Source organism: Macaca fascicularis, chromosome 15 (genome assembly GCF_037993035.2).
Source record: "Macaca fascicularis isolate 582-1 chromosome 15, T2T-MFA8v1.1".
NCBI lineage: Eukaryota > Metazoa > Chordata > Mammalia > Primates > Cercopithecidae > Macaca > Macaca fascicularis.
The window spans coordinates 61,973,855-62,544,480 of record NC_088389.1 but is presented as its reverse complement, the minus strand read 5'-3'; the positions used below and the strand labels follow the sequence as shown (position 1 = coordinate 62,544,480).

The window sequence follows — 570,626 nt, the reverse complement described above, 5'->3', positions numbered from 1 at the left end:
TCCTAGTATTGCAGGTCCCCCAAGAGCTGGGACTTGGTGGCACCATACTCTAAATAAGAAAAATAATCATCCACAGTGAGTTTACTTTTTTGCAAATCCTGCTAAGCCCTTTAGCCACTGGGTCCTCATTACAGCCCTATGATGGCAGAAACTATTGTCATCCCCAATTCACAGATAAGGAAACTGAGGCCCAAATACACAGCCAGGGACACTTTCCTCCAACTCCTCACATGGGTCTTCCTCATTCCTGAGGCCTCTCTTTGAGCATCACTTCCTCGGGCTGGCCTTTTTCACCACCCTCAGTCAAGAGGCTTTTGGCAGCCTCATCATTCTGTATCGGAGGTCATCAAACTTGAGCATGAACCCGAGCCAACTGGAGGCCTTGTTATGGCACAGGTTGTTGCCCCACTAACCCCGGAGTTTCTGACTCAGGTCTGGAGTGGAACCTGAGAACTTGCATTTCTTTAGTTTTTAAGTTATAATTTGTGTGGGTACATAAAAGATGTTCATATTAATGGGGCATGTAGGATATTTTGATACAGGCACATAATGTATAATAATCACATCAGGGTAAATGGGTATCTGTCACCTCAAGCCCATCCTGTGTTAAAAACAATCCAATTATACTCTTTTAGCTATTTTTAAATGTACAATTAAATTATTATTGACTATAGTCACTCTGTTGTGCTTTCAAATACTAGAGCTTATGCATTCTTTCTGTTTTTCCTTTTGTACCCAGAACTTGCACTTCTAACATGCTCCCAGATGATGTCGAAGCTGTTGGTCCGGGGACCACACTTCAAGAACCATTGCTCATAGCACTCCATTGATTTCCTTTAAACACTAATCAGAGTCAGGCCGGGCGCAGTGGCTCACGCCTGTAATCCAGCAGTTTGAGAGACCAAGGCAGGCGGATCACGAGGTCAGGAGATGGAGACCATCCTGGCTAACACGGTGAAACCCCATCTCTACTAAAAATACAAAAAATTAGCCAGGCTTGGTGGTGGGTGCCTGTGGTCCCAGCTACTCAGAAGGCTGAGGCAGGGGAATGGTGTGAACCAGGGAGGCGGAGCTTGCAGTGAGCCGAGATGGCGCCACTGCACTCCAGCCTGGGCGATGAGTGAGACTCTCTAAAAAAAAAAAAAAAAAAAAAAAAAAACCACTAATCAGAGTCTGTAATTATTTAATGTATTGATTTGCTTAATTGATTATTGTCTCTTCCACCAGATTGCACGTTTCAGGAGGACAAGGACAGTACCTGTTCTGTTCAGTTTGCTATTGCTAGCTCCTAGCACAGTACCTGGCACATAATAGGTACTCAATAATATTTCTTGAATGAATGAGCACAGTGGTGGAGCCGAGACTAGGCCCAAGCCAAGCCTGCCTGACTGCAGAGCCTGTGCTCCAAACACGACTCAGGCCTGTGTCCCTGGACTTTAAACCCTCCAGTGGGGCTGCCTCATTAAGACATAAATGGACACCAAATCTCTCATTGTGGCCAAAGTTAGAGGCCGCCACAGTCCAGTCATGTATCTTCTGGAGACCACCCAGAACCTAGAGAGACCAGGTGAGCCGTATGTGAGGTCCTGTGAGAGGCAAGGCCTTTGAGTTCTGGTGTCCACATGTGCCAGGGCAGCTAAGAGCCCAGGGTGAAGTGACTCCCACCCTCCCACATCATCAGCCCATCTGGTTCTGCTGGGGCTATGCAGACCCAGCCCAGGAGGCCCCAGGTACCCAGGTCTGACCACAGAGAACAGCTGATGGCATCTGATGCTTGGCTACATGTTGAAGAAACATCCTTGCAGATGAGGAAGGCACAGGAGAAGAAAAAGGAGAAGGACAAAAAAGAATATAATAAGAGAAAATTGCTTGCTGTGCCTCTTTTTGGCAAACTAAATGCTCATTGAAGTTAAGATAAGCTTGACAGGTTTTCGTTGGCAGTTTTTGGGGCCTATCTGAGACTATCTTGCCTTGAGAGACTTCTATTAGAACCAGTTCCACAACTAATAATGTGGTCTCTGTCACTTAACTCAAAAGTCCCTGCTGGACTCGTACAGTGAAGCGTTAAGCATTAAGGAAATGAAATCTTTTCTCTTTTTTTCTTTTCTTTTCTTCTTCTTTCTTCTTCTTCTTCTTCTTTTTTTTTTTTTAACATACACAGCAAAGTTTGATTTGTTGAGAACATTTCTTCAACTGACAAGTTACAAGCCATGTCTGAGAGGCCCACTGGGAACTTTCAAAATTTGAGCAGCAGTTTCTAATCACTGACGATCATTAGCATTTTAGCGAATAGATTTTTGATAAGAAAAATCTTTGCTCTGTGGGAAGGAAAAAAAAAAAAAACCCTGACATTTGATAATGCAAACAGAGTAGCAATTTTAATTAGGCCTCCAACCCTCCTTGGCATAGCAAACATTGCACAAGATCCAGATGTTTCCCATCTTGTAGGATGTGAACTTAAGGCTGTGTCCAGGTCATTGGTACCAGGTACTATGCCATTGAATGAATCTCCAAGGCAAACAATAATAACCATGATTTCCTGAGCACTTACTATGTGCCAGACGTTCTGCTATGTCACATGCATTATCTCAACTGATCTTCATATCGATCTTAAGAGAGCTACCATTTTTATCATTCCCATTTTACAGATGGGAAAATTAAACTCAGAATGGTTTGCTAATCCAAAGTTCCCAGCTTGTTAGTGGTGGAGACACTAACCCAGGTCTGTGTGTGACTCCAGAGTTTCCACATTGAGCTTTACTGCCTCCCAGATGTCATTCAAATGGGGACAGGCCGAGTGACTGGGGAGGAGCATGAAGATTTCACCCTGGCTCTGTCACTGAGTGTGCAATGAATCATGTGATCTCTCCTGGCCTCAGCCTCCTTGTCTGTAGACTGGGGATAGTACCAGACATATCTCCCTCACTAGACTCTTGTGGGGCTCTGAGGAAGGGCTGATGGTGCTTAGGAGAATGTTCTTTCCTCTCATGAAACCAGCCCCAGACACCATGTTCTTTCCATTGACCTTAGCCCCACCCTTTGGGGCTATCCAGAAGAACTCTGGTTCCTTGCCCTGAGATCTTCAGGAATGTATAATCAACTCTTGAGTCTTCTCAATTTTATATTCTCCAGATCAAACCTCTCTGATTCCTTCAACCAGTCTCCATATGCTATGACATTGAGTTTCAACACCTCCTATAGCAGAGATCTGTCATCCCAGCACAATGGGGATAATAATGGTCATTGTGAAGATTAAATGAACAAATGTATGATGCTCTGAGAACAAGGTCTGGCATCCCAATATTCATTGTCACTTTTTACTTAGTGATGGAGCCATGATATTATTTGGAGCATCTTGAGGACATTATTACCTGGCTTTCCTTGCTGACAGAGGCTGACCCATGAGGTATAATTTACATGCAATGAACTGATCAGATCTTAAATCTATGTCTCATCAGTTTTCATGAAAGTAGATTGAATCAGAACTTTTCCAGGCAATCCTCACCCTTACCCCAAAACAACCACGAATCTGCGTTATATTACTACAGGATAGTTTTGCCTATTTTAGAATAAGTGGAATCACATATTATACACATTCTGAGTCTGGCTTCTTCCCTCATCATAATATTTTTGAGATTCACCCATGTTGTTGCCTGTGTCTGTATTGTGAGGACACCACTGGAAGACAATACCGTAGCTTACTTAGTCATTCTCCTGTTCATAGACATCTAGGTTGTTTCCATTCTTTAACTATTGCGGATACAATTTCTATCACAATTCTCCTACCAGCCTTTTTGTGGACATAGGTTTTTATTTCTTGGGTGAATACCTAGAAATGAAATTTCTGGGTCATAGGGTAGATATACGTTTAGCTTTTCAAGAAATTTTGAAACCATTTTCAAAAGCGGTTGTACCATATTACCTTCCAAATTGCACTATATGTGAGTTACGGTTGTTCTACATTCTGTCCAACATCTCGTGTTGTCAGCTTTTATCATCTTAGCCATTCTAGACAGTAAGTAGTGATCTCTCATCGTCACTTGCATCTTCCTGACGACCAATGACGCTAAGTGACTTCTTGTGCACTTCTTAGCCACTTATCTATCTTCTTTTGTAAAATGTCTCCTCAAGTCTTTTGTCTTTTTAAAAGCAAATTCTGCTGCCTGTCTTTTTGCTGAGTTGTGGGAGTTAATATATTCTGCATACAAGTCTTTTGTCAGATAATGTGTTGTTAATGTTTTCTTTCATTCTGTAGCTTACCGATTTATTTTCTTGATGGTACTTTTTAATGGGCAGAAGTTTTAGTTTTGATCAAATTCATTTTCTCAACTTTTTCCTTTATGATTTATGCTTTCTGCGTCTTTTCTAAGGAATCTTTGCTTACCCCAAGGTCACAAAGATATTTTGTTTTCCTTTAAGAACTTTATTGTTTTCACTTTTACCTTTAGGTCTGTAACTCATCTTGAATTTATTTTTGTGTGTGATGTGAAATGGGGCCAAGATTCTTTGTTTTTCATATGGATTTCCAGTTATTCCAGCACTATCTGCCAAAGACATTTTTCTTTCCTATTTAACTGTGTTGGCTTCCTTGTTAAAAATCAACTGACAACATATGTGTGGACCTATGTCTGAATCCTCCATTCTGTTCCATTGATTTATTTGTCTATGCTTTCACCAAAGCCACACTGTTTTGATGGTTATAGCTTTATAGTAAGTCTTAAAATCTGGTAGCATAAATCTCCTTATTTTGGAATTAATTTTCAAGATTGTTTTGGCTACTACTGGTCTTTCACCTTTCCAAATAAATTTTAAAATCTTTTGGACTGGGATTAAATTGGATATTTAGAACAATTTATGGAAAATGGATGTTATAATAATATTGAGTCTTTCAATCATGTTTTAAAAATTTAATCGTTAATCTCCTTAATTTATGTCTTTTAAATTCCATTCAGCATTGTTTTATAGTTTCAGTGTAGAAGGTTTTCATCTTTTAAGTTTCTCCCTAAGCATTTGATGCTTTTGAATGCTTTTATACATAGTATTTATTTTTAATATATTTTTCTAATTGTTCACTCCTAATGTATAGAAATACAATTGATTTTTATATTGATTTTATATATCGATTTATTCTAAACCCATTTATTAGTTCTAGTAGGTTTTTTTGGGGTAGATTCTTTAGGATCTCCTATGAACAATCATGTCATTTGAAAACAAAGACAATTTTAATTCTTCCTTTGTAATCTATATGCCTTTTAATTTACTTTGCTTGTCTTATTGCACCAGGTAGGCTTTTTCTCTTTAATGCCTCTCAAGACACTCTTGATTTTGGTACAAGTCAGTCTTTGCACAGGTCTCAAGTTTTTCTCCTTCCTAAGAAAACACAATTGATCAGTTGCAAAAATCCATTCTCCCTAAAAAGTTGGTGTTTTTCCAGATGTAAGGACAAACTCAAGGATTTGGCTTTAACTTTTCTTCTTGGCATGGGATGAACTTCAACTTGCATAGTAGCTTTTAGTTCTATTTGTGAAGTATTGCCAGTCCTCTCCATCTTCTGGGCACAGAAGATTTGCAATTCCTGGATGCCTTACGGGTAAGTGGGTCTGTATATAGTTTTGGCCAAAAAGTAAGCCCTGAAATGATATGTCACCTCTGCACCAAGGAATTGAACTACTGATAATGCAAGAGTTTCCAGAAATCTCTTTTCCTCTAGCACATTTACCAGTGATGTTTGAGGTGAAAGCTACTTCCTCTGCCTTGGTCTCTGAATGAGCACAACACTCATTCAGAGTCATAAAGAGGGGCAGATAACATGCCTGTCCTGGGAAGCCCAGGACAAGTCGCCTTATTACTAGGGGAGTGAGAAAGGCTGCTAATAAGAGGTAGTGCTTGGGCTAGGCCTAGAAGGACAGGAAGAACTCTCACAGGTGGGTGTTCTTCTGCCTGGGTCTACAATGAGCATAACACTTCCCTCGGCTCCTGCTGACCCACAACAGACAGATGGCTTGAGGTGGAAATAAAACACTGTTTTAAGGCACTGAGATTTTGGGATTATTTGTTGCAGCAGCATTACCTAGCCTGATATAACTTATATGAATTTCCAAAAAAGAGGTGGCCAAGCAAAGTGCTAAGTGGAGGCAATGTAAGATTACATACTGTTTTCTTCTCTGAATGAGACAAAGGGCATACACCCCCAGCGAAATCAGTGGTGAGCTAAAGCCCAGAATCTTATGCAGGTCTTCCCCATTGCCCAGCACATAGTAGGGACATTGCCCCCAGAAAAACGTGTCTATATTCAGTTAAGCCAGAGTTCTCCTTTCCTCTTGAGGTCTGCATAAGTAGAAGCACAGTACTTCCCTCACTCTCTCCTACTATCTCTTCCTTGCCTGCAAATGGGAATGACAAAAACAACTTGTCCTCGAGAATTGTTGGGAGAAATTGTGCTGATTACAAAACGCTTTGCAAAATGTAAAATCCTATCTAAGTGGCAATTTTCTCCATTGCTTTGCCAATTGTAATAAATAAATATTGTTTTTTAGAACTGGCTCCTGGCTTGCTTTCCCACGGCCATCCCATCAAACACTCCAACACGCCTGGGGTTATTGTCCACTCTGGATTTGCATGTGTGTGCGTGCATGGTGCTTGTGTAATGCTATTTACTGAGGAGTTGAGTAAGCCCATCTTGTAGCAATAAAACTCGAGAACGATGTCATACCCCATTGGAGAGGTGATGGGTCAGAAAAACTCACTCAGGACAACTGTACTATTTGCTCCCAAGGGCAGGGGGGCTTGTTTCAGTCATTTCTGCAGCCCTAGTATGCCTGGATTAGAGAACATCCTTTGTGGTTATTAAAATTTGTCAATTCTTGACCCAGCTTGGATTGGGGCCCTAGGTTTCTGGCTCATGTTATAGCCATGGGTAGAGTCCAGGAACTCCTATAAACTGCACCTGCTGATGGTTAAATTCACGTTTACTGACCACTTACTGTGACTATATGTGAGGAACAATGAAGGATATAAAGATCACTGATAGTCCCTGACCTCAGCAAGCTGCCATTTAGTACAGGGCTCAGGGAGCCTTTCATTTATTCATTCATATACCTATTGAGTCATTGACTCTACTAACAGTGATTCCACTAATTTTGACCGGTACCATTCTAGCTACAAAACAAAGTCTCGGGCTTCAGGGAGCATATGTTCTGATAGGAAGATACAGGCATTAATAAAAACTTTTTTTCTTTCTTTTTTTTTTTTTTGAGACGGAGTCTCGCTCTGTAGCCCAGGCTGGAGTGCAGTGGCCGGATCTCAGCTCACTGCAAGCTCCGGCTCCCGGGTTCACGCCATTCTCCGGCCTCAGCCTCCCGAGTAGCTGGGACTACAGGCGCTGCCACCTCGCCCGGCTATTTTTTGTATTTCTTAGTAGAGACGGGGTTTCACCGTGTTAGCCAGGATGGTCTCGATCTCCTGACCTCGTGATCCGCCCATCTCGGCCTCCCAAAGTGCTGGGATTACAGGCTTGAGCCACCGCGCCCGGCCAAAAACTTTTAATAGTAATGAATATTTTACCATAAAATGCAATAAGCACTGTTGAAAAAGAGTTTAGAGTGCTGTGAACACAAGAAATCAAGGGGAAGAGACTTTTTCACGGGGAGGCAGCCAAGAAAATCTTCTCTGGGCAAGTAACCTTTGAGTTGAGACCCAAAAGATAAAATTAAGAATTGCCCAGTCTGGAAATGGGATGGAGGTAGAGAGAGTAAGTCAGGCAAAAGAAACAATACATTTAATACAAGACAGACTATATGATAAGTCACAAAGAGGGGCAGATAACATGCCTGTCCTAGGAGGCCCAGAACAAGTTGCCTTATTTGCGAGGGGAGTGAGGAAGGTTGTTTATAAGAGGTAGGGCTTGGGCCAGGCCTAGAAGGACAGGAGGGACTCTCACAGGTGGGTGTTCCAGAGGAAGGAGGAGGAACAGCACAAGCAAAGACCCAGAGGTAGGAAAGAGAGGATGAGGAATCCAGGGCAGACTGTGAAGAGTCTAGACTGCCAGGCTAAGGAGTCTGGACTTTTCCCCATGGGTAGTAGGGAGTAATTGGAGGCTTTTGGACAGGATGGTGATGTGATCAGAGCACTTGAATGAAAGAGACTCCTTCATCCCTCCTGGAAACAGTCTTGTGCATAATCCAAAAACATCTCAGAGCCCTTGAGTCCAAAGAGGACTTCCAGTGGTCTAGAAATTTCCTCTGCCACAAGAAGAAACACTAAGACCTTGAGAAGCCAGTACAGCAGAGGCAGGAAGGGACACAGGGGCCTGTTACTGGGGACTTCTTCCCCAGTGATGAAAGAATGTGTGTGTGAACTCTGTACCCAAAGTGGCTCAGAGGAGGGGGCTTGTATGTGCCAACTATTGTGTAAAATAGGCGAACAGAAGGAAAGGCTTTGTATTCATTTTGGAGCTCTTTCATGTACAAGGGGAAAAAAAATTCCAAATCAATCTAAAAAATAGAATAAAGAGAATTAATTCGCCCATGGCCCTGGGTACCTCCAGGAGATGGCACTGGCTTCAGACATGGCTGAATCCAGGGCCTAAACCAAGTGATCAGGTTTCTCTTTCTCTCTCCATTTCTTGGGTTTGCTTCCGTTTGTATATTGACCTCATTATTTGTCATTGCTATTGAGCTTCCTCAATGTAGATAAAGAAAAGTGCCGTTGAAAGCGCTAGGCTGGCATTGCAGCAGAAAGAGGGAGTTTGTGTATATAAGTCCCAGGGAAGCACTCTGATTGGTCTTGATGGGTCACATGCCCATCTCTTGGACCAATCACTGTTGCCAGAGGGAAGAGGTACTATGAGTGGCCAGGCTTGTCCTAAGACTGACTGGCAGTGCTAGTCAAATCACAGACAGTGAAGGAGAGCAGAGCACCAGTGAAAGCAAATCATTGCTAACAAAAATAACCCAAGAGCCTTATGGTCCTTTTCTCAGGCTGTCCACTGTACAGAAAATGATCCATGGGAGAGTGTTTGTAAATCAGAGTGTTCATCCCAGAAATCTGGAAGCCTAGGTCATTTCAAGAAATAATAATAATAAACATATAAAAATATATTTTAATGAGCTTTTGAAAACAGTCAGGTCACTTATCTCAATATGACAAGATTAACTAAAGCTGAGGAATTCTGTTTTCAATGCGAATCTAATTGCTCCTCCATAGGGTTTTGACATCAAGGGGACAGTGGTTCTGCTAAGTTGTGGGAAGAGCCCTGGTGGGAAGTCATGTGACCTGGGCTCTGGCTCTGGGCCTGCCTCTGGCTCACTCTGTGATCTTGGGCAAATCCTTTCCTCTCTCTGAACCTCAGTTGACCTATCTTTACTGTGAGAAGGGTGATGTCTGCTGGTAGACCTCATGGACTTTGACCCACTCCTATAGTACTGGCTCTCTCTTAGTTAAGTCTCTTTGCAAGATATATTCATTTTCCCCACAAGCCCTGGATGCCCCTACAGGGAACAGGTGAGTTCTGCCCCCACCAGCTTTCTTCTGAGGACTGCTGGAGCACATGATTTCTGCTAAGGTTAGGAATAAACTAAAATTCAGTGTTTCTGGAAGCTCCCGGCCCTGGCCCCACTGACAGGAGCCCATAAAAAGGGTGATTAGCAGCTATGATTTCTAAGAAGCAGATACATAGAGTCAGAGACCTGGGCTGGAAGGTCCTGAGTGGTTCCTGAGCCAAGACTCCCATCCTGTGCTAGAGGCTCCTCCCCAACTCCAGGAGAGTGCTTCTCCAGCTGCTGTTGTAAACCGCCGCCCGTGACACTGGGCTCACTTCCATCCTTGGACTCCTTGACAGTCCAATTTACCTTTACAACCTTTACATTTCCCTACAGGTCCCAGTGCAGAGAAGGGGATCCCAGGCAGAGGGGATACTGTATGCCAAGGCCCCAGTGTTAGGGATGAAGGAGAGGAGAGACAGATAGAGAGAGGTCAGAGGGAGCTAAAAGCTCAGTAGCAGGAGCAGGAAAAAAACAGGAAAGATCTCAAAGGCTGAAAAGGAGCCTGAATTCTGTGCCTCTGAAGGGAGTCAGGGGAGAAGCTTTGCCCCTTGGAAGGTCGCCCAGGTGAGGTGTGGAGGAGAACTGTAAGCCTGAGGGAGGTGAGAGATGTCTGTGCTGGGGAGTTGATGGGGGATGGACAGGTGGGAAGGCTGAAAAGTGGCTGTGCCGCATTTAGTGATACATTAGACAGGATATGCTCAAGTTGGAGGGTGGGGCTGGCGGTGCTGCTGGCCGGGATGGGGAGCCCAGGGAGGCTCTGGGAAGGAGCTATGTTCACTTGGGCACCTGGGAACACGGGATGTGCAGGGAGCCTCCTGGAGGTTTCAGGTAGTAGAGGTGGGAGGTTCAGACCAACCTTCCAGATTCATGCCAGCCCCAGCAGAGGCCTCAGCAATGTCTTACCGGCCCTGGGCCTCTGAAAGAAAGAGTTTGCCCCACTCTAGTTGGTGCCACCATTTCTGAGCAGGCATCCTGTTTAAAACAGGGATTTCATGAGCATTTCAGGAGGCTGAGGCAGGTGGGTCACTTGAGCCCAAGAATTTGAAGACCAGCCTGGGCAACATGGTGAAACCTCAACTCTTATTAAAAAAAAAAAATTGGCCAGGTGTGGTGGCGTGTGCTGCCTACTCAGCTAGTCAGGGGTGGGGAGGCTGAGACTGGAGGATTGCTTGAGCCCAGCAAGTCAAGGCTGCAGTGAGCCAAAATCATGCCCCTGCGCTCCAGCCTTGGTGGAGACAGAGCAAAATCTTGTCAAAAAAGAAAGAAAGAAAGAAAAGAGAAGAAAAAGAGAAAGAAAGAGAGAGAGAAAGAAAGGAGAAAGAGAGAGAGAAAGAAAGAGAAAGAGAGAGAAAGGAAAGAAAAGAAAGAAGAAAGAAAAAAGAAAGAGAGAGGCAGGGAGGGAGGGAAGGAGAAGGGAAGGAAGGAAGAAGAAAGAAAAGAGAGAAAGAGAGAAAGAAGAAGAAGAAAGGAAGGAAGGAGAAGAAAAAGAAAGAGAAGAAGAAGGGGAAGAAGAAGGTGGAGGAGGAGGAAAGGAGAAAGAAAGAGCAGGAGAGAGGGAAGGAGGAAGGAACAAAAACAAACAAAAAACAAGGATTTCACTTCCATTCTGGATCTTCCTCTGGGAAGGGTCTGGATTATGGGGTCCTGGGGGGCAGTAAGGCCTGAGGAGTGTTGCCAGTTGGGGACCTAGGCAGCCCAGAGTCGTCCCTGACTCTCTGGGGACAGAGAGATACGCTGTCAGTTCCCTTCCTCTGAGGCAGCTCCAGGCCAGCTTGGAGGGTGGGGGTTGGAGGCTGGAAAGGGAGGGTGGCTGAGGTGCTAGCTTCCCTTGTGCAGGCTGCCCAATGGGCAGGGCTCGCCAGCAGCACGGTCTGTGAGTGTCCATTCCTAGTTTACTAAACATTCCTGGTGGAACATTTTTCATGGGCAAAGGGCCACGTGAGAGAATATTAGCACTTACCTCTGCTTGGAAACAGAGACAAGCTCCTTGGGTCTGAATGAAAGGAAATCAGAGTTAAGGCCTTTTAAAGGGCTGCCAAGAGGGGGAAAATAACAGATCTGAAGGCTGTAAAAGTGAGTTTACACTAAAAGAAATAGATATAAAATTATCAGGCAAGCAAAACATTATTTTATTTGTGAATGAGAAAGTGTAATGTGGACCAGGTACACTCACGCCTGTAATCCCAGCAGTTCGGGAGGCTGAGGCAGGAGGATTGCATGAGTCTGGGGAGTTCAAAGTCAACCCGGGCAACACAAGATCTCCCTGTCTCTACCAAAGGAGAAAAGGAGAGCACGTAGGTCAGCCTCCCGCTTCCCTTTAGGCTTGGGGCAGGGGAGGGACTGGGTTCCCCACCCTAGTCTAGGAGGCCCAGCCCAGGAGGCCCCCCGGGGAGGGAGGCTGACCCACAGCTGGCAGGCCTGACGCTCTCCCACCTTGGCCTTGGGCCGCCTCCTCCGGAAAATGGGACGAGAGGAGGCACCAGCAGGAATGGGGTAATGGGGGTGTTGCTGGCAGAGGGAGTCGGGGGCCGGGCCGGTGACGGCATCGAGCAGGGACGAGGGAGCTGCTGGAAGCTGGTAATTAATAAATGAAATGCCCTGGGACTGCCGCCGAGCCGCCTCAGATGACATATCTGTCGCGGGCTCGGCAAACCATTAAATGACCATTTTCTGACAGAACGACTTCCCTGCCGCTGCGAGCTGCCAGGACTTGCCGGGACACATTTTCTCTGCTCGCCCTCTTTTCTCGTCCACTCCCCGCCTCGCCTCTGGCCCTTCCTGGGCCGCCCCCTCCAGAGGCAACGACTCTGCCCCCGCTCCTGCGCGCCTCTCTCCGCCTGTCTCTCCTCACTCCGCCTCTCTCTCCTCACTCCGTCTCTCTCTCCTCACTCCGTCTCTGTGTGTGTCTCTGACTGTTTCTCCCCACTCCCTGTGTCTGTGTATCTGGGAGTCTCTTCCTTCTGCCCTCCCAGTCTCTCGGTCTCTCTGTCTCAGTCTATCTCTGTGTGTCTCTGTCTCTCTCCTCCTGCTCCCACCCTGGTGTCTCTTCTCTCTTTCCTGGGCCTCTGACTCTCTTCTCCCAGGCTGCTCTCTCTCTCCCATCTCCTAGGCCCTGTCTCTCTCTCTCTCTCTCTCTCTCTCTCTCTCTCTCTCTCTCTCTCTCTCTCTCTCCCCCCTGCTCTCCCCTCCCCCCTACCAGCCTCTCTGTGTCTGGCTCAGCCTCCCCCTCTCCGCGTCCCCCCTCCCCGGCTGCCTGACGGCTCCAGTTCATTTCTGCCTGTTTAATTGGGCCCCGGATGAGTTTGGTCGACAGGGCCATTCATCATGTGGCCGCGGCTGGCGGCGGAGCCCGGGGGAGCGGGGCTGACAGCTCCGCCAGGCTGGGATGCGGCCTGCGCCGGGAAGTTCACATATTTGGGCATTAGTGCAGCTATTAGTTTAACAAGCTTCGTTTATCCTTGTCACTACCACTTCAGCTTCCCATGTAATCATTTGAAATGTAGATTACAGCCAGACAAATGGGACAGCGCAGGACGCGCAGGGTGGAGGGAGTGACACGCAGCAGCTCGTTAGGGCCGCCTTCCCAGTCCCATCCCTTCCCAAGCAAGGCTTTGATTAGCTTAATATCCGCATGATTTCAGTGGGAAGCTCCTGTCACTTATGCCGGTGGAGGTGCCTGGGGTGCGTCCAGGTGAGGGTTCAGGTCCTGCCGGGGTGGGGTCCAGTGGATCCAAAGCCCCCCCCAGCCCTGCAAGGAAACAGGTGGGTGGTCAGGGCCTACCCCAGGAATCCCTTCTGAAGCGGTCTTCCTTCCAGGGCGAGGTGGCTCCAGCCCCTGGCTGTTTCCTTTCTCCTCTCCCTTGCTGCCTCTCTGTGTGACCTGAGCAAGATCTGGCCCTCTCTGGGTCTTGTGTCCCTGTCCAGAAAATGGGGGTTCAGATTTGCTCGTATAGGTTCACTTCCCCCATTCCGCTAGCAAGCTCATCATATCTTAGTTCCTCTGAAGAAGTCACCTGCCTCCTGCCGAATTTCTATTCCCCGTGCTGTGGACCAAGGGCTCTTTTACAAATGTAAATCTGGCTGTGTCCAAAGGCCCTCTGGCCCTGAAGATAAAGACAGAACCCCTTAGTGGGGCTTGGGGTGGGGCAGGGAGGGCTGCAGTCCCCCAGTGCCCCCTTCACAGTTTTCTCTCCCTGACCCCTCCTCTGTGAATGCACTTCAGGTCCCTGGTCCCTGGGGAAGGGGAGACAGCTATCAAATGCCCATGCCCCCTACTCCTGATCTCACTCACCTCTAGGGGTTTGTACGTGCTGTTTCCTCTGCCAGAAACACCACCGTCCCTGCGTCGCTCCCCAAACTCCTTTTCTCAGACATCTCTTTCCTGTCCTCCAGATTCTCAGTTTGGTTGTTTCTTCCTCTTGGCCCCTCCACCCAGCACCTCTCCTCCTCTGCTGCTCAGAGCCCTGTGCCTCCCACAATAGCACCTAACCCCTGACTGTAAACTCCATGAGGGCAGGGCCTGCCTAGCATGGAAACCGGCCCCTGGAAGCTGGCCAACCAAGGCTTCTTAAAGGAATAGAGGAGGCACGCGCAACATCGTGCTGCAGACACCTCGGCTGCATGGGCAGCCATGCATCAACATTTCTCACGGAGCATTTGCACGATGCCCCAGGTCCTGCTTGCATCCACGATAGGCACACAGCTCTGGGAGGATCGGGCTCCTCTGAGTCAGTGCCTCCCAGGAGAAAACGGTCGGCCCACTCAAAGAGTTTAAGGGAGGAGAGTTTAACGATGAGACAGCGTACAGTGGTGCAAGCTGGCAGGGCCCAGGAACCCACCGTGGGAGGGTGCAGCCCCAGCGGGGAGCCACAACCACCCTGAGGCCTGAAGGACAAGGGGATGGAATGCTGTCACCAGAACCTGGAGGAAGACCGGGAGCCGTGGAAGAGGGGCTGCAAGAGGATGTAACTCCTGAAGGCAGCCACTGTCTGAACTGGGGTGAGGCAAGGAGGGAGTGGGGATAAATCCTCCGACCTCTCACTCTCCTCTCTCCAGTCTTCTGCTGTCTCCCATTGGCTGGATCCATCCCACCAGAAGCTAGAGGGCCAGGGAGTCGGGGTGAGGTGGTCCGCAGAGATCAGCCTCCTGAGCTGCAGGGCAGGGCTGAGGAAAGTCCTGGAGCTGGTGGGGTTGGGGGCAGATGGAAAATACCCAGCACACCAGCCCCTCAGAGGGAGGCCATGACCTCTTCAGAAGAACCATGGAAAACATATCTCAGGACCAAACGGAGATGCGTCTACAGAGGGCTCTGATGGTGTGGACGTGATCACCACTGCCTTTTGTATTCGTCCCCTCACTGTCACATCTCCCTGCCCAACCTAGCTGGGCAAGAGCAGTCCTGCGCACCGAGCTTCTTTTTTCACCTCTCTCCCTGCTGAGGAGCTTGTCTCCGTTTCCTTCCTGACACCTTCTGAATAATGACACCAAACCTTGAAACCAACGAGTCGTGAATCAAAGTGGCTTCTTGCTATCATAAAAGAGATGTTCTAAACCCCAAACATAAAGATCGTTTTATCTTTATTAATAGTTCAATGCATCTGAGAAAGCTATTTGACATTTTTTACACCTCCAACTCTTTCCTTCATGCATTGCTGGTCAGATTACACCAGGGTTCAGCCACTTAAATCCACTTAATAACTGACTAAATTCTACACTGAATTTACATTGAGCTACAAGCTGATTCTAGGATACAGATGAATTTTCTAGTGGAAAAAAAAAAAAAAAAAACAAAACCACCCAACACTCTGACTCCAACGTTGTAAATCTCTTCTAATAATGAAAAAGGAATTAGTCAATCTATTGGGATTGATGTCGTGTTTAACGGCACTTGGTGAGGAGGACTCTGCCGCACAGAGTGAAGGGATGGGCCTCGATGAATAATTGGGAGTGAGACATTTTCTTCACCTACATAAATAAAGCAGCACACATGGAAACACACATATGAAATTAATTGAAAACACATGGAATTTGGGGCATGGAGAACAAGTTGACCCTTCCCAACGGCTGGCAGCCCCTGCACACATGCGTGCATGACATTGTGAGGAGAAAGACTCGGTCATTGATGACATCTGAATTAGAATAACACCTAATTGGCTGATTTTTCTATTGCAGACACACACATACACACACACACACACACACACACACACACACAAACACCACCACCATCACATCACAGACATGTATCCAATACATAGCACTATATTTAACACGTCCATGTCTGCACACTGTAGCCCAGTGCCCTCTACACAAACATGTAACCCCACAGCCGGCACACGCACATGCACGTATTCTCTCAACAAGAGAGGCACATGCATGGGCCCATATGATGCTCACACATACTTTCAAGCAAGACTTAGTGGGAAAAAGGGAAAAACATGTTCTCTGCCTCTCCCCAACTTCCCAGAAAGAAAAAAAAATTCGTAACTGTCAGAAATGTGATAGGACTGTCAAAGACATATGGAAGAAACCCAAACAAACCATGGAAGTTGTGAAACATAAATCCCAATTCTATTTGTTCTACGACAGTGTATAAACCACACATTTTTCATCAAGATAGAAAATTAAAACCCTCGCCAGGCTCAGCATTGCTGGGGAAGTTGGATAGAAACCCTAGTGTCCTGGCAGAAGGAGAAGCAGCTGCTGGCTGGCCTGGGACCGAAAGATGCTTCCGAACCACGGACCAGACCGCAGAGTTTAGCTGCCTCCCTGTCTCTACATTTCAGTACTGCTGTGACTGTGTCCACACACCCACGGCTGTGATTAGCCAAACATCCCATAGGCATATTCCCTATTTTGAAAGTCCCTTGATAAAGCATAGGTTCAGCTTCTGGGGAGCTGCTGAGCAACCTTAATGTCCATGTGGCTCCTGAACTGTGTCTTCTACTCCTCCAAGCCCATAGCCTGAAGTTCTTTTTCCCCATGGAAGCTCACCTGATTCACTTCAGACCTCCAAGTAGCCTGGCAGCTCCTCCAGAGCCTGACCGAATTCTGATGGGCCTAATTCCTTTCTCACAAGAAATTCTCCCTGATAACTACCAAATATTAATTAAAACCCGTTAATTCTAGTCCCTAGAGAATTAGATAATGCTACTGTCTTCTATTCAGAGAAGAGTCTATTTTCCCCTACTTTTGGCTTTTCTTTCCCTAAGCCAGTGTGTTAATCAAGAGGAAATGTCCCAAGACTTCTTGAAAAATGCTATGTTTTTAGTGGATTTCCTGGGGAATGTCTCCAAAGCCATTTGAAGACTAAAGAATAACATCTTTTGGCTTATTCTCATTCAGACATCATTCTTCCTCAAAGAAGACTCACGGATCAGGCAGGCAGGCTTCTCTTTGCAGAAGCCACACTCCTTCCTCCATAGTTTGGAACTTAGGAACCCGCAAGTTACCGTTTTTAATAGTTCCCCTTTGGAAACTTCTGTTGACAGGTAGTCTGCTGTATTTTACTTTCTGCCTAGCCTTTGGGTGGATGCTTATGTTCACTGAGACCTAACTCTTTGTCTCAGCAGAATAATGTGTCTGGGGGCTTCCAATGGCTTTTTGAGGGATGAGGGTCACCACAGGGAAGGCCAGCTCCAAGGGGCCCTTGGTGTCTTTGATCTCTCGCCCGTGACTTTCAGGCTTCCTAATGATTGCTTGGTCCCTTGACTACGATTCATTTAGAAGCACACACTCATTGAGATTTTGAGATGGAAGGGCTGGAAATCATGTGGTTCAAACTCATGTTTCCATTGCTCAGATGGAAAGACTGAGTCCTGGGTGAGGGCCTTCTGATATAGGTATGAGAGTAAACAGGCAATGTGATAACAGTTCTCTCTAGGGCTGGAGGCTGGTGGTCTTAGCTGGTCCCTTATGAATTTTTGAAGCACATCTGGGTCCTCTATTATCTCTACACAAGTTCCTCCTTCTGTCATCTCCCTTTAATTCAACATTTATTCGATAACAATTGGTTAAATAAATGAAGAAATGTGTCTCTACTCTGACCAACTGGGCAATGGAGATAGAACAGAAACCGCTACTCACAATCCAATATCCAGTCTCTCCTTTTCCCGGAATAGTAAAATTTGTAGCTGGACAAACAGGGCCACTCAGAGTAGAGATCACCTTCCCCAGCCTTCCTTGCTGACAGATGTGGCCTCGGGATTCGCTTCTGGTCCATGGCATACAGGCAGAAGTGCCAGGTGCCAGCCTCCTGGAACCTTACTCGAGAGCCAGCAGGTTCTCTTTCCTTTGTCTCCTCTGTCCTGCTGTCTGGAATCCTGATGCTGCCATCTTAGGCCTTGGGGCTGAGAGGCATAGCCTCAGGAGGGCCACAGATGACTGAGCCTGGTCCCTATGGGCCTCCTCGGCCGAGTTGCTGTATCAGCCATGGATTGCTGGCCTCCAGACTCGAATGTGAGACAAGATAATCTGTCTTGTCTTAGCCATTGCTGTTATGGATTTTTCAGTCGTTCATAGCTGATCTAATTCTGACTACTAGAGGCAGTAAAATAAATATTTAACATGGGTTTGAAAAAAATACTATTCTTTCGAGCTTTGCCAAGAAAAAATTGGACTTCCTCAAAATGAAATTTTACAAAGAAACGAGACTCTGAGAATATTTTAAATAAAGAGATATGTGTATATACACACATACCCACAATGTATCTCTCTACATATATGCATATATAACATATACATAAATTATCTCTGGAAGAATACACAGAGACTAGAGTCATGGGAAGGAGACCTGGGAGCCTCAGGGTTGGAGTGGAAGTGAGACCCACTGCCTCCTTTTTTGTTCTGTTCGAATTTTTTTTTTCTGTTTTTTTTGAGACAGAGTCTCACACTGTTGCCCAGGCTGGAGTGCAATGGTACGATCTTGGCTCACTGCAACCTCCACCTCCTGGGTTCAAGTGATTCTCCTGCGTCAACCTCCCGAGTAGCTGGGATTACAGGCGCCCACCACCACACCTGGCTATTTTTTTTTTTTTTTTGATTTTTAGTAGAGATGAGGTTTCACTACATTGGCCAGGCTGGTCTCGAACTCCTGACTTTGTGATCTACCCGCCCTGGCCTCCCAAAGTGCTGGGATTACAGGCATGAGCCACCGCACCCAGCCCATGTTTGAATTTTTTAACTGTGCGTGTGATCTTTTTTTAAAAACACCAACATTTAACACCAAAACGAAAACCCATTGTACACATAGAGGCCCCCAGTCCAGTCTCTATCAGAAGAGACTTTCTGGTGTTGCCAAGTGGACATCTAGCTCTGGCTTGGGCTTCTCAGTGACGGGGTGCTCACCTCCTTCCCAGACAGCTTGATCTGAACCCATTTCCTCATCTGGGGAACATACAGACACTCCTTGCAGGACTGTGGTGAGAGCACATCCACCTGCTCTGGAAAGGTGCTGGTTACCGGCGACACACCCTGTTCCTGTGTGGTCCACTAGAGTCTGTCATTCCCACCAGACCCACAGTGTCTACCTCCTAAGATACTGCTCATAGACTCACAGATCTGCTGTACGGCTATGGATGTGCTCCCCCACCCCACCACATGGGGCACTCCCTGGGGGCAGGGACCATACCTGTTCCTCTTTGTCCCTGGGGTCCCTGTGCCTAGCCGAGACCCTGGCACAGAGCAGAGATCCAGGAGTGTTTACTGGCCGAAAGAAGGAGAAGACAGCCGGCAATTCATTCTAAAATGCAGATGCTGACAGCAGTTCCAAGTCATTCCAGCTGATCCATGATTTTTACTGGAATTTTAGTTTTTCCTGGATTTGACTTCCAGCCTCATCAGAGCTGCTGAGGTGAGACGCGGTAGGAGAAGGGCCCTGGAGACTCTGCCTGGAGGTGACACCAGCCAGTGGCTTTCTTGTGAAGGGTAAGAAAATGCCCTCCCATCTCCACCGAGCCTTCACTACTTGCTGCAGGGCCCAGGTGCTGGGAGTTCGTGGGCTGAATGGGCAGCAGTGACTCTTGGGCTCCCTCCACCTAGGGTCACACATGGCCTGGCTTCAAGTCTTGGCCACGGCTTACCAGCTGTGTGACCGGGGGTGAGATAGCTGGCCTTTTCAGCCTGAGTCTCTCCATCCGTAAAAGTGAGGATCGTAATAATTGTCAGCACCTCATAGTGTTATTGTAAGGAGTAAGTGAGATCCTGCGTATGAAATCCATTTATAAAGGGGTCATAATTCTTTGGAGTGTAAATATGACATGAGTTAATTTCCACCACCCCCTACAGCTGTGCTACATGGCACTCTCCTCCTTCTCGCATTTCTGGTAGGGTGATGGCACCTTTATTGACTTCTTGGTCAGATTCCAGAACATTTGAATGACTTTCAGTTATTAGAACAGTTTCGTTTTGGTATTTAACGTTCTGTCCTGTTCTTTTTGAAATTTCAGTCTCAAACATAATCCGAAGTCAGAGTTCTCTGCCATCACCCGGGGCCGACGGGCCCTTGCTGTGGCTCTGGCAGCCTGTGGAGAAACTGCATTGGTTTTCTGCTGCTCCATAACAAGTTACTAGAAACCCGGCTTAAGACAACATGCATTGATTATTTCAGTTTCTGTGGGGTAGGGGTTGGGATGTGACTTATCTGGGTCCTCTCCCTGGGGTCTCACAGGGCTGTCATCTCACTTAAGGCTGGGGTCCTCTTCCACATTCCCTGGGTGTTGACAGAACTTGGGTCCTTGCTGTTAGACAGCCAAAGCCCTCAACTCCTAGGGGGCTGCCCGCAAATCCCTGCTGTGGGGTCCTCTCCACAGCCGGACCCTCTGCTTCTTCAAGGCCAAAGGGAGGGCATCTGTGTCTCTGACTACTGGACCTTCTTTTAAAGAGATTGCCTGATGAGGTCAGGCCCACTCAGGACCGTTTCCCTCTTGATTAGCTTAAACTCAGCTGATTGGGGGCTTCCATGGCATCTGCAGGATTTGTTGTCTTTATTCTCATTTGGTAATCCCATGTGCCTCCCTCTTTGGCCCCTGCAGGCAGGTCCTGGATGGTGGGAGACATGGCTCTGTTCCTTCTCCCAACCCTCATCAAAGACCATCCACTGCGCAGCTTCCAGATGTTCCCGGTCCAGGAAGAGGCTTTTGGGGTGGGGTTCCCGCTAGGCAGGGGGAGGGTGGTTCTCATCAATGGCATCCCACAGCTCACAAGGCACATGCATATCTTTACCCATTCTCCTTTCCCCTGTTTCAGGAAATGTAAGGGCAGGTCACTAAATCTGTTGGCCAAGCAGAGGAAGATGGTCAGTTTGCATCTTCCTCAAGCTGACTGTCTCTTCCTCTCTCAGTCTTTACGTGTGTGGTGATGGTGGTGGTGGGGTGAGTAGAAGGTGTTATTGAGTGGTCAAGTTCATTCTCTGAATTGTCACCTCCCCACACTGCAGGAGGTGACTGGACCAACTATTAGAGGCTCCACGAAATTTCAGTTTTTAGCTTTGGCCTTGGCTGTGCAATTCCGGGACAATGGGGAAAATTTCACTAAGCATCATTGCCTGGTAGATTGTTATAGTTGGTGCTCAGTAAATGCTCATTGACATTCTTGCTCACAACTCAACCCAAATAGTCCTATGTTTAGAAGCAAGGCAGAAGATCAGAGTAGACCAAGAACAGGACTGCTGATGACAAGCCCTGGGACTCCCTTCAGTTCTTCCAGGCCAGGAATGTGCTTGTTCTCCAAGCCTGGGGTCAGCGTGAGTTCACGCGAGAGCAGGACAAAGGTGAGGAGCAGGGGGCTGAGCTGCGCCAGACACACGCATGCCATTCTTTTCATCAGCTTATTTTGCCTTCCACTGCCCCAGAGTTGGTAGAAAGGAACTGAGCAAAGCTGGGGTTGAAATTCTTGAATTCATGAGCGTCATGAAAATACTGCTTGGCTAGCTGTCCCACAGACCCATGTCCTCTTCTTCCTCAGCACAGAACTAGACTGCATTTCTCAGCCTCCTTGCAGTTGGGTAGGGCCACAGGACTGGGTTCTGGACACTAGAATGTGAATGGAAATGATGTCTACCACTTCATCCCTGCCCATGAACACTACCCAGTGGCTGATCCTCCGTGCTCTCCTTTTTTGCAGGCCTGATGCAGACAAACAAGGTAAACTTGGAAGCCATAAGGTTGAAGACAGCAGAGTTAAAACAAGAGAGGAGGCTGGATCCCTGAGTCACTTTGTGGAAGGCTGCCTGCCTACCAGAAATGCTACATTTAACATGGGGTATGACTTATGTGGGTCCTCTCCCTGGGGTCTCACAAGGCTGACATGTGAGTGAGAAATGGATTTTTACTGTGTTAAGACATTGAAGTTATGGGATATGTTTCTTACATCAGTTGATATTGCCTTAACCAATACACAAGTTTGCACTGTGAATGAGAAAATGAGTCTGCATCCACATTGTCCATGCTTTAAGAGCTTCTAGGAGTTTTAGGAGTTTATTTGCCATGCTCTATAAAGTCTGCACAATGTTTTAATTCCACTTCACAGAAAGGTTTTCTTTCCAAACCCTCTTCAGGGGCCTTCCCTATTAAAAAAGCCCATTTATAGAAACTACTACTTAGCATTTTTGAAACTTGTTATCCTATTCAGCAGAGTCTAAGTCAGGAGGCTTTGAACTCAGACAATTACTGCTCTTGATTAACAACAAGAACTGATGAGTTGGCCTTTCCAGTGTGCTAAGCAAACTCAGCCAAGCAGAAAATATCACTGAAGGGGAAACAACGGGAAGTGATTTTCTTGGTTGCATTATGCGCCGTCGCGATATTTACACATGTTTGTGGATAATGTGGGAACCTCTGCTGCTTGCATGCCCTTCCAGATGACACCCCTGGGCTTGAAACGCCATGTTTCCTACCTGACCTGGGCTGTAAATGTCATCCTGTGACTGTAGGCAGCCAGCCCCAGGAAAAAAACACAGCACTGGGGGTGGTCAGGCCCCCTGTAGGATCCCCACTCCAACCCTTTCAAGTCCCAGCACCTCCAGGTACCCTGGGGCCAGCACCTAGGCCTAGAGATTTGTTTGTTTGTTTGTTTTAGAGATAGGGTCTTGCTGTGTTGCCCTGACTGATCTGAAACTCCTGGTCTCAAGCAATCCACTCACCTTAGCCTCCTGAGTAGCTGGGATCACAGGCATGAGCCACCCTATCCAGCTGGGGTTAGACAGTAACAGCAGCCTTGGCCTCATATTGTAAGAGCTCAGTGGCCGGATAGAGGGGTATTCACTTCTTCTCACTCTTGCCAGCATTAGGTATTTTTAAAAAATGATTTTTGTGAAGTCGAATTGTTTTCACTGTTGGATTGAACATTGTGTTCATTCACGAGTGTCCTGTGGATACCTTTACCCATGTCTGTACTGAGGGTGGTAGGATTGTTTATAAAATTGTATGCACATTTGTCATGTATTAAATGCATTATACCTTTTCATATTTCTTAGGTTTGTTTTTCCAACTTCATCTTTGTATTTTGTTAAATGTTTTTGGATACATAAAACCAAAAAAAGCAAATCACAAGATTAAATATTTTAATCTTGTCCTTTGAGACTTTTCCATCTTTTTAAGCCTATAAAGTCATATTTCATATAGAAGTTTGAAATAGATTCATCTATAACCCCATTCATTTTATTTAAAACTTTTTAAAGAAACTTTGGCTCCACTAGGAATTTCTCTGGATGGAAAGTGTGAGGTAAGGGTCTTCCTGGGGGCCACATTTGGGAGTTCAGATCTGAGGGGCAGAAGCCTCTGGCTTTGGACAAACAGGGGCAGATGTCTCCGGGTAGAGGTGACATAGCACGGGCAGAGGTAGGATTGATGGGCGAAGAGCAGATCCCAACTGGGATTGCTTTCGGGATCTGGGGGTCTCTTACTTCTCAGTGGGCGTTATGGACTAAATTGTGTCACCCCCACATTTATACGTTGAAGTCCTAACTCTCAGTATCTTAGAATGTGACTGCATTTGGAGACTGGGTCTTTGAGAAGTAATGAAGTTAAAATGAGGTCTTTAGGGTGGGCCCTAATCCAGGGCGACTGATGCCTGTGTAAGAAGAGATTAGGCACAGGAACATTCGGAAGGAAGAGGGTGTGAAGACACAGAGGGAAGGCTGAGAAGTAACCAACCCTGCCTGACACCTTCATCTTGAACTTCTAGCCCCAGAATTTCGAGAAAATAAATTGTTGTTTCGGCCACCCAGTGTGTGTTCCTGTGCTATGCACCCTGGCAGACTCACATAGGCAGGTTCTTTGCTAAATGTCCTCAGAGCTGGTCTGTAGTGGAGTTCGCAGAGGCCCCCATCACTATCTGCTGGGAAGACCAAGCAAGGAGAGCAATGCCAGCTTTTAAAAGTGATCTTCAAATTGTGTGTAACGCATGTGCATTAAAGAAAAATCAAGACATGTAGATAAATCAAATAAATCACTGAGATCACTTGGGGTGCTAATGGCCCCAGTGGTCTAAAGTCATAACATCTGTGTCTGCGGCAGAGCGGGCCTCCCAGTGATGGCCTCCTCTTGCGGGGCTTTGCAGGCCAGGCGTCCCTCCCAGAGACAGCTATTGAGGCAGTGTGCTGAGGAGGCCACAGCAGTGCTCAGTCCACCAGAAGGGTCCCCTTCCCCATAGCACCACACAGCTGGCCAAGAGGCTCCGCAGCTATGGGATCTGAGGGGCTGGAAATCCATCTGCTCCCACCCCCATCTGAAACACGCTCCCCTTCGCTGCCTCCTAAGGAAGACATCAGGCTCTGCTCGCATTTGCTACCTCCTCTCCTCCTTGAGCAACCCATCTGCTAGGAGATGACATGAGCTCAGGCTAGCCCTCACCTTTGATCCCGAACCCAGGCTACCCCTTACCTTTGATCTGGTGTCACCCACAGAAGGTAGGCTTGGGAAAAAGGCCACAGTGCCTGGTTAACTCAGAGGTAAATGGTTCAGTATCTCCTCCCAGCACACTCATTTTCCCACCTGTGGGGCTTTGTTCACACTGTTACCTGTGCCTGGAATGCCTTCCCTTCCTGCCCTCTCTAAAATTTCCTGTTGAAATTCTGCCCACCCTTCACAGCTCAGCTCAAAAGCCATCTCTTCCAGGAAGCCTCCTCTGACTACCCCTCCCACAACTGAATGGCACCCCTCCCGAGACCACACCTCCCCGCCTGCTCCAGCTGTAGGTGATACTGGCCACGTGATGCCTAGAATTAAAATACACACATCACCTGCCCCCAGACAGCAGGCTCCTGTTTGGTTCATTTCTGTATTCTACCCTCCTCCTGCACCCAGCACAGAGGAGGTTCTGACTAGAGTTTGACCTTGGGGAAAATGTTGACTTCCTTACAGTGGAGGAGACATCCTGGCAAAACTCCCGTTTGTCAATTGGAAAAACTTGCACACAATGCATAACACTTGTTTCTCATAACACCCTTGAGGTAAACGTTATCAGGTTTTCACCCATTACACAGATGAAGAAATCAAGGCTTCTAGAAGTTAAGAGACTGCTTACATCAGCAAACTGACCGTCAAAACCTGGAGCTGAGACTCCCAGGCGTGGCTTGCGGGAGGTTTGATCTTTTTGCCCTGCAGCAGTCTCACTCCCCCAGGGGTTTCTTCTGTCCCCAGCACCCAGAATGGGGCCTGGCTCCCAGGGGAGTTCGAGGAACACCTCCCAGGGCAGATCCCAGCCTTCTCTCTCTGCTCCTCTTTCACTGTCCCTGAGTGCGGAAGGGCTGCTGGAGGCTGCCTACGGCTGTCAGGGTTGGTACTTCCACCTCCATACCTGAAGGCCTTGCCCACTGCCTCCATTCTGCTGTCATGTGGGGGCTGCACATGCCTTGCTTACTGCAGAGACTGGTGCCCTGTTTCTCGGGAGGGCAGGCCTGAGGCTTCTGTCCCCAGAACACCAGGGACAAGAGCCACAGTGTCAGGAAACCAAGCACCTGCCCTGCCTCACCAGTTCATAGGTTTGGGGTCCGATTTCAGTTAAAAAACACGCCTACTTCTCTTTGAAGTCTGTGCTGTAAGTCAGGAGCATTGAGAAGGGAGGAGCCAGGCCGGCACTCTGCCATGGCTCCCTCTCTCTCCCTCAGGAATCACCTTCGCCACCATCCATTGCAGAAATGAATGGAGGCCGTGCAGCTGCTTTATTAAATATGAATGAGCTGCTGTCCACGGCCCCCACGCGGTCACTCGCCCACTCCATCTCTGGCAATTACTGAGTTGCACACACTGTGCCAGCGGGCGCAGTGGTCCCCGCCTGCCCTTGCACACTGACATCGCCCAGCAGGGGCAGGGCTCAGGTCTGCAGCTGCCCTACCCCCTGATGAAAAGCCACCTCTGGGCTCCTTTGCACCTGAAATGCTCAGTTGCAAAGGCTTAAGGACAGCACAGAAGGATTGTGGACTCTTGCTCTCTGAGGTCTGACTAGATATGGCCTGTGGCTTTGGGGCCCAAAGGCGAGGTCTCCTGGTATGAATGGCTTCTAAGTTCTGTCTGGATCCAGGCACTTTGGGTTCCAGGAGGCTCGACAGGATCAAAGTGAAAAGCACGTATGGGATGGGGGTGGTGGCTCATGCCTGTAATTCCAGCACTTTGTGGGTGCTGATGCAGGAGGAAGGCTTAAGGCCAGGAGTTTGAAATCAGCCTGGGCAACATAGTGAGACCCTGTTTCTACAAAAAGTTTTTAAAAATTAGCTGATAATATGTTAGTTTGTAAGTAGGGAGAAAATTATTTAAAAAACTAGCTGGGCTTGCTGGTGAACGCCTGTAGTCCTAGCTACTTGAGAGGCTGAGGCAAGAGGGTGGCTTGAACCCATGAGTTCAAGGCTGCAGTGAGCTATGATTGTGCCACTGGTAGCAGAGTCCTTGTTGGCCCTGTTCACTTCCGTGTCCCCAGTGCTGAGGACAGAACAGATGCTCAATCACTATGTGCTGAATGAATGAATGAGGTAGGAATTACTGGCCATTTGGGAACTGAAGAGGTTGACATTTAATAAGTTAGGAGTCAAATCCAGAGTGGAGGCTCACCCATGACTCCATCTGCCAAACCTGGGGACATTCAAGGGTGGATTCAGTGCCTGCTGTCCCTGCCCAGAGCAGAGCCCAATTCTGTAACACATCATTCTTCATGCATGGATTTGTTTTGACCCCAGTTGAATCAGGACAGCCATCAAACGCCCCACAACCCCTTAGGGGACAGTCAAAGTTGTCAAAGATCATCCTCAAACTAGTAAAAACAAACAAGATCAAATTCTTTCTCTGAACTTAAAAAATTACTTTTATTTTAGGAACCAATAAAATTATGGCAAATATTTACAAATAATTATCTCACATAAAGGTTACATAAAATCAATTCTTCACAAGTAACAGCCACTCATGAAAGGACACACAGATATTGAAACTACGCCAATCTTATTGCATGTTTCTCCAACTAATCTAAAATAAAGGTGTTGCAGTCAACCATTTAACTTAAAAGGAAGCCACAAATCTCAGGTTTGACGAGAAAAAAAAGTAAAAAAAAATTAAACCAAAACCCCACCCCTGTTTTCTCCCAAGTCCCACCCCTAGCCCTGCCCTCCTCCCCAAAAAAGAAAAATATGTCCAACATCTTTGGCAAATTGGCACTGCTGTAATTACATTCAAATATTATTACACACAAAAGCAACACACATCACTAAGAAAAAAACCACCAATATTTCAAGTCAGTTATTTTCTACTAGAAAAAAAGAATACAAAACATACACATTTTTTAAGAAGCATTTTTTTTTCAATCCGTTGGAGACAGATCATCTCCCACTTTCAAAGGCAATTCAATTGTGGTTTTTGTTGGGTTTTTTTGTACTTTTTTTTTTTTTTTTTTTTTTTACAAGTAAGCGTCTATGCAGGCATCACAAACTTTGGCGGAGACAGTAGATATGTATTTCTTTGATGCTGAAAGGTCAGTCCCTAGGACAAAGTCAAATGTCTCAAAGAATAAAAAGCAAAATCCATGTGTTTTCCTGGCAAAGGTTTCCATTTGCAATGTAATCTGTATTTCTACAAATACGCAATGTCCAAGGCCACTAGAGGGTGAAAAACCAGGGCAGCGTCTTCCAGCAGGAGTCAGGGCAAACCCAGAGCCAAAACTCCATCCTCACCCCAACCTTGGAGGCCCAGTAGCTGGGGCTGAGAAGTGGGGCCCAGGTAACACCAGGCCCTCACTGCCTGCCACCCTCTGCTGTGCTGGGGGTTTGGGGGCCAGGGGATGGGCCTGCCTCTTCCTGAGCCCCAGGACAGGCTGCTGCCGGGTCTGCTCACCTTCTCTGACCAAAGTCGAGGAGAGCAGGCAAGAATTGGCACGGGGAGACTCAGTGCTGTTTGAGTTTCGAGTATGTCTGAGGTGTAGGGGAGTGTGTGTGTGTGTGTGTGTGTGTGTATTTACGTGCTCGTGCACATTACAGGGGGGAAGGCCAGATTCTGAGGCTTTGAACTTTTTGCAGTGTTTAAAATAGACTCAGGATTTATTTATTTTCTTTTTAGCTTTATAGCAATTAATTGGCTATTGATTGGTTGGAATGTTCAACTCTCCATTTCCTCAAATACAATAAAATAGTTTCATTAAAATGTATTCATGCTTGAAAAGAAGGGCGCCATTAAATGGTTTCCTCTCTGTTCCACTCCAAGAGAAATGCACCATTTGTAAATCAAAAATCCATCATCCAAAATCACTTGTTCTTAATGATGTTTTTGGAGAAGATGAGGGATGTGGCCACAGGCATGGTGATTTTGGGGACACGAGCGACCAGCAGCCATAGCCACAGGGTCGCAGGGCAGGGGGTGGGGGTCAAGGCAGGTGAGGCTGGTGTGGCCTCCTCCTGGCGTGACTTCCTCCTGCAGGCCTCAGAGTAGGGGAGGGGTGCACGACTGCCAAGTCACCCCCACCCTGCTGTTTTACCTGCTTCTCTCCCTGGGCCCCGATCAGCCACCCGAAGCTGATGGGTGGGTGGGTTTGTGCCTCTGTCTCTCCTGCCACAGGCCAAGTACCCTACCTGAGACGACTCCTTTGAGGCTTCGCTGATTGTCCATCAGTAGATATTAACAGGTAAGCAGATGCATTTTCTCCCTGTGTTGCTCAGGGGTCTAAGATGTGGGAAGAAGAATTTCTGGGCTTTCTGAATGGTGGCTGCATTTACCCATCTTGGAGATGAGCTAAAGGGGACCCCTTGGATTGAAACTCTAGAATGGCAGTGACATGATTCTGAGGTCCCCTTCAATCCTAGGGTGCCCAAGAATGGAGCCTCAGTGCTGAGGAATTACCAGAAAAGGAAAGACAGACTGGTGCCTGCCTGCTCCTGGGCGGCAGCTCATTTCAGAGAAGCTGTTGCCTCATCAGGGGAGCAGGCAGGCAAGGGGCTCACGGCCTGGCCTCTGTGAGGCCCGTCGGGACCTGGTGCCACACAAGGTGCAGCAGAGCTGACAGTGGGGAAGTACACATCAGCACTGTGGTTCCCCCATGAATATGCAAGAGGGAACCCTGAGGTTTGGGGCAACAGGGGACAACAGGGGCAAGGGACTGAAGGGGCTGCTGGGAGGTGGGGCATGCTATGGGCTAGGAGTCATGGCCTGACTGTCCAACTTTCCAATAATGCATTTTATTACCTTTTAAGAAATGTACTTGCCTCGGATCTCTCCGAGGCCAAAAGAACGAAAGAAATAGCTTCCCCAGGAGAGCTGGTGTGTGGCTGGGAACCATCAGAGCAGCCTCTCAATGGGTGACAAGGCCAAGCCTGCAGAACTGGCCTCGTAGTGGGGCCACCGTGGAGCTGGTCTAGCTTGGCGCCCTGTGGGATCCACCCATGCCTGCCTGGGCCTGGCCTGGCTAGGGGCAGAAGCTGGTTTCCACCCTCCCAGGAAGCTGTATCTCAGACTCATTGTGTTCCTAGGGCTGTGTCAGGGTGCTTGGTTGGTTTTTAAGATTTGCTTCCCTGGCTTGGAGCTCAATTCTGGCTGAATGTCATGAGGAGGGGGTGGCTGGAGCCACTGGCTGCCAAGGCTGGACAGTCGTTCTGGGGTGTGACTTCTGGTGAATGGATTTCACCCCTCCGTGCCCTGTGGCCACATCTGAGTCTCTTCCCTGAACATGTGAAAGGCGCCCAAGCAGCACTGACCTCCCCTGAAAACTCAGCAGCTCCCCAGTCCCATCCCCAGTGCCTCTGACCTTCTACCTAATTCTACCTTCAAAGCGCAAGGTTTGCAAGAGCCCAAGATGAGGTGTGGGAGAGTGGCAGGCTCTGGGCGTGCCCGTTTCTGCCCCTGCCTTGCTGGACACCCTGAAGCACACCTCTCACCTCTCTGGGCTCCCATCTCCTCCAAATCTGCAACAAAGGACAGGAGGTGAATAAGAAAGGGGGCAATTGACAGGCATTGGGGCTCACAGGCTGGTGACCAGTGCGTCAGATTTGGCCCATTGACATTTTTCTTTAGGCCGACAGAACATTTTACACGTTTTCATACTTGAATGCCACTCAGGGGGGCAGGCACACTTCTGGGCATCTCAGGCACCACTGCACCATACTGTCTGGTGCCCTGCCCGAGTGGCAAGGTTACACCACCCAATTCACCCAGGAAGCAGTTCATTCAGGGGACTTGAAATTGTGATCTGTGTTTCCAGGGGCTGTGGACATTCTGGTGGCCCTGGCTTGGGCACTCCTGCATACTGTCACAGCCAGGCCTGGAGCTTGTTCCAAAGTGGGAAGGCAAAGAAAGGGAAGTAGGGGACAGCACATGACCCTGGCACCTGGACCCCTGCAGTCAGGGCTGGACCCATGTCCAGGCCTGGTCAGGGATTATGGTGTGGCCTTGAATTGGCTCTGATACCTTCTGAGCCTCAGGGACCGCTGGGAAACAGTCTGGATGAAACCTCAGAAGTGCTGTTGTTGATTTGGTCAAAGACTCTGCAGGTTTCAATGTTCATAGGAAACAAAGCCACCAACCTCCAGGCCCCTAGGTCAGGCCAGCCTCTGGGTCCCTGTTCTTTCTTGCCTTATTGTGAGTCTGGGGGATTTCTAGGGAATGGGGGTGGGGGAGTGTCTAAAGACATACACTCCTGTGCAGGAGCACAACTCGGTGGAGAGAGAATGGGGCCTGGAGATCTGAGAATTTACTTTGCCTCTATCTTGCCATGTGAGCCCCAAATGTCAATTTCCCTGTCTATAAAGTGGGCATCATGCTCGTTGCCCCACAGTGTGGTCAAGGATTGCAAAGCACCGTACAATGTCAGTTATGGAAGGGCTAGCCTCAACGAAGGTGCCTTGGGAAAGGGATGTTGGGTTTGATATATCATCAAATTTTTCTAGGTTGGTGCTAGACTAATGATATGAAAATTTTCATAAAATCCACAATGTCCTTTTCCAAAAGTCAGAGCGGGAACACAGGGCAGAAGGCCCATGGAGAAATGCCCCAGGCCTTCTGCCACGATGCTGGTGAGGCCCCGGACTTGTGTTTTCCATTCAGAATTCTCTGGCATCTCCTCAACGGCTTGTGTCCTTTGGAGCCATCCTCACCAAGCTCCTGGGCAGCTCCGCCGGACTGCGAGGGCGCTGTGAATTGGTGAGAGCGGGCGTGTGTGTGTGTGAGAACATCCGTGTGCATCCGTGTGCGCTTGTGCTTCTGCCTGGCAGCCCAGGAATCAAGTGGTTGTCTCACAAATACAAAACCAATCTGAGGACCAGCAAAGCCTCAGGTGAGAGAGAAAACATATGGGGGGAGCACATTACAGGGCAAGAAGAAGAACAGGATGGGGAGAGAGGGCCACTGTGGGCCAGGTGGGCTTTGCCGAGGAAGGATGCTGCATGCCTCAGGCAGCTGGCTCAGGGGAGGCTGACCTCCTCCCAACAGCCTGGAACCACAAGGACGGCAGGATCCAAAGATGTGGGTACACATCATTCCAAGAGAAGGGTGACAGGGGGCAGAGGCTCAAGAAGCCTATACTGAAGACCCCTGACCCCACCACTTCCTGCTAAATGGAGGGAGGCAGGGAGAGAGGTGTCAGATAACATACCTTCTCCTACCTTACCTGACAGGTGGAGGCTGCGGCCAGCCCACCCTGGCTCCTGGAGGCGGGCTTTGGCCCCAGCTACCTGCCTTCTTTGCCCCGCAGGTTCTGGGCAGGGGCGGGGGTGGGTGTGCCTGCTGTGAGCTCGCTGGGCTCCATCCCTGGCCTAGGTGACCAGGATTCCTTGGCAGTTCTTACAGACTGAGTGTCTAGGGCCTGGGGCCCAGAACCATCTCTCACTGTTCTTACTGTCAACTCTCCTCAGGAATAGGAGATGTGGATAGACCAGGGTGACAGGGAACACCATGGGTTGGGGGTCAGGAGCCCGAGTCCCAGCCCCACCCCTGCCAGTCACTGCTTGAGGACTCCACCTTGCTGAGCCTTAGTTTTCTCTTCTGTTCCACCACCCTGTGGGAGATTTAGGGAACAAAATACTTAGTGGGGGCCAGAGGAAGTCTGCTTTGTCTCCCTGCATGGTCCCGGCCTTCCCCAAGCTGGGCCTCGGTTTCCCACAAGGGAAGTTAGGCTAGGTCTTTTTCCAGACCCTTCTGATTCCCGCCCACCAGGTGTTCTTGTTTCCCACTTGGTCCAAATATTAGCGGGCCTCGGGCCCACCCCCATCTGCTTGCTTGGAAGTGGAGGGCCTGCTCCAAATGATCCTGTCACAGCCCAGCTCCCTGGAGAGAGGAGGGGAAGGAAAGAGCTGTAGGGTGGCCCTACAGGTGACCCTGCTGCACCGAGGCAGCCAAGGCTCAAAGAGGTGCAGGGTTTTGTCGGAGGTCCCACAGCCAAGACACGTGGCCAGGACCAGGACAAGACCTGCCTGGCCTGCTGATCCCAAGTCCAGCCTCTCTCTCCTCAGGCTCTCTACCGTCCTGGTGACATACAGATATGGGGGACACTGTCACCTAAGAAGACCAATCCCCCTCTTATCACTGTCATTCAGCCCAGGTTTGGATAAGGGCTCTACCTGGCTATTCTGAGTTGACAAGAGAGACTATGCAAGGAATTAAGGCCCCAGGTAAAGAGATAGTGGCACCTGGCACCCCCATGTCAAAAATCACTCCCAGGTCACACAGCAACTCCTCAGTGTTTTCCTGCCCCTCCTCCAGCAGGCCTTCCTCTGTCCCCCAGATCTTCCCGACTGGCTTCCTCTGACCACCCTACCCCACAGTGAGTTCTCCAAGCTCCCTCTCCAAGTTCCTGTGGCCCTTGGCCATGGCCCTGACCATCGTGGCCCCTTAGATCAACAGGTGGGCATGCATTGTGCGAAATTAGCCATCTGCCCCAGCCCCAGCACCTCCATGCCCAGCTGCCTGCTAAGCTCCACAAAGGCGGGGAGGGTCTGCCCCGAAAGCATGCTCAGAAGTTCTGGCTGTAGGCTGTTTGTGATCTGGGTGTGGGGGAAAGTCCTCTGTGTTAATTATTGTCTACATCACTGGAACAGGCTTGCCCAGAATCCACTTGCTGGGGTCCTGGAGGGTGGGTGAAGTGTCCGTGACAGGTGTCCAAAGTGACCTGAACCTGGGCATGCCTCAGAAAACACAGTTCCAGGGGCTGAGGGAGTAGGGAGAGCCTCAGGCCTCTCCTTGGCTGGGATCAGATGATCTCCTGCATCCCATCCAGCCCTCACATTCAAAGTCCACAATGTAATCAATACCTCGGATGCCATTCTGCTTCAGAACAGTAGCTGAGGAATCTCCCAGACAGTTTTCTTTGAGTTCTTTGATCTGGAAAAGAGCTGCTCGTACTGCATCAGTCCCAGAGAAATGGAGGCAGGAAGCCAGGACATCTCCCCAAAGTGTGCTCCTCTTGGAGAGAAGCCTCGGGGGAGCCTGCAGCACAACCAGCCCAGTAAGACTCCTTGTGAAGATACTAAAGAAGGAGGGATGAGCAGGAGGCTGGGACCCAAGGGCGGCATCCTCAGTCTCGAGGACAGCTCCGAGCCCACCTGCGAGGGTCACCCAGGGCAGAGAGGATGCTCTGCCACAGGTCTAAGATGTCCGGCGACGCACCAAGAGTGCAAGATGCATCGTGGGTGGAGCAGTCTTCTCAGTCGGACCTTCGGGCCCACAGAAAAGCAAGAAGGTATTTACATGGGTGCTGCTGAAGCAACAAAAGCAAGCTCTTCTTCCCAGGCTGGGGTGGTTACGATGGATGGATAGAGAGCTGGGGGACTGGCAGGCTAGGCTGGGGCTGCGGTTATTTGCAGAACAATCTGTTTGTTTGCAGAGACCCAGTGGCCATCGGGAGAAGCTCATAGATTGGCTTTTAGAAATGGACAAGCGTCCAGAAGTCTAACGGCCCCACCATAGGGCCCCAGAGTCCCTGGAAGAAGAGGGGAGGAGGGGAACTTCAGGCAAGTGGGGGATGCTGGGGGATGGTCTCATGGGCTCATCTGGCTATCTTCAGGAGGGCTGGGCAGCTGTCACCCTCAATGATATGTGCCATCAGTGTTTGGTGCCCGCCCGGCTCCAAGGGTCAGTGACGGTCATAGGCAGTGGCGGCTGCAGGGGGGGCGGCTCCTCGGGCGGCAGCGCTATAATAGTAGGGGGACCCTGGAAGAGACGGGAGAGAGCACTGAGGTCAGATCTGGGGTCCCCTTTCCACCAGTCTCCTCCACTTCTGTCCTTTCTTCCCCTCACCCAGCCCAGGCCACCATCCTCTCTCACCAAGATCTCCGTCCAGTCTGTTCCCCAAATGGCAAGTCCCACCAGGGCCACAATCTGCTCACAAGATTTCGAGGCTCCTCACCATCTAGTGCTGGGGTGGGGAGTCTGGGGCCTATGGGTCCAATCCTCCCAGCTGCCCATTTTAGTGAATAACATTTTACTGGAACACAGTCTTGCCTATGCATTTAGGCATTGCCCATTACTGCTTTACTGCTATTATGACAGAGTTGGGTAGTTGCAACAGAGACACTATGGCCTGCAAAGCCTAAGATATTTACTCTCTGGCTCTTTACAGAAATCATTTGCCAACCCCTGACCTAGAAGATAAAAACATGAAAAGCGTTCCCTTTGTTTGGCCTGCAGGTACTCTATGATCTATCCCCAGCCAGCATCTCTGAATTCATTTCCCTCAGGGAAGGCCCCTCCTGCCCACACTCATATATCATGCTTAAGCTGGACGAAACTCCTTGCAGCTGTCTCGAATATACATAATGCGAACAGATGAGCACATCCTCTGTGCCTGGCCCTGCTAGGGCCTGTGCAGGTATTATCTCATTTAAACCTACGGGGTAGGCACAGTTTAGCTCATGCTAGCATACTCTCCTGCCTCTGGGCCTTTCCCCACAATGTACTTCCTGCCTGGAACTCTTAGCCTGCACCCTCACCCCCTTTTGCTGTCTGTTAAACTTCTATGCCTCTTTCAAATCTCACAGCCCTGTCTCCTCCTCTGGGAAGCCTCCTGCCATGAGCTCACACTCCCCTGTAGTCTGTCCCTATGCTATGATTACTTCTTTCTGCACTTCCCCCATCCCTGGATGGAGGGCCCCAAAAGGCAGAAGCTGGGTTCTGCTCTTCTTGGGAGTCTGTCCCCAGTTCCAGCCTGGAGCTGTATGTGGCACCTGCTTGGCTGGATTGGATGTGTAAACGAACCAACTTTGCTGAGTGAGCAAACAATAGTGAAGACACCCCCTGCCCATTCACTCATTCACTCATTCATTCACCACTCATTTCCTGACCCTGCAGGGGGCAGGGCTGGGCAATAATGGGGCAAACGCCAGCCTGACACAGGTTAATATTCAGACTGGGAAGGGGATCCAGGGTCAGAAAGAAGCTCTGGAGAGTGCAAGATGGTTCTAGCAAGTTGGCTTTCTGGAGGAAGTGGGGTTGGAGGACATGGGGACTCTGGGGAGCATGTGTGAGACAGGGTGGGGTGCAGGCCCCTTTTGTGACCTCAGGAAAGCAGAGTGAGGGCACTCGGGCAGACGCTGGGCTCCTGCCATTGCCTCCAGCTGCTTTCTTTGACTGCACCCTTTGGCCAAGGCCTCCAGAAGCCCTGCTCTGCTAAAGCTCCCTCTCAGGGATGAGGGGGCCCGGGAGGGCCCAGGGCGACCAGCAGATTCTCGGAACCACAGAAGTTGAGCCTGTAGGCCAATGTCCTCCTTTTACAGGTGGGAGAACTAAGGTTCAACAAACCCGGGTCACATGCCTGAAGCCACAGGCTCTCGGCACAGGGCCTGGCTGGGGTTTGGGTTGTCAGCTCCAGCTTGAGGCTCTTTCCACTACAGTACAGTTCGAGGCCTACACATCTATACAGAAACAGGTTTATGCAAGTGGGCAGCGGCTAGGGCCCCATCAGCCTGCCACAGACTGCACGCCTGCTGGGATATGACTGGCAAGCTTCTTCACTCCCCACGTGAGGTGGCTCATATTTATTCTGCACTCTCACCCAATTCCAAACCAAACCCTGGCACTTCTCTCCCAGAGGCAGGCTGTGCATCCCACATCCAAACATCTGAAATCTGAAAGGTTCCAAAATCGGAAACTTTCTGAGCATTGACATGATGCTCAAGGGAAATGCTTGTTGGAGCATTTTGGATTTCAGATTTTTTTGATTTGGGAGCTCAGCTGGTACAATGCAAATATTTCAAAATCTGGAAAAATCTGACATGCTTCCGGTCCCAAGCATTTTGGATTAGGGAGAGTCAACCTATACCATAACTGGGGGCTGAGTCCTGGAGTCTGCCAGTCACATTCTACCACTTCTTGGCTAGCAGACCTTGAACAAGTGACTTCACCCCCCGGGCCTCAGTTTTTTCATCTGTAAGAGGGGGCGACAAGGGGGCAACTGCAAGGGCACCATGAGGTAAGTTTGTGAAGGAGCCGTGAGGATGGTTACTTTTCTACGCAGCTTATATCCATTAACTCTTAGCTTCCCATCAGGTAGGAATGATTATTGTTCCCATTTTACAGTTGAGGAGACTGAGGCACAGAGAGGTCAAGTGACTTGCCCAAGATCATACAGCTAATATGTAATCAAGAGGGTGGGATTAGGGGTGACACTTTGGCATGCACCACTTCTCCTCCCCGTTCAGCCCTAATGAACCGATGTACTGCTCCCTGCCCATCCCCCCAGGGAGGCAGTAGGGCAATGGAGGAGCTAGTACCTTGCTGTGCTGTTCCAGGTGGCAAAAACACCAGCCCCATGCCTAAGTATTCCCTGAGATGGGTTTTCTGCTGCCGCCTCTGTCACCTCCCTGGCTGCAGTCCTGACTCAGAGACCCCTGTCAGCCTTCCTCTGTTCTCTCTTCTGTGGGATGGGGACAGCCACCCATGGAGTGTCTGCAGTGCCTGCCCTTCGTCCTGCCTGCAGGTGATTCCAGAGGAGGGCGGGCATGCGTGCACGAGAGGGGCATGCGTGCACGAGAGGGGCAAGGCACAAAGGCAGGGCAATCACAGGGCTGCCCTACACACGGGCCCCAAAGGACAGGAAATGGAAGTCGAGTCTTCTCCTTGGAGGATCCCTGACTTGACCCTCCAAGCGCTCGACCCCGGCCACCTCTCACCCTGGAGTCTGACCCACTGCCTCCCAAAGCCAGGCTAGACCTCCAGCGGGCCTCCGCGTGAGCGCCTGCATTTACCGTGAAAAATGAAAACATCACCTCACAAAGCACTCTGTCTTCCTGGCGCCCATTAGACCTCCATCTAGAATAAACTTGTCCTTTCTTCTGTCATTTTTCCTCTCTAATTCACATTATCATCAATTTACTGCTTGACACAGTCATTCCCGGCTCTGCTTTCTCTCTAACCCCTTTACAGCGGCCACAGGCGCTCCTATTCTAATCCTAATTGACCTCGTCTGGCCTTTCTTCCTGCCGGGACCAGGACCCCAGCCCCCTTGCCAGCCTGGGGCCCCGGTGGGATGCTGAGTCACAGCTGCCCTGGCCGAGGGACATTCTCCCAAGAAGTCAAAGCGCCCCAGTCCTTCTGCTTCATCCCCTGGCATCGCTGATCCTCACCTTGGCCTTTCCTGGGAAGGAGGCTTCAGCCAGGCTGGCCAAGGTGTCAGCAGCACGTGCAAGGGTGTGTGCCAATGGGAGTGGGGATGCGAGCGTGTGTCTGTGTGTGTATGTGCATGTGTGTGCGTGTGTGTATGAGTGTGTGAGCGTGTGTGTGCTTGTGTGTGTGCTTGTTTGTGCATGTGCGTGAGTGTGTGCATGTGTGTGTGAGTGTATGTGGGTGTGCACATGTGTGAGTGCATGCATGTGTGAGTGTATGAGTGTGTGAGCGTGTGTCTGTGTGTGTGTGAGTGCAGTGTGAGCGTGTCTGCATGTGCGTGTGTGTGTGCATGCATGTGTTAGTGTATGAGTGTATGTGAGCTTGTGTCTGTGTGTGTGCATGGATGTGTGAGCATGTCAGTGTGCATGTGTGTATGAGTGTGTGTCTGTGTGAGTGTGTGTATGAGTGTGTCTGTGTGTCTGTGTGTGCATGTGCATGTGTGTGCATGAGTGTGTGCATGTGTGTGTATGAGTGTGTGAGCATGTCTGTGTGTGCATGTGTGTTTGCGTGTGCATGTAGTGTGCATGTCTGAGTGTGTGCGTGCATGAGTGTATGAGTGTGTGTGAATATGTGTCTGTGTGAGTGTATGAGTGTGTGAGCGTGGGTCTGTGTGTGCATGCGTGTGTGTCTGTGTGTGCGTGTGTTTAGAGTCTCACCTGTTCCACAGCCCACCAATGTAGCAGGCACACCAAGGGACCTCCTGACAGCTTTCCATGCCCTGGCGCCCTCCCCAGATGTCACAAATAATCCGTGTAGGTCTCCCTGCCCTGGGGCATTCTCTCACACCATGCCAAAGACACTGTGGGGCAGGGCAGCCAGGAGAGGTGAACGGGCCTGGAGCTATTTGCAAAGCTGTGGGTTGGGGAGCCAGCAATCTCACCCATCTTCAGGAAGCTGGGATCACTGCTTCCTTCGCCCTGCACATCTCAAGAGAGCATGCGTGCAGCTCCTGTTGGAATGAGGCTGCAGGGATGACTATCCTCAATTTACATCTGAGGCAACTGAGGCCCAGACCTGCCTAGGCTCATGCAGGTTATAGAGTTGGGCAGCGCAGGGACCATTTCTCATGTTTGTTGCTGCCCAATATCGTGTGTGCTCTTCCTGTGTTTGTAGAGATTCTGTAGTAGGAGGCCTGCTTCTTTGAGCCAGAAGTCAGAACCCATCCTCCCAGCTTCCCTTGCTGCTAGGGCACAGGACTGTTACATGGGCTCTGCCAATTAGACTTTCTTGTATATGACCTTGATTGAGAAGGGAGCCCACTTGAAGCAGTGGGCTGGGGGACTCCATCTGTTGGGAGTGGCTGGCAAAGGCATCCAGCTTTGGCTGGGGGCCGGACAGAGCTTCTGGTGCCTAGTCCGGAGCACCTTGGGTAAAGTTACAGCAGAGTGGAGCTGCAGGGTGGGTGCCGGCTGGCAGCAGGGCTGCTAATGCTAGTGCAACACTGGTTGTGTGGTTGGTGGTGTCCCATACCTACCTCTTTTTGGTCCTCCTGGAGATTCTAGGAGTCCCAAATATCCCTTAACTAATTCGTTTTCTGCTTAAGCCACTCAGAGTGGATTCTGTTGTTTGCAACTGAAAGTCTGACAGATACAGACAGTAACCTGCTTTCAAAGCTGGACCAGAGCCAGCCTCATCACTCACACACAGGCCTGAGTATTCAGGACTCAGGACTCCCAAGGCCTGTTTCTACAGAGGGGTGAGGACTCTTTTCCTGGCTTTGGTGTTGTTCAAACTGCGAATCAGTCAGGGAGAGGAGAGTACAACATCACACACTGGTTCCAGAAATAGGCTCTGGTGTCAGGGTGACCTGAATTTAAATCCTCCTCTGCCACCCGAATGCTGTGTGACCTCAGGTGAATTAGTTCACCTTTCTGAGCCTCATTGTCCTCTTCCGTATAATAGAGACAATAATATGTGCTCTGTAGGGTTGCTGAGAGGACAAAATCAGATAGCCCACGTGGAAAGAGTTTTGGGTGCCTGGTACAATTAGCAAGTGCTTATGTAGATGAATGGAGTTTTGCTTCCTCTTCCTCCTCTCCACACTGTCTCTGGGCCCCCTAAAGGTACTGAGCACTTCCCAGCACAGACATCCCTGCCTGAGGCTCCCACCCACAGCCTGTGAGCTCCCTGGGACAGAGTGTGCATCTTTTCCACAACAGGCACACAGCCCAAGCCGAACAACTGGAGCTGTGAACTAGATTTCACTCCAGCTTGAGTAGCAAAAGCCTTGGATGCGGTCTAGTCCCACCCTCCCCTCCCTATCCCCTCAGACCTACACAGTCAGGTCCAAACTCCCCAGCCTGGCCTTCAAGGGGCTGCTCTGTGCACACTCCACAGATTGCCCTACCTCCTACACCAAGCCTTTGCCATACGTGCCTGAGCTGTTTCTGCTAATTTATCTGCTTCCTGAATTCCCAGGCAAATAAATGACAGGCACTATCAACCTCTAGGACTCCTTGTATAAATGAGAAAAAGGTGTCCCTTTTGAGCAGGTACAGCCCCGTGCCAGGGCTCAGGGTTTTGTGCCATGCATGGGCTGGGGTTCAGCTCCCACTTGTCCCCTTGGGTAGTGCACAGTCATGTGTGGCAGCCCTGGGCCACCATGGCCTCCTTGGGGTCATCTCTCCATCAGAACGAACCTCTCCCACAGGCCAGTGTTCAGGTCTCCTGTGTGCCATATCCCCTGGGGTCTCCCAGAGGACTGGGATCAGGGCTCTGCCTGAGGCAGATTTCCTGGGAAGGACTCCCAGGTTTGGGCCTCATCTCCCTACCCCCAGCCCTGCTGGAAGACACTGGTTCAGGGAGCTCACAGCCAGCCCATGCCTCCCGTTTCCTGAGACTGACGTCTGGGTCAACTCAAATAGTCCACTTAAGAAAAAAACACTAGGTAAGTGGATATCTTGGTTCGATACTTAGAAATGATTTTGACCAAAACCAAAAAAGGAGTCTGAGAAGAGATCAATCTGCAGATTCTGCCCCTCTTGGAGACCACAGATAATAAGAAGCTAGGAGTCTTCTGCAAGGCTTGAAATCTCCTTCCTCAGGGACCTGCAGCACTAATGGGGATTGTTTCTTATTGAATCCCCAAGTCATCCATGACACATCAAAATCCTTTGGACAGCCAAAGGCCCCAAGTGCATGGAATGGTAGTAGCAAGAGAGAAGTGGTTTCCATACTGCGTGTCTGTCCTAATCACCAAATCAGGTGTGGGAAGGAGTCAAGGCTGAGATTACATGGCCTTTTTCACAGACCTATGGCTTGGCAACTTGAGTTTGAAGACACCAGGTTATGGCTTTTCTGATGAAGCCTGTTTCTCAGTCCTAAAATAATTAAGGATCCAGGGAATTAAAAGGTTCTTCCTTAAGGAGGCCTTGTTAAGTTGGACAGATAAACCTGGGTGGTCTCAGAGGGCCCTTCCATGTCTGACCTTTCACTGCTGTAAGTGGAAAATTCTTAGCTGACTGCTCGGGAGGGCTCCATGTTGCTGCCTGCAGGCTGACTGGCCAGCTCCACCTCCCAGATGGTGAGTGATGTGTTTGAGCCCATGCCTCTACTTCATGTCCCAGAACCGTTAGCTCCAACTGGCACTCATTAGCTGGTTTCATGTAAGCTCATTCCAACAAAACAGAAGGCTCCTCTTGGCCTTCTGAAGGCCGAGTTAGACTTGCATGGTCTTTGCAGTGGCCCAAATCTTGATGACGTTCACAGATAAGACTGCCACCAGTCACGGACAATCTGCCAATCCAAGGCTTGGGCAGAGGGTGGGCACCAGCTGAGCTCTAAATGGCATGCTTTGTCAGACCTCCAGCCACGGGTAACCAGGTTCCAACGGAGCCGGCTCTGGTGATGTCCATGCAGAGATCACTAATCAATCACTGGGCATCAGGGCCTTTATCAAGATAGTCTCCAGGAAGCCACTACCAATCAAGTCAAGTTGGTATCTTTACTGACACTTATTTAGAGAGTTCTCGCCTGAATATTTCATGATTCTTAAGAAATACAAGTTACTCACAGGTAGGCACTACTTTTCCTACCTTCCTCTTTCTCCTTCGATGCCCCTTCTTTCCTCTGTTTCCCTTCTGTGCCATTTTTCCTAACCCACCAAAACATCTGGGGGAGGGAGGAGGGCATGGGCAGGGCTACAGCAGTGTTTACTACCCTAAGGCCCCCACTATACTCCATGTGTCTGGGGAAGCTACCCACCCAGCTCAGTGACCAGACCTCAGGATGTCAAGGGACCCAGGCCAATGAGGAGGCCTGGATGGGGTAGCCGATGGCCCAGGGGCCCCGCAGGGCCTCTGCCAGTACTCACCAAGCAGCCCCGGGTTGGGGAACCTCCAGGAGTCGTTGTACGAGGAATACTGAGGGTGGCTGTAGGGACTCCCGGAAAACTCACTCCCTGTGTATGGTGGGTGGAGAGAGAAACAGGAAGCAAATGTCAAATCCAGTTCAGAAAAGGCCCTGGCTCCCAGCCAGCCTGGTTACCAATGGCATTTGCCTCTTCTATGAACTTCAGGAGCTTTTGTAACTAACAAAAGCAAGTCAGGTCCACATCCTTATGGAGTGGGCAGCTGTCACTGGCATTGTCTGTATTTCCCGTCCTTATCAGTGGGAGTGAACAGCAGACTCTCACATGTGTACCATGGAACTCCCATGTTGTTCCGTGGCCCCATTTGCCAGATATTCCTTGGGGCCATTGGCCCATTTTACATATGAGAAGGCTGATGCTCAGGTCATCTCACAAAATGGTCTTGATACACCTTGCTAACTTCAAGGCTGCAGACTGCTTGGTTCGCATTCCTGAGTGAAGCCAATCCAGGACCTCAGGATGGGCTCAGTTCTACCCCCCACCTGCTCCTGAGTGGCTCTGGACAGAGAACCCAAAGGTAACCTCAACCCTAGCCTGGCCCTCTGTGCTGTGAAGGCAGGGGTGGCTGTCCCTGGGGCCTCAGTTTCGTCAGGAAGATGAGACTTGGGTAGAGGGTGGGCACCAGCTGAGCCCTAAATGGCATGCTTTGTCAGACCTCCAGCCACGGGCAACCAGGTTCCAGAGGGCCTCCAGGCCCTCTGCCTGGAGGAGGCAGACAGAACTGTACTGAAATGACTGTGCTGAAATGAAACGACAAGCCAAAGGGCTAGGGGAGCACAGAAGAGGGAGTGGTTGGGGCCTTTTGGGCACTGGGGAGGGGGCAGCTGTTGGCAGCTGTGGACGTGCTTGGGCAGGAGCTGTGAGGTATGCCAGGGTGTGAAGAGCATTGTGGGGCATGGTGGCACTCGAGCATGGTTCACTCTGGCCAGGTGCTCATGGAGCAGTGATGCCTGCCTCTGGCACTTCCCTGGGCTCTGGGTGCCGGTTCCAGGAGAGCCTCTTTACTACTGGCTAGGTCACTAGGAGGAGAGTTCACAATTCTGTCCCTTACCACCTTGCTGCCTTGGTCTTATAGCCGGTAGGGCCTGCCTGTCCTTTCCCCATGGCTAGGGGCTCCCAGAGAGTAGACTTCAGCCTGGACTCATTGCCAGGTGCCCAGTACCCGGCAGAGTGTATTCAGTAGAGGCCCCGGAACAGGGCATGGGAAGCTGGCTACTGCTGGGTACAGAGCATGGGAGCCCTTCCCTGCTGGAGATAACAGGAGTTACTTAGCCCCGTAAGCCCATCTGCAGCCCCAGCCTGCCTCCACGATCTCCTACAAGGATGCTTACAAAGGGCCGAAGCGTGAGAGATTCCGGAAGGGGCCAGCCAGAACCCGGGAGCGAGAGCCAAGAGCCTGCTCTCTCCCCTGCAACCCAAGCCTAGAGGTGGGCCCCTGGGGCTCTGCCAGGTGGGGCAGGAATAATGAAGCAGGACTGAGGGTCCAGCCGCTCCCACTCCCTAGGTCTAGCTGGCTTCCCCTGCACCTCACAACCACAGGCAGAGTGTGTCCACACACACACACACACACACACACACGCACGCTCGCGCTCCTCCTCGGGCCTCTCTGGGGGCCACTCCCAGCCTGACAGGCTGAGCCTTCCAATTCTCTGTTTTTTATGCCTCAGTGGTCAGGGTGTCAGGTTCCGGCATGCAGAGGGAGAGCCTAGTGACAGTGGGCCGCAGCCGCCTGGTCCCGGCATATCCATCAGCGCCACGCAGCCTCCTCCTCCTCAAGGGCCGGTGGGGGAGTAGAGAGACAGCGCAGCCTGGAGGACAGGGACAGCGCCCTCCCCTTGGGGCTCTGGGCACCTGTGGAGCTGCCCTATCAGAGGCACTTCATGACAGTGCCGAGCCCAGGGCATTGGGCTACTGTGGCAAAGGCCACCTCTGCACCTTGGTTTAGCATCGCCTCTGCTGCCTGGCCCAGCTCCAAGGCCACTTCTTCCAGGAAGCCTCCCAGATCTCCAGCCCCACAAAGTGCAAGTCTCAGGTCCATCTGGCTGGAGTTAGTTCATTGTGGACATGTTATCCATCCCTAGATTGGCTTTGGCTCCTGCAAAGGGCCATAAACAGCTCCCAATTCCTTCACAGAATGTACCTAAGTCAGTGTCACCCATGATCCTCGACCCTGTCTCCACCTTCCTAGCCTTACAGTGGTGAGGGTAGAGGTCCTTGGATACCTCTTCCTCTGGGAAGCCCCTCTTCCACCCCTCCTCAGCTGGCCGCAGTCTCCCGTGTGGTTCTGCAGCACTGGCTTTGCCCTGACCTACAGGGGAGTCCGTTGTGCGTGGGCGTGCTTGGCCCTGCAGGTCCGTTGGATTCCTCTCTGCACCTGTGTGCCACCCTCACCCCAGCTTGATGCCCAGTCCACAGCAGACAATGGGTGTCTGAACAATCCCTGGTTGCTCACCAGCTCTCTGCAGCACGGGGAAGCCTTCCCTGATCACTGTTTTTAAAAGGGAAGCTCCTTCCACCCATCTCTCTTTCTTGCTTTTTTTTCCTCCATAGAGCTGATCACAATCCAGCTTGTCTTGTTTATCCTTCATCTTATTCTAATCTGCCTCTTCCACTAGGATGTAAGCTCCATGGGGGCAGGGAGTTTTGTCTGTTCACGTCTTGATCCCAACCTCTAGCATGGTGCCTGGCCTCCAGTAGGCAGGAATAATTATTTATTGAATGAATGAATGAATGAATGAATGAATGAAGACTCCTAGGTCAATCAGGCACACGCTTCCAGAGCAGACTCTCTAACGCAGGCGATGGCTCTCACTACCTCCATGATTAGTACCCACAGCCAGGGGTGTGTTGGACACCTGCTATGTGCCAGGGTCCAAATAAATTTCTCCTATTCCATTGCCCACCACACCATACTGCCCCTTGGTGGGAGAAATGAGCCCACCAGGGACTGGCTTGCCTGGTGTGCTAAGAGTGGTAGTGTGGTGGGCACCCCCAACATGGGGCCCCTGCCCTGTGAGAGCAATATACTCTGGGTAAGGGGTGTTTGACCATGTACGGGTCATGAGGCCGACCTAGAGGCTGGTTCAGCCACCTGCCAGGGACTCTGGGATGGTGTCTGATTATCTGAAGTGCCACATAGGAAGCCGTCTGAGTGTAGGGAGCCCTCACCCCATGAGATATGGAGAAGCCAGGTCCTCAGTCACCAGTCCAGAGAAGGCCTGGGAACACTTTCTGGGAGTAGAAGGGACCACGTGAACCAGGCCTTGAAGGGTGGGTAGGACTTTGATGGCAGAGAGAAGCAGGCATTCCAGGCACAAGCAAAGGTCTGGCAGTGGGGCTGGGCAGAACGTGGCCCCTGAATGGCCAGGTCTCCCGTGAGACCCCAGCAGAGGCAGCTGCAGGGCAGAGCAGGTGTGGGGCAGGAGTGTAATGCTTTTCTCTCATTAGGGCTGGGATCAGCCAAGGCTTCAGACTGGTGAGTGCCGGAATCTGGAGGACAGGCTGGAGGAGGACACGCTGCAGTCAGGGGGCCCCTCCAGGTGGCTGTGGCCACGGTCTAAGCAAGCGGGACTGGACCTGAGAGATGACACAGCAGTGGCATCCTTAGGCACAAAATGATGTTCCTCATGTGCAGGAAGGACGTTCTCGGGGAAGGAAATGAGAACCTCCAGAGGTGCAGCCAGCAGGCCCAAGACAAAGATCCCACAATGAACCCCTTTCAGATGACTGTGCCCAGCACAAGGGACACCATGGGCCCTTCACCTCCTCCTAACTGACCCACACTTTTGGCATCTCTCAAAAATACTAAAGTGGCTGAAGAATGTCCCGAGAAGCCTGAGCCTGAGGTGATCGTGGGAAAGTGAGTCTCCACCTGGAAATGGGGCAGAAACCTTAAGGAGAATATAGGATTTTCCCACTAGGTGGCAAATGAGGGTTTGAATCAATTTGTCCCTATTTCAAGGTGCCAGGTGATGCCGGCCAGCTGTTGGGATTATTGGAATCAGAGAAAGGCGTCGTGGGGCCAGAGGAGGCAACTGCATAAGCAAAGGCAGGGAGGAGGGGCAGGCAGATGGCCCACGATGGGATTCCAGGGCACCCGGGCTGATCCCCTTCTCCAGATGCTGCTGACAGAACTGAGAACAGAGGGCTGGTCCCCTTCTAGGCCATGCTCCAGGCCACACCCAAGGTGTGCTCTGCTCTCTGCTCTTGCCCAGAGCTGCCCATGATGGAGGAGAAGACAGAAAATGGCCTTTGAAGTCACACAGACCCAAGATCCAGTCCGGGCTCTTCCTCTTCCAAGCTGTGTGGTTTTGGGCACGTGCATTCACCTGTTGAGTCTGTTTCTTCATCTATAAAATGGAGGGAAGGAAGATCCCTACTTCCTAGTGCGTATGGAGAAGATCAACTGACTTCATGTTTGCAGATGCTCTTTGCAAACCCCTGTGTGGTGGGAACTAGGTACCTTCTCTCATTGATCGGAGAGAGAACAAACTCAGAAATTCTGCCCCCACCCAAGCCCTCTGATCCCAGCTCCTCCCCCTGCCCCTTCACCCTTTGATCCTGGGCAGGTGGGAAGAGGAAGCCCAGTGACAGAAAGAAATACAGAGCTGCCGAAGCGTCAGAACAGAAAAGAACTGGCGAGATCGACATACTCAACACACGCTTGTGTTGCAGATTGGGAAACTGAGTCTCAGAAAGGAGAAGGGACTTGGCAGAGGCCCAGCACATGCAGTACCTCAGAGGCTGGGAAGACAGGAGGGAAGGGCTGCGTGGGAACTGTCTGGATGGTGGCCTTCGGAGAAAAAAAATGAAGGCGAGACTAGAAACAGAACGCTGGCAGTCAAGGAGCAGTTCCAAGGCCACGGCGCCTCATCCTCACAATAATCCCGGTGAGGAGGACACGGAGCAGAGGAGCCCGGGCTGGGGCAGAAGGAATGTGGCTTCCCACTGGGCATCTCAAGGCTGACAGTCACTCCCTGCATTCGCCTAACCCCGAGCAATGCACTTCTTCCTCCTTTCATGCAACAAATTCATCTTATGTTGAATCTCACCAACCTGTGCCATCACTCATAGTCACAGATGATCAGGCCTGGGATGAACTTTAGAGATACGTTCCCTCAACCTTTCTATCCCCAGGGTCTTTTAGCCAGTCAGGAACAGAGCAGGGCCTGGGATCCTGGACTGTACTCCCAGACCCCAGGGATCCCACCATCCCAAGGAACACCTGGTTGAGCTGGGCTAGCAGGAAATCTTCTCATCACACCCTTCTTCACCGCTGATGTATTTGAAATTTTCCAAACATACAGCAAAGTTGAAAGAATGTTATAGTGAACACCTATGTAGCCACCACCTAATTCTACCACCAATATTTTCTTATGCTTGCTCGTCATATGGATCTCCAACCCTCTAGCCTTTCCTTCATCTTAATGTGTATTTCATTTCCAAGTAAATGCAAACATCAGTACTCTTTCCCCTAAGTACTTCAGCATGCATATAATTAACTGAAGTTCATTATTTGTTTACAAGTTTTTTCTTTGGATATAAAATTTACACATAATGAAACACACAAATCTTAAACGTGCTATTGCTGTGTTTTGACAAATGCATAGACCTGTGTGACCCAAACCCCTACCAAGATATATTAATAGAACGTTGTCATCAGCACAGAGAGAAAATTCTGTCATACTGAAGAAGGGGGCCTATTGACCAAGCGAGAACCCAGCTCTCTGGGGAGGTAACTGAGTCATCCCCCCATGAACACAGAGCTCTGAGGTCAGCACTGACAGCCCCAAACCCCGATGGATGAAAGGGCCCCCGACCTGCAAATTCAAAGTTCCTCCAAAGCCATTACACAGAACAAAGCTAGAACATCTTTCCTCAAAGATGCAGAGAGAAAGCAGAGCCTTAAGAAATTTCAGATAAATGGTGGGTTTCCCCAGAACAGTACTGTCTTCCAAATATAGAAGATGCGACTGTAAAAACCAATGCAGTAACTAGAGAACACTGACTAAAATAAGTTTAAAAAGGGGTTATGATAAGATGCACTTAACGCAGCTGTCCTGGAGATCCCAGAGGCAGAAGCATCACCAGATTCAGAGGTGTTTCCAGCTTCCCCTTGGCTCAAAGCTCAGAGATGGCAAGGAAGTCAAAGTTTCCTAAAATTCTCAGAAATGACAGGTAAACGGGCTCAGTATAGCTCTTAATTAACCCAAAACGACACCTGCCAGATGACGGGGATTTGCAGAGCGCACTGGGGGCCGACCCCGTCTGCAGATGGTGGGCTCCCACCTCTGCTCCAGACCTTGGCCGGCTGCAATTAGCATACGGAAAGTCTTTCAAAGTGACTTCGCAGCCAAGTTCTGTTTCTGAAGGATTCAAACTGGGCTTTGAGAGAAAATCTTTGCAGAGGAGAAGGAGGAAGAAACAATTGAAAAGGACCATGAGGTTTCTTCAGCTCCTCTCCACGGCTCTGCAGAACTGCACGAAGTGCACGGTGGCTCAGGGATCAGCGGGTACCCGGGATGTTGCGAGACCAAACTGTTGACGACTAGAGTGAGCGTCGGCATCACACGCAGCCTCGGCCAGGCTTTCATGATACACATGGATGGATACTCCCGCTATACACGTACACATGCTTATAATGTATATGTGTATGTATACACAATAATATGTATAATATTTATAATATACAGATGTATGTATGTTGGATGTGTATACACACACACATACACACACACTGGATTCTGCAGCTGTGTCAAAGCCTCTCAGAGTGACCTTGAACAAGTCATTTTTCACCAAGTCTCAGTTTTCTCATCTGTAAAAGTGGTGTGTTTGGAAGAAATGGAAATAAGTGACCTCCAAGGGCTTTCAGCTCTCAGAAGCTGCCTTCACTGCACCCACGCCGAGCCTCACCCCCTCGCAGGCCAAGGCTTCTCACCGTCCCTCTCTCCACAGCAAGATCTTCCTGGGCTCCCAACAGGGAGATGAAAACCCGAGCTCAGTAAAGGTCAGCCCTGTCAGCCCCGACAACCGCGCATCGATCCATTGCTGGGAAAAACCTCTCTCCCACCACTCAGGTCAGCCTCGAAGGCCTTCAGAAAAACAGCGGGAAGAGAAAAACCGAGAGAGAGGGTGCGCGTGAGGGCAGAATGCACAATGGGTTTCACTTCTGGTTCTCCCGAGGGCCGCGGACCCCACAGCTGGATGGCCGGCTGCGTGAGCCCCAGGCAGCCTGGCGTGGAGGCCAGGGCTCTGCTACCTGCCAGCTGTGCGGTGGCCAAGTGGCCTTTCCGGGCCTCAGTGTGGTCCTCTGTAAAGAAGAGGCTGTTGTGTCCCCTTCCTGTTGTCTACAACTACAAAAACCCAAATCCAAGGATCCTTTAGGGAATTCAGTGGACACAAACTCCACTGCTGCGTCATGGTGCCTCTGCCACAGGGCACATGTCCAACTCCACCAGCTGGCCATGCGTCACAGGCAAGAGCTGGGGGCCTCGGGACACATGGGGCCGGGAGGAAACAATCGATGGGCTCCTGGTGTTTGAAGGGGGCAAGTGTCAGTAGCCACAGGACTTCCATCTACCTAGATCTGTTGTCTTTGCCTCCAAGGCTGACCTTTCTTTCTGCAACCTGCCTGGCCCCTGCAGGCATTTCCATTTGAGATTGCTGGCTATGCCATGGCACATTTTGAACAACTCTGGTCCAAGTTTAATCCACTTTGCTGCCGTGGTCTTATTCCAAAATTCTGTCCTGTCCTGCCCTCATCTAAGCAAACAGTGGGCATGTACAAATGACCCCCCGAAGCCTCACTGGGGTGCAAGACAACACCTGATTTGTGTGCACGCATGAGGGGGGAGGGGTACTGCGGTGCCCTGTCCTGGGAGTGCCCACAGGTAGCACTTTGTGAAGATCAACACCCAAGACGCCTCCTGGTGGCGGTCAAGGCCCTCCCACTGCCTGCATCCCCCACTCCACCCCCACCCACCACAAGCCATATTCCAGGCCAACTGCACCACCAGTTGTTCTGCACACCTACTCCACGGGGCCATCTCCATCTCTCATGCTATTTCCTTCATCCGAAACACCACCTTGCTTCCCTTCCCCATGTCCAATTCTCCTATTTGTCAAGACCCAGTTCAAATACCACCTCCTCCAGGAAGCCTTTCTGGATTAATCATCCCAGCTGAGAGCAGTCCCCCACTGGTCCCTGAGTCCCCAGCCCTGGGTCTATCACTGCCATGTCCCAGGGCACACAGATTCAGGGCTGTCTGTGACCGTATCTTGCTTCCCCTGCTGTTGGGTCTGGATCCTCCTCAATGGCAGGAACCAAGGCTGACCATCTGTGACTGACAGGTCCTTGCAGCCCCACCCCCAGCACAGGGCCTTGCCCACAACACCAATGCAGACTGAGTGAGCACTAAGTGTGCCCAGCAGATGTTCCTTGAGCCAGGCCCTTTCAGAGAACAGAAAAGGTCATGGAATCTTGGAAAGATTCTCTAGAATCTCTAGAAAGAGTTAGTGAAACACCAGTCCTGATCTTTGCTAGAAACATGGAGACAGAGAGACAGAGAAAGGGAATAAGACACATAGAAAAGAGAAGCGGGCTGTGTTTGCTGCAGGAACCACTGTGCAGGTCCCATGAGTGAAAAGGGACACCGGTGCTCTCCCGAGCGGCTTAGCACTCACCCGCAGGCCTCAGTAGACCTCCCCTGCCACATAATGACAGCACTCAGTTCGGCTCACTTCAAAAGAGCACAAAAGTACAAGCTAAAATAAAAAGACACAACTTTTCTAAAGGGAGAAGCAAAAAAAAGAGCAGGACCAGACTGAAGCTGGGTTGCAAAGATAGGAAGGCTCTAGGTTTTTTCCTTAGCACCTTTTCTCTGCATCCATTTGGCCACTGGCAGATGCTTGATCCGGAAACCTGAAGAGTTTCTTAGAATGTCCAGAATGTTACCAGAAGTCCCCATCCCAGGGCCTAACCACCCGGCCCCAGGTTCTGCAGAGTTGAGTGGGAATAACATTGAATTGCATTCCCAGGAAAATCCAACTCACGTATTCGTAATAAGTGTCAAATAAACTCACTAGGTTCTCGTGTGTCCAGCCTCAACTGGGTTTGTACAGGCAGTCATACACACTTTCCATGGTTCTACTTGGAGCAACTTCAGAGTTGGAATGAATGATTTAAAAGGTAGGGCATAGTAGAAAGTAACATTTCTCCCCAAGTTTCTAAAGTTCTTCACTGTCCTCCTATGCTAAATTTGGGGAAAGCTTACCTTAAACTTTGATTTGGGGACTATGTTTTACTTTTAGACCCATATACTGGTGATGCTCTGTATTTTGGTGAATCCATTTAGTTCAGCATCCACTGTGGTCCTACTCCAATCAGAACTCAGAGCTAGGCCCCCAGTAGGGAATACTCAGTAAAATGCGCCTAGGCTTCAGTCCTCAGGGAACTCCCTGTATTAAAGGGGATTCTTAGACCCAAAACTAGACATTCAGGTGCCAGCAAAAGGCAAAGTGGATTCAGAAGCAGAGTAGAAATGGAAATTCATTCTAGCTAGGGTATCAAGGAAGGCTTCCTGTGAGAAGTGGCTGCAATGAGGGCTTCAGAGGACATTCAAATGTTGTCCTTTAGTGGCATTCAGTACCAAAATCTGTCCCATCACCTGCCAGCTCAGGCTGCATCATTGCTGAGTCAAAGTGTACTGCCTCTGTCCCCAGGGAAGGGAGTTCTCACTTTCTTCCAAGCAAGAGGCCAGTAAGCAGGACGCATGCGGTGCTGACATGGAATGGGCCACAAAGACACGACTGTCCTTGCTTTCAACTCCCCAATGAGGCAGCTGAGAATGTAGGACACTGGCCGATAAACCCGACTCCTGACAACTCTGAACCACATCACGGTTTTTGTAAATAATTGTAGAAAGAAGGGTGCTGATTTTCTGCACAGGCATTGAGGGCAGCAGTGGCTGCCAGTCCGTGCTGGTGCTGGGAGGTGGTGGAAAGCCCCTGGGTGTGCAGCCAGTCAGTCCCAGCCAAAGCCCAGCAGCCACTTAGCTGGGCAGCCTCAGAGAAGTCTCCTGAATCTCTGAGCCTGAGTTCCTAATTTGCAGTATGGTAATTACAACACTCACAGGACTAAATATTGATGCATTTCAAAGTCCTTTGTGAATTAAAAAGTATTATACAAATGTGAGGGGCTGTTTGATACTCAGCTCAGTCCTTGGCACATAGCACATGCTTTGTGTGTCTGTTGCAAAAACGGATACATTGGTACTTTCTTATTTTTTAGCAAAAATTATATTTCAGGATGTTTTTCTCATATTTCAACAAATGCCTAAAATTCTTGATTGTAAGGAAAGCCTCAAACTAGGAGTCTGAGTCTGACCTTCCGTCTCTACCTGTCCCTTCCGGGTTCACTTAGCCTCAGTTTCCCCAAATGGACAACGGCAGGGTGGGAAACGGACAAGATTGGTTTCCAGTCTTTCTGCCTCTAAGGAATAGTTTTCCTCCCCCCAGTTTCTGCCCAAATGACTCTTTGCCTGCTTAAATTATGAATCCAACCCATACCTTTTAAAAATGTTCTATGAGGCTTTGTGTGTGTGTGGGCAAATAGATAATGTCCACAAGGCTGACTGGAAAGCTAAAATCAGTCCCCAGCCTTTATTACGGGCTCCCAGCCTCCAAAAATGGCTCAGTCCCCTCCAGCTTGGAGACCCTCAAACCTCCTGGCACATTCCCAAGGCCTTCAGGAACTCCTTTGCTCAGCCCAAAGCTGACTTACTTTCCTGTGACCCAGACCTTGGCCTGTCCCTCAGAGCAGCCAGGGGTCCTCCTTGGAAGAAATCACCTCCCCTGGCTTGGCTGGGCTCAGCGCTGAGGCCTGAATGTCCCGCCGCTGACTAATGAGACGGAGGGTGAAGGTGTCATACCTTGCTGGGAAGTCGCAGTGCTAGTCCCGACCTGCGCTGCCTGCCATCAAATTTTAATGCTTCTGCTGACATATTTATGGAATACCTCACCAAGTGTTTGCAAGGAGACCAGACAAGATTTACCTCCACAATTACCACCACAACACTCAGGCTTCGCTGTGTGCTGAGAACTCAGCAGCACACAGGCTCCGATTTCCCCTGCGCCCCGAGGAACTTGCTCAATTCTGCACACCTTTCCTGCCCCCAGCAAGCCAGGCCTGGGGCTGGAGGAGGTGGAGATGAATCAGACACGGTCCCTGCCCACGGAGAGCCCACAGTCTGCGGGAGGGGCAGGCGCGCACATAAATTACTTGCAACCCTGGGAGGCTGGGGCCAGTGCACTGGTAAAAGTATGAGAGGCAGGCCGGGCTGAAGTAGGGAAGGGAGAGCTATTTCTTCTAACAGAGTCAGGGTCAAGGAAGAAGCCAAAGACCTGGGCTGGGCCTCCCAGCTGCTTCGGCTCTCCTGGGCACTCCTCTGGCTGGAAAAGCTCCCAGGGCCTCTCCCTTCCTCCCCCTGCCAGCCTCAGGGTCTCAGTAGCCCCTCTCCTTCAGTGTCTGTACCCTACATTCATTCCTTTGGGGTTCCTCTCTTGAGGCCAACTGAGAGTGGGATGTGCCCCCACTCCTTCCCCGGCTCCTCACCCTTCCTCACTGTGTCCGCAAATTCCTTTAAGTCTTATTGCTCTCCCACAGCAAAGCTGCCCTGAGGGGAGGTGGAGGCGGGCAGGAATAATGCAGTGACCCGGGCCAGTGGCTGTCAAGCCTTGCTGCACATTAAGAATCATCTGGGGGCCGGGCACGGCGGCTCACACCAGTAATCCCAGCACTTTGGGAGGCCGAGGCAGGCGGATCACGAGGTCAGGAGATCAAGACCATCCTGGCTAACACGGTGAAACCTCGTCTCTACTAAAAATACAAAAAAAAAAAAAAAAAAAAAAAAATAGCCAGGCATGGTGGCGGGCACCTGTAGTCCCAGCGACTCGGGAGGCTGAGGCAGGAGAATGGTGTGAACCCGGGAGGCAGAGTTTGCAGTGAGCTGAGATCATGCCACCGCACTCCAGCCTGGGTGACAGAGCGAGACTCCGTCTCAAAAAAAAAAAAAAAAAAAGGAATCATCTGGGGACCTGGCGTATTGGCTCACACCTGTAATCCCAGCACTCTGGGAGGCTGAGGCGGGTGGATCACGAGGTCAGGAGTTCAAGACCAGCCTGACCAACATGGTGAAACCCTATCTCTACTAAAAATACAAAAATTAGCCAGGCATGGTGGCGTGCGCCTGTAATTCCAGCTACTCAGAAAGCTGAGGGAGAAGAATCACTTGAACCTGGGAGGCAGAAGTTGCAGTGAGCCGAGATCGCGCACTGCAATCCAGCCTGGGTGACAGAGCAAGACTCTGTCTCAAAAAAGATAAAAAGAATCATCTGGGAAGCTTTAAAAATCCAGATGACCAGGCCACATCCCATACTAGTTCATAAGGAGCTTGGAGTGAGAGGGGGCAGATGGTAATAGTTGTCGAAACTTCCAAGATGACGCCAATGTACAGCAAGTTTGAGAGGCAGGAGGCAGGCACTCGGTACTCAGTGTGCGACACGTTAGAAGACCAGCCTCCTGCATCCACCCTCAACTCTATGAACCAGAATCTGCTCTGTGAGGTGATCCTGGTGATTTGGGTGCAATAAAGTTTGAGAAGCACTGATCCATGTTAAAGAGTTTCCCAGCATCCTCAGAAGCATGCTGGTGTCTAGTCCCCACGGCCTCTGAAATGGGGCCCCTAAGGAGACTGACTTCTAAGCAGGCAGCCACCATAAGCTAACCACTGAGAAGGGCTGGCTTCTGTGGGGGACTCCAGGCAGGCCACAGGGCAGCCACCACCATGACTCAGTGAGCTTGACAGGGCCATTCCACGGAGGGAGCTGAATTAGGACGACCCTCACAGCTCCCAAGGCTGGACCAGGAGGCAGGAGCCCCATGCAGTCCTGTACTGATGAAGACCCATTTTTTTTCTAGGAGATTTACGCTTTCATATGTATCCCCCGTGACCAGCCCACACACCTGGCTGAGAGATGGCTCTGCAGGGAGGGAGTCAGCAGGAGGGGAGGGGAGGGAAGAGGAGGGGAGGGGAGGGAAGAGGAGGGGAGGGGAGGGAAGAGGAGGGGAGGAAAAATATCTTGGCAGGCCAAGGAAAAAAAGTGAAGAAACCACCTAAGAGGGCAAATGCAGGGCTCAGTGGGAGGGGTCCAAAGATGTCCTGAGGAGCCCCGGTGGCATCTGCCTTGACACCAGGCCCACTGCAGACAGTCGCAATTTCATCCATCCATTCATCCATCAGATATTGACTGAGGGCCTACTAGGTACCAGGCACTGAGGATACAGCCCTGAACAAAGCAGACATCAGTTCCTGCCCTCATGGAGCTTATATTCCAGCGGTACAAACAAAACGGTAAACCAGACAAGTAAAAACGAAGCATCTGGCGTGCTAGATAATGATGGATGCTAAAGAGAAAACATGAAGCAGGAGACAGAATAAGAAATGTTGGGAGGAGGTGGAATTTTAGATGGAGTGACTGGGGATGACTCCACTGAAAAGGTGACTTTTGAAGAAAGAATGAGGGAAGCAAGAGTTCGCCATGTGAATATCTGTGGGAAGGGCCAAGCAGTAGGAACAGCAAGTGCAAAGGCCCTGAGGCAGGAGTGTGGGAGGTGTGTGGGTGGGACAGGCAGGAGGCCTGTGTGGCTGGAGAGAAGCCAGGGTGGGGAGGGGGGAGAGGACGCCAGGGAGGGAAGTGGGGAGGGGGAGATAGGTCAGGACTTTGGCCTCTACTCTGAGTGTGCACAGGAGGGACATGTCCTGACTCCGATTTTCACAGGCTTGCTGCGGCCGTGTTGTTGAGAATAAAGGGTCATGGCCGGCAATGGGGAGACTAGGAAATAGGCTGTTGCAAGGATTTACTGTAAGACTGACCTTCCCACTGAGTGGACACCTCTGGCCCTTTCAGTCCTAATGCCACAAGACTGGGAAGGGTCAGACCATGTGGCTATGCAAGCAGAGGGTCAGCTGGCCAAAGCCAAGGGCAGATGTGTGGGGCCAAGTATGTGGGGGCAGCTGGTGGAGGGAAGGCACACTGGATTCTAGTCCTGGCTCTGCATGACCTTGGGCCAGCCCCTTCCTCTCACTAAGCCTGTCACAAAAGCCATAAAAATGGGTCCCTAAGGGGTTGTGGTGAGGATTCTATGACAGGATGGGAGTGGAAGCTCTGGGTAAACTGAGGAGGGGTGTGGGTGCAGAGTCCTCTCTGGCCACACACCAGGAATGCAGGAGGACGATGCATCCCAATTCTCCACTAGGGGGAGCCTGGGCAATTCTCCCTCCCTCAGCAATGAACTTCCGAGACAGCAGTCCGACCTCCCTCATTTCAGAAGTCCCCAGCACCGCGTTCTGGGGTGGGAATAGATGTGCCCCTGAACGGTCCTCATGCTGCCTGAGATCCTGTGGTTGGCAGGACATGTTCTCTCCAAAAGATGTTCCACACAGCCCAATAGCAGTGATTTGAGAGGCTGGCACGTGGATCCATCATGCCATGACCCCCAATAAACAAACCAAAAAGAAGATGGAAAGGAAAAGCAACACAGGAAAGAGAAGCCACCCCTGGCTGGGGGCATTTGGTCTGAAGCAGGCAGGTGGGCGGCTTTGGGTTCAGCCCTGCCCAGGTTTGTGTGCCTGTTTCCTGTCTTGGCCCACAGGTTCTTCAAGGTGGCTCCTCACATGTTCACTAGGCATCTGCCCTGTGCCAGTCTGTATGCTGGGAGCGGGTAGTCCTGTGATGCAGCAGAAGCTCAGGCTCGTGAGCTCCCACCTACTCTCAGGGTCTCTTTCACCTCTCCATTTATCTGAAGGTTAAAAAGGCCCCATAAGTGCCCTTAAAACAGACCAAGGGGGCAGGCAGGGCAGGCATGCAGGGAAGGGCAGGTTGTTCATTGCAACAGAGTCACCGGCTGACTGGACAAGTGAGGACTGAGGTCCAGCCTGCTCTATAGTCGCCAAACCCTAAGTCCTGGTGTGGGGCTTCATCTGCTCAAGAGAAGGAAGGGAAAAGGTGCTGAGAAACAGCCTGGAGACAGCCCAGGGGAAACTTTACCACAAACCCTATTGCATGACCTCTCTCTCCTGCGGTAGCTGCTTCACGCTGCTGTCATTGATCAGGAGAAGACCGTAAGGATAAGTATAATGGATCTTCAAAGACAGGCCCACCTGGGTTCTTTTCTTTCAGTCTGCATTTATTTTATTCTTTTATTTTTTAGAGACAGGGTCTCACTCTGTTGCCCAGGCTGGAGTGCAGTGGCACCAGCATAGCTCACTGCAGCCTCAAACTCCTGGTCTCACACGAGCCTCCCGCCTCGGCCTCCCCAAGCACTGGGATTACAGGTGTGAGCCACTGTGCCCGGCCTCAACCTACATTTATTTAGTGTCAGTGATGTGCCAGGTACTATGAGAGGCACAAGTCATCTGTCAGGTGATGTCATCATGCCTTTCACCGATGCAGAAGCCGAGGCCCAGCCCAGTTCAGGAACGTGCTCTAGGGCGCATTACCAGGCAGAGGCAGGCTCCAGCTCTCAGGCCCCTGCGTTTTCTCTTGTTCAAAGGGCTCTAGAACCAGTGAGCCTACTAGGCTCTATCCTGGTACTATCACTTGGGCAAGTTACTCTGTGCAAGCTGATGCCTCCGCTTCCTACTCTGTGAAATGGGGTAACATCAACAACAGCCTTGTGGGAGCATTGCAAAAAACAGGCAGGTCGGGGAATGAAAGGCAGTTAGTGCAGGACTGGCATATAGAAGTGCTCAGTAGGAGCTGGGCGCAGTGGCTCATGCCTCCAATCTCAGCACTTTGGGAGGCCAAGGTGGGCGGATCAGGAGGCCAGCAGTTCGAGACCAGCCTGGCCAACATGGTGAAACCTCATCTCTACTAAAAATACAAAAATTAGCCGGGCATGGTGGCATGCACCTGTAGTCCCAGTTACTGGGCAGGGTGAGGCAGAAGCATCGCTTGAACCCACAAGGCAGAAGTTGCAGTGAGCCGAGATTGCACCACTACACTCCAGCCTGGTTATCAGAGTGAGACTCCGTCCCCCTGCCTCCCCGCAAAAAATAAATAACAGTGCTCAGTAGGTGTCAACTACTGCTACAAAGCAAGCCCTTTTCCTCACAGGAGCCCTGGGAAAAAGACTATACAAATGCAGGCTGAGGTCCAGAGATAGAAAGGTGACTTCCCTCTAAGGCTGGTAAACCTACAGGCAGGACTACGGCCAAGGGTGCTGAGTCCTGGTTTATGCAGCTTCTCAACCTCCCTAATTCTCCACTAGAGCCAGAGGAGTTCCAGGAGTGGACCTGGACAGAGATGGTCCAGGTATGGGGCAGGGTGAGGAGGGATGTGTTGTCAGGACTGGAAGACAAAGAGTGAGGAGCAGGGCAGGACTTGAACTTGATCCTTGTGGATGTGCAGGTGGGAGGATCCCTGTGCCCCAGCCGGACCCTGAGTCAGGGGACCCCAACTCCACCCTCACCTGCCCCCATCGGCCCAGGCCAGCTAAGGCTGGTGGGCCTGAGCGTGGGCCAGCCTCCCCCACCAGCCCACCTGCCTGCCCGCCTCCTCCGGCCCGGCCGGCATGGTGGCAGGCCCTGCCTGTTCCCCTGGGAGCCTGCCGCCAGGCCTGATGGCACTGACGGAGGGAGGGAGGCCGCCAAGCTGTCAGTCTGGAGGTGCCCCTCGGAGCCCCTCCTGGCTGGAGCTAGGAGGGTGGGCCGGCGCCGGAGCCGGGCTGTCAGGGCCTTCACAGAGACGAGGCCGGAGAGGCGCTGCCTGACAGCTCGCCCACCGAATTAGGACCATTTGCATGCTAATTTCCAGCGCTCTAACGGGCTGGCAGGCGGGCTGGGGTGTGGAGAGTGTGCAGAGAGAGGCACCGCGGCCTCCCCGCCCGCGACGGAACAATGCTTGACTGATCTAGCTGCGTTAACGAGCAAATTATGGTAATTTTGTTATTACAAATGCATAGAAATTTCCAAAGCAGGCAGTCATTCAGGGCAGCTCCCTGCTCCTCCCCACTCCTAAATACGGAGCCCCCTATTTGCACACACGGGCCAGGCACCCACTTCAGAGACCAAGATTTCCAGGTGCTTCCTTCCCTCAGTTCTCCCAGGGAGGCCCAGGGTGAGCCCGGCCAGAGCACCCATCGGGTCAGCAACCCTCAGCGCCTGAGCTCCCCACACTTTCCCTCTTGTCCCCCAGTAGTCTCTACCTAGCCCCTGGGCTTAGCAACCCTGCAGAACCTCCACATGCAAGCTGGGTTCTTTCCATCTGAGCAGGTAGCATGGGCGATTCTCCTAGGTCTTGAGAAATTCATTCAGTCATTTCTGTGCCCATTCTTTGAACTAGGCCCAGCACCCAGGAGGGACTCAGGGATTGTCTGGTGAATGAACAAGTGAGTGAAGGAAGGAGGCAGGAAGGGAAGAGAGGAGGGAAGGTAGGGGGATAGGCTGGGGAGAGAGGGAGAGAAGGAAGAAATGGAGGAAGACCAGAAAAGACCCGCAAATGAAGATAATCAAGAGACCCCACAAGGCCAGCCCACTGGTGGTATAATTAATCCAAGACTTCAACAGAGGAGTTTATTTGCCAACTAGCAACCCCTCCCAGTATTTATAATTGTCCACTGTCAAAATCACAATTTGTCCCAGTTTTTCTGGTAGTCTTCTTTTGATTAAAAGTATGTTTTTAGAAGCCTGCTCTGGTAGGCATCCAGACAGGAGCTGTTTCCAAAAAAGTGAGCTCCCAGCTCCCAGCAGTGAAGCGTGGGTCACTCCAGGAGCAGGGCTGGGCACGAAGGACGGCTCAGTAGTGCCACGCTGTGAAAAGCAAGTATGCCGATCCTCGGGCAGGTGGGGTGGGCCTGCGTCCACTCCTGCCCCCACCGGGCACCACTGGCAGTCCTCCTGCTTTATGACAGGGATTTCAGGTTGGGGCTGATGTTATTGAAAGGTCACGAAGCTGCCTCAAATCCGTTTTGGAAGTCAGTGGGGAATAAATCATCAATTACGGAGGAAACCAGCAGCGAGGAAGGTCTGCTCCTGGTGGCTGAGGAAGCGCGGGCGGGCCGGGCCTCACCAGGGAGCATTCGAGGGAAAGGCCTAAATAGAAGCCAAGACTTCAGAACCTCAGCTGGGGTCGTGGTCAGATTTTTCTATTTGTCTGATTTTCTAACTGGGTCACAGCTTCCAGAGGGAAACTGAACCCAGGAACAGAAAACAATCACTTCTTTGTGTCTGGCTACCTGACTCTGGGTGGGGGAGCTGTGGCCCCGGCGTGCCTGCAGGTCTCAGGCCAACCTCGGCCAGGCCTGGGGAGCCCACCATTGCCTGGGGCCGCTCAGGCACAGAAGCCTGAGACCCTGAGAGAAGATGTTTTTGTAGCTGGCCAGGTCCCAGGGCCTGGGAGAGGATCTGCGCTCAGGAAGAGCACAGAAAAAGTTGGGGTGAAGTGGGGGTCTTGATTTGGGTTGCTGTAGAAGCCAGGGCATCCAGGAACTATCCTTTTTATATCAGTTCTGCACAAAGATAGGAGACAAAATTGCTTCTTTTTTATTGCTTCGGTGAGGAACTGAGGGCGGTGGGGACGATAGGGCAGAAAGAGAGCCACCTGGCTCTCCCTCTGACTTGCCATGTGACTTTGCACAAGTCCTTTCCTCGCCCTCATCTGCACAGCCCTGGGTTGATTTCTAAGGTTGAGTCCAGCCCTGTCCATCAGTGATGGATGAAAAAGCAGCTACGGAACACACAACGGCCTCTCCAGTCCTCTCTGAGGTGGGGTTAGAACACACTCCACGCAGGCACAGCCCAGTCTACACGGGGCTAACAGCCTTCAAAGCTTCTCCTGCAGAAAAGATTTCTCCAAAGCCAAAGGCAAGGCCCTCAGCTAGGACCTCTGTTGAATCAGTGTCTTTGCTGCTGCCTGCAATGTCCAGCTCTACAGCCCACAAAAGGTCCTGAATGGGGTGGTGGGTGGGACATGGCTGGTCTCCTGCTTCCCAAGGCTAGATTCCAATTTCTTTGCATTTATTTTTCCAAATGTGTCTGGCTTGTTCCTGGGGAGTTCTTCTCTTCCCAGGAATCCCACACCCACAGTGCCCATGGAAGAGCTTTCATTCACAAAACTCCCGTGCAAAGTTCTAAGGGCTATGTGAAACTGCTTCAACCCGACTCCTTGGTATATACCTGGTGTCCCCGCGTAGACCTGCTCGTGACACACCCTTCTTTTGCATCACACCATGAAAGCAATTTCTGGGCTGTAACACAGTGTTTCTAAGAGTCACACTCCAAATTGGCAAAGTCCTTCACTTGTCATTTAGACTGAACCACTTGCTAGCAAACCACTTAAGCCTCAGTTTTCACCTCTGTAAAAGGGGCTCGTGAATAGCAAAGCTCTGTCCAGATGGGGGTTCGTCTTCTTAACATCATTGTCAACAAGACCTCACGATGGCCACAGCGGGCAGAAACCCTGCCCTGGCAGGACAATGCCCAAGGCATTTTTGGCCTGGCACTGCTCTTCAGGCAAAGGGTATTATGGTAACACAGTTGTCATTTCACATTTTTCTTTCCTCCCTCTTTTATCTCTCATTCTCTTTTCTACTCCTTTCCTCTTCCTTTCTCTCTTTCTTTCAGCCCTGGATTTAAGTCTCCCTGTTTCGGGCCCTTTATTTGTGCCCGTTGCACATAGACTCCTTATAAAGAAAATTCATTTGTTCAGGGTCACCGCATGGTTTTTCATTAAAAACAAATTACCCGCATTCAGGGAGGACATCTGGGCTTCACGGGTCCCATTAATGACTATATTTCCAGCCTCCCCAGCCCGGTTGGGCTCCCCTCGCCTGTCACCCCGCGTTCCTGGCCCCGGGAGGACAATGAGAGTGACAGGCAAGTGAAAGGGAAAACATGAGGGATGAGGGCGAGAGGCGAGTCCCCCGAGAGGGGAAGGAGGGAAAAGTGAAAAAAATAAATAACTCAAACAGAGGGTAACAAGGGCTATTGTCTCAGCATCTTCCTGTGAGAAGCCAGAGCAAATATTGGAAGAAGGTCTGGGGGCGTTTCAATGGCGCTCAAGCCCTGTTTAATTACACAGTCGGACCCTAACTTGCCCTGGACTCTGGACCGGGCGAGATGGGGAGGGGCATGTGCTGTATTCAGATAAATGCCACCCACAGCTACTGAGCACCTACTGCAGGCAGCACCTACTGCAGGCAGGGCCAGGGTCTGAGAGGAATTCCAGGCAGCCCTGACCTCAGAAGCAGCCGGGAGATGGGCGCACGGGGTCTGAACGGCAGTGCCCTGGGGGTGCACACAGTGGGGAGATGAGGGACTGCGGTGGGAGGCTGCCTGTAAGAGAGAGCCTTTAATTTGGGTCTAGGAGCATATGTCAAGCACAGACAGGTGAGAATGGGGAGGGAGAAAGGAATATACCAGAATTCCAAGTGTGAGCTCCCTAACATCCCAGCGGGAAGAGCTCTTCCTGGGCCATAAAAGAACTCGAGTTAGGAAGGCCACCCATGTCAGTGAGGGAGCACCTTCCCTGGCCCCAGAGCCCATAGATAGTCTCCATTTTTCTCAGTCTCCACGGACACCAGGGGCTCAGAGACCCTAAGTTCCAGGCCCCAAGACCAGCTGCTCCCTGACTGGCCGTATCCCCCTGGCAATGTAACACCACCTCCCTGAACCGAGTCAGCCTGCCTCCAAGATGGACATGCATACTCCAACCTCACAACATGCTTTCAAATGGCAACTGGGGCTAACAGCTGTGTGTCCCTTGACAACTCTAAAGCACCATGCAGGTTGGGGGTCAGGAAGCATGGGACTTGTTGGTAGAATGAGCTTACGGGCATGGATGGTTTGGCCTCATTTGAGAACGCTCTCCTTTTGGAAGGTAGGAGCCGAGCTCCACTGGTTCTCACTACCCCGAGGGCTTCAGTCACTGCCAGAAGTTCTCTGGATAGGAGTATCCCAGGTAGAGTGACCCTCAGGGTTAGAGGCAGCGGTTGGTCCAGATGAAGACTGACAGCTGTCAGGGCCTTGGAGACAGGGGCTGCAGATCTCAGCAAGTCAAAGGGAGTCAAACTCTGACAGCCCCAGTAGATTAAAGCTGGGTTTCGGAAAGAGTGCAGTTAAGTACAGGAGCAAAGCACATCTCAGAACCTTTGTCTTCATCGTCCCTGCCCCGCCTGAAACACTCATCTTCTCCCTCCTCACTCCACCTCCCACTGGCTAACATATGTTTCTCTCTCAACAATAAACCTGAAAATTGTCTCTTCCTAGATTCCTCCCTTGCCCTAAGGGCAGCACCGCGGATGACTTGGAAAGCTTTAGCTGTGCCCCTATTCTTTGATGTGCTTTCTCAATCTCAGCAAAACTCTCTGCAAAAGCATCTTCAGACATGCCTCCCACCCAGCCCTACTATACAGAGATTCCAAGCCCCTCTATGTCTAACATCCCCAATCTAGGCTCGATCCCCCTTTTCTGTGTTCCCAGAGTCCCTGGGCTTGCCTGTTACCACAACTGGCCTCCATAGCCCCTCACAGATTTGCCTGACAAGGGTCATGGCTTTTGATCTTGTATCCTTAGGCTAATGCCCGGCACATGTAGATGCTCAATACATGTTGGAAGGGAGAAGGAAAGGAAGGAAGTAATAGTGGATAGAAGGATGTATAAATAGATGGATGGATGGACAAGTAGATGGATGGATGGATGGATAAACAGATGGATGGATGGATGGATGGATGGATAAATGGATGGATGGATGGATGGATGGGTGGGTGGATAAACAGATGGATGGATAAACGGATGGATGGATGGATGGATGGATGGATGGATGGATGGATAAATGGATGGATGGATGGATGGATAAATGGATGGATGGATGGATGAACAGATGGATGGATGGGTGGATGGATGGATGGATGAACAGATGGATGGATGGATGGATGGATGGATGGATGGATAAATGGATGGATGGATAAATGGATGGATGGATAAATGGATGGATGGATAAACAGATGGATGGATGGATGGATGGATGGATGGATAAATGGATGGATGGGTGGGTGGATGGATGGATGGATGGATAAATGGATGGATGGATGGATGGATGGATGAATGGATGGATGGATGGATGGATGGAAGGATGGATGGATGGATGGATGCATGGATGGCCACTGCAACCTGATCAGCTCAAGGCCCCACAATTATTTATTATGTTCAATACATTTCAACAGGCTCTCTCCCAAGCCCTTTCTTCTAGGACATGGAGGCCCCTCTCCATTCTACCCCATAGCACATCATGCATTAAATGCACTATAATAATGATACTTTTCACTCTAAAAACACAAAAAGCTTATTTTTATAATTTTATTTTGAAATTATTTGGCCACAAGTAATCTAATTGATGATTAGCTACAAATTCTCAGCAATTGAGGCACAAATTTAGAAATTCTTTTAAAGCAACAAAATCTAATCTAAAAATGGTTTTTAAATGTAACAAAATTTTTGTAAGCCCTAAATTTAATAGTTAATGAAGTTAACAACGTTACAATTTGTAAACATTTAATACAACATTTATTAATGTCAGTTTTCTAGTTTCCTATTTTAATTTTAGAGGTAAAAGGAGCTTTGTTTGGGCCTCAGATTGTTGTAGATTCCTAAAAAGCTCCTGGGACATTAGCCCAGGGCCTCTCCAGGGCCCTGCACTTTCATTTAGGATCCTGTGGGAAGTCTTGGCTGGGACACCAACCTCCTCTTCCAGGAGCTCAAGTCTGGTAGAGGTGGAGACGCACTCGTAAATAATGTGATAAAAAGTAAAAGAAAAGGGAAGGAGTGCATTGGGACCCAAGCCTCAAAGGGGCAGACTACTGCCGTCCAGTGGATGAAGGGGTTGGTCTGAGCCCTGGACACTCCTGCATAGGGTGCCCTCATGGCTGGGGCTACCTGGTCCAGGCTCCTCCTAGAACTTCAGCCTCTCCTTCCCATCCCACCTCCAGGTAAGCCAGGCCCAAAGTACTTTCTCCCTGTTTGCCCCCAACCAAGACTCAACCACAAAACAGAGGGAATTGCCACCTGCCCTTTTGGCAGGCCTTTTGGCAAGCAGTACTACTGGGAGGTGCCTGCAGCAGTGTGGCTTAAACCCCAGGCCCGGCGTCAGGTTGCTCTGCCACCTGCTGAGTGGCAGGGGCTGAGGATGGCTCCTACTGCCACTCTGTGGGCCCTGTGCGTTCCTGGGCTGCAGTCCTTGTCCAGTCCTTAGAGTTTATCTCCTGAATTCGTGTCCACTCTGTCTCTGGTCAGAATCTGACTTGGTCATCAGGAATTAGGATAAGAAGGCCTAAGGTTCAGCAAGATCACTGTCCTCAGGACGCCCTCACTTTGGGCTGTGCACCTCCAGGTTCCTGTCTGCACTAACGGGGGACCCCCAACCTCTCAGGGCTGGGAGAACCTTTAAGCCCTCCAGGCCCACCCTGACCCTTCCTCAGCCATCCAATGCTTAGCCCTTCCACAAACGCTTCAGTTTCTTCTAAAACAAACTCTGATAGCATTCCCCTTCATCTCCTAAAAAGCCATCACAGTCCAGTCATTTTGTTTGTTGTTCATTTCTAAGAAATACCATTAGTAGAAAGACATCAGGAAGAAATTGTAAGTCAGGATCCCAAACACATGTTCTCACATACTCATGACCAGGTCGGTGCAGTTGGATCCGGGTCCTGCCAACTACCATCAGAAGGAGCTGGAAACTGGGGAAATCTAACAAGTAGATTCAGCCCAGAGCAGCACCAAAGCTGTCCTCAGCCGCTGGCTCTGAGCTCCCCCAGCACTGCACACTCCCCAGGCGGGCCAGTGAGCACCGACTTTGGACAGGGCACTCTCCCAGCTGAGACTCTGCTTCTCAGCTGTCCTTGCAATGGGTTCGTAGGAAATAAGAACGTTTCCCAGCACCCGTGAGCCTAGGATATTCTCTCTCCCCATCTCCATGCTCCCACAAGGGACACTGCTTTCAAAGATGGAACAAATTATGGTGATCTTCACTACCTCTCTCTCACCCTAAGATTGCAGATTCCAGTCTGAGAGCCCTCCTCCCAGGTGCACAGGCCCCGAAAACCAGCCCTGGCCAGCCCCAGCAGTTTCTGGGCCTTCCCAATCGAGACATGGGAGCAGCGTGTAAGGTCAGCAAGTCCTCAGGCTCTTCTCCTTCAGTCCAGCCCTTGGAAGTGATTACCAGATTACACATGACAGCCAGGGCCACTGCCTTATTATTCACAGCCCCAGATCTGAAGGGAACTTGGAAGCATTTGCTGCTCGCTTAGAACAGAGGTGACAGGGCTCAGGGAGCCCTCCAGTTCGGTCAGGAGCTGACATTAGCAGGGATAAACATCACTGACTTAGAAACTTTGAATGGCAGGAGCAGAAAGCCCCCTGGGGTGCATTCAGCTCAGCCTCCCCAGGCCCTGCCTCCTGCTTTAAGAGAGAGCAGGGAGTCCCAAGGTCATGTCCCAAGGTCATGCTCTGAGTATCTGGCAGCTAGAATCAGAACCTAGGTCTCCTAAATTCAAGTAGGACTTTCATGTCCCCAGAGTCTTTTCCATCTCTGAGGCTTTTGTAATTCTTTTCTTCCCAAATGCAGGCAAGAGCTGAGAAAACCTACATGCGGGTATCAGTTTCTCCTCACTCTCAGCATCACTTCCGTGCAGGGCTCCTGGAGCTTTAGTCACAAAGACTGTCCAGATCACATCACTCTAGACCCCTCGCCCCCCACCCTATGAGGGCACAGGCAGCCCTGGCTTTCAGACTCGCATCCACATCTGCCTGAGCAGAGCCTACTCTCTGCAAGGCTACTGGATGCTCAGCCTCATGCCCAGAGGTTTCCAGGGCTGAGGGGTGGGTGTGACTGGGACCCTTCTTCCCTAGATCCAGCCTTCCCTTCCAGCTCATCTCCCACCAGCCCCAAAAGGCTTTGGTCACTCCCAGCTCCCTCCCTGATGCCCACGCTCTCTGGTTCCCCGGGGCTTCTCACGCACTGGTCCCTTACCCAACAATATCCCTCCAGCTTCACAGACTGGCAAACTCACTCTTCAAGGTCCAGCTCAAATGACCTCCTCTGATAAGTCTTCCCTGATTTGTCCCACTCCACCCCATTGCCTCAGCAGACTCAGTAGCCCCCTCACCTGCATTTCCCGAACGCTTTATAGATTCCTAGGTCTTAGCTCTTAACATTAGCACATCGGAATTTTTATATATCCATCTCTCCAACTAGACTGTGAGCTCCCTGAGGGCAGGGGCTGTGTCGGCAACTCCACCCCAGCCCAGAATTGGCACCCAGGGTCTCTTAGGAAATGTTTGGAGAATGAATGAATGAACAAGTGAATGGCCTCCGGCATTTCATCCTAGCTGTGTCTGGGATTCCCCAGGGTCAAGTCTATATTCCTGGTGTGGCAGAGTGACTGGAGGCCACTAGAGGGCAGCAAAGAGTCAGGAACGAGCAACAGGTGTGCACCCTAGAGCCCAGGGTCAGGTTGGCAAAGGGGCGGCGTGGCCAGGCCAGAGAGCTACCAGGAGCCCCAGCGAGGAGCTTAGAAAGAAAGTCAGGGGTGGAGGGAAGTTAAGAACAAAGGCTGCTCGTTCCCTGAGCAAACGCTCCCTGAGCCTGATGCTTAGGTCACGGAGGTGCCTAGAGAGCACTGGTCCTCTCTCCGTCTGATGCTCAAGTCCCCACCGCCAAGTTCTCACCAGTGTCCGCTGGACCCTCCCAAGTCTGCCTATTCCAATGTCTTCAGTACTAATCATAGGAAAGGTTCTTGATACAAGGCTGAAAAAGGTAGCCCTCTGAATCCTGTTCACCGGTCCCGGCCATGCCAAGGAACTGGGCAGTATATATTTTCCCTGTTTCACATGCTTAACCAGACCCAGAGAGTGGAAGTGACATGTCAGATGGCACAGTGTCCCTGGCTGAGCTGGGCCAGAGTCTTGTCTGGTACTGCATCCCCCACCCCTAAGGCTGCATGCTTGGCACAGAGCAGGCCTGTAGGGCAGGTAAGACGCAGAATCAGGGGTGGTCTTGCCAGACCACAAAAGAAACCTTCTCCTCCCCACTCTAGAACCTCAATACCCTTCCTACCTCCCACAGACGGTGTCTCTGTAACTGCACAACCATCATTTCAAACAGCAGCAAGGCAGGCTCCGAGAGGTCACAGAGTTCCTCTGTGGTCACACTGCTAATAATGGTGAAGCCACATTCTTGCCAAAGCACCCTTAGCTTCTCTTGGGGCATCTGCACATCTCTGTCTGGACTGGCCCTCGCCCCACGCTCCTGGGGCTCATGCACCTGCCTGCAGAAGGCCTCACCTGCATGTCTGCTTGGCCTCCAAAAGTTGCCAAGCTCAGATCCTAACCTTGCTGGCCATCAGCCTCCACTCAGTGGGCTCCCCTCCCTGCCAATCCCACTTGTCTGGCCTAGGCTGGACTCCCACCCCTGGGAACCCATGCCAGCCACTAGGCTTAGCCTTCTGCCCTACCCCAAAGCCCCCACCCTCCTCTCCAGATAGCCGAGCACACACGGTTCCCAGTCCAGCTCCAGGGCCGCCTTTGCCAGAATGCCTTTCTCAGTTGCACCAACCACAGCTGCCTCTCCGTTTTCTCCAGACCCACTGCATTCGGAGACTGCCTGACTCCTACTTGGCAGTGCTCTCGTTTCTGACTGGATTCTTCTATAATTGACTCTCCCATTGATCCATGGGCTCCAGGGGGTATGAGCTCTGCTGGAGAGCTCTTGATTTGAGCTTTAGCATGCCGGCTCGGTGTCTTTGTTCACCATCGTATCCAGCCCAGGCCCCTGTGTAAATAATAGTAGCAATAATAATGAACACTTATGTGCCACTCCATATGTGCCAGTCAGAATTCTAAGAGTTTTCATGTATATTACATCACCTAATGCTCACATTTATTATCATTATCCCCATTTTATACACGAGGAGGAAACCAGGGCCCTGAGGAGTTACATAACTTGCCCCAAGTCACACAGCTAGTGAGAAGCAGGACTGTGACTCAGAACCAGGCAGTCTGGCTCAGGTACATGCTCTTAACCACCCAGCCTCCCACTGCTTCCCCATGTGGCGGCCATTCTAACAGCACTACCACTCCCAGCCCTGGGTCAGCCCAAGCCTCCTTGGTTGCATCACCCCAGCCCCGGACTCAGGGCCACAGCACACCTGGCAAAGCTCTCCTTGGCAGCTCGGCCAAAAGCTCTCCTTTTTAATTTCAGCTACTGTGTCCTGAGTGCGACTAGGTGCTAGGAACTGTGCCGGGAACTAAGGACACAACTGTGAACAAAACAGACATAGCCCTGATTATTGTACAGCTCTGATGTACCATACAGACCTGAAGAGAAGCCAGAGAGGAACGAGTAAACCACACACTAAATGACGTCAGCTGGGTTTAGTGCCACACATGAAAAGAGCAGGAAGCTCTGGGATAGGAATGATGGGGGGGTCCTCGTTCAGAGGGCGTGTGGCAGGCAGAATTGTGGCCCCCCCACCAAAAATATCCACATCGTAATCCATGACTATGTCGGGTTACACGGCAGAGGGGAATTAGGTTGCAGATGAAATGAAATGCACTAATTAGCTGTCCTACACATGGGCAGATTATCCTAGATATCCAGATGGGTCCAAGGGAAACACAGAGCTCTCTAAGCGAATGAGGGAGGAAGGAGGGGCAGCCGGATAAAGACTCAGCCCAACGTCACCAGTTTTGACAAGGAAGGCAGGGGCCAAAAGCCAAGAAATGCAGGCAGCAACAACAAGCTAGGACAAGAAAGCAAATCATTCCCTCCTAGCACCTCCAGAAGAAACAAGCCTTGCAGACACCTTGACTTCAGCCCAGGGTGACCTATTTCCAGAATCAGAGGGTGAAAAGAGTCTGTTGTTTTAAGTCACTCATTTGTGGTCATCTGTCATAGCAGCAACAGGAAACTCAAATATATTTGGTCACTGGGGAAGGCCTCCCTATGGAGGGGAAACCCAGATAGGTGAGAGGGGACCAGGCAAGCTGGGCAAAGAGCAGAGAGGGCCCCTTAAGCAGAGGAACTTGCAGATGCTGAGGCGGGAAGGAACAGGTCTCTCTCACACCTCCTGTGGCGTCCAGTGGACCCTGTGCCTTCCCGGCCCACATGGCTGGGTCCACCTCTCCTCTGGCCTCAGGCCCCCACTCGACACTGCACCCTCACCTACTTCTTTAAGAAAATAAAAGCCATCAGTTTAGTGAGTGCCTCAATTGAAAGGCATCTAGAAATGATGTCCATCAATCCATGGCAAGTGGAGTGCCCAGGACCACAGGGACCCCACCTAGTGCCTTTGTGCACATTGTTCTGGCAGACCATGTGGGATGGGGCACCCATTGGTTCCTCAAAGATAGCAACCTTTTTTCTCAGACTCACTAAAGCCAAAGGGCAGTGAACTCCCCTTCCTTTTTCCTCTAGCCCAGAATTTGTAAAAATTTTAAATGCCGTGTCAATACCTGTTGGGTTGCAAAATATCTTCAGGCAGGAATCAACTGGTTACACCAATCAAGACACTACGAAATCTTTGGTGCAAAACTTTCGGCATTTTCTGGGACATGGTGGAAATAAAATTTGAAAACTGTTTCCTTTCTAAGCTGATATAAGATGCGACATTTGCTTTCTTCAACATAACTGCTCTGCAAATGGCGATGCAGAGTTTACAGAGCTGCAGAGTTTAGTGAATCTGCAAACCCTAGAGAAGACCAAGAAACTATGTTTTGCAGACATGGGGATGCCCTGGAGCCAGAAGGGGCAGACAACTCCGATGACAGAATTGGAAATCAAGCTGAACACAAATTCAAGCTAACAAGCTGACATTTAGTAAGGAAAAACGTGACGTCCACTTTTTCAGGCTCTGAAGTGTGGCTGTGGAAGCATATGCCGAGGCAAGCATGCCTTCCTCTGTGTGTCCTCCAAGCACATTTACAATAAAAGTCTTCACTTAGAAATGAAGTGGTGGCTGGGTGCAGTGGCTCATGCCTGTAATCCCAACACTTTGGGAAGCTGAGGCAGGAGGATCGTTTGAGCTCCGGAGTTGGAGACCAGCCTTCACAATACGGCGAAACCTGTCTCTACAAAAAATACAAAAATTAGAGGGCGGGGTGGCAGGCGCCAGTAGTCCCAGCTACTTAGGAGGCTGAGGTGAGAGGACCACCTGAGCCCAAGAAGTCAAGTGAGCCAAGAAGTCACCTGAGCCCAAGAAGTGCAGTGAGCCAAGATCACGCCACTGCGCTCCAGCTTGGGCGACGGCCAGACGGAGACTCTGCCTCGATAAAAAAAAAAGAAACGAAAAGAAAAAACAGTGAAAGTAGTGGCAGCTAAATGTTTTCTAAAGCCTACAGCGGAAAAAACACCCCAAAGATTTCGGGTTTCCCTCCATATTGCACCACCAGCCCACCAGTTTCACCAGTCCACAGGGAGTGAAACAGACCTCGTAGCAAAACAGACGATTGCAGCGTAGCAGCCTCAGAGAGACAAAAGCAAGAGAAACAGATGTCCCAGAGCCTTGTTCCACTTGTTTCTCCAAACATGCCAACAGGCCCTCGGGGTCAATGAAAGGGCATCATCGCCTTTAGCACCATCACAATTCAATGAATGCCTTCTGGATTCAGAAGCCCAAGAGGTCATGAATCAGAATCTGAACAAACACTAAGCTGAAGTTCTCAAGCGGGTTGTGGTATATCCACGTCCTACATATCTTCGTCCTACTCCCTGGAGCCTGATAAAGGGAGGCTCCTTATATGTAACCTGTGAATGTGACTTCTGGTGAAAGGGAAAAAGGTGTCTTTGCAGATGTGATTGATTAAGGATCTTGCGATGGGGGGATCATCCCGGATCCTCCAGGTAGGACCAAAATGCATACGTATCCTTATAAGAGAGAAGAGGCAGATTTGACACACAGAGTAGAAGGCAACGTGAAGACGAAGCAGGGAAACACCGAAAGCACCTGCCATGGAGCACGGCAGCTGCAGCCAGAGAATGCCAGGAACCACAAAACCTGGAGGGGGAAGGAAACAGATCTTTCCCCAGGGCCTCCAGAGGGAGCACAGCCCTGCCAACACCTTTGGCCCAGTGATACTGACTTCAGACTCCTGTGCTCCAGAACTGTAAGAGAACACAGTTCCGTGGTTTTAAGCCACCAGGTTTGGGGGAGATTTGTTACAGTAGCCACAGGAAACTAACACACAGGTCCATATAATTTTCCTGGCCTCCCTCCCTTAGCCAACATTCACAAAGATAACTTGACATGTGTTAGGGGCCATGAAGGGTGCAGAGATTAATCAGGTCCCAGTGAGAGTGGCGGACGTGGCGTAGGGGACCGTGCCTTGAACACGCTGGGTCATGTGATGAGGCAGAGCCAGGCACAGGCGTCTTCCCCTAGAGGGGGCCATCCAGGAAAGCTTTTCTGAGCAGGGGAGGTCTGCACTCAGCCCTGAAGGGTGAAGCTGGATTCTGACAGGTCAAGGTGGGAAGCTGTCCAAGAATGATGAAGGAACTGATGGGTGACAGTCCAAGGTGTGCTGGGCGCCAGAGAGCGGTCAGGGTCAGGGAGGCTGGGAGAGGAGGCCAGAAAGGCAAGTTGAGGCCAACCACGGTGAGGCCTGACAGGCAGCCCAGGGCCCCTGCTCTGCCAAAGGGTGGACCCTTTCTGTTCTGTGGGTCAGTGCCGGGGGTAGTGTCTGCAAAAACAATGTCCACAGGCCACCCAAGAAACAGATTTGGAAATTTTGTTGGAAACAAGAGTCCCAAAGACCTGACCCTGTTTGTCCATGGAGAAACAGGAACTAAGGGCTGTGCGGCTGAGCTTGCAATCCCAGCCCTGATGCCAGGCCTGGCACCGAATAAATGCTGGGGGATGCATGAAAAGAGACAGCAAGGAGGCCGGGGCAAGAGGAGAAAGAGGAAAAGACGGGGGAAGAGGAGACAGAGAGATGCAGAAGGGAAGAATGGAGGGAGAGAGAGAAGGAAGAAGTCATGAGCTCCCAGGCAGCAGGCTCCTCTGCCAAAATGCTTGTTTTCCTCCCTCCACACTCGTGCACCTCCCTCTGTGCCCAAGGACAGAGTCCCATGGGGCCCTGAGGCCACCCCTGTCCAGCTGCTGCCAGGCTTGGTGAAGCTGTGCCCCTGCTCAGGCCTGTGATTCCTGCTGCCCTGTTAATGGGCAAGGAGTCGCCATCCATTCCCACTGGAGGCTCTGCCAGGCCTGCAGCCATTTGTGTCTTGAGCCTGGTAATTAGGGCTGGAGGAATCCTGGGGGCCAGAGGGCAGGCTGTGTTTGGATAAACTTGGCAAAGTTCAGCTGCTTCTCTGAATTCAGCCTCTTTGGGGTTTCCAGTGGGGAGCTGAGAGGACCGGCTGGGTGGCCTCAGCTTCACCACTGACATGCTTTCAGAACAGGTTCCAGGGCTGTCCCTGCCCCTCTGTCATCACAGAGAAGCTGGAGTTGACAGATTCAGAGGGCACACCCAGGCAGCCCAGGGCAGAGGAAGAAGTGCCTCCCCGGGTGTGGGGAGTGCTGGGAGGGAGGTAGAAGGGGCCAAAGACTGGGGTTTGAGTCCTCCGCCTGCAAGCTGCACAGCCCCCGGAAATTCCCTGGTTCTCTGGGGCTTCTCTGGCCCTTGTGGAAAACAGGGATTACTCTCCTAACCCTGCCTCCCTTGCAGGACTGTTGCGTCATAGCACTCAGGGGAAGTCCGTGTTATATAAGGCACTACAGAAGCACGACGGGCCATTCATGGACGCGGCTTGGGATTCATCTCCCAAGGCTGCCTGGACTTACTAAAGGTTGGAAAATGAGGAGTCGGTGGGGCAGGGCAAGGGGAAGGGTGGTGTGTGTCCCGCCACCTCTGTGATCTGCCACGGGTCCATCCTTGCAGCAGACCAAAGTTTTGCAGGCGGGAACCTGGCAGACCTCCCTGGCATTGGCAAGGCCCAGGACAAGAGTACACACGGAGGCCGTTTCCCATGTGTCTCATATTTAAAAATCATCAATCAAGCTAGCAAACCGTTAAATGAAATATGCTCCATCCTCCTACCTTGTTAAATACATCTTCGAAACAACCTGGAAGGCCAGGATCGAATGTAGAATTCTGGACCTCCTTAGTGTTCTGTGCCAGGACATGGCTGTAGGGGGAGCCGGCCTGGCTACGATCCGTCCTGCTGAGCTCCCCACCCCAGGATCCTCATCACCACGTGGGCCTTGCACACGCATGAGTGGACACCCAGCCCTCACATCCAAGCTCCGTCCACATTCTCGACAGAGAGCCAGGCCTTGGGCCCAGGGATGCACACACCAGTGACATGGGCTGGCTTTAGGAGGATGGCCCAGGGGAAGAAGCCTATTTGGGCGAGACTCCAGCATGAGTTAGGAAGAGGGGTGTGGGCGTGTCCGTTTGGCCCTGCAGTCTCTCCCCAGTGCATGGGAGAGGGGTCATGGCTTCAGCAGGGCTAGAGTGGGGCCCTCTAAGGCGTGGCTCCCTTATTTATTTATTTATTACATTTTATTTATTTATTTTTTTTTTGAGACAGGGTATCGCTCTGTCACCCAGGCTGGAGCGCAGTGACGTGATCTCAGCTCACTGTAACCTCTGCTTCCTGGGTTCAAGCAATTCTCCTGCCTTAGCCTCCCAAGTAGCTGGGATTACAGGTGCATGCCACCACATCTGGCTAAGTTTTGTATTTTGTTTGTTTAGTAGAGACAAGGCTTTGCCATGTTGGCCAGGCTGGTCTCAAACTCCTGGCCTCAAGTGATCTGCCCGCCTCCGCCTCCCATGGTGCTGGATTACAGGCGTGAGCCACTGTGCCCGGCCTATTCTGGCTTTTTTAAGTGCCCAGAGACAGTCAAGAGTGTGTGTTAGGAGGAGATAAGGCCCTTAGAGCCCCAGGCACTGAAACAAGCTGTGTGGTCCCCTGTAAATGACTCTACCTAAGAGAGAGCATGGTGACTATAGTCAATAATAATGCATTGCATATTTCCAACCCCTAAAAGAGAGGTTTTTAATGGTTCTCACTACAAAGAAATGATAAATATTTGAGGTGACAGGTATGTTAATTAGCTTGATTTGATCATTCCACAATGTATACACTGTCAAACACCACACTGTACCCCATAGATACACTGAACTATTTGTCTATTAAAAATTAAATTAAATAAATAAAAACTTTTAGAAATTATTTTTAAAAGGAGACAATGCTAACTCATAAAAGATGTGTAACAACATCCAATGGAGGCCTGATTTTCCCCCTGATTTTTAAAAACATCTTTCAAGAAAGAATACTTTGGGTATTTCTGCTATGCTAATGCCCTTAACACCCAGACAGCCAGCACCACTTGTCCCCATACCACCCCACAATGTAAGGAGACATGGCGGCCTCCTCTCCAAATGTCTTAAAATGGACACATCGCCAGCCTGGGGGGATCAGGTTCCAATGGCCACAGGGTGTTCTGCTTAGAATCAAGTGACAAACCCACCATCCAACATCCCGTCTGTACTGAACACATTATCCTCAACCCCAAGGAGTAAGGCCACCGTGAGCACTGCAGAGCCTTCTGCTCGTTCATGCCACATGATTGTGTGGGAGAGAGAGGGTGGGGGCCGGGAGGGAGGGAAGCTTGGGGAGAAGGCTCGCTCCGCACTGGCTGGGTGACCTGCAGCCAGCCCCTGCACCCTCTGTGTTCACACTCTGTATGTGGCCAACGAGGGGCTGTTTGAGTGACAGTCAAATACCCTCCCCCCACCCCCGGTGTCCTCCCTGGTGCTGCTGCTGGCTGGTCCAGGGCCCACTGCAGGCCCAGCTGCAGAGAGCGCAGACCTCAGCCTGATTTATTCAGGTCCGCTTCTCAGAAGCGTAGAGGTCACCCAGGGTGTTTGGGGGGATGCCCCCCCACCGAAACCCCGTCCGCTGCCTGCTGTGGAGACGCCGACAGTGCAAACTCACCAGGCACCATCCCTGTCAGCGTCGGCGCTGAATAGCTGCCCTGTCCAGCGGGGGGAACGTGTGGAGGGTACCCGGGGAGGGTCGTGCTCGCCAAGTCACGGCCTGAGGAATCAAAGCAACAAATCACAGGGTGAGCATCTCCGCGGCCAGCCGCTCATGTCCACAGCTCCCTGGACGCTTCTGCACATTTGTCACATTTGGACACTGAATGGCAATGTGCCCCCAGCTCCCCCGTCGCTCACACGCGCTCTCACAAACACACACACACACACACACACGCATGCACACACATCTCCAGCCACCCTCGCTCCACTCAGCAAGAACGGAGTCAGGGCTGTGGCCTGTTCCTGGGAAATCGGAACCCCCAGCTTGGGAAGGCTGGGCAACGCAGGTAACAGCACGCCCTGACTCCAGCCAGCTCTCCCTACTCTCTACTCCCCAAGAATGCCTGGGACCTCTCCATCTCCACACTGTTGCTTCTGCTATGTCCTCTGCACAAAGTCCCCCTTCCTCCAACTGCACACAGCCTGCCACCACCTGCTTTCAAAGACCAGCTCAAATGCCGCCCTCCTCCTCTCCTCAATAGCCCCCCTCAGTGAACAAGGGGTACATCTGCCTCAAACCCTATAGTCCCATATTTGGCTTAGTACTGAATTTTTCCTCCTTCAGCCTAGAGCTGTTTCTTCATTCAGCGAAGACGCAGGAAGCACCTCCCAGTGCCAAACACTGTTCTAGCGCTGGGACATGGAGGTTAAGGCCTCAGCCCTCAAGGTGTACACACTCCCATGGGTGAGTGTCCAGCTCTTTCAGGCTGCTGTGCTTCTGACCGTGAGTCCAGAGTGTCCACGTGTCTCTCAGCTGGGACAGTCACCATTGCTGATTGGCTCCATCATGCAGAGGAAAATTCAATTGCACAGTTTTGATGGGCGTGCATGTTGGGGTAGAGGCCAGGACCACATAAGGGGGTGCTGCCAAATCTGTCTCCTGCAAGATGGGGGACATTATCCCAGAAGGCGGCTGCCTGGTGCAAGTGCTCACATCCTACCTGGCTGCCTGGGATGGATTAGAGGATCCTGAGAGGGCAGGTGACTTGCCCAAGGATACTCGGCTGACCTAAGGCAAGGCTGGGGCTGAGAGTCAGCCCCCCTGCCCCCGGGAGTGGATCCTTTCTTCAACGGTGGGTTGCTCTCAGGGTCATTTCTGAACCCCAACAGTTTCTGCTGCGTTACACATGCTTTAAAACCTTGATCCCTAGAGCAAAGGTTCAGAAGATCAGTGCCTCACCAAAGCACTCAAGAAGCCAGATAAAAATCAATAAAAAGAACCCAGGGAAAGAAGAAGGAAGGAATTAACGAAATAAAAACAGAAAATAATTAATTAGGGGCGGGCTGTGGCTCACGCCTGTAATCTCAGTGCTTTGAAAGGCTGAGGTCAGGAGTTCAAGACCAGCCTTGCATATATATATATATAAAAATTAGTCAGGCATGATGGCACACGCCTATAATCTCAACTACTCGGGAGGCTGAGGCAGGAGAATCGCTTGAACCTAAGTGGTGGAGGTTGCAGTGAGCTGAGATGGCACCACTGCACTTCAGCCTGGGAGACAGAGTGAGATTCCATTCAAAAAAAGGAAAGAGGCCGGGCGCGGTGGCTCAAGCCTGTAATCCCAGCACTTTGGGAGGCCGAGATGGGCGGATCACGAGGTCAGGAGATCGAGACCATCCTGGCTAACACGGTGAAACCCCGTCTCTACTAAAAAAATACAAAAAAACTAGCCGGGCGAGGTGGTGGGCGCCTGTAGTCCCAGCTACTGAGGAGGCTGAGGCAGGAGAATGGCGTGAACCCGGGAGGCGGAGCTTGCAGTGAGCTGAGATCCGGCCACTGCACCCCAGCCTGGGCGACAGAGCAAGACTCCGTCTCAAAAAAAAAAAAAAAAAAAGGAAAGAAAAGAATGAATTAGGAAACAGAAAAGCAGACGACAATACATCAGCCAATAATTGTTATTTGAAAAGAACAATAACATAGACAAGTCTATCAAGATTCAAAAAAAGCACAGATAATCAAGATAAGGAATGAGGAGACATTATAACCAGAGATGATATTTAAAAACATAAAGAAACATGCTCCACATGAATGAATGTAGAAATCTCAACAAAAGGTACAATTTTCTAGGAAAATATGAATTGCTAAAAGTGATTCAAGAAGAGTCAGAGAATACCAACATCCCAATAATCTTGGAAGAAATAGAAAATGTTTAAAAAAAAAAAAATAAGTGCCTCATCCATTTAGCTTCTTGGGAAAGTTTTTGTTTGTTATTCTTTTTGGCAAGTTCTTTAAACCTTCAAGAGACACATACCTCTGTTATTAAACTGTTCCAGGATATAAAAAACTAAGGAAATCTTCCCAATTCATTTTTCCAAGCTAGCATAATCCTGATCTAAAAACTTAACAAAGTCAGCACACAAAAAATTAAAGACTAGTCTCATGATTTGTTAATATACATGTAAAAAGTCTACTATCATACTGATTGGGCAATATTACAGAAATAATAGTATACCATGACCAAAAAAGGTTCATTCTATGTATTCAAGGATGGTTCAATATTATAGCATTGTTCAGGACATCATATTAATGTATTAAAGGAGGAAAATCATATGATTATATAAAATATGTGGAAAAGGCATTGGCTACAATTCAATATTAATTCCTTATGATACCTCTTAGTAAATAAGAATTGAAGTATACTTCCTTGTTCTTATATTGATACTAAATCTGAAGTTAATATCTTAAAAAATACTTAATTGGTGAGATACTTAGAGAATTCCTGTTAATGTCAAGAACATGTCAAGGAAACCTATTATCAATGTTATCACTGAAAATTGTTCTGAAAGTTTTAGCCAGTACAATACAATAAGACAGAGACGTAAGAGGAATAAACACTGGGGGGTGGGGAAAACCCAAGACTATAATTAGCTGGATACATCTTAGGCTTGGGAAATCATAAGAAAATTGGTTCATCTCCTAGAACCAATGGAAAAATTTGGTGAAATAGCCAGGTAATGGACTGTGTCGACTCCAGCCTTGTGTAGGACTTGAGCAGCCATCATGCTGGGGGCTCATTCCATTCTCAGGTCCCCCTGTCCCAGCCCACCAGGATGGCAGTATGCGCTCAGAGGAGCTGGCACATGGCCACACACACTCTACACATCACTCTGCCTCTGAGTTCCCATTACAGAGGAGCTCTTTTGCCTCATCCAAGGCTTCAGTTTTATGCAGGCAAAGTCACTAGAACCAGAGGCTTCGCCTGTGGCTGCACTTACTCTCCTTGGACTAGTCATGAAAGCAAAGGGCTGGGTTGTCGCTTGCAAGGAAGGCAGAGAAGCTGACAGCTTTCTGTGTCCTCTCAACCTCCTGAATTGTTCCAGTGTGCCAGGCACTGGTGTGGGCTATTGAGCAGCATTATTCCACTGAAGCCTCATAGCTTACACAATTCCCAGCGCAAACCTTATGACACTGTGTGGGGAGGAGTCAGGGAGGCTGCAGCTCACCACAGAAAGGAAGACAGCAGAGCACAGTGACAAAGCATGTCAAGTCTGCCCAGGCTCAGATCCTTGATTTGCCATTTATTAGTTGTGTGACCTTGAGAGAGTCCCTTAATCATTCTGAGCCTCGGTTTCCTTATCTATAAAATGGGGAGGATAACAGCCAACACTTACAGAGAGTGAACTGTGAGTTAAGCACACACATCCTCACTTATTCCTCACAACAGCCCTATCAGAGAGCTACTATGTTCCCTATTTTACTGAGGGGGAAACTGGGGCACAGAGAGTTTAAGTGACTTGCTCACAGTCACACAGCTAGAAGATTAAAAAGCAAGGTTTCAAACCCAGCCAGTCTGGCTTGCAAGCCTGCCGTCTCCACCCTGCCCTGTGCCATCTCTGCAGCCACACAGAAGCATGCCTTCTTCATGAGGCTGTGGTAAGGAGGCAGAGGGAAGACGTGAGCAGCACACGGCACAGTGTGGAAGGTAATCCTTCATCCCACCCTCACCACCATCACCTTGAAAAAGAAATAGTAATTTAACACCAAAAAGTAGGAAGGACATATATTAAACTGGTTTTAAAACCAAATACATTCAGTTTTATGAAAACCGAAAGGAACCCTTTGCAGCTCTTCCTGCTAGAGTACAGTGGCCTCCTCTGACCCTTATGTTTAGGTTCAGCTGTGTGCCTTGCTCTGGCCAATGGGATGGGAGCACTTGGCAAGCAGAAGCTTGATGTGTGCTTGTGTGGCTGGGTGCCCTTCTCCCTTACTCTGAGAATATGTCCTGGCTAGCCTGCAGGTCCAAGGAGGAGGGGACACATGTGGAGCAGAGATGGACCCAAACTGTGACTGGAACCCAGCCCAGCCTGGTGCAGCCAATCCCCAGCCAACCCCAAGTGCACCAGTAAGAATAAATGATTACTGTGTTAAGCCTGAGTTTGGGGAGCATTTGCTAAGCAGCAATGTGGTGGCAATTACTGATTGACACAAGATTTAGTAAGTGTCATCACTGTTCTCTACTTAAAAGCTCACTGCCTAGAACCTCTAAGAATACCTATCCAAATCGAGCCAGAGGCTGGTCCCCGCGCCCGGTTGGGAAACCCACTCATGAATTCAAGCCTCAGATCTGCTCTGAGGCCCATCAGAACTCTCCTGGCACCAAGCTGAGGAGTCTGTGACCTTGGAGGGCACAGGCAGTTTCACCTTCTCAGTCCCTTCCCTAACATGTCTCAGGCATGTCGCCAGGGTTGGAGTTTACAACCTGTCAACACAAGGCAGCTAAGGAGACGCTACTGCCCCTTCTTAGCACTAGTTCAAGCCTCTGGACTGGGATGGGAAACCAGATTTAATGCTTCTAAACATGCTATGACCTCAAAGCACACACTTCTTTCATTTTTTTTTCAACCAAGGAAGAAATTATTTGTATCATTTGCAATGGCACTGAATGTTATTGATGGCCTATAATAAGTTTGCAAATAACTAACTAAAATGAATCTATTTGCGTTCCTAACATAATTCCTCCTATTAATGGCACGTAAGTACATCTTGTCTAACTCATGAGCAGCCTTCTCTTACCAGGAAGAATAACCAAGACTTGGCTTTGCTTACTATCAGCAGGGAGTCCAGGCAGAACTGCGAAACTCAAGACAAAGCCCACTCCTCCAGAAAAGACACATTTGGTTTGAAATAACTCACTCTTTGCAATCCTGAGAGGAAGGGGAAGAACAGGGACCTGCCCCTGTTGTACACACGAGGAAACTGAGGCTCAGGGATGAGGTTTGACTGGCCCAATGTCACAGAATAAGCGGTAGAACAGGGACTTCAACTCAGATCTCATGATTTCTACTTAAACGCTATTCTTGCAGTATTATTAAAAATGTTTCCCCTCGAGGGGACTAGCCCTCCCAGATGCTAAAACATTCTACAAAGTCTTTATAATTAATATTGTGATACCAGCATCTGAAGAAAAAACCAATGGAATAGAATGAAAATTAAAAAAAAAATAGGCTCAAAAGATCCAATCCATATTGGGATTATGGACCCAATAATTCAATGCACAGAATTCAATGCATTGAATTCAATAATTCAATGCTAGATATGGAAATCTAGCATACGATGAAGGTAGAATCTCAAATCACTGAGGCAAATATGGACTTTTTATAAATGGTGTTAGGACAATTGGAGAGCCATCTGGGAAAAAAAGATAAAATAGATCAATTCTTCCCACCATGTATAAGAATAAACTACAAATAAAACTGAGAAATAAATGTAAAAAAATAAAACTATACAAGTACTAGAAGAAAACACAGGTGAACTCCTCTCTAATGCAGGTGCAGAAAGACTTTCTAATTATGACTCGAAACCAGATGCACATACCACTACAAAAATTAACTCAAAAATAATCAAAGCCAGGCGCGGTGACTCATGCCTGTAATCCCAGCACTTTGGGAGGCCGAGGCGGGCGGATCACGAGGTCAGGAGATTGAGACCATCCTGGCTAAAATGGTGAAATCCCATCTCTACTAAAAATACAAAAAATTAGCCAGGCCTGGTGGCGGGTGCCTATAGTCCCAGCTGCTGGGGAGGCTGAGCCAGGAGAATGGCATAAACCCAGGAGGCGGAGCTTGCAGTGAGCCGAGATCATGCCACTGCACTCCAGCCTGGGCGACAGAGTGAGACTCCGTCTCAAAAAAAAAAAAAAAAGGAAAAGAAAAAGAAAAAAAAATGAATCAAAGACCTAAATGTAGGAGTTAAAAATACAAAATTCTTAGAAGGAAAGATGGGCATAAATCTTCATGACCTTGGATTTGGCAATGGCTTATTGGATATGACACAAACAAAAAAATAGACACACTGGACTTCATCAAAATGAAAAGCTTTTGTGCTTCAAAAGATACTACCAAGAAAGTGAAAAGATGACCCATAGAATGGGAGAAAATATTTGCAAATCGTGTGTCTGATAAAGGACTTGTATTTAGAATATATAAAGAACTCTTGCAGCTCAATAATAAAAAGACAAATAACCCAATTTTAAAATGAGCAAAGCATCTGAATAGTCATTTGTCTAAAGAAGAATAAATGAAATGGCTAACAAGCACATGAAAAGATGTTCAACATCATTAGCTCTCAGGGAAATGCAAATCAAAACCACAATGAAACACCACTTCATACCCACTGGGAAGGTTACAGTCAAAAAGACATATTGTCACAATCATTGGCAAAGACGGGGAAAACTGGAACCCTCAAACGCTGCTGGTAGGAATGTAAAACGGTACAGCCGCTTTGGAAACGTCTGGCAGTTCTTAGACATAGAGTTACCATGTGACCCAGCAATTCCCACTCCTAGGTGTATACCCCAGAGAAATAAGAACATATGTCCACATGAAAACTTGTACACAAATGCTCATGGCAGCATTATTCATGATAGCCAAAGAGTGGAAACAGCTCAAATATCCATCAATTGATGAATGCATAAAGAAAATGTAGTATGTCCATACAATGGAATATTTGGCAATAAAACAGAGTGAAATACCAATACATACTACAGTAGTAACATTCATAATGAACTTGAAATGACTATGCTACGTGAAAGAAGCCAGCCACAAAAGACTATGTATTGTATGAATATATCCATACAAATGTCCAAGATAGGCAAATCTACCGACAAAAAGTAGATTAGTGATTGCCTAGCGCTGGGGCTGGGAAATGCTCAATAGGCAAAGAAATAAAGGGAAGGTATAAAGTCTCAGGCTGCATCTGGGGAGAGGGCGGGCTGGGCAGAGGCAAGCTATGGCTGACACTAGTGACCTCTGGCCTCCAGAGGGCAGACCTGACCCCAGGGAGGAGACCTCCAGCCAGTTCTGCAGGCGGCAGGCTTGAGGGGGCATGAAGCCACCCACATCTGCTCTCCCTTTCACACAGGCTCCCCCGTTGCCTCCAGAGCCAAATCTAGGCCCCTGAGCCTGGCAGGGAGGGGTGAAGTTTGAGTCACACAGTCCTGTCTTCAAATCTCAGCTCCACCACTTACAGGCTATGTGACCTCTGGCAGGTAATACAATGATCTGAGCCTTGGGCTTTCTTTGATAACTGGCAAAAGATGGGTATTTATTGGGAATGTAACAACGGTATTCTCTGTAATAGGATTAAAATATGTCTGCAAATTCTTTGTTACCCTTCTCAGGGAGAAGTGAGGTCTATGACCCTTTAACCTGAACCTGGGCCACCTTGGTGACTGGTCAACCCACAGAGCTCCAGCCTCCTTGGAGGTTCCCACAAGCCAGGCCCTGGCCAGGCACTTCCATGTCTTACCTCATTCAATACAACAACCCCATAAGGTTGTGGTTATAACCCCCATTTTACAAACGGGGAAATGAAGGCTCCCAAGTAGTTGATGTACCCAAGGTTGCACAGCTGATAATAACAATAATAATGGCTAATATTTTTGTAGAATTTACTGTACACCAGACAAGGCTCTACACCAGGCAGTGTTCTAAACACTATTCACTGTGCTTCATAGATATTGATTCATTTCATCCTCAAAAACTCTGTAAGGTGAGCCCTATTGTTATCCCCATTTTACAGATGTGGAAACTAAAACACAGCGAGATTAGGCACCTGCCCAAGTTCCCAAGGCTGGTCAGAAATGGAGCCTTATCCAAACAGAGGCGTTCTGGCACCAGATGCCTTCACATTCCCCCAGCATTGGGCACCCATCCTTCTCCTGCTTCTAGACTGCAAGTCCCCGGAGATAAAGAACTGCTCTCATCCCTCTTTGCCTTGCACTGGCCTGGCACACAGTAGATGCTCAGAAAATGTTTGCCGAGATTAAATTAATCATGTGACGTTGGTTCTGCTCTTCTGAAGGAACTATGCTTCCCGTCGCATCAACATCTCAGAAAGTCCTTCATTACAAACTCCACAAAATAACCAGGCCCGATTTATCAGTTTTTGCTTAGATGCAACTTTTTCTTTTACATAGAGCCCATTTCTAGGTAGGCTCTCTCTATGTACACTAATGGGGGGGAATGTGAATCCAATTAACTTCAAATTTAGCTCATAATGAACTTATCTCATTTTGCTACCAGCTCGGTTCTCATCGTGTGGCAGTAATTAACCACTGGGGGTTGTCACTCCCAGACACATGACACAGAAATCCTCCCAGTCCTTCGTTTCAAACCCTTGCAGAATTCATTACCCTGACAGTGTGAAAACCCTTCACTTTGAATACCATAGGGCACCAACCAAACTCCCCCTCCATCTACCTGACTGTGTGTGAGAGTGAGAGAAAGAAGGAAGCAAGCCATTGAGCAGCCATTAATTATTGTGAACAAGATGGGAGGTGGGGGCAGCATCCTGGCAATGGCTTGATGGCCCGAGAGGGTCTGCCAGCCTTGACAGCCCTGGGGCAAGAGGTCCTGCCCAGAGGAGGGAGATCTTAGCACACAAGGCCCAAACTAGAAGTGAACACGGTGGAACTGGCTGGGAAAGGCAGAGCCCTTTGCTAACTGGCAACTCTATCTTCTGGGCACTCTTAAGGTCCAGGAAGCCTGCACACTCCAGGCAACATGGATTGCTGTGTGACCTCAGGTAAACTTCACCCCCTCTCTGAGCCTTGGTTTCTGGGCCTTAGTTATCTGAATACTCAAGCAGTGGGAACAGATGGCCTCTGAGGGTTTTTTCCACAGCAACATTCCATAAGTCGGCAGTATCATTTCACCTCCATGTTGATGGAAAAGAAGGTGGGTGTCAATTCCTACAGAGAAGGATATGGCAGTGCCTGCTCGCCGTGGCCTCCACACTCTCGCCCACAGCATCAGACTCCCTGGAACCCCTGAATTAAACCCAAGTGAAAGGAGACTAAGCATAAGGAACTTACAGAAGGAGATGGGAGTGGTCAGTCGGCAAATAAAACAAAATCTTCATTTTAGGCCAGGTGCAGTGGCCCACACTTGTAATCCCAGAACTTTGGGAGGCCAAGGCAGGAGGATCACCCGAGGTCAGGAGTTTGAGACCAGCCTGTCCAACATGGCGAAACCCCATCTCTACTAAAAATACAAAAATTAGCTGGGCATGATGGTGCATGCCTGTAGTCCCAGCTAGTCAGGAGGCTGAGGCAGGAGAATTGCTTGAACCCGGCAGGTGGAGGTTGCAGTGAGCCAAGATCACACCACTGCACTCCAGCCTGGGCGACAGAGCGAGACTTCATATCCAAAAAACAAAAAAACTTCATTTTACATATTTTTCACTTTATATTTGTACAAGAGTTATGCTTTTAACTTTTTCTGAAGTATATTTTGACACCTGTTGTAGGAAAAGGTGAACAATGCCAGAGACAATGACATGAGCTGAAGATTTTCAACAAACTCCAAAGCAGATGACAGTGAACAAGTGCCACCTCAGGGAGAAAGGGAGAAACAGCTCGATACCCAGGACTTGGGGCGGGGATTCATCCTGCTACACACACGTTGGTGCGTGTGTACACGTAGTGCATACGCCGCCAGGCCCGTTCATTCCAGCTGGTGTTTGAAATGTGTGACAGTTTGAACAGGGCTGCTCTGGAGTCTCCCTTTGTCCAGACCTGCCATGAGTGGAGGGTGTGCTGCTGACGGTAGATGCGGAGGGGGAATATTTCACCCGAAGGGGAGGGGCACTGGGAATGGTGATGTAACAGCCTACCTCTGCCTACAGACAATGGATGTGCTAATTGCAGATGAGCTGTATCCAGTCATTAAGCGGATCTGGCAGGCTCCTAACGACAGGTTTATTAGCCATTAGTTTGGGTGGTGTTATTGACTTAGAAATAATAACCCTAAATTTCTTTTCCCAAAATTACCTAATCCCCACTTTTAACTAATTCTGACTGACCTCCCTCTAACTGCCCTGGCTAAAGATCTAATCTGGATTTGTAGAGCCAGGAAGACAATCTGAGAATCCACTAACCAGGGAACTGTTTACTTTGCTAACCCTCCTCATTTCTTCCTCTGAACTGACCTCGTCCATCTCCCTGGAATCTCTGGAACTATCAGACTCCAACACTGTGTTTCAATTTTGGGAGTGTGTTTGAGTTTCATCTGCCTGACATGTCAGAACAGACCCTGGGACTCAGTCTATATTTCCATGCACATGTATGACACAAGCCCCCTGGAACCAGCAACTGTTGATCCAACTTAATGAAATGACAAAGTCAGGGTTCTAATTAGGAAAGCAGCAAAGCAGCTCTACCACACTGATGGCTCTGGGCCTCCCTGCCAGGACGGGCACTGCTCCAGAGACAGCAGGAAGGCGGTATTTATGGCGCGAGAATTCCCAGGGCAAAGTGGGCTAGCTCATGACTTTATTCATTCATTCACTCATTCATGCATTATCTGACACTAAGTTCTAGACAGCATCCTGAGTGCTCTAGAGGATGCAAAGATGGTAACAGTAACCAAAACAACCGCAACAATAGCAACTATCCTTTATACAGCTCTTAGCGCCAAGCACTGTTCTAAGCACTTTGTATATATTATCTCATTTAAGTACCACAGCCACTCCAGGAGATATCATCAAGCTTTACAATCCCGGCTCCGCTCGGCTCGGCTTGTAAGAGGTGAGGGGGATGCAGGCTGAGGCTGACTTCAGAGCCAGTCACTCCTGCTTCACACACACGATTATTTCAATAGGTGAATCACAAAATACAAAATGCACCCTCTCCTGTGACCAGTCAGCTTCTAGGACTTCACCTATGGAAACACACAGAAAAATACACGAAGATATTTCGTGGGAAGGAAGGAAGGCAGCAATCCTTATTGCTGGGATAAATAAATTGATACTTGCCTGTGGTGGAATATTTATTACACAGTTTTGAGAAACAATGAGGTAGATTTGATTGTGGAAATTGTGGAGCGCTCTCCAAGGTACACTACTAAGTGAATAGGCGAGTGCGGAAGAACACTGTACAGTGTAATTCCATCTGTGCTAGTAAAAAGAGGATAAAATCTGGAGGTGGATCGAGGAATTAAAATGTTACTGAAAATATACAGAAGACACTGTTAACTTTGGGGAGAGGGAATTACAGATGGGAAGGCTTAGGTTGGGAGTGGGAGATTTATTTTTCGTTTTCTATTTTTCTGTATGACTTGAATGTTTAACCACATGCGTGTATTACTTTTTATTCCAAATTAACTTTTCGATTTAAAATTAACGTTTTCTTAAAACTAGACACAGTCTGTGCACAAGGGGCTCACTCACACTCTAGCAGTCTGGAAGAAGAGATAATAATGAACCAAGATGTGTGAAGCACAGTTGCCCCTGCCCCCACTGCAGCCGCTCTCGGGCCAGGGTGTCATGGCAGGAACTTCTTGCTTTCAAGGACAGCATCATGATGCCAGCAGCACCTTTTCCAAGTCACATATTCAGAGCTCATGGTCCCACCAGGCCTCTCCCAGGCCGGCATCCAGCCCTCCGTGGTGGCCTGCCCTACCCATCTGAAATGCACCATCAACAACCCCAGCCCCTGCAATCCATCTATGAGTAGCCAAAAGTGGGCACAAAGCCTGTCCCTAAGTCCTTCCTGGCACCAACTCTAGGAGGCTGGGAGGGACTTAGGGACAGGCTTTTTGCCCACTTTCATTTGCACATAGTTCCAACGAGCTCAGTGGCTTCGCTTCCCAGTCCCCAGCAAAATTAGGAGAGAGACTTCTAGGGCCAGGAAACCGACATTAGGAAAAGTGACAGGTGGCACGTGGGCAGCAAGGACAGAGACAGGACAACAATATAATCAGACATAAGAAGCCCAAGCCGCAATAGTCTGGGGTACTTGGCAGAAGGATGAGCCACCCGCTTACAGACGTGCAGGGCCTTTGCTATTGTATCAGGCGAGGTTCAGTAATGCTGGTTCCCAAAGATGAACCTTTGTCATCAGAGGAAGGTGACAGTATGTCACTTCAACATGATAGTATGCACCTCTTATCCAAGAAACTGATAGGACAAACCAGTGTTTGACAAACCCATGTAATCATAATTAGCATGTGGAGAAAGCCCAACTGTCCATCTGTGTGCAGAGTGGCTCCCTGGAGAGCCCTTGCACAGTGCACAGCAACAGAAAGACCTCCAGGAGGTTAGTTGCTGATCGAGACCTGCCATGCCCCTACTCCTGGATTTGGTACATGCCTATATCAAGCCATCTCCAAACTGGCTGGTGAACATGGAAGACAAATCCAAAGATGCCTCATGCTTCAGAATCAGAGTCCCGGGGCTGGTCCGAAACTTGGCAGTCACCCCATGTTCTCCTGCCCGGAGCTGGCAGTATTCCCATCACATGTTTGCCCAGCACCTCTTGCCCACCCTGGGTAGGAGCTGCTAATTCAGAACATACTTGTCAAATCTAATGGTTGGGAAAATCTCCCTTCCTGGGAGATAGATTTTATGTAAACAAGATGATTGCTAAATGAAAAAATAGAATAAATACATGAATGCACAGAAAGGATAGAGTTTCCCAGAATGGCCTTCTGGATTTGGGGACGTTAAATCTTTGTAAAGGGGGTCGTGTGTGATGGTAGGAAGTGTGCAATGGGACAAAAGTCACAGGGCTGGTGGTCTCCACTCAGATCCTGGCTCCACACTCACTGGCCATGTGATCTCCAGCAAATCATTTTGCCTCTCTGTGTGTCAGGTTTGCATTTATAAAATGAGGACAGTCCTATCTTCCTCACAGTGCTGTCACATGGATTAAATTAATAAATATACGTAAGGCCCCTAGCACAGCGCCCAGCACAGAGTGAACACTCAATAAGGCCACCATTGTTAACCGTGCCTCCTTTGCTCCACAGCCACCCTCAGTCCATCCCGAGAGCAAAGCCAGGTCGGGCTTTGAAAGTGCAGCTCTGTTCACATCGAGCTGCTGTCAGAAATCCTCGATGGCTCCCCGCTGCTTACACACACAGGTAAGAGCATGGGCTCTGAGGGTTCAAATCCCAGCTCTGCCACTTACCAGCTGTGTGACCTAGGGCAGGTGACCCTGCCTTCCTTTCCTCATCTGTCTAAGGGCGGAGGAAGGGGAACCCCAACAGCCCTTCTCTGATGGAGTGGTGGCAAGGGCCGAGTGAGTGAGACAGCTCTGGGAACACACATAGGCTGGTGCCCATGGCCCACTCACACTCGCTGCACCTCCCTACCACACACCTTCATTTCTGCTGAGCCTCTACCAGCTCCGGGGTCCGAATAAAACATGGGGTCAAAATGCAGGAGACGAGAGACACAGAGGGAAGCAGGCCTGTGCACAAACGCGGAGGCCTCTGGAGCGGTTCACCCCCACGCCTGTGTGTGCCGCCGAATCCGCTGAATGCGATACATGAAGAATGGCGGCCAGCACTGGGCTCTTTCTATGTGCCAGAAACTCTTCTAAATGCCTTACTTGAATCACCTCATTTAGTCATCAGAACAGTCCTATGAGGTAGAAATGATCACTATTATTATTGTCATTGTTAAGAGGCTCAGCCTAGCAATAAAGGGCAAAAGGTCTGGAGCAGATTCTTTGGATTAAAATTACTAGTTGTTCTATAACCTTGGGCAAGATTACACCTCAGTGTTCTCATTTATAAAATGGAGATAATAATACCTCCTTAGACTGTTTAAAAGGATTCAATGCATGTAAAGCACTTAGGCAGCCACCAGGCCCATGTAAGTCCTCCCAAATGTCAGTTATTACCTCCAATGCCTGTTACTGCCACCAATGTACAGAGGAGGCAACAGAGGCTGAGAGAAGTGGAGTAACTTGCCCATGGTTGCACTGGCAGAAAATGAGACAGGTCGGGGGTTTCTAGGATTAGAAACCCTAGCAGTCTGTGCTCTTAGCCACCAAGTTCCACTGGGCAAAAAGTCCTTCCTGGAGCTTGAATCTAGGATGTGTTTGCAATGAAGTCAGGCATGGTGGGAGGTGGGAGAGACTACTGGACTTTTGAAGCCAAGGGATAAGATCAGGGCTGCGGGACCAAGTGCAAAGCCCATGGAGGCACAGCCAGCCCTGGACTAGGAATCAGAAAGCCCCACACTTCCTCACTGTGCCCTCAGGCAGGTCCCCTCTCCTCTCTAAATGTCCTCACCTGTGCACCTGATGCCCAACCCCAGGCCACCCACCAGGGAGATCAGCTAATGCTGCAGAGACAGGAGGAATCCACAGTTATTGGCTTCTCTGCCCTTTGTCCAGGTCTGGCTGACAGTTCATATTATTTTAAGAAAAAGTCAATAGGTAAGTATCCAAGCCTCTGATAGGCTTCTGATTTCTTGTAAAGGGACTGAGGCCCATCATGAATCCTCAACCATTGCTGTGGCTGGTCCAGGGGGCAACGGGATAGTCAATGTCACAGTGCCAGGCTTGGAACCAAGAAAGTCTAACCAGACAACGCTGATATTTTGCAACACCAGCTCCTACACCTCCAATTGTTTCCTCAAACCAAGCAGCAAGGAGTCCCATACGAGACAGGCAGGCTGAGAAGGTGCACTGCTGGCCAAGGAAAACCAAGCCCATCCCACAGAGGCACCTCCCAGGGTGCACAGCAAATTAATGTGCTGCTGAGAACATGCATTAAATTGTGCTGCTGGGCTGGCGCTGCAGGCTACCGAAGTGCCAGCCCATCCCTCTCCAGCCCTCCCTTCCCTGAGAAGCAGATCAGGTGCCAGGGCTGAACTAGCTCACAGAATCACCGGCTGCTTTTGCTTGCCACCAGCCTAGCTCAGGCTCTTGCTTGCAAGCCACTGCTGGTTCTGGGACTCGGTTTCCCCTTTGTAAAACATGATTGATCGCCCCTGCCCTGACTTCCTTGTGGGCAATCAGAGCCCAGAATGGATCACGGAAGTGAAAGTGCTTTGTACCGTGCAGGGGTAGGGATGCCGCTAAATAGGGAACTCCACGTGGGGACAGGTACAAGAGCCAATCAGGCCTGGGTTCAATTTGTCCATAGATGGGGAAACTTAGGCTCCAAGAGGTGAAGGGTCCTGCTCAAGCTCTCACATGTAGCAAAGAGCAGATCTGAGATTCGGTTCCTGCAGTCAGACTGCAGACCTTCTGGAGGAGGAGGCACTGAAACAGGGCCTCAGTGAGTAGGGTGCCTTCAGGACCTAGAAGGAGATTCGGGCTGAGTTGGGGCAGGGTAGGCAGTGCAGTGGGCCTCTGACTGCTGCCTCCTGTGAGCCTCGAGGGGCAGATGTGCCTGGACTCAGTCTAAGCTTCCTCGGGCCCAGGCAGCAGCTGTGGGTAAGGTGTGAGGGCTGTGGGCCCAGAGGTAGGAACTGAGAGCTGGACTGAGCAGAGGACATGCAACTGTGAGCTGCCTTCACGCTGGCTCGAAAACTGCTGTGGAATCAGGGAGCACCGGAGCTCGAAGGATGCTAAAGGTCAACCAGTTTGGGGGAGGGGTAGATCTGTTCCCCTGAGCCTCCAGGGGACCTCAGGGACCTCTGGAGCCCCCACTCTTTCAACCAGTGAACCTCACTTCTAACTAGCTTCCCAGGAAGATTCATCTGAATAAAGGTTTCTTCACACGCACACACACACACACACACACACACAAAAGCAAGAAAAACACAAAACCTTAACAGTTGTTAAAAAAAAAAATCACGAATTGCCTATTTGGCAGGTGAGAAGAAACTCTCGCAAGGGCAGGGTCTTGCCCAGAGGGCTGTGCACAGCCAGATCTGGGTCCTGGACCCAGTATGGATCCCGATCCAGGTTTCCTTTCCCAGGTTTTCTCTGTTGCTTTCCTGCCCTTCCCTCTGTCTTCACAGAACACCTCTCAAGCTCCAGAAACTGATTCTCAATTTTCTTCCAGTAGTCCAGGGTGCTCATGTCCCTGATGAAGAGAATTACAACACTTTCTTTTGTGAGTAGATCTAAGAATGCCAGCATCTTCTTGGGCTCTGCAGACTTGGCCAGAGTCAGCCGTGTCTCTGGAGCCCAGGAGACGGAGCTGAGCCGTCCTTGAGCCTGCCGGTCGGGGGAACACACACAGAAATCCGACTTACAGAATTTGACACTAACTTTCTCCTTCTGTGCTACCAGCAAATGCCTGTGCCTCGATGAGTCTCACTTTACAAACCTGAAAATAGGAACAATGCCCGTTGCGCTGCCTCCCATGATTTGTTCCTGGGTTTGGAAATGGAGGATGGAGAGAGGAAAGGAAAGAGAATGAGAAAGAGGAATAAGGCAGTCTTCTCTGGTTAAAACAAAAGAAAAGAAAGAAAATAGAAACATTCAAACATGCAATCCAACTTAGTATGAGCTTTAGTTTTAAAGTTCCACAGGCCAGTGCTTGCCAGCCCAGCCAACTGCATATTATTTTTGTGGCCTCAGGCAGGTTAATTTCTGCTCCTCGGTTTTCTTGTCTACAAATTGGGGCTAGTGGCGCTGTCTTCACAGGGTTGTCTGAGGTCTGGGCCACATCACCTGGAGAAGGAGGCGTGTGGGGTCTGCATTCACATGTGTAAAGGGTCTCTCTTCTTCCCTCTGGCCTCCAGGCCCCAGGACCCCAGCAACCCCTCCCATCACAGGCTCCTTCTGCCCCAGCCACCCCCACCAAATTGAAGCTCACTGGGCAGGAGGACTAGGAGAATTAAAACATGCAATCAAACAGCTTCTTGACGGGAAATGCTTCGGAAATTTTCGGCTCCATTTACTTCTCAATCTAATTTTGTCCTCGGATGCACATTATGCGCGAGATGGGATCTCATGTGGTTTGCCTGCTCTCCGCACACCAGCAGGAGGCACCCGGCATCTTGATTGCAGCTCCCGGCTCTCCTCGCCACATGAGGGGCATAATGAGGGCAACCAGCAGGCTGTGGGGGCGCCCCTGGGCAAGAAGGCCTGACCCGAACATCCAGGCACCCACTGGCCCAGCCTCTCCCACTAACACTCCTGGGGCAGGGTCTGGGGGTGTCATCCACAGCCAACTCCAGCCACACTGCAGACACCCATCGCCACTGCAGGCCAACTGAACTGCTGCCTGGCTCCAGCCACCTCTGATCCATAGGACCCTGCACTCCTCGGCTCCCCATCACCTCTGGATCAAGTCCAGATCCCTCATGCCCTCTCCTCCTGCCTTTTCCCAAGCATCTCTACTAGGGTGGTATAGGGTCCAGCACCCCCACCAGTACCACAGCCCTAAATGGCTTGCTCTCCCCCAACTGGCCTCCATGCCTTAGCAAATGTTGCCACAGTCTCCTGGCGGGCACTGGGCAAACGCTACCAATGTCATCTCCTGTGAAAGATCCCCCAACTGCCCTGGTCCTGTCCCCCACAGTCCTATGCTCCCTCTTCAGTGCTCTCAGAGCCCACGCTGCACACAGCTCCACAGCCCAGCACGTGTCAGACTGCTGGGACAGCTGTCTAGTAGAAGACACTAGACCTAACACTTCTGGTGCAGGGACTATGTCCTGCTCACCTCTGTTTCCCTGTGGTGCCCATCACCATGTTTGGCACAGAGCTGAAGCTAAACAAATGCCTAGGCTCATTCTTTCTTTCACTCAGAAAACATCTACCAGGCTACTCCTCTGAGTCCAGCCTGCACTCAGTGCTAGGGATTTTGTGCCCATAAGGACAGGAGGCTTTTTCTTTGAGCCCAGTCAGTGTTAGTTTCCATCCTCTCCACTGAGAAAAGCCACCAGCCAAAGGCCAGAAGCTACCCAAGGGCTAGCCAAAGGAAAATGCCTGCCAGCCAACCCCCAGGACTATAGGGTTGGGGCCGGGCCACCAGGTCCTTGCTTCATTCTTCTCCCTTACTGTCTCCCCAGTCCAGGCATCCACTGCAACTCACTGAAGTCCTGAAGGATAGCCCCCACCCCATGGCCTCCTGGTCCAGCTCATTAGGTCCAGCTCGTCCTCTCCTCATTAGGGCTTTCTTGGAGCTTCAGGGCTCAACTGCTGCAAGCCCCATCCCAAATCCAGTGCAACCATCTCCTCCTTTCTTCAGGTGGTTTCTGGCCCATGTACAGATGCCCTTGGGCTTTCATTTAATGCTGCCTCAAATCCTGTGGAAACGATGGGCTGTGGGAGATAACTGGCTGGAAGAACGAGGCCCTCCTAACTACCAAAGCCAATGGATTCTTTCCAGCCTTGTTACCTTGGATCTCTCTGCTCACTCTCTAAATCTTCAAACATTTTTGGCTTCCTGACATCACCGAACATCTTTCTTTTGTTTGGGGCATTTTCCACTTTAAGAGTTCAGGCTTCTTGAGGCTGAAGTCAGAGACGTGATTTCCCAGACTCCCTTGCGGCAAGGGCGCAGGCATATTTCTGGGTCCCCCAAGTAGACATGTGTGTGAGTCTTTAATTCAGAAGCTGGCGACACAAAGAAGCAGGCACCACATGGAGTCCATCTGCTGAGGCCGAGGTCCTAGTGGTGACATCCGGTGTCCAGCGAAAGTTGTGTGAGCCAAAGGGTCTGCGTTCACGGGCCATGGCATGGCTGCTCCACAGCGTAGTCCTGTAGCATGGGCCAGGCTTTATGCCTGGCAAGCCTCCAAGCCTGGTTCTGTGGCCCTCTTGGAGACCCTGAGCGTCCTAACATCCTTAGAAAATCCCTTTTCCGCTTAACCAGCCAGAGAGAATTCTGTTGTTTACAATGAAGTCCTGTGACTGCTACAGCCTCCAAGATGGAGCACATCTGTGGTGGGCGTGTCAATCACCATTCGCTCCCCCACTCCGGGTTTCTCCATGGCATCCTCCTCCACGGCGTCCTCCTCCTCAGCCACCCTGGTTTCCCAGAGTCCCTCTCCAGCTCTGCTCCTCCCAATCATCCTTGTCTAAAGCTCTCTAATGAGTGATCACATCCTTCCACCACTTGTGTCCATGCCTCCAGCCCTGACCCCGCCCCCACTGCCCTCCGGACATTCCACCTGAGCGTCCCTGGGGTACCCTAAGGTCAAATATTCAAACCAGCTCTTCCATGGTCTTCATCTCACCCACTGGCTCCATTATCTCCATTATCTCCCAGGTCCCCCAAACTCCAACAAGGGGAGCCATTGTTGATGGCCTCCCACCTGTTCCCCAGAAGTGACTATTACCAGTTCCGCCCCTCAAAACGTTTCCTCCATCCCCCTTTCCACAGCCTGGGTCCAGGTCCTCATTCGTTCTCTCCTGGGCTTTTATAGCCACCTGGAGCAGGTCATGTCTTCCAGCGAGTCTCATCCTTACGTCCACCCTCTGTCAGGACCCCACAGAGATTCCCTTGGGGATTCCAGTTCCCTCACAGCACCTGCAGGGTCTGCCCCCATGTCTTTGGCAGTCTCGGGGGCCTGACCCCTCCCTCATCTCCAGCTGCTTTCCTCACTCACCCTTTATCATGCTGTTCCTTCTGCCTGGAATGCTCTTCCTGGCCTGTTTCCCCAGCCTGGCTAATTCCTGCTCACTTCCGTGTGCTCAGGTGTCACCTCCCTCAGGAAGCCTTCCCACCCAGCCTTGGGAAGTGGCCCCCGTTGTGCGCCTGTGACATCTGTCACATGCCTCTCCTTATCGTTTCACCTTTTAAAAACATTTACTGAGCACTTTTGATGAGCCAAGAACCTAGCTTAGAAACCCATGTGCATGATTTCATTTGACCCTCAGAACAACCCAATGAGGAGAGTGTTCATCTCACTTCCAGGTGAGGAAATGGAGTATCAGAAAATGTAAGTGGCCTTCCCAGGGTCAGCTGCTAAAAGGTAGGGGGGTCTGAGACTGGAGCCCAGGGCTGTCTGACCCCACGCCCTGAACGCCTAATGGTGATGCTCCGTTGCTTCACCCCAGGGAGCTCCTCTCATCAGCCCAGGTGGCATAACCCTGGCCAAGGCACATCACCTTGCTGAGCCTCAGTTTCCTCTTTTTTTTTTTTTTTCTTTTGAGACGGAGTCTTGCTCTGTCGCCCAGGCTGGAGTGCAGTGGCACGATCTCGGCTTACTGCAAGCTCCGCCTCCCGGGTTCACGCCATTCTCCTGCCTCAGCCTCGCGAGCAGCTGGGAGTACGGGTGCCCACCCCCGCGCCCGGCTAATTTTTTGTATTTTTAGTAGAGACGGGGTTTCACTGTGGTCTCGATCTCCTGACCTCGTGATCCGCCCACCTCGGCCTCCCAAAGTGCTGGGATTACAGGCGTGAGCCACCGCGCCCGGCAGTTTCCTCTTTTGTAAAACGAGGGTCAAGTCTTTCCCTGCTGCCCTCCCAAGATGGTAGGAGGGTCTGAAAAATAACTGATGTAAAATCACCAGGTAAACTGTAGAGAGTGATGCACATGCAAGAACGCATTAGCATACTTTGAGGGGTTTGTCTCACCAAACAATTTCCTTGCTCACAGTGGAATCAAAGGCCTTCCAACTGCTCCCTCTTTCAGAGTAAGGGTGAGGGAGGGCTCCCATCTCCTCCCGAGACCAGGGTGTCCCTGCGATTTTTAAATTCACTATCTAGCTGTCCCCATCCCCCCTCCCAAAACACAATTGTGATAGTCAAGCAACGAAAGGCCAGAGAAAGGAGAAAATCCATAAAGGCTCGGCAAAACGGTGGCTGGTGGAATTCTCCAGCTCCTGACCACCAGTTAGTGACGTCAGGATTTATAACTGTATTAAATGGTGTGACAGGCAGCCTTGATATATCAGTTCCCCCTTCTTCCCAAATCACAGACAATAAAAGCTTTGGCAGTGAAAGTCATTCATCATCATAAAGACCTGAGACATCCCAGTCATCAATTTCACTCACATCCTTAATACACTGGAGAGAGTGCAGGAGTTGAGCACCTCAAAAAGGGAGGAGGAAGAAAACACGAAGGAAGATTGAACAGGAATAATTACAAAGGTCAAAGAAGGGATTCATCCGGGAGGGTGCCGTGGGCAGAGCCTGTCCCTGCTGGAAGTGTGCTCAGGCCACAGAGAAACGAGGCCATTGATGGGCCCAGCCCTTAGAGGCCCTGTGGGCCCAGGTGGAGAGGAGCCAAAATGGGGCTGCGGGACCCAGGTAGAGAGTATTGAGGGGATGCGGAGCCTTAGGCTGGATTCCACCAGGGACTTTTACTCCATCGGCCTTATTAGCACAAGAAAGATTTTAAAATAATGAAGCCACAGGTATCTGTTAGAAATCTACCCCCATCTACGTTGGCACAGATGGCTATTTGTGCCAACCATAGTTCTCTTTCGGGCAACACCTTCTGAGCAACGACAACATCCAGGGCTGATATTACTGGTTGTGAAAGACCCCATAAGGCTGCCAGTCCAGCTAGAAAAGAGTCGCTGCGCAGAGCCCTAAGTGCAGACTCTGGCCTCGCCCCTCCCCTTCCCCCAAATCCAGCCACCTGGATCATACCTGGATCACACCTGCTGGCCTGCCCCGGGGCCTGGGCTGAGGTTCCCCACCCCTCACCACCGGGACTTGGCATCTTTCCTCCTCCCAGGCAGGCCAGGCAATGGAGAATAAGAAAGTAGGAACCCTGTGGGGTGCGGGTGTGAAGAACTGGGGACTTCACGACTTGTTCCTGAAGAGAACCAGACCTAAATGGCATGACCCTTACCCTGGCACTTGGCCTTCTCTCTCCCAGACCAGGGAAGGAGGAAGAAAGTCTATTTAAGAAAAGCAGTTGGCTGGGCAGGGTGGCTCACATCTGTGGTCCTGGCTACCCAGGAGGCTGAGGTGGGAGCATCACTTGAGCCCAGGAATTTGAGACCAGCCTGGGCAACATAGTGAGACCCCATCTCTAAAATATTTGCTTTTAAGTAGTGACAATTATCTTTCTTATGCTTTTATTTTTTGCTGGAAAGCAAAAGAACAGAAGAAAGCTTTGGTCTAGGTGGGGAGTTCCTTGAAGCACAGGGCTCCCCACAATGGACAACACACAGCCTGGGGGCTGGGAGGCTGCACTGCAGGGGCTGAGAGCCCTGAGGCTGCTCGGACAGGTCCAGGTGGACTGGCCCAGGCAGGAACATGCGAGAATACACAGCATGTTTCCCAAGAAAGAAGGAACAAGCATACCTGCTGTGTCTGCCCATTCACCCACCAAACCTTCACCCAGGGCCTGCTGAGGCCTGGTCAGGCTGCATGAGGTCTGTCTGAGCAGGAGGCTAACCCAAGGGGATGCCAACTTTTCAGGGTTGAGTCAACCCACTGCCCTTCAACCAGATATCACCCAAGAAGCCCCATCAGTCCCGGCCCCCACACATGGCCTAAGATCCACCTATCAGTTCTGTTCTTCAGATAGGGGTCTGTCCAACTCAGACTTTCTTTGGCACCCTTCCAGGCTGCCATGACTCACCAGGCTTTATGAGAACAGTGTGGCTCAGGGGTCAAGTGCGTGGTCTCTGGAGTCTGACTGCCTGCATTTGAAACCTGGCTACACCACTTACAAGCTGTGTGACCTTGAGCAAGTTTCTATGCGTCTCTGTGCCTCAGTTATTGCACCAGTAAAATGAAGATGAGAAGAGTGACACCCACAAAGGGTTGTTATGCAGATTAGACAAGCTATTAATAAGTCAAGTGCTTAGAACAATGCATGGTGCAGAGGGAGTGGATGGGAGCATCAGCTATGACTCCTGCTGGTGACTCTTGGCTCATGGGAGTCTAGCTTGGGCCTGCCTTTCTGGCTGTTCAGGATTGAAACCAGCTCTGGGGGAAGAGCCCCCTAAACCCCTATCCTACAACCCCCTCAATAGGCTGCTTGGCCACACTATCCTTAAGATGGGCATGTGACCCCATCCTGAATCTGGGTTCACAGAGGCATACAAAAGGAACCAATGGGTCTGAAAAGGCAAACACTTTTCTGGACAGGTTCATCCAGACAGGCAGCAGGTGCCCCTAAGCATTCATGCCAGAAACAGCCTTACCAAACATTTATAGATGATCTCAGGGTGGGAGTAGAAGTTCTATGGCCTCACAGATAATGAAAATAAAAGCTAATAGAGATACATTAGAGAGAGATTTTTTTTCCCTGAGCTGTGAACATGGCCAAGAAAAAAAAAAGGGGGGGCAGCAGACCGGTAGAAGCTAATGCAGTTAGGAAGAAATAATAATTATGATAATATCTTGAATTTGAATGTGCCTTTATGCTAATCAAAGATATGTATGTGAGTGTCTGAATCATGTCAATAACCTTGACAATGACCTAGAAGGGTGGAGTGCAGGGCAATTAGTAATGACCAATCATAATAGACAGCGCACTGGTTTATTAATTCATCCATCATCCATTCATCCATTCATCCATTCATTCATTCAATAAATACTTCCTGAGTACCTACTATATTCCAAGTTCCACACTAGGCTGTGCTGGAGAAGGCAGAGACAATTCAGAATCTTGTAGACTAAGGAGAAATTTAGGCTGGACACAAAGAATTACAAATCAAGGCACAATGGGCTAACAGGCATAATGGTGGGCTGATCAAGGGCAATATGACTTCTGACTGTAGGGTAATTGCGGAGGGCTTCCTGGAGGAGGCAGCACTTGGGGACTGCTCCAAGGAGACATGCACTGAAGGCACATGGGCAGGGACTGTCAGGCCTCCTGATTCTTACATCCCTCAGCAGTGTTGTGAGATCCTTTTACAGGCAAAGCCCTGGACCAGCTCATCTTTATCTTCCTGCCGGGCAGGCAGGACCCCGGCACAGTCAAGGTGGCTGGCTGTCCGTGAGCTCACAAGAGAGGACCCAGCCCCTTACAGCTTCTGGGCCATTACCACACATTTTCTTTCATGTGTGTTTCACCGTAGGCCTGCAAGGTAAGAATGAGCCAGGATTTGTAATTCCCACTGGGCAGATGGGAAAACTGAGGTTCACAGAGGGGAAGGGAATTCTCAAAGTTACCAGGAGTTATGGCAGAGCTAGGATGAAGATCTGTGATCCTGACTCCAAGTCAGGCCCCCCTCTCCCTTTCGCAGCAGACTGCCGCCACCCCTGGGCAAATGACAGAAGCATCCGAAGTACAGGAACCAGCAAGACCAAAGGCTTGGAGTCAGGGACTGGGCATGGCTGAGTTGAAAGATGGCAAAAAGACAGGCCTGGATAAAGGGTTCCGCTGGGCAGCTTCATAGATAGGCAGATAGAGGACAGTGGATCAACCAGGCTGAGAAAGGAGAATAGGAGAGGAAAATAAAAAGTCCCATTCTGCAAGGACAAAGGCTGAGTTCAAAATGGAGGAGAGAGCACTAGAATAGGAGTCAAGGGATATGGGTTCCAGAGGTGTCTGACTTTGGGAGAACTTGAGTTCTCAGTGCTCAGCATCCCCATCTGTTCAATGACGGAGTTGTGCTTGGTGATTTCTAGGGTTATCCAGCACCAATACTCCAGTCTCTCGACTCTGGGCACCTGGGGAGGGCACAGCTTGTCTCGGCATTGGGGCAGATGGAGGAGACAGAGTGAGAATCAGCCAATGCTCACGGAGAGAGTGGAGAAAGAACAGGCAGAAATGGAGCAAAAGAGCTGGCCAGTCCCTCACAGACAACGGGTCATCCGGGGAACTATGGGATGCAGGGCGCTCAAGGAGGCTTTTATATTTGGCCCTGGAGATGTGGTAGACAGAAAAATATCCTCCCCCCTGCCCAGGATGTCTACATCCTAATTCCCAGAACCTGTGACTATTTGACCTTACATGGCAAAAGGGATTTTGCAGACGTGATTAAATTAAGGTCTGTGCACTGTGGAGAGCATCTGCATCATCCATGTGGGCCCAATGGAACCACAAGGGTCCTTAGAAACAGGGGCAAAGGGGTCAGAGGCACAGAGAGAAGATGTGGCCGCAGAAGCAGAGGCCAAGGAGGAGAGAAGATGCTACTCTGCCGGCTTCGAAGATGGAGGAAGGGGCCATGAGCCAAGGAATTCATGTGTCCTCTAGAAGCTAGAAAAGGCAAGGAAACGAATTTTACCCTAGGGCGTCCAGAAGGAATGCAGCCCACCACTCTTTGATTTTAGGACTTCTGACCTCCAGAACTTTACAATAATACATTTGCATTGTTTTAGCCCCTGGGATTGGGGTAGTTTGTTACAGCAGCAACTGGAAACTGCAGGAGGTCAATGGAACATCCACGACAGGCAGCCATCAGACCTGCTCCACGCTGGACAGATCCCCCCCCCAACCCCCCGCCCAAGCTCTCCCACCAGCCCCTCTGCAGGGGACCCCTAAGTCTGACTCTCTGACTCAGGTTGTTTTCCCCGGCTCCAGATTTTCAAAGCCACACGTAACAAGCCCAGGCAGGACTTTTAGTGCTTTGCAAGTTATCCACTCACTTCATCTACATAGCGAGTTCTATCCCCATTTTACAGATGAGGTGACTGAGGTGTGCACACATACACGCACACACATGTTGAGAAACCGAGGTCACCAATTCATAAGTGGCAGAGCTGGGATTCAAAGCCAGGCAGTCTGATCCAGCATCCGTACACAGGACTGCACGTTTGATCAGCTTCCCAGACCCCGGTGGACACCGGCCTCTCTGTGCTACCGGTGAGCGGGAAAGAGCTCTGCTTGAGGGGCTTGCTACGAAGGGAGGCAGGACCATAGAGGAGTTAGGAGAAAACCATACCACCACTTACTAGCTGTGTGAACTCACGAGGTTTCTTTAACTGTTACTTGGGACCAAAATAGTGCCTGTGTTTTAAAGAGTAAAAGATTAAATGAACCAAAGTACATAACAAATGCTTATTATTAAACATTAGCTATCATTGTTATTATCTCCTGAGGCAGCCTATTCAGCTTTCAGAGAGTTCAAACTGCTCAGAAGTGCTTCTTCTCACTAAACTGAAGCTTCCTCCCCATGGCTTCCCCTTGTCCTCCTGGCAGCCCCCCTCCCCGCATAGCACAGGGGAGGCCACAGCCAGGCTCCAAGTCAGCTGTCTGTATGCCAACAACCCTGGGCCTCCTGTGGACGTCAGGGTGCCCTGCCCTCTGCCCTTCTTGGGCCTGTTCATCTCTGAAGTCCTGCATATCAAATACTGAGAGAGATTCGCCCCCTGGCCCTGAGGATCGGGGCTGGTCAGCCACACGGCTAGAGAAAAGTCCATGCTGGTTCATCCAGTTCACTAGACAGGGTAGAAGCTCTTTACCTACAGACAGCTAGAGTGTCCTTAAAACATGAATAACCTTAAAAAAATTAAACAACAATGCAGAGAGTTTGAACCCATTTATAGGAAATAAACTGTATGTGTACATATTGATATGTTTCTTTATGCACAGCAAACGTTCTTGAAGAATACATACCAAATCGTCAACTCTGATGACATCTACAGAATGGATTAGGAATAGACTGAGGAGACGTGGGGACACATTGCTGTACATACTTCTGTGCCATTTGAATTTACTTTACAGTGAACATGTATTACTTTGCAATTAAAAAGGAATTATTCACTTTGTGAGGTCAAGGTGGGAGGATTGCTCAAACCCAGGAGTTTGAGACCAGCCTGGGCAACATGGTGAAACGCTGTCTCTACAAAAAAATACAAAAATTAGGCCAGGCACAGTGGCTCAAGCCTGTAATCCCAGCACGTTGGGAGGCCGAGACGGGCGGATCACGAGATCAGGAGATCGAGACCATCCTGGCTAACATGGTGAAACCCCATCTCTACTAAAAAATACAAAAAAAAAAAAAAAACTAGCCAGGTGAGGTGGCGGGTGCCTGTAGTCCCAGCTACTCGGGAGGCTGAGGCAGGAGAATGGCGTAAACCCGGGAGGCGGAGCTTGCAGTGAGCTGAGATCCGGCCGCTGCACTCCAGCCTGGGCAACAGAGCAAGACTCCTTCTCAAAAAAAAAAGAAAAAAAATTAGCTAGCATAGTGGTGTGCGCCTGTAGTCCCCGATACTTGAAAGACTGAGGTGGGAGGATCCCTTGAGGTTGGGAGGACGAGGGTGCAGTGAGCTGTGATCACACTGCTGCACTCCAGCCTGGGCCACAGGGTAAACCCTGTTTCCAAAAAAAAAAGATTTGCTTTTTTTTTAAGAGAATGGTAAGAAATTAAACCAAACTTCAGAGCAGAGAAGCCAAGGGTGGATGGTTTCCCTGGAGCAGCTTAGATGTTGCTTCCTCCATAAAACCTTCCCCAAACCCCACAAAGAGAAGCGACTGTTCCCTCCTTCGTATTGTCAAAAGCACTTGGCTTCTCCCATAGTATTTCCCTTTCTTTTTCATTTTTGTTTTGCTTTGCTTTGCTGTGTATCCCCCATCAGACTGTGGGTTGGTTGAGGGCAGGAACTCTAAAACCCTCAGGACCTAGACTAGGCTGACGTCTGATGTGAAGGAGGAGTTCAGTTTTAATGGAGAGATGAGTGAATGGGTGATGAATGGCAGAAACTCTGCAAATTGCCCAGGCGCTGTCCTTTGCACCTTTTCTCCTCCAGACAATGACAAGGCAGTGGGGATCTCTGACCACAAGAACAAGCTAATGAAATCGCTATTTTAGGAAGACGGATCACAGCAGGGTGGGCTGGACGCTGGAGGCCCAGAGACCTGCTTGAAGGCTCTTTGGAAGGGTCGGCTCCCAAGCCACTCACAAGTATAAAAATCTATGAGAGCATTACCAGAAGGGCTGTCCAGCTTCGTTTGTTTTTTATTCTATAAAATGTAAGGTCAGAAACAACTGGAGTACTTTCCACTGAAATTATTTGTTTAATTGATGCTGCACTTTACACAAATATTAATTCATTTTATTCAACAAATATTTATTGGGAACACTGAGCTAACCTAAAAGCAAACCATATTTTTCTTCTACATGCATTTTAATTACGAAGTTGCTTGAGTTTCATTTCGGCTTTAAAATGGTCAGATCTCTGCCATCTCTGAACCTCCGAGTAGCCTTCCAAAAACTAAGATTCCAAAATTCTAGGCTTCTAGGAATCCAAGAATCTATAATTGTGAGTCTATTTACCAGTGAAAAAACAAATACTTTAAATTTCAATAGAATTCACCCCCAAATCGTTCTGGAATGCAAATAGCCCTGTATCTCTGGAGAGAGTCCAATTTGGATATGGAGTTTTCATGCTGCAGCCACTGCTACTGCAAAGGGCCCACAACATTGAGTCTGGAGAGAGCGTGATGGCACTACACTGGGATGAAACGCTGGGTTGCCGCACATTCTTGAGAACTTCGCACTCGCTGCTCCAGGCCCTTCCCGGTGGATGGTTTGCACACTGAGCTGATACTGGAGAAAGCCATCCCAAGCAGGCAGAATAGCCTGAGCAGAGGCCTGAGGTCAGGGACAAGGAAGGCTAGCTGGAGAGCCTGTGGGCTGCCCTTCCTGGCTTGAGAGAGGGGTTTCTATTGGGCAGGAATGAGGGTAAGAGGACACAGGAAGGATGGGGTGACGGGTTAGAACAGGGTTGAAAACCCAGTGCCTACAGGGGCCAGGAGGTAAGGTAAGTGGATTAAGCTGCCAGGTGGGGTCTGGGGTAAACAGGAGCCTGCTGCTTCAGCTACAGGGGCCACCACTTCTCAACTCTCCCCAAGTGTGGCTACATGGGAATGTCGACCCAAGGTGGCCAAGTCTTCCGTTTTTCCAAAAGAAGCTAGACATTTTAATTCTTTTTTTTTTTTTAGATATAGGGTCTCGATCCTTCACCCAGGCTGGAGTGCAGTGGCATGATCGTGGCTCACTGCAGCCTTGACCTCCGGGCTCAGGTGATCCTCCTGCCTCAGCCTCCCGAGTAGCTGGGACTATAGGTGCGCACCACCACATCCAGCTAATTTTTGCAGTTTTTTGTAGAGACGGGGTTTCACCATGTTACTCAGGCTGGTCTTGAACTCCTCAGCTCAAGCAATCCACCCTCTTTATGTTAAATCTCCTGATTTTTTTGTTTTTTTCCTTTTTTTTTTTGAGATGGAGTCTCGCTCTGTTGCCCAGGCTGGAGTGCAGTGGCCGGATCTCAGCTCACTGCAAGCTCCGCCTCCCGGGCTTACGCCATTCTCCTGCCTCAGCCTCCCGAGTAGCTGGGACTACAGGCGCCCACCACCTCGCCCGGCTAGTTTTTGTATTTTTTTTTTTTTTTTTTGGTGGAGACGGGGTTTCACCGTGTTAGCCAGGATGGTCTCGATGGTCTGACCTCATGATCCGCCCGTCTCGGCCTCCCAAAGTGCTAGGATTACAGGCTTGAGCCACCGCGCCCGGCCCAAATCTTCTGATTTTTAAGGCACTTTTAAATGTAACTTTTTGATAGCTGATATGTTAAGGTTCAAAAAATTAAAATGTAAATAGCACTCAGTAAAAAGTGCTCTCCCCATACCCTCTGCTTAAACATGGTTAAGTCCTGAGCACCTTTCCAGAGTTTCTTTAACTCTCACAAACACAAATATGCATTCCCATTGTCCCTTTTTTACACAAAGGCAGCATGCTGTATACACTCTTCTTTACCTTGCTTTTTTCATAAATAATATATCTCAAAGATACATTATTTACATCCCCTATGAAGATATGAAGAGCTTCCTCGTTCTTGCGCACTCCATTGTGTGGATGAGCTATTCTGTCTGTAACAGGGCCCCCATGGATGGACATTGGGGTGTATTTCCTCTGGTTGTAAAATGTTAGGTCTAATTTTTTTTTAACTTTGAAAAAACTCTATGCAAGTCAAAGCACCTTTGGGCTGGACCTCGGGGGCACACACCAGGCTGAGGGACGTGTTGGGCAGTGCCTGGTCTATGAGTTCAAAGCATAGATGTCCGCCTGGACTTTATAGATACCTCAGTTTCTGGCCTGACAGTGGGAAAGGAAATCACTTCAACTGAGAACAGCTCCGGGTAAGTACTGCTGGAAGAGACTTTGCCTTTGAGGCAGGGAAATCCCCAACACCAGAGGTGACCAAGCCCTGATGTGGAACTGACCCCGGGCTGTGTGAAGAATCAGGCTGCCTAACCTCTGTGCTTTTCTCTAACTCCAGGAGCCCTTGAGGCCTGATTTATGGGCTGAGCCTAGCTGTCAGCAGAGAAAGAACTGAGAAATCTGCCCCATCCTTTAGGGTATGCATGTCATTCATTCATTCATTCACTTGTACATTTAAAAGGCTGAAGCTGTAATTTCTGCCAGAATGCCTTTCCCGCAGCTCCCCACAAAGCTTCTCAACACTTAGATCTCAGATCAAACACCACCATTTTACAGAGACCCACCCCGCTGGGCACCACTCCCTGAGTCTCTCTCTTCTCTCCCACTTATTTTCTTCAGAGCACATGCCGTGGTAAAATTACATTGCAAATTTATTCTGTGTTTACTGTAAATTGCCTGGCTCTGCCCCACAGGTAAGCCCAGTGAGGGCAGGGATTGTCCACCAGGGACACATGGTACTCCCAGCCGGGCACAGAGCAAGAGCCCAGTGAGCTCTAAGAGTTGATATTATCTCCTTTCCAATGCACAAAACAGTTTTTTATTTTTTGAGATGGGGGGGGTCTCCCTATGTTGCCCAGGCTAGTCTCGAACTCCTGGGCTCAAGTGATCCTCCCGCCTTGACCTGTCAAAGTGCTGGGATTACAGGCATGAGCCGCATGCCTGGCCCACAGAACAACTCTGATAGCCAGCCTAGCATCTTCCATGGAATTCCGAGGACGGCTCCGTGGCCGACACTCAGTTGCAGGGTATCATGCTGCACTGTAGCTCTTGTAATTTTTCACAGCACCTTTTGGCAGCCTGGATACACAAGGCGTTTCTTATATTTTTGCTTTCATTATTCATTATGATTTCACTCTGAGAGAAGAGGTATTTAGTTACGTCTGATGAGCCTCAAAAAGGCTCATAAAAAGTGGGTCAAAGGAGGCACGCCCCATGGAAATATGGACAAATGGCTGTTCGGAGCGGCCTGGCACTCGGCCAGAGGGGAGAGTGACAGAGGAGGCAGAACATATTTCCCGAGGAGGAAAACCCCACAGTCGCGCAGCCCAGCAGAGGGCTCCACCATGCACAGAAACCAGCCTGGGCTCCCCAGCCCCTGAGATGCTCCAGGTCCGGAGTCCGTGGGTTCACAGGCTGAAAGCAACGCCATGCACTGTTTACTGTTTCCCCCAAATCCCCAAACCCACAGTGGATGTCCCTGCTTCTGAAGATAGACGCCGGGACTCTAAACAAGTGGAAAAAATTCAGAGCTCTGCATCCCTGCCCCTCAGTCAGACGTCCTGATGGCGTCTCCGAGACTCCACCACCTTCTGTGGATTTCTGCGGGATCAGGACCCTTCTGAGAGCATCCCCACGTAGAGAGCTGTCACTGGGCATATGTCTCTTTGTCTTACGCCCCCAGGGCAGAGATAAGGGACTCTGGACAAGAGCCCAGACACATAGTAATAACTACCATTTATGGGGTGTTTACCCTGTGCCAAGCACTGTGCTAAGCACTCCGCAAGAACCACTTATATAATCCTTGCCAGAAGCTGTGAGAAAACTCTAGTGCTGTCCCATTTTACAGATGGGGAACTTGGGCCCAGAAGTTAGTAACTTGCCTGAGATTACCCAGCTAGAATGCAGTGAAGTGGGCTTCCAGCTCCGGCAATCTGGCTTCCCTGCTGACATTCTCAATTGCACACTAAAAGAGATGCCTCCAGGAAATTTGAACTGGGATTTTTTTAGTCCATTCAATCATATAATGTCAGCAGGCTGTGGAAGCGAGGGCCCTCGGGGAGCTGGAACTGGGGCTCCAGCTCTCACTCACTGAATGTGGCCTTGAGCAGGTCACTTCCCTCTCTTGTCCTTAGTCTCCCCAGTTGTGGAGTGAGGAGTGGGACCACAATATCCTCCCACCCTGCCCGGGTATGGTCAGAACATCTGCTCTGAGGAAGGCTGGGACTCGCCAACGCTGGATCCTGAACCCCTCCAAGCCTCCTTCTCCACAACTGCCCACACACACTCAGATGCCCCTTCGGTGGCTCTTCAACCCCCTCCTTCCACTGGCTCATTTTATCCTTGAAACAGTCAAGGGAGGCAGGGGCAGAATTACCACCCCTATTTCATAGATAGGAAAACAAGCTTGGAGAGAAGAGGATGATCAATGTGTCCAAAGGCAGAACCAGTTAGGTGCAAAGTCCAGACAGAAACCTGTTCCTCTGACTCCTGTTCAGTGCTCTTTCCCTCAGCCCCTGGCTGTTGCTCAGATGAAAAGCCAGAAGAGGGTGGACTTTCTTGGGCTGCCAAGTTTTGGGTATTGAGGCTCCAAACATTGAACCTGAAGTATGCTGCAAATCTGAGCAGGTGGACTCAGGGACTCGGCAGCCATTCTGTCTGTCTTTGTGGGTATTTCTGCTACTAAAAAGGGGCAGTGTCCAGTGGGAGCCTCAGTCTCCAGGGCCCAGATCATCTACCAGGCTAGTGTTTCCCAAACTTGTTGGCCCACAAGAGGCCTCCCTCTGTCTCCTCCTGACATGCCAGCTTACTGATGCAAAGAGATGGTCCTCAGGGAAAGAGGCCGGCGAGATACAGTCTGGCCCCATTCCTTTGCTCTCTCAGGCAAAAGGTCAAGTGGACCCAGCTAGGGGCAAGTCTGCCAGGTCCTTCACCAGTAGAGAGGTGAGCAGAAGTGGGGAGCCTGGTGCCCTACCCGCTGTCCTCTCCGGCAGGTAAGCACGGTGGCTCCCCCATCAGCAGGCCTGTGGCCCAATGACACACCTGCAGATAATTAGTCCCAATCAGGACAGGCCCAAACTGCTCACAGTGCAGTAACAGGCTGGCCATGTCACCAGTTTGCAAATGGTGAGCAGTTTCGGAACTGTGGCCCTGTGCTCTAGCTGGTAGAGCAGGTGTTTAACCTAATATTTAATGTGGCATATATATCCTTCTCGAATGAGATCTTCCCTGAGCAGCCCGGAGTGTGAGGGCTGAGATAGAGCAGCACAGAAGCCATCTGTCCCCCAGACCCCGGGTAGAGCCCTGGGCTGGGTTCACCATCCAGCTGGGCACCTACAGTGCTCTGGGCTTTATGGGGAGGGGAAAAGGAGAGAGGTGGGGCCGGAAGGCTCCGACTGTCCCTTGAAGAGCTCTGCATTGTGTCAGCAATCCACTAACACAGGTGGAATTAGATAAATGCCACGTGGTAAAACAGAGCCCCCTACCCCCCAACAGCTCCTGGGGGCATTCCTTCAAGGTGTTTAACAGTTCTTGATGGGGTCGGTAACTGCACCTACAGAGGGTGTTTGGAAAAATCTATGGGGGCGTCTCCCTGCCTGAGGGGTGTTACTGCCTTGCAGTGCAACAATCCCACACAGCAAAGAATTTTTCTCCATCCTTCACAACTCTCCTGTCCTGCCAAACATTCAGGTAGGTGAGAAATCTGTTTATAAGTATTTGAATCTGGAACTGAACTTCATTTACATATAAATGTGAACTTCCAATTTCCATGGTCTTAATATACCCTGAATTTTCTAGGAATGCAACTACCGTGTAAATGGAGCAAAGCCTGTACTTTGTTTTACTTGGAACTTTGCCAAGGGTTCCTCACCTGTTTGTAAAATCACGCTGGCAGGATAAGTCAGTATTAGTCCCTAGTCTATATCTGTGTGTAAGGCTATATCTGGGGCTGTTGTATTCGCTGTGATTCTGTGCACGGGGAAAGCCCTGGGCACCTTCATTATGTCTTGCAGTTTAAACATACAGAGTATTTACATATCAAAGTACATATTATTTAATTATACATAACTTTGCTTTTATCTCATTTACCTCCTAGGGCATTGTTTTGATTTTATTTGAAATTAGATGTGAAGACAGACCTACATTCTTAATGGACATAATTTCAGGAGAGTAAAGGGACACTGTGAATATTTGCTATCCCAAGGGGATGCTGGGTGGATCTGGGTGGAGATCTCAACTGCAGTGCATCCCTACCACAGCACCATAATGCCCCCAAAAGCAGAGGAAAGGGCTCAAAGCTCTGCCACTGGATCTTCATATACAAGCATCTGATGTATGTGTGTGTGCACACGTGCACGTGCATCTGTGTGTCCATCCTTTATATTTTCTCACACAAATGAAAAACTTTCATTGTTCATATAAATGAAATACTTAAATACTTAATATTTCTTGAAAGTGTATCTTAGACACTTATTTACATCAGTACAGATAGTTCTATTTAATTCTTTTTGGTGGCTGCATAGTGTTTTATTGTGTGAAAGAGCCATCATCTATTTAGCCAGCTCCTATTGATGGATGTTTCGTTGTTTGCATTTATTTACCATTATAAATAATTCTGTAAGGATTATACATAAATAGATATTGTTGTGCATCTATGTGAATATACCTGTGACATAAATTCCTAAATGTGCATATACAAGTTCTGAGTCAAGCAAGCTAACGTGCATTTAAAACTTTGATAGATCCCATTCCAGTTCGTGTAGCTGTAAAAAAAAAAAAAAAGTGATTGATATTGCCAAGTTTCCCTCCGAAAGAGATTGCATCAATGTATGCTCTTACAACAGTGTTTCAAAATATATGTTTCTTATGCCATCTTCAACACTGAACTTTAATCTTTGTTAAGATGTTTTTAAGTGTCTCATGATTGTTTTAATTTTCAGTTTTAAAGTTATGAGTCAGGTGAACGTGTTTTCATATACTGTTGGGCATCCACATTTTTTCCCAATGAAAAGATGTTCAGGTTGAACAAAACTTTAAGAAAAAAAGATCAGTAGAAAAAAATGGGCAAAGGATTTTTTTCTTATTCATTTTTAAAAGCTCTTTATATATTGAGGACATTAGCTTTTTGTCATCTGTGTTCTATACCTTTTTTTTTTTCATTTTGTTCTTTGCCTTTTGGATGTTCTTCCATATACATACAAAAGATTTAAATGTTTAATACTTAAATTTATTTGTCTTGTCTTTTGTATTTGGAATTTAGTTTAAAAAAGACTTTTCCCACTCTAAAATTATAAAAAAATTTTCCAGGCCAGGCACAGTTGCTCATTCTGTAATCCCAGAACTTTGGGAGGCCGAGGTGGGAGGATTGTTTGAGCCTAGGAGTTTGAGAACAGACTGGGAAACATAAAAAACCCTGTCCCTACAAAAAAAATTAGCCGGGCACGGTGGTGTACGCCTATAGTCTCTGCTACTCAGGAGGCTGAGGTGGGAGAATTGCTTGGGTCCAGGAGGTCAAGACCAGTGAGCCATGATTGCACCACTGCATTCCAGCCTAGGTGACAGAGTGAGACCCTGTCTCAAAAAAAAGAAGAAAATGATCAAACCAGTCACAACATTCCCTTTAACAAAAGCCTAATCCAGAGTAAGGCATTAACTCTCTTTAATTCTAGGAAGGCTGGGAGAGGTAAGGAAGCTGGGGAAGAAAAGTTAGAAGCCAGCAGAGATTGGTTCATGAGTTTTATGGAAAGAAGCCATCTCCATAACATGAAAGTGCAAGGTGAAGCAGCAAGTGCTGATGTAGAGGCTAAGATCGAGCTAAGATCACTGATGGAGGTGACTACACTAAGTAACAGATTTTCAATATAAACCAAACAGTCTTATACTGAAAAAAGATGCCATCTAGGACTTTCATAACTAGAGAGGAGAAGTCAATGCCTGGCTTCAAGAGCTTCAAAGAACAGTCTGACTCTCTTGTTAGGGGCTAATATAGCTGGCGACCTTAAGTTAGAGCCGGTGCCCCTTTACCATTCCAAAAATTCTTGAGTCCTTGAGAATTATGCTAAATCTACTCTCCCTGTGATCTATAAACAGAAAAACAAAGCCTGGATAACAGCACATCTGTTTATAGCGTGGTTTACTGAATATTTTAAGCCTACCATTGAGACCTACTGCTCAGAAAAAAACATTCCTTTCAAAATATTACTGCTCATTGACACTGTTCCTGGTCACCCAAGAGCTCTGCTGGTGATGTACAAGGAGATGGATGTTGTTTTTCATGCCTGCTAACTCAACATCCATTCTGTGGCCCATGGATCAAGGAGTAATTTCAACTTTCAAGTTCTCTTATTTAAGAAATACATTTTGTGAGGCTATATCTGCCATAGAGAGTGATTCTTCTGATGGATCTGGGCAAAGAACATTAAAAACATTCTGGAAAGAATTCACTATTCTAGATGCCATTGAGAACATTTGTCATTCAGCTGGGCACGGTGGCTCACGCCTGTAATCCCAGCACTTTGGGAGGCTGAGGCAGGTGGATCACGAGGTCAGAAGTTCAAGATCAGCCTGGTCAAGATGGTGAAACCCTGTCTCTAACAAAAATACAAAAATTAGTCGGGTGTGGTGGTGGGTGCCTGTAATCCCAGCTACTCGGGAGGCTGAGGCAGAGAATTGCTTGAACCCGGGAGGCGGAGGTTGCAGTGAGCCCAGTTCGTGCCACTGCACTCAAGCCTGGGTGACAGAGCAAGACTCTGTCTAAAAAAAAAAAAAAGAATATTCGTGATTCAAGGGAAAAGGTAAAAATGTCCACATTTATAGGAGTTGGGAAGAGGTTGATTTCAGCCCTCATGGATGACTTTGAGGGCTGAAAATGACTCGCTTCAGTGGAGGAAGTAACTGCAGATATGGTGGAAACAGCGAGAGAACAAGAATTAGAAGTGGAGCCTGAAGATATACTGAATTGCTGCCATCTCATGATGAAACTTTAGTGAATAAGGAATTGCTTCTTATGGATAAGCAAAGAAAGTGGTTTCTTAAGATGAAATCTACTCCTGGTAAAGATACTGTGAACATTGTTGAAATGCCAACAAAGGATTTAGAATATTCCATAAACTTAGTTGGTAGGGCAGTGGCAGGGTTTGAGAGAGCTGATTCCGGTTTTGAAAGAAATTCTATGGTGGATAAAATGCTGCCAAACAGCATCCCCTGCTGCAGAAAAGTCTTTCATGAAAAGAAGAGTCAACTGATGTAGCAAACTTCATCGTTGTCTATTTTAAGAAATTGCCACAGCCACCCCAATCTTCAGCAACCACCGTCCTGATCACTCATCAGCCACCAACATCGAGGCAAGACCCTCCACCAGCAAAAAGACAACTCACTAAAGGCTCAGATGATTATGAGCATTTTTTAGCAATAACTATTTTTAAATTAAGGTATGTGTCTTTTAAAAAGACACAATGCACACTTACTAGACTACAGTACTGATTGAGTATCCCTTATCCAAAATGCGTGGGACCAGAACTGTTTCAGATTTTGGATCGTTTTGGATTTTGGAATATTTGCTTTATATTCACCAGTTCTACTCCTAATCTGAACATCCAAAATTTGAAATGCCTCAGTGAGCATTTCCTGTGAGCATCATGTCATACTCAAAAAGTTTCAGATATTGGAGCATTTCAGATGCTCAACCTGTATAGCATAGACATATCTTTTTTTTTTTTTTGAGATGGAGTTTGGCTCTTATTGCCCAGGCTGGAGTGCTATGGCGCAATCTTGGCTCACTGCAACTTCCACATCCCAGGTTCAAGCAATTCTCCTGCCTCAGCCTCCCAAGTAGCTAGGATTACAGGCATGCATCACCACGCCCAGCTAATTTTGTATTTTTAGTAGAGACGGAGTTTCACCATGTTGGCCAGGCTGGTCTCGAACTCCTGACCTCAGGTGATCTACCCACCTCAGCCTCCCAAAGTGTTGGGATTACAGGCGTGAGCCACCACGCCCAGCCAGACATAGCTTTTATACGCACTGGGAAACCAAAAAATGTGTGTGACTCACTTCACTGAGATATTTGCTTTATTGCAGTGTTCTGGAACCAAACCCACAATGTCTCCGAGGTAACCCTATAACATCTTCTTGTGATCCGCCTACCCAATCTTCTATAAACTTGGATCCCAGTAACAAACCCTCCTTTCTGCAGAACAGTCTCCTCTTGGATCTCATTTGATCCTTACCTGGACACTGAGAGACCATGACCCTTTTACAGGTGGAGAAACGGAGGCTCAGAGATGTGTCCAGAGTTAGACAGCAAGGCGGTGACCACGCTGGATGAGCCCCAGCTGATCTGCGTGGCAGCGTGGCCAGCAGCACAGGCCCTGGCATTCAACTGCAACTCTACTGCTCACCAGCCGTGATCTCAACAAGCCACTCAACTGCCCCAAGCCTCAGTTTCTCTATTTGTGAAATGGACATGATCATAATGGTCCCACCTCCCAGGGTTCCTCTGAAGGTAAAGTGAGTTCACTTAGCACAATGCCTGCTTCTCCATAAGCGCGCAGTGAAGTGCCAATTGCTATTATTGTTCACTAATCCAGGCTTCTTTGCACTCTGCCATGCCCACTTCTATAATTACTTGTAGTTCCTTGAAAAAAAAGGAAAAAGGGCTCAGGATCTAGAAGCCAGAGGGCCAGCTCTAACTCCCCCTTACCCCTTATGTTGGGCAAGCCACTGCCCCTCCCTGAGACTTGGTTTCTGCATCTGTGAAATGGGAGTGCCTTCAAAGGTCTTGTCATGGATTCTTGTGACACCAGGAGAGGGGACCTCCTCGGACACCTGTGGGGTCAGCAAAGGCTCACTCCAGCTGGGGCTCCCCGGCTCCCTGCCCGTCACTAACATCTCCCACCTCAGACCTGGGTGCACTCCAAGCTCTTGGCCCACCTCAGGTGGATGGGGGACAAAGTCACTCTTGCCACCTGACTGGCCCTCACGTGGTGCTCAGAGCTGCAAATAGGGCCCCGCTCTTCCGCCTGAGCCTCAGTGCTGACCCGTCAGCCCAGGTCTCGGCGCTGGGCCCTCCCTGTCTTGCTGCTTTGGCCTAAGTGACACCCTCCACTGTTCTGACCGAGTCTAACCCAGCTTCCCTGATGCACCCACAGTTCACCTGCATGTCTACGAGTCCCATGTCACTGTCACTATTCACTGTGCCCTACCTATCAGTCCACATGGGCATCCTGCTACCTCAAACTGGACCCACGGCTCTGGCCCAAGTGTGGCCCGCCAGCCCCTTGTCTATTTGTGCAGTATCCGAGAGGGCCTCCTGCCTGCCCGGTTGGACAACCAAGAGCTGGCAGCTGAGTCTGTCCATATGGAGTCGGCTCCACATTATCCCAGCACAGCTGGGCCAGGGGTCTGCCCGTCCTGGCCCGCGCATCCAGCCCTTCTGCAGCAGCAAGCCAGCAAGCCCCATGGTGACCTGCCACAGGGAGAGGGTTCTGAGAAGAATCCTAACAGTTCATGTATTGGGTACTTACTGTGTACCAGATGAGAGTCCAAGCACCTTCCACATACGAACCCATTAATCCTCACAACAGCCCCCTGGGACAGGTGCTAGCACTAGTCCCGCTGTGCAGCTTAAAGTCACAGCCCAGAACGTATACATGGCTCACCCAAGACTGCACAGTTAGTAAATGGCAAGATCAAACACCACAGTGCACCTCCAGGACCCACACTCCCAATCTCTACAAAGACAGCTAAACAGTCTGGCCCTGGGACTTCCAGAGGGTGGCTGCTTTGCATCCACCAAGCACCTTCCAGCCTACGCCGCCTGCCGTTCTTGACTCAGTTTCTGCCTGCCAACAGCAATCTGCAAAGAATCCCGTTCCTCCTTGAGGCTGGTGCCCACCAGGGTGGCCTTTCTCATGAAAGCAATAAACCTTAGGCCTCTGAACACTCAGCCCCACTCACAGGGGCCCCTCTGGCAGGAGGTTTCCTGCCTCCCACCCCAAGTCCCCTCCAGCCCACAGTCCATTTGGCATTTGTTCTCCCCAGCTTTGTTGGAATCATATCCAGCCATGTCTCATCACAGCTGCAACCCTGGCCCTAGCATCTGACCTGTTCCCAGACCTCATAACCTCGTTTAAACAAAATTGGCCAATGACATCCAAACACACCAAGAAGCCACTCTTTCCACCATACACTCCTCTCTCTCTCTTCCTCCCTCACTCATCCCCCACGCCCCAGGTGCCCTCACCTGTCACAATGGGGTAGGACTGCGGGCCTGGCACACTGCTCCCGATGTCAGCAGGCGTGGGGCTGGCCAGATTGGCCTTCATGTCGTCCAGCCCACCAGCCAGCGAGGCCATGGCTGAATACTCTGTGGTCTGAAAGAAGAAACAGAGATGTCTCAGCACCAAGACTCCACAGTATCTTAGTCAAATGCCAACTCCACGTTCTGAGCTCAGCCACCAAGCCAGATTAGTCCATGCCTGTGCCAAAGCCCACAAGGGGCTCATGAACACCTCCAATGTTGAAAAGGCAGAGTCAGCTTGGTGGAACAAGACAGTTGTCCAGAATCAACAATCTTCCCAGGAGAGAAGGTGGGCAGGACTCAGTGCAACTTCACGAGAATCCAAACTTGGCTCCCTCTGGCCTTCATGTTGCCCTCGCCCAGCTCCAGTCGGCCAGAGACCCCACACTCCTCAGTGCAGGGAGGGAGGGTCCGTAACCAAAAGCAAGGCAGAAATAAGTGTCTTCTTGCCAAGAGAATGGAAAGAATGGTTTCTGATTTCTGTGCTCTTAAACCACAAAGGTGGAATCACAGAAACAAGGGTTAAGAGGAATCTGGGAGATCATCCAGTCCAAATCCTCATTTCACAGATGAATAAAGTGAGACTCAAGGGGAGGAGGGCTTCACCCACCATCAACAGGGAAGAATACCAGTTGGGGTGGGTCACCATGAATTCCCACCCTAATCCAATATGTCAAACCAACTGAGCCACCATTTGGCAAGTGTTTTTGAATTATGGAAGCAGGTAAACACCTGTATGCTGAAAACCACGGGGTGCACATATCTAATTTAGCAAGCCACACCAACCATGTGTATTTAGCCCATGAATCATGCTCCTTTCTTTAAGCCATTTCATGAAATCAGAGTTTGCAATGAGTCATTTCCTTGTCATCCAAGCCATTGTCAGAATGGTCTCCAGAGAAGGCAGCAAAGGCACCAACCTGGATCTTTCAACTGAAGGATAGACTAAATTATAAGCACGAGTGACTAGTCTTTTCCTCCCACCCCACCCCAGGGCCTATTTTCAGGTAAAGAAAATATATGTGACTGGGTGCAGTGGCTCATGCATGTAATCCCAACATTTTGGGAGGCCAAAGCGGGTGGATTGTTTGAGCCCAGGAGTTCAAGACCACCTTGGGAAACGTGGCGAAACCCTGTCTCCACAAAAAATACAAAAATTAGCCAGGTGTAGTGGCTTTCACCTGTAGTCCCAGCTACTCAGGAAGCTGAGTCGGGAAGACTGACTGAGCCCAGGAAATCAAGGCTACAGTGAGCCCTGATCATGCCACTGTACTCCAGCTTGGGTGACGGAGCAAGACTCTGTCAAAAAAAGGAAGAAAGAGAAGGAAGGAAGGAAGGAAGGAAGGAAGGAAGGAAGGAAGGAAGGAAGGAAGGAAGGAAGGAAGGAAAGAAGGAAGGAAGGAAGGATGGAAGGAAGGGAGGGAGGGAGGGAGGGAGGGAGGAAGGAAGGAAGGGAATTTGCAAACATTTAAGCCAACAAGTTTGTTTGTCCATGTGAAGATTTGATATGGGGAGTTTTCCTCCAGGACCCTGGCTGATGGAGGACACACCCATGTTGGTCCAGGGTTATGTCCTTGTCAGGCAGGGACACGGAAGCACGCAGTCTTCTGGAAGGAGCTGCAGGCACCCTGAGCAAAATGACGAGGACTGAGCCACTGGGAGGGAAACCAAAGGAGCCCCTGGGCACACGGCAGGCAGAAGGGGCTCAGACCCAGGCACATTCCTGGTGTCTTTCCCTTCAAATCAGAGATTACTTCCTGGGCAGCTAAAGTTTCAACTGGGGGTGATGGCAGCAGGGAGTTGAGGAGGTGCTGCAGGCCCAGGCTCTAGATGATTCGTGCTGAGGACAGCATGTCCAGAGTTCCCCAGGGCTCTTCGATCCTCACCCATCAAAGGCTGGTTCTGAAACATGTAGAGAAGAGCACAGGCCCAAAGCAAGCCCAGGTCCTTCTAAGGGAGAAGAACAAGGCCAGGGGGACAGGCTTACCAGGCATCAGGAATCGCTATAGAGCTACAGTAATTAAGACAGGGTGGTATTGGCACAGGGGTAGATAAATAGACCAATGAAACAGAATCCAGTCCAGACCCTGATCCGTGCACATATGGAACCGTGATATATGAAGGAGATGGTGTACAAATCAGCAGGAAAGGATGGACTTTTTAATAAACAGAGCAGGGGTAACTGGTTATCCATTCGGAAACGGGGGAAAAAAAGAAATTGGATCTTTACACCAGACACAAAAATCAATTCCAGGTGGATTAGAGACCTAAATGTGGAAGGCAAAGGCATCTAACGTGGTCAGCTCTAGGTCCAGCCAAAAATCCTTGGGAACAAGTCTGCCCTTCGTGGAAGGAGGAGTGCCTTTTCTGGCCTGGGATGCTCACACAGGGTTCCTGCTCTCTGTGGGGATAGTGGTGGGACCCAGTCATCCTGCTGCCCTGTCTCAGTGCCTCCTCCTCCAAGAAGTCTTTCCTGACCAGCATTCCGCAGGAGTGTGAGTCCCACCCTCATTCTGCTTGCCCCGCCAAGTGGTGCCAGAACAATGACAACCACAGTCTTCACAATTGCATCAAAATCTCACACTCATTGAGTGTTCACTCTGTACCAGGAGCTTTAGCTGTACTATCCCATTTAATCCTCACAGTCACCCCTTGAAGCAGGCTCTATGACATCCGCATCTTACAGATGAAGAAACTGAGGCTTTTATGATACAGCAGGAATGACTTGCCTAAGTTCATACAGCTTCTAGGTGCCCAAACCAGGATTCAAACCTGGGTCCCTCTGACTCCAAAACCTCGACAATGACCCTAATGATGTTTATACTGTGAGTACCTGATTCATTAAAACACAGTGAAATCAACTTGCTGGTCCCAACATTTTTATAAATGAAATTGAAAAAAAAAAAAAATCCAAGTGTCTCCCACATAGAAAGAATAAGTCCTGTTTTGTGAATCTTTGTTTCCCATGTCAGTGGGTATGTGTGTATGAGGTAGAGATTAAGATGTATTTCTTGCTATAGGTCACAGCCAGCAAAGTTTGGAAAATACTGCCTTCATTCCATGCAGCAGGAGCTATTGGAAAAAGGTTGCTGTCTAGACTTCTTCTGTAGAATGAGACTTTGTCGCGGCATTAACCTCCTAATTTTCTGAGAATGAAGTGGGCATGAATTTAGAATTCCACTCAGCAGAATCAACTCCTTCAGTTCATTGCTGTGTGCAAAGATGGCAGGTCAAAATGTCTCTGACAAGGGTCTTTTCCTAGATGGCATCTTCTAGAGTTTTTGGTCCCCAGGGATAGGTCCCAGTTCCTCCCTCTTCTCTGTGTTCCCGAATGCCCTAGTGAAGGCCTGAGCATAGTGGGCATGCATTCATTCAACCTTTACTGAGCCCTGTTTTGTGCAATATGATGTGTGAAGACCAGACACACTCTTTAACCCTCACCCACAAACCCCAAGAAATTCCATCCAAGAGGGACAAAGGCACAGAGTCATTAATGTATATGGGGTGTGAAGTGGTCAGGAAGGGTTTCTCGATGCAGGCTGTATTTAACCTGGGGCTGAACAATCCCTAACTCTCAAGACTGAGAACAGCTGAAGGCAGGCTCAGAGGTGATAGGACAGGAGTGACCCAGAAACAGGCACATGCAATAGTTAGAGGGGGTGCAAGTGTAAAGGGGAAAGATGGAACGGTAGACTAGCTGGAACTCGATTGTGAAGGGCTTGCACTATGAACGGTGAACGAAGGAAGGAGTGCTCTTCCTAAGGCCAGGCAGCATCCCAGCCAAGAGTCAGCATCCCTGCGCCCCTCCCCAGTCCACCCTGGGGCTTAGCCCATTCCTAGACCTCAGCCTCTTCTCTTTGACATGGACTGGGCTGCTGGGTCTGCAAGGGAAAGCCTTTATTTCCCCCAAGAAAGCAGAGCCAACCTGGGTTTAAGAGAACCGCAAAAAGGGTGGTCAACAGGGATATATCCTGCCTCTTAACATATTTAATTTCCAGATGGAAAAGGTTTGTTTTGCTATTTGATTTTTGTTTTAGTCAACAAATTCAGTATCAAACAAAGCTCATCCAGCCACTTCAAAAGCTGGGTTTGGATCATCTATTTTTTAAGACAAGAAATCTTCCACTTATGTTATGCATGCAGTGGGAGGTCCGAAAATCCAGGTGTCCAACCACCATTGGCTCCCAGAAAGCAAAGCAAACCTGGGGGACGGCGGGACACTCAGAAACGAGTCCTTAGCTGCACTTCACCATCTGTGCCTTTCCTTTTCTTTTTTTTTTGAGACAAAGTCTTGCTCTGTCACCCAGGCTGGAGTGCAGTGGCACGATATTGGCTCACTGCAACCTCTGACCCCCAGGTTCAAGTGATTCTCCTGTCTCAGCCTCCCAAGTAGCTGGGATTACAGGCGCACGCCACCACACCCGGTTAATTTTTTGTATTTTTAGTAGAGACAGGGTTTTGCCATGTTGGCCAGGCTGGTCTTGAACTTCTGGCCTCAAGTGATCCACCTGCCTCGGCCTCCCAAAGTGCTGGGATTACAGGCATGAGCCACTGCGCCCAGCCATCTGTGCCTTTCACCATCACCACTTTGCAGGGCTTGCCCAGAGCCCAGCCTCTCTTCTTTGGCGGGATTCCCTCAGTTCTTACTCTGCTCCCGCATGAGCCAGGGGAAGCTGTCATTTAGTTTTGGTGTTTAATTGTTCCCTAAGTTCATCACTTAGGTGATGTGGTGTCTGTGACTTTTAAAGGCAACTGCATTCTCCCCAATCTCTTGGGTTCCCTGGAACATTGCTACACCACAGCTCCTCAGCCATTGCAGACACTGTCCTACCTCCACCTGGAGGGCCCATCTCACTTTGTCACTTAGAGAACTCTTACATTATCCACAAGACCCAGTTCACATGTCACCTCCTTGGTGAAGCCATTCCTGAGCTCCACGCTCCTGCAAAGAAACAATCTCTCCCTTGTCTATGCTTCCATACTTGGTGGTTTTTTGTACAGACCTCCATTATCACAATGCAGAGTGGCTGTGTGTCTATCTCCCTCCAGGTTGCCTTGAGAGTGTGGAACATGGAATATCCCTAGTGCCCCCTAAGTGCTTGTTGAATGAATGAATGAATGAATGAATGAATGAATAATGGTCTAGTAGCATGTTATGAGCTACAACATTCAAAAATTAACTGGGAAGTATTTGAACAAGAACACTAAGTGATACGCTAACATCCCCTGCCCTCCTTCCACCTCTACCCCACATCAAGTCAGGTCACCAGAAAGCTACATCCCTGCCCAACATGTTAAAGCCCCTGCGTGGTGCTTTTTCACCAGTCTCTGATGGAATATCAGGCATTCAACACTTTTATGAGGCAAAAAAAGAAAACAGCCATAAAAGAAAATTGTTTAAAACCTCTGGAGACACTGCCCACTAGAATATTCAAATTCCTTGTCAATCCCTCCTACAATTCAACACCAGCAAAGTTTTCCACTGGTGAGTCATGAATCTGCCTCTGACTAACAACAAGAACACTGGAAACCACTTCATATATCTTTTTGCTTTGACTGCCAGGAAACTCGGTCAAATTCAGTGTTCAACCACCATTGCTGGCTCCTGGTACAATGATCTTCCCCTTTTTTCTACGTAATTTCTGAGCTTTTTTCCCAAACTTAACTTAGATACACATAATTGCTTATTTTGCAGGCCACCTCAAGTTCTTTGTGAAAGTGAAGGCTGGGAAAGCTGAACTGATAGAAAAAGAAAGATAGGAAGGAAGGAAGGAAGGAAGGAAGGAAGGAAGGAAGGAAGGAAGGAAGGAAGGAAGGAAGGAAGGAAGGAAGGAGAATGAAAGAGAGAAAGAGAAAGAAAGAGAAGAGGAAAGGCATTCCTGGTGCCTCTTTGCCTGGTAACAATGGCATTCTACTTCCATTTCTCATAGTTTTTTGGAAGCCAAAGGCTGAGTGGTGGGGTGCAGAGGTATGCACACAGTCACAGATGTGTAAGTGTGTTGGTGCACCTACATACTTGGGTACATTGCCACCCCCCAACCCCAGCCCCTGAGAATCACAGGCAAGAGCTGTGTTCTACATTTCCTACTTTTCTGAGCCCTTGGGGTTCTTTCTTAGGATGTCATTTTAGGCTTCTTCTCCCTCTTCATCAGGGCCCCCTGGTGCTGTCCTTGACTATGACCCCGGAACAGAAATGAACTGAAGTCAGCATTTCACAGTTTCCTGCTGCAATGCAACCAATTGGGATAAAACTTCCTCTGCCTGCTGCCATAGAATCTTTTACTTTTTGAGACAGAATCTCGCACTGTTGCCCAGGCTGGAGTGAAATGATGCAATCTCTGCTCACTACAACCTCCACCTTCCTGGTTCAAGTGATTCTCCTGTCTCAACCTCCTGAGTAGCTGGGATCACAGGCACCCGCCACCACACGTGGCTAATTTTTGTATTTTGAGTAGAGATGGGGTTTCACCATGTTGGTCAGGTTGGTCTCGAACTTCTGACCTCAGGTGATCCACTCGCCTCAGCCTCCCAAAGTGCTGGGATTTACAGGCATGAGACACCACGCCTAGCCACCACAGACTCTTATAAGACCTCAAGGTCAAGACCACCAGCCCAAGGTGTGTGGACCATCCTCACAGACACCATGCTCCAGATGATGGAACAGCTTGTCCTCTCAAACATCAGAACTATAATAGAAGGACAGTCAGGGTCATCCTTCCCAACATAGAAAAACTGAGGTACAGGGATAGGGATGGACGTCCTTAGTTAATTTTTTTTTTTTTTTTTGAGACAAGGTCTTGCTCTCTCACCCAGGCTGGAGTGCAGTGTCACAATCATGGCTCACTGCTGCCTCAACCTCCCAGGCCCAAGCGATTCTCCCACCTCAGCCTCCCAAGTAGATGGGACTACAGGCACAGCAGCTAATTATTTAATTTTTTGTAGAGACAGGGTTTCGCCATGTTGCTCAGGCTGGTCTTGAACTCCTGAGCTCAAGTGATCCACCCACCTCAACCTCCCAAAGTGCCGGGATTACAGGCGTGAGCCACTGCACCTGGCCCTTAGTTCATTTTTAACTGCATCATTGATAACCTTTGACTCAGTGGTGGAAAAAAGACTGAACTAGGAGTGATAACACAAGGTTCTTGTCCCAGCTCTGCCCCTTTCTCACTTGTGTGGCTGTAGGTGAGCTGGGCCAGTTCTGTGAACCTCATTTTCACCGTGAGTAAAATGAAATTTTAATTCTAGTCCCTAGCTGCCTGCCTACCTCGACAATCATGAGAATCTGAGGGGCAAGGAGAGGGACAGCACTTTGGAAACTAAGCAATATGAGAGGTTCAGGAATTCTAGCAGAGACTCAAGGAGGCACATGCCCCAGGAGAGCGTGCACTGGGCATCACATGGGTCCCTAGGAAATTACCTGGAAAAGGACTGCCCGGGGCTGCACCAAGTATTGTCTCATCAGCATGGGGCACCACTGCCATAGCATGGAGGAGAAAAGAAACACAGACACGTGAGAAGGAGGGCAGCGCGAAGAGGGGCAGCGCATGGGGCAAGGCTGCAGGGCTGGTCACCTCAGATGGCCATCTGGTGCCAGGAGGCCTCCCCATCACCTGCTAGGCTCCTGTAGCCTCACTGCCAGGCCACAGGTGTCCCTTGGGAGCTGGGCCAGAGCCAGGCCAACCACTCCCATTCTTAAGGACCAGACACCTGCCCACCTCTACATCTACCCAGAGGGAGGACAGAAGTTGGAGTGGGTGAGACGTGTCTCTGGGGCCTGGCTCCAGGGACTGAGGCCAAGCAGGCAGAGGGGCCTCCAAGCCCCTCCTTTCACTGGCCTCTGCTTCCCCACCTGTCTGAGGACTTTCACTGGAGGATTTCTAAGTCTCCTTCCACTGCTGATGCTCTTTGCCTCTATCACTGGCCACATGACAAAGTCTAGCGTCCCTCTTCAACAAATGAATGGCAAATCAAGAACAGAGAGATGGTGAACCTATAGGTTAAAGGAGGCTTAGAGACAAATCAATATGTCACAATGTGGACCCTGATTCAAACAAACTGTAAAAGAAATAATCAAAAAAAAACACGGCCAGGCACAGTGGCTCACGACTTTAATTACAGCACTTTGGGAGGCTGAGGCAGGCAGATCACCTGAGGTCAGGAGTTCGAGATCAGCCTGGCCAACACAGTAAAACCCTGTCTCTACTGTAAATTTAAAAATTAGCTGGCTGTGGTGGCGTGTGCCTGTAATCCCAGCTACTCGGGAGGTTGAGGCAGGAGAATTGCTTGAACTCAGGAGGCGGAGGCTGTGCTGAGCCGAGATCGAGCCACTGCATTCTAGCCTGGGCAACAGAGTGAGACTCTGTCTCAAAAAAAAAAAACAAAAATCATAACATATAATGAAACAATTGGAAATGTGAGCACCAATTGGGTATTTGATGACATGAAAGGGTGTGCTAACTTTGTGGATGTGGTAATGGTGCACTTATGCTTTCTAAAAGGTCTTGTCTGGCTAGGTACTGTGATTCACACCAGTAATTCAAGCATTTTGGGAGGCTGAGGCAGGAGGATAGCTCGAGGCCAGGAGTTTGAGACCAGCCTAGGCAATGTAACAAGACCCCATCTCCACAAAAAAATTAAAAATTAGCTGAGCATAGTGGCATGCACCTGTAGTCCCAGTTATTTTGGAGAATGAGGCAGGAGGATCACTTGAGCCCAGGAGGTTGAGGCCACAGTGAGCCTTGATCACACCACTGCACTCCAGTCTGGGCAACCTTGTCTCAAATAAATAAATTAATAAAAGATCGTGTCTTTTAAAGATTCTTTCTAGAATATTTACAGGTGAAGTGACATAATGTCTGAAGTTTGTTGAAAAATAAAGTGCATTTAATAAAATGTGGTATATCTACACAATGGAATACTATTCAACAGTGAAAAGGAGTGGAGTGCTGATACATGTTACAACATGGATGAACCTCAAAAGCATTATGCTAGGTGGAAAAGTCCAGACATAAAGGATAGTCCATAGAAATGCTAGAAGTGGCAAATCTACAGGCACAGAGCACAGATCCATGATTGGCTGGAGAAGGGGGTGGGATCAGGGATTAACTCTAAACCAGCATGAGGGATCTTTCTGGAGTGATGAAACTATTCTAAAACCAAACTGTGGTGATAGTTGCATAACTCCTTAAATCTACTAAAAACCATTGACTCATGCACTTACAATGAGTGAATTTTATGGTATAAAAATTATATTTCAATAAAACCATTAAAAGACAAGTGGAGTGTGTGGGGTGAAGGATGTCCATGCAACAATTGTCATGAGTTGAATCGGGGAGGGGTGCTTGGAGGCTGATTAAATTATTCCAAGTCTACTTTGAAAGTCTCCATAATTATGGCTGGGCATGGTGGCTCACACCTGTAATTCCAGCACTTTGGGAGGCTGAGGCAGGTGGAGTACCTGAGGTCAGGAGTTCGAGACCAGCCTGACCAATATGGTGAAACCCCATCTCTACTAAAAATACAAAAATTAGTCAGGCTGTGGTGGTGAGCATCTGTAATCCCAGTTACTCAGGAGGCTGAAGTGGGAGAATTGCTTGAATCCTGGAGGCGGAGCTTGCAGTGAGCCAAGATCGCACCACTGCACTCCAGCCTGGGTGACAGAGGGAGACCCTGTCCCAAAAAAAAAAGAAAGAAGAAAAAAAAAAAAAAAGAGAAAGTCTCCACAGTTAAAATAAATAAAGTAAAACAACACATATTTGACTCATGGCACCGCCTGTCACCGCTCATCAGCCATCCGACAAATACCTGTGGAATAACGAGAGAACACAAGAGGCCAAGGACAGCCAGGAGCTTGCTCTCTCGCCTCCTCTTCCTGGCGCCCTGCCCTGCTCCTTGAAGGCCATCACCCCTGCATCATGCCAAAGTTCCAAACACAAGAAGTCTAAGTCCTCTTGACTGCCTAGCACTTTCCAATTTGCAAAGTCCTTGCAGGTCCGTGGTGCCCCGGGAGTCCTGGGATGTGGACAGATGCAGAACTAGAGCGCAGAGAGGGGAGCCCTGCTGCCCACCCCGTTTGCAGCACTGGTCCCCTATCCAGAAGCAGAGTTAGAGTTGGAGGGGACTTCACTGCCACCCCTGAAGGTACAGCTCAGACACTCCTCCGTGAAGGGTCCCGGCCACACACCCACAATCCTCCTCCAGCTGGGGAAAGAGCGCTGAATCTGCAAGGAGGAATGCCCTGCATTCTTTAAACCTAGATATACAAAACTCCACCTGGTGAAGTGTATGTTAAGGAGTAGTTCTGCCTTGATTACAATAGATCTGACGGGCTGGCAGGGGACCTGGAGACCTGGGTCTGCCCTGGACTCCCATGCAACTGGGGCCAGACCCTCCACTTGCCAGGCCTCAGTGACTCCATCTGTCATGAGGGAGATGGACCAAATCCATTGGGGCCCTTCTGGCTCACTAAAGTCTGTGCCCACCAAGATGGGGTCCTCACTCTGTGGAATGGGGTTCTCCTTGATATGGCCCCAGGAAGGGCTTAGGTTCCCTCTGTGGGATGGTGAAGATGTTGCCCGTTTGACCCCAGGTCCCCAAATCCAGAGGCCTGACAGCCACCAGGGGAGGCAGCGTGGCTGAGGAATTCCACCAGGCCTGGGGCCAGGAGGACAGACTTCAAGCCTGACACGGCCAACTCTGTGCTGTGTGAAACTAGGCCGGGCACCTCTCACTCTTGGCACCTTTTCTCATTTGTAAGGGGGATATGTGACCTACCTCACAAGTTGTGAGGAAACCCAGAGGGGAGATCGGAATAAAACCCTGGAGGGCAGGCCTTTTGTGTTTCAGTTTTTAAGTCCCCAGTGCCAGACTCATAAATAAATACTTAGAAAATGTCTACTGAAAAAACAGCAGGCCAAATCCTTGCAGTGGCAGAAATAATCTGTATCTCGACTCAATGTCTGTAATTGTCAATTTATTGTACTATAGTTTTACAAGATGTTATTGCGGAGGGAAACTCAGTAAAGGGTGTATAGGAGCCCTCTGCAGTATTTCTTACAACTGCATATGAATCCACAATTATCTCAAAATAAAATGTTTAATTGAATGATGCTTGCAAAAGTACTCCACAATCTACAAAGTGCTACCATTAATATTAACTAGGGGGAAGGACTACAAAGGATGTTGAAGGGCCTTCCTCTTCCAGGAAGCCCTCACTGATTTCCCCTTCTCTGTGTTCCTAAAACAGCTGAGTGTGCTTCTTTCTGCCACAGCACTTATTATTCTGCATTATACATTTAACTGTTTAGGGACATCATCCCCCAGCTAGAGTGTGAGCTTCATAAGGATGAGACTGTGTCTCCCTCATCTTTGTGGCAGCAGCTTCTGGCCCAGTGCCCAGCTCTGAACAGATGTGACATAAATGCCTGTGGAACCAAATGAACTGGGACAGGTACCATGACCTGGCTCTTCCAACAGTGCCAGAGGTGCTTTCCAGGGTCACTGAGAGGATGAGTGATGTCAAGGTGCTTTTATTCATCAGAGGTTGCCACGGACATGGTTCAAACACGCTCTTTAGTCATTTGTTTCTTCAGAACTGTGCTCGTGGCCTGGGTCAAAATGGTTTGCAGCAGGCCAGGCATGGTGGCTCACACCTGTAATCCCAGACCTTTGGGAGGCCGAGGTGGGCAGATCACCTAAGGTTGTGAGTTTGAGACCAGCCTGACCAACATGGAGAAACCCCATGTCTACTAAAAACACAAAATTAGCCAGACGTGGTGGCACATGCCTATAATCCCAGCTACTTGGGAGGCTGAGGCAGGAGAATCGCTTGAACCCCGGAGGCGGAGGTTGTGGTGAGCGGAGATTGCGCCATTACACTCCAGCCTGGGCAAGAAGAGCGAAACTCCATCTCCAAAAAAAAGAAAAAGAAAAAAATAAAAAAAGATTTGCAGCAGAATTGAGGGGCTTCCAAGAAGAGACCTATAAAGTTTCAGTGACTCATCTCCCCCTGTTCTGTTTACAGCCTTCCAGGCACCCCTCAGGCACACACCCAGACAAGTTTCCAAGTGGTGGTGGGTACCAGCAGGGGAAGTCCAGGGAGGCCACCAAAGTCAGACATTGTAACTTCTGTCTGAGAGCAACTTTTCAGCAATGACTAATCAGAAGGCCCTTTTCTTCCCCTGTCCTCTTATAGAATTTTAGTAAGCCCCAAATCTCAGGGCCTAATGGAACTCAGGAGTGCTGTAGGCTTATCTTTACCTGGCACTTGAAATCCACCAAATGGGTATCTCCAGTGATGGGAACTCACTACTTTCCGAGGCAGCCACACAACTCCGGTGTAAGAAGGTGCTAAATGTTGGACTCCCTACATTGGTCCTGGGTGTGCTCGCTGGAACTCCAGTTCCAACAAAGGTCCTGCAGGTGCCAGTGCCCTCCCTGCCTAGATCCAGCCCGGGGCCCCAGGGCCTCCACTCCTCCACCGGACATGCTGTCAGACTGGGGTGTATGACGCTTGCTTCTGCTCTCCTGGTAGCCTAAAACCTGACTGATTCATACTGTTCTCACAGTCAAGTCAGGGCTCACTCTAAGTTCATTAGAAATGGAAAGTGATTAGGTATTTTCTCCTTCCCTTAACCAGTGTGCTATTTGCAAGTTCACAGGTCTTCCCAAATATGTGGACAGAAAGGTTATCCTGACAAGGCTTAGAGCACAAAGCTCCACTTCTGGAGAATGAGAACTGGGACCCAGTGGCCCAGGACCCAGTAGTCAAAGCCTCCTAAACAGGAAGATCCCAGTAGCGTTGACTCCTCTGGGGAAGGGGAATGGGGACTCCCTGTCTGGGGAACCTCTGCACCTGCCACAGCTCTGCCTGGCTGGGTCATGAGCAGCTCCAGAGCCTGATGTGGACAAAGGGAAGGAAAGTTCCAGGGACAAAGCTCCATCTCCAGGTGGCCAAGTTCCACAGGCTTCTTCCAGGCAGTCCATGATGGGGCCCAGCTGCCCTTCCCACTACATGGCTAGTAATGGGAAGGGAGGCCATTACCTCCAAGGGACTACAGGACTCTTGGCCACAAAGCAGCCTGAATGAGGGGTACAAAGGGAGGATCCCCATCTTCAAGTACCTGGAATGGGAAGAGAGGGAGCACCCCAAGATCCTCATAGTTCACATTCTTTGGCATGACTTTCCAGCTACAAGGAAGACAGAGGTTATGTTGGGGCATAAAGAAATGAAAAGAGAAAACTTCCCTCTGCACGGCCAGATCAATAGGGTGGCAGGGTGGGGGCGGGGAGGTGAGCCTGGATGCCCCTCCCCACCACCACCACCTCTGGCCATGTGGGAACCTGCGTGCACACACACACAAGCACACACGCACACACACATGCACACACGCACACACACAAGCACACACGCGCACACACACAAGCACACACGCACACACACATGCACACACGTGCACACACACACTCCTCAGGCCAAAGGCCACCTCTCTGCCCTTCCACTCTCTGTCAGAAGGAACCTCCTAACACGTGATGCTCTGCAAAGCCATGCCCAGCCAGCCTCAGGAGGGAGCGCCCTCTTGGTCACCAAGGATTCCTAGAGCCAAGCAGAAACTGTGCAAAGGAACTACCAGAAAGGGAAGGCTGCGAAGGCCAGGCCTCTCATGGTGAATTCAGACTCCCTGATTTGCCATTCAGAAGACTCTACCAGCTCTCCCTAGACCCTCACGCACCTTTACTAAGAGGCTGAATAACTTGCATTGACTGGATGCTTACTGTGTACCAGGTACTGTTCTAGGTGTTATAATGTATTATTAATAATTCATTTAATCCTTGCAACAACCCTACAGGGTATTACTACCCTCCCTTTACAGATGATGAAAATGAGACACAGGGTGCCAAAATAATGTGTCCAATTCACCCCCCAGCAGTGCGACTCCGAAGTCCAAGCTCTGAAACACCACTCTAAACCCCCTCTGCCACTGTTACTAATCCCGTCAAGTTGCAGATGGGAACACTGAGGTTGAGAGAAGTTGAGTAAGTTGTAGAGCGGGGGTTTAAACTCAGTTTCTGTCTGACTCCAAAGCCTGCGTTCTTTACGCTGATTGTAAACTGCTCCAGGACGCGCCGGAGCCCTGACGCGGACACCACCTGCTAGGCCAGGCTCATCTTCCTGTGTTTGATGACCTCTTTAGACAACCCACCTGACTCTGCACATTTGACATGGCCATGTTTTCCCTGCCGGGCGCCCTCTCCCTTTCTCTCCTCCAGTTCTTGTCTATCTGCCCCTTCAAATCCTGGCTGAAGAATGACCTCCTACGGAAAAGGTTTCCAGATAGGTTTAGCCGCAGATTAGGTTAACTTTATCCTTTATTCTCCTCGTTTAGACAGAAAGCTCCTACGCTGTCAACTCAGAGGACAGCGGTGCTCCCGTTTAATGCCAACATTAGCAATTCATCTTAACATTAGTGCAAAACAATAGAGAAATAAACAGTCACACGTGGCACTGTTAGCACCGTTAAGGAAAAACCAGGCATCTGACTGTTTGCTTAGTTCAAGCCCTCTCTGTTCTTTACTGAAGGTGATACTCTGGCTTCTAGAAAGATCAGAAACTAAAGGAAGGAGACACTAGGCTTAGGATTTGGCTATGATGCGTAAGCCCAAATTTTAGCTAATGTTAACAATCTAGACAAAACTAGCACAGTGACGATTGTGTTTCTGCTTATATGCCTTTTTATCAGGGTTAACGTTACTTAAGAGCCTCTGCTTTTAATTAAAGAAATATATTTGCATTTTGCGGTTATGTGTTAATTCCATGAATCTTACATTTCATACTTAGAAACAAAGCGTATAATTATTTTTTTGTGCTAATACTATAATTTACTTAGACAAGCAAGCCATTTGCCTTGAGGCTAGACATGTAAACAAACACATGTCTAAAGGCTTGGTCTGAGTTGGATTTTTTAAATAATTTCTTCTTCTCCCTCACGCACACATACATTAATTTAAACTCCTGATTTTATTTCCTTCACCTCTTTCCCACAAATCAAACCTCAAATAACATAAAACTGCTGGCTAGAAATAGGCTTCACACAAACAAACAAAAGCTTTCAAGCCAAAAGCAACTGAGATGTTCACATCTCCCCATCCAACCGTCTCTACCTCCTCTGCCTGGTCCAACAAAACAGCCTCTCTCTGCCCAATTGCCCTGGAAAACCCTGGAATATCTCATTTTTATTTCCAGGAAAGGAAGAGGTTTTATCCCCAAATAAAAGTTCAGTAATAACAGTAGGCTGGGAAAACCCAGGCAGGATCCTTCCTGCCACCCTCTGTCAAGCTCACAAAGAGAAAAATCGCACCATCCGACATGGTTGGGAGAGTTTAATCCAAAGCAGTGCTAATTAATATCCCCAGCTTTCCAGAAGCCAGTGCCACATACAGCTGCGAGGGCAACAAGGCTGTTCTCCCTTCAATTTTATGGGAAGAACATTTTCATTACAAAGCCTCCTCCCAGACCCTCCTCTCTCAGCCAGATTAGCCTCGAGAAGGAAGCGGATGATCCATATATCAGAACTCCTTCTCTCCCCATTAATTTTATTATTTATATCCCATTTTAAAAGTTTATTGGTGCAACTCCCTATGCACCTGGCCAGGGCCTTTCTGACAAGCAGCGGCCCATTCCTGAGTCCCCTTCTCAGCAGGAGTGTGTACATTCTGTCACCAGAAAGGGCCAACTTTTTGAAATTTGCCCTGGAGAACAAGCTCCAATGGTAGTTGCCCCAGCACCCTTTCTTTCTTAAAATAAGTGTGGAAGGTTCTAAACTGGCCCTTTCGTGAAATATGTGTGGATTTTACTGCTCATTATGCGCTGTGGGTGATCCTCAGAGACTCTTAAAGCCCTGGGGGATGCCCTACGTGTCCCCCATCCCCAGTCAAGCACCCTTAGCCATCTGGGCAGGGCTGGCCCATTTTTAACCCAAACCACCAGACCCCGCGTAGGCCTGCTGAGACCATGTGTCTTGCCATTTTGTTCTGAAACCCCACGTGCTCAAGGCTGTCTCTTTCCAGCCTCCTAAAGGGACCCCAAATCCAATCTAAATGTCTTGAATTTACCTGTTTGTCTTTTATACATATAAATAGCTGCATTTCCATTCCCTCTTTGTTTCTCATTTTCATTTGGTTCTAATATCTGCATGTAAATGTCGGAAAATAGCATCTGTAATTGGAGATTATGAAGTATGGCCAGCTCCTGACAGGCTGCTAAGGAAGATGGATTATCCTCATTTTTCTGTAAATTTTGTCAATTTTGGAATTCATAAGCTATCAACACTGATCAAAATGGGACTTCACAGCTGTGTCAAAAAAAAAAGAGAGGGAGAGAGAGAAAGAGCAAGAGAAAGAGAGAGAGAGTGAGAGAGCGCTCACGGGCGGGTGCATGCTGGCGTCGTGTGGGCGCAGCAGATTGGATGCCCAGCATCATCGTGGCCACCCTCCTCCTGTCACCCTCCCCTCTAAGCGGGCCCTCACTGGAGTCCCCTGGCTAAATCAAATAGCTAAATCACAGGGCTGGAAGGCTGCAAATCCTGCAAGGCACCCACTCCAGCCAGGGCTTAATTTATTGCCCGGCGCTGCCTTCCTTATTTATCCTGAGGAGTGAGGCTCCCCTGCTCAGCCTCCGAGATGTTCTACTCCTTCCAGACCATCACGGCCCACTTGAGGCAATTGCGTTGGTCTCTCTCTCTCAATTTTCCCATTACTGGGAGTAAGTACTGTTGGGACTCTGTAATGGCCCGACTGCAGCCCATATCAATAACAGATGAGGTTTAATCGTCCAACACAAAAATTATTTAGGCGCAGTAAGGACATTCAATGTCATTTGCATAATGGCATTTCTATCGCACGCACCTAACCCGTCTTGCATAAACAAGGCCTTGGGACCATAAATAATAATAAATCATGACGTCTGCACGCCTCTTGCGGTAATAGGAGCCACTCTTTGTGGAAATTATTTCAGCAGGAAATGGGCACTGTAATTTTAAAGACATGTGGCGCGGTGAGGCGCGGTAAATCAGGTGCCTGCGCACACGACCCCCAGGAGCAGCCCTGGGACCTGCCCTGAGCCCACGACCACATCCCCAGGGCGCCTGGAGGAGGAGGTCAGGTCTCCAGGGGAAAACAGGCCCTCTAGAAGTGGACACCAGGATGTGCCGCTGTCCCAGGAACAGCAGGCAGGAGAAGGCAGGGCTCTCAGCGCACAGCACCGGGGAGAATCAAATTTGGGTCTGGAGAGGGACCCAGGCCTCAGGGTCGGAAACCATCTCTGTCCAGGGCAAGAGCAGTGATTTTCATCTGCTTTGTTCTCTGCTGAATCTCCAGGTACCTAGAGCAGTGCCTGGCACCCGGCAGGTACTCGGAAAATATCCTAAAGAAATGAAATGAGAGGAGAAGATTCTGGGCCCAGGTAGAGAGTGGATAATCAGAGCCCTAAAAACAGGTTAAGTGGGATAGACAGAGGCCCAGGCACAAGGGGGAATGAAGGCAGGAACTGGCCCAGAAGCGCTGGAACTGCTGCTGGTGAGCAACAGAGTGAAAATGCCCAGTAAACGCTAAACCATATTGGAAGGCAGCTGTAGGGTAAGAGAAAGCACAGATTAGGGAACAAGGGCGTGGCCTGCACAGCGGCTAAACCAGCAGGCTCAGGAAGCAAACAGAGCTGGGTTAGAACCCCAGCACCACCCATCACAGACTGCCGGCCTCACCCCTCTATACCTCAGCTGCCTACCTGTGGAACACACCTCCTAATAGTTTTTCCCTTACAGAGTTGTTCTGAGCATTAAATGAGATAATGTGTGCCAAGTGACCAGCACTTGACGGAGCTTTGCTATCTGTTCTTTTTACTACCGCTATTATTCCTCAGGAAGTGGCAGAAGTGAATCCAAATACAAGCTTTGCCTCTTACTAGCTGTGTGATTTGAGAACGTCCATCTTGAGGGGTACCCTGTGCACCCGTGCATCACCCAGTGTGCCTGGTGTGAGTCCCCTGTCCTGGCTCCAGCTCATGCCCTGGATGCCAAGCATAACCATTTAAAATGAGGGATAGGAAAGAACAGAAAACAGACTGGAGCCACCACCTGTGAGATACTAGGAGCCAGTCGGGTAGGCACTGGGGAGGATCTGGAGACCTCAGACTCCCCTTCTCTGCCTGGGATCCCCCCTTGGCCTGCACCCACCTCAAGGCAATGCCCCTGAGGAGGCGAACTTGGTGGACCCACAAGTCAAGGTGATTCCGGTCACGTCACAGAGAATGAGAAGAAAAGAATATGAAGCGGTGGAGGTGGGGACGGGGCTGGGACTGAGATGGAGAAATGGTTACACCTGGCCTCCAGGACATGAGACTCGTGCCAGGCTCGCTGGATGATGCAGGAGTGCACAGGGTACCTCCCAAGACAGACCCTTTCCAGTCACACAGCTAGTAAGACAAAGAGCTTGTACTTGAACTCACTTCTGCTTCCTGAAGAATAATAGCCGTAGTAAAAATAATGATAGCAGCGCTCCATCAAGTGCTAGTCACTTTGCACATGTTATCTCATTATCTCATTTAATACCCTGGCAGTGTGCCCAGGCAGCTGATGGCTGAAACATGAACTCGTGTGCCCACCTTCGTGTCCAGGAGCCTGACCCTCTCCTCGGCTCAGGGAAAGGACCCAGGCCTCCTAGGTCAGGCCCATAGCTCTAGGTAGCATCTGAGTTGAAAGGGATTTGTGGTATCCCCGTTCCCATCCGCTCAATTTTCAGATGGAAGCTGAGGGGGAAAGACTTGCTCAGGAGGACACTGTTATAGGACAGGAGGCCTCAAATCAGAGCCCAGGTCTCAGGAAAAGCAACACTTGGAGTTAGGAAGAGCAAAGAAATTGTGTTTCCCTGGCTTACACTTGCTTCACAGGCAAAATGGGAATCATAGCATCTGCCTGCCTTCATATCACAGAAGTGTTCATAGCGATCAAACAAGGCTACAGATGTGAAAGTAGTCAGGTAATTTCACAGCACCTTTTACACACAGAGTCCCTCTCCATGTGCTAGGTGGGCTTGAGGGGGACCCAGGGTGGGACGTCTGCAAGTCCCTGCTCTGTTGTAAGAGTCATGCTCAGCTGCTGACACAGCTTTCACATTGGGCTTCATTCTGCTTCTACCAGAGGGGTGTGGTTCTCATTTTTCTTCCTTTTTGCAGATGCAGAAACTGAGGCACAGAGAGATGAAGTGAGTTTCCCACGATCATGCAATTAATAAAATTTTAACCTAGATTAGGCAGCTACAAGTGATGATGTTGGAAGCAGAGCTTTTAGCAGAGGAGTTGCTAGAGGTTGTGGAGCCCAGCTTTTTCCTGCAAGAGAGTGAGCCCAGGAGGAGCAGTGACATGAAAGGGCAGGGCTTGGTGGCCAGGCAACGGCCTTCAGCACAGCTGATGCTACCCTACACGGCTGCAAGTGCCTCCGCCTTTAACCATGGAGCGTAACACCCACTGACCCTTGTCTTCCAGCTCTCCTTCTCTGCCCCCAGCCCTCAGTTTCCCCACCCAGGGCCTGCTAGGTCCTTGTGCTTACCCTTCTTCAATGCAGGCCCACCCTAGCGCTGCCAAATCCATAAATTTCCATCTCAGTCCCACCACCACCCACCTCCACCGCTTCACATTCTTTTCTTCCTATTCCCTGTGACATGACCAGAATCACCTTGACTTATGTGTTCACCAAGTTTGCCTCCCCAGGGACATTGCCTTGAGGTGGGTGCAGGCCAAGGGGGGAGCCCAAGCAAAGAGGGGGAGTCTGAGGTCCCCAAATCTCAATAGTGCCTACCTGGCTGGCTCTTAACATCCCATAGGTGGTGGCTCCAATCTGTTTCCCATTCTTTCCTATTCCTCTTTTCAAATGGCTACGCTTGGCCTCAAGGACATGAGACTGGAGTTTGACACACCCCATGTTACTTTCGAAAATCGGAACTTCACGGTACAATAAAGCTGATCTTACTTGCTAACTTCAGTTCTCCTAAAGATATTGCTGAGGATTTGTGGATTAGTTCAACATTCACACACACACACACACACACACACAGCGCTACATCTTTGCAAACTACTTAATACCAGAAAAGAAGGCCTAAGGATCACTGTGTAAGAATTCTGGGTAAATTAATGTTGCAAGAGAATTTTCATAATAAAATAAGAAAAGACACATGGAAGACTTTGAGAAGAATAGGCATAGGTTCCAAAGAACCTACACCTATTAGCCATTGTTACATTCATTAACTGTATTAGTTCACTGATTTTTTCATACCTCACTACTTTCCAGAAAAGATATAAGCAGCTCACAAGGATGCAAAAAATATATGGAGGTATGGAGGGAAGAAAGGACAGAAAAAGGGAGAACATAAAATGGACCCAATAATAAGTGACTAGAGCTGGGCTCAGTGGCTCACACCTGTAATCTTAGGGACTTGGGAGGCTGAGGCAGGAGGATCACTGGAGGCCAGGAGTTTGAGACCAGCCTGGACAACATAGCAAGACCACATCCCTACAAAAATAAAAAATTAGCCAGGTACACTGGTGCACACCTGTAGTTGCACCTACTCAGAAGGCTGAGGCAGGAAGATTGCTTGTGCTCTGGAGTTCAAGGTTACAATGAACTATGATTGCACCACTGCACTCGAGCCTGGGTGACAAAAAGAGACTCTGTCTCGAAAATATAAAAGTTGATTAAAAAGTAATAATAATTGGACCCAACAACAAACACATAGGACATGCTCATGTCAACATGTGCCACATGTCACAGGAACCTTATTGAAACCTCTAACAGCCCTATAAGGCAAGCACTCATTATCCCCATTTTATAGATGAAGAAACTGTGACTTAGCAAGGCCAAGTAACCTGCCCAAACGGTGCAACTGGTAGGTGATGGAGCCGGGATGGCACCCAGACAGCCTGACCCTAGTGCCCACTCTCAACCACCATGCTCTTCACATCCTCAAAGCCGGGAGATGAGGCTGGAGGCTTTTAAACTCACTCCAGGAAGGACTGCATGTGGCCCTCCTCACTGCCAGCTGGAGAAGGGAAGCTGGTTCACGACCTCACAGAGTCCATGAGATGCAGACCGCCCATTACTCAGAGGGTCTCCGACTAACTCTCAAACCAGGCGGAATTTCTCCCCAAGACCCCTAAAGAGCAAGCTGAGAAAGTGCCAAATGCGCTTCAGATCCAGGGATGGTTTTCAAACGTGATTTCTTAGGGTGTCCCCATATGGGTTTAGTATAAGTAACTCTAAGGGGACCATACTGGCGGGTCAGTTACTCAATTGAATGGCTTTATCCGGGAATGATTTTAAAATAAATGAAAGGCACATAAATTAAATGTTCTCCAAGCATTTTTATTTCCAACTGGGGACAGGAGGAATGCTGCTCTGTGCCCATAGTTAAACACAGACTGAGCTGGGAGTGGCACCGACCACCCTCCTGTGAAAACTCAGTGACCTGACAGGAGCCCAGGCCTGAAGCCACACAGAGTGAGCCTTGCAACTACCCACAGACAGGGACAGGAATCCCCTCAGAAGACTGCTTTAGGAAGAATCACAGATCTCCAACGCACAGATCTACAGATGACGGAGATGCCGAAGTTCCTCTCTATATAACACAGTCACAAGGGCTATGAACTGGAAGATATTTGGGACAGGTACAGCCACACTCCTGTCTTTATGGTAAAAAACACAACTCCCTTTGGACAACTATCTTTTTTTAAAATTTTTTGTTTGTTTTTTGAGACAGGCTCTCACTTTCTCACCCAGGAAGGGCTGGAGTACAGTGACACAATCATGACTCAGTGCAGCCTCCACTTCCTGTACTCAATCAGTCCTCCTGCCTCAGCCTCCCTAGTAGCCGAGACTACAGGCATGCACCACCATGCCCAGCTAATTTTTCAATTTTTTGTAGGGATGAGGTCTTACTATGTTACCCAGGCTGTCTCAAACTCCTGGGTTCAAGTGATCTTTCCACGTTGGCCTCCCAAAGCGCTGGGATAACAGGTGTAAGCCACTGCACCCGTACCTTCCAAGATGAAATCTATGCCAAGATAACCAAATCAGGTAACCTATCAAAGGGCATTGCTATTTATAAATCTGTTTAACACAAGAAGCAGATCCTAAAAATAGTAACTATTATTTTAGAATGCTTGATCCACAGCTATTGTTTCTGGCAAATTGGATCAGCCAGTCCAATTGTTTGGGCCACTCTTTGAATGAAATAGAGAAGCTGCTCTTCAAATCCCAGCAGCACAACTTACCAGCTGCAGGCCTTGGAAAAGTTACTTAACTATTTTGTTCTTCAGTTTCCTTTTCTGTAAAATTAAAATAAAGTCTCTGCCTCACAGGGATGTTGAGAGAACTTAATGAGTTAATACGGGCAAAGTGCCCAGATCAGTGCCTGGCACATCATTTGCACTGTATTGTTACAAAGCAGCATGGTCAGGGACTAGAAAGCGTTCAGCTTTGAGTTCTCTACACCAAGATGCACACATACACCTCCCCCTAAAGGAACAGCATGCAGGAAACTCTGCAGTGCTCCATCAGGAAGCGACCTCCTGAGGAGTGCTCCATCAGGATGCAGTGCTCCATCAGGAAGCGACCTCCTGAGGAGTGCTCCATCAGGATGCAGTGCTCCATCAGGAAGCGACCTCCTGAGGAGTGCTCCATCAGGATGCAGTGCTCCATCAGGAAGTGACCCCCTGAGGAGTGCTCCATCAGGATGCAGTGCTCCATCAGGAAGTGACTCCCTGAGGCTCGCAGAGGGGCCACGGCCCAGCTGCCCCTGAGCTTCACAACTCTGCAATGCCAAGCAGCGCTGCCTCGAGCATTTCCGTGTGTTTCTCCCGGTGCACAGATGGACAGCTTGAATTTTTAAATCAGAGAACTCTTCATGGGAACCAGTCAGAGATCTAGAGAAACCCAAGCAGTTGACCTCAGTGTGTAGTGCTGGAAAATAAGATTCCCCAGAACTGGCCAAAACCTGGGCCACATTCATCAGGTTGAAACATCTGGAGATTTTGACCTCAAACCTGCCTATGAGGGGATCTAATGGCCAATTTCAGTTGTCCTGTAAGATTTTCCTGTAGCTAAGCTTCTCCAAAGCAATGAGAGGTTCATCTCTCAAGGCCATGTGTGAACATGTCTGAGTTGTTTTGCCCACAGCATAGATGCAGCTTTCTGACTACCAGTAATGGAAGGGAAAACTACATGCTAGAGATAGGTTACAGTCACCGGGACCCTTTGCAGTTTAAGTCCATTTTGAGTTACTTGAAATCCACAGGTGAGCTAGCTGGGAAGCATCCCCAGGAGACACTGGAGGCAACTTCTTTGCCAACCACCAGCAGGCAGGGCCCAACCAAATTGGAAAGCCCCATGGCCACTTCCTGCTCCTTAGCTCCTAACCCCCGAGCCACAGTGTAAAACGATAACTCGGTCATGCCCAGGGCCAAAACAGGAGGGAAGTGGTTACTTTTTCCAAATCCCAAAAACCCATTCTAAACAGGATCAGAAGCCCAGAAAAAGGATAACAGCAAGAGAATGAGTAGTGCTGCCCCCAGGGCGCATATATCATAGGATTTCTCCAGATTTATTCCATGTGCTATAATTTGATATCCAGATTCTATTCATGAATGAATTTGTTCAGAGGAACCCATATAAATGAATATGCCTATTCCTAAAATGGTGTCCCATTGGGAAGCAACGTTCCCCTTCCCAGCAACTCCAGAGGCAGTGCCATCAGGCCCACCACTGATCTTCATCCTCCAACACCCAAAGTGACAAGCCCTGATGTTTAAAAGACACGAAAAATTACACTGTGGCTCCAAACCTACCATAAATGTCCTGTCAGGCTAATGCAATGTAAAACTTTTCAACCTTGCTTTGGATCAAGTGCCATTTCCTCAGTTTCCTCAAATTTTATGTATTCATTTGTTTATTTATTTTTCATTTTTTTAAAGTCAGGGTCTCACTCTGTCACCCAGGCTGGAGTCTAGTGGCACGATCATGGCTCACTACAGCCTTGAACTCCTGGGTTCAAGTGATCCTCCCACCTCAGCCTCCCAAGTGGCTATCACACCTGGTTAACTTTTAGTTTTTTTGTAGAGACAGGGTCTCGCTATGTTTCCCAGGCTAGTCTCAAATGACCTCAAGTAAAGGTATTTAAGGATATGCACTGTCCAGATATTACATTACTCTATTACATATTATATTATGTTTCATTATATTATATTTGAGCGTACATATGTGTGTGAACATTTACATATATTTTTTAATAGAATTTCCAAAACTATCACCCATGCCCCCACCACACCTCACAATTTGGCCACCTGAAACTACTCTCCCTTTCCGAGACTGAACACATATGCATATGTCTCCATGCTTTTGTTCTTTCTCTTCTTCCTGTTTCCACTTCCCTACCTGGCACCCTCTTCCTCACCCACTCTCTGTGCACCCCACCCCCATTGCCCCTTATGAAAGGCAGAGCCTTTCTATATCATTGACACATTCCCTGAGAATGTAAATGATCATAAATAACATTCTTTGAATGTCTTCCATGTGCCAGGTGCTGTCCAAGACTTTGGAGACACATGGGAGCCTCACACCAGCTCTGTGCCAGCATATTGGCATGGCCACCCTCCTCTTGTGGATGGAGAAACCGAGGCTAAGTGAGGGGAAGCAAACTGTCCCAATCACACAGCCAGCAGTTACGCATGCCAGGTTCCAGGACCAGGGGCTCCAGAGCCCTGGCTTTTACCGCCTGGTCATGTGGCCGGCACAGGTGCAGCCCGACCATAAGTGGGAGTGGCAAGTGTCCCTGAGAACAAGGTTACCAAGGTTGGCAGTCCATCCCTTCCTCTGAGAAGGACGCGACACATTCTGTCAGGCAGTTTCCTTAGAAGTATCACAGTCTGGGTTAAATACCTCCTCCCTCCTTTTGAGGCAGATCTAGGAGACCGGAGAACTCGTCCTCTGTTGCACCAAAAAGGAAATATTAAATTGTTTGTTTGTAGGGGAAAATCCTTGCAGTACAACCCAGAATTAATAATTTAGTACAAAGATTTCTTAGCTCCTCAGGCAGAAGCTCTAAAAGTGCTACAAATTGTTATTTTGATTGCTTTAATGGAATATTTCCCTGGAAGCCTGGGCTTATTTGCCTGTGTAATCTGTAGCCAAGCAAACAGTAAAAACAGAGAAAGCCTAGGGAAGAAAAAGTTCCCAGCAACTCCCCAGCGCAAATGCTGCATCACTGCAGGTCAGATAAGGCCTGCTGGTCTGTCTCTCATCCCTCCCACCAAGACCATTCTTAGCCACTCTGTCTCCCTGCGCAAACTCCCTCCTGCCTCCTCTCCAACTCCTTTCCTGCCCAACCCAGCCCTCCCCACCTGAGCTTTCCTGATCCCTTTCCTACCATGACCCTGACTCTCTGCCCTGCAGAACCTCTGATGTGGCAGAACGCTCCTTAATAATGATAACAATGATAATAAAGGAACATTTGGAGTACCTACTATGGGCTGAACCTTCTGCCAAACCTCTTTATGTGCATCTCGTTTAATCAGTATAACCATCTACAACACAAGTTGTTGTTTTTTTTGTTTGTTTGTTTGTTTTTTGAGACGCAGTCTCACTCTGTCGCCTAGGCTGAAGTGCAGTGGCGCAATCTTCGCTCACTGCAAGCTACGCCTCCACCTCCCGCGTTTACGCCATTCTCCTGCCTCAGCCTCCCAAGTAGCTGGGACTACAGGCACCTGCCACTGCGCCTGGCTAATTTTTTGTATTTTTAGTAGAGACGGGTTTCACCGTGTTAGCCAAGATGGTCTCGATCTCCTGACCTCGTGATCCGCCCGTCTCGGCCTCCCAAAGTGCTGGGATTACAGGCATGAGCCACCGTGCCTGGCCAACACAAGCATTGTTATTATCCCCATGTTATGTATGAGAAACCTGAGGATAAAGCAGTGGTAAAGCCAAGTAGGTTGGAAATAATAACTTTGTACACAAAGGAAGAAAAGCTCATGTTTGTTTGAGATGTGATGGTAACCAGTGTTCTCAAAGCTAGGAATAAAGGAAAAATCACATAGACTCCAGAGGTAAGCCTACGTTCACTTTTATTACCACAATCTCCCAAGAGATTACGTGAGCTCAAAACTAACATAATAGGTTGCAAAGTCACAAGCAGGTGCTTCTGAAGCTTGTGCTCTTAACCACGACACTATACTACTTCCAGCAGTCCTCCAGGCATGGGTCCCTGACGCACTCCCCAGTAGAAAGCACAACTCCGTCCTCTCCCCAGGCCTTTCTGGGCCAGGCATGGGGTCTGCACAATTCCATGCCATTGCTCACCACACCATCCTACCACAGCATCTCCTCAGAATTCCGCATTATCTGCCCAAGCCAATCCCCTCATATTGTGAGTGAAATGCAGCCATTCCTCCTGGCAGATTCCCCCTTCCTCGGGACCTCCCACCACTATCTTCACCTACCTTCAACATCCCTAAGCAACACCTCTTTGACTCCACTGGCCTTAGTTTCTATTCCACAGCTCCAGCCCCATGGATGGCCACAGATAGGACCTTAACCTGAAATTTAGAACTCGTCTAAGTCCCTAAATTCCTTCTGAAAGCTTGTTTGTCATCATATTCCTTTCATGCTCTCATCCTGATGAGCCGGCTCTTGCCAGGAACCCTTGAACTACTATAATCAATAGGTAGATAAAGTTATCTGTCCTCTTGGTGAGCCTGAAATGAAAACATCACCAATTCTGTTGCCCTGACCCAAGAATGGTCTGCACCTTCTTAAAAGCATTGACACTGAGCTGTACTATGTGATGGTCTTCAATAAAGTCACCCCATTTGGTTTCACAGCCAAGACATCGGGAAAGAATCAACAAATTTATCTTTTCTCCAAAATAAAAGAGAGGAAATGCAACCACACACATCACAGGATGCCAAAACTCAGAGCTGGAAGGGACCCTAGTGGTTACCTCTTCCAAGTCCCAATCTGACACTGGAAACCCCTCTTCAGTCTTCCTCCCAAGTGGCCTCACTGCCCACAGCAGACACTCTCAGTGACAGAGGATTCACAGCCCAATCCGCATTTAGGCAGCTCGTTGCTTGGAAGGCTTCCTTCAACTGAGACGAGAGCTGCCTCTCTCCAATTTCCACCTAAATCCTGGGTCTGCCCCTTGGAACTACAAAGAAGTCTGCTTCTGTTCCTTCTCCACAGGAGCCCTTTTAGATCAGATCACATTCTTGTGTATCCACTGAGTTTTCTTTTCTTTTTTTTTTTTTTTTGAGATGGAGTCTTGCCCTGTTGTCCAGGCTGGAATGCAATGCCGTGATCTCGGCTCACTGCAATCTCCACCTTTCAGGTTCAAGCCATTCTCCTGCCTCAGCCTCCCAGGTAGCTGGGATTACAGGTACGTGCCACCATGCCTGGTTGATGTTTTGTATCTTTAGTAGAAACGGGGTTTCACCATGTTGGCCAGGCTGGTCTCGAACTCCTGACCTTGTGATCCGCCCACTTCGGTCTCCCAAAATGCTGGGATTACAGGCGTGAGCCACTGCGCCCAGCCATGAGTTTTCTTTTCTATAGGCCAGCCAGTTCCACTTCCTCTACAAGTTCCTTATAAGACACATTTGGGGGTAGGGAAGTAGGGTGGTAGGGTGGTATAAGTAAGGGGCAGGATAAATGGGCATTCATGGAAGTATTCCTTCCATGTGTTCAAAAAGCAAATGTATTCTCTAACTGTTGTCCTTTCATATGTCTATTTTATTAAACTTGTTAATTATGTTGTGCATATCTTCCAAATATCCTTGCCAATGTTTTGTCAGCTTTATTTATTCATTAACAAGAGGGGCATTTTAGTCTCCCCAAAATATCATGGGATTTGTTCATTTGTTCATTGACACTTTTTGCTTTAAATATTTGAACACTGTTGCTAAGTGCATACAGATTCAGGAGTGTTATATTTTCCTATAAATTGTTCTTGTTATCATTAAGCAATAATCCTCTTCGTCTTTGAGCATACTTTGGGCCTTCAAGTTTATATCATCTGATAATGAGATTAATCTATCACATTTTACTTGGTTAGTATTGCCTGGTCCGTATTTTCCTGTCTCAGTCCTTGCAACCTTTCAGTACCATTTTGTTTTAGGTTAATTACTAAAAACACCACATTTCTGGCTCTTGGTTATTTTACATGTCTTCTATTTATCTTGCAAATCCAATCTATTTATCGAGACTACTCAAATATTTTTATTTATTTCTATCCTCTATTGTGTAATTTTATATTTTTAATTTACCTTTTTTCTCCCTTACCTTCTATTGGATCCACTAAGTATTCTAAATATTTCTTTTTGCTGCTTCTGGTTTGCACATTATGCATTCTACTACCATAATTGTTACCCTTTGTTATCTTTAATTTGCTCACCTGCATCCTTGACCTAACCCAGCCTAAGTTTATCAATATATCTATCTTCCTCCTATGAAATGCAAAAATCTTAGAATGTTTTAACTTAGATAAGCGTCTTCCCAATCTTACATATTATTGTTGCCTTTTTTTCTACTTTGCTTAAAATCTCCGAAACTATTAATTATTTTTACAGGTGATATTATTTATTGGACAAACCTATTTAGATTATTGTTCATTTATCTATGTATTTGGTTACCATCACTTCTTAAATCCCATTCTCTCCTTTTGTATTTCGTATCATTCTTGTAGGCAACATATGGATGAGTCCTTTTGTTTTTTAAATATGCTCTGACAATCTCCCTTTTTTTTTTTTTTTTTTTTGAGACAGAGTCTTGCTCTGTCAGCCAGGCTGGAGCACAATGGCGAGATCTCAGCTCATTGCAACCTCCGCCTCCCGAGTTCAAGTAATTCTCCTGTCTTGGCCTCCCAAGTAGCTGGGATTACAGGCACACGCCACCAGGCCTGGCTAATTTTTTGTATTTTAGTAGAGACAGGGTTTCAATCTTTCCAATGGTATAGTTAGACCGTTCACATTCAAAGTGATTATTGATATAATTGGATTCATATCTACTATGTTTGTAACTTTTCTACTTGTTGAACTTGTTCTTTGTTTCTTTACCTCCCCTCTTCTTCCTTCTCTGGTTTCAACTGAACGTGCCATACAATTCCATTTTATCTCTTCTGTTAGCATTTCAACTATATTTCTTTTTTTTAGTATTAGTACTTTCCCTAGAGTCTGCAATATACATTTATATCTAATCTAAGTTCACCTTCAAATGATACTATTCCTCTTCAATCGTGTACCTTCTGATAGAATATTCTCAGTTCCTCAATCCTGTCCCTTAGGACATTGCTGCCATTCATTTCACTTATCCATATGTAATAAATCACTCCATACATTGTTATTACTTTACACAAACAGTTACCTTTTAGATCAATTAAGAATAGAAAAATCAAAGGTCTAATTTTACCTTCATTAATTCTTTCTCCAACTCCCTTCTTTCCTTTATGTAAATCTGAGTTTCTGAACTGTATCATTTTTCTTCCTCTGGAGAAACTTCTTTCAACATTTCTTCTAGGCCAGGTCTGCTGGTGATGAATTTTCTCCATTTTTGTTTAACTGAGAAAGTCTTTATTTTGTCCTTTACTTTTGAAGTAGAATTCCCCATGACATAAAATTCTAGGTTGGTGAGTTTTTTCTTTCAACACTTGTAATATGTCCCTCCACTCTCTTCTTGTATGCATGGTTTCTGACAAGAAATCCACTATAATTTTTATTCTTGTTTCCCTATAAGTAAGGTGATTTTTACCTCTGGCTTCTTTCAAGATTTTCTCTTTGTCTTTGATATTCTGACATTTGAATATTATATGCCTAATGTAGATATTTTGGTGTTCTCTGAGTTTTCTGCATTTGTGGTTAGCATCTGTCACTAATTTTTAGAAATTCCCAGCCATTGTTATTTCAAATATTTCTTCTTCTTCCTTCTCTCTTCTCCTTCCGGCAACCTAATTATAAATATGCTATGCCTCTTAAAATTACCCCACAATTCTTAGATGTTCTGTTCTGGTTTTCTGGTTTGGTTTTGTTTTTTTCATCCTTTTTTCTCTTTGCTTTTCAGTGTGGGAAAGTTTCTATTGTCTTATCTTCAAGCTCCCTAATTCTTGGTTTAGCTGTGTCCAGTCTAGTGATGAGCCCATCAAAGAAAATCTTTATTTCTGTTACTGTGTTTTTTATTTTTCTTTTGATTCTTTCTTAGAGTTTCCATTTCTCTGCTTACATTACTCATCCGTTCATGTATTTTGTTTACTTTTTCCATTATAGTCCTTAACATATTAATTATAGTCATTTTAAATTCTCTATCTTGGCTGGGCACAGTAGCTCACACCTATAATCCCAGCACTTTGGGAGGCCAACGCAGGCTGAATACCTGGGCTCAGGAGTTCAAGACCAGCCTGGGCAACATGGTGAAACCTGGTCTCTACAAAAAATACAAAAATTAGCCAGATGTGGTGGTGCTGCCTGCACTCCCAGCTACTTGGGGGGCTGAGAGGGAAGAATCACTTAAGCCTGGGAGGTTGAGGTTACAGTGAGCTGAGATCATGCCACTGTACTCCAGCTTCGGTGACAGAGCAAGATCCCATCTCAAAAAGAAAAAAGAAAAAAGAAAAAATTACCTGTCTAATAATTCCAAAGTCTGAGTCTGGTTCTCATGCTTACTTTGTCTCTTCTTACTTTTTTTTTTTTTCTTGCCTAATATTTTGTTGAAAGTTGTACACGATACATGAAGTAATTAGACATATTAAGGTTTCATGTTAATCTGGCAGATCTCAGTTGTAACTCTGTACTCTTACGACTTTCTAGATTTGGGAGTAGCTGTTTGCTCTGTGACCTCAGTTCTCTGATAAGCCAAGAAAACGTGTTGATTTTCCTTTTGTTCAGCTTTACTTCTTATTGTAAAGATCAGAGTGATGGTGTCAAAACTTCACTTGTCAGAGCTGAAACTGCAAGTCTCTCGTACCTTTCTTATTGAAGTACATGATTTAGCAATTCAGCAAGAGTCTGTGAGTGGTAAACTCTCCCTGCCATTATCTGAAAATGTCTTTATTTGCCTTCACTATTAAATGATCATTTATCTGAGTACGAGGTAATTATTACTATCTCTGAACACTCGAAGATATTTTCTGTTGTCTTCTGACTTTTAACAATGCTAAAAAAAGTGCCCTGTCAGTCTAAAAGTTATACTGTCTCTCTGGTTGCTTGCATAATTTTCTCTTTGTCTTTGATGTTCTTCAGTTTCACTGAAGTGTTGCTTAGATGTCTGTTTATTTTTATTTAACTTGCTTGGGATTTAGCATGCTTCTTCAATCTAATGATACATGTCTTGCAACAGTTTTGTTCCATAAACTCTTAGCTATTATTTCTTCAAATATTGCCTCTTTTCTCTGTTTTTATTTTTCCATACCAACTATTAGGTGTATGTTGGACTTTCGCATGATATTTTGGTTTATCTCTTACCTTTTTCTCTCATATTTCCCAACTCTTTAGCTTTCTATGTTGTGTTCCTGAGAATTTCCTCAGCTCTGTCTCTTCCCAAATCACTAATTTTCTATTCAGCTATGTCTTATCTGGTATTTAATCCATCAGTTGAACTTTTAATTAATTCTGACCATCATAATTTTTATTTCTAGAAAATTTAATTGCTTCTCTTTCTAGTCTGTTTCTTCTTTTTTCATGGCATTTTATTCTTTTATAATGGTTTTTAGTCTTTTTCATCTCTTTAATCATTTTCTAATCTCTTTCAAATTGTCTGTTATCTTGGGTTCTTGGAATACTCATTTTCCTGATTATGTCTCCTAACTTTCCCTCATTTTCTTGGGTGGTTTGACATTTTTAAATTGTGAGCTTATTTAGTAGTTATTATTTATTCTGTAGACATGTTGTACATACTAAATTGTGGAAGGATCCAGATGAAATTTTTTTATATGCATCTGCGAGGCATCTCAGGGATTTCACTAATATACATCCAGTTTTTATGTTATTTCTATTCTTGAATTTTTTAGAAAGTTTTGTTTTTCTCTGAGTCCCATGTAGAATCACATTTCCCTACTGCCTCCTTCAGCCTATAGGTAAAACTTATCTCGTGCCCATTTCATGGAAAGTGCAGCCCTTGCCGGTTTCTAGTTTTTTGCAGGAGCTTTGGTTCCTACTCCCATATATCACACAATTCTAGGGCTACATCTTTTGTCTCAACATCAGCATCAAAACCCCAGCCCCTGTTCACTACAGCCTATATTGAGAACACATGCCCTGGGCCACCAGGACATTAGCTCATGCACTTAAAGTTCTGGTTTTGAGCTGCCTTTTAAGTTCCAACCGCTGAGGAGTTCCCTCTTTTTCTTTAAAAAAAAAAAAAAAAAAAGTATATATATATATATAAATATATACATATATATAATGCTTTATTGTTTTATTTGATCCAGTTGTTTGCAATAGGAGAGCCTACGATAGCTCAGACTTTGTTATAAGAACCAGACATCTATGTTCTTTTTAAAAAAATAATTCATAAAACAATAAATGTTTATTTTTATTTTTTTTAAGAGTTTTATAAGTAGCCGACTTCCTTAAGTCAAACTTCCGACACACCCTCAAAACAAACATGGTGTAAGACCAGAATTATCTGTTCTTTTGTCCTTTTTTTTTGAATTGCAAATATTGGATAGCCTTGTTTGAGGGGAAACATCTCTACTCAAAAGTCAATTCTCACACAGTACCTTTGGCTGCATCAATTGCTGTTACTTTATGCCACATAACACAGCACAGGTGGTCCATGTCACTGACATGTCATATCTGTAAAAATTTCTTGGATGAATGAATGAATAAATGAATGAAAGAACATCCCAGCAAGGGGCAGGCAGCTCTTTGACAATTCACTTGTAATCTTTAAATCCCACAAACACAGAATTTGCCTGTCATCAAAAAGAGTAGAACAGACAGAAGGAAAAACTGTAAACAAGTCAAAATAAAAATAAGTGACGGATTTCCCATTTGTCTTATCACTCACAGAATGTTAGAGCTGGAATGGATCTCAAGGATGACCCAGGGAAATCTCACACCCCAAATGCAAAACCCATGACCCAGAGTGACTAGCCCAAGAGCCATCACTAAAGCCCAGAACCCCACGCTTTTCACTATGGCAGCTTGCCCAGGATTCCCTCAAACATCCCCCACCATTACAAAGCAGGGACGATTTTTATTGGGGAGCCGTCCTTGTGCTTGGTCCACAGGAAGACAGACTACTCAGCTGTTTAGAAAATATTTCACAAGCTACTTAGAAACAAATGGGCATCCCCAGGCAATATTCTTGGCAGCAAAGCAAGTGAAGAAGGCTGAGGTCCCATAGAGTCCATGTAATTTTCATCCTTGGATCACTTTGAGATGATGACAATAGAATAAATAGATAAAGGGAGAGTATGGCTGATCTAGAGGTACCCAGCACTTCTAGAGATCTAGGGAGCAACAATTCGGAATAATCCTTGTGACTATCTCATTCTGAAGGCAAAAGAGCGTACAAGTTAAATCTTCAGCAGCTCAGTGTTCAGGAAGGTATTTCTACCTCCTCTCCTCCTGCTGGGAACAACTGGGATGAGAAGCCCTGTCCCCTGCCTCCACCCTCTTATAGCTCCCTGCCATGGGAGGAGTCACTTATCCCACTGGTCAGAGCCCAAGACATGCAGTGAGCTGTGCTCCCTGGTGGGTGGCATCACTGTGCCTTGTGACTCAGAAGCCTTTCTCTGGAACTTCAAGCTTCTACATTTTTCAGGCTTCCCATAGGAAGGCCCAGTTAAGTCCCATCTCTCAGTTCCATCTTCCCCACCTGCAACTGGGTGGGTAAGCCAGGGAGGGTCTGCTCTACAGGGCAGTCAGATTGGGAAATAATGTACCAGAAGCTTCACTTAGGTCTCCTCTAAGGGGTGCTTAATTTAAAGCTAAGTGGTGCTACCCAACTCAGGTTTTCAGAGCCCCTATAAATGGTTGGGAAGGTATGGTGTGAGTATTTGGGTTCTTGTTCAGTACCCAAATCAGTACCTTGTCCATTTTCGCTAGGCTGGCAACCCTACAGAGGAAGAATAAGAAAGAAGATTCAAAGCTCCAACCAAACCCCAACTCTTCCTATCCACAAAAGCAGAGCCTTACAAATAGTGTGCCAAGATATCAAACCCTCTTAGCCTTTGGATGACCAGGGGACATGTGGGAAAGCTAAAGCCTATAGGCCAGTTGCCTCTGGCCACGAGCATCCTGTTTATCCCAGTGTGTGATGCAAATTCTATGTGTACTATGGTAAGTGGGAAGTCCCGAAAAAAAGCACATCCAGCCTACCATCTCCTTCTTTAATCTCTAAAACATATGACTTCTCCCTCCCCAAGCCCCTACCTACCAAGCCCCCACCAGAGAAGTCAATGCAAACTACGAAATTCGTATTCTCATCAAGAGTTGAGCTGATGCAGTTGATGATGACCACTGGAGGCACCTTCCTATAGACTGAACCTTTTCCACCTAAGGAGGACATTTTCCCAGGGGTACCCTTTGGGAGGCAGGAGGTCTCAAAGCCCCAAAGCGTATCTTCCCAGAGCATCAAGCTGGAAAATCTAAGAAGAGCTACCCGAGAGGGTCTGGGATTTTTCTTAGTTTAGTTGGGCTATCAGAAAGGCTGCTTTCTTGAGCCACATGGTCACAGTAGCCCTGCCCCTGTAGAAATGCACTGATTAGCCTGTGGGCATCACACTTATCCATAAGACAAGCTCTATACAACCTTCTGCAGGGCCTCTAAATGTGCTACTGAGGACCGTGATCATTGCCTCACTGGTCTACCCACTGAAAGCCCATGTGAAAATTTCCTTCCACTCTAAATGTCAGAAAAACAAAACAAAACAAAAAAAACCATGGCTTCCATTGAGGAACTGGACTCTTCTCCACTGGCGGACAACGAGAAGAACACAACTGATTCCATTTCCCATTTTGCTTTGACCATCAGGAAGCTCAGAATCAAATTCAAGCTAATTCTAGGAACTATGGGGGCCTGGCTGGAGATTTGGGGGGTTGGTGGAGGGAAGTGGGAGGAGGTGGGGGAGCAGAAGGGAAAGGAGAGAAGTCGTGCATGATGGGGCTACATTTCCTGGGCAATACTACAGACTGGAGAGAAGCCAGCCCCAGGCAACCATCTTCAAGGGTACAGCAATGTCGCTTATACCCTAGAAACAGCCTCCTGGTCCCCCAGCCCTCCAAGTCTCCTTACAGCTGCAAGAATAATCTTCCACTCTGTGTTGGATTGGATCCTGATACTCCCTGGTCTAAAATCTCACAGAGGCCTCTCTTTGCTCTCAAGATAATACAATCCAAGGCCCTGGCCCCGGCACACAAGTCCCCTTGCATGCGGGGGGACTTACACGTCCCCTCCCACCTCACTAACACCACATACCACTTTCTGCCACTGTGCTGACCAGCCTACCCCTCCCCCATGGGACCTGGCCCTGAACTCCTGGGCAGAGGAGGCCAGATACTGTCTGGAGGCAGCAAGGCTGACAGCAGCCACCAGTATCCTGGCCCTGGCATCTTCACCAGAACCCCAGCCCTGCTCCATGCACTAGAGAAGCTGGAATCATCCAATGGCCTCCCAAGACCCTGCAGCCCCCACCCCTTTGCTGCTCAGGGCCATGGCTCCTGCGATGCAGACTGACCCTCTCTGTCCACCCTAGTGAGAATTCCTGGGGGGAACTGCCCTCCAGTGCCTCTCCTGGTGCTTCAGTGTAAAAGGTCTTCTCTACCCCTTCCCCTCTTCCCACCAAACCCTTCTCATTCTTCTTATCTTAGAATCATTCTTTCAGGTTGGAAAGGTGTTGGCATTTAGATAATTAAGCTCTCTGGATTCTTAAACTTCTAAAACCACATATATGAAAATGGATAGATTCTACTTGCATGCCTCCAGCAACGGGAAGCTCACTACTTAACAAGGAGGCCCATTCCACTGTCAGAAAGCTTGGGCTATTACTGAGTTCTTTTAGCCTGTCTTCTTCCTTGCTCACAATCTCAAGCCTTCTCTTCATCAGACCAAATGGCCCAAATTTCTCCAGTCATGCTTCCTATGTAAGAATTTTCAGTTGGCTCTTCTGCACAAACTACTTTGTCTGCAAAGAAGGAGCTTGGCCCTGAGCACAGCCCTGTGAGGAGAGAGGCAGGGTGAGAGGAACAGAACCAGCTCAGAGGAGAATGGGACAGTCACCACCCTAGACTTCTGTTTATGCTTTCTGAGACCACACTGGTTCATGTGGCAGGGCTGGCACCTCCTAACTCATGCTCAGCTCCTTGCATGAGAAAATTGAACCCCCAGGTTGCATCGCCAGGAAACTATCCATCTCTAAGAGTCAGTGGGTAGCCTGTGCTGCAACTGGGGGTATCCCAGTGGCTGGGGCTCTGGAGCCAAGGACCTGGCTTATGATCTTGGCCCCACATTTACTGTGTGCCCTTAGCTAAGTCACCGTACTCATCTCACCAAACCTCAGCTGTTCTGTCTGCACAATGGGGATGATAGGAGTTGTGACTTGGTAATGAGGTGGGGTAAGTGACGGTCTTCTCAGAACAGAGCCAGGCACACCGTAAGCAATGAATACACAGTAGCTACAGCAATTACTACAGCAATCAATAAAACCCAATGCATTTATGAGCTCAGATAAGAGACAAGTTGGTGCAGGCCAAATTGGTGCAGGGTCAGTGAAGGCCTCACAGGGCAGGCAGGACTCCTCCAGGGCCTGGACAGGGTAGGTTTTAGAAACAGGCTGAAAGAATGTTCCAGGCAGGGAAACAGTGAGCAGCAGTTTAGAGTGTGAGCCACAAAATTAAGAAAGTAATAACTGTAGTACCTGTCACCAAACGTGCTCAGAGCCTCACCTGGGATTCACACGTTCATGCACATACACACGCACACACAGGCACACGCCAGTCCTGGGAGAGGCAGGGCCATGGGCAGCAGCCCCCTTGGACACAGAAGCGGCCCAGCCTGTGTGGGCAGTGAAGGGTCAGGCCTGGCCACAGCCCAAGCGTCTCGTGAGCAAGCAGAGGGACATGGGGATGGTGAAGGGGTGTGATGGGGATGGTGAAGGGGTGTGATGGGGATGAAGGTCTGGGGTTGGGGTTTCAAGTGGTGGGAAACCATGAGGGACTTTTATGGGAGGCGGGCTTCAAGAAGAAGGAGATCCAATGGTAGTCGCAGAAACAGGACAAGGCAAGAGGTCCCAGTGAAGGTTGCTTCCAAGGTGAGCAGAATAATCCAGGCCACAGATCCCAGGCTCTGGGACACACCGCCCTCAAAGCAGTCACACCTCACCTCTGCGTTCCAGCCCTCTGCGGTTGGGGTGCCCTCCTGTTCCTCCACCCCACTGTACCTGACTTCCTTTCACTGCCCCCCATTTCAACCATTCAGGCCCCCCTGCAGCTCTCTGCCCACACCTGCGTTCCTCCCTTTGCACAGTCCGTTGCCTGTGCTGCTCCTTCGGCCTAGAATGTCTTCTCCAGCCAGCCGTCTGCTATCGCCACAGGGCCGCATTCTGCCCTTCCCTCAAGGCACCTCCTCCAGGAAGCCTTCCCCTTTCTCAGCCTGGCCCACCTGTCTCCCCACCCCCTCCTCTCCTTCTCCCCTCCTCATGGTGGGATATAGATCCACAATGAAGGAAAACGAGTTCCCTGAAGAAAAAAAGCACGTCCTCTTTCTCCCCAGGGTACCCAGCCGTTTTTCTGCCTCATGGTCGAGGTTCAGGCCACCCCTGATGACCAAGCTCAATCATGCTCAGAAGCACAAACCAGCCCCTTCCCAGGAACAGGATGCCCACAGGAGAAGGCAATGCTAGAATCCTATTCGGCCTACCAGCCTGGAGAAGTGCCACCACTGAGAGGGCAAAGCAGCTGATGACAGCAGGAGGCATTTCTGGTGGCTATCTCTGTTAGACAAGGGACAGACCTTCTCCTGGTTTAACCCCCTGTGACCTTTGAACTTCCTGGGAGGTCAGCAGCTCATCCCCTTCCCCAGCTGTCTCTCTGTCTCTGGCCCAATGGGAGGGAGGGCCCTGGCCCGTTCCATTTTGCACCCGTATTGATCTGTTGGCAGCAATGGGCTGGATAATTAGCCAGGAATTAGGGTTTCTATTACAGCCAGGAGGCTGCTCCAGCTGATTTATCACCTGAATAATTTACTGTGATTGAAAGGAAATTAAAATGAACTCCATTTGACAACTGTGAGCTTTTATGGGCTTTAGTGAAGGCTCAAAAGCCAGATTAATAGCCTGGTGTTGGTTAATAGTCTGCCGAGAGTAAATACGGCAGGCTGTGCTCCACGGCCTTCCTGTGGCGGCCGGAGGAGGGACCCGCTGCCACCAGGAGCGCTGAGCCGACGACAACGTCAATGGGAGTTTTACTGAAACAGATTCCACTGCTGGAAACATACACACACACGCACGCACATACACGCGTGCGCACACACACACTCACCACCAGCAGCTTTATTTTCTTCTCTTCCTCCAACATGATTTTTACTCACTCCACGTGTAGGGAAAAGAGAATTGCTTTTTCAAAAACCATTTTGAAAAGGAAGTGTTTCACTGCTCCAGGAGTGGTCAACATTAACCCCTTCCACCCATGGCAAAGGGTTTACTACGTTTCCCTATAAAAGCCAGCAGCCTGGGCCCACCCACCCAGGTAGATCCTGGCGGGAAAAGCTGCAAGGTGGGGCAGGCTCCGAGCTAACAGCAGTAACTGTCAGGACCCCTGCCTGGCCCCAATGAGGAATGTTCTTCCCATGGGGGACAGGGTGGGAGGATCTGGGAGGATGTGGCCTCTCCAAACCTATGGCAAGTTCTGAGAGTTCTGGAATGACAGGCAGACTCTGACTGCAATAGGCCAGGTCTGGAAATCAACCAGCCAGAAAACTGGCCCCTGGAATCATCCTGGACCTGGAGGCCCATGGAACCATCTTGCATGAGATGAAGACAGAAGACCCTGAGATGAGATTCCAGCTCTGCAGTTCAACAATCTCAGAAACTCCCTGAGTAAACAATCTGTGAAAAAAAAGTTCCAATCTGTATAATGGGGCTCCCAAATCGTGCCCAGCCTGTTTGGCAGGCATTTGCCTTGGGGGTCCAATGAGAGGATGGACGTGAACTGAACGCTATGGTGTATAGGTGAGGAGGATCGCTGTTGTCATGTTCGGCTTCAGTTGTTGCTGCTGTTCTTCTTGTCATCATCAAAATCATGATTACTCCTACCACAGATATGGAAACTGAGGTCCAGAAAAACAGTGACTTGCTCAGCAGGGCAGAGCCAGGACTCAAATCAAGCTTCCCGACCCCAAGGCCAGTAAGTGCTCTTTCTTCCCCACCAAGCTGCTCAACGAAAGTGACAGCAAGGCCCCCATCCAGGGCACTAGGCCACACAGACACAAACTGAGACAGCTCGATCTGCTCGAAAATGGAAGAGAAAGCCAGCCTCCGTGGCCAGCACCTCAGGCCCCCTTCCTGTCACCACCGCCATGCCACGCTGCGGCTCACAGGCAAGGCCTGTGGAACATTCACCTCTCAGAGAGCTAGCATGAGGGGCCCAAGGAACCTGTACCCTTGACGCACATCCCTTCCCAGCCTGCGGCCCCTTGCTCGGGCGTCATTTGTCCTAAGTGATTGGGAATCGGGCGCGAGGGTACGTCATTCATAGTCCAGTGCCTGTGTGTGTGTGCAGGGCAGCCCCGCCGCCTCACCTTCCATCTCTCCTCATTAAGACACATTACAGGGAGGTGAAGCAGATTAACCAGAAAACACTGGGTCAGTCATTATCCCGCCACACAGTTCACCTGCAGTCACCGTCTCAGAGCGCACAGTCAGAGACAGGCCTGCAGGCGTGCCCGCTCATTCTGAAGGACACTGGAGATGCTGAGTCCTCACAGAGTTTGTAATCAGGTCTCCTCCCTATCAGACCCTATCTCTCCATGAGCCCATGGGACCTGTCCTTCAAGCCCCCCATCCAACACTGCCCCCTCAGTGCCATTGTCCATAATGCTCCCAACCCAGGTAACGTCCCCCTCTCTGGCTGACACCTCATAGGGCCCTCTGAACAGTCTCTCTTGTCCTGTGGGCTCTGAGTCCACAGCACACTGCCCTTGTGAGACTGGGCAGAGCTGATGAGCACCTGGCACTGTGCCTGGCTCTCAGCCCACGATCAGGGAAGAAGTTAGAGGAGTGGCACATGAGCAGGTGAGTGAGTGAATCAATGGGCGGCTTCCAGACCACTCAGGGATGAGGCCCTGCAGTCTGCATGGTCTTCCTGGGCACTCTGAGCTAAAGCAGCTATGGTACAGATTCTGAGTCTCCATGACAGTCATGTGAAACACAGAGGGAGTCTCGCACGAAGTGTCTGCGTTAATTAGGGGTTCTTAGAAACATTTGTGCTGCAGAAGCCAGGTGGAGTGCAGAGGCCTGGATCCACTCTCTTCCCCACTCACTTGCTGGGTGACCTCAGACATGCCCTGTCCTCTCTCTGGGCCTCTAAAAAAACAAGAGGATTGAAATCTTGCCTCTGTGGTTCCTGTTACCCCTAAAATTACATGATCTTGTCAGCCATTAGAAGATAAACTTTCTGGCTGGGCGCGGTGGCTCACGCCTGTAATCCCAGCACTTTGGGAGGCCAAGGCGGGTGAATCACGAGGTCAGGAGATCGAGACCATCCTGGCTAACATGGTGAAACCCCACCTCTACTAAAAAATACAAAAAAAACTAGCCAGGCATATGTGGCGGGCACCTGTTGTCCCAGCTACTCAGGAGGCTGAGGCGGGGGAATGGTGTGAACCTGGGAGGCGGAGCTTACAGTGAGCAGAGATTGTGTCACTGCACTGCTGCCTGGGTGACAGAGTGAGACTCCATCTCAAAAAAAAAAAAAAAGAAGATAAACTTTCTGGCTGGGCGCAATGGCTCACGCCTATAATTCCAGCACTTTGGGAGGCCAAAGCGGGTGGATCACCTGAGGTCCGGAGTTCAAGACCAGCCTGGTCAACATGGTGAAACCCCGTCTCTACTAAAAACACAAAAAAATTAGCCGGGCGTGGTGGCGGGCACCTGTAATCCCAGCTACTCAGGAGGCTGAGGCAGGAGAATCACTTGAACCTGGGAGGCGGAGGTTGTGGTGAGCTGGGATGGCACCACTGCACTCCAGCCTGGGCAACAACAGCGAAACTCTATCTCAAAAAAAAAAAAAAAAAGAAGAAGATAAACTTTCTTCCACATTCTGGAGGGAAGGACAGGCCACATCCAGGAAGGTTCCCTGATCCAGTCCCCTCTCACTCTCTTCCCGTGTCGGAGAAAACGTGCCTTCTGCCCTCTCCCAGAAGGGCTCTGAGCAGAGAGGGGAGGGTGCTTGTGATGGAAACAGATTCTCCTCCCTGAAGCCCAGGATCTAGAGTGTGTGGGGGCGGCTATGCCCAGCACCATAACCGTGTCCTACCCAGCGGAGGCATCACTCGACTTGCAGGAGAAAGACTAACATCCTCACCCCAGTCTACAAGACCAGGCCCACCTCCCCAGCACCACCCCCCGCTCATCCCTGAGCCACAGCCACACCCGCTCTCTCCGTTCCTCATTCCTGCCGCCTCCCTCTCAACTCAGGGCCTTTGCACTTGCTGTCCCCTCTGCCAGGCACTTTCCCTCCACCCCCACACCCCTTCTCCTTGCTCCCTTCAGGCTCAGCATAAATACCTTTCTCCCAGGAGGCCACTGTGGCTCAGCCTTTCCTTTAGGCTCTCAGAGAACCTCAGACACCTCCTCCTCAGCACCAAGCACACCAGTAACCCATGACCCTTCAGGAAATTCTTTTATTGGGATTCTTCTGAAAGTCTGTTAGCTCCCTGAGGGGAGGTCCAAGCCCATCTTGTTCACTGATGTGACCCGGTGCATGGCTCCATGGCTTGTACAAAGTAGACACTCATCGTATTTGTTATGTGAATGCATGTCTTGCAGGATGGCCTTAGGTAAGTTGCTCTGCTTCTCTGGACCTTGGTTTAACCCTCTGAAAACAAAGTGGCTAGAAGGTCTGCAAGAGCTCTCACAGAAACTGCTCGGACACAGACAGACTGTCACAGACAGGTGGCCCCAGAGGCCCTGCTCTTCCCTCACCACCCACGGTTCTCTCCAGCACCTTGCCTCTCCATGGGAGCTGTGCAGGGAGCCTACACTATTTGGAATGACTTTTTGGAGAAAATTCAGAAGCATCCTCTAATTAGCATTTAGTGGAAGCTCAGTGCCGCCAGTTCTCACCACTAGTACCAGCGAGGAAAGTGCTGGGGAAAGTTATTGTCTGTGGGGTCTCTCTGGTTGGCCCACCAGGTGGGAGCGCTTGGCGGTCCAGAGCCATGTCTAGCCTGCAAGGTTACCTGTCAAGCCCCTGGCACACACTGGGTGTCAGGAAATAGTCTTATGAATTGAATCTGGTACTCCAGGGACGTTAGTTAGGCCTCAGGAGCCTCTCACTGGGCCGAGCCTCGTGATCCCATCTCTATAGTCACAGGTAGTGACTACTCCGCCCAGGGTATAGCAGACAGCCAGTCAGCCAGGGCTGGCCCTCCTGCTTTCTCCCTCTCTTGCAAATAACCCAGGTGGGAGTTTGTGCAATGAGACATTTCTTTATCTCCAGACTCTTGGATTCAGTTACTAAAAGCATGACAGGGTGACCCGGTGAGAGGGCAGACAGTGGGATACCCGCCTGCTCCGTCATTCCATTGTTCATGGCCAGTGAGCCCCCAGGCCACGTGCTGGTTACATATTTCCACCATCACCCTGACTGACAAGATAATGACCCAAGACCACCTTAAGTGTCCCGGAAGATCTTCTATCCAGAGAGTCCTTGGAAAGGACATGAGAGCAGCCAGAGAAGTCACCCACCCCCCGGCTGGCCAGCGACTGGAGCCCCAGACAAGCCCTCCCGGCCTTGTGGGATGTAGTGACTGCCCAAGTTTGGCCAAGAACACTGAAGAGACCTCTCTGAGAAGAACCTGGTGTGCCCTCACCCACACCCCCCTGCCAGATGACTCTGCCTTCAGGAAAGTGGCTGGGCCGGTGTGGCAGTGGTAGGTGTGGCGGGCATGCATCACGGGGCGTACCTGTTCAGGCTTGATGGGCTCTGTGGTGGTGAAGATGTCTGAGTAGTGCTGCCTCTCAAACACGCGGTCCAGCACCTCCAGCTGCTGCTGTGTGAACAAGTCTCCCCGCATCTGCTTCCGGAGGAAATCTCTGCCTGGAAGTGAGTGGCCATTCGGCACCGGAGACTCCTGAATACCTTTGATGAGCAGGAGAGAGGAAGGGTGAATGGAGGTTATACATGTTGCTGAAGAAAGGCAGGTCAGACCCTGAGACTACGAAGAGGACCTAACCCCAACTCCCTCCCTGACCAGAGAAGACACCGGCAGGTAAGGCACCGCCTTGGCCAAGGTCACCTGCTTGGTAAGTGCAGGGCCAGCCTCCCGAAGCCATGTGCCAGGGACTGTGCAAAGTCCTTTTGACATGCATCATCTCATCTAATCCTCATGATGACCCTCAAAGTAGGTTATTCTCCCCACTTTGCAGATGAGAAGATTGAGACCTAGAGAGATTTATTGGTTTGCCTGAGAATTCGAGCTTGGGTTGACCCGCAGGCCTAGTCATCAGGTGCTCCCGCCCCTCCTGTCCTAAAGACACTCCTGGGAGGTACAGTTTTCCCCAGAGTTGAGGTCCTTACCCTGGACATTTGCTACCACATCATGTGATCGGTCAGTGAAACACTGTGCTGGGAAGACTGTAGGAAAACGGGACTCTCATACAATTCTGGTGGAAGTGGTAACAACACCTGTGCTAGACAAGTCGACAAATCTGTCAAAACCATAAATGCACTTTCCCTTCAATATAGCGATTGCACTTCTGGGAATTTATTTTACAGCTCAACTTACACATGTGAGAAGTGATGTATGTACAAGGTTCTTGTAGCAAAAGACTGGAAACAACCCAAGAGTTTATTTGGGGGCGGGGGCTGGTTAACACAGCCAGGCATACTTGCATAATGGAAAACTGTGCAGCCGCAGAAAGGAATGAGGCTTCCTTCTGTGAATTGATATGAAAAGATCTTCAAGATACATTGTTATGTTAAAAAATAAAAAACAAGGTACAGCACAGCATGTATAATGTACAACCTTTTGTGTAAAAAGGAAGAAAATAAGACTATGTGCAATATGGATGTCTCCAAAGGATATATGAGAGACATTTACAGTGGTTGCTCATTCAGGGAGGTAGGAAGTGAGTGGGTGGAGGTGAGGGGGAGAGACTTTTCACGGCATGTTTTTCTTTGGTTTGGTTTGGCTTCAGAAGTTTAAATGTACTGCCTATTACAAAATGTAAATTAAGTAAGTATAAGATTAAATTCCCTCTGTGTTCTGTATTGTTAGCTATTCACACTGTAACAGTCTCCGGTGATGATGCTTACATGTCAAAAGAAATATTATGAATTATCAATAAAGAAACAAATGCGATGAAATATCTTCTGTTGAGTCTCAAGCTGGAACTGTTCAAAATAAAATCAAGCACAGAGGGCAAATGTTTCCAGCGAGCAAATGGCCTCACGGGGTACATCATTCCCCAGGCTCTCTGGAACCACATTGCTCACACAAGGCTGACCAGAGGCTTTTTGAAACCCAGGCCCAGAGGTGAGGCATCTGGGACATCTTCCTGCAGTCAGGAAGCCCTGGGGAAAACCAGCATGGGTCTGCTCTCATGCTAAAAGGTGCCCTTACTCAAGGCCTTGTCTGACCCCCGCCCCCACCAGCACACTCCTGCCCTAGACTGGACTTCATCCGTCATGGCCAGCTCCCATTCATGTGAGGAATGAGGCCAGACTAAGGAGCATGAAGCAGTGGGATGTGGTGTCACCAAGACTCAGCCAAAAGTCAGTGCTTCAACTGTACTTATCTGGAGACAACTGCAATGCAGGGCTGACATCTGAACAAAGATAGCAGCTTTGTGTTTTGGCCTTTCAGATCCCCTGTAGAAGCCAACAGGCTCAGAGGACCCAGCATCCTCTATAGGAAGGGCCTTCAGAGGCAGCTCACGAGCCCTCTGAGAAAATGGATTCCCCACTAATTTTGACCCAAGAGGATACTGTAGGCTGGGCCACAGCCTGAGTCACCAGATGCTCCCACATGTGGGCCAAGGCAGAAGTTGGTCTCTCTGACCAACGTTCCCCAGCCTGAAGCCTAGGCCCCTCCTCTAGCAGCCCGTAACCCTGGCCTTCCACAAGGCAGGTGCCTGCTCCTGCCCAGAGGACATCATCCTCAGAGACCCTTCTCCCATCATGGCCCATCCCCACAGGGACCATTCCCACAAGGTCACCAAGACTAGCAGGTACGGGAGCTCATGGCCCAGTCTGTCTGCCCTACAGTGTTCTTCCATTGGTCAGCACCCACCAAATGATCCTTTTCTCAAAGGTTCTCTGCACACACATGCACAGGCACACGCACACCAGGAAAGACGGCTCAGTTTTTCCTACTCAGCTGTGGCTCTGCCCAGTCATCCTGGTCCCAGTCACTCCTGCGAAAGCATGATGTTGGCCTTGGTCCCCAGTGCACCCCCAAGTTCCTCCCTGTCAGAAGGGGCACATCACTTTCAAAAAGCTTCTCCCTCCACCAGCTTTGGTTATACTTCCCAGCCCCAACCCTGCCAGCCAGGCCCAAAACTCTTAGCGACGCCTCCTTCCTGTCAGCCATCTCCTAACGACTCCTGCCGAGGCCTGGCTCTGTCCCCAGCAGGGCAGTGCCCAGCTTCTCCGGCCCACCCAGGCTGCTCCATCACACCCCCTCAACTCTGCCCCTCTAGGGGGCCTCTCCCAGCCAGCCAGGCCATCCTCCCAGAGACATCCTCAGGCTTGATCCCTTTCCCACGGGACTCATGGGCCAGGCTCTTTCCACAGCTCAGAGCCCAAACTCAGAGGGAATGGATCCACTGAGGGCCCCTGCGGGCAAGGTCACTGTCTGGTCACCCAGTAGAGCCCAGCACAGAGTAAAGGCTCAGGGCACACAGGCCCTCAAGCGTACACACAGCGGGTGTTAGGAGACCCTCCCCCGAGGACACCACACAGCCTCTGAGCACAGGCAGCCTTGCTGGACCCGCGCCCCTCTCTGCAGAGTCTCCCCAGAAGCGAACTGGCTGCATCCTGCTCTGTTTCTTTGAGAGTCAGCCACAGCCCCTGTCAACTGAGCCTGTAAGGATATCCAGGCTGCCAGGCACAGTGGCTCATGCCTGTCATTCCAGCACCTGGGAGGCTGAGGCAGGTAGACTTTCCTGGAAGGGCTGTGAGCTGGGCAGAGCCCACCTCTCTGGGCACTCACCCTGTCCCACGATTGCCCTCACCACTCTCGCCCCACCAGCACCTCGCTTGCTTCCTTTACTAGGGAAATAAAGGCAATAGTGTCTGTCATTTCCTTAAGAAGGCTTCGGACATTCCAAAACACATAGTCAGTTATTCATTGGTTTAACGAATATTGATAAAATATTTACTCTGTATCAGGTAATATTTTTTAAGTAAATACATTTTAAAAATAAACAAAAACAGGGGATACAGTGATGACCAGGACAAACCTCTCTCTCTACAATCTAGAGAGGGCAGCCCGCTTTAGTCAAGTAATCACACGAATAAACATAGGATTACAAACAACTGTGACTGATGCTAGGGTGAAAAGAGAGCATAAAAACATATCTATGTGACCATGTGTAATGGGGAGGGGAGTGGCCTCCTGTGAGAGGAGTCAGGGAAGTCTCCAAGAGGATTTGCATGGAACAGTGAGGAGTGACCAGGGAAAGGGGGTGGGGCAGAGAGGGTGCCAGACCGGGGAGACAAAGGGCCGGTACAAAGGCCCTGAGAGAAGGGGGTGAAAGGAACAGAGGGAGAGAGGGAAGAGGCCCCAGGAGAATCTGGAGAGGCTGGGAGGGATCCAGCCAGACAACCCCAGAGGCCAGAGAGAGGATCTGAGCCTTGCTGCAGGAGTCTTGAGGAGCTACTGGAAGTGCTGAGGAAGCATGTGCCCTCCACATTTCTCAGTCCCAGGGCCCAAATCGCTCGTTCCTTTAGGTCAGGGCATGCTTTCTAAACTCAGCTCCCAAGCCTCCTCTTTTGCTACTAGGGGCCGGCGGAAGTAGGAGCTTGCATTTGTGGGTGTTTAAAGGTGATACGCTGATTGGCCTGTTGAGCCGCAGGTGATCCACTGTGCCCATATGGAATGGAAACCATCTCCTAGGGACACAGGCATTGTTTTTCAGACAGACACAGCCAGAAGGCACACGTGTCTCCTCCTCCAGGATTCCTTCCTTCATGCCCCAGCCGGTCCTCCAGCTCCCGTTCTTAGGGCTCTGACCACTTTCTCCCTTACCTTAGACACCACGTCCCCTGGACCCTTCACTCCCACACTGTGCTATGAGCTACCTTCGGGGGAAAGGTGGGAGGTAATTCATCTCTCTCTCCTCCAAAGCGAATATCTGTGGAATAAATGAACGAATTGGTACTACCTGTGACTAGTGTGACATGCACCATCACTCTGCATGTCTGATCTGAAAATGTCAGGATCCCTCCATCTGACCTCACTCATTCATCATTCTTCCCTCCACCAAGCTTAGTGAGTGCTAATGCCAGGGACACAGTGATGGGCAAAAGCTGACCCAGCCATCGTCCTCATGGAGTTATGTCCAGAGGAGGTGGCAAACAGTAATTGAAAATAATCGGACCAGTAAAGGTGCAAGTATCAACCAAGGTAAGTACTCTGAAGGAAAAAGCATATGGTCCTAAGAGGTCAGGGACCCTCTGTCCTGCCTCTGGTGTGGCACACAGTGGGTCCTCAGTGAGAATGAACCAACAAACAGATTATATGCTCAGAGACAGCTGCAAAAATGAATACCCCAAATCAGCCCCTGCACAAGGGCAGGTCTGAACCTCCAGGCCTCCGGTGTAAGCTTCCGTAGCATTTCTCATCTGCACCGTGAAGATGCTGTCTGACTTAATTGGAGAATGTGGTCTTGGAGGCAGGCTACAGAAATGCTCAGACCCATTTTATTCCAGGGAGAAAAGTCTGAACTCACAATGTGAATGGTATGCTTAAATATATGGACAGACATGGGCGAAAGTACAAAGGTATACAGGGGGCATGGTATCTTTAAATCTTTTTTTTCTACTCCAAATCAAATAATATGTAATAGACCCAGTGCTGGGCTTAGTCAACCATGGCTCGTAGAATTAACATTCTGGAAGCTAGCTTCAGGGGAGCAAGGGGCAGGAAGCCCCGTCTCAGGGAGCAAAGAAATGCTGGCTTTAAATTTCAGGTTAAACCAATGTTATTCACAACCCAGCTTTGAAGCTAAAAGCTTTACACAATCGGGTCTGGTCACGCAAAAAGGGAGGAAGCAAAATAGCCTCAGATTCCCATCTGTCAAGAGAAAGCTGTCTCTTGTGTGTCTTAAAAGATCATAAACCCATTCCATTTTCTTCAGAGCACAGCAGATTCAGGGGTTTTGCATTTTTCTTGGAGGGTTCTGGTTTGTTTCTTTAAAAATTATCATGCACCTTATGTCTGTAGACACTCACTGGGAGGAAAAATATAAAAACAAACATGAATCTCTGAAATCCCTTCTAGCATCATGGCTTTTGGAATGTAACCCCATCTGGAGGCTGTAGAGCCCCAGGAAAGGAGGCTAGAGCCACCAGGTCAGCCTCTAGCCTTTCTCAGAGTCCAGTTCCTCTCCACAACCCAGGCCTAGGCCAGAGCCCTTATACAGCTTCCTTCATCCTCACAGCTGCTCCTTAGCATGGCAGGGCAGTAGCAGGGCCCAGTGGGAAAAGGGTTGGGAGCCAGCAGTCCTGGCTTCTAGCCCCAGCTCTGCCCTTACTTGCTGTGTGGGCCCAGGCAAATTCCTCTCCCTCTGAGCCTCAGAGGCACCGATAGTAAGCTAAGGTAGCTGAGTTGATCATTTCTAACCCCTTTCTCCACCAAAATCCACCCGGATTTTGTCTGCTAAGTAGTATTAAATGACCATTGACTTATTTTCCCATTTTGGTTGTTGTGCAGTCTTTATAGGGGACTCCCTGGCTATAATCCATCCCACCCCTAAGAGACTGCCTGAGCCAACCAAGAGGATCCCATTCTCTTGAATGAGCACTCATGTGATGAGAGGCCTGTTGGCTGGGGGCAGTGGGAGTGCTGGGGGAAAGTCAGAGACAGGAATAACTCTCTTTTTTCTTCACAGGGATATATTTACTCTTAAATTGTTTGAAACTATGAAAATAGACTGGGCGCGGTGGCTCATGCCTGTCATCCCAGCACTTTGGGAGGCCGAGGCAGGTGAATCACTTGAGGTCAAGAGTTCGAGACCAGCCTGGCCAACATGGTGAAACCCCCACTCTACTAAAAGTACAAAAATTAGCCGGGCGTGGTAGTGGGCGCCCCTAATCTCAGCTACTCAGGAGGCTGAGGCACGAGAATCTCTTGAACCCAGGAGATGGAGTTTGCAGTGAGCCAAGATTGCACCATTGCACTCCAGCCTGGGCAATAGAGCAAGATTCAGTCTCAAAAAAAAAGGAAAGAAAGAAAGAAAAGAAAAGAAGAAACTGTGAGAATAACTCCCAGATCCCATTCCTGTTTTATGCACTACAACAGCCCCACCTTACCCCAGGGTCCAGGGCTGTCTCTAGATGAGCCCAGTTTGCTGCTTGTAACCACAGGCCTCTGGCACTGCCTGTACTCCTAGACTTGCCTCCCTTGTGAGGATGCAGGACAGAGCAGGTCCTGATGGGTCATCTGCCACAGGAGTACAGAGCTGGGGTGACTGGCAAGATGAACTGATGTGACTTGGGGCATTTTTCCAGTTTGGGTCAAGTGAGCCCAAAGAGCTTGGAGTTGGCATCTTCAGGTGGCTGCAATGGCTAATTCTCAAAACAACCTATAAAGCAGAGATCCATCAAATTCAGACCATGCTGATTTATAACTTAAATAATTATTTCAGGCTGAGAGCAGTGGTTCCTGCCTATAATCCCAGCACTTTGGGAAGCCAAGGTGGGAGGATCATTTGAGGCCAGGAGTTCAAGATCAGCCTTGGCAACATGGTGAGATCCCCATCTCTACAAAAAAATAAAAATAAAAAATGGCTGGGTGTGGTGGCTCATGCCTGTAATCCCAGCACTTTGGGAGGCCAAAGCGGGCAGATCACCTGAGGTCAGGAGTTCAAGACCAGCCTGGCCAACATGGTAAAACCCTGTCTCTACTAAAAATACAAAAATTAGCCATGTGTGGTGGTGCACACCTGCAGCTACTCGGGAGGCTGAAGCAAGAGAATCACTTGAACCCAGGAGACAGAGGTTTTCGTGAGCCAGGATCATGCCATTGCACTCCAGCCTGGGCAACACAGTAAGATTCTGTCTCAAAAATAACAATAATAATAAAATTAAGAAGTTAGCCAGGGTGTGGTGGTGCAGGCCTGTAGTCCCAGCTACTTGAGAGGCTGAGGCAAGAGGATTGCTAGAGCCCAGGAGTTTAAGGCTTCAGTGAGCTATGGTGGCACCACTGCACGTTAGCCTGTGTGACAGAACAAGACTCTGTCTCTTAAAACAAAAATGATAATAATTTTTTAAAAGGGATAGGAAGCCAGGGGATTTGTTCTGGGACTATGTTAGCAAAACTCTTTGTGCAAGATTGGGAGAGCATCGTCTGTCAATAGCAAAGAATGAAGTGGGGCTGACAGAGATAACAGGGTTGCAAAGCTCCCCACACCCCCTGTTCTCACCCCAGAGAGAGCACTGTTCAGTGCCAGGCACTGAGCCAAGTTATTTGTGCATTCTTCAGTTTCTTTGACCCTCAGAACATCTCTATGAAGTATGTATTCTTATTCCATTTTACAGATGAGAAAACTGAGGCTCAGAGAGCTTGAGTCACTGAGGTCACTCAGCTCAAAGTGGCAATGCTGGGATTTGTACGTAGGTCTCTTATCTGCAGATCCAGCACTCGGGACACCTCCCTTTATTCTTCCTGTCAGCTGCTAAGACGAAAGCCCTCAGTCCCCTCATCTGTAAACTGAAAGTAACAGTATGCAGGACAACTCGTGGGGCTTTTGTGAGGATTAAATGAGATAATCTCCATGACACTTTAACACGGCGCCTGGCACAGAGTTTAGTGTCCAAATAATGCTAGCTGCTGTCACCCTCATTTTCATCAAGAAAACCCTTTCAAGGCTCCCTGGGGACAAAGCCTGAGCCCCTGAGGCCTCGACGACCTGCCCCTCTAGTCAGGGTCACCCCCCACTTCACCCCAGAAAGCCACCCCAGCAGGCCGTTTGTCAGCCCTCATGTGTCCCTTCACCACTGCTCCCCAGTGCCCCCAGACATTCTGCACCCTCTGCTGGCATGCCCTTCCCTCCTGCCCAGCAAGACTCAGTCTAAAAACTGCCTCCTCTCTGAAGCCTGCCTCCAAATCCAAAGGCTGAATTCACCACCCTTTCTTCTGGGTCTCCTCAGCATGTTCCACAGGCCACCATTATGGCCTGGATTTTACTCTTCACAAACCATCCTGTGAACTCAGTCCTCCTGGAATCTCCACTTTACAGTTAAGGAAGCTGGCACAGAGAGATGAAGTAATTTGCCCAAGATAACACAGCAGAGCATTCGCACAGCTCCTACATGCACTAAAGTGAAGTTGAGCACTGTGGCAGACCCGGTACAGAACAGTGGGGAAGCCTGGGCACTCCGAACTCATGTGGGTCCAGGTTCAAATCCCAGCACTCTGTCTCTCACAAGCCCATGATATTTGAGCAACTTCTTTAACTGCTCTAATCCTCAATTTTCTTATCTGTAGAATGGAATCATAATAGTGTCTGGAGTTGATGAGAGAATTTAATGAGAATACATGTAAAATACTTAGCATAACTCAATAGTATGCGCTCAATAAACATGAGCTGTTTCTAGAATTAGTATTTTTTTCCCTGCTAAAGTATGAGTTGAGGACAGCGCCCCTGTCTCATTTACCTCAAGCATAGGAGATGCTAATCAATGTTTGTTGACTGAATGATTAAGCTAGAAAGGCTTGTATGGCTCCGAAGTCAGCACTAGGACAGTGGCTGGCATCATCGGAGAACTCAGGAGTGACCTCTATTATATCAGTGATCTCAGAGGAGGAAAAAGTGAAACAACTAAGAGTTTATGTCCCACCTACTTCTAAGACAGGTTTGAGGCTGTTCATAAAATTTTGAACTAGAGTGGATGATAAACTACTAAAACTCAGTTGAGCTCTAAGCTCCCTGGCAGCATATACCAAAAGGAAAATGCAGCAAGTCATATATTGCTCAGAGTCCAACAACAACAACAAAATGCTGTTCACAGACTCAAGCTCAAACTCATTACAGAGCTTCAATTCTCTGCATGGTGCTGTTTGGGGTGCTTACAGTGACCTGGAGATGACTAACAACAGGGAGGGGGGTCCTGGAGGAGGGACAATAAGAGTCAGGACTGGGAAACAAGATGCCAAGCTAAGAGATGGGATTCCAGGTAGAGGTAATCAAGTTAAGTTGGCAAATGCTTCTAGGACATCTACTATGAGCCAGGCCCCATGCTGGGGATGAGGGTGGCTGGGCTGGAAATGTCCCTTGGTGGCCCGGAACAAAAATCAATGTTCTGAGTCATTTTCTAAATCCTGTCCTAAACTGGGGCTGCAGACTGAGAAAAATCAAGGTGGCATGGAGAAAGATTCCATTGAAACTACCATTATTCAGCCATTAGTTTCACTCAATCTTTCTTCTCGGAGAAGGAAAACGTGAAATTGTAAAATTGCCAAATACGTTCAGGTTTGACCAGAGTGAATCTGATCGTGCTGGGTGTTACCCAATGAGTCACAGGCTGTCAGTGTGGGAAAGGCCCCAAGGGCTGGTGATTCCACATTTGAGGATGGCAAAGGGGAGGCCAGACAGCAAAGGGATCTGTCAGGGGCCAGACAGCAGATTCAAGGTAAGCTTGGATATGAGGCTTCTGACTCCTGCCTCAAGCATCCTGGATCCGTTGATCCCTGAGCAACATACAAGTATCTGGCCCTGGGTTTCCCACCAGAACTACAGAGAGCTTCAAGTCTTAGCCCCCTTCTCCTAGTGGAGGACGAAGACAAGTGAATAATTGCAATGTAGTACGATAAGTGCTAGGAGCCTAAGAAGCAGACATAGCCCTAGGAGCCTAATGGAAGTGGCCAGACCCTATTCAGAGCTCACTCTGCGAGACACTGTTCTAAGCACCTTCCCTATTGGATCCTCACGAAAACCCTAAGATGTCAAGTCTGTTATTGCTTCCTCCCATTTTACAGATGAGGAAACTGAGGCAGAGGGTTAAACAACTTGCCTAGTCACAGGATCCAAAAATTGGGGGATAGGGGGAAGGAAGGAAAAAAAAGAGTAACTTGCCCAAGATCACACAGCTAAGAAGTAGAGAAGCTAGGGTCCGAACTCAAGCAGTCTGGTTCCAGAGTCTGCTCCACACTCACTCACTCCACTTAATCCAGACTAAGGGCAAGTGTAGCCCAAGAACCGCCCCCTGGAAAAGATGTAGCCTGAGTCTTTTTTGGGGACTTTTTTTTTGAGACAGAGTATCACCCTGTTGTCCAGTCTGGATGTGCAACGGCACCATCTTGGCTCACTGCAACCTCTGCCTCCCAGGTTCAAGCGATTCTCCTGCCTCAGCCTCCCATGTAGCTGGGACTACAGGTATGCACCACCACACCTGACTAATTTTTTGCATTTTAAGTAGAGACCGAGTTTCACCATGTTGGCCAGACTGGCCTCTCAAAGTGCTGGGATTACAGGCATGAACTACTGCGTCCAGGCTTACCCTGAGTCTTAAGGATGGAGTTAGCCAAAGAAATGCCCAGGGAAGAGGAATTGCATTCCAACCAGAGGGAACAGCATCTGCGACAGCCTGGAGGCACAGAAAGCATGGTGCAGGGGAACGGCTATAATTCAGCATGATTAGAATTCAGGAGTTGCAGGAGGGGAAAGGGGGTGAAGTGTGAGAGGCTCTTCCCTCTCTGTCGAGCTGTTCAGCATCACTATCCATTATCCAGAACCTAATATACACTCTGATATACAAACAGTGCAAATACATTATTGAAGCTTTCATGGTGTTGGTATGAAGAGATGGGATTTCTTTGTGCTAAAATGAATCAAGACGACCTCAAAGAAGAGGCAGAAAGGAAGTAATACCTGATGCATTGCCACAGGGCAAGTCTGTTCTCTCTAATCCATACTGTCCAAGTCCATTACCTCGTACAGTAGTCCCTAATTACCCCACCTTACAGAGGGATATGCACACTAATTAGAAAGGATGTTAACCGCCATAGTGAAAATATTCTGAAGCAAATGAAATATTACTGGGAGCAAAAGGGTGATTTGTTTCTGTGAATTGTGCTTTTAAATGAGATCAAAGAATGCGAAAGGCTTCATTTTAATTATACCTGGAAGGACTTCTGCATACATCCCGTTTATGGCCTTCATGCACACAGCAGTCTGTCTCCCATCCCCCACTGCATAGAAACAAATAAATAAATAAAAGCGCTTAAAAATCATATTTACTCTGATATCTTTGCATTACCCCCATTTGAGTTTTTAAATTACTGTCTGTATTTTTTTTCCCAAGGATGATATAACTAAAAAGAAGGTTCGTATTTGAAGTGTATCTATCTGATCATTGCACAAATGTTTTCAGGAGAAATCACTATATTTCTCCAAGATGGGTATGGGTTTTGTCATAGATCAAAGTGAGAGGGAGAAAAAAAAAGATAAATCATCAGAGATCCAAAAATACTTTTCATTTGGAGAAGATATCAGGCCATTTCGATGGGGCTGATGGAGTCCCTGTTCTGTCTCCATTACCTGCAGCAGGCAGCCCCAGCCAGGAGCCAACTACCAAGATTATATTCCCCATAAGATGGTCCCCGATATCTATATATATATATGATCTTCAACCTCTATTGATAGACCAATTTCACAAGCAAAGACTGGTGAAATGAAGCTGAAATGAACATCATGCTTTAACTCATTGAACCTATCAGGCCTGAGTTAATCTGACTGTCCACTGTCTCTGATAGAATTCAATTGATCAATCATGTTTCGGTGATAGTACCATTTCACTGGCTTATTGCTTCTTCATTTCAGAGCTTGACCTGTTAGATGTACTCGGACTGGCTTGACTCCTCTTGGATACACAGAGATCAGCCTCTGTCTGCCAACGTGTGTCATCTCCTGTCCCAGTTGAAAAGAACTCAAGAGGCTTTTGTGTATGTCTGTGGTGTGTTTTTCCACCAAATACACACACAGGAATGGTGGATTTATGAGGGCGTGGAACTGAACAAGCACAACTTATAAGAAGGGCTCTTCATTATTCAGAGAAGCACCATTATTTCCCTCTCCTGTAGTTAAATTGACTTGTTTGGGCTCTGTACCCTATATGGGCATATTCTTGTATTACACTGGCAAGTGTCCATGCCTAGACATCTGAAAAGGATAACAGCAACAAAATAATAACAATCACACCCCTCAAATACATATTCCTGTGGAACATGAAACATTCATCAGCTTATCTGATTCTCATGATAATCTCAGGAGATGGGCAGGAGATTACGATTCCATTTTGCAGATGAGAAAATGGGCTCAGAGAGGGAACATGGCCTGCCCAGGGTCACACAGCAGAGTGATCAGGCCAAGTGAGACTGAGAGCCCTGGTGTCTCAACTCCTCAGTGCCTTGTACCCCAATGAGGCCAGTTTCCAGGTAATTTCAGAATTACTGAGCCATTTTGGACAAATCGCTTTGTCCCCAGCTCACTGGATGAAAGAAACATCCCCAAAATTCAAATCAGAGAATTCTGGAACTTGGAGTGGATTCCAAGCCTGTCTGCAGCTCCTTGTGCAACTTGGAAACTGAGGCTCAGAAGGCAATAAACTGTTGCCCCAAATCACCAAGATACTCAGCAGCCTAACAGAGACTTGAACTTGGGTCCCAGGTCCTCAGCTCAAGACTTTTTCCACTTTCTCTCAATGCCTCCCTAATTTATGTCAAAACAATGAGCTTCTATCAACAGAGAGGACTTCATTCTCTACTGTCAACATGGCCCAATGCACTGCTATGGTTCCTTCCTGGCATTTAATTTAATTTTCCCAACTCCAAGCCAAGACTATGCTTAGGGAAATCAGGAAAGCGGCTTGCCCCGGTGGCTGCCTGAGGGAGGTGGCTCTTGGAGGCACAAGGCTGAGCCCAGCATGAGAGTCTCTGGAGGAGGCCAGGGCAATGACAGTTTGCAAATAAGCTTTGCATCTGCTCAGAGCTGGCAGAGTCTGCAAACACACTAATGGACTTTCCTCTGCCTGCGGGGAGTTGGGGAGAAGCCATAAATAAAGCAGGTGCCTCTGGGGGGAGCCATTGCCGAAGCCAGAGACCGGGCTGGGGATTAGGGGCTGGTTGAGGGTTGGGGGAGGGGCTTTGGGCCACCCACTGCACTGCATTGCACTGCCTCCCGGACAAAATGACAACCCATCTACCAGCAGCCCTAATCCCCACACCCCAGATTCCTGTCTCTGTTGCAGTCAGTCCCTTGTCTGATGATATCAATACATTCACAATTCCAGACACAGAAGGGTTGGGGGAGGAGGGTCATACGGTCTAATCTGGCCACAGTGTAGAGACCCTGTTGAAGGGAGATGAGACTGAGGTCCAGGGTCGAGTGGAAGCCCTCAGCCAGGACAGAGCTAATGGTCGGAATGGCTACCCAGAGAAGGGGGTAGGTTTGGGAGGTGATTAGGAGGGAAGGTATGCTGGAGTGAATGACTCACTGGAGGTAGGGGAGGAAATGTGCCTCTGAAGTTCCCTGTTGGAGGTTCTAGGCTGCCGTCTACTCCCACTCTGAGCAAAACCCACAGTCCCTCACAGCTTACCAGGCCTTACTGGTACCAATCTGAGTATCCACCCTGCAATCCCACCTTTCTGACCTTGTTTCCTCCCACTCTTTCCCCGCTTATTCTGCTCCCGTCACACTCGCCTCCTTAGGGTTCCACAGTCATGCCAAGCTCACTCGGCCTTGAGGTCTTTGCACTTGCTGTTTCCTCTCTCTGGAAACTTCCTCCCCCAGATATTTGCCTGGCTCACTCCTCCCTCCATTAAGGCCTCTGCTCAAACGTCAGCTCATCATTAGGACCACCCTCCAAAAACAGCAAAGGCTCCCACTCAGCCCTGCTTCATTCGCTGTCTCCTCACCTAGCTTTTCCTCCAGAGCATTGAACAGCATGCTGCTTATTTTCCTTATTTAGTTATTGTCTTTCCTCCTTAGAATGTCACTCATGTGGGCAAACACTTTTGTCTGTCTTGTTCATTGCTGTGTTCCCAGCAACTAGGACAATCCCTAGCACACATAGCAGGAGCACGATAAATACTTATAGAGTGAATTTCACTGAAACTGGCAAAAAAACAAACAAACAAACAAAACCAGGTAAAAAGGAGAAGGGAGACAGCTGCTTCCATGTGACCTCCTGCTGGGAAATAGTGGCCACACCCTCCCAGGGGATATCTGATGCTCCCCTTCCATGTCTGGCCTAAGGGAAAACAAAGGGGTCCCTGAGGAAAACCCCTAAGGGAAAACAATGGGGTCTCCCAGGCCTTACCTACCTCTGAGACCACAGTGCCCAATACCACATCAATTTTATTTAAAAAAAAAATTAAAAGTAAAATTAAAAAATAAAAAGAACAAGATGGGTACAGAGAGGGGTACCTGGCTAAGGTGAATCCCTTGGCTCCAGCATACATCGATCTGTTGCTGGTGCTCTGGTCCCAAGCCCTGCCAGGGAGCCCACTCTGTGTCAAGGAGAGAAGGCCTGGAGATGGACTTGCAGTCCAAGCTTGTGAAAGGATCCTCAGAGAGCCCTCAACCGCAGGCATCCAGTAAATGGATGAATGACACCCCAGGGAAAAGGCTCTGCCTTGTAAATGTTTAAGTGACAAAAGTGGTGGAGCACAGAGAGCGAGCTCTGGCTCTGCCGCTTGCCAGCTGTGTGTTCTTACACTTCTCTCAACACGTCTGTGCAATGGAGTCAATAAATTGTGCCAGGCCTACAGCACTGGTCAGAGCATGTGAGAGAGTGCTGTCTACACAGCGAGCACCTCCTGAGAGTCAGTAAGGACTGAGAGTGAGGACAGGAAAACAGAAGCCATTTGCTAAATTAGAAAGAACAAGGGCTGGGATCTGTGACTCCCCCCTGTAATCCCAGCACTTTGGGAGGCTGAGGCAGACGGATCACCTGAGGTCAGGAGTTTGAGAACAGCCTGCCCAACATGGCAAGACCCCGCCTCTAGTAAAAATACAAAAATTAGCTAGGTGTGGTAGTGTGCACCTGTAGGCCCAGGTACTGGGTGGCTGAGGCAGGAGAATCACTTGAACCCGGGAAGCGGAGGTTGCAGTGAGCCGAGATCATGCCACTGCACTCCAGCCTGGGCAACAGACTGAGATTTTGTCTCAAAAAAAAAATTGAAAGTAAAATTAAAAAAATAAAAAGAACAAGATGTGTACAGAGAGGGGTACCTGGCTAAGGTGAATCCCTTGGTTCCAGCATACATTGATCTGTTGCTGGTGCTCTGGCCTCAATCCCTGCCAGGGAACCCAGTCTGAGCCCTCAGGGAGTCCATTCTCTGTCAAGGAGAGAAGGTCTGGAGACGGACTTACAGTCCTAGCTTGTGAAAGTATCCTAAGAGAGCCCTCAACCGCAGGCAATGAGAGTCTAGAGACAGAGGGAACCTGTCCAGTACAGGAGGATGGGGGGTCAGGGAAGGCTTCCTGGGAGGATAAGGTGGCATCTGAGCCAAGATTCGGATTTGGGGGCATGAAGGAGGAGGCAAGGGGCATCCCAGACAAGGATAAGATGCAGGTGGGGGTATGCTCACTGACTGAGGCCCCTGGGAGCTTGGCACCCATGAAGTGGGGTCACATAGCTTTCACAGCTCCACATCTAAATCAGGCTATGCTTCTGTGTCTCTGGGTCAGGCCTTGCACACAATGAGTACACAATACATGCAGATTTTGCTTTTTAACAGACTCCACAGAACTTCCCAAAAGAAAGACACCCTAGAGAGAAATCCATTCATTCCAGTGGTTGTCCATAAGCATGAGGAGATCAGAGGAGATTTGGGAAATCTATGAATTATTACTAATATTGTTATGGGGGAGGAGTTATGGCATTTAATGGATGGGGCCAGGGATGCTACCCAGCACAGTCCAGTAAATACTTGGCCTGCATCTCACACATCTATGGAATGATCCATCACACACTGAAGTTGGTGAAAACTCTTTATAAATATGTGAGTCATGAACGTAACTCTGTATTACTGATATACACAAAGACTTGGTGTTTTCATTTACACTGATTTTTCCAAGGATACAATCACCAAATACATTGAGGGAAGATTATGCTTTGCTTTGGTTGGAATTTTATCAGGACATATTCATAATTTCAGAAAATCAGTTTGCTGATGGCAACACCGCCAGAGATATTTATGTTGCCAAAAAACACAGCTGTCCACATTTGTAGCTGCTGCATTCATGGAGATTCTACGCCTAAGTGCAGGCAACTAACTACTTTATTATGTCTTCTGGTGTAGTCATGTCTGAGCATTTACATAATGAAAATATATCATTTTATTATGATTTTACTTTTCTTTCCTCTTTCTGTTACAATTGGGGCATTAAATCTATTTTTTAAATTATGTGTATGGGTGGATTTCCTCTAAATTTCATTTTAGGACAGCAAAGGAAGCACTACAAAATACTTGTTTTAAAGAGGAAACATTGGGTTGATATGATTTTTTTCCACCACATTCAGCTAATTTTGTATTTTTTATAGAGATGGGATTTCACCATGTCGCCCAGGTTGGTCTTGAACTCCTCAGCTCAAGGGATCCGCCCCTCTCAGCCTCCCAAAGTGCTAGGGTTACAGGCATGAACCACCTCACCCGGCTGGGGTTACACGATTTAAAATCACTATATATGATTCCAAGGCGCCTCCAGTTCCACCCTTCGAGATTATCCCATATTAGGGACTATCTTCCTAATTTGTCTTGCTAAAAAGGGGATATCTCTAGAGAGAAAGAGTTCTCCAGACCCTTTTTGAGGGACAGAAAGACAGATACCAAAAACAACTGTGAAATAAATGTACTTCCTTGATCATGAATAGCAAAACTTGTTCCTAAAAGACAAGACCTGGATTCCCTCTGCCCTTTTTAGAAAACCATTTCCCAAATACAAGATTCCAGCTAGGACCGAGCCAAGAAGAGTCCCAGGTTCCTACAGCAGCTTCTCCTCCCTGCTGGAGCCTTCTCTCAGCTGTCTGTACCTAGGTCAAGAGGGAAAGGCCAGGGAGAGAAAAATCACCTTGAAAAATCAACGCTGCTGCTGCCCTGAAAACATGCAGAATGCGCATTGGAGCTCCAAGAGCAAGGCAGGTGGGACTAAGACTGGGGTGAGGTGTAGGGCAAGGGAGGGGTGTTACGGGGGTTATATGCTGCCTCTGCCAACTAGTAGAGTGGTTATATGCACAGGCTCTGAAAACAGAGTGCCTGAGTTTGAATCCCAGCCTTGTGACTTACTGGCTCTGTGGCCCTGGACTGGTTATTGAACCTCTGTCTCTTTTTTTTTTTTTTGAGATGGAGTTTTGCTCTTGTCACCCAGGTTGGAGTGCAGTGGCACAATCTCGGCTCACTGCAACCTCCGCCTCCCAGGTTCAAGCAATTCTCCTGCCTCAGCCTCCTGAGTAGCTGGGATTATAGGTGCACACCACCACGCCAGGGTAATCTTTTGTATTTTTAGTAGAGACTGGGTTTCACCATGTTGGCCAGGCTGTTCTTGAACTCCTGACCTCAGGTGATCTGTCCACCTCGGCCTCCCAAAGTGCTAGGATTACAGGCATGAGCCACTGCACCTGGCCTCATTTTTTCCAACAGCCAAAGGAAAACAGTATTAGTACATACACACTCACCACACTCGCCTATCACACAGTAAGTGCTTCGCTCTCACCAATCAGCCTTGTACAGCTGAGGATGGAGGGCAATTTTTTCCCCAGTGGTCACACTTTAAAGCCAAAGAGAACTGGACTGGGAGCAGGGACCTGAGTCCCTCTTCCCTGTAGACAACTCACACTCAACTGGTCCTCAGAGGCCATCATCTCCAACTCCCCCATTTTATAAATAAGGATACTGAGACTCAGAGAGGGGAAGAAAAAAGCTCACACAGCAAACTAGTGTTAGATTCCCAGCCTAGACCCATTCCACTGCATCATGATGCCTCTCAAACACGCTGGGCATCAGTTTGTCCATCTGCAAATGGGGAGTGGGGTGATGATTGTCACCGGGTGGCACCAGGGATCGCTGAGTGCCATGACAAACGGAAAGGCCCTCAGCAAGCACTTATTATACCTTTGCCAACTCTGAGCACATAGCAGGTGCCTGCCACACACTCATCACACGGGTTACATGATCTCTCCCTGGCCAGGGCCTGTTTGGATGAAAGGTTGGTTCTCAGTTGTTTGGTGAGGAGTGAGTGAGGGAATGCCAGCATGCCTGAAAACAGAACTGGAAAAGGGAACTCTGGCGTCTGTAACCAGAGGGAAAGCAAGAGATTCTGCAAAGAAGAGAGAAGCCCATTCCCTCACTTACTACTTTCATGTGTGTGCCAGGCCCTATGCTGGGCACTGAGGGCGTCTGGGATGAATGGGAGACGATTTCTGCCCTTGGAACTCAACGTCGGAAGCAGGAGGCAGGAGAAGGCTGTGGGGCCTCAGAGCCAGCCATCTCCATGCGGCAGCCTTCTGTGTGGGGCAAGAAGAGTTTTCTGAGGCGGGCGTCTGGCCACAGAGCATGGGGATACACATAGGAGACAGAGATGGAAGGAAGGCCTTCTCTCCAGGGCGCAAAGCGCAGGTGGCAGGGTCAAAATCCAGTCCCGAACTTCCCAAGCCACTGCAGGTCACTGGAAAAAGGGATGCCTTTGTGTTTGTGCCTTTTTCTAATTTTCCACCGGTGCAAGAGACAAAAAGTTTATGTCAGGGCATCATCCAGCAAGATCAGAACCCACTCAGGCTCGGGGACAGAGGGAAGAAAGAGTGGCAGTCGCACCCAGGAGGACCGGCCTGTCCAACATCAAGGAATGATCAAGAACTCCCATCCGGGTTCCACGCTGCGCGTCCCCCATTTGAACTGGCCTCGCCCCTCCAGGCCAGGTCCCGACGCCAGCTCCGTCCGGCCCCCGCCCGGCGCCCTCGCCCCGGCGAGCATCATCTGCTCCGCTGCCCAGCTCCCGGCTGCCGCCGCGCCCGCGCCCCCCGGGGCCCCAGAAAGCTGGCATCCGTTGTTACCATAACAAACTCAATTGTTCTCAGCGGGGCCCCGGCAAATAAAGTCATTCATTACGGGCCTCTCCCGGCTGCCGCGGGCCGCGCGGCAATCAGCGGGCCGAGCCACGCGCCAGCGCCGGGACCTGCAGGGCGCGCCGCCGCCTCCACGCTGCGCCCCGGGCCCTGCCGCGGCCGCGCCGGCGGGGGCAGCGCCGGCCGCCGATTAGTTTTATCTCGGAACGTCAATTGACTTAGACTGATTGGCTTCCTGCCGCCAATGTCAATTAAATTGCAAATGCTTGGCGGAGGCCGGCGCGAGCGGGCGGCCTCCTTCCCGGGGGCGCCGCGCGCTGCCTTCTCTTTGCGCCACGTTCTGCAGCAGCTGAATTCATTTCTCCTTCCACGTCGCGCAGGAAATCCAGGTGCCATCCTGGAAGGCGTCTGCCCTCCGCCCCCGGCCCTAGGGGCTCCTCCGTCGGAGCCCGAGCCCCGAGGACCCCCGGCCGGTGGGCGGGAGCGAGGCCCACGGGGCTCCCGGACCGCGGGGCCGAGGAGGAAGGGACCGGCCTCCCCGCAGGGACCTCAGCCTCTCTGCCGAGCTGTATTCGCACAGTGGCACCGCGGATCCCTGGATATCCCTCAAAGATCTTGGGATATGACTCTTGCGACCTTGAGCGACTCGCTTCCTGCTCCTCTCATGCCTGGCTTTCTTCACCGGCCACGAATAGGCTCGAAGGAGATGGTGGCCGGGGTCCCGTCCAGCCCACGCCCAGTGCCTGGGTGTGCAGAGGGAGGAAGGCCTGGCAGCATCACCAACGTCCACCTGGTGTTGACTCTGTGTCGAGCCTCGGATGAGCATGGTCTAATCTTCCCCCACAACCCTCGGAAGCAGATACTGTTAACTATCCCTTTTCTACAAAGGAGCGAAGTGGGGTGCAGGCCACAGAGTGGCCAGTTGGGTTTCAGACGCCTGGGGCTGCGTGGCTATACACTGTACTTAGGGAAAGGCGCTGTGAAGGAATAAGAAAGGGAAACGGAAAACGGCCCAACCTAGACCTGGGCACCTCCCACTGCCAAGAACTGTACCAGGTGTTTTACCTCTGTCACGAAATTCTCACAGTAATTGTATGACCTAAGTATATAGTCCCCATTTTACAGATGGGGAAACTGACCCTTGGAGATGTTCAGAAATGTGTCCCTTGCCACAGAGTGGGTATGTGAGATGAACTATAATGATACTCTTATAGGCAATAGAGCTTTACAGCTTACCAAGCACTTTCTCATGCACTGCTTCTCGCTGAATTTCCACAAGAATTTGAAGAAGGCATCCTGCTCTCTCTGTTGCCAGTAGGAAAATCGAGGCCCAGCATGGGTGGTTCAAGATCACCAGCAAGGGAGTGCCAAGCCAGGAGGCCCTTGAAGGCCTTGAACGAGATGGCTCAGGCACAGGCTCTGCTCGTTCCGTCTCCCCATTCTTTGGGGAGCTAGGAAGGAGTCATACTCTGGAGTCTGCTGGAAGGTGCTTGGGGCCATGGGGAAGAGCAGGAAACGGGGCTCCCCTGAAAGAAGGCGTTTGCTGGAGAGACCATAAATTAGGCCCCCAAACAGTTGTTTTTCACCCATTGTCTCTGCCTCTCTGCCTGCCTGCCTGCCTCCTTAAGGTGATCTCCTGAGAGGGAGGTACGCAGGTTCTTAACTGATAAAATGTGCCAGCAGTTAAAAGATACAAACCTGACCAATCGTCCTTTTCAGAAAAGAGATGTTCACGGAACAAAAGTACTATTCAGAAGTGCTGGATGGCGTTTGTGTCTGAGACAGAAAGGAAACGAACAGCGAGAAGATGAAGAAGGAGGGGGGGAGCCGCAGGGAGCGGGGGAGGAGAAAGGATCAGGAGCTGGAAGGGTTGTCCAGGCTCAGTGCATCCTATCCTAGGCTCCGGAAGGGCAGGACCTGACTCAGACCACACCACAAGGCCACGGCTGAGTCAGGATGAGAAACCCCGGCTTCTCCAGTGTTGTGTCAGGCTCACCTTACTTCTGACAGCTGCCCTCAGCTACAACTTGAATTATGTGTGTTTCTGAAACATGGAGCTGAAATTCTGCCAGCATGAATTCCAGTTGGTATTTCTTTCCTTTTCTTCTGACCCTAAGCTGAACAATCCTATCATGAAACTTAGCAATGTAAATAAAATGACCATTAAAAAAGAGAGAAAGCCTGTAATCCCAGCATTTTGAGAGGCTGAGGCAGGAGGATCACTTGAGCCCAAGAGTTCAAGATCAGCCTAGGCAACACAGCTAGATCTTGTCTTGACAAAAAAAATTTTAAAACATAGCCGGGTGTGGTGGTGCATGCCTGCAGTCCCAGCTACACAGGAGGCTGAAGTGCAAGGATCGCTTGAGCCCACGAGGCCAAGGCTGCAGTAAGCTGTGTTCGCACCACCGCACTCCAGCCTGGGCAACAGAGTGAGAACCTGTCTCAAAAAAAAAAAAAAAAAAAAGAGAGAGAGAGAAAACAAAAGATCTGGGAATTTAGAACATTCTCAACAAGATATTTTTGAGGAATCTAGATTCAGAGTAAAAACACTTTGCTCTGATAATAGAAAAAATAAAATAATAGATAATATTTTTGAAACTTGTCATGTGTCAGTGCTAATCAAAATATTATAGGCAACATTTTCTAATTACCAGAAAAGGCAGGAATTATTATCCCCCTTCGACAGGTGAGGAAATCAAAGCCCAAAGAAGCTAAAGCCCTTTGCTGTCAAAGCTCACCCTGCTAGTAAAAGGAAAGGCGGGGCTTAAACCCCAGTCTACCCACTGCGCCACCTGCTGTGGCTTAAAACCCACATGTGACCAGCCAACTGCACTTGAAGGTGACCAACTTGCAGGTGTGACAGGGAAGTGTGCACAACAGTGTTAGGAAAGCTTTGGAAATGGCATACCCCTGAGTGATGCAACAGACTCTGAGCCAAGGTCCCCCTGAACTCAGCCAGACAGGTTGATGGGGGGATAGGCAGAATTGCGAAAAAGTAGAATCAGAGCCCCATGTTGGAGAGAGCTGAGGACATTCCCCTGGAGAACACAGCCTCGTACGGATGTCATCCTGTTGTGACACCCTCTGTGAGAGGCAGACTGGGATGGCCAGTAAGTACCCAGGTGCTAGTCCCAACACTGCCGCTGTTGAGCTTTGTGACCTTGGGAAATTGTCTCACTCTCTCTATGTCTCTATAAAATGGGGATAATAAGAGTATCCACCTGGTACAGTGGTTGTGAGTATTACATGAGTTAATAATTTAAAATCTACATAGTCAGCACTCAGTAAATATTAGCCAATATAATTATCCCATATTGCAGTTCCTCTTTGGGGCTGTGATCTATACACATCTGGAGCACATGCTTAGGTACGGCAGGCAGAAAGAGGACCATAGGCACCAGCATCCGTATGTGTGCATGTGTGTGTTTAGATCATGAGACAGCTCCCTCCCCATCTAGAATGGCTGTCACAAGATCCTGGAGGATGGAGACTCTGGGGTCAGGCAGGACTTGGGGGATGTTTGATGTGCAAGGCTCTGTGTTCTGCTCAGCAGCCTCCACTCATTCCCCAGATGAGCCCATGGCTTCTGTGACATCCATGGCCCCCATTCAGTACATATTTGCTGTTGTGAACCAGGCCCTGTGCTGGACACTAAGGTGACATTGGTGACTGCTCCAGACACAGTTCCTGCCTTCATGGAGCTCACAGTCTTGCTGGGAAAACAGGCAAGTGACAAATGTGATATTTTGATGAACAGGCAGGTTCTGTGTGCTGGTGGGGAGTTAGGTTGGAGGGGAGCATGTAAGAAGTCCTCACTTAGGAAGTGACACAAGCTAGATCCTGAAGTTTGGGATGTCAGCCAGGTAAATGGTAGGGTGAGAGAGGAAGACAGTTTTTCAAGCAGTGGGAAGAGCATAATAAAAGGCACTCTTTATTGAGCACTTATTATATGTGGGGTCATCCTGAGCACTTCACATGCATCATCTCATTCAATTCATATAACAGTCCAATCACAAGCACAATTGGGAAACTGAGGCTCAGAGATTAGTCCAAGGTCCCAGGAGTAGTCATTATTGAGTCAGCACTAGAACCCTGGTTGTCTGACTCCTAGGTTGCAAACAGGACAGAGCATTGGTGTTTAAGGAATGGAAAGAGGTTTGGTATGACTAGAGCAGTTGTGAAAAGAGGAGAGTGGAGAGGGCCTGGCAGCCTTGTTAAGAAGTTTGCATGGCTTTTGAGAACAATGGGCAGATTTGAAGGTTAAAACCCTTCAGGCAAGTCATTGATCAGAACTTTATTTCAGCTGCTATGTGGAGGGCAGACTATTATTTGGACAAGTCAATGACATTGGAGATGGGGACCAGCCAGCAGGCTACAGCAATAGTCCAAATGAGAGAAGAGAGAGAGTGCTTAGACCAAGGCAGTAGCAATGGGGATGGAGAGAAAGGAGCAGATTCAATGGATATTTACCACAGAGATGCAGTGACCTTGAGCAAACACTTACCATAAGGCAGGCCTTTTTCTGTGGTCACATGTAGAGGCACAAACTTTCTAAGCAGTGAAAGTGGTGGAGCCCCTGCTTCTGGCTAATTTAAATTCCAGAGAAGGCTGGGTGCAGTGGCTCACGCCTGTAATCCCAGCACTTTGGGAAGCTAAGACAGGTGGATTGCTTGAGCTCATGGGTTTGAGACCAGCCTGGACAACATGGTGAAACATCATCTCTACAAAATTAACCAGGCATGGTGGTTCGTGCCTGTAGTCCCAGCTACTCTGAAGCTGAGCTAGGAGGATGGCTTGAGCCCGGAGGCAGAGGTTGCATGGGCAGCAGAGCCAGACCTTGTCTCAAAAAAAAAAAAAAAAAAAAAATCTGGCAAAAATTATAAAATCACAACACTCCCCTTTTCCTAAAGCACCAAAAAGATTTCAAAAGCATTTTTCCATCTTTTATTTTATATAAATCTATGAGGGATATGTGACTATAATCTCCACAGATGTGAGAAGTGACCTGCCAAAGGTCATGTGGCTGACAGAGAAAGATCTAGAATCTAACTCTAGCTCTAGTGCTCTCTGGTACACCACAGAGTGTCAGAACCCAAAAGACCCTCAAAAATCATCTGTTCCAATTTCCACATTTTAATATGAGGAAAACAAGGCTCAGAGAGAAGTGACTTGGCCAAGGTCACACAGCAAGTAAAGGCTTAGAGTAGAACCAAGGACTTCACTCCCAGAAAGGTTTACATCAAGACATTTGGACCATGGAGGTGAGAAAGGACCAGATTAATCTCCAGTAGCAATGGTCCAGCCTCCCCCTCCCTGACTGAATGCTGACAAAGAAGTGACACTTCAGCGAATGATCAGCCCACCTCCAACCCAGTTACAAGCATACTAAGCTCACGAATGGCCGGCACACACTGTCCTGCTACTCTACCCCTCTTGTCCCTAATCCTGGACAGCAACTAAGCTGTCCTGGGTCGATGTTGCCACCTGGTGGCTGGTGCTGGGAAGTGTCTGACCCCCTCCTCACTTTCATCCTCCACTGTTCAGTCCCTCAAGGGGCTATGCCTTTCTCTCTGCCTATTTCCTCTCATAGATCAGTTAATGTTGCTACAAGCAATTTGTTTCTCACACATACCTTCTCTCACACCTTTTATCCTTCTTCCTCTCTCAATTTTTCTCAAATTACCTTAAGACATTCTCTTGTTCTCCCTCTCACCCATTTTACTCTATCACTGGGATAAAATGCCCCAAGGAAGGACTAATACAAATGTTAATTTGTACTAATAAAAATGAAAACTGGAAATTTCAAAGTGAAATTTAAACACATGCAGGCACACACACACCTCGCCCCCACCCCCCAACCCTCCCCTTCCACACAAACACACACACACACACACACACACACACACACACACACACACACACACACACGAGTCACCCAGAAACATTCGAGAAACACCCAGAAACCCCTGTGGAATCAGAACAAAAATCTCCCCTTGCTCGACCACCTTTTACACCTGCTCTTCCTCAAATGCCAGGAGTCAAGATAAATACCAAACTCACTTCCTTATTTTGTTTTGTTTCATTCCCAATCAATAGCATTGCTAGGTTTTTTTTCCCATCAAAAATATGCCCCAGATGGGGTCTCCAGGAGGCTGCAGGCCAGTACAGAGCTAAGCTGGATGGGGAGACGAGGCAGCGTTCTGAAACATCCACTCACCAGGCTCTTGGGTGGCACAAGCTGGCTGCTGCTGGTACAGAAGGAAGCCTTCTGGAGGGAAATCAGACCTCAAGCCCTACCGACAGTCTGCTGGGAAGGGGAGAAGGCTCGGTAGCTACGTCTTTCTGTGGGAGCTCAACCTGGGATAGAAGCAAGAAGCACTACATATCCCAATTGGCTAGTGGAGGATTTCCAAAGCCCAGTGTGTCTTGTCACTCCCTCCTCAGCTCAAAGACCTGCCATGGCTCCCACTGTCTTCAGGAGCTAAGAATGGGAGAAACGACTGATGACACCTTTCTTTTAACTGAAACCTCTTAACTGTTCTCCTTATCTATATGAGTGATAAGTAGGCAAGTTCAGACTTTGCAGCAGCCTGAAGCAGAAATTTTCAAAGTGTAGTCCAGGGAGCCCTGCCAGGGTTGGAAGAAGGGGTCTCCAAGATGCTTTCAGGTGATCTGTGAGGGCAAAATTATTGTGTGTTTTTTAATTTTATTTTAAATTCTGGGACACATGTGCAGAACGTGCAGGTTTGTTACATAGGTATACATGTGCCATAGTGGTTTGCTGCACCTGTTATTTTCATATTAATGCCAAGGTGTGATTTGCCTTCTTCACTCTCATTCTCTCACGAGTCTACAGTGGAGGTTTTCAGAAGCTGTAAGATGTGTTCCATCACAACAGAGCAAATACAGAAGCAGATATGAGAGTCCAGCTGTTTTCTATTAAGTCAGACACTGAAGAGACCTGCAGAACTATAAGCCAATGCCATTCATACTAAATTTGGGGGGTTTGGAAGATTTGGTTCTTTCTTATTTCAAAAATATCTTTTATGTTACTTGTTTGTTACTGTTATTTTTAATGAATAAATATTTTTAACTTTCATCCATATTAATTAACCCTCAAACTAAAGCTCCTTGAAGTCCTCGATAATTTTTAAGAGTTTAAAGGGACCCAGGACCAAACATTTGAGAACTGCTGCTCTAAAATAATGCCAAGAGGACTTGAGACGGAACCAGGAGAAACTCAGAATTTTGGTGCCAGAAAAAACCTCAGCAATTCCTTGATCTCCATTTTAGATGGAAAAACTGATGCCGAGACAGAGACAGGGACAGGAAGAAGGGACACAGCAGGGTAAGGGGTTTGAAGCCTTGTAAAGTCTCTGAGCCACAGACTGTGCGGCCAGGGATTAAACCGTATTCCCAAGCCAGAGAGAAAGGACTGTGGGATTCTCTTCCCCGTGGGGCAGCAGGGCATGCAGGGCGGAGAAAGCCAAGACCATTTCACCTCAAGTTTCAGACCGTCTTGGCAGGGGACTGCCCACAGCAGATGAGACTGTATCCTCCTCCTCTATCGGCCCCACCACTCTTGTACTGGTTGGCCTCAAACTGACTCCCTGAACTGAGATCCCAACATGGCAGCACCCTACCCTCTCCCATACCCCAGGACTCTCCTGAACACCCGTACACCGCCCCCTGGGAAAAGGAACTGGGGGTGAGAGGAGGGGGAGGGGCTGGGGCAAACCAGGTGTGCAAACAGAGAGGGTGGGGGTTCAGTGGCGTTGGCTCTCACGGGGGCTCTTGCTCACTGAATCAAAGTGAAACTTGGGGACCCAGGAGTGAGGAGGAACCGAAACCTGAGCCCCCACCCGTGGGACAGGCCCTGGGCACTACAGAAAGGCCCCAGGAGCCCCCTCCAATTGGCCACCTGGCCTCAGATGCCCTGTGTTACCACAAAGGCCTCCAGCAGTTGTCTATCTGGGTCTCAACTGAGGTGCCCATGGCTATAAGATCAGGACAGAGATCACAGGGAGCCAGGCAGGGAGATGGAAACCAGGTCCTCACCATCTCTGTCACTAACTGCCCCCTGCATACCCTTGGGCCAAGCCTGCGCCTTCTGTGCCTGGACTACCCTACCTACAGGGTATAGAGTACATGACCTGCCAAGGAGTGTGGCTGCTTGGCCCCCGCCCTAAATTCTTGCCTCCACTACCCTACCCACCTCTGGCCTGTGAGCCTGACTACCCACTTCCCTGACCACACAAATACACACACGCGCACTCGGCCCCACCAGCCAATTCCAGGACCTGCCTCCTGTTAGCTTCAGCTGCCACAGGCAGACTGAGCCAAACTGGTTTCTTCAGAGTTCATGCTAAGACTCCAGAAGCTCAAAGACCTTCGGGCCGAGAAAAACAGAGCACAAGTGCCGAGAGCAAGTTGAGTGGGGAGCGCGTGAGAACTCAGGCCCAGCAGCCCCAAATGACTGTTGCCTTGTGGGCTGCCAGGCTGCCAGCTGCCCCAGGGTTGCCAGATCTGATTTTTCTTCCCAAAAGAAGCCAGGCATCCTTCCATACATGAAATTTCCTGATTTTGCAATGTTGGTAACTAATTCAAAATCATCATCCATACAGGGCAAGCCAAGGAAAGCACGGCTGCCAGGCTGCCAATTTCCCCCCTGGGTTCTATGTGATGCCCCCACCATGACCACACCCCAGCGGAACCTTGGTACGGACTCCTGCCTGGACAAAAAGAGAACTCAGGAAACAACCCAGCCCTCTACATGAGGGGACATCCAGGGGACAGCTCACAGAGGGCCAGGGAGGGGACCGACCTGTCCTTGGAAAGCCCCTGCAGAGTCCAAGACAAAATGGTCGTAACCTCCTTCCTGCCCCCAAAGCCACTCTGGGAAAAGGAGATGGAGAGCCTGCCTGGTCACCCATACTCCACACTGGACCCTAAAGAATCCTTGGGTCTCAGCCAGCTGTGAAGGACCAATGACCCAACACTGGAAATCCCCACAGGGGAGCGGGCTGGTTCCGGAGAGCCAGGCCAGGTCCAGGCTCAAGGACAGCATTCCAGATAGCAGGCCCTGAGTGGGCAATGGCCTGGAGACAGGAAGCTGAGCCAACACACAGGGACTGGAGGCACAGGAGGAATGAGCAGGGGGAAAGGGAGGCCCGCGAGGGAAGGGCAGGGCTTCTCTCAAGAACTGAGGTCAGTGCCGGGGGACGTGTGGGCAGTACCCCATGGGGAGAGAAGACTGATGGGGCCGGCTGTCAACAGTGGGGACGGCGGTCCGCCCTGTGAGAAGGAAGGAAAGGAGGGAGAGGATAACTGAATTTGTCACATCAAAAGGCAAGGGATGCCAAGGATTTTCCATGGAGCCATCCTCTCCCTCTAGGTTTTCTGGGTTTTACTGTGTGATCTGGGCAGACCGCCTCTCTTCTCTGAGCCTGTTTTCCCATGTGAATGACGGAGTGGGGCGTCTCAGGTGCTCTCCAAGGCCCTTTCAGCTCCCACGGGGGAGTCTCAAGGTCCAGGCTGGTGGCCCCAACCACCCCTCAGAGGCCCAGCCCTCTCAGGCCCAGAGTGCTGCCCTCTGCCCCCACCCTGGGGGCCTCCACCCCTCTGTGCTCCCTGTGCCTCTCTTCAGGGAAAACTGGGGCCTGACCCTTTTCTTCTGTCATGAAGCAGGTGGGGAGACTCAGCGTCCTGAAGGCAAAGGAGGAGGAAAGTGAGTGGCCCTTCGTTCTGTAGCCGACACCTGGGGGCACTGTTGTTCAGCCTGGATGCCCCCGGCTCCTGGCTGCAGGCAATCGGCTTCTTCAGTACCATGGAATCGCCCCATGGCTCCACGGCTCCAAACAGGAAGGTGGTGGTGGGCGAACCAGCCAGTTCCAGCTGCCAACAGGACCGTGGCTGAAGCCTGCTGTCCTCTGCCATGACGGGCCTCACATCCTCAAACACAGGCCTCTCAGTGGTCATCTACTCAGCACTGACTATAGCCAGGCCCTGGGGCCACGCCCTTGGCAGCTGTCACTTCACTTCATTTTATTCTCACAGTAACCCACAAGGCTTGCATCAACTCTATTCGCCAGATAACAAAATGGAGGCGCAGAGAGATAAAGTAACTTGCTACAAGAAGTCCTCAAACCATTTCATCCCTGCCCATGAGCCTGTGCCTTGACTCAACACCTTATTTGGGTCTCTCCAGGGATCAGAGATCTGTGAACTCTCAATCCCACAGGGGCTGCCTATTACTCCTGACTCAGGAATCCTGAGCTTTTCCACACACCCATCCCTTCCGGGAGCTCTGAGAGGGCTCTCCCCACTTCCTGCTTCCATTTTCTGTCCTGATCCTGGGAGCGGCAGACAGCATCTATGCATCCAGGGAAGGTAAAGGGTCCTAGGAGAGAAAAGACCAGGGCCTGCCCGTGTCAGAGGGCCCAGGGGTCCAGCACGGTCTGTGAGCTTCTGAAACCCCTTCCCTTTGGCCATAGCTCCCGTGGAGGTCTGCTAGGCAGGGCTGAGGGGGCATTCAGCCTGAAAGAGATAGGGGAAGAGGGGATTTGGGGAGAGAGATAGCAAGAGAGAATACAAGAAGACAGAAAGGAAATTGAACGAGTGAATGAGTGTGAGAGAGAGAAGGACAGGGAGAGAGAGAGTAGGAGAGAGTGTGTGTGTGAGAGAGAGAGAATATGTATGAAAAGGAAAGCTAGTGAGAGCTAGACCAGTAGACAGAAACAGACACAGAGGAAGGTTCAATAAACAGGAAATAAACAAAGCCAAATAATACAGAATGAGATGCACCCCCAAAGACATGCGGAGAGACACAAAAACAGAGAGGAAACAGGCATCCCCAAAAAGGAAGTCATAATGGGAGCACCTGGCTAAATGCCCTCCAACAAACTTCCCAATGAGAGTCTCATCAGACTTGGCATCTTCTGGAAAGGACAGGCCACCTCTGGACCCTTGCTGTCCTTCTTGTGCCCTCCTCAGAAGGCTGGAAACTCCCTTGCAATGTACACCTACTGCCCAAAAAGAAACCTCTGGCCCCCACAGTCCACACTGGCTGGACGGGTCAGCTTTCTGAACTGGTGAAAGGGATTTGTACTCCGCTGACCTCAGTGTGTTCAGGGCCTTTCAAACTCAGGGCCCTGTGGGTTATTGTGAGGGGGACAGGGAGGGGACCTAAGCGGGGAGAGCGGCGGAAGGAGGTCTCACCAGAGATCAAAGGCCCAGGAAGGAACCGAGGGTCTGAGGCTGCCCTTTCACCCATGGCCGCTATTCACAACCCGGCCTGCTTTGCCAAGTCTCTCCCTGCCACCACCTCCTCTGGGCCTTCCGGAGAGGGAGGTGCCGACTCAGCCTCCATTCCCCTCACCCAGCAGGATTCCTGAGCCATGTCACAGTTTCCTCCACGAAAGCTCTCAGTTCAGACCAACCAAGAGACAAAGCGACATCTCATAACTGGGTGGCACCCCAGCCTGACCCTCGGAGCCATCCCACAGGCCTCCTGGGCATCCCTGGGAACCGGGGCTATGCCGAGAGGCTGGGCTGGGAATAGAAATGATTTGTGGCCCCTGCCCTGTCAAGTCCACATGAGTGGCAGCCTCAGGGTCAGGCAGCAGAAGGGAAAGACAAGGGGGTAGATGCACTCGTAGACACAGTACTGGCACAGAAGCACTGGCCACCCAGGTTGGAATAGGCCTGCCTCAAAAGTCACAGAAGCTGAACCAGAATGTCCTCCTTGACTCTTCTGGTCCTCATTTGTCCAGCCCCTGCTCACACCTCTGATGGTGGAGAGCTCACTATCTTTCTAAGATAAAGCTTCCATTCTTGGCCCAGCCTGGCTGCTTCTGAAAGCTGTATGTTGCATTCAGCCATAATCTGCCTCCTGCAGCTTCCTTTAACCAGCCCCAGCTCTTCCTCCAGAGGCCACAGAGATCTTACTTGTTGCTGCAGAACAGTTCATCTGAGACTTGGACATAGTGGCCGTATCCCCGAGTCTGGTCTTGGAGGCAGACATCCTAGGAAGAACTCTAGAATCTCTATACTGAAAGGGCCTTTGCCAATCCACCAGCCTAACAATATTCTAGTTTGTTTGTCTTTGCTCCAGAGCTCTTCTCAGAGCTTTCTATGGAAGCCCAAAATACCAAACAAAAGCATCCTTGACTGAGGAAACTAGCGGTCCCTCCTCTTACCCTCTTTACTAATTGTGAACTCTCTAAAGGAATGTGACTGATCCACTCTACCAAGGAGCACTTACTGAGCACCTACTATGTGCCAAGCACTTGTATTAGAGCTGTGTTGTCCAACACAGCAGCCACTAGCCCTATGTAGCTACTGCACACTTGAAATGTGGCCAGTACAATCGAGAAACTGAATTTTTTATTTGATTTGATTTTAATTTTAATTTTAAAATAGAAGCAGTATAAAATATTTTTCCCACTAAACACAGCTTTATTGTTTTGGTAGGACTACATCTAACTTTAACTGTCAAACGTTTAGCATCCAAATTGAGATGTACTACATGTGTAAAATACACACCAGATTTCAAAAACTTGGCAGCAAAAATAAGAGAAAATATAGTATCAAATTTTTTATATTGATGACATGTTGAAAAGATATTTGGAGTATACTGGATTAAATAAAATATATTATTAAAATTAATTCCACTTGTTTCTTTTTATTCTTTTTAATGTAGTTACTACATCATTTAAAATTACACATGTGGCTTGCATTCTCCTTCTGTTGGATAGTGCGGAGCTAGTCACTTTCACGTTACCTTTTTATCTGAAACACTCAGCAGAGTGAATGTTTCTTGAGTATCTAAGACACATAGCTCAAAACTATCTCCCTAAATGCTTCTAGACTAAATGTTCCGAGGCCTCTGACCACGTTTAAGCCACCCACCTCTCTCTACCTCTCTCCCTTTCCAAATCCTGCTGTGCTGGTCCTCTCCCTGCACATGCTCACCAGAGTCCCAGACTTGGCACAATCTCTCTTGCTTTTGATTGGAATGCCCTCTCCTCCCTCTACCCAGCTCTCAAATGCCACCTCCTATGAGGAGCCCCCCAGATACTTTTGGTCAAAACTGGCCTTCCCTGCCTTATTCTTTCCCCCAGTGTCACCTCACCCGCTGCCCTACTCATCAGAGGAATTTGAGCTTGTCAGTCTTGCTCACCAGCTCACCCTCTGTGTTTGGATCCTATCACCCGTTCACCTCTGCTGAGATCTGGGCAGGAAGGTGGCCCCAGGAAATGTCCTCAGGACAAAACTCAAGTCTAAGCTGGGGATGACTGCGAACCAGGCAGCAGAGTAAGCAACTCCACCTTGCAAAGACTCAGTCACCTCATCTGAAAAATGGGCAAGGACCCTCAGCTGTCTTCCTCTTAGCTCACCATTGCCTCTCTTACCCCATGATTCTTCTCTCAGGCTGCTGATGGTACCGCTCTGGAGGCCAGTACCCCACAAATCCATGGTTTGCAGCCTCTGTGGGCCAGCCAGCCAGTGTGCCTGAAATGTCCCTGTTTCCCCAGTGGCTGCTTCTTACGTTCTCTGCTCTCCTCCAACCTCTGGCCTTCAGGTCTCACTTCTCTCTCCACATCCAACCTGCTAATCATGCCCTTCTGACTGAAACTCTTCCCCACACCGGCCCCAGCTCTGCCCAGCCCCAGGCTGCTCTGCCTCCAAAGGGCATCTCTGAAAAGGCCGAGGGGCAACAGGTAGCTGGAAAATACTAGGGAACTGAGGCGTTAGGCGCACTCCAGCTCCTCCCAACTCCCCAGTCCATATCAGCTGTATGGCTGTGTAGCCTCCATCACTTCCCCTAGTAAAATGGAAGTGACAGTCTCTGCCTCTTTACCTCCCTCTAGAGCCACTGCAGAGATCCAGAAAGATAGAGAGAAAGGATAGGAAAGATCAGAAGCGGGCACTTATGCAATACCCCGACAGACACTTCCCTGCTGTGAGCCTGGCCATTGCTGCCCACCCCGGGATCAAACGTACACACTCTCAGTGGTGTGGGGCAGGAGTGAGGGGGAGGCTCTGGTTGCTTGGGTTTGTCCCCCACTCTTTCCACTCCTATAAGCTTCCAGGACCATCAAGTCATTCTCCCTTCTACCACAGACCACCGCCGACTGGACTATCCCCAAGTCTTCGTGAGGATCAGGACTCGACCATATATATCAGAACTGGAAAGATTTCAAAGATCACCCAGGCTGGGAACAGTGGCTCATGCCTGTAATCCCAACACTTTGGGAGGCCTAGGCAGGCAGATCACTTGCGGTCAGGAGTTCAAGACCAGCCCGGGCAACATAGCAAAACCCCGTGTCTATTTATTAAGAAAAAAATTTCAATTAAAAAATAAAAAAGATCATCCAATACCACATCTGATTCTTGATACTCTGTATGGCAGCCTGACAAGTGGCCACTTAGTCTCTGCTTACATATCCCCAGAGATAGGGCACTCATTACCTCCCGAGGCATCTCCTTTTATCCCTAGGCCACTCTCATATGTGCAACTTGGTTCTTTTTAAACTGAGGTGAAATCACCTCTGTATCCTGGATGAAGAGGGATCTGATACAGCATCTGGGAACACCTTGAGGCTCTGGGAACAGCATCTGGGAACACCTTGGCACAAAGAAAAGCAGAATAAGTGAGAATGGATTGCTGCCTTCAAGTATCTGGAGGCATGGAAGGAGGAAGGAATGAGATCTCATTGCATGGCCTTAAAGTTAAAGTGTGTGGCCGATGCAGAGGTGATTTCACCTCAGTTTCAAAAGAACCAAGTTGCACATATGAGAGTGCCAAAATATCCCTAGAGCCTCAAGGTGTCCCAGATGCTGTATCAGATCCCTCTTCATCCAGGACACAATCCCATTTGTCACTGTCCCTCTTAAAGGTCAATACCCCCAAATGGGCCGCAGTCCTCTGGGAGTGATCTGAGTAGTACAAAGTAGTCAAGACCAACACCACCCACATTCTGAAGATGCTATACCTTGTAAAGGAGCTTGAGGGGCAAAACCATGACTGCTGGTCAGACTGCAAGCCAATATAGCACTCCGAAAACAAAGTAAAATAATGCCTCCAGGCCAGAACCTGTCTGTTTGGTGATAAACATCAAACTATATTTTTTCTTTCCCCAGAAACCTCCGCCTGGATCCCTCAGCCTCCGGGGAAGTCTCACACAATCTGTCCCTCCACCGTGAACAAATATATCCAGGCTCCAGCTTAGGCACATCTGCTGTGAGTCCAGGTGACAATGGGAGAAAAGATGACACTATCAACCTCATAAACCAACAGAGATGGCAGGCCCACTGCCTCCTGCAGCAACACAGCACCGCAGCCTACTGAGTTAAAGGCTTCTGACATCTGCTCAGGAGCGGCAGGAGCAGAAGAGAGAGGCCAGGCAGGTTCCAAAAGCCGTGAATCATCCCCACACACCCCCACGGTTCCAAACCCAGGCGACCGGCTCTGCTTCTGTACTGCTGGCAACACGCAGGCCACAGGCCAATCCACGGCTGGGCCGACTCAATTTTCTAGTTACAGATCTTAAGTACTTAGGCATGTGCTCACGAGAACACACATCCCTTACACGGAGCTGAGAAAGAGAATTGTGCTGAGGAACAGAATAATTGAATCAAGATTTCTGTCACGCTGCTCTCCGGCCCTAGACCACAGCCCTGGTTTTTTTTTTTTTTTTTTTTTTTCCTTTTCCTGACTAAGGTTTTACAGACTCCCAGGGGGTCTTTTCTTCTCTCAAACCCATTAATGTCAGCCAGTACTGGCAGCCCATTCAGGGCTTGAAAGGCGCCCCGGTTAAGGTGTCCTGCGTCCAGGACGGAGGTGGCTGGCTCTGGGGACCCAGGCACCACACGGCCCAGCCCGTGGAGGGCCTGAGAAAAACCAACCGGGAAGATTGTCATCTTTGTAATCCCTCCCAACACCCCCGCACTCCTTCCTTCCAGACCCAAGGGCAAGGATGAGATGATTATTAATTTCCTCAGCACCGCCCGCAACACCATCACCAGGGCTGAAGGCCTTCTCTGCTGAGACGTGTGCAGGGCCTTTCAGAGAACCCACCTCTCAGCCCACCCAACGTGTGCTCCTCTCACGGCTTTGCCCAGCCCCCTCTCTCCGGTCCAAAGCTTCTCCACAAAGTGGACTTGGGTGTGGAGCCCAGCACACCCTGCCCTCGGGCGGCATATCTGCACGCACACAGGGTCTTCTTAAAGGCCAAAGCTCAGGCCACAAGGGCTCTGCCAGGCCCGCTGCTTCTGTCCAAGGGGTGACCACCGGGAAGGCCAGCAAGAATGCCACAGTCACCCTGCTGCCTGTCTGCCCTTGCGGAGGGCTCAGCCCTTTCCCGTGTTCATGAAAAGGACAGAGTGCGGGCAGAGGGACTCGCTCTTCTGCAGGTAAAGGGGGTGCTCGCGGGCACCTCTGCTGCCACCTGCGACCGAGCGCCCGAAACGGACCCCATGAGGCTCATCCCCGACGGGGCTGCGCGGGCCTCTCTTACCTTCGTCTCTCTTGCGCTTGTTGGTGTCGGCGCTGGGGGACGTGATGCCCAGGATGCCGCTGATGGAGTACGAAGAGCCGGCGGAATCCGTGCTCACCGAGGACACCTGCGTCACGGAGCCCGTGGACACTGCGCGGAGAAAGACGGGCTGTAAGGGCCGCAGAGGGCTGAGGGCCGCGGGCAGGCTGTCACCGCACGCGGGGCTGGGGGCGGCTGGGAGGGAGCGAGTGCAGAGGGGCAGGAGGCTCTGAGGACCCTCGCCCTGCGGAGGCGGCCACACCGGGGCCACCAGCGCGGGCCTCAGATGGGCCATGTGCTCCAGCTCTCTGCGCTGGGGGGAGGAAGGAGAGGGGTGGGCACTGAGGAGGACTGACCCCTGCAGAAAGGAACAGGGGGACACGGGGACAGGAAGGGCACTCGCTCAAATTCCAGCCTTTCCATGGATACAGAAAGCAGGGGATGGAGAGGAGAAAGAAGGGAGCCGGGGCCCACCAACAGCCAGTGCTAAAACAAAACAAAACAAAACAAAAACAAAAAACCTGGAATACTCATTAGGCATTTCCCCACCTGCCTGCACACCCAACCTTGTGTGCAAACACAACTACCTGAGCGCAAACTCACGCGCTCGGCTAACAAACTCCAAACCACAGAGTGCCCCTTCTTTTTACAGTTTTCTCCCTGCCTTTTCTCCTTCCAGTTTCCCTGGATTTGACTTTTCATATTAATTATGACAATAAGGATAACAAACATTTTCTGAGAACTTACTCTGTGCCAGGCATTGAGGCATTATCTCATTTAATTCTGAGAAAAATAATAGAAGCTAGGAAATGTGATAATCCTATTGGAAAGGTAAAACTCAGAGAAGACAAGTGGCCCACCCAGGATCACACAGCTAATAAGAGGCAGAGTACCTGGTGCCAGGGCTCACGCCTGTAATCCCAGCACTTTGGAAGGCAGACGTGGGAGGATCACTTGAGCTTAGGAGTTCAAGACCAGCCTGGCCAACATAGCAAGACCCACCAAAAAACTTTTTTAAAAATTAGCCAGGTGTGGTGGCACAAGCCTATAGTCCCAGCAACTCAGGAGGCTGAGGCAGGAGGATCACTTGAGCCCAGAAAGTCAAGGTTGTAGTGAGCTATGATTGTGCCACTGTACTCCAGCCAGGGCAGCAGAGCAAGACCCTGTCTCAAAAGTAAAAATAAAAAATAAAAGACACAGAGTGGCGATTTGAACCCAGAGACTAAAGCCTTAATCCCTATAACTAATCTGCTTCTCACTAATAAATAATGAAGAGCAATAATATACTTCACATGAATGCAGTACTTTTCATTTGATGATTGCAACAGCCCAGAGTGCTATTATTTATCCCCATTTATCAAATGAGGAAACTGAGGCTCCACAGGGAAAGTGATTCAGTCATCTAGCTAATAAACAGCGACATCAGAACTTAGCCTTGGGTTTACTTACTTAAAGTCTATATTTAGTAACTTACTGTGTGTAAGTCACGGTGACTTACTGTGACTGAGGCTAGGTCTCAAAGTTCCTAAAAATAAGAATTGGATGGGAGGCAGGGGGCAACTTTTGTGCAAGTTTCACATTAGCTTCTGGCCCCAGAATCCTAGGGAGAGATCAGTCCATCAGCAGGGGCCTCTCTAGCTATACAGCTGAATTGCCATTTCTGGGCTGTGGGAATTCTTTCTTGGTTCATTAAAACCTACAGACCAATCTCAGACACACTTCCTTGGGCTATAACCAGCTGGAGGCAGGTGGAGCCATCTTTGACTCTTAAGAGTAGGAAATCACTAGAAATGGCGGTGACTGCCTGAGAAGCCCTTCATGGCTTCCCTTTGGAGCAGATCCAGCTCCTGGCTCCTACAAACCTAGAGGGAGCCATGCCTTTCTTCTTACATTTCAGTTTGATCTTACATCTTCCTTAAGAGACACAGAAGCAGAAATTGTTAACTTCTCTTTTTCTTCACCAGAAGAAGCTCCTTAAAATAGATTTATGCAAATCCCACAACCTTTTCTGTATTAACATGTAAAAAACAGAGGAAGAAAGAAGATCCCAAGTCACTTGGTACTTTAAACAACAACCACCATGTATAACCAAGGCTCATCATGTTGCTGGCAGAGCCCATGACATTCATTTTGGTGTTTTGTGATTGCTCTAGGCTCAAAAGACCCAGATTCCACTTCTGGCTCCACCACTTACCGGCAACATGACCTAGGGCTAGTTATTTCATCTCTCTAAGTTTCAGTTTCATCACTTCTCGGTAAGTTTGTGAACTCTAAGGGGCTATATGTATGCGAGATATAGTTTAATTTAAAAATTTCTGGAACAGAACAAAACATGCTGCTGACCTACAGTAGAATTATTCCTCTAAACCAAATGAAAGAATATTAGCAGTTACACCTATCTGATTTTCAGTGCTATGTGACCTGAAATCGTTGGTCAGCTACAAGTGAAATCTCAGCCACAAATATTCTCCCAGAAAGCCTTCCTTCACCCTCTTCACCCTAGCCCAACAGAGCTGGTGCTTCCTTCCCTTCTGCCCCCACGGCACCCATCCCTTCTTCTTGAGCTTCATCTCTGTTTTGCAAACTTCTCTTCATTATATTCTCCCTTTACCTTGAGAATGGGGATCGTGTCTTCCCTTTCTTATAGGCTTGGCCTCTGATGCCAAGGTCTGCACCGCAGGGACTTAGCAGACACTTTCTGAAGGGATTACTAAATGAGGAATTATTTCATGGCAGAGAGGAAATCTGTCTTACCTTTATCCAAAGAGCCAACCATGGAGGATCAGAGGCCTCAGCGAGCACCTGGTTAGCGCCCCTCCATCAACAAATGAGGAAACTGAGGCTCAGGGAGGTGAGAGGACTTTTACATTTTACTGGGTGAGTTAATGACAGAGTTGGAACCAGAGGCCAGGCCTCTGCCCGTTCCCCATCACCGTGTGAGTTCAAGTCTTCAGTTAAAGAAGGAGTAACAAAAGTGTGAAAATGTTATACAATCTGAGGTGTGATTCTACAGGATTGACTGTGGCAACCAGAAGTGTCAGAGACTTGCTGAATCGTTGCCCACTTTCTTATATAGTACAATAACTTTTCCCTCAGCTAACCAGTGGTGTATCTTGTATCCCAAGTGGAGAAATAATACACCTTAAATAGACACGTGTCATTTCACAATCTTTGAAGGGAAGACAAAGGACATTTCTGAACTCTTGAGCACTAAGAAGTATGACTCCTCTGTTGGGTCACGGCCACTCCCAGACGTCACCTGTGAGCGCCTGAAACCCCACTGGCAGCCCTTGACAGTTCACAGAGTTCATGAGATCGAAGCAAGAGAGAGAGAAAGTAAGTTTGGGAACTTTTGCCACATCTTCACTCAAGACTGCAAGTGCACAAAGAATTGTAGAAGGGCTGGTTGATAGAAGAAAAAAACACATTCAAAACTACTTACTGACTAATGATGCAGAAAATGTTATGAATAAGTATCCCTTTCTTGATTTATTACTTTAATTATCTGACATTCTATAGACCCCCATTAGTGGATTTTTTTTTTTTTTTGGCTTAGATTTCAATTTTCTGTCTCATGGTGAAAGCTATTTATCATAATAATCAGTAAAATTCAAAACCTTTTAGCAGTATTTATAAAATTCATTTACCAGGTTCAGCCCTTGGAGAATGACAAAGAAGGCGCATTAGTACGTGTGCTGAAGTGTTTTATGCAGAATTATCTGTCCATAAGAATGATTAAAAGTTCTTTAGAATATTTGGAGCCCATTAGATTTTTAAATTTTTTTTAAAAGTTCCTCTTACCTATGCTGTGACTGGAAGCTGGGACTGGTTGATTGGGTGGCTGCTGTACTTTTGTCCGGATGATCCTGTGGGCAGTTGGAAAAAAAAATGGCTATTTACCGTCAGGAAGGAGAAGAGACCTCAACCAGCTATGCACAGACAACCAGAAAACTCATACCCAAACTGGGCCATGGATCGAGCTGAGGCAGAGGGGCAGAGGTGGAGGGAGATTATAAACCCAGGCTTGGAATCTGGAGGGTGGAAGGTTTATGGACTAGTCCCAACTTTGCTTCTGTTTTCCTGGGTGTCTTTGTATAATTTGCACCCCATCTCTGGGCTTCAAGTGCCTCTTCTGAAGAAAGAGGACGATGTGTTAACATTACAAGTAAGCATCCCTATCTCGAGTATAGCTCTAGCTCCATAAGAGACTCATTGACTTTAGGGAGTCCTTCCCTACCCTAGACCTCAGCCTCCCGTCTGTGGAATGAAGGAACTGAACTAGGTAACCTCCCTGTCCTCTGGCAGTGCTCGTGTGCTGGTTTCTCTGCCCTAGAGAACACATAAGGAGGGATAACACCCCTTCCCCTAGGAAGTTGCCAAGGGAGGGATGTATGTGTTGTTCTGATACTAGGGAGGATCAAAGTGCTGCCAGGAGACATCTGATTTGGCTTTCTTAAGAGGAAGCCTACCTTGCCCCAGACCTCATGGAAAGGATCCACAGGGCTGGAGCCAGTGATATCCTGGCCTGTCTTTTCAGAGACCTTGCTCACATTCTAATAGAAACTCCACTGTGATCTTGACCAAGTCCATTCCATTGTGGACCTCGATACAATGACGGAGTTGGAACAGACCACTCTACTTATTTTAAGTAATCAAATCATTTTTGGAAAAGAAAAAAGATCTTATGGAAAAGCCCTGTACATAAAAGAGATAATAGCAGTACTGCCTTCCCTTGGCCACCTGACCGCTCTAACATTCTTCTGCAGAACCTTAGGCTCTGGGGAGTCTGTAGACTTCCAGCAAGGACAATGCATGTGCAAGACCGCAAGCCCGGAGCATCTGAGAGCAGCAGAACAGGGCCACGTCAAAAGCTCCTTGGGATCTACCAGAAAGCTCCTTCCTTGGCATTTGGGAGAAGAGTGGGTCATAATAAAATGTCCAGTTTCTTTGGGAAAGTTCTATTCCAGTCTCAAACTATTACCTTTTGAAAGGACATTTATTAGAGTTCTTCCTCATTATAAAAGTAATATGTGTTCATTGTAGACTCTTTGGACAGCATGGGAAAGTATAAAGAAGACATCTAAAAAACATATTTTGGTGTATTTCCTTTATACCAACATTCCTGGGCATATTTAGAAATATCCATTTTTCTTTTAACAAAATCAGGATTTGCCATGTATACAGTTTTTTGTTGTTGTTGTTTGTTTTGAGACAGAGTCGTGCTCTGTTGCCCAGGCTGGAGTGCAGTGGTGCGATCTCAGTTCACTGCAACCTCCACCTCCTGGGTTTGAGTGATTCCCCTGCCTCAGCCTCCCAAGTAGCTGAGATTACAGGCACACGCCACCATGCCCAGCTATTTTTTTTTTTTTTTTTTTGAGACAGAGTCTCTCTCTGTTGCCCAGGCTGGAGTGCAGTGGCATAATCTTGGCTCACTGCAACCTCCACCTCTTGGGTTCAAGTGATTCTCCTGCTTCAGCCTCCAGAGTAGCTGGAACTACAAGCGCATGCCACCACCTAATTTTTGTATTTTTAGTATTTTTAGTAGAGAAGGGGTTTCACCATGTTAGCCAGGCTGGTCTCGAACTCCTGACCTCAAATCGTCCGCCCACCTTAGCTTCCCAAAGTGCTGGGATAACAAGCGTGAGCCACCGCGCCCAGCCTCCATGTATACAGTTTTGCATCTTGCGCTTTTCATGCAACATTCTCTCAGAAGCTTTTTCACATTCCAGACCATTAATATCTGAAAGTTTATTCTGAGGATGCACTGGGTCTCCAGCTTGTACAAATGAAGAAGAAGGACAGAAGTAACAGGTGGGTGCCTCCCCTTAAACTCAATGGGCAGTAGCTTCTGCCCTCTCTGATCTTACAGCTTGGTGCTGGGCACCAAGGGCACTCCGTGTCCTCAGCTGATAGCCTGGGAATGGACTTTTCTGTTCACCCTATAGTCTCACCACACACGCAGGTCATCTGGAGCCTGGCTACTTGAGCTTAGCAAGGAGCCTCTTGCCCTTTTCTAATCAGTCAGCTTAAATGTTCCCTCAAATACATTCAGATTGTTGGTTTGTTTTCCCTAATATTCCAACCACTTATTTTAACTAAGCAAACTCGAAGCATATTGGACAAAGTTCTGGGAGTGAGGTTGTCTTTTCAGTCACCTGGAAGTAAGCTGGCATCTGATCTAATGTTTACATTTTTGTGTATATCACTGTCTGTGTGTGTGTGTCTACAGAGATATTGCTGGATATGTCAATATATGGATATACCAGACATAAATATAGTTACATATAAATATATGGCAAAAAAAAGCCACTGTAATTCAGCTTAAAATCCTTACTTTTCAAATCATTGCCTGGCTACTAAATTTGTATGTAAACAAAGCAAAGAAAATTATGTTTTCCTCATTTTCTTTTAAAATGTTATAAATATGACTGGAAAGCATTATTAATTGCTATAGGTCATTAAGAGGCAGCAGTAGCATAGTGTACAGGCTCTGGAACTAGAGACCACTAGAGTTTGAATTCCAGTCCTCTGGCAATTGACCGGCTATGTGATCTTAGGTAAATTACTCAACCTCTCTGTACCTCAGTCTCTTCATCTGCAAATGGGACTAAGAATCATTCCTATCTCATAGGGTTACTATTAGGATTAAATCAATTAATTACTTAAAACAGTGGCTGCTACATACTAGGTGCTCCATAAATGTAAGCTGTTATTTTCAGTGGTGTCTTTGTAAAGATTAATGACTAGCTGCAGTCCTAAAATGTTCATATTTTTCACATTTGCTTTAAAAAGCACAAGGTGAGGGCGGTGGGGGAGTGAAGATGCTCAATGGGTACAAAAAAATAGAAAGAATGAAGAAGACCTAGTATTTGATAGCACAAGAGGAGACTATAGTTAGTAATAATTTAACTGTACATTTAAAAATAAAAGAGTGTAATTGGGTTGTTTGTAACACAAAGAATAAATGTTTGAAGCGAGGCATACCCCATTTTTCATGGTGGGATTATTACTCATTGCATACCTGTACCAAAATATCTCATGTACCCATAAATATATGTATATATATACCTACTATGCACCCATAAAAATTAATAATAATAATAATAAAGCACAAGTGGTCCCCTTGGAAGCTGGGGAGGGGAAGGTAACCATTCTCACACTCTGTTTTAAGGCTGCAGCTGGGCTGTTCTTTATAAAGGGCGATCTCAGAGTTACAGGGAAGCTTCTGAAGCCGCCCCCAGGGGTGAGAGATTTTGCTCATCTGCCTTCAGCAGTCACCGAGTAAAAACAAAGAGCATCAGCTTCCACCGAGAAGAAACTGTAGTGGGAAGAACAAGACTGTAATTGAATCATAGCAACTCTAAACAAATTTAAAATTTTAAAAATGACAGGCTGTCAAGACTCATCCAATGAGAGCACACTCAGGACCTTTCCTAAGCCAGAGACGGTTGGGCTGAGTTGGCGGTCACACCAAACTGCACATCCTTTACCTGCTGAGCGTGAGCAGGATCCCGGCTGCCGTACTGCAGAGCACACTAGACTGTCCAAGAGAGAAGGGAGCTCAGCATCAAACTCTTCCTGTGGATGAGGAAACTAAGGCCCAAGATGCTCAAATGACTTGCCCAGAGTTGCACAGCAGCGAGTCAGCCCAGACTCCCAGATCCCATGCCCCAGCATTTTACTTTAAGCCACATTCAAAGGAAGCTCGGTCCCTCTGCTAAATACTTCCTATGTGAGGCATAAAGGTTATTTGGATTTCAAACCCACTTAGAATTTGAGGTTTAAAACTCTGAGGGACTTTGTGGCATTTAAGGATCCCATGGAAACATCACTCTTCCTTCTTTGAAAGGCTAGGCTTCTCACCATCATCCCACGCCCCCCGCTCCACCGCCAGTCCTCACAAAATTACAGTGAAAGAGAAAATCATGGTGCCTTGAAAAAGGAAACATGAAAATAAGGCTGAAGAAACACCCACATCTATGGCACTGACCAAATTGCCATCAATGCAGTAAGAAGTTGAGAATCCAAAACCCAGGGGTCCAACTGTTCCAAGCTGTGAGGGGCCCCACAGGTGGCACCCAGGCTTGTGACTGTTGTGGAGAAGAAAGAGGACACAGATAGAAGTCAATGTGAGTGGATCGCTTGAGTCCAGGAGTTCGAGACCACCCTGGGCAACAAGATGAAACCCCATCTCTACAAAAAATGCAAAAAATTAGCCAGGCATGGTGGTGGCACCTGTAGTCCTAGCTACATGGGAAGCTGAGGTGGGAAGATCACCCAAGCCTGGGAGATCAAGTCTGCAGTGAGCCATGATTGCGCCTGTGCACTCCAGCCTGGGCAACAGAGTGAGACCCTGTCTCAAAAAAACAAAGAAAGAAAGAAAGAGGAAATGGATAAACAATCTCAGAAGGCCTGCCACCAAAATTAGAATTAAGAGCAGAACTAACAAAACATCTTCCCCAGGGCCACCTCCAGCCTGGGACAAGTTTTGCTTACAGTATATTTGTTTTTATTTGAATTAGTTGCTAATATTTTTAAGTTGGGAGATTTTTCATAAATATCTGATTTCTAGCTTCTCTTGAAAAATCAGAACACCCAATAATACTGGCCCCACGTTCTCACATGACCCAACCAGTTGAAAGGCTAAACAGAGCTGCTCCTCTAAACTGAGAGTGCCACTTGTAGTCCTCACCCCTTGGCCACGGTGCTGGAATAGAAGAAGGAAGACCCCATTCCACCCACCATTTGGGTCAGCTTTGGGATGGCCACCTCCAGTGGACACTCAGGCTGGATTCCAGCGATCCCTGCAGGTTGTGCAGCCTCCCAGCACATGTTTGTCCATAAGAAGTCAAATGAACAAGGTGATCTATGTCCCAGGAAATCCCCCACCAGCCTAACAGAACTAGTTCAGTGATGCTCAACCTCTTGTCAGTCATGGTTTAGGTTGGTGCCCTGGAAGATAACAGGAAGGCACATACTCTTAGGGGTGAACCATGGAGACGCCCCTGTGGCTATGAGAATAGCCACAAATCCAGCCATCACTTCCTCCGCAGCTGTTTGAAATCAGGAAGAGTGAAAAGTTACCTCCGAGGGAGGCAGGGGCTGGGAGAGCTGTGAACCCTCTTACACAGTGTCATTTGCAAGGCAGGCGTTTAGAAGCTACATTCATCTGAATGCAGTGGGAGCTTTGCCTTCATCTGAAAAATAAAACTGTATGCTGGGATGGCTCTGGCTTTGGGGGGTTGGGGGTGGGGAAGGCAGCCACATGAGATTGTCCTACACTTAGTGAGCTGTCACTGAAGACAGCAGGAAGGAGCCAGAGAATACTCCCAAAAAGAAGCCCCCAGCGAGGAGCACTGGAGAGGGCTAAGGATGAGAGAGGGCAGGCAGCCAGGCGGCAGAACGGGTAGCCTGCGAGGCTCTGAAATGGAGAAGAAAATACTTGTCCTCCCCCTTATCTCTCGTCTCACAGATCCTCAGTTCTGTCACTCGCAGAGTCCTACAGGACGGTGGTGGAAAGAAACTAGCCCTCCTCTTATCATCGGGAAACCTGGGTTCTACCCCCATGTCTATCTCCAAGTCACTGTTCTCTGCACTCTCCACCTTGGCCTCTGTTGCTACACCTGCCACAGGATAGAGTCAAGCCTTAAGGACTATAGGAGACCACAGACGTGAAAGCACCTTAGCGGCACAGACTGCCTGGCCATGGCTTTGAACAGCACACCCAGGACGCCCCTGAGGCTAGCCATGGTCCTGCAGCCAGCAGTTAGAACCTCCCCACAGCACAGGTCCAGGCAGAAATCATCAGTGGGTCAGTGATCTCTCCTGACCACATATCCCATGCCCCTTCGCAGCTCTATTTGTAACCACTGCTCTATTTGCCTCATACATTTCTTTCACATCACTTCATTTTTGACTTAAATAAAGTTATTGTGTAAGGCAATTAGAGTTCCCTACTGTAAGTGGGTAGGTGGGAGTGTTGAGGGGGCGTTCACAAAGTTCACAAACTCACTGGTTTGGCATGTTACTTACATTTTTCTAAAATACATTAAAACAAATGTATTACAAAACAATGTGAATCCTTGCATCTTTGCATTATGGAGGATGTAAACCAATGCTCTGTAAATAAGTTATGCTCATCCTTCAAGGCATTTTTCATTGAAATTAGTTGCCTCCATTAAAAAAATATAGATTAAGCTAGGTGCGGTGGCTCACACCTGTAATTTCAGCACTTTGGGAGGCTGAGATAGGAGGATTGCTTGAGCCCAGGAGTTCGATACCAGCCTGGGCAACATAGGGAGACCCCATCTCTAAAAAAAATAATAATAATTTAAATATAAAGATTTCATATACAGAAATATACATACATACATCTACACAAGCCCCAGCTTCTGCCTTCTCTTGAAGAATGCAAAAAATCTGGCAAACACTGGACCCATGTTCCTGGCAGCATTCGGCTGGAGCTAAGAAGCAGTGCTCCTTTAATAGAACTTGTGCTGTCTAGCTTGCCAGGGACCCAACCTCTCCCCATCGTCTTATGGCTGGCCTGCTTCCCTCATTACCTTATCTGCCTGGCCCCATGTAAGGCATTAGATTTTATGACCCCCATGGACTACCTAAGGTTATCTTGCAAACCGCCGATTATATGTGTACTCTACGTTGGGAAACCTGTGGGTCCCCAAAGCCTGACCAGGGGTTTGGCTGATGTTCCTCTGCAGAGCAGGCCAGCTGCCTGTCATGTTGTTTTGTGTCATGGAAATCTTGCAAAGAGCCAGAAGTATGGGGCTCATAAAACACACTGGAGCCTCTTATAATCCAGAAAAAAGAACAAGAGTTATCCCCTCTTCCCCAAAACCTACCATCATCATTGTTACCTCCTCAGTAAGTTTGTCCAGGTGCATCAGGCTTCTAAGTGCATGTCAGAACCCCACCCTGGACAAAGAGCCCCTCTAGAACAGACCAAGAAACTGTGTGCCTGATTCTCCTCTATTTCCCCTGCACCGTGCATGATGTCAGGGCCTCTGTAAAGGTTTGCCAAGAGAAGAAAAACAGGCTAACCATTTACAAAATAGCAGGACTCAAAATGTGAACACATGCACTCCCACGGCGATCTGTGCATTTGAGTCATCACAGAAGGATCCACTATCAGGACAAGAGGCTCTCACTCTAGTCTGACCGACCACCTCTTTCTGCCAGGAGTGAGGGTCCTCTATGCCCACACAAGCTCTGCACTGATGATGGTAGGGTGTGATTTGGAGAAATGGAAACTGTCCAGGTTTCCAGGCTGCTGCCTTCTCTTTTCTCTGCAGAGTTTAGAGAACCATCATTTCTGTTCATCTCTGAACTTCATTCCTAACTCTGTGGGTTTAAATGGAGTTGAGATTGCATCATCTACAACAGAAAACTTTCTTCCATACGTTTATTTTTAAAGCTCTGAGAGCACCCTTCCATGTATCTTGGATCAGACTGGAAAGGAAAGGGAGCTGTGTGGCTCCCAGGAAGATCTTGTGCATGACACCCAGGGTGTTTCTCTGGTTCTTTCTCTCCATGTGTAAGATTCCATGTGTGAGTTGGGAAAAGGACAACTCCATTGCTCCAGAGCATCTTAGCATCCTGGACAACACCCCTGGAGTTGAAGACGCACATCAGAACCACTGGGGTTCTGGGCTCTCAGAGAATGGAAGAGCCTTGTCAAGGTCCCACTTCGAGTTTGTGGCAGAGCTGGAACAAGGAGCCAAGTCTCCCAACTCCAAGTCAGAGCTATGTTCCCCTCACTCACTGGCTCAAGTTCCGCCCAAACTGGAGGCAGGATTTTCTTCCTGGGAACCTTTGAGATGGGCCAGTGCCAAGACCTTGAGCCTAGGTTTACAGGGACAGCAACATTTGTGAAGGCCTAGTCAGGACAATTCACTGCGAAGTGTTCCACACATATAGGTGGGTGGTAAAGGGAGGGATAGAAATAACTCTGGGCTCAGAAGAACCTCGAGCAGCCAGAGTGTTGGCATGCTCCCCTCTCCCTGGGCCTAGCACTCCTACCCACTTTGGAAAGAAGAAGAGAAGGGTAACAGAGACCCAGTGGGCCCCATTAGCATCTCTCCTGTTCAGTAACCCCTAAGGGGCTTTGGTGAAAAGAGAGACCAGATCTTCAGGAAAGGCACATGCAGAGCCTCCAGAACACCCTGCCATCCCCCCAAATCCCCAGCCCCCACAGGCACCAGCTCCTCACCTGTTGATGGAACTGACGCTAGGCACGGTGTCATTGTCACACACCCGCTCTGCCAGCAGCCGGTCCCTGATCTCCCAGGCAAACATGGTGGGATTTTGGCGTTTATACTCAGCGATTTTTTCCACCACTTTGGGTGTGGCAACCTTTGGTTTGGATCCTCCAATTACCCCAGGCTTGATGCTTCCTGTCTCATAATACCTAGGACCCAAAGAGAAAGAAGCTTAGCCATGAGGAACCAGTAAAGTGGATGTTGGCAACAAAATAATGGGCTACTTGGTCCAGGAATCGTCTGGATCTGCACGTTCCAATACAGTAGCCACCAGCCAGATGAGGCTTTTGAACATTTGAAATATGGCTAGTCTGAATCAAGATGTGCTGTAAATATAAAACACACACCGAATTTTTTTTTTTTTTTTTTTTTTTTTTTTTGAGACGGAGTCTTGCTCTGTCGCCCAGGCTGGAGTGCAGTGGCCGGATCTCAGCTCACTGCAAGCTCCACCTCCCGGGTCTACGCCATTCTCCTGCCTCAGCCTCCGGAGTAGCTGGGACTACAGGCGCCCGCCACCTCGTCCGGCTAGTTTTTTGTGGTATTTTTTAGTAGAGACGGGGTTTCACCGTATTAGCCAGGCTGGTCTCGATCTCCTGACCTCATGATCCGCCCATCTCGGCCTCCCAAAGTGCTGGGATTACAGGCTTGAGCCACCGCACCCGGCCCACACACCGAATTTTTAAAACAGTACCAAAAAAATGTAAAATATCTCAATAATTTTGATAGTATGTTGAATGTTTGATATTAAGTTATATGTTGAAATAGCCATTTTTATATATTGAGTTAAATAAAATATATAATTAAAATATAATACCTCTTTTTTTTTTTTTTTTTACTTTTCTTAATGTGCTACTAGAAAATTTTAAATTGCGTACACAGCTCTCATAGTATTTCTTTTTTTTTTTTTTTTGACATGGAGTTTCACTCTTGTTGCCCAGGCTGGAGTGCAATGGCATGATCTCAGCTCACTGCAACCTCTGCCTCCTGGGTTCAAGTGATTCTCCTGCCTCAGCCTCCCGAGTAGCTGGGATTACAGGCATGCGCCACCACGGCCAGCTAATTTTGTATTTTTAGTAGAGACGGGGTTTTGCCATGTTAGGCTGGTCTCAAACTGCTGACCTCAGGTGATCCGCCTGCCTCGGCCTCCCAAAGTGCTGAGATTATAGGCATGAGCCTCTGCGCCCAGCCAGTCTCTCATTGTATTTCTTTTGGACAGCACTGGCTAAGCATTAACAAAATTCTTTCACATTGATCTACCATTTTATAGTTTACAGAAAACTTTTGAGTCAGTTTTCCCATTTTATCTCCCACAGTTCTAAAGTACATAAATTGCTTTGAATTAATGAATGAGTGAATGAACAAATAAATGAAAAGGTCCTGACCTACAGATATAAAGCAGAGATTCATCAAGGTTAAACAGTTTTCCTAGGGTCACACAAGACCAAATGGGCAAGCCAGGGCTGTGGCCCAGCCTCTTGAACTAAAATTTCCCCAATAAGGTACCTCACACCTTTGATTTGCCAGCTCTTCCAAGCCCTAGCACAATCTCCAGCATTGTATGAAACTATCCCCTGAAATGCAACTTATTTTTCCATAAGAGAAAAATAATAATCTTGGTGTAAAATTAAAAGGAATGTTGAATTGCAGAATTATCTGAAAATACGTGTTGTAAGTCAAAACCCAAGCAATCGGAAAAACCAACCACAAGTCACAGCAACTCTTCCAGGGACCTCCCCTGAGGTAAATGGCTGTTTCTAAGGACATTTCCATGCTATCAGCATTTGCTCATTAAGGAAAATAGGATGTCAGGATTTTACAGTAAAACCGAGACCAAGAAGAGTGCCATGAAAGATCATTTCAGGCGGAAAAAAAAAAAAATGACATGATTCCTTTTCTGAATCTGAGCCATCCCTGGATGTCTCTCTCAATATTTACAGAAGAATTCTTGATTTCCTTTTCCAAGAAAATTAACTTGCAGTTGAATCTTTTTTAAAAAACCAAAAAGACATTTTTTAAATGACTAGTAATTTTCAAACCTCACAAGAGTTGATGATAGGCAAGGGAACGAGGTGATTCTGAGATGGGTAGAAAATGTTACCCAAGATTCCTGGTCACATTTATAGAGATGCTGAAATTCTCAGCCTGGGTAAGTTTGGGTAAGGCCAAGTTAGTGAATATCCTAAAAGAGATGAAATAATTTGGAAGCAGTGATGTGATAGTGAAATGTCTGTTTTTCATTGAAAAGAGTGAGTCATTTGCAACTTTTGACCATAAGGCAAAAACTCAACCTATCTTCCCTCTTTCTAAACAATTGCTTTCAGCAATTTTCCTGTAATTGCCAAAAAGTTATTACTCACAAACAACTTTTTAACAATATCCCAAAAAAGCCAGAAGTCTAGAAAAGCACCCTAAATCAAGGCACACAGCAATCTCTGCAGCTTCCAATTGTCCTATCAATTTTATAATGTAAAGTCAATTTTTACTATAACACAACTAATTGTAATTCAGCCACAGCGCCCTGTAGTTTACAGAGCTCTTCCTCGAATTATTTTGATCCTCACACTAACCCTGCAAGGCCACAGGGATTTATAGAAGGAAAAATAAATGATCAGAAGACTAAGTGACTTGCCTAACTCCCTTCTATAGTTAGGGACAGCCCCAGCTTTCAAACCTGACTCTAAATTCAGTGCTCTTCCCGCTAGAGCAAGCTGCTGCTTTGCTTATAAAATTTTAAATAATAATAATAATAATAATGATCCCTTGCAATTGCCAAGAACTTTACTATTTACCAGACCAGGCATTTTCACATGCATTTTTCATTCATTCACTCACTCAATAGTCACCGAGTGTCTGTTAGGACAGGCAGAATCTCAGGGAAGGGGTTACGGACATTTAGACAACCCTGTCCTGGATACTCAAAATATGTTAGTTGAATGGGACTGCAACATTCACATAGCAAATCTGAGAGGGTGGCAGGCTAAAGGCCCCCCCCCAGCCCAGCCCCAACTTACATGGCTGGTGGGCGGCAGCACACAGGGCTACCTGCCCATCCCACCTGAGCAGTGCCAACTGTGGAAGGCTGCGGCCTTGACATGAGAGATCTCCGTCGTCTTTTTGACTGACACATGGGCCAGGCACTTGGAAGGCAACCCTGACAATCCCGAAACCCCAACTCGAAACTGTGTCAAATGAGGATTCAGATTTAATAACTATCCTTTCATCTCAGCAAAACAGCCGTGCAGCCCCTTGGCTTACAGACAAAAGACGAACGGCAGTCACCAACACACAATGTCCTTCAGTGCAAACAGCATTAGTTTAGCAGTCAAGAGGTGTAGGTGGCTCTGACGCTAACTCTCTGTGTGATCTTAGCCAACTTACTTAGCCTCTCTAGGCCTCAATTTTCCCATTTATACAATAGGGGAAGAATGTTTGCCCTGCTTGCTTTGTGAGGCTGTTTTGAAGACAAAAATACAGACGGTTGAGAACAAGCTTTGCAAAACATAAAATAAAGAGCACGTGCAGGGGATTAAAATCCCTAGTGTTTCTTATTACTGTGTAACCTACCACCCAATTCCAATGACCTGAACCTCTCAACCAGGCTCCAGTGAAAAAAGACAGCAGCCAGGCCCTGGGTGAATTTAACTCGGCCTCAGATGCCACTGTGCTGTGCCTCTCAAGCCCCTCCGAAGGCTTGAGCTCTGTAGACTGAATGCCCACACTCCTGGCAGACCGCCCACTTTCCCGAGATGACAGGGGTCCCTGTGTGCCCCAGGGACTTTGCCTGCCTTGCCACACACTCTGAAAACCATAGCCACCACACATCGCACTCTTCCTACAATCTGTCACCTCTCGTGTGCCCATCAAATTCATTGGTGACCAAAAAAAAAAAAAAAATATCTGTGGATTGAACAGCCCCAGTTCAGAAATTCCCAGTTACACTGTTTTAGGGCTGAACTTGTTTCTTAAAAGGCAGTTCTAATTAGAGTGACATTTTGTCCACTGTGGTTCTTAGTTATGAAAATAATGAGCTATGAAATTCCAATTTATTGTTGACAACTTAAACGGCCAGGCACCGGAGCGGCGCGTAACTTCCGAGTGCCACTCTACCTAGTGACAAATCTATTCTGGCTATGGGAGGCTGCCGGCTGGGCTTGGAAGGGTCCCTGTCCCCCTCAGTCTCCATGGGAGATTTGGAGGCTCCACAGCACCAGAACATGAGGACCCCGTGTTTGGATGTCCCCTCTGAAAAAGGCTCAGTATCTTGCCCTGAGATTTCAAACAGCGAGCAAAATGTCGGCTCAGCAAAGATGTCTCAGCAAAAACAAAGGAAAGGCCTTCTTTCTCTCTCCCTCTCTCTCTCTCTCTCTCTCGGTACAATGAAGAGGCTCCACAAAAAGATATCTAGGAGCCTTTTGGCTTTAGAAGTCTGATGCTGAGATAGTCTAAAATATTGTGCTCTCTCTCCCTTTCTCCTGTCTTGTCATTTATCTCTCTTTCTATTTCTCTGCCTTTTAAAAATCACTCTCTTTTCTCTTTGTCTTCTTTTTCTCTTTTTCTTTTCTCTATCTCTCTGTCTTCCACTTTTCTTCTCTCGCTCCCATCCGCCTGCCTAAAACAACCATCTAACAAGAAAACCGTGCTAATGTCCTGCAATCGCCCCCTAACTCTGGGGTTCATTTGCTTTCTGAGTGCTAAACAGGAGTGAAGCCCACAGCCCCCACAGCTCAGGTAACCTGCACTGGGCTGAAGGATGAGGAATGAACCCTGGGATCAAGGTCCCCAAAGGAGCTGCCAGACCGCTAGTCCTAAAACTTCTTCCCTTGGCCTCAAGCAAGCAGCCTCCCCAAGGTTATTAGAAGCTGTTGCTCCTTCCATCTGAGAGAATTTCTTGAATTCCAGCAGATGAAAGGGAAGGAGCCAGCAGAAAGTCACAATGTCACTGACATACTTCAAAATATTTATTTCCTATTCAGGCGTCTGTGCTCAAACCATAATGCAAGTTACAGGACAAAGGTTGTTTTCTGACCCGGGGAAAGAAATAGTGAGAAAGCACTGAACAGCTAAACCCAAGAAAGCTCCTGCCTGCCAGGGCAGACCTAAAACAAGATCTCATGCCCAGAAACAAATCTGTGGCTTTGTTTCGGGGGTATGGTGAGACCCACATGGTCTAGGAGTCCTTTAGGCGTCATCACAACCCAGGTACTGCCTGACTAGATAAACCTGTGTCAGTCACTTTGCCGCTCTAGGTTTGTTTTCTCATCTTAAAATGTGCTTCATTGGATCATGCGGAGGCCACTGAGAAAATAAACGGGAGTGCTAAAAGGCTGCATGGCCCTATGGGAGAAGCCTCATTGTTACTATTTTGTTTGCAGCAAATCACCAGGTCAAGTGGCAAGTTTCAAATGTCACATTTGAAAGTTGGTGTTTGGGTTTTTTTTTTTCCTCCTCTCTAATTTAACATATATTTTGGATGCTTGTCACTACAATGGAAATAAAAACATAGAGAAGGAAAATACTGCAGCCCAACATAACAAGGTTGATAATAACCCAAAACTGAAAGTAATGGCTGACTTTTAAAAGTGGAATATGCTTTCAAAAACATTAAAATGAAACACTGAACTCTGGTTATGTGATATTAAGGATTTTCCAACCAGTCCTACTCAGGGACCCGGCCTCGCCTAGGATGTATAAGGGAAATTCCCAAGAACGTCTTTCTCTTGAGTTCTTTAGAACAATTCACCAGGCTTTCAGAAAACATGTCAACCCTCCTGACTAAGTCACCCTATTCCACATGTCACTAGAGACAGGGGTTTCCCAGGGCTACTTGGAATTGGGGCTTTGCAAACTCTAAAGCGCTCTGCGTGTGAAACAAAATGCCGTCATGATTCTCACTATGATACTGTCATATTGGACAGCTGCTGGGTCCTGTTTCAGGTCTTTATTTGAAAGATCAAGGGAAGCCTTGAGCTCCTGCCTTTACCTGCCAAGAATTTTGCTGACACAACCATGGCTGACCCGAAGCTGCCTGGAGATGTCGCAGGGCCTGACACCTTGATGAGCAAGTTCCACTATCCTCTGGCGGACTACATCCGGGAGTGGCCGTCCATTCACAAAAACCCCCCCAAGCTGATTCACTCCTCCATGTCCTGAAACAGATCAGAAACAAAAGGAAAGGGAAAGGGTGGTTAGAACCAGTCACATAGGAGAAGCACCGCTGTGAGGACCCAGAGCCCCTCTGATCACAAATGGCCAGCAGGCTGGATGTCTTGCGCCTGGAGTCCAATCGTGCAAACTACACGAAGTCCCCAGATTGCATTTTAAAATTAATCTTAGCCTTTGTCCATCTGCAGCCAGACTGTTGAGCTATTGACAGCAAACATCCCCATAATATTATTAGCATTTTCCCCGTAATTTTTCTAAACAATGAAATGTGTGAAGACCTCAATGTAAACGAAATGGGCACAACTTATTATGTGATGCTGAAGTCTAGGGAAGATCCTGGGGAGAAAATATGCTTTAAAATACATCACATTTAAAGAGGAAAAAAATAAAACTTGTTTCCTTTTAACAAATGTCTTTAAAAGTGAAAAGAACAACTCCAATAAACATATATCTCAGGGAAAATTTTTAAATCAGCAATCTAATTTAAGGGCTAAGGAATTTTTTAAAAATTTAACAGCATCTGCAGAGTACTGAGGAAAACACCAACCATTGCCTTGTTTAAAACCCTCCCTTTAAGGTGAGGCTGACATGCAGACTTGACCACTGTGCTTTCTCAAAGCACACAAAAGAAATGGGTCATAGCATCTTCTACACATAGTACATTCCACTCCACTGCACGGGGATTTGTTATAAAGGAGTTTCCCTGGAATTTTTACAATGTTTTGCAATTGACAAACAGCTTTATTTTGGTGCAGGGAAAATAAAGAAACCTACAAAAGCCTCTGGGTCCCAAGTTTTACAAGGGTCCTGGGATAGATTTTAAGTAAAAGGAGTCTGAGAAAGTGCCTCCTCCACCCTTCTCTTACATCAAGGTCCAACTGGAAGGACCCAAGGACCCAAGTAAATGAAGAACCAAACCAGTAAACACAGAGTGATCCAATGCAGCAACATCATTGACCTTACAGCTGTTAATTAGTCACTCACTGACGTTGCTGTTGACTGGAGCCCAAAGCCAAGTCAAAGCATTTATTGATGCTCCTGGCAGCTCAGAGGCAAAGGAAGGAGAAATTCCCTGAACCGAGACTGGGCTAGGACTGGACAGTTCAAGGGAAAGACCTCAAAGGTCTCACACGCATATATACACTCCAACTCTAAAACATGAAATATCCACCTCATCTCAGTTATTTCTTCCCAGTACTCAACTACTACCCAGGTTCATGAACCACATCTGAAATAAAGGGAGCAAAACCCCCCGTAATATAACGTATTTCCTAAAAACTGTCCAAGCAATCCACTCAAGTTTCCCATGAATATTTCCCAAAAATATTTCAGGCTCAGGCTTATTTCAAGGAAAAACACAATTTTATAGATAACTGAAGTACTTAGTTCCAGTTCTAAGCTGGATTTCTGATTTTCAAAATGATCTTTATTCAGTTTTGATTGTTCTAAAACACTCCAGATATAAGAAAAAGGAAAACCATTCCAAATAGGATTTTGCAGTTAGAAACATAATTGCATAGTTTTTCTAAAACAGAAAGACTGTAGCCACCCTGGTCAAGAGCCTTCAGAAGGCTTTGTTCTGGGGCTGGGAACACCTGTTTAAAAAGGTTGTACAGATCTTTCAAGAGCAGGCTGGATTTAAGTAAAAGAAAATGAATTCAAAATTGGTATAAGCTCATCTGGGAAAACAAAGGGCAGGCAAAGGAAGCTTAAACGCCCAGCACACTTTTGATATGGCCTGGGAGTCCAGTTATTATGGTCCATCTGCAATAGTCTGTTCTCTATGTCACTGACAATTGAGACTTTCTGCCCAAAACACAGTGGCAACCTTCAGAGGACTTACATTCCAAAAGCTGTCCTGCAGGACATTTGTGAGCACTGCAGGCTGTTTTGTATCATGGGAAAAACCCTAAAGGTCTCCTAGAGCCTGGTCTCTCAAGGTGAGAGCAGGTCCCCAAACCCTCTACCCTTGACCACATAGGCTGAGCTAGTAATGCTCTTTCACAATCTCATCTATAGGTCCACAGCTGACACCAGACTTGGTATGACCTGGGAGCCTCTTACCTTCCTCAACTTCCTTGAAAGGTCCCCAAGCCCCTTTGGCCTTCTCCACCATCACAATCCCACCCAATGGAGCTCTTAGAGGGTGGTGGTGAGAAGGTTTACAACTATGGTGTGAGGAAGGCCACTTACTCTGGAACTGGTCAGAAGTGAAGTCCAAAGTCTGAATGAGGCAAGACAGGATGGGGAACAAAAAGAGGAAAAAAGAGGTGTGTTGAGAGAAGTGCAAAAGTGGGAACTGAATGAGATAGACAAGCAGGAGAGACAGAGCCTGGAAAGGAAGCAGCAGGTTAGGCAGGCAGAGGAGAGGGAAAAGGAATAGAGAAGCTACAATAGGCCAAGAAAAGAAAGATGAAGGTGGCACACAGCGAGAGGCAACAAGAAGAGAAACTGGAGGAAGCCCAGGAAGGGGCTTCTGGAGGACAGGGGACTTCTCTAGACAGAGAAGTCTAGAGACTTCTTTGTTTTCTGGTCTTGGACAACCCAAGTCCCAGCCTGTACTTCCTATGGACTCCAATTAAGTAAGGACGCATCCTGTGAAAGGGGGACTGACACAGAGACAGAGGCAAACAAATCAGGTGAAGACCAGGAAACAGACCCACAGATAAAAGAAAAAGACAGGCCACAGGACAGGGCAGACTGGGCAGTGTTTGGAGGGGAGTGAGGAGAGAAAGACTGAATTGCAGAGGCTCCTGAGGCCCTTGTGGCTCTGGTCTGGAAAGGGCTGGCCTCCACAGATGCTCCTCAGGCCCTGATAAGGACATGCTACCCACCACAGGCCCTCCCAATACCACCAAAGACCATAGCTGAGCATAGGATTTTGGGGAAAGGGTCTTTGCTGACTCAGCCACAGGTTGAGCTCCAGGGCCCCCATAGGATCATTAAAATTTTTCCCAGATGCACCAGAAAGAATGAAGGGGTACAGAGACAGGCAAACAGGGGCACAGGGAAAGGGGAGAGAATAAGTCTCCCTAATGGACTCTCCAATGCACAGATAGGTACTGACACATGTGGAAAGTCAGGCAGTAGACATAGATATGGTTAGACTTGACAGAGAGAGAGCTTTGCATGTGTGCATACCCATTGCCCTCTCTCTGGAATCTGAGTCCCTCCCTCTCCCCTTCTGTGAACCCTCTGAAGCCTCATTTTTATGCCTTTGTCAGATGGTCAGGGAGACCCAAGAACCAGCTCCAGCTTTGCCAATGTGAACTTCCTGAGTCAGTCCTTTTGTCTCTCTGACCTCAATATCATATTCTGTAAAATGGGTGAAGCTGAAGGTTTAGGCCACCCTCAGGTAGGACACTGGCTATAAGTGTTCTATAACTGGTAAAGATACCTAGGGAAACAGCTCAGGAAGAGAGCAGGAGGTTACTGTGCTGATGAAAATGATGAGCCTGGAATAGTGGGTAGGGACTCCTCCAAACTCAGAAGGCCATTTCCTGGAAGCCCCTGCCCCTCTCCAAAGAAGCTATCCGGCTCTGAAGCAGTGGTGGGGGGAAGCAGTGGTAGGGGGATGGAGGCAGGGAGAGGTAACAGGAAGAAGAAACTGACAGGGCCAGGAGGAAGGTGAGGATGTGGGACCTGATCTGATCCTCTACTACCTCAGCCACCTTCCAGGATCTACTGCGCCCCCCACTCCCCATTGCTAGCAAGTTGGGGCCGCAGAGCAGGCCTACATTGTGCAAGAAAACAGCTTTGGGCCTCAGAACCGAGAGTGCTTCCAGAGAAGCCAAGGTCTTGCACCAGCTCTGGAAGCTAGGCTGGCTGGGGCCCAGCCCCCACTGTGCTGCCAGGGAGACTGAAAATGGGAGGGAGCAATTCCCACGGAGGGGGCAGATTGACGGCCGGGACAAGGAGGCACAGACATTAGCGGTTGGCTAACCCGCACCTGAAAGGAGCTGCCTTCTCCACACTGATGCTTAGCCGAGAGACCACCAGGTCTGATGCTATCTCCCCAAGAGCTAGGGCACAACCTCAGGGCCACAGAGTTCTGGGCAGAAGGACACAGTGAGGGCCTGTGGATTTCCACCGGTGAGCAAAGAAGCGCAGGGGCTGGTGCTCCCCATCTGTCCCCATAGTTGCTCCTTGGCTGAGCCAAGGGCTTGCCCACCTCTCAGAGCATTTCCCCAACTGGTTTGTTTTGGGCTTCCATTGCGAGATCAGAGCCTCCCCAGAGCCAGGCTGGAGTTTGAGCCGGAAAAGGCTGTGGAGGGCACTGGGGTCACCACAGACTGGAAACCAGTTGGGCACAGGCCCCAAACCTTGAGGAATCGTTTGGACTGGAACCAGAACGGGCAGTTCCTCTGCACAGAGCTCCCCACCGCTTTGGTGGATTACTTCAGACTCAGAAAATTGACACAAAGAGAAACTGAGCTGCCCGCAGCCAGCCCTGGCTGCGTAGACAAGCTTTCCCCTGCTTGCCAGACCACTCAGCACTCGGTGGCAGACACGGACATGCTCGCCACGGGAAGCTCGCCTTCTCTCCAGCCGGGTCTCTGCTGCCTTTGTTAAATAGGGGACCTGCGACTAGGAAAGCTGGATCCCAGGCTTTGGCGCGCGGGGGGGGGGGGGGGGGGGGGCAGGCATGGGGAGGGCTTCTAGCCCGGGAGCAACTCCCTAACCTGCAGCCCGCAGAGACCCCGAGCGGCACCCGAGCGGAGGCTGCCAAAGCCTGGCACCTTCCTCCAGCCTGGCTCTGCAGCAAACAGAAAGGAAACGCGATTCGTTCCACTTGGAATTTCCTTGAAATCTCCGAATCTAATCCGGCGTTAACTCACCGTGAGAGGAGCGCTCATCTCACAGGAGGCTGTGCTAATGGGTGAATTGGCAGGATCCCTGCGAGCCAGGGACCCAGGCCGGCCTTGCCCTCGCCCGAAATGACCCTTCCCGTCTCCTACACACGCTGCGTCTTTCAGAAGTGGGGGTGTCTGCGTGGTGAATAATTGGCTTCCTTTTTCTTTCTTTTTGCTTTCTTATCCTCCTTTTTTAAAGGGGAGAAGCCATGAGAAAAGGCGTCCTGCAGAGAAGGACCTAATGGGGTCTTTAAGGGTCTCTGTATGAACTGGCCAGCTCCTAAGCAGAAGCTGAACTCAGAAACCGCTACTTCGTTGATTTTTCAAAGCCCCCTTCTCAACTCCAGGACACCTTTGGAGCCCTAGCCCCGGTGTCCTCGCTTAGCTCTCAACCTCTTCCTCCACACATACAGACACGGGTCAGGGCCCCACTTTCCCTCCAAGCTCCAGTCTGGATCAGCCCCGTGGCTGAAAAAGGCGCCATCGGAGTAGGGGTGTGGGGCGCTGTCTGAGACTCAGACTGACCTCTCCCTACAACTTACTGCCCTCCAACTGGCCTGGCCCGGAGCCCTCTACGGGTCCAAGCCAAGGTTGTCCGAAAGAGCTGAAATGTCGCCGCCGGAGCCTTGAAAGGCTGCAGCTCGCTGCCCACGCTACGCGTTGCCGGAGGCGGGATTCCCGAACCAGGTGCTCCAGCCCCGGTGGCCAAGCGCGTTGTTTCAGGTCCCCTGCCTGGGATCCCTGCACTTTGCAAAGTTGTCTGCGCGGCTGCAGAGGTCCGAAATCCTCCCGGCCTTAGTACCTGACCCACGGTCCGGCGCCCCCAACCCGGTCCCGGCGGGAGAGTGAGAGAAGCGAGCTCGCCGCCTACTTACTATGCATGGATGCAAACGGGTCGTGCTTACAGTGTATTTCCATCGGGGCGCTCCAGACTGCAGGCCGGCCCACGCCGCCGCCTCCCGGCGCCAAGGGGCTGCCCAGGGCGGATAGGTAGCCGCGCCACCAGGCCAGGCACTGTGCGAGCTGGGCTCAGAAAACACTGCTGGAGCTTCGAGGTCTCTCTCAGAGCCTCCCTGCTGGAGACCGCCGGGAGCTGTGCGGAGAGGCGGGAAACGGTGCTAGCGCAGCCCGGCTGGGAGCGGGTGCCCAACTCCGGCTGGCTTCCCTCCCTGGCTGGCTCAAGCGGCGGCTCCGGGCCCAGCCCGGGGTAGCTGCGGCCAAGGCGCCCGCGGCTTCGGGGGCATAGCGTAGCGGCCGGCCTCCGGGACAGCCAGCAGCCCCCGGCCCCGGGTAGGAGCAGCTCTGAAGAGGCCGCCGGAACACTCGGCCCTTGACTTCACTCAGGGGGCAGCGAGACCCGGGGGCTGCCAGGCTGGTTCCGCGGCCTCGATGCCTCTGGGGTCCTTCCTCGACCCCTCGGTCTCCGCCAGATCCTTTCTTTCTCTGCTTCTCCGAGTCTCTGGGGCTCAGACTTTCCCCTCGGCCTCTCTCCAACTGGCTCTCCGACGTCTCTTACGAAGTTGCAAAGAACTTCCTCTACGGCAGCGCGGGGTTCTTGCGGGTTTGGAGATGCTTCCGCCCCTGACGCTAGGGCCGCGACTCCGAAGTCCCCGGGAGCGTGCAGCCCTCCAACCCTGAAACCCGCTGCCTTCAAAGTTCCCGCGGCTCCCGCTGCTCGCCCATCGCCGGGACCAGGAACGGGGACACCAGCGAAGGACTCTTCCTCGCCGGGGTGTCTACCTCGTGCCTACCAACTCTTCGCGCCCCGCCGCCCTCCCTCGTGGGTCTGGTTCCACTGTCTTTCCGCTGCCTCTTCCGGGACGGCCGCCGCGCCTGCCCCAGGCGTGGAGTGAGGAACAGAGGAGAGAGCAGAGGGTTCCCGCCACCAAGGCCGCCGGGGCTGCCGGGGCTGAGACGGAGCCGCAGCCGGCTCTGACTGCCTGCGTTGCTGCCGCCGCCGCCGGCGCTAGCCCTCCGCCTGCTCGGCGCGCACAGTGCGCCACCGCGCCGCCCCGGAGCCGCTTTCAGGACCCGCTGCGTGTGGACAGCGCCGCCCGGGGCTCAGCTCCCTCCGGGCGGGGGCGGGGCGGGAGCTAACCTGCCAATCACGCTCCACCAAGCCAATCAGAGTGGCGGTAGCCGGCCCTGGCCCGAAACACCGACCCATTGGCTAAGCAGCCCACGGGCTCCGCCTGATTAGCGGATACCTGGGCAATGGGAGAGAATGGGGGGCGGGGCCCAGGCGGCGGCGCCACGTTCATTGACAAACGTCCTGGACTAAGGCCTAGTGGATCGCTGCGGTGGGGAGGGGGAAGGGGGCCCACGCATTGCCTGGAGAGCCCTGCCGCAGGTCCCACGCGGGCTCGACCTCCCCAACGCGACGTTGGGATCCTGGGACGCTCTCAGGGCTTGAGAGCAGCTGAGTGAAGGGTGAGAATGGGGGAAGTCTCCAGAAAAAAAAAACAATCTATGTTGGAGGAAGACAAGGAGCACAGTAGATCCAGCACCATCAGGCTCGTGATGGAATTGGACTGTGTGCATCGGAGTGTGTGCATATCTGCCAGTTCTGACCTCACTTTCCTCATCTGTAAAATGGGCAGAGTGGGGTTAACTAGATTTTAATAAAGGCTCCTTCCACGGAAATATTTCCTAATTTTATTTCCTAATTTTATCAGGTACCTACTAAACCACCACTGGCTCCTCCTCGTCCACCCGCCTCCCTCACTCCACCTGCAGGGCCCTCAATGCTGCATTACCCAAAGGCAGACACGTTGGGGGAAAGGGGAGAAAATCTCACACTCTTTTAAAGTTAGTAACTGGGGCGCACCAGGGCGCACCTGGGTGGAGGGGCTAAGGCTTTGGGCCAGGTTGCCCAAGCAGAGTGGCTGGCCCTCTTTCCTGCCTCAGATCAAGAACTGCCAGACGCTTTGGGAGCTGGTGTTGCGCTTCTGTCCACCGGAGTAATTCCGCACCCAGCTCCAAGTTTCTTGAGAACCGAATGAGCCAAGTCGCGTCCAGGGCTAATAAGGGCCCCTGAAGCGGGCGGGTGTGTGGGCGCATTCTATCTGCAAGGGTCAAGCAAAGTGGCCAGGCGCGCTACAGTAGGGCAGCTTCCAGTTGACGGGAAAACCCGACCTTCCGTCTACAGAGGAAGTTCTTGTCCCTATGTAGACAAAATGGATGGATTTGTAGCAGAACTCTCTTGCTACAGAAAGGATCTTTGACTAGAGAGTCCGTTTCTTGGTGGGGTTTAAGGCTCTGAGACAACAATCAAAGAAACTGGACCTTGAAAAGGAAGCATGTGATAGTCATTCTTCACCCAGGAAGCTATAGTTAGTTTTGTGAGTCATCTGGGCCCTGGCGCAAGAAATACGCTGAGGATTCCCTTGCCCCCAGCAACTCAGGGAAGTGGTCTGAAGACTCACTTTGTATTTCAGGAGTGATGTTCCGCTAATATTAAACATAAATCCACCCAAACAAGGGCTTTGAGATGCCTGCTCCAGGACTGGGCTTGTAAGGAAGATAGAGTACAGGGTGATCATGGGAGTATTCCTGGGTTATCCTCTTGTTTTATTCTCTGCCTCGGTTTGCCTTCCTCTGCCTTCTATCTACTCATGCTCTACTTCTCAAACTCCTGCACTGGGTCGACCCTTGGGCCCACCTTCTGTCCTTGTTCCACACCCAGCTGTCCCTGACCAGTAGACAAGTTTCCGGCGCTGACACCCGTCCCCACCCCCCACCAGGGCACAGCTGCTGAAAACGGCCCCAGGCGGGCCTCTGGGGACCCAGGAGGCTGCAGTGCGCGCTGGGGTGGAGTGGCGGCGTTATCTCTTCTTTGTCTGGAACCCCGCCTGTCCGGATCTTCCCCTTTCACCCCAGGCCTTGGAGCAGGAAGATCGCAACAGCACAGAGGGACAGGGATGGAATAGAGTTCCCGCACTGGCTTCACCGATAGCGCCCAGTGGGTCGGAAATGACCAGAATTCAGATCCTCGGCTCAGACTCAACATGGCGGCTTGCACACCTACTGGAGAGGCCGGAGTGTGGGACGCCCTGAGGGATGCAGCCAGTGACACCCCCACCCCCAGCCTCTCTTGTTGAGCTCAGGCCTACAAACCCAGGTTCTCTAGAATCTTAGCGCTAAAAGGGTCCCGAAGCTGTGCTTTCTCCATTTCACAGGTGCAGAACCCGAGGCCCAGAGGCAGGATACGACTTGTCCAAAGTCACACAGCAAGTCTGGGGTAGAAGAAAGGCTACGGGCTGGAAACCTTTCTCAAAAGGGCCTCTCCAGAGCCGCTCTCGGGATAGTGAGGGAGGGGCGATGCTGCCAAATCGAAGAACTCGGCTGGAATATGCCCGCACACGCAGGTTTTCCTTCGGACACCCGTGAGCCTTGTATAGAAGCCCCAGGGCACGGCCCGAGCAGGAGTGGCGCCGATTCCCCGTTTCACACAGTAGGTGTCCGGCTTCGGGACAGTGTTCTGCTGCGTGGCACACACAGGACCCGCCTTACCTGTGCACCCAGAGCAGCCCCCTCCCGCACCTCGCGGCGTTCTTGGGGGAAGGAGTTTCCCCCTGGGTGGGGGTGATTCATCACCGCCCAAGCGGGCCGCCTCTGGGAAGTTCCAACCCCAAAGGCGCGACCAGACCTGATACCGTGATCACCTAGCCCAGCCTTACAGGTCACCAAACGACAGCTCAGAGAGGTTACGTGACTAGCTCGAGGCTGCACAGCAAGTCCACGGTGGAGCCGGGCTACTGCGTCTCAGTCCTGTCTCTGAACGCCCACGAGCCGCAGCCTTGGTCCAGGAGAAAGAGACTAGCGCGGGGTTGGTCTCACCGCGGCTCTCAACGTAGTCGGGCTTCTCTGTGATCTACAGTGATGCACTTTCTTTCTCCCAGTAGCAGAGCTTTGGGCCGGGCCCTGTGCTAGGCGCTGGGGACAGGAGACCGCGAAAGGAAACTATCCAGGAAGAAACTCATTTATGTAAACCAAATTGCCTTTGAAAGTTTTAGTACTGAAAGACAGCCCATTGAGAATAATGTTTGAGAAGCCAAAGACCTCGCTTCACTGGGGACACACCCCCTCCCGGCTTTCCCTTCCACGCCTCCCAGAGCACTGCATTCCGCCGCTTCAGGATGTGGGGGCTGCTAACAGTAATCTATTAGCCTGACATCGACTCCCTCAACCCAAGTCCAGCCCATTCCCCTGTTCTTGCTTCTGACAAAGTGGGGCCCAATAGGGCTCAGACTGGTTGCTCAGTTCTGGAAAGATCAGGGATGCTGCCTGCATGGCTGTCTCAACCCATTGAGTTCTCTCTAAACTTCATTTTTAAAAAATAAAAAAGTTAAGTGTCAGAGGGAACGAAATTGACCTGAAATTATACAGAAAGTCAAGGCACGGCAGATTCCTGCATGATTCCTGCCCCTGGATCAGGAGTCTGCTCTACTTGACCTGGCTCTGTTTTCAGGAGTTCTTGAAGAGGATGGAGAAAAAATGAGAATTTAACCAGGTTTTTCAAGAATCGTGTAAAACCGCCTTAGTCGGGGTGTGTTATCATTACCAGCATGTTCTGCAGGCCAGGGGTGCTGGGACTAACTCTGTCTCCCAAAGACTTGAGACAGGCAGCCCCTTCTAAAGTCTCTGCTTCCCCGTTTATTTAATACAGAGAACAAACCCTGAGATGTGACTTCTTAGGCTCTGTGAGATGAAGCTTCATGGATAGGGGTTTGTTACTATCTATCACTCCATCCCAGGCTCATTCCAGAACTGTGAGACTTGATGCCAATGTCTAGTGGGAAAGTATTCAACCCATCCAGACCTGCCTGGGCCTAAGGACTCAAGGGCTCCCATGGCAAGGAGAGACTACTACTTGCCCAATAGTAGTTTTTCTCCAAGGGAGTCCATGGAGAGAGGGGGGAATCTGTCTCTTCTCCCAGCAGGAACAGGAGGTCTAAGGGCAGAGAGGTCACCTTCCATTCCTATTCCCTCCATTACTCATGCTTTATGATCTCCTACAAGTCCTTGCCCCTCTCTGAACCTCTGTTTTCTTTCCCTACAGCAAGGAAGACATTAGAGGAGAAGGTCCTTAAGTGGCTCCCTGCTTAGTGTTGACCTGACCTTATCATGGGCTTAGAGCCAGAAGGACACACTCCCTCCCCATTGGGCAGATAGGGAAACTGAGGTTGGGGTAAGAAATGGAATATGGTTCTGAAGGAAGAAAAAGGAAGTCTATCGGCCCATGAAATACCTAGAAGTTGGGAGAAGGAAGAAGCTCTCATAGGAACCAGACCTGGACACCCCTTTGAGCACCAGCTTGGACAGCTTTTCAGCTTCCCTCTCTTCTCCAGCCCTGACCCAGGCTGGAGTGGACAGGTGGAAGTGCAGTCTCACTTGAACTGTCGCCCTTTTCCAGGCAGGCAGCTCTTCCCCAACCCATCAGTGAGGAGGGGGCGTGGCTCGCTAGATTTTAAGCCCTGGCCAGCCTAGGGCTCCCCTATCTCACCCCACCCCAAGCCCCACCCAGTCCAACCGTGCTGAGGAATGAAATGCTTTATTGATTAAACGATTATTCAGGCGATTGAACTAATCAAAGAGCCCATCGACCGTCATGAATTACATTCTTCTAGACAGCTTGTGGGGAGAGCCAGCCCGAGGACTGCAGAGACCCTCTCCACAACACTGACACATCCCCGGTTCATTCCCAACAAATACACAATGCCCACTTCCAGGCTCAGGTCTCTCTGAAAGCCCACCTGCTGAGAAACCCAGGAAGAAGGGCCTTCTGAGAATTGAGGATGGAGCAGAGAGGTTTCCAGGTACCTTTTCCTGAGCCCTCATCCAGGAAACACTCTTCTGCCTCAGATCTCTGCCCTCACTTCTCTTCAGCTACGATTTTGGAAATACAGTTATGCCCCAGGAGTTGTCCTGGGCTTGGGGTCTAAGTTTATCCTTTTTGCTCTTAGGCTTGTATTTGAGGCTGGAGTAGAGGTGGGGGTTCTCAGAGGGCACAGGGATGGGGGAAGGACTTCTTGCCAGGGCCAGGAGTGTGTTTGTGTGGGAGTTTCACAGCGGCCTAGTGAGTGAAAGAGGGCCCCCATACCTGACTCATGCCTCAGGGCAGATGGAGGCCTACTGTCTCTGATACCTCCTCTCAGACATAAACACATCCTGCTACCTACTTCTCAGGCCTGTGCGAGGCACATGGGGACCTATGCCAGAGAGGCCTGTGTGCACACAGGCACCAGAGCTGAATGCCCAGACTATGCACATGCACCCACCCACTGTGCTCCACTGGAGCGGCACCCACAGGATAAAACCTGAGGACACAGTGTGTGTATGTGTGTGTGTGTTCACACACGCCAGTGTCAGAGGCTTGTCTAGGTGAAAGTGAAGGGAGGCTGGGGGTCCCTAAAATGTCACAACTAACGCCACAGGTGTCCACTCTCATCTTCAAGGTTGTGCCTACCACAGGAGACCTGTTTGTAGAAATAGTAGCCTCAACAGTGCCCACTACACACCAAGAGGCACATGCCCCGAATTCACACCTTCATTCCTGGTTCTGTCTCCCAATAGAATGGAAACTGGGCCTTACTATGCACATGCTAAACACCACGGGTCTCCATAGGCCCCAGACCCACGTCTAAGAGTTTGCCTAGAGACACAATGTGAACATTGGCATGTATGCATTGGACAGCTGTTGACATCCAAAAATGGAAAGGTCAGTGTAGCCACCTCTTTCTCACTTCCAAAATCACTTGGGATATAACAGGTGAACGCAGACCCTTAAAATAGTGGATGTACACTCAGATATTTCCCAATTACATAAATAACACTCATAGTAGACACACATTTTGGATACCTAGAAGAATATACACACAAATACTAACTTATAAACACATACGAATACCTCACAGGTATAAAGATACACACACACACAGGCAAACTGTTGGACACAAACTCATATATTTTTATATCTTTTAAAAATACATATACAGGGACACACAAACTTATTGTCAGTCAGGCACACACTGAGCCCCTTATATAAACACACAGGACCTAACTTGCAGACCCCCGAAAGGACACCAGCATAAACATTCAGAAACAGAAAAACACAAACAAACTCACAGATACTTGGACTGATGCAGAAGTGTGTGAACAGATAGGTGAAAAAACATAACAAACAGGCCGCAGTTAGATAGACAGTCTCTACGAAAATGCGGGCACCCCCTCCTCCTCCAGGGTCACCCTGCGTGGGGACCAGGGCCTGGCTGTGTCCCGGAGTTTGCACGTCTGGAGCCCGCATCGCGGTCCTACCTGTCCTGCTGGTCCGAGGAGTCGGATAATTTTTCTCTAAATCCATTTTGATTTTTCAGGACTTGATGGAATGGACAGGGAAAAAAGTTTCCACTTTTTTGTGCCTTTTTTTTCTTTTTTTTTTCTTTTTGGTGTCAGGGGCCGCTCACAGGTCGGAATAATTCAAGCCTTCCGCTCCCCCGCGGAGCTGGGGTAGCTGATCACTGAGCTGAAACTAAACGTTTTAGGTGGAAAAAAAGCGTCCGAAGGCACCGTGAAATGATTAAGGAACTAAAGAGCTTCTCGCCATGTGAGATCATGTCCTGTTCTCGCCAACATCACAAGATGTCCCCAGACACGCCGCGCCCCCAGCGCGCCGCCCCGCACTGCCGGCCCGGAGCGAGGAAAGGGTAGGCGCTGCGCTGCCGGGCCTGCTCAGCGCGCCAGACGTGGCGGACCGGGCCGGGCCGGAGTAGAGCGGGAAGCCGGGAGAGCAGCAGTGCTGCTGCCGCGCCGCCCTAGACTTTTATAGGGGTTGGGGGGGAGGGAAGGAAGGCTTCAGACTGCGCCGGGTGCTAGCCAGCGCACCTACGGGAAGGGGCAGACCGAAGCCGAGCCCGGGAGCCCGGGTCTCGCAGCCGCACCCTCTATTAAGCCCTTCGCTTGGGGGTCGCGGCCCTCTGCGCTGTGCGCGGGGCCTGTGACATCTCCATGTGCAAATCCCGCTGCTTAGACGGGCGCAGGCCGGGTTTTTGTTTTTAAAGAAATTAACTGCTCGGCCACGCAGGTGCTTTTGAAAGGGGTTGCAAAGGCTGGCAGTGTTGCCAGGCACAGAGGGGACGTTCCGGTTTACTCAGATTCACCCCTAGGGCGGCGCCCGACCCCAGGGTTCCCAGCCATCCACCCCCCACCCCAATTTGCTGGGGCCCTGTCTATCGCTGGGCCCCTGACCCTAGGGCAGCGCCAGATCCCTAAAGCCCCCAGGTCCCATCCAGTCTCCTGGTCCCAGAACCCCTCCCCACATCAAGTTCCATTCTGGCCCAGAGCATGGAGGTTAAGCTGTGAAATGCTGGAGATGAAATCCGGGCTTCCGCTTTGGAGCACCCGGGCAGAGCAGAACATCTCAGTAGCTCCTGGAGATTGGCGGGAGTTCCAGACACCTTAACCCTGCCCATAAATGGAATCGCATTGCCCCCGAGCCCTGAGACGTTGTGGAGTCCCAGAGCCCCAGGACTTGATTCCAGAGAGGAAATCAGATCCAGAGAGACCGGGCAGAGGTGTGGCATGTCCAGCCCTCTCTCTTCAGCCCAGGCTCAAGCCTCCCCTCCCTGTTACCCTCCCCAGCCTCGAGTTAGTTCAGCTGCTGGACCTGGCCACTGGAAGCCTGTGGGGCCCTGCAGCAGGGTGGTCGCAGGGGAAAGGTTCTCCAGGGCGGGGGAGCGCTCCGTAGGAGGACTCTCGGCCCGCCGGACAATGGCAGTTTTGGAGAGTGAATCGTCCTCAGCAAGAGTGTTGTTTGTTTTTTGGAGGGGGTGGTCACGAGGCTGGGTCGCAACCTAGGGGGAAGAGCCTAGAGCTCGAGGAAAGGGGGGCCCCCGGCGGCAACTGGACATCACATATCCACTGAGCAGATTTCGCCACAATCGGAAATGTGGCTGTGGATTCCCGGGCGGCCCCCCCACCAAGTGGTCTGCGCAGTTCCCCAGCGCCGCCTCCTCTCTGCAGCCTGCCGGCCCGTGTCCCTACCCCGCAATTTGATTTTTGGCCATCTCCGAGCGCTCGACTCATTCCCTCCGCAGCCTAGCCCCAGCCCACGCCGGGAGGCAGCGCCTGGGAGGTGCGGCCTGTCCGCGCCTGGAGATCAAAAGCCCTCCCGGAATTGACATTTCACCCCGGGCTAGGGGCGGGGGTGTTGGTGTTTTGTTGTTGTTGTTGTTGTTGTTTCCATGTAGAGGGTTTGTTTTGTTTTTGTTTGTTTTCTGTGAGTTTTCATTTATCCATGGGAGATTCTTTTGTTTCGGGTGTTTTGCGTGTTGTTTTTTCGTGGGATTGATTTTAGCGGGTTTTGCTCTGTAAGTCCTGGTCTTTGGGGTGAGTTTTGATTTTGTGTGATTTTGTCCTTTGTCCTTGCAGGCTGTCTTTTTGTGTGTCGTTTGTAAGGCTTTTCCTTCTCTGCGGTGTTTAGATGTGTTTTGATTTGGTGTGAGTGGGTGTCGTTTGTGTGTGTGTTGCCTTAGGGAATTTCGTGTTGTGTGTGCTTTGTTTCCCTCGATTTGGATTTTATTTTTTTGAGCTGTACGTTTTGATGGGGGCTGGGGTTATGTGTTGGCTTTAGTTTTTGTGTTTGTGAGATGCTTTGGTGAGAGTTTGCATGTGTATTTTGGCTTTTGTGGGGCTTTGGGATTAGGGAGGGGACCTCAGCCACTACTCCGTTCCTGCCCACACCCATGAAGGGCAGAGGATCAGGCCAAGCATCACGAATCGTGGGTTCGCCGTGCTCCGCCGCATCGCGCTCTGGACGCTCGAGACCAGAGGGAAACAAATGTGGTTCCCGAGGGGGCGCCCGCTGGTCGTCAAAACCTCGCGGGCCCGGAGGCGCCGGTGCTGGGTCAGAATCACAGAGCCCCCCTCGCGGGGTACCGTGGCCCAGCCGCCGTCCCCTTGCCCAACCCGTCCCCTGTGAGTCGATCTCCCCTTGCGCCTGGACAGCGTGCTTCGGACCGTCCGGACTCCCGCAGCTTTGGCCCAAGGGGCGGGTCCCCGCAGCGGAGCAGGTGACGAACCACTTCGGAGGACACGGAATTGACGCTGTGGCCCTAGAGATACGGGACAAGGGGCCGGAACGCGGGGAGTCTAGGCTCAGATGGGCGTCGGGATCCCGGGAAAATCCCCCATCTCCCTTGACCGCAGCCCTAGAATCCCAGAAACCCAACTCCGCGCAGCTTTCGGTTTGGAGAGCCCGCCCTGGTTTGCAAGCACAGATACATGTGCCCACACCCGAACACACGCAGACACCGCCAGAGAGCGAGACAGCGAGCGGGCGCCTCCGTAGCAGTGGCCTGTGGGGCGGAACCGGCGCTGGCGCCGCCTCAAGGGGAAACCGAACTGTAGTGACCGGAAATGTTCCGAGGACAGAATAAGCCATTCCTTCTGTCCACGTTGCTAGGACTTCTCCAGCTCAACACACCTTGGTTTGTTTAATGTTACACGAGGGACAAGAGGAGAGGCAAATTTAGAAGCAGAGACACATGCTGGCTCAATTGGCGAGGAAATACAAGCAGAGTCTATACAGAAAGAAATATGGAACGGGGAGACTAGACTGTGGGGAAGGCAGATTGGAGGCCCCGAAAAGGGGCTGGTGCGGAGGCTCCTCCAGGCCCCTGCTCGCTCTGGCATTCTGTGAGAAGGAGAAAGCAGAAACCGAAAACAGAGAGTGACAGGAAAAGAAAAGAGACGCAGAAGGGGTTGGCCTAGGCACGCTGCGAGCTTCCCTCCAGCTAAGACGCTGAGGGCAAGGGAGGGGGAGGCCGACGTTGCCAGGCGAGGGGCCAAGGTCGGGCTCTTTAACTCAGCCAGGAAACATAGTGGGGGGCTCCAGGGCTAGTGGAGCCCGAACTGGAGCTCAGTTCCGGCCCGGTGCCCCTCTTCCCTAGACGCCTAGCCCGGAATCTAGCAAAGGCTGGGCCATCGCAGTCCGCCGCTGGGCCTCCCTCTGTGCGAGTCCTGGGAGAAGCCGCAGGGAACGACTCTGGCACTGGGACTCGGCTCCGGAGCTCGCGCAGAGCCTGAATGGGAGCCGACATCCAGGCAGGAGGCAAAGAAGAGGCCCCGCCCTAAAGCTAAGGGCCCAGTTCTTCGAGAGCCTGTGGCCGGAGCTGGACTCACAGGATTCGGGGTCCGCGCAGCGCGCACGTGGTACCGCATCTTCGGCAGGCGGCGCCCCCAATGCCCAGCCCCTCCCTGCTTCGTTTGCCGGGCCTGAACGGTGTCAGCATTGAGGGTGGACGCCGAGTCGCGGCGAGTTGGTCCCTTGCGGTATAAACTTGGGTCTTGCCTAGGGGCGGTGCCGGGATGGATGGGGGCGCCTCTCCAACTGCAACTTCCCCAGCGCAGAGCACAAAAAGCGCACTTCGCGGGCCAGCAGCCGCCTCGGGGTTTCAGGCGGCGCCCGCGGCAGAAAGGAGCTGAGGATTGGTTTGGGTCAAAACACCCATTTCAGCTGGCAGTGGGGTCCTCTGCGCATACAGGGCTTCCAGCTCCGGGTGCTGGCTCGCTGGGGCACCATGTGCCAGCGACTCGCCACCCGGAAATACTTGTGTTGCGCTAGAATACGCGACGGGTCTGTGTTCGGGTAACCTGGGGCTCATGGTGGGTTGTTGCTGTTGTTGTTTTACTTTACCGCTTTTCTTGCTTTCATTAGAAATGTTACTGAGAGAAGCCTCAAAGAGCGCAGACCTGGATCGTTTGGATGGGTTCATTTCAACTCAAATCCAGTAATTCAATTCAGTTCCATGACTGGTTTCCAGCGCACAGGTACACATGGCAGACGTCAAGTGTATGCCGTATGCATATGCACAGAGACGCTATTTGAAGGCAACTCTTGGAGAATTTTGAGATAAAATTCACTCTCCTGGAGTTACATTCGCAATATATGAATATGGAAAACAGGCAATCAGTTGTATTTAAAATTTGCCAACACGTCCCAGCAATCCACTCTCACCTAAGAATCCAAAATAGGGCATTGAAAAGATTTACTGGCATTCTGGTTGTTTAACATTGAAAACAAGTGTAAATCAGTTCATTACTCTTTATATTTATTTTCAAATTTAACAATACCATAATAAATGTAAGTAATAAAACCATATTTTGCTAAAGAAAGTTTGCACATAGCATGTTTTATTTCTATCAGTACTTATACGATGTTCTGTTAGCTCTCCTCACCCCCTTTTCTTCTATTTCACCGTGTAATGTGAGCTTTAAATATTCATGCGTCGGCCCAGACTTGCATTTATTTAATGTGTTTTAAACTAATAACGTTTTAATGTGATATAATTTGATTCCATGAAGTATTGGAACATAAAAGAGCCTACTTCACAAGCGATTTTGAGTGAGGGTGAGCGCACAAGCTAAACGATTCTTTTAGTTTTGGACGCAGATCAGAGTGTTAAACGGAAGTGAGGCACGCCTTTAGGTAGGCCCTTTAATATTCTCGCTTACTTCATTCTCCATTTTTCTGTAGTAACTTCAGAGCTGTGGGAGAGGATCACCCCAGGATTGGGGTGCTTTCCCTGGAGCCTGCCATGTGAACCTGCAAATCGCCAAGTGAATACCTCAGCCTCAGGGCAGGTTGTGGGCTGATTTCTATTTTTTCTTTTGGGAGGAAAGTCTTTTGGGAAGGTCAGAGGACTACAGGATATGAAGTCTGGATTTGAGAATGTGCCGGAAATAAAATTGTGCTCTAAAAATCTTTCAGATTTGCTGCTGATTCGCTATCTTTAGCAACCCAGCCCAGAGTAAGATGGAAAAGATGAGCCATGCTTGGGCCAAAGCACCTTTGAGATGAGCTCTGAAGCCAGTCTCAGTGTTTAGCCATCACCAGAGACACTTCCAAAGCCTTAACTTTTCCTTCACTTTGTACTGGGGGTGGGAGCCTTCTGGCACTGAATGCAAATCTACAAAAAAAAAAAAAAAAAAAAAAAAAAAAAAATCCTCTACACAAAGAAAAATTAAAGATATCCCCTAATTTATTTTCAGTCAGATGAAAACCATTTGAAATATCTAATATAAGGAGCTTATGAACATAGAATCAGAAAGTCATTTTCCCCCTAAATCATGAAAATATTTCTAATGGGAAATCATGACATTGTATCCTCGTTATAAACACATTGTGTGGACCTATCACATAAGGAAACTCCGGCAATCTACTATTACCTAAGAATCCAAAATGAGACATTGAAAACATTTGCAGTCTGAGGACAAAATAGTCATACTAAATACATACCAAAATAATCATGCTAAATTATTCATACTGAAATGCTGCTATCCTTTCAACTAAAACAATTTTTAGAACAAGTATTGGTAATTTTCTGGACAGATCTTTATAAATCCTCCCAGCAAAACATTTAAGAAATATGTGCTCAGATTTTATTTTTATAGGATATATGTGTGTATATGTATATATATTTTATGTATGTACATATTTACATACATATGCATGTGTGTGTGTGTGCACGCGCGTGTGTGTGTAAAGTTCTCTACCATAGGCAGGCTGAGAGTTCCAAGATGGGCTTTTCCTTGTTAGGTACAAATTCTTATAAACAAGGTATGAGATAGAAACAGTTTAGTTAATTTTTTCCTAATTTGGTACAGTAGTTGGTGTCTCATTTCTCATGCAGTTTGCACGTAGACTCATGTACCCCATGAAGTGACAAAAGAGAATCAGGGATGAAAACTTGCCGGTGTCTGCAGGCGGTGCCTCAAAGTGCTGTTTGGGACACACGTTCTTGGTGGTGGGGAGTTTGCTGTCTCTAAACCAGGCCTGACCTTTTGTCTTTTGACCTCTGATGCATGAAATTAGGTAGCAAAAGAAAATGTGAAGAAAAGGATACAAAAACATGGAAAAACAACCCTCCTTGACAATAGTCATTGTATCAGATCATAGCTGAGCTGCCCTACACAGCCGAAAGTGCTTCTTTATAAGGCTGCGGGTCTTCCTGGCCACTGGGTTCCTGTTCTCCTTTGTGGGCAATCTGCATTTGTTGGGGGAGGGATTAAGCACTCTTTCTAATTAAGCTCAGAGCTGGGTTTTGTCTTGGCTCCTTTCACCAAAGCCCGTTTAGTGAACGTTTGGCTCCTCCATTTCCTCTGAGGTCTTCTGTGTAGGCTGGGTGGCTGGGTGTACCACCTGGGGCAGCTTCCAAGACCCAGAGGAAAACTCTGCCCCTTCTGGCCACCCAGGCTGAAGCTGAATCCCAGCTGGCATGGAGGGGAGAGGGTGGCGAGAGGCAGGTCATGCTCCTTGGTCCTGAAGGACCACATACCCCAAGGGAATAACCCTCCACTCTTTCTCCAGACCCAGTCAGAAAGCCTGAGGCACTGGAGTTCCCTGACCGCTTGGCCTAGCAAGTCAGCTCAGTACCCTCCCCTGTCATGAGAGTCAGGGAGGAGGGCAAGAACATTTACAGAGATGCCTTCCGCAAGCCTTACACAACATCCTTTGATCCTCAAAGCCGCCCTGGGAAGGGGTACACAGCCCTGGGTTAGGAGCCACAGTACAATGCCACTTGAGTCCCAGGAACTGTCTAGAAGGGAAACAGGCCTCGACTTAGATGGTAAGAGAGTGAGGGTGTGTGTAAGCAAAGAGAGATCTGGGAGAACTGTGCAAGGTACTGAAGCCAGACTCTGGAAAGGGGGAGGCTGGAGGGGACATGTCTAGAGGGTGACCTGAGATGAGCGTTGAAGGGTAAGTAGGACTTTGCTAGATAAATAAGGAACAGATGGCATAATTAAAATCTGCACTTTGCAGAAGAGGCTACTGGATATCAACATACAAGCAAAATGCTAAGAAAAGAGCTGCCCAAGGGTTTGGGAGCAATGTAGGAATGGCAAATGCTTTTGAGGGAAGGAATTCCCAGCGGTTTGAGGAATGGGACAAAGGAAGAAAGATGGCTAGGGTGGGCAGGCCCCTGCTGTACCTCATGAAGATTGTCAGAGCAGCAGCTAAAACATATTCTCCCCTTACTATATGGAGTAAATGGACCCACAGGCCAAAGGGAAGAGGTAAGAGAAAGGCCCTAGGACCAAAGGAGAGAAACGTAGGGAAGCTTACTCTCCATCAGTTTTTTGGATTTTTTTTTAACCTTCTCCCCTGGGAAGTTTGCACAAAGTTCCCTCACAAACCTCAGTCTGGAAAAACAAACCAACCACCCTCAGCCTGGAATGTTCCTCATGAACCTTACCAAATCCTCTCAGGCTGTAAAGATCCCCCCAGAGCCGCAGCTGGTGGCCACCATTCTCTGCTCAGGCCACATAGCCCTGAGCTCACCCTTCCTATTACCTTATGGATTGGAGATGAAGTGTCTGTGTCCAGTTCTCACTACTCCTCCTAGTTTCCTGGCTCCCATGGGCAGGACTTATCCTCTGGGCACCAGCTCTTCTGGCAGTAAGTCATTCTGTTCCCTTATAACAGTAGTTTCTGCACTTCAGTGTGAGAAGAATCACATGCAGATCCCTGGGCCCCAGCCCCAGCGAGCTTGGTGTAGTGCTATGGGATCGAGCTTGGAACCTGAATGTCTAGTAACTTCCCCTGGTGAGTCGGATGCAGGAAGTACCTGGACCATCCATTGAGAAACACTGGCTTAAAAGCTTTTTCAGAGCAAGGACTAAGCCACTGTGATTCACTGACCCCTGCCCCACTCACCAGGTCTACACCTGTCTAAACACCCTGAACTAGAACTTGTGAGGCTGGCAACATCCAGATCCTCAAAGTACCAGCAGCCATATAGACAAACTATTCCGATTTGCCCCAAAAGGACCAAAAAACCATCTGACAAAAAACCATCCATTACCAAAGGGTAATGGATGTGCCCCCTTCCTCTCATTTTAATTCAATTCTATTCAGCAAAGACAGCCTTGTGCTTAGTCCTGGAGAGAGAGGAGAGCCTCCTGCCTCAAGTTGCTAGAAGTCACACTGAAGAAATAAGCCTTTAATCCATGGAAGAACTTGATCCGGCATTTTTTTTTTTTTTTTTTTTTTTTTTTTGAGACAGTCTTGTTCTGTTGCCCAGGCTGGAGTGCAGTGGCAGGATCTCAACCTGGGAAACCTCCAACTCCCAGGTTCAAGTGATTCTCGTGCATCAGCCTCCCAAGTAACTGGGATTACAGGTGCATGCCACCACACTTGGCTAATTTTTGTATTTTTAGTAGAGACAGGGTTTTGCCATGTTGGCCAAGCTGGTCTCCAACTCCTGGCCTCAAGTAACCTGCCCACCTTGGCCTCCCAAAGTGCTGGGATTATAGGCGTGACCCACTGCACCTGGCCCAGGTTTTTAATTATATACAATTAGGAAAACAAAAGTGGAGTCCTCCCTTCCTGCTAAGGAAATCTATGAAGATTTCTTAAAGGGGGCAGCATTTGATCTGGGTCTGGAAGAGTGAGTTGGAAAAGAAGGGGAGAAGGATGCTACAGACCAACAGTTCAATATGGTGAGCAATGGCTTGGAGGGAGAAAATGCTTGGCTTATTTAGGAACTGGTAAGGCAGGAGAAAAGAGAGAATTCCCTGGTGATGAAGCTGAGACCAGTTGAGGAAACAGAGTCCTCAAGGAGCTATACTAAGAACTGCATTAATCTTTTTTTTTTTTTTTTTTTGAGACAAGGTCTCACTCTGTCACCCAGGCTGGAGTGCAGTGGTCCCACCATGGCTTACTGCAGCCTTTATCTCCCATGCTCAAGTAATCGCCCCGCCTCAGCTTCCTGAATACCTGGGACTACAGGCATGCACCACCACGCCTGGCTAATGTTTGTATTTTTTGTAGAGACAGGGTTTCACCGGGTTATCCAGGCTGGTCTTGAACTCCTGGGCTCAAGCCATCCACCTGCCTTGGCTTCCCAAGGTGCTGGGATTACAAGCATGAGCCACCACGCCCAGCCTAGAGCAATCTTAAGTTCTGATCCACTTACAAACCCCAGGGTTTGCTACTCCCAGGTAACACTCATGGGAACATCCGAACTTCCTTTGGAGATTTGCAAGACTCTCTTGCTGGCCCCCCTGGATGAGCAGGAGTAACTATGCCTGCTTTTGTGGGCTTTTGTGTCTGCACTGTGCCTAGGGTTATTCCACTAGTGAGCATATCAGACTCCCCCTGGGTGCCACACTTATGAGAATGTCTTTATCACACTGTCATGGCTCCTTGTCCTCTTCCCTTCCTGTCATGAAAGCAGTGAGACAGTGTCTGATCCCACTCTGCAACCCCAAAACAGCACAGGACTTGCACATAAATACGCTCATTTGAGAGTCTGATGAATGAATAAATGTGGTGAAGGTAAAATCCTCCCTGCACTGGTCCTCTGCAGCCCATGACTCTAGCTCTCACTTCACCACATCCTAGAAGCATGACATCACCTCTGTGTCCCTCGGTTTGCTAACCTATAAAATGGGGAGAATAAGTGCCACCCACTCAACCTATTTTTCATGGCAGTTGTGAGGACCAAATGATATAACAGCTGGGATTTGTTTCACAAAGTATTGTTAGGATGGGTTTGGATTCCCCAGTGCTGCTTACAGAAAATCCTTTTTTTTTTTTTTTTTGAGACAGAGTCTCACTCTGTCACCCAGGCTGGAGTGCAATGGTGTGATCTCGGCTCACTGCAACCTTGGCCTCCCGGGTTCAAGCGATTCTCTTGCCTCAGCCTCCCAAGTAGCTGGGATTACAGGTGCCTGCCAGCATGCCTGGCTAATTTTTGTATTTTTAGTAGAGATGGGGTTTTACCTTGGTGGCCAGGCTGGTCTCGAACCCCTGACCTTGTGATCCACCTCCCTCAGCCTCCCTCAAAGTGTTGGGATTACAGGCGTGAGCCACTGTGCCCGCAGAAAACCTTTTTTGGTAACCTAAATGCATTTCTCCTTTGGTAGAGGAGCCAATGGACCAGAATTTGACAGGAGGTATGAATGCAGGTTTATAAAGGAAGAGGCCGACAGTACTCATGGGTTGAAAAATTGTGTTTCTTTTTAAAATATCCTTTTCCAGCACTGAAGGAGAGAAAGCAAAGAACAAAAAATTCAACTCAAGCACATCTGAGAGCCATAAGGTTAACAGCTGTCATGATACTGCTGCTAAAATTCTGAAAAGACAATGTCGGATCTAGATTTGCTGGGATAAAACACAGCTAGGCAGAGCTGAAAGGGGGAAAAAACCCCTCAGACCCTAAAGAAAAAATGAAAAGACAAAATTGCAGTCAATAGTGCATTAATGAGGTGAATTCTAGTGTATATATACACACACACATACACACACAGAGACACATACCCTATAAATTGCAGAATTTCACTCTGTAGAAGAGAAGGCTCAGAAAGATGAATCCTACGTGTTCAGTCTGATTCTCCACCAACCCGCACCCTCAGGAGTCTTCCAGGGGGTATTCTCCTGAGAGAGAAACTAGAATAGGCCAGAGCATTTAAGATGGTGCAACCAGTAGTTTATTAATTAATGTACGGGCAGGGCGCAATGGCTCACTCCTGTAATCCCAGCAGTTGGGAAGCTAAGGTGAGTGGATCACTTGAGTTCGAGATTAGGCTGGGTAACATGGCAAAACCCTGTCTCTAGAAAAAAATTACAAAAATTAGCCAGGGGTGGTGATGCATGCCTATAGCCCCAGCTACTCAGGTAGCTAAGGTGGGAGGATCACTTGGGCCTGTGAGGTTGAGGCTGCAGTGAGCTGTGATGGCACCACTGCACTCCAGCCTCAGTGACAGAGTGAGACATTGTCTCAAAAAAAAAATTAATGTACAAATGTGTCCCAACTTACAATGGGGTTGCATCCTGATAAACCCACCGTAAATTGACGATACCTTAAATCACAAATGTTGTTAATACACTTACTGAACACCATAGCTTAGCCTAGCCTACCTTAAACATACTCAGCATACTCACATTAGCCTACAGTAGGGCAAAATTGTCTGGCCACACAACACACTGCAGAGTATCAATAGTTTAGCCTCATGATCACGGGGCTGACTGAGAGCTGAGGCTCACTGCTGCGGCCCAGCATTGAGAGAGTATCTCACTGCATATTCTGGTATGATACCCAGAGAAAAGAGCAAAATTCAGAATTTAGCATGATTTCTACTCAACACATACTGCTTTCACACCATCGTAAAGTGGAAAAGTCCTAAGTAAAACCATCGTAAATTTGGGATCATCTATATTGCTAATTAAATGATAATCAATTGGTAAATAGTTCATTAGTAGCATAGGGACTTGGGATAGTGGGCCTCATTTAATTGTATGAACTGTATCCAGGCTGGCCTCTCTACAGCATCCAAGCGAACAGTGGTCCATTCTAAGGTTGAATACCTCCAGGGACAGTGAGCTCACGAACCCTTTGCCTTCTAGGCAGTCCTTTCCCTCACTGAGCACAAATTAGCTTCCATACAGCTTCTTGCCACTGGTCTAAGTTCTGCTCTTTGGGAGTCATCACCCTCAGGAAAGAACAAACAAGGTGGCACAGCAAAGGATCCTGTGAAAAAAATCTGCTCTGAAATTCCAGAGAAAGAGATCTGCTCAGACAGATCTTTTCACGGGAACCCTCAATGTGCCACCTTGAGGGGCATTACAACATCTCCTCTATGTCTTTGGATGTCTTTGGAATAATCCCAGCTGGAAGGGTTGGGTGGTTTTGGAATGTTAACTAGAGGAAGCACATTCAGGAGTAAAGCCAGGGCAGGATTATGGAGCTGAGAGCCTAATCTTACAGAAAATTTCTGCAACCCCATTCCCATGGCTGTGTCCCATTGAGCTACAGATTCGCATATAATCTATTTTTAAAAGGACATTGCCTGCCGGGCACGGTGGCTCATGCCTGTAATCCTAGCACTTTGGGAGGCTGAGATGGGCAGATCATTTGAGGTCAGGAGTTCGAGACCAGCCTGTCCAACATGGTGAAATCCCGTCTCTACTAAAAATACAAAAATTAGCCGGGCGTGGTGGCCTGTGCCTGTGATCCCAGCTACTTGGGAGGCTGAGGCAGGAGAATAGCTTGAACCCGGGAGGCAGAGGTTGCAGTGAACCGAGATCACACCACTGCACTCTAGCTTGGACCACAGAGTGAGACTCCGTTTCAAAAAAATAAAATAAAATAAAATAAAAGGACATTGCCCTCTCTTCCTCGGTGCTGCCTATGGAGGTGGCAGACACTTCCTACTCGCATAATGGCCACCCTCAGACTCCTCATGAAGCCCAAGATTTTCTTTTCTTTCTTTTTTTTTATTATTAGACTTTAAGTTCTAGGGTACATGTGCATAACGTGCAGGTTTGTTACATATGTATACTTGTGCCATGTTGGTGTGCTGTGCCCATCAACTCATCAGCACCCATCAACTCGTCCTTTACATCAGGTATAACTCCCAATGCAATCCCTCCCCCCTCCCCCCTCCCGGTGAGAGGCCCCAGTGTGTGACGTTCCCCTTCCCGAGTCCAAGTGATCTCATTGTTCAGTTCCCACCTGTGAGTGAGAACATGCGGTGTTTGGTTTTCTGTTCTTGCAATAGTTTGCTGAGAATGATGGTTTCCAGCTGCATCCATGTCCCTACAAAGGACACAAACTCACCCTTTTTTATGGCTGCATAGTATTCCATGGTGTATATGTGCCACATTTTCTTAATCCAGTCTGTCACTGATGGACATTTGGGTTCATTCCAAGTCTTTGCTATTGTGAATAGTGCCGCAATGAACATACATGTGCATGTGTCTTTATAGCAGCATGATTTATAATCCTTTGGGTACATACCCAGTAATGGGATGGCTGGGTCATATGGTACTTCTAGTTCTAGATCCTTGAGGAATCTCCATACTGTTTTCCATAATGGTTGAACTAGTTTACAATCCCACCAACAGTGTAAAAGTGTTCCTATTTCTCCACATCCTCTCCAGCACCTGTTGTTTCCTGACTTTTTAATGATTGCCATTCTAACTGGTGTGAGATGGTATCTCATTGTGGTTTTGATTTGCATTTCTCTGATGGCCAGTGATGATGAGCATTTTTTCATGTGTCTGTTGGCTGCATGCATGTCTTCTTTTGAGAAATGTCTGTTCATATCCCTTGCACACTTTTTGATGGGGTTGTTTGTTTTTTTTCTTGTAAATTTGTTTGAGTTCTTTGTAGGTTCGCCTTTGTCAGATGAGTAGATTGTAAAAATTTTCTCCCATTCTGTAGGTTGTCTGTTCACTCTGGTGGTAGTTTCTTTTGCTGTGCAGAAGCTCTTTAGTTTAATTAGATCCCATTTGTCAACTGTGGCTTTTGTTGCCGTTGCTTTTGGTGTTTTAGACATGAAGTCCTTGCCCATGCCTATGTCCCGAATGGTATTACCTAGGTTTTCTTCTAGGGTTTTTATGGTATTAGGTCTAACATTTAAGTCTCTAATCCATCTTGAATTAATTTTCGTGTAAGGAGTAAGGAAAGGATCCAGTTTCAGCTTTCTACTTATGGCTAGCCAATTTGCCCAGCACCATTTATTAAATAGGGAATCCTTTCCCCATTTCTTGTTTTTCTCAGGTTTGTCAAAGATCAGATGAAGCCCAAGATTTTCAAAGAGGAACAAGACATTCATCTGGCAGCAGTCAGACTGATATGTCAAAATTAAGTGTAACTGGTAGACACCTAGAGGTATTGACAACCAGAGGTATTGACAACAGGATTCATAGAAGGTTCAAGAGCCAGTTCTTGATGTCCAACATTGGTTATGGGAGCAACAAAAAAATAAAGCACACACTGCCCAGTAGCTTACAGAAGTTCCTGGTCCACAACATCAAGGAGCTGGAAGTGCTGCTGAAGTGCATCAAATCGTACTGTGCTGAGATTGCTTACAATGTTTCCTCCAAGAACCATAAAGCCATTGTGGAAAGAGCAGCCCAGCTGGCCATCAGAGTTACCAGTCACAATGCAAGGCTGTGTAGCAAAGAAAATAAATAGACAGCCCATATGCCCATTTTATTTCTGTTTAAGTAAAAACTGCAAAAAAAAAAAAGAAAAAGAAAAAAAAGAAAAAAAGAAAAGGACATTGCTACAAGAACCACTGTGAAACCACAGGCCCATATGCTAAAACAGCCCTGGGAGACAGTTGAGTCCACCCCTTCTCCCATTTTGCAGATGGAGACACTAAGGCCCAGAGAAGGAAATAGAATTGCCACAGGTTCTACAGTGAGTTCATGGGAGGGGCAAGACTAATGAGAAAACGGACATCTCTTGGACACTCACTGGGCACTTCGCTTTGCATACATGATCATATTCCATCCTCAAAACAAACCTGTGCAGCCAGTTTTGTTAGTGCTCCGGATTCACAGATGAAGCCTCATCTCTGAGGCTCAGACACTGGGAGTTGCCCAGGATCACACAGTTAGGAGATGGCAGAGCTGGAATTTGAAAGCCAGTCTGATTTTCCACACAAATCGTTTGACCACTAACACTTTAGGGTTGCCTAAAACCCAGGCCCCATCTCTCCACTCCCCTAAGTCCACTCTATCCCTGTAGTCCTCCATTATGTTACATTGACTCCTAAAGAAAAAAGATCCAAATGGACACAGCTCTGGAGGATTTGCAAAGCACTTCTGTGTCTTCCTGCACATCATCTCAGGAGATCCTGATCCCAGACCCAAGTGGTAGCCTGGGCAGAAATAGCATGCTCATTTCACAAAGCAAGAACTGTTGGGTTTCCTTCAATCTAATGATTTCACCACCATCTGTGCGATAGCCGAGAGAAGTCAACAGGTTGAGAAACTCCTGTGGTAGGAAGGGAGACCCATGACCTGCCAATAGGGAAGAACAGACATATGGAACTTGGCCAGGGAAACTTAATCCAGAAGAAAAAAGTGTGTTTTCTCTCCTTATATGTTTTAAATAGAATAATGAGATAATCCTGGATTTTAAAAACTCAACTCTGGTGCTTATATTTTAATTTATTCTCAGAAGGGTAGGAGGGTCTAGAGGAAATGCAAAATGTGAGTCTTATTTTATGATTTGCTATGGTAAGCCACATTTAATCCCTTTCTTCAGCGAAAGGATTTACGAAGGATACAACACAGTGTACCTATCTGTTGCCTTATTGTATTTTTTCCCAGATTTTTATTTAGTTTATAATGTTACAACAATAAGAGAAATTAAAAGGAAAGAAAATTATCCATAATCCTACCAGTGTAACAAATGAACTGTTCAGTGCTCTTCTTACCTCAGGCGAAATTTACATAGGTGATTTATGAGTGTAGTTACAGCTTCGTATTCATTCGGCTTTCTCACTTGACAGTTTATCATTATAATGCCACAGGTCTTCATAATTATCATTTAAAAATAAATGTTTTAATAATTATTTTAATGGCTGCTTAATACTCTTTTGAGTGGATATATCATTCCCTAGTATTATATATTTAGAAGGACTGCAATTTTTCACTATCACAGATAATCCCAAAGTGCATGTCTTCATACATATCACGTTCTCCTATTTTTGTCATTTCTGTAAAATCCCCAGATCTAGATTTGCTGGGTCAAAGGGCCTGAATGCTTGCATGGCTCTTGATATATATGGGCAAATCGCTTTGCCAAAGGCTTTTTATACTTTTACTTTGTCTCTAGTAATGGATGAGTAGGATAGTCTCATACCATGCTCTTGCCACAACCAAGGGAAATCTACCAATAAATGAAATGTAAGTTGATAAGCAACGTTTTTACTTCATTTTTACAAATGGCTTGACAAGCCTGTTGCAGGCTCTTGATTCTCTTATTTCTGTTGCTGTCATAAATTAAGTGCCTATGCCAAGAATTTGGGAAAGCGCCAAAGCAATTATTATACCCATTTTACAGCTGAGGAAACTGAGTCTCAGGGATTTGCCCAATAGGCTGGACAGTGAGTAAGTGGAAGTGCTGAGACTTTGGTAATATCATCAGCTGTTGTGAACCAAAGATGATGCATTGGTTTCTTATAACCTCCTGGAATGTCTTCTGGGGTTTGTTTTGTTTTTTAATCCCCCAGGTTTTCGGAGAAGCTGGGAAAATGTGTTCACATCGGGTATGTTTGTAACTTCTCTTTAACAAGTATCATCGACCTCTGCCAGCCTCCAATTGCTACTTACAGCATGTGCTTAGTTTGGAGGAGACTTTTGATATATATTTTTTTGCCGGAGAATCTGACCTTCAAAGCTGGAAGGAATGTCAGAGAGAATCTCATACCACTGGCTTATTTTGGAGATGGAGAAACTGAGGCCCAAAGAAGAGAAAGGACTTGCCCAGGTTCATTCACAGAGCTGACAGCCAGACTTAGGATCTATGCTCTTGTTTTAAAATGTTACCTAGAGCACATCAGTGGGTCCCTTGTGTTTTGTGAGGTATTCATAAGTAAATATAGTTTCTTTTTTTCTCACTCCTGTGGCCCAGGCAAGAGTGCAGTGGCACAATCATGTCTCATTGCAGCCTCAACCTCCCAGGCTCAAGTGATCCTCCTGCCTTTTTTTTTTTTTTTTTAAATTTTCTGTAGAAATGGGGTTTCACTGTTATCCAGGCTGGTCTCAAACTCCTAGGCTCAAGCGATCCTCTTGCCTCAGCCTCCCAAAGTGTTGGGATTTCAGGCATGAGCCACTGCACTTGGCCCTCATGCCACTGCACCTGGCCCATAAGTGAATATTTTTTAAAAGCAGTGAGAACTATCTGAGAAACACTAGATACCTCATGTTTCTTTTGGAGCTCCCTGGTGAAATAAGTCTGGGTAACACTAAGCTAATGTGAAACAGATTTATTTATTAAAGGACTTCCCAAAGTGTAATACCCCAAATGACATTTGTTTGTTTTTATTTGTTTTATTTTGTTGTGGTGGGGTTTTCTTGTGTGTGTGTTTTGGTTGTTGTTGTTTTACGTTGAGCAAATATTTTCTTTTTACTAGATTTTACTTCTAAATTATAATTTGCTCTTTTTTTGGACTAGGGAGTACATACATATAGCTCAAATTTAAAAGGTACAGAGGGAACCTGAGGGAAAGTCTCTTCCTACCTCTGCCCCTCAACCACCCAGTATACCTCCCTGGTAACCTTGTAATCAGTGTCACCGTATTCTTGCAGAGTTATGTGTCCGCTTAACAATATATACTGGTGATTGTTCCGCACTGGTACTTTAAGGGCTTCCTTGTTCTTCTTCATGTATTTTTCCTGCAGTGGGGTATTCTGATCAATACGCATTTAAATCTCCAATTGGAATATAGTCTCTACCCTTGGGGAGCATACAGTTTCCTGCAAAAATGAGGTGTGTTCATTATGACTGCTGAAAGAAGAGATAGAAAGTGTGGTAGGCAAGCAGAGGAAGAGGTCACTCTCAGTTGAGTTTGGATATTGGATGGGAGCTGGGACCTAAGAAACTGCCTGTTGCAGGTGAGTCTCTGGCTGATGGACAGTGACAAACTGTCCTTTGTTTTAAAACAAAGAAGGCCAGCATGTGTATAGATCTGGCCAACATGAACATTTAGCTGCTGAACACAAACGCTTGATTTGTATTAGCTATATTTGTTGCCCATATATTGGAACAGATCTTAAAGTGGAAGTCAGACGTGTATTATCAGATATCATTTGGAGTAATGAGTGTATTTTCCTAATCTTTCCAACACCAACCTAACAACTCATCTCCAAAAGCATGCATACTAATTAATTTGTTTTCCATATAGTAATAAGATTAACAACCTCGCATTTACACGGGGTACTGAGTCATGCTCAAATAAAACAAGTTCTAATGAGAAAAATTGAATGTGGCAGCAAATCATGTCCCACCCGGCAATCCAGGTTTATGTGTGTTTGTCTGTCTTTGCTACACATTTTTTTGTCAGGATCTCACTGTAAACAAGATGATTTCTTTCATGTTGGGTAAGTCTAGGTAAATTTGTTTAATGAACAACAAAGTCATTGTAAACATTGCACAAATCTGAGGGTCTGGCAGCATGGCTGGGAATCTTTTAAGCTGCTTCAAAAAATGAAACATGTTCACCAAAAAAACAATATTGAAAGAAAACACTATTAATATGTCAAGGCTCTTAGACATGCAGCCTGGCTCAATTCTATTCTGAACAATAGAAGAATTTGTGATGGAATGACATGTGATCTTGCACAGTCACTCTACCTCACTTTATCTGGGCCTCAGTTTCTTCCTCTGTCAACTGGATAGAATCCACCTGCTAATCATCAGTATTAGCTGGAAGTGGAGGGTAGGAATTGGGAGCTTTAAAATATACACATGGCCGACCTGGCCTACAAATTCCAGTTCTATCAGACCCCAAAACCCTAATCTCTGGGGGCTGGGATCCCAGGATCTACATTTTTAAAAACAAATTTTTCATGTGATTTGATGATCAGGCAGGTTTGGGACCCTCTGGACTAGAGAGATTACCACTAAGATCTTTTCCAAATTTCATGACCATTAAAACTGATGATTCTAAAAACTCATCTTGGAAAATACCGTTGTGTGTCTGGGCAGAAGAAGAACACTGGTAAGGGAAGCAGGAATCTGGATTCCAGTCCTAGGGCTCCCCTCAAGCTATCCAGGGGACACTGGAAAAGCCATGCCAGGCACAGTGGCTCATGCCTGTAATGCTAGCATTTTGGGAGGCCGAGGCAGGTGGATCACCTGGGGTCAGAAGTTCAAGACCAGCCTGGCCAACATGGTGAAACTCCATCTATACTATAACACAAAAATTAGTCTGGCATAATAACAGGTGCCTATAATCCCAGGTACTTGGGAGGCTGAGACGGGAGAATCACTTAAACCCGGGAGACGGTGGTTGCAGTGAGCCGAGATCGCACCACTGCACTCTTAGTCTGGGTGGCTGAGCAAGACTCTCGTCTCAAAAAAAGAAAAGCCATTTCACTTTGGACCTAGTCTCTTCATCCACAAAATAAAGGCACTGGAGCAGGCAGTGTCAGGGCCCTTCCTCTCACATTCTGCAGCCTAATTCTGATTCCTCTGGGATTCATTGTTTGCACATAAAGCACCCTTAGGTGACTGAATACAGAGACTGATCAGTGAGGCTGGCTGGGTTCATCTGCAGTAGCCTACCCATTCTTCCTGAGGCCCAAGGAGTCTCTTCTGCCTTGTACCCTTGGTGGGTCGCACCCCTCCAGCTCTTTCAGAGGGGCTGAGGGGTGTGTTCTGGCCCAGAGCCAGGCACCTCCTCAACCCTCACTTCTTTCCTCCATTTAGGACTCAACTCATTCTAGCTTTTCCTGTTCCTCCAAGACAAGATCTACAAAAGATCTGCCTATACCTTATCCCCCAGAGATCCCCTACGTAGTAAATCCCCATAAGTATCTGAGAAATTAGAATGATTGAGTGAATGAATGTCATAGGATAGTCCTTCCAGCTGGGTTTTTTTTTTTTTTTTCCAACCTCGCGAGTAGCTGGGATTACAGGCACCCACGACAACGCCTGGCTAATTTTTGTATTTTTAGTAGAGATGGGGTTTCACCATGTTGGTCAGGATGGTCTCCAACTCCTGACCTTGTGATCCGCCCACCTCGGCCTCCCAAAGTGCTGGGATTACAGGCGTGAGCCACCGCGCCTGGCTTCCAGCTTTAACATTCAATGCCTCTGTCCCTCTCTGTCCTCAGAGGGTTCATCCTCAGTGAGGTGAAAGAGGACAAAGTCTTGTCAGGTCTACTTACCGCATAGGACCGTGCAAAGAGTGGGCCGCTTCAGCCAAACGTCAAGCCTGTCAGTTTTACTAACTTCATATAAATGGGATTATACTGGATGTATTCTCTGTGTCTTGCTTTTTTCACCCAATGTTATATTCTATATCCTTACTAGGATGGGGATTATCAGGGATCACCTTTAATTATTCATTAAACTATATACATATGCTTTATGCATTTTCAGTATCTGTACTATACTTCACAACAAAAGAAGAATTCAGGGAACCCAAGACAATTACCATTTGCTTTCAACAGACAACCCAGAACGAGTGTTCTCTTTTAGTCTTAAAAAAAAGTGGCTGGGTGTCATGGCTCACATCTGTAATCCCAGAACTTTGGGAGGCGGAGGCAGGAGGATCACTTGAGACCAAGAATTCAAGACTAGCCTGGACAACATGGCAAATCCTTATCTCTACAAAAAATAAAAAATTAGCTGGGCAAGGTAATGCCTGTAGTCCCAGTTACTTGGGAGGCTGAGGCAGGACGATCGCCTGGCTGCAGTAAACCAAGACCACATCACTGCACTCCAGAGTTAGAGCCTGTCTCAGAAAAAAGAAAAAAGTGACTTGGAACCTGCAAGATCTTTACAAATGGCAAGAACCTTGGGGAAGTTTTTCACATGGGAACTTTACCTCAGAGCTTGCCTTTTTGCATTCCTTGGCGAGTATTCAGTCAATAGAAGCACTGCCCTCACTATATGGGTCACACATCACATGGGGCTGTGCCTCGCCTACCAAGTGGCCTCACCTGTCTGAACTTGTTTCTTCATATGGATAACAATGGTGTCACTGGTAGCACACTGTGGGGTGTGGAGGATGCCGACATAAATGAAGTATGAGGACACAACTTACCATACCCTATGACTGGGTCTAAATCTGCACATGTGGCAAGGTAACAGTGTGGAAAATCGGGGTTATAGGCTTTGTGTTGATAAACTTGAGAAAGAGTTGGGGGAAATGATTTTCCACTAACAGACCCAGTGCAGCAACACTTCAGTATTTACCTGCCTAGGCTGCCTCATGCATTGCTCTGTGGGGAATCAGGGTTTAATGAAGTAGGATAAACCACACACGCACATTAGTTAGCCTCAGCACAGGCAGGATTAACTTTACACTCCATTTGCAAGAGAAAAGCTCCTCTCCTAGAGTTTGTTATAAAAGGATTTAGAATCACAGAATGATAGAGCTGGAAGAGAGCCCCTAAGACATCATCATAATCCTACCCTGTCATTTTACAAAGGGTCAAACTGAAGTCCAGAGAGCAGAAGAGACCTGCCCAAGGTCACCTACTGAATTAGCACAGAGCTCAGGTTGGACCCCAGTCTCCAGATCCCCAGGCCTGCATCCTCTCCACTTTCTCCTATATTGCTCAACCACTGCCTTGTAACAAAGGTAGGGTAGCATATTTCTCTTTCTGGCTTTGCTCTCTACCCCTTGATACTCACACCCTCCATATTCAGGTTTCATGGTGTATGAGCAAAGTTGGCATGTACCCAACAGAGCCAGCCTCCCTCATGTCAGTGTAGCTTTGCACTTGCTGTTTCCTTTATCTTCACTGGTCTTTCCTCTCTACTCTTTCCAGAGACACTCTATTCAGTGTTGCCTTCCCCAGGAATTCTTCTCTGAACCATGCTCTCTTCCATCTCTCTAGACTTTGAGCTCCTTTAGAGTAGGGACTACATCTTTGTATCTCACTGCCTAGCAGAGGAATGGCATGTGGCAGACACAGGGTAAACATTTGTTGAATAAATAAATGGCCAGATAAAATAATAATTAAATGCACAAATGAATGAATGAAGTGAAAGGCAGGTAGGAGGCAGCATGGGTCTCAAACAACCTGGAGTGCTTAACAACTTGCCAATTTAGCTCAAGTCCTTCCTTGTGGAGCTCTGGCCTATTCTAGATGTTTTCCGTGACTACCATGGTCCATGACCCGCCTCCTTGGGATGGCCTGGACTCTGACCACATATCACTGAGCTGAATCTACCATAGCCCTGGGCTTTCACCTCAGGCCCCAAATAGACTGGCAATGAGCCATCATTTCTGTCCTTGCCACCATCTTCAACCAGTTTTCCCAGGGCTGCCTGCACTGGGGGATACACCTAGGACATTTCCACGTGAGATGTGAAGCCTATCACTTCAGGTGACAGCCCTCCTCAGGGTGGAGTGCCAACACAGATTCCCCATGCGCACCTCAATTCTAGCAACTTGATTAAAGAAGGCACCTTCAGATGTCCCTTGTTTATATAGACTCCTGAGAGGGAAAGTTAGGAGTGTATATAAGTACCAATACACATGTATACGACTGGGATAGGCATTGAAGTAGAAGTCAGGAGACTTGGGGTTCAGCCCCAACTTTGTCAGCATGGCAAAATGGTTAAGCATGTGGATTCTGGAATTGTACTGCTGGGTTAGAATCCCAGCTCTAGCACTTACTGGCTGTTAGCCTTGGGGAGGTTACCTAACCGTGGTGTGCTTCATTTCCCCACCTGTAGAATGGAGACAATGATATTCTCTGCCTCACGGAGCTGGTGTGAAGAATACATGAGGTAGGCTGGGCTCCGTGGCTCACACCTGTAATCCCAGTGCTTTGAGAGGCCAAGACGAGAGGATCGTTTGAACCCAGGAGTTTGAGACTACAGTGAGCTATGGTCATGCCACTGCACTCCAGTCTGCGTGACAGAGTGAGACCCAGTCTCTGGGAGAAAAAAAAAAAAAAAAGAATATGTGAGGTAATATATGTAATGTGTTTAGAATAGCGCCAGGCACATAGTAAGTGTTAAATAAATGTTAGGAATTATTTTCTCAGACCCTTAGTTCATGTTATTCCTTCTGCCTGGAATGTTCTACCCTCTGGCTTTCTGCATGCCCAGCTCCTTCTCCTTCAAGTCGCCACTTAATGTCATCTCTTCAGGGAGACCTTCCTTGACCTTGTCTAGAATATATTTTCCCCCTCATCTCTGCATCACTGAATACATGGAGAATGGACCAGGGTGTTTCTAAATCCCTTCTGCTTCTTACCTTGTGTATTTTCTACTATGTTATTTTTTAGTCTTACTGTTCCTCCCATAAGCCTAGGCTATTCATTTATGTGATTAACACAGAGTAACAAACCTGTAAACTGCAGGCATATCTGATTTGGAACAAGCTGAAGAATCTGGCACCATCGAGTGGGCCACTGATTGTATTTCCAGTTTGCATCTGGTCCTTCTTGTTACATCTTTACTTCTGTTCCAGGAGTGTCATTGCCAAAAGTGGTCGGAGACTTAAAAGTTTACTTTTTCCTTTTGGCAGCATCCGTAAACTGGATTATTAAAGTTTCGTCTTCCCTCTTTGAAACTCCCAAAAGAAAAGATTTCACAAGAACAAATCTTGGCATACAAAGAAAATGAGACAAAGAATGTAATCATAATAGTAGTGAATGGTTTTCAGACTGACATCTGTACATTAAGAATATGTAAAAATACCAATTTCATGCTCTGACAACTTATTCTGCATCAGGGGTGGGGTAATATCTTGGGAATGCCAAATGTCAAAGCATTACATAATGTCAGCTATTCATGTGCTTCTTTGATGAGATATCACTGGGAATGGGAATTCCTTAAGGGAGAGATGTCTTAAAAAGTGGAGAGGAGAGGGAAAGCATAAGAAAAGGAAAGAAAGGAAGGAAAGAAGGGACAAAGGAAGAGAGATGCTGTCAAAATCATAATGAGTAATTGTGTAAAGCAAAGTTAATGTGTGTGTGTGTGTGTGTGTGTGTGTATATATATATATATATATTTTTTTTTTTTTTTTTTGAGACAGAGTCTCCCTGTGCCACCCAGGCTAGTGTGCAGTGGCTCAGTCTCAGCCCACTGTAACCTCCAATTCCTGGGTTCAAGTGATTCTTGGGCCTCAGCCTCTGAGTAGCTGGAATTATAGGCGCGTGCCACCAAACCCAGCTAATTTTTGTATTTTAGTAGAGACAGGGTTTCACCATGTTGGCCAGGCTGGTCTTGAACTCCTGACCTCATGTGATCCACCTGTTTTGGCCTCCCAAAGGAAGATTACAGGTGTGAGCCACCATGCCTGGCCTACATATTTTTATTTTATTTATTTTTATTTTTTTTTTGAGACACAGTCTCTCTCTGTCGCCCAGGCTGGAGTGCAGTGGCACAATCTTGGCTCACTGCAAGCTCTGCCTCCTGGGTCCACGCCATTCTCCTGCCTCAGCCTCCCGAGTAGCTAGGACTACAGGCACCCACCACTACGCCTGGCTAATTTTTTTTTTTTTTTTTTTTTTTTTGTATTTTTAGTGGAGACGGTGTTTCACTGTGTTATCCAGGATGGTCTCGATCTCGTGACCTCGTGATCCACCGCCTTGGCCTCCCAAAGTGCTGGGATTACAGGCATGAGCCACCATGCCCAGCCTATATATTTTTAAACAGTACATACAATCCCAAATCTAAGCCACCATATGTAGGGTTTACTTATCTCTGTTTTGATTTTCCACAATTAGAACATGCATGTTTAATTTCTTTTCTTTCATAGGTGTAACTATGCTAATTTTTGGCCTGAATTTTTGTAACATCCACAGAAATCCAACGGAAAAATGTTTTCATCATCCTATTGCTCCAAGTAATCAAACTTGCTGATTTTTTTCTGTTCTGTTCTAGTTTTTGTCCAAATACATAATATCCCGCAGTGGCTATTATAAGCTAAAATTCACATGCCTTCTAAAATTGTATCATTGGAATTTCCCCACATTATTATATGGATTTCATAATGACCACTTTAATTACTTAAGAATATTCTGAAGTATACTTACTCGTACTACAATTCTTACCCATTCTCATGGTATTGTACTTTAGGGTACCTCCCCACTTTTTAGTTATAGGTAGTACCTATTAAACGTCTTTTGTGTTCAACATACTTTTAATGCATTCAACAAATTTTTTTTTTCTTGAGAGGGGTTTGTCTCACTTTGTCACTCAGTCTGGAGTGTAGGTGGTAAGATCCCAGCTCATTGCAACCTCAGTCTCCCAGGCTGAAGCGATCTTCCCACCTTAGGCTCCTGAGTAGCTGGTACTATACGCATGTGCCACCATGCCTGGTTTCGTATATATATATAGAATTTTTTTTTTTTTTTTGTATTTTTGGTAGAGACAGGGTTTTACCATGTTGCCCAGGCTGGTCTTGAACTCCTGAGCTCAGGCATTCCTCCCACCTTGGCATCCCAAAGTGCTGGGGTTACAGGCATGAACTACCACTCCCGGCCCTCATTGAAGAAACTTCTATATGACATGGGCTGTGTTCGACAGTAGCGATTATCTGGAAGGATCCTGCTTCAGGGTCTAGGGATGGAGATGGACAAATGGACACACAACTGCAATTCAGAGCTCCAGTGCCTTGCTTCCCAAAGTGCGGTTCATCGACAAGAAGCATCAGCATCACCTGGAAGCTTCTTAGAATGGAAACTCTCAGGCCTTGCCCTAGACCTACTGAATGAGAATCTGAATTTTAACAAGATCCCCAGATGATTCATGTGTACATGAAAAGCTTGAGAAACCTGCCCATTCCAGGGTTTCTCTACGTTGATGGGTCACTTGATAATCCCCAGTCTCTTCAGCCTCTTCTTTACTTTTCCATAGCCACAAGCATGCTCAGGTCTCTCTTACCTTAAAAAATCCAGTAAAAAAGCTACAAACCTCCCTTGACCTGGGTCCCTCTCTAGTATGGGCTTCATAAGAAGACCTTCTGTGTGTTCCTCCATAACCGCATCTCCTACTATCTCCTCAATCCAGAGCACGCTGGTTTCTGCTCCCCACTTCACTCAGACTGCTCTGCAGATGGGCTCTGGGACCCCCCTAGCTCCCCACACATCCAGTGGTCTCTCTAGTTTTCATTTCCCTCTCTTTCCCAGTGTTATCTGACACCACAACCAATCCTGTCTCCCAAACTCTCTTCCCGAGGTCACCTGTCCCTCTCAGTTTTCTCCTATTTCTCTTACCATGCTATAGTGGTATCCCATCCTTCCCCCTCAATCCATCAACTCCCTGGTCTGCCTCTTAAACCTTGAGGTTCAACCCCAGGGTGCTGTCCTTGGTTCTCTTCTCACTCTACACATTGCCCCTCAATAAGTTCATTCCTGCCCGAGATTGCAATGATCATCTTTCGGCTGAAGACTCCCCAATACACAACACATGTAGATGCAGAGCTCTCTCTTCCTGTGCCTTTCTTCTCTCTCCAATTGCCCACCAGGATTTAGCACCCGGATGTCCCAGCACTTCAAAGTCAATGAGTTCAAAAGTGGTCCCCTTAAACATCTACTCTTTCTCTGGTTTCTCTGTCTCAATAAATGGTTACACCAGCCACCCAGTGATTCTCCCCTCCTCCCCTACCCCCAACAAGTCACTATATACTGTTGATTCTCTCTCTGCTTCATCTCTTAAATCTATACTCCACATCATTCCCCTGGTTTAGTTCTCATCACCTGTCTCCAGGATGACTGTCACAGTTGCTCAATCAGTCTCCTTGCCTCTGCTTTCACCCTCATCACCCCATCTTTCTCCAATCTAAAGTGATGGTATTATTTATAATATGAAAATATGATCCTTTGGTTTTTTTGAGACAGGGTGTGTCACTCTGTTGCCAAGGCTGGAGTGTAGGTGACACGATCACGGCCCACTGCAGCCTCAACCTCCCTGGACTCAGGCGATCCTCCCACCCCAGCCTCCCAAGTAGCTGGGACTCCAGGCATGCACACTCCCATGCCCAGCTAATTTTTTTTTTTTTTTTTTTTTTTTTTTTTTTTTTTTGTAGAGACAGGGTTTCAACATTCTGCTAGGCTGGTCTTGAACTCCTGGGCTCAAGCAATCTGCCCACCTTGGCCTCCCAAAGTGCTAGGATTATAGGCGTGAGTCACTGTGCCTGGCCTTGAAAATATGATCTTTTTTTTTTTTTTTTTTTTTTTGGCGACGGAGTCTCGCTCTGTCGCCCAGGCTGGAGTGCAGTGGTGTGATCTTGGCTCACTGCAAGCTCCGCCTCCCGGGTTTACTCCATTCTCCTGCCTCAGCCTCCCAAGTAGCTGGGACTACAGGCACCCGCCACCTCGCCCTGCTAGTTTTTCGTATTTTTTAGTAGAGACGGGGTTTCACCATGTTAGCCAGGATGGTCTCGATCTCCTGACCTCGTGATCCGCCCATCTCGGCCTCCGAAAGTGCTGGAATTACAGGCTTGAGCCACTGCGCCCGGCCGAAAATATGATCTTAACATATCCCTGTGACTACTATTAAACCTTTCCAAGGATGTCCAGACATATTCAATCAAAACCTCTGAGAGGTAGGATGAAGACGGGATTTTTGCTGTTCCATTCTCCCTCAAGTGCAAATTACTAGCCAACAAATAACATCCTTGGGCCAGGCGCAGTGGCTCATGCTTGTAATCCCAGCACTTTGGGAGGCCAAGGCAGGAGGATCGGTTGAGCCCAGGAATTTAAGACCAGCCTGGGCAACATAGTGAGACTCTGTCTCTATTTTAAATAATAATAATAATTATAAGGAAAGAAAAAAAAGACAAATAACATCACTGGCCCTGCACTTCAGGCACTGCAGAACCAGCAGAGTCCTTGGGAATTAAAAAGAATACTCCCTTCCGAGGTGGAGGTTGCAGTGAGCTGAGATCATACCACTGTACTCCAGCCTGGTGACAGAGCTAGATTCTGTCTCAAAAAAGAACAAAACAAAAAACCTCCCTTCCTACTGCAAGGTCTGTGATAGACTTTAGAACAGCACAGCACCCTGCAGACAGAGGCTACTAAAGTAGGGGAGTTCTTAAAAACTAGCACATTGTATCTGCCAGCCCAGATATGGCCAAAAGATTCTACTACTTTCCCTTTCTTGGAGCATGTGTCTCCAGGCCACAGACACCCCATGCAGTGGTGTGCTAATAACTGTCTCTCTGGGGGAGAATGTCCAGATGTAAAGCAGCTGCTGATTTTCATAGTATATAAATATCCCCACAATGGTTGGTTTCAAGTTACCACCATGATGGTGTTGAACACTTTGTTGGGAAGAGATGCACGGCAGCACATCATTATATAACATCTCCACCATACAGGTAAAATAAGGTAACTTACCTTAAGAACTAAGACAACAGTACAATAATTAGGGCTGGGCGTGCTGGCTCATGCCTGTGATCCTAGCACTTTGGGAGGCTGAGGCAGGAGGATCACTTGAGCCCAGGCATTTGAGACCAGCATGGCAAACATAGGAAGACCCATCTCTACAAAATGTTAAAAAATAAAGTAGCAGGCATGGTGGTGAACATCTATAGTCCCATTTTCTCAGGAAGCTGAGCCGAGAGGTTCACTTGAGCCCAGGAGTTTGAGTTTACAGAGAGCTGTGATTGTGCCACTGCACTGTAGCCTTGGCAACAGAGCAAGACTGTGTCAAAAAAAACAAACAAACTAGAATTAGGAAGTGATGAATTTTGAATATTTATTATCATTTGAAAAATATAATTTCTTTCTTTCTTTCTTTCTTTCTTTTTTTTTTTTTGAGACAGGGTCTCACTCCGTTGCCCAGACTGGAGTGCAGTGGTGTGATCTTGGCTCACCACAACTTCTACCTCCAGGCACAAGCGATTCTCCTGCCTCAGCCTCCTGAGTAGCTGGGATTACAGGCGGGCACCACTACTGCCCAGCTAATTTTTGTATTTTTAGTAGAGACAGGGTTTCACCATGTTGGCCAGGCTGGTCTCGAACTCCTGACCTCAAATGATCCACTCGCCTTGGCCTCCCAAAGTGCTGGGATTACAGGCATGAGCCACTGCACCCAGCCTGAAAAATATAATTTATTGAATTGTAAGTTTATATAATGTAATTTATAAGAATGACTGGGCTTAACAACCAGCTTGCAAAATTCCTTAAAATTTGACAATCAGCTGTCATGAGCCAGTCTGCGTTAGCTCAGGAACAATGCTGCCTCTATCCCACCATAACTGTGTTACCCCTCACCTGGTCTCAGGCAATAGTCTCCTAACGGGCCTCTCACCTCTAGTCTCACCTTCCCCACACTAGCCACTAGAAAGGGTGTATAAAACATGTAATTGACCACATTACTCTTCTTAAAATCTTCCATGGGTCTTGATTGTCCTGAGGATAAAATCCAGTTCCTTATACCTGGACTTTGTGACCAGACCCAAACCTTCCTCTATAGCTTCCCAATACGTCTATTCTTTCACGATGTTTTCCTCTATCCCTCCATTCCCCAACATGCTGTGCTCCTGTCAGGCCAGCTCACTTGCAGTTTCACAAACACACAAGGCTGAGTCATGCCTCTATGTTGTGGCTCTGGCAGAGCCTCCTGGCTGGTGTGCTTCAGCCTGATTCCAGTTTCCACACAGAGAACACTCACTCTTATGTCAAGATTCAGAGAATCACTTGTGCAAACTTTTCTCATTCTCTTAGTTACATATGAACTCCTACTCTTGTGTTGCCATGAGCTCCACAACACTTCTATCTCTGAAGCTGTGAGTACCTTATTTCACATTTCTTTTTCTTTTTTTGTTAGTAGAGACGGGGTCTTGCCATGTTGCCCAGGCTGGTCTTGAACTCATGGCCTCAAGCAATCTTTCTGCCTTGGCCTCCCAAAGTGTTGGGATTACAGGCATGAGTCACTGTGTCTGACTGCATTTATTTATATATCTGTTTTTTTCTATCAGATTATAAACAGTCAATATAGGACTGGAGGAGATATCTACAGAGCAGGAGCTCAAGTAAGTATCTGTTAAATGACTAAACGAATGAGGGCCAAGGAAGCTCTAAAGTTGAGGTCTCAAGGGCCTGGATACAAAGACAGTGTGGTGAAGACCAGGGGGCTGGATCAGTCCTGTTCTTGCTCTTGCTTAATCAAAAAAGGCATGTCTTCCTGCTGAGAAAGAGGAACTTAGCAGTGGAAGGGAATTTGAAGGTTCTGTAGCTCTCAAGAAGAGTCAGTTTCTAATTCTAACATATACTACAACATGGATTAACCTTTTTTATTTTTTTCAGACAGGGTCTTGCAAGTTGGTACCCTAAACTCGGGTCACTACCACACCCGGCTAATTTTTATATTTTCAGTAGAGACGGGGTTTCGACATGTTGGTCAGGCTGGTCTCAAACTCCTGACCTCAAGTGATCCACCCGCCTCAGCCTCCCAAAATGCTAGGATTACAGGTGTGAGCCACCATGTCCAGCCTATTTTACTACAATTTTTTAAAAAGGAGAATCACTCTGTCTCAAAAGAAAAAAAAAAAAAAAAAAAGGGAGAATCAGTCCCTAGATCTGAGGACCTGAGTTTAGGGGATCACAGGAGGAGGGTGGGGATGAAAATAGAGCAGTGATGGGACTTCTCTTAAGAATAGCCTCCCTTTTCCCCTCCAATACTGGCTGGGTCACGTACTATGTTGGGGACAAATGCATGTCCTTGTGTGCACTCAGAGATGAATAAGACAGAGCACCTGCCCTGGAGGAGTCAGTGCTACAGGTAAGTCAGGGAGGAAGTATGCAAGCCAATTTCACAGGTGGAAAGATAAGGAAAATTATACGTCATGACCCGAAATCTTCCCATTCTCCTCCTTTCCCCTCTGACCCCAGTGCATGATTCTGAGTCTCCATAAGAGGAAACCGCACAATATTCCTGGAATCAAGGTTAGATGAGAAGATTTAATAGCATTAGGAGAAACATTAGGAGAAACAATCTGGGAGACCCAGATGTTTAAAGCTCCAATTATGGAGCTTTAAATGGAGGCTTTATATTTCACACTTGGAATTAAGGTTACTAAATCCTCTAGATGTTTTCAAATAAGCCAAACTATCGCACAGATAACAGGAGAGTAATTGTAAATCGACTGAGAGGGACCTTGAGCATAAGCAATCAGGGAACAGTTTAAACAAGTCCTCATTCTACAGATGAGGAAACTGAAGTGCACAGAGATAAAGTGGCTTGAAAGTTCACACAGGAAAATTATGTCATAACTGGCACAATAATCCTGTCCTTTGACTTTTAGTTGAGGGCCCTTGATTTTTCTGCTCACCTGTTGCTTTGCTTCAATAAAATGTTGTAAAGTTTCCTTTATAAGTAGGATTTTCTCTTCTAATACTGGAATGACTCAGAGAGGGAGAAGTAAGTCTTTGCAAATGATAAATATATACTGCTGTGGGTTGAACTGTGTCACCCCAAATGATATGGTGAAGTATTAAACCCCAATATCTCAGAATGTGACCTTATTTAGCCAGGCGCAGCGGCTCACACCTGTAATCCTAGCATGTTGGGAGGCCCAGGTAGGCGGATCGCCTGAGCTCAGGAGTTGGAGACCAGCCTGGGCAACATGGTGAAACTCTGTCTCTACTAAAAACACAAAAAAATTAGCTTTAGCTGCTCTGGAGGCTGAGGCACACGAATTACTTGAACCCAGGAGGCGGAGGTAGGAGGGAGCTGAGATTGTACCACTGCACTCCAGTCTGGGTGACAGAGCAAGACTCTGTCTCAAAAAAAAAAAAAAAAAAAAAAAAAAAAGAATGTGACCTTATTTGGAAACCAGCGTCATTGGAGATATCAGTTAAGATATGATGAGTTCTTAATTCAGTATGACTGATGGCCTTACAGGAAGAAGAAGGAGACACACAGGGAGAAGATGTAGCCATGTGATGACAGAGGCAGAGGTTGGAGTGATGCATCTACAAACCGAGGATTGCCAAGAACCTGCAGAAGCCAGGAAGAGGCAAGGAGGGGTTCTTTCCTAAAGGCATCAGAGAGCATGAACCTGCCAACATCTTGATCTCAGTCTTCTAGCCTCCAAAACTGTGAGAAAAGAAATTCCTGCTGTTTTAAGTCACCCCATTTTTTCATAATTTGTTGTGGCAACCCTAGGAAATGAATACAGTATACAGTACATTAATGTTGACAGCATGTGAGTTTCCTTGGGCCAAAAGAGGTGGGTTCCATCAGGCCTTGGGGTAGAGGCAGTTATGAAGCAAAAGTTGGGCTGGGCTCGAATATTTGGTAGTGTGAAGCCCCAAAGTTCAAGCAGCCAGCATGTCCTTATCAGGGTTTATCCCAGGATACTGACAATGGATGATGAACAGAATCAGAAGCAAAGGTGGAGGAAATATTTGTCTTCCCATTTGAAGAAGTTGTAGTTCCAGATCTTTGATTCAGCATCTCTGATTGGGATATGAAGTTTTAGGTTTTATGCAAGTTGCATCTCTCAGGTACACATCGCTGACATGAAAAGCAGCAAGTTCTCTTCCTTGTTCCCACCAAACTCCTCCTACCCCATACCCAGTCACAGACTTCTATATGATCCAAAGCCAGAAAAGATTATAAGGTGGTTGTTAAAACCTCACTCATTTTGGAGTCTTGCTGGACCACTGCAGGCTGACGGCAGTCCAGAGAGATGTGCCCATTTACTCGGTGTTAAGTCTTTGAATTAGAGTCTCTGCAGGAAACAGGTGTACATTCTAAATGAGGAATTGAGAAAAGTTTCATGAAGGGATGGTTTACAGAGGGGTGGGCAGTGCTGGGGAAGACAACAAGGTATGGTACCCTAGGGCTAGCCATTGCAAGGAGCATTCACCTTTTAGTTAGACCTAAAAGGGCAAGGAAGGGAGGAGTGGCTATATGAAGAAGGCCACCTGACAGGAGGTGTGGTCTTTTGTAGAGGAACACAATCAACTCATAGAGATGCACAGAGAGGGAACCACCTCACTAACAGCGTGACTTCATTCCCCTCCTGTCCTCCTAAATTTAGCCCATGCTGCCTATTATCCAACCCCAACCAAAGACTGAAAGACAAGGAAGCTCTTCATACTTAATGGTGATAGACTGAAAGCTTTCCCCCTAAGAGCAAAAACAATATAAGGATGCCTGCTTTCATCACTGCTACTCCACATGGTACTGGGAGTCCTAGCCAGAGCAGTTTGGGAAGAAAAAGTAAAACACTCTCATCATTTGGAATCACAATAGTCATCCAAATTGGAAAGGAAGAAATATTTACAGTTGCAGAAGACAGGATTCTACATATAGAAAATCCCAAGGAGTACACAAAAGATCTATCAGATCTAGTAAGTGAATTTAGCAAAGTTGCAGGGTACAAGATGAACTCACAAAAACCAGTGGCGTATGTATACATCATCAAAAAGTGATTCTAAAAAAAAATTCCAGAATAATAAAATACAATTCTTAGGAATAAATTTAGCCAAGGAGGAAAGACTTGTACACTGAAAGTTATAAAACTGCTGAATAAAATTTAAAAAGACCTAATTTAATGTAATGAAATTCCATTGTTATACATCAGAAAACTTATGGCAATACTCCTAAAATGATCTATGGATTTAATGTAATCCGTATCAAAACTCCAATGGCCATTTTTGCAAAAACGGAAAGATTGAACCTGAAATTTATAGGAAAGCCCCAAATAGCCAAAACAATGTCGAAAAACAGAAACAAAGTTGGAGAACTCCCACTTTCTGATTTCTCTCTCTCTCTTCTTTCTTTCTTTCTTTCTTTCTTTCTTTCTTTCTTTCTTTCTTTCTTTCTTTCTTTCTTTCTTTCTTTCTCTTTCTTTCTCTCTCTCTTTCCCTTCCTTCCTTCCTTCCTTCCTTCCTTCCTTCCTTCTTTTTCCTTCTTTTTCCTTCTCTCTCTCTCTCTCTCCCTCCCTCTCTGATGGAGTCTTGCTCTGTCACCCAGGCTGGAGTGTAGCAGCATGATCTCAGCTCACTGCAACCTCTGCCTCCTGGGTTCAAGCAATTCTCCTGCCTCAGGCTCCTGAGTAGCTGGAACTACAGGCGCACATTGCCACTCCTGGCTAATTTTTTGTATTTTAGTAGAGACAAGGTTTACTACAAAACTACAGTAATCAAAGCACTGTGATACCATCATAAGGATGGACATATAGACCAACAGAATAAAGTTGAGAGTCCAGAAATTAACCCAAACACCTATGGTCATGTGATTTTCAACAAGCGTGCCAAGATCATCCAATGGGGAAAAAGACAGTCTCTTCAAAACAGTGCTGGGAGAACTGGAAAACTACATGCAAAAGAATGAAGTTGGACCCCTACCTCACTCCATATACAAAGAGTAACTCGAAATGGATCAGTGACCTAAATACAGGAGCTAAAAGTATAAAACTATTAGAAGGAAACATAGGGGTAAATCTTCACGAGTTTGGATTTGGCAATGGATACTTAAATGACACCAAAGCACAAGCAACAAAAGAAAAAATAGATCAATTAGAGTTCACAAAAAGTAAAACTTTTGCAAATCAAACGATATTATCAATAAAGTGAAAAGGCAACCTACAGAATGGGAGGAAATATTTACAAATCATATCTCATAAGGGTTTAATATCCAGAATATATAAAGAATGCTTACAATTCAAAACAAAAATACAAACAATTTGAAAATGGGTAGTGAGGCCAGGCATGGTGGCTTATGCCTGTAATCCCAGCACTTTGGGATGCCAAGGTGGGTGGATCACCTGAGGCCAGGAGTTCAAGACCAGCCTAGCCAACATGGTGACACCCCATCTCTACTGAAAATACAAAACTTAGCCAGGCATGGTGGCACATGCTTGTGCTCCCAGCTACTGGGGAGGCTGAGGCGGGAGAATCACTTAAACCGGGAAGATGGAGGTTGCAGTGAGCCGAGATCATGCCACTGCACTCCGGCCTGGATGACAGAGTCAGATGCTGTCCCCTGCCACCCTGCCCCCAGAAAAAGAATGAAGTACTGATACTCACTACAACTTGGATGAACCTCAAACATTTTTGTGTTATGTAAAAGGAACCAGACACAAAAAGTTACATATTGTATGATTCCTTATACATGACATACCTTGAATAGGCAAATCCGAGACAGAAAGCAGATTCGTGGTTGTCAGAGAATGAGGAAGGGGAGATGGGGAGTTATTACTTAAAGCATATGGAGTATTCTTCTGGGGGGTGATGAAAAAGTGTTGAAACCAGAGAGAAGTGGTGGTGGTTGTATTAGGTTGGTGCAAAAGTAACTGCGGTTTTTGTCAAAACTTTTAATTACTTTTAATGGCAATTACTTTGCGCCAACCTAATGCAACATTGTGAATGCAATAAATGCTGCCGAACTGTACACTTTTAAATGACTAAAGGGGCAGGGCTTGGTGGTTCCTGCCTGTAATCCCAGCGCTTTGGGAAGCTGAAGCAGGGGGGATCACTTGAGATCAGAAGTTCAAGACTAGTGTGGGCAACCTAGCAAGACCTAGTCTCTACAGAAAATTTAAAAATTAGGTGGGGGTGGTGGGGTATGCCTGTAGTCCCAGGTACTCGAGACGCTGAGGTAGGAGGATGGCTTGAGCCCAGGAGTTCAGGGTTACAGTGAGCTATGATTTTGCAACTGCACTCCAGTCTAGGCAATGAACAAGACCCTGTCTCTTAAAAAAAAAAAAAAAAAATAGCCGGGCGCGGTAGCTCATGCCTGTAAGCCCAGCACTTTGGGAGGCTGAGGCAGGCAGATCACAAGGCCAAGAGATCGAGACCATCCTGGCCAAAATGGTGAAACCCGTCTCTACTGAAAATACAAAAATTAGCTGGGTGTGGTGGCAGGTGCCTGTAGTACCAGTTACTCAGGAGACTGAGGCAGGAGAATCACTAGAACCTGGGAGGTGGAGGTTCCAGTGAGCCGAGATTGCACCACTGCACTCCAGCCTGTGCAGGTGACAGAGGAAGACTCCGTCTCAAAAAAAAAAAAAGAAATACAGAACTATATTCTGTCTATGTGACATGCACTTTATGTAAAGACAAGTTGAAAGTAAAAGGATAAAAAACAATGTACTATGCAAATAGTTACAAAGACTGCAGAGACTATACTAATATCAGATAAAGTAGATGTCAAGAAGAAACTATTACAAAGATAAAGAGGGAGTTTTCTTAATAAAAAATGATTCATCCATGTAAGTGTATATTTTTAATAACAACTTCAAAATAGCTGAAGCAAAAATGGTCTCAAATAAATTAAGAAACATGTAAGTTTTCCATTATGGTTGTGCCACATGCTATTTAATCTTTTCCTGATTGATGGGCATTTAATTTGTTTCTGATTTTTTTTTTACTATTGCCACAATGAATATATTTGTTCGTGTGTACATATATCTATATCTATATCTACCTATACTTATGTAGTAGTGTCTACTTAGGAAAGATTCCTAGAATGGATTTGCTGGGTCAAAGGTCATTATGTCATTTTATTAACATTTTATCAAAATCATATTTTAGTTTGATTCAGTGCAGCCAAATTCTTCTTCTAAAAGACTTCATCAATTTACCCTCCTACCAACAGTGTATGAGTATACATTTCTTTTGTTGTTGTTCTAACACTGTTTTCCCATCGCTCCTTGGATAGAAATAAAATTTCTTCGCGTGCATTCAAGCCCCAGCCTGGCCCCTCCTTATGTCGCCAGGCCCTCCAGTGCTCCTACTCCCCTCTACTCTCGTCTCCAGCTCCAGTGACATTTCAGTCTCTATTGATTTGCTCCAGGACCTTTGCACCTGCTGTTTCCTCTGCCTGAAATACTTTACCCTTCATGCTTCTTTCAGTTTATTCCTACTTATCCTTCAGATCTCATGTCCTGACTTTGTAGAAGCCTTCTCTAACTTTCCTGAATAGGTCCATATCTCCATTATAGTTTCTCACAGAGCCTCTCATATATAGCATTTATCTAAGATACAGTTTTGCATTGGTTTTATTTATTTGTTTAAATGCTTTTTTGGTAGAGACATGGTCCCTATGTTGACGAGGCTAGTCTCAATCTCTTGGCCTCAAGCAATCCTCCTGCCTCAGCCTCCCACAAGTGAGCCACCATGCCTGGCCTGCACTGGTTTTCTTTCCTTCTTTATTTTTGAGACAGGGTCTCACTCTCTTGCCCAGGCTGGAGTGCAGTGGCATGATCATGGCTTACTGCAGCCTGGACTTCCTGGGCTCAGGTGATTCTCCGCCTCAGCCTCCCAAGTAGATGGGAATACAAGTGCCCGCGAGCAGGCCCAGCTAATATTTTGTATTTTTTGGTAGAGATGAGGATTTGCCATATTGCCCAAGCTAGTCTCAAACTCCTGGGCTCAAGGGATCCTCCTGCCTTGGCCTCCCAAATTGCTGGAATTACAGGCATGAGCCACCCTGCCTGGCCGTTCACTAATAGAGCTTTCTTACCAGTCTGGAGCTTTCTTTAGCTAATATTCAGATGGGTAGATTCTCTCTGTGCCAAGAAACCAACATAGATGATAATAAAAACTCTCTCACTATTTCCACACAGCTGAGCATAGGCACAGAAAAGAGAAAGTTCCAGGGGGTAAGTTCTGAGAGCAACAGCATAGCACAATGAGAAAAAAGCCATTCTCTGGAGAGAGACATCAAACATTCTGAAGAAACTGTGTGGAAGCTCCAGGATTTTAACAGATCTGTCCATAGCAAGCAAGAACAGGGATTGCTAGAGCCATGCAACTAGAGTTGTTGAAGACTGTACAGGAAACAGGAAGTTTGAGGTATTGGGGATAGGGAGACAGAACCTTCTGCAATTAATAGGTCTGATATAAGAAATACACCACCCACATGCAGACTGGTCAATCAACCACAGAAGAATATCAGATCCTGAAGGGAGGCAGAGGAAGATGATATCACAGAGACAGTCCTTTTAAAGCCCCATATTGCTAATGGTTTCACCAATTGAGTAAGAAACAATGGATAATAATGGTTGAAACACAAAGCATCACGTCTATAGTTTATCATATATAATTGTGCTTGGAAGTTGACTGCAGTAAACTGTGGCTCACATGACAGAATGATCTTAATTATTTTTAATTAGTTTCTTTTGTAGTTAATCTAAAGTCCTGAGTAAAATAATTCACGGTAGCATTGCCACAAAGACATGTGGAAACTGAAAACTGTAGGCATAATTCTGGGGTCCAGGATGGGCAGCTGAAGAGAGCAGCCCTTCTACAGATGACACCAAAATAAGCCGTGTTTGAGCATGTGTGATCCTTCATGTCTCATAATCTGTGGATCCAGCGCTCATGGACATTTAAAAGAAAGGCATGCCTTTTTAGGCAGCTTCTCAGCATGTTACTGATGACATGCTTTAAGGTTTCTCGTACAGAATCTGATGATTCTTAAATAAATTAGAATCCCAACAGTTTTGCTAGTCAGTATTCATTATACAGTCACTTAGAGCTAAGCCTTGAGAAATAAAATTCCAACTAAGAATAATAACAAAAACCGGGAATGGCACCCTTGAAATACTAGTTCCTTATCCCTAGGATTTTACTGTAATGAGAATATTATCATGTATATAGTTTAATTTATAATATACATTTTTAAATTTCATGATTTCATAAGGTAAGGCAGTCTCCAAGAAAAATTAAAAGCCATCTATATGAATGTCCAAATTTTCAAGAACGATTTCATAGCCTGGTTGAAAATTGTGTGCTCTCTCCATCACCTTGCAATTTGAAGAACTGCAAAAGCATGAATAATACAAAAGGATGTTAAACTTTTCAACAAATCCAGATGGGTACCAATGTCATTGAGAATTCCTGAGAATCACCTTGATTGCTGCTTCAGACCTAGGAGCTTGAATTGAATATCACTTACCAGTTAGAATCTATTGGCTTAAGTGATGACAGTTTCTACAATAACATTGGTATTGTTTACTTTTAAAATTGTACAGACACTAAGTTTGTATTTTTATCAAATAAAAAATGTCCAAACTTTAACATTCAGTCATTTCCCTTGCTAGCCTTCTATTTCTTCTCCCTTATCATTTAGACTTTGGTGCAATAGAAAGAATGATGGATTGTGAAATGTAGGCCAGTTTTTTTTTTTTTTTTTCTTTTGAGACAGAGATTGTGCAGTGGCACAATCTCGGCTCACTGCAACTTCCACCTCCCGGGTTCAAGAGATTCTCCTGCCTCAGCTTCCTCAGTAGCTGGGATTATAGGCGTGTGCCACCATGCTTGGCTAATTTTTGTATTTTTAGTAGAGACAGGGTTTCACCTTGTTGGCCAGGCTGGTCTCGGACTCCTGACCTCAGGTGATCCACCCTCCTAGGCCTCCCGAAGTGCTGGGATTATAGGTATGAGCCACCATGCCCGGCCTGCAGGCCAGTTTCAACGCTAACCTTTGCTGGGACCTTGCAAATCTCTTCTTCATTTTGCATCTTAGTTGTCCCTTCTGCAAAATGAGAGAGTTGGACTAGATGTCCCTTTCAGCCATGATTCTAGGGTTTCCATTGTTCCACACAGTCACTGGATGAAGAGACATCACCAATGCAAAGACTGAGCCGCCATGAGAACTCACGTTATGTCTTGCAAGACTTGAGGCTGGGTATAATGGAGGCCTAAAGTCTTTACTTCCAATCTTAGGTAGCAGGGAAATATGTCCATTTGTGGGTTATGCTGCTCATCATCCCTCTACTCCCTGTCTACCCACACCATGCTATGTCCTGGATATTCAGAGTCAGGGCTTGTCAACACAGAAGACTCGCACACTTGTGTGATGCTTTTGCTGATCCTGTTCCTTTGACAGAAGATCTTTCTGCTTCTCTACCTAGAAACTCTCACTCATTCTTTTCATTTTGTCTTTTAATTTTATATTTTGACATAATTTCACATTTGGAGAAAAAATGCAAAATCACTACAAAGAATTCTCATATACCTTCTACTCAGATCCCCAAAATGTTAACTTTTTACCACACTCCTCTCTCTCTCCCTCTAGCTCCCAGAATTTTTTTTTCTGAGCCACTTAAGCATCAGTTTCAGACATGATGCCCCTTTACTCCAGGTACTTCAGCGTGCTCAACCTGAAAAATAAAACCAAGGCGTTCCCCTACATAACCATAATGTAAATATAAAAATCAGGGAAATAACGTTAATGCAGTATTGTCCTCTAACCTAGATCTAGATGTTGCCAATTGTTGCTTTAATGTGGTACAGTTCCTCGGTCTTTCTTTCCTTTTCCTGACACTGACAGTTTTGAAGAGATAAGTACAGCATTTTTAGAGTGTACCTCAATTAGTCTTAGAAAGGTCCCTCATCGTTATATTCAAGTTATGCACTTTTGATGTGAATGCCACAGAAGTAATGTGCTGTTTTTCTCAATGAATCACATCTTACTTTTTAAAGTGAAAGTCATTCTTCAATCTCCTCCATTCCTACTCCCCTCCTGAGAGGTAAATAACCACTGTTAATGATTGGTATTCATCTAGTATTTTGTCTATGCACTTACATACACACATCTCTATATACAGGCACACTTGTACCCTTTAAAAACATAACAAAAATGAGAACACTATATACATACTGCTCTGGAATTTACCTTTTTTCACTTAAGTCTACATCTTTGGGAATCTTTCCATGTCAGTGCATGCAGATTTCCTTTATTCTTTTTAAAGTGGCTATATATATATATATATATATATATATATATATATATTTTTTTTTTTTTTTCCCCTAGAGACTGCATCTGGCTATGTTGCCCAGGCTTGTCTCAAACTCCTGGGCTCAGGAAATCTGCCCTCCTCAGCCTCCCAAAGTGTTAGGCTTACAGGCGTGAGTCACCACACCCAGCCAAAAGTGGCATAATATTTTTTAATAGTATAAACGTGTTCTTGTTTAGTTTGTTCCCTACTAATGAACATTTCCATTTTTTTCTATCACAATGTTTGTACATAAATTTAAGAACATACCTCATTTATAATTGTGATAGATGCTACCAAATAGCTCTCCTAACACACTTTTCCAGTTTGTATTCTCATCTACTGTGCATGAGATAATTTGCGTTTTTCTGACTGTTGGTGATGTGGAGCACCTATTCATGGCCTTTGGGTTTCCTGTTCTGTGAATTGCCTGTTAGTGGTCTTTGCTGTGAGAATGCTGAACTGGTCGGTCTTTTTCTGACTACTTATTTCTCCAGGCCTCACTCAACTCTGTTCCTCTGCAGAGGCTTCTCCATTTCCCCTAATCAGCCACCACCCCCTCCTCTGCTGTCCCATAACACTGTTCACACCGTGCCCAGGCCTTCATTTACCAACCATTCCATACAGAATCTACTCATTCCAAAAGTGTCCACTGTGAGCCCTCTCTGTGCTTGGCCTTGGGCTAGGTGCTGGGTGGAAAGACACGAGCCACTCATCATAGACTCCATGCTAAAGTTCAGTTTTGAAACGCAGCTTTGAGCATAGAAAACAGCATGAGTTTTAGATCTAGACATAACTTGAGTTGAATTCCAGCTTCACCACTTCCCAGCTGTGTAACTCAGAGCAAGTCACTTGATCACTCCAAGTCTCCATTTCCATACTAGTGAGGTGGGGCTAATTCCTCCCTTAGAGAGTCACTTGAAGCTGGACAAGAGACAATATATCTGAAGTGGTTAGCCAGGGCCCATTTACACAGTAGGCTTGCAGTGAATGAATGGTAGTTGAAAGGCAACTGTTAAGAGGTCAAAATCAGTTAGTTCTCAGAGGTTCTAGGAGCCATTAATAAACTGGAAAATAAAAAGGAAGGAGGCAGCTCCTCTGTTTGCAATGCAAAGGATATGGATGAGTGCCGCTTGCCCAGATCCTGCTACAGAACATCTTCTATCTTTCCTGGTCTCTGCAGCAGATTTCTGCTTTGTCCTGGCCCCTGTCCCAATTCAGCTGTGCACTGTTGATGTACTACTGCCACTGCTGTGGGAAGAACAGGTGCTTTCCTTCTCAAATAAATGTTGGTCTCTTTAGAAGATACTGTGTAAGAAATACTTCAGGATACTTATGCAAGCTGTCACCCATGATTTCAAGAAGTAGGGGCTGGGCACTGAGGTTCACACTGAGGCGGGAGGACTGCTTGAGACAGGAGTTCAAGACCAGCCTGGTCAACATGGCAAGATCCCATCTCTACAAAAATGTATATATCTTTAAATTAGCCAGGTGCAGTGTGGCGATCCATGCTTCTTGGGAGGCTGAGGTGGGAGCATCTCTTGAGCCCAGGAGGTTGAGGCTGCAGTGATCTGTATGCACACCACTGCACTCCAGCCTGGGTGACAGAGTGAGACCCTGTGTCGGAAAAAAAAAAAAGGAGAAGCGGGGACTAGAGACAGCTTCAATTAGAAAGAGAAATGCTGTGTATGTGGAGAGAGAGGCTGAAGTGGAAAGTTTCCCTGAAGACCCAAAACTTCAGCAGAGTAGGGTGAGTGGTTATATGTTAGAAGGACAGGGAGAAGGACTTTACAGGCAGTGGAGTGTTCTTTGCAAAGGCACAGATGTGGGAGGGCATAGTGTGTTCTGGCAACTGCTCAGGATTCAGCGTCAATGGTAGGCAGATGTCAGCTCAAGAAGTGCCTTTTATGCCATCCAAAGGACTCTAGGTTTTAAGATATAAACTAAAGGGGTAGGCTGAAGCATTCTGAGCATGGGAAAGCAGTAAATCTGTGTTGAATGCATGTGTGACAGTTGGAAGATGGGACATGGTAATTAGGAGTACAGTCATGTGTCATTAAAGACTGGGATATGTTCTGAGAAATGCATCATTAGCTAACTTCATTGTTGTACAAACATTATTGAGTGTATTTACAGAAACCTAGATGGTATAGTCAACTACACACCTAGGCTATACGGTAGAGCATATTGCTCCTAGGCTAGATAACTGCATGTTACCGTACTGAATACTATAGGTGATTGTAACACAATGGTATTTGTATATCTAAATATGGAAAAGGTACAATAAAAATATGATAAAATAATCTTATGGGGCCACTGTAGTATGTGCAGTCTGTTTCTGACTGGAACATTATTAAGTAGCACATGACTGTATGTCCTAAACTTAAGGCCTTCTATAAGTGTTACTTAGCCTTTCTACATCTGTTCCCTCCCTCCCTCCCTCCCTCCCTTCTTTCCTTCCCTTCCTTTCTTTTTTTTGGTGAAATAAGAATTTAAAATATCAACTTGAAAGTGTTGGCCAGGCTCTGTAATTCAGGCTCACACCTGTAATCCCAGCACTTTGGGAGGAAGAGGCGGGAGGCTTGCTTGAGCCCAGGAGAGCAGGAGTTCAAGACCAGCCTGGGCAACACGGGATACCACAGCTCTATAAAAACAAAAAGAAAAAAAAAAAAAAAAAGAAGAAAGAAAAATTAGCAGGTACCAGTAGCGTGAGCTTGCAGTCCCAGCTACTTGAGAGGCTGAGGTGGGAGCAACACTTGACTGTAAGGTAGGTTACAGTGAGATGTTATAGTGCCACTGCACTCCAGCCTGGGTGACAAGAGCAAGACTTCATCTCAAAAAAAAAAAAAAAAAAAAAATACAACCCACAAAATATTGTTGAAATTTAAAATATTATATATAATAGATATATAGGAGTAATACCGGCATTTAATAAAAGCTCAATATTTTTAAAAAGGTGACATTTGTTTTATACAATACACATTACCTAAACAAACAATCCAGTCACCTGTGAGCTGCTTCTATGCCTCTTTCCTTATCTGCAAAGTGGTTCTCCAGTTTTACCTTTTCATAGTACCCTGTCCTTCTCCTTCCCAGCACTTACCACAATGTTAATTAAATGTTCTAATTCTTTTCTAGCCAAACTCTTAGACTTTAACCGTTTTCCCAGCCAGACTCCTGGCTCTGTGAGACCAGTTGCTTAAAAATGTAGTGCTTATCTGCACTTTCTAACACCACCCATCTCTTAACACACGTAAGTCACACTTATCTTGAGGAGAATTGAGAGGGGCCAATGAACTGGCAAAGTGTTTCATTATGACAGGAGAAAAATAGCTCAGAGCAGTCTATGCTATATTAAAAGTATGCAACAATTTACTTTATTTTAATATTTTTTTACATTCCTGGTAACTCACAGAACAAAACAATTTATTTTTATTTCTATTTAATAATTTAAGAAATAAAGATGGGGTCTCACTATGTTGCCCAGGCTGAGTTTGAACTCCTGGACTAAAGAGATCCTCCCACATCACCCTCCCAAAGTGCTGGGATTACAGGCATGAGCTACCATGCCTGGCCCCTCAATTTTTTTTTAAATTAAAGATATGGGGTCTCTTATCCAGGCTGGAGTGCAGTGGTGTAATCATAGCTCACAGTGACCTTGAACTTCCAGGCTCAAGCAATCTTCCCACCCCAGCCTCCTGAGTAACTAGGACTACAGGCCTGCCCCATCACACAGCTAATATTTAAAATTTAAATTTTTTTTAAATTTTAATTTTTATTTAATTTTTATAAAAGGATTTTATAAAAACGAGATTTATTCTTTATCTAATTTTATTTTTTGAGACAGGATCTCAGTCTCTTACCCAGGCTGGAGTGCAGTTGCGTGGCGCATCACCGCGCCCGGCTAATTAAAAAAAAAAATTTTTTTTTTCTATTTTCTTTTTTTTTTTTTTTTTTTTTTTAGACGGAGTCTCGCTCTGTCGCCTAGGCTGGAGCGCAGTGGCCGGATCTCAGCTCACTGCAAGCTCCGCCTCCCGGGTTTACGCCTCCTGCCTCAGACTCCCGAGTAATTGGGACTACAGGCGCCCGCCACCTCGCCCGGCTAGTTTTTTGTATTTTTTAGTAGAGACGGGGTTTCACCGTGTTAGCCAGGATGGTCTCGATCTCCTGACCTTGTGATCCGCCCGTCTCGGCCTCCCAAAGTGCTGGGATTACAGGCTTGAGCCACCGCGCCCGGCCAATTTTTAAAAATTTTTAAGAGATAGCCTCTCGGTATATTACCGAGGCTGGTTTCGAATTCTTGGCCTTAAGAGATCCTTCCCCCTTAGGCTCCCAAAGTGCTGAGATTACAGGTGTGAGAAACCCCACCAGCCTGGCCAGGCATTCAAAATTTATCATGCCCAGAGGGACCTGAGTATGAGACCTCAGTCAGCTCCATCCCCATGTACACTAGCAATTGTTTAAAGGCACTTTGTTCTTTTCTGTCCTGTACAAGCATCACCCTTTATCTTCGTGTTCCTAGAATTCCTGATAGAAAGAACAACGTATAGCCAATGGATAGGTTGTTATTTTTTTTTTCTTTTTTCTTTTTTTTCTTTTGAGACGGAGTCTCGCTCTGTCGCCCAAGCTGGAGTGCAGTGGCGCGATCCTGGCTCACTGCAAGCTCCGCCTCCTGGGTTCACGCCATTCTCCTGCCTCAGCCTCCCGAGTAGCTGGAACTACAGGCGCCCGCCACCGCGCCCGGCTCATTTTTTGTATTTTTAGTAGAGACGGGGTTTCACCATGGTCTCGATCTCCTGACCTTGTGATCCGCCCGCCTCGGCCTCCCAAAGTGCTGGGATTACAGGCGTGAGCCACCGCGCCCGGCAGATAGGTTGTTATTTTAACGTAAATTCTTGCCATACAATTTAGCAAGGGCCTCTTTTCTTTTTTCCTTTAAAAATTCACTTGTAGCCGGGTGCAGTCGCCCACGCCTGTAATTCCGGTACTTTGGGAGGAAGAGGTGGAAGGATCAATCCCTTTAAGCCAAGAGTTCGAGCTTCCTGGCCAACCAAATAACTCACTTGAAACTGCAGCTAAGATCATGTATTAAATTAAAGGTAACTTGAATTGATGCTCCCAGGTTGCATTCCTGAGACTTGGCCCAAATAAATTCTCTATTTATATTAACTTTGCCTCAGTTTTTCCCTTAGGTTGATAGTTATTTCTAAAGTTGTACAAATGGGTTTACCTTGAGTATTAAAATAAGGTGTGAGAAAGGCAACTGAAACCAGAGGCTCCCATCACAGTCTCGTAGCCTTCGGAGGCTTCCAAAGGATCAGCATTAACTCCAATATTTAGCAGTAGTGCAGCTCTTCAAGATTCATAAAGTGTTAAATCTGTTGCCTGGAATTCCAGAAACACGGGGAGGAAGCGCCCAGTGTGAACTGTGTTCAACTTAAACCTAAAGGTAAAAGCGACCAGCCTAAGATCAGGAGCGCAAGGAAGAAGCTTGAAGCCATGCGCTCTCAAGGAGGCATTTCCCGCTCCAGGGCTACCCAGGACCGCGGGCCAAGCTGCCAGCCGCCACGGCCCTCGTCACGCAGGCGATCAGCTCGGCTCCCGCGCCACGTGGCACTGGGGGGGCGTCCACCAAGCGCCAGGGAGAAGGAGGCAGAGCCCGGCCTCAATCCCGCCTGGGTCCTCATGGGACTTGTAGTTTTCCTTGCGGACATAACAGGGCACGAACTCCGCGGCTTTTGCCCGGTAAATAGCATCTTTTCCGTACGAGTCATTCAAATAATAGACGCAGCCTAGGTAACTTCAAGAGAAGATGGGAAGGGGAAGGGGCAAAGCAAAGAAGGCAAACCTAAAGATGATAGGCGGGGCAGAGAAAGGGTTCGCACTCAGTACGCATGCGCACAGCAGGCGCGGCAGGTGGGCGGACACAGAAAGGCGACGCCGAGAGCCGGGTTGTCCCGGAAATGCCTTCCCTCCTCCCGGGTCTGCGTGGACGCGGCCTCCTTACCTCATTTGTCGTCGCCCCTCCCCGTCTCTCTACGCGTTTTGGTTCCCGGCTGGTGCTTCCTGTTTGCAACCGCGGCAGTGAGTATGTCTGTGACGGACCCCGAACCACCCGCGGCCTGGGACGCCTGCCTACCCTACGTCTCTCCCGCCGGGCTGTGGAACTAGCGCGTGCCCCCTCGCCAGCCTCGACGTCTCCCGTCCGCCCCTCACTCGTGGCAGGGCGCAGCTCCTGGTTCCTCAGTTGCGCGCCTACCCACGCTGCCTGGCTGCGGGTCTCGGGGTCCGCGTCTCCCTGGCCCTCCAAGGGCTAAGGCCGTGATTCTGGAGCGGCTGGGCGTCCGGGGCCTCGGTGGGGGTGGCGTGTCTGCCGTTTTTACTTCCCCGCAAGACACCCAGTCTTGTAGGGAAGCCAGTCAGTGAAGCGCAGAGATCTCGGCGCGCCGAGGGGGAATCCAGTCTTTGAGGACCGAGTAGTCCCGGGCCACCTCCCGCCTCTGCTGTCAGAAGCAGCAGCTGCAGCCGTGGAATCCAAGATTTCGGGAGCTGTGTCCCTTTCCTCATGTAAAACAAGTAGACTTGGACTGTGTTTACTAAGGCGCCCTTTATCCCTCCCATCCTGTGAGCGGACAGTTGCCTTCAACTTTCGGGAAGAGCTGCCGGTTCGGTGGAAAAGCTGTGGCTGGGAATCAGGAGGCCTGTGTTCTAGCCGTGGCTCCCCCACGAACTCGCTGGCGACTCCCAAAAGCTCTTATTGAGGCTGGATTTAAGATTATTTCAGATTACACTATTGAATTAGGGGCTCCATTAGGGCCTTTTTCGCTCAGTAAGTTTATCTGAGCCCGTTTCTCCAACTATAAAACGAGAGCGTTCAGTTTGATGACTTTTCAGGTCCCCTCAGAAGCTCTTGACTTTGTGGTTTTCTTTTTCTTTTTAAACTTTTATCTAAGACCGTTAGAGAAGTGACTTCGTGTTTTGAATAGTTAGGCTGTCACATACAAAGACTTTTAAATGGATTGTGTGTATATTTAGGAAAGCATTATGCTTTGGAGACAGTTTAGCATTGCTGCTTTCAAGGGAATCTGAAGATGAGGAATAAACTCAGGAAGGATCGCAAGTGATGATTATAGTAGTATGTTAGGTATCAGGGTAAGAGACTGCATGACCGAAGGAAAAGGGCTAAGGGAAAGGTGAAGGAAATGTTTCCGGATAGGATTAATTCTCATGAAAATCATGTCTATATCCCAAGAAGAGCTGGGACTTACGTGACTAAATTTAGCTTATTTTTTTCCCACCGAAATACTGTGTTCTGTCTTTTGTGACCTTTGTTTTACACATTTGGATTCTCCACCCCAATCTCAGATTTGATTCAGAGTGGCCGTCGCATTTGAAAAATGGACATTTTAACCCCTTAGTCAGTTGTGTTTCACCTGTCACTATGAGGACAGCTTATTAAGAGTAAGAAAGAAATTTTACGTTGAAAGTATATTCATCACATTCCAATGACATTTGGACTGAAAATGAGGCTGTGGTTTTGATTTAAATCGGCCTGAAAGGAATGCCTATGTCATCAAGAAGGAACATCTAGGGAGGCTAAAGGTGCTTTGGAAGTAAGCAAAAGGTCAGAATGACCAGTAGGTAGACTGTGAGAGCAGAAGGATTGATTAAAGTTTGTATGAAGTGGGGCGGGGCACGATAGTTCATGCCTGTAAATCCCAGCACTTTGGGACGCCGAGGCGGGGGGATCACCTGAGGTCAGGAGTTCCAGACCATCCTGACCAAAATCGAGAAATCCCGTCTCTACTAAAAATACAAAAATTAGCCGGACATGGTGGCACATGCCTGTAATCCCAGTTACTTGAGAGGCTGAGGCATGAGAATCACTTGAACCCGAGAGGCAGAGGTTGCGGTGTGCCGAGATCGCGCCATTGCACTCCAGCCTGGGCAACAAGAGCGAAACTCCGTCCCCCCCAAAAAAGTAAATTCTGAAAGCTTAAATAAGCCTTAAGATGTCTAGTTTAAAACAATTCGGTCAATGAACACTGCTCCCTCTTTTGAATGGGAAGAGCCTTTGCAGTTATTCTATAACTGTTTTATATTTGTTAAGCTATTTTAATTCTTAGATAAGTTTCATTTCCATTTCCATTATATTTTAGGATCTTATATAAGAAACATTTTTTCTGGTCATGGGATTGATAAAGTCTTTGAGTACTAACTTGGGAGATTCTTGGATGATAAACTGACAAATGTGTGTTTTCCTTCCAACTAAAATGTCTCATTCATAGTTTTTAAACTCTGCTGGGAGGTAAAATGGATATTTGTGAGGTAAACTTAGGTGTTAGAACCAATGCAAATATTGGAATGAAGGAAGACTTTTTTTTTATTTGAAATTACTTATTTGAAAATTGTATTTAAAAATGTTAGTGAACAGTTGGTTGAGAATCACAGAAATGTGAATCACTTCTAGCTGTGTTCTTAACCGGCCGCATGACCTCGGATAGGCTTCCTATCTCTTTGTACTTAAGTTTCCTGTGGGTAGATTGAGGAGTTTGTATGAGATAATCTGATTTTGTTATCTAGTTAGTATACTTGGGAGTCACGTACAGGGATCAAAAAGCCAAGAAAGCCTTCTGAGTCAAGGGTTTGTGTGTGTGTGTATGTAAAAAACATATATATTGTCCTCTGAGAATACTCTTTTTTAAACAAGTAAATTAAATTCATTTGAATGTAATTAAAGCGGTAACATAAACCAAAACAGCCTCAGGCAGACCTTAACCCTGGCATATATAAGCTACCTAAATAAGAGAGCACATTATGCCCAGCACAATTTTCAAGTACAGAAGGTACAAAATCCTCTTAAAGGCCATAGGGGCTAAACTGTTAAATTCATTTTTTACATTTCAGGGAAAGAGATAAATCCTTCGACCCAAGGAATTCAGTTTTTATTATGGTTCTGTAGTTTATTTTTGGCATACATTCACCGGTGTGCCTATGGCTCTATTCTTAATCCCTTTCCTTTGGGATGGCTCCAGGAGGAGGACAAATTTGTAACTCTGTAATTTAGCTCTTTAATTTTTTTCTGTGCTGCACTGGAATTATGTTTTATCTTAAGTTCACACTGGATCCTCAGGATGGATCCAGTGAGGATTTTGAAAGAAGCATAATTCCTTTGACTTCTTTTAGAATTAATTTACCTATTAAATAAAAAGGAAAGGATTCATCTTTTATTTGAATTCCTCTGAGGCTAACAATTCAATATAAACTGATAAATGCTATGAGCATTATTCAGACAGCCACATTCAATTTGTGTGATAATAACAGCATAGCCACCTGAAGGACAGTACAACAAGGGCACAGGCATATGATACCTTTTAGAAGAAAAGCATTACAGGTTGGTTTATTTATTTCTGGAAAACAAACAAAAAACTCTAGCAAGAATGTAGTACCTTTTTGGCCCTTGTCCATTTGGTTCTTGGGATTAAGGTGGTTCTATTAATAGAACTACCATCACAACACCCTGACATTTTGGGCAGAAATTTGAGTGGCTAAGCAAACAACTGTTTTTAATTTTATGTGTATAGCTACAAGTGGAAAAAAGAATAAATTGGCATTGTTATTGCTGTCTGAGCTGTCCTTGATGTTTGGACACACACTTATTTTTCAAGAGCTCTCTTTTTAATCAGTAGTCCGTCAGTACCTAATGGAAACATCTGTGTAGATACAAGAATTTCTAAGACTTTGGAATAGTTGAAAGACAGCAGAGAAATTTATCCTATCATAATTTCTGTATTTTAAGCACATACTAGATTTATGAGGGCTGAAGAACAAATGCCTGGTGTTATATTTCATTTGTGAAATCAATAGATACTTATAGATGGCCCCCAAAATACCAGTTACTCTGCTTGGCTTTGGTGATTCATTGTTTAGCAGAGTGTATATAGTTCCTGCCCCTTCTGGGGTTTGTGGTCTGTGCTTCTGGGAGATTTACATTGAATAAATAATTAGAAATGTGATGAGTGTTGTGAAATGTGAAGTGCTATGGAAGCCTATAAAAGGGGCATTTAATTTAATCTGGTGGGAAGTGATTTTGAGCCGAGTTTAAAAGATGAAGGCTGAGAAGGATTTAATATGCTCACAGTACTAAGTGTTTCACTTTATGCATTTATTCCCAAAGTTGGGAGTTTTCTCTCAATTTTTGGTCTTTATTACGTTTGTATTTTATACACATTTTTATAACTAGCACAGGAGTAAATAGGTTTATCAGTTTGGTTTTTCTTTTTTTTTTTAAATGGGGTCTTGCTCTGTCACCCAGGCTGGAGTGCAGTGGTGTGATCATAGCTTACTGTCAACTTTGAACACTTGGGTTCAAGCTATCCTCCCTCAGCCTCCCAAGGTGGGAGGTACAGGTGAGTACTCATCCACCTCTGACATTGGCCCTGTGTTCTCATTCAACCAATTCTGTTGGTACTGCCTGTTGACTACCAGATTTGCTTACCCAGGAGTTAGACAGCAAGCATGGGGAATGCCTGGCACACAGAATATATGGAATTAGTGTTAGGATTTTAGTAACTTCACAGTTGGAAAGAGGAAAATATGAAGAGCTATTCGCATAGGGTAGATTATAGGAGAGAATGCAAATTTTGAAAGCTACATCATCAAGGATTAAAATTTTGCTGCTAGCTTTGTCTCTATGATAATGTGGTCATGTAGCTTAATGCTTATTCCTTCAAAAAGTTCATTCTTTTCATTTTCCTCCCTTTGTGCCTAATGCTCAGTCTCTTGCACTAGTTTCTGAAGTGGTCTTCTTTTATATCTGCCCTATATGCTGTTGTTAAAACTGGTATTAAAATGCTCTTTTATTCATGGTACCTTATTGCTCCAAAATTTTTAATGGCATCCTGCTTCCCCAGGAAACGATGGCATTGAATGTAGATCATACTTGGAGCCCCTGGGATTGGCAAATTTTTTTTTTAAGAAACCAGATAGAAAATATTTTAGGTTTTTAAGTCATATGATATCTTAACTACTCAACTCTGCCCTTGTGGGAAAGTAGCCTTCGATAATACCTATAGAAATGGGGGTGGCTGTTCTCAATAAAACCCTACTTACAAAAACAGGTGGCTGGCTCAGACTGTAGTTTGCTAACCCTGAGAACTTGACAGCAAAAAGAAGAGATAAATAGTAGTTAGAACGTATAGCAGATCAAATAATTTTTTTTCCATATAGGTAAGATCTAATAATGTTTTTAGGTAGAAAGGAAGAAACTTGTGACTAAACCTGTTTGATGTTTTTGGTGGGGGGCCAGGTTAGAGATAGGATCAGGTATACATGTTGTTGAATTATTTCTCAAAGGGAAGAGAGACAACAGTAATTGCAAAATCATCAAATATTTATAGAGGTATAGAGGTAGAGGAGAAAGAATAAATTCAGATGCACTGAGGTAGATGAGAGTACCTATGAGGATTTGTTTGATTTCCTTAGGAAAATGAAAGCAGAAGTAGGAGAGGGCAGAGGATAATTGGAAGCTTAGAATGGGGAAAGGATGTTTTAGTACTGTGGAGAATATTTTCAGGCAGTGGTTACCAGTATTTTGAAGATGACACCTTGTTTAACCTCGAAACAATTTGTGGACCACCCCATCATTGTAGTTACATTTTTAGTATTCATCAATGGAGAATATGCATATTAAAAAAAAGCTACTACTCAGTTCTCTCTTAGATGACTTTGTATTTTGTTAACCACAACATTGACTGCACATTTGAAAAATGTTAATACATGTATGTGAGAGATAGTCTTTATGTAATGCATTGCCCTGGGTACCCACCAAGATAACTAATTTAACAGCTTCCCAGGAGGCTGAAAGCTCGTAAGTTAGAAATCATTGCATTCTAATGAATCAACAATAAGAGAATAAAGGATTGCTTAGAAGTAGTATTCTGTCAAAATTAAAATGAACTTATAATGAACACTTTGAAGGATTCTATAACTTTTTATCCAGTAGTACTTGGCAGCTTTGAGTAAGATGACAGAAGCAAAATGATCTAGGGTTAGGCATAACATTATATAGAAGGTCAGAATAAACATTTAGCTTATTCTTTCTTTAAATTACCTTTTCCTGAGATCACACCCTGTTTCATTAATCACTTCTCTATGGTGATCAAATTGGCATCTCCTTTTCTTAACCATTTTGTTGATTTCATGTTCCCCTTTTACACCTTACTGAATATTTTCATTTGGGTATCTTACTATTTCACATTTAACCTACTGAAAAGAAAGCTTCTTATCGTTCCTTTGAAAGGAGCTCTCTGCTGATTTCTGCTTGGAGTAGAGAATCTACAGAGATGCTGAAGTTGATGGGAGACTGTGGATAGATTGGGAAAAATATGAATTAGGTGTGGGATTCATTGAAGAAGTTGAACAATGTCATGACTGGTAAATGATGGTGATGAGAAAGTAGAGAAAACCTACTGTTTGCTTCTACCATTTGTTTTTTTAATTTTAGCCAAATAAAATCAAATTTTGCATTTTTGAAAATTAACTTGACTTTTGTACACTCTTACAAATATTCAAATACATGTTCTCTATTTTATTTCCTTAATCCAATAATGTTGTAATCCTATTTCTTTCTAATTAATAAGCAATATATTCAGTACCGATGCCCATTTAAGTGTGCTGTTACTCTCTAATCATTATTATTCCTTTCATAAGTAGATCTGGGCATAGGAACCAATCAGAAACAATCGCTTCAGCAACCAAGACCATTGTTCACCATGGAGGAACCCATGGATACGTATCCTCTGAGCCTCTATCTGCAATACCATTCACTGGGCAGCAGTCTTTTGAGCCAAGTGGCAAATTTGGACAGTATCCATCTGATGCAGATGAACCACATTCAGGCATTGGGGAGGTGGAGGACACAGAACAGCTAAATCAATGTTTGATCCAACACTTCCATCTCATTAAGACAAGTTTGACTTTTCTTTGGTTTTTATTTCATGGAATACATGAGAATCTCTTAACTGTTGGAGTTTCCAAGGAGTCATACCCTGTGACTTCATTTGGTGGAAAGAACAAAACTAAAATGCTGTATGGCCAAAGCCACAAAGGGAAGGATCTGCAATTTACATCCTTGCAGCTACTATCTGTACTGTACTGTTGTGATCTACTGATTGGCATTGGCATAGTAGTAGGGGTCAAGTGACAGAATCCGTGCCAACAGTTTCCAGGTTCAGAAGCAATTCAAGACCCTAATGGTAGCTCTCCAGCAACCAGCACGTGGTGATTGTGCCAACTTGTTGCTCAGTTATAATGCAAGGCCAGTGATTGATTGGCTTAAGTCAAGACCCTGGCTGAGATCATTTGTCTTTGGTCTAATAGAATTTGAGTCTAGTAGAATTCGAGTCTCCAGGGAAAGAGCTACTTGACCAAATTAAACTAGTAGCAGGTAGAGCGCAAATGACAGCATATTATACCATCAAGATGTTCTTAGAGCAGTGTATGGATGGATCTATTGTACTGCCATCAGTTGTGACTGATACTGTTGTATTCAAGGAGAAAGAGAAACTTCTTTAGAAAGCATTTTGAAAGTTTTTTGAGTATGGGGGTGCCCTGTGTCACCCCATTATGGTTGAACTTTGTCCTTCAAAATTACCAAACTTGGCAGCAGTGGCAAATTATTGGGCTAAAAGACTTAATCAGACATATTCTGAGTTCAAGGCTCCTAATATAATACCTGGTGCAGACGTTATACTTCCACTCATTCAGATGGTTGCACCCCGCCAGGCATCCAGTAGAACAGGGACTGGGAATATGGACACTTGAACATTAAACATTCTGAAGAATTTTGGAATGACAGGTTACAAGTGAACATAATCAGTTCCCCATATTTAAAAAAAAAAAGATTTGGGGATAGATTGGGCTCACATACTAATCTTTAGAGAGATTTTTTCATTTTTGTGAAAGTACAGAAATTCTCAACTGCTTATGACATGCTGATTGTTAGACAGCATCCATAGCTATTTTATGTTGTTTCCCTGACCCCAACCCCCCAAAAAAAATTATGGCACATTGAAAACAGCAGTATGATGTAAGAGAAGAGATCACAAACTCCTTGAGGGTGGGTCTTTTCCATACTCATAAACCTACTTAGGATATTCGGAGTAATTTGTTGACACTTATATTAATATTTCCTCCTATCCCATTAATTGCCAAATCATCAAACATTTATTGAGCATCTACTCTGTGTAGGGTGTAAGCAGTACTGGGGACTTACAGTGATAAAAGACATAGTTTAGTTTTAGCTGTAAGTGATGTACTGTTTCACTGAGGAGACAGAATATAAGAAGCCAAGTAATTTATGGAATTCCCTTCTTTATTTTTTATTTTTTTCTTTTGGCAGTGGAGTCTTGCTTTTTAAATAGAGCAAGGCTAGTCTGGAACTCCTGGGCTCATGTGGTCCTCCCGCCTTAGCCTTCAGAGTAGCTGGGACTACAGGTGAGAACACAGCTTGGAAATCCCTTAACCATGGGAGTTAAGTCTCAAAATTCTGGTGACACAAGTGGTTGAAACTTAAAACTTTATTTAAAAAATAGGATTTGTGAATTTTAGATAGTTCATAAGTCTACGAAAGACTGTATAAATACATATTTTACATTTACTATTATTTGTAGTAAATTTGAGTATAGCATTATCTCTTTATCTGTGGAAACTTCAAACTCTCCGCTATTACTTTTAATTTCAGTGAGACATTATTAAATATAAGTGGGCTTACACATTTGTTTTGCTTATCTGACAAATAATATACAACTCGGAGGCGTTTTTTTCCTTTCTATTCTTCCTCTAAATGTTTAGCACTTCTCTGATTTTGTGATCTGAAGTTATTGGTTAGCTTCCTTAGGCTCCATTGAGACTATATATACGTGACACTTAACAGTCTAGCCTTCCTTGGTACATATAGATATATGATGGTGGCTTTGCCTGTAGTAAATTCATGCCAAAACATAGACTTTCAGTGCCTGTTACATATGACTTTCAGCTCTTTCTACTGAGGGATGTAGGAGTTTATTTCTAAGGTCTGAGCGTCTTTTCGTGTACTTCCTTTACTCTTTCCTCAGCCTTCTTTATAAAAACTATGGATGTTCTATCATTTGTTTTCCTTTTTGATTCCCTTTTATTATCCCCAGTAGCAGTGACTTGTAATTCTCGTATGTTAGAAAGGCAGATCTCCTGATTGAAGAAAAGATCCACCCAAGGAAGTCAGCATGTTTAATAATTTTTGAGGGGGATCTCAAATTTGGGAAGGATTGTTATATAAGACAACCAAATGATGACATGAGACAATAAATGCTATAGGAATTATGGAGGAAAAATCAGCTACTTATTTTATTGGTTAAGGAAGAGATATTATTAGTTGTAGAAGTAATTACTATTCTACATTTTTTATTGTGGAAATCAAAAATATATATACGAAAATAAAATGTTATATAATTGACTTCAGTGTCCCATAAGCCAGCTTCAGCAGTTACTAAATTCTGACCAATCTTTAAACACATGCACACGTGTCCCTCAGTATCTGTGAGGCATTGGTTCTAGGACCACTCATGGCTACCAGCGTCTATGGATGCTCAAGTCCCTGATACAAAATGGTGGAATATTTGCATATAACCTGTGTACATCCCGTATTATTTAAATCATCTCTAGATCACTTGTAATACGTAAAACAATGTAAATGCCACGTAAATAACTGTATTATTTAAGGAATAATGACAAGAAAAATGTTCACGTTCAGTATGGCTGCAATTTTTTTTGTGTGTGAAATATTTTCATTTCAAGGTCAGTTAAACCCATTGACATAGAAGGCTGACTGCGTGTGTATGTATATGTGAATACACACACATACACATACACACACACATACATATATTTCTGAAAGGTAAATATTCTTTTTTTTAAAAAAATATTATTATCACAGCTAAACAAATTACCAATAATTCTTTTATCCTCATATACCCAGTGTTCAGATTTTCTAGATTGGCTCCTACTTTTTTTTACAGATTATTTGAATCTGAATCAGTTCATATACTGTAATGTTTGATAACTTAAGTGTCCTTTAATCTATAGGTTCTCTTTTATCTCTTCTTTATTAAATTCCTTGTAATTTATTGTACTAAATAGATTGTCTTCTAGAATTTCCTGTAGTCTGAATTATGTAGTATTGTTTGACATGTTCCAGTGTCCTCTTATTTTCTGAGTTGGTAGTTAGATCTAGAAGCTTGATTAAATTCAGATTTTCTTTCTGTTAGATCGTCAACTTGATAGACAGTTTCATTTGTTTCATTTTGCTTTTGATACATTGTTTTTTAGAATTACCTCCTAAAATTTTGATTTAATTTTATAATCATGTAAAATGCTTATAAAGTTCCAAATTCAGATTACCAAAACACAATAAAATCTATTCAGAGAAGGCAAACCTTCTGTCCAGTCTCCATCCTGTTCCTGCCCTTCTCCTTATGGGTAACTATTAAGAGAAAATTGGTGATTGGTCCTTACATTTAAAAAAATATATATATATATGCAAAAAACTGTATATCTTTGTACCCTCTTTCCCTCTTTCTTAAATTTATTTATTTATTTATTTGTTTTAGACAACGTTTTGCTCTTACTGCCCAGGCTGGAGTGCAATGGCACAACCTTGGCTCACTGCAACCTCCGCCTCCCAGGTTCAAGCAGTCCTCCTGCCTCATCCTCCTGAGTAGCTGGGATTACAGGTGCCGGTCACCATGCCTGGCTAATTTTTTGAATTTTTAGTAGAGACTGGGTTTCACAACGTTGGCCAGGCTGGTCTCGAACTCCTGACCTCAGGTGATCTACCCGCCTCGGGCTGGGATTACAGGCTTGAGCCACTGTGCTCGGCCCCCTCTTTCCCTCTTCCTTTTTTTTTTCTTTCGAGACGGAGTTTCGCTTTTGTTGCCCAGGCTGGAGTGCAATGGCGTGATCTTGGCTCATTGCAACCTTCACCTCCCAGGTTCAAGCAATTCTCCTGCCTCAGCCTCCCGAGTAGTTGGGATTACAGGCATGCGCCACCATGCCCGGCTAATTTTGTATTTTTAATAGAGATGGGGTTTCCCCATGTTGGTCAGGCTGGTCTCAAACTCCCAACCTCAGGTGATCCACCTGCCTCGGCCTCCCAAAGTGCTGGGATTACAGGCGTGAGCCACTGTGCCCAGCTTCCCTCTTTCTTAATAAGTGGTGGAATACTATCTACTCTTTTAAAATGGTTGATGAATAGTACACTTGTGACAACCTTTTTTTTTTTTTCTTTTTTTTGAGACAGAGTCTCGTGTGTCACCCAGGCTGGAGTGCCGTGGTGCAATCTCGGCTCACTGCAATCTCCGCCTCCCAAGTTCAGGCAATTCTTCTGCCTCAGCCTCCTGAGTAGTTGGGATTACAGGCATGCGCCACCATGCCCAGCTAATTTTTGTAGTTTTAGTAGAGATGGGGTTTCACCATGTTGGTCAGGCTGGTCTCTCAAACTCCTGATCTCGTGATCCACCCGCCTCAGTCTTCCAAAGTGCTGGGATTACAGGCGTGAGCCACTGCGCCTGGCCCACTGTGACAGTCTTAAAATGTATTTTAAACAAATAAAAAGTCTAATTCCACTTTCAGAAGCATGCTTTCTTCTTGTTCCTGGTCATAATGTTTCTTTCTCATTTAATAATTTTGTAAGATTTAGGTTCAGCAAAAAATTATTAAGGCTTAGGTTTTTTATTTTTTATTTTTTATTTTTTATTTTTTTTGAGACGGGGTCTCACTGTCTTGCCCAGGCTGGATTACAGTGGCATGATCTCGGCTCACTGCAACCTCTGTCTCACGGGTTCAAGCGATTCTCCTGCCTTAGCCTCCCAAGTAGCTGGGATTACAGACGTGCGCCATCACGCCCGGCTAATTTTTGTATTTTTAGTAGTTTTTAGTAGAGTTGGGGTTTCACCATGTTGGCCAGGCTGGGCTCGAACTCCTGACCTCAAGCGGTCCTCCCGCCCTGGCCTCCCAAAGTGCTGGGATTACAGGCGTGAGCCACCGTGCCTGGCCAGGCTCAGGATTTTAAAAGAATATTTGTTTTGAAAATGGAAGAATATGACATTTTTAAGAGTTTAAGATGCCATATTCCTAGTTTGTGAGTCTTACAGTGTGTTAACGTAGAACTCCTTCAATATGTATAATTTGGAACATAGCCCCTTTAGTTTGTCAGCATTTGGCACATAGGGGATACCTAACAGATCATGGGTAAATTTAATTAGTATTCTGCTTTTGTGTATAGATTAGAGCTCTTTACATAGTATTATTTGAAGTGAAATAATGGCTTGATTAAGGTAAATGGCTTTTGAAATTGAAATGAAATTATAGCTTCAACAACTTAGGGCAGTAAGTCTTCTGTTTTATGTCAAATCCCTTTTCTCCCAAAAACATGTACATAAAAGTTTTAGATATAACTTTACAGGATGGAGAAATCATCTAGAGGCAGTTGATGAATTCCTGAAATTTATTAGGCAGTCAACCAGGACTTGATAACTAATTAAAATTTGAGTAGAGTGGGTTACATATTTGAATTTAAGGTTTTCAAATATATGATATTTTATTTGATCCGGGTCTTCACATACGCAGTTTTTTTCTTTCCCCCCTGTGTGAGTTAATTTCCAACTTGCCTGGCTGACACCTACTCATCCCTCAAATACGGTTTAAAAGGTCACTTCTGAATGAGGTGTAATGGTCATAGGTTCTCAGTTAGTGGTTGTTATTGGGTCTGTTAGGACTCTGCAGTAGTTAGCTTTGACTTTGGGTAACTTAATTACTTTATTGGTTAAAAAAAAAATTTTTGGCCGGGCGCGGTGGCTCAAGCCTGTAATCCCAGCACTTTGGGAGGCCAAGACGGGCGGATCACGAGGTCAGGAGATCGAGACCATCCTGGCTAACACAGTGAAACCCCGTCTCTACTAAAAAATACAAAAAACTAGCCGGGCGAGGTGGCGGGCGCCTGTAGTCCCAGCTACTCGGGAGGCTGAGCCAGGAGAATGGCGTGAACGCGGGAGGCGGAGCTTGCAATGAGCCGAGATCGCGCCACTGCACTCCAGCCTGGGCGACAGAGCGAGACTCCGTCTCAAAAAAAAAAAAATTTTTTTTTCCATTAAAGTTATAAAGCTAAAATGAGAGAATGAGTAGACTTAACATAATAGGCAAATATTTTGATAAAAGTCTTCATAACTACATGATAAGTTCATGATCATTGTGGCAAACATGGGCTTATACCTTCCACTCTGTTTTTTTCTGTTTTTTTGTTTGTTTGTTGTTTTTCTTTTGAGACGAGGTCTCTCTGTTACCCAGGCTGCAGAGCAATGGTGCAATTGTGGCTCACTGCAGCTTTGACCCCAGGCGCAAGCAATCCTCCCAGATAGCTGGAACTGTAGACATGTGCAACCATACCCAGTTAATTTTTGTATTTTTTGTAGAGATGGATTTTGCCTTTAGGATATTGCTACAACCACCACTGTGAAACCACAGGCCCATATGCTAAAACAGCCCTGGGAGACAGTTGAGTCCTCCTCTTCTCCCATTTTGCAGATGGAGACACTAAGGCCCAGAGAAGGAAATAGAATTGCCACAGGTTCTACAGTGAGTTCATGGGAGGGGCAAGACTAATGAGAAAACGGACATCTCTCGGACACTCACTGGGCACTGTGCTTTGCATACATGATCATATTCCATCCTCAAAACAAACCTGTGTAGCCAGTTTTGTTAGTGCTCTGGATTCACAGATGAAGCCTCATCTCTGAGGCTCAGACACTGGGAGTTGCCCAGGATCACACAGTTAGGAGACGGCAGAGCTGGAATTTGAAAGCCAGTCTGATTTTCCACACAAATCGTTTGACCACTAACACTTTAGGGTTGCCTAAAACCCAGGCCCCATCTCTCCACTCTCCTAAGTCCACTCTATCCCTGTAGTCCTCCATTATGTTACATTGACTCCTAAAGAAAAAAGATCCAAATGGACACAGCTCTGGAGGATTTGCAAAGCACTTCTGTGTCTTCCTGCACATCATCTCAGGAGATCCTGATCCCAGACCCAAGTGGTAGCCTGGGCAGAAATAGCATGCTCATTTCACAAAGCAAGAACTGTTGGGTTTCCTTCAATCTAATGATTTCACCACCATCTGTGCGATAGCCGAGAGAAGTCAACAGGTTGAGAAACTCCTGTGGTAGGAAGGGAGACCCATGACCTGCCAATAGGGAAGAACAGACATATGGAACTTGGCCAGGGAAACTTAATCCAGAAGAAAAAAGCGTATTTTCTCTCCTTATATGTTTTAAATAGAATAATGAGATAATCCTGGATTTTATTTTATTTTTTAAATTACTTATTTATTTTGAGACGGACTCTAGCTCTATTGCCCAGGCTGGAGTGCAGTGTTGCAGTCTCAGCTCACTGCAACCTCTGCCTCCCATGGTCAAATGATTTTCCTGCCTCAGTCTCCCAAGTAGCTGGGACTATAGGCGCCCACCAACATGCCTGGCTAAGTTTCGTATTTTTAGTAGAGATGGGGTTTTGCTATGCGGCCAGGCTGAGATAATCCTAATTTTAAAAACTCAGCTCTTGTGTTTATATTTTAATTTATTCTCAGAGAGGTAGGAGGATCTAGAGGAAATGCAAAATGTGAGTCTTATTTTATGATTTGCTATGGTAAGCCACATTTAATCCCTTTCTTCAGTGAAAGGATTTACGAAGGATACAACACAGTGTACCTATCTGTTGCCTTTATTGTATTTTTTTCCCAGATTTTTATTTACTTTGTAATGTTACAACAATAAGGGAAATTAAAACGGAAGAAAATTATCCATAATTCTACCAGTGTAACAAATGAACTGTTCGGTGCTCCTCTTACTTCAGGCAAAATTTACATAGGTGATTTATGAGTGTAGTTACAGCTTCCTATTCATTCGGCTTTCTCACTTGACAGTTTATCATTATAATGCCACAGGTCTTCATAATTATCATTTAAAAATAAATGTTTTAATAATTATTTTAATGGCTGCTTAATACTCTTTTGAGTGGATATATCATTCCCTAGTATTATATATTTAGAAGGACTGCAATTTTTCACTATCACAGATAATCCCAAAGTGCATGTCTTCATACATATCACGTTCTCCTATTTTTGTCATTTCTGTAAAATCCCCAGATCTAGATTTGCTGGGTCAAAGGGCCTGAATGCTTGCATGGCTCTTGATATATATGGACAAATTGCTTTGCCAAAGGCTTTTTATACATTTACTTTGCCTCTAGTAATGGATGAGTAGGATAGTCTCATACCATGCTCTTGCCACAACCAAGGGAAATCAGCAACAAATGTAACTTGATAAGCAACATTTTTACTTCATTTTTACAAATGGCTTGCCAAGCCCGTAGCAGGCTCTTGATTCTCTTATCTCTGTTGCTGTCATAAATTAAGTGCCTATACCAAGAATCTGGGAAAGAGGCAAAGCAATTATTATACCCATTTTGCAGCTGAGGAAACTCAGTTTCAACTCAGGATTTTGCCCAATAGTAAGTGGAAATGCTGAGACTTTGGTAATATCATCAGCTGTTGTGAACCAAAGATGATGCATTGGTTTCTTATAACCTCCTGGAATGTCTTCTGGGTTTTGAAGCTAGGAAAGCATGTTCACATCAGGTACATTTGTAACTTATTTGAACAGGCCTCATAGACCTTTCAGCCTCCAATTGCTATTCAAAGCATGTGCTTACTTTGGAGGAGACTTTTGATATATTTTGTTTGCCAGAGAATCTGTGACTTTCAGAGTTGGACGGAACGTCAGAGATAATCTCATTCTACTGGGAGAATGGAGATGGAGAAACAGGCCCAAAGAAGAGCAAGGATTTTCCCGGGTTCATTCATGGAGCTGACAGCAGAGTTAGGATCTACCTTCTGGTTTAAAATGGTGCCTAGGCTGGGTGCCATGACTCACACCTGTAATCCCAGCACTTTGGGAGGCCAAAGCAGGTGGATTTGCTTGAGCTCAGGAGCCGAGACCAGCCTGGGCAAAATGGTGAAACCCTGTCTCTACAGAAAAACACAAAAATTAGCATGGTATGATGGTGTGCACCTGTAGTCCCAGTTGCTTGGGGGGCTGAGTTAGGAGAATAACTGGAGCCCAGGAGGTTGAGGCTGCCGTGAGCCATGTTTGCAACATTGCACTCCATCCTGGGTGACAGAGAGACCCTGTCTCGAAAACAAATAAATAAATAATGAAAAAAAAAAAAAAACTACTTTAAAAATGTTGCCTAGAGTATATAAGTGGGCAACTTGTATATTGTGAGATATTAAAAAATGAATATTTTTTCTTTTCTTTTTTTTTTTTTTTTTTTTGAGATGGGGTCTCACTCTGTCGCCCAGGCTGGAGTGCAGTGGCACAATCTTGGCTTACTGCAACCTCCTCTCCCAGGCTCAAGTGATCCTCCCATCTCAGACTCCTGAGTAGCTGGGACTATAGGAAAACGGCACCAAGTCCAGCTAATGTTTTGCATTTTGGTAGAGATGGGGTTGCACCATGTAGTCCAGGCTGGTCTTGAACTGCTTGCCTAGGCTCTGTTCTCGGCTCCTGAGCTCAAGCAGTCCGTTTGCCTTAGCCTCCCAGAGTGCTGGGATTACAGGCGTGAGCCACTGTGCCTGACCCTTAAGTGAACAGGTTTTAAAAGCAATGAGAACCATTTGAGAAACACTGGATACCTTATGTTTCTTTTGGAGATCCCTGATGAAATAGTCTGGGTAACAATATGTTAATGTGAAACAGATTTTTTTTAATTAAAGGATTTCCTATAGACTGATACCCCAAATGACAATTTTTTATTATTTAGTTTTAGTGTTTTGTGGGTATTTGGTTGGTTTTGTTTGTTTTTACTTTGAGGAAATATATCCTTTTTATTAGATTTTACTTTTAGTGTGTGTTGTTTATTTATTTACTTATTTTTTACTTGGTAATCAGTGTCACCGTATGCTTGCAGAGGTATGTGTACACTTAACAATATATCTTGGTGATTGTTCCACACTGGTACTTTAAGGGCTTCCTTGTTGTTCTTCGTATATTTTTCCTGCAGCAGGGTATTCTGATCAATATGTATTTGACTCTCTAATTGGAATATAGTCTCTACCCTCAGGGAGTTTACAGTCTTCTGGAAAAATGAGGTGTGTTCATTATGACTGCTGAAAGAAGGGAGCAGGTGAACTGGGAAGAGATACAAAGATTGGCTGGAAACAGTGGCTCGTGCCTGTAATTTCAACACTTTGAGAAGCCGAGGTGGGTGCATCACTTGAATTCAGGAGTGTGAAGACCAGCCTGGGCAACATGGTGAATCCTCGTCTCTACTAAAAATACAAAAATTAGCCATGTGTGGCGGTGCATGCCTGTAATTGCAGCTACTCCAGTGGCTGAAGTATGAGGATCACCTGAACCTGGGAAGCGGAGGTTGCGGTGAGCCAAGATCACACGACTGCACTCCAGTCTGGGGTGACAGAGCAAGACTGTCTCAAAATTAAAAAAAAAGAGAGAGAGAGAGAAATAAAGTGTAGTAGGCAAGAAAAGAAATCATCTCAGCTGGTTTTGGATATTGGACATGAGCTCAGACCTGAGAACTGAGAAGCTGCCTGTTGCAGGTGAGTCTGGATGATGGACAGTGAAAAGCAGTTATTCATGTGTGAATCTGGCCAACATGAACATTTAGCTGCTGAACACAAAAGCTTGATTTTTATTAGCTATATTTGTTGCCCATATATTGGAACAGACCTTCAAGTGGAAGTCAGATGTGTTATCAGATATCATTTGGAGTAATGAGTGTATTTTCCTAATCTTTCCAACACCAATCTAACAACTCATCTCCAAAAGCATACATACTAATTAATTTGTTTTCCATATACTAATAAGATTAACAACCTCGCATTTACACGGGGTACTGAGTCATGCTCAAATAAAACAAGTTCTAATGAGAAAAATTGAATGTGGCAGCAAACCATGTCCCACCCGGCCATCCAGGTTTATGTATGTTTGTCTGTCTTTGCTACACATATTTTTGTCAGGATTTCACTGTAAACAAGATGATTTCTTTCATGTTCCTTAGGTAAATTTGTTTAATGAACCACAAAGTCACTGTAAATATTGCACAGATCTGAGTGCCTTGCAGTGTGGCTGGGAATCTTTTAAGCTGCTTCAAAAAATGAAATGTGTTCACCTAAAGAACCATATTGGGAGAAAACACTCTTTTTTTTTTTTTGAGACGGAGTCTCGCTCTGTCGCCCAGGCTGGAGTGCAGTGGCCGGATCTCAGCTCACTGCAAGCTCCGCCTCCCGGGTTCACGCCATTCTCCTGCCTCAGCCTCCCGAGTAGCTGGGACTACAGGCGCCCGCCACCTCGCCCGGCTAGTTTTTTGTATTTTTTAGTAGAGACGGGGTTTCACCGTGTTAGCCAGGATAGTCTCGATCTCCTGACCTCGTGATCCACCCGTCTCGGCCTCCCAAAGTGCTGGGATTACAGGCTTGAGCCACCGCGCCCCGCCGAGAAAACACTCTTAACATATCAAGGCTCTTAGATATGCAGGCTGGCTTAATTCTATTCTGGACAATAGAAGAATTTGTGGTGGAATGACATGTGACCTTGTCCAGTCACTCTACCTCGCCTAATCTGGGCCTCAGTTTCTTCCTCTCAACTGGACAGAGTCGGCTAGGTCTGTGAGCGTCCTACCTGCTAATCATCAGAATCAGCTGGGGCTGGAGGATGGCAAGTGAGAGCTTTAAAAAATACACCTGGGGGCCGGGCGCGGTGGCTTATCCCCGTAATCCCAGCACTCTGGGAGGCTGAGGCAGGTGGATCACGAGGTCAAGAGTTTGATACCTGCCTGGCCAATATAGTGAAACCTTGTCTCTACTAAAAATACAAAAATTAGCTGGGTGCGGTAGCACACTGTAATTCCAGTTACTCGGGAGCACAAGATTCTTATGCCAAGGCACAAGAATCGCTTGAGCCCAGGAGGCAGAGGTTGCAGTGAGCTGAGATCACACCACTGCATTCCTGCCTGGGCGACAGCGAGATTCTGTCTCAAAAAAAATGCAAACAAAATACATGGCCAACCTGTCCTACTAAATTCCATTCCTACTAGACCCTAAAACTCTAATCTCTGAGGGTTGGGGGTCCCAGAGTTCATATTTTTAAAAATAAATTTTTCATGTGATTTGATGATCAGGCAGGCTTGGGACCCTCTGGAGTAGACAGATTACCACTAAGATCTTTTCCAGATTTCATGACCATCAAAACTGATGATTCTAAAAACTCATCTTGGAAAATACTGTTGCATGTCTGGGCGGAAGAAGAACACTGGTAAGGGAAGCAGGAACCTGGATTCGAGTCCTAGGGCTCCCCTCAAGCTATGCAGGGGACACTGGAAAAGCCACTTCACTCTGGACCTTAGCGTCTTTATCCACAAAGTAAAGGCACTGGAGCAGGCAGTGTCAGGGCCCTTCCTCTCACATTCTGCACCCTAATTCTGATTCCTCTGGGATTCATTGTTTGCACATAAAGCACCCTTAGGTGACTGAATACAGAGACTGGTAAGAGAGGCTGGCTGGGTTCATCTGCAGTAGCCTACCCATTCTTCCTGAGGCCCAAGGAGTCTCTTCTGCCTTGTACCCTTGGTGGGTCCCACCCCTCCAGCTCTTTCAGAGGCGCTGAGGGTATGTTCTGGCCCAGAGCCAGGCACCTCCTCAACCCTCACTTCTTTCCTCCATTTAGGACTCAACTCATTCTAGCTTTTCCTGTTCCTCCAAGACAAGATCTATGAAAGATCCCCTGATACCTTATCCCCTACATTCCCAGCCCAGAGATCCCCTACATAGTAAATCCACAAAAGTATCTGAGAAATGAATGAATGGTTGAGTGAACGATTGTCATATGAGCTTCCTTCCAGCTGCAACAATCAATGCCTCTGTCCCTGTCTGTCCTCAGAGGGTTCATCCTCAGTGAGGTGAAAGAGGACAAAGTCTTGTCAGGTCTACTTACCGCATAGGACCATGCAAAGAGTGGGCCGCTTCTGCAAAACGTTGAGCCTCTTAGTTTTACTAACTTCATATGAATGGCATTATACCGGATGTATTCTCTGTGTCATGCTGCCTTTTTTTTTCTTTTTTTTAAATTTCCAGACACGGTTTCACTCTGTTCTCCAGGCTAGAGTGCAGTAGTGCGACCTTGGCTCACTAGAACCTCCGCCTCCCAGGTTCAAGTGATTCTCATGCCTCAGCCTCCTGAGTTGCTGGAATTACAGGTGCGTGCCACCATGGCCAGCTAATTTTTCTATTTTTAGTACATACCGGGTTTCACCATTTGGCCAGACTGGTCTCGAACTCCTGCCTCAAGTGATCTGCAGACCTTGGCCTCCCAAAGTGCCGGGATTACAGGTGTGAGCCAGTGTGCCCGGCCTGTGTCTTGCTTCTTTCAACCAACATTACATTCTATATACTTGCTAGGATGGGGGTTATTAGCATTCACTTTTAATTACTCATTAAAGTATATACATATACTTTATGCATTTTCAGTATCTGCACTATACTTCACAATAAAAGGAGAATTGAGGGAGTCCAAGACAATTACTGTTTGTTTTCAAGAGACAACCTAGAATGAGTGTTCTCTTTTAGCCATTTGTAGAAAAAGTGGCTGTGTGTGGTGGTTCACGTCTGTAGTCCCAGCAGTTTGTGAGGATGAGGCAGGACAGTCACCAGAGCCCAGGTGTTTGAGACCGGCCTGGCCAACACCATAAAACCCTGTCTCTACAAAAAATATAAAAATTGGCTGGGCATGCTGGTGAGCATCTGTAGTTCCAGCTACTTTGGAGGCTGAGGCAGGATGATCACCTTACCCTAGGAGGTTGAGGTTTCAGTAAGTCGAGATCGCACCACTGCACCCCAGCGTAGGCCACATAGTGAGACCATGTCTCGAAAAAAACACAAAAAGTGACTTGGAACCTGCAAGATCTTTACAAATGGCAAGAACCTTGGGGAAGTTTTTCACATGGGAACTTTACCCCAGAGCTTGTGTTTTTCTCACTCCTTGGTGAGTATTCAGTCAACAGAAGCATTACCCTCACTATATGGGTCACATATCACATAAGGCTGTGCCTCACCTACCAAGTGGCCTGACCTGTCTGAACTTCAGTTTCTTCATATGGATAACAATGATGTTGCTGGCATCACGGTGGGGGGTGTGGAGGATGCCCACAAAAATAAGGTATGAGGATCCGACTTGCCATACCCTGTGACTGGGTCTAAATCTGCACGTGTGGCAAGGTAACAGTGTGGAAAATCGGGGTTATAGGCTTTGTGTTGATAAACTTGAGAAAGAGTTGGGGGAAATCATTTTCCACTAACAGACCCAGTGCAGCAACACTTCAGTATTTACCTGCCTAGGCTGCCTCATGCATTGCTCTGTGGGGAGTCGGGGTTTAATGAAGTAGGATAAACCCCACATGCACATTAGTTAGCCTCAGCACAGGCAGGATTAACTTTACACTCCATTTGCAAGGGAAAAGCTCCTCTCCTAGAGTTTGTTATAAAAGGATTTAGAATCACAGATGATAGAGCTGGAAGAGAGCCCCTAAGACATCATCATCATTCTATTCCATCATTTTTCAGAAGGTCAAAGAGACCTGCCCAAGAGAGCAGAAGAGACCTGCCCAAGTCACCTACTGAATTAGCACCGAGCTCAGGTTGGACCCCAGTCTCCAGATCCCCAGGCCTGCATCCTCTCCACTTTCTCCTGTACTGCTCAACCACTGCCTTATAACAAAGGTAGGGTAGCATATTTCTCTTTCTGGCTTTGCTCTCTACCCCTTGATACTCACACCCTCCGTATTCAGGTTTCATGGTGTATGAGCAAGGTTTGCGTGTACTCAACTGAGCTGGCCTCCCTCATGTCAGTGTAGCTTTGCACTTGGTGTTTCCTTTGTCTTCATTGGTCTTCCCTCTCTACTCTTTCCAGGGAGACTCTATTCAGTGTTACCTTCCCCAGGAATTCTCTGAATCATGCCCTCTCCCATCTTTCTAGACTTTGAGCTCCTCTAGAGTAGGGACTACATCTTCTTTGTCTTTGTATCTCACTGCCTAGCAGGGGAATAGCATGTGGAAGATACAGTAAACATTTGTTGAATGAACAAATGACCAGATGAAATAATAAATAATTAAACATACAAATGAATGAATTAAGTCAAAGGCAGATAGGAGGCAGCATGGGTCTCAAGCAACCTAGAGCTCTTAACAAATTGCCAGTTTAGCTCAAGTCCTTCCTTATGGAGCTCTGGCCTGTTGTAGATGTTTTCCATGACTACCATGGTCCATGACCCGCCTCCTTGGGATGGCCTGGACTCTGACCACATAATCACTGAGCTGAATCTACCATAGCCCTGGGCTTTCATCTCAGGCCCCAAATAGACTGGCAATGAGCCATCATTTCTGTCCTTGCCACCATCTTCAACCAGTTTTCCCAGGGCTGCCTGCACTGGGGGATACACCTAGGAAATTTCCACGTGAGATGTGAAGCCTATCTCTTCAGGTGACAGCCCTCCTCAGGGTGGAGTGCCAACACAGATTCCCCATGCGCATCTCAATTCTAGCAACTTGATTAAAGAAGGCACCTTCAGATGTCCCTTGTTTATATAGACTTCTGAGAGGGAAAGTTAGGAGTGTATATAAGTACCAATACACATGTATACGACTGGGATAGGCATTGAAGTAGAAGTCAGGAGACTTGGGGTTCAGCCCCAACTTTGTCAGCATGGCAAAATGGTTAAGCATGTGGATTCTGGAATTGTACTGCTGGGTTAGAATCCCAGCTCTAGCACTTACTGGCTGTTAGCCTTGGGGAGGTTACCTAACTGTGGTGTGCTTCATTTCCCCACCTGTAGAATGGAGACAATGATATTCTCTGCCTCACGGAGCTGGTGTGAAGAATACATGAGGTAGGCTGGGCTCCGTGGCTCACACCTGTAATCCCAGTGCTTTGAGAGGCCAAGACGAGAGGATCGTTTGAACCCAGGAGTTTGAGACTACAGTGAGCTATGGTCATGCCACTGCACTCCAGTCTGCATGACAGAGTGAGACCCAGTCTCTGGAAAAAAAAAAAAAAAAAGAATATGTGAGGTAATATATATAATGTGTTTAGAATAGCGCCAGGCACATAGTAAGTGTTAAATAAATGTTAGGAATTATTATTTTCTCAGACCCTTAGTTCATGTTGTTCCTTCTGCCTGGAATGTTCTACCCTCTGGCTTTCTGCATGCCCAGCTCCTTCTCCTTCAAGTCGCCACTTAATGTCATCTCTTCAGGGAGACCTTCCTTGACCTTATCTAGAATATATTTTCCCCCTCATCTCTGCATCACTGAATACATGGAGAATGGACCAGGGTGTCTCTAAATCCCTTCTGCTTCTTACCTTGTGTATTTTCTACAATGTTATTTTTTAGTCTTACTATTCCTCCCATAAGCCTAGGCTATTCATTTATGATTAACACAGAGTGTAATCATAACACAGAGTAACAAACCTGTAAACTGCAGGCATATCTGATTTGGAACAAGCTGAGGAATCTGGCACCATCGAGTGGGCCACTGATTGTATTTCCAGTTTGCATCTGGTCCTTCTTGTTACATCTTTACTTCTGTTCCAGGAGTGTCATTGCCAAAAGTGGTCGGAGACTTAAAAGTTTACTTTTTCCTTTTGGCAGCATCAGTAAACTGGATTATTAAAGTTTCGTCTTCCCTCTTTGAAACTCCCAAAAGAAAAGATTTCACAAGAACAAATCTTGGCATACAAAGAAAATGAGACAAAGAATGTAATCATAATAGTAGTGAATGGTTTTCATATTGACATCTCTACATTAAGATTATGTAAAAAATACCAGTTTTATGCTCTGACAACTTATTCTGCATCGGGGTGGGGTAATATCTTGGGAATGCCAAATGTCAAAGCATTACATAATGTCAGCTATTCATGTGCTGCTTTGATGAGATATCACTGGGAATGGGAATCCCTAAAGGGAGAGTGGTCTTAACAAGTGGGAGGGGAGAGGGAAAACATAAGAAAAGGAAGGAAATGACTGGGTTTGGTGGCTCAGGCCTGTAATCCCAGCACTTTGGGAGGCCAAGGTGGGCAGATCATCTGAGGTCAGGAGTTCGAGACCAGCCTGGCCAACATGGTGAAACCCCCGTCTCCACTAAAAAATACGAAAAAAAATTAGCCGGGCGTGGTCGTGGGTGCCTCTAATCCTCACTACTCAAGAGGCTGAGGCAGGAGAATCGCTTGAACCTGGGTGGCGGAGGCTGTGGTGAGCCAAGAACGTGCCATTACACTCCAGCCTGGGCAACAAGAGCAAAAACTCTTATCTCAGAAAAAAAAGAAAGAAAGAGGGACAAAGGAAGAGAGAAGATGTTAGATCATAATGATGAAAGAGTAGTTGTATAAAGAAAAGTTAATGCATATATTTTTAAACAATACATATAATCCCAAATCTAAGCCAGCCATATCTACGGGTTACTTATCTCTGTTTCGATTTTCCACAATTACCACCATGATGGCGTTGAACATCATGTTGGGAAGAGATGCGCAGCAGCACACCATTATATCATGTTTCCACCATACAGATCAAATAGAGGTAAACTGTCTTAAGTACTAAGACAATAGTATAACAATTAAGAGCTGGGGTGCTGGTTGATGCTTGTAATCCCAGCACTTTGGGAGGCTGAGGCAGGAGGACTGCTTGAGCCCAGGAGTGCAAGACTGCCTGGGCAACATAGGGAAAGCCATGTCTACAAAAAATTTAAAATAGCAGGCCTGGTGGTGCACACCTGTAGTTCTCCTCTCTCAGGAAGCTGAGGTGGGAAGATCACTTCAGCCCCGGAGTTTGAATTTAAAGTGAGCTATGATTGTGCCACTGCACTCCAGCCTGGGCAACAGAGCTAAAAAACAAATAAGAAAACAAACAAAAACCCAAAAAACACAATTAGGAAATGATGAAAGAAATATTTCTTTAATTGTAAGTGTGATTCTTCAACTTCAGCCTCCCAAGTAGCTGGGACTACAGGTGCGTGCCACCACGCTTAGCTAATTGTAAGTTCACATAATTTAATTTTTAAGAATGAGTGGGTTTAACAGTCAGCTTGGAGAATTCCTTAAAATTTGACAATCAGCTGTCATGAGCCAGCTGAGGCACAATGCTGCCCCTATCCCACCATAACTGTGTTACTCCTCACCTGGTCTAGGCAATAGTCTCCTAAGTGGCCTCTCACTTCTAGTCTCACCTTCCCAACACTAGCCACTAGAAAGGGTGTATAAAATATGTAATTGACCACATTTCTCTTCTTAAAATCTTCTATGGGTCTTGATTGTCTTGAGGATAAAATCCAGTTCCTTATCTACCATACCTGGACTTTGGGACCAGACCCAAACCTTCCTCTATAGCTTCCCAGTCAGTCTATTCTTTCACGGTGTTTTCCTCTCTCCCTCCATTCCCCAACATGCTGTGCTCCAGTCAGGCCAGCTCACTTGCAGTTTCACAAACAGACAAAGCTGAGTCATGCCTCTATGCCGTGGCTCTGGCAGAGCCTCCTGGCTGGTGTGCTTCAGCCTGGTCCTGGTTTCTGCACAGAGAACACTCACTCCTATGTCAAGATTCAGAGTCACTCATGCAAACTTTTCTCCTTCTCTTAATTACATATAAACAACAATCTCCTCCTCCCCCTCCCCCTCCTTCTCCTCTAGACAGTGTCTCAGTCTGTCACCCATGCTGGAGTGCAGTAGCATGATCTCAGCTCACTGCAACCTCAGCCTCAACCTCCCCGGCTCAAGTGATCCTCCCACCTCAGCCTCCCATGTAGTTGGGACTACAGGCTTGAGCCATCACACCAGGCTAATTTTTGTATTTTTTGTAGAGATCAGGTTTTGCCATGTTGGCCAGGGTGGTCTCAAACTGCTGGGCTCAAGCAATCTGCCTGCCTCAGCCTCCCAAAGTGCTGAGATTACAAGCCTGGACCACCGTGCCTGGCTTAAACCTCCACTCTTGTGTTGCTATGAATCCACAATACTTCCAGGTATTACCTGGGTGTAATACCACACCAGGGTGACACACCAGGTATGGTGGTGTGGGCCTGTAGTCCCAACTATTCAGGAGGCTGAGGTGGGAGGATTGCTTGATCCAGGGAAGTGGAAGTTATAGTGAGCTGAGATCGCACCACTGCACTCCAGCCTGTGCGACGAAACCAGACCTCAGCTCAAAAATTAAATAAATAAAAGGGACAAATATTTTGTGATTCCACTTGTATGACATACCTAGAATAGTCATTCTTAGAGATAGAAAGTAGAATGGTGGTGGCCAGGGGCTAGGGAGAGGGGAATGGGAAGTTATTGCTTAATGGGTACAGAGTTTCAATTTGGGAACATGAAAAAGTTCTGCAGATAGATGGTAGTGATGGTTGCACAACAATGTGAATGTATTCAATGTCACTCAACTATATGCTTAAAAATAATTAAATTGGTGAATTTTTATGTTTACGTATATTTTACCACAATTCTTTTTTTCTTTGAGACGGAGTTTCACTCTTGTTGCTCATGCTGGAGTGCGATGGCATGATTTCGGCTCAATGGAACCTCTGCCTTCTAGGTTCAAGTGATTCTCCTGCCTCAGCCTCCTGAGTAGTTGGGATTATAGGCGCCCACCATCATACCTGGCTAATTTTTTGTATTTTTTAGTAGAGACGGGGTTACAGCATGTTGACCAAGCTGGTCTTGAACTCCTGACCTCAGGTGATCTGCCCACCTCAACCTTCCAGAGTGCTGGGATTACAGGCGTGAGCCACTATGCCTGGCCTACCACAATTTTTTAAAATGGAACATCAGTTCATGGATCTGAGAATCTGAGTTTAGGGGATCGGAGGAGGAGGGTGGGGTGAAAATAGAGCAGTGATGAAACTTCTCTGGTAAATGACCTCTCTGCCTTCCTCCCTCCCTTTTTGCCTGCTACACAGGCTGAGCCGGGTCCTATTTTGGGGGCAAATGCATGTCCTTATGTGCACTCAGAGATGAATAAGACAGAGCACCTCTCCTGGAGGAGCCAGTGCTACAGATAAGTCAGGGAGGAAGTATGGGAGCTAATTTCACAGGTGGAATAATAAGGGAGATCATACATCATGTCTCTAAATCTTCCCATTATTCTCCTTCCCCTCTGACCCCCATGCATGCTTCTGAGTCTCCTTGAGAGGAAAACCCATAATATTTCTGGAGTCAAGATTAGATGAGAAGATTTAATAGCATTAGGAGAAAATCTGGGTCCAATTATGAAGGTTTATATGGAGCCTTTACATTTCATACTTGGAATTAAGGCCAGTGAATCCTCCAGATGTTTTCAAATAAACCAGACTATCACAGAGACAGCAGAAGAGTAATTGGAAATGGACTGAGAGAGACGTTGAGCATAAGCAGTCTGAGGTAACAGTTTAAGCAAGCTCACAATATCCCTTGCAGAAAATCTATTAGCAATAGATGTGTATGTCAAAGAATCTTAGAATTTGGGAGCTTAACAGGACTTGCCTTTGCAGTTGCTAAGTCTGTTTCCTCATTTTACAGTTGAGGAAACTGAAGTGCACAGAGATTAAGTGGTGTGAAACTTCACACAGGAAAATTATGTTCTACCTGGCACTATAGTCCTGTGCTTTGACTTTTAGTTGAGTAAGGGCTCTTGATTTTCTGCTCACCTATTGCTTTCCTTCAATAAAATGTTCTAACCTTATATTTTTTATTATTATTTTTTTGAGACGGAGTCTCACTCTTATCGCCCAGACTGGAGTGCAGTGGCATGATCTCAGCTCACTGCAACCTCTGCCACCAAAGTTCAAGCCATTCTCCTGCCTCTGCCTCCCGAGTAGCTGGGATTACAGGCGCCTGCCACCACGCCCTGCTAATTTTTGTAGTTTTAGTATGGACGGGGTTTCACCATTTTGGCCAGGCTGGTCTTGAACTCCTGACCTTGTGATCCACCTGCCTCGGCCTCCCAAAGTGCTGGGATACTAGGTGTGAGCCACCGCGCCTGGCCTCTAACCTTGTATTTTATAAGTAGGATTTTCTCTTCTAGTAGTGGAATGAGTCAGAGAGGGAGAAGCAAGTCCTTGCAAATGATAAATATATATTGCTATGGGTTGAATTCTGTCCCTCCAAGGGAATGTTGAAGTCCTTACGCTAGTATCTCAGAATATGACTTTATTTGGAAACCGGCTCATTGCAGATATCAGTTAAGATATGATGGGTTCTTTTTTCTGTTTGTTTGAGACAGAGTCTTGCTCTGTTGCCCAGGCTGGAGTGCAGTGGCTCGATCTTGGCTCACTGCAACCTCTGTCTCCTGGGTTCAAGTGATTCTTCTGCCTCAGCCTCCCAAGTAGCTGGGACTACAGGCACGTGCCACCACGCTCAGCTAATTTTTGTATTTTTAATAGAGACGGGGTTTCACCATATTGGCCAGGCTGGTCTCAAACTCCTGACCTCAGGTGATCCATGTGTCTCTGCCTCCCAAAGTGCTAAGATTACAGGTGTGAGCCACCATGCCCAGCCTGATGGGTTCTGGATTCAATATGACTGGTGGCCTCATGGGAGGAAGAATAAGACACACAGGGAGAAGATGTAGCCATGTGATGACAGAGGCAGAGGTTGGAGTGATGCATCGACAAACCAAGGATTGCCAAGAACCTGCAGAAGCCAGGAAGAGGCAGGGAAGGGTTCTTTCCTAAAGGCATCAGAGAGCATGAACCTGCCAACATCTTGATCTCGGACTTCTAGCCTCCAAAACTGTGAGAAAAGAAATTCTTGCTGTTTCAAGTCACTCCACTTTTTGGTAATTTGTTGTGGCAGCCCTAGGAAATGAATACAGTACATTAATGTTGACAGCATGTGAGTTTCCTTGGGCCAAAAGAGGTGGGTTCCATCAGGCCTTGGGGTAGAGGCAGTTATGAAGCAAAAGTTGGGCTGGGCTCGAATATTTAGTAGTATTAAGCCCCAAAGTTCAAGCAGCCAGCATGTCCTTATCAGAGTCTAATCTGGGATACTGACAATGGATGATGAACAGAATCAGAAGCAAAGGTGGAAGAAATATTTGTCTTCCCATTTGAAGAAGTTGCAGTTCCAAATCTTTGATTCAGCAATTCCGATTAGGATATAGAATTTTATGGTTTATGCAAGTTGCATCTCTCAGGTACACATCGCTGACATGAAGAGCAGCAAGTTATCTTCCTTGTTCTCACCAAACTCCTCCTACCCCATATCCAGTCACAGACTAATATATGTTCAAAAGCCAGAAAAGACTGTAAGGTGGTTGTTAAAACCTCACTCACTTTGGAATCTTGCTGGACCACTGCAGGCTGACGGCAGTCCAGAGAGATGTGCCCATTTACTCGGTGTTAAGTCTTTGAATTAGAATCTCTGCAGGAAACAGGTGTACATTCTAAATGAGGAATTGAGTAAAGTTTCATGAACGGACAGTTTACAGAGGGGTGGGCAGGACTCAGGGAAGACAACAAGGTATGGTGCCTAGGGCTAGCCATTGCAGGGAGCATTCACCTTTTAGTTAGACCTAAAAGGGCAAGGAAGGGAGGAGTGGCTATATGAAGAAGGCCACCTGACAGGAGCTGTGGTCTTTTGTAGAGGAACACAATCAACTCATGGAGATGCAGCAGAGAGGGAACCACCTCACTAACAGCGTGACTTCATTCCCCTCCTGTCCTCCTAAATTTAGTCCATGCTGCCTATTGTCCAATCCCAACCAAAGACTGAAAGACAAGGAAGCTCTTCATACTTAATGGTGATAGACTGAAAGCTTTCCGCCTAAGAGCAAAAACAATATAAGGATGCCTGCTTTCATCACTGCTACTCCACATAGTACTGGGAGTTCTAGCCAGAGCAGTTTGGGAAGAAAAAGTAAAACACTCTCATCATTTGGAATCACAATAATCAACTAAATTGGAACGGAAGAAATTAATATTTACAGTTGCAGAAGACAGGATTTAACATATAGAAAATCCCAGGGAATACACAAAAAAATCTATTAGATCTAGTAAATTGATTTAGCAAATTTCTAGGGTACAAGATCAACACACAAAAACCAGCTGTTTCTGTACATCACCAAGGAACAATTCCCCCCCCCAAAAAATTCCATTTATAATAGCATCCAGAAGATTCAAATACAATTCTTATGAATTGTATTCTGATTGGGATATAGAGTTTTATGGTTTATGCAAGTTGCATCTCTCAGGTATGCATTTGATCAGAGCATTCACCAAGGAAGGTGAAGGACTTGTACACTGAAAAGTATAAAACTACTGAATAAAATTTAAAAAGACCCAACTTAATATGAAATTCCATGGTTATGTATTAGAAAACTTAATATTGTTAAGATGGCAGTACTCCCAAAATGACCTACAGATTCAATGCAATCCCTATAAAAATTTTAATGGCCATTTTTGCGTAAATGGAAAGGTTGATCCTCAAATTCACACAGAATTGCATGAGGCCCAAAACAGCCAAAACAATATTGAAAAAGAGAAATAAAGTACTGCAAGCCTACAAAAAACAGTGTGGTGCTGTCATAAGGATAGACATATATATCAACAGAATAGAGTTCAGAGTCCAGAAATAAACTCAAACACCTATGGTGAGTTGATTTATTAACAAGGGTGCCAAGAACATTCAATGGGGAAGAAACAGTGTCTTCAGAAAATGGTGCTGGAACTGGAAAACGACATGCAAAAGAATAAAGTTGGTCCCCTACCTCACTCCATATACAAAGATTAACTCAAATGGATCAATTACCTATATATAAGAGCCAAAAGTATAAAACTATTAGAAGAAAACAGGGGTAAATCTTTATGAGCTTGGATTTGGCATTGGATTCTTAGAACTACCTCTAAAGCACAAGCAACAAAAGAAAAATAGATCAATTAGATTTCACAAAAATTAAAACCTTTGCAAATCAAAGGATATTATCAATAGAGTGAAAAGCAACCTACAGAATGGGAGAAAATATTTACAAATCATATCTCATAAGGGTTTAGTATTCAGAATATATAAAAAATGCTCAGCCAGGTGCAGTGGCTTGCTCCTGTAATCCCAGCACTTTGGGAGGCTGAGGCAGGCTCATCACTTGAGTCCAGGAGTTGGAGATCAGCCTGGGCAACATGGCAAAACCTTGTCTTTACAAAAAATATAAAAATTAGCTGAACGTGGTGGTTCACACCTGAACTCTCACCTATTCAGGAGGCTGAGGTAGGAGGATTGATTGAGCCCCAGAGGCAAAGGTTGCAGGGAGCCGAGATCACACTACTGCACTCCAGCTTGGGTGACAGAGCAAGACCCTGTCTCAAAAAAAAAAAAAAAATTGCGACTCGACAACAAAAATACAAACAATTCAATGTAAAAATTGATAGTGGATTTGAATAGTTCTCCAGAGAAGATGTACAAATAGCCTACATTCACATAAAAATGTTCAACTTTATTGGTCATTAAAGAAATTTAAGTCAAAATCACAATGAAATGCCGTTTCACACCCAGTAGGATTACTATAACTTAAAAAATTGAAAATAATAAGTATTGGTAGGTATGTGAAGAAATAGGAATCGTAGTACATTACAGTTTGGAATGTAAAATCATGCAGCCACTGTGGAAAACAGCTTGGTGGTTCCTCCAAAAGTAAAACTGGATTACCATAATGACCCAATAATTCTAGGTATATCAATAGAAACGAAAACATATGTTCACATAGAAACTTGTCTATGGGCCGGGCGCGGTGGCTCAAGCCTGTAATCCCAGCACTTTGGGAGGCCGAGACGGGCGGATCACGAGGTCACAAGATCAAGACCATCCTAGCTAACATGGTGAAACCCAGTCTCTACTAAAAAAATACAAAAAACTAGCCGGGCGAGGTGGCGGGCGCCTGTAGTCCCAGCTACTCCGGAGGCTGAGGCAGGAGAACAGCGTGAACCTGGGAGGCGGAGCTTGCAGTGAGCTGAGATCTGGCCACTGCACTCCAGCCTGGGCGACAGAGCAAGACTCCGTCTCAAAAAAAAAAAAAAAAAAAAAAAAGAAGAAACTTGTCTATGAATGTTTGTAGTAGCATTACTCATAACAACCCAAAGGTGGAAACAATCCAAATGCCTGTCAGCAGATGAATGGATAAACGAATAGTGGTATATACATATAATGGAATACTATTCAGCCATTAAAAAGAATGAAATGGCCGACTGAGGTAGCTCACGCCTGTAATCCCACCAGTTTGGGAGTCTGAGGTAGGCAGATCGCTTGAGCCCAAGAGTTTGAGACCAGCTTGGGAAGCATGGCAAAAACCTATCTCTACAAAAAAATACAAAAATTAGCTGGACATAGTGGCATGTCTATAATCCTAGGTAGTTGGGAGGCTGAGGTGGGAGGATTAATTGAATCTGGGAATTCAAGGCTGCAGTGAGCCATGATTGGATCACTACACTCCAGCCTCAGCAACAGATATTGTCTCAAAAAAAAAAAAAAAAGAAGAATGAAGTACTGATATGTGCCACAATGGATGAACCTCAAAAATTTTTGTGTTATGTGAAAGTAGCTAGACATAGAAGGTTACATACCTATGATTTCTCTTCTCTTCTCTCTTCTCTCCTCCATTCGAGATGGAGACTCACTCTGTCACCCAGGCTGGAGTGCAGTGGCGTGATCTTGGCCCACTGCAACCCCTGGCTCCCAGGTTCAAGCGATTCTCATTATTCCTATCATTACTCTCATTATTCCTTCTCATTATTCCTATCATACATGATAATAAATAGGAATAAAACCTCTCTTATTATTCCCCCACAGCTGAGCATAGGCACAGGAAAGAGAAAGTTCCAGCGGGTGAGCTCTGAGAGCAACAGCATAGCACAATGAGAAAAAAGCCATTCTCTGGAGAGAGACATCAAACTTTCTGAAGAAACTGTGGCAGTTCCAGGATTTTAACAGATCTGTCCATAGCAAGCAAGCACAAAGATTGCTGGAGCCATGCAAATAGAGTTGTTGAAGACTGTACAGGAAACAGGAAGTTTGAGGTATTGGGGATAGGGAGACAGAACCTTCTGCAATTAATAGGTCTGATATAAGAAATACACCACCCACATGCAGACTGGTCAATCAACCACAGAAGAATATCAGATCCTGAAGGGAGGCAGAGGAAGACGATATCATAGAGACAGTCCTTTTAAAGCCCCATATTGCTAATGGTTTCACCAACTGAGTAAGAAACAATGGATAATAATGGTTGAAACACAAAGCATCACATCTATAGTTTATCATATATAATTGTGCTTAAGTTGACTGTAGTAAACTGTGGCTCACATGACAGAATGATCTTAATTATTTTCAATTAGTTTCTTTTGTAGTTAATCTAAAGTCCTGAGTAAAATAATTCATGGTAGCATTGCCACAAAGACATGTGGAAACTGAAAACTGTAGGCATAATTCTGGGGTCCAGGATGGGCAGCTGAAGAGAGCAACCCCTCTACAGATGACACCAAAATAAGCCCTCTTTGAGCCTGTGTGATCCTTCATGTCTGATAATCTGTGGATCCAGGGCTCATGGACATTTAAAAGAAAGGCATGCCTTTTTAGGCAGCTTCTCAGCATGTTACTGATGACATGCTTCAAGATTTCTTGTACAGAATCTGACGATTCTTAAATAAGAATCCCAATAGTTTTGTTAGTCAGTATTCATTTTCTAGTCACTAAGAGCTAAGCCTTGAGGAATAAAATTCCAACTAAGAAGAATAATAAAAAACGGGAATGGCGCCCTTGAAATACTAGTTCCTTATCCCTAGGATTTTATTGTAATTAGAATATTATGTATATAGTTTAATTTATAATATATATATTTAAATTTCATTACTTCATAAGGAAAGGCAGTCTCCAAGAAAAATTAAAAGCCATCTATATGAATGTCCAAATTTTCAAGAACGATTTCATAGCCTGGTTGAAAATGTGTACTCTCCCCATCACTTTGCAATTGGAAGAACTGCAGAATCATGAATAATACAAAAAGATGTTAAACTTTTCAACAAATCCAGATGGGTACCAATGTCATTGAGAATTCCTGAGAATCACCTTGATTGCTGCTTCAGACCTAGGAGCCTGAATTGAATATCACTTACCAGTTGGAACCTATTGGCTTAAGTGAAGACAGTTTCCACAATACCATTGGTATCTATATTGTTTACTTTTAAAATTGTACAGACATTAAGTTTGTATTTTTGTCAAATAAAAAACGTCCAAACTTTAACATTCAGTCATTTCCCTTGCTAGCCTTCTATTTCTTCTCCCTTATCACGTAGACTTTGGTGCAATAGAAAGAATGATGGATTGGGAACCAGAAGCCAGTTTTAACACTAACCTTTGTTGGGACCTTGCAAATCTCTTCTTCATTTTGCATCTTAGTTGTCCCTTCTGCAAAATGAGAGAGTTGGACTAGATGTCCCTTTCAGCCATGATTCTAGGGTTTCCATTGTTCCACACAGTCACTGGATGAAGAGACATCACCAATGCAAAGACTGAGCCGCCATGAGAACTCACGTTATGTCTTGCAAGACTTGAGACTGGGTATAATGGAGGCCTAAAGTCTTTACTTCCAATCTTAGGTAGCAGGGAAATATGTCCATTTGTGGGTTATGCTGCTCATCATCCCTCTACTCCCTGTCTACCCACACCATGCTATGTCCTGGATATTCAGAATCAGGGCTTGTCAACACAGAAGACTCGCACACTTGTGTGATGCTTTTGCTGATCCTGTTCCTTTGACAGAAGATCCCCCTGCTTCTCTACCTAGAAACTCTCACTCATTCTTTTTATTTTGTCTTTTAATTTTATATTTTGACATAATTTCACATTTGGAGAAAAAATGCAAAATCAGTACAAAGAATCCTCATGTACCTTTTACACAGATCTCCAAAATGTTAACTTTTTTCCACACTCCTCTCTCTCTCTCCCTCTAGCTCCCAGAATTTTTCTTCTAAGCCACTTAAGCATCAGTTTCAGACATGATGCCCCTTTACTCCAGATACTTCAGCGTGCTCAACCTGAAAAATAAAACCAAGGCGTTCCCCTACATAACCATAATGTAAATATGAAAATCAGAGAAATAATGTTAATATAGTACTGTCCTCTAACCTAGATCTGGATGTTGGATGTTGCCAATTGTTCCTTTAATGTGGTACAGTAACTCAGTGTTTCTTTGCATTTCCTGACACTGATAGTTTTGAAAAGTCCATTATTTTGTAGAATGTCCCCCAATTTGTTTTTGATAGTTTTCTCATGTTTATATTCAAGTTATGTAGTTTTGATGGGAATACCACAGAAGTTATATGCTGTTTTTCCTCAATGACTCATGTCTCACTTTTTTTTTGTTTAGATGAAAGTCCTTCAATCTCTTACTCCCACTCCCCTCCTAAGATGTGAATAACCACCGTTACCAATTGGCATTCGTGCAGTATTTTGCCTATGTATCTATGTACACAGATATCCACATATAGACACACATGTACCCTTTAAAAACATAAAAATGGGTTGGGTTCAGTGCCTTCTGCCTGTAATCCCAGTAGTTTGGGTGGCCGAGGTGGGTGGATCACTTGAGGCCAGGAGTTCAAGACCAGCCTGGCCAACATGGTAAAATCCTGTCTTTACTAAAAATACAAAAATTAGCTGGGCGTGGTGGCAGGTGCTAGTAGTAGCTGCTACTTAGGAAGCTGAGGCAGGAGAATCACTTAAGTGGGGGAGGTGGAGGTTGCAGTGAGCCGAGATCATGCCATTGCACTCCAGCCTGCGCAGCAGAGCGAGACTCTGTCACAAAAAAAAATAAAAAAAGATTTCACAATACACCTACTGCTCTGCAATTTACCTTTTTTCATTTAACTGTATGTCTTTGTGAATCCTTCTATATCTTTTTGTTGAAGCTGGGTCTACAGGCATGTGCCACCATGCCCGGCTAAGTCTTGTATTTTTAGTAGAGATGGGGGTTTTGCCATGTCGGCCAGGCTGGTCTGCACCTACTGGGCTCAAGTGATCCTCCCACCTCAGCCTCCCAAATAGCTGGGACTACTGATGCACATCACCATTCCCAGCTAATTTTTGTATTTTTTTTCAGATGGGGTTTCGCCATGTTACCCAGGCTGGTCTGGAACTTCTGGGCTCAAGCAGTCTGCCTTCCTTAGCCTACCAAAGTGCTAGTATTATAGGTGTGAGCCACTGTGCCAGGCCAAAAGTGGCATTTTTTAAAAAAAATAGTATAAGTATGTCCTTGTTTAGATCGTTCCCTACTAATGAATATTTGTTTCCATTTTTTTCTATCACAATGTTTGTACTTAAATTTAAGAACATACCTCATTTATAATTGTGATAGATGCTACCAAATAGCTCTCCTAACACACTTTTCCAGTTTGTATTCTCATCTACTGTGCATGAGATAATTTGCGTTTTTCTGACTGTTGGTGATGTGGAGCACCTATTCATGGCCTTTGGGTTTCCTGTTCTGTGAATTGCCTGTTAGTGGTCTTTGCTGTGAGAATGCTGAATTGGTCGGTCTTTTTCTGACTACTTATTTCTCCAGGCCTCACTCAACTCTGTTCCTCTGCAGAGGCTTCTCCATTTCCCCTAATCAGCCACCACCCCCTCTGCTGTCCCATAACACTGTTCACACCGTGCCCAGGCCTTCATTTACCAACCATTCCATACAGAATCTACTCATTCCAAAAGTGTCCACTGTGAGCCCTCTCTGTGCTTGGCCTTGGGCTAGGTGCTGGGTGGAAAGACACGAGCCACTCATCATAGACTCCATGCTAAAGTTCAGTTTTGAAACGCAGCTTTGAGCATAGAAAACAGCATGAGTTTTAGATCTAGACATAACTTGAGTTGAATTCCAGCTTCACCACTTCCCAGCTGTGTAACTCAGAGCAAGTCACTTGATCACTCCAAGTCTCCATTTCCATACTAGTGAGGTGGGGCTAATTCCTCCCTTAGAGAGTCACTTGAAGCTGGACAAGAGACAATATATCTGAAGTGGTTAGCCAGGGCCCATTTACACAGTAGGCTTGCAGTGAATGAATGGTAGTTGAAAGGCAACTGTTAAGAGGTCAAAATCAGTTAGTTCTCAGAGGTTCTAGGAGCCATTAATAAACTGGAAAATAAAAAGGAAGGAGGCAGCTCCTCTGTTTGCAATGCAAAGGATATGGATGAGTGCCGCTTGCCCAGATCCTGCTACAGAACATCCTTTATCTTTCCTGGTCTCTGCAGCAGATTTCTGCTTTGTCCTGGCCCCTGTCCCAATTCAGCTGTGCACTGTTGATGTACTACTGCCACTGCTGTGGGAAGAACAGGTGCTTTCCTTCTCAAATAAATGTTGGTCTAGGCCGGGCACGGTGGCTCACGCCTGTAATCCCAGCACTTTGGGAGGCCAAGGCAGGAAGATCACGAGGTCAGGAGATCAAGACCATCCTGGCTAACGCGGTGAAACCCCATCTCTACTAAAAATACAAAAAAATAACCCGGGCATTTATGGTGCGTGCCTGTAGTCCCAGCTACTCGGGCGGCTGAGGCAGGAGAATGGCGTGAACCTGGGAGGCGGAGCTTGAAGTAAGCCGAGATCCTGCCACTGCACTCCAGCCTGGGCGACAGAGCGAGACTCCGTCTCAAAAAAAAAAAAAAAAAAAAATCCACAAAGTGTTGTCGAAATTTAAAATATTATAGATGTACAGGAGTAATCCTGGCAATATATTTTTAAATTTTTAAAAAGGTGACATTTGTTTTACACAATACATATTACCAAAACAAACAATGAGTAATCTGTGATGTGCTTCTATGCCTGTTTACTTTTCTGGAAAGTGGTTCTCCAATTTTACCTTTTCATAGTACCTTGTCCTTCTCCTTCCCAGCACTTACCCTATAATGTTAATTAAATGTTCTAATTCTTTTCTGGCCAAACTCCTAGACTATAACTGTTTTTCTAGCTAGACTCCTATCTCTCTGAGATCAGTGACTTAAAAATTTACAACTTTTCTGCACTTTCTAACACCGTCTTTTAACAGATAGATGTTCAGTAAACGTTGGTGAAAACAAAATCACACTTGTCTTGAGGAGAATTGAAATAGGCCAATTAATTGGCAGTGTTTCATTATGAGAGGAGAAAAATATTTCAGAGCAGTCTAAGTTACGTTAAAGGTATGCAAAAATAATTTTTTTAAAATTAAAGATATGGGATCTGTCATCCAGGCTGGAGTGCAGTGGTGTGATCACAGCTCACTATGACCTTGAACTTTCAGGCTCAAGCAATCTTACCTTGGCCTCCTTAGTAGCTAGGAATACAGTTTTGTGCCACCACACCTGGCTAATTTTTACTATTTAAAATTTCTTATTTATTTTAATAAAAAGAGTTCTTTTAAAATTTATTTTTATATAATTTTTTAATTAAAAAGGATCTTATTTTAAATATAGATGGGGTCTCCTTATGCTGCCCAGGCTGGTCTCCAACTCCTGAGCTCAAGCGATCCACCTGCCTCAACCTCCCAAAGTGATGGGATTACAGCCATGAGGCACCGTGCTTGAGCTTTAAACATTTTTGTTCAGACGGTCTCATTCTGGAGTGCAGTGGCGCGATTTCGGCTCACTGCAGCCTCGACCTCTGCAAGTCAAGCCTCAGCCAGGTACAGCTGGGACTCCAGGCGTGGGCAACCACGCCCTGTTAATTTTTTTTTTTTTTTTTTTTTGAGATGGAGTTTCTTGCTGCCCAGGGTGGAGTGCAATGGTGCAATCTCGGCTCACTGCAACCTCCGCCTCCTGGGTTCAAGCGATTCTCCTGTCTTAACCTCATGAGTGGCTAGGATTACAGGCATGCGCCATCACGCCCGGCTAATTTTGTGTTTTTACTAGAGATGGGGTTTCTTGCCATGTTGGTCAGGCTGGTCTCGAACTCCTGACCTTAGGTGATCCACCCACCTCGGCCTCCCAAAGTGCTGGGATTACAGGTGTGAGCCACCGCGCCCAGCCGCCCAGTTAATTTTTAAAATTTTTTGTTGAGACAGCCTTTTGCTATATTGCCCCGGCTGGTTTCAAATTCTCTGCCTTTAGCGATCCTTTCACTTTGGGCTCCCAAAAAGGTGACAGCTACCCCATCAGCCAGGCAGGCATTCAAAATTTATCAGACCCAGACGGACCTGAGTATGGGACTTCATTCAGTTAGCACCATCCTATGCAGGTGGTGGTGGGGGGTGATGGGGGTGGGGGTGTGTGTATGGCAATTGTTTAAAGGCATTTTTTTCTTTTCTTCCCTGTACCTGCATCACCCTTTATCTTCGTGCTCCTAGAATTTGTGATAGAAAGAACAATGTGTAGCCAATGGATAGCTTATATTATTTTAGTGTAAATTCTTGGTATACAGTTTAGCAAAAACCTCTTCTTTTTTCCTTTAAAAATTCACCTTTGGCCGGGCGCGGTGGCTCCTGCCTCTAATCCCAGCACTTTGGGAGGTCGAGGCGGGCGCATCACCTGAGCTCAGGGGTTCGAGACCAGCCTGGCCAACATGTTGAAACCCCGTCTCTACTAAAAATACAAAAATTAGGTGGGCGTGGTAGTAGGGACCTGTAATCCCAGCTACTTAGGAGGCTGGGGCAGGAGAATGGCTTAAATCCGGGAGGTAGAGGTTACAGTGAGCTGAGACGGCGCCATTGCACTCCAGCCTGGGCAACAACCGCGATACTCCGTCTCAAAAAAAGAAAGAAAGAAAGAAAAATTCACTCGTAGCCCCTACAAGGAAGTGTAATGGCTCACGCCTGTAATCCCAATGCTTTGAGAGACAGAGGTGGATCTATACCTTCAAGCCTCGAGCTTCACAAGACAAAGAACTTACTTGAAACTGCTGCTTATCGGATGACATATAAGGGCAACTTGAATTGATGATCCCAGGTTGCACTCATCAAACTTGGCCCAAATAAATTCTCCCCTTATATTAACTTTGCCTCAGTTTTTCCTTTAGGTCGACAGTTACTTCTAAAATTCTACATATGGGTTTACCTTGTATTAAAATAAGGTGTGAGAAGGGCAAATGAAACCCGAGGCTCCCATCACAATCTTGCCACCTTCAGAGAATTCCAAAGGATCAGCATTAACTCCAATATTTAGCAGGAGTGCAGCTTTTCAAGATTCACAAAGTGTTAAATCTGTTGCCTAGAATTCCAGAGAGTTGGAGGCGCCCTGTGTTCAGCCTAAAGGTAAAAGCGATCAGCCTAAGATCATGAGCGCAAGGGAGAAGTTTGAAGCCATGAGCTCTCAAGTAGGCATTTCCCGCTGACCAGGTCTGCGGGCCAAGCAGCCAGCCACGCCGGCCCTCGTCATGCACGCGATAAGCTAGGCTCCCACGCCACGTGGCACTGGGAAGGCGTCCACCGAGCGCCAGGGAGAAGGAGGCGGAGCCCGGCCTCAATCTCCCCCGTGTCCTCATGGGACTTGTAGTTTTCCTCGCGGGGGTAGCGGGCACGAACTCCCCGGCTTTTGTCGGTAAATAGCATCTCCTTCGTACGAGTCATTCAAATAATAGATGTAGCCTAGGTAGCTTCAAGAGAATATGGGAAGGGGAAGGGGCAAAGCAAGGAAGGCAAGCCTAATAATTATGGGCGGGGCAGAGAAAGGATTCGCACTCAGTACGCATGCGCACATCAGCTCGGGAGGATGGGCGGTGACGGAAAGGCGACGACTGGAGCGGTGTTGTCCCCGGAAGTGCCTTCCCTCCCGGTCTGCGCGGACGCGGCCTCCTTACCTCATTTGTCCTCGCCCCTCCCCGTCCCTCTACGCGTTGTGGTTCCCGGTTGGTGCTTCCTGTTCGCAGCCGCGGCAGTGAGTATGTGTGTGACGGACCCCCCAGCCGCCCGCGGCCCGGGACCCCTACCTATCCTCCGTCTCGCCCGCCGGGCTGTGGAACTAGCGCGTGCCCCCTCGCCGGCCTCGACGTCTCCCGTCCGTCCCTCACTCGTGGCAGGGCGCAGCTCCTGGTCCCTCAGCTGCGCCCCGCCTCACGCGGCCGGGCTGCCGGACTCGGAGGTCCGCGTCTCCCTGGCCCTCCAAGGGCTAAGGCCGTGATTCTAGAGCGGCTGGGCGTCCAGGGTCTCGGTGGGGGTTGCGTGTCTGCCCTTTTTATCTCTCCGCAAGACCCCCAGTCTTGTAGGGAAGCCAGTCAGTGAAGCGCAGAGGTCTCGGCGCGCCGAGAGGGAATCCAGTCTTTGAGGACCGAGTAGTCCCGGGCCACCTCCCGCCTCTGCTGTCAGAAGCAGCAGCTGCAGCCGTGGAATCCAAGATTTCGGGAGCTGTGTCCCTTTCCTCATGTAAAACAAGTAGACTTGGACTGTGTTCACTAAGGCGCCCTTTATCCCTCCCATCCTGTGAGCGGACAGTTGCCTTCAACTTTCGGGAAGAGCTGCCGGTTCGGTGGAAAAGCTGTGGCTGGGAATCAGGAGGCCTGTGTTCTAGCCGTGGCTCCCCCACGAACTCGCTGGCGACTCCAGAAAGCTCTTATTGAGGCTGAATTTAAGATTATTTCAGATTACACTATTGAATTAGGGGCTCCATTAGGGCCTTTTTCGCTCAGTAAGTTTATCTGAGCCCGTTTCTCCAACTATAAAACGAGAGCGTTCAGTTTGATGACTTTTCAGGTCCCCTCAGAAGCTCTTGACTTTGTGGTTTTCTTTTTCTTTTTAAACTTTTATCTAAGACCGTTAGAGAAGTGACTTCGTGTTTTGAATAGTTAGGCTGTCACATACAAAGACTTTTAAATGGATTGTGTGTATATTTAGGAAAGCATTATGCTTTGGAGACAGTTTAGCATTGCTGCTTTCAAGGGAATCTGAGGATGAGGAATAAACTCAGGAAGGATCGCAAGTGATGATTATAGTAGTATGTTAGGTATCAGGGTAAGAGACTGCATGACCAAAGGAAAAGGGCTAAGGGAAAGGTGAAGGAAATGTTTCCGGATAGGATTAATTCTCATGAAAATCATGTCTATATCCCAAGAAGAGCTGGGACTTACGTGACTAAATTTAGCTTATTTTTTTCCTCCCGAAATACTGTGTTCTGTCTTTTGTGACCTTTGTTTCACACATCTGGATTCTCCACCCCAAACAAATTTGATTCAGAGTGGCCATCGCATTTGAAAAATGGACAGACATTTTAACCGCTTAGTCAATTGTGTTTCAACTGTCCTGTCGGGACAGTTCACTAATAGTAAGAAAGGAATTTTATGTTGAAAGTAAAGTGTGTTCATCACATTCCAATGAAATTTGGACTGAAAATGAGGCTGTGGATTTGATTTAAATCGACCCGAGATGGATGCCTATGTAATCAAGAAGGAACATCTAGGGAGGCTAAAGGTGCTTTGGAAGTAAATAAGAGCAAAAGATCAGAATGACCAGTAGGTAGACTGTGAGAGCGGAAGGATTGATTAAAGACTGCATTAAGTAAATGCTGAAATCTTAAATAAGCCTTAAGTTGTCTAGTTTAAAACCAATCAATGAATACTGCTCCCTCTTTTGAATAGTAATAGCCTTTGCAGTTATTCTATAACTTTTATATTTGTTAAGATATTTTAATTCTTAGATCTAAGTTTCATTTCCATGATACTTTAGGATCTTACATGGGAAACATCTTTTCTGGTCATGGGATTGATCGTCTTTGAGTACCAACTTGGGAGATTCTTGAATGGCAAACTGACAAATGTGTGTTTTCCTTCTACCTAAAATGTCTCATTCAGTTTTTAAATTGTGCTGGGACGTAAAATGGATAGTTGTGAGGTAAATTTAGGTGTTAGAACCAATGCAAATATTGCAATGAAGGAAGGTTTTTTTTTTCCCCAAAAAGTCTTAATTTGAAGTTAACTTATTTGAAAATTTTATTTTGGGCCATGTGCGGTGGCTCACGCCTGTAATCCAGGCACTTTGGGAGGCCGAGGCGGGGGAGAGGGGGATCACGAGGTCAGGAGTTCGAGACCCGCCTGGCCAACATGGTGAAACCCGTCTCTACTAAGAATACAAAAATTACCCAGGCGTGGTGGTGCGTGCCTGTAATCCCACCTACTTGGGAGGTAGAGGCAGGAGAATTTCTTGAACCCAGGAGGAGGTTGCAGTGAGCCAAGATTGCGCCACTGCCTTCCTGCCTGGGGAACAGAACAGGACTCCGTCTTGAGAGAAAAAAAAAAATTATTTAAAAATTGTAGTGAACAATTGGCTGAGAATCACAGAAATGTGAATCACTTCTAGCTGTGTTCTTAACCAGCTGCATAACCTTGAATTAGGCCTCCTATCTCTTTGTACTTCAGATTTCTGATGGGAAGATTGAGGAGTCTGTATGAGATAATCTGATTTTGTTATCTAGTTAGTATACTTGGGAATCATGTACAGGGATCAAAAAGCCAAGAAAGCCTTCTGAGTCAAGGGGATGTGTGTGTGTATGTAAAAAACATACATTGTCCTCTGAGACACTTTTTAAAAGGGTAAATTAAATTCATTTGAACGTAATTAAAGCAGTAACATAAACCAAAACAGCCTCAGGCTGACCTTAACCCTGGCATACATAAGCTACCTTAATAAGAGAGCACGTTATGCCCAGCACAATTTTCAAGTACAGAAGGTACAAAATCCTCTTAAAGGCCATAGGGACCAAATTGTTAAATTCATTTTTCTACATTTCAGGGAAAGAGATAAATCCCTCGACCCAAGGAATTCAGTTTTTATTATGGTTCTGTAGTTTATTTTTGGCATACATTCACAGGTGTGCCTATGGCTCTATTCTTAATCCCTTTCCTTTGGGATGGCTCCAGGAGGAGGACAAATTTGTAACTCTGTAATTTAGCTCTTTAATTTTTTCTGTGCTGCACTGGAATTATGTTTTATCTTAAGTCCACACTGGATCCTCAGGATGGATCCAGTGAGGATTTTGAAAGAAGCATAATTCCTTTGACTTCTTTTAGAATTAATTTACCTATTAAATAAAAAGGAAAGGATTCATCTTTTATTTGAATTCCTCTGAGGCTAACAATTCAATATAAACTGATAAATGCTATGAGCATTATTCAGACAGCCACATTCAATTTGTGTGATAATAACAGCATAGCCACCTGAAGGACAGTACAACAAGGGCACAGGCATATGATACCTTTTAGAAGAAAAGCATTACAGGTTGGTTTATTTATTTCTGGAAAACAAACAACTCCAGTAGGAATGTAGTGCCTTTTTGGCTCTTGTCCATTTGGTTTTTGGGATTGAGGTGGTTCTAGTACCAGAACTACCATCACAACACCCTGGTATTTTGGGGCAGAAATTTGGGACATTAAGAAAACAACTAATTTTAATTTTATGTGTACAGCTGTTAGTGGAAGAAAGAATAAATTGGCATCATTATTGCTCTCTAGGCTGTCCCTGATTTTGGACACACACTTATTTTTCCAGGGCTCTCAGTAGTCCATCATTACCTAATAGAAACATCTACTGTATAGAGTTTTGGTTGCTGATGCTAGAATTTAAGACTTTGGAGTAGTTGAAAGACAACAGAGAAATTCATCTCATAATTTTTGTATTTTAAGCACATACGAGATTTATCGGGGCTGAAGAACAAATGCCCAGTGGTGTAGTTCATTTATTCATATATGAATTCAACAAACGTTTGTAGCTGACCCCGAAAATACCAGTTACCCTACTTGGCTTTGGTGATTCATTGTTTAGTAGAGTACATATAGTTCCTTAGTTCCTGCCCTCCTGGGGTTTGTGATCTGTGTTCCTTGGAAATTTATGTTGAATAAGTAATTAGAAATGTGATGAGTGTTTTGACATGTAAAGTGCTTATGGATGCCCATAAAAGGGGCTCTTAATTTAGCCTGGTTGGAAGTGATTTTGAGCTGAGTTTAAAATATGAAGGCTGAGGAGGATTTCATATGCTCACAGTAGAAAGTAAAGTGTTTCACTTTATGCATTTATTCCCAAAGTTGGGAGTTCTGTCTCAATATAGGGTCATTATTAAGTTTGTATTTATACGTTATAAATATACATTATAAAAATATACAGTTTTGTAACTAGTACAGAGTTTTTAGGCAGAGTCTGGCTGTGTTGCCCAGGGTGAAGTGCAGTGGCATGATCTTGACTCACTGCAGCCTGTGCCTCCCAGGTTCAAGCTATTCTTGTGCCTCCGCCTCCTGAGTAGCTGGGATTATAGGCGCACACCACCACACCCAGCTAATTTCTGTATTTTTAGCAGAGATGTGGTTTCACCTTGTTCGCTAGGCTGGTCTCGAATTCCTGACCTCAAGTGATCCACCTGCCTTGGCCTCCCAAAGTTTTAGGATTACAGGCGTGAGCCACTGCACTGGCCCACGCTTGTTTTATTTTTGAGTTGGGTTCTAGCTTTGTCACCTAGGCTGGAGTACAATGGCGTGACCATAGCTCACTGTAACTTTGAACTCCTGAGCTCAAGCGGTTCTCCTACCTCAACCTCCTGAGTAGCTGGGACTACAGGTTTGCACTGCCACGCCTGGCTAAGTTTTTAGTTTTAATTTTTATGGAGATGGAGTCTTACTGTGTTGCCTAGGCTGTTCTCAACTTCTGACCTCAATGTGATCCTCCTTCCTTGGCCTCCCAGAGTGTTGGGATTACAGGCATGAGCCACTGCCAGCTTAGGCATTTTTATTTATTTTTTTGGCCAACGATCAGAGGGCCATGAGATTAATTTGTTAATTGAGAAATATACATTTACACTGAAACAGTAAACAAAACTGTTTCTTGTTAGGGATTTTAGTCATAATCGAAGTAATATTCCTGTGTATGCTTGAAAATATGAGCTGTAGAACCAGAACCAAGGAAAAGATGAAGAATGGATAGGCTAGTGAGAGCTACTTTAAGTTTTGTTTTAACATTTTGGACAAGGGTTTTGTGTCCTGCAATAGATCTCAACTTGTTTTTCATTTACAATATACCTGTGAAATCTTACATATCATGTGCTGCATAATAGCATTTTGATTAAAGACAGACCATATGACTGTGGTCCCATAGGATTTGTATACTGTTTTTGCTGAATCTTTTATATGCTTAGATACACAAATACCATTGTGTTACAGTTATTTATAGTATTTGGTACAGTAACATGCTGTACTGGTTTGTATCCTAGGAGCAATAGACCATACCATATAGCCTAGTTGTGTAGTTGACTACACCATCTAGGTTTGTGAAAATCATCCTATGAAGTTTGCACGATGAAATTACTGAACAAAGCATTTCTTAAAGTGTTGACTGTGTTTCCATCAATAACTATAACTCAATTTGTCAGTAGTAATTCTCGTTAGGGAGTGGTGGGACTTAAAGGAGTGGGTCCTAACAGGACTTAGAAATCCTTGGAAAAAAGGTATTTTAGTATGTCTGAAAATAGTGATGGCCTTCATATTAGCAGTTGTCACTAACAGGTGATATTGTTCCTTAAACTCTCATGATCTGAACTTTTAAAATATATTCTGTGTACAACTTTCTCTTTTGCAGCTTCAAGGTTACTGACTTTTTATGATGTTTGGTGGCTATGAGACTATAGAAGCATACGAAGATGATCTTTATCGAGATGAGTCATCTAGTGAACTGAGTGTTGATAGTGAAGTGGAATTTCAACTCTATAGCCAAATTCATTATGCCCAAGATCTTGATGATGTCATCAGGGAGGAAGAACATGAAAAAAAGAACTCTGGGAATTCGGAATCTTCGAGTAGTAAACCAAATCAGAAGAAACTAATCGTCCTTTCAGATAATGAGGTCATCCAACTGTCAGATGGGTCAGAGGTCATCACTTTGTCTGATGAAGACAGTATTTATAGATGTAAAGGAAGGAATGTTAGAGGTCAAGCACAAGAAAATGCCTTTGGTCCTTCTGCTTCCCTTCAGTCTAATGAGCTGGTTGATAAGAAATGCAAGAGTGATCTTGAGAAGCCTAAACATGAAGAGAGATCAGATGTAATCCGAGAGGTCATGATTATAGAGGTCAGTTCAAGTGAAGAGGAAGAGAGCACCATTTCAGAAGGCGATAATGTGGAAAGCTGGATGCTACTGGGATGTGAAGTAGATGATAAAGATGATGATATCCTCCTCAACCTTGTGGGATGTGAAAACTCTGTTACTGAAGGTTAGTATCATATTGGCCATTTTGAAAGTAGTATCATCTTGCATAAGGAGGACCGCTTTTCCTAGAGAAAAGACCGATAGGGTCTGCTCCATTTAATTCCTCACTTTTTGGTCTTGTCTTTTGGCTTGTTTCTTATGTGACTCTCTTACCAGTGCCTACTCTAATGGTGGTCTGTCTGAATATCAGAAAGAGTATGTCAGAATACCAAAGACACTCTGCTTCTGGTGTAAGCAGATTCATAGCTGCTTCTTCCTGTTTGGCTAGAGCCAGTTCTGGACCTGAAATCTTACCTCCCCCCCTCTCTGCTTGGTACCACAGGTGAGTACTCCATCCACCTCTGACATTAGCCCCGTGCGCTCGTTCAGCCAACTCTGTTGGGACTGTGTCTTCGTATGGGATTTGCTTACCCAGGAGTTAGATGGCAAGCATAGGGAATGTCTGGCACACAGAATATATGGAATTAGTGTTAGGATTAGGATTTTAGGTACTCCACAGTCAGAAAGACAGGAAAATATGAAGATCTGTAAGTCTAGGGCAGATTATAGGAGAGAATGCGAATTTTGAGAGCTGCGTCATCAAGGATTAAAATTTTGGTGTTAGTTTTGCCTCTGTGACGTGTAGTCATCTAGTCTTAATGCTTATGCCTTCAAGAAGTTCCTTCTTTTCGTTTCCCTCCCTTTATGGCTAATGCTCAGTCTCTTGCACTAGTTTCCAAAGTAGTCTTCTTTTATATCGACCCTGTACACTGTTGTTAAAACTGGTATTGAAATGCTCTTTTACTCATAGTACTTTATTGCTGCCCCAAAATTTTTAGTGGCTTCCCCAGAAATGATGACATTGAATGTAAATTGTGCTTGAAGCCCCTGGGATTGGCAAATGTCTTTTTAAGAAGCCAGATAGAAAATATTTTAGGATTCCAAGCCACATGATAATCTTAACTACTCAACTTAGCCCTTGTGGGAAAGCAGCCTTAAATAATACCTATAGAAATGGGGGTGGCTGTTCTCAATAAAACCCTATATAAATAAACAGGTGACTGGCTCAGACTGTAGTTTGCAAACCCTGAGAACTTGACAGCAAAACGAAAAGAGAGAATAGTAGTTAGGACATAGAACAGAATCACAAAGTTTTTTCCATATAGGTGAGCTCTGATAATGTTTTTAGGTAGAAAGAAAGGAACTTGTGAAGAAGGAGAGACTCAACCTGTTTGATGGATTGGGTTGGGGGCCAGGTTAGAGATAGGATCAGGTGTATGTGTTGTTGAATTATTCCTAAAAAGGAAGAGACACACTAGTAATTGCTAAATCATCAAATATTTATAGAGGTAGAGGAGAAAGAATAAATTCAGATGGATTGAGGTAGATGAGAGAACATATGAGGATGTGTTTGATTTTCTTGGGAAAATGAAAGCAGAAGTAAGAGAGGGTGGGGTATAATTGGAAGCTTAGAATGTGGAAAGGATGTTTAAGTGCTGTGGGGAATACTTTCAGGCAGTGGTTACCAGTATTTTGAAGATGACAACCTGTTTAACTTCGAAACAATTTGTGGACCACCCATGGTTGTAGTTATGATTTTAGTATTCAATTGAGAAAATGCATATTAGAAAGAAGCTACTACTCTTAGATGACTTTGTATTTTATTAACCACAACATTGATATGTGAGAAATAGTATTTATAATGCATTGCTGTATGTACCCATTAAGGTAACTAATTCTACAGTTTCCCAGGAGGCTGAAGGCTGTTAAGTTGGAAATCATTGCACTCTAGTGAATCAACAATAAGAGAATAAAGGATTGTTTAGAAGTAGTGTTCAGTCAAAATTAAAATATGAACTTGTAATGAACTCACTTTGAAGGATTCCATAACTTTATCCAGTAATACTTGTCAGCTTGGAGCAAGATGACAGAAACAAAATGATCTTGGGTTAGGCGTAACACTATAGAAGGCCAAAATAAGCATTTAGTTTATTCTTTCTCTAAATTACCTTTTCCTGAGATCATATCTAGTTTCATTAATCACTTCTGTATTTATGGTCATCAAATTGTCGTCTCCTTAACCATTTTGTTGATTTCAGTTTCTCCGTGTACACCTACTGAGTATTTCCGTTTGGGTATCTTACTGTTTCACATTTAACATACTGAGAAGAAAGCTTAATAAGCTGAAAAAAAGCTTATTATCTTTCCTTTGAAACAGCTCCCTGCTGCTTTCTATTTGCACTAGAGAATCTACAGACATGCTGCAGTTGATGGCACAATGTGGGTAGGTTGGGAAAAACATGAATTAGGTGCTGGATTTGGAGAAGAAATCGAACTGTGCCATGTTTGGTAAATGATGGTGATGAGAAAGTAGAACCTCGGATTTGTGTTTTTGTTTTAGCCAAGTAGAATTAAATTCTGCATTTTTGAAAATTAATTTACTTGACTCTTATAAACTGTTACAAATACTCACATATATATTCTGTTTTATTTCCTTGATCCACTAATGCTGTAATCCTATTTCTTTCCAATTAATAAACAATGTATTTAGTACTGATGCCCATTTAAGAGTGTTGTTACTCTGTAATCACTACCCCTTTCATAAACATATCTGGGGATAGATCGGTTCGTATAATCTTTAGAGAGAAGATTTTTTTCATTTCTGTTAAAGTGTAGAGAAAATCTCAAGTAGTTTAGAAATGCCTGTTGTTAAACAGCATCCATAACTATTTTATGTTCTGTTTCCTTGACCTCACTCTGAAGAAAAAACCAAAATTATCTCCCAGAATTATGGCATAGACAACTGCAGTATGACATAAAAGAAAAGATTACAGGCTCCTTGAGGGTGGGTCTTTTCCATACTCATAAACCTACTTATAATAATATTTAGAGTAATGTCTTGACACATATATTACCTGCTTTCTCATTAATTGCTAAATCATCACACATTTATTGAACATCTCTATGTAGGGTATAAGTAATGCTGAAGTAGTACTGGTGACTTACAGTGGTAAAAGACTTAAGTTTTAGGCTGAGCGCGGTGGCTCACGCCTGTAATCCCAACACAGAGGCTGAGGCGGGTGGATCACCTGAGGTCAGGAGTTCGAGACCAGCCTGGTCAACATGGTGAAACCCTGTCTCTACTAAAAATAAAAAAAATTAGCTGGGAGCAGTGGCAGGCGCCTGTAATCCCAGCTACTTGGGAGGCTAAGGCAGGAGAATTGCTTGAACCTGGGAGGTGGAGGTTGCAGTGAACTGAGATTGCACCATTGCACTCCAGCCTGGGCGATGGAGTAAGACTCTGTCTCAAATAAAAGACATAAGTTTTAGCCTTGAATGACATAGTGTTTCGCTAAAGAGACAGAATATAAGAAGCCAAGTAATTTACGGAATTCTCTTCTTACTTTTTTTTTTTTTTTTTTTTTTTTTTAGCAGAGAGGTCTTGCAGTCTGGAACTCCTGGGCTCATGTGGTCCTCCCACCTTAGCCTTCAGAGTAGCTGGGACTACAGGTGTGAACACAGCTTGGAAATCTCTTTTTTTTTTTGAGATGGAGTCTTGCTCTGTCGCCCAGGCTGGAATGCAATGACACCATCTCTGCTCACTGCAAGCTCTGCCTCCTGGGTTCACGCCATTCTCCTGCCTCAGCCTCCCGAGTAGCTGGGACTACAGGTGCCCGCCACCACTCCCAGCTAATTTTTTGTATTTTTTTAGTAGAGACAGGGTTTCACCGTGTTAGCCAGGATGCTCTCCATCTCCTGACCTCATGATCAGGAGATCACGGCCTGTCTTGGCCTCCCAAAGTGTTGGGATTTCAGGGGTGAGCCACCGCGCCTGGCCGGAAATCTCTTAGCCATAGGAGTTAAGCCTCAAAATTCTGGTGATACAAGTGGTTGAAACTTAAAACTTTATTTAAAAAATAGGATTAGTGAATTTGAGATAGTTCATAAGTCTGTGAAAGACTATATAAATACATACGTATTTAACATTTACTATTACTGAATTTGTAGTAAATTTGAGTACAGCACTCTCTCTATCTGTGAAAACTTCAGACTCTCCCCTATTACTTTAATTTCAGTGAGACATTATTATATTAAAAAAATACAGGCCAGGCACGGTGGCTCAAGCCTGTAATCCCAGCCCTTTGGGAGGCTGAGGTGGGTGGATCACTTGAGGTCAGGAGTTTGAGACCAGCCTGGCCAACATGGTGAAACCCTGTCTGTACTAAAAATGCAAAATTAGCCGGGCATTGTGGCGAGCGCCTATAATCCCAGCTACTTGGGAGGCTGAGGAAGGAGAATTGCTTCAACCTGGGAGGCGGAGGTTACAGTGAGCCGAGATCATGCAACTGCACTCAAGCCTGGGCGACAGAGTGAGACTCTGTCTCAAAAGAAAAGAAAAATAATAATAATGGGCTTACACATTGGTTTTGCTCTGCTGACAGATAATACACAACTCAGAGGCATGTATTTTTTTCCTTTCTATTCTTCCTCTAAATCTTCAACACTTTTCTGATTTTGTGATCTGAAGTTGTTGATTAGCTTCCTGAGGCTCCATTGAGACCGTATATACGTGACACTTAACAGTCTAGCCTTCCTCAGTACATATAGCTATATGATGGTGGTTTTGCCTGTAGTTAATTCATGTCAAAACATAGGCTTTCAGTGCCTATTATATATGACTTTCAGCTCTCTCTACTGAGGGATGTGGGAGTTTATTTCTAAGGTCTGAGCCTCTTTTCCTTTACTCCTTTACTCTTTCCTAAGTCTTCTTTATAAAAACTGTGCATGTTCTATTGTTTGTTTTCCTTCTTGGTTCCCGCCCTTTACTTTTTTTTTTTATTATCCCCAGCAAGAGTGACTTGTAATTCTCATATATTAGAAAGGCAGATCTCCCGGTGGAAGAAAAGATACACCCAAGGAAGTCAGCATATTTAGTAATTTGTGAGGGGGATCTCAAGTTTGGAAAGGATTGTTATGTAAGACAACAAAATGATGACATATGACAATAATGACAGAATAGCTACTTATTTTCCTGATTAGGGAAGGGATATTATTAGTTCTAGGAGTAACTGCTAGCTCTTTCTTGTACATTTTTTATTGTGGAAATATAAAAATATATAAAAATGTTATAATTGACTTCAGTGTCCCATAAACTAACTTCAACAGTTACCAATTTATGACTAATCTTTCCTGTCTGTAACTCTGTGCCCCTGTGTTATTTTGAAGCTAATCAGACATCATTTCATATGTGTGTGTTTGTGTGTGTATACATCATGTGTGCACATGTGTGTGCATGTATACACATTTGTTCCTCAGTGTCTATGGGGGATTGGTTCTAGGACTTCTCATGGATGCCAAAATCTATGGATGCTTAAGTCCCTAGTATAAAATTGTGGAATATTTACATATGACCTATGTACATCCTCTTGTATACTTTAAGTCTGGGGTGATCTTTTGGCTTCTGTGTGCCACATTGGAAGAAGAATTGTCTTGGGCCACACATAAAAAACACTAATACTGACAGTAGCTGATGAGCTAAAAAAAAAAAAAAATTACCAGCTGGACACGGTGGCTCACACCTGTAATCCCAGCACTTTGGGAGGCCAAGATGGACGGATCACGAGGGTAGGAGTTCGAAACCAGCCTGACCAACATGGTGAAACCCTGTCTCTTCTAAAAATACAAAAATTAGCCCAGTGTGGTGGTGCATGCCTGTAATCCTAGCTTCAGAGGCTGAGGCAGGAGAATGGCATGAATCTGGGTGGCGGAGGTTGCAGTGAGCCGAGATCATGCCACTGCACTCCAGCCTGGGCGACAGAGCGAGAGAGACTCTGTCTCAAAAAAAAATTAACAAAACAATCTCATATTTTAAGAAAGTTTACGAATTTGTGTTGGGCCACATTCAAAGCCTTTATGGCTGTGAGTTGGACAAGCTTGCTTTAAGTCATCTCTGGATTACTTAACATACCCAATACAATGTAAATACCTCGTAAATAACTGTTATATTGTATTTAAGGAGTAATAATGAGAAGAAAAATGTACATGTTAAGTAGAGATGCAATTTTTTTTGGTCTGGAATATTTTCTTTTGTGTTTTTTTTTTTTTGAGTCACAGTGTTCCTCTGTCGCCCACGGTGGATTGCAGTGGCGCAGTCTCGGCTTACTGCAACCTCTGCCACCTGGGTTCAAGTAGTTCTTCCACCTCAGCTTCCTGAATAGCTGTGAATGCAGGTACCTGCCACCATGCTTGGCTAATTTTTGTATTTTTATTTTTTATTTTTTAAAACTTGTAAAATTTTAAAATCTTTATTTTTTTTATGAGATGGAGTCTCGCTGTGTCACCCAGCCTGGAGTGTGGTGGCATTATCTTGGCTCACTGCAACCTCCGCCTCCCAGGTTCAAGTGATTCTCCCACTTCAGCCTCCCAGGTAGCTGGGATTACAGGCGTGCACCACCACGCCCAGCTAATTTTTTTATTTTTAGTAGAAATGGGGTTTCACCATGTTGGCCAGGCTGGTCTTGAACTCCTGACCTCAGGTGATCTGCCCGCCTCGACCTCCCAAAGTGCTGGAATTACAGGCGTGAGCCACCATGCCTGGCCAGTTTTTGTATTTTTAGTAGAGTTAGGGTTTTACCATGTTGGCTAGACTGGTCTTGAACTCCTGGCCTCAAGTGATCCACCGGCCTTGACCTCTGAAAGTGGTGGGATTACTGGTGTGAGCCACCATACCCAACTGAAACGTTCTTTCTATCTATCTATCTATCTATCTATCTATCTATCTATCTATCTATCTATCTATCTATATTTAATCATATTATCGTAGCCAAACGAATTCCCAGTAATTCTTCCATCATCACATACCCAGCCAGTGTTTAGAGTTCCTACACTGGCTCCTAATTTTTTTTTCTTACAGATTATTTGAATTCGATCCAATCCAGGTACTATAATTGGTTGATAAACTTAAGTATCCTTTAATGTATAGGTTGCCCTTAATCTCTTTCTTTTTTAAATTTCTTGTAATTTGCTGTAATACCTAGATTCTTTGTCTTCTAGAATTTCCAGTGGTCTGAATTTTGTAGTATGGCTTAACATGTTCTACTTTCCTCTGTCTTTCCTGTGAATTGGTAGTTAGATCTAGAAGCTTGATTAAATTCAGATTTTCTCTCTGTTGTGTCATCAATTTGATACACAGGTTCATTTGTTTCACTTTGCTTTTGACACGTTATTTTTTAGAATTATCTTTTTTTTTTTTTTTTTTTTGAGACGGAGTCTCGCTCTGTCACCCAGGCTGGAGTGCAGTGGCCGGATCTCAGCTCACTGCAAGCTCCGCCTCCCGGGTTCACGCCATTCTCCTGCCTCAGCCTCCCGAGTAGCTGGGACTACAGGCGCCCGCCACCTCGCCCGGCTAGTTTTTTGTAGTTTTTTTTTAGTAGAGACGGGGTTTCACTGTGTTCACCAGGATGGTCTCGATCTCCTGACCTCGTGATCCACCCGTCTCGGCCTCCCAAAGTGCTGGGATTACAGGCTTGAGCCACCGCGCCCGGCTAGAATTATCTTTTAAAAGTTTGGTTTTCTTTTATAATCATGTAAAATGTTTATAAGTTTCCAGATTCAAATCAGCAAAACATGATAATATCTATTCAGAGAAGGCAAACCTTCTGTCCAGTCTCCAACCTGTTCCTGCCCTTCCCCTTATGAGTAATCATTAAGAGAAAATTGTTGGTTTGTCCTTACATGTATATATATTTGTACACTCTTGCCCTCTTTTGTTTGTTTGTTTGTTTGTGTTTGTTTGTTTGTTTTTTGAGATGGAGTTTCGCTCTTGTTGCCCAGGCTGGAGTGCAATGGTGCAATCTTGGCTCACCACAACTTCCGCCTCCCAGGTTTGAGCGATTCTCCTGCCTCAGCCTCCCAAGTAGCTGGGATTACAGGCATGCGCCACCATGCCTGGCTAATTTTTGTATTTTTAGTAAAGACGAGGGTTTCTCTATGCTGGTCAGGCTGATCTCAAACTCCCGACCTCAGGTGATCTGCCCACCTCAGCCTCCCAAAGTGCTAGGATTACAGGCATGAGCCACCACGCCCGGCCCTCTTTCTTAATAAATACTGGCATACTATCTACTCTTTTCTCTAACTTTATTTTTTTCTCTTAGCCGTATGTATATCCTGGGGATCAATCCATAGTATTGTGTAAAGATATTTAATATTTCTTATTTCTAGGACTATGGACTGTTTTTGTATCTTCCTCACTAATCTGAGCTGGGCACATTAGGCATGTAATAATTACTTTTTGAAAGTGAATGAATAATTTAAATTAGTTAATGAGTAATGCACTTGTTACAGTCTTAAAATATATTTTAAATGAATAATAGTCTAATTCCACTTTCAGAAGCATGCTTTGTTCTTGTTCCTGGTTATAATTTTTTTTATCGTTTGCTAATTTTGAAATATTTAGGTTTAGCAAAAAACCAATTGTCTCAGGTTTTAAAAAGCAAATGCCTTCTGCAAAAGGAAGAATATGGAATTTTTAAGAGTTGAAGAAGTCATATTAGTTCCTGGTTTATGACTGTTATGGTGTAGAATTTGTGTTAATGCAGAGCTCCTTCAGTATGTATAATTTGGCACACAGCCCCTTTTGTTTGTCAGCATTTGGCACATTGAGGATACCTAACAAATCGTAGGTAAATTTATTTATTTATTTATTTATTTATTTATTTATTTATTCCCTTAGGTAAATTTACTTGCATTCTGCCTTTGTGTATAGAGAAGAGCTCTTTACATAGTATTATTTAAAGTGAAATAATTGCTTGATTAAGGTAGACCACTTTTGAAATTGAAGTGAAATTATGGCCTCAACACTTATGGCAGAAAGTGTTTTAACTATTTTGTGTTAAATCCCTTTTTCTCCCAAAGCTATACACACAGAAGTTTTGGATATAATTTCAAAGGATGAAGAACTTATCTAGAGGCCATTGTTGAATTCCTGGCATTTATTAGGCACTCAACTAAGACTGGATATCTAATTAAAATTTGAATAGAGTGGGTTACCTATTTGAATTTTAGGTTTTCTGATATATCATTTCATTTCATCTGGGTCTTTACATATGTGTTTTTTTGTTTGTTTTTGTTTTCCTGGCTGGATTAGTTTCTACCTTGCCTGTCTCATATATCTACTTATCTCTCAGTTCTCAGTTTAAAAGGTCACTTCTGAATGAGGTGTAATGGTCATAGGTTCTCAATTAATGGTTGTTGTTGGGTCTGTGACAGCTGTGCAGTTGGATAGCTTTGACTTTGGGTAACTTAATTTCTTTATTGGTAAAAAATACATTTTATTTTATTAAAGTCATAAAGAAAAATGAGATATTGGGTAGGCTTAATGTCATAGGAAAATATTTTGATAAAAATCTTCATAGTTACACGATAGGTTCATGATCATTGTGGCAAACATGGGCTTATAGCTTCCACTTTTTTGTTGTTGGGTTTTTTTTTTTTTTTCCCCCAGACAGGGTGTCTGTCTCCCACCCCACCCCTGCCCCACCCGCAATCTCTCTCTCTCTGTCTCGCTGTTGTCCAGGCAGGAGTACAGTATTGCAGTCATGGCTCACTGTAGCCTTGACCTCCCAGGCTGAGGTGATCCTCCTACCTCAACCTCCCAGGTAGCTGAGACTACAGATGTGGGCCACCACGCCCTGCTAATTTTTTGTATGGAGTTAGGTGGAGTTTCACCGTGTTGCCCTTGTTCACCATGTTGCTGGTCTTGAACTCGGCTCAAGCGAGCTGCCCGCCTCAGCCTCCCAAAGTGCTGGGATTTACAGGTGTGAGCCACCGCCCCTGGCCCCACTTGATTTTTTTGTTTTGTGTTGTTTTGTTTTGTAGAGACAGTGTCTCACCATATTGCCTACACTTGTCTTGAACTCCTGAGCTCAAGCTCCCACCTTGGCCTCCCAAAGTGTTGTGCTTATAGGCATGAGCCACCGAGCCTGGCCCCAAGTTGCTTTTGAACAACATATGTCTAGTATGGTGCTATCCTTAAAGATATTTAATTTGGTGACATTTTATGATCTGCTAGTTTCTGACATTAAACTTAATTCTGAAATCTTAAAATCTTTCCAAATACTACTTACTGGGTGCTTACAATGTACAAGGCACTGTACCATTAAGGTATTGGGATTCAAAAATTGCCGTGTACTTTTTGCCTTTAGAAATCCTAAAATGCATGACAGTATGGAAAGTTGACTGTAAAACCAGAGTTAAATGCATTTCTACAAATATGTGAGATGCTCCAGCAGAATACATAATTGTTCCAGGTGAATAGTAGATTTTTTAAAAAGATTAAAAAGTAGATAGGCAAAGTACAAGACTGAATTGAAAAGGAACCCTTTGAATTTGAGTTTTGAAAAATGGTTAGGACTTGAAGTTCAGGTTAAATGCAGCTAAAAATAGAACGTGAAGCCCTTAGTAGAAACTTAAGACTGACTGTGTGTGCCATTCATGTTTATATGTGGCTGGATATGATGAAATGTTTTAATAGTATATCTTTTTAGAAGCCACCTCTGCCTAAACAAGAAAGGATTATTTATGTTCTATATATATTCAGAATACTGTTGGAAGATTTCTTAGTCATAATTTTATTTCATTGCTTTCTGCCTGTTTTTTTGTGTACATATTTCCTTTTTTTCTTTTAAAATATAATTGGACCAGAGTTTAATCAAAGGACCTGACCAACTGTTTAAAGTGTATTTTGTGCAGGGCTCTTCAAAGTAGAGCAGGTCTTAAGATACAACTTTTGCTCCTCATAGTTATGTTCTTCCTTATAATCTTTTAGCGTAGGAAAGGATCATTATTTTGTTAGTTTGGAAACAATACATTAAACTTTGCCTTCAGTAACTTCTCAGATCATTAAGGTGGTGTTTTTCCCCCTTCTTTTGTATTCATTGTCTTAATTTCAGTAGTTTCTTGAGACATTTTATACCCTAACAGGTCATAAGAGTGTATTGCCATGTGACATACTTCTCATTAATGTATAGTTTAATTTCTGCCTTATGATTGAAAAATGGCCACATGCTAGAATTCCAGTCACCAGGAGCATCAAGGAGCTCCCTCTCTGATGTTTTCAGCTTTTGTAAGCCTGTACTGCACAATTCCTAAAGCTGCTTTTGAACTGTGTCTTTAGTTGTAGCATGTCACCTTACGCTTAACTATTGTTAGGGCATTTTTAAATTTAATTTCTAGTTAGCATAATGACTTGAGCTGTGTTATTCATTGTTCCATGGTGACGTTGTCATAGGGAGAGAAGAAATAAAAATGTTCAGTTTCAACTTTACTTGTGAATGGAGTGAAGTTTGAAGAAAGCTTTTTATGGCCATTGTTCAGCAGAATGAAAATCTCATTAGAAACCCCAGAAATCCCATGCAGCTTTGGGTTGGATTATAATAACATTTTGGAATATTGATATTGTATGTCACTAATTTCTGTGATTTCACTGTAGATCAGCAACATAGGGATGCAGTCTTCCAAAGTTAATTTATGACTTTTAATCTAAATTCATTTACAGTTTTCAACAATGTTAAGTACCCAGGGAGAGAATTAAATTTTACTTTAAAAAAATACATTTCTTTTAGTAACTGATTTGATTTTCATGTAAGATATACTAAATTCGCTGGAAACTGCTTAAAAAGAAATACCATGATATGTATTTATTGAACTAATGACTTAGTTTAGTTGCCGTTAAAATGTTAGTCACCTTATCTACAGGTTTGTATTTTTTTTTTTTTTTAGAATGGAGAAGCATAAAATTAGATGGGCAACATTTTCTTCCTTGTCAGAAGAGCTTGAATCCTGATGTCTTTTTAAGTGAAGAGTGTTTATATATAACTTTCTCGTAGCTTTTGTTTATTATAAAAATAATCTATTGCATATAGTGATCACTTACCTAAGAAGATAAGTATGATTTATATACACAGTATATTTTTATGGTCAGAAAGTAAATTTGATGTGAGCTACATATGATTAGACAGTAAAACTTTTTTCCAAAGAAGTATAGAATGGAGAACATTTAATCATTATTTCCCCTTCTTAGAGTAGAGGCTGTTCAGATAAATCATATTCTGTAAGTAGGAGATCCTGTATTTAAGACTTTACTAAATTTAATTTCAAAGTAATTTATTAATCTCTTATAAATGCTTCCTTGGTGGTTAAGACTTATTAATGAAGCAAAAGTATTGACTTAATGGAAGTTTTCATCCTAACATTTTAAATCTCTTCGTTATTATTTATCTTTGTTTAATTTATTAAAGATATTGGCATGGTTAAGCTTTTGGCATTTTGAGTTACTTGCCAGATTTTTGTTGATTCTGCAAATAGTTAAGAAATAAATATTTTAATTGGGCATCCACCATGTATTATGTCACATTTTCTTTTTAAATCATATGCTTAAGAATACCTAAAGGAATAGATTTGACTTGCTTTTTAGTTTGAATCTTGATCTGACAGCATTGGTTCTGGATGGAGATGTAATTCTAGAGATAAAAATTATTTCTGTGGTATAGATCTGGATTCTAAATGTAATGTAATAATTATTTTAAAGTGGTCTTGTCTGCTAAATGTGTAGCTTTTATTTCTGTAACAAATTCTTACCTTAGAATTCCAACTTTTGTCAGTTTCGAAAATTAGTTTAGTGTGGACTTGAGAGCATCTGTTCTTAATCTCGTGTTTTGCAAATACATTTTAAGGGAAGACAGGATAAATCTGTGAAAATCATTTGTACTTCCCCTCCCTTGCTTTTGCTTAAATATGTAATTATAACCGCCTCAGTGTGAAAGAATGGATGTTAAGTAGCTTAAGAGGTATTTATTAAGGGAAAATATTTTTATTGGCAGTTCCCTTAAGTCATATTTGTTTTGTAACTAAATAGTGCTTGCAACAGAAATATCTATGATAGGGAGGGAAAGCTCCAACTCTTGAAAACTTTTCAATACTTTTTCCATATTGGTAGTTAATGAGAATTTCTAAAGATAGGAAATAGACTGGTTATGACTGATAATATGATATTGCTAATGTAATACAAATTATGCTTTAAAAAGCCAGGCGAGGAATTCAGGATATAGAAGAACATGACATACGTATACGTTTAACTAAAGAAAGGAGATTTTCTTTAAAGAGAAGATGTGCAACCACAATCAGTCCTGTAAGTTAGTCCTTAATCCTGCGCTAGCCAGTTTTTAGTATTAAATGGTCTGATTTAACATAAATGAACTTTTGTCAATGGTTTTATTTAGAAATAGCATTACTTCCTACTTTTAAGGAGGATTTTAATTGCTAATAAAAATTCGTTGTTCTGATAAGAATTTGAAAGACATCCTTACTCCCATATAATTGAGTATTTTGCTCTTCATTCAACACCTCAGCCCTTTTGGTTTGCTTAAAAAGTGATACGAATTTTGTGGGAGAATAAATATAGCTTAAATATTGCTGTAAATGTGTTATATAATCATATTTTGGTCTGGTATTATTGGTTCTTATGTGTATGAAATACTTCCTTAAAGGTTCAAAATACTCAATTTAAAAGTTTCTGGATAGGTGAGGGGTAGAGATCCATCAGGTACTTACTTGGTTGTGGAATATTTGTATTCTTAATACCATGACATTTTAAAGTTATATTAATCCCTTTATTTTTCTGTTTGAGATTATTCAGTTTGGGAAGTTTTCTTTATTATCAGATTTAACAGAAGAAATGTAAGTGGTTGTACCACAGGTCATCTAATTTTCAAACCATGTTGGTTAAACTGACTTTGGTGTATAATTCTTTACCGGGTAGTCAGAGAAGTTCAAGTTGATTGTGGTTGAACTCTCTGATTATGCCACCAGTTAGGTTAACATCAGCAGTGAGGGGCCTTCATTTCGTTAAATTTTTAAATTCCATTAAGATTATTTAAACATAGAAGGAGATAGGTTTGTGAAGCAAATTTCTAAAGCAATATTAAGCAAAGATACTCTTTTCTTCCTCTTCTTTTAGATATATCACATACATGTGTATTTTGATTAAAAGGAAAACATTTAATCCTTATAGTATAATGCACACTTATTTCTTATTTTTAGAAATTGTTAAAACTAATAAAATTTGTTTGGAAATCTCAAAAGATCTTTAGTAGTATACCTGCAACCTCAGCAGTCCCTTTTTATCCATACAGATTTCTCTGCCTATTGTGGCCGTTTGCTCTAATTTAAATTTCCCATGGCTTTCGGTTGCAGACTTGGTTTTCTGCAAGAGTGCCCATGCTTACATGGTCATATATTCTTGGTGACTTTTCCACTTTTTCCTTTTTGTTATTTTGTTGATTGCTAAAGGAAAAGGGGATTTTAAAAAAAAATTTGTTTCTTTGTTTTGATCTTTCTTCCTTAGCCCATCTATTTGTGTGTTGTTTTGTTTTGCAGATTGGAAAGAATTATTGTGTGGTACTTAGATCCATGGGGACCAGCAGGGGAAAACTAATTTTGTTCTTGGTTTTGTTTTCTTAATAACAGAAGCAATTTAATTTTTGAGCCATTGAGAAGCTCAAAAGATATGTTAGCGTTATGCATGAAATTGATGGGAAATTATTAATCCTGAAAATTTCTATTCATGGTCACTTTACTGTTGGAATAAAAATGTTATTTTATAGTGTAGCCAAGTTAACACTAGAAATACTAATTAACAGTAAGTGGTACTGTTATAAATCTTTAATTTAAATATTATTGTATATTAAAAAGTTGTTTACAAGAAATCAGTTGTAATTTGAAAATGTGATTTCTCTTACATTCAATTTTGTGGTCCACAGTGTGTATATATTCAAATAAGCATATGAACATGTGTTTGATTGTGGACACATTTTTACTTTGACCAGATTTTAAGACTTTGCTTTTTCTTGGCAAAACTTGCATATTTTCAAATGTGAGGAATTTTGTTTTATGAAGTAACTTTGTACTGCTGAATTTAAGTCCTTAAAGTGCTATGGCAATTTAGTTACTGTTAGAAGTCAAAAGTAGAGGTCTGTATTCCCAGCATCTCCCCAAAATATTTTTTCATTAATAGTTACAGGCTTTAAAATATCAAATTATTGTGATCAAAGCTACTTCTGTTTTACAGTTGGTTTTGTGAGGCTGGTATTATACAGTAACATTTAACTGAATTTTGTATTTGCTAAATTAACATAAAATAATAAAGAGATCCTTTTCACCATTTAAAAAATTCTAATAATTTCCTAATCAGGAAAAATGATGTTATGATATACTGTTAATAGACTAAAAAAACTTTATAATGTTGATAAATAGGGAAAAGAGTTTACTTTTAATAATTTATAATTTTAGATTTTTTTCCTTTGATTGATTGTACCTCATGGTTGTGAGGTGTCTAAAATGCTCTTTTTGGAGATCTGTTAAGTACTCTGGGAACTGGGGTAAGGGCAAGCCTTCTTTCTGTGTCTGTTAATTACAGGTTTTTTTTCTTGTGGATATAGTGCTCTTAGAATATGAAACTGATGTATAGAATTTGTAATTACCAAGAAATAAATAGCATCATTGAATTTTGTTTTCTTTATTTTTGCTGTTATTTTCTACTGTGCTTCACGTTTTGATTTCTATCAGATGACTTCTCAAAAAGCAATTTCTTTTAAATCAGTGAGTTTCAAACTAAGAAAATGTATCCTGATAGTCTAATTAGCTGTTGTTTGTCCATGCCATTTAAAATAATCTTTTGAATTTCTAGTCTTTGATTATAGTTATATAGGCTTCATGAGTTTGTACAACTATTCCCCCTTTTAAAGTGTTTTAAAAGGTGTATTGTAATTTTATAATTGATATTCATATGTAGTTATTGAGAAACATGAATCACCTAAAATATATTTCTAGTATTCAGCGCATCAAATCAAGGTATAACCTGTGATATAAAAAGTGGTCCAACACAAGTATACAGCTTTAAAAATAATAAGGAATTAATTCTGTTAGCACGTTTTACTAGCAAATGTTCGTGGAAAATGTTATTAATTCTTAAAGCTTAGTGCTTGGGATTTATTGTGTGTGGCCTTACTAGGAGAACACTGTAGAGCCGAACTTGAAATTTATTAGGGAAAGAACAAACTGGTGAAGTGCTTTTATGCTGTTAAAAAACTTCACAGACAATTATCAGACAACTTTTTTTTTTTTTTTTAAAGGTCATGATTGCTTGATGCCTTTTCCAGTCTTTATTTGAAACTGTCGTTTTGTAGGATTTCTTTTTTGTTCTCCCTCTCTCTTTTTTCTTTTGGCAGTGGGTGGAAGATTCTTTTAAAACTGAATGGCTAAACATGTATGGTAACTATTAATCGAAATACTTTTATTCATGATTTTTTTTAGGCCAGAAAATGCTGTGAAGGTAAGCCAATGATGGTAAAATTACATTGTGTTGTGTGGAAACTGTTTTAGCCTTAGCGTTTTCTGTTCAGAAAAGTAGCCTCTGAATTAGAGTTTTAAATTGGGATTTGTTTGTGAAATATTTTGTAATTCTCATATTGCTGATTGCCTTTATGTCTCGGTGTTCTAGTAGATAGTTAGTAGTTCCTGAAAAAGAATATTCTGTGTGTGAGAGAAAATAGGAGGTGAGAGCAGAATGAGAATTGGGAAAGAAAAATCCCCTACCCAAAATGCTGCCACCTAACAGGTGGAAATATCTATGCCATTATAGATTTTCAAAACATAGAGTGCTTGAACTCTTTTTTTCTAAGAGATTACTTCAGATTTGACAGATTTCACAAAATTTCGTTATGGTAAATGTTAAAATTTTAACTCTTATTTTTAATCCTAAATTTAAGCCCTTACAAATTAAGAAAAGAGTGCCTCAAGGCTAATTGCTAATGTTCAATTAAGTTATGTGTTCAGTGAAGTAATTTTTTGATTGATATTTTGATTTTATTAATATGTAAACTAAAAATTATAAAAGGCATATGAGTACAGAAATTATGTGAAATTAATTTTGATATTTTGCAGCAGAGACAGTTTAGAATTAAAATATCCTTGGTGTGTCATAATTTTATTTCTTGTAAGGTCATCTGTTGGCTTTCAGTATTCAGAAAATTTAGACTTTTTAATTTTAAATGTTGATGTAAATTAACTGGAGCCATACTTTCTTTAAATTGGAAGAACTTAAGGGAAATACATAAAATATGCTAGTGATTGGCTTACTTACATTTTCAGTGATTAGATTGTGAAATAAGAGTAAGGCCTAGCATTTTATTTTATTTAAGAAAATGTACTTAATTTAAAAGTACTAATACAAGAATGAGAGAAATCTGGTCAAATATAGTAAATCCATATCCATAATTATTTTCAGTCACTAGTTAGAGAGGAAGGTATGAATTGCTAATATCTTCTTTGTTGAAAATTGTAAGTTGTATTTTGAAAAGGGATGAAAGGGAACAAGTAACTGCTTTCAGGCAGATTTATATCATCTTAACATATGTTATTTGTGGGTTCATGTCACAAAAGCTTGCAAAACTTCACAAAATAGTTAAACGTATTTTAATTTAGTAAGCTTGCTGAAAACTCTTGATAAATCTAGAAAAATGTATACATGATATTTTTCTTTTTTAAAGTTTAGTGGTCCATCTTGGTACTTTGTCTCAATTTCAGTCTTGTTGATTTAGATAATATTCTTATTGTTTTACAAATTTCCTTTCAGTAATGTGTTACTGCTTTGATATGTTCTCACCTTTCCAGTTATATATGATCCATGACATTTTATCATCCAGGTGTTACTATTTTATTGTTCTTTCTTCTACTTTTGTTGTAAGGTGCAGACTTCAAGTCTAAAGTAAGAGCTAGTATATATTACAGTGTATATGACCATTTCTAATTTGACCTGTTACTGTAAAGAAGGCTAACAAGTGTGTATGCCTAGCCCACCCCTTCTGGAGCAGTTGAAAACAGGCCTCAGAAGACTCAAAGGAATTCTTTTAACTCCTAGCAGGGCCACGGGGTCAATGTCAGATTTAGTCATGCTGTTATTTTAGCCCAGTGGTCCAGAGAGATGACTGAAAAGTGAGTCTTTTATTTCTTTTTTTGTGTGGTTATTAACAGGATTAAATGTAAGCCATTGTGTACTTAGTACCAATTAGTTTCTCATCTGAGAGGTTCATTATGATTTTTTGTCAGCCTTCGTCTTGTAATATTTGTTTCTTTGTTTGATTAGCTAAGGGGCTGAATGGGCTAAAGGAAAGTTTTACAGCAGTACTTTTAGATTCATTAAGAATTTTAATAGTCAACTATTCAAATATGTAGACCTTGATTTAAAAAGGGACCACGTTGAAAATTGGCAACATTAAGTAAATTGTTTAAAATTTTCCTTTTCCTGGTGTATTTTTTTAATCTGAAAAAGACTGTCTTTGTTATATCAAATAATACTTTTATGTTTCTGGAAGTCTACTTCAGATTGTTGTACATACCTCTTAAGATTGTATTTAGTTTGCTGTGAATATGTAATTATCATTCAGGAGGGGCATATACCAGAAAGCTCCAAAATTAAAAAACCTTTTCAGTTTCTAGGATAGAAACATAGATTGAGCTATTAAAAGCAGAACATAAGAGTTCTAGGATAAAGATAGTTGTCAGGTGTAAACAAGCCTTAATTGAAAAGGAGGCAGCCTAAAAGTTGATTCTTTATGCTATTATAAATAAGTAAAAATGCAGACTTGTCTGAGTTCAGAAAGCAGGAGCATACCCAACTTTTAAAATCACTTATTAGATTGGTAGTTGCTTTAGATCCTTAACTGTAAAAAATTCTTATTAAAATAAGCATTCAATTGAGTAATATTCCTCATTTAATAGATTGAGATGCCTCAGTTAAATTTTGAACAAAAATTGTTCCTATAAATTGAATTGGAGATGCTGATCTGTTAAAAGCAAGGAATATAACCCAAAATTAAAATAGGAATTATTTTGCTAGTGGATAATTATCTTGGACAGGTCTTATATCTTGTTGTTGAAGTGTGTAGAACACACATTTTCAATGAATATACCTGTAGGCTGATTCAGACTTGGTATTTTATTTGCTTTAAACATTAGAAATGGTAAATACTAATTTAAGCAAGCACGGTTACTATTTTAACTTATTTTTCGAGAGTTGCTTCATTTATCTCAAAACTTTTTGGTGTACCTTATTTACCTTATTTAGATTATATCATTGTATTAAGTCCTTTGCTTACTGCCATAGTTTTTTGGTACCTAGAATAATTTATTATGGAATTGAATATTGAAAATTTGATGATCCCAATAATTATGAAACTTACAGATTTTGTATACAGGCTTTTTTCCTCCTTTGGTTTCAGGCGTAATGAATGGATGGCCCTTGCTTTCTGGTATTTGTGTATCCAATTTCCTGAGGAAACACTTTTCTACAAAGTCCGCATGTTTGATTGTTTTACATTTTTCTTTCATTGTAATTTGAAAAGGACTTAGATCCTCCAAATGAAAACAGCTGTCTTGACCATATGGTAAATTAGACCTGCTTTTTATTGTCTAATAATTAAGCCTCCCCTTACTTATCCCACCCCCTTTTTACAAGCTAAAAATGTGTGGTAGCTGTTTAGTTAGAACATTTTCAAGTAACAGGAAGTAATTCAGTGGTAACTTCCTCATGTGGTTTGCTGTTTATCAAAAAGAAAAATAGTTTCTTTTGAGAGAAGAGTGCAGTTTTTGCTACTCAAAATTTTCTCAAGCTCTTTGGAAAATAAGAGAGAAGTCTTTAATGTGCTTGTCATATGATGACAGATTTAAAAATTTTGTTTCTCTTTTCATTACTTAGTATTTGACTTCAGTGGAAGCTGAAAGAAGTAAATGTTAAGTTGAAAATCTGCCTCAGTGTCAGATGCTCATGTAATTTAAATAATTTAAAATTTGTGAGTACTTATATTTATCTTATATTTTAAAAACATAGGGAATAACATCAACTATTTGTATCTTCTCTGTTAACTTAAAGTTGAATTAGTTAACTTTAGATATCTAATAACAGTAGGTCCAGAAATTAACATAACATTCGAGTAACAGTAGGAAATATAGGTGAAGACCAGGCTATCCCAAAGATAATTCATTAGGACTTCTGTTTTTATAGCATCTTTCATGTGATAGTAACTGTTGTAAACAATTGAATTATATATATATCAATTTAATAAATAATTGCAGTATTAAAAAGTTAGCCCTGATAATTGCTACCTAAACACCTCCAAATTATGCTACTTCAAAAACAGTTGAAGGGAAGTTTGGGAATATAAGGTAATACAGTTTCATTTTAAGACCAGTAGGATAATAGACATTGTAATGTAATGGAAAAACGTTTTGTCCCATAAAAACCATTTTTATTTAATGCTTTGTTTTTTTGTCTAACCAGGTAAGACCTAGCAAATACAGAAAGAAAGAGAGAGAGAGAAAGCAAGCAAGCAAGCTGTTTTGAAAGTGTCTAATATTGGCTGATGTAGAGCTGTAGGTGGTGGTATCTTATTTATTCCATAAAATTAAAAATAAGAGTGGGGGGAAAAAAAAAACAAATTCCAAGAAGATAAATGGAAGTTGACTGAAGAGTGAATAGAATAAAAATAGAGATCTAATATTTCGGTCACTCTGTTAGTTAAATTTTATATTCAAAGCTTTAACATTTTGGGCTTTTAAATTTTCTGCAGTGCACATGACTTACTTTCATAAAAGACATGTCAATCATATTAGGAATAAAAGTAATAGCTCATATAGTGCTTTTTATTAGCATCTAAGAAAACACTGGTATTTGACTAAATTGTAACTTAGAATTGATTTTTTAATAAGTTTTTAATACAGACCAAACATTTGTGGCTTTTGAATGAAAAAATACTTATCAACTAATTTTTATTAGCATTGCATTTTTTAAAAATCTACATTATAACATATTGGAGGTTGATTAAACGGGAGTTTTTGCCTCCGTTTTATAAAGATGCTCTGTAAGTGCACTGAAGATAATGATGTTTATTCCTGTATTTTTTTGCTGACTTTTACCTGGTATCCTGTCAGTAATTCTTTTTTCATATTGAGGAAGAAAAAAGAAGCTATACTTGCCTCTGTCAGTATATTGGTTTTTTTAACTTTATAGGTGTATTGTAGGCATTGAATTGAAAGATTTGTAAACTTTTGGTTTTCTGTGATACTGTTTGGGAACAAAGACATAGATAATCAGAGACAGCAAATAATAGCCAAAACTATACATTTGATATGTATTCATTTAGCCAACAATAACTAGGGCCTATTGTGAATCACTGTGCAAGATGTGCTGGTACGTACAAAGATGAATTAGGTATAGACCCTGACCCCACAGATCCTATGGCTTAATAGAAGAGGTAAGAGGTGAGTGGCATAATAGAGTCATGGGGTGCAGGAGAGGAAAGATACTGCTTTCATGAGGGATAGGGGTGTGAGTCAGGGGAGATAGGATATGTCATATGTTTAGAGGAAAAACAGACTTTTTAAATTCTATTTTGAATTAGGTCGGTTTTTCTTAGACTGAGTTCCTCATTCTCCTAGGGTCCATTTGGAGGGAAAGGTTTTTTAGTTCTTAAATTATTTCTTAAATTTGTATTTTTATTTTGATGTTAAAAAGCTATTGTACCTGTTATAAAGGTAACACTTTGCAGTGATAACTCGTAAATGAAAGACATTTATTATAGGATGAGACTTCAGTTTCTTAAGTCAGTGTTTCTCATTGGGATTTTTGGCCAGATATGATGTTGAAGAGAACTTTTTTTTAAAGGGGTTTATATATTTTCTAAGTTTGAGAAACAAAGGCTTAGGCTTATTTCATATTAGTTTGTACTGTCTCAACCACATTCTAATTGGTGGCAGAAAGTAGGTGGCCTAGATATATAAGTAGCAAAGGCATCCATTTGGGGATTAAATTTTTTTCAGGAGGTAAGGCAATTCAGCAAGGTAGCTGAGAGTTCACTCTAAGTTACCACTATTTAGGAGTTAAGTTGGTGGCAGTGCTGCTGAATGGGCACAGTTTGTTTGATTTTAAATGGTAATGAACTGTGAGTTTATTAAATAGAGGGTAAAAGTTCTAAATACATTCTGAACATAAACTAGACCTGTTAAAGTGGTTTCTGTTATAACCTACTCTATAGTGTCCTATACAGTAGTCAAAGCCTTTGTGTAATTGATTACTTTTGGAGTCCCAATGTTAATTTCTGCTTCTAGTTTTGTAATAGTTTAATTTCATTAAAGTTAATTAAACATAGATTATCTTGTACAGTATAGTATAGAATTTTGTTCCATAAATTGGGAGAAACTCATAAGGAATAAAGAAGTGCTCTTTAATTTATAGTTTGGTGTTTCCAAAGAAATTTGGGTTTCACATTGGGTGAATTCATCATGATAGATTTAAGAATATCTGTATCAAATATCCCAAACATTGTACAGTTTTGGGGTGACATCATTGAATAATATTTTCCTTGATTTTTTTCCCCTTTTCCACTTTTTTTTTTTTTTAACAGAAAAAAATACTCTCCTGTCCCCAACAAACAAAACTGATCAAAGTAAGAATTAGATCATGGCTTTCAATTCCTTATACATTTTTTGAAGTCTCTCCAGGCTTTTAAGATGAGGAATTCCTAGGAACTACTATTCTTATTGGGGAAAAAGACTATTTTGATTACAGAGAGAAAATTAGGGGGACATTTTCTCACATTATACATAGAATAGAATGATTTTGGTTCATCTGTAGATTCTTACAGTGTTTCACATGTAATATATGCTACTTTAGGATAATATTTTATTACTGTTTGAGGTTCTTAATAGTTCATGTGTCAGCTTGCCTTTATATAAAAGTCTATGTGAGTTGCTTTGACAGACTAAATAAAAATGGGAAACATAAATGCAGTGTTGCTATGTTCTCTTTTGTTTTGAGCAATTACAAACATTTCTCATAATTTCCTGTGTACAGAAATTCCCTGAAAAATCAAGACCCTGCTAAAAGAGTCAAACTCTGAAAGAAGTCCCAAAGATACATCACTGCTTGATGCAAACATTTTTAAGAAGTCACTGATTATAATGAACACAGCCTTTAATGGCAGTTTTTCCTCTCCTTTTCACAAGAATGTGACAGAGTGTCATTAAGGTTTTAGAAATGAATGCTCCTAAGGAAAGGAGGATCACTAGGACTACAATGATGCTCAGTATGTGGCCTTGGGATTCTCAGTTGGGCTCTTTTTAGGTTTTTAATCAGGTTGGAGAAGGAAGTTAGAGAGGAACAGAATAGGAACAGACAAGAGCTTTAGGACACCTGTACACTGCAGTATTTTACTTTCTCATTGATCTACATGTTGAATCCGTAAGGTTTAATATAGAAAGGCAACAAGGTTCTAAATATTTTGAGGGCCAGTGAACAAAATCAGCTCTAACTATATATATGTGGAAGCACATAATTTTTGCATTTAACCTAAACTGTTTAGAGATACTAAATCTGAAATTTCATTTAAATAGTAATTCCAGTTCTGCTCTAAGGTTATTGTTTTAACCCGTTGTTCTTTTCTGTGGTGACTGTAATCGCCCTTGATGTATTCTGCAGGTCAATTAGATTGTATCACAGAAGAGGGCACATAATAAATGTGAGACAGAAATAGCTATGTCTCAGTACAGGAACAGAAAAGCATATTTTTGCATCACACATTAAAATAACACCCAGAAGGCATTGCATCACATATAAATGTAAATATTTTCTAGTGGAGTGTAGCATGGAAAGAGGGGTTTAGCCAAAATGTCCTCTTAAGTTTTTTAACGATAACAAATACTATAAAGCTCATATTTAATGAGTAATATGTCTATGAAGTTTGTTTTATGAGTTTTTGAAATTACAGAATATTGTAATAAATAATGTAAAATATTACAAAATATGCTGTGCTTGAGAAGTTATTTTTCCAGTTTAGAAAGTTACAGTTTTTCTGAGCAAGTGTTTTCCATGAATCCCTGTAGCTTTGGAATTTATAGAGATATGACTTATCTATTTCTATGTGGTTTTTTTTGTTTTTTGAGACGGAGTCTTGCTCTGTTGCCCAGGCTGGAGTGCAGTGGCACCATCTCGGCTCACTGCAAGCTCTGCCTTCCGGGTTCACGCCATTTGCCTACCTCAGCCTCGCGAGTAGCTGGGACTACAGGCGCCCGCCATAATTTTTTTGTATTTTTAGCAGAGACGTGGTTTCACCGTGTTAGCCAGGATAGTCTCGATCTCCTGACCTCGTGGTTCACCCACCTCGTCCTCCCAAAGTGCTGGGATTACAGGCGTGAGCCACCACACCTGGCTGACTTATCTGTTTCTTTTTTCCATTTGAGGTCAGAAAGAAATTGCTAGAATCCTTCAAGTCTTTCTCAGTGAGAGTAAACCTTCTCTCTATATAAAATGATAATTCTGTATACTTTGAGTTTACTTTGAGTTTTTTAAACATTAAAGCTGACATTGGAAAGGGTAGCTTTTATTTTACTTTTTGACTTAGCTACTTAGGTTGTATGAATAATTATAAAATCATCTTCATATGTTAAATCGTTAACAAATTCTTTTTCTGGCTGGGCATGGTGGCTCACGCCTGTAATTGCAGCACTTTGGGAGGCCGAGGCAAGGCTGAGGCAGGTGGATCACCTGAGGTCAGGAGTTCGAGACTAGCCTGACAAACAGGGTGAAACCCTGATTCTACTGAAAATACAGAAATTAGCCGGGCGTGGTGGTGCATGCCTGTAATCCCAGCTACTCGGGAGGCTGGAGCAGGAGAATCACTTGAACCTGGAAGGCGGAGGTTGCAGTGAGCTGAGATTGTGCCACTACACTCCAGCTCACTGCAACCTCCACCTCCCGGATTTAAGCCATTCTCCTGCCCCAGCCTCCTAAGTAGCTGGGATTACAGGTCCCTGCCACCACGCCCAGCTAATTTTTGTATTTTTAGTAGAAATGGGGTTTCACCATGTTGGCCAGGCTGGTCTTGAACTCCTGACCTCAGGTGATCTGCCCGCCTCGACTTCCCAAAGTGCTGGAATTACAGGCGTGAGCCACCATGCCTGGCCAGTTTTTGTATTTTTAGTAGAGTTAGGGTTTTACCATGTTGGCCAGGCTGGTCTTGAACTCTTGACCTCAGGTGATCCACCAGCCTCGGCCTCCCAAAGTGCTGGGATTACAGGTGTGAGTCACTGCACCCTGCCTGTTGTTATTATTTGTGGTTATTTTTTAGGGTCAGGGTCGCACTCTGTTTCCGAGGCTGGTCTCGAACTCCTAAGCTCAAGTGATCCTCCTGCCTCATCTTCCCAAAATGTTGGGATTCAGGTATGAGCCACTGCACCTGACCTTTGTTGCTTTGTTTTTTTAAAACATCGGATAGTGGAGAAATACTTAATATTGCTCATCAGTGTTTCTTTTCTGTTTTAAAGCACTTTGTTACTTCCTGGCGCTGCAAGATGCTGTGGCTTATCTTGTTTATTTCTTTCCCCAGACCTAGAATCAGCTATTTCTGGAAAGAGTCCTGGTTTCTTTAATTGGAGAATGATATTAGAAACCAAAATCTGGGTGTTCAGTGTTTGTCTTAATACAGCTTGACTCAATGGATTGAGTCAAATCATAGATAATTTTTGTTTGCTTTTGGAGACAAGGTCTTGCTCTGTCATCCAGGCTAGAGTGCAGTGGTGCAGTCACGGTTGATTGCAGCCTCAACCTTCAAGTTCTAAGTGATCCTCACACGTCAGCCTCCCAAGTAGGTGAGACCACAGGCATGCACCACATGCCCAACTAATTTTTGATTTTTTGTAGAGATGAGGTCTCACCATGTTGCCCAGGCTGGTCTTGAACTCCTGGCCTCAAGTGTCCTCCTGCCTCAGCCTCCCAAAGTAGCTGGAATTACAGAATGATCCACTGCACCTGGCTCTTTGGGGATCTTGATTACTCTTGAGAGTGGAGGGGTGTCAACTCTTCTTTCCTTCTTTATTACCTGTAATGAAAATAACAGGGCTTTGGGGTTTGTGAGTATGAAATGAAATAGTGCGTGTGATGAACTTACCACCATCTTGCATTGACTGTATTATTGCTAACCCATTTTGAGAGATGAACTGTTTGAATATCAAGGTGTCATGTAGGCAAGAATATTGTATAAATATAAACTTGTTTAGAATTCTGTGTCATTAATTGCATTTACTCTAACAGTTGATTAGAGATTCTTTTTTGTTGGCTTTTTTTGAGACCGTGTCACTTTGTCACCTAGGCTGGAGTACAGGGGTGCCATCACAGCTCACTACAGCCCCGACCTCCTGGGCTTAAGCAGTCCTCTCACCTTAGCCTCCAAGAGGCTGGGACTAAAGGTACATACCACCGTGCCTGGGTGATTTTTCTGTTTGTTTGTTTTTTTATTTTATTTTTTATTTTTATAGGGCCGAGGTTTTCCCATGTTGCCCAGGCTTGTCTCAAATTCCCAGACTCAAGCCATCCATCTGCCTCCGCTTCCCCACTGCTGGGATTGCAGGTGTGAGCCGCTGCACCTGGTCGTTAATTAGAGCGTCCTCATATCAGTTTTATTGTTTAAAAGTGAAAGTGAATGATGATAATATTTAGTAAAATGACCATAATGCATTTTGACTTCTGTTTAACTTCTTCAGATTTTTATTAAAGTGTGGAGAATTTAGAATTTTTAGAAAATCAGTGCAATATGTTTGGCTTTTGGAAAACATGAAATTTATGTAATTTGAAGACAAAAATCCCATTGCGTTTAATATTCTGTTTCCATATTTGTGGGTGTTCTAGCTACACTGGTTATTGGAAGATATTTAAAGATGGCGGGCTGGGTGCAGTGGCTCACGCCTGTAATCCCAGCACTTTGGGAGGCCAAGGTGGGCAGATCACGAGGTCAGGAGATCGAGACCATCCTGGCTAACACAGTGAAACCCCATCTCTACTAAAAATACAAATAAAGTAGCTGGGCGTGGTGGTGGGCGCCTATAGTCCCAGCTACTCAGGAGGCTGAGGCAGGAGAATGGTGTGAACCCTGGAGGCAGAGGTTGCAGTGAGTTGCCACTGCACTCCAGCCTGGGTGACAGAGCAAGACTCTGTCTCCAAAAAAAAAAAAAAAGATGGCAATTAAGATGACATTTAAATAATTCACTTAGCAATAACCAAGTCAACCAAATTGATATTATTAATATGTAGTAGTTGTGCTTTTAATATTAGATTTGATAGTAATATTTTATTATTAAATATTCTAGTAAATGGTTTTGAATTCGAATTCTTCCTTTAAAATAATTCTTTCATATAAATACTTCTACATTTAAGTTCATTGATTAGATATCTCACGCTATTGATTAAGAACATTCAATCTTTGTAAACTGGCCATTGGTGTTCTGAGAAGTTGAATCCAACAGAGTTCTTTAATTTTAAAAATTTCTTGTTCTCAGATAATAGCCTTGTAAATATCTCCAAATTTCAGAGTCCTGTTCATCTTACTACCTAGAATACACTAAGCCTTTGTTCTCTTCCTTAAGTAGTACAGATATCTTATCTGATAATGGTTAAAGGGTGTGAGTACAAGGAACATTCTGTTTTGGCCCTCTCTGTTATGCATTGTAGATGTCTCATCAGTTCATAAATATTTATTGAGTGTTTTTCTTTTAAGCACTAGATAAACCTACAATGATAAATAAGACTAGAGTTCCTGACCTGTCAAGAATATCACCACCTGGCCTACCATCCATCTGTAGCAAAGTGACCCCAGTGTTCGTATGTTTACACTCTCCTTTTTGGCAGTTTGGCTGTGTTCATGTGTGTTAGCTGTTATTTTTTAGTTTTGCTTTTGCTAAAAATCTCAGTAAGCTAAACATTGGGATCAGATTGGTTTCATTCTTAGATTTCTTGATAGATTTCTTCGGTTTAAGCTATGATTTGAGTTTGTTTCCTTTGTTCGTTAGTAAAGCCACATTTTTGTGAACATTTATTTGAATTAAATTTCTGTTTTCTTTTAAGCCGTTTTCATGAATTTTCTCCAGATGCATGAATTGACATTAGATATCACATTTCTTTTTTAATGGCCATTGTGGTTTAATATGTTGCTATTAAAAGGTTGTTTTAGCTGTTTTTCAACTTGTCTCATGATCTATGTGTAAGTTCCCAAAGGGAGAGATCACATTTTATCTTTCCTTGTAAACCCCACAGTATATAATAGAGTGCCCTGTATATGGCGGTTGTCAGTAGATGTTTGACTGGATTCTCTGAATAGAGTAAAACAATTTTTAGATTCTTTTCATAGCAGAATAGATAGCCCAAATGGCTATAAAAGAGGTTAAAAATTCCTTGTATAAATGTTTTTGACTTTTGGCTGAAACCACTAAATTCCTTATAAAATAAATCATCGTTAAAACCCACATTTATGTTATAAGCCAAACTGTGTTATTCTGGTAACTGAAAGTTTGTGAGCTTTTTAGATGGTTAATGGGAATGTTCAGATAGATACGACTTTGTCATCTCTTGTCTCTGCATTTGTTAAAATAGTGATGCTGTCACTTTCTTCAGCCTCTAAGTTAGCTGATATTTATTTACCCTTGTTACCAATGTTCTTTTGTTGAAACATTCATTCTTTCAGTATTAACACCTTATTGTTGCTAGGTATTTTAATAAATAAATTAACTTCCAGATGCAAGGAGTTGGTAGCATAGTACAGTGTAGTGTTTCACAAAATGTAGCCTGTTGATCCTATAAGGTCAAAACTATTTTCATCATAATAACATGTGGTTTTCTTTATCATTGTTTGGGTGTTTGCACTGATAATGCGGAAGCAAACACCAGAACAATGAAAACAGAAAACCGCACGATGGGTAAAACTGCTGATGCCTCAGCATGAATCAGTGCTCTGACACCAGTCTGTACTAGTAGTGATTGTATTCTTCACCATCACAAACTTAGCTGAAAAAAAAAAAAGCGGCCAGGTGCTGTGGCTCAGACCTGTAGTGCCAGCACATGGGAAGATAGGGAGGATGACTTGAGCCCAGGCATTTGAAACTAGCCTGGGCAACATAATGAGATCATGTCTCTAAAAAAAGAAAATTATCCAGGTATAGTGCTCACCTGTAGTTCCAGCTACTTAGGAAGCTAAGGCAGGCAGATCCCTTGAGCCCAGGAGGTCATGATTGTGCCACTGCACTGCAGCCTGGGTGACAGAGTGAGACCTTGTCTCAAAAAAAAAAGTTAACCTACAGAATGAGAGAAAATATTTATAACCCACATATCTGATAGGGAACTAATATCTAAAATGTATAAGGAACTCATAATACATATCTGTAGTAAACCAAGTAACCCAATTGAAAAATGGGGTAATGGACCTGAACAGACGTTTTCCCAAAGAAGGCATACAAATGGCTAACAGATACATGAAAAGGTGCTCAATATCACTCTTCAGGGAAATGCAAGTCAAAACCACAATGAGATATCACCTCACACCTGTTAGGATGGCTGTTATCAAAAAGCAAAATGATAACAAATAGTGGTGAAGATGTGGAGATTGGGAACCTGTGTACACTGTTGGTGGGATTGCATGTTGCTATATCTGTTATGGGAAACAGTATGGAGTTTCCTCAGAAAACTAAAACTAGAACTACCATCTGATCCAGCAGTTCTGCTTCTGCCTGTGTATTCAAAGGAAATGAAACTACTGTCTTGAAGAGATATTTGCACTCCCATGTTACATTAGAGTATATACAGCATATACTTGGTAAAGATGTACTTCAACTGGTTGAAGCAGAAATGAATGGGTGAACTTGAGAGTGGCCTGCCACTCCTGATTATTTAATATCCTGTAGCATCAGTATGTTTTATAAAACAAATTGACATCATTTGTCATTTTTAGTCAGTGGGTTATGTAGAGATTTGTTGAGAGAGCATTTATTGTGACAGTTTGAGTCTGTACAACATCCTTGGTTAGAAACCAATTAAAACACCTCAAGGAATGGATACGTATGTAGTTACTTCTTCCCTTTCTAGATCCCAAATGTTTAAAGGTATTATATAGACCCAAGGAAATTGTTTGGCTTTAAGCACTTAGCCCCACGTTGAACAAGGACTGTGGGCAGACAGACTTGATGAGTGAAGCAAAAGGAGGAAAAGCAAAAGTCAGAAATGGATTTTGATTATGGGTAGTGATCAAGGAATGGACAACGTGGGAACAGTGTGTAAGGAGTATCTGGAGGGAACATGAAGGGGAGTAATTGTGTCAGACAAGTTTGAGAGAGTCATTTATATGACATTTCCCCCTTGAGATTTTCCCTTTTATCTTGAATTTTGTATTAATGAAGATAATAAATGCATATATTTAGTTAATGTGGAACAAATGTTTTCTCTGGTGGACTGACTTTTTTTTAAACAAAGATATGTGTATTATATATAAAATTAATGTGGTAACCTTTTCATCTTATTCTTAGAATCCATCAGTAGAAGAATTATTTTGTACACTATGTGTGAAAGATCAAAACATATGGGGCAACCACCAGTTGTTTACAACCTGCTTTGCAAGTGGCATAAAAAAATATTAGTTTGCTGAATAAAATTAAACTTATTTTTCTTTCTGTAGCGTATTAATTGTATTATAGTATGCCACAGCCACTTCAGTGCAATCCTCCTAGTCTTGGAACAGCAGCCAATTCCAGGAATTAAGAGAATTAGGTTACTTTGCCTAGTGGCACAAAAAATACCCAAGGTATTAAATCATTGGCTTGTCTGTTTGGGGCACAATCAGAAATAAAGTTTAGAGATAAAAGTTGATTTGCATGCTGTTCACATTTGTTCATACTTTAACAGGTATGTTTTTCTATTTCTCTCTGATTTATATAATCCTTTTGAAACAGATTTTCAGTTGCTGTTAGGTCCAGAGGAACAGAATGTTAATAAAATTTTAGGATAAAGACTAAATTCGGAATTCAACTACAGTAACTTGATGCTACTGGCTAGGACATTTTAATCTATCTTTAGAATATTTAAGCAAATATTAAAATATGTGGTTACCTAACATGACTATATATTATAATATAGTTGTTATATTACCCTGTAACATTTTAAATGGTTTATAAATCTATTATATAAAGTAATATAAGAAGCCAGTTTAGTAGTGGTAGAAATGTTAATTTTATTTTAACTTTAGTATTTCAAAACAAAGATGTTATTTTTGAACTCAGAATGGTAGAAGAGAGAGGAGGTGACAAACTGTGAACCTTTTGATTTTGTTGGGATGGAACTTGGTCTGCTGTTATAGCTGACATTATCACTGTGTCTCAGTGATTTTTGAGATTTTGGGGAAATTGTTTTAATGTTTCACTCCCAAGCACCGAAGATACTCCAGAAATCTTTGCTTTTCTGTTCCTATAGCCTTTGCTCTTCCATTTTGAAGCTACAAGAGTGTAGGATATTTTCGGCTTTCTAGAATTCCTATAGAACCTCTGTGTTCTCCCAGGATTAAGGAGAAGAAGAATGAGCAGATTAAGGAGAAGAATAAGCAGAAAGACATCAGAAAAACTAATCAGTCTTTAGGTTCTCTGGCAAGTGAAAAATGGAATAAAGATAAAGGATGTAGTGGTTAACCAGGGGTAACCTGTTTATAACACAGACTAGGCTCAAAACTTAAACTTGAAACTTAACACAAAAAATTCAACTATTTTTGTAAACAGTAGAATTTAAAGAGATTCCCTTAAACATTAAACATTAGGACCTTCTATGGTGTCACCTTATACAAACTACCACTGTGTTACCTCTTTTTGACTCTTAAGGCTGCCAGATGCCCTACTTGAAGGATCCTGTTGGAACCTGTGGAAATAATACAAGAACGTTGCAGCTAAGCTGGTCTGGTTGCAGTGGTGTTTACAACTAATGGATCACAACTAGTCACGGATTTCTTTGTTCCATCTCCACTCCAACTTCTTCACTTGACTAGCCTTAAAAAGGCTCATGCCTGTAGCCCTAGCACTTTGGGAGGCTGAGACAGGAGGATCACTTGAGCCCAGGAGTTTGAGATCAGCCCAGGCAACATAGTGAGACTTCATCTCTACTAAAAATAAAATAAAATAAATTAGCCAGGCGTGGTGGGATATGCCTGTATTCCCAGCTACTTGGGAGGCTGAGGCAGGAGAGTTGCTTTAGTAATGGGGCCTGAGGCTACAGTGAGCTAGGATTGCGCCATGGCACTCAAGCCTGGGCAACAGAACAAGACCCTGTCTCAAAAATAATAATATTGCAGCTAGAAGGTCCTAAAGGATTATGTGGGCCAGAATACCCCAAATCCAATTGTATGTCAAATTTAACATAAGCTGGGGGCAGTGACTCACGCCTATAATTCCAGCACTTTGGGAGGCTGAGGTGGGTGGATTACCTGAGGTCAGGAGTTCAAGACCAGCCCGGCCAACGTGTTGAATCCCCATCTCTCCTCAAAATACCAAAATTAGCCAGGCGTAGTGACTGGTGCCGATAATCCCAACTACTCGGGAGGCTGAGGCAGGAGAATTGCTTGAACCTGGGAGGCAGAGGTTGCAGCGAGCGAGATCGTTCCATTGCACTCCATCCTGGGCAACAAGAGCGAAACTCCATCTCAGGAAAAACAAAAACAAAAACAAAAAACTGTATGTTCTTTATCTCTACCAATAAACTAGAATGTATGCAGGTGGGGTTCAATAATCTTTTTTTTTTTTTTTTTTAAATAGACGGAGTCTTGGCTCTGTTGCCCAGACTGGAGTGCAGTGGCATGATCTCAGCTCACTGCACCCTCCACCTCCCAGGCTCAAGCAATTTTGTCATCTCAGCCTCCCCAGTAGCTGGGATTATAGGCACGGGCCACCATACCTGGCTATTTTTGTATTTTTAGTGGAGACAGGGTTTCATTATGTTGGCCAGGCTGGTCTCGAACTCCTGACCTCAAGTGATCCACTTGCCTCGCCTCCCAAAGTGCTGGGATTACAGGCATGAACCACCATGCCTGGCCAAGGAATCAATATCTTAACAAATCTCGGTGTTAAAATACAAGTAGCGGCCGGGTGCCGTGGCTCACGCCTGTAATCACAGCACTTTGGGAGGCCGAGTTGGGCAGATCTTGAGGACAGGAGATCAAGAGCATCCTGGCTAACACGGTGAAACCCCGTCTCTACTAAAAATACAAAAAAATTAGCTGGTCATGATGGCGGGACGCCTGTAGTCCCAGCTACTCGGGAGACTGAGCAGGAGAATGGCATAAACCTGCGAGGCGGAGCTTGCAGTGAGCCGAGATCGCACCACAGCACTCCAGCCTGGGTGACATAGCGAGACTCCGTCTCAAAAAAAAAAAAAAAAAAAAAAAGTGGCACAGATCGATTTTAAATCACTGCTTCAAGGCCAGTGCTCTCGCTGTCTACATTAATAATCTCAGGCCCAAATAAGATAAGTGATATGTCAACATATGTTCACTTTGGTCTTCTTTACATGGCAGCAACAATGTATGGAATATTATAAGCTCAGATCATCATAGCTACAGAACTCCTTTAGTTGGTGGACCATGCACAAATGCCCATCAAGAGCTAGCAGTTCTGCATTTGACTCTTGAAGACCCTGGCATGGCAGGCAACTCTTCTTGAGCTATAACAGGTGGACGTTAAATCCATGACAGGAGATAGAGGCGGCCAGATTACTTGAGCCGAGGAGTTTGAGACCGGCCGAGGCAACATGGTGAGACCTCATCTCTACTAAAAAAGGAGGATAATCCAACTATCTATATGCTTTTAATAAGCATGGTCAGATACTTTGGAAAGTTGTGGAGATAACTTTAGAAACTAGATCTGAATAAAAACCTATGTGTAAATGATCATATAGATGGCTATTAGCAAAGTGTTACTTTTTTAAACAACTTTATAGTTGACATACTATAGTATATACTATATAAATACATATATGTATATACTACATATAATACATGGAATTATACTTAATATACTGTGGTATGTAAACTATAGTATATTTGACACGTTTAAAATGTACAATTTCATACATTTTAAGATATGTATATACACAGGAAGCCATCATCACAATCAAGAGAGTGAACATAACCTAAATCTCTAGAAGTCCCTCGTGTTCCTTTGTAATCTTGTCTCCTGCCCCTTCATACCCTCCATCCTCAGGGAACCATTGCATTCTGTCATGAGAGATTAGTTTTGCATTTTCTAAAATTTTACGTAAGTGGAATCATACAGTAGAGACTCTTCGGGAGTGGTGGAGGGCTGGCCTATTTCAGTCAGCATAATTGAGATTCATCCATAAAGTAGCAAGTATCAGTACTTTTTATTATATATTGATTGTGGTTATCCCACAGTTTATCCATTCACTTGTTGATAGACATTTGAATTCCAGTTTTTAGAAACTACAAAGCTGCAGTCTAGTACAACTGTTGGTATGGATAGATGCTTTCTTCTTGAGTAAATACCTCAGAGCGGAATGGCTGAATCATAATGGATACGTGTGTTTATCTTTGGAAGGAAACAGCAGTTCCAGGCCAGGTGCGATGGCTCACACCTGTAATCCCAACAATTGGGGAGGCCAAGGTGGTTGGATCACCTGAGGTCAGGACTTCAAGACCAACCTGGCCAACATAGCAAAACTAAAAAATACAGGCTGGGCACTGTGACTCATGCCTGTAATCCCAACACTTTGGGAGGCTGAGACGGGCAGATCACGAGGTCAAGAGATTGAGACCATCCTGGCCAACATGGTGAAACCCCGTCTCTATTTAAAATACAAAAATTAGCTGGGCGTGGTGACGCACGCCTGCAGTCCCAGCTACTTGGGAGGCTGAGGCAGGAGAATCATTGAACCCTGGAGGCGGAGGTTGCAGTGAGCTGAGATTGCACCACTGCAGTTCAGCCTTGCAACAGAGCGAGACTCCGTCTCAAAAAAAAAAAAAAAAAAAAAAAAAAAAAAAAAGTAGCCCAGTGTGGTGGCACGTACCTGTAATCCCAGCTACTTGGGAGGCTGAGGCACAAGAATTGCTTCAACCCAGGAGGCGGAGGTTGCAGTGAGCCAAGATCACGCCACTGCACTCCATCCTGGGTGACAGCAAGACTCCATCTCAAAAAATAAAATAAAATAACAGTTTTCTGAAGTGTTTTTGCCTTTTTATGTTTGCACTCATACTGCAGCAGATGAGATTTTCAGTTCTTCCAAATCCTTGCTAATGCTATGAACAGTCTTGATAATTTTGTCACTCTAATATTTGTGAAGTGGGTGCACATTGTGATAAAGGACTAATGATGTTGAGCATCTTTTCATGTGTTTATTTGCAAACTATCCAGTCTTTGTCTTGGCTTTGTATTCACTTAATAGTGTCTTTTGAAGAGCAAAAGTTATTAATTTTGAAGCCCCGTGTGTCAGTTTGTTCTTTAATGGATCATGCTTTTGGGGTTGAATCTCAAAAATCTTTGCCTAACTAAAGGCTGTAGATAATTTCTGTACGTTCTCTTATAGAAATCTTAACAGTTTTAGGCTTAATATTTAGGTTTTTGCTTCATTTTGAGTTAATTTTTATATGATGTGAGGTGTAGATCAGAGTCCTTTATTTTTTTGCATGTGGATGTTTAACTTCTAGCACCATTTGTTGAACAATTATCCTTTCTCTATTGAATAATGCAGTTTTGTTGAAAATCAATTGTCTGTTGTATTCTATTTATCTATTTGTCTTTCATGATCCCTATACTCTATTGATTCTGTAGCTTTATAATTAGTATTGAAATTAGATAGTGTTAGTTCTCCAAGTTTTTTTTTTTCAAAATTGTTTTGGTTATTTTAAGTCCTTTGCATTTCTTTTTCTTTCTTTTTTTGAAACAAGGTCTTCTGGCCGGCCACGGTGGCTCACGCCTGTAAAATCCCAACACTTTGGGAGGCCGAAGTGGGCGGATCACTTGAAGTCAGGAGTTCGAGACCAGCCTGGCCAACATGGCGAAACCCCATCTCTCTACTAAAAATACAAAAATTAGCCAGGCATGATATTGTGTGCCTGTAATCCCAGCTCCTTGGGAGGCTGAGGCACAAGAATCACTTGAACCCAGGAGGCGGAAGTTGCAGTGAGCCGAGATCGCACCGCTACACTCCAGCCTGGGTGACAGAGTGAGACTCTGTCTTAGTTAGTCAGTCAGTCAGATAGACAGACAGACAGACAGACAGACGGAGTGAGACTGTGTCATAGATAGACGGAGTGAGACTCTGTCATAGATAGAGGGAGTGAGACTCTGTCATAGATAGATAGATGGACAGACTAGATAGACAGACTGTCTCGGAAGGAAGGGAGGGAGGGAAAGGAGAGAAAGTAAAGAAAAGAGAGAAAGAGAAGAGAAAGAAGAAAAGAAACAGGGTCTCCCTCTGTTGCCCAGGTTGGAGTGCTTTGGCATGATCATGGCTTACTGAAGCCTTGACCTCCTGGGCTGGCTTGATTCTCGTTACCTCAGTCTCTTGTGTAGGTCAAACTATAGGCATTCACCATCACACCTAAGTTTTTTTAGGTATTTATTCACCCTGTGGTCCAGGCTGGTCTAAAACTCCTGGGTTCAAGAGATAGACTTGCCTTGGTCTTCCAAAGTGTTGACATTACAGTCATGAGCCACTGCATCCAGATGCATTTCTGTATAGATTTTAAGAGTAGCCAGTTTCTTCCAGAAAGTGTGGTGGGGGATTAATTGGGATTGTGTTCAATCTATATATCCATTGAGAATTGACATATTAAAAATATTTAGTATTCCAAATCATGAACATGGTGTAACTCTATTTAGGTCTTCTTTTATTTCTATCAACAATATAACTTTAGTTTATAAGTCTTCTGTCAAGGCCAGGTGCAGTGGCTCATGCCTGTTATCCCAGCACTTTGGGAGGCCGAGGCGGGCGGATCACGAGGTCAGGAGATCGAGACCATCCTGGCTAATGTGGTGAAACCCTGCCTCTACTAAAAATAGAAAAAATTAGCCGGGCATGGTGGCGGGTGCCTATAGTCCAGCTACTCGGAAGGCTGAGGCAGGAGAATGGCGTGAACCCGGGAGGTGCAGCTTGCAGTGAGCTAAGATCGTGCCACTGCCCTCCAGTCTGGGCAACAGAGCGAGACTCCGTCTCAAAAAAAAAAAAAAAATCTTCTGTCAAAGTTATCCCTAAGTGTTTTTTTTACATTTTCCGATATTACTGGTATATATTGATGTTGATTCCTATAACTTTGCTGAAATTACTTATTAGTTCCAGAATTTTTTTTTTTTTTGGTATATTCTTTTGGATTTTCTAAGTTGTTGAAGTTACCACCTGAGAATAAAAAAGGCAGTTTTACTTCTTTCCAATGCAGATGACTTTGTTTTTTTTCTTGCCATATTGGATGGAAGGGAACCTTAAGTATAGGGTGGGAGTGAACATCCTTGTCTTGTTCCTGTTTTTGAGGGAATGTATACACTTTCATTATTATGTAAATTTTAGCTGTAGGTTTTTTGTAGATAGCCTTTATTGGTTTGAGGAAATTTTCTTTGGTTTGCTGTTTTTATCAGGAGTAGATGTTGGATTTTGTGAAATGCTTTTTGTGTGTCTGATCGAGATAATCACACAATTTTAGTATAGTGCATTACATGATTTGAATTTTCAAATATTACAGTGGTCTTGTATTTCTGGGTTATATCACACTTTGGTCATGCAAATTTTTTTTTTAACCCTTTTCACATTTAGAAAAAAGCTGCAGCTTGCTGCCAGGTCTCATTTAATTTCACATAAACACGCTCTTTGAGGCTGAAGCAAATCTGATTTCCAGTGTGAAAATAAAATATAAAAACTGTTCTTGGAGTTATTTCTAACACAGAACTAACATCAGAATCACCTGACAAATCAGAATCATCTGACTCATCAGAAGCATCTATTTTGGAAAATTCAGATTCATCAAATGCGTCTTTGGCCAACTGTTTGAGAACAGTGTTAACATCACCTTTAGGAATGTTATGTGGGAGAGTTTATAATTACAAATTTAATTTTTTAGATAGACATAGCTAATCAGGTTATCAGTTTCTTCAGAAAGCTTTAGTGGTTCATGTTTTTGGAGGACTTCAGAAAAATCTAAATTGCTGATTTTATTGGCACAAAGCTGTTTATTATATTCCCTCAGTTATAATATGTGTAGAATCTTGGCCGGGTGGAGTGACTCATGCCTGTAATCCCAACACTTTGGGAGGCCAAGGCGGGCGGATCACGAGGTCAGGAGTTCGAGACCAACCTGGCCAGCATGGTGAAACCCCGTCTCTACTAAAAATACAAAAAATTAGCCAGGTATGGTGGTGCGTGCCTGTAGTCCCAGGGTACTCGGGAGGCTGAGGCAGGAGAATTGCTTGAACCTGGCAGGCAGAGGTTGCAGTGAGCCTAGATCGCGCTACTGCACTCCAGCCTGGGTGAGAGAGCAACACTCCGTCTCAAAAACTAATAATAGTGTGTGTAGAATCTCTAGTGATAGGACTTTTCTCATTTTCTCATTTTTTTTCCTGATATGTCTGGCTTGAGATTAGTAAATTTTAATGACTTTTGGAACCAACTTTTGGTTTCACTGATTTTTCTCTATTTTTTGTTTTTTTATTTTTTTATTTTTAACTTTTTAAAAATTACATTCTTTTTAATGTTTATAGTGGATTTTATTTGCTCTTGTTTTTCTGTTTTCTTAAGGTGTTGATTTGAGATAATTCTTTTAGTGCTATCAATTTCCTATTAAGTATTGTTTTAGGGCATCCCACAAATTTTGCTTGTTGTGTCTTTATTTTCTCTTTGTTCAAAATACATTCTGATTTCCTTTGTGATTTCCCCTTTGACCCATGGGTTATTTAGAAGTGTGTTATTTAATTTCTGTACATAATTTGGGATTCTCCAGAGATCTTTCTGTGGTTAATTTCTAATTTAATGTATTGTGTTAAAATAAAATGCTTTGTGAAACTTGAATCCTTTTAAGTTTATTGAAACGCATTCTATAGCCCAGAATATGGCTCTCTTGATAAATATCCTCAACAAGAATGTCATTTAAAGGTCAGATTTTGGAAAATTTCAAAAAATTTCTTTCCATTTTTTGTCCCTCTTCCCTTTGGAGTCTGGAATTATATGTATATTAGGCTGCTTGAAGTTGTCTCACCTATCAGTGTTGCTTTTTATGGGTTATTTTTTATTTTTTCTCTCTGTGTTTTATTATAGATAGTTCCTTATTGCTGTGTCTTCAAGGTCGTCTTTTCTGCACTATCTATTCTGTCAATGTGTTTTTAATACCGGATATTGTAGCTTTCCTTTTTTTTTTTTCCTTTTAGAGACAGGATGTTGCTTTGTTGTCCAGGCTGGTCTTGAACTCCTAGCCTCAGCTTCCCAGTGTGCCAGGATTACAGGCATTAGCCACCATGCCTGGCCAAATATTGTAACTTTCATCTCTAAAGTTTTATTTTGGTCTTTCTAATATCTTCCATGTCTGTACTATTTGAATGTAAGAAATATAGTTGTAGCAATGGTTTTAATGTTCTTGTCTCCTAATTTTAACATCTTTTTCAAGTCTGGGTTGGTATTGATTGATTTTTCTCCTTATGAGTCACATTTTCCTGCTTTTTTGCGTGCCTTGGAATCTTTGATTAGAAGCCAGACATTAATTTTAACTTGTTTTGTGTTGGTTATTTTTATATTTCTACTAATATGCTTGACCTTTGTTCTAGGATAAAATTAAATTACCAAGAAACAACTTAATCTTTTTGGGCCTTGCTTTTAAGATTTGCTAGGTGGAAACAAGAATGTTTGGGGCTAACTAATCCCTACTACTGAGACACAACCCTTCTTACTGCTCTATGCAACATCATATAAATTGATGAGATTTTGCAGTCTCACTGGTGGAAATAGGCACTATTCCCATCCCTGTGTGAGTGCCTGGTTCTATTCTCTGTAATCCTTTTGGATGATTCTTTCCCCAGCCTCACATGTTTTCTTTACACATTTTGAACACTGCCGAATATTCAGAAATATTCTCCTTTGGAGATCTGTGGGAGTATTTCTCTATGTAGCATTCTCTCCTTTATTACTAGATCTTTCAAATTTATTTGTCTTAGTCTCCCTGGGTTCTCATCCCTTTCCGCCAAACTCCAGGTGAAGAGTTTAAACTCCACGTGATGAGTTGTCAAGAGTCTACCTGGGTTCTTGCTCTCTGTTGTGGGGCCCGGAAAATCTGAAGGCAGTAAACTTGGGGCAGTGCTAGAATTCACCTAGATGTCTTTCGTGGATTGTTGTCCTGTTTCTTGATGTCTCGTATCTTAAACGCTGTTTCATATGTTTTGTCTATTTTTTGTCTATTTTTTGGTGGTTTCAGGTGGGACGGGAAATCTGATCCCTGTTAATTTATCTGAGTTGGAAGTGGAAGTCTGGTACTCACTCTTGATTTGTGTGTAGTAATTTGAGGCTTGGCTTAATGCTTTAGAGCACATTAGACTGTTTCACCTATCCCTCTTAAAGGTTTATGTATTTTTATGTCAAAAAGGTTAGTTTTAAAAACAAAAAAAGGATAGTTTTAAAACTGCTTATTGGGAAGATGAGAATTCACTTTACATTTACCATCTCATATTTTGGCATATTCAGTATGTCCCTCCATAATGCCTAGTAAAATTAAATTACGTGAACAAAGTACCCAGACCAGGCATGGTGGCGCATGCCTGTAATCCCAGTGCTTTGAGAGCCGAGGCAGGAGGACTGCTTGAGCCCAGGGGTTCAAGACTAGCCCTAGCAACATAACGAGACCCCATCTCTACAAAAACAAAGTACCCAGTACATATTTGAGGAGTAGATAAATCAATAATTTAATTTTAGAAGTTCCAGGAGCCTTCCTACATCCTGAGACATTCTAATTCTCTGCAGTTTGTGTAGCAATTCTTTGAACTGTTGAAAGATCTCCTGACAAATTGTTATTGATATTGTGTTAAGCAATAATCTTAATCTTCCCAGTAAATGAACTGGAATGCCCAATTTTAAGTTTCTCTATTTATCAAGAAACAAAATACAGGTGTCATAGTCAAGATACTGCCTATGATACACTTTAAAATTTCTGTGTCTACTAGGATATAATCTTTCTTACCTCTTTTGAGATTTGATGTCAGTTCAAGGGAAGCATTCCATTGATGTCAGGAAGGCAGCTATTTGTTGACTAAAATTCTGGTACTCTGGCATAAGCTCTTTCTAAAAATCCACAAATATGTTGTTAATAGAATGGGACCATACTTTTCACTTGGGGGCCTACCTGCTAGAGGTGAGATGTCATCCTTGAGATGTTTGGAAGACTTTGTGAGATTTTTTTTCTTTTGCCAACTAGACGTGTGCCAGCTTCTCTGACCTAAAAGTAGCTCCAGTGGGAATTTCACTATGGATACCTTATCTTAAGTCTAATTCCCCTGGTAACCCAACATTGCTGGTTTTAGAATTTAATAGTCTTAAGAAATTCTCTAAGATAAATTTGCTATTTTCTTTATTATCTTTTAATTTACTTTTATAACATGGGGTTTTTATTGTGTGTGTATAGTGGCATTCGTTTGGACACAAAATAGACTATAAAGAAAATTTCTAAATTCTGAATGCAGTTTCTCGTTGATTTTAAGTATTGCTATGTTCATTTTGAAAATTTTTTGGCTGGGCGTGGTGACTCATGCCTGCAGTCCCAGCACATTTTGAGGCCAAAGCAGGTGGTTTGCTTGAGCCCAGCAGTTCGAGACCAGCCTGGGTAACATGGTGAAACCATGTCTCTACAAAAAATACAAGAGATAGGGCTTGGTGGCATACATCTGTAGTCCCAGCTACTCAGGAGGCTGAGGCTGGAGGATCACTTGAGCTCAGGAGGTTGAGATTGCAATGAGCTATGACTGTGCCACTGCAATCCTGGCTGCAAAGTGAGATCCTATCTCTTTAAAAAAAAAAAAAAAGAAAGAAAGAAAAAGAAAAGAAGAAAGAAAAGAAAAGAAAAAAAGAGAGAAAAAGAATTTAAAAATCTACCCTAACCATTTTATATTTAAAACAAGCTTGTTCTTTTCAGTGTCCTTACTTTTAAAATAGTTGAACTGATTTTTCTGGGAATCTTTCTCAAATACAATCTTAAACAGAATATATGGATGTGTTCTGGTGTCTTAGAGTTATTCTAATATTAATTATTTGGTGCCATAGACATATTGTAGTTCTCAGAGGCTATTGATATGTATGAGAAATTTTTCTTAATTGAGATTTTCCAAAGATTGCTGCACTCAGAGTTTTCTGAATTCTGTTTGTAAGCTACCTAAGAGTAGCAAATAGGTTTAATTCTCACATACCAATTCCAGTCTGTTGAAACAGTGTTGAGGAGAGTTCTGAGAGCTTTTGGACTCAGGAAGGATAACTAAGTTAGGATCAGCCAAAATGGTCTGTTTGGGAAAAGGGGATAGAGTGATGGGACTGGTACGCATTTTTGTTCTCTAGGGTTGGTAAGAGGAATTTGAGTATAATTTGTGTACATTATGAAAACATGACAATGAAACCAAATGGTCTGAGTTCAGATGCATTTAATTCCTGCAATATCTTTTTCTTGGATCTCATTGACATATTTCTACTCTACTCATTGACATATATTTCTTCTCTAAGTCTACTCTAATGACACAATTTCTGCTCTAATCCACAATCCACTTGGACATTCTAGCTCTTCTCATTGTCCCAACGTTTTAAAACAACTTCAGTAATAGCACCTTTCTTAACCTCTGTGGTGATAAAATGATGCTCCTTCCAATGACCGTTTGCTCTTTCAGGAGTTTGAGGCCTTATCTAGAGGGTAACACACAGCCATTAAAGTATAGATCAAAAGCGCAAAAGGTTTAAGTTCATCTGTAGAAAAACCAGGGAATTCTTTTCTCCTGTTCTAGAGAAAAAAAGCTCACAGATTGCGGGACTCTAGTTAACTAGTATTTATACTTATCCTGGGTTGAAGCAATTATAATAGTATGGTTGACAGTAGGTTTATAAAATACACTTTTGTAGTTTTGTATGATTTTTAGATTTTACTTGGGGTAAAATTGGAAGCAACACCTTAAAAAGAACTTTGTGGGAAGAAACGTGTTCGATTGAGTTTTCCTGTTAAGTTCTTTTACTTACTTGCCCTTTCATTGACCCTTGTATATGCAGTTGTTAGAAGTGGGGTGAAGGTAAATTGTTGTGTAGTGGAGAGAACCAAGGTGGCAGAATTCCAGCTGTAACATTGTTTCTTGCTGCTGAGTTGTTAGCATGTTTGTGAATGCTGTTTTCATGTTCTGTCAGTTTCAGTAATAGACAAAACAGTGAAATTAGTGAAAATCTACTGGCATCTTCTTTTTTTTCTTTTTTTTTGGTTAAGATAATACAGGCGGGAGTGTAGTGGTGTGATCATAGCTCATAGCTCACTGCAGCCTCGAATTCCTGGGCTTGAGGAATCCTCCTCCCTCAGCCTCCTGAGTAGCTGGGACTACAGGTGCATGCCACCATGCACAGCTAATTTTAAAAAGTTTTTTTTTTAGAGGTGGTGTCTTGTCATCTTGCTCAGGCTGGTCTCTAACTCCTAGACTCAGGCAATCCTGCCTCAGCCTCCCATATTTGGCATCTTCTTGAACCTCTCTTTGGGGACTCTTCTTCCCTGAGGATACCATTCAGTGCTTCAATCATAGTTTTTAGAGGACCTTGAGTTCTACAAACTAGTTACTAATAAAACTCCAAGACTTAGCTTATAATGACTTAACACGGTTACCTTTTCCAATATTGCTTATATTTGAGTAACAGGAATGAATGTTTTTCATGTGGAAAAAATTATTTTGGTAGATGTATTCTTCTGTTATTTCTTAAATCTTATCGGTAAGTAGCAGTTTATTCTATTTGTGGGTGATCTTGACCTGGTTGATTTTTTTTTTTATTATTTTTATTATTTTTATTTTTTATTTTTTATTTTTTTTTTGAGACGGAGTCTCGCTCTGTCACCCAGGCTGGAGTGCAGTGGCCGGATCTCAGCTCACTGCAAGCTCCGCCTCCCGGGTTTACGCCATTCTCCGGCCTCAGCCTCCCGAGTAGCTGGGACTACAGGCGCCCGCCACCTCGCCCGGCTAGTTTTTTGTATTTCTTAATAGAGACGGGGTTTCACCGTGTTAGCCAGGATGGTCTCGATCTCCTGACCTCGTGATCCGCCCGTCTCGGCCTCCCAAAGTGCTGGGATTACAGGCTTGAGCCACCGCGCCCGGCCGATTTTTTTTTTTTTTTTTAAATCAAATTCATTAAATAGAATTTTTGTACACTTGGTTTAATAAATGAGATGAGTTTTTATGGGACCTGTGTCTCTTAAAGTTCTAATGTACTTTCTTTAGCTACCAAAATCTCATTTTAAAAACAAAGTAAAGATTAGAGGCAAAATTCATAAGGGATTGTTTGCAAATTACATGTTATTTCATTTAGGTTCTTTATGCACACCTTGACTAAGTTTTAAAATTTGCAGATTCAACAGCTAGGAAAATCTGTTAAAATTGTAAATTTGTTGCTTTCGTTAACTCTAAAATTCTCATTTGTACTGTTTTCTTAAAATAGTCTTTAGCATCTTTTCTTTTATATCTTCACTTTTGATAATTTTCTGAACGTTGTCAGATATTTTGACATTACAGACTGACTTTTAAACATTCACTTTCCCCCATTGTCTTACGCATTAATAGAAGGGAATGTCATCTGGTGTATGAGTGTGCAAAATAATATTTATGGACCATTAATGAATAAGTTATTTTTAAAGGCATTTATTCTTCAAAATTTGAATATACACTGTCTTGCAGTGGTTCGTAAAGTACTTCCAGCATTGGTATTTTAATTTTAGCAACAGTTTTTGTGTGAAGCAACGACATGGGTGAGCAATGTGAGCATTGCTTTACGGACTTGATTGAACAATGTGGGCATTCCAATAGAGACTTGAGTGAGCAGTGTGGGCGTTCCAATTGTGACTTGAGTGAGTGACGTGGACATTCCTATGGGGACTTGATTGAGCAATGTGGACATTCTAATAGGGACTTGAGTGAACAACATGGGCATTGCAATAGGGACCTGAGTGAGCAATGTGGGCATTAAATAGGGACTTGAGTGAGCAATATGGGCATTCCAGTTGTGACTTGAGCGAGCAATGTGGGCATTCCAGTAGGGACTTGAGCGAGCAATGTGGGCATTCCAATAGGGACTTGAGTGAGCAACATGGGCATTGCAATAGGGACTTGAGTGAGCAACGTGGGCATTCCAATTGTGACTTGAGTGAGCAGTGTGGGCATTCCAATAGGGACTTGAGTGAGCAGTGTGGGCATTCCAATAGGGACTTGAGCAAGCAACATGGGCATTGCAGTAGGGACTTGAGTGAGCAATGTGGGCATTCCAGTTGTGACTTGAGTGAGCAAAGTGGGCATTGTAATAGGGACTTGAGGACTTCAGTTAGCAATGTGGGCACTCCAGTAGTGTAACAGGTACTCTTTTGGTTGGTGTCTCATTGTTCATTTTGAAGATTAAACATTTTTTCTGAGTTCCTTCTCTTTCAACCTCTTATGACCCTGCAGACTGATTATGAAAGTTTACATGAACCAGAATAAGAAAATGTACTTGGAGACTACTGTAGTTAACTGTTGATATAGCATTTTATCTTGTACATACTATAAAACTGTTATATGGGTATATAATACAGAACAGACCAAAATAAGGAAAACATTCTTTTCCAAAGGACTCACCGTAGAATTCCTGAAACAGAGGTCTCTGATGGTATGTTTTGAAATTTAATACCTGTAAAACTTCAACTAGATTCTGCATTTCAGAAGCAAATCTATTGTATAGAGCCAAATACAACCATATATTTTTAGAGCATGTTTGATTTTTTGGGGGGAGGAGATCATTAAAGAATATTTACATTCTAATCGGATTAAAAACTTTTCTTTGATCTTTTATGGGTTTGATTTGTAATGGTATAATTGGTATCAGATTCTTCTGATTAACAGCAACTGACCTGAATCCACTATAAACTTGTGGGAGAAACTTACAATTGGCCCTTGTTATTACTTAATAAACTTATTATTTTTCTCATTAATTTTCTAATGACCATCATGTTTACTCTTCTAGACAGAAACTGTATGGTTTATTGTGTAATGGGAATAAACATGATTTGTGGAATTGTACCTCCTTCGTATACTCACTGTATTTCTTGTGAAAGCCGTAACATCTCTAAGCATAGTTTCTTCAATTTTACAATGTAGAAAGTTACTTTGTAGAATTATTACAAAAATTAGATGAGTTAGGCTGGGAGTGGTGGCTTGCGTCTGTAATCCCAGCACTTTGGGAGGCTGAGGCGAGCAGATCAGTTTAGGTCAGGAGTTCAAGACCAGCCTGGCTGATACGGTGAAACCTTGTCTGTGAAAAATATAAAAAATTAGCTGGGCGTGGTGGCACGCACCTGTAATCCCAGCTCCTTGGGAGGCTGAAGGCACGAGAATCGCTTGAACCCGAGAGGTGGAGGTTGCAGTGAACTGAGATCACGCCACTGCACTCCAGCCTCTAGCCTGGGTGACAGAGCAAGACCCTGTCTCAAAAAAGAAAAATTGGAAACTGCTAAAGTTCCGGAGTAGCTGTATTATTTTACGTTCCCATCAATACCATGTGAGTGCAAAGTATGTGTTTTTTAAAAAAGGAAATAACATGAATGTCCAGGAAAAATGGAGTAATTGTTGATTGTACAGCTGTATCTTGGAAGACTGTGTGAGTCATCAGAAATGTTATGTAGTGTTTTCATTAAGTAGAAAAGCAGAATCTAAAGCACTATTATCTCAATAAATGCATAAAAATAGAAGTTGTTCATAATGGATAATTTGAATAAGAATGTTATAATATGACAAGTTTATGTTGAAGGATATTTATATTTAATTTCTTAATGTCATTCCTAGTAGCTGATGGTACCTTTCAGTAGAAAAGGAGGGAGAGGGAATATTCTTCCCTAATTCTTGTTTGTGGCACTATTTAAGGGTTTGGAGTATTCACTGTCTAGGAAAATAAATTGCTAAGTGTCTTGCTGTGTGCTAGGTGCTTTATGGGAAAGTTACTCTAACAGCCTTAAGAATATTTGATCCTGCCGGGCGCGGTGGCTCAAGCCTGTAATCCCAGCACTTTGGGAGGCCGAGACGGGCGGATCACAAGGTTGGGAGATCAAGACCATCCTGGCTAACACAGTGAAACCCCGTCTCTACTAAAAAATACAAAAAATTAGCCGGTCGAGGTGGCAGGCACCTGTAGTCCCAGCTACTCGGGAGGCTGAGGCAGGAGAATGGCGTAAACCCGGGAGGCAGAGCTTGCAGTGAGCTGAGATCCGGCCACCGCACTCCAGCCTGGGCGACAGAGCGAGACTCCGTCTCAAAAAAAAAAAAAAAAAAAAAAAAAAAAAAAAAAAGAATATTTGATCCTGGCTGGGTGTGGTGGCACACGTCTGTAATCCCAGCACTTTGGGAGGCCGAGGCAGGCAGATCACTTGAGGTCAGGAGTTCAAGACCAGCCTGGCCAACATGGTGAAACCCTGTCTCTACTAAAAATACAAAAATTAGCGGGGCATGGTGGTGCGTGCCTCTGATTCCACCAGAAGGCTGAGGCACGAGAATTGCGTGAACCCGGGAGGTGGATCGTGCCACTGCACTCCAACCTGGATGACAATGAGACTGTCTCAACAGAAAAAAAAAAAAAAAGGAATACTCGAGCCCGTGGTTTATTAGGTATAGTCAAGGTACCTGATCCAGCCTGTTTTTCTTACCATCCTACTGTGAGAATGTATAAATACCTTAATTCTTTAAAGTTCTTATCTTCAGTCGTTAAGCATGCAAAACCATATATATAAACCATATCACAGAATAGCACCTCCAAACTAAGGACTGATGTTCATTTTTTTTGTTCTGGCAGCTCTAGCTTTGATTTCCTGAGATTCCTAATACTTCTTCCTCTGCTAGCTCATCTTTAATAGAAGTTCTCTCCTATGTTAGGCCAGGCCTGGTGGCTCATGCCTGTAATCCCAGCACTTTGGGAGGCCGAGGCAGGCAAGATCACTTGAGTCCAGGAGTTTGAGGCCAGTCTGACCAACATGGTGATACCTCTCCTCCAAACGCCTCCCTGCAAACCCCAGTCCAACTCTACTAAAAATACAAAAAATTAGCTGGGTGTGGTGGTGCTTGCCTGTAATCTCATCTACTCGGGAGGCTGAGGCACGAGAATCGTTTAAACCCCAAGGAGGCTGAGGCTGCAGTGAGTCAAGATCATGCTACTATACTCCAGCCTGGACAACAGAGTGAGACTCTGTCTCAAAAAAAGTTTTTCTCCTATTTTATGGCCCATTGCCTCATTCCCCACAAAATGATTTTGTCTCTTTTATTATGGCAGAATTGTCTGTCTTACAGACCATATGATCTGACCAGCCTTTCTCTCATATACTAGTATTTAAGATTAAATAAAATGAAATAATTTCTTTGTTTTGTTTTGTTTAAATACCGTTGTACAGGCTATTTTTTGTCTTTTATCAAAAACGTAAAAGGTTGAAAGGTTGAACAACAGGAAATTAATGTAATGGTTGAATATAGCAATTTCATATGTTTCTGAAAAATATTTCTTTAGCCTCATTTGTTAAATACACTTTTATTAAGGTAGCCTAGGAACTCAGCCACCCTGTAGATTGTTGCTTCAGTACGGAAATGAGTCCCAGATTTAAAAGAACATTTTATCACTGTTGGTGGTGTTTTTTTGTTTTTGTTTTTGTTTTGGTTTTTTTTTGAGATGGAGTCTTGTTCTGTCACCCAGGCTGGAGTACAGTGGCGCGATCTCGGCTCACTGCAAGCTCCGCCGCCTCCCGGGTTCACTCCATTCTCCTGCCTCAGCCTCCCGAGAAGCTGGGACTACAGGCGCCCACCACCACACCCGGCTAATTTTTTTGTATTTTTAGTAGAGACGGGGTTTCACCGTGTTTGCCAAGATGGTCTCGATCTCCTGACCTCGTGATCCGCCCACCTCAGCCTCCCAAAGTGCTGGGATTACAGGCGTGTTGTGGTGTTTTAATATCCAGATTTTGGGATCTTCATGTTGGAAGCAATAAATAATATATGTCAATATATTTTGGTATATATTAATATGTAATTATATTTTAATATATGTAAGTGTACATCATATATTAAAATACATGCATAACTTAAGTATATACATTTAATATATATTTTAAAAATCAGCAATGCTTCTAAATGTCAGTGACTGCCCTCAGCTTCTGACAACGCTTAATCTACCAGTGTTTAAACAGCGTTGCAGCGTCCCTGCTGCTTAAATCATATAGGATTCATTTTAGCCAAAGCTAAATTAGGGAAATAACTGAAGATATATCAGAAATGGAAACCCCAAAGAGTATAGCATAGCTATGAATGCTGTAACTGAGAAGACAGACCAGCCTTTACTGTAGCAGTCAATTAGGGAGATAAGGTCTTAGTGTTTTGTTTTTTTTTTTTTAAACTACTAATGCCTCAGTCCTACCCCTGGAAATATGAGTAAAATGGGGCGAGGACAACAGTATTTTTATAAGCTCCCTCTTACGATTCTAATGGTCAGCCAAAGTTGAGAGCTTCTTTTTATACTGACTTTAAAAGCAAGGATCTAGGCCTGGTGCGGTGGCTCACGCCTGTAATCCCAGCACTTTGGGAGGCCAAGGCCAGTGGATCACGAGGTCAGGAGTTCGAGACCAGCCTGGCCAACATAGTGAAACCCCGTTTCTACTGAAAATACAAAAATTAGCTGAGTGTGGTGGCACGCACCTGTAGTCCCAGCTACTTGGGAGGCCAAGGCAGGAGAATTGCTTGAACCTGGGAGGTGGAGGTTGCCGTGAGCCGAGACCACGCCAGTGCACTCCAGCCTGGGTGACAGAGTGAGACTCTGTCTCAATAAATAAAATTAAAAAATAAAAGTGAGGAGCTAGGTCAGAAATAGCTACAGACTCAGAGTAATCACTGTAAGTAGTGACACAAAGACTAATCTTTGTGCAGTGTGGAAAGTACAGCTGGATTGTTTCTTTCATTTCTCCTGCCCCATTGAGCCATACTTACAGAGAGCAGCTGTGAAAAACCATCATCTTCAACAATGAAGAATAGTAATATATCATAATTGAGATTATGAAGTTCAGAAAGGGGTAAATGCAGTTTTGGGGAGGGCTGAGACTAAGAGAGAACACAGTAAGACAGGCAATTAAGACTGACATGAAAGATAAGTCACATTGGTAGGACATACCCTTGATATGATTTAATGAGAATGGCAGTTTACCTCTGTGGTTTTCTTTTCCTAAAACCCATAACCACAGCCTAACCATGAGAAAGACATCAAACAAATCCCAATTTGGGACATTCTGTAGAATACCTAACCCAATATTCCTTAAAAACAACGAAAGTCAGAGATACTGTCATAGCCAAGAGGAGCCTTGGGAGACATGACAACTAAGTGTAATGTGGTATCCTGGATAGAATTCTAGAACAGAAGAAAAAACTAAAGACATCATGTATGAACTTCAGTTAATAAGGTCTCAATATTGTTTCATTAATTTTGACAAATTTACCATACTAATGTAAAATGTCACTATTATAGGGGAAAGTGGCTGTGGTGCATATGAGAACTCTTTGTACTATCTTCACAATTTTTCTGTAAACCTAAAACTGTTCTAACCCTAAACCTAGCCGGTAATGGTGCCTTGGTAATTAAAACACTGTGCTGATGAGTGTATGATTTCTAGCTAGTTTTATGAATGAACCCCACGATAGAATTTGGATATGTCAGTCCAAATTTATCACTCTTAATGGTAAATCAAGGTAGGTTCACTTAATTATTAAGAATACAACAGTAACATTATTTGCCTTTGTAACTTAAAGCACATCCCAGAGTTACATACCGTTTGTACCCCCGCCTCCCCTCTCAAACCCATTGCTTCCCCACTTTCTGCCCCCTACCCCCCTGCCAAAAAAAAAAAAAAAAAAAAAAAAACCTCTATCAAAAAGGGGAAAAGGAAAGAAAAAAGAGGAAGGTAAAAAGGAAGGAAAGAAGGTTAAAGGGAAAGTAGAAAGAGAGGAAAGGAAGAATAGAAAGAAGAAAACTCACAGTGGTTGGCAAATAAACCTCTATATTTCAAAGGTTATTGTGAGGATAAAACTCTTACAGTTATGATATAAAAGATTTAATGCGGTGTTGGTACATGTTGTTGGAATAATTCACAGTCAATATAATGAGCAGTAAAATAAAGTTCAGGTGTTGTAGCAAATATATTTTGAGTTTACAGATACTAAACAGTGAAAGTAAATTTTGGGTTTCTGTTAAGACACGTAAAATAGCCATTAGAGTTTTGTGGATATGTCAAGTAAATTTTGAAGGCATTTTAGAAATTAGGTGATGAAAATAGAATAAGCTTTTTATAAATAAGGTAGATGGAGAAATTTTTGGATATGAAATTAATGATCTGTATGATGACTGATAGAGTTATTTTATTTTGCAAGTCAGCATAATATTTACTCTGTCTCTTCTTGTTAAAGTGTTTTATTTACCTTTCTTGTGTTTGTCTATTCTTGATGTTATGTGGTCATTATTTGCCTCTGTCATGATGCACTGTTTGCATCTTTTCCTTAGTATCTTGATCTTTAAAATAACCAGGCATGCTATTTACATGAAGCAGATAAGCATAACCCATGTAAATTTTCATTGAGTCACTGAGAGGTGGTATGTTTTTTCCCTTTTTCTTTAAAATTATTTATTTATTTATTTATTTATTTATTTTTGCTGGCAGCCTTAATAATGTTTTCATAAAATATGATCGATTTATAAGTCTGTTTTACATGCCTTTCCCTTTTTGTCTTAGTGCTTTGCTTCTAAGATGCAGATGCAGTGGGTGAACAATACCCTGTGTGGTGTGACAGGTAAATTTCCCAATTTACCTGCCGTAATAGTGTGCTGTGTAATGCCATTCAATCATCTCTGAATTTTACTTGCCTGATTAGTTAAGTGAAGCAGATTTTCAATTTAAATGTAACTTCATCTGCTTGATTAAAAATGTAACAGAACATTATCTGCTGCAAATAAATTTCAGTGGAAGAGATGATTTTTGCCTGTTTAAAAATAACATCTGTTTATGTTGGCTGGAAGCAGACGATTAATACCGCTCTAATTTCGAGGTTTACCAGTCCAGCTCACCTGTCTCTTTGCATGGATAGTTGAAATTGATGGCTGTCGAGTATAAACATTTACCTGTTGATGTTTAGTTGATGGATTTCTTTTTTAAGGATAATACAGAATCCCATCATTGGGCATTCATTTATTTGCTGCTCATCAAGATGATTGACAGTTTTGCCAACAACATGGAAAAAGGATCTTCCTTCATGATGCATACGAGAAAAATTTTACCCCTCAATGATGAGTGCCCTACAGAAAAACATATTCATGTAGATTCTTTTTCATAGTTGGTATTTATTTGAATTTTGAGTCTAGAATCCATGAGTATAAATTTAAGTCAAGTGCGTAGTAAATTAGGGTAGTACTCCCCTGCTAGCATTTTTCATCAAGTGATTATATGTATAGGCCATAAGGACAAGGAGAAAGACAGGAAAAACTAAAATGGTTGTTTTTTTCCCCCTGCACTTAGCATAGTGTTAGGCATGTAGTAGACTACTCAATAAATATTTATTGAATTTGAATTAAAAATTAGGTGCAGAGTATATTTGATATTCTATAAATGCAGTAGACTGAATGTCATTGGTTTAAATATGTAGCTGAAAATTAGAGCAAAAAGAAATTACAGAATACTGATTGGTCTGTTTATGTTTTTTAAGTGAAAACTTTTAGGAGCTTATTAAAAGTAGATTTTTAAACACAGAATTCTCTTATAAACATCCTCTGGGGGAAAAAAGACATTGCACACTATTAATTTTCCTATCTGGTAAGTAACACTGGGTTGAAAAAAATAGATTCAGAAAATTCTAATGTTAATAATACAGCAGTACAATTTGGTAGTTTTAAAAGTATATGTAGTATATAGTAAAACTATTTGTTTTCTGAAAATTGCTATAGTTTCACAATCTGAAAAAAAGTCTTGTCTTTTTGAATGCTGTATTTACTTTGGTAGAATATTTTGAACATGCCACTTATTTGTAGAGGAATAATTTTGCATTCTTTTGATAACATTTTTGTTGTCCTGTGTTATAAAGCAAACATAAATTTTGACTTGTCTGTTACTGAATTGATAAATTGCAAACTCTTATTTTAGTTGTAATGGGTTTTGGCCACGTTGTGTATGATTTGAGTTGAAACTATTTCAGGCAGGTATTTGAGGAGATTTGCTTTTTATCAAAATGCTGCAAATCACAAATCAACAAAATTAATCAATTTTTGTTCTCAAATATATAGGATACTTTATTCTAAGTGAGACTATATAAGATATTTAATCTCTAATTTGTAGATTTGGTCATTTTGGATGATATGATTGTTCTATTTATAAAACATAAATATTTGGAGATTGTTTTCCAATACATCAGATTATTCCTTGATATTTAGCAGAAGTTTTTGCCATAGCACTTTATGAAAACAGCTCAAACTGTTAAAATACATTTTTGGTATATTTGGTATGTTCTATGCTTTAATTATTAATTTGTAATTTTATTGTAACAAATCACTTTGTATAGTTTTTTTTTAAAGCAGATCAGCTCAATATAAGAAACTTAGAATATTGTTTCGTAGCTTTATTTGTTATTTCCTTGTCCTTCCTTTTTATTGGTAGTTTGCAAGGGTAGATGAGATTTTTTTTTCCTTCAGTTTCACTTGTCCAGAAACTCAGAAGAGCAACCTTTACCTGAAGAAGAAGGTACTACTACTTCAAATTGTTTTATCACTTAGTTTGACTTCAGAGATTTTTGCTCTGTGATTTGCACTGACTTCAAAACTTTGTGCATGTATCTCAAAAGCGGGTGAGAACATTCATAGCAGCATTATTCGTAATAACCAAGACTTGGAAATAATCACTATATCCGTCAGTTGATAAATTGACATACAAAATGTGGTATATTCTTATAATGGAATGTTATTCAGTCATAAAAAGGAATGAAGTACAGATTCATGCTTTAACATACATGAGCTTTGAAAACACGTTAGTGAAAGAAATGAGACACAAAAGGCTACATATTCTGTGATTCCATTTATGTGAAATGTCCAAATAGGCAAATCCATACAGACAGGAAGTAGATTAGTAGCTGACAGGAGCTGGGAGAAGGTGGGAATGGAAAGGGACTCTAATGGATATGGGATATATGGAAGATCTTCTGAATCATGGTTGCACAACTTTGTGAATGTACTAGAAAATACTTGGACATTTCAAAAAGGTGATTTTTCTTTATTTTTATAAATTTTTTTTTTTTTTTTTGAGATGGAGTCTCGCTCTATCGCCCAGGCTGGAGTGCAGTGGCCGGATCTCAGCTCACTGCAAGCTCCACCTCCCGGGTTTACGCCATTCTCCTGCCTCAGCCTCCCGAGTAGCTGGGACCACAGGCGCCCGCCACCTCGCCCGGCTAGTTTTTTGTATTTTTTAGTAGAGATGGGGTTTCACCATATTAGCCAGGATGGTCTCGATTTCCTGACCTCGTGATCTGCCCGTCTCAGCCTCCCAAAGTGCTGAGATTACAGGTTTGAGCCACCGCGCCCGGCTATTTTTATACATTTTTAAAAAAAAATTGAGATGGGGTCTTGCTGTGTCGCCCAGGCTGGTTTTAAACTTCTGGGCTCGAGCGATCCTCCCACTTCAGCTTCCCAAAGTGCTGGGATTCAGGCATGATCTATTGTGTCCAGCCCAAAAAGGTGATTTTTTATGGTATGTGAATTATATCAATGTTTAAAAAAAGGGAGTTGAAATATATAAATTGTTGGTTTATAGAGATATTATTACTAGATGAGTAATTTTATTTATTATTAATCTGATGCTGTGAGGACTGAAAATGTTGACAGGGAAATAGGCTGCAAGTTTGAGGCTGGCCTTTTAATGAGGTTTTAAAAAATTATAAAATTACAGTTGTCAGTCTTGTCTTAAAATCTTAAGAATAGCATCTCAATTGTTGTTGATAAGGCACAGTTATCTATTAACATTATTTTTGCTTATATTTTTTACATATCTTTTAATGATCTACAGTTGTAGTATTTTTTTTCTTTTTTTTTGGAGACATAGTCTTGCTCTGTCGCCTAGGTTGGGTGTAGTTTTGCTCTGTCACCTAGGTGATCTTGGCTCACTTCAGCCTCCGCCTCCCAGGTTCAAGCCATTCTCTTGCCTCAGCCTCTTGAGTAGCCGAGATTACAGGCTTGCGCCACGACGCCCGGCCGATTTTTGTATTTTTAGTAGTTACGGGGTTTCACCATGTTGGTCAGGCTGGTCTCGAGCTCCTGACCTTAAGTGATCCGCCCACCTCAGCCTCCCAAAGTGCTGGGATTACAGGCATGAGCCACCACGCCTGGCCTATTTGTAGTAATTTCAAAGATGGAACATAAGACAGCCTTGTGAAAAATCAGTCTATCTTGAAATTGTAGGCCGGGCGCGGTGGCTCAAGCCTGTAATCCCAGAACTTTGGGAGGCCGAGACGGGCGGATCACGAGGTCAGGAGATCGAGACCATCCTGGCTAACACGGTGAAACCCCGTCTCTACTAAAAATACGAAAAATTAGCCGGGCGAGGTGGCGGGCGCCTGTAGTCCCAACTACTCGGGAGGCTGAGGCAGGAGAATGGCGTGGACCCGGGAGGCGGAGCTTGCAGTGAGCTGAGATCCGGCCATTGCACTCCAGCCTGGGCGGCAGAGCGAGACTCCGTCTCAAAAAAAAAAAAAAAAAAAAAAAAAAAAAAGAAATTGTATTGTTATTTTTTGAGGTTTCAGCATATTCATTTTAGTATGAGAGAATGACAGCCTTTAAGGTACATGGTAGATATTTTGTTACATAGTAGCAACATCCTTCTGTGAGCCCAGTGTTGGGTACATGTTTGCAATCCCAGCTACTCAGCAGGCTGAGGCAGGAAAGTCCCTGGAAGCCAGGAGCTCAAGGCTGTAGTGTGCTATGATGATTGTACATGTGAGTAGCCGCCGCACTTCAGCCTGGGCACCATAGTGAGACCCCCAACTCTAAGCATGGTCAGGGGAGAGAAAGAGAAAAGAAATCCTTCAGGAAATATTTAGGAAGATAGAAATAATTATATTAAAATCAATGTAAACATTTATGAAATGTAAATATATTCTATCAAAAATTATGTTGATTAAAAGTTTTCTTGGCACTTTTAGATTAAAAACCATAAATCAGCAGTAACTTATGCAATGTTCATGTGCTTGAGATTGGGCATCTCTTTATTTAATACATACCAGTACATTGTATACCATTTGAAGCTGCGTGAACTCTCATTTTGTGACTCAGAGGAGAGAGAATAGGTACTTGAATATAAAATATTAGTTTACCTTTCAAAATCAATCCAGTGTGAAATATTGGTTGCCTGAGAGGTCAGTCATACTGAATTGTGTGCTTTATTATTTGAAATGCTATTTGTTTTCAGCCTGGTGCAGAAATCCGTTTCCTTCAGTTTTATTTTAGAACTGCTGTGTGAGTACATTACTTTTTAGGTTTTGGGCCTCATGGAAATTCTTAGCAACTTGTTTTCACAGCCCTTTCTTTGATGTTCATTTGAACCATAAGCATTGTTGATATTCAGAGTATTTTGACCTACAAACATAAAAATTTTATATGGTTCAAACTAACAGTTAATTTGCATCAGTTTACCAGGCATGGATGAGTACAGTTGCAATGCTAATAGCAAATATTTTACTTATTTTACTTTCCTGAGCGCTTTACATGTTTTAACTGTTTTCGTCCTCACATCAACAACCGCATTGAATTTTATCTGTCATTTATAGATTAAGAAACAGGTGTAAAGAGATAAAGTAATATGCCCAAGTAAGTGGCCAACTCAGGATTTGAACCCAACTCGTCTTGCTCCCGAGTCTACATGCTGAGCAACAATGCTATGCTGCCCTCTACTCTTGATCTAGTCCCCTCTTGCCCTCCGGTAGTTTTGTAAATTCAAGCATAGCTCCTTCTGTGGCCTTGAGCCCCTCCTTTCCCTGCACAGTAGAGAGGAGTTGGACTTTTATTGGTTTGTGTTTATATTGTAATTGTGTGTTTTTCCAGAAGTGTCTTCTAGCTACATTAATAGATACTCAAAGAAGTCTTTCAACAGTATCTATTATGCTGACATTCATACTTGTTTGTGTTATTTTGTACATTTGGAAGCCTTCTATAGTTAAGTATTAGTTGAGCTAATACTGAGTGTTTTTGTGTCATACTTTGTTATGCAGCAATGTAATATGTGTACGTTGTTAACTGAATCGATAAACCTAGGAATCAGCTTCGTCTGTATCATCTGATGATTCAGGGGCTGGTTTGAATCATTGGTAAAGTAAGTTATTTGCTGTTTTACTTACTCCTTAGTGGCAGTTTTCTAGATTCCCATTATTGCCTTGCATCAAAAAAAGAAGCATTTAAAAAATTATACCAGAGCTGGGAGAGCAAGAGGTGTTCTATTTTTTATTGATAGGGCCTGGCAGGGTCCTATTCCTGCTCTCCTGATCTCTTATCCTGAATCCCCTGACACCTCTATTTCTGGAATTCATCTCTTTTGTACTTGGTATCAGTAAGGAAATACATGGTATGAATACCGTGAGAGAGATTTCTAGCTTTATTGGTGATCTGACTGTCTTTTAGCTGATCAAAAGCTATTTTATTACCCAAGTTTTAACCTTTCTCTGGTGATTTGTTGTTGTTGTTGTTAAAGTTCAGGCTGCATGTGGGATTGGTTTGTCCAGGCATACTTCTTAGGAAGTAGTCACTTGCATGACTCTTTTTGGGATAACATCTTTGAGTATTTGGAGAGGTCTGTTGTAACTTCTGAAAGGCATTGTTTTTACATATGAATGTTCTAAAATTCATTCTAAATGGTCATGAAAATAAAAGGATTCACATTTTAGAATGGCAGTAGTCCCTGAGAACTGTCTTTCAGATTTCCTGTGGGTTTCTAGGAATGTTAGTGTAACTTAGTTTTCCACCTACCTGATTTGCATATGTGCCTATTAGAGGGAACTTGCTGAGATCTTTTTTTTTTTTCTTAACATGTTGTCCCCTTGGCCTGTAGTTCGAAACTAAACATACTATTTTATTTGCTTACACTTCAGGAGGCAATTGGCAGACACCAGGCCAACAGTTTCTAGAGGTCATGGGTGCCATCTACAAGTAGTCAGTCATGATTTTTTATTGTATTTTAAAGTCTGCAAAAGATCTTTTGCTATGTTAGGTACACCTACTATAGGTGATCACCCACTATCCCTTAGGAGTTGTGAGCATCTGCCATCATTTGGACACTCATTTAGGCAGTCCTCCTTCTGGGTGTTCCATTTGATCTGGTGTTAAATGATAAGGTGAATATTGGGTTACAATTTAGAGCCTTTAAATAAATAAGATGATGTATTATTTAGCATATAAATGTACATTGTTCTTGTTTCCTACTTAACGGAATGTATTAGTTTCTGAGGGCTGCTGTAACAAATCCATAAACTCAATGGCTTAAAACAGCAGAAATTTATTCTCAGAGTTCTGGAGGCCAGAAGTCTGTTGGCAAGCTTGGTTCCTTGTAGAGCTCTGAGGGAGGCCTGTCTATGCCTCTTTTCTGGTGTCTGCTGTGGCTGGTAATCCTTGGCATTCTTTGACTTGTGATTGCATCACTCCAGTCTTTGCCTCTGTCTTCAGGTGGCTTTGGTCTAAATTTTTTTCTTCTTTTTCTTCTACGAACACCTGTCATTGGTTTCAGGGTTCACTCTAAATTCAGGATAATCTCACCTCAGGATCCTTAATTACATCTAGAAGGATCCTACTTCCAGATAAGGTCACATTCACAAGTTCTTGGGGTCAGTAATTGGATATATTTTTGTGGGAGGGGACACTATTCAATGCTCTATCAGGAATATAAAATGCATGCATGTTCATTCATGCATTTTATTTATTTATTTTTTACAATTTCAGCCAATTTGCTAAACATCTCACATTATACAGTAAATATGTTATACTTTTTTTCTGGGACATACTATTTTGGAGATTGTATTATTTCCCATCTCATTATTCAGTAAACATGAACTCTTTCACACTGGGATTTTGTAGGTGGGGTCGGGGTGTGTGGAAAATCTGTTTTGTTAAACTTAGTTTGCTATAATTTTTTTCAGATTATTAAAAACATGTTCTAAACATGAGTGTATGATTATATTTAGTTTAATATTATTTATTTTTAGTTCCTTTTATTTTCTATCCCACCATTTGTGGATAGCATGTAAATAAATCTTGAAATTTGGGGCAGGAGAAATGTAAGAGGTTAATCCACTTCTAAGGCTACATCATTTTCAGAGTAACTGATTCCAAGGATGAGCAGAATATATTTTATTTAATAGCTATGAGAGATGGATTTTCATAAACTTTTATCCAAAGTAACAAGATTCTCACATTCAGTGTAGAGGGTGTTATGAAAATGTAAAGTTCATTAATATGCTGTATATTTTTATCCCCTTGAATGTAATTTAGAGATTATATACTGTAATAGGATTTATGACATTATACTGTTTAATCTTTAGGGTGTTACAAACACATCAAGGACAGTTGGCAGTAACTGAAGTTTGCTTGCATTTTAAGAATGCATTAGTATTGCTGAGTATCATACACTTTCCTAAAAATAAAAAAAAATTACACTCTTAGAATATTTATAGATTCAAATTTTTTTTCCTGCAGGCCAAAAATAAAATTTTTATGAACTAACAAGATGAATTAAAGATGGAATGATTCATTTCTATGGTTAGGTTTTAATTAATACATGGGGGATGATTTTGGCACTTTTTCAAAGGATTTGTTTCTGTGTGTTTGAATTTGCACCTACTCTGTAACCTAACTGGGATTTATAAAATGAAACAATCTCTTCTAATTTGGCACTTGATAGGAGCTTTGACTTTAAAAGGCAAGTGTATTTTTCTGTCAGGAATATCTTGTCATTCTAAAATAAGACAAGTAAAAACAATGGACTGATGAAACTTCTTCACTGCCTTTTCTTTATGTATAACAAATACATTGATATTTTACTGGCATAAAATGTGTATTTTAGTTGAGTCTTTAAATTATTGCTCAGTGTATTTTGTTTATTTTAAACCATTATTATTTCCTTTATGTTGGATTTGGATAGTTTAGATTGTAAGCTTCTAAAGGGCAAAGAATACAACTTTTTAACTGTGGTCTCGACCAGCAGTCTCAAACCTTTTTGGCACCAAGGACCAGTTTCATGGAAGAAAATTTTTCCACGGACAGGGGTTGGGGGATAGTTTCAGGATGAAACTGTTCCACCTCAGATCATCAGACATTAGATTCTCTTAAGGAGCATGCAACCTAGATCCCTTGCATGCGCAGTTCACAATAGGGTTCCTGCTCCTATGAGAATCTAATGCAATTGCTGATTTGACGAAGGCGGAGCTCAGGCGCCAATTCTCACTCGCCTGCCTGCTGCTCACCTCCTGCTGTGCGGCCCAGTTCCTAACAGGCCACGAACTGGTACTGATTGTTCCCCAGAGTTTGGGGAACCCTTGTCTTGACAGTATCATGCACAGGTAGATACTTTTAAGCTGTTTGATACTATTGTTTCCACTTCGGGAGATGGGAAGATAAATGGAATAAAATGAGCAAAGTGGCAATGCTATTAAAGATCTATGGATATCTGATTTCTCACAGAATTACCCTTCATTAAAAGATGCGAATGGCAGTTTTATGAAGCCTTTTTGCCCTATTTTGTGTTGGGTGTTCTGTACAGATTCATTTTTTTTTTTTTTTTTTTAATTTTTGATACAGGGATGGTTGAATCCACTGTTGTGGAACTCATGGATATGAAGGCCTGACTGTGCTGGGTTAAAAGGTCTTTTGTATTAGAACTTAAAAATATTATCCTACTTCCTTTTGTCCTCTGTGGTTTCCAGTGACAAATTCTCAGTTATTCAGATTTTGTTCACTTATGAGTAATCCAAGTGAAACTTAAGAATTTGAAAATTTGAGTTTTCAGCCATTATTTACTCAAATACTTCTTTTTCCACTATACTCTTCTTCCCTTCTGGAACTTGAGGAAATGAATATTAGACCACTTGATACTATTGTCCCGTAAGTCCTTGAGGTTTTTTTTTTTTATTTTTTATTTTTTGTTTTAAGAGACAGGGTCTCACTCTGTCTCCCAGCGTGAATTGCAGTAGTGTGATCACAACTCACTGCTGCCCCAAAATTCCTGGCTCAAGCAATCCTCCTGCCTCCACCTTCAGAATAGCTGGAACTACAGATGTATGCCATCATGCCTGGCTAATTTTTTTTATCTTATTTCTTGTAGTGCCAGGATCTCTATGTTGCCCCAGTCTGGTCTCAAACTCCTGAGCTCAAGTGATCCTCCCACCTCAGCCTCCCAAAGTGCTGGGATTAGGTGTGAGCCACCATGCCCAGCCCCTGAGGTTGGTCTCCTCTCCTCTCCTCTCCTCTCCTCTCCTCTCCTCTCCTCTCCTCTCCTCTCCTCTCCTCTCCTCTCCTCTCCTCTCCTCTCCTCCCCTCCCCTCCCCTCCCCTCCCCTCCCCTCCCCTCCCCTCCCCTCCCCCACCACCTCCTCTCCCCTCCCCTCCCCTCTCCCCTTCCCTCTCCCCTCCCCTTCCTCTACCCTTCCCCTCCCCTCCCCCTCCCATCTCCCCTCCCCTTCCCCTCTCCCCCCTCCCATCTCCCATCTCCCCTCCCCTCTCAACTCCTCGCTCCCTTCCCCCTCCCTTCCCCCCTCCCCTCCCTTCCCCTTCCTCTCCCCTGCCTTTCCATCTCCCTTCTCCCCTCTCCCCCTCTCCTGTCCCCTTTCCCCTGCCCTTCCCTCTCCCTTATCTCCTCTCCCCGTCCTCTGTTCCCCCTCCCTTCCCTCCCACCTTCCCCCCCCTTCCCCTTCCTCTCCCCTGCCCTTCCATCTCCCATCTCCCTTCTCCCCTCTCCCCCTCCCCTGTCCCCTCTCCCCTGCCCTTCCCTCTTCCTTATCTCCTCTCCCCCTCCTCTCTTCCCTCTCCCCTCCCTTCCCCTTCCTCTCCCCTGCCCTTCCATCTCCCTTCTCCCCTCTCCCCCTTCCCTGTCCCTTCTCCCCTGCCCTTCCCTCTCCCTTCCCTTTCTCTTTCCCCTCTCCTCTCCCCCATCTCCTCCAGCCTCCCCTCTTCCCTCCCCTCTCCCCTCCCCTCCCCTCTGTCTTCCCCTCCCGTCTCCCTTCCCCTCTCCCCTCCCCTCCCTTCTCCTTTCTTCATTTTTTTTTTTTCTAATCTCTCAGATTTAATATTTTCTACAAATCTGTCAGGTCTCTAGCCTGTCTAATGAGATTTTCGTTTTGGTTATTATATTTTTCAGTTTCTAAATTTTCCATTGGTTTCTTCTTTATATCTTCTGTTTTTTGAGGTGACTTTCCATCTTTCTGTTCATCCAAGAGTGTTTGCCCTTGTTGGGACATTTTTGTAATAGTGGCTTTAAAGTCTTGGTCAGATAAATCCATCATCTGCATTATTTCAGTGTTGGCATCTATTGTTTTTTTCTCTTTGAGGTTTTCCTGATTCTTCATGTGTCAAATTATTTTGGGCTATATCCTGGACAATTTAAGTATCATATTTTGAGTCCCTTTGTCTTGGTTTAATGCTGTGATGAATGTTGAATTTTTCCCCCACAAGACTGAGTTTTGCGCTTGTTGCCCAGGTTGGAGTGCAACAACATGGTCTCGGCTCACTGCAACCTCTGCCTCCTGGGTTCAAGCGATTCTCCTGCCTCAGCCTCCCAAGTAGCTGGGATTACAGGTGCACACCACCACACCCAGCTAATTTTTTCTATTTTTAGTAGAGACGTGGTTTCAACATCTTGACCAGGCTGGTCTCGAACTCCTGACCGCAGGTGATCTGCCTGCCTTGGCCTCCCAAAGTGCTGGGATTACAAGCATGGGCCACCACACCCGGCTGATTTTTTTTTTTTTTTTTTTTTAATAGGCAATTTGGTTGGGTTCATTCAGGTTGCAAGTTCTACACAAACTTCTGTAGGTTGTAGTTCCAGTGCCAGTTTCCTTTACCAAACCTTTGCAGTCTTACTCAGAACTGTCCAGTATGTGTGCCAAACATTAGACTGTCTGGGAACTGAGTAGTTGTCTGCTCCATAGTTTAGTTCTCAGTGTCTGTGGTATGTTATCTTAGGATCAACCCCAGGCAGGCACAGTTTGGAGGGGTGAGCCCAAACTTTATGGGGCCACTTTTCTGTGCTTCTCCCTCTTCATAATCTCTCTGGTACTTTTTGGTTGCCTAATCCTCTCCTTTTATACTTCCAGCTACAGAGCTGGAGCTTTATTTAGTTATTCTCTTCTGCTGCACATTTCTTGCAGCTGGGCCCATACTGGGACCAAGTAGCAAGAAGACAGAGAAAAAAATAAGCAACAATAATTCTTGCTACCCTCTTGATGATGAAAGTTTGCTCCCTCAGAGTTTTAGACTTCTGCAGACCCCACTGCTGCTGCTGTCAGTGCTTCCACCACCATCTTGATTGCTCAGGGACTGGGTACAGAAGATGTTGAAAAGAATAAAAGAAAATACCTAGGGAATTTTATTCGTTGAAAAGAGTAAAAAATATACCTAGGGAATTTTCTTCATTCTGTCTAAGTATTAGGAGACTCTGTTCCTGCTCCTCAAGCTAGAACTAGAGGGCTTCTCCTGGAGTTCTCTTTGTCTGTCCCTGAGTGCCTGCTTCCAGATTTCAGCTGCTTTGAGTCTAGGCCGGAAGATACTAAAGGGGGAAAAATAGTAAACCATCTGTCTGATATTAATGTGAATTCTCATCTTATTCCCCAGTCTGCCTAAACTAGCTGCTTTATGCATCATCCAGGTTTTCTGGATTCAGTGGACAAGACAAGGTGGTGTGTGCTTATTCTATCTTACTTGGAATTGGAACTCCTAATATATTTTGAAATAAAAGAAAAAGTTAAAACGTAAGAAACAATTGTACCTCTAATGTATGAGTTTCCCCATATTCTTTGATTTTATGCTTCATGTTTAAGAATACATGCATTAGACTGGGCGTGGTGGCTCATGCCTGTAATCCCAGCACTTTGGGAGGCCGAGGCCGGTGGATCGCCTGACGTCAGAAGTTCGAGACCAGTCTGACCAACTTGGAAAGACCCTGTCTCTACTAAAAAAAAATACCAAATTAACTGGGCGTGGTGGTGCTTGCCTGTAGTCCCAGCTACTTGGGAGGCTGAGGTGGGAGAATTGCTTGAACCCGGGAGGTGGAGGTTGCGGTGAGCCGAGATTGCGCCATTGCACTCCAGCCTGAGCATCAAGAGCAAGATTCTGTCTCAAAAAAAAAAAAAAAAAAAAAAGAATACATGCATTAGAACCCACACAAGGAAACTGCCCCATTTCAGGGTTCATCTTTTATGGGTACATCTAAATGTGCAAATTTAGGAAAACATTTTGGGCGCTTGAAGCCATTGAAACTTTTGCTGCCTCAGAGAAGCAGGATAATTAAATTTTTGCCTATGGAAAAAGTAATTTTGCCTTAGTTTTATGTCTTTTCTAATTTATCATAAGAGTCTAGGCCAAAGATCTAATAACTTTTCTAGCAAGTTTCTTTTTGTTTGTTGTACTTATTTGAAGTGCATTAGGTTTCTCTTCTTTTTAATCACCAGTATATTGTTTTGAAAGTATATTGAACATTTTTTGTCATATTTTTTCTCCTTTCTCTTTTATATTTCTTACCTTTTTGTCCTTTGTGGTTTTTACACTGTATTTCTTTATTTTAGATTCTTCACCCCTACTCTCCGTGTCCCCTACTCCCACCCCACTACAGTGGTGGATAGGATTTATGTAGGGGTGCTGCTCTGAGAGTTTGAACTCTGATTGAGAGACTAATCCCCACCCCCAAAGGCTGTCTGCATCAGCTGTCCCCCTGGCTAATTAGAATTCCAAAGGGCATTAATAACCATTTAAATTAATCCGATTATACCTGCAGTTGCTAAAGGTAAGGTTCAGGCTGTTTAACCCTCTGTTAATGAACGCAAACATGAATCAAAACTGGGTAGGAATTTTACACTTTATTTTCATTTTTGCCCAAAGGAAGAAAACCATTTCACCTGCTCTTTGTAGCAGTCTAGTTTACAACAATGCAAGGAAGCCTTGCCATTAATTCAGCCTTCATTAGAAGACCGAATCTAAATTGCTCCATCTTGTGAAAATCCATTTGCATTGTTTGTGAAAGTCCTTTGGGGCAGAGCTGTAGAAAACCACCTAACAGCAAATAATCCTTTAGTTAAATGCAAAAGTGTTATAAAGAGCTAAAAATTCTCTTTCTAGCAACTAATGTTGCAATGATAATTTGACAATAGTGGTCTCCCAGGGGGCATTAAACAGGTGGAAAAAGAGCTACCATTTCACAACTTTAGTTAAAAAGGAGTAGAAATTGAATGACCAGTATTAAGAGTCAAAAGAAAGTCTATAGGGTTATGTAGTCCAGTTTCTGTCATATAGGAATTCTTTCTCCAGCATAGTTTACATGGTCACCTATTTTCTTTGTAAACATCTCAGTAACAGCAAGTATTAACAAGACAGCCCATCTCATAATCAGATAACTTGTTATTGTCAGAGAATCCAGATCTGAAATTAATAACTGTTACTTTTCTTTCCTTTTACCCCTTGAGCCATATTGAACTACTTCAGTATAGCTCATTGCACTCATTCCTATTCCCTGACCTCACCATATTTTCTTCTTTAGATCAGGTGTGTATCACAGGAGATTTTTGAAATGTAGAAGTATGTGGGAGAATAAAATGTTCAGTAAACATGGTTGTAAGCACTTTTCATACATGGTTGAAGTTGAAAAATTTTAAAGCAAGAAAAGGACCAGAAGAAATACCTTTCCATGTAATTGGCTATTTCTTGAAGAGTTATTCTTTTTGCTGTTATTGTGTGTGTCACCTGTGGAAAAGTCTAGATTCAAGAACTAAGTCAGAAAAATTGGTTTGAGAAAAAGACATCTACTGGAATCTGTACGGCAGTCCTTCAACAAAGATATCTGTTAGTCGATAGATGTCATCCCCAACACCTGTCTAAAATGACTCATGTCTTTTCCTGATTACCACTTATAGATTTTTCCCTTTTAAAAAAAACTTTACACAAAATGTAAACTTCATACATTGGGATTATTCTTTAGTCTGGATCTTTTCTTTGAATGAAATAAGCTTTGGGATGCTTATTTAGGTGTTCAATGGAACAGTGTGGAGAACAGTAATTGTGTTTGGGCTAAAGAATTAATCCATTTAGTCATGGGAAGCACTACTTAGCTTTTCCATTGCAGCTGAATTGTGGTGCAACTTTGGGGCTATGTTAGGATTTTAACCTCAAATAGAAATGAAAGTTTATTTGTATTGATGAGCATATGCTTTTGAATAATGAAACATTGACTTGATTTCAATGAAAGTGAAATTGTTTTTCAATTCAGTTATTTTATGTTTGAACATGAATTGAAAGCTATATCTTTATTGCTGAATTTTTAAAAAATCAATAACTTTAAGATTTTAACAGAGAAAGTGTTTTAATAAGCAATTATTAGGGTGGCTTCAGAAGGGTATTGTAGCTTTAAAAATTTCTGATGGTTATTAGTACACTTTTGTACTGTGTAAATCAGACATTGTAATGAAATTATTTTTATTAACTAAAATTCTCCTACAATAGGAAATTTTACTGCGTTTTGACATCTAGCAGGCCAAAGAAGGATGTTGAGAAAGTCTTATTTCTGTCTCAGACCAATAATTATCCCTTATTTTGTGTAAAACATTCTTTAAAATTGTTAGTTTAAATGATCGCACAAAAGGAACTTTTCCAAGGGATATAAGTTGCCTGCCACTGTCCTATAGTCTGCCAGATTTTACAGCCTGGAGAAAAATCTAGTAGCCTTTAAAAAAAAAAATTATGTTAATAATAGCCTCTTTATGTTGTTGGATTTTCTGTTGTTTCATATACAATTTTATATGAACTACCAATTAATGCAGTTTATATGCAGTTTCTATCCTCAGCAAGGAATGAGGTGGTAATCCTGCCCTGCTCTTACTACAAAAGCTGGGCATCATCTACCAAGGAAAAATGTGTCTGCCTTCAGGAATTTCTTTCTCCCTCTTTTCTAATTACTGCAAATCCATCAGAGTCACCTGAAATCTCATCTCCATGAAGCTTGTCCTGTGTGACCCTTGTAACCTGATATCCTCATCTTTAAAATTATGATTTGAACACCTAGTCCCTTTCCCACTTACAGTGTTTTCATTATGATTTTCAAGCTCATACTCAAACTCAGACATTGCTAATGTTCTTTGAACTCCTCTCTGGCACTTAACTTGCCTATCCCACACAATTAAGCACTCTGACCAATTTTGTACTTAGGGTGAAGTTTTCATGCAAATGTGGATATGTTGAAGACAGACTCTAAAAAATTGGGTACCTGCTATGTAAGGATAGTGGCCTTTAATATATTGAAGAATATTTCTCTTTTTGAGTTAGCATTTTTAATAGAAAATTAGATAATGGTTAAAACTCAAATTGGAGTACTTGATTCCACTGTGATTTAAGAGATGTACAGAGATCCTGTAAGAGACTTTAAGGCTTACTTACATATAGTAAGTAGTAGGTCAACGTAGAGTTAAGTAGCAACAGCCTTGCAACTCAAGAGCAAGACTTTTAGATAATATAGGTAGAGAATCAAGCAGGATGAAACAGTGGATTTAGTTTAGGGAATGGAATTATTTGGAGTAATAGTACTGGGAAAACATGTCTGAATAGGTAATAGAGAGTGTGTGGGGTTAATACAGACTCTAGTGGCCCTTGGAGGATTAGGGTAGAGCTTGGTGTTGCATAGATATTGTGCCTTAAGCTTAAGTTGATGTATTGATGATTTTCATGGAGCATTTATTCTTTTTAAAGGGAAGATTTATTTGGGTGTTGTCCTGGTTAACTTCAGGAAGGCTTCTGTGTGAAATTATGCTGGAATTCGTTTTAAGGATGTAAATCCTATAAATCCACAGCTTGGGTAACAAATTGAATCTCTAACAAATAGAAGGAATTTAAGAGAAAAATCCTGTTTATCGAAGAATAGCTGATATTATTCTTCGATATATCGAAGAATATTTGTATAATATTTGTATTATACAAGAATATTTGTATTATATATACAAATTCTCTGTCCAAAGGATGTCTTTGTATGTTGTTGAAATCATTGTCACTGCCTACTTTCAGTTGGGTATAGCAGAACAAGAAGTCAGATTTCTTGGATTCTCTTTTTTGAGATGGGGTCTCACTCTGTTGCCCAGGCTGGAGTGCAGTGGTGTGATCTTGGCTCACTGCAACCTCTACCTCCCGGGTTCAAGCTTCTCATGCCTCAGCCTCCCTAGTAGCCAGGATTACAGGCATGCACCGGCACACCTGGCTAATTTTTGTATTTTCAGTGAAGATGGGGTTTTACCACGTTAGCAAGGCTGGTCTGGAACTCCTGACCTCAGGAGATCTGCCCTCCTCAGCCTCCGAGAGTGCTGGGATTACAGACATGAGCCACCACGTGCAGTCAGATTCTCTTATTTTTTATAACAGCAGATCCCTTATAAGTGCATCCATTTGCACACCTAAATGTCTAGATCATATTGTTGATAAGTTTATTCAACAAATAACTGTTATTTAGCCATTTGGGAAGTTGCAGAAGAAACTGCAAAAAAAACTTTTCGTGTGTGTGTTTATTCTCTTCTCATCTCCTTTAGGTATATGAAAAATATCACTCATAAGCAATGTTTGTGATGTGGTCATGCAAACCCATGTGTTTTGCGTCTAATGCAGCAGTTTAATGAGTAGGAAGATGACTATCCTGGGGTGAATATGAAATGTGGCATAGAAAAGGAAACAATTGCTTGTGAATCCTGGAGAATCTGGTAAAGGGAGAATTTGAATATGTCAAGGAAAGGAAAAGCATTGTAAACCAGAAGAATAGATAGGGAGAACAGTTTGAGTAAATTGTTTTGGGAGGCATATTTAACGTAGTGAAGACTTAATGTGGTAGTGATTTAATGCGAATTAGCTGGAAGAGACACTGCCTACAAAACTCGTAATTTAGTCCAAATTCTGAGGAGTAACTTATACTAGGTTGATAATGGTACTACTGCAAGTAAATAAAATATTGCCAAAATAGTTTTGAAATTAGAGTTATCAGGATTTAATGACTTGATAAAAATGTTAATGGAGAGAAGAGAGATTGTAAGTTTGTGTAATTTTTAAAATAATTCAACCACTGATAGCAATAGGGAAGGTGAAAGGAAGGGCCAGTCAACTTTAGTTTTAGATGTGTAGAGTTTGAATTTCCTGTATTTGATTTTGGTGAAGGAATTATGAGGGTGCTTCAAAAAATAAGACTAGAATGTTTGTGTCAGGCCCAGATATATAAATATATATAAATATTTGGACATGGAAAGGAAATCCCAGGAATCAAATAATGCACCAGTTTTATGATTTTGACACACTCAAACCTCTGCCTTTTGTTTCTCTGGGTCACTCTGTCCAGTACAATAGGCTTGCTGTGTATTTTGAATGAACAACGAAAGAGTGAACTGTTCTTCTTTACAAAGCTGTTTATTATAGTGAAACTTTATAGATGCAGCCACTTTGCCAGATCTCTGATGGAACTAACAATAATTTTATCTAGTTAATTTTAATAGTAAGTCCTTTGTCACAGGTTGTTCAAATGAACAAATACAACTTATGATTTTTATGGCAGGTAAAGAATATTTGAAATGGAAGGAGACCTGATGCAAAGAAAAAGGCATTATTTTTAGTGGTGCAGCGATTTTGGGACTTACTGTAGTAGAAACTATTCTTTATATAGAGTATTTTGTTTGATTTTTCTATTTTGTTTTTCTTTGCTATCTAGCTTTGTTTCATAGTGACCATTTTTAGCACCATAAAAGTTAACGTAGTAATCAGATTTAGTAGATTATTATTTAAAGCTGAGCACTTAAAATTAACTTTTTGCCCCATGTTCATTTTGAAATTCCTCTTTTTTATATAAATATTTGATTAAAAAGCTTTCTGTTTAATAAAATTAGTGTTACGATTATTTTAATGTCAATTGAGGACATTTGAAAAACCCTCCCAAAATATCTAGGATATTGTTTTAATCTGTAGCCTTCTAAGTAGAAATTTTAAAAATTGGGAGATACACTTTTTTGTGTGAAGGATAAAGCTTGTATTAATGACAACAGTGGGTATTTGGTAGTATTTTAATCATTATTAAAATGATTATTAAAAATTATGTTATAATTGTAACATTAAACATTTGAGTATGTGTTAAGTTCATCATTTGAATACATAGTGCTGTTTTAAGTTATTTATGTGTTATGAAGAAAAGGTTACTATGTTTTGTTTTTATAAGGTGGAAAAAACAATCCAGAATGATAATCAAAGCCAAGGTAGAGGAACTTGTTAAACACTTTAAAATTAGACTTCCCCCCACCCCCAACCTCTAGTATGATACTTTGAAGGCAGCTGCTACAGATAAACTCTGGAGCCCCAGATGGTGGTTGCCTAATCCTCATGAGAATTCATGTCCTGGAAGCAGCTCTTATCTCTCCAGACCTGACATTGTCTGTGAGCTTTTGCTAAGGAGGGAATAATATAAACATGCTATGCATGAGTTTCACTTCTTGAATATGTCAAAGACACAGGAAGTTATAACAAAGTATAAAAAGAACCGAGTTCACATTTATTGAAAATGTTATTTAAAGCACTTGATGCTAGCTTGTGATGAGTGATGGGGTGCAGTCTGGAAGGAAAGGCACAGTGAACTTTTTTTTCATTTTGGAAACGAAAACGCCAGTCTCAGTGTTATGATTTCAGGGATGTAGATTTGTCATTAAGTGTGCAGTACCCAGAATAATTAAGTTATTTGATCTAATGTAAGAATGTAAAACAATCCATCCTGTAAATGAATGTCCTGGCTTTTATTTCCTATGCAGGAGTCCTCTCTGTTTTGAAAGTCAAAACAGCAGTTGCACTATTCTGGATTTGATGTTTTGTTAAAAAAATAAAAAGTTCCCAAAATCTGATTTGTGAGATCTGGGCCAGTGACAGTTATAAATGATTGTCTCTTTGGCATAGCAGCCAAATGTTCTGAAGTGAAATTGTGGATACTTTTATCTGCTTCAGGTAGTGTCTCATTTAATATATGAGCAGGGATGTTGGCACTGTCATCATGAATAATTGTTGAATCACTCATCACTTGATGTTATGACTCTCTATAAGGAAAAAGGGGGATTTTCCATCTTACCAAATGATACAATTTTTAATCAGATGGGAAACTGTAGTGTTCCTCGTAACAATGCCTAAGCCTGTCTTTCAAATCTGATACCTCTTTCTCTAAATAACCTGTTTTCCAACCACTCTGGCCCTCTTACTTGTCCTAGAATCTGTGGTGCCCTGTTATGTTTTCATACCTTTTTTCCTTTTATTTCATCATTCTGCAGAGCCCTTCCTCAAAAAAGCTTCTATTCATCCTATGAGACCCAGCTAAAATACCACTTGTTCTATAGAGTCTTTCTCAGACTGAATAATTTTATTTTATTTTCTCCCAGAATGTTATAACCAGAGTAATCTTTGTAAACTACAGATTTGATCATGCCTCAAAAAAAAAAAAAAAGTTTTAATGGTAATTACATTTCACATCAAACTCTGTGTATCAGCCTAGTGGTCTCTGTCTTCATTTGTCCAGCCGATCACATCTTCTCTTTGTCACAGAACAACTTGCTGTTATCCCTTCCTCTGAGCCTACTTTGTGGTCCCTTTTGCCCTGGAGTGCTCACATGTCTGTCCATTTTAGTCTTCCTCATTTTTAAAGATCTAGAGTCTATGAGGAATTAAGATAATACAAAGTGGAAAGTGTTAGGTGCCAAAAGAGAAAGAATTCAGTTGGCACACTTATGGAAGGCATAAGTGTGTTGTGTTTGCCTTCTCTGTTCAAGTGAGAGGTCCTAATGATAGAGCTTGCTCCCTCAAACTTGTGTATATTCTGCACTGTCTAGTACAGTATCTTAGGAGGAGATAAATTTGAAAGATTAGTAAGAAAGAACTGAGTAAAACCTGAGCTTTGTTAGATAGGATAGGTGGTAGAGTGAAGGAAGAGGCATCAAAGACTCATGTTCAATACTTTTTTTGCATTGAATTAATTGATGATTGACCCTTGGTGTGTTTGTCATATTTTCCTTGCTCTTTGAAATTCTTTTGCCTAATGTGTGCTAAAATAGTCTGGAACAGACTGCTTACCACCTGTATCTTTTAACCATCTACCCTCTGAGCTCCTTTTATATTGCTTCTTATTTTTGTCACATTTGCCATACCCTCCTCCCCACCTGTATTCTCTTTGTTGGGTTCTGTTTCCCATAGTACTTTAAATGGCCAATGAAAACATGCTCCAGATGATACTATTTTTCATCATGCTGTCTTGCCACTTTGTTTTCCTGTTTAAAAGAACAAACAGCAAAAGAAAAAGACACAAGCTGCTAGTTTGTAGCCTACCTGGCTCTGATTTCTCTAATTCTTGTCTTTGCTGTCCTGTCATTCTTGGTTTCTACTGTTTCTTTTTCTTTTTTCTTTTCTTTTGTCTTTCTTTCTTTCTTTTTTTTTTTTTCTTTTTTCTCTTGAGACAGAGCTTCACTCTCTCTTATTGCCCAGGCTGGAGTACAATGGTTTGATCTCGGCTCACTGCAACCTTAGCCTCCTGGGTTCAAGCAATTCTCCTGCCTCAGCCTCCCGAGTAGCTGGGATTACAGGCGTACACCACCATGCCCAGTTAATTTTTTGTAATTTTACTAGAGACGGGGTTTCACTGTGTTGGCCAGGCTGATCTCGAACTCCTGACTTCAGGTGATCCACCCGCCTCGGCCTCCCAAAGTGCTGGGATTACAGGTGTGAACCACCGCAAGCCCGGCCCTACTGTTTCTTTTTCTTACCTCACTCTGCTCCCATTTCTGCCTTCCCGTTTGTGCGCCACCATTATTAAATGCTTTATATTCTCTCTCTTGACTGGATTATATATTCTTTTATTCTTCCTATTCTTAATCCTTTGTGTTTTCTCTGTTACTTTGTTTTTCTAATTTCCTCTCTCTTCGTTATCTTTTTCTGTTTTCTTCTCCATGTTCACTTCCTTTTTTATTATCTTTCGATGCTCCTCCTTTTTTCACTCTTCACTGTGTATCATTAAAAAATAAAAACAAACCCGAAAACAAAACATAAAGCTCCTGGCTGTATTCAGGCCTCATTTTGTGCTTAATTTCCATATTTCCCATTGCTTTAATTAGAGCTGACACCGAGTTTTCCCCTTATTTATGACTTTTCATTGTTTTCCTCCTATTCCTTACCCATAACAAATTTTAAAAAGCTGTAATCCCAGCTGTTCTCCATCACCATCATGTCTGACTCCATGTGCTTTCTTCTTCCATTTTTCTTCCAGTGATTTTATATATGTGTGTTTATTAAAGTCCTAAAATGGGGAAAGTATGGCTGATGTGCAACTGTGAGTCCTGCAATACTGGCTTTTCTACCTCTTAGAAGCCTTGGTGGTGAGGGTAGAAGCGGGAGCCAATTCATAGAAAGAGAATGAAGAGTCAGTTAAGAAATTTGAGGGTGTCTATAGCTATCTGTAAATTATGCTTTGTGGAAAATACAGTTGGAAATGTAATTGAGGAACAGGAGTAGACCAGAAGTATGAACCATTGAGAGGCTCTCTGCTTAAAGATGCTTATCTTTTCTTCCCTTTCCCTGTGACTCATACCTACTGTTCGTTAGAAATGCATGTGTTTTAATTGGTCATTTTAAAAATGAAAATGTTCTGTAATATTAAGTCTTCATCATACTTTGTGTGAATTAATCTTAATCAGATTGTGAATAGGAATTTTAATTGTGAGTGCGAGGTAAGGACAGTGGAGGGAGAACACTAATGGGCAGAAGCTTTCCTGTGTAGCAGGGGCTATGGGAGACAAGGGTATCATTGCATTCTCTTGTAACTTGTTTTGAATTCATTGAATTTTTTAAATGAAGAAGATATTAGTGAGAATCTAGTTTAATTTATTTATTTTATAGGTTAAAAAACGATCCAGAGAGATTTACTTGTTCAGGTCTTACAGCTTGTTAGTGATTGAAAAGGGCCACTTCTATCCATTGTCTTTTTAATGCCATATTATTTTTGTATTACAGTGGCTTCCTAGCCATCCCTTGACTTGAAGCGGGAAGAAAAGGATCAAAGAGAAAAAGAGACAAAAAGTAATATGTATATGTGCCCTTCCACCTTCTCATTCTTTTCTTCCTTTATTGTCAGCATATTACAATATTCTGGTTTTCCATATCTGAAGAACAGATCCTGCTTGTATGGCTACGGAGCTGTTTTATTGCAAGTATTAGAAAACAAAAATATTAGAGCTTTATTAAGGAGGAAAGTAATAATATATTTTAAAGACTTTCTGTGCTATTTTATTTATGTTCATCAGAAGCACAAGATCACTTTTTGTGTAGAAAATCTGAATGGGTGGGAGGGAAGCAAAATCTGACTGGAGAATCCAGTTGTCCAGAGTTACTTTAAGAAGTGAATATGTTTAAATCAGCAGGGCCCAATGACATGCATCATAGGGCACTTAAAGATGTGGCAGATATCATTGCAGAGGCACTAGCAAATTACCATGCAGAGGATGTGAAAAGGGCAGAGTAATGGTAGGGTTTCTAAGCCACCACTTTTGTTGATCTAGTGCTCTTTACCACCTCCCCTCAAAGCTATAGAAACAAAGAAGCTATACAAAACTCACATTATCTGCATTGCACTGGCCTTTGAAAACACCATTTACCCAGCCATACCCCAAATCTCAACTTACGCATCCTAAATATAAATCCATTGTGGGTTTTCAGAGCTTGTATAATGTCTGTGGAAAACAGTAGAAGTAGGGCTTCTATTCATACAAGTGTTTTGAATCGCAGTTTTTAGAGTACATTTAGCATACTGCCTTATTTGATCCTCTAAGCAACTCAATGTCTGAGACAGCACAGTATGCAATAAAAAAGTTTACATTCTTTGGATTCAGTTTGTATTTTTAATCCAGACCTTTTTATTTGTTTGTTTCTGTTATGTACCTTGTCTGCTTCCACAAAAGGATTTGAGGTAGATTGGGATAACATGCATGTACAATAATAGGATAGCTGAAGATAAAGTCAAAGAGTAAACAATCAAGTGAAGTTACCTCTTCTAGGAACCTGAGGTAAAATGGTTATTGTATTTAGATATTAAATTCAGCTCTTAGCTTTGGCAGTTAAAACCAAGGGGAAACGTAATGAATTGTTTAATTGTTTGATTAATTAAAGAGAAGCACATTACTTTTAACCTTAAATCATGGCTATTTAAATACACATTGTATTATGTCTGTAAACTTTTTTTTTGTTTTTAGAGGCAGAGTCTTGCTCTGTTGCCCAGGTTGGAGCACAGTGGCATGATCACAGCTTACTGTAACCTCCACCTCTCTGGCTCAAGTGATCCTCCTGCCTCAGCCTCCCCAGTAGCTAGGACTAAGTTGTGAGCCACCATGCCCAGCTAATGTTTAAAATTTTTTTTGTAGAAATGGGGTTTTACTATGTTGCCCAGGCTGATCTTGAACTCCTGAACTCAAGCAATCCTCCTGCCTTGGCCTTCCACAGTGCTGGGATTATAGGCATAAGCCATCACACCCAGCCCTTATAAACTACTTTAGAGTAGAGACCATATGGATCCATGTTTGTCTCCATCACAGTTTTTAGCACAAGTGAACAAATGGTTGAATATGATTTATTTTTAGGAAAGTAACTTCTTTTGGCACTGGATTCTAAGAGAAAATTTGGCTTCTGAAATCTTATGAACAAAATACTGAGTGATGTAAGTTATTGACAACTATTTTAGCCAAAGTTTTATAAAGGAAGCAAAACAGTTTTCTATGTAGCCCTTCCTTGCTTTTGTTAAACCCACAGAAACTATGGGGGGCAAGTAGGAAGTGCAGGGTGGTATCTTGAACAAATCATGAGATTGTGAGTCAATGGACCCAAATCTAGTGCCATATCTGCTTTGGTTTCTGTGACATTGGGGAAGCTATATAACCTTACTGAACTTTACAGATTTCCTCATTTGTAAAATAGGGCTAATAATAATTTTCTCAAAGGAATTTTGGTTTGTTTAAATAAAGTAATCCAGGTACTCAACAGTTTCTTTCGAGAGAAAATATTTTTCTTTTTAAATTTGTTTTTTTTTTTTACTTTAAGTACCAGTATACATGTACAGAACATGCAGTTTTGTTACATAGGTATACGTGCACCATGGTGGTTTCCTGCACCTATCAACCCGTCATCTAGGTTTTAAGCCCTGCGTGCATTAGCTATTTGTCCTGATGCTCTCCCTCCCCTTGCCCCCACCAACAGGCCCTAGTGTATGTTGTTCCCTTCCCTGTGTTTATGTGTTCTCATTTCAACTCCCACTTATGAGTGAGAACATGTGGTGTTTGGTTTTCTGTGTTCCTGTGTTAGTTTACTGAGGATGATGGCTTCCAGCTTCATCCATGTCCCTGCAGAGGACATGATCTCGTTCCTTTTTGTGTCTGCATAGTATTCCATGGTGTATATGTACCACATTTTCTTTATCCAGTCTATCATTAATGGACATTTGGGTTGGTTCCATGTCTTTGCTATTGTGAATAGTGCTGCAGTAAACATATGTGTGCATGTATGTTTATAATAGAGTGATTTATATTCCGATGGGTATATACCCAGTAATGGAATTGCTGGGTCAAATGGTATTTCTGGTTCTAGATCCTTGAGTAATTGCCATACTGTCTTCAACAATGGCTGAACTAATTTACGCTCCCACCAGCAATATAAAAGCATTCGTATTTCTCCACAGCCTCACCAGCATCTGTTGTTTCTTGACTTTAATAATCGCCATTCTGACTGACATAAGATGATACCTCATTGTGGTTTTGATTTGTATTTCTCTGATGATCAGTGATGTTGACCTTATTTTCATGTTTGTCAGCTGCATAAATGTCTTCTTTTGATAAGTGTCTGTTCATTTTCTTTGCCCACTTTTTGATGGGGTTGTTTGGTTTTTTCTTGTAAATTTGTTTAAGTTCCTTGTAAATTCTGGATATTAGACCTTTGTCAGATGGGTAGATTGCAAAAATTTTCTCCCATTCTGTAGATTGCCTGTTCACTCTGATGATAGTTTCTTTTGCTGTGCAGAAACTGTTTAGTTTAATTAGATCCCATACGTCAATTTTAGCTTTTGTTGCAATTGCTTTTGGCGATTTCATCATAAAATCTTTGCCCATGCCTATATCTTGAGTGGTATCACCTAGGTTTTCTTCTAGGGTTTTTATGGTTTTGTGTTTTACATTTAAGTTTTTAATCCATCTTAAGTTAATTTTTGTATAAAGTGTAAAGAAGGGGTCCAATTTCAGTTTTCTGTATATGGATAGCCAGTTTTCCCAGCACCATTTATTAAATAGAGAATCCTTTCCCCATTGCTTGTTTTTGTCAGGTTTGTTGAAGATCAGATGGTTGTAGATGTGTGGTCTTATTTCTCAGGTCACTATTCTGTTCCACGGGTCTGTATATCTGTTTTGGTACCAGTACCATGCTGTTTTGGTTACTGTAGCCTTGTAGTATAGTTTGAAGTTAGGTAGCATGATGCCTCCAGGTTTGGTCTTTTTGCTTAGGATTGTCTTGGTTATATGGGTTCTTTTTTTTTTTTTTTTTTTTTTGCTCCATATGAATTTTAAAGTAGTGTTTTACTAAGATTAAACAATTTTCTGAACTGAGCATGGGCTTTTCAGTTAGGTTGACTTTGGATTTTGCTATTTGACCATGGGCAAAGCACTTAACATGTCTGCTATGGTTTGAATGTGTCCTCCAAAGGTCATGTGTTAGAAATTTTCTCCCTAATATGGAGGTGTTGGGAGATGGGATCTTTAAGATATGTTTGGGTCACGAGGGCTCTGCCCTCATGAATGGATTAATGCAGTTATTGTGGGAGTGGGTTCATGACAACAGGAAAAGTTTAACCCTATCATGTGTGTGCTTTAGCACCTGCACGGTATGCACGTTAATCCTCTTGGCAAGAATCTTGCCCTTAACTTGTTTGTTTACAACAATGCCAACAGCATGCAGGTTAACATTGTAGACTCTTCCAGGTTTGCCATGATAACATTTGTGAGGCATTCCTTTTTGAACAGTACCTATTCCCTTCATGTCTGCAGTATCACCTTTCTTGTAGCTTCAAAGGTATGTGGCCAAAAGAACAACTCTTTTCTAAAAGGCCTGGAGAACATATCAGGCTCCTCCCTTACTAGAAAATGAGTGTTCCACCTGAAAGACAACTGGTATACTTTAATACACTTTAAAGTGACTGCATAATATTTCACAGCTTAGATGTGTCATGGTTTATGTCATCTTCTCTGTGTTGATGGGTACTTTGTAAGCTCCACTTTTTTTTGAGACGGAGTCTCACTCAGTCACCCAGGCTGCAGTGCAGTGGCACAATCTCAGCTCACTGCAACCTCCACCTCCCAGGTTTAAGCGATTCTCCTGCCTCAGCCTCCTGAGTAGCTGGGATTAAAGGCACGTACGTGCCACCACATCTGGCAAATTTTTTGTATTTTTAGTAGAGACAGGGTTTCACCATATTGGTCAGGCTGGTCTCAAACTCCTGACCTTGTGATCCACCCGCCTCAGCTTCACAAAGTGTTGGCATTACAGGCGTGAGCCACCGCGCCCAGCGAGTGCAACTTTTTTTATTTGGTGAGGAAAGTTGAAATCATGCATTTGTACAATTGTGGATTTGTTGGGTTTTTTTGTTGTTGTTGTTGTTGTTTTCTTTCAGCTTTGTCAGTTCCTAATGTATACATTTTGAAGCCCTATTCTTAGGAGTATTGTATTTTGGTGAATTGACCCCTGAGTTATTAAATGTCTCTCTTTATTCCTGATAGTGTCATTTGTTCTGAAATCTGCTTTTTCCAGTATTCATATAGGCAGCTACTCTTGCTATCCTTTCTGCCATTTTTTAGTTCTTTTATTTTTAACAGATATATGTCTAAAAAGTAGGTTTTGTGTAGAAAGCATGTAGGAGGGTTCTTTCCCTGATTTCAAGTAGTTCCTTCCATCCCCACACAAGAGAATAGTACTAAGCCAGAAACTTGAAGAAACCAACCTTCAGCTTTCTTTCCCCTCCCTCCCTTCCCCTCCCCGCTTTCCCCTCCCCTCCCCTTTTCCCTTCTCCCTCCCCCTACTCCTCACCACTTCTCTCTCATTCCTCTCCCTTCCCACCTTCACCTTCACCTTTCGCTCTTCGTTTTGGCAGGGTCTCCCTCTGTTGCCCAGGCTGGAGTGTGGTGGCATGATCTTGGCTCAGCGCAACCTGCTGGACTCAAGTGATTCTCCCAACTCAGCCTTCCCTGTAGCTGGGACTACAAGTACATACCACCACATCCGGCTAATTTTTGCATTTTTTGTAGAGATGGGTTTTGCCCATGTTGCCCAGGCTGGTCTCAAACTCCTGGGCTCAAGAGATCCACTTGCCTCAGCTTCCTAAAGTGTTGGGGTTACAGGTATGAGCCACCATGCCAGGCCTAGCTTTCTATGTGGCCAGTTTCTCTGTATTTTTCCCTGGAAATTCCAGCGCCTTTGACCTGCATACATTCTGTAATCTGTCCTTGCCACTCAATTAAGATAGATGGGGTCTGGTTTGACTACCCCCTCCCTTACAGGGTGGCCAGGAAACCTTCTCAATGTGATAAGATTCAACTTACCTATTTCCTTTCTCTCCAGGATCACTATTCTGCCATGTCTGTCCTGTGTCTAAAAGTGTTTCAGGCCGAGGCAGGGGGATCTCTTGAGGCTAGGAGTTTGATACCAGCCTAGGTAACATAGTGAAACTCTAGTCTCTCCAAGAAAAAAGTAGTTGGTCATGGTGGTGCGCAACCATAGTCCCAGCTACTGGAGAGGCTGAGAGGGGAGGATTGCTTGAGCCCAGGAGTTTGAGGCTACAGTGAGCTATGATCTTACCACCGTACTCGAGCCTGGATGACAAAGCCGGACTCTGTCTCTAAATGAATGAACGAATAGGGTTGTGTTTTCTTATTGTTTAGAGTTGAAGTATATGTGGTCCTTGTTACTCCATCATAACTGGAAGTGTAATTTTGCTTTCATTCTTTAATGATATATATGGAGCATATAATCTCATTTGAAAGCTTTTTTTAGCACTTGCAATGTCTATTTCTACTGTGTTATGGCATTTATTATTTTTTATGATGTCAGTAGTCATTTATTTTGTTTTCTATATGTTAATGTGTCATTTTTCTCTGCCTTCTTTCAAGATTATTTCTGTATTTATACTTTCTAGTAGTTTGTGATGTGCCTGGTTGTATATTTTTTATATTTTTCCTGGTTGGAGGTCAAACTTTTTTTTATTATTTCTCCAGAGTGTGTGTGTTTTTTTTGTTTTTTTTTTGTTTTGTCTTATTTTGTTTTTGCCTCGTGTTCACGACTAAAACTTTTTTCTTGCTTCATTTTTTCCTCCTGGTCATTCTTGTATTCCCATAATACATGTGGTAATCCATTGCTGTGTCCTACAGTTTAAAACAAACAACAAAAAAAATCAATTTTCTATTGGTCAGATTGGATAATTTCTACTGATCTATGTTCATGACTACTAACTTTTCCTTCTGTCATATTCAATCTGCTATTTAGCCCATTCAGTGATTTAAAAAAATATTTCAAATACTATATTCTATTTCTAAATTTTCCATTGCTTTAAAAAAATAATTTCTATTTATCTGGTGTGATTTGCTATCTGTTTAATCATTGCCAGCATTTTTTCAAATTAATAAGTTTTATTTTTGATATTTATGTTCATCATTTTATCTCTTTTTATGACTGATGTTTAATGAATAGTTTTAAGTTTTTGTTAAGTAAACTAGTAGGCCCCCCTGTACTCTGGCCCTCCTTTCTGTGTTAGTGGTGTTCACATCAACTTTTTAAATGAATGATTTGGTGCTCCTGGTTTCTCCAGTGTATTTTTTGTTATGGCTTCTGCTTTTGTTTGTTTGTTTTCAGACAGGGTCTTACTCTGTCACCCAGGCTGGAGTGCATGATCACAGAGCCTCAACCTCCCGTGCTCAGGTGATCCTCCCACCTCATCCTCTCGAGTAGCTGGGATTACAGGCATGTACCACCACACCTAGCTAATTTTTGTATTTTTAGTAGAGATGGGGTTTAGCCATGTTGCCCAGGCTGGTCTTGAACTCCTGAGCTCAAGTGATCCACCTGCCTCAGCCTCCCAAAGTGTTAGGATCACAGGCGTGAGCCACCACTCCCGGCCTGTTACAGCTTCTGAAACACAGTGTACTAGATTTCCTTCACCAGCCCTTTCTCACTTCTAGCTTTAATAGGCAAGAGTGCTGCTTCAGCAAAAAGAAGGGTGAGAGCAAATTTAGAAATGGCAGTGTTGAATGAGATGAAATGAGAATAGGTAATGTGTAACAGATCATATTGAGTGATGAGCATGACCTGGCAACATCTCTAGTAATCCTGAGCTGCTTTATGGTACTTATGTTCCACGTCCACACCAGTAGCAAAACCTGTCACTTTAAGCCTTTGAAATATTCTTAGAATCAGAATCTGGTTACTTCTTACCCATCTACTCTGCCATCACCTTGTTCCAATTCACCATTATCATAGTTTGAACTATTGCAGTGGTGTCCTAAGTTTTTGTTCTTCATTTTTCCACCAAGCAGCTCGAGAGATCCTTTTAACACATAAATCAGATAATGTCATTTCTTTGCACACAGCTCATTCATTTCATGGCAAAAAAAGGCTATATATGATATTGTTCTTTATATTACTGATCATATCTCCTAATACTATCACCTATCAATACTCTGCTTCAGCTACATTGCTTTTTAAAAATTTTAAAAAAATAATTAATAACTTTGTTCTTTTCTCTTTTTACTTGGGCTGGCATAATAAAATACAACTGCAATTTTTTTTTTTTTTTTTTTTTGAGATAAAGTCTTGCTCTGTTGCCCAGGCTGGAGTGCAGTGGTGCGACCTCAGCTCACTGCAAGCTCCGCCTCCCAGATTCATGCCATTCTCCTGCCTTAGCCTCCCGAGTAGCTGGGACTACAGGCTCCTGCCACCATGCCCGGCTAATTTTTTGTATTTTTAGTAGAGACGGAGTTTCACCGTGTTAGCCAGGATGGTCTCTATCTCCTGACCTCGGGATCTGCCCGCCTCGGCTTCTCAAAGTGCTGGGATTACAGGCGTGAGCCACCACACTCGGCCATTTTTTTTTTTAAAGTTCCAAGTATATTCCTGTCTTAGAGCTTTTGCATGTATCGTGCCCTTGTTGTGTATGCTTTCCAACTCAACATTTACGTGGCTGTCTTCCTCATTTTTTTCAACCTTACTCGTATATCTTCAGAGAGAATTTCCCTGACCTTTATAAAATAACATCTGTGTCTACCCATTTCATTTTCTATCCCCCTTTCCTTAATGTTTTATATGCATATGTATGTATACATGTGTGTATGTATGTATTTAATGGTTTCACTGTACCTGTTAAAGAATCCTTTTTGTTTCATTTCTGCATCCCTAGGGCCTAGAACAGTATTCAAATACTTCTTGAATGCATGACTGAATAAACTGGATAAATATTTGTGTTTATCAGGGAAATTAGTGGGCATATAACAGCATTAGGACTCTGGAGAAGTGTGGAGTAGTTAGGTAGGTGTGTGTTCTGGAGAGGAGAAGTTATTGGAGTGGGACATGTTGATGCTAAAGATTGGTGGGCAGATTACTTGGGCAGATAGTAATACATGAAGTCAGAAGACTTTCTGGATTATTGGTCTGTCTTTGAATCCACCAAGGACAGTTTTTTTTCTCTTCATTTGACCCCATGCTATATGATTAGCTTTCTTTCTTTTTCTGTTTCTTCTTCCTCTTTTTTTTTCTTTCTTTTTTTCTTTTTTGGCTTTAGAGAGAGCAAGCTTTCTTTCACCCTTTCTTGGCTCTCTGGTTTATTGTCATAGCCAGTCCTTTCCTGCCGGCTTGTCTTCCCTCTAGTGGCTGGCCCCCATCTCTCTGGCTTCTTTTTTGTCAGGAAGGGTGTTGTATATGTGCACTTTATCCCTGCATGCTAAGAGAGGACTTGTCAAACTGACAGTTGGTGTGACTGCTGGCTGCCACTTGACATGGAGAATGACATCTGAAAGTCTGCATTTGCAGCCATGGACCTTCAAGAGACTCATAGAAGAGGCTGTACTTTATCAATGAGAAATAACCACATCTGTGAACATTTAGTATTTGTAATATTAAAATGTATCCTTTCACTGAACTATATTTAGCCCCCATACTGTTCATCCTATCTTATATTACTGATCTTTTTAATGTGATAAATAAGATTATGTAGAAAACACCAGGATTTTTCAGTAGTGTATAATAATGCACAAGGTTTATTATTTCATTTGTTTGTTGTGTGCATTACATCATTCATTTCCCTCCCCTGTTTTGACATCTGCAATGGCTCCCTGATATCTACTAAATATAACTATTTAACCAGCATCTAAGGCAATTCATAATATACCCCAACCTACCTTTTAAAATCTCATTTCTTATCCCCTCACAGATTTTCTCTACCCTATTCCACTGGTTTCTAAACAGGTTTTTTTTGGAGCCTCTTAGGCATTCCCTTGGAAAAGTGGGGGTCAAGTCACCAGATTCCTGTCCTCAACCTTTTAGGCTTTAATCTCTTTTGTATGTTTTGGTTTCTTTAAAATAGGGCTCTGTAGCTAAAAGAAGTTTGAAAGTCACTCCATTTGTCTGGTCAGATAATTAGTCTGTATGTCTTTCAGTCTGTCTCTGCCTCTTTCTCCTGTATACATACTCTCTAGAGCCTTATACTTAAACATTTTCTTGTGGCTTCACTTTTCTCTGTAGTTCCTTCTGCCAGGAATGCTAATGTCTCCAATTTATCATTCATATAGTGAGTTTTGCTGGTTAGCTGGAACACTGACAGTTTTAAACATTTTATTTTTATTTCTAAAGAATTTCCAGTAAGCTGGGAATTGTTTTACATGATCAAAACGTTTAGGGATTAGTATGTTTTGTTACCTTGTGACATTGTATGAACGATGGAGAAAGACAGAGTTTTACAAATGTTAGAAATATGCAGTCTTGAATTGGGTCATAATTTTTTCAATGAAGGTGCGAAGTTTAAGTTTAGTGGGAGAGTGATTCAGCATACATATGGTTTTACTTGTAGGGTTTTTTGATTTATTTGTTTTGGGGTTTTGTTTTTGGTTTTGGTTTTTTAATAATACAAACTGTATATGCAGCCAAGATAGATTACATTATACATATTATTTTTCTTCCATCTTTATCATCAAATACTGAGTTCTCTCATGGTGCTTTGATTCACACTAGAGATTTTTTTTTATTTATAATGCTGATAGGTAGTATATTTTGTAATGATAGTTCTCATTTCTGGATACTTTTAAAGCTTCAGTTTTCATGTCTTAGTCATAGGATGTTAATGATGTGATATTATTTTATATTTAACATTTTTCACTGTAAAATGTTAATATGGAAATGTTGCTCAGCAGTCTGCAAAGGACTGTTGCTAGTGTAAAACATACAGTGATTTTGCTTAGAAAAATCTAAAATTGGGCCGGGCGCGGTGGCTCACGCCTGTAATCTCAGAACTTTGGGAGGCCAAGTCGGGCGGATCACAAGGTCAGGAGATCGAGACCATCCTGGCTAACATGGTGAAACCCAGTCTCTACTAAAAATACACAAAATTAGCCGGGCGTGGTGGCGGGAGCCTGTAGTCCCAGCTACTCAGGAGGCTGAGGCAGGAGAATGGCGTGAACCTGGGAGGTGGAGCTTGCAGTGAGCCGAGATCGCACCACTGCACTCCAGCCTGGGCGACAGAGCGAGACTCTGTCTCAAAAAAAGAAAAGAAAAGAAAAGAAAATCTGTGACTAAATCACTGGGGATGATTTTACCCCCCAGGGTCATTTTGGTAATGTCTGGAGACATTTTTGATTGTTACGACCCAGTGGCAGTTGGGGAGGTGGGGGAGGCACTACTGGCATTCAGTGGGTAGAGGCCAGAGTTGTTGCTAAACATCCTGTCACTAAATAAATAATTTTGTGGCCCAAAATGTCAGTAGTACCAAGATTGAGAAACCCTGAGCCAATCTTCTACCATACCTAAAAAAACATTTTACTTAGAAATATTTTAATTTGTTTATACAAGCATACTGATTTAGTCAGCCATTATTCTAATGATTCCTTTAAAAAATTTTTTGGAGGAGGAAAATAAAGACTTTTTCTATTTTAGAAAAGAGCAGATCTTTAAAAAAAAAAGTTGCTTTTCTTAAGGGTATAGTTGTGAAATAGCTTTCTTTCTTTTTCTTTTTCTCTTTCTTTTCTTTTGAGTTGGCTGTCTGAATCATTGAGATGAACTGAAAATTAGATCTTAGTAAATAATTCTGCCAACAGTGGAACTCTAAGGCTCTGATACCAGCTTAAGGCAGCCCAGCCTTACTTCAGAGTCCCCATCTAACAGATCGGTCACCTTGTTGGATGAATTGCTTCTCCCTCAGGATTAATTAAGAAAATGTTAATACTTTTCTTCCTCTTCTTGCTTCCTTGACCCCTAAACACAGTGTTAACAGCTTCTCTACCTGTACATCAACAATATATCAGTGTATATACACCTTCTGAATCCTCCTATACCTTTCTCCATGCTTGTCCAAAGAACACATGCACAGTAGTTTTGGGGTCATTGTTTTTTTTACAGACTTCTCTGAGACATACTTTTTTCACTTTTGCTATATAACTTTCTCTGGTTGATAGAGGGCTTGACTTTTTGATAGCCGTAATTACGTTCTATAGAATAGACAGAGTGGATGTTTCAGAATTTACTGAAATGTTCGCTTATATAATCAACCATTTTCTGTTTTTTAAAACCACTTTAAACAATATTGCAAATACATGTATACTTTTCTGCTGAATTTTTATTTACCAATAAAATTGGCTTAGTAATGTTTAGTACCAAGAAGGGTTAATGAGGATAATCACAAATTATTTATTTGAGCTTCAACTTTTTTTGAAATTTGTATTTGACCAACAGGTCCTTCCTCCACACAATTTTGAAGATAATATGATTACTGCTCAGCCTGGCCTGGACAGTGTTATTTCCTTGTTTAAAGGGGGCAAGCAAATATTTTGAGCTAAAATGACAATATAACAGAAAACCTGTAGTTCCACAGGATGTATAAAGACAGACTTAGAAATGATATTGGTAAATATGTTATTTTAAGAAATGTTAGTTAAAACTTCAAAAGCAGATGGTACAAGGCAACAACAGAACCCTTGTTAATTGCTTTATTGATACAAGGATCCTAATACTGTCTGAAAACTTTTAACAAGGTGTCAAATTCAGAATATGCTTTTTACTGTTGGTAATGTCTATTTATCTGATGATTCATACTTAGTAAATGCATAAATACTGAGTAAATGTTTTAGATTCATTGATCTGCAAGGCAGATGGTGTAAAAATAGCTTGGATGCATGAATTCTAATTCTACTTGTGCCGTTGTTGACTAGTACCAGTATGCCAAGTTTTCACCTCTTTCCTTTCCTTATTGTAAAATTGATTGTTTCTAAAGGTTTTTGATTATAAAAAGTTCTGATTTATTATCTTGCACATTGTTTTAAAGAAATGGATGATAAAATCATATACTTATTTAATAACATTGTCTGCATATTTCCATTTCCCTGACTCAGTGCAGAGTAAATCAACAACATTGAAAAACTCGTTGGAAATCGGAGATGATAGATAGCTTTTCGCAAGTTTTTAAGTCCTTAACCAATATTTGGTATGAGATTTGCTCAGTGGTGTGTGTGTGTGTGTGTGTTTATGTGTTAGAATTCATCAGACAAGAAAATTTCTATTTTAGATATTTTACAAAGAATCACTTATTCCTAGGATTGTTCCCCAAAAGACATCTGAAATCTTAATTTGCTTATCTATGTGACAAAGCTTTAAACCTAAGTTATCCAGTAGTTTAACATAAAATCATACTGAAACACTCATTAACACATTTGAGTATACTATGTAAGTTCAGAATATAAATTACTGAGTACTGAGGCCATGCTGCATTAAGTTAATCTTTATGTTGTTAGATTATTCTTATGTTAAGGAAACATTATCCTAGATTTGGTTTTTCCAGATATATAGAAAGGAAAATAGTGGATGTTTTTATTATGTTTACTGAAGCTGTGCATTGAAGCTATTATACTTAAGAAACATTTTTATGACAGTTTAGCTTTCTCAACTGCTTTCATTATGTTGTGTCTTTTAGAAGTCTATTCAGGGTATTTTTAATGTCTTAACTAACAATATGATTTTTGAGCTATGTTTCTGTCGTGGTGTTTCTCATCACGAGATGGATAGAATTACTTATATAGTAACAGTGCCTCTGTGCTCCTTTACCACCACCAAATTCTTATTTATTAGTTGAATTATTTATTAGATTAATTTAATTCTTACTTTCTTTGATGTTTTATGAAGCAGAGTTTATTTTCATAATTGTGTCTCATAATTCTGTACAATAATTGTTGGAGGAGTATGTTTAGTGAAAACAAATTAAAAGTGGAAAAGATACTATTCTTCCCTAGCATTAATAATAATGAACCTGAATTTCAAGTCATATACTTTTTTGTTATCTGGGTATTGAATATCAGTTTTTGTGAAACTAATATTGCAACTTATACGGTTGAAGAAAGAGATATTTCTGATATAATCTTATAAATCAGGGTGTAGGAAAATAAAAACTTTATTTTGTAGATTAAAACTCACCCTATGTTACATTAAATTTTAATAACATTGATATTCTGCTTGCTTTATGAAACCTTTTATTACAAACAGTTATGAATATGAACATCTCATTTGACTACTGATGAACAGAGGGAAAAATCTAAATTAAAACTTTAAATACCACTATTTAATTACCCAAATGGCTTTGACTGTGTTAAAGAGTGCCTGGGATTATTCTGTTTTTCAATTTGTTTTAATGCTTCCTTGGTAAAAGCTGATGGATTCCCAGGCCCATTGCTGTCACTGATGAACTATATAAAGATAAATGACATTATGGTAAATTCCACTTAATGACACATTTTTAATTTTCAGAACACAGACATTTTCAGGCTAGTGAATGAAGGCTAATTACCTCAAGATCAGAACAAAATAACTCCTCATTTCGAAAGATAATAGAAAAGAAATGTTGCAGATTAATGATGCTATTTATCTTTAAAGGAAAAAAATTTTATCTTTATCCAGATAGCATAGCTCCCTGAGGAGCATGGTTATAAAATGAATCTGAAGTCGCAACTTAATAGGTTATTAAAATTGTGAGTGCAGGCTCTCCTGCTTTAGTCTTTCCATAAATTTAAATTGAAGGTCTGCTTTATTCAAAAAGGAGCAGCTTGTTTATGAGGCCAGTGGGAGCAACATACGTTACTGACAAAAGATGCGCTTAACCTCATTCTAATATCTTGCTTCTTTATTTTTCTGAATGAATCTCACCTATTTGAAAAAGTATTTTGAAATTTTGTTACCACCCTTAATTGATACCTAAGTGGAAGGGCCATACTTACACTTGTTTAAGATTAAAATAAAAATGAATGCTGTAAATAAAAGCTGTAAAGCCTTTACTGCACACGTGTAAATCAATTTGTAATTGATTTAATTGTGTGTGTATATTTTTAAACATTTTAATTTTGTTATATGAGAGGAAAATATCTTGGCCTATGGGGGTTTGATTTTGTGGTCACAGTTGGAATTTATGTAGGAATTGTTCAATAAATCATTATTCACAGTTAAAAGATTAGCAATAATCCTTTTGCTACACTCCTACACAAGTAACAAAGTAGTGACTCAGAGAATATTACTTGATCATAGAGGCTTTAAACTGTTCCTGACATCCTAAACTCCTGTCTTTTGCTCTAGGTAATAGAACTGTTATTTCTTTACTAATGAGGTCATATAGCATTTTCTGTAATTTTCATTCTTGTCTCTTAGAAAGTACATGAATTGCCTGTATATGGTTCATATTTCTGAGCCACAGAAAAATGTTTGTGACCATGAAAGGAAATAATTGTTGCTTGCGTCTGATAGAAATTTTATTATATTATTGTGAGACGTTATTTTATTTATACCTTTCCAATTTTATTTGCTCTAAATGATTAGAAAACATGTTTATCTTGGCCATACATGGTGGCTCACGCCTGTAATCCCAGCACTTTGGGAGGCCGAGGTGGGCGGATCCCCTGAGGTCAGGTGTTCGAGACCAGCCTGACCAACATGGTGAAACCCCATCTCTACTAAAAATACAAAATTAGCCAGACATGATGGCACACACCTGTAACCCCAGCTACTTGGGAGGCTGAGGCAGGAGAATTGCTTGAACCCGGGAGGCGGAGTTTGCAGTAAGCCAAGATCGCACCATTCCACTCCAGCCTGGGCAACAAGAGAGAAACTCCGTCTCAAAAATAAGTAAATAAAACATGTATCTTATAGGGAGAGCATTATCTCATTGCCCATGGCATAATTTTGCCATAAAATTTTCTGTTAAGACATTTCTTAGAACAGCCAGAAATGGAAGTCTTTGTAATTTTAATTGTAATATGCATTTGATTTTATGTTAACTGTTATGAAAGCCCCTGATTTTTAAAATGTTCTTAAGTAGTTTTGACTCTGTAGGTTAAGAATAATTTCTAGTAATAATTACTAAATTTGAAATCAGATATTTATATTTACTAAAAACTGTAGGAAAATACTATAAAATGCACTTTATCCTCTATCTCACTTTTCTTATTATTACTATTTAAAATTTCAATAATACACCTATCAGGTTCCCTTTATTCTTTATTTGCTACAGGTGTATCTATCTTACAGTGACTTAAGGAGAGAAGCTGATGAGAATTCTGAAGGTTGTGTTTTATAGTTAGAATCCTTCAGTGAAAACACAGATGAATATTTTTCTTAATACTGAAATAATTTGCTTATATCATTACCTTATTTCTAATTCTTATTAACAATATGCATTCTTTTTATTTTAAAAGAAATGTTTCCTGCATATGAAAGAAATTTCAGTAATTATTTGTATCCTCTAAATTCATTTTTAAATGTGGCAAGCAATGTGTCTATAAGCCTATATGTTATTTCACAATAATTTTTGGAAATTTTCTGTTTTAGTCTATGTTAGTCATGCAGAAATTATAAAAAACTTTTAGGAACTCAAGCAGCCTTCAATCAGTGAAAGAACTGTTTAGCATGATAATACAAAAATAAGACCTATAGTATTTTGGCACCTCATAAAGCTCCTCTTCCCCCTCAAATTTGATTAAAATGGACACTTAGAATGTATGCAGTACATGTTTTCCACATGGTTATTATCCTTCAGCTGAAAAAAAGCCCTCGTGATTATTGTTAGAATAATATACACTAAAATGTTGTAAAGCATTAATAATATTGTGTCCATGCTCTTGTCTAATTTTTCCCAATTATTGCTATTTAAATTTCCAACAGTATCTTCTACTTAATCTTCATATGTGAAGATGAGTTTATTCTAAAGACATTTATACACAACTTAAAGAAAATGTCAGGGATTGTCAGGGTAGTATTTTAGAGTCAGAGGTAATCCTACTCTAGATATGAAGATAAATCATTTTTTAAAATGTGCCAGTTTTCTTTTCAGTAACGATGATCTTGAATGAATATTCTGTTTGGAAATTCTCTGCTTATGGCCTATCAGTAGTTATTCCTTTGATATGTACTTTCAAAATTCTATTTTAAAGCATGTCATTAATTCTTTAGACTTAATCATCTTCTAGTTCTTTTTGTCAGACTCTGATATTATAATTTAGGGCCATTAAATTCCTAATTATGGTTTCATAACAAGGATCACAGCTATTTACTGTTTACCTCCTTGACAGTTCTGGAATTTTGTTTTGATTGTCAAGTAGCAGATGGATCTAAGTATAAAGATTCTTGAAAGGGCAAAAAAATTTGTGGATTTAAATCCTCAAATCCAACTACAATTAAATAATAAGGCCTTATCAGAAGTTATGAAGCATAATAAAGTGCTTTGTCTTTCCACTTGATTCCTTACTGACTCCCCAGGTTAACTGTTGTGGGTTCATGGTTAGGGCATACAATCAGGAGTGAAGATCTAGGTTTTAATTGTAGCACTGGCTCTAGTTTTCATGATGTATATAAATTATTTCCCCCCTGTGTTTATTTTCTTACCTATAAGATGTAGGGATTTAAATGCATTCAAATTGTATCGTGCAGAACTTTAGGGATGGGAAAGAAGGTATTAGAGAGGGGAAAGTCTAGTGGGCCACTCTGTAACTCTGCAGTCTTTTTTCTCCTTCCCTGCTTAATTAGAGCAACAATTTTTTTTTTTTTTTTTTTGAGATTGGGATTCTCACTTGAACCAGGGAGGCGGAGGTTGCAGTGAGCCAAGATTGTGCCACTGCTCTCCAGCCTGGTGACAGAGCAAGACTCCATCCCACCCAAAAAAAAAAAAAAAAGATTGGGATTCTGCTTAAGATTTGAGAAAAATGTTCTTCTTCAAAAATGAAAACTAAAAACAAACAGAAAACAAAAGTTTTTTAAAACCACTTCCAGAATGGGCCAGGAATTGTCAAACTATGGCCCACAGGCCGCATCTGGCCCAACGCCCAATTTTTGTAATGAATGTTTCTTTGGACAAAGCCACGCTCATTCATGTATATATTGTCCATTATGTAGCATAGTTAGTAGTTGTGACAGAGACTATATGACAAGCAGAGGTCAAAATATTTATCTAGCACTTTACCAAAAAAGTTTGCCAACTCCTGCACTAGTTACTCACTAATTTTATACCTGAAAATTAATTCCTTGAGGTGGCTTAACTTCTGCTATATGCAGTTCTCCTTCTTAGACTGCACACTAATTCATGGCTAATACTTTTTGTTTTAATGCATTATTAAGGATTAATCTTCAGAAAACTATGTTTAACCATTTAGCCTCTGTATTTCCTGGCCCTCTTTTAAGAATTATTTTGTGCTTATTATTTTTCCGAAGGGATATAAAAATAAATATTGAATAGGAAATGTTTCATAGCCCCTAGCCAGTTGAGTAGCAAAATTAATGCATCCGAAATGATTATAGTACATTTTAAGATATAATGTGGTATATTTAAAATCACGTGAGTCCAAAAGTTTAAATTGTGTAAGTCTAAAAGTAAGTTTAGTAGGAGTTCAGAGAAAATCAGTGTGGCTGGAATAGTCTATTTAGGTTTTCTTACTTTATTTTTTGATGAAATGTAACTTGAACTGGTCTCTGAAGACTAGGCAGAATTTGAGTAGATATCAAGGAGGTCAGGACATTCCTTGGGTGAAAGGTGGTAAAGGTTATTGGGCCCATGGGAGAAGTGAAATGAGATATGGTATTAATAAGGAAAGAAAGGGATGATTACCAGATGATAGAGTTTCATGTGGAAAATACTTGTAAATCACGTTACGTTTCTGAGTAAGGAAGTGATGAAACATACGTACAAGTAATCAGTGACACTTGTTAGACAGCTATTGTTCAGTACTATGCTCAGTGCTTCAGAAGCTGTGTAGGATATACATTGTGATCATGTGTTTTCAGGGACCTTATATTCTGATTAGACTGTTAAGATTGGCGGTCAGTCATGACATGGAAGGGTATCGGCCAGGCATGGTGGCTCATGCCTGTAACCCCAGCAATTTGGGAGGCCGAGACAGGCGGATCACGAGGTCAGGAGATGGAGACCATCCTGGCTAACACGGTGAAACCCCATCTCTACTAAAAAATACAAAAAACTAGCCGGGCGAGGTGGCGGGCGCTTGTAGTCCCAGCTACTCGGGAGGCTGAGGCAGGAGAATAACCTGAACCTGGGAGGTGAAAGTTGCAGTAAGCTGAGATTGTGCCACTGCACTTCAGCCTGGGTGACAGAATAAGACTCCGTCTCAGAAAGAAAAAAGGAAGGGCATCACACGATAGTGCCAAATGTGAGTGATTGATTGATAGTACTATGGGAGTTTGAAGGAAGGAGAAATTATTGAGAGCTGTTGGAGTCATGAAAAATTTCTTGTAGGGCTAGCATTTTTGCTGGGCCTTGAGGGATAAGGAAGACTCATGTAGTATAATATAGGTATAGTATATTATATAGGTAGAGAGAAGGGTGTTGTGGGCAGGCAGGGATAATGAAGTGAGCAAAGGTATGGAGATAAAACATTGTTTTATATGAAGAACAATGAGGAGAGAGGTCTGATTTGTTCAAAATTTTTTTTTTTAAAAGATACAGTGGTAAAGCTCAAAAATAAGGAATTCTGGGTGCAGTTTTGTGAAGACCGAATGCAAGTTGGCTAAGTTGGATTTCTTTGTTCTCTTGAACTTTTCCAAAATTTCCCCCCCCCCCAAGTAGTAGAATTGTCTCTTCAAGCAGAATGTTGCTAAATAACCTCCATGTGTAAAAGAGACAAACGCAGAGTTGCCGTAATCAACTTGGGTTGAAGAATGTGAAGCTTACTAGGTTCCACCAATGTAGCCACAGAGACACATCAGTAGCACCCTTATTGCCCTGAGGAACAGTTTGAAGAATTTTGCACTAAGCCTTAAGAAGCTTTAGAAGTTTTAGGGCAGGCCTAGAGAAATACTGACAACATGATTAATCCACTGGTATGCAGGATAGAGTGGGAGGAAACATGGCATAAGAAGACGATTAGAGTATTAGAGATTTAAGGACCTGAGTAAGGATGGTGGTAGTAAGAATAGAAAAGGAGAAAGAAGAGTGGCCTTTCAAAGGGGAAGATCCGTAATGTAGCAGTTATTATAAATGACATCACCACGGTTAAATATTTGAATAAACAATGGCTATGGATAATCATTTAGAACACTGGAAACAGAGCAAATATTAATAGCAAAGAATATTTAAGCAGGCAAGGATAATATGTAGAGACAAAGTGTGGAACATTTTAAGGCAGGAATAGTCAATATTGAATTCCACAGAGACTATGGAATCTAATTTTGATTTGAGGCATTGGTTGGTAAGTGCACAGTTTCTAAAAATATGGAAATATGGTTTCTCTGAATTGAGCATGATAGTGAGTAACTAGATTAAGATGAGTAAGAGTGGAATAGAGAAAGTAAACAAGAAAAAGTCAAAGAAAAAAATGATGGCTCTGTTGATTAATTGAATACAGGGAATGAATGGGAGTACAATGAAATACGAGTACTAAAAATGATCTTAGTGGATTTTTTTAAAAATAGCTTTTTTGTAAACTAAAGGTATAGAAACTAGTGTGGTATGTAAATGTGAAGCCAGTATTCATTTACTCAAATATATCTTGTTTCCTCTGTGTAATGCATTGTACTAGGTTCTATAAAAGATTCATTTTCAATAGCAAAACAAACAGAACCTTAGAATAAACTTAACAGGAAATGTGTGGAGTTTATGAAAAATACTATAAAAATGAACAGGGGGATATTAAAGGAGAGTTGATCAGATGGAAGAGCATACATTTTAACTGGGTGAGGAGACGTTATTAAGGTGCCAGCTTTCCATAAAATAATGGATAACCTTGGGGATTGTTTTATGGCTTGACAAAATGATCTTAATATTTGTCTGAAAAATTATTGGGAGATTGGTGTAGTGTAGAAAATTAAAAAAAAAAAAATGGTGGCGTGTCCTGTCAGATATTACATTTGATGATAAGCTTATAACAGTTAAGATAACATAGAACAGGCCAAGGAATAAACAGATAGACCAGAATAAAAGAACGTGTGTGTGTGTATATGTGTATGTGTGTTTTCAAGTATAAAGAAGAGTGTAGGCCGGGCGCGGTGGCTCAAGCCTGTAATCCCAGCACTTTGGGAGGCCGAGATGGGTGGATCACGAGGTCAGGAGATCGAGACCATCCTGGCTAACACGGTGAAACCCCATCTCTACTAAAAAATACAAAAAACTAGCCGGGCGAGGTGGCGGGCGCCTGTAGTCCCAGCTACTCAGGAGGCTGAGGCAGGAGAATGGCGTAAACCCGGGAGGTGGAGCTTGCAGTGAGCTGAGATCCGGCCACTGCACCCCAGCCTGGGCGACAGAGCAAGACTCCGTCTCAAAAAAAAAAAAAAAAAAAAAGAAGAAGAGTGTAGTACATTATACAGGTGAGATTTTTAATTTGGGGAAAGGATGGATTAGTTACTAAGTGATATTGAAGAAAAGTTACATTTCTGCTTCATACTATACATCAAAATAAATTCTAGATAATTTAAAATTTGCTGTTAATATTAAATGAAACTATAAAGTACTAGAAGGAAATGTAAGTGAATGATTTTATATTTCAAGAGGACTTCCTAAGTATGACATAAAAAGTTAGAAACCATAGTTACCAATGTGACAGGAATGTTCAAGAAACTGGTAGGATTTAACTACATCTGCATGAACACCTTTGAATGTGAACAATCATTAAAAACAAAATTGAGAGGAAACTGCAAAAAACCCACAACTTATGTGATTAATAAAAGGGCTTTTAGTCTAATTGTATAAAATAGCCTTAATCTAATTACATAAAATAGTCTTAGAAACTAATAAAGAAATGCTCTAGTGGGGAATGTGAGCCAAGCATATGAACTAGTGGTTCCTAAAAGAAGGAACATAAGGAAAATGTTTACTGTCACTATTAATAAAAATCTAAGTGCCATTTAAATCTGTTAAGATGGCAGATCATGATAAAATGGGCATTCATATATTTATATAGGTATGTATGTATGTATATGGCTATACGTTTTAGTGACTTTCTTGCTGAAAGGCAGTTGGGCCATAGTTACCAAAAGTCTTAAATGTGACTACTCTGGGCACACTGCCTATGAGGTAGCCCTGCTACACAAGGAAAAGTTTAAAAAAAAAAAAAGTCTTAAATGTAATGGATACTTGTATTTGAATGTTTATAGCAGGATTATTCACAATAGCCAAAAGTTGGAAACAACCCTGGTGTCTATTAAAAAATGCATAGAAAACCATAATGTGGTATCTACATACAAGTGAATGTTACTCAGCCATTAAATGTAATGAAAATTTGATACATGGTACAACATGGATGAACCTTGAAAATCTGTGTTAAGTGCAGTAAGCCTGACATAAAGGGACAAATTTTGTGTGAGCTCACATAAATGAAATATTTTGAATAGGGAGATTAATAGGTAAAGAAATACTTGAAAGGTTGACTGGGGGTTGGGTGGGAGAAAGAAGTTGTGGGAGGTTACTTAAAGGGTAGTTTCTCCTTGGTGGTGATAAAAGTGTTTTGAAAATAGTAATAATGGTTGCACAACATTGTGAGTATAATTAATGACACTGAGTTGTACATTTTAAAACGGTTAAAATGGCAAATCTTACGTTTTATATATTTTACCACAGTAAAAGGGAAAAATGACAAAAAATAATGTCACATTTCACTTAAAGGAATTTGTTCTAAGGACTAATAGAGTGTATGTAAGGTCTTTACTACAGAGTTTAACCCAGATGTTTAATAATAATGGATTCTTTGCTATGGTATAGTCGATAACCATTGACAGTGATTGAACAAATATTTAATAGAATATTATGATTTAGTAAGTGAAAATGTAGGTAGTAAAACATAATGCACCCATTTTTCATTTAAAAAAATTTATGCATAAAAAAGACAGTGTTCTCTTATTAAAAATTGAAGTAGGCTTCTTTGGGTGATAGGATTACAGAGGTTTATCAAATGCTTGTATATACCCTGAAAATGTAAAACTTAGGTTCTGGTTCTTTTTCATTTTTATTCTTTTAAGGTAAAATGAGATTTTTTTTCTTTAAATATTAATAAAAGGGGTCACAAACAATATATTAGTTTTTTTTAAAAGGAAAATCTTTTTATAATTGATTATACCACTTGCCAGAGTTTGAGATACTCTTAAGAATTTGGGTTAAACTTACAAAATCATTTTTAATACAGAAATCAATGAAAAATTATCCGAAGACATTAGTTCCATATACTGATAATTGTTACCAAAAGCCTTAAAGTGTACAATTTTTTAAAATCAGTGTGGCAACTATCCCAGGAATTGGAGGTCTCTGTTTCTTCCCCTCTCTAAGATTCAGGTTGTGTGTGTATATGTGTGTATTTTAATTTTTAAAGAACATAGGAGTAATTTAGACTTTATTTTATTTTATTTTATTTTTTTGAGAGGGAGTCTTTCCTGCCGGGCGCGGTGGCTCACGCCTGTAATCCCAGCACTTTGGGAGGCCGAGGCGGGCGGATCACAAGGTCAGGAGATCGAGACCACGGTGAAACCCCGTCTCTACTAAAAAAAAAAATACAAAAAATTAGCCGGGCGCGGTTGTGGGCGCCTGTAGTCCCAGCTACTCGGGAGGCTGAGGCAGGAGAATGGCGTGAACCCGGGAGGCGGAGCTTGCAGTGAGCCGAGATCGCTCCACTGCACTCCAGCCTGGGCGACAGAGCGAGACTCCGTCTCAAAAAAAAAAAAAAAAAAAAAAAAAAGAGAGGGAGTCTCACTCTGTCGCCCAGGCTGGAGTGCAGTGGCCAGATCTCAGCTCACTGCAAGCTCCGCCTCCCAGGTTTACGCCATTCTCCTGCCTCAGCCTCCCGAGTAGCTGGGACTACAGGCGCCCGCCACCTCGCCCGGCTAGTTTTTTGTATTTTTTAGTAGAGACGGGGTTTCACCGTGTTAGCCAGGATGGTCTCCATCTCCTGACCTCGTGATCCACCCGTCTCGGCGTCCCAAAGTGCTGAGATTACAGGCTTGAGCCACCGCGCCCGGTGTAATTTAGACTTCTAGCCATGACAGAGTCCCAGGGACTGAATTTACACTCCTGCTTCAAACTAGAAAACGAGTCTACAAAATATAATAATTGTTTATAGACATTGAATAATAACCAGTATAGGACACTGATCTTAGAAGAGAAAGTGGCTTCTGTAGGTCTTCCCAACTTACTGCCTAGAGACAGTTTTGGTACAGGTAAGGCAGACATATTGAGATCTTGGGCAGGTGGCATCACACTACATTGAAGAGAGAGATTTTGAAGTACAAGGAGGCCAAGGTGTCTAGAATTTGGGGATAAAATTACTAGAGAGTAGTGAGATACATCAGGACAGAAGCGTGGAGATCCACAAATCTCCACAAAACTCAATGAACTGCTTGAGTTTCTGAGCAAATACTGATCTGTGCATGTGTGACAAGAAATTACCCAAGGCTGGAGAAAGAATAACTGGAAAGCAGCAGGTGTAGTGATCCATGGAGCTCATTGGAAACATTTACACCTATACATTTCTCAGCAGGTTTCACTGCATTCCATGTTCTGGCAGTAAAGCTGAAGAACATTTAAGCCAGACCAATCAGGAATTAAGAGAAAGAATAATTCAGTTTATCCCTGGATTATTATTGGATTATTTTATTCCTATTGTGAATAATTCTATAAACATTCAAGTACAAAACCGAAGACCAATCAGGAATAAAATGAAAGAAGACATAAATTACCATCATTAGTAATGAAAGGAGGAACATCACATAGATCCTGAATTTTATGGAAAATCAATAAATTCAACAACTTAGATGAAATGAACAAATTCCTTGAAAGTTAAAGTTAAGAAGAAATAGATAACCTGAATAGTCTTATTAAAGAAGGTGAATTGTTAGATTAAAAGCTTCCAGTAGAGAAACAGCCAAGTCCAGATAGCACTAGTAGTATATCGAACTTTAAAAAAGGAATAATACCAATTCTTTACAAACTCTTCCAGAATATGAAAGATGAGGTAACACTTCCAAACTAATTTTATAAGATTTGTATTACTATGACACAAAACCCAGACAAGATACTACAAGAAAGCTACAGATCTATATCCTTCATGAATATAGACACAAAAAATTATTAACAAAATATTAGGAAATGAATTCTGTAATATATTAAATGATTAATATGTCATGACCAAGTGAAGTTCATTCTAGGAAGAAAGGTTGATTTAACATGTGAAAATTAAGCAACATTATTTACTGTATTAACAGAGTAACAGGAAAAAAATATTTTCCTCAATAGATGCAGATAAAGCATTTTACAAAGTTTACCACCTATTCATGATAGATTAAAACAATAAACAAAAGTCTTGCAAACTAGGAGTACAAGGGACTCTTTCTTAATCCAGTTCAAGGACACTTTAAAAAACCTGCAACTAATGACTGAATGCTTTCACTTTAAAACTGGGAAGAGGGGCCGGGCGCGGTGGCTCAAGCCTGTAATCCTAGCACTTTGGGAGGCCGAGACGGGCGGATCACGAGGTCAGGAGATCGAGACCATCCTGGCTAACACAATGAAACCCTGTCTCCACTAAAAATACAAAAAAATTAGCCGGGCGTGGTGGCGGCGCCTGTAGTCCCAGCTACTCGGGAGGCTGAGGCAGGAGAATGGCGGGAACCTGGGAGGCGGAGCTTGCAGTGAGCTGAGATCTGGCCACTGCACTCCAGCCTGGGCGACAGAGTGAGACTCCGCCTGAAAAAAAAAAAAAAAAAAAAAACTGGGAAGAGGATAAGGCAGTCCCTTCTCAGATACATTTCTACATTGTACTGGAAGTCATACTGCCAGTGCAATAAGGCAATAAAAAGAAGCTGAAGGCATACGAAATGGAGAGAAAAATATTAAATCATCTTTAGTTGCAGTTGACATAAAAATCTAGTTAGAAAATTGAAGAGAATCTCAAATAAGCTACTGGCACTAATAAGTTTAGCAAATTTTTTTGTAAAAAACAAGGTCAATATTCAACAACTAATTACATTTCTGTATACTAGCAACAAACTATTGGAACTTGAATTTTTAAATATGCCATTTTCACAGTATCAAAAGATGTGAAATATTAATAGTGATCATAGCAAAATGTGTAACACTTTTACACTGAACACTAAGGCAATGCAGAGAAAAATAATCTAAATAAATGGAGAGTTACACCATGTTCATGGATGAGACTTTATTTTTAAGGTTGCAATTTTTTCCAGATTTATCAATTTTTCAGTGCAATATCAGTCAAGATTCCAGCAGGCTTTAAAAAAAACTTAAGTTGAATTTTCTAAATTGATTATAAAATGTATTTGCAAATGCAAAAGGATCTAGAATACAATGATTAAAACAGTAGGATAATATTGTAAAGGTGTATGGGACAGAAAAAAATCTAGTAGATTTACATAAAGATACCAAACATTTCAGTTGGGAAAGGACAAGCTTTTCAGCAAATTGGTGCTGGACCATATATAGCCATATGCCAAAAATGAACCATATTTCTTCCATCACACAATATATAGTAATTAACTTGGGACATACTACAGATTTAAATGTAAGAATTATATGAAAGTTCTAAAAGAAAACAGGATATCGGCCAGGTGCGGTGACTTACGCATGTAATCCCTGCACTTTGGGAGGCCGAGGTGGGCGGATCATGAGGTCAGGAGATCGGGACTATCCTGGCTAACAAGGTGAAACCCCGTCTCTACTAAAAATACAAAAATTAGCCGGGCTTGGTGGCGGGCACCTGTAGTCCTAGCTACTTGGGAGGCTGAGGTAGGAGAATGGCATGAACCCGGGGGGCGGAGCTTGCAGTGAGCCGAGATGGCGCCACTGCACTCCAGCCTGGGCAACAGAGCGAAACTCCATCTCAAAACAAAACAAAACAAAAATACCCAGGATATCTGAATATCTTGGGTTATATATTTTAATATTTGATACAAAAGGCACAAGATATAAAAAGAAAAATATAAAATTTGGACTTAATCAAAATTTAAAATATGTAGACTTCAAAGGATACTTTAATAAGCTAAAAATGCAAGCCACAGACTTGGAGAAAATATTTGTGAAGGATTTATGTCTAGAATATGCAAGGAACTCTTAAAACTCAATAATAGATGAACAATCCAAGTAAACATGGGCAAAAGATTTATAGATATGCTAAAGGAGATATACAAATGGCAAATATAAGCTAATGAAAATATCAAAATCATTAGTTATTAGGAAAATGAAACTTAAAACCACAATGAGTACTGCTGTTGTCCACTAGAATAGGTCACAGTTGAAAAGATCGACTATTTCAAATATATGGAGAATGCCAAGTGACAAGAACTTGTATACATTGATAGTCATAATGAAAAATTATACAGACTGGAAGAGTCTTTTCGAAATATATACCTTACCATCTGACCCAGGAGTTACACTCCCAGGTATTTACCCAAGAGAACTGAAAACGTCCACAAAGTGACTTGAAGCTGTATGTTCCTACTAGCTGTATTTGTAATTGCGTAAAAACTTGAAATAACCTGAATGTTCGTCACCTAGTAAACTGATAAGCAAATGTTGATTTATCAATTTAAAGGAACAGATTACTGATGCATTCCACAACATGGAGGAGTCTCTAATTCCTTTTTCTTTCTTTTTTTCTTTTCTTGTTTTGAGACAGTCTTGCTCTGTTGCCCAGGCTGAGTGCAGTGGGGCACAATCAGCTCACTGCAACCTCTGCCTCCCAGGTTCAAGAGATTCTTGTGCCTCAGCCTCCTGAGTAGCTGGGATTGCAGGTGCACACCACCACGCCCAGCCAAATTTTTGGAATTTTAGTAGAGACAGGGTTTTGCCATGTTAGCCAGGCTAGTCTAAAATTCCTGGCCTCAAGTGATCCGCCTGCGTCGGCCTCTCAAGGTGCTGGGATTACAGGCGTGAGCCACAGTGCCCGGCCTCTAATTCTTTATACTAAGTTATTGAAGGCAGACGCAGTGAACTATGTACTGTATTAATCTTTTCCTATGACTATTCTATAAAAGACAAAACTAATGACAAATCAGATCAGTGGTTACCAGGGTTAAATGGAAGAAATTTTATTGTGAAAAAGCATAAGGAACCCTTTGGAGGCATGAAAATGTTCTGTATCTTAATTATGGTGGCTATTACATTATAAATTAATTTATGCATTTGATTTTTCAAAACTTATTGTAAATAAATTCTGTAAATTATAAAGGTGTTTTGTTTTTGTTTTTTGAGACAGTGTCTCACTCTGTCACCTAGGCTGGAGTGCAGTGGCACAGTCGTGGCTAACTGCGGCCTCGAACTCCTAGGCTCAAGCAGTTCTCCCACCTCAGCCTCCTGAGGCAAGCGACACCATGCCTAGCTGATTTATTTTTATTCTTGTTTCTATTTGTAGAGACAGCATTTCAGTTTTGCCCAGGCTGGTCTTAAACCCCTGGGCTCAAGTGATTATCCTGCCTTGGCTTCCCAAAGTGCTGTGATTACAGGTGTGAGCCACTGTTTCTGGCCTGATTTTTAAAATCTGATCAGAAAATATATTCATATAAGAAAATATGAATTCTTATATGAATACATTTTATATGAATATAAATATGAATGCTTATATGAATATATTCATATAATAAAATATATTTCTGCATACTTCTGCCCAATCACGATAGTTCAGTTATAATATGTGAAAAAGAGGGAACTTGGTGGTTTTTTTGTTTGTTTGTTTGTTTTTAACGACAGCGTCTCACTCTGTCACCTGGGCTGAAGTGCAGTGGCGGGATCTCAGCTCACTGCAACCTCCACCTCCCAGGTTCAAGCAATTCTCCTGCCTCAGCCTCCCAAGTAGCTGGGACTATAGGCGCATGCTACCACGCCCGGCTAATGTTTTGTATCTTAGTAGAGACAGGGTTTCACCGTGTTGCCCAGGCTGGTCTCAAACTCCTGAGCTCAGGCAATCTGCCCGCCTCGGCCTCTCAAAATGCTAGGATTACAGGCGTGAGCCATTGCACCCAGCATGTATTTTAATATTACATTGATAATTTAATATTACATTGATTACACAGCTTCTTTGTATAAATGGCTCAAAAAGCCAACAACAGGGGAGTGGTTAATTCAGGCACATTCAAACAATAAAATACTATATAATAATTAAACATCATGGTTTTCCTATGAATAAAATGGGAAACTTTTTACAATATAGTCATATGTCATTTACTGACAGGGATATATTCCAAGAAATGTGTAATTAGGTGATTTTATCATGTGTGAACATCATGGAGTGTACTTACACAAACCTAGATGGCATAGCCTCATGCCCATCTAGGCCATATGATATCCTTTTGCTCCTAGGGTACGAACTTGTACGGCATGTTATTGTACTAAATACTGTAGGAAGTTGTAACAGTGGTAAATATTTGTGTATCTAAACATAGAAAAAATGCAGTAAAAAATATGGCATAAAAGATAAAAGTGGTATACCTGTATAGAGCACTTACTATGAATGGAGCTTTTAGAACCAGAAGTTGCTCTAGTCAGGCAGTGAGTGAGTGTTGAGTAAATGTGAAGGTCTAGGACATTACTGTAAGTTTTATAAGCAGTGTACACTTAGGCTACACTAAATTTATTAACTTTTTTATTTAATAATAGATTATGCTAGTTACAACATTTTTATATTAAACTTTTTGATTCCTATAATACTCAGCATAAAATACTTTGTATAGCTACGCAAAAATAATTTCTTTATGTCTTTATTCTATAAGCTTTTTTCTAAAGATTTTTAATTTAGTTGGGTTTTTTTTGTTTGGTTTTTTTTTTTTTTTTTGCTTTTTAAACATTTTTGTTAAAACCTCAAGACACAGAAGCACACATTAGCCTAGGCCTAATAGGGTCAGGATCGTTAATATCGCTGTCTTCCACCTTCAAATCTTGTCCACTGGAAGGTCTTCAGGGACAAAAACACACAGAACGGTCATCTCCTGTGGTAAAAATGACTTCTGGAATTCCTCTGAAGGACATGTTTTACTGTTAACATTTTTAAAAAGTAAGTAGAAGGAGTACACATTAAAATAACAATAAAAAGTGTAGTAAATACATAAACCAGAAACAGTTGTTTATTAAGTATTATGTACTGTGCATAATAGTATTGCTAGACTTTTAATGACTGGCAGTACAGTAGGTTTGTTTACACAAGCATTACCCCAAACCCATGAGTAATGCATCATTAAAACATACCAGTGACTATACCATCATTAGGTGATAGGAATTTTATGGGACAGCTGCCATATACTTGTTTTGTTATTGACATGGTATATTGAATTGGGAAGAAAGGACATAACAGCAAGATCTCACTTTTGTTGGGAAAAAAATGTGGGATGGGGCATTATTTTATGAATGTATATATAGAAAAGATTTTAAATATCAAGTGTTCATTGGAGTTAGGTTGGTAGCAGCTTTTCTTTTTGTAAAATAATAAAATGTATTTTGAATTTTCTACTCAATATTTTTTCTCTCTATTACAATATAAGCACCATGAGAATAGGAATTTTTGTTTGTTTCTCCTCTGTTGCCACATTGCGGATCCTAGAACAGTATTTCATAAATACGTGTAGAACGAATGAATGATTTTTATATCTAGCTGGACGTCAAACTAGATTTTTTTTCATTGATTTGTTTTTGTTTTAATTACATAGTTGTGATTACTGGAACTTTACAGTTCTATGTGGTGGAATAAGTTCTCTTTGTTAGTCATATTTAAATTACTCTAGGTTTTTTACACTACTTATAAATGTCCTTTTGGGTTTTTTTGTTTTGTTTGTTTGGTTGGTTTTTGAGACAGCCTCACTCAGACACCCAGGCTGGAGTTCAGTGGTGTGATCTCTCTCAGCTCACTGCAGCCTATCCCTCCGGGGTTCAAGCAATTCTCCTGCATCAGCCTCCCTAGCAGTTGGAACTACAGGGTGTGCCCTACTATGCGCCACTCATTTTTTTGTATTTTTAGTAGAGATGGGGTTTTGCCATGTTGGCCAGGATGGTCTTGAACTCCTGACCTCAAGTGATCCACCCGCCTTGGCCTCCCAAATTATTGGGATTACAGATGTGAGCCCCCATGCCTGGCCATAAACATCTTTGGGGGTTTAACTGGAATTGCACTAGTTACGTATATTAATTTGGCATCTTTCAGTTAGGAGTTTAAGACGTTAGAATGAATTATTTAGATATTCCATATCTTTCAGTAAATTTCATGGCTTTTTAAATATCACCTGGCATATTACTTATTAAATATATTTCTAGATGTTTTAATTTTGTTGGTGTTGCTATTGAGATCTGGTATACTTTATGTTTTGTGTTTCTTCATGGTTAATAGGTAAGCTGTCATTTTGTATATTTTTTTTATTAAGCCACCTTCCTGAAAATTATACATAGTATTTAAAAAATTTATAACTGGACATTAAGTTGATTAATGAAAACCAAACCTTTATACCTTAAAAGATACATAATTTTGTGTGGAGGAGGTAGCTATTTTTCTCCATTTTTTTTTTCACCCTAATTGTTGAAAGCTTCCTATCACATTGGTCAAGTATTTATCATTTAAAACTGAGCAGCCTCTCAATACTTTTGGGCACATTTCACCTACCCCAAGGCATTAGGCAGAAATGCTGAGGAAGCTGGAAGACTTAGTACTCTGTTCTTTGGTCAGCAAGTGATTGTTGACCCATAGTTAATTAATAGAAGAAGGAAATAGTCTCAATGTTTTAGGTCTTTTATCAAACAGGTATTTATTCTTAGGATCTTTTCACTGTTACTCCCTTTCTGCTATTCTAAAATATAATCCTGGAGTCTCTTCTTTTTGTTTCTGGTTGTCACATTTCTGCAAACAGCAATGTATTGTGTTAATAGCTATTTCATTACAGACATTTCTGTGTTTTGGTTTACATGTGTTCTTGCCTTATTTTTCTTAAATTATTTGAAAGAGAGGAATATGTTTTGTGCAGAATTATGTTAATCAGATGTGTACTAAGAAGTTACTATGTACAGTGCAGCAGTGAAAGGGAACGATAATACCGAGCACTTATGTGCCAGTTCTGAACAGTATAGATGTGGAAACCAAGAATCTGAAAGAATAGGTATCTTGCCAAAATTGAAGAAGCTGTGGAGTGTCCATTTGATTCTAAATTCTATAGTCTTAAGTCCTGGCTACACGTTAGAATCATCTGGAATATTGAACAAATCTCATGGTTTTATTGTACTCCCCCTCACCCTCACCTTTCATCTAGCCAGGAAATTGATTTCTACAGATAGGGCCTAAGCATCTAGGTGTGTGGGAGAGATATATAATTTTTTAAAGCTGTTACATGATTCTAATTTGCTGCCTTAGTGAAGAACAGGAGTCAGCAAACTATGCCCCATAGGCCAAATCCAACCAGCCTCCTGTTTTTATACTGCCTTGGAGCTAAGAAGAATTTTAACTTTTTTAAATGGCTGAGAAAGAAATCAAGACATGAAAATTCTATGAAATTCAAATTTCACTGTCCGTAAATCAAGTTGTGTTGCAACCAAAGCCTTTGGTGAATTTTTGTTGATGTGTCAAGAAATAATTGTTGAGCAACTTTTTCATCAACATACACATAAAGAAATACAGAAATATTTGGGCTCAGTCCCCTCAAATTGCAAATCATGTCTTCCCTTTCCATCTGTTCTTTCGATGAAAGTGTAAATATATGTTTTTTTATTGCTTTAACTCTTAATGTTGGAGAGGAGAAATTGCTAGGCTGAATTCAGTAATCATTTGAGCATGTAAGGTCCTAGGGGTTTGTGTCTTCATGTTTTATATTGACCAATATTAATTCACATGAGACAATATTCCCAGGTTAGTGGTGTTGGCTTAGGGTTTAAAGTAACATCGCCGTTCTATTTCATTTCCAAATCAAACGTTAATGATTCTTATAGATAAGGTATCCCAAAGAAATACTTATTTTCAAAGTACAGATGCACCTTAACTAACAGTGAGGTTATATTTCTAAAAGCCCATTGCATGTAGAAAATATTTTAAGTCAAAAATTTATTTAATAAGCCATACCCACCAGACATTATAGCTTAACCTAGCATATCTTAAGCTTGTTCTTATTTTTGTTTGTATTATTTTATTTTACTCTTAACTCTAAGGATAGGAATTAACCAAATGCTGGCATTTTCCTCAGCAAATTTTAGGCAAATGTGAACTACTTTCTCTTTTGGCTTTTGGACTTCCTGTTGGGTTTTGGGTATAATATGCGTATAAAGATCGATTTTTATTAATTGTGACTGGACTTCTTACTGAGAGCACTTTCTGAAAATGCCTATTTTCTTAATTGTATACCAGTGTTAAATAATGAGATCACAACTGTTTTTGAACAGTTAGAGGTTCTGTTCTCTTTAAGAACTGATTCTGTAGTCTCTATCCATAAATCTTTCCTCATGTTGTTTAGTGGTGAGGTCAAGTAACCATTAAATAGACTGAAATATCCCCAGATTAGGCATTCATTTACCATCTTTTAGTATTGCAGTGGAGCCACAGGATTACTAGGAATGGCAGAGAACGGCACTACCTGAAGGAATGACAGAAGACTGACAGGGTTAAGAGAAAACGATGCAAGGTTTTGGAAACCCAAACCAAAGGAAAGAAAGAAGAAAAAGAAAGTAAGGAAGTAAGAAATAGAGAGTTTTTTTTTGGTGGTTGTTTTTATTTTGCTTTGAGATGGAGTCTCACTCTGTCGCCCAGGCTGGAGTGCAGTGGCACAATCTCGGCTCACTACAACCTCTACCTCTTGGGATCAACCAATTCTCCTGCTGCAGCCTCCTGAGTAGCTGGGACTACAGGTGCCTGCCACCATGCCCAGCTAATGTTTGTATTTTTAGTAGAGACGGTGTTTCACTATGTTGGCCAGGGTTTCACTGTGTTGGCCAGGCTTGAACTCCTGAACTCAGGTGATCCACCCGCCTTAGCCTCCCTGAGTGCTAGAATTACAGGCATGAGCCACCACATCTGACCAGGATAGGGATTTATTGACTCATTTAGGATTTATCTGTTCTCAGCATAGCTGGATCATTCTAGATCTATTCTAGAGCTTCAAGCATTAATACTAACTCATCCCGTTTCTCAGATCTACTTTCCTCCGTGCTGATTGGCTTCATTCTTAGGCCTTCTGTAGTAACAGGAAAATGGCTTTGGACACTTTTGACTTCCATGTCCTTAACACCTATGTCTCAGACAGAGATAGTATCTTTTTGGATAATTCTGGTTAAAGCACAAGAAGTTCTTTTATTGGTTCTGCTTGGGTTATTCCTGGTCCAATCAGTGGGGTCTAATGCTTGGATTGGAGGGGTATGAATGGTGTACCCATCTCCCTAATGGGGATGCAGTGAAGTATAGGGTAACCATCCCTTATCGCCGTCCATACCCTATGGATAGATTTTCTGATAAGAAACACAGAAGAAAGGAAATGGATGCTAAAGAGAATAAATAGTGAACTGTTCAAAGACCAAAACCTAGTACTTGTGTCATCTAATACAGAATCCTATGTACATTATACACTTCATTTTTTTTAAGAAAAATTAAAATAATTTTAAATAGTATTTGTGAAAGCTTCAGAGATTCTTCCAGGCCTTATGTATTTGTCCTTTCAGCTTTTCATTATAACTTTATGAAAATATTTTAGCCAATCTTTTAACAATTTATTGAATGTCTGCTATGTTGTTTTACCTGCAGTGTCGTTGAATCTTTTCACAAGTTGATAATTTAAAAAATAACTTTCTAAGTTTTATTTTTATTTGAATATGTATAATATATTCAGTTCATATTTGTGGGGTACAGTATGATGTTTCAATACATGTATACACCGTATAATGATCAAATCAGGGTAATAGTGTATCCATCACCTCAAACATGTATCATTTCTTTGTGGCAAGCACATTCAAAATCCTCTTTTCTGGTTATTGTGAAAAATACACAATGTAGTATTATTGTTAATTGTAATCCCTGTACTATGCAACAGAAAACTAGAATTTATTCCTCTTATCCATCTGTTTTTTTATACCTGTTGACTAACCTCTCCCCATCCAGTCTTTGGCCAGTCTCTGGTAACCACTATGCTACGCTGTACATCTGTAAGAGCTGCTTTTTTAAACTCCGCAAATAGGAGAAATCATGTGGTATTTGTCTTTCTGTGTCTGGCTTATTTCATTTAACATAATGTCCTCCAGGCTTATCCATGTAGCCAAAAAGGACAGAAGGACAGGATTTTCTCTTTGTTTCTTTGTTTGTTTCTTTGTTTCTTTCTTTCTTTCTTTTCTTTCTTTTCTTTCTTTCCTTTTCTTTTCTTTTCTTTTTTCTTTTCTTGCTTTTCTTTCTTTTCTTTTCTTTCTTTCCTTTTTCCTTTTTCCCCTTTCCCCTGTCCCCTTTCCCTTTTCCCCTTTCTCCTTTCCTTTTTCCAGACAAGTCTCGCTCTGTCGCCAGGCTGAAGTGCAGTGACAACAATCTTGGTTCACTGCAACCTCCGACTTCCTGTTCAAGCAATTCTCCTGCCTCCGCCTCCCGAGCAGCTGGGATTACAGGCACGCACCACCACGCCCAGCTAAGTTTTGTGTTTTTAGTAGAGACAGGGTTTCACCATGTTGGATAGGATGGTCTCCATCTCCTGACCTCGTGATCCACCCACCTCGGCCTCCCAAAGTACTGGGATTACAGGCGTGAGCCACCATGCCTGGCCCTTATTCTTTTTTTAATGTCTGAATATTATTCATTGTGTATCTATATCACATTTGCTTTGTTCATCTGTTGGTGGGCAGTTAGGTTGATTCTGTATCTTGGCTAATGTGAGTAGTGCTACAATAAACATGGGGGTGCAGATATCTCTGACATACTGATTTCATTTTCTTTGGATAAATAACTCAGTGGGATTGCTGGATCATATGGTAGTTCTACTTCTAGTTTTTTGAGGAACCTCCACACTGTTTTCCATAATGGCTGTACTAATTTACATTCTCATCAGCATTGTGTAAGGGTTCCCATTTCTCCACATCTCTGCCTGCATTTGTTTTTTGCCTTCATGATACTGGCCGTTCTTATAGATGTGAGATGATACTTTATTGTGGGAAGATAACTTTATTGTATAGAATTAGATTTCTAGACAATTTATGAAAACTGATGAAGACCATGTTATATTTTAAAATATATTTTAACCAAGGCTCACAGGGTATTTCTCTACCTTTTTTTTTTTCTATCTGAAGTGCTATCAGATTTTTAATTCCTTTGCATAGCATTCAATAAACCTCATCTGGAAGACCTATACGCAGCACAGTGCAGGCAGCTCAATTTTTCTGCCTTGGAAGGATGAAAGGCTAAGTTGAAAAATCATTTATCAGTTTCACTCCAGTTGTTACATTTTGGCTTTAGAAACATCCTTCATCTCCTGCATCTAATAATCTCCTGCCTTTGTGGTTGTGTCATAGATACATCACTCAAGTGCTTTCAATTTGAACTTCTTCAAGAGGTGTGCCTATGTCTCAGAAGTTTCCCGTAGGGACTATTTTACAGTTATTATTTCAGTTCCTCCCACCCTAGCTTGTTGAAGAAAGTTCCCTAACCAAAGGCAGTTCTAATTGCCTTTGAAACCAGTACTAGTCAAGCTGTACAGTAGTTTTATGAAGACTGAGCACTCAACCTGGAGTTCCTTAAAAAGAAGGCACAACAAGAAAGCCCAAGATACCCTTTTGCCCTTCAAAATGAACTGCCAGTGGCCCTGCTTTCATGCCTTGAGTGAACGTATTCCATTAGAACAAGATTATACTTTTGCTTTCACTTAAGAATAACTCTTTGAGAAATGTGTTATTTAGCAATATTCCTTTCAAATTCACAAGCCCTAATTGAAATTACTCTCTATGCTATCTTTGTAGCAAGACTCAAGGTTTCATGAATAGATGGTGATCCTCTTCTCATGTTTCAGGGTTCTGTCTTCATGCTCTGTTCTCCTTCCTTTCCTCCAACGTCTTTCCCCTTGACTATATCACTTAAAAAGCTATTCTTTAAAATTAGTGGTGTTGCTTCTAATTTATGTATTTCACCTCCTTAACCATACTGTAAACCTCTCAGAGTCAGGAACTGTATGTCTTGTATTTATTTTGTATTTTCACACAATGGTCACTTAGTTCAAATAATTCATAAACTTTTGGCATCTAGGTTAGAGTGGCACAAAATAAGTCATAGTTCTTGTCTTCAAAGTGCTTTTAACCTTTAGAAGAGATGTGACATGCAAGTTTAATATGCAAGAGTTATTAAAGAGAGCATAATCAGTTTCTCCTCAGGAAAACAGTGAGGACAAATGGTATTAAGAGCTATGCCTTAGTAGCACTGGATTATTGGGATATTTTAATTTGTGTATTTGCTGGATCACAGCATTATAAAGGAGACATTTAAAGGAAACACTAGTGATCGTAATCCCTTCTATGTATAATTCTTGGTGGTGGGCAAAACTTATTCCCATTGTTTTCATTTTCATTTCATTACCCTTTCAATCAAGGGATCACATTTATTATGAACATACAACATTCTCACCTATTTAGCTTTCAGAGTTTTGTTTTGTTTTGTTTTTCCTCATTGCCTCGATGATCAGAAAACAGAAATATCAGAGTCTTGACTTCTCTCTGCCAAGATCTTTTGTGTTGAGTTTAGCACTCTTGAAGAAAGGAGAGATTTGTTTATAGCTTCTGCTCTGACAAGTCAGTACTGATTCTATCCTGGTTAACCAGATTTACTAGTGACTTTCTTATAATACTATTGTAACATTACTTTTGCTTTCCTTCTCCACCTCATGCAAAGAGAAATGAAGTAGGAACTTTTTGCTTGTTTGACGTATTCCTGATCTTTTTGTATGTTTCTCTGAGGTGATTTAGCTTTTTTGGACAGTACACCTGCTATGATATGTAATAGTTTGCACTGTTTTGCTAAGTGATGTTTCTTCCTTTAGCAGAATTATATTTTAACTGGTTTCTTTTTTCTTTGTGTTCCAATATTTTTTGAGGAGAATAGAAAATGGAAGAAAACTTAGTAAATACGTTTTTTTGTGTTACCAAGAAACTGTTTAATAAAAAATGTTTCCCGATCCACTTGATGTCCACTTTTTTAAAAAATGGGCTTTATTGAAGGCAAAATTTGATTTTGATTTTGCTTAGATGAAATTGCGTTATTTTGCTATTATTCGGGAGACTGTTTCTCACCTGGTTGATCATTTCAACTGTTTCTTTCTGTGCTTCGAATCATCAGAATCCCATTTGCCCCACTGCAGACTTGGCATGTCGAATAAATGTGACGGCAGCAATTAACATCACGATTGCAATGAAAATGTAAAAAGGAAATAGTTGCAAAGTTGTAGTAGGGAAAACAAAAGCTGGAAAGGTGGCTTTTTATAAACAATTATGAAATTATTTTCATTCTTCCTACATAGGATTGATAAGTAAACAAATTCTCTGGTTATTTTATTACATGTTGATTGTTTCTGCTATGTAGCTTAGGACTCTTTATAGTTGTAGTTAGTTTTGTTTTTAAATTTTAAGAACAACAATAAATTGGAGTCGTCAGTGTTCTGCATAGATTGAAAGAAATTTATTTTTAGAAAAAGCCAAAGGACTTAACAATGGTCCCTTACTTACACATAAATTTTAGTATATTTTTTCCTAGCTAGTAGGTCATTGTATTATTATTGTGTGTTGCAGAAAGTATTTCACTTGAATTTGAAAATAATTATTAAATGGCTAGTGTTTCATTTTTTATTTAAAAGAACATTAAATATATAAAGCAAAAGCAGCCATTCTTTTCGTCCTAAGTGTTTGCTGTTTTTCATTATTTAATATTGATTTTCCTTTTTGTTGGTATTAGATTCTTATTACAATGCCTTTGCTCTTTGCCCTGTGATGTTGCTTTGTTGGCTTGTTCATCTACGTTGTAGACCTAGATGACCTTCATGTTCTAGTCCTTTGAGTTTTTTACTAGGCTGAACCAAAAGAAAGCAATTGGTTGCTAGTAAAAGAGCTGAACAAAGGCAGAGAGGGAGGGTTTTAAGCATGGGATACTGCCTTAGAAAACAGCAGATATATCTCAGCTCGGTCTATGAAAACCAGCTTCTATAGGGCTAGGCCACCGCACTGTCATTTTTTATTATTGGCCATCCCTTAGTCTCTGTACACTGTTGAAAAAGTGATGATTCATCACAGGATGGTTTGAAATAATTGACCTGTTCAAACCCTTTACAGTTGGGGAAGTTGGTTTTCTATATCATATACCCTGATGTCCATTGCGCTTGTATATTTGGGATACAGTCTGCCTTTTAACTGCACTGTGCTTTACCTGTATGTTTAATTCAGGATGAGATTGGTTCCTAAAACTTTTAAACAAAGACTTTTTCTTTTTGCTGTTTTTGTCTTTTAATATCAATATTGAATGAAAATGTATGGGAATCATTCAGATATGTTCAGTAGACATTAAAATAAAAAGGAAAATGTTTGATAATTTCCCTGGGTAAGCTGCTGAGGCATTTATGTAGCAAAATGATGTATTAAAAGCCAATTATTAGAGTAATGATCAACCTAAAACCTGGGCTTTAATTTACACATCATTAGAAGGTTGTCTGTTGTGGTTGAGGGTTTGGAACATTATACATTTGAGTTTGTGAATACTCCTCCTTATAAGTGACTCATTATGCGAAGAGAATACAGAAAAATCTTTAAAAACTTTACTTACTTACCTTTCCCATGATTGGTGTTTGTTTTTTGTTCAGGTCCTGTTTTTCTCATAGTAAAATAACTCAGTATATATTTTTGGTTTTAAATTGTTCCAAATTTAATCTAGTTTCTCGGAATATTAAATTTATATTTTTATGTTTTATGTGCCATTAAGTATTGTTAGATAATTTTTATAGAGGTTAATAAAAAAGAGTTGCCCAAATTCTAACTACGTTAATCTGATATTTAATTAGTTGCGTGTTAGAAGGCAGATAAATGAAATTTCACTTATACTTATTAATAATGGTTACTGGGTGAATTCTGGTAAGGTGTTATATAAAGACCAGAGAAAATAAAATATTGATGTTTGAAAAGTTTGTGGTTAAGAAATGTTTTATTTTTCTTGTTACTTAAGATTAAATCAAAAGATACTTTTTTTTAACCCTCACTGAATAAACTCATTTAAATAGAGAAAATCTGACCACATTTCATCCTTCAACTCCTAAGATAAAGGAAAAGAAGCAGCAGGAGTAGCAAAGGTTGGGATAGAGATGGCATACTTTATGTCATTTCTTTCAAAAGGGATGGAATTAAACAAAAATTTTTTTTTCTAGCTAAAAGGCCATCATTTTGTGTTTATTATTGTTAAGAAGCCACCCAACTACGATTAAAAACATTTAATATACAATAAAATATTGACGTAAAAGAAATAGCCAAGAGATAGATATGTGTTAATAATATGGATATACTTTCAGATTTTTAATAATTCTATTGAAATTTTATAAAGTATTGAATAAAATTTCACTTTTAAAAAATAAAAATTCAGCAATAATTTCTGAGATTTATCTAGGCTTCTTAACACACTTGGACCTCTCATTTAATCAAAGGATTGATATACATAATAAGTGTGCACATCACAATAAGGTATCTGAGTCAAAGATGTTTTTCTTGTTTTTTATTTTGATGCTCATGTAAGAATTTTGCTTATAATATGCTAAACCTTTAGCTATTTAGATACGTCCCACTCATACCTAAAATTTTTACTTAGAGCTGGTTATTTAGTATGGTATTGACCTGGGTAATGAGTATAACAAAATGTTATAAATGAAAAGCTATTTCTCACTTAAACTCTTGATTCTTCTACATCACTGCTAGTAAAATTTATGTATTCTTAGTTCCAAGTAGTTGTATTTTATAATGCCATAGCAAAGCACGATTGGAAATGAGAAGTGCTGTCTCTTAGAAGTTCTCTCATATTTCAGCTAAAACATACTCAGCAAAAAAGATATGTAAATTAAAAGAAAATCTCCAATTTCCTATTCTGAGTAAAGCCTTGATTTTTGCTGATTCAGGAAGTAAGGTTGACATTGGAACTTCTCATTTCATCTGGAATAATCACTTTTTCCTTTTGAAAAGTCTTTCATTTTAGCAGCAGTATCTTCTAAAACACTCCATTTTGCATGGATGAACCTGTTTTTCTCTAGATAACACAGAAAATACAGCTATCATAAACGGTAACCTGCTTTCTATAGTATAGCTTTCCTGAGTGCCCAGTGAGATACTAAAGTGCCAGGCTGCTCATTCTGGAGATTTCACTGATTTTCCTAGCTGCATCCCTATTCTAACCCCCCAAATAACCCCCAACAGAAGAATTTTATAACTTCCAAATTGACTACTGTAATAAAATGTTTATCCCCAGGTTTAGATAAATAAGATGCTGACTACCTAATGAAGGTGGCTAATATCAATAGAACTCTCCCCTAAGTCAGTGGCTCATCAGCTTAGGATCATTCAGAATATATAATTCCAGTTCTTCTTGAAACATTGCACTGTTTTTTTTCTGTTAAGATAGGTTTTGGTTTATCTTAGTGATGCTGATATTTTCTCAGATTTTCCATTAGCATTTTTTCTCCCATCTGAGTAATAATCTGAATAAATAATGAACTGGCTTTTGTTATAGGGGTCGGTGCATAGGACATCCAATAGCATTCCAAATATTTGGCTGCCAAATAAGGAAATCATAACTGCTTATTTGTATTAAATTAGTATTAAATAAAATGATTAACATTTTTAAATGTTTTGGTATAATCTATATGCAATCCGTCAAAAACTAATGTCAAATTCTTTATTGTTTGACTTTCTGCCAAAAGGTGTTCAAAGGAAATTGAGTTTTTCTTTAGCATCTAAGGTAAATGGAAATGTATGTGATGTTTAGCTTTGACTAGAGAGTTACAAATGGATCCATGGAGTTTTGGTTATATAATTTCTATGCTATATGTATGAGGGCACTTCCTTGCTTCCTATGATACTTGGGATGGTGCTGTCAGTGGAGCAAATGTATGCTTATGCAATCTTGTCCATAATATGTATTTCTGTTGCTATTTGAACTGTTAATGCTGTGTAATACCAAGTACTTATATCAAAAATTTGTACTCTATGTAGATAGTGCTTTTGAATTTCTTTCTGATAGTACTTATTCCTGTATTAATACAATAAAGCCAAGCTAACAGGATGACATAGTGAAGCTCTTATTAAAAATGTGTTCTAATTGTTGCTGAGATACTAATGGAAATCTAGAGCTTGCTGCCTAAAGTTATTTTAAATTGTGTATTTTATATTTACATTTTACATTTACATGTTTTATTTATTAAGAATTGCTTTTAAATTAAAAGCTTTACATAAGCTTAAACAAAAGTATGAAAGTATATTTGAACTTTGGGAAGCAGTTCACTGTATCAGCACACTGAATGGTTTTGTATTAAGGAAAGCCAGATTCAGTGACAAGTTTGACCCTCACATCTGGAATTGCCATTAGAGAAAAGCAATCATGGAAGCCATATATGTATACTTATCTATGACATAAGAAGCATATTTATTTTTCTTCTTTTTTTAAGCATATTTCTTTCATTTTAGAAAACCAAAATGCCCAGATTATTATGATTAACTTTTAAGTTTTTTGGCCAAAACATAGTTAAGAATTATGGCAGGAAATGCAGAATTATTTCTGAGCAAAGTTAATGGCATCCAAATAATACAGCTTTTAAAGGAATTGATGGATAAACCATTTGAAATTTATATATATTTGTTTTATGTTGATGTCATAGGTCTACCATGTAAAATTTAAACATGAAAACAGATTTTAAATATTTAGGAAGGCCTTCTCTGGAAAATTCTAAACCTTTGTTTTAAAATTATATCTGTAGATATCTGGTCACTCTAATACTGTGAAATTATTTCAGCATTGAGTATTGCAGCTACAAGTGCTTTGGAAACTCTTTAATCTAGCTGTTCATTTTTGGCAAAATCTTTCTTTTTGAAAAGAGCTTATTTTAGGGGAGATATCAATATTGCTTTCTCGGTTTTTCAAAATACCATTTTGTAATTTATTAGTAAATTGTAAGTGCCACAGAAAGCACTGTGCAGTATTCAAGATCCTTGCATTCAGGTTTAAAACTGAGTTTATATACACACATACTAAACACTCAGAAAGCCATGGAACCACTATTCAAACTGCACTGTGGTCTATGCTAGAGGGGTTAGCATGCTTTCTTTGCAGACATGGTTGATTTGAATACAACAACAAAAAATTGTCCTAACTGCCAACTGAAACCCTTGAAAACACTTTTCAATCTGTAGATACAACTGTATCAGGAAAATGTTGATCAAAGTTCAAGTGGAAACATTAACTAGTCTAGCTAGCCTTCTGGTGTTTTCATTGGTTAATTCACAAAGAGCATCGCACAGTGGATTTTTACCTAGTAGTAACAGTTTGCTGTAAAATTGTATGGTCCAAGGATATGACCATGGAGTTTGTCTTCCGTGTCCCCAAATTTTCTATCCTATGTATCTTGACTCTAATTTTATTCATTTTTCACTTCATTAAACAATAAGGATTTACCTTAAATTAAGCATTTTTTGGTATGTTTATTGTCTCCTAGTGGTCCTTTGTAATGCCATATGGTTGCTGCCCAGCTCGACTTACAAACTTACTCTTTTTGCTTCTCATACTAGCCATTTTGCAAGCCTGAGCTTCTTTGTGGTACAGGTCAAGTACTTATGGAGTAAAGTTAAGTGAATTTTTATTGTGCAGGAATGTCTTCGTTTAAACAAACAAACAAACAAAAAAAGACTGCCCCAGCCCTTGTTTTTTAAATAGAAACATTTTTTATTTTAGAGCAGCTTGGATTTTCTACTGAATATACCATAGTATAGTGAGGGTTATATTTTGTTTTAGGCAGAATGGTTTTTAAAATAGCCCAATTAATTCCATAAATGAATGTTAATTTATTTTATAAAACAGTTGATTTTAAAATAGCTTATTCATATGAGTTATTTAAAAGGCAACTAACTCTTAATGTTTTTAAATATGATTTGATTTATAATAAACTTCCTGGAGGTGAGGGAGGCCTTTAATCTTCATGTATTAAGAGGGGGTGAATGATAATGAATTATTTTTGCCAAGACAGTTTTTTCCTCTTAAAACCCAAGTAATCCTGCCATTTTCACATTTTTCCTTTTGTCCCAAAAAGAGATGGTAAATGTTTTGCACTGTTTGTTGGCTATGGCTGTGTCATGAGGGTTCTACCATGATTGATCAGTGAGGGCCACTGTGTATTTTTCATATATATTCACTGTGGAATAGAATCCAGTGTTGGATTTTTTTTTTAAGTCAGTAGTGAGGAATGGTGGGAAGCATTTGTTCCATTGAATAATTTATAATAGCTAATTTCCCTGTAAGAAGCCTACCAAAACATGATAGATATATCTCACTTGGAAGAAAAGTTGTCTATAAGGTGAATCAATCCTATTTTAATGTATCATGTGAGTACATAAACCCTTTTTTCTCACTGATTTCATGGGATCAAAGTGGAAATTATTGTTCTAGAAAATGACTTGGTTTTTAAGACAAAAAATCAAATTTTTAGGAGAAAAGACTCATTTTCAAATACAGTAATATGTATGTCAGATTCTGAGTGCAAAGTAGATAAATATTTTAGATAGATTTAGATAAAATTTTATATTTGGCATAGTAACTTAATTTTTAAAAATTGAGTAACTTTAAAGATAAACTTTATTTTTTATGTTTATTTTTTGAACACAGTTATAGTCAGTAGTTTCAGATTTTCATCCTCTCTTTGAAATAAAGAATATGTAACTCTTCTTTAATGTTCAATATTCTAATACTTTAAAGAAGAAGCTATTTTTAAAAATTAAAAGACTGAAATAAAAGAAAGGAATTTACATTTAAACAGTTGAAATTGTAATTTTAAAATATACTAGCAAATTATTAGATAAGCAAATAATTTCTTAGAAGCCATGTAACAGTAAGCTAAATTCAATCCAACAAACTATTGTTGAGCACCTACCTGTGCAGTGGACAATGTTAAGCAGTAGAAATGTGGTATTGCCTAAGAGTAACTAGCTCGTAGTCTAAGAGAGAGTCAGACATATAAATGGATACTTACAATACAAAGTGTAAGTGCCTTGATAGATGAAAATATACAACATCATGGGGACATCTAGGACTCTGAATTCACTTTTGGGAAATCAGGTAAGACTTCTTTCCTCCAAGACTTCTTTCCTCCAGAAGTCTTACCTGATTTCCCCAAACTGAATTAGGACCTGAAGAATAATTAAAATTAAAATAAGCTAAACAGAGGAAGGCCTGGAAGAGAGAGAGTGTTGCAGGTTCAGAGAATAGCAGATATATAGCCCAATTGCTATTGCTTCAGAGATTTATGTATAATTTGGTATGGCTAGACTATGGAGTTTAAAGGTAATGGAGAATAGCAAGACATTAGTCTGGAGTGGTAAAATGAGACCGGATTATGAAGGGATTTATAAGAGTGATCAGAAAATTAAAGAGTTTCTCAAAGAGATATTTAGTAAGATAGTGACAGGAGCATTTTAAAATTTGCAATTCAGTTTGGCAGAAGAGTGACTAGCAGCAGTTGGGCAGATAATGGCAAGATCAAACTTAAAAAGACTGGTTCCTTTCTAAAATAGATGAGAGGTGATGGTACCATTCTTCTAGATAGTGAATACTGGAAGAGAATCAAGTTTGAAAGTGGAAGAATATTAGTTTGTTTTCAACATTTGATTTGAAGTGCCTGTAGACGATCTAATTTGAGGTGTCCAGAAAGGAGCCGAATATATGAATATAGAGCCAAGCTCAAGAGAGAATGAAGCTAGATACATAGATTAGGAAGGTAATCATCATGAGAATGTTAACTGAACCCACACGAGTCCATAAGTGTCTTCAGGGCTCTCCATCTTTAGCATCAGCGTATGATAATGATTTTGTTACCTAATTCATTATGTTTCAGATGTGAATGCATTGTGAAATATTTAATGTACTATACCAATATAGGATAGTATTAACTGTAATGAAGAGTGCATTTACTGAACACATTGCTATAAAACTGGTGTAGTAAACTCTGGGCCAGTGTGGACCATCATTTGGGGCAGGAAAAAAAGTCATGTATTTTTTTCCCTTTTTTAAATTTACATATTAAAAGTTGTATGTATTTAACATGTACAACATGATGTTTTGAAATATGTGCAGTTGGCTCTCAGTATCTACAGATTCAACAAACCATGGGTGGAAAATATAGTATTTGCAAGTCAGCTTTGTATTGATGGGCTCCACAGGACTGATTGCAGGAGCATCCATAGATTTTGGTAGCTGAGGTATCTTTGAACCTCTGGATACTGTGGGAAGACTGTATATATTGTGAAATGGCTAAATTGAGATGATTACCATATGTATTAGCTCACATACCTATTTTTTATGATGAGAACACTTAAAACCTCTCAGCAGTTTTTAAGAATACAGTATATTGTTGTTATTAACTGTACTCACCATGTTGTACAACAGATATCTTTAATTTATTCTTCCTATCTAACTGAAATTTTGTTATCTTTGACAGACATCTCCCCAACCCCCTCTCCACACAACTCCTGGTAACCACCACTTTACTCTCTACTTCTGTGAGTTCAAATTTTTTAGATAACATATATAAGTGGACGTAAATATACTTTCTGGATTTTTATATTCTTTCACTTAGCCTTTCACACCTCACTTCACAGCTTTGTGAGGGAGAGGTAGGTATTTTTATTGCTGTTTTCCGGTTTAAGAATGTAGTGATATCAAGTAACTTTCCTAAAGTCTCTCATTGCTCACTAGTGAGTGACAAATTAAAACTTTGAAGAGGGACTTGGGTAGAGAGAGAAGTGAGCAAAAAACCATTTCAGTGAGAGAGCAGTAACCTTACTGCATTTAAGTGTACTTAGATCGGAATTACATCATTTTTCAAATGTATTCAGTTTATTTAAAACTTGAATACCCCATCTCTTACTCTGTTCTAGGTGCCATGGTATCAGTTACCAGAATGTTGTACTGTTTCTGAAAATTATTTTCAGTATAGTAGTTAAGGACGTTAAGGCTTCAAAGCCATTGGCCCGGTTTTGATAAGAAATGAAGTTGGGAGCTGGGTGCAGTGGCTCACACCTTTAATTTCAGCACTTTGGGAAGGGTCAAGGTAGGAGAATTGCATTAGCCCAGGAGTTTGAAACCAGCCCGGGCAACACAGGGAGACCCCATCTCTAGAAAAATAGCTAATAAAAAAATTTGCTGGGCATGGTGGCATGTGCCTGTAGTCCCAACTAAGTAGTTCTCTACTAAGCCCGGGAAGTCAAGGCTGCAGTGAGCCATGATTTCACCACTGCATTCTAGCCTGGAAGACAAAGTGAGACCTTGTCTCAAAAAAGTAAAAGTTAAAATAATAATAATAATAATAATAATAATAATAATAATAAAGCTGGAAATCAAGGATATATATTCTTCATCTCTTCACTTGACACTAAGACAAGTCACAAACCTGATGAGTATTGCCTATTTATTCCTATTTATTAGAAAAAAAAACAAAATACGGTTGTTTCTCAACTCTTTTATCTAGGTATGAATGTGTTAAAAATTAATTTTAGTGTTATATATAAGCCAGCATAAATGACAGTAGAATATATTTGTATAATGCTTTAATATTTACATACTTTGACATATTTTCTCAAACAACCCTTACAGTTCTCAGAGGAGGTAGTCAGAACAGGTATTAACCTAATTTTATTTTTGAACAAACAGGTTCAGAAGGTAAAGTCAACTTGTTTCAGAGCTAGAACTTTTCCTATTATACCACCCTGCTTCTAGATGTGCAATCTATTTAAACATTAAAATAATTTAAAATTGGAAATTAAAATAACATTATTGCAGTTATTTTAATTTCTTGCCTGGAGTGTTTCAGTAGTGGTTCCTGTAGTATCGGGGAAGTTAAAACAAATGTTCTTTTATACTCTTTTAGACTCTACAACTTCAGTTAATCCAGATTTTCTACCCAATAACATGTTTGGGAGCCAGGGATCTCTGGGTGCCCAACCCTTCTAAGTGCTTAGAAGCTCTTAGAATGTTCAGTGAAAGGCAGCGAAAAGGCCTGTTGTGGATACCTGCTGCATACAGCTAAAACCTGTTAGGTGCCTTCATGTGAATCCCTGAAGACACCATGATGAAACTGATAAACATGTCATAATTCAAGTAAAAGCTTATTATGAGTGCTAGATTATAGCAATATACTGAATACTTTTCTGATTTTACTACTTTGGCCATTGCTCATATACCTCTAGCTGGAATGCTTTGTCTCATGTCAGTCTGCCAGAACTAAATTCAACCAGCCTTCAAAGCCAGCCCAACTGATAACTTTTTTTGTAAAGCTTTTCCTACTTACTCTAACACGTAATGATGTAAAATTCTTAGAACAGTCTGTCATATTCCCAATGCAGATGTCACATGTAACTTTGTTATTAGTATTTTACTTTCTTGTGTATATCTCGTATCTTCTTTGGTTTCTTTGTTATAGAACGTTGTCTTCCCATAAACTTGAATATTATCCCTTTCCCTTAGAAAAGGGAAATGTGGGAGAGGTGGGGAGATGGTTACATCAACCAAATTTTTGCTTGTTAAAATGGGCTTTTGTTGATGTGAGTCTATGATCCCATTTACTGTTGTGGCAGTATCTTGGTAGTAGGAATTACTGGGTACATTGGAGAACCTCAGAAGGGAGAATGGTCATGTTCTCCAGTACCATATCTGAATATCTGAATCCTGCTCTGGAACACAGTTCTTATTCTCTACGCTTGATCCCATTCTCTGTATCAAACAGGTTTACCTCGTTCTCTGTAAGAGCCAATTCCAGCCCCATTAAGCCAGGAAATCCAGCAATAAAGAATTGTTCCCAGCAGCATGTTTTGTACTTAGATTTTCTTCTTCTTCTTCTTCTTCTTCTTTTTTTTTTTTTTTTGTTGTTGTTGTTGTCGTTTTGACGGAGTCTCACTCTGTCACCAGGCTGGAGTGCAGTGGCACTGTCTCGGCCCACTGCAACTTCCACATCTCAGGTTCAAGTAATTCTTCTGCCTCAGCCTCCCGAGTAGCTGGGACTACATGTGCACGCCACCATGCCCAGCTAATTTTTGTATTTTTAGTAGAGATGGGGTTCACCATGTTGGCCAGGGTAGTCTCAGTCTCTTGACCTCTTGATCTGCCCGCCTCAGCCTCCCAAAGTGTTGGGATTGCAGGCGTGAGCCACCACGCCCAGCCAGTACATAGATCTTCTAAAGTGTTCAACACTCTATCAGTTCAGATTCCACCATAATTTATTTGATCAATCAAGCACTGCTTTGTTTCTCTGTAGCTCTCTTGGAATACAACATAGTCAGAGATGTGTAGAGTATGGGCCTTCTAGGTTTGCCAAATTTTGTGCTGAAGGAAAATGATGGCTCCATCACTCTTCCTACCTAACTCCTAGAAGGGCAACATGGTATTGTGATAGAAACATGGGCTTTGAAGATAAGCAGTCAGATTCTGATTCCTATTCTTCAAATAGTCCAGCCTTGTAGAGATCACTTATCCTCATAGTTAGCAAGACTTCCTCATTTAAAAAATTCTTTCCTCATAGGGTTGTTATGAAGAGTAAGTGAATTGTTCCGTGAAAGAATCTAACACAGTATTTAGCACATGAATAGTTTCTGTATATATGTGGCCTCTCTCCTGGGATGATCACCTTGTCCCAGTTTGTCCAGAGTTTTCCTAGTTTTATCACAGAAAGTCTCATGTATACTAGGAATCAATCAATGTCTCTTTGTTTGTTTGTTTGTTTGTTTGTTTGTTTGAGACGGAGTTTTTGCTCTGTTGCCCAGGCTGGAGTGCAATGGTGCATTCTCGGCGCACTGCAACCTCTGCCTCCTGGGTTCAAGCAATTCTCCTGCCTCAGCCTCCCGAGTAGCTGGGATTACAGATGCCCGCCACCACACCCAGCTGATTTTTGTATTTCTAGTAGAGAGTTTCACCATGTTGGCCAGGCTGATCTCAAACTCTTGACCTCAGGTGATCCATCTGCCTCTACCTCCCGAAGTGCTAGGATTACAGGCGTGAGCCACCATGCCTGGCCTCTCTTCTCTCTGTTACTTGACTTTTCTTGGCTTATTGGCCATTCCTTGAATAAGGTACAGTCAAGTTTTACTTTAGAGTTTAGACTTTTAAGTAGCTCTGAAAAGAGTTCCTTAGTTTGTTGGTTTTTACTTATTTTTTTCATTAATGTTTCAAGGTATATTATGAGGTTGCATTATTTAATTGCTTTGTCGATTGAGCCAGGCAGATCTTTCATTTATTAGCTGGCCTGATATCGGGGCAGGAAAGCTTATGAGTTACTTTCTAAAGTTTTATCAAAGGTGGTAATTTCAATCAGCTGACCTATTGGTGGGTTCTGATTACTTTACAAAAGTGGATGGTATTGACAAGCCTCCATCTACTTGGAAGTTTTAAAATGTGTTCTTTTTATTAAAAGGGCTTCATCCTGTGAAACCAGTTTTTTCAAATTGAAGTTCTCTCAGTATAGGCATAATGAGTTACAAAAATGATTGCAGTATTTTGGAATTGTTTTCCACCTTTATATAAACTCAAATGTCAATGTGTTCAGTAAGCCAAGCAAACTTTCTAATGAAACAAGTATAGTTATGATTTATTTATATTTTTATTTCATTTCTCATTTTTTTCAGCAATCTTTCCTGTCCTCAACTATGTTTCCTTTTTAATTAAAAAACATCAAGTAGAAAACAAATATCTGGTTTTTTTGTCAATGTCATGGTCTTATGTCAAGATCTTGAAAGGTATCTCTCCAAATTATTGTTCTGCTATAGTTATTTCTATCAAAGAAGTCCTCTTGTATAGCTATTTGTTGAATTGTGTACCTACTGAATTAGTCAAAGCTCTAGCTAAAACCATTTTTTTCTTTACCTCTCCCCTCCCCCAAAACTTGCTTTTGTTATGTATTGGCTTGCTAATCCTTGTGTTGAGCAGTATCAGACATCACCTTTCTTGGGGGCAGTTAGTCCACTCTTCCGCTTTCTTTGTCAGAGGGCTCCCTTAATAGGAGAAGTCAACAGGGAGGACAAAAAGGATTGAAAGTTGTATTTAATCAGGGTCAGAGAGGTGGTGTTCAGAGTGACGGGCCCACAGGCAGGCTGGCCTTTTATGCTTGCCGACGCAGATGGTCCCAGAGCATTCAGCTAAGTGAAGAGAAAGCTGCCCAGTGAAAGCTATTGTAGGGTAGCATCGTTACAGTTGAGAAAGGTTGCCAGGGGTAACTAGAGAGTATCACCAGTATCGTGTGATCACTAGGCTGTGCCATTGAAAATGTTAGACTGAGGATTGTATTGGGTCCCTTGGCATCCTGATGTTCATATGTAAGCAGTATTAGCTTACATTAGTGTTTTTAATTTAGTTTTTTCTGTTTTCTTCCCTTTGTTCTTTCCCTGCCTTTTTAAATATATAAAACATAGACTTATTTTAATTCACAATTTTGTAAAACCTTCTGAAAACATACCATTATTTAACAATATATCTCTGATAGGCTTTATGATTTGGTATAAACTATACCAAATTTTTGTGGATAAATTGGATTTATGAAAATACATTGTAATATTTCTCATTTGAACAGCTCTAAGTTGATTTTCCATTGCTCTGAAACTGCCCTAGTATATCCCAAGATGGATAGTTTTTTTTTTCTTGTGATTTTAAGTAACTTATTTTAAAATATGTTAGCATTTACCTGAAAACAGTAGATAGCATTGAGTGCAGAGTTGTGACCAAGAACTCCCAAATATTTATGAAATCTACCTTTAGTTTTGCCTAAGGCAAAAGTAAAAATATGCATCCCAAATGAGCCAGAACCAAAATAGTATAACAATCATTGGTCTCAATTTAATATACTTAATATACTTTGAATATGATTTTGATATGCCAGTTTTGGAATTTTTTAAATTTCATCCTTTCTCTTGTCCCCTGGATATTTTAAGAAATTTCTTATAGTCACATACAAAATGTAAACACAGTAGTCTCCTGCCATCACTAGAGGAAAATGCATGGAGATTTCTATTCAATGTAAAAGTGAAATTTGAAGTGTAACTAACATTCAAGGTGAAATGATAATAACTTTGCAAATTATTGTATTAACTTAGATTACCAGTCAACCGAATTTAAGTCACCCTTAGGTCAGCCAGAGCTGATTTTGACTTACTACTACTTTCTCACCTGTTGGGATAACATTAAGTGAGGACAAACATAATACTATCCTGTAATACCAACACTGGTATTTAAGAGCTAATAATCTCCGATGGAATTATTTTGTGTTAAAGGTAACTTTTAGAAATTGGTGTGTTTCAAGTGGAGCCAGGCTTTAAAATGTCTTCTGATACCCCCACTTAATAGTTTTGACTCTAAATTAATTTTAGACCTTTATTGAAAAATCTCAAATTTATATTAAAATGAGCTGTTTGTTTCCTTCCTTTCATTAAAATATAGCTGAGTCATTTTCATTTACAACTCATATTCCCATAAATAAGAGCATTTGTCACAAAAAATTAATGAATCTAGTAAAATTTAGAACTTAGATTCTAAAAGGTTTATAGATATGGCAAGAAAACTTTTTTTTGGAAAATTGAACTTTTATTAAAAAATCAACACAATGTGATTTCCCTTTATTTCCTGAAGAACAACTGAAGAATAGTAATTTATCTTTTATCATCATAGTTTTTTTTTTGTTTGTTTGTTTTTTAAGGAAAATCATAATATGATCATCTAAAAGACTTAGGGGGAAAAAATACGTCTGTATCACTTATGGTGAGGTTGACTTACCAGGATTTATGAATAAAGATTGTAGTGTCAATGCAAATTTTAATTACATCGCTTCTTTAATGAATCATGGTAAGTCTAAGACATTGAAGTTACAGCATTTTATCGTTCTTTATTATTTTTAATTTACCAATCCACTTTTTCTTCGTCTATTCACATGATATAGATGTGACTGAAACACATGGTAAACCAAATGACCTTGAAGAAGAAAAGAACAAATTTAAATTTCCATTTCATGTATTTTCATTTAAATTGACCATGTGACAAACACACAGTGGGACCAGGGAGATTCACATAAAAAAAAAATTTACATTAAACTTCAACAGAGACTTCCTATCACTTTGGTTTTTGAATCATTACAGGTAACATGAATATGAGAGGAAATGTTACATATCTAGTAGTTATCACGTGTCATCACAACAAAGATTAAAAAACAAAACTTTTTATGATTCACAGGTATAGATACGAATGTTACCTCCTTGATACAACTTAAAGTTGACTCTTTAAAGATAATCCTTTTATAACCATCCTATCAACACATAGTTTTAAGTATATAAATTATTATATGTGCACTTATAATTTTATACTGGAAATCAGGAGCTAGTAAACTAATTTCAATTTTGCCAGTCGTTTAAATTTTTCTATGACATGAACGAAAACCTTTTTCGATTCCATTATTTTGTTAGTAATAGTAATATATGAGTGTTACCAGAACATTAATGATTGGAATGTATAGCAAAACCCATTAATGATGGTGTCAGTTAAGGTCTATTCCTATATTTCAGGCATATGGCAGTTACAATGAGAAGGTACAACCAGAATAATTACAATTTATTTGTTATAGTGAATTCCATTTTATGAAAACTAGCAGGCTTTTTAATCTGAACAATATTCATACTAACTAACATATTTAAGAGGTACTCAAATGCTTGCTGAATAAATTTAGTTTAAGATAATAATTTTGAAAGTTGGCTGACATAAGAAAAATGGTAATCTTTAATGGGAAATTGCAGCCTTTGATGTTTATTTACTAAGAGTTGGGAACTTTTAAAATGCTGTTAACCCTTTATATTGATTTGAATCTTATCTGGGAAAATTGAGAAGGCTCATTGTTATTTTAAGGATCCCAGACTCCCACAAAAAAAAAAAAAAAAAAAAAAAAAGAAAAGAAAAGATGAGAGTGGGATGACGATGACTAGAGAGCTCCAAGTGATAGAATCTAGGAAAGAACACTGAAAAAAGGAGTCAGAAGGTTTGGGTTTAGCCCGCTAATATGTGTTTATTACTTACCTATAAAAAGATTACTTATCTTTAAAAAGATGATCTCTACTACTTTAAGAATTATTACATTCATGAAATTAGAGTAAGTATGTGAAATACATACGAGTTGAGTATTCCTTATCCAAAATGCTTGGGACCAGAAATGTTTTAGATTTTGGATTTTTTCAAATTTTGAGATATTTGTGTTATATACTTAAAAGTTGAGCATAACATTTCCTTTCAGTGCCATGTTAATGCCCAAAAAGTTTCTTTTTTTTTTTTTTTTTTGGATTAGGGATACTCAGCCTGTACTTGGAAAACTGTAACATATGGTATGCATGTAAATTGATGGTTCAAATAATCACTAATACTACTCACATTGCTGCCACTGCTGATGCCTTATAACTAGTATCAGAAGAGCCTCCTTGGATGTTTATACTGTAGTCTACCCTTATCTTTAAGGAATACATTCCAGCATTCCCAGTGGATGTCTAAAACTGCAGATAGTACTGAACCCTATATACATTGTTTTTTCCTATACATACATCCCTATGATAAAGTTTAACTTATAAATTAGGCACAATAAGAGAACAACTAGAACAATTATAACAGCATACCATAATGTCAGTTAATGTGAATGTGGCACTGTACTTACCCTTCTTGTGTTGATGTGAAATTATGAGATGAAGTGAGGTGAATGATGTAGGCATTGTAAGCATTGTAATGTAGTATTAGGCTACTACTGACCTTGAACACAAGCATTGTGATACCTCAACAGTTAATCTGATAACCCAGATGGCTACTAGATGACTTACAGGTATATCAGGTATATAGCATGAATACACTGGACAAAGGTATGATTCACATCCTAATGGGGACAGTGCAAGATTTCATCGTGCTACTCAGAATGGCATGTAGTTTAAAACTTAGGAATTGTTTATTTCTGGAATTTTCATTTAATATTTTTGGATGCAGCTGACTATGGGTAACTGAAACTGTGGAAAGTGAACCCACCAATAATGGAAGGCTACTGTATTTTAATATTTGCCAACATTGAGCATTTGAAATCAGCTACTTTGGCAGGAAAGATTATAAATAATTGAGTAGATATCAATGGATGAGCATGGTAGTGCTCTATCAGCCCTTTGGGAGCCCATGAGTAACCTATCATGTGGTTTTAGCTTTTTGTCTTGATTCACTTTATCAAAATGGAACTATAGATGACTTGTGGTAGGTTCTAGAATGCAAGAAATGAAAAAATAAACGAATGAGCTTCTTTGCCCAGCCACAGATTCTTAACAGTGTTGAGGGAATTGTCCTGAGGTCTTTGCAAAATCCTAAATTAATGATTATCAGTATAACAGGTTTTTCTTTACTTCTTTCCATGTAACACACATTTTCTTCCAACAGATATTTTTAATTGACCTCTTCAGATCAACATTAGCAGGTGACATTTTAATAAGCATTCTACTTTTTACCTGATGAAACTAGAATAAAATGCCATTTCTGACTGGTTACTAGCTTTCAAATAGCAGCCTTGTAGAACCTGCCATTCAGATTCATGAGTCAGAAGAATTTATAAATTATGATAGGTCATGGATCTTTGTTTTTTCCCCAGATTGTCAAAAATACACACCAAGTGTGGTGCAACTTTATATACTCTTTTTTTATATACTAGCCAACAGCCTACAATGGTAGTTCTCATCGTGTGGTCTGTGTACCTCTGGGAGTCTCTAGTTCCTCTCAGTGTCCCTTTCTTCAAGGTCAAATCTGTTTTCATAATAATACTAAGAAGTTATTTACCTTTTTCAGTGTGTTGACATTTGCACTGATGGTAAGGAGTAAGGAGTAAAACTGCTGGCTCCTTAGAGTGAATGAAGGCAATTACATCAAACCTTACTAATAATATTCAATATGTTATTTCTGCATACCTGTAGTTTTTTTTAAAAACTAGTTAGTTTCACTTAGGAATGTTCTTGAAGCAATACAAATAATTTTATTAAGCCTCAATACTCTAGCACATGTCTTTGAATATTCTGTATGATGAAACAGGAAGTGTACTATACACATAAAATAAAACTAGGTGAACTAGTATTTTCCACATGACCCATTCATTATGTTACAAAATTATGCATGAGTGAAAAATTCATTCACTGTCCAAGAGAGACCAATTTTAGATTTTACATTGTAACTTACTTTTAGGAAACTATCACCTGCTAATTTTGGCCTAGTGTGAAAGAACAGTTTCCACAGATACGGTAAAAAGCAATTGAATTAATATTTTATTTTTCAGCTGCATAACTGTATAATGCCAGATAATCTTCATACTATAGGGGAAAAATTTTTTTTTCAACCCTCATAGGTTCTTAATTGGATATGGACACCTATAACAAAAGACAGAAGTTTATTAACATGTATATTTTATATATACATGGGAGACACCCGTGGAATTAGTAGTTTTCAAGGTGGCTTTGAATAGAGCATTTTCAACAAAGAACAACAAGTTTTTAGATAATATAAGACTGAGGAAAAGGACTTTGAATCTGTAGCAGTAGTAAATTGTAGAAGGGCAAATCAATATGGCAGGTAGAGGCTAGTTGGCGAAGCTTATTAATATAGATTCCTTTCCAGGCTAAAGTTGTCTTCAGTGGTTAACCTTTGTTCCTCCTAGTAGAGAGGTGGGCAGGATACCTTTTGTCTTTGCAAATCTATGGCTTGATTTAGGCAAGTGGAGGGCAGAGAGGTTTCTTGCATCTGGTCCTTCAAAACTACCTTCAGTAGAACAACCTTCCTATTTTGGGGTAGCATATTCTGGTTTCCCAGAACATACTTCAGTCAGAACAACATATCACAGCAGATTAAATACAGAGTCAGATATGACAACTCAACTATTTTCTATTAAGTCAAATATGGAAAGACATTTGAGAAATACAAAACAATGCCACTCTTCTTATTTCTTCTTATTTTGGAAAATAGATTTTTCATAGAAGTGTCATTTTTATTTATTTTTTATTTTTAAATTAGTAGAAAACTATTTTTTTTTTTTTTTTTTAGTTTTAATGTCTAGTGTGGAAGATACTAATAGTAACAGACCAAATAAACAAAGGCTGTTTGAGGCTTTCAATTTTTAAGAATGTAAAGGGATCCTGAGACTTAAAAATTTGAGAACTGCTAACCTCTGTCTCTCACTATGTGACTCGCCTACTCCCCCTTGGCCTTCTGCCATGATTCTGAGTTTCCTGAGCCCTCACTACAAGCTAAGCAGATGCTGGTGCCATGCTTCTTTTGTATATAGCCTGCTGAAGAGTGAACCAAATAAACCGTCTTTTCTTTATATAAATTTCACAACCTCAGGTATTTATAGCAACACAAAGATTAAAACCTTATTAGGGCAAGTGGTATAGCTGGTCCTAAAATTTTAAGATTAGGAACTATACTTTGTATTCTGGTTAGTAAGTATAAAAGCCCTGGATGAGAAATTAATCAGAGGAAAGCTTTATTGCAAATTAAAGGACTCAGGAGACTAGGTATCACTGGGCAATGAAGGATATCTCATCAGACCCCCTTTGAGCAGTTTGCTTTTATCATTACTTTGAGACATAGTGCTCAAAGTAATGAGATGAGCACTATGTCTCTGTTTCTCAATTTCTCCAGTTATAAAATAGGACCATTTTTACATCAGCACCTCCTCTCCCTGTCTTACAGGGGTTTGACAAGGATCAAATGAGTTGCTATAAAGAGAACATGTGAGATAAATAAGATATCTCCTCACAGTAGGTTTCCAGGATCGTGTCTAGGATGATCACAGTCAGCATGTGGTTAAGACACAGATTCAAGAGGCATATCAAAGGAGATCTGATAAGATTTAGTGACTGGATGAATACAGGGAATAAACAGAAATTAGTTAAAAATTATTCTAAGGGGCCAGATGCTGTGGCTCATGCCTGTAATCCTAGCTCTTTAGGAGGCTGAGGCGGGCAGATTACTTCAGGCTAGGAGTTCCAGAGCAGCCTGGGCAACATGATGGGACCCGTCTCCACAAAAAATACAAAAATTGGCATGGCACATGCTTGTAGTCTCCCAGCTAGCTGCTTGGGAGGCTGAGGTGGGAGGATCGCTTGAGCCCGTGAGGTTGAGGCGACAGTGAGCCGTGATTGTTTGTGCCACTGTACTTTAGCCTGGGTGAGAGAGCGAGATCCTGTCTCTTAAAAAAAAAAAAAAGTTTGTTCTGAGGGCTTAATTGTCAATATTTTTGTAACAAATTGGAGGAATTGGAGAGAAAAACAAATTATAGATGTTTAAAAACCCAGGCTTTTAAGAACAGGATTGTAGGATTGTAGCACAGAAGTTAAAGAAAAGTGGCTAGAAAAATAGTTAAGGACACAACAGGTAGGGTGTGGATGTCTGTTTAAGGTTGGCTTTCAGGAAGCAGAGGAGCTTTGTAAGACAATAGCCAAGCATGGAAAAGAAACTTGGATTATTATAACATGTGGCAGAAAAAATGAAAAACAAAAAAGCAAAAAAACACTTGGATTAGCCTCTCATGGTCGGGGCTGGTTACACAATTTGTGGGATACAGTGCGAATGAAAATGAAATGCAGGCCTTTGTTCAAAAAGCAAGGGGAAAAGTACAGTTAAGAGTACTAATGTTTGAAGCTTTTTTCCTTTGGGAAGAAAAACATGGTAGAGTTAATAGCAATAAATAAGTAACAATACAAATTTAAAATTATGTTTGTGGGTATCATGATTTTATAAAAGATAATAAATAATACCTTATCACTGAAATCTTGATTAATTATGACTTTCTAGCTCTTTTTTCTGCAAATTCATTTTAGTCATCAAAATTTATACTTCCATAAAGTTTTGTTTTTAATTTATATAATTGGAATTAATGTCAATTATGTTTGGCAAATGCAAGATTACAAATATTTTTGATAAGTTTTGATTTTGAGGAGGGTCCTTGTACTGATGCCACTGTTAAGAACATTTTATAGGCTGTGACAACATTAGGATAAATTTCTGATAAATTATTTCAAAATCTAAATTTAGAACATCTAGAGCTAATTTTTAGAACAGTTTTTCTAAAAGCTTTAACTCTTTACAAATCAGTTCTGTGTATAAATTTAATTCTAAGTGCAAATTTATACAGTGGTATTTAAATATTCTTTCTGCTGTTTCTTGTAACTTGGAAGTTGTACAAGAAACCAAATGGCTTCATGACTTGTATATAATTCAGAGTGTCTGTTTGTGCATCCTATATCATATCTTCAGGTACATGGAAACATTAAATTTAAAATAATCCTTCTCATTAACAGTTGATTCTTCATTAAAACAGTTGGTTCTCATACGAAAATACTGTTCTTTTCAACCAAATGTGACAATCTTTATATTCAATTTCTCTTTCTAAAGCTATTGCTATTTGGTTTGCAATGTTGCAGTGGTTTATTTTTTTATTTTTTATTTTTTTTGAGACGGAGTCTTGCTCTGTCGCCCAGGCTGGAGTGCAGTGGCCGGATCTCAGCTCACCGCAAGCTCTGCCTCCCGGGTTTATGCCATTCTCCTGCCTCAGCCTCCCGAGTAGCTTGGGACTACAGGCGCCCGCCACCTCGCCCGGCTAGTTTTTTGTATTTAGTAGAGACGGGGTTTCACCGTGTTAGCCAGGATGGTCTCGATCTGCAGACCTCGTGATCCGCCCGTCTCAGCCTCCCAAAGTTCTGGGATTACAGGCTTGAGCCACCGCGCCCGGCCATTACAGTGGTTTATAAAACTGGAGATTATAAATGCTTTGATGAATTCTGATATATTTTTGGTGCCATGACTTGGATACTTTGCAATAATATGCTGACAAAGGTTTTACTCTCTGGGCACCAACACTTCCTGTCCTGGTCCTTAGGCTGGAGAGTTAATATTTGCGCATATGCTGTTAGGATAGGTTCCAGGAAGAGGGGTACTTTGGCTTTCCACTGTATATCCCCAATGCTGAGCCACTCCTCTTCCTTGGGGCTGCTGCCATCGTTGCCATTGCCAATCGGGGCTCAGTCCTGGCCACTGCCTTGAGTGCCCTGTGTTGTCCAGATCTGTCCCAGGTATTCACATTTGGGCCCAGGCAGCCAGTCCAGGTGCTTAGTGCCTATGCTGACACTTGACATGTTTCCTCTGTTCCATGCTCCATTGTCCCACCAGTCTTCATCTACAGAGTACAAGTTCAAAGTCATTAACAATTTCAAGATGGCGACAAAGGACCGTTCAACTAAGTAGAGACCCCTTCTGAAAGCAAGCCCATGTGTGACTGCACAAGTTACATACCTAGTAAGCTTACTCTGCCCATTTGTATTACCGAAGTAGTAAGAGTACTAAACTGGGCCGGGCGCGGTGGCTCAAGCCTGTAATCCCAGCACTTTGGGAGGCCGAGACGGGTGGATCACTAGGTCAGGAGATCGAGACCATCCTGGCTAACACGGTGAAACCCCGTCTCTACTAAAAAATACAAAAAACTAGCCGGGCGAGGTGGCGGGCGCCTGTAGTCCCAGCTACTCAGGAGGCTGAGACAGGAGAATGGCCCGAACCCGGGAGGCGGAGCTTGCAGTGAGCTGAGATCCGGCCACTACACTCCAGCCTGGGCGACAGAGCGAGACTCCGTCTCAAAAAAAAAAAAAAAAAGAGTACTAAACTGCCTTTAAATGGCTCTGTTCAGGACTTCCCTAAGATGAACTATTTGACCTTAATGGGACCTATATAGTTATTAGGGGCAGATACATGGTAGTTTTTATGCAGGTGCTCAGTGAGTTTGTTTTAAAACATGCTACCTTCTTAGTAAGACTTGATGCTCCTCTAGGAGCCTTATGAAAGCTGAATTCCCTGGCAGCCAAGACTGCAGCTGTTAAATCTGACTGGGGTTCTAAGAGGAAGGCTTTTGAAATGGAGTTAAGACAAACTGCTCTATCAAAATACTCTTGTTGATTTAGTTTTCTGTGTTTTATTCTATATCTTTCTTTTAATTACCACTTGGATTTTTATTATTTCTGATCTCCATTTTTTTGTTGTTGTTGTTGAAGGAAAGGGATCATAGATTATTATTTAGCTCTCACCACTGGCTGCTTGATATGGCCTACTGTTTATTAATGCTGATAACCAGAGTTTTGGTGGTTGTTGATATATGTCCCCCTTAATTAATTAATCTTGTAATCTTGTACCTCTGTGAGAGACATTTTTAAAGAAGAAAATCAAGAAAAGTTTCTCATAGCCTCATTTGTCATTTTTTTCTTCTTTAAAACGTCAACAGGTTTTTTTTTAGAGGAAGTTTCTCTAACTAAATGTCTTTTGTCCTCGGTAAAATGGACAAGAGTTGAAACAAGCAATGTATATGAAAGGTAAAGTCATCAAAGTCAACACACAGACCCCAGATTGCACTCAGCCACTTCTTTGCTTCCCACAGTGTGCTTTCTATGCTGTAAAATGCTATCTTCAATGAACTAGAATTGGAGTTACTGTTTGATTCTCCTCTTATCCTCTTAACCTTGGCCAAAGATATTTACATTATCACTTCCTAACTGATGTGCCACATCCATTGCAAAAATAAGTTATGGTGAGCAAGATACTGATTCCTTGTGTTCTCAGGGCGGCCTGGCAGGAGCTTCTAGGTCAGTTGTCTCTGAAGGTGCCCTGCTCCATTTGCCCTAATGTGCTCTATAAACATCTTTCCTTGAGCACTATGAAATGAAAAAGGCTTGGAAGTACTGCCTTAAACTTCAAATGAAAAACTCACAAGGAAGTGAAATTCCAAAATTAAGCAATTACCTTTTAACCATTTATGTAATCAGTATTGTTTTTGTTCTTTTTCAGTTTTTTCCTCCTAATTTTCGTCAAGGTAAACATCTAAGCAGCAAGTAATATACTGATGAAAATAAATTTTGAGATTTGTAGTCTAATAACTTGTCTTCTGATTCTTGTGTTAATAGGAACCAGAGGTCTTAGTAAATGAGAACTATGACTCTGGGTGCTCAAATTGTTTTATCCCCACATTCATTGTGTGAAAGATTTCAGCCTATAAGGAAGAAATTATGTCAGTCTATAGAGTCTCCTCATTGTAGAAAAGTTCCCATTTTTATACTTTTGATGATAACAAAGCAGCTCCATTGGATTGTGGTTGACAATAGCAATCTGTATGTTTTTGCTGGCAACATACAGATCATAAGTAGAACATATTTCAAAGTTGCACATGATCCAAGAGAAAGTGTGCCGAATTTTGAACTTGGTTAGTACAAAAAGGTGGGTTTTTTTTTTTATTTTTGTAAAGAGATTGGATAACTGAAAATTTAGATAAACTCTAAGAAAAGTAGTTATTTACAAAAAGTATACTGAAGTATAAAAAGATAGTAAACATAGTCATAATGACTATAGTTGCTAGCTATATATTCAGTTTATCTGAGGGGGCAGGAACTTTGGCATCATCTTATTTTATGAACTCTAATTATCAATTTTTCTTACTAGTTACTTGTTGCAATAACTTATACTATTATACTTTATGTGTGGTTTTGACTTTTTAATGGCAGTATCTTCTTTACCAGTTGACTGTTCAAAAAATATGTAAGTATAGTGTCCCCTTGTTGGCAGAGAAAGGGATTCGCATCTTCACAGTTTACTCACAGCTGCAGTGGTGAGCTGCCCTCTCCTGGTCATCTATGCCTTCCAGAACTCCCAGTGGATACCAGGGAAAATCATACATTTTGCCAAATAAACGGATGTTTTAATCATCTTTGATCTTAACATTATCTTATTTTGTGACACTGTAGTATAAAGCTCCACTGTAGCTCCTTACTTTTCATCTCTTAAAAGACATTGTTGACAGAAAAGATGAGTCATCTTTTTTTCTCCCATGTTCTTGTAGGCATTCTATCCACCCGAGATTTTTGCCCCATTACTTCAGTCTTAATGGACAAATTTTGTGCCACCCTTGTTTACTAAATTCTTGAGATTTACTTAGAAGATGTTTCTTAGTTTGTCTGTTCACTTTGGGGAAAAGAGATTTTCAGAACTATCTTAAATAAGTGGATTACCCAAGATGTTCTTTTCATAGATTTTTTTTACATACTTTCTTAAAGATGAGCATCAAATTTTCTCTACTATTAATAATTCATGTTGTACATGAGTTTACCGATGATTCTTCTTAAAACCAGTGCTTATGTTTTTATTTTTTTAATTCTCTATTCTTCAAGTCCTATTTCTTATAAGCCCATCCTTATTTTAGACTCTAGACTTGGGGACCTATGGGATTTGCATCAATTATGGTGCTTAACAAAACTTTAATACCAGAATTTTAGAATCTTACTTTCTTGTTGAAAGTAGCAGTTTGTCCCAGCCTTTTCCTGTTATTTACCAGGAGATCCTTCTATATACTCTCATATTTTGTATTTTTTAAATGGAAGGAATGAAAAAAAAAACCCTGTGGTTTTCATTGTATTTCCCATTTATATTTGTACCTTGCTACTAGTTGCTATTTCTATTAAGATTCCTAGAAAACTTTTTATGATATGTTGTTTCTAAAGTTCATATATATTTTAGTAACTCAGTATAACTCATTATTTACTAAGGAAGCATACTAATATTGCATATCCTCTTAAATATCCTACAGTTAAGAACAAAAGACTACAAGACATCAGGCCTTTTTTTTCATTTATTAGTCATTTTACCTTTTAGACAATTTTATGTAATTATTTTTCACGTGGCAAATTTCATTGTACACTACACACATTTGGGGAAGGGGTGCAAAGATTTGGATATATGGAAATTTCTTCTTGAGTTAGCTAGAATTACTTTTCCTTTTTCAAGTTAAGACAGAAAACCCAGCCAATCAATTCAGTTTTGATAGATTTTAAGACCCTAATCAATACTTTAAAATTACTTATGAAGCAGATTTTTAAGAGTAACTTTTAAATGTAGAAAACATGAAAATAACATCCAAATTGTAGGAAGAAGTTATTTACAACAAGGTCAGGGCATGTGCCACTTCTTCCTCCAACCAAGACCTTTCCTGAACTTGGTAACCATGGATAAACGAGTGTCCAGGAATTTGATATATGCATTACATTTCTAAGATCTTAAACTAATAATATCTCTGCTTGTCTTTGGTGTTGAGATTGTTTAAACCTTTCAAGACCTGATTTTGAATCCTTGCTGTCATTTACTAGTTGTGTGATAGACTTGCCCACTTCTCCTTTATAATGTGGAGGTAATGTTCCTACAATGGATGCTTGTGAAAATTAAACATTAATAAGAATATTAAATGCATTTTGTAAACCATTAAATGGCATACAGATGTAAATGATATTACTTATAAAGTGAAATGCATTTAATTTTTAAAAAATATATGACATTCCCAAAACGCAAAAAGGTATTACAGTGTCTTTTAAACCAGACTTAATGGAATACTTGATTTTTCTTCTCGTAATCAACCAGTTACATTAATGTATCAAACCTGTGTACTGACGAAGATATTTTAAATAGTCTTTTTTTGTGGAGGGCAGAGAATTGTGCAACTTTTATGTATCCCACTGCATTTTTTATTGTGTATTGTATACACACCACAGCAGAGTTTAAACAGTTAAATATTTGTTTCCTCATTAAATTGTGACTTCCTAACTTAAGTCCAGATTGCAGAGGACTGGAAAAGTAGGCATTTAATATATTAGTCTTTATTTTACGAGTTTTCTTGATACATAATTGGTTTAGGATGTATTTCCTCATAAGTACAGAGCTAGCACCGTAAATTACAAGCAGTAACCAGGTCTTTTTATATGCGTCACTTTATGTTGCTTAGGCAACCTTCTGTGTGCTGTTTTCTGTGGTTCTCTCCATAGCAGTTAAACCTGAACTCTCATCAGAGAAGTAAAAATTTCCTGTAAAATGAGATGTTAAAAGCTGTATGTTTGAAGTGTATGAGCAGGCCCTTCTAATGTTTAGGAGTTAGCTTGTGAAAAAGCAAGCTTAGATCTATGTTTTCTTGCATTTCAGTCTGTACTTCTGAATTTATGTATGTGTATGGCAGTGTAGGGTAGATGATAAATTTTGTAGCCTAGGAAACCTGTATCCCATCAGGAGAGAAAACAGATGTTCTTCCTCCTGGTTAAGAACTACATCTATCCATTTAGCAATTATGAATCTCTTCCCTAGATAATACTCTTGAGAAAGGAATCTTTCAGCAGACAGGATCAAGAAGCACATGACTTATTTTTTACATTATGGGAATGAATCCTTTTACATTTGCCCTCTCCTTTTTCGTGCTTTCAGTTTAAAATAAAAGTAAGTAGACATTCCAGTTTAAATCACGAGACTACCTTATAGGATGAAAAGTATTCTTTACTTCCTAGGATCCTAGGATTCCTAGTAAAGGGACTCTTCTTTACTTCCTAGGATCAGCGAATAGGAGACACTGTCAGAGATCACGAAAGTAAGTTTGTCATTCCTCCCATCCCCATTCCAGTTCAGCCAACTTGTTTCTAGCCATGTTTTTATTTAATAGTTTCTGATTTTAGCTGTTTTGATTGAAATTATATTATCCAAGTCTTGTTTATGTTTCTCTGAGAGTGGCCAAATCCTGTTTGTTCTACTTAGGTAGTATTTGTATCTTTTTCTGTCCTCATGTTACCACAGTAGTTGAAACCCTTATCTCTTACCAAAGCATAATCTTTACCAAAACATAATCTGTCATCTCGTAGCTTCTCTAAGTTCCTTCCATGTTGCTGTTGGACTGATCTTCCTAAAATAGAGGTCTCATCATGGCTTTCTGTTTTCCAAAGACCTTTTTTCAAAGGTGTCCTATTGCCTGTAAAATTGAGGATAGTGTGTTTAGCCTAGAATTGACACCCCTCAGTGCTGGCCCTAGTCTGTTTTTTCAGCCTGTATCCATAGCACTCCTTCACATGAGCCAAACTGGATGATTCCGGCTTTGATACTTCACTACCTCTTTTCTCATCCTCAAATCAGTCTCTGTCTTTGGGATACCCATCTTCTCTTCCTTCATTCCCCTCTCTAAATCCCTGCATTTTGAATTCCTACTTCTTCCTCAAGATCTTACCATAATGCCACTTCTACTTCTTCTTTAAGGTCAGACATAGAAAGAAAAGAGTAGGAACTGTATTTACTGTACCAATATGGTAAAAACAAAACTTTAATTCCTTTTTTAAACTAAACCTACCTCATTTATATAGTTCACCCAAGAAAACAGAATGACCTTCCCAAATGCAAATGCTTAATATGTAAAGTTTAATTACCGTATTTAAGAAGAGTATGCACACCATGCCACTTAGGTATCAAGAAATGATGGTATGGCCAAAATGGGCAAAGGAAGAACGAACTATTACAGACAAACTATGAAACTCAGAGGGGCCGGGCGCGGTGGCTCACGCCTATAATCCCAGCTCTCAGGGAGGCAGAGGCGGGAGGATAGCTTGAGCCCAGGAGTTCGAGACCTGCCTGGGTAATATAGCGAGACCCCGTTCTCCACAAAAAGGGAAAAAAAAAAAAAAAAAAAGAAGCTCAGAGGAGCTCATAGTACAACTGTAAATTTTTTTTTTTTTAATTTAGGGATGTGTAAAGAGCTATAAAGTTCTTGACAGAAAGGATTTGATAAATCATCAGGGAAAGTAGTTAATGCTTTAGGGTAAAACATTTTAAAATAGAGCTTTAGAAATATATAAAAATAGAGCTTTACACTGCTGTTATTAATTTTTAATAGTCTCTTTATGATGCTAAGCATGTTGTTGGCACTAGACTCAGTTTTAAAAATGTCTACCAGCTTGGCATGGTGGCTCATGCTTGTAATCCCAGCACTTCGGGAGGCCAGGGTGGGAGGATCGCCTGAGCCCAGGAGTTTGAGACCAGCCTGGGCAATATAGCAAGATTCCATCTCTACAAAAAATACAAAAATTAACTAGGTGTAGTGGTGCACACCTGTAATCTTAGCTACTTGGGAGGCTAAGGTTGGAGGATAGCTTGAGCCAGGATGATCAAGCCTGCAGTGAGCAATGATTGCACCACTGCACTCCAGCCTGGGCAGTGGAGCAAGACTCTGTCTCAGAAAACAAACAATGTCTAACAGTGATGTTGATGTTATACCAGTGTTAGTTGGAAGATAACTTGAGACTTTTCCCATGCATATTGAATTTTTGGGAAATAAATTTAAATTTTTCTGTATAAATAGTCAAAAAAATGTTATATTGAGAGATAGAGGTATCCTACCTGGAATACAGTCCATGGGATATGCCTGTACAATTAATTTATCCATTCAGGCCCAGTTTCAAAGGCTTTGGAAGATGGGTTGCAAAGTTTATTAATCATTATAATTTCTTGGCTAAGATAATTAGTATAATATAAAAAGTCTTTGATTATGTATTCTGATGACAGAACTAAGGATTAAGGTGAGATGAATCTTCTTAGTTTACTAGTCAAAACAGTGTACCCAGCCCTAGAACAGAATTCTCTTGTCACTTGTATTTAGCATTCCCTCTTGCTGAAAGTGTTCTTCTCTCTTTATATTTGTGATTTCTATTAATGAAATTGCATCTCTGTCTCCTTTTTGGCGGTGGGGCAGGGGAGAACAGGGCCTTGCTCTGTCTCTTAGCCTGGAATGCAGTGGCATGATCACAGCTCACTTCAGCCTCGACCTCAACCTCCCAAGCTCAAGTGATCCTCCCACCTGAGCCTCCTGGGTAGCTGGGACTACCATGCACAGCTAATTTTTTCATTTTTTGTAGAGACAGGGTCACACCGTGTTGCCCAGCCTGGTCGTGAACTCCTGGGCTCAAGGGATCCTCTCACCTTGACCTGAGATTACAGATGTGAGCCATTGGGCCCTGCCTGCATCTTCTTAAAGTTGAAGATTTCCTCTGTGATCACATCAACCCAAGTTTGTCTTTCTCTAAGCCCTATTAGCATTTCTTATAATGCCATTCAAGTACCATCACTAACTTGATTGGAAGTTCCTCAGAGCAAGGACTGTGTTTCAGATTTTTTGTTCCCCACAGTGCTTAACACAGAGCCTAATACAAAACAAATTCTGCGTGAATTTTTTGTGAAAGCCCTTGGTATCTCTAATGTGCTCTCAAAACCAACTACTATTATAAGATAATTAGATTTTACTCACTACCAGATTTCTCTACCTGGCCAATAAGGTATGCAGAAGTTCCAGAACTATCAGGTGTTTATTTGCAAAGAAACAGAAAGTAGTAAACTTCAAAAGTCATGAATGCACTCTTGAGCCCTGTCCTCACAGAAAAGAAAAAAAAAAAAGGAAAATTTCTACTCTTTCCCAGGGGCTAATGCTGTTCTTAGCTGTGAAACTTTATTGTTGTTAATTCCGGCATTTAATTCTGAATAGGGTACCATCACCTTCAGTACTCTATTCATTTGGTCTTTCAATAAATGTATTGAATACTACTGTATGCTAGGTTAGGGATAAGAAGTGACTCAGACTGCTATAAGGAGAAGATAAAACAATGGTATGAGAGTGTATATTCTAACATACTATGGAGGCCAAGGAAGGCTTTTATGGTGACGTTTAAGCCGAAATCCAAAAGAATTAACTAGTCAAAATGGTGAGATGAAGAGTGTTTTGATCCAAGGAAATAATATGTGCACCCCGTCTACTAGAAGAGATGAAGATTTGTTTGCTGTCCTGAAGGTAGGCCATTGTGGCTTGAAGTTAAGAGTGTGAGAGAGAGCAAGTAGGGCAAGATAAGGCTGGAAGAGTAAGTAAAGATCAGAAATTTCAGGCATTGTAGGCCATGTTAAGGTTTTGGACATTATTTTTAGAGCAGTTGCTAATGAAGTATATGAAGCAGGGGTTATAGGATCAGATTTCCATTGTTACAAGATAGCTAAGCTTCAGGAAAGAGAATGGTGAGAGGGCCTGTAGTACATGCAGAAATACCAGTTAAGAGGTTACTGGGAGGCTGAGGCAGGAAGATCACATGAGCTCAGGAGTTTAGTCTGGGCAATGTAGTGAGATCTCATCTCTACTAAAAATTTTAAAAATTAACTGGGTGTTGCAGTGCATGCCTATAGTCCCAGCTACCAGGGAGGCTGAGGCAGGAGGATCGCTTGAGCCAGGGAGATTGAGACTGCAGTAAGCCATGATTGCACCACTGCATTCCAACCTGAGCAACAGACTGAGACTCTGTCTTAAGAAAAAAAAAAAAAAAGAAGAAATTCTAGGCGTGATATAATATGTTGTTATCTTAGGTTACTGAGGTGACAGTGAAGAAAGACTATAACTGAATTATAATTTTTTTAAAGTAAAATCAACAGAACTTGGTATGGAATTATTTATGGTAGATGAGGGAGAGAAAGACAAAAACAACTCCTAGATTTCTGATTGTGCCCTGCATATACAAAGATAGGAAATACTCAGAAGGGATCAGTTTTAGGAAGATGCATTTGAGGCACCTGGGCAGTTGAGTTTGAGTGGTCAGGTCAGGAGTTTTATCTGTGAATCAAAAGCATAAATAGGCAAGCTAACTTAGGTTTTCAGTTATCTGAGGAAAATAGAGGGCTTTGTTGTTTTATTTGGTAGCCATTAACTACGTGTGTGTCTGGTCTGAATTGAGATGTGTTGTATTCTAAAGACTGAAAAAAGGCTATAAAGCATGTTACTTATAATATTTTACATTGATTACATGTTAAAATATTTTAGCTATATTGGGCTACATAAAATATACTATTAAAATTAATTTTACTTGTTTAACGTGACTACTAGACAATTTAAAATTACTGATCTCACATTAATGGCTTGCATTACATTTCTGTTGGGCGGTGCTGGTATAGAAAAGCAAGCTTAGGATTGGGCCTTGAGATATCCCAATATTAAATGGATAATATCAGAGTCAAGTTCTTGGCATTTTCATGAGAAAAGACTCAGATACACTACATACACATAAAGTCTTAGCATTGAAAAGACCTCCTAGGAGGCTGGGCGCAGTGGCTCATGCCTGTAATCCCAGCACTTTGGGAGGCCGAGGCAGGTGGATCACCTGAGGTCAGGGGTTCCAAACCAGCCTGGCCAACATGGCAAAACCCCATCTCTGCTAAAAATACAAAATTAGCTGGGCATGGTGGCACATGCCTGTAATCCCAGCTACTTGGGAGGCTGAGACAGGAGAATCGCTTGAACCTGGGAGGTGGAGGTTGCAGTGAGCGGAGATTGCGCCACTGCACTCCAGCCTGGGAAACAAGAGCGAAACTTTGTCTCAAAAAAAAAAGAAAAGATCTCCTAGGGAATCTTAATGTTTCAAAATAACAATTTTTCTGTTCCCACAATCTCCCTTTAAAGAGGCCATCAGTGAAAATAGTTCCCAGAAATACGAATATATATATATATATACGAATATATATATAAAGTAGTAGTAGAAGAGGAGGAGCCATTAATTTCATTTCTGTTCATTCTGAAGAAACAGAGATGACTCTTTCTGTGTGACTTGAATTCTTAAAAGAAACCCTTGATATATAGTGTCAATTATATGAACTCTACCTCAGGGTACCCAAAAACAGAATGTTTGGTTACCCGTGTGAGGGGGAATTTTTCCTAAGAAGTATTGGTGCTAACAAATGAAAAAAGAATGGTTTGAACACCAACATTTTGCAACCTAATGAAGTAATGGATTTAAAGAATTATCGATGGCTGCTTATTTGACAAAAAGAGACACCTGACATTGTGCCACTTCAGAGAACACAGTGCTTACCTAGAAGTATTATTTCCAAATTTTAAAAATAATCTAATCTAGATACAATCAGGCTTCTAGATCCAACTACAAGTTTATAGGAAATACAAGGACTATCTCATGAAAATACAATCAGCAAAATCTAGAATGTGTTAAACTCTACAGGATATTACTTCTTTAACAAATAATTGCATGGAAAAGAGGGAGGTGGATTGAAGGGAAGAAATATGGAAGGGGGAAACCATAGATTCAGGGACTTAGTTTATTGCAATGGACCTTTTTGGGATCTTGTAAAGCACATATATTTATGAGATAACTATAGAAATTTGAACACTGATGAACATCTGATTAGTTATTGTTGGTTTTTAAATATATGACATTGTATTATGGTTACATTTAAAAGAGTCCTTATTTATCATTTGTTTGTTTTTTGAGACATAGTCTTGCACTGTTGCCCAGGCTAGAGTGCAGTGGCGCAATCTCGGCTCACTGCAACCTCCACTCTCCAGGTTCAAGCAATTCTCATGCCTCAGCCTCCTGAGTAGATGGGACTGTGGGGATGCGCCAGCATGCCCGGCTAATTTTTGTATATTTAGGAGAGTCGGGGTTTCACCATGTTGGCCAGGCTGGTCTCAAACTCCTGACCTCAAGTAATTTGCCCATCTCAGCCTCCCAAATTGCAGGGATTATATGTGTGAGTCTCTGTGCCCAGCCCTTATTTATCTTTTAGACATAGCATGCTGAAATTTTTGCAGATAAAATGTTTTGCTTAACAATAGTTCAGTAGAGGACGCGGGTAAGTGGGTAGGGATACAGATGAAATAAGATTGGCAGTGAATTAAGAATTGTTAAAGCTGAAACTTCGGGGGTTTATTATACTATTTTTTCAACTTTCATATGTTTGAAGTTTTCCAAAATAGTGAATGAGTAAGAACACAGACATTATACAGAGGGGAAGTGTCATTAATGATTTTATCTACTATACCTTTTTGTATCAGAAGATCTGGAGAAGAAACAGAAATATTAAAGTTTATTATTTATTTCGTAAATATCTGCTGGGCCTGGTGATTTGACCAGTAAATGGGATTTATCTTTTTGTTTAGCCAATAAATTGGCTTTTTAATCTTTTCTCATTCACTTTAACTTTCTCTAACCCTGTAAAGTGTGTTGAATTTAGTGTTTATTATTCCTATGAGTTGGGGAGTTGGTATAAAATATATACATAAAACGTGTAAGAAAAATTATAAATTGAACACCTATGTAACCATCACCCGGGTCAAGAAATAGGACCCTTTACATGTTTCAAAGCTGTGTGGTTAAAAAAAAAAAAAGAACCTGGACAGTACTGCTGATGCACATCCCCTCTCCACCACATACTTCATTCCTCCCCTCTTTCATATATATATGAATATTCATCACCCTGACATTTATGGAAATCAATTACTTCTTTGCTTTTTATTTTTTCTCTTCTCTTAACAGTATTGTCTTCCCGCTCGTGTTCTTCATACTTTTACTGTATATTTATGTATGTATAATATTATTTTGCATGTTTGCAGACTTAAATAGCACTATTCTGTACATATTCTTCTAAACTTCTCTGCACTCTGCATCCCATAGGATTTCCTTTATGCTGATATGTGTAGCTGTAATTCATTCCTTTTTAAACTACTGTATAGTATTCTGTTGTATGATTGCACCACCAATGTATTCATTCTCTTACTGATGGACATTTAAATTTTTGAAAGTTTTTTGCAGTTACAAACAAAGCTGCTAAGGATATTCTTCTGCATATCTCTTGGTGCATGTATATGAGAGTTTCAGTAGAGCAGGAGTTGACAGACTGGCCCACAGGCCAACTACCTCTGTTTTTATAAATAAAACTTTTAAACAGTTATGCCCATTTGTGTGTGTATTGTCTGTGGCTGTTTGCAGCCCATAATGGTAGAGTTGTGTAGTTGGCAACAGAGACATTATGGCACACAAGCCTAAAATGTTTACTGTATAGCCCTTTAAGAAAAAGTGTCCTGACACCTGCTCCTAGAGGGTATAGCTTGGAGTAGTATTATTAGATATCCTCAGTAAGGGTAATCATCAACTGTACTGGACTTTGCAAAATATCCTGCAGGAATTATTATATGAGTCCTTACTCACCCACCTCCTGGTCAGTATTTGGTGGTGTTAAAATTTTGTTTTGCAGTCATATCTCACTGTTTATTGCTGTTTCTCTGATTACTAGTCAGGCCGAACACAGTTTCAAATGTTTATTGAATCTTGGATATTTTTCTGTTGATTGCCTGTTCATATTTTTTGCCCATATTCCCTATGTGTTGTCTTTTTTTCTTAGAGGTATGTGAGAATTTTTTTATATGTTCCAGATATGAACCCTTTGTTGGTTATATGCATTTGTACCAATGTTTCCTCCCAACCTGTGGCTTATTCTTTAAATTTTCTTAGTGATGTCTTCTAAAAAACCAGAACACTTTTTATTGGAAACAATTTCAAATTTTAAAAAGTTGCAAAAATTAAAATAGTACTCTTAACCTATTTTCTATTCAGAAGAAACAAGTGCAGCTCGCTGCCAGTGCATTTTCCTCAGGACAAATGAGAAATTGACATACCTGTATAGCCTTTATCCTGAGTCACTTCTTATTTACATTTTACTCCATTAGCTTTATAATCATTTGTGTGTTTGCTCGCTCTTCATGTATATGTATGTGTATATTTGAATATGCGTATACACACAATTCTGAACCATTTGAGATTACAGCACATATATTATGCATGGCTTTCATGAGTGTATAGTGATATAATTTTATGAAAATTACCGTATCTAATTTCTTTTTTTTGTTGTTTTTTTGAGATGAAGTCTTGCTCTGTCGCCCAGGCAGGAGCACAGTGGTGTGATATTGGCCCACTGCAGCCTCTGCTTCCCAGGTTTAATTGATTCTTCTGCCTCAGCCTCCTAAGTAGCTGGAGTTACAGGTGTGTGCCACCATGCCCAGCTAATTTTTGTAATTTAGTAGAGATGGGGTTTCACTATGTTGGCCAGGCTGGTCTTGAACTCCTGACCTCAAGTGATTTGCCTGCCTCGGCCTCCCAAAGTGCTGGTATTACAGGTGTGAGCCACCATACCCAGCCTCTAATTTTTTAATGGTTCCTCTTCCTGTTTAAAAGTTTTTAATGATAATGTAGTTATTTACTCAGTCTTTTCCTTTATGGTCTGTATCTTTTAAATTTTTCCCATATCTGAGTTTTAAAAATGTATGCTGTAGGCCGGGCGCGGTGGCTCAAGCCTGTAATCCCAGCACTTTGGGAGGCCGAGATGGGCGGATCACGAGGTCAGGAGATCGAGACCATGCTGGCTAACACGGTGAAACCCCGTCTCTACTAAAAAATACAAAAAAAAATTAGCCGGGCGAGGTGGCAGGTGCCTGTGGTCCCAGCTACTCGGGAGGCTGAGGCGGGAGAATGGCGTGAACCCAGGAGGCGGAGCTTGCAGTGAGCTGAGATCCGGCCACTGCACTCCAGCCTGGGCGACAGAGCGAGACTCCGTCTCAAAAAAAAAAAAAAAAAGTATGCTGTATTTTCTCATACTATTGTTAAAATCTTGCTTTCCATATTTAGGAATGTAATCTACTTTGATTTTTTTTTATTTTATACAGTGAGAGATGAATACCAGTTTTGTTTTATCCCATTGTCCCAGCACCATTTATTGAATAAATTGTTTCCTTTGTTTATGGTGACACCTATATGGTATACCAAGTTTATGCATGCAGGTCTTTGGGCTACATGATTGACTATTCATGTACCTGGATCACACTGTCTTAAAAATTAGAGCTTTATACTAATTATTGATATCTGCCTGGCAAGTCTTTCCAGCATGTTATTCTCAAATTTAACATTTACTCTGATAAATAGTTACATAGCAACAATTCATGTAATCATCACAGACTCAGAATACAAGATATTACCAGCATAGTGAAACCCATGCTCTCAGGATGTTGCACCCTTGCAGTAACCTTCTCCTTCTCCCAACAGTTGGGCCTTATCCTGACTTTTGTGGCAGTGCTTCCTTGATTTTCTTTGTAGTTTTATCACTGATAACTTCTCCTAATCTATATTGTCTAGTTTTCCTTTTTTTTTTTTTTTTGAGCTTTATATTCATGGATGCATCCAGGAGATACAATTTTGTATGCATCTGCCTTCCTTAATAAAACATTAGAAAGCTGTGGTTCGTTTTTTTGTTTTTTAGTTGATGTGGGGTATTTTATTTTGTGACTATACCAGAGTTTATGCACTCTGCTCGAAGTGAGCATTTTGGCTACTGTTAACCAGTATTTCTTTTAATATGCATGTTTTGAGTTAATTTCAGATAATATATATAGGAGTAGAATTGTTTTTCCCTATGGTATGTTTATCTTCCACTTTAGTGGAGTGCAGTGGCGTGATCTCGGCTTGCTGCAACTTCCTTCTCCCAGGTTCAAGTGATTCTGCTGCCTCAGCCTCCTGAGTAGCTGAGATTACAGGCATACACCACCATGCCTGGCTAATTTTTTTTTTTTATTTTTAGTAGAGACAGAGTTTCAACATTTGGCCAAAGCTGGTCTTGAACTCCTGACCTCAGGTGATCCGCCTGCCTCGGCCTCCCAAAGTGCTGGGATTATAGGCGTGAGCCACCGTGCCCAGCCAACAAACTCTTTTTTCAAAGTAGTTTTGTCATTTACATTATAACCAAGAATGTATGAGAGTTCCCATTGTCTGCATCCTTGAGAACACATGATATTGTTAGTGTTCTTAATTCTATTTTGGTAGGGGGATAGTATTATGTTATTTTGGCTTTAATATGCATTTACCAGATGACTAAATGAAGTCAAATACCTTTCATGTGTTTATTGATCACTTAGATATCCTCTTTTGTAAATGACCTATTTAAGTCATGCTGGAGTTTCTACTTATTTGGCTTAATAACTTGGAGGGGTTATTTATGTATTCTAGACATGAGTTCTTTATATGTTGGACAGATATCTCCTCCCACATTGTGGGTTGCCTTTTCACTCTCTTAATGGTGTTTTTTTGTTTTGTTTCTTGATGAGCAGAAGTACTTTATTTCAGTGTAGTCAAAAGTTATCAAATTTGAATTCATGCTCATTCATTACTTACCTACTATGTGACCATGGCCAGCTTCGAGCTTCAGTTTACTTATCTGTAAATAGGTGGTAATAATATCCATGTCATTGGGTAATTGAGAAGATTAAATAAGATAAAGCACTTATTATAGAGCTTTTTACCTAGCAGTCCCTCAATAGATGTTAATTGCCTTCCTCATCATTTAGGGTGCTCATTTTCATACTGTCTTTTGGGAAATTGGGTAGTATTCATGAGCTATTTGCAAATGAATGTTTTGGAAATTAGAATCTCGTATAATTATCCTAGGAATTTAGAAGATTGCCTAAAATAGTAAATCATAATTAATTTGCCCAGAGAACTAAAATGTAATATTTTCTCTGATGTAGAGGATTTATACTCAATATGAGATCCTTGTATAATAAAACTTATGACTGGAGTATCTTATCCAGGAAATGAGAAGAGATAATAAAAAATAATCTAACCCCTCTACATGCGTCATATTTTAAACCAAGTGTAGATCTCTTTGCCTCAAATAAGAAAACAAGGTTTATTAAGTAGTGAAAAATTGCTAATCACTCCAGACCAAAGTACCTTCTCTCTCCTAGGAACATTTAGTGCCTATTGATGATTTTCATTTTCCCATATTTCATCATTCAACAATAATTTGTAGAACATCTCTTACTGTGCTTACTATGCACCAAGTATAGACTCATTCTTTGTGTGAATGGAGCTAAGAATGAAAAGTGGAAGATTTTGTTAAAAAAAGATTATAATTACAACACCATGCCAAAGAGTTTCAGAGTTCTGCTACTGGTAATGGAAGAATTGTTCATAATGTACAATTTTCCCACAGGTAATTCTACTCTGGACGAAGCATTATACTATAAATGTTGAGTACATAAAATCTAAGTGTTTATACACACACACATCAATTGAAAGCATACTTTAATACTTAAAAACATAAAGTAATCTGGCCAGACCTAGATGGCTCATGCCTATTATCCCAGCATTTGGGGCTGTTCATATAGGAAGATTGCTTGAGGCCAGGAGTCCAAGACCAGCCTGGGCAACATAGCAAGACCCCATCTCTAAAATAAAATAAATAAAATGAAATGATAAAATAAACTATCTGAAGTCATTGGAGACCAAACTAAAGTGGGCAGAAACTCATAGAAAGTCAACATTTAGAATAAAGAAAAAGCATTTGATGACTTTCTTATTTTTAGGATTTTATGCTTGAGGGCAGTTACTAATGGCTACACCATGGGGGTGATTAGAACTCAGAAATCCCAATTCTTACTGATTTGGAGAATCAGAAAATAGAGGTTTCTATAGCACCTGGAAAGTGAAGGGAAATTCTCAGAGGGAGATCCCAAGTTCTGCATATAAATGATTGTCAAATATTTGATCCTTGAACAAAACATCAACATTCTTCAGAGGAACATAACAGAATCCATAGCCTCTAAAAAGTATCATTCACAAGATCTAGAATACAATCCAGAATTACCAGACATAAATAAAAAGAAACTGGAAACTTTGATGTATACTCAAGAAAGGCAACCAAGGGACACTAACTCTGGGATGACCCAGATATAGCAATTAGAAAACAAAAAAAAACAGAGGTTTTTTTTTTTTTTTTGTGTGTGTGTGTGTGTGTGTGTGTGTGTGTGTGTGTGTGTGTGTGTGTGTTTTGTTTTGTTTTGAGGTAGGAGTCTCACTGTCGCCCAGACTGGAGTGCAATGACCATTTATAGGCGCAATCTTAACTCACTGCAGCCTCGAGCTCCCAGACTCTGGTGATCCTCTCACTTCAGCCTGCCAAGTAGCTCAGACTACATACAGGTGGGTGCCAACACAAATGACTGACAAGGATTTTAAAGCTGTTATTAGTTATGACTATGCTCAAGGATACAAAATGGCATACAATAAAATAACAAATATGAAACTTGCTGGAGAAATAAAACTATAAAAGAGAACTAAATGGAAATTTTAGAACTGAAAAATGTAATATCTGAAATAAACATTCATTGTATGAGCTTAATAACAGATTGAAAATATCAATGGAATTGAAGATCTAAATCACCTAATCTGAAAAACAGAGAGAAAGAAAACTTCAAGAAATAAATTCAAAAGAGTAGACCACCAGTGACTCATTGAGCAATATTAAGACCTAATATGTGTCATTTGAGTCCCAGAAGAAGAGAAGGAAACTGGGGCCACAAATACATTTAAAGAGATAATGGGAGAGAATTCCCCACATTTAGTGAAAGATATAATTGTACATATTGAAGAGATTCATATCCAAATTGATGAAAACTAATGATAACAATAAAAATCTTATAAATAGTAACAGGAATAATAATAAAACTGAGAGTTGACTTGTTATTAGAAACAATGGAGGCCAAATGCAGTAGAACACTGTCTTTAAAGTGCTTAGGGAAGGAGAGCTTTGGGGAAAGCTGCAAATCAAGAATTCTACATCCCTCAGGATGAAATATCCCTCAGGAATGAATGCCACTTGAAGATTATTTTAGATTTAAAAAGTGAGAAAGGACCAGATGCAGTAGCTCACACCTGTAATCCCAGCATTTGGGGAGGCCACGGCAGGTGGATCACTTGAAGCCAGGAGTTTGAGACCAGCCTGCCAGAAACCCTGTCTCTATTAAAAAATTAAAAGTGAGAAAGAATGTGTTGCCAGCTACCCTGCACTAGTAGAAATGCCGAAGTAAATTATTTGGGATGAAGGGAAATGATATGCCAAGTCAAACTCCTGTTTTCAAAAAGGAATGAAGGGAAACCTTGCCTTTTTTTATCCTCTTAATTTGTTTAAAATGTATATGATGTTGAAAGCAAAAAAAAAAGTAATGTTGGGTGATTTATACGTAGATGTAATACATATGGCAACTATATCAGAAAGGACTGGGATGGGCAGGTAAATAGAATCATGGGGTTACAAATTTCTTACATTTTTCATAAATTGTATGATATTAACTCTAAGTAAACTCTGAAAATGTAAAGGTATATTTCACTTCTTAGACACTTTAAAAAAAGACAAAAAAACATAAGGACATAAACTTAAAATGCCAATAGAGAAATTATATTGGAATCTTAAAAATATTAAATTACTCCAAAGGAGGAAAGGAAGAACAGAGTAACAAAAAGCAGTAATTGAAAGATCTAAATGTAGACATATTGATAATTACATCTGACCAGGTCCAGTGGCTCATGCATGTAATCCTAGCACTTTGGGAAGCCAAGGCAGGAGGATCGTTTAAGCCCAAGAGTTTGAGACAAGCCCGGGCACCATAGCAAGACCTTATCTCTATAAATTAAAAAAAAAAAAATTATATTAGAAAAACATAACTACATTAATTGTATATATACAGAACACTCCAATTAAAAGGCTAAAAATAAGTATGTGAAAGCTGGAGTAGTCATATTAATATCAGATAAGTAGACTTTGAGACAAAGAATAGTAGTAACAGAGGTAAACAAGGATGTTCCAGCCAGGTGTGGTGGCTCACACCTGTAATCCCAGCACTCTGGGAGGCCGAGGCGGGCGGATCACGAGGTCAGGAGATCGAGGCCATCCTGGCGAACACGGTGAAACCCTGTCTCTACTAAAAATACAAAAAATTAGCTGGGTGTGGTGGCAGGCACTTCTCAGGAGGCTGAAGCAGGAGAATGACATGAACCCGGGAGGCGGAGCTTGCAGTGATATGAGATTCCACCACTGCACTCCAGCCCGGGCGACAGCGCGAGACTCCATCTCAAAAAAAAAAAAAAGGATGTTTCAGAAAGATAAAAGGATCAAGTCAACAACAAAGGTACTGGAATCAAACAGACCTTCAAAATAGATAAAAACAAAATTTGATAGGATTAAAGGATCTCCTCATCGTAGAGAAGTCCACAAGCATAATTGGAAGTCTGAGTGCCTTTCTCAATAATTGACAAGTAGTAGATTAAAACTACCAGTAAGGACATAGAAGATCAGAGTAATACTGTAATACCACCCACCTTGACATAATTGGCATTTATAGAACACAAAATCCAATAATTACAGAATATGCATTCTTTTCCAGTATACATTCAACAAGATAGACCATATGGTGGACCATAAAATTAGCTTCAAAAGAGTGAAATCTTAGAGTATGTTCTTTGAACACAATAGAATTAGAAATCAATAACAACAACAAAAAAAAATCTGGAAAGTTCTCTGATCACAATAGAATTAGAAATCAATAGCAAAAAAAAAAAAAAAAAAATCTGGAAAGTTCCCAAATATTTGGAAATTAAATAACATACTACTAAATTAAAAATTCAGTAAAATTTTTTTGTTACTGCTTGATTAGTTAATTGTTACAGATGATTCTCTGATTTTCTCTGTCTTTCTCTCTCTCTTTCTCTTTCTTGAGACAGAGTCTTGCTTTGTCACCCAGGTTGGAATGTAGAGGCACAATCATGTCTCACTGTAGCCTTGGCCTCCCAGACTCAGGTCTTTTTTTATCCTCTTAATTTGTTTAAAATGTATATGATGTTGAAAGCAAAGAAAAAGTAACATTGGATGATTTCTGTGTAGATGTAATACATAAATACATATGGCAGCTATATCAGAAAGGACTGGGATGGGCAGGTAAATAAAATCATATGGTTACAAGTTTCTTAAATTTTTCATAAATTGTATGATATTAACTCTACTTAGAGTTAATATCCACTATAGCTAATATATACTCCCATGTGTAGTTCCTAAGGTACCTCCTGCTTCAGGTATACATCACCATGCCCAGCTAATTTTTAAATTATTTGTAGAGACAGGGTCTCCCTATATTGCCCAGGCTGGTCTCGAACTCCTGGGCTTAAGTGATCCTCCTGCCTCGGCCTCCCACAGCACTGGGATTACAGGCATGAGCCACCACACCTGCCTTCTAATATTCTTCTATTAAAAAGAGAGAAAAATACACAAATAGATTGTGACATAGAGGTGAAATTCTTTCAGTTTTGTGTGTGTTTTCCTCTTGAATTTTTCTCCCATATTTAGGAAAAGATATGAGTTATAAACTCTTTATGTGCAGCTTCTTTAAATATAGCATATATGAGTCTCCACTTCATATATAGTGTCAAGCTGGTACACAAAACAGATTTTCAGAAAATAAACTGAGAAAATATTCCTCAGGTCTCTGTAAATACATCTTTTATCACATGTGATTGTACTATATCACTCTCATTTTGAATCTCATTTTGAGAGATGTATTTACACTGTTTGGTATGGCATTTTGTATTACAGGATTGCTTTTCAGGACTAGCAGTTGCTAAGGAAAGGAAATGCTTAAGCTTGTCTGTAAACATTAACTTCAGCATGTACACATTTAGTAATGGCTTCACCACCTGTAACCAACCTACTTACCTGGCAGGTTTTATTTTGTAGGCTAAGGATGTTCTGAGAACTCTATCATAAAACAGCTGAATTATGACCTCCTTTGGTTTTTACAGTATGCAAATACAGCTAAATATTCATTAATATTCTGCATTTAAATTCTTTTTAACAAAGACATGCACTTTATTCCTACTCCCATGTATGGTTCCTGCAGAGTTCAAACTTCGTTACAACTTTTAATTCTCTTCTGTCTTAAATCTTTTGAGAGCTGGGCAATAAGCTTTTCATTTTCTTTGGAATCAGCTCCAGTCTCAGGATTTTGAGGCCATGTCAGTAGAGTAAGAATGTACCCTCCATGTTTTCTATCAAAAATAAAATATTAACTTGTTTAATAGTTTCAGTTTTGCCAGATGAAAAGAGTTCTGGTGATGGTTGCAAAACAGTTTGAATGTACTTAATACGACTGAACGGTATGCTTAAGAATGGTAAAGATGGATGGTAAATATTATGTTTTCTATATTTCACCACGATTTTTTAAAAGTGTAAACAAGGCCGGGCACGGTGGCTCACACCTGTAATCCCAGCACTTTGGGAGGCCGAGGCGGGTGGATCACGAGGTCAGGAGATCAAGACCATCCTGGCTAACAGGTGAAACCTCGTCTGTACTAAAAATACAAAAAATTAGCCAGGCGTGGTGGCGGGTGCCTGTAGTCCCAGCTACTTGGGAGGCTGAGGCAGGAGAATGATGTGAACCCGGTGGAGCTTGCAGTGAGCCAAGATCATGCCACTGCACTGCAGCCTGGGCGACAGAGTGAGACTCCATCTCAAAAAACATAAATAAATAAAATGTTTAAACAAGACAGGAGGATCACCTGCGTCCAGGAGTTCAAGACCAGCCTGGGCAACAAAATGAGATCCCATCTTTACAAAAAAATTTAAAACTCACCAGGGTGTGACTGTGTGCTCCTGTGGTCCCAGCTACATGGAAGACTGAGGCAGGAGGATTGTTTGAGCCCAGGAGGTCGAAGCTTCAGTGAGCCATGTTTTTGCCACTGCATTCCAGCCTGGTTCTGGCTTTAAAAAAAATGGGGGGAGGGAGGATAAGAAAAGAGTCAAGGAGACCTTGAATCTTTTTTAATGAAAATGGCATTTGTTCCAGAAGCAGAGTAGCCTCCAAATTAGTGGAATACCAGATGGAGATGTGGGGTGGGATGGGGAGAAAGATGTTGAAGCACCTCAATCATGCTACTACTAATAGTTCCTCTTGGGTTGAGACTTAGGATTCCATTAAATTCGATCGTTTTCTTTTCTGTTGTTTTAATACCCATGTGTGCTCTTGATATTATATTGAGTTGGTGTAGTTGCTTGCAGTCAATAGATAAGAATAGTAATGGGATAATATGTATGAAAAATATTGACAGCACAATTCTTTTTTCTTTCATGGAGTTCAGAAATAATGTGGGAGAAACAAAGATCGGTAGTCAGTGTCTATCTAGCACATCCTAAAATTTATGTTCATCATTGTAGAAAAATATATATCAATCGAAGTTACCATAGTTTCGGGAGAAAACAAATTTTAAATTAAATTTTCTGTATTTTTGCTCCATACCCCAAGATTTTACATATCTACATTTAACTATAGCCTCTTCAAGTATTCCTATTGTTTGAAAACAGAAAACTTTAAAATGGAAAAGTGGGCTCCTCCTTTTGTCCTTCCTTACTTGAATTTTCTGTTTTGAAAAGAATAATAGGGGAGAATTTAACAGGGTTCTAATTTATTTGACCCCTCTTTTTCCTGTTTTCCTATTATGACTTTAATAATATACTTTTATTTGAAAATATTCCTAAGAGTCACTTTTTTGGGGAGAAGAATTAGTATACAGTTTTGCTAATAGGCACCTCAGTTAGATCATAGTAGTAATGGTGATATAAGAAAAAAATTCTGACTCTTGTAAAATTATCAGAAGGGAAATTTTCAAGCTTATCAAAACAGAAAGTACAGTTGATTTGGTTTAGTCATCAAAATAAACTCTTGACTTACTAGATTCCCAAGTTCTATATTGTGCTTGAATTTTCCATTGGAAGTGAAACATTCCACTGCCCTTTTTACTGTTTAAGTTAAGCTGCAGTGAACACTAAGAGAATGGCCCTGTGGCTGAGCTGCTTATTTTTTTTTTTTAATCTATTCATTTTATACTTTCAGACAGATTTTTCCCTGGGGTGAAACAAAGGTTAACTGAAATTTCCTCTGTTGTGTACCTGAACGAATCAGCAGTTCGAGAAGGAAATCCCATTGATGGGCCAAGAGAGTGACAGGCTCTATTTAAAGAATTCCCCCGACTGTGTGGTAGACCAGCCATGCCATGAATTTAACTGTTCCTGTGGTCCCCATACTTGTACCCACCAAAAAAGAGAGAGAGAGAGAAAGCGACTTTGTTCTGCAAACGTTGGCCTAAGCTTTGAAAACCATGAGCCATTGAGTTTTGTGAATTCAAGTTAGACAGTAACAGAGGCCAAGACTCTAAGCGAACAATATCTGAAAAGGAAGTACACAAAAACAGGTAGAAACTGTTTAACTGTTTTATTTCTCTGTGTATATACATATTTATGTGTGTTTATACACACAAAAGATATACTTTTTTTGCATTTTATGTAGCTAGTCCTAATTACATTTGATCAATGGTGTTTGTTAAATTTTTTTAAATATGTAACAAATATGAAGACTTTTCTTGTTTTTATAGCTTTTTTGCTCCTTAAAAGTATTCTGGTTTTTATCAGGACATATTATATGTATTGGAAATGAAAGTCAACACAGTGTGAGTTTAAATGGTTAAAAAAAAAACAAAACTGATTTTTATATTACCTCTTCAGGAGCTTCTGTTGAGGTCAGCTCATGTATTTTGTATTTTTTCTGTATAAGAGAAACTGCTTTAAATATGAAAAGATGGTATCGTAAGTTGGATTAAACATCCGTAATTCATGTGTATTTAACCTCAGGACTTGTGAGCCTTGTTGAAAAATCCAGCTTTAAAGCTTCCCTGTAGGCCTCAATAGTGCATACTGCATAGGGATTATAAATAGCCATAGTCTGTTTCTGGAGTGTAGGTTAGTATGTATTCCCAGGAGGCATGAACTATTTACATTTCTAACAAATGTTTCACATATGTTGCTGATTCATATTTCTGTGTACAAATTTAGGCTTTAATTTTTTAATTTCCTTTTTTATTAGAAGTTTTATTATAAAAAGTTTAAGTGTTTCATTCTTTCTAGTATGGGTGGCTTAAGGGGATTGGTGGGGGAGCATTTCATTTATTTATATAGAGATTTTGATGTTTTGAAAGACAATAGAATTAATAGAGAATATTGTCCAGATATCCAGAGCTTGGATTTTTGTTTGAGAAGTTTGAGGAAGCAGATACTATTTGAATTGGTTTCTGTAGAAAAATTTAACTTAGAGATCATGTAGGGCTATATTTATGTTCACAAATGAGAAATTGAAGCTGAAAGAAAGAGAAAATGTTTAATACATAATTACTCAATATGTCTTGGAAGAACCTAGGTTTTATTCATACCTGGTGTTTCTTTATAAACTGCCCTCTTTTATCTTGAGATAGTATTTTTGAAATGATTTCTCTTTCTCATTTTCTTCTGCCATTTCCTGACATTTTCTTGTCTTTTGTTCTATTCTTCTTCCTCTCTTATTTTTCTATATTGGTCATACTGTAAATAGGTTGTTAGCATCATAACTTAGGAGCAGGCTTTTGGGGAATGGGTCTAAGTATTCCATTTGCCTATAATAGGCTATATTGTTGTTTTGGAATATAATTTTTTAAAAATCAAATTTATATTTATTCTGCTAGTTGATCAAGCTATAAATCAATCAATACTTATTAGTTGCTGCTTATATAAATAGAAGAGTTAACCAGTGTCTCAGACAGATGACAGTTGACTGCTAAAGATTTTTTTAAATTGGCATATGTTTAGGAAAATCACTTGTTTCTTCAAAATTTATTCATTAAGCAGTATTTGTTGAGCACCTACTATGTGACAAACACCACACAGGTGATAGAGATACAGTGGAGAGGAAGATGGAACTGGTTCCTCTCTCCTTACATCCTGGTGTAATTATATAATAAAAGTTAACCACAAGTCGAAACTTGGGGCGTTATTTTTATAAAACCTCAGTCAAGTTTCTCTCTACATGGAAGACTAGTATAACTTCAGATACCATCATTCATATCCATATCAGAAAATAGTCCTATGTTAAAAGTAGAAAGATGCAATTTTAAACACAAGTTTTCACATTAGTAATTGTCATGTGCTACATGATGAAATGATATTGTTGAAATGAGTACCAGTAATTTTATTATTAGAGAAAGTCAGAACACTATTAATAAAATAATTTAGGGAGATTATATAGCATATTGGTTAAGAGCATGGTTTGGATGTAAACATGGGTTTGAGCCCTCTAGTCTGCCACTGAGAAGATTTTTGGTATTAAATCAATTATTTAAATATTCATATTTTTATGAATTCATAAACCTCACCTGTTCTCATCTGTGAAATAAAATTGTAATACCTACCTTTATAAGATCGTTATGAGAGTTAAATTAGAAATATAGGCTGGGCGTAGTGGCTCACGCCTATAATTCCAGCACTTTGGGAGGCCAGGGTGGATCACTTTAAATCAGGAGCTTGAGACCAGCCTGGGCAACATGGTAGAACCCCATCTCTACTAAAAATACAAAAATTAGCCAGGTGTGGTGGTGCATGCCTGAATTCTCAGCCACTCGGGAGGCTGAGGCACAAGAATTCTTTTGAGCCGGGGAGTCTTGAGGCTGCAGTGAGCTGAGATCACACCACTGTACTCCAGCCTAGGCAACAGAGTGAGACCCTGTCTCAAAAAAAAAAAAAAAGAAAAAAAAGAAAAGAAAAATACATAAATGTTTAACTTAGTACCTGGCACATAATAAGCTCTTTATATGTATTAGCTATTTTTATGTCCTATATCCTTTTTTTATTAATTTAATCTTGATTTTTTCCCTCCCTCCCTCCCTCCTTCCTATTCTCCCTTCCTCCCTTCCTCCCTTTCTCTCTCCCATTGTTCAAACATAGCATCTCTGTCTTTTATCCAGGCTGAAGTGCAGTGGTGTAATTACTGCTCACTGCAACCTCTGCCTCCTGGGCTCTAGCAATCCTGCTGCCTCAGCCTCCCAAGTAGCTAGGACTACAAGCATGAGCCACCATGCCCAGCCATGGTTTTCTTTCTCTAGAAAAGTCTGTTAGTGGGGATGTGAAAAAGAACATTCTTTATGTATTGTACATATTTTCTTTGAGGTATCATACATTAAAATTCAAAAATTAGGATGAACATTTGTACAAAAGCACACAATCAACTAGGATGAGGTTTTTTTAAAGTTGTTTTCCTTTTAACATAAAGTTTTATGTAATAATTTCCAATCCCTCATGCCTTCTTGCTTTCTGGCAATCTCAACTTTAAATCAGTAATACTTATTATAGGTACATTGGTACCTATAATAACAAAGCAACTTTGTTCTGCAAACGTTGGCCTAAGCTTTGAAAACCATGAGTCATTGAGTTTTGTGAATTCCAGTTAGACAGTAACAGAGGCCAAGACTCTTAAGCGAATAATATCTGAAAAGGAAGTACACAAAAACAGGTAGAAACTATTTAACTGTTTTATTTCTCTGTGTATATACATATAATATGTGTTTATACATAAAAAATACCTTTTTTGCATTTTGTGTAGCTAGTCCTAATTACATTTGATCAATGGTGTTTGTTAAATTTTTTTAAATATGTAACAAGTATGAAGGTTTTTCTTGTTTTTACAGCTCTTTTGCTCCTTAAAAGTATTCTGGTTTTTATCAGGATATATTATATGTATTGGAAATGAAAGTCAACACAGTGTGAGTTTAAATGGTTAAAAAAAAAAAAACTGTTTAACCATTTGTACTTAAAGACACTTCTGTCAATATTCTCTCTGGAGGCTGGGTGCAGTGTCTCATGCCTGTAATCCAGGCAGTTTGGGAGGCTGAGGTAGGTGGATTGCTTGAGCCCAAAAGTTTGAGACTAGCCTGGGCATCATGGCAAAACCCCATATAACACAAAAATATAAAAAATTAGCCACACATGGTGGTACACAGCTGTGGTCCCAGCTACTTGGGAGGCTGAGGTGGGAGGATTGCTTGAGCCCAGGAGGTTGAGCCTGCACTGAGGCATGATTGCACCACTATACTCCAGCCTGGGTGACATTGTGAGAACTTGTCTCAAAAAAAAAAAGTATGTGTGTATATATATATATATATATATATTTTTTTTTTTTTTTTTTTCCTCTGGAGCTAAATTGAAACCCAAGTAGCTTTGGGGGCTTGTTATCTATCTAATATACAAATCTTCCTTCTGTACCAAGTCATGTATTGCCATAATAGAAAGTAGAACTTTTAAGGAGATAGGGTACCACATTATGGTGAATGAATATTTCTTTTGTGATCAGAATGATCCAACATGTGTCTGTTTACTGCCCCTGACTGAATTCTCTCCTTCAGTTCTCTTTTTAGTCCAGCCAGGTTTTTGCATCACCATTCCACCCAAACTTCTCTTAACAGGATCACCAGTGACTTCCCTAATAAATCCAAGGGTCAGTTCTCAGTCTTTTTCTTACCTGCCCTATTGGTGGCATTTACTATAATTGATAACACCTCTTCTTTGATAAATACATTGTCTTTAGTTGGTTTATGGGGCACTGACCTGTTCCCCCACCAAGTTTCCTCTCACCTCACTGATTACTCCTAAATTCTTGCTCATGTTCTATCCTTTTGCTACACTCAAACCCTTGGTACTCTCGCTCAGTCCTATTCTGAATACCGTCTCCATGCCACAATTGACAAATTTATATTTCCAGTTCAGATCTGTCTCTGAAACTTAAGACTCATAATCCAGTATCAAATAGCAGTATCACATCTTCATTTGAATATTCTAATCCTATTGCTAATCCAACCTGTCCAAACTAAATTCATCTTTCCCTCAAAACATGTTCCTCTGCATTTTTTAGTTGCAGTAATTATCATTTTTGTTGCTGAGGCCAAAAACCTGGTAGTCATCTTTTACTGTGTTCTTCTTTTACTTTTTTTTTTTTTTTTTTTTGAGATGGAATCTCGCTCTGTCGCCCAGGCTAGAGTGCAGTGGTGCCATCTCAGGTCACTGCAACCTCTGCCTCCCGGGTTCAAGCAATTCTCCTGTGTCAGCCTCCCAAATAGCTGGGATTACAGGCGCCTACCACCACATCTGGCTAATTTTTTGTATTTTTAGTAGAGACAGTGTTTCACCATGTTGGCCAGGCTGGTCTCGAACTCCTGACCTTGTGATCCGTCCGCCTTAGCCTCCCAAAGTGCTGGGATTACAGGCATGAGCCACCACACCTGGCCTCTTTTACCTTAATATCCAATTCTTCAACAAATCTTATTAGCTTTACCTCCAGATTATATTCAGAATTCCTTTATTTCTCAGCACACCCAGTACTCCACCCTGGTCAGAGGTACTATCCTTTTTGGACTGAATTATTGCAGTAACATTCTGACTGATCTCCTTGCTTCTATACTTGACCCTCCCATCTATTTTTCCTTCTCAGTGTAGTGATTCTTTGAGTTATAAGTCAAATCATATTACTCTTATGACTTTTTGTTTCACTCAGAGTAGAAGTCAAAATCCTTATAATGGCCTACAAAGCCCTTCATAAACCAATACCTCTGTAATCTTATCTTCACATTCCCTTCATTTTCTGCACTCTAGCCATACTGGCTTCTCTCCCGTTCCTTAAACACATCAGGAATATTTTTGCCTTAAAAACGTAGCTTTGGCTCTGCCTACTGTCTAGAATGCTGTTACCACAGAAGTACATGACTGATTCTTCCATCTCCTTGCAGTTGTTTCTTAATTGTCAATGAAGGATATTCTGTCTACCCTATGTAAAATTGTAACCCATACCCAATTTCCATTACCCTGCTCTACTTTTTCTTTTTTCCAAAGCTCTTATGGCTCTCTAACATACATCATTTACATATTTAATATGTTTGGTTTTTAATTGTTTCACTTTCCCACTAGACCGTAAGTTCTATCAAGGAAAGCAATGTCTATTTTGTTCATTGATATATATATCCCAAGCATCTAGAATAGTGCTTGCAACATAGTAACTGAATAAGTATTTGTTGAATAATAAACGAATGGTAAATATTGGGAATAATTGTAATGTTTAACCCTGAATATACCATCAGGTTTACTGGACCAAATTTTAGTTTGAGGTTTTTATTTATTTATTTATTTATTTTTATTTTTATTTTTATTTTTTTTTGAGACGGAGTCTCGCTCTGTCCCCCAGGCTGGAGTGCAGTGGCCGGATCTCAGCTCGCTGCAAGCTCCGCCTCCCGGGTTTACGCCATTCTCCTGCCTCAGCCTCCCGAATAGCTGGGACTACAGGCGCCTGCCACCTCGCCCGGCTAGTTTTTTTGTATTTTTTAGTATAGACGAGGTTTCACCGTGTTAGCCAGGATGGTCTGGATCTCCTGACCTCGTGATCCGCCCGTCTCAGCCTCTCAAAGTGCTGGGATTACAGGCTTGAGCCACCGCGCCCGGCCGAGGTTTTTTTTTTTATTTTGACGTTTCTAACTATTTGTAAGAATTGAGGCCAGGTGCAGTGGCTCATGCCTGTAATCCCAGCACTTTCGGAGACCAAGGCAGGTGAATCACTTAAGCCCAGGAGTTCGAGAGCAGCCTGCGCAACATGGCAAATCCCCATCTGTACAAAAAATACAAAAGTTAGCTGAGTGTGGTGGCACATCACAGTAGTATCAGCTACTTGGACGGCTGAGATGGGAGGATCATTTGTACCCAGGAGGCGGACGGAGGTTGCACTGAGCTGAAATAGGGCCGTTGTACTCCAGCCAGGGCGACAGAGTAAGATTCTGTCTCCAAAAAAAAAAGAATTGATAGGACATACTTCTATTCTTTCTTAAAGGTCTTCCAAAGACTAGAGAAGAGTTTTATTTTTCTTCATACATTGGACCCTTTTATAAATCTAAGATACCTCATGGCCTCCTGCCATACCTTGGAAAACTATACTGTTTCATCATCCTAGGAATAATTTTGTCATTACTTATTCATTATTCCCAGCTGTGCTGAAGAAGACTAAATTTTTTTAAAAAATAGGAAGATGAAATTGCCTAGAAGGATAATGCAGGAGTGACATAAATCATCACTGTTACATCATCCTTCACTTTTATTGTGCTGCCTAAAGTATTGCATCATCTTTCAAGAATGTACAGTAGAAGTCTGGAGACACACTGTCTTTATAATCTTCTTTCACTTTCATTGAACAAGGCTGAGAATTCACAATTTTATATCTTCCACATAAAATGGCAAATAAGAAATTGACGAAACATGTTTTCACAGTTTTTAGATGAATCAGAAGATGAATGCAAAGAGACAGGTAGACCCTAATGATGTAATGAACTTCATCTTTTAAATAATTCTCAGACTACAGTTTTTCAGTGGATGTGGTAGATGTTTTTTCTAAAACTCAAGAACTGATAAGTGAATGATGTATTTCTGTGTAAAAAAACAAAGTAGAGTATTCTCATATAGTTACTCATTCAACAGAACGTTCTTTATTACATAATATTATATGACAGGAATCTGAATCATCCTGCTTTGATAAGGACATGACTGACTGTTTTTTTATATTTTATGATATTTGTGCATCAGAATTTACTTGATCTGCTTTTTATCAAATGGGCAAATGCTGAAGGCAGGTATGTATGCAGGGGTGATTAGAAGGAAATAGATAAAGAAATGAAAAAATTTTTTTCAATTGATCATTCTGATTGGTGCTTATGAATCTAAAAGTGAAAATGTTTTAGTTTTTTTTTTGTGTATGTGTGTGTTTTGACACAGAATTTCGCTTTTTGAGATGGAGTTTCGCTCTTGTTGCCCAGGCTGGAATGCAATGGCGCAATCTTGGCTCACCACAACTTTCGCCTCCTGGGTTCAAGCTATTCTCCTGCCTCAGCCTCCCGAGTAGCTGGGATTACAGGCATGCGCTACTGTGCTCAGCTAATTTTGTATTTTTAGTAGAGACGGGGGTTTCTCCATGTTGGGCAGGCTGGTCTCGAACTCCCGACCTTAGGTGATCTGCCTGCCTCTGCCTCCCAAAGTGCTGGGATTACAGGCGTGAGCCACCATGCTGGCCATGTTTTACAGTTATTAAGCAAAAAAGAAATGTATTTAAAATCTGATATGAGTATTTTTAAACAGATGTCGTCTAAGTTCATGCATGATAATTGATAAGTAGTTGCATTCCACATGTTGCATATTTCAGGTATATTTATCGAATAAAAATATGCATTTGCTGTCTTTACATTCTTATTAAAATGTCTTATAAAATTCTTTTTCATTATCTCTTTATTCTTCTATAAATTGTGAAATGACTTAGTTTATTAAAAGGTCCCATTGGACCCAGATAGTGGATGGTGAAAACTATTTTTCCTAGTATAAAGGAGTGGAATATAATGAAAAGGCACTAGAGATGTGAAGATGACTAAACTTGGAGAGATGAAGTACTGGTGGCTGACAGGGTAGTAAGTAGACTTCTTAGGCCAAGTAAATGAAACAACTAGACTGCTGTTAAATTCAGAAAAATTAAAATGTTGTGTAAGAAGAAAAATAAGGTACTTCACTACATAGTCATTATATAAATTGAATATAAATTTAACCTGAGGATGGAGGAAGAAGAAATTCAGATAGGGTGTTATAAGAAAATTAAATCCTCTTTTGTTACGAATTTAGAAATTAGATATGTAGAAAAAACAGAATGAACATGATTTAGAAATATTCAAGTAAATACCAAAAGAAATAGCGAGAGGTGTAAGTGGTTGCCTCTTGGGAATGGGAGCTGGCATGAGGAGGAGAGAACTGGTATTGTTTCTTACATGGTATTTTAGTATTTTTAGAGTTTTTAAAATCCATGTGTATTACTTTCATAAGAATTAATAGTAAAATATGAAACTGGATTTAAAGAGAATCTCACTGGTATGTATAAAATGAAATTGAAGGCACAGGGAAAACAACAGTCTTAGATCTCAGGTGATGAACAACTGTAATGACTGGAAGGGAACCAAAGTACTGGCTTGGAAAGACATTTTAAAGGAATATAATGTGGAATTTTAAGACCTATTCTGATTGGATAATGGGAGCAAAGTGTTAGGTTAAGATGCAAACAAACCTCTGTTTTGAGGCAGCACTCATAGCAATAGGGGAGAATGTATTTATGCCCATTTCAAGTGGAGTCAGAATGGTAGGTTGTGCTTTGGATATGTTATGCTTGCAATGAATGTAATAGAAACATTTGTGATATATCCTGTAAACAGTTTTAAGTGTGAGCCTGAACATTTTTGATCTAAGGTCGGGAGAAAGATTTGAAGCAAATCTGACCTAAAAAAATTATAGGAAAAAAGCAAGTTGTTTTGGACTTGTTTTTCACCAAGGAGCAAGTAAGCAGAGAACCAGACACTGGAGAAGAAAAGGAGTCAGGAAGTAGACAAGGAATTGTTAAAAGAAATAATAGGATAACTGAAAGAATGTAGCTTCCAGATTGCTAGCTATCAGCAGATAGATAGAAACTTTTATACAGCCTTTAAATCTTCCCTAGAAACCTTTTTAAAAGTAGCTTCTTGATTAGATTTAAATGGGTTTTATTTGTGCTTGTCATTTTACAGATAAATATACATGTGGTATATTTTCTTTTTGCCTTTCAGGGAACGTTGGAGGTGGGGAACAGGCATCCATATTCGATATATTTAAAGGAAGAAAAAACAACTTCCATAATCTTGTTACATTGACTGTTTCTGTTGATAAATCTTCCCATTTCTGTTCTTAGTATGATTTGAGGGTCATTTTAAATTTCTGAATAAATGTTTTGTAAGCCAGGTTGTTCATTGACTGCACTTTTGGGGCAGAGGTAATGGGAGATGAGGCCTTCTCTCTCTATAGACAAAGGCCTTAATATGACTAATAACTTAGCAAAAGCTCTGTATAACCTTCTGCTAAGCACCTGTATTTATTTCCTCTTTCTTCTTCCTCCTCTACCTCTAAAAAAAGAAATCCCCATTTCTTTTACACACATGTTAAAAATAAAAAATTGTTTCTGGTAAATTTAATATGATTTAAAATAAGGTGAACATTTTGATGCTTTACTTGCAAATTCTGCTATTAAAATGTGTTTTATTTAAACTGTTGCCACTTATACAGTGAAAAATTTTAATGACTAAAACAGTTTTGTGACCAATGTTATAATTGAAAAGTATAAATCTGAGAAAACCAAGACAGAAAAAGGGAGCAGTTTCAGAAGAATGCAAGTGAATAAAGTGGCTTAGCCCTCCGGGGATTTGAATGTGGCATTGTGTGTATTTCAAAAGTTTCCGTTGAAAACAGATGCTGCTGATGAAGTTGGGAATAGTAACTTCATCTGTGGCTGTTTCAGTTGCTTATTAGAAGTGAGAAAGATCCCAAGGGGTTATCTCGGGTAGTGGAGTTAGGCTCAGGAAAGGATATGACATAAATATCTGGCAGCTTTGTGTGATCTTTAATCCATAAACACTGGTTAGGTACAAGCATGATTATCTATAAACGTGCAATTATCTTATTTCATGTGGATTCTATTTCTACCATAGTGTTATTTCAATAATGGCAGGGTTATTTTTTAAAGTCCATTTTAATTCTTAAGAACTGGTTATTACAGAAATTGTAAGTTTTTTCCCTAAACAAAGAGAACTGTCTTACTGAATTTTTATTATATAATGACAGTTCATTAAATTATTTACTGGCTTATGTGCCCCAATTCAGAACAGTACTTATTCATACAGTTGTCCATATGAATGTTTCCTTTTTTGCTTTTTCTTTTCAATTTTATTTTCTGATGTTATTCACAGTATGCAAGATATTACGCTGATAACTGGATAGATAAAATAGATGTGGTCTCAGTCCATAGAGCACTTTAATACAGAGAGGGAAATAAAATATTTATTGACATAGCCCTTAATATAGAGTTTAAAAGTGCCCAGGATCCTTGAAAATACAGATGAGATGCTTTCAGACTATGACTGAAGGAGAATATACTTCTACTACTAGAGGGAATCCAAGCAGATAGAAATGTTATTAATTCATTCAGTAAATATGAATACCTATGGTAACTAAGCAATCATGCTTTGATGTTTGGAAGATACAAAGATAGAAATTACACAGTTAAAGTCCAGATGTTACAAAATTGTGAGTGATCATCACTGCTTTTGAAGGGGTACAAGATAAGACTTCAGTGGAGGTGAGTAGGGACTTGAAGGCCATATCCCAATTCCAAGGGATGAATTGGGGGTGAATTCAGGTGTTTCAGAGAATAAATGTATAGGCATAGCTGCAGAAAACAACAGGAAACTGGGGAAATTATTAGGTTTAGCTGGAACATTGGGACCAGGAAAATGAAGCAAGAGAAACAGGTAAGGGCCAAATCATGAAAGGTACATTGTATAATATACAAAGGAATTTTATGTGTATCCTGTAGGCAGCAAGGGACCATTCAGGGCAGAATGTATTCACATTTCTGTTTTAGAAATTACTTCAGTAGCAGTGGAATGAAAAGCAGGGTGTGATAATAGAGATAGTCAGAAGATATTTTAATAAGCTGGGTAAGATATTAAGTGACCCTGGGCTAAAATCGTGGCATTGAGGCTATTTTGGATACCCTATTGATAGTATTTGATATGAAAAGTGAGAGAGAACCTGAGTTGAGCTTTCTGGTTTGGGAAACAGACTATGGTGCAAGTCATTGAGATAGAAGACATACAAGGAAGGAAAGTAGGGGTTTTGTTTGTATATTTTTAAGGAAGAGAAAATAATTCCATTTTAGTGATTATGAGTTTGTTGAAATACCTGTGAGACATCCAAGAAAAGACGTGACTAGAGAAGCAAATTTGGTAGTTCTCACTATGGGCATATATGACATAAACTGGGAGAAAAATTATAGAAGAAAATGGGTAAAGAATGGAGTATACCAAGTAACTAGTGAAGAGGAAACCACAAAGGGGGACGAGAGATAGGAACGCATTTTGTTCTATCAGCCAAGAGAATTGTAAGTGCCTCCTAGAGGTCAAGTAAGAAGACTGCTGAATATTTTCTATTTATTTTAGGTTGGTGCAAAAGTAGTTGTGTTTTTTGCCATTACTTTCAAAGGCAAAAACCACAATTACTTTTGCACCAACCTAAATACATTGATTTTGAGGAGCTGAGCCTTAAAAGATATTCAGAGTTCACAATCATGAAAATTGTACTGGGTTGGGTGGAAAATTGGGCGAAAAGGGAGACAGTGTTGGAGATCAAGGGAATGCCATGAGCAAAAGTACAGAACTGGAAAAGCACATTACAGACATGACCTTTTGTTTTAAAATATTACAAATGTAAAAAAGATGTATGAAAAGGAAGTGTGGACAATAATTTTTATGCTATTACTTTTATGATATAACTGCCCAAATTACTTAACCTCAAGTTAACTGGTGGGAGTTATTTACAACCTTTTCTACTTTTCCTTTTTTCTTTGTTTTTCTTAACATTTCACTATGTTTTAGAGCATTGAAAGAATGCCATCTCAGATCAGGGAGAGTTTTGGTTTTATGATGCAAGTACAGGAATAGATATTTAGAAAATCCAAAGTATTGGTTCCTTAAAGATTACAGGTATATACCAGCTATTGTTTCTTTTTTTCCCAATCTCTAACCATGAGCTCACAGTCTATAATGTATAGACACACAGATTATTTGGGGATAGAACAGTTGCTAACAGACCTACACACTTAGTTTTATTTATTTCTTTATTTATTGCGAAGGTTGTCATGCTCTGTCATCCAGGCTGCTGGCATGCGGTGGTGGCAGTGGCACCATGTTGGCTTACTGCAGCCTCAACCTCCAGGGCTCAAGCCATCCTCCCACCTCAGCTTCCAGATTAGCTGGGACTATACGCATGCACCACCATACCTGGCTAGTTTTTGTGGGTTTTTGTTGTTGTTATTTTTGGAGAGATGAGGTCTCACTATGTTACCTGAGCTGGGCTCAAACAATCCTCCCACTTTGGCCTCCCAAAGTATTGGAATTGCAGGCGTCAGCCACTGCATCTGGCCCACACTTATTTTAGAAGCTATCTTACATATGGGAGACGGTTTTAGTGATGTAGTCATCATAAGTTAATTTCTCATAGGCAGAATTCAGTATTGCTTTTTAAATAGCTCATTTTCCCAAAGAGTATATGCTTCTTGTCCTTTTTAAAAGCTTGATGTTAATTAAATTAGCCTTCTATTGTTAAAAATTCAATTATCATTGTTATTTAACACAGTAATGCTTTTTAGGTAGCATTAGATAGCACATACTATTCTACTATGTGGTAAATTCTTTGAGGGCAAGCACCATGTCTAAGACATCTTTCTGTCTCCAAAAATGTCTTTCACGTGAGAGAGATTCAGTAAATATTTATTGAAAATTAACTTGACACTATTAAATGGAAACTTTTCACTCTTTAAGGTACATTCTTAAATCACCATTAGTGGCAAATTCACCACTGATTTGTGGAATATTGTTGTTCATTGTATGCTGAATCATACCTACCTTTTGGTGAAATATAATAATGAGTTTTACAATTTTAGATGTAACAAATTAGGGTATCTGGAAAATGTAAGGCCTCTATGGCTTCCTTATAGGAAGGAGCTATATGGAAATTAGGCTGAGGAAATGATTCTTAGTCTCTGGCACCTGCGTTGTAGATAACCAACTAGATATGCTGAACTGAGCCCTCTGTCTCAATAATCTTCGGTGATCTTTGGAAATACATTTTACTAGCTACTACCTTCTGTCAGATTGTCCCTAAAGGTTATGATAACCAGCTCTGTAATTATCTGTAGCTACTCTCTTAGTAAAGGAATGGTGATCTTCAGCTCTTCTAACACAGCCAAATATAAGCAGACTAAGTATAACTAAAGCATGGGGTGAACTAGCTTCTATCTTTCAGAAATCTAGCCCATATTCTTCCCCAGAACATTTGAAATGTGAATGCAATCATATCAGTAAATAGCTAAATTACCACTGCATCTCCCACAAAATACAAATTGCCCTTTTTTGCCCTATGTTGGAAAGCACACACATAAAAAAGTGCACATTAGTATAAGCATAATGGACAGGGTTGCTCTGAAGACTAAATGTATATTTAAAGCAATTTATAGACTCTGGATCACCATGTACATATAAAGATGTTTCTCATAATTAACATGCAGTAATTGTATGTATGTGTAATAAAGATAGCAGAATAGTTCCACAGATGGGGGGAAAGTGTAAAAAAATAAGACTGTAGGTTATGGGTCCACCCCTATGACCTAGTCACCTCTGACCAGGCCCAACCTCCAACTTTGGGGATTACAATTTAATATGAGATTCGGCCAGGACATATATTCAAACTATATCAATATCATCACCAGATGAATAGCTAAACAAATTGTTATATCCATATAATGGAATACTGCTTGGTAATAAAAAAAATGAACAAATTGCTGATACCCAATAACAGGGATGAATCTCAGAAATATTCAGGAGGAAATAAGACAGACACAAAATAGTACATAATGTATAATTTCATTTATGTGAGGTCCTGGAATGGGCAAAACGAATCTATCCTGAGAGAAGGCAAATCAGTGGTTGCCTTAGGTGGGGGACTGTCTGCACATGTGCACAAAGTAGCATTTTGGGATGATGGAAATGTTCTACATTTGATTTTCATAGTGACTACCCAGGTGTATACATTTGTCAAATTGAATCCTACTGTATTTTTACATAGGTACATTTTATTACGTGTAAATTGCACCTCATTAGTTTCCTTTACCAGCCCTGCCTTCTGTAACTTTTTTCCTTTTCTCCCTAAAATTGAGGTATTATCCATTCTTCTAAATTTACCATAGCATTTGTTTGGCCTTCTCTTACTCCTCCTTTCTCCTTTCATTTGTCACCTTGTACTCTACTAAGGCTATAAGCTCTTTTCATCATTCTTTACCCTCTAGCACCTTGCTCATTGTAGATGTTCCAACAGATGTTTGTTAAACAGAGTTGATTTCATATGAAGAAAGAATTATCAGCTACTGCTTTGATCACAGCTCTGAAATTTGAATAGAATCACAATCCTAGTTATCAACAAGAACAACCCTATAAAGCAGCTATAAGTTGTGGACAGGCATTCTTAGGACAGTCTTAATTTTACACTTTAGGGCAGTCCCATTTAACATTCTATGGCGTTGGGTGGTGGACACATGGAAGATGAGTGTTCTGGGCCCAATGGAAAGTCCTCTTTAAGGCGAATTACCTTGTGCTAGTTGCAAAGGTCTGGAAGATTTAATTTAGGTAAATTACACTACGTGACAATGTATATGATTCCAGTAATGAGAGAAAATTAGAATCAGAAATTTAGTACTAGAAGGTGCCACCGTGGATGCCATTTATTCTAACCCGTTGTCATACAGACCCAGAGATCTTAAGTATCCTGCCCAACACCACACAGCAAATTAGCGGCAGAGTTAACTCTAGAAGCCAGTTTTCTATCAAGTACCATACCCAGAATTTAACAAGTTGAAGAATTTGCTGTTTGTGGAAGTTCTGAGGAGTTGCCGTGGACAAAGCTTTCCTTGGGGTGAGATTTTGAGTTTAGACACAAACAGAATAGGTAAAGATCAAGGGCAGGAAGCTGCTGTCATTACTGGGTTCAAATCAAAACTGGAACCTTGGAGCCATGGCAGGGACAAGAATTGCCTTATGTGTTCCTGGTGATGTCTTTGCTTCATATACCACTTGAGAAATACTGCTTTTATCTATTGTTGAAACTTAATTTGTATACTTGTTGATGAATTTTCCATAGTAAGAATATGAATATGATATAACTTTTTGAGGAGTTGTTAGTACAGTTAACCCTTGAACAACATGGGTTTGAACTGCATAGGTCTGTCTATAAGCAACTTTTTCTCAACCAAAAATGGATTGAAAATACAGTTTTCATAGGCTGTGAAACCCACATATACAGAGGGTCAACTTTTTATATGTGCAGGTTCCACAGGGCTGACGGGAACTTGAGTGTGCAAGGATTTGGTTCTACCAGGGTAGTCTTGGAACCAATCCCTCATATATTCTGAGGGACAACGGTATATAAGAATATTATTGACAATAGCAAAGACTTGGAATCAACCCAAATGTCCATCAGTGACAGACTGGATTAAGAAAATGTGGCACATATACACCATGGAATACTATGCAGCCATAAAAAACGAGGAGTTTGTGTCCTTTGTAGGGACATGGATGCAGCTGGAAACCATCATTCTCAGCAAACTATCGCAAGAACAGAAAACCAAACACTGCATGTTCTCACTCATAGGTGGGAACTGAACAATGAGATCACTTGGACTCGGGAAGGGGAACATCACACACCGGGGCCTATCACGGGGAGGGGGGAGGTGGGAGGGATTGCACTGGGAGTTGTACCTGATGTAAATGACGAGTTGATGGGTGCTGACGAGTTGATGGGTGCAGCACGCCAACATGGCACAAGTATACATATGTAACAAACCTGCACGTTATGCACATGTACCCTAGAACTTAAAGTATAATAATAATAAAAAAAAAAAAGAATGTTATTGAATTCCACAGAAATGTTAAAGCAATCTGAAAGGAGTCAATCTTCCTCTCTCAAACCTTCCTTTTTCACTGTTTTCTGTTTACATGTAAATTTGGAGAGTGGTAACAGTTGCCATTTTGCATTTCATTGGTCTTATATTTCATTTTTTAAGAACAATTTTAAGTCAGTCTTATAGTTAACATAATTTCAAGTGGTCATTTTGAATTTTAATGATGAAAGACATTGAGATACAAAAAGCAGCTCTGAAAATTATAGCAAAGCATACTCCATACATGGATCCTTTGAATGAAAGAATAATAGCGTGGATGGTTGATGAAGGAATAGAAGCTGCTGCTATTTAATGTATTCTCCATTCTCAGTTCATGGATACAGCCTCCAAATTTTACAAACAAAATAATCATCAGCACAGCATCTCTGCATACCTATGGATTGGTCTTTTTCCAAAGCAGCCTCATGGTTTTCTTAGAAAAGTTTTTTATTTAAAAATATGTCTGTAGACACTTACTCCTGGTAGGCCTGGGAAAATGTAGATTACTTTATGTCTCTTTAAAAGCCTTTCAAAGAAACAAGTCAAGCTTGATTTGTGTTTTTCAGATAGAGGAAAGTAGTAAGGTAGGAGGACAGAGGAAATCTTAGCTTTAAAGGGAGAAAAAGATCTTTCAGTCCTTTTGTCAACACTTTAGCTTCTGCATTAGTCATAGGTCCCTTCCCCCTTGGCCATGGGTGGACCAAAGGAATAGCAGCCATTTGCACGTTTGTGAAAGGACAGTGGAAAGGAAAGAAAACAGCTGACACAAAAAAATGTGGGGGATTATTTCCCCCACAAGGTCAGTGGTTTCTGGATATTTGGCCTCCTTTTTTTTTTCCTTTATTTTGCTGTTTTTGATGTTATAAAATACAGTGCTAAGAACCTAACCCTATTAGTGAGATATTATTCAGAGTCTAATTTTTTTATTGTTATAATGAAAGTCACATAGAATGCAAAGCTAGTGGACACAGTTAATACTCATATTTGATCGAAAAACTTTTCCTCTACTAAACTGAGTTCAAATTGGGGGCCTGCAAGTTAACTGATACTGGACAGGTTAACTGGGGAAAAGACAAAGTTTATTCACACTTTCTGGAGCACTCAATATCACTAACTCTAAAGAAGAGTTTAGAGGGTTATAGAAGTAAGGGGTTATGCCTCTTCCTGTGGCATACCACAGATGCCAGCACTTTGGGAGGCTGAAGGGGTTGGATCGCTTGAGCTCAGGAGTTCGAGACCAGCCTGGGTGACATGGTAAAACCCTGTCTCTACCGAAAAAATTACAAAAAATTAGCCTTGCATGGTGGCACATTCCTATAGTCCCAGCTACTCAGGAGGCTGAGGCGGCAGGATTGCTTAAGCCTGGGAGGCGGAGGTTGCAGTGAACCGAGATGGTACCACTGTACTCCAGTCTTGGTGACAGAGCAAGACCCTGTCTCCAAAAAAAAAAAAAAAAAAAAAAAAGAAGTAAGGGGCTATATACCAACTTAACAAAAGGGGGTAGTTTAGGGAGTCAAAGGACAGAAGGATCTCATTTACACAATTTTTTTGTTATGTCTCAGTGCCCAGTGTCAGTCATCTCCCTCCTGTGGGTCCTCCTGGAGGTATGGCAGAGTTGTAGCAACTCTCTGCTTTAGTCAGATAAAATAAGTTAAGATTTCATTCTGTATCTGCTGTTGGATTTGTGGGCCCTTCACTGATTTTTTTTTTTTTTTTTTTTAGTATTTGTATATAGTCTGATGCTTTTCAATGTATTTTCACATACCTTATTTTATTCTCACGGGACTTTTTAGGCAGATAGGGCAAATACTGTTCTCCCATCTCACAGGTCAGAAAACTAAGACTCAGAGAGGTTAAGTATTTGTCCAGGGCCACATAACTAATAACAAAGCCAAAATAAGAATTTCAGGTATTCAACATTTCTCACTATACCTTGAATACTCATAAATTGTGTAATCTGTTGTCAATCTATAAGTCCTTTAAAGGTGCCATGGTTGAGTAATATTTTATTTGTTTTGTAGGAGAAGATGGTATAAACTGGTTCATCAGTGACAAAGACATTGAGGTAAAATCAAATTATTTTTAAAATTCAGAATAATAATTTCCTTTGCCTCATAGTTTATTATGATAACTTTTGGAACATTAATAAATTTAAGTGGCTTATAAGAACACATTTGATTTTAGCATATGAGTGATTTAACTCTTTAGAAACTTGGTTCAGCCTTGAGTTTTGTCAGTGAGTTAATAGCTGTAATCATCCAGTCCCCTTTCCCTTTCTGTTTCTTCTCTCCTGTGGTGAGTCCTCTCAGCCCATATGGCCTGGTACCACTAAAAAGATCAACACCGGAAATAACTGCTTCTTCAGTGTAAGGAAATGGTTAGTCTATTTTTAGGATGTGGCAGGTGTTTTTCTTTGTCAATTATTAGCCTTAATTGTGGCAGATGCTACAAAAAGAGAATAATTTTATAACTTGGTTTTGGGAGATAGCTAGATTGTATTGTGGTCCACTTGGCCAGTTCAGCAAAATAACAAATAAAAGATGAAAACTGTTTTAAAGGTGGAATTCTACCAAACAAGCTAAAGCATGGTTGGGATTTACAATTCCTCTTTAGATACTCCATATGAGATGCATTGTTGGTATTCTCTTACAAGATCCTAGATTTAGATTAGAGTATGGGACAGTTAGAATTGGGTCACTCTGTAGGCAGAATGGATCTTAAAAGGACTCCAGTGGAAAGAAATTATCTCATTCCTTTATAGAAATTATCACCCAGTCTTGTAGGCAGTAACCCTGTGCTGTTCAAAAGAAGGGATATAGTTGGTAGCTGTACTAACTTCACAAAAAACAAAGCCATAAAAACACTAACTCAAAATTTAAGCAGGCCTCTCATTCAGAAAAACATGGTGTACATTCAGTTATAGAAATCAGCAGTGGCTGGCCGGGCATGGTGGCTTACGCCTGTAATCCCAACACTTTGGGAGGCTGAGGTGGGTGGATCACCTGAGGTCAGGAGTTCAAAACCAGACTGGGCAACATGGTGAAACTCCATCTCTACTGAAAATACAAAAATTAGCCAGGTGTGGTGGTGGGTGCCTGTAGTCCCAGCTACTCGGGAGGCTGAGGCAGGAGAATCGCTTGAACCCGGGGAGTTGGAGGTTGCAGTGAGTCAAGATTGCGCCACTTCAGTCCAGCCTGGTCAAAAGAATGAAACTGTCTCAAAAAAAAAAAAAAGAAGTCAGCAGTGGCTTTGACTGAATGCTGCTGCAATGTCTAAGTGATGCGTGTCAGTACCCCTGCTAGATCTGAAACGTAAGTAGAGAAAGGTTAAAAAAAAAAAAAAAAAAATCACATGGAGAAGTATAAAAGACTCAGCAGGCGGGAGGGGCAGACAAAAAGCAGTAGAGTTACCTTTATGGCACCTCCTTTTATGTTTTTCTACCTCTTTTTTTTTTTTTTTTTGGAGATGGAATTTCGCTCTTGTTGCCCAGGCTGGAGTGCAATGGCACAATCTCGGCTCACCACATCCTCTGCCTCCCAGGCACAAGTGATTCTCCTGCCTCAACCTCCCAAGTAGCTGGGTTTACAGGCCTGTGCCACCACGCCCGGCTAGTTTTGTATTTTTAGTAGAGATGGGGTTTCTCTATGTTGGTCAGGCTGGTCTCAAACTCCCGACCTCAGGTGATCCGCCCGCCTTGGCCTCCCACTTGCTGGGATTACAGGCATGAGCCACCACGCCCGACCTCTGCCTCTTTTTAAGAGAACAAGAGAGATCATGACGTTCCCCTGTGGCTAGGTTCTAAGTTGAACAGATGTAACTAATAATTCTCTTTCTTTATCAAGGTAATGGAACTGACTTGAAGCTTGATGTATCTTTATTCATTTATAGTTGTCTTTAACAAGAGTAGTAGATGGCTTTTATTTAGCAGTGAAACAATTTTTTTAATTCTTGATTTTTTTTTTCCGCTTAGGCCCAGATAGCTAATAACCGAACACCTGGAAGATGGACCCAGCGATACTATTCAGCCAACAAAAACATTATCTGTAGAAATTGTGACAAACGTGGCCATTTATCAAAGAACTGCCCCTTACCACGAGTACGTGAAATATGCCTTGCTTCTTTCCACATATGTAAACTCAAAATCTCAAGGGTGAGGCCGGGCGCGGTGGCTCACGCCTGTAATCCCAGCACTTTGGGAGGCCAAAGCGGGTGGATCATGAGTTCAGGAGATCGAGACCATCCTGGCTAACATGGTGAAACCCCGTCTCTACTAAAAATATACAAAAAATTAGCCGGGCGTGATGGCGGGCGCCTGTAGTCCCAGCTACTTGGGAGACCGAGGCAGGAGAATGGCGTGAACCCGGGAGATGGACCTTGCGGTGAGCAGAGATCGCACCACTGCACTCCAGCCTGGGTGACAAAGCAAGACACTGTCTCAAAAAAAAAAATCTCAAGGGTGAAACCCTATAACCTTAGAATTCAAATCATTTTATAGTATGTGTGTTAAATTTCATGTCGCTTACAGCCTAGTGTAGGAGAAATGATAATAAATTTGGAGTCAGAAAAATGTGGAATCAATTTTAACTTCTCATTACTAGTTGGGCAAATCATTTAACCCTCTATGCTTCTCGTTTTCTTGTCTATAAAATGAAAAGATTGAATCAGATGATTCCTGAGACCCCTTTCACTTACAAACCTTCTACTTCATAAGAGCTTATTTCACTGTGAGATAATTTTTATTGTTAGGAAATTATAATTTGGAGCATTTTTAAATGTTTATTAATGTAAGTTATGTTAGGGTACATCAACCTTTGGAACAACACAGAACTGAAGATCTTAGACGTTTCCTGACCAGATAATTAGCTCTTAACAAACATTTCTTCCATTCCTCCTACCTCTTCCAAATGACTGTTTTTTAGATAGTTCAGACAGCTCTCATGTTCCTTTTTTGTTTTGGCCTCTCCAGGCAAAACAGCTTCTGTATCTGTTTCTCCTATGACTTAGCTTCTAGATATGCTCCTCATTCTACTTTCCCTCTTACATACCTTTCATTTTGTCAATATTCCTATAAGAAGAGGCATAAGGAATAAATGCCAGCTGCTAGTATGTACAGACTAAGCCTTTTTGGCAAACAGTATACATACAGTGTTTTGGACATTTTGTTTGATTTAACAGTTGTGCTCAAGATTCTACCTCTATTAGGTCTCAAATTAGAAATAATTTTTTATGGGATTATATTGAAAAAGAAATACTAATCTTCTACCTTTTGAGACTGAAGAGATTTTAATGATTTTTTTGCCACATAGAAAGTTCGTCGCTGCTTCCTATGCTCCAGGAGCGGACACCTCCTATATTCCTGTCCAGCCCCGCTTTGTGAATACTGTCCTGTGCCTAAGATGTTGGACCACTCATGTCTTTTCAGACATTCCTGGGATAAACAATGTGACCGATGTCATATGCTCGGCCACTATACAGATGTGAGTATCCTGCATGTAACTAATTTGTCAGGCTTTGGAGGGAGTGTGCAAGTTTGTAATTAATGTGCAAGTTTATAACTATCAGTCAGCATACCTAAAAGAATGTTTACTCTGTGCTATATAGATTGATAGTCATGTCCCTTTTGTCACTGAATATGTATATAAAGCAGTGCTCTAAATATCAGTGTAAGGAGCCTACTGAATCAGGAGAGAGTATTAAGAGATAGCATTAACAAATATTTTAAGCCCATTCTAGCCCTTTTTCTTTATGTGCTTGCTAAATAAAGGCTGAATTTAAAGAGGTAATAAATAACATGTAAAATGTGTGTATTTATTCATATTTATTTATTAAGATGTAATCTCACTCTGTCACCCAGGCTGGAGTACAATGGTACAATCTCGGCTCATTGCAACCTCTGCCTCCCAGGTTCCAGCGATCCTCCTACCTCAGCCTCCCAAGTAGCTGGGACTACAGGCGCATGCCAACACTCCTGGCTTATTTTTGTATTTTTAGTAGAGACAGGGTTTTCACCGTGTTGGCCAGGCTGGTCTTGAACTCTCGACCTCAGGTGATCCGCCCACCTCAGCCTCCCAAAGTGCTGGGATCACAGGCGTGAGCCACCGCATCCTGTTTATGCATATTTAAATGAAAATATATGCACAATTAGCAGTTATATAGAAATGTTTATAGGAAGCCTATTCTGATCTTTTTTTATTTTTATTTTACTTATTTATTTATTTATTGTTTTGTGATGGAGTCTCGCTCTTTTGCCCAGGCTGTGGAGTGCAGTGGCGCGATCTCGGCTCACCGCAACCTCCAACTCCTAGGTTCAAGCGATTCTCCTGCCTCAGCCTCCCGAGTAGCTGGGATTACAGGCACGGGCCACCATGCCTGGCTATTCTTGTATTTTTAGTAGAGACGGGGTTTCACCATGTTGGCCAGGATGGTCTCGATCTCCTGACCTCGTGATAGATCCACCTCAGCCTCCTAAAGTGCTGGGATTACAGGCGTGAGCCACTGCGCCCAGCTTTTTTTTTTTTTTTTTCCAGACAGAGTCTCACTCTGTCACCCTGGCTGGAGTGCAGTGGCATGATCTTGGCTCACTGCAACCTCTGCCTCCCAGGTTCAAGCGATTCTCCTGCTTCAGCCTCCCAAGTAGCTGGGATTACAGGCACCCGCCACCATGCCCGGCTAATTTTTGTATTTTTAGTAGACAGCAGGGTTTCACATGGTCAGGCTGGTCTCAAACTCCTGACCTCAGGTGATCCACCCACCTCAGCATCCCAAAGTGTTGAGATTACAGGCGTGAGCCATTGCACCTGGCCTGATTCTTCTTATTAATGATTTTGCTGCTCTAATAGTCTAAGGAAAGAAGGACAAGGCAGCCATTACTTTAAATTGCAGCATATTAAAAATGCTATTTTGGACACCATTTGCATTGTATTGTTGTAAATGTATATGAAGTTTAGTCACAATTTCAAAGACCAGAGGGCTATTGAAATAAGTAAATCAGCTTTGATGTGGAATATGTAGCTTTCTACATTCGGTTTACCCTAACTCCTAATGAGTGTCTCATTAAGAGTATTTCATTTTAGGTCTTAATTGCGTTTCTTACTACATAGTAACATATGTTTATTTTATATTAACAACTAATCAATACAAAGTCATTTTTCATCCTCATACCTAAGTGGCAATTCTAATTCATTTAAGGCGTATTTATGAAAGGAGTATATCTCATTCTCTTTTTTAAAGCATTACTTATCTATTTTTTAAAATAATAAAAGTACTTTAATATGTACTTCCCCAAAGTCATGATACGAAAGCAGAAACATTTTTCTAATTTTATTTATATTGAAATATACCTGTAGTCTTTTTTTTACAGCCCTTTTTAATGCATGTCTGAAATACACCTATAATCTTTTGCTCAGTAAATTAGTATGGCTTTCTGTTGAAATGAATTTCAGATTAAAAGAGATTAGAGTGTGACTGTTTGGTATATATATGTACTTCTCATGTAAATAATGTAACAATTATTATTGTAATTCCACCAGCAAATTTATACTTAAATTGTTACCCATTTTTTAAACAAACAGTGGTGCATTTAATAATGTTTTGGTAAGTCATATTTTATCAATGGAATTGTGAAATTAAAATACATGTACATTTATATCTGGATAAGTATTGTCAAATTGCTCTTCTAAAAGATTGTATCAACGTATCTACCTACCAGCAGTGTTAAGAGAAATGAGCACTGCACTCATCAACCTTAAGTATTATCAGTCTTTAAAATTTTTGGCTAATCAGACCAAAAAATGATATTTTATTGTTTTAATTTGTATTTCTTTGGTTATTAATAAAGTGGTATATGGTTAATTAATTTGAATACTCTATTCTCAAGGCTATATATAGAGATAGAAGTTGTCATTTCATTCCAAAGTACTTTAATCTTATTTTTCAGTGTTTACCAAGTCTTAAAAATGATAAATCCTGAATTGTCCTAGCATTATGTTGTTGTCTGCATTAAGTTGTCAATTATAATTTTCTTAGCAAGATTTTCTAGTTTGGCAGTTATCTTTAATAGCATCTGTTTATTTTACTGTTTTCTTCCAAAGAGCTCTGACAAATACGGTCTTATTTGCCTGTGGTAAAGAAAGGAGTAAGACATTATCATAGACAATTTTTTAAAAATAAAAAACGGTACTACAGAACAGTTAAAAATTTCTTGTAAAAGGTTATATAATCATCTGTGAGTGTTAATTCTATAGGCCATTCCTCTTTACTTAATTTTGGCCCCTAATATATGTTAAATTATTATCTAAAATGAGAATTAATAATCACAGTGAATGTAAGTTTTTTTAAATAGGGTTAAAATCGTGGTATGCTCCTGTAATGTCAGCTACTCAGGAGGCTAAGGCAGGAGGATCTCTTGATCCCAGGAGTTTAAAACCTGGTGGCTCACACTTGTAATCTTAGCACTCTGGGAGGCCGAGCCAGGTGGATCACGAGATCAAGAGATCGAGACCATCCTGGCCAACATGGTGTGAAATCCTGTCTTTACTAAAAATACAAAAATTAGCTGGGCGTGGTGGTACACGCCTGTAGTCCCAGCTACTTGGGAGACTGAAGCAGGAGAATCACTTCTACCCGGGAGGCAGAGGTTGCAGTGAGCCGAGGTCATACTACTGCACTCCAGCCTGGCAACAGAGTAAGACTCTGTCTAAAACAAACAAACAAACAAACAAAAAAACCAGTCTGGGCAACATAGTGAGAGCCCATCTCAAAAAATAAAATATAATAGGGTTAGGCTGTGACCAACTTCAGATAAGGCAGTACTCGTTTCCCCAAATCTACCAGTATCGACTATTTTTGTTGTAATTACATGGTGAAGGTTCTGGATCCTGGTCTTTGTAGCCTACCCACCTGGTATAGGATTCCCTCACAGCCCAGTCAAGCCTGGGCTCTACTGACTCCTTGTGGCAAGGCTCATAGTCCTTCCACCACCCCAGAAACTTCATGAGAATTCACATGGAAGCCGAGTCATTCTGGCCCCTTGTTGTTGGAACTGTACATGCTTTAGGTCTGTCTTGAAACCTGGGCCTCCACAGAAAATTTGTTTCCTATGCAACCCTATCAGATGCTTGCTGCTCATCTTCCATGATCCTGAATTAAGAGATGATATCAGCCTCTTTCTCACTTGCTATGGCTGCTTTTAAGTCATTACTCAACCCTTTTTATATAGATATCTTCCGCTTATTTAAGGCTTATACCCTCTGGCAATACCATCCTCTACCTTTCTTTGTCATTTTCATCTTCCCACCTACTGGACTTTCTGCTCATTCACGGAGGATTTCTGAAACCCTGAATAACTATAGATGTTCTAACTTTTTATAAATTGACAATATCGAGAAACTTCCAAGGCTGGGTGCAGTGGCTCACGCCTGTTACCCAGCACTTTGGGAGGCCGAGGTAGGCAGATCACTTGAGGCCACAAGTTTGAGGCCAGCCTGGCCAACATGGCAAAACCCTGTCCCTACTAAAAATACAAAAGTTAGCTGAGTGTGGTGGTGCACACTTGTAATTCCAGCTACTGGGAAGGCTGAGGCATGAGAATTGCTAGAACCCAGGACGCAGAAGTTTCAGTGAACTGAGATCGCACCACTGCACTCCAGCCTGGGCAACAGAGTGAGACAGTTTCCAAAAAAACAAAAGGAAAGAAACTTGCCCTTTTACTTTATATATTCCCATAGTCACACACCTAAACCTCTGTTTGGCCAGATTACCAGATACATGTATGCAAAGAGAATTTGTAGTGAAAACTGTCGAGTCATATTCAAATCCTTTCTGTAATGAAAAGTTCTCTCCTAAAATCTGTTGGAAATTCCTCATTGATTAACTACTTCTGTAAAAGTATTTGGTTGAAATCCCAGAGTTTTATGAGGTGAAGGATAAAAAAGATGGCTCAAAGCCTACCAAAGTCAACCTGCATCATTAGTCCCTTTCAGAAGACAAGAACCTAGAGTGTGGAAAGAATCCTGTTTCTGAATCTGCTATAGTTTCTCTCCTCACTTGCCAACAATTTTTAAATATACAGAGAATTTTTAAATGTCTGTATACATTTAGCTTGCACACAGAGCAATTCTGTGAGCTATCTCTGACATTTCCAAGATAACGACAGCCATACATAATTGTATGTTTACTGTGCTGGAGGAGTGCTTCATTCACCACTATGTCCTTAGCATATAGTAGGTATTCAGTAGATTTAATCCTCACAAGCAGGATATGAAGTGTAAGTACTATTTATTACTCCTATTTTACAAACTAAAAACTGAGACACTACAAGGTTAATAAGTTTTGCCCAAGGTCTAAAAGCTAAAATGATACTGTACTTTATGAATATATGTGGAGAAAGCTTGCATATTGGCAATCTAGGAATCATCAGTTTATCTCCTGCTCAGAGGATCTCTCAACTTTCTTTCTTAAATATGCAGATATTATAGCTCTAATAAGCAACTTTAATATAACACTCATGACATTGGGGCAACATAGTGAGACTTCCACTCTTTACCAAAAAAGATTTAAAAATTAGGCAGGCAGAGTGGCATGCACCTGTAGTCCCAGCTACTCAGAAGGCTGAGGTGGGAGGATTACTTGAGCCCAGGAGATCAAGGCTGCAGTGAGCTATGATCACATCACTGCACTCCAGCCTGGGTGAAAGAGTAAGACTCTCTCTTTAAAAAAAAAAAAAAAAAAAAAAAAAACCAATATATTATAAAACACATGAGGAAAAATATTTTCCAAACAAAAATAAATTTTACCTTAGGTTTTCAGCACTTTAAAAAACCCCTGGGGATCAAGAAAGCAGTATAGCATGTTGATTTTCAGACACAGAGCCAATTCTGTGATACCATAGAGCTTTACTGCTCACAAGAGACCGTTGCAGCTTCAGCAATCTTTATTAATTGTTCAGATTGCCACTCTTTTTTATTAAAGCATGAGTGAGTTAGTGTCAGATATAATCAAAATCCAAACCTAAATTTTCTCCCTTTATTCAGCAATTTTTTTTCTCAAATTCCCTGCTCAGTACTTTTAACTTTTAAAGTCTGATTTTTTAATACAGTAGAAGAAAATAATTCATAGAACATATTTCACTTTATTCCTTTATTTAATTTTATTTTTATGTTTATTTTTGAAACAGAGTCTCACTCTGCCGCCCAGGCTGGAGTGCAGAGGTGTGATCTCAGCTCACTGCAACCTCTGCCTCCCAGATTCGAGCAATTCTCCTGCCTCGGCCTCCCAAGTAGCTGAGATTACAGGCATGAGCCACCACACCCAGCTAATTTTTGTATTTTTAATAGAGGTGGGGTTTCACCATGTTGGCCAGGCTGATGCCGAACTCCTGACCTCAGGTGATCCGCCCACCTTGGCCTCCCAAAGTGCTGGGGTTACAGGCGTGAGCTATCACACCTGGCCTTTTTACTTTTTTGATGCTAGAAAAATGCTCCCATATCAGCCATATACTACAATATTTTTCACAGTGCAAAAGTTTATTTTAAGGAGAACTCAGTATAAACTGTGTAGTCTTTAACATACACGTGAGTGCTCAATGATGTTTCTTCAATAAATACATATGTAAAATTGAAAACTAATGTCTTTTATTTAAATTTTTATTAAACTTGGAGATTTCCAGCAGGAAATATAAAGCATCTAGTACAAATCATTTCATACTTGTCGAATCCAGAATGGACAGTTACTAGAGCATTATTTTTGTAAAGGTAGTTATTTAAGAAACAGGTATTTATTTTATTTTTAGTCTATTCCAAGGAGCACTGAGTAGTATTCATACAATTTCCTCCCCTTATCCTTTCCACAGTCTTACTCAGATATGACTGGCCAGAAATAAGAATGGCTGAAACATCTTATTGAGCTGAATAACTAAGCCAAGATTTGAATTTAAAGACTTGCTTAATTCAAATATTTTGTGTAATGGCGGTTCTACCTTTATTCAGAAACATCTCCAGTGTTCTACCACCCAAAAAACTTTCTACATTTGTTCATTTAGCAAAAATTTGCTGGTTGCCTCTTACATGCCAGACAGTATTCCAAGTACGAGGGGAAAAAAAGATGAGTAAGACATGATCCCTGCCCTTGAGGAACTCAGAGTATAATAGGAAAGGTGGGTGTGTTAAGAAGAGTGTAAAGTGTAATATGAAAGTACATCAGGGTGGTGATAAATGAAAGAGTCTTAGAAGACTCTAAACTTAGTGACTTGCAGATAATGTGTACCTAGAAAATGTAGAAAGTGTAACATAGACCTAAGAAGGGAGCCAAGTAAGTGTGTCTTTTTATTTTGAGATAATTATAGATTCACATACAGTTTTAAGAAATAATATAGAGGACTGGGCGCAGTGACTCTTTCCAGTAACCACAACCCAGCCCTTTGGGAGGCCAAATCAGAAGGATTGCCTGAGACCAGGAGTTTGAGAACAGCCTAAGCAATATAGTGAGACCCTATATCTACAAGAAAACATTTTTTTAAAGAAATGATAAAATTAAGATTCAGATAGCAAATAATCATGAACAAACTAATTTCCCTGCTAAACTTACTTGAAGAGAAACCACTGATATATTCAGATCTACTTAATGAAAATGAGAATGCCTAAATAAGAATAAATAATTACAAATTAAAATGCCCCTCCCCAACAAAGTAACTAGGATGTATAAAATCACAATGGGAGGAATGAATGAAGGGGATAATTTTGAAAATAAAAATTCATCTCTGAAAAAACTAAAATGCTAGAATTATATTATTGTGATAGATTGATATGTACCTTCAGATAAATATGTAGTTCTGCTGACAGTGTGCATTACACTATCTTTGGAAATAAAGAGGAAAATGAGACTTTGGTTAGATACATGTACTTTGTTCCACCCACTTTTCTCAACGTTTTAATGTTATTTATAGGTAATATTGGAGCCAGAGGGCAGGCTGCAATTGATTGATTGTCTTACACAATTGTCGTATAGGCTTACCAAATGTTTATTTAACTGAGAGATCAGACTACTTCAAGAAAGTTAAGTAGATTTCTATACTTGAAGGTCTCCTATCCTCTTGATGTACACAAAACTCATGATAATGTTAGTGAAAATTGCATATGTGTTCATTGTTCAGGGAGTAAATCCCAAAATCAGGAATTAGTAATTTATTGGAACTGTTACCAAGCCACCTAATAAATGAATATCTGAAATTTTTCATGGTTGCAAATGTATGTGGCCTTATGTAAATAATTATGGTCTACATTTTAAACTTGAAGGCATATGATACAGTTTGGCTCCATGTCCCCACTCGAATCTCAAGTTGAATTGTAATTCCCAATGTTGAGGGAGGGACCTGGTGGGAGGTGATTGGATCATGGGGGCAGATTTCCCCCGTGCTGTTCTTGCAATAGTAAGTTCTCATGAGATTTGATGGTGTAAAAGTGTATGGCACCCTGCCCCTCATTTGCTCTCTTTCTCTCCTGCCAACGTGAAGAAGGTGCTTGCTTCCCCTTCAACTTCCACCATGATTGTAAGTTTCCTGAGGCCTCCTCAGTCATGCTTCCTGTTAAGCCTGTGGAACTTGAGTCAGTTAAACCTCTTTTCTTCCTAAATTACCCCAGTGTTAGGTAATTCTTTAGAGTAATGTGAAAATGGACTAGTACAGTATATAACTTAGTACATTTAAAGTTTGAAGGAGAAACCAGTTCTTATTTTAAATTGTACTAAATGGTTTCCTTTCTAGCCATTTCTAAGTAACCTGAAAATTCCTCCAATCTTTTTAACTCTCCCTATAGTACATACCTCCTTGTCTAGTATTAGTCACTTTCAGTGGACTCAGCAGCTTACTAGCAAGCTTATCTTGTCTTTATAGAAAATGTAAGAGTAAGTGTGTAGAAAATAGAGATAATTCCCATTCTTCAGACCCTTACCTTTCATCAAAGGAAGAGAAAGATTGTCTCCTTCTAGCCTGCCTTTATAAACTTTATAAGCTCTCAACATTAAAGGATAAATAAACTTCAGTTTTTCTCTGAGAATCTTACAGCACTGAGGAATGGACTGACTTACTCTTCAGTCCAATCACATTTGGGAAGACACAAGTCTCTGATATATAAAGCAGAAGGCCACTAAGAATTTGTTAAATTTCAAACTTATTATATGCCACACCTTTTTAAAACTAAATCTAGGTATAAAAGTCCATGTAGACTTGAATTTTACTATTAAATCCACTAATATGAACAAATTCTGGGATATAATTATCTGAGTTATGAATTGAGAATGAAAATAAGATCCTTGTTAACAACCCTAAGGCTAAAAGATTCACTAAATCTTACAGAATAAGGTCAGTGCTACTGACCTTTATAGATCCCTGGATGTGGTGGAAGTTGCCTATAGTCCCAGTACGTGGGAGGATGAGGCAGGAAGATCACTTGAGCAAAGGAGTTCAAGTCCAACCTGGGCAACATAGCAAGACCCGATCTCTTAAAAAAAAAAAAAAAAAAAGTATACATTCCAGACAGCTTTCTGATTTGGTTTTGAAAGTTTCTGTCAAATTACACAGCAGTGAAGCAATATGCACAGCTGGGAAAGCTGTTTAACCTCAAACTATTCAAAGACTTACTTATAGAGATCTGTTTGCTAGCATACTAATCAATTCTATGTATAATCTTGTTGTACTAATCAATTCTATGTATGATCTTGTACTAATCCTATGTATGATCTGGTCGAACCCAATAAGCAGTTATTCATCTTGAAAAAGAGCTGTTTTCCTCAGTTGTCTACTAGTTAAAATAATTAGGCATGCCATCTAAAAGGTACACACAGTTCATCTTGAAAACTTACAAATGCCTGTAGTATGATTATATTTCAGTTAAAAAAAAAAAAACAAAAAACAAAGTGAGCTCTGTGTAATCTACATGTATATGCTTGTGTGTATATATATGTACATATATAAACAATGATAAATGGGATAAAAGAATACATACCACGCTCTTAACATTGATTTTCCTCATCAGACTGGGAATAGGTTAGAAAAGAGGGCTGAAAAACGCAATTAGTTTTGCCTTTATTCGTATTTTTATTGTATTGTTTCATTTGTTTTAAAAAGAGAGTAAAAAGATAATTATGCAGGATTTCAGTTTAATAGTAAGTGTGATCTTCATTTGTTGTAAGGCATTCTACTAATCATTTGCTTGATAAAAATAAAGCAATACTAAACTACTTTCAGAAGTTCAAGAAACTCAAGCAAATTATATAATAAATATTATGAGCTAATTGGCCTTTTATAGAACATAAAAATAATTCTCTCTGTAATCATGGAAGACATGGCTCAATTTTTAAATTATTTCATCCAGTGTTATTCTAAATTTTTACTTTTTTTAGCCCATTATATTTTAGACAGAAACCAGTTCTAATGTAGCAGGAAAAATTTCTAAAGTAAGCTACAGGGTCTCAAAGTCTTCTTTCTCACCCTCTCATCACCCTTGCTACCCACTGCTACTGGTTTAGGGATGCTTATTTGAGACAGAGTATCACTCTGTTGCCAGACTGGAGTGTAGTGGCGCTGGAGTGCAGTGGCGCTGGAGTGCAGTGGTGCGATCTCAGCTCACTGCAACTTCCGCCTCCTGGGTTCAAGCTATTCTCCTGCCTCGGCCTCCCAAGTACCTGGGACTACAGGCGCGCACTACCACACCCAGCTGCTTTTTGTATTTTTAGTACAGATGGGGTTTCGCCATGTTGTCCACCCTGGTCTCAAACTCCTAACCTCAAGTGATCTGCCCGCCTCAGCCTCCTAAAGTGCTGGGATTACAGGCATGAGCCAATGTGTCCAGCCAAGAACTTTATTCTTATAAGAATCTGGCACAATGGAAGGGTCTTTTAATGGTATAGATAACAATGTCCAGTGATTTAAAACAGCTCTTCACAGGTCTCTGTAATTGTAACTCTTTCCCTGTTCTTAACAAACCAAAACTTGATAGTCTCACAACTTTTCCATAAATGAGTTGATCAGAGACCTGTATAGTGCTTGGCAAATACCACCTGAGCTGCCAATACTGGCTGGATTTCACATACGCCTTTTTTTTTTTTTTAATAAGCCAATAGAAAAAAATTGCAGGCATATATAAAAAATTGGTAGATCCAAAAAAAAAAAGTTTGGAGTGGGCCCTGTGTGGTGGCTCATACCTGTAATCCCAGCACTTTGGGAGGCCAAGGCAGGCAGATCACTTAAGGTCAGGAGTTCAAGACCAGCCTGGCCAACATGTTGAAACCCTGTCTCTACTAAAAATACAAAAATTAGCCAGGCGTGGTGGCGCACACCTATAATCCCTGCTACTTGGGAGGCTGAGGTGGGAGAATCTGAAGTGGGAGAATCACAAGTCAGAGAATCACTGGAACTTCGGAGGTGGAGGTTGCAGTGAACCAAGATCGCATCCCTGCACTCCAACCTGGGTGCAGAGCAAGACTCTGTCTCAAAAAAAGAAAAGTTTGGAGTAAAATATTCTAAAATATTTGCTCTTGTTATGTCAGGAATTATAGATGTTTTATTGTTTTCTACTTTTTATTTCTGTTAATCTCTATTTGCTAGTTTTATATTAGTCATTCTAATAGACGTATACTATCTAATTATAGTTTTAGTTTGCATTTTCTAATGGCTAATAATGTTGAATATCCTTTCATGTATGCACTTATCATCCTTCTTTCTTCTTTGGTGAAATATTAACATCCCTTCCTAATTTTTAATGAGAGTGTTAATTTTCTTCTCATTGGCTGTTGATAGTTCTGTCTGTATTTTGGATATAAGTCTTCAGTTGGGTATGTGATTTCAGAATATTTTTTTCCAGTCCATAGTTTGTCTTCGTATTTTCTTGACAGTTCTCAGGCAAAGCAGAAATTTTTAAATTTAATGAAGTCTAACTTATAAATTTGAACTCTTTACCCAACCCCAGATCACAAAGTTTTTTGTTTTTGTTTTTTGAGACAGGGTCTCATTCTGTCCCGCAGGCTGAAGTGTAGTGGTGCAATCTCGGCTCACTGCAACCTCCACCTCCCAGGCTCAAGTGATCCTACCACCTCAGCCTCCTAGTTGTTGCGACGATAGGCACGTGCCACCATGCTCGTCTGACTTTTCTATTTTTTATAGAAATGAGGTTTTGTTTTGTTGCCCAGGCTGGTCTTGAACTCCTGGACTCAAGTGATCTGCCCACCTTGGCCTCAAGTGCTAGTATTACAGGCATGAGCCACCATGGCCAGCCAGAAGATTTTCTCCTGTGTATTCTTTCAGATGTTTCTACTTTTATATTTAGATCTGTTATCTATTTTGAGTTAAACTTTGTATAATATGAGGTTTAGATCAAGGTTCATTTTTTTTTCTTTACGTATGGTTAACCAGTTGTTCTAACACCATTTGTCGAAAAGACTTTCCATTCTCAACTGAATTGATTTTGCATCTTTGTCAAAGGCCAATTGGCCATATTTACATGGATTGATTCCTGGACTCTATTTTGTTGCACTGATGTATGTATATGTCCTACTTGCTAAGGCCATATGGTCTTGATTGCTATAGTTTTATAGTAAGTCTTAAGTAGCGAGATTTCTTAAACTTTTGGTTTTTTTTGTTTTTGAGACCCCAAGTGTCACTCTGTTGCCCAGGCTAGAGTGCAGTGGCACCGTGTTGGCTCACTGCAACCTCCGTCTCCTGGGTTCAAGCAATTCTCCTGTCTCAGCCTCCCAAGTAGCTGGGATTACAGGCGCCCACCACCACGCTCGGCTTATTTTTATATTTTTAGTAGAGACAGGGTTTCACCATGTTGGCCAGGCTAGTCTCGAACTCCTGACCTCAGGTGATCTGCCAACCTTGGCCTCCCAAATTGCTGGAATTACAGGTGTGAGCCACCACACCTGGCCAACTTTGGTTATTTTTTTACAAAATAACTTTTGCTGTTCTAATTCCTTTCCCCCTTCATATAATTCTAGAATCACCTTGTCTATACTTATGATAATTTCTGATAGGATTTTGATTACAGTTGTGTTCAGTCTATAGACTACTGTAGGGTTAGTTGACTCCACTGTATTGAGTCTTCCAATCCATGAACATGGTGTGTCTCTTTGTTTATTTAGAACTCCTTTAGCTTCCATTATCAGATTTTTGTAGTTTTAACTATACACGTTCTCTACATAGTTAGTTATGTGTATTTAAGTTATAAGTATTTTGCCTTTCTTGGAATTATAGAAAAAAGGTATTGTCTTACTACAACATCAGACCTAAGGATGATTATTTGTGTATCTGACATATGCTGGATGCTATCAACATCTTGGGAGAAGAGGAAAAGGAAATTTCCCCAAGAGCATTCCATGAGATTTAGAACTGGATAACAGGGCATTGATTGTAAGTAGAAGGAGTTTAATGTAGTTGACTAAGGTGAATTAGGATTGGTTTTGGTGGTTTTAAACAATTTGCTCTATTAAGTATTTGTTATTTATGATGGACTTTGTATAATTGGGTTTTTTTTTTGTTTTTGAGACAGAGTCTCACTCTGTTGCCCAGGCTGGAGTGCAGTGGTGTAATCTCGGCTCAATGCAACCTCCGCCTCCTGGGTTCAAGCGATTCTCCTGCCTCAGCCTCCCAAGTAGCTGGGAGTACAGGCACTTACCACCACATCCGCCTAATTTTTTGTATTTTTAGTAGAGACGGGGTTTCATGTGTTAGCCTGGATGGCCTCAATCTCCTGACCTCGTGATCTGCCTACCTTGGCCTCCCAAAGTACTGGGATTACAGGCATGAGCCACCAGGCCCGGCCACCATTTTTTCTTTTTCTTTTTAAGTAGAGGTGGGGTCTCGCTGTTAGCCACACTGGTCTCAAACTCTTGGCCTGAAGTGATCCTCCCACATCAGTCTCCCAAAGTGCTGGGATTATAGAAATGAGCCACTGTTCCTGGCCTATAATTGGTTTATAAGTAAAGTTCTAAATTTTCACTTTGAAATTATTTTACCAGGCTGGGTGCCATGGCTTATGCCTGTAATTTCAGCCTTTGGGAGGCCAAGGTGAAAAGATCGCTTGGAGCCAGTTTGAGACCAGCCTAGGGACTATAGTGAGACTCCATCTCTACAAAAAATGAAAAATTAGCCAAGCACTGTGGTCCATGCCTGTAGTCGTAACTACTCTGGAGGCTGAGGTCAGAGAATCCTGCTTGCGCCCAGGAGATCAGGGCTGCAGTCAGCTATGATTCCACCACTGCATTCTAGCCTGGGCAACAGAGTAAGACCCTGTCTCTAAATAAATAAATAAAAATAAAATAAAATAAAGTGAAACTAATTTGCCTTTAGTTTACCTCTTTTGAGTCTAGTTTAAAACTTCTGGTTCCTGCTAGTGTACTTAAACAGTATAGTATAGAACCTTTGCAGACTTAGTTTATAATTTTCTCAGGATGTCAGTGCTCAGATTTCATTATTCCAATACCAAAGTGACAATGAAATCACTCATGGCAGTTGTAATGGAGGAATGTCACCAACATAGGTTTTTATTTTTTTTTAGGGGATTTTTTTGTTTTTTAAGAAATGGGATATCTGAGTGAGCTGAAAGTTATGAAGACAGGAACTCAGAAAGAGTTAAGGTACTAGAAAGCAGGAAGTAAGACCTCTTCCATCCATCGTGCACATGGACTATGTATCCACTACCAAACCACTTAGATGGATTCCCAGAATTATAGGGATCTACCTCTACATGTTATTCTCCCTGGTGTCCACTTACCCAGCCCACAAGTCTGGTTTGAAGGTAATGAATTATCTCACTTGGTTGTTAACAGTCAGTTGCAGATCTAACTCCTTGTTCTACTCCTTCCCCCTTTCTCACTACTGCGCTTGACTAATCTTAAAACCTCCCCAAAAGAAGAGGAAAGGCCAAGGCCGGGCGCGGTGGCTCAAGCCTGTAATCCCAGCACTTTGGGAGGCTGAGGCGGGCGGATCACAAGGTCAGGAGATCGAGACCACAGTGAAACCCCGTCTCTACTAAAAATACAAAAAATTAGCCGGGCGCGGTGGCGGGCGCCTGTAGTCCTAGTTACTCAGGAGGCTGAGGCAGGAGAATGGCGTGAACCCAGGAGGCGGAGCTTGCAGTGAGCCGAGATCGCGCCACTGCACTCCAGCCTGGGCAACAGCGTGAGACTCCGTCTCAAAAAAAAAAAAAAAAAAAAAAAAAAGAAGAGGAAAGGCCAGTAAGGAAGCTGGGGCCGTTATTGTTTAAGCATAGAAAAAAGGAATCCATGAGTTTGAGTTAAATTAAAGAAAGTTGTCTGAACTTTCAGAATAGTGTACTTTTCTTTTTTATCAATGACCAAGGTATTTTAAGATTTTTGTATTCCAGAATTTTAATATAAAATACATCAGGATTATCTGATCCAGTATTTTTTCTGTTTTTTTAACAAATAAAAACATTGAGTAGACTTCAGCTGGATGTAAAAATAAGTACATTTCACATAGTAGATGCTTATTGATGTTTCTGAATTTTCTTAAAATCTATATTTTATTCATTTTGTTCATTTTTTAATTTTTTCCTCTATTATGTCTTCATCAACAGCTCACTTAAACTGTGAGTTTCTTCTAGGTTTGGGCACATCCAAGAGTTGACCTTGGTGCAGTAGATTAATTTATTTCAGCTACTTTATTGATGCCAGTATTTCCATTATTTATTTCTGCATCAGCAGTATGGGGAGTGCCAAATTGATGTTGTCATAACAATAATTAATACAATGGAGCACTTGCTCTATGTCAGGCATTGCTCTAAAGACTTTATACTTATCAACCCGCTAAATATCACAACAGTCCTTTGAGGAGGTACAGTTAGCCCCATTTTATCTATGACGAAACTGAGACACAGAGATATATAACTTGCCCAAAATAGTAAATAGCTGGATTAGAATCCAGCCATTTTTGCTCTGGGTTTTCTGATTGTAGCTGCTACATTATCATGCTACATTTTACTAGCTCTTACATTGTTTTACTTTACATTACCTTAGGTCATCAGTCAGCAGATTTACTACAAACATTAGCAACTATTTGTGAAAGTAACCTTGAAATGTAATCTACTAATAAACTTTGTGCCTTCATAACTGTATTTAAGAGGAGAATATCAAAGAGAAAAATCTTTGAGCCAAAAATTAAGCTTGTCAGTTTCTCTGATTACAGAGGATTAAAAGTATAGGGATTGATTAAAATTTGACCTTGGCGGAAAGATGATTTTATGAAGTCTGGTTCATCTTGGAGGCAGCTTAGAGTTAAAGACCAACGCATGGCTTTCCATACTGATTGGTTTAAAAAAATTATGTAGATTTTATACACATTGCCATCCTGTATGTTTGTAGCTCCTCTTTATCAAGAATGGCAAATTTTCATGCAGAATAGAAGTATAATAAGCATTATTAAAACAGTAACTTTAAACTTGAATCTTAATTGTATATTTCTGTGATTTCAGACCTCAGAGCAGTCTTTATGTGGAATTCTGATTGATGGCAAATGCTAGGATGTTCTTTTCAAAATTTTCCTTCTAGGAGAAATTATATTTCACGTGTACTCAAAGTATATGTACAATAGGATGCATAAATATGTTGTGTAGCTGAGGAACAGTGTATATGCCAGTGATTACAAAAGTATCGGAACAATCAGATGACTTGGTAGCTATAAGTCTATCAAGAGCCTGCTCTTAAGGCTTCAGAGTAGGGGCGTTCTTTTTAATGACGGCACCCAAACTTATATTTGTGTGCATGTGGAACAGTTAAGATGGTGGTTGAGTCCAGAGACTGGAATGCTTTTCTTGCCATGTGTTTTCATTCAACAAATTTTAAACTAAATTACTCGCTTTATTCTTTATTTATGTTATTCACCATCAATGAATATTGCTTGTTTTATTAAATCTTTTGTTTTGCTGTAGTGACTTGAGGGGGCCAGCTCCTAACAACAGAGGCTTTGACAAAGCACCAGAGGATTCTGTTAAAAAGTTGTGTTTCGTAATTGTAGTTGTCGTGTCAGAGCCTAACTGACTTGGAGCTGAAGGATTTTTGTGAGATGAGTAGCTGTGCCAGCAGGGACCCAAGTCTCCTGGGCTGGCCGCGCTCTCATTAAGATTTGCCGCTAGCAGTGGCGGTGTTCAGCATGTATGTGACGTGCATTCTGTTATTGTATGCTTGGCTTGTCAGCCTGCAGCTTTCTGACACTCACTTATGTCACTCTTTATTCAGAGAGGAAGAAGCTTTTGATAATTTGACAAGACAAGCTCTTAAACGATCTAGGTCATGGCCTTCACTGTCTGTGATTGTGAACATATTTCCTGAAAGCCCTGTCACTCATCACAGCTACATTTTCTCCCGGGGAGCCACAGGCCTGTCCTGGTCTCTTGTCAGCTCATACATTTTGGTTATTCATATACCAAATACAGTACTGGGGTTTTTTTTCTTCCCTTTTGCAAATGCTAGCATGTTAGTAAGGCTAATCCTTTCTCCTGTGCTGTGTTCCCAGCAGGGCTGCGTTCAAGGGCTCTCTCTAGTACAAGGCAGACAACTGGCCAAGGGGAGCTGAGGAGGAGGAAAGGCCGCTTAGTGCTGTTTTTGTGTTTGTTCATTGTTGTGGAAATATGAGAACTGGTGGCAAGGGCCTTGTCTATTGAGCACTTGAGTCTTGGTCTGCTGTCAGGGGCTGTTTAAGATTGAGTGTTTTATTTTCTTTGATGTTCACATTTGAGAATAGGGAAGTGGGAATTAAACAACAGATGCACTAAGCCGTTGTTCTCGTAAAACAATAATTAGCACCTGATAAAATTCAATATGGGTCAAAATGCACAGTATAAACTCTCAGTTCATCTGGTGTGGCAAACTGTGTTGATTCATCTTTGAATTTTATGAATAATAACACTCAGTTATTTATGTATGGTTTATTATATAAAATACAATAGACGGGAAAACTAGTTGGGCAGAAGTTGGCAAACAATGTAGCACATTGCTAAAACAGATGTACAAGTACACTTCGTATGTTTTCAGTTGTGTGATTTGAGGAGGCCCTTTGGGTTGCCATCCCTCCAAGTGCCAGTAAGGTGAGATCACCAGGGTAACCAATAAATGCAATTGTATTTTCATAGTTTGTTGAATTTGCATCTTAGATGAGTTCCATAGCCGACTAATAATTCATTTTAAATATTTTTTTAACTAGACCAAAGTTAGTGGTAATAGTAAGCTTCTTGCTTTAGAAATTACTTTATTTTATGCAGTAGGTATATAATTTTCCATGCAGTAGATATATGCCTTTGGGTGCTGTGGCATTCTATTTGATAAGAAGAAAAATACATGCAATGACTAGGGAATGGTAAAAAGTTGAACCCGTAACAAGCAAAAATAAAAATTAAGGTTTTAAAAATTCATTGATGATACATAGTGACAAATAAAGGTGTGTGCCTTATATTGGCACCTAGTTTGAAATGAAAAATATTTGTTTACTTTTTAACCTCAAATGTAAATAGGTATTACAAAAAATAGCAAAATGAAACTATGCATGAGAATGTTGAGTAAAAATACTTATGAGATAGTCAAGTAGGAGTTTTTTAAAATTATAATACTATTGTCTAATAAATGAAAAGAAGTTTCATGTCTCTCACTACTAATTTTCTATATCGGGCATCATCTTCATGTACAGAGCAATCAGATGATTGTTCAAAAACCAAGTAATTCTTTCTTTTATTACTAAATTGCTGCAACACAAGAAAAGGTCACATGGTAGAGTGGCATTCTGCCAGTGTATGACAACTCAGTGATTGCGATTTTTCAACCGTATTATTCTGAGGACACTGTGGTAATCAAGAACTATCCATAACTAATGTATAAATAACTGCTTGCTTATTTCTACAATAATCCAACTCAAATTATATGTACACAGCAAAAAGCTTATGATAGAAGGTAGGAAATGAATATTTAAGGATATATTGTACATTAGATCTTTGTGTGCATACATGTTTATAAAAATAGGTATTTTTGTATATATTCTTAAGAACCTTTGTAACCTAAAGTTTGTGGCTACATTTGGTACTAACATGATCTTTGTCTTGTGAATCAGCCTTTTACTTTTTAAAAATGGTTGTCTTTTCATCAACGTTGTTCATCCAGAAATGACTGGGTATAATAAGTGGGGTTTTTTTTTGTTTTGTAAGATACTTTAGTTTCCAGGAATTTGACATTAAAACTGGAAAGCTGACCACTAAACAGTCTTTCCTATAGAAAGCTATATAGACTGCTTCCTATAGGAGCAGTCTACACAACTGTCTATAGGAAATTACACAGGAAAGTTAATCTTAAAATGCATAAAGGATAAAATTTTTCACCATAGATATGTTTCAGCATAGTCGAAACATATCTACTTTTTTGTCTAATCACTTATGGTGGTATAATCAGTAGAGGTATTGGCATTCAAATGTTGTTTCTTAAATTCTTGTCATACCCATGATATTTTCAGATGGTATGAATTACCTTTGTTAGTCTTATCAATACTTTGAAAAATAAATGAAAGAGGAATGACAAATCAAGTAAGGAGTTGTTTCACAGGAGATGTCAAAAATTACAAAGATTTCAGACAGTCTTACTCTAGGCATGCATCTATAAACAAAAGCTATAAATTTCCATTCACTTTTAGAATCACGATTTCCTTTGCTTGGTGTTTTAATTTATTCAAATCATTTATATAGTTAGAAACAACATACTCTTTGCTCCTGAGAAGATGGTAAACTGATCAACTATACATAAGCAGCTTGGTTAGAAAAAGTGTCCTTAACAAGGTCATAATTTAGGCATAAGAAGATTTATATATGTATTCGTAAGAGAATATATTCTAATCACTGTTTTTGTTGTTGCTGCTGTTGTTTATATTTGCTTGTTTGGTTGGTTCTTTTGTTGTTACCTATTCTAGTTTCAGTAAGTATATCTTTTACAAGATTATTGAAGTTTTGGGGTTTTTTTTAAGTTGATCTCACTACAGATGTGGATATGGAAAGATGTGACATTTTGGATTTTAGTTTCTTGCTGTCGTTTTTGTTCTTGTTGTTTTTAATTCTCTTTCTTATAGAGTATTAAGAGTTAGCACCAAGTGATTCAGTAAAAGATGCCAACAGCTGTCACAAATATATAATAACAATGAAGTCTTCTTAAAGCAGTTACTATTAAATTGTTTTCCATCTTACTACCAAAGTTCAAAATGTTGTTTTAAAAGGTGTACTTGGTGAGTTTTGTTGATTTTGGCCACTGCTGTTCATTTATCAGTTTAACTGAGTTATGGCTCTTTATCACATCTTAGTGCCCAAAACTTCTAACCTGAAAAGAAAAAGAGAGAGAAAACTTTGTTACTGGCTTTCTGACAATGGCAGGGAGTGTGTTAAACCAGTGTAAAATTCAATTAAACTGTCTAGCCAGGTTTTTGAAGCTGAAATGCAGACCCTTTCTGTTAAGCTTCTTATTTTCCTGTGACCGACACCGGTGGATGCTGGGTTATGCCAAAACCAACAGGCTGTAAAGTACCTTGTTTCATGCTCCCAGCTGATCAATATTTTTATTTTCCAGGCTTGCACAGAAATCTGGAGGCAGTATCACCTAACAGTGAGTAGAAACACCTTTTTTATTTTCCCCAAGACCTAGCCTATTTACCCTTCTCTGAACTGCTGACCATAAAATATAGACAAGCATCTTCTGCTGGAAGATAATAAACATCTGAAGAGTTTTTGTACTGAGAAAGCAATAATATACTTTTTCTCTTTTCCACTGCCCCCTACCCTATCTTCCTGTTCTTAAAAGAATTTGATTTTTTTATTACTCACATCATTTAATGATTACATCATGGTATCTCTTAGTCTTCCAGACTGTATTCATTAAACTAAAGGGTAAAAGTATACTGGGAGCCTTAAAGAATAATAATCCAGTGTCTTTAAATGTTGTATTATCCACAGTCCACAAGCATTCAGTCCACAGTATCTTCATTTGCCTTTACTGAAACAGTTACTCATCTTTTTCAATGAACCTAGAAAAAGCTTAGTGTATATTTCATATAGAATAATTCAACTGTCATATCCTTAAGCCCTTCTTGACTTATTCAAAATGTATAAATATCTGCTTAATACCATTCAAATGATTCAATTCCTGGTTTCCTTTTATTATGATTTTAGGCTAAGTAGAAGCAGAAAATATAGTTTGCTAGAGAATCTAATTGACTGGTGCTCAATATTATGAATTTAGTTTACTTTTAATGTTGTTCAGCTTAAATCATTTCAATAATTCACCATAGCCTTACTACTCACTTCTTTTACTGTATTAAATATGTTGTGCAAAGCAACAGACCATTATTCTTTTAGTTATTAGTTACATAACATAATATATTAATTAAAAGTTGTTAAACATTGTTTCTTAAGGTTTAGCATATTTCAAAGTTTTGTTTACACAAAGACAGCTTGTAAAAATACAAAGGGCAAAGTTCTTTCAAAACATGACTTTCTTCTTATCATTCTCTTTAGGGAAATAAAAGTAAACCAACAAGTAGACTCAAACTACCTGTCTGTCTGTTACAGGCCCACGAGGCCATAAATTATATAAGGTGGTTTGTTTTCACACTTTGTGATTACCATTTAATTTATTTAAAGATTTTCAGTAGAAAGCTGTAACTCCTCAAGTATTCCTCAAATCTCAAATTAGGATTTGTTAACATGTTCTACCCAAAAATATATACATACCCATGTATGTTACACATATATGTTACAGATGTAATTCATCTGAATACATTAAGTTTGTGCTTATATAGCAGTTTTTTATCCTAACATAGTGAAATCCTTACAGCCTAAACTTAATTAGAATCTAATTATATGTGTTACACTTTTCGAGATCACAGAGCTACTCTTTGTAACCGTATAAAGTAATATCCTTGTAGATTTGACATTGCATTTATTTCAGCTTTTCCCTTAATTTAAACAATTCCAATCTTGAAGTATAGGAAGTATGATTTTAAAGCTGCTCTTTTGATTATTTACACCTGTGTTCTTTTATATACCTGTAGTTAAAGGGTAAAAATTTGTTTCAATATAACAGATATTTGATGGTTTGCTTAATATTTTAGCTGTTCAGAAACATAAATTTTAAAAAGAATCATTAGGAAAAAATAAATGAAAACAAAATAAATTTACTTTTTAAGGAATTACAATATATTCTATTTATAGGTATAACAAATTCAATTTGAAAACTTTGTTCCAATCTGGAATCCTGGTTAATTTTTAAAAAATAATATTGAAGTTGCCATCACAGTTTATAAATTATCAAGTTGAAATTAATAATGAGTTTACTATGCAAGTATAAATATAAAACTAACGTGTTTATGAAGTTGTGCATATATCAGTGTCTCTAAAATAAAATACTTAAGTATTTAAATTATCAGTATATGGACAATATCCAAATGTATGCAATGAAGGAATATTCAACCTTGAATAAAAACAAGATGCATGGTGATTTTAGTCATCTTCAGCTCTTTTACTAGGCGATGGACTGCCATCTATTGACTCCTAGTAGCCCTCACACATGAATGTTGAGTCAGTCAGCGCAATGACCAAGTAATGAAGCCTTGGTTAGAATTATTACTACTTATTCATTTCAACCAGTCTGCTTAAAACTCTGGACCTTTCTGCACTTAAGCATTGATTAATTATTTTTTCTAACCAAAATTGTCAGATTTCTTATCCCAAATGATGGGAAATGTGATTAGTATCCAGTTTGGAAATGTTTATATTTGGGAGCTTTACAGTTGCTTTTATGTGCCTCCCAACTAGAAGATCATTTATAGAGCAACTTAAATTTTAATAGTAAATTAATGTTCACCCAGGAATCATTTTCTTTAAAAATCAAAAAAGTCTGTAGGTTAAATAGAATATTGTTTCTCAAACATATAAGAAATGTGGTGTAGTTGATTGTTACTAGTGGACTTCTGAAATATTCCAAATAAAAAATTCCTTAAAACACTTTCAGAACTAAGAAGAAAGTTATAGAAGTGTTCACTATTTTCAACAACTTCAAGAAAAATAAAATGAAATATCTTCAACAACCTGTATATGAATATAATAGCTTTTTAATCAGCTAGACTTGACTACATTAATAAAAGCTAAAGACTGTCATTCTAAAGGGTGCATGCTAATAAAACTAAAAAGACTACATACACACAAACATCCATATTCTAACAACCATCTGATGACACCATCTTTTTATGTTTTAATGATTCTAAAATTATATAATTTAATGTCTTTATCAATTTGGAGACCATAAAAAAAGAAAAAAATACTGTTTTTATTTAACAATTACATAATTTCCTCAAATAGTTAATATTTTTACCTCCTTCAAAAATGTTTAGAATGTTTTTAAATGTTTAATAATATAACTTCTTGTATTTTCATTTCTGCTACATTTTCAGATTTTTGTAGAGGCTGACTTTTAATGTTCTTTTTCATCTTTCAAATAACTAATTCTATATAAAAATTTTCCCTTTTTAACTATTCAAGAAAGAATGTCCCTTCCCCCACCCCCTGTCATTTCTACTCTCATTTATATTAAAAATCCTGGGCCAATATGGCCACCAACAGAGTTTTACAACCAACAGAATTTTTAACTAGTAGAGGCTATGATTTGACATGAGTTGGACATTTGGTTAATCTTGTTTTTAATCTACTTTAAAAAGTAACCAGGAGTTTGCTATTTGAGGGCTGTATGTGTTAAGAACCGAAAAGCACAATGCATCTTTTATGTTTAATTTTGCATTTGATTTCTTTGTGTGCATTGTTAAAATGTATTTCAAACCCTACTGCCTTTTATTTCAACTGAAGATTTAAGCAGGAAGCAAATGTAACTGCTTTAGAAGAATTAAGCCTTGTTTTTTTATATATAATATTTTGAATGCCTAGAATTTACACTTCAAAAAATAGAATATTTGTTATCTGGGAAATGGAGAAGAGTAGAGAAGTGAGTGTGCTTGCCTTCCTTTCTGGCCTAGTAAAGGCTTACGGCCACAGTGTGTCAGAGTATATCTTATAAACCATAAGTAACAATATTACATTTCATTTTGCCACTTAGTTTTCTGTCCTTACTTGGAAATACCCATTTAGAAATGTATTTTTTGTGTTTTCACAGTTTGGAGTTTTATACTGAGTGAGAATGTTATTCTCTAAAGCATTCTATGCCATACTACATAGTGGGTACCCCTAAATGTCAACAGATTTGGGTTTAACTCTAGAACTATGTTTTACAGTCCAGAAGGAATAAGAGCGTGGTTTTGGTTCTGAGACTGTATCTATGCAAAAGCCTTTATCCTGCGATTGTGATGTAAGATAGGATAGATAATTTTCTAATTGCCTAATGCTAATATGGAATGTTTTTCTTTTAAAATAACTTAAAATGTGAAATGAAGAGATTCAAAAAGTCAGCCAGAATCTTTTCTTTTCCAGGTTAATTGGATATATGTTGGGATTCCTAAATATGTTTCTGAGAGGTCCTTGGCTACATAAGCAGATCTTTAAAAACCATAATAACCCCATGCACACAGTAGATATCAAGTGATAGGTCTGTTTTTCTCTGTGTGCGCTTTGGTGTGTTTAAGATAATAGAACTGGTTACATATTGTTGTCTTATAAAATGCTAAATAACCCCAAAATTAGATTTTGGAGTTATCTAAGCACCATTTTTACTGGTACCATTTTTGAGGCCTAACACATAGCTTTTCATAAGCTAATACATTATAAGTTCATTTTGGAAGCTTTTGTTTTGGTAGTTCAACTCACTTTGCCCACTTCCTCAAGAACCAGAAATACTCTTGTGTAAATTATAGTTTTTTTTTCCTCTGTATCTGGTATTGCTGTTTTAATGTTTTGATTGACCAGGTGTTGCTATTGAGACATTACATCTCTGTCAAATTGTCAGAGGTTTAGTTTTCATTTAAAATGCCCTTAGTACTAAATACTACTGAGGTGAACGTGATTGTGCTCTGATCATTCAGAAGGCACATGACTCTTTTGTAGTGCTTCAGGGCCATCTTTCCATTATAGTACTACAAAATAAATCAGACTGGTTTATCTTTTGAATTTCTTGGTGTCTGAATAACAAGATTTTTTTTTTAATAAGCATCGATAACTTGTAATAGTCCATCTCTGATAACAGAGATAGAAAATACATTTGGAGAATGACTAAAATTTTTAAAGATATTTCAAATACAAAATTTATATGAATAGTTTTATGTTATTTAAATACTTGTCTTGTTCTTAAATAAATTGCTGTTAAAATTATCCTAATAATTTTTACTTCAATCTTCTCATATTTTGAGTTTAGTAGGAACGATAAATTACTACATTTACAGAGTAAGTCAACTGACTTTTTTTTTAATCTTTATTTCACTGGCATGTGGAACCACATTTTCCCAGAACTTATCATTGGAAAATGTAATTTCAAAGCAAATGAAACCTGGAATTATCAATCTCAATAAATGAGATTCTTTTAAAAATAAATACAATTTGCTAAATCATCAAAAAGCAATTTTCTAAAGCTACTGTAAAGGAAAGGGGGAAAAATGAACTTTGTGAATTATAAATGCATATGTTATTTTTCCTCACATAACATTTCCACAGATACTTAGAAATTGTATGTATGCATATTTATTTTTGAATGGAGATAGAATAAGATGATTTAGATTTAGGTGTAATTTATATTTATTGGAGCACTCGAGAGAACCTTAGTATTTTCTTCTTTACAAAGAAATACTGAAGTGTTCACTCCTTCAATTCTGAAGTTTGAAGTTACTTGATTTTCAGTATTTTAATGCAAATACTAATTTGGTTTAAATGGGAAATCAATATGGCATATTTTGCAGTTTTTTCCTTGCATTAATATATTTAGATAATATCAAGTACTTTATGATGGTAATCCTAATGTAGATTTAAGTGTTTCAGATAATGAAGCAATGAGAAGTATGCAGCCTTCACACAATTTAAGAAAGATTTATCATAAATGTTTTGGCATAGAAGCAGCTGTGCTTTTGCCATCTTCTAAATATCTTTAATGACCTACTCATTAGTCATCATGAATTTGGCTCATATTTTTAGATATTAGATGTTGTTCAATAATCAAATAATTGAATCTGAAGTTCTACTATAAATAGTGACTTCCTTTCTTTATTTGACGGAAAAAGTCCCTGTGCTTTTTAATCCTGCCCCTAGTGGCTAGGGACAAAGACCAGTATGTTTAGGACTTAAATATTTCTCATATGGACTTAAAGTTGTACTTCTGTTTTAAAAATGTAAAGAAGTACTTGTTGTGGTCATCTGTTTTCTTATCTGTTAACAAATGTTTATCCTGAGGATGACAAATGGAGCATCACGTTTGGACTTTTTTTTTTTATTACCCTTTCCTCTCTTCCTCGTGTGTTCGGCATTACTTAAAAAGGAATTATAGTTAGTCATTATAGGGGCAGTTTATTCTTGATTATTAAATACTGTGGTAATTAAATTTCATTTCTAAGTGCTTCTTATTTTAACATATATAACACACTTCAAAAATCCTTTTTAAAACCCACAGTATTCATATAATCTCAAAGAAAACTACATTTCTTTCTTTAAAAAAATTAATGGAACACTTCATGAATTTGCGTGTCATCCTTGCTCAGGGGCAAAGCTACATTTCTTTTTACTTGTAACTCTGCACTTTGAAAGAGTGACCCTATTACAACAAAAATGAATATAAATATAAACAAATAGTCTTAGATTTTCCAAAATTAATAGTTTATCATTGTACAGTAACTATATAATAAATTATAGTTTTAAAATCTTAAGTGTTGAGCGATGCCAATTCTTTGTCATGTTACGTACACACAAAGAGTGTAGAAGTATTATGTAGATAACTTTAGCATATTCAAGTGATTATTTCGCATATGTGCTTTGAACAGGTGTTTCATGCCATTTATTAATTATATTCCAAGTGATCATACTTGCCATAGTCTTTTCTGGACATTTCAGTGCAACAGTAAATGTAGATAAAATATACTAGACCAATGATATTTGTATTAGACATTCATTTTGGTAGTCATGCATGTGAGTAACATGGTAGATTACCGTAATTCCTAAAGGTCTTAAGTATTTAGGAATCAATTAGTTACAATCATGATCAACCATAACCTTTAAGGGTTTGGATCAATCATTTGAATAATCTGCAGGAAAAGACTCCTAAAAAGATTCCTTGACTTGTTAACATGAACAGTCTCTCTGAAATAGTGTTATATTTTATGTTATGATATAAGTTGTGGTGATAAAGTTTAAGGTTTCAAAAGCACAGTCTTTTCAGTGACTAAAAGTTAATGAATTATTGTTAAAAATCAGTCAAATTTTAGACTTAAAATTTATTAGTCATTTGATCCCTATATATCAGAAATTCAAGGGAGTTATGTGTGGGGTTTTTTTGGTACATTTATAAGTATTTTCTTCCAGCTATTTTGAGGTGGGTGCAATGGTCCTCCAAGACCAACAGCTCTGGTGTTTAAGAAATACCGAAAACAAATGAAGAAATATGTTACCTCTTTAGAAAGCATTTAACAAAAAAAATGTTTAATGTCTTTGGGATTAAATTAGAACTTCACCTTAATTGGTACACCAGTACATAGATAGCTCACATTTCAAAACAAGAATTATTTAAAGTGAGTGTTTAGAAATTTGTATTAGCTTTGTAAAAGGAATCCACATGTGTGTATCAACTGGTAATAAAGCTACTAGATAATTTTCATTCATTTTTCAATAATCATGTAGAACTGAATCAATTTGATAAATTATAAGATCATCTTTACAATTTTGTAATGCATCCATTTTACATAAATATGTTCCTTTATATTGATTTGTGGATTACCTCACATTCTTACTCAGTTAGGAGAACTAAGTTTTGGGTTGTGTCTTAACTTTGTTTATACAATATCAATTTTGTTTTCTTGGCTCTCTCACATTTCCTTTGTTTACAGTTGTACATTTCCTCCCTGTTTTTACCAAAGTCCTTAGAAAACTGTGCTATACAATTGGGCCAGAAGGGCAAGCAAATTTCTGAGGAAATTACTAGGTAGCATTTTTTTTTTAATCATAGTAGAGAAAAGAATGCCAGCTTTGGGACTGGACTGTGGTTCAGAGTCTGAGTCTTTCCTCATATACTAAATGTGCAAACATAGTTAAAATATTTAACTTCTAAAGTCCTCAATTTCTTCATCTGAAAAATGGGGATAATGCCTTGTAGGATTTTTGTAAGTATATGATGAGATGATAAATGTAAAGTACAATACCTGACAGATAGAGCATGTTAAACACTATGCAAGCTGTACTATGGCAAACCCAAAGGCATCTTAGACCTGTAGAGGTGGCCTCTGGACTGACGTCCCAAACTCAGATTATTATAATGCCTTCTGCCCAACCTTAGGAGATTCCTAAGGACCTCTTTACTCTGTCTCCTAAGAATGTTTCCTTCTTATGTTTATTGAAGTGAATCTTTTGTTGACAAAATTGTTTCCTCAGTTTTCATTTTCTAATAATTTATACTTGTCTTATTCTTTTCCATTTAGGCTACTTCCTTTCCTAATGAAAATGACTGTATAAAATATGTATCAGAAAAATGCAATATCACTTTGAAAATATATATTAATAAATGTATGATTCTTAAGTGATAACTTCAGTGCCATCTGAATATAGTTCTCTATCATAAGCAAATAAATTATATAAATATTTGCTCTCTATACAAATGATGAGAATAATATGAAATTGAAAAATTCACCCAAACATAAACATACCCCAATTAGAATACTTTCTGCTAGGAGTAGAGGGCTTATGTTAATCAGATAAGAAATGAAACAAAATAGCATATCAGTTTTTTGCACTTCGGGTAAAACTACTTTATGCCTTCACATGATTAATGCCAAAAACCAGCCTGATTTCCTAGCAAAATGTAGTGATATAAGAGCTGGGTCAGTTCTGCAGACTTCCAACTGTATTCTCAGATAGGTCCAGTGAAAAAGGCAACTCAAACTTAAGCACTTTATCAGTACATGCAATTTGTATTCTTTCAAAGAGCATTCCTATTTCATGTTTGCTCCTTGTTTTAAGACAAGCAGAGGCTAAGATGGAACATATTGTAAAAGCAAAAGAACATTACTTCCCCCTTCTAACAGGTCCTTGCAGCTGTGGAATTCCCTGCCTTTGTGACCGATGGTTAAGAGTATTACAGTGGAATAAGCAGAGTTGGGATGGCAGGTGGTGGGAGGGCCATATGTTGTAAGTCATGTGGAGTTATGGTAAAAATGAAAATCTTGGGGTTTATTTGGATCCCCCGTGTATTAGCTAATAAACATAATAGAGCTATGATTCTATTATTCTATAATTTTTTGTTGAGGTTCATGTACAATCACATGCAAAATATAGAAGCAGATTTGAATATGTTAAGCATTTCGTATGGTTGGAAGACGTGTATTAGTGTGATTCCTATGCTTTATAGTCTAACCCAATAAACATTCAGATAAAATGTCCATAGAGTTACACATTTATGTGTTCTTTTCTGTCCCTTCACCCTACATCCTGTCTCCATGCCTTCATCCCTCCATCCTGCATCAAAGCTTGTGGTCCTTCTCCATCCACGTACTAAATGGTTTCTTTGTAAACGAAGCCATTTGTCCATCATTGTTTGGGGTCCAAACAGTGGTAAGATACCCTGTCACCGATCCCGCATGCTATGAATGGCAGCTCCTCTCCGGACAATTGGCGGAGGGGCCGAGAAATATTCCTGAGAGGATTATTTAACCTTTCAATTTAGAGGGCACAAAGCCTGGCTGATTAATGAACTTTCTGATGGGTGCCGATAAGCGGATCTATTTCTTTATTTCCCCTAAAAGTGATTCCTTCTTCTGTCCATATTACTATAATCTTAAACATAAAATGTGGCAAATAGATTAAAAAACAGCACTAAAGAGTTTATCTGGCTGGCAAACTGAAGAAGCTAAATTAAAATTGGTAATGACAGCAGTGGCTCAGCCTCATATATGGTTTTTAAATGCACTGTGTATTTTGAAGAGACTTATTCTCCAGCTCGCCTGGTAATGACTGCTTTTGGTGCACAGTCTGGGGCTGGCTTCTGTTATCCCCACCCCATCCCACCCACCCACCCCCCCAAAAAAAATGAGTTGTGTTATCTGGATGGCTGCAGACACATACGCATCCCCCTTTCTCACTGCATGGGCAGACAAGGTCGATAGCATTACAAGGTATTTGTGGCAGTGCTTGTTTCAGTTTTCAGAGCTGCCAGTTTCCAGGCGGATTTGAATTACAAAAGAAGAAGCTGGCATGAAAATTGAAAGGTTTTATCGGCTGGTCTGAAGCCTCATAGCACATTGCTTATTTATGCAGTCCATTTGCACCAGGAAATATAAAAAGGAAATACATTTTTAAAATAAGGCCATAAAGACTCAGATATGTTTAAGATGGCAAATAAAATATAGATACCTATAATATCTTTCCAGGAAACGATTTTCACTTAATGTTGCACATTACTTCAGAAGAGCATTTATGTTGCTGTCATAAATTTGTGCGTTTGTGTCACTATGTAGGTAGTCTCTGGGGATTAAGAAGGAAGCCTTTGCTAACTTACTTTAAAATTAAAATAGACAGAGGGATAGCTCTGCAGTTTGAGAGCTACATTGGAAATATTTAAATAGGATGGTATATTAAACTTAAACTAACATTTTTGCATTCCATGTAAAATTAGCTATGGCCCAATGAATAAATGCTACTACCTTTAGAGAAAATTGGGATGCTTTTTAAGCCACAAAGATTTGGAGCATTCAGGAAGTGAATTACTCTGATCCTTACTGTGTTGCATATGTTCATTGTTCTCTGCTTACTGAGGTTTTCTTTTTGTTGGTGGGGTTGTTTTGACAGGGGGAGTGTCCCATTTACAAAAAGAAAGGTTATAAATTAAAAAGCTTAATAGCTCATTTTTATAAAACTCATGCTTGTTTTTAGTCTTCAAATATATCATATTTTAGATTTTGCATAGTGGTTAATGTTGTGAAGATATAACCCTTTCACTATTGGAAGTTATACCAACATTTTATATCTATTTACATTACTTTGATGTAGTTTCGATTTACTGAAAAAGATATAATTATGTAATTCCTTGCACTCTTGACTACATAAAATGAAGACATAAGTATACAAACATAAAGTAGTGCAAGGCCTTGAATGATTGATCATCCGCAACCTTTCAACCCATTGGTTTATAAAATTTCAGTGTATCCGAAAGAGAAGTAGGGAGGAAGTTACAGAGATACAGGAAATATCAAATAACTAAAGCAACACACATTATTCTGCAGTTCAAATGAACACTCTTTAAGAATCTTTTTTCCAGTAAGGCAAATTGCTCTCAGGTAAACCATGAGAGATGCATTTTTTTTTACTATTTTTATTTTCACTATTTTCACCAGTGTCTGGTACCTTTCCCATGTTTTCATGACCTGGACTAATTACTTCATGTAGTTTTTTTTTGTTTGTTTTTTTTGTTTTAAGCAGAGAAAATATCAAAAGCATACATGTCTGCTGCATGCTAATGATGGGCTGTACATTTTTTCATGAATTTTCATAAGGATTTTTTCTACGTAGCATGTGTGGCTTAATGATGTAATCACCCGATAGACTAGAAAATGCTCCAAAGGAGGCGTTCCGGTCTGTTGTGTACATAATACATGTTTCAAAAATCTGCCTAATTAAGGAATTACCCAATGGATTGGGAGTCTTTTGGGTACATGACATAGTTTTTTAACACATAAAAATATTATGTATATATGATATACATGGTACTTTTAATGCCATTTTTAACATGTGAGGAAAATTAGTAACAATGTCCACTAGAATACAGGGAATTCTGTTTTTTCACTAAGAAAAAATAAAAGCTTTAAAAACTTCATAGAGGAAACACTATTTTAAAATAATTCTAAAGCCATTAGCTTGGAGAAAATTCCTCCTAGTATTCCTGAAAGGGAAGTTAATACTGTGAATATTTGCCAGAACAGTATACAAATGGAAGACTTTGTCCAAAACCACAGTTGAAGTAGGCCTAGAGTTCAGGTCCTAGGTGTGAGGATCCACTCAGAAAACACCTTAAAGGGAGGAAAGGGAACAGTTTTTGGCTTTTTTGTAATACAGCATCATCTTTGTTGTCTCACAGCCTCTGCTTTGGTTCAGTTCATTATAAAACAGTGTGCCTAACTTTTAGGTTTCTTTATTTGATTCCTTTAGGCCCCAGATATTCCAGACCCACTCCTACCCCTTGGATATATACTAATTACAATTCTGTTGGTGTTCATATTTTAAACAATCCCAAAGGAAAGGGAAAGTATACATTCTTCTTTCCCTGACTACTCTTTATAAAATGAAATAAAAATTTAGAAAAGTATGTCTGATTTCTAGAGTAGCTAGTAGAAAGCAGTATCTTGGCTGGGTGCGTTGGCTTACGCCTGTGATCCCAGTGCTTTGGGAGGCCGAGATAGGTGTATCACTTGAGGTTGACCAACCTGGCCAACATGGTGAAATCCCATCTCTATTAAAAATACAAAAATTAGCCAGGCGTGGTGGCAGGTGCTTATAGTCCCAGCTACTCAGGAGGCTGAGGCAGGAGAATCGCTTGAACCCAGGAGGTGGAGGTTGCAGTAAGCCAAGATCACACCACTGCACTCCACCCTAGGCGACAGGGTAAGATTCTGTCTCGAAAAGAAAAGAAAAGAAAATCAATATCTTGAAATAGAAAGGTATATTTTAAATTTAAACTTTTGTTCTACTCAAATTCCAAAATGATGCTATTATGTCACCTCAACTAATAGACTTTGAATATGATGACAAGCTTTTGGTTTGGGGTAACATTTTCTTGAGAAGTCCTATTTGATTACTTGGGTTAGGTTTTTTAGATACATGACTATTGGGATAAAGCTTGTCCTATTAGTGAGTTTATAGAAAGAATAAATTGATTTGGAAATATGAGAGAATAAGGTTGTTCTCAAACATGAAAATCATACTGATTGAAGAGATGCTTATGCACATGTGATTTAGTCAGTAAGATTGGCGCCAAGCTCTACTTTTCTCAGTGTTACATTTGGTTATGAATGCATTTACCTCAGGTATTTAATATATTTGCTTTTTAATATATGTTCATATAGCAAACTGGATTAATAAATAGAAACACATAGTGTAGTCTTTAAGCATATGTGTGATTATAAAAATAAATCCATTTTGCATTCACAGAATAGAAAATACCCTTTAATTAGTGAAATTGATTACATATCCTATATAGTAATGAGCTTCAGCTAGATGCAAGCCCTCATTGGATCAAAGTCAGTTTAGATAAGGGCAGCTGAAGGTCACAGAGGGAGATGCCCAGCAGGTTCATTTGCATAAAAAATTACTGTTAGAAATAGGACACTGAGGCAGCTCTAGCTCTTGGCCTTTGTCATGGAGATTCCTAGTAGTGAAGGGAGTAAGGCCAGTGTCCCAGATAATGATTAACTGTTTTAATGGCATTCATTCATTCATTCCACACTAACTACTCATGCAGAAAAAAGGGTTATGTAAAATGACATTAGAAGAAAATCATTTGTAATCGTTGCATCGGGCTGCACTTTGAGGAGACATTAGGAGTAAATCCGTGGCGTGGTAGGCTTATGCTTTATCTTCTGATATTTACTGAGTTTACTGGTGCATGAAAAGCTTTCAGCAAGAATAGCAGATGGGATGGACCTTTCATAGGTAATGCTATCTACCAGGTTATTACTTCTATATATTGATAGTAAAGTAATCTCCAAGATATCACCCTACAAATATAGATTATTTAAATGTCTGTAACAAAAAATAAAAAATAAAAAGAAGAAATACAAAAGACCTGCTTTTATAAGTAGTTAATTTGGTATCCATTGGGTCAAAGTCTTTAGATAAATTTTTTGACTTTAAAAAGTTCACAAAAACTACATTCATTGCCTTGCATTTAACTTTTTGTCAGCAGTACAGGCATGTATGACAGAAACCTGAACTTAGAGCTAATCAGTTGACACATTCTGCTTTAAATTGGACCTTTACTGTTAATTAAAAATAAAGACATGCTCCAAGGCATAAGTATTGAGTCACAAATTTCTAATTCTAACACTTTAAATAGCTTAGAGATTTTTGTTAGATCATAGTATGAAAACTTGTCCACTGGAAACCACTATTGAGTTTTCAGTACTATATTCTAATACAGAAATGTTCTCTAATTAGGTAAGATCTAGGCTGATTTCATTCCTATTAAGCCCTAGTACATGATAGTTTATTAAAATGAGAGTATGTAGATAGCGTTTGTCATGTCATTTACTAATTAATTATTGTGAAACAGTTTAGAATTTCATAGCACAATATACTGTTGCTATTTTTATTAGTAATAATGGAAGTTTTTAACTAGTGACATTATTCAGATGAATGAACATCCACATGTTTACATTTCTTTCAGGGGTTAAATTTGAGATTCCTTTAAAATAAGAAGTATCAACATGAAACATGCTTTCAAAATCTCGATTAAGAAGGATCTCTTTGTTCCTGGTACTATAAGACTGAGTTCCTATTCACTTTGCATTGCTAATTCTTTCCTGATTTTTGTCAGAGTATATACCACATTCTCAGTGTGAAGAAGGGGAGACAATAAGGAAGCTGTATTATTAATTTATTCAAGCTTTTTAATATATTTAAGCATGATTTTATAGGTTTTCCCTTAGTGACATAAAAAATTAATAGTTTCCCAAAGTGTGCAAATTTTTATTAACAATAGCTAAATTGTATTGGATGCTTACTATAGGCCATGTGCTTTACTTATGCATTACCTCATTATTCATTCATTAATATTTACTGAACTACTCCTATATGCCTGGCCCTGTTCCAGGAGCTGAAGTACAGCAGTGAACAAAACCAGACAAAAATCCCTGCCCTCACAGAACTTACTTTCTCCTAGCCTGGGGGTGGAGTTGGGAGTGGATAGGTAGTAAAATTATAGTATATCAGATATGATAAGTGCCATGGGGAGTTTTGTTTGTTTGTTTGGTTGGTTGGTCTTTTTAAAATAAAATGGCAGTGCAGCAGGATAGGGAGTACAGATTGGAGGGAGCTAGCCATTTTAAATAGGTCAGGAAGGCCTTACTGAGAAGATGACATTTGAGCCAAGGCTTGAAGGAAGTGAAGGAGTGCACCATGTTAAATCTGGGAGAAGAGTGATCCAGGCAGATCAAGTAGCTTGTGCAAAGTGCTGAGGTGGAAGTTTGTCTGGGATATTCAGAGAACAGTGAAAAGGCTAGCATGACAGGCTTGCTGTGAGGGAAAGTAGTAGGAGATGAGGTTAGAGAGGTGGGAAGATGAAAATTACAGGCCATTGTAAAGTTCTTGGCTTTTACTCTGAGATGAGAAACTTTAATTATTAGAGTTTTGAGCTGAAAAGTGATATGTTCTGATTTGCATGCTATAAGGATCATCTTATGTTTAGAGTAGGCTGTAGAGGGCAGGGATAGAAGCAAAGAGACCAGTTATGATGTTCTTGTAATCATCCAAACGAGAGTTGAGTAATTGAACCAGGACAGTACTGGTAGAGTGGAAAGAGGCGAATGTATTTGCAGAGCCAACAAGCTTTGCTGATGGGCTGGGTATGAGGTATAAGCAAGAGACGAGTTAAGGTTGTTCATTTTTGGCCTAAGCAACTGGAAGGATAAAGTTGCCGATGAGATGGGAAAGATTTTGGGAGGAACATATTTGGAGTGGGGGAAGAACAGAATTTGATTTTAACTAACTAAATTTGAGGTGCTGGTTAGACTTTCTAGTAGAGATACTTGAGTGTAGAGTTAACAGAGATCAAGGCTGAAGATAGAATTTTAGAATGGCAAGGGTAAAGGTTAATGTAAATCTATACTGTTAGATGAGAGCAGATTAAATAGAGAAGAAAAGCAGTCTAAGGACTGAACCCTGGGGCACTGCAGTGTAATTGGACAGAGAGATGGATAGAAACCAACAAAGGAGACTGCAGAAGAAATAGCCGATGAAGTGGAAGAAAACTAGGAGAGCATGTTGTCTGGGAAGCTGAATGAAGAGTCTGTATCAAGAGGAAGTGGTCACCTGGTCAGGTTTTACTGGTAGGTTGTTATGTAAGATGAGTAAGTTTCATTTATGCCTCACAGCAGTGTTAATGAGGGAGCACTCTTACTATTATTCCCATTTTACAGATGAGTAAAATGAAGGAACGACCATGTAAATAACTTGACTAAGGTCATATAGCTAGTAAATAGTGGAGCCCACATTAGAACATAATCCCAAAATGCATTGATAACTAAATTTTATCAGAGCATCTGGGTCTTAGGAAGAGTTTGCCAGTTTTGCCCTTGAGTGCCCCCAGTCCTTAAAATCCTTTTCTTCATGCTTTTTCTTTGAATAAGCCAAATATATATCTTTGTATTATGTGTGTGTGCATATATAGTACATACGCATATCCACACACTTGTGTATGCCTGTACTGTCTTTGTGAACACAAGAATCTGGTAATAGTAGTTGCTGTTGAGGAAAGAGGAACTGAGTGAGAACAGAAGTGGGAGACAGACTTCTTACCATATCTCTTAGTGTCTTTTGAATTGTATGCCATGTGCATGTTATTGGTTGTAAAATATTTAATTCTTTAAAATCTAAATAACTCATTTAGGATTCATTCTATAGCAGCAAGACATATGATTTGTTCTTTCAGGCTGTGGCCTAACAGCATCTTAGAAGAAATTGTGCTGATGCAGTTTTTTAGTAGAAAATATGTATTTGATGCACACTTAATTCCATTTTGTAGGCCTCAGCCTCCCTAGTGCTTTCATCTTTTAAAATCTTTACTATATTTGCTCTTCTGTCTATTATCTCCGTATTCCTCACGGTGTCTATTACAATGTGTTGTACAAAGTAGGAACTCAGTAACCTTTGAATTAAAAATTCCTACTAAGGGATAAATACATGAGAACTACCTGTTATTTCCTCAAATTTAGGCAATAAAATAAATTCAGAAAAATTCCATGAAACTTTTTCTCGTGTCCTCAATTAGTAGCAGAGATTTTCAGTGTTTGTATCTACTTTTGCCACCTTTATTGTTGCATAACTTATTTCCACTCTCTTTTGAAGTCTTTAATACCTACTCATTCACCACCTGTTTGTTTATTGAGCACTTTCTATGTTCTAGGTCATGGGTCAGCAAACTTTTTCTATAAAGAGCCAGGTAGTAAATATTTTAGCCTGGCAGGCCATATGGTCTCTGTTATAACTCTATCCTTATAGCGTGAAATCAACCATAGAAAATTTGTAAACTAATGTGTGTGCCTGTGTTCCAATAAATATTTATAAACACTACAATTTGAATTTCACATAATTTTCATGTGTTGCAAACTATTCTGTGGTGATTATTATTATTTTAGCCATTAAAAAATGTAAAACCAGCTGGACACAGTGGTTCACTTCTATAATCCTAGTGCTTTTGGAGGCCAATGCAGGAAGATTGCTTGAGTCCAGGAGTTCGAGACCAGCCTCAGCAGCATAGCAAGACCCCCATCTCCTAAAAAAATTAAATTAAAAGATAAGTTATGTCTTATATTTGCACAAACAAACATAAATAGAAAAAATTGTGAACATAGACCTTTTCAGAAAGCATTTATTATTTGGGGAGTAGATGATCCTTTTTATCATCACAATCCCTGCTGACAGCTACCAACTAGTTATTGATTGCCTACCATTAGCTTCAAACCCATCATGGGCATCCCATGCCACTTAAAACAAATCTGATATTCTTCATCCTGATTTATAAAGCCCTAAGTGATCTAGTCCCTCCCTGTCCTCTAGAACCTCCTCTTTCACTCTTCCTTCACCTACTCCACTTCCAAATTCACCGGTATTTTTTTCAAATCCTCAAATATGGTAAGTTTGTTCCTACCTTAGGGCTTTGTACTACTCGTTCCCCATGCCGTACGCCAAGAGTGGTGTTTCCCCAGGCATCACATACCTGGATTTTCTTGTTATAAGAAAGGACCATCCTGGTTGAGGCTTCCCCAAAAAAGTCAATCTAAGTCACCACTAGTGATTCTCATTCACATAACTATTTTAATTGTTTGCATACTATTTTTCGCTAATATTTTGTATGTTTGTATATTATTGACTCTGTTTATCTTCCACCACTAGAGAGGTGAGCAATGATTTTTATCTTGCTCACTTCTCAGTTACCTGATTTTAGAAGAATGTCTGGCATGTATTAGGCACTCAGTAATTATTTTTTGAACAAATTAATGAAGGAATGCATGCATACACTCATGCCATGGGCCCAGCACTCTGGTAAATCTCACTGATGGAGGCATCCTTCGACTTGTATTCTGCTCTACTTGTCCCCTTCCCTTCTTGGATACACAACCTCATTTCTGGGAAAAGTCATCTATGTTCTGTTCTTCAGCAGCTTTCTACTTATAATAAATCCATTACAATCTGGCTTGTACCTCTACCCCTCAAAAGAAACTACTCACAATAGTTTCTCTATTTGCCAACAACTTCCTGTTTACTAAGTCCAGTGGATATCATAGTCTTCATCTTGTATAACCCATCAGTAGCTTTTAATGGTTTCTTCCTTGAAACATCCATTCTACCTTCACATCTATGACACCATCTCTTTTGTTTTTATTTCTCTTAAGCCATGTATGCTTGTGGCTGCAATTTGATGTCACATCAAATAATATATAGCTATCTTTGTGGGTGGAAAATCATTTCTGCTTAATAATTTAATGTCTTCACAGTGTTCTATGTGAAGAAATTTGTGAACCACTGCAATAAGTGATACACGGCTTATATGCATACCTGTTAAAACTCTGTTTAGGCCAGGCGCGGTGGCTTACGCCTGTAATCCCAGCATTTTGGGAGGCTGAGGTAGGTGGATCACTTGAGGTCAGGAGCTCAAGACCAGCCTGGCCAACATGGCAAAAACCCATCTCTACTAAAAATACAAAAATTAGCCAGGTGTGCTGGCATGTGCCCATAATCCCAGCTACTCTGAAGGCTGGGGCAGGAGAATCACTTGAACCCAGGAGGGTGAGGTTGCAGTACGCCAAGATCGTGCCACTGTGCTGCAGCCTGAATGACAGAGCATGACTCCATCTCAAAAAAAAAAAAAAAAAAAACTCTGTTTAATGACTTTTAGCTAGTCTTAATTTATGAACCCCATTTTTAATTGCAGAATATAAAACCCTTGTTATTTTTATTATATCCCAGTTGATAATACCTGAGGTTGTAAATTCCATTTTGTGTAGCTTTCATTTATTGTTTTCAGTAGAAAAGATTGTTGCGGTTATTGTTTTGCTACAGTTTCTCATTTTAGGGAATAAGAGCTGAAAGTAAAGTTGTTTGAAGTAGTTTTTTTTTGTTTTGGTTTAGTTTGGTTTGGGTTTGGGTTTTGTTTTTGTTTTTTGCAATGGAGTTTCGCTCTTGTTGCCCAGGCTAGAGTGCAATGGCACAATCTCAGCTCACTGCAACCTCCGCCTCCCGGGTTCAAGCGATTCTTCTGCCTCAGCCTGCCGAGTAGCTGGGATTACAGGCGTGTGCCACCACGCCGGGCTAATTTTTTTTTATTTTTAGTAGAGATGGAGTTTCTCCATGTTGGTCAGGCTGGTCTCAAACTCCCGACCTCAGATGATCCACTCACCTTGGCCTCCCAAAGTGCTGGGATTATAGGCATGAGCCACCGTGCCCGACCTGAAGAATATTTTTATAACCTATCTATTATTTTCCTATATCAAGGAAATAAAACCTTTACAAACCACCTGTTTGCAACATTAAAAACAAAATTAGGGGGCCTGGGCATGTTGGCTCATGCCTATAATCCCAGTACTTTGGGATGCCAAGGCAAGCAATTCACTTGAGCCCAGGAGTTTGAGACCAGCCTAGGCAACATGGCAAATCCCCATCTCTACTAAAAATACAAAAATTAGCTGGGCGTGGTGGCATGCACCTATGGTCCCAGCTACTCAGGAGGCTGAAACCCAAGGATTGCTCGAGCCCAGGAGGTGGAGTTGCAGTGAGCTGAGATTGTGCTGCTGCACTCCAGGCTGAGCGACAGAGCAAGGCGCTGTCTCAAAGAAAAAACAAAATTCGGGCTGGCCGTGGTGGCTAATGCCTGCAGTCTCAGCACTTTAGGAGGCCAAGGTGAAAGGATCCCTTGACCCCAGGAGTTCCAGACCAGCCTGGGCAACATAGCGAGACCCTGTCTCTACCAAAAATTTAAAATATATATATATAAAAATAGCCAGGCATAGTGGTGCACCCCTGTGGTCTCAGCTACCTGGGAGCCTGAACTGGGAGAATCGCTTGAGCCTGGGAGGTCGAGGCTGCAGTGAGCCATGATTGTGCCTCTGTACTCCAGCTTGGGCAACAGAGTCCAAAAAAAAAAAAACCAATTAGTTGGCAGACTAGCACTCTTTGTTAAGGACTCTCAATAAACAACCTAAGAAATAAAGTGATCCACATTTAAGCCGATCCTTAACTTTTCTTCCAGTCTCCCCAAAGCATGGGGGTGTGCAGGGACTAGGTTTTTCTCCTCCTGTTTACAGCCACCACCTCCTCAGAGGTCTGTGTCCATCATCTCCTTTCCTCCTTTGGTTTCAACTTCTCCATCTCCACTGTCTTTCCCCGATGTTCAAGTCTTTCCCATTCTATAAACAGACTCCACCAAATCCCCTTCCTGGGTACTGCTTCATCTTATTCTGCCCCTTGATGCTTCTCAATATATAACTTCTCTCTCCTACAACTTCCATTCAATTTTTTAAAACATTTTTTATTCTGAAATAATAGGTTGGTGCAAAGGAGGTTCTTGCTATTAAATGGCAGAAACCGCCATTACAGTTACCTTTGCACCAATCTAATATACATACTGAAAAGTATGTAAAATACATGTGCAAAAGAATAAATTAGTTATGTAGTACACACACAAGTTAACTATTGCCATGTTGAAGTAACAGAAAATTGCAGCTATGCTAAAATCCTGTGTGCTGTTTCTGCTCACTGGAAGTAACCTGGCTTTAAAGAAAAAAAAAATTCCGGGTTAAGTTCACAGATCCTGGCTTTTATGAGTAATGATTTCTTTGCTCTTTTTTATCATTTTACTACCTTTGTATGCATCACTTTACTGTTCATCCTGCTGCCTTTTACTCTTTCTAGAATATCTCAGAATTTTCACAGTAAGGTTATCTGAGCAGTTGCCACTTTGAATGGGTGTTTCTCAGTCCTAATCTCACTAGGCCTCTCTGCTATATTTGACATTATAGATCAGTTCATCCTTCTTAAAACAACTCTCTAAGGTCTGTTACTATATTCTCTTATGTCTCTGCATCCTTTAACCTTCCCTTCTATGTCCATTTCACAGGCTCCTCTGCCCGCCCCTTAAGCATTGATGTCTTCAGGTTCCTTCCTCAGCCCACAGCCACTCTTACACTCTCCATGGTGATCCTGTCCACTCTAGTGATTTCAGCCTTCACTCTTATGCTGATTACTTTCAGATCTACTCTCCAGCTCAGACTCCTCTGTCTCTACATAGAAACTGCCTCCTGGAGATCCCCACCTGGATACTCCATATCCAAGACTGTCTTCATCAACTTTCCCTCTAAACTTGCTCCTCTGTCTTTTTCTACTTTTTCTGAATCAGTCATTGCTCACCCAAGTTCAAAATATGGAGGCATCCTGATTTTTCCTTTCCCTCGTTCCCCACATCTTTTCAATGACCAAGCGACACTAGTTTTCTTTCTTTCTTTCTTTCTTTCTTTCTTTCTTTCTTTCTTTCTTTCTTTCTTTCTTTCTTTCTTTCTTTCTCTTTCTTTCTTTCTTTTTCTTTCCTTCTTTCTTTCTCTTTCCTTCTTTCTTTTTTTCTTTCTTTCTTTTCCTTTTTTGACATGAATTCTTGCTTTGTCACTCAGGCTGGAGTGCATTGGTACGATATTGGTTCATTGCAACTTCCGACTCCCAGGTTCAAGTGATTCTCCTGCCTCAGCCTCTGGAGTAGCTAGGACTACAGGTGCACACCACCATGCCCAGCTAATTTTTGTATTTTTAGTAGAGACGGGGTTTCACCATGCTGGCCAGTCTGGTCTTGAACTCCTGACCTCGTGATCCGCCCACCTCAGCCTCCCAAAGTGCTAGGATTACAGGTGTGAGCCACCGTGCCTGGCCCACACTACAACTCTAACTGTCCTAACTTCGACACTTAAAACTGGGTAAAGCTCCTGCTCCTTTACTTGACTTACAAGGCCCTCCATTCTTGTGCCCTGCTTTCTCCAGCCTTGTCTTCCATTTACACCTGGCTATGTATGTCATATTTTGGCAGCATGTATGCTCTTTTTTAGTTCTATGTCATTGTTCATTCTGCTCCCTCTTCCTAAGATTCTCCATTTGATTTACACCTCATTTGAGAGTAAATGTAAGTTTTACACCTTCAGGGAAACTTTCTCTGACCCCTCTTTAACCCCATCCGCTGGTGGGGGAGTCCCCCCTCACCACTCCATTAATGCCTTGTACATACTACTGTCACTGTATTGACATTGTTTTGTAATTATGTGTATGCCTCTCATGTTCTACTGGCCCATTATACTGTGTTGAATACTGAACACAGTACTTGGCACAATGCCGAATGGAATGAGGAGGGAGGAAGGAGAGGAAAGCACACATTGACATTAAGAGTAAAAGAATTGTTCTTACCATGTTATATACTTTAATGTATGGAATTGCCTGAATACAGGTCTCCATACCAAATTCTAAGAAACTTCTAAGGAATCCCTTACCTATAAAGTCTTTTGGAAAGAATGAGGTTTTAATTTTCTTCTAACATCAACAAACTCTCACAAATATTCATGTTACAGACCAAACCTGGACCACCCAAAAAGCCGAAGACCCCTTCAAGACCATCAGCCTTAGCATATTGCTATCACTGCGCGCAAAAAGGCCATTATGGACACGTAAGTTTGAATGACATTTGGACATAAAGCATTCTGTTGTCAGGGAGTGTTCTCTGAAAGACGAACTCAAAAAGAATGTAACTCTAACTACTTACTTTTTAATAAACATTAAAGTAAGACTTAATATATTTTCAACTGATTTATCCCTTTCCTCCTTGCTAGAGTAACAAGCTATCAGAGCGTATTCCTCTAATTATCTTACATGTACATGAACAAGTTGAGATAAAACTAATAGAGCTGATAAAATCAATCAGACAAATATGATAGTCAACAGTATGATAGCAGTTCTCTTGATTTCTTATAAACACAATTGTTTTGACACAGCCATAGCATGATTTTAGATTTTCTTTTTTTCTTTTTCTTTTTTTTTTTTGTTTTTTTGAGACAGAGTCTTGCTGTTTCCCAGGCTGGAGTGCCGTGGTGCAATCTCTGCTCACTGCCACCTCCTCCCAGGTTCAAGCCTCAGCCTCCCAAGTAGCTGGGATTACAGACACCTGCCACCACGTCCAGCTAATTTTGTATTTTTAGTAGAGATGGGTTTTTACCATATTGGTCAGGCTGGTCTTGAACTCTTGACCTCAGGTGATCCACCTGCCTTGTCCTCCCAAAGTGCTGGGATTACAGGCGTGAGCCACCACGCCCGACTGATTTTAGATTTTCATTGTTTTTTTTTTGTTGTTGTTGTTTTTTGTTTTTTGTTTGAGATGGAGTTTTGCTCTTGTTGCCCAAGCTGGAGTGCAATGGTGTGATCTCAGCTCACTGTAACTTCCATCTCCTAGGTTCAAGCAATTCTTCTGCCTCAGCCTCCCGAGTGGCTGGGATTATAGGTGTACGCCACCATACCCAGCTAATTTTTTATATATTTTTTAGTAGAAATGAGGTTTCACCATGTTAGCCAAGCTGGTCTCAAACTCCTGGCCTCAGATGATCCACCCGCCTCGGCCTCCCAAACTGTTGGGATTACAGGTGTGAACCACCGTGCCTGGCCTGATTTTAGATTTTCTACTTAGTTCTCCAGTTTTCCCTGGTACAATGTTCAGTTAAGTCTACATCCCATACATGTAAACCCTGGCATTCAGTGGTGAAAAAACAGATGCTGCATCATTGACTTGCCTACCTACCCCACAGATGCCCAGATTCCCTATCCAGCCAACATATTCCCTAACCCCAACTGAAAAGGCCAAACTGTGTGTGTTCTAGATGCTGAAACGCCAAAGCAGAAGAAGCTTCTCGTTGAGAACTTGGCATGAGGCCACTAGGCAAATGCCACATTAAGTATGAAATAGCAGCAGCTCATTTCAGAAAAAGGATGTAATAAGAATAGACTCAGAGCCCATACTTCTAGGAATCTTGAAGCAGTGGAGGAAAGGCAGTGGCACAGAAAGTAGAAAATTCTTAGAAAGGAATGTATTATTCCCAGTCTCCAGGTAGGCTTCTAGTAGCCTAGAAACCAAGATAAACTAATATCAAACCAGATCTGGTATCAGGAAGCAAAAAGCATGCAGAGTGTTGGGAATCCCCAAAATGAGAAGTATGAGCAATGGGATAGGGTGGGTGGTATTGCAGGTTACCACTTGAATTCCAACTATGACACATCACTGATGTGGATCTTGGGAACTGGAGCCCTACATTGTAGGGCAACTGGAGAAGAAAAGTACTGAACAGAATCCATAAACAGATAAATTTTATCTTCCATATTGGGGCAGCAGCACCTGTGGGGATGAGACATAGCTTATGAAAGCCAGGATGAGCTCTGAGCCTCAGTTCCAGTTTTGCTCTGCTACGGACTCAACCATGTGACATAAACAACCCACTTTTTCTCTTTGGTCCCATTTCTTTATCTCCAAAGCGGAGAAGTTGTACAGGAAATCTCTCAGCACGAAGTAGAGAAGACTTTTTTTGAGACAGGGTTCTGAGTGCAGGGGGCATATCTCAGCTCACTGCAGCTTTGACCTCCCAGGCTCAAGTGATCCTCCCACCTCAGCCTCTCCAGTAGCTGGGATTACAGGCACACACCACTGTGCCCAGCTAATTTTGTTTATTTTTTGTAGAGACAAGGTCTCACTATGATGCCCAGGCTGGTCTCAAACTCCTGGCCTCAGAGCAATCCTCCCTCCTTGGCCTCCCAACGTGTTGAGATTACAGAAGTGAGGTACCATACCCAGCCAAGAAGACTTCTTTTACAGAATTATCATCTCTAGATCTTTTACTGCTCTGTCCATTCCTCATTACTAAACATTCAGATGTTGTCGACACCTTTAGGGAACATATTCACATAAGCTTTCCATTACCGCACAAATCACATAGATGTACAATTTATGCTTGCTTACCTCTTTAAAGCAGAGGGGTATAATTTTAGCATTTATGTTTGTTCAATTAAAGAAAAACAATTATAGTTGGATGCTTACTAGTCACTTCTGTTAAGGCAGATAGGAAATATATTAAAAGCATGTGGAATTTATCCCTAAAATCTAGATTTAGATAATTTTTAATTTGCAATAAAGCAAATTTGGCAGCCTCGTGACTGCCATAGATGAGGAACTCTAGATTATTTACACTAATGAAGAAGATCATTGGTGTGGCTAATCCAGAATAGTAGATAAATTATATAGCCAACTATCAATTGTCTGTGCTAATGGAGGGGACCAGCGATGTGGATAATCAAAATATAATTTACATTTAGCTTTGGAAAACATTTGTAGTATGATATAGCTCTGTGTAGTCACATCAGTCTAGACCATATAAGACCTAAATGGGGAATTATGCAGGTGGTTAAAGATGTTTGTGGACCTCCTCCCTTTCAATGTCCAGAAATCCAGCCTTACAGATATTATTATTGAATGCATTCCTCATGTGAAAGACTAGATCTAAGGTGAATATGACATTGCCCTTCCCTAATTTCACTCGCTCTCTAGCTGGGGGAAGCAAGGACAACAGTAGTCACTATACAAAGATTACTCCAGGAGAGTGTGAAAGGGGGAACAGGGACTGGGAGAGTTAAAGATTCTGCTGAAATGAATATTAGTTGAGTGTATCAGGACCTCTGTTACCTTTGCATAATCACAATTTGCTTTTTTTTTTTTTTTTTTTTTTTTTGAGACAGAGTTTCGCCATTGTTGCCCAGGCTGGAGTGCAGTGGTGCAATGTTGGCTCACTGCAGCCTCCACCTCCCGGGTTCAAGCTATTCTCCTACTTCAACCTCCCAAGTAGCTGGGATTACAGGCATGTGCCACCACGCCTGGCTAATTTTTCTTTTTTTTTTTTTTTTTTTTTTTTTTGTATTTTTAGTAGAGATGGAATTTCACCATGTTGGCCGGGCTGGTCTCGAACTCTTGACCTCAGGTGATCCACCTGCCTCCGCCTCCCAAAGTGCTGGGATTACAGGCGTAAGCCACCATGCCCAGCCAAAAGCATTTCTTTATATTACCATATAAGTTTGTCATATAATCTCCAGGACTCTCCCCACAATAACAACAACAAAAAAAACTGAATAATCCAGATAGTCACAACAGATAAATCTGAAGATAGCAGAAGGATGGAAATGATAAAGATTAGAACCAAACTTACTGAAATAGAAAAATGAACAGCATCAACAAAACCAAAAGCTGATTATTTGAAAACTATTTTTTTCAAAACAACAGAAACTTCTGGGAAAACTACTAAAAGAAAAAGAAAAGGTACTAATAAACAATGAGTGGAAAGTGTAAGTAACTTAAGATACTATATAAATGTTTTTTTTTTTTTTTTTTTTGAGACGGAGTCTCGCTCAGTCGCCCAGGCTGGAGTGCAGTGGTGCGATCTCAGCTCACTGTAAGCTCCGCCTCCCAGGTTCCCGCCATTCTCCTGCCTCAGCCTCCCGAGTAGCTGGGACTACAGGCGCCCGCCACCTCGCCCGGCTAGTTTTTTGTATTTTTAGTAGAGATGGTGTTTCACCGTGTTAGCCAGGATGGTCTCGATCTCCTGACCTCATGATCCGCCCGCCTCGGCCTCCCAAAGTGCTGGGATTACAGGCTTGAGCCACCGCGCCCGGCCATAAATGTTTTTAAATTATAAGACAGTACTTCATAAAGTTAAATCTGAAAATGCAACTAACTCCAAAATATATATGTAAATTTACCAAACTGACTCAAGAAGAACAAATCAACTGAACCAATACCATTAAAGAAATTGCATAAGGCCAGGCACTATGGCTCACACCTGTAATCTTAGCACTTTGGGAGGCCAAGTTGGAAGGACCTCTTGAGGCTGCCAGTTTGAGACTGGGTAACATAATGTGAGACCTTGCCTCTACAAAAAACAAATAAAAATTATGAAGTCTGAAGCTTAAAACTTATATCATTGTTCACTGGAATATTCGTCAGTAAGAGTATAAAAACACATGAGAATGGCCGACTTCAACTTGATGACAGTGGTAACTTCTGGAAAGGGAAGGAGATGAGCGCAAAATGGGAAGGACTTACACAGAGGATTTCAGTTATATCAGTAATATTTTATTCTTGGGGGAAAAACAAGGCAACTAAGGTAAAATGTTATGGTTTTATATAAGGATGAATATAGGTTTTTAATTATTTTTTATACTTAAGTGTGTGTTTGGAGTGATTTATAATTTTTTAACTACAAATTAAGTACCTAAATGTTTGGCTGCTAGCTTGGCTAGTTCAGACTTGGCTCAATTTTATGTGGATTTTTCACTTACTCTTTAATATGTATTCTAATTGTTTTTCATTACTTAGCTAAGAAACAACATTTTAAAGTAACTTTTAGGCAAGATGGCAGAGGCAGAAAGGGGAAAGTTCCAAAAGAAAAGATTTCAAACATGCTGAATGGATATGTGTCACAGATCATGATAAACAAAAGCCTGCTATGTGGTGAGTGGTTCAGGCCAAAGACTGTGGATTTGGGAAATACTAGCTGTGTGGAGGCCAGAGTCATGAGAGTAGGAAGCTGTCCTGGGAAAATGAGTAAGAGTAGGGATTTCAACTTGGGTGGGGGAAGCAAGAAGAGAAACTTCTTTTGGGGTGTCTCACAATGACCTAGGAACAGTTTTAAACTAGGCATAACCTACCACCAATCTACCCACCAGCATAAGAATCACTACCCCAGGCCGGGCGCGGTGGCTCACGCCTGTAATCCCAGCGCTTTGGGAGGCCGAGGCGGGCGGATCACAAGGTCAGGAGATCGAGACCACGGTGAAACCCCGTCTCTACTAAAAATACAAAAAATTAGCTGGGCGCGGTTGTGGGCGCTTGTAGTCCCAGCTACTCGGGAGGCTGAGGCAGGAGAATGGCGTGAACCCGGGAGGTGGAGCTTGCAGTGAGCCGAGATCGCGCCACTGCACTCCAGCCTGGGTGACAGAGCGAGACTCCGTCTCAAAAAAAAAAAAAAAAAAGAATCACTACCCCTATAAGCAGTGAATGTTGAGTTAAAATAAGCTTCCTTTTGGAAGTGATGGACAAGCAAAGGAGTAATACTAACATGAAGCCAAATAACATAAACCCACCAACAGAGGGGCAAGGTTGCTACCTCAGACTGTGAAAGGAGTTAGGCAGAGAAGGCTGAAAAAAGATATGAAGGGTTTCATAGGTAAAGAAGTAAGGGAAGAAAACTCAAGCTTGAAAGAATATCATAACACAGTGTGGTTTAGGGCTGGGTGACCCTCCCAGCACCCCAGCAAGGACCATGTCCTACTGCCACCACATGAGGTACCAGTGATATGGGGCTCATTCTAATTAACATCCTACAGACTCTTGCAAAAAGGTTTTTGAACAGTGTGACCATGTGACATCATAATTTTAAATACAATTTGTAGGAATGTCCAGAAAGAGAAGTGTATGACCCATCTCCAGTATCGCCATTCATCTGCTACTATGATGACAAATATGAAATTCAGGAGAGAGAGAAGAGACTAAAACAAAAAATAAAAGGTATGTTGCTAGACTTCTTGTTAGATCACGTTTGCAGTAGTTTCTAAATTTCTGTGTTTGTACTGTCTTTGCCTGCTTTGGGGGTCGTTGGTTAGCATAGAAAGTATTTTTAATAATTACCAAAGAAACTGGAACTTTCTTGATCTCCAAAAACCAAACACCCACTTCAGAAATAATCCCATGTTGCAGTCTCATCACAATAATTTTTTTTACAGTGATCATTTTAGGAAATGTCCAGAAAATATTGCTATCCATCTGTGTAGGCAGTTTTTAAAGGCTCCTTTGAGATTTTTTTCTGTTTGACAAGTAATTTTCTTTTTCCATTTGTATTTCTCCAGTATTTTTTATGGAAGGAAAGGCTTTCCTGCTAACTTGTTCCTGGAGCTTCCCTGAAAAAGTCATTTCTTATAGGCCACTACTGCAAGCAGAGCTCCAAGTTCACAACCACCTCTATGGTTTCTGTATTTACTGTTTCACACATGGTTCTTTATCACCAAATTAATATCTTATCATTTAAGTTTTCTCTACCTCTGTTATTTCTTGTTACTCCAAGGTGGTTTTCCAAGTTATCTTTCTTGCTTTAAAAACAAAACAGTTTTGTATTTTTTAGTTTGTTCTATACCTTATTTTCTGACTCTTTTGGCCTTTTTCTTTTTTGGACTCTTAGTTCAAGACTTTTCCAAAATGAAGGTACTAATTCTGAGGAAAGTAGAGGAATTACTCTCCCAGCTCCTGCATATTTTACATATTTAAGATAAAATGTATGTCATCTACAGCTATCCCTGGATATTGGTTCCAGGAACCTCCTCATTTACCAAAATCTGCACATACTTATGTCCCGTAGTTGACTCTGCAGAACCTGAGTATAGGAAAAAGTAGCCATTCATATACACAAGTTTCTAATCTGTGGAATGGTGTATTTTCAGTCCTCATTTGGTTGAAAAAATCCACATTTAAGTGGACCCATATAGTTCAAACTCATTGCGCAAGGGTCAACTGTATGTAGAAGTTATAGTAGTTGTAGATTATGATTAGGCAACCAGATTAGAAAGGGATTAAAAAGAATTGCATGAAAATGTCATCTCTAGATTAAAGGATTATGTGTGCTTTCTGTTTTTTTATGTTCTTTATACTTTTCTGTTTTTTCTAAGTTTTCTATAATGAGCAGTTATGACTTTTATAATCAGAGAAAAACAATTTTGCTTTTTTGTTTTAGCTAGTCCTATCGACATCTGTAGCCTGAATCCACTTTGAGGTGTTCACTATGATCCATTGAAATGTTTATAATAAATGTCTATGCTATAAGTTTTTATTGGCCACTTTTTTAATCTTTAAAGATTCTGTTGACTTGCTAGTTTTCATCTCTCACTGTAACCTCATCTCCCACCTACCCGTATCAGAATCACTACCCTCAGAGACACGTATTAAGTGTGTCAAGCCCTGACAAAACATAACATCAGCTTTATCACTAAAACCTCTAAGATACTTGCACACACGAGCACTCGCACACACTCCTCAAAGCCAGTGATCTCTACCCTGGAGGAATAATCTCTTGGGCAGTTTGACATCCACCTAAAAGTACTGTGGCCAGGCCTTATCTTTAGAGGGTAATTGAAATGTCATATGAGACCATCAAAAGGCTGTTTTATAAATCTTGCTTTGCCTTATTTTCAAAGGCTGAGTCTTCATCATTGGGGAAACTTGTATTGGTCAGACATGACTTTTCTTCACAAAGCCATGACGATTACTGTTCTTACTGGTCCTCGTCTCCATTGCTTAACCTTGTTAAACTGTTGAAAAGGATAATTAACTATCATTGGATTTGTGAATGTGTTTCATTTTTAGCAATCAGAAATTTAGAAATTTAATTTTTAGTGAGTGATGTCATATTGTTAACATGTTTAAATGTCTTAACTTCCCTGTCTGTTAAGTTATTTACACTTAGGAAAGCTCAGCATGGACTGTTTAGCTGCTGAATATGCAAAAATACTTTTATATTTTTCAGTACTCAAGAAAAATGGGGTTATCCCAGAGCCATCCAAGCTACCTTATCTAAAAGCAGCAAATGAGAACCCCCACCATGATATAAGGAAGGGCCGTGCCTCGTGGAAAAGCAACAGGTGGCCTCAAGAAAATAAAGAAACACAAAAAGAGATGAAGAACAAGAATAGAAACTGGGAGAAGCACAGGAGGGCTGACAGACATCGTGAAGTGGATGAGGATTTTCCCAGGGGTCCCAAACCCTACTCTCCTACTGGCAGTTTTAAAACCCAGAAGCCTTCTAAGTTCTTTCACCGTTCATCGCATTACCATATGTCAAGAGAAGACAAGTCTCCCAAGGAGGGCAAGAGGGGCAAGCAGAAGAAAAAGGAGAGGTGCTTGGAAGATGATGACAATGATAACTTATTTCTCATTAAGCAGAGGAAAAAAAAGTCTTAAGCTCTCAGGCAGCCTCTGATGTGGCTTTTCATTGTTCATTTGGCCTTTGTGTCTATAACCTTCTGGCATTGTGTTTATTATCTATGATTAAATAAAGTGAGTTTTTGGTTTTGTTTTTTTAATTTCAGCCATTCCTAGAGTTACTGAACATCCATGGAGATCTCAATTCTCTGTGTCCAACAGGATATTAGGTAAGAAAGTACAAAGATAAACCTGGACTTATCCTATTCCAATATGTCATCTTTACTCAGAATCCTAGGGATAGGTAGAAGAATTCATCTGTTCAAGAAAGCTTTTTAAAAATACTTTGGGAAAAAAAAACCGCATCAAAGGTAATTCATCCTCAACATGAGTATGAAATTAAATCCTTGCAGGAAGAGAAATTAACACTAAGAAAAAGTCATCAACATTTTTCAACTTTTTTTTTTTTTTTACATTGGCAAGGACAATAACTATAAATCTATATCCAGATTTTCTTGCCGCTGAAGCTGTTGTCAGAATCTTCCTTTGGACAAAACATCACTAGCTGACTATAAAAACAAAAGTGTCATCATTGAAGCCCTGAAGAGGCAGGGAATTGAGCTTCAGCAAAATACAGGTAAAGAATCTATCCAACATAAATGTCAGAAGACAAATTTCCTAAACAAGTGAAAGAGACATCAAAAATTTTAAAATAATCACAATGAAATCATTTTTTACCACTTTTACAGCAGTGTTTCAAGCGTACTGTCACTCAGATCTGTAGAGATGAATATTACTCAAAAAATTGTTTTTTTCTCTTGCATTTTTTTGAACTACCACAAAGCTATACAGATTTTTTTGTACTTGTGGATCTTTTGTACTTCTCATAGCCTAATGTCAGAATAAGAAAAATAAAATATCTGAAAGAGAGTAAATACCTGTGTTTATTATGTAAAAAGACAATGAGAGTTTGAGTGACAAAGAGCATAGTTATGTTTGTTTTGTTTGTTTATTTGTTTGTTGTACAGACAAGGTCTCACTGTGTTGTCCAGACTGGTCTTCTGAGCTCAAGTGATCCTCTTTCCTTGGCCTCCCAAAGTGCTGGGATTACAGGCATGAGCCATCACTCCCGGCCTCGGCATAGTTGTGTTGGGCAGGTGGATAAAGTTATAAAATCCCTATAGACTGGAGTCAAAAATGCCATTTTTGCCCAAGTGCAAGCTCTCTGCCAGAATAAAATGGTATGAAATCAATTAAATAGGACAGTTTTATAATGTCAGGTTCTTAAATTTGTATTTTACTCTTTGGGAAGTATGCAGATTCCTGTATTTCTGGCAGAATCATCTCTCATCTTTCTGAGAGGAAGGAAGAATTCTGTCCTCTCAAATCAGCGTTAGTGCAAATTATATGATCAGAGAGTTTACCACTTTCCTTGTTGCTGTGTAGATTTCAGCTAACTTTATTATATGTTGGTGCATAGCTTCCTAATAGCTAGAGTTGTTTTCACCCTAAAGTAAGCAACCAGGGTTTTTTAACAACTTGCTCAAAGTGGCAGCCATAAAAAAAGGTTTTATAAAAGTGGAAAACCTTGAGATAATTGGCATTATTCTCCAGTAGGACTTGAGGCAAACTTGGCTTATTACTCATATGGTATAACAAGTGCCCCTTCTGATCCAAAGTCATCTCCTTTCAGGGCAGAAATAGGATTACTATTTTAGGTTCTTGCATATATAGCAGATTGTTTGGAGAAGGAGAGAAAGGAAGCACTTTTTTTTTTCTGTTTGTCTCTGCACATTGTCTTATTTTTTCCCAAAACTTATAGACAAACATTTTGTTCTAGGGTATAATTTACCCATTGGGTCCATGCATTTACATGCAGATAGGAAAGGATGCTGAGCTACTTCACCTGTGGGCATGATGATGCAGTCTTCATTTCCTGGTAAGAGAAGAACAGAAACATGGAGGAGCCTCTGCTTCATTTCCTCTCCATTTCCCTTGCCCCCAGCTCTTGCACCAAATGTTCAGTTAAGGTGAGTCAGCCAGTCAGTTTATTAACATAGACTCTTCATACAATAATGGGAAGTTTAAAATATGTATAGATTCAACCATTAATCAAATAAGACTTTACATGGATAAGTACAAGAGAAGAAAAGCAAATGTCCAAAACAGTAAAGATCTGTATAGTTGGTAGGATTGAGAAGATTCTAAATATCTTACCTCTGGCCCAACTTTGACTTGAAGCAGCTTGAGTGGCTTCTATCTTGGGTTCTACCTTGGTTTGTGTTTGGTGTTCTCAGAGTAGAGCAGGGAAACCAGTCTCCCATTTTCTCCGTGGAAAGCCTTGCTTTCATGGACCTTGCTGTTTGCAGTACTTATTAGTGGCTCTTTATTTTTCTGTTATACAAAGATTATGTAATCATTTTAAGGGGGGAAAATGTTAAAGACAAATCATATGTGATTCTTTCACTCAAAAATGTAGTTAAAATTATTAGTGTCTATTTCTTCAGACTTTTTTCTATACCTATATATACATTGTTTTGTAACCTGTTTTTTCACTTACATTGGGAACAAATACATGTCTGCATTTTTGCATGAATTTCTATTTTATGGCTGTGCCATGATGTAATCAGCTCCCTGTTGAACATTTTGTTTCTAATTTTTATTATTTTTGAAAAATTCTTCTACATAATATCTTCTCCATTTATTCAATTGTGGTAATATGTAATCTAGGGTCAGAGAGCTTACATATATTTCATGAAAGTTTTAATACATGATGCCAAATTATATTCCCAAGTCAGATTCTTCCCCAATCATTTATATGTCCCTGGCAGTTTGTGAGTATTCATCTCCCCCTTCCCACAATCACATGGAATATTGCCATTCCCTTTTCTCTTTGCCACTCTGATGGGCAGCAAAGAAACATTATTCATTAGTGCTGCAGTGAAAAGATTGATGTGGATATGTTTGTGTAAGGAGAGACAGGATTAGCAATATAGGGAAAATCTGTTTTTAAAAGATGTGAAGAGAAGCTTCTCATAGAAAACAACTGAAAATTCTTCTGCCAACAAAACATTACATACAAAATAAGGGAGGCTTTCATTTATTTATAGCCATCCTGATCCCCTGGTCTTATCATGCTTTGCTTTCACAACAAAAGGAGGATGCTGCTGGCATCTAGTGAGTAGAAGCCAGAGATGTTGCTAAATATCCTCCAATGCACAGACTAGCTTCCCACAATTAATCTGGCCCAAAATGTCAGTAGTGCTGGGGTTGAGAAACCCTAGTTGAAACCCCAACCTGTTTCTCAAAAGGAATTGTGTTGACTCGGGAGAGAGTTCATGTTGCCTTCCCACATCTAACAGGATGTGCCCTTGTCTTACAAGGCTTTGCATTTCATCATATTGCCAGTGTTTGCGAGATTGGTTGGACATGGCCATTCATGTGAAATAAGGAACACTGGTTCCATGGCATGAAGGTCTACAGTCTGGACCACTTTGTGGAGGATCCGGGCCACTGGAGACTCAGCCAGCTGAGGGAAATTAATAGTTTAGGAATCGTGGAAACAAATGCTAGAGTGCCAGGCTATGGCATGAGCCCTGGCAAGATAAACTGTGAACTGAACTGTGGTGTGAGAACAAAAGGATTCAGCTAGTGAGAGGAGGAAAGAGTTGGAGAGTAATCTGATGGGACATTTAATTGGGTCAGAATGTCATTAGGCTGTAGGATCCCTCACCAGGATCCAAATCCAACATAGTCCCTTAGATCTTACAGTTGGACTTTGCATTTCAAAGAAGCACCAATATTTTGGTGATTTATTACACAGTGCCATGCAGTAAATCACAGGATGAAGCTGACTGGTGTGTGATTTGAGCCAAAAGTTTTTCTGTTCATTTAATGTATGTTACTTTTTTGTTTGTTTGTTTGAGATGGAGTCTCACTCTGTCACCCAGGCTGGAGTGCAATGGCATGGTCTCAGCTCACTGCAACTTCTACCTCCCAGGTTCAAGCAGTTCTTCTGCCTCAGCCTCCCAAGTAACTGGGACTACAGGTGCATGCCACTACGCCCGGCCAATTTTTGTATTTTTAGTAGAGTGGGGGTTTCACTAGGTTGGCCAGGCTGGTCTCAAACTCCTGACCTCGTGATCCGCCCACCTCGGCCTCCTAAAGTGCTGGGGATTACAGGTGTGAGCCACCGTGCCCGGCCTAAGTTACTTCTTAAAATGATTTCCTGGGAAATTATTCCACGAAAACCCAGTAAAGGAGTGGGAAGGAGTGAGACAGGGAAAAGAAGAGAAGGAAGCCACGCTGGATGCTTATCAAGTCACATCCCATAAAGAGGAACTTTCAAACTCACAGAGAATGCTAGAAAGAGTGTAGGCCACACCTCAGAGTTGCCCTAGTAAGGGGCAATGGAGCTGTAGTGTGTGTATCTTTTTTTATTTTATTTTATTTTTAGTTAGTCATTGTTTAAGCCAGATAAATTGGGTTAGGCAGCCCCCTGACAGAGGGTTGGAGATAGGAATGAAACACCAGTGTCATTTGCTAAAGCCATAATCTCAGAGCAGTTCTTCCTACAAAAAGGTACTTGCTGAGCACAGTGGCTCACGCCTGTAATCACAACATTTTGGGAGGCTGAAGCAGGAGAATACTTGAGCTCAAGAGTTGGACACCAACCTGGCAACACAGCAAGATCTCATTGCTACTAAAAGTAAAAAAAAAAAAAAAAAAAAAAAAAAGATTGGCCAGGCACGGTGGCTCACCCCTGTAATTCCAGCATTTTGGGAGGCCAAGATGGAAAGATTTGCTTTAGTCCAGGAGTTTGAGACTAGCCTGTGCAAATTAGTGAGATCTTGTCTCTCCAAAAACTAAAATTAGCCGGGTGTGGTGGCACACCCGGCTAATTTTTTGTATTTTCAGTAGAGACAGGGTTTCACCATGTTGGCCAGGCTGGTCTCAAACTCCTGGGCTCAAGCAGTTCTCCCGCCTTTGTCTCCCAAAGTGCTGGGATTACAGGCATAAGTCACCGCTCCCTGACTAAAATATTTTTGATCTGCAGTTGGTTGAATCCATGGATGTAGAACCCTAGGATGCCAAAGACCAACTGTATGTTTATTATCTTGTGATCATTTTGCAGGTATGTACATATGACAAAGTCTACTTTCACATAGGTAATCTATTGGAAACATTTAATATTTTTTCACTGAACTGGGACTGTTCTTATTAAACTAGGTGAGGTAGGCTCGGTAGTCCATAGGCCATCTTCAGTTTTACTTCCTGCTTTGTCCATGTGGGGCCAAGAAGAAGACTTGATCATAAGGCAAGTATCCACCTGCAGGGGCCTTGCAGGGAGAGGTCACTGACCTCTTAAGCCTGTGAGTAGGACCTTTATCTAAGAGGCATGCTGGTGATAACTACATGTACAACATTTGGAAACTACTGTCTACAGGCTGAAGTCTAACTTCTGGCCTAAAATTCAAAGCCTTTCATGCTTCATCTTCTGCAGTTCTTCGGCTCTTCTTTCTCCTCTATCCCCTTCACCCTTCCAGTCCCACCATGTGAATGACTAATTCCTGAATAGGTCATGCTTCTCCTCCATGCCTTTACTTATGCTGTTGCCTCTACCCAAAATATCCTCTTCCAGTTTTATGACCACTCCCAGACAATATTAATCCTTCCCTCTTTGGTGTTTCTATTCAGCTATTCAGCAAACACAGGCTACGGACTTTCTTTGCATCAGGTAGTATTCTTGCTTGAGAAATCTCAAGCCTCAAGGGCTAACAAGCAAGAGACAAACACGAAAACCAGTATTTTGTCTTACAGCTGAGGAGTGCAGTGAGAGATATGGGTATGATGGTAACACCAAAGAAGCATGATTGGTCCTGCTAGAGAGAGGGGAGACTGGGCAGGACCTCTCAGAGGGTCATTATAACAGAAGAAAAGTGTTGCAGCTTAACAAAAAGGGGAAGAGCCCCTCTAGGAGAGTGAACTATGTGTTTGAAGCGTGGAGCTGTGAAACGGCAAGGATGCACTCTGTATTCGTTTCTGGAGCTACTCTCCCAAAATACCACGAAGTGGTAGCCTGAAACAACAGAAATTTGTTCTCTTACAGTTCTGGAGGCCAGAAGTTCAAAATCAAGGTGTCAACAGAGTTGGTTTCTTCTTGATGTGCTGAGATAATTACTTCCATGCCTCTCCTACCTTTTGGTGGGCCTGGGCAATCCTTGGCTTGTATAACTCCAGTCTCTGCCTCTGTCTTCACATAGGGTTCTCTTCTGTGTCTCGTTGTGTCTTGGCGTTCTGGCCCACACTAAAATTATCTAAGGGCAATTTTTTCCCAAGATCCTTAATTACTCTCTAAAGACCGAATTTCCAAATAAGGTCACATTCACAGGTACCAGGGATTAAGATTTGGACATATCTTTTGGAGGAACATTATTCAACCCACTCCCACCCCAAGAACTATAAGAATTGCTTTGCCTAGTTGCACTTTTGTTTTTATTCCAAGCTTTTATTGGGGGATGCGGTCTTCCATATGTTCTTTTTTTTTTCTCTGTTCGACTTTCCATTCTGATTTATACCTTCCTCAAGACTTTTTTAACTTAATGATAATTTCTTATCTTACGTATATCCTTATACTTCAGTTTGTGAAATGTGTGTTGGGTAAAAGCATGAACTGGAAAGCACCTATCAGATTTAGTGGCAGACCTTTGCCAGAGGAGTCCCAGGATAGCAGTGAGCCAAGAAACTAGATTGCAGTGCATTGAGGAGGGAATGAGCAACTACGAAGAGGAGAGTGTGTCTGTCTCTTTAAACCCTTGCCTGTGAAAGGCTGACAGTACAGAACACTAGCTGGAGTGAGGCTGACATTGACAGGAAGCTGCCGAAAGAGAGAGGGATGCTGGAGAACTAAAGAAAACTCAACTTACAGCACTCACATCAAGGAAGTGGGAAGGGATGGATCCAGAGGGACAAGTCAGTGGAGACAGGTGAGCAGGCTGAGGAGATGGTATCGTCCACCTTGATGGAGAAGCTTTTTCCAAGAACAATGGAATAGGTGTGTGGGGCATAGGGAGACATGGAAGGACCCCCAGAGGGAATAGAAAAGGAGAGCCTCTTGGCCACTAGGATGGTGTTAGGGAGCCAGGGGAGGTTGGAGTCTTTCTGGAAGTGCCCTGTGGCTGCCCAAGTGAGGGGAGACAATAAGTACACATGTGAAGAAAGGATTTCCTGTGGGAAAACCAGAATCATGTCCTTCCTGCCCAGAGTTACATGCTTCAAGGAGTTCAGTCCTGCACACACTAGTGAATAATCCTTATAAATGTCCACATATGCCTCCCAAGTATAGCTCAGTCTTACATAGAACAGTGTACTAGTCTTACATAGAACAGTATTACTAATCAGATGCTCTCATAAGGAATCATGCCATTTTGAGAGGGGCCCGAAGCTCTGACAACTTGAGACCCCCTATCTGGGCCGTAGCTTTCTCATTATAAAGTTGGAAGTGGTAGGATTAACCTAGATGGATTCTCATTACCTCCCAACTCTGGTATTCTGTGATTCTAATGGTAGTTGGTAGCCCTTGGTATCACTCAAGAATAATCCTTGATGGGCAGTGTGTAGCACTGCCTCCCTGTGGGCACCCCTCAATCTAACAGCCATGCAGCAAGTCCACAGCCTCCCCAGCTATGCCACATTGTATCCAGGTAAACAAGGTGAGCCCTTGCTATAAGCATCACCCTGGTGGCCTTCTCGTGACCCAGCCTCTGAGAATCTCCTTGCTCTGTGCATAGCCCTCTTCACCCATCTCTCCAGCTCTTCGTGTTGGGCTCAGCCTTTCTTCTGGTAGTCTTCTGATTCCATGTGGCCCCATGAGCCACTGTAGATGTGGCTTGTGCACAGTCTAGAGACTTTATATAAGCACGCCATGATGGTTGGTTGTGATCATTTTTAGGTATCATGTTCTTGATAATGAACATATCCCTCAATTTGATACTGTTTTGATGGGAAAATCAGTTTTATCCCCTCACCGTTCCTTTGTGAGCATGCACCTAGCCTTAAGTGCTTAGAAATGGCTGCTCTGGCCAGGCGCAGTTGCTCAGGCCTGTAATCCCAACGCTTTGGGAGGCCAAGGCAGGAGGATCACTTGAACCCAGGAGTTCAAGACCAGCCTGGGCAACACAGACCTTGTCTCTATTAAAAAAAATAAAAAAGAATTTTAAAAAAAATTAAATAAGAAATAAGGCCAGGCACGGTGGCTCATGCCTGTGATCCCAACACTGGGAGGCTGACGTGGGAGGATTGCTTGAGCTCAAGAATGTGAGAGCAGCCTGGGCAACATGATAAGACCCCATTGCTACAAAAAAATTTAAAAATTTGACAGCTGTGGTGGTGCACACCTATATTCCCAACTACTTGGGAGGCCAAGATGGGAGGATTGCCTGAGCCCCTGCAGTAAGCTATGATTGCACCACTGCACTCCAGCCTGGGTGACAGTGAGACCTGGTCTCAAAAAAACAAAACAAAACTATTCTGTGGCAACCTCCTGGAGACGAGTCTGTTTTTAGTTTCCACACCATTAATAGTTTAATCTCTTAAGTCACAAGTAAGGGAAGGGAGTCACATAAGACAGCAAAAGCCCGCGGTTCCCAGCAAAAGCCAGAGGCAAATGAGAACCCACGAAGAACCCAGAGTTCACACCACAACCTGTGTGCTGGTCAGGGTGACCCATGCTGGATCTCCACAGGACCTGGGGCCATTCAGCTAACTCAGTAAACACTTGTTGAGCATCTGACCTGAGCCAGGTCCTGTGCTGACATCTAGGACTTCCTACCCTTAAGGAACTCTGGCTTTTTCTCTAGTGGGTGAGACAGATGGAAACCCTTTCAGTTCCACTACAGATATTTATGGAATACCTGTTATGTGCCAGGCACTGCCTGAACTCAAGGTACAGTGGTGAATTAGACAGGTGTTATCTATGCCCTCCTGGGGCTTCTAAGCCTTCAGAGAAGATAGACACTGTACAGGTGAGTTAAGTGCTCCAAAGAGTATGGCTCCTGGTGTGTAAGGGCTCAGATATCTGTTGATAGAAAGGATAAAGGCCATGTCATCTTTATTCTTTCTCACAGGGCCCAGCATGGGGCCAAACACAGTTAGGTTTAAGTAAATGGATTTAACTCACTGGTCCCCAGCACTGTCCTCTGAATGATGTTACCAAAAATGGGGACAACCAAAACTATCTGGACAACTTAGTCAACTGGACTGGGAGATTGCACTTCCAAATGGAAAGGTTTGCAGTGGCTCCTTTGGAAAGGTGGCTTCAAGGGTGGAGAGGAGGGAAGTGAATGTGGGGCTCGCATTATAGGCTTTGGGGGTTACAGAGCTTGCTGGTGTTGCTTGCCTTTATGCTCTGTCAAATCTCAGGCAGATGAAACAAGATGTAAGCTTTCTAAATTATCAATAGAGGGCCTGTCATTCAAATGGAAGATAAGAGCAAAGAAAATAGAAGTCCACCAAAATAATGCCAGAGAAAAACAACCCTGGCCTTTCAAAAAACCACAGATACACTTTCTTAGAGAAGTTTAGACCAGGTACAGTGGCTCACACCTGTTACCCCAGCACTTTGGGAGGCCAAGGCAGGTGGAACACTTGAGCCCAGGAGTTTCAGACCAGCCTGGCCAACATGTCTCTACCAAAAAAAAAAAAAAAAAGCCCATTGTAGCGGCACACACCTGTAGTCTTAGCCACTCAGGCTGAGGCAGGAGGATCGTTTGAGCTCGGGAGGCAGAGGTTGCAGTGAGCCAGGATCACGCCACTAACTGCAGCCTGGGCAACAGAGTAAAAACCTGCCTCAAAAAAAAAAAAAAAAAAAAGAGGTTTAGTCCAGGAGGCCTAGTTGTGTTTTGAATCAAAATTCACTGCTTTAGAAAGAAACTGCATGGGTTTCAGTGTTGTCATCTGTCATAATCTCTCAGACTTGTTTCCTACTCTCAGAGAGCTTCCATTTTAAGATAGGAAAGAGAAGCCCTGAAACAGATGAGTACAACTTAAGTTACAAAGAGGCCTTCATGTGGGACTGTGTGTGGAGAGAGGTCACTTCTAGTGTCACTGGTGTTGAAGACCCAGGAAAACTTCACAGAGGAGATGGCATTGGAATTAGCTCTTGAAGCATGAAGAAGACTTTAATAATTAGGATAAGAGGAAATGCATCTCAGGAGGAATACAAGTAGAGGCAACAGCCTGGATATAGGATAACCTAGGACACTTAAGTAAGAAGGTCTAGTATAATTTCCCTTGACTCTAGTTCACATGAGAGTAATAGAGGGAGGTAAATGAACAAGATCACTGAAGGCTCCGAATTTCAAGCTAAAGAGTGTGGTTTCATTTTCCTCATCTATAAAATGAAGATAATATCTCTGTCTCTTGCAAGAATTAAAGTGAGGCCAGGCACAGTGCATAGCCCTCTTCACCCATCTCTCCAGCTCTTGGGGTTGGGCTCAGCCCTTCTTCTGGTAGTCTTCTGATTCCAGATAATGGCTATGATTCCGGCACTTTGAGATGCTAAGGTGGGAGAATTACCTGAGCCAGGAGTTTGAGACTAGCCTGGGCAACATGGCAAGACCCCAATCTCTACAAAAATTCTAAAACTTAGCTGGGATTGCTGGCTTGCACCTGTGGTCCTAGCTGCTTAGGAGGCTGAGGTGGGAGGATCACTTGAGCCCAGGAGAACAAGGCTGTGGTGAGCTGTGATTACACCACTGTGCTCCAGCCTGGGCAACAGAACAAGACCATCTCAAAAAAAAAAAAAAAAAAAGTTGTGCATTAGATGTGTGTGTATATATATATTAGATATGTATACATTAGTCATTAACTACTTGCATAATGCTTTATAAAAAGCAGCTGACACAATGCCAGTGGTGGCAGCAGAGAACCATCAAGGATTTTGACTAGGGGAGATGAGTCACTTGCGTGGAGATGTGTTTTAGATTAACACAGCACTACACAAATTAGCACTTTTCTAATAGTCCTCATAAATTGCTTTTCTTTCCAAGGAATTAAAAGATATGAACAGACATGGTAGGTGGTTACATCAGTCAGGGTTCTCTCGAGAAACAGAACTAATAGTAGAGATTTATTCAAACTTTCCCAGTTGTGTAGGCTAGCCAGTCCAAGATCTGTAGGGCAGGCTAGCAAGCTGGCAGCTCAGGCAGGATTTCTGTCTGCTAGTCTTAAGGCAGAATTCCTTCTTTGGGAAACTTCAGCTTTTGCCCCTAAGGCCTTCATCTGATTGAATGAGGCCCACCCAGATTCTCAAGTCAGTCTCCTTTATTTCAAGTCAGCTGATAAATCACATCTACAAAATACCTTCCCAGCATCATCTAGACTATCATTTGACCAAACAACTGGGCATCATAGCCTAGCCAAGTTGACATATAGAATTAGACATCACAATGATCTTTATCTCGAATATGGAAATTGAGACACAGACTGGCAAACTGACACAGAAGCTGACCAAATTAGAATTCCTAGAACCTGGTACCAGGCCTACCAGGTAACTCTTGTGCATTATAGTTTTATATTATCTCTTCCTACTTTTTACATAAAATTTACCGTAGACATAACCAGACTGAATATCTATGGGTAGATTGTGCCAAATGCTGATGCAAACCACTCTGTTTTGGGGAGGAGAGAGGACCGACGTCAGGTCAGACCCACAGGTAGAGACACAGACTTTGGCTTGGTGTGAAGAAACACTTCCAGACTGGAGTTTCCACCAGTGGGACAGGCTGTGTGGGACACACACAGCTCTTGGTCTCCGGAGCTGAGCAACAAAAAGCTGAGCCACTTAACATGGTACTGTGAAGGAGATCCAAACATCCGGCCAGCATGGCCCAGGGGCTGAGAAGAGCCTCCCTCCGAGCTTGTATGAATTCCAATAACCCCAGATACTAGAAATGTCCCTCACAATTAACTGCATCCTTCAGAAAAGTCCTTGCTCCTCTCTCCACCTCTACCCCACCACCAGGAAGCCTTCAGAGATTGGAGCAGAATGGGGAACCTCCCTGAGCTAGAAGCCATCTGCAGGCTCCACTCACTCTTCCTCCACCAGTGCCCTCTTGTCTGCCAGCCTCCCCTGGTTAATCTTTCTGGGAGGAGAGCTTGTCAAAGTCGCCTCCACCTCAGCCTCCTTTCACAACCCTGCCTCATCTTCCACACCAAGTCTCAGGGGGCCTGCAGGACCCACCATCATCCTGGAGAAGTCATGGGTCACCAGCCACCTGTCTCCTCTGCCTGCACCCAACTAACCATCGCTTCCTGCTGATTTGCATTGACAACCTTCCTGCACTTAGCTGCTCAGGGGAGTTTTCTGGTTTTATCTCCTCGACTAACTTAGGCCTCCCGGGTCACTCTGGATTTCCCATTGCAGACTTGGCTATGGAAGCCTGCCTGTATGCTCGAGGGGGTTCTTGTCTTTTCACGAGCCCTCCCTTCCCATCAGCAAGCCAGGCTGTGCACACAGCAACGTCTTGCAAAAGAGTCTCAGCCATGGCAGGATTTTTGAAGTTCTGGTGCATGTTAGAGCTGCAAAGGGCCAAAGGACTGTCTAGTCCACTCTAGCCCACCCGACTTCACCTCCTCTCCTCCTCACTTCACAGATGGGGAATTGAGGCAAGAACTGAGAAAAGGCTTGATGTGGTCATACATCAAGTCAGAATAATGGCCAGACCTAGACCTTGGTGCCCCCTCAACCCTCTCACCCTCTCTGCCACACTTTGTCAACGGAAAACAATTTGCAAACTTCAAGTTAGGAGGGAGTGAAAAATGTGTTTAAATATTGAGCTTCAATAGCCTTATTCCTTCCAGGCACCTTCTGCAGCTATTTGCAAGACTCTCTGGGCATAGCATGAGCTGGGCTGTGGCATGGGAGTGAGGGGCTGGACTGAGAAGAGGCCTCCCTCCTGGGCCAGGAAGCTGACTCCCATCCCCTCCTTTAGTGTGGTGGACTGAGCACCTCTGAAATAGCATCTCCCACAGAGTTATGAGGGACCAGGGAGCAAATGAACTCTGAGATGCAGGAACCAGACCTGAGGACAGGAGAAAACTGGGAAGAGAGCGGGGAGCAGTAGCAGAGCAAATAGAAAAGATGCCTGAAGGAAGCAAGTTCCCAGGCCACCAGGGGCCAAGCCCCCAGCACGTGCTATAGATTATCTTGGGGTTCCCAGGAGAAAGAAACTCTCAAGATCAGAAAGTCACTGTTGTCTTGGAGGACTTTAAGAGATAATCAAGTCTAGAATACTCTTGGTACTTATGGGGAAACTGAGGCCTGGAGAGAGCCTCACATCCCATACTGAGTTGGGGGCAGAGCCAGGACTAGTGCCCAGGCCCGACCCCAGTGTGAGACTCTTTCCACAAGGTGGGGAACCAGGGCGTGGGAGCAGGGTTTGGAGGAGACCTGAAGGAGGGGACATCTATGGTTGGGTGTTGAACTTTTTGGAGCCCTAGAGGCCAGTGAGGCAGAAACACCACAGAGGAAAGCTGGGGTTTCTCTGTGACAACAGACTCTTGCGGTACTATGAAGAAACTGGTGTGGTTGTGATGAGGAAAGAAAGGCTGTGAAAGTGAAATTTCCAATTTGTGAGAGGAGGAAACTGCAAATGTGTTCTCCATCCCATGCAAATTATGTGTGGCCTTTTGTCCTGCACCTGCAGCGGCTCACAACATACACAACACTAGAGATCAGACGGGGCTCAGAGTCCTTCAGAGTCTGAACCGCGTCTTCCAGCTCCAAACACAGCAGGAGCACAGGGGCAGAGAAAGTCTCCCTCCAGCTGTGGGGGTGTCCTGAGATGCCTGAGCTGCACCTATAGGATGTCTGCCCTCCCAAGGGGCTACTGGAAATGCCCTCCTTCTACTGTTTCCCCAAACCCCATCAGAAATTCCACGGGGAAACTCCCTTCCACGGGAAACTCCCTTCCCTTCTGCTGCAGGTATCATCACTGTGTCTCTCAGCTCTGCCCCCCAGCCTCTGAGTACCACCTTATCCTGGCCCTTAGCTACTGGCTTGTAATTGTCTCTTTACATTCTCAGCCTCCCACAGAAGCCTGGGAGCTCCTTGAGGGCAGGATCTGCTTCATCTCTGTATCCCAAAAGCCCAGCGTTTTGCTTGGCACCCATTAGAGGCCAGGAAGGGCAAACCTTCTGTCAAATCCCGGGGGAGATGTTGCTAATCAGTCCTGAACACCAATCCCTTGGAGACTCAGGCTTCTCAATGTGGGTAGGCCCTGCCTGTGGGTAGGCCAGGACCTGCTCTCCCAAAGGGGCGCTCCAGAAACGTGTGACTCAGTTCAGCTGGAGGCTCCTGGTCCCTCAGAGGTTTGGTGCCAGCCCTCTGGTGTGTGATTTCTGAGATACCAAGGCTTACTTCCTCATGACGCCCACATGCTGCCTCAGCTTCACCCCTGAGACAGTTCAGGCAGGAAGCACAGAACTCCTCTCAGTTCTGTACTCATACACACTCGATATTCACACTCATACACACGCAAGTATGTACACGTGCACATTGCACACTTGTACCACCCATGCTGCCACATACACAACACATGCACATGCTTGCTCACACTTGCACACACAAATACACTCCCAACAAATGTTTTATGGGATTCAGGAGTTTCAGTGAAGATTTAGGGGCTACAAGGACAGGTTACATGACACTGGGCATAGCTTCCCACTGTCCTTGCAGCTCCGCCTACCCACTCTCTCTGTCTTCTCCCCGTCAATTCCCTCCATTGTTCCAGCACTGCCCCACCTCAGTCCCAAACTCTCATCCCTCTGTTTTATAGAGCCGTTCTACTGTCTGCTCTGGAGGTGGGGACTATCCATACCTGTGCCTGCAGATCCCGAACAAGGGAGTGTTTCCCAAAGAGGCATTTGAATCACTTGTTTCTCCATCTTGCTTAATATCATTATGAACAAATGAATGACTGTAACAGAAGAATGTCTTGTCACAGCTCTCCATTTCCCACTCTAAGCTAACACAATTCTGGCCAGACATAATGGGTCATGACTGTAATCCCAGCACTGTGGAAGGCTGAGGTGGAAGGATTGTTTGAGCCCAGAAGTTCAAGACCAGCCTGGGCAACAGTGAAACCCCCATCTCAATTTTTTTAAATGAAACAAAAAAAGGAATAAACTAACACAATTTAGTGACAAATCACGTGTTTTAGGGCCTACTCAATGCCTGGCACTGTGCCAGACACTGCAGATACACACAGTAGCTCCCCCAAGAAAGCACCACAGTGCCTAATAGCAAAAACACACACATAAACAAACAGTAGGCTGGGCACAGTGGTTCACGTCTGTAATCCCAGCACTTTGAGAGGCCAAGGCGGGAGGATCACTTGAGCCCAGGAGTTGGAGACCAGCCCAGGCAACACAGACCCCATCTATTAAAAAACAAAAAAAGAAAGCCAGGCGTGGTGGCTCATACCTGTAGTCCCAGCTACTCAAGAGGCTGAGGTGGGAGGATCTCTTGAGCCTGGAAGGTCGAGGCTGCAGTGAGCCATACTCAATGCCACTGCACTCCAGCCTGAGTGACAGAGTGAGACCTTGTCTCAGAAAACAAAACGAATAGTGACATGTGGAGGATGTGACTGAGGCCATCCTGGAGGCAGATAAACAGCTTTTCTGCTGTGATATGAAGGACAGTCAACTTTCCAGGTGAGCAAGATTGGGAAGGTCATCTCAGGCAGGATGAGCAGTGTGCGCAGGGACAGAGGAGTGCCTCACCTATTCTTGAACTTCATATAAATGGAATCATCTAATGGGTACTCTTGTCTCTGACTTCCTTAGCTCAGTGAGTCTGTAAGATTCACCCATGGGAAGAATATTCTAAAGCTTTGTTTCAAACATTGAGAATTGGGGCGCTAACTTGGAGGAGCCCAAACTCAACACAATAGTTTCCTAATCACCCCACCACAGAAGCAGGGCTCTCATGAAAATTAGTTTTTATCCTCTTCTTGTAAAAGCTTCCACAGAAGGAGCACAATGTATAGCAAGCTCCCCCGCCACCCCCACTGAGCAGCAAGAGTCTCACTCTAGTCCACAACTTAAGACATTCTATTAAATCCAGGGTGGATTTTCTATGCCCAGTGGTTTTCCATTTTGTCTTTTAATTTTTACTTTAAGGACTTAATTTTAACAAAAGAGCCAAATTACCACCAAGCTTTAAAATGAACTTGTTTAAAGGAGTTAAAAACAGGCTTTGGAATATGAAGCTTTAATGAACGTTGGAAGACGGTAATTAAACAGCCCCTGTGCCCTGTCTCATGCTTTACAAAAGGCAAAAGAAACAGAGAGATCAAAGACTGGAGGTGTTCACTTCGGAACCACTGGAACCACCTGAGGAGATTTTTTTTTTTTTTTTTTTTTTTTTTTTCTGAGACGGAATCTGTCTCTGTCACCCAAGTTGGAGTACACTGGCGTGATCTCGGCTCACTGCAAGCTCCGCCTCCCGGGTTCATGCCATTCTCCTGCCTCAGCCTCCCAAGTAGCTGGGACTACAGGTGCCCGCCACCACGCCTGGCTCATTTTTTGTATTTTTAGTGGAGATGGGGTTTCACCATGTTAGCCAGGATGGTCTTGATCTCCTGACCTCATGATCTGCCTACCTCGACCTCAGTGCTGGGATTACAGGCGTGAGCCACCGCGCCCGGCCCACCTGAGGAGATTTAAAGTCTCCCGTGCCCAGCCTGCACCCCCAGACAAATGGCATCGGAATCTGTTGGGTGGGGACTCAGACACCACAATTATCTCTTAAGCACTCACGTGATTCCAATGTGCATCCAAGGTTAAGAATCTCTAGATTGATTGACAGTGAAGTGATGAGAAACTGATAAATGAACACAGGGGTGAAGCGGAAAGAGAGAGGTCTTCACACCAAAATACAGCTCAGCTTTAGAAGGAACTGAGAGGACTGCACCCAAGCCTGGTGACACCAGGGGACATTTCCAACCTCTGAGAAAGGGGTTCTGTTATGGGCTAAATTATGTTCCCCCAAAATTCATATGTTGAAGTACTAAATCCCAGAACCTCAGAATGGGACTGTATTTGTAGCTGGCCCTATAGAGGGGTGATTAAGTTACAGTGAGGTCACTATGGAGAGCCTCAGTCCAATCTGACAGGTGTTCTTAATACGTAAGAAGAGGAGACCGGAACACACAAAGAGACCCAGGGGTGCACAGGGACCACATGAAGAGGCAGCAAGAGGGCAGCCACCTGCAAGCCAAGGAGGAGACCTCAGCAGAACCCAACCCTGCTTTGGTCTTAGCCATCTGTGGATGATGTCACTCAGTCAGTGTTATTTTGGTGTGGCAGCCCTTGCAAACCAATGCAACCTTCATTTCAGCACTTTGGTCTTATGTCTAAAGAGTCTTCTCACAAGGTTATTTCTTCAGCCACTTCTAGGACTCTTTCCTAACAACTAATGAGGATCCCCTTAAATACTGATCCACTAAGATATTCACAGAATATTCCTGATAATTATGGATAATGGAAATGTTTGACAATGGGAGAATGGAGAAGTAAATGATAGCAGTCAGTTCAATAGAGCGTGAAGAAGCCATTAAGTTATCAAGATTTTTTTAGCCTCTTCGCTTGTCTTCTAATAAGTTTTTTTTTTTTTTTTTTTTTTTGAGACAGTCTCACTCCCGTCATCCAGGCTGGAGTGCAGTGGTACAATCTCGGCTCACTGCAACCTCTGTCTTCTGGTTCAAGTGATTCTCGTGCCTCAGCTGGGATTATAGGCATGTGCCACCACGCCCAGCTAATTTTTCTTTTTTTTTTTTTTTTTTTTTTAGTAGACGGAGTTTCACCATGTTGGCCAGGCTGGTCTTGAACCCCTGACCTCAAGTGATCCACCCACCTCGGCCTTCCAAAGTGCTGGGATTACAGGCATGAGCCACTGTGCCCGGCCGACTTAAAAAATATCAATAGAAGGCCTGGCATGGTGGCTCACGCCTATAATCCCAGCACTTTGGGAGACTGAGGTGGGTGGATCACTTGAGGTCAGGAGTTCGAGACCAGCCTAACCAACATGGTGAAACCTCATCTCTATTAAAAACACAAAAATTAGCCAGGCGTGGTAACAGATGCCTGTAATCCCAGATACTCAGGAGGCTGAGGTGGGAGAATCGCTTGAACTCAGGAGGTGGAGGTTTCAGTGAGCCGAGATCACACCACTGCACTCCAGCCTGGGCAACAGAATGAGGCTTCGTCTCAAAAAAAAAAAAAAAGATTTTTAAAGTTGCACTTTCAGCATGATCATGCAAAAATGCTTGAAAACGCCCTTCAATAAGCGGATGGGTAAGTAAGTTCTGATGTATTCACAAAACAGAATCCCACACCACCTGCAACAACATAGAGGAATCTCGCAAACATTGAGCTGCAGGGAAAAGAAGTCAGACACAAAAGATTCCATTTCCCTAAAATTCAAAACAGCCAAAACTAATCTGTGCTGTTAGTAGTCAAGATAGCAATTCCCTTGGGGAGACCAGAACAGGGTACAAGGGAACTTTCTGGGG

General features: G+C 43.0%; 2 protein-coding genes and 1 long non-coding RNA gene across 15 annotated transcripts; 2 read left to right on the top strand and 1 right to left on the bottom strand.

Annotated features, from left to right (window-relative positions):
• Positions 1-28,026: 28,026 nt before the first annotated feature.
• Positions 28,027-227,290, bottom strand: PAX5 (paired box 5). 2 transcript variants are annotated; one of them, XM_015436980.4, is made up of 10 exons: positions 219,578-220,738; positions 213,668-213,833; positions 207,639-207,836; positions 199,214-199,278; positions 195,395-195,523; positions 159,550-159,725; positions 116,288-116,417; positions 76,011-76,112; positions 41,910-41,996; positions 28,027-34,147 (listed from the first exon to the last, which is right to left on the bottom strand). In XM_015436980.4, exons 1-10 carry the CDS (start codon positions 219,618-219,620, stop codon positions 34,071-34,073), a joined length of 1,173 nt encoding a protein of 390 aa, XP_015292466.1. In that variant the 5' UTR covers positions 219,621-220,738; the 3' UTR covers positions 28,027-34,070. The 2 variants fall into 2 exon arrangements, with proteins under 2 accessions (XP_015292466.1, XP_005581343.1); XM_005581286.5 differs by lacking the exon at positions 219,578-220,738 and adding an exon at positions 227,019-227,290 and having other exon boundaries at positions 29,172-34,147.
• A 46,553-nt stretch (positions 227,291-273,843) lies between these two features.
• On the top strand, positions 273,844-280,736 carry LOC141406950 (uncharacterized). 2 transcript variants are annotated; one of them, XR_012424564.1, is made up of 3 exons: positions 273,844-275,497; positions 278,200-278,293; positions 280,599-280,736. It is a non-coding gene; the product is annotated as an uncharacterized lncRNA (long non-coding RNA). The 2 variants fall into 2 exon arrangements; XR_012424563.1 differs by having other exon boundaries at positions 273,844-275,508.
• Positions 280,737-291,572: 10,836 nt separating this feature from the next.
• Positions 291,573-552,986, top strand: ZCCHC7 (zinc finger CCHC-type containing 7). 11 transcript variants are annotated; one of them, XM_065530336.2, is made up of 9 exons: positions 291,573-291,589; positions 320,555-321,185; positions 497,637-497,680; positions 499,586-499,711; positions 500,922-501,092; positions 521,212-521,247; positions 543,632-543,727; positions 549,537-549,651; positions 551,657-552,986. In XM_065530336.2, the coding sequence occupies exons 2-9, from the start codon at positions 320,576-320,578 to the stop codon at positions 552,088-552,090; spliced, it is 1,632 nt and encodes a 543-aa protein (XP_065386408.1). In that variant the 5' UTR covers positions 291,573-291,589; positions 320,555-320,575; the 3' UTR covers positions 552,091-552,986. The 11 variants fall into 11 exon arrangements, with proteins under 11 accessions (XP_065386408.1, XP_065386413.1, XP_005581338.1 ...); XM_065530341.2 differs by lacking the exon at positions 291,573-291,589 and adding an exon at positions 295,747-295,762; XM_005581281.4 differs by lacking the exon at positions 291,573-291,589 and adding an exon at positions 314,768-314,882.
• The last annotated feature ends 17,640 nt before the right edge of the window (positions 552,987-570,626 follow it).

What these genes read in the sequence shown, in the direction of transcription:
- ZCCHC7 (XM_065530336.2), top strand. Translation starts at nt 320,576, where the DNA reads ATGATGTTTGGTGGCTATGAGACTATAGAAGCATACGAAGATGATCTT. An exon ending in GGAGGCAGTATCACCTAACA is followed by an intron (nt 521,248 to 543,631) that starts GTGAGTAGAAAC and finishes TTCATGTTACAG; the next exon opens with ACCAAACCTGGACCACCCAA. An exon ending in AAAAAGGCCATTATGGACAC is followed by an intron (nt 543,728 to 549,536) that starts GTAAGTTTGAAT and finishes TACAATTTGTAG; the next exon opens with GAATGTCCAGAAAGAGAAGT.
- PAX5 (XM_005581286.5), bottom strand. Translation starts at nt 227,064, where the DNA reads ATGGATTTAGAGAAAAATTATCCGACTCCTCGGACCAGCAGGACAG. An exon ending in AGCTTCCAGTCACAGCATAG is followed by an intron (nt 195,524 to 199,213) that starts GTAAGAGGAACT and finishes TTCTCCGCGCAG; the next exon opens with TGTCCACGGGCTCCGTGACG. An exon ending in CCCCAACCCGGGGCTGCTTG is followed by an intron (nt 34,148 to 41,909) that starts GTGAGTACTGGC and finishes CGTCTCTTCCAG; the next exon opens with GGTCCCCCTACTATTATAGC.